General features: G+C 45.9%; 6 protein-coding genes and 4 non-coding genes across 27 annotated transcripts; 3 read left to right on the top strand and 7 right to left on the bottom strand.

Moving 5' to 3' along the window:
* The first annotated feature begins 122,133 nt into the window (after positions 1-122,133).
* Positions 122,134-280,138, top strand: RAPGEF1 (Rap guanine nucleotide exchange factor 1). 5 transcript variants are annotated; one of them, XM_049896937.1, is made up of 27 exons: positions 122,134-122,324; positions 196,925-197,064; positions 197,645-197,758; positions 208,388-208,566; positions 213,402-213,558; positions 226,775-226,863; positions 227,604-227,756; positions 228,219-228,342; positions 228,815-228,998; positions 230,125-230,625; positions 236,338-236,540; positions 239,093-239,248; positions 253,827-254,099; positions 255,030-255,122; positions 257,005-257,093; positions 259,982-260,093; positions 261,992-262,067; positions 265,801-265,885; positions 267,920-268,012; positions 268,827-269,012; positions 270,036-270,120; positions 270,275-270,369; positions 271,894-271,972; positions 272,059-272,160; positions 275,357-275,454; positions 276,822-276,950; positions 278,066-280,138. In XM_049896937.1, exons 1-27 carry the CDS (start codon positions 122,264-122,266, stop codon positions 278,214-278,216), a joined length of 3,807 nt encoding a protein of 1,268 aa, XP_049752894.1. In that variant the 5' UTR covers positions 122,134-122,263; the 3' UTR covers positions 278,217-280,138. The 5 variants fall into 5 exon arrangements, with proteins under 5 accessions (XP_049752894.1, XP_049752895.1, XP_049752898.1 ...); XM_049896938.1 differs by lacking the exon at positions 197,645-197,758 and having other exon boundaries at positions 239,090-239,248; XM_049896941.1 differs by lacking the exons at positions 239,093-239,248; positions 253,827-254,099; positions 255,030-255,122 and having other exon boundaries at positions 122,165-122,324.
* A 9,694-nt stretch (positions 280,139-289,832) lies between these two features.
* Positions 289,833-320,290, bottom strand: PRRT1B (proline rich transmembrane protein 1B). Its single transcript, XM_049894999.1, has 7 exons — positions 320,210-320,290; positions 309,515-309,664; positions 309,255-309,419; positions 308,177-308,531; positions 294,920-295,479; positions 293,908-294,051; positions 289,833-292,481 (listed from the first exon to the last, which is right to left on the bottom strand). The coding sequence occupies exons 1-7, from the start codon at positions 320,288-320,290 to the stop codon at positions 292,332-292,334; spliced, it is 1,605 nt and encodes a 534-aa protein (XP_049750956.1). The 3' UTR covers positions 289,833-292,331.
* A 314-nt stretch (positions 320,291-320,604) lies between these two features.
* UCK1 (uridine-cytidine kinase 1) lies at positions 320,605-327,362 on the top strand. Of its 5 annotated transcripts, XR_007518638.1 has the most exons (8): positions 320,606-320,805; positions 321,210-321,369; positions 322,539-322,635; positions 322,852-322,994; positions 323,085-323,179; positions 325,011-325,177; positions 325,402-325,450; positions 325,957-325,971. XR_007518638.1 is itself a non-coding variant. In XM_049895670.1 (7 exons), exons 1-7 carry the CDS (start codon positions 320,698-320,700, stop codon positions 326,136-326,138), a joined length of 807 nt encoding a protein of 268 aa, XP_049751627.1. In that variant the 5' UTR covers positions 320,605-320,697; the 3' UTR covers positions 326,139-327,362. The 5 variants fall into 5 exon arrangements, 3 of the variants coding, with proteins under 3 accessions (XP_049751627.1, XP_049751628.1, XP_049751626.1); XM_049895670.1 differs by lacking the exon at positions 325,011-325,177 and having other exon boundaries at positions 320,605-320,778; positions 325,957-327,362; XR_007518637.1 differs by lacking the exon at positions 325,957-325,971 and having other exon boundaries at positions 325,402-325,478.
* Positions 327,363-328,087: 725 nt separating this feature from the next.
* POMT1 (protein O-mannosyltransferase 1) lies at positions 328,088-347,749 on the bottom strand. Of its 2 annotated transcripts, none has more exons than XM_049895667.1 (20): positions 346,894-347,749; positions 344,454-344,605; positions 343,182-343,288; positions 342,956-343,006; positions 342,271-342,417; positions 341,306-341,417; positions 340,861-340,926; positions 339,271-339,364; positions 338,960-339,115; positions 338,310-338,440; positions 337,772-337,867; positions 336,061-336,153; positions 335,428-335,524; positions 332,827-332,919; positions 332,393-332,513; positions 331,870-331,967; positions 331,152-331,265; positions 330,185-330,311; positions 329,095-329,272; positions 328,088-328,262 (listed from the first exon to the last, which is right to left on the bottom strand). In XM_049895667.1, exons 1-20 carry the CDS (start codon positions 347,095-347,097, stop codon positions 328,088-328,090), a joined length of 2,412 nt encoding a protein of 803 aa, XP_049751624.1. In that variant the 5' UTR covers positions 347,098-347,749. The 2 variants fall into 2 exon arrangements, with proteins under 2 accessions (XP_049751624.1, XP_049751625.1); XM_049895668.1 differs by lacking the exon at positions 346,894-347,749 and adding an exon at positions 346,608-346,780.
* Positions 347,750-352,498: 4,749 nt separating this feature from the next.
* PRRC2B (proline rich coiled-coil 2B) lies at positions 352,499-443,221 on the bottom strand. 9 transcript variants are annotated; one of them, XM_049895132.1, is made up of 32 exons: positions 443,132-443,221; positions 410,087-410,252; positions 409,064-409,241; positions 405,530-405,632; positions 403,379-403,451; positions 398,955-399,098; positions 396,819-397,060; positions 396,233-396,354; positions 395,639-395,781; positions 392,450-392,540; positions 390,271-390,463; positions 386,390-386,705; positions 385,225-385,439; positions 382,695-382,890; positions 375,961-376,177; positions 373,129-375,210; positions 371,432-371,637; positions 370,672-370,817; positions 369,857-369,998; positions 368,084-368,166; positions 367,310-367,501; positions 366,964-367,161; positions 366,400-366,486; positions 365,060-365,164; positions 364,691-364,883; positions 363,644-363,741; positions 362,535-362,662; positions 361,713-361,953; positions 358,732-358,911; positions 357,907-357,998; positions 355,542-355,623; positions 352,499-354,225 (listed from the first exon to the last, which is right to left on the bottom strand). In XM_049895132.1, exons 2-32 carry the CDS (start codon positions 410,199-410,201, stop codon positions 354,091-354,093), a joined length of 6,738 nt encoding a protein of 2,245 aa, XP_049751089.1. In that variant the 5' UTR covers positions 410,202-410,252; positions 443,132-443,221; the 3' UTR covers positions 352,499-354,090. The 9 variants fall into 9 exon arrangements, with proteins under 9 accessions (XP_049751089.1, XP_049751088.1, XP_049751090.1 ...); XM_049895131.1 differs by having other exon boundaries at positions 410,087-410,256; positions 443,132-443,220; XM_049895133.1 differs by having other exon boundaries at positions 358,732-358,908; positions 410,087-410,256; positions 443,132-443,220.
* Positions 359,787-359,872, bottom strand: LOC126083491 (small nucleolar RNA SNORD62). The gene has a single exon (XR_007518834.1). It is a non-coding gene; the product is annotated as a small nucleolar RNA SNORD62 (small nucleolar RNA).
* LOC126083490 (small nucleolar RNA SNORD62) lies at positions 364,064-364,149 on the bottom strand. Its single transcript, XR_007518833.1, has one exon. It is a non-coding gene; the product is annotated as a small nucleolar RNA SNORD62 (small nucleolar RNA).
* Positions 404,188-404,323, bottom strand: LOC126083496 (small nucleolar RNA SNORA9). The gene has a single exon (XR_007518838.1). It is a non-coding gene; the product is annotated as a small nucleolar RNA SNORA9 (small nucleolar RNA).
* Positions 443,222-457,524: 14,303 nt separating the features above from the next.
* LOC126083475 (U6 spliceosomal RNA) lies at positions 457,525-457,628 on the top strand. The gene has a single exon (XR_007518820.1). It is a non-coding gene; the product is annotated as a U6 spliceosomal RNA (small nuclear RNA).
* A 55,371-nt stretch (positions 457,629-512,999) lies between these two features.
* Positions 513,000-528,952, bottom strand: PLPP7 (phospholipid phosphatase 7 (inactive)). The gene is made up of 2 exons (XM_049895825.1): positions 528,242-528,952; positions 513,000-514,357 (listed from the first exon to the last, which is right to left on the bottom strand). Exons 1-2 carry the CDS (start codon positions 528,690-528,692, stop codon positions 513,993-513,995), a joined length of 816 nt encoding a protein of 271 aa, XP_049751782.1. The 5' UTR covers positions 528,693-528,952; the 3' UTR covers positions 513,000-513,992.
* Positions 528,953-538,493: the final 9,541 nt, after the last annotated feature.

The following is a 538,493-nucleotide window of genomic DNA, read 5'->3' as shown; positions in this document are numbered from 1 at the left end:
TGTTCTGCCCGGAACACTTTTCTTCCAGAAACCCACCAGGCTTGCTCGCTTACCTCTCCAGGTGGCTCTAACATAGCACCTGATCAGATAGGCCTTCCCTGGCCACTCAGTACAGAAGTGTGCACATCCTTGTCCCTCCCTACCCCCTTACTTGGTTCTATTTGTCTCCACAGCACCCATAGAGTTTGCAGTGGTTATGTGTTTATCTTGTCTGCCTCCCCTGCCTAGAGCATGAGCTCTGTGAGGGCAGGGACTGTGTCTGACTTGGTCACCACACAGCCCCAGAGCCCAGAGGCATGCCTCACACTCAGTAGCTGCTCAGTGAACATTTGCTGAATGTCAAATGGAATAAGAAAGCCAAGGCCAGGTTCCTACCCTAATCCTAGTAGCTAGGTGACCGTGGGCCAGTCAGTGGATCACTGTGAGTGTGGGTTCTTCATTGTGCATGGGGTTAGTGAGTCTGCCCCTCCAGGGTAGAAGCTCTGTGAGTGACCACCTGACTCATGCACCAGATATGTATTGAGCACCCACTATGTTCAGGCACTAGGTGCCAGGGATACGTGTAGATGTCAAATGAGCGGAGGACCAAAAAGCGAAGGCCACCTGGTCAATGACACCCCGTTGCAGACATAAGCGTGGATGCTCTCAGGAAGTGTCACTCGTGAGTCCTGTTCTGTCCTCTGCTATGGCCTCAGTGACATCCAGACTTTTCAGAGAAGAGAATCCAGAAACTTAAATGGCAATCCCATGGGAAGGTATTATGGATTGGATTGTGTCCCTTCCAAAACATGTGTTGGAATCCTAACCCCTATAGCTGTGGATGTAATCTTGTTCGGGAATAGGGTATCTCTGTATTAAGCTAAATGAGGCTGTTATCAGTGTAGGGTATGTTCTAAACCTAATCACTTCTGAGTTATAAAAAGAGCAGATTAGACGCAGAAGTAGGCAATCTGATGACAGTGGAATTAGACGAATCTACAAGCCCAGGAACTCCAAAGATTGCCAGGTCCTAGAAGCTGAAGTAGACAAAGACGGACTGCCCCCCAGACCCACCCTCTGAGTTCAGACTTCTAGCCTCCTGAACAGTGAGAAAATTAATTTCTATTCTTTAAACGCACCCACTTGTGGTATTTCTGTTGCAGCAGCACTAGGAAACTAAGACAGTGGGCTTCCCCTCTGCATCGTTCTGAGTCAGCCTTAGATATGCAAGGAGAACACCACTTAAACACAGGAGACTTAAAACACCATTTAGAAAATGAAAGTGTTCTGAAGAGCCTTAGAATCACTGCCACCGCGCCATTGTCTTGATTCCATCTGCATTTTTGTGAACACCTGGCATCTTCCTGCCTTGATTAGAATGCGGTACCTTTTTTACCATGGCCTTTTGATATTTGACTTTGTGCTCAATGCCTCTAAAGCTAATAGGCACTGGCCTTTCATTTCCAAAGGGTAGTTGATCAAATTAATGATCGCCAAAGGGCTATAGTTAATTTGGTCTCCTTCCTGTTTCTTTCCATTAGTTTGCAAACCAGCAAAGTTCAAGAAAACTCCCAAGTATAAAAGAGTAGGAAATCTAATTAGGAAGCAGGCAGGTAGTTCTAAACTTTTTCAAAAATTTAGGGACCGCAGCCAGGGCTGGTTGTGAAGTTTTACTAGCAAAAGAAACCACTTTAGCGCGTGCTGACTTGTGCTGGATACAGGCCAAGCCCTAGCCATGGCCCTGGACAACCTTTGGGTGAGTGTGTGACACTGTTCAGCCCTCTAGGTAGCAGCAGCATCCACATTTCATCCAGGGTGGAGACTGGATTCGAACTCATGTCTGACTGGCTCTGCAAGCCTTGATCTTCGTGCCTGAGTTGTGCTGCCTCTCCTGAGAGCAGAATGTGGTAAAGAAATAGGGCTTTATGCCAGTGTTCGCTACAGATTAGTAAATAAACACAAGTAAGCTTGTGCATTCCTTGCTTAATGTAAGCCCGTAAACCCGTGCATACCTTGCTTGCTGGTTAATCCCCCCCGATCACATCCATCTCTCTGACCTCCTCTCTGCCTCCCTCTTCCCCCTTTAAGGCTCCTTATGATTACATTGGGCCCAACTGGGTAATCCAGGATAATCTTCCTCTTTTAAAATCAGCTAATTAGCAACCTCAATTCAGTCTGCAACCTAAATTCCCCCTTGCTATGTAACCTAACATATTCACAGGTTCTGAGGGTTAGGATATGGGCATCTTTGGGGACCACTATTGTGCTGACCACAGTCAGTTTAGATTGGAGAGTGCACATGACTAGAGGCCAAGAGAACAACCCAAAGACAGATGGGCACTTGAGAGTCTTTTAATTCAAGAAGTTGCATGTAAAAGCCCTATTTACAATCAGGTAAGCTCTCTTCCCTAAGAAGAGGACCCCAAACCTGGCTCTACATCAGATTCACATGTGAGGCTTGTTAAAACAGTCCTTTGGCCAGGGCACCCCCCCCACCCCCCCCCAGGTGAGGGACCATAGGCCATGCCCAGGGGCAGATTATCCAATAGGCAAGGTAAGCACTGTGCTTACCTTGCTTACCAGATCATCTGTAGTGAACAGTTTCACATTTTTTCACCACATCTAAATTCTGCTTATAGGTATGGGTGTCATCTGTCTCTCTCCCAACCCAGCGGCACCTTCCTACATAATCAAAGCTTCTTTTCAAATTTACAATCTCTGACGGGCAGATGATCTAGCAAGCAAGGTAGGCATGGGCTTACTTGTGCTTACTTACTAATAATCTGTAGTGAACAATTTCATACGGGTAAGCCCATGCTTCCAGTACTTACTGGATGATCCACTTCTGGCTATACTACCCCACTACCACCCAGTCTATAAGGCTGAAGGCAACAAGGTACAAGCCTGCCCTGCCAACTGACTCCTTTCTCTCTCAGAATATAAATATCAATGATATGGAACAGGTGGGATAAGATCTATCTAGTTTGCTGTTATCCAAAGCAGGGCTCAAACCGGTTCTACTCAGTTCAGTCATGGCCGAGGAAGCAAAACCGGAACAGACTCAAATTTTTAAAATTTGAGTGAACCAGAACAGTAACTAATGGGAAAAATTACAGGTTGAAGCCTTGCTAGGAACCTAATCTCCCTCTTAGAAAACAAGGGTAGCATACAAGTTGCATAACAACCAAATCTCTTTCCCATTGAATATTGAGCAGAGTTGGAAACAGTGATGCCCCACTCAAGATGGCAACTGACTGCATCACTTTGAATGTGTGTCACTCTCCACTGTCCTGCCAGTAATCCAGTTTCAAGCATCAGGCTCCCGAAAGGGCTTACTGCACCTCTTCCAAGTTTCCCGTTCACGGGCTTCGACCCATAATTTTTCCCATTCTGGTTATCGTTTTGGATCGCCCAAAGTATAAAAATTCAGACCTGTTCCAGTTTCACTTCGTCAGCCATGACTGAACTGGTTCAAACCAGCTCAAAGCCCTGGTCCAAAGTTAAGGCGTTTCATTGCTGAATATTGTACTTCAGCCCAAGCGTTTCCAGCTGAGCCACAAAGTAAACTGACTGAACTTCACTACATAAGGATTGTGGTTTCTCAGGAGCCCCAGCCTGATAATCAAGCGTCCCAGGGTTGCTAAGCGTGTGTCAGGGATTGTGAGTGGTGACTGCCTTGTTGGAGCACACAGTCAGAAGGAGTTCAGACACCGTGGGTAAAACAGTACCTCGATTTATTTGCCTTTGGGGACCCCCACTCCCACCATCAATCCACATGGTTCATTTAGGTGCTCTACTCCCTCCCCACTCCCACTCCAGAGCAATGAAGTGCTGGCCACCCTTAGCATCAAATTCCCTGCCCTGCCGTGGATTGAATTGTGTCCTGGCCACTCTTAGCATCAAATTCCCCGCCCTGCCGTGGATTGAATTGTGTCCTTCCCAAATGGGTATTAGAATTCTAACCTCTATACCTCTGGATATAATCTAATGTAATAACTTCCATATGCAATCTAATATAATGATGTCCCATAATGTAACCTAATGTAATGTGAGTAATCAGTCAGTTGAAGTCATACCAATGTAGGGTGGGTCCTAAATCTAATCACTCTGAGTTATAAAAGAATAGACGGAGATAGGCACAAACTGGGGGAGGCAGATGCCATGTGAGGATTGCCTATAAGCCAAAGAATGTCCAGGGCTAACGACAAGGAATTGACGTGGTAGAGACCCTGATTTGGACTTTCAGCTTCCCAGAACTGTGAGAAAATAAATTTCTGTGTTTTAAAGCCCCCCGTTTGTAGTATTCCTGTTACAGACGCACCAGGAAAGTCAGACGCCCCCACTCACTGTGATTGGTTCAGGGTTGGGCATGTGATCTCACCCAGCCGAAAAGACACAGTTATATCTTGCTAGAGGACAAAGAGAAAAAGGAGCCACTAGTTTCTACTGAACTTGAGCAGAGGGAGTGGGGATGCTGCTGGAACTGGGAGCTGGTCAGGCCTCTCTCCGAGGAACCCAGCTCGCTTCTGTGTAGGGCTTGGGCCAGGATGGGGAAGGGGAAAATCCCTTCCTCCTGCAATGTCTACTGACAAAGCAGACGAAGGGAAAAGTAGTTAAAGGGGTCAGCTCCATTTTATAGGTCAGTGAATGAAGGGTGAATTTGGAGCTGAAAGGCAATACGTTGATAACTGGCACAATGAGACACTGCCTTTGGCATTTTTAAAGTATTAACAAAGAATCATATATTCTCATCCTGGATTTGGTCTTTGCTCAGAGGCCATTTTTTTTTTATCATGGTAAAATATATATAGCAAAAATTTTACATTTTAACCATTTTTATGTGTACAGTTCAGTGACATTAATTACATTTGTGTTGTGCTGTCATCACCGTGGTGGCGTAGCAGTTAAGAGTTTGGCTACTAACCAAAAGGTTGGCTTTCAAATCCACCAGTCTGTCCTATAGGGTCGCTATTAGTCAGATTTGACTGGACGGCAACAGGTTTGGGGTTTTTTTGTTGTTGGTGGTGGTGGGCTGTCATCACCACTGTTGCCTTTTTTCTTTAATTGTGCTTTAGGTTGAAGTTTAGAGCTTGTTAGTTTCTCATACAAAAATGTATACACATATTGTTATGTGACCCTACTCGCAATCCCTATAATGTGACAGTACACTCCCCCTTTCCATCCCAGGGTTCCCATGTTCATTCACTTAGCTCCTATCCATTTCTGCCTTCTCATCTTGTCTCTGGACAGGAACTGCCCATTTAGTCTCATACATCTACTTGAACTAAGAAACATGTTCTTCATGAGTATTACTTTATGTTTTATAGTCCGGTCTAATCTTTGTCTGAAGAGTTGGCTTCAGGAATGGCTTTACTTCTGGGTTAACAGAGAGTCCGGGGGCTGTGTCTTTTGGGGTTCCTCCAGTCTCAGTCAGACCATTAAGTCCAGTCTTTTTATGTGAATTTGAGTTCTGCACCACACTTTTCTCCTGCTCTGTCAGGGACTGTCTGTTGTGTTCCCTGTCAGGGCGGTCATTGGTGGTAGCCAGGCACCATCTAGCTCTTCTGGTCTCAGGCTGATGGAGTCTCTGGTTTATGTGGCCCTTTCTGTCTCTTGGGCTAATGTTTTCCTTGTGTCTTTGGTGTTCTTCATTCTCCTTTGCTCCAGGGAGGTTGGGATGAATTGATGCGTCCTTAGATGGCCACTTGCAAGCTTTTAAGACCCCAGACGCCACTCACAAAAGTGGGATGTGGAACATTTTCTTAATAAACTTTGTTATGCCAGTTGACCTAGATGTCCCCCAAAACCATGGTTCCCAGACCCCTGCCCCTGCTACTCTGTCCCTCAAAGTATGCAGTTGTGTTCAGGAAACTTCTTAGCTTTTAGTTTAGTCCAGTTATGCTGACTTCCCCTGCATTGAGTGTTGTCCTTCCCTTCACCTAAGATAATTCTTATCTACTATCTAGTTAATGAATTCCCCTCTCCCTCCCTCCCCACCCTAGTAACCATCAAAGAGTGTTTTCTTCTGTGTTTAAACTTTTCTTGAGTTCTTATAATAGTGGTCCCATAAAATATTTGCCCTTTTGCGACTGACTAATTTCACTCAGCATGATGCCTTCCAGATTTCATCCACGTTGTGAGATGTTTCGAGGTTTCATCATTGTTCTATTTATCATTGCCTAGTATTCCATTGTGTCAGTATACCATAATTTGTTTATCCACTCATCTGTTGATGGGCACCTAGGTTGTGTCCATCCTTTTGCTATTGTGAACAGTGCTGCAGCGAACATGGATGTGCATATATCTATTTGTGTGACTGCGCTTATTTCTCTAGGATATATTCCAAGGAGTGAGATTGCTGGATCATATGGTACTTCTATTTCTAGCCTTTTAGGGAAGTGCTAAGTTGATTTCCAAAGTGGTTGTACCATTTTACATTCCCACCAACAGTGTACAAGTGTTCCAGTCTCTCCACAACCTCTCGAATATTAATTATTTTGTGTTTTTTGGATTAATGCTAGCCTTATTGGGGTGAGATGGTATCTCATTGTAGTTTTGATTTGCATTTCTCTAATGACTAATGATCGTAAGGATTTCCTCATGTATGTGTTAGCTACCTGAATGTCTTCTTTGGTGAAGTGCCTGTTCATATCCTTTGCCTAGCCATTTTTTTTTTTTTATTGTTCTTTAAGTGAAAGTTTACAAATCAAGTCAGTCTCTCGTACAAAAATTTATATACACCTTGCTATGTACTCCGAGTTGCTCTCCCTCTAATGAGACAGCACACTCCCTCCCTCCACTCTCTAGTTTCGTGTCTATTTGGCCAGCTTCTGACCCCCTCTGCCCTCTTACCTCCTCTCCAGACAGAAACTGCCCACATAGTCTCATGTGCCTACTTGATCCAAGAAGCTCACTCTTCACCAGTATTATTTTCTATCCTATAGTCCAGTCCAATCCCTGTCTGAATAGTTGGCTTTGGGAATGATTCCTGTCTTGGGCTAACAGAAGGCCTGGGGACCATGACCTCCGAGGTCCTTCCAGTCTCAGACAGACCATTAAGTCTGGTCTTTTTGCGAGAATTTGAGGTCTGCATCCCACTGTTCTGCTCCCTCAGGGGTTCTCTGTTGTGTTCCCTGTCAGGGCAGTCATCGGTTGTAGCCGGGCCCCATCTAGTTCTTCTGGTCTCAGGCTGATATGGTCTCTGGTTTATGTGGCCCTTTCTGTCTCTTGGGCACATAATTACCTTGTGTCTTTGGTGTTCTTCATGCTCCTTTGCTCCAGGTGGGACCCCAGGCTAAGACCCCAGGCGCCACTCTCCAAAGTGGGATGCAGAATATTTTCTTAATAGATTTTATTATGCCAATTGACTTAGATGTCCCCTGAAACCATGGTTCCTAAACCCCCGCCCCTGCTACACTGGCCTTCGAAGTGTTCAGTTTATTCAGGAAACTTCTTTGCTTTTGGTTTAGTCCAGTTGTGCTGACCTCTCCTGTATTGTGTGTTGTCTTCCCCTTCACCTAAAATAGTTCTTGTCTACTATCTAGTGAAAACCCCTCTCCCTCCCTCCTTCCCCATTCTCGTAACCATCAAAGAATATTTTCTTCTATGTTTAAACTGTTTTTCGATTTCTTATAATAGTGGTCTCATACAATATTTGTCCTTTTGCAGCTGACTAATTTCACTTAGCATAATGCCTTTCAGATTCTTCCATGTTATGAAATGTTTCACTCCATGTTATGAATTGTTCTTTATCGATGCATAGTATTCCATTGTTTGAGTATACCATAATTTATTTATCCATTCATTTGTTGATGGACACCTTGGTTGGTTATGTCTTTTTGCTATTGTAAACAGTTGCCCAGCCATTTTTTAATTTGAGATTGTTTTGCTAGCTGGAGAGGCTGGGAATGAGAAGTGGTTTTATCTTCAAATCCAGCAAGTTATGGCTCCTATGTCTTTCCTTTAAATTTTGCTTAAAAACTGAAATAGTTTTCTTTTTAGCCCCTGTCACTCCTCTTGCATTTTACTATGTTGTTGTTGTTTGCCCTCAAGTTGATTCCAACTGATAGTGTCCCATGTCTTACAGAGTAGAACTGTCCCGTAGGGTTTTCTAGGTTGCTTCTTACAGGAACGGATCACCAGTCTTTCTTCTGCAGAGCCACTGGGTGGGTTTGAACCACTAACCTTTTGGTTAGCAGCCAAATGCTTAACCATTGCACCACTAGTGCAGCTCAAAGAGGTGAGGCAGTTTCTTCAACACTCTGCCCAAAATCTCCTTAGCTAGGTTATTAAGTTCATTGGGGAAATTTCCAATTTTCTGCCTTACCATAGATGACATCATTGCCCAAACATTTCTCAGGTACCAGAGATTATGATTTCAACATATCTTTGGGGGAATGGATGGCACAATTCAATCCATAACACTAAGGTTGGCCCAGATTCAAGGGAGGGGACATAGACCCCCCCAACCTCTAGATAGGAGGAGTCAGGAATATGCGCACATGATTTTTTTTTAATAATAATTTTTATTGAGCTTTAAGTGAATGTTTACAAATCAAGTTAGTCTGTCACATATAAGCTTATTTATATACACCTTACTCCATTTTTTTTTTTTTTTTACTCCATACTCACACTTACTCTCCCCCTAAGGAGTCAGCCCTTCTAGTCTCTCCTTTCGTGACAATTTTGCCAGTTTCTAACCCTCTCTACCCTCCTATCTCCCCTCCAGACAGGAGTTGCCAACACAGTCTCAAGTGTCCACCTGATACAAGTAGCTCACTCTTCATCATCATCTCTCTCCTACCCATTGTCCAGTCCCTTCCATGTCTGATGAGTTGTCTTTGGGAATGGTTCCCGTCCTGGGCCAACAGAAGGTTTAGGGACCATGACCACCGGTATTCCTCTAATCTCAGTCAGACCATTAAGTGTGGTCTTTTTATGAGAATTTGGGGTCTGCATCCCACTGATCTCCTGCTCCCTCAGGGGTTCTCTCTTGTGCTCCCTGTCAGGGGAGTCATCGGTTGTGGCCGGGCACCATCTAGTTCTTCTGGTCTCAGGTTGATGTAAGTCTCTGGTTCATGTGGCCCTTTCTGTCTCTTGGGCTCATAGTTATCATGTGACCTTGGTGTTCTTCATTCTCCTTTGACCCAGGTGGGTTGAGACCAATTGATGCATCTTAGATGGCCGCTTGTTAGCATTTAAGACCCCAGACGCCACTTTTCAAAGTGGGATGCAGAATGTTTTCATAATAGAATTATCTTGCCAATTGACTTAGAAGTCCCCTTAAGCCATAGTCCCCAAACTCTCGCCCTTGCTCTGCTGACCTTTGAAGCATCCAGTTTATCCCGGAAACTTCTTTGCTTTTGGTCCAGTCCAGTTGAGCTGACCTTCTGTGTATTGAGTATTGTCCTTCCCTTCACCTAAAGTAGTTCTTATCTACTAACTAATCAGTAAATAGCCCTCTCCCACCCTCCCTCCCTCCCCCGCCCTGTAACCACAAAAGTATGTGTTCTTCTCAGTTTATACTATTTCTCAAGATCTTATATTAGTGGTCTTATACAATATTTGTCCTTTTGCCTCTGACTGATTTCGCTCAGCATAATGCCTTCCAGGTTCCTCCATGTCATGAAATGTTTCACAGATTCATCACTGTTCCTTATTGATGCGTAGTATTCCATTGTGTGAATATACCACAATTTATTTAACCATTCACCGTTGATGGACACCTTGGTTGCTTCCAGCTTTTTGCTATTGTAAACAGAGCTGCAATAAACATGGGTGTGCATATATCTGTTCGTGTGAAGGCTCTTATTTCTCTAGGGTATATTCCGAGGAGTGGGATTTCTGGGTTGTATGGTAGTTCTATTTCTAACTTTTTAAGAAAACGCCAGATAGATTTCCAAAGTGGTTGTACCATTTTACATTCCCACCAGCAGTGTATAAGAGTTCCAATCTCTCCGTAGCATACATGATTTTAAACCAGAACAAAGGCATTTCCTTTTCCTTTTCCATGCTGCTGGAATGCGAGTGGAATAATTGGGACAGCCATCTTGGGCCATGAAATAACTTGGGAATGGAGCCCACTCAGGTAAAACAACAAGATTGTCTGATGGCACAGATGGCCACCATGCCAGCCAGCCCTCTGTGCCCACCCAGGCTTAGATAGAAGAGAGAGGAGTCAACTTCTACCTTATTTAAACCAAAAACCAAACTCATTGCCATCGAGTCAATTCTGACTCATAGCGACCTTGTTTAAGCCCCTGGTGTTTATTTTGTGTTTTCTGTCCCTCACAGCCTAATTCAGTCCTAAGGAATGCAGCCCCCTACTGCAGCCTGTCCTGGCACTTACCACATTGGAAATGTTGTATTTACTTAGTATTTGATTAATGTTCAAGTGTGTTTCCCCCATAGGTTTTAAGCACATAGTAGGTACATATTGGAGCCCCTGAGTGGTGCACACAGGTGGTACACTCAGCTGCTAACTTTGAAAAACTTGAGGTTGCAGCCCACTCAGAGATGCTTCAAAAGAAAGGCCTGGCAGTCTACGTCTGAAAAATCAGCCATTAAAAACTCTGTGGAGCAAGTTTTACTCTGATACACATGGGGTCACCATGAGTCTGGTTATCTCGACAGCATCTGGTTTTTAGGTACATATTAGGAAGCTGGTATTTTTTATGGCTTGTTTCATGACTGAGAGTTAAGAGGGGTAACTTTGAAAACCTTGCCCAAGCTGTAGAGCCCTGGGGTCAGCCTTAGGACCTTGCAGTGCCTTAAGCACAAAAAATATGGGTGGAGAGGTGAAGCTGGAGAACTGAGTACTTAGATGTGGTTGGGTAAGTTTTGGTTTTCTGTCTGGATAAAGTTTGCAGTTTTTACACAGTATAGCTTAAATAAACATCACGACTTAAATGTCATAATTTACATGACTAATTCCATGTACTTTTAACATTCTGTCATGTGACATTTTTCCCCCTTCAGAGGGGGTTTATGCTGTCTCATTGTCATCCTCCCCCTCCCAGTGTTGTGTTCAAGGTCAGTGTAACTTGTTTCAGCCTGAAATGTAGTTTTGGTTTGGGCTGAATATATTCTGACTTCAGGACTGTGGCTGTCTGCTACTTCCCTTCACAAACACCCACACTTCTTCTAATAGGACTCCCAGTTTTAGCCTGGGATAAAGACTTCATATCTTAGCTTCTTTATAATTAGGAGTGGCCATTGAGATGCAACTCAGGTTATGGGAGGTGTCCTTAGGGGGGTAGTGGGAGGGGGCAGACCTTCCCTGCCCCCCTTTTGTCTTTCCTACTGGCTGAAATGTGGACATGATGGCTGGCACTGAAACAGCCATCCTGGACCATGAAGTAGAAGCCACATGCCGAGGATAGCAAAGCAGCGAGGTAGGAATCTGGCTCTCTGACAGCTTTGACACCCATCCCTGGTCTTCTTTTATGTGTGAGAGAACTATTTTGTTTAAGCCACTGTTCTGCATTTTCTGTCATTCACAGCTGAATTTGATCCTAATTGATACAAGGATGTCCAATGGAAGTTGGCTTTTTAAAACAATCCACAGTATGAGCTTTTCTTGTTTCTCTTTTTCACCTTTACTGAGAAGCTACTCATCCAGAGTCCCAGTTAATTACTGTTTTTGTTCTTGAATTTGATGTTCATCTAAGCTACACCTCAGGCCCAGCCAGTGTTGTAAGCTCCCCTCCTACTTTGTGTCCTGTTGGCTGCCTTCCCCAAGATAATTAGCACCCACATTCTGCTAGCCTCTTTTGAGCTCCACACTATTGAGGTTTCTGCAGGTGTTTAACACTGCTAAAGGTTACTGAATCCATTTTTATTGAAGAAAAGCAATTTAATGACCACGTTTGTGCCTCATGAAGAGGAAGTGGCTGCACAAATATATTTTAAGTTGCAGTCAGCCCTGTGGCTCCCCATCTCCTCCTTACAATTGAATTTCTTGGCTGGTGTTGGACAAATATAACAGGCTGGCTTTTTAATTTTCTCCTCCCAGGTCTCCCTGTCCCCTCATGCATTTTTCATCTCAACTCACCGCTTCTGCGCTCCTTCTGCCCTGTGAACGGTATTGATCAGCTGATTAAGCCATCAAGTCACAGCAAACAACTTTAATTTTCTAACCCTGGGCCTTTAGTTCTCTTCCCTGTAGCCATGTTCCTGTCCTACATATTACACAAAATGCAGAAGATTCTTTTCACTTTCTACCCACCTCTAACCTACATCCCCCTGCCCTTCCTTGGCGAACGTGTCAAACCAATCAGAAAATGAACTTATAAGAAACTAGGCCCTGGATTTAGATGCCACTTCCACTTGTCATCTAAATAGAACACGTTAAGGTTTTATTTAAAAAAAAAAAAAAAAAAAAAAAAACCTCTATAGAGAGCCCCTCTTTCAAGGACCTGTTTTACAAAACTCTCTGTTAGTTATCTGTTGCTGTGTAATACCTCAAAACTTACTTTTTAAAGCAACAGACCTTCAGTACCTCACAGTTTCTGTGGCCCAGGGCTTCAGGGGTGTCTTAGCCAAGCGGTTCTGCCTCAGGGTCCCCCATGAAGGTGCAGGCAAAATGTCATATGCAGTCATGTGAATGGGGCTGAAAGCTCACATGGCTGTTGGCAGGGGGCCTCAGTTCCTCTCCGCATGGGCATCTCCATAGGGTTTTTTAGTGTCTTCCCACAGTGGCAGCGGCTTCCCCAGAGTGAGGGACCCAAGGGAGAGAAAGAGCAGGAAGCCACGATGCCTTTTATGATCTAATCTTACATACCATATCAGTTCCTCTTTTTTGTAGTCCTTAGAAATGAGTCACTAAGTCCAGCCCATATTCAAGGGCAGGGAAAGTAGGCTTCACTCTTTGAAGCGTATGCCAAACAATTTGTGGGCATATTTTAAATTACCACAGTCCACCTTCTGGCCACAAACTTTTTATATTGGATTCCTCTCCCATGCAAAATAATCACCCCCTGCTGTTACCCTACAAAAGTCTCAGCCCATCTCAGTATTAGCTCAAAGTCCAGGATCTCATCAGCCAGGTGAGGCTGAGGCTCCTCAGGGATAGGTCCTTAAGTATAGCTCCTTGAGTCCAGTTCTTCTCCATCTGAAGACCTGTGATCTAAAGGACAAGTTATGTGGCCCCCCGTACCCAATATACAATGTTAGTAAATGAGGCATAGGATAACACAATACACATCAGTCACACCCCAGCTCTTGGCATCGTGACAGTGACAGATACCTGGGTTGTACACAGACAGTGAGTGAATGAATGAATGAATAATCTTGGACCCTGTTATGGAGATGCATGACCAGCTCAAACAGCACCTCCAAATCTCACTTTCTAGAACACGACTCAGTTTATGGCCTTCATTGTCCTGGTCAGTCTCTGAAATTACATTTCTTATTTCTTTGTGGACTCCCCCCGCCACCCCCACACACACACTAGCCGGTGGGCGCCATGGGAATGGGGACCTTATTCACTTCATTCAGTCTGTGTCCTCTGTACCTAGAACAGGGGATGACAAATAGAATTTGTAAAATAAAGGACCAAATGAATGAGTTGTGCAGCCTGAGATATAGTCCCAGGCACTGGAGAATTTGGAATGTGAGCTGCATGTCAGATCATAGGGGGTCAGGACTGACATTTTTTTTTAGTGTGATAATAGAATTGGCAGGTAGGAGGAGATCCGTGTTCTTAGGAGATACAATACAAGCTGAAGTATTAAGGGGTGAAGTGTTAAGATGGCCTCAATTTACTTTCTAGTGGTTCAGAAAAAAATGTGTGTGTACCAAGAAAGAGCAAATATGACAAAATACTACAGTTGTTGAATCCAGGTGGAAACTATGTGACATTCATTGGACTCTCCTTCAGACTTTTCTGTTGGTTTGAAATTTTTCAAAATAAAAAGTTGACAGAAAGCACACAGACACTCTGATGACATCTGGGGCCTCTCCTGGGTTTTACAGCCCCAGGAACTAAGCGCCCTGTGTCAGGCTCTGAGGAGTCAGAAGAGAGGGCACTGACAGGTAAAAGGAGTGCAGGATTAGGTAGAGGCCTGAGAAGGAAGAAAGGGCCATAAAACTGCTTCCAGACAGCGGCAGAAGTAGGTGAAGGAGGTCACAGATCATGGGAAAGAAAAGCCCCTCATTTCCCAGAAAGCCCCAATCCAAACCCACTGCCATCAAGTCAATTCCAACTCATAGCAACCCTGTAGGACAGAGTAGAACTACCCCGTAGCGTTTCTAAGGCTGTAAATCTTTATGGAGGCGGATTGCCACATTTTTCTCCCTCAGCAGCTGGTGGGTTTGAACCGCTGACCTTTTGGTTAACAGCCAAGTGCCAAGTGCTCTACCACTGTACAACCAGGGCTTCTTATTGCCCAGAAAAGCCCCTCTCAATGCCTGTCTGGAAGAGCATTTCATAGTCAGAGGCCAGATTAATAAGGGGCAGGTGGCAAGGCCTATCGAACTGGACCTCCACCTCCCTTCTGGGGTGGAGGCGGCTCAGTGGGGCAAAGGTGGCCCTGAGTACTTCCCATCTCTCTCAGATCCACCTGCTTGTCCCCTGCCCCACAGCCTCTTCCCGATCACCCGTCATGGCTCCCTGCCATGTCCTCTCTCAGCCATGTCCCACACTACAAGCAGCATCTCTAGACAAACCAGCCACATCACTCCCTCAGTGGCTCAAAATGGCTCTAGGATCAAATCCAGAGTGTCCTGGCTGACATATGGCCCAGCCTCCCTTTCCAGCCACCTTGTTCCTCTTTGACCTCAATCTCAAAGCTCTGGGGGTCCCCCTTCTCTAAGGTGCTGCTCTCCCAGCCAGCTCCTTCTCAGCCTCGAGATCTGGGTGTAAAGTCCCCTCCCTGCACCCTGCAGTCCCCAGCTTTGTCCTCTGACTCACTGCACTATGAGAGGAGTATTTTCCTTCCATCACACCTCACCCCGAGTGTAGTTGCTTGTGTCCTTGCCTTTCATCCCCAGCACCTCACTGGGGGCTGCCCTGAGGTTGGTGCCCAGTATATGTGGACTGAATGGGTGAACCCTGCACTCACATTGCAGCTTTGGGTCTACACAGGCCGCAAGGCTGGAAGGTCACTTCTTTCATCCTTACGATCCACCTCGAAATGTACACCCGTCTGTTCATTCACTCACCAAGTGGTCTGGGAACAGGAAAAAAAGGTATGCCAGGGTGTGCCAGACGTGAAGGGATTTGGACATCGGGACAAAGATCTTATTCTTAGGTCTGTCTCTGGAGTGGTGTTGTCGGCTCTATGATTTAGGAAGGGCAATGCAGCAATGCAAAAAGATAAGATGGGAGGGACCGGTCAGGTTCCCCCAACTCCCAGAGTGACCAAAGCGGGGCTCACAGACACCTCTGTCACTCACATCTGTGACTGGACTCAGGATAAAACTGAGGGAGTATGCTGCTGCTAGAGTGGACAGGTTTTTGTGAATTTCTATGGCTCCGTAACTCCTGGGCATGAGAGTCAAGCTGCCGGTGTCTTGTGCCCCTCTGCAAGTCCACCTTAAACAAGTAAGGCTGCTTTCCCGGAATTACAGGCCAAGGAGCCAGGCAGGAAGTGCCCCCAAGCAGCTCGGGCATATTCTGAATTGTCCGCTTGTCCACAGTATATTCCTGAAAGAGAGTATAACCCATAGGACTGTACAACCCAGAGAGGGAATGCTAGTGTAAGCTGTGGACTTCAGTTCATGGTGATGTATCCATTTGGCTCACTAGTTGTAACAAATGTGCCACACGAATGAAAGATATTAGTAATAGGACAAACTGGTCAAGGGGAAGGGAGGAATGTGTTGAGTCTGTACTTTCTGCTCAGTTTTCCGTACACCTAAAACTGCTCTAAAAAGTAAAGTGTAATGGATTGAGTGGCATCCCCGAAAAAGACCTGTTAAATGTGAATGTGACCTTCTTTAGAACTAAAACCAAAAAAAACAAACCCACTACCATCAAATCGATTCCAACTCATAGCAACCCTATAGGACAGAGTAGAACTGCCCCATAGGGTTTTCAAGGCTGTAATCTTTATAGAAGCAGACTGCCACATCTTTCTGGAGCAGCTCGCGGGTTCGAACTGCCCAATTTTTGGTTAGCGGCCAAGCACTTTAGCCACCGCGCCACCAGGGCTCCTTTTTATTTAGAACTAGCTCTCAGCTGCTAACCAAAAAGTAGATGGTTTCATAGACCAGCCACTCCAAGGGGGAAAGATGTGGCAGTCTGCTTCCATAAAGATTACAGTCTCAGAAACCCCATGAGGCAGTTCTGCTCTGTCCTATAGGGTCGCTATGAGCCAGAACCAACTCAATGACAGTGGATTTGGTTTTGTTTTGGGCTGAAAAAAAAAAATCAAACCCATTGCTGTCATGTCAATTCCGACTCATAGGGGCCCTAGAGGATAAATAGAACTGCTCCATAGGGTTTCCAAGGAGCAGCTGGTGGATTTGAACTGCTGACCTTTTGTTTTGCAGCTGAGCTCTTAACCACTGTGCCACCAAGGCAAAAAAAAAAAACCCATTGCCATCGAGTCGATTCTGACTCATAGCAACCCTATAGGACAGAGTAGAACTGCCCCACAGAGTTTCCAAGGAGCAGTTGGTGGATTCAAACAGCCGACCTTTTGATTAGCAGTTGTAGCACTTAACCACTACACCACCAGGTTCCCACTAGGGCTTAGGGACTTTTTAAAAAAATGTTATCAGTTAACATGAGGTCATACCAGAGTCAGGTGGGTCCTAATCCAATTTGAGTGGCTCCTTATAAAAGGAGAAGAGACAGAGAGACACAGAGGAAAGAGGGCCATGTGAAGATGTATGTGTAAGCCAAGGAACACCTGGGGCCACCAGAAGCTGAGACAAGAAAGATCCCGCTGAGAGCCTTCAGAGAGAACATGGCTCTACCTGACACCCTGAATTCAGACCACTAGCCTCTACGACTGAGACCATGAATTTCTGTTCTCATAAGCCACCCAGTCTGTAGTACTGTGTATGCAGCCCTAGGAAACTACTACGGTGTATGAGTTTTAAAACATATATTAATTAAGTAAAACAAAAATAAAAGGGGGGGAAGGTAGTGTCGAGATGATCAGGGACCCAGCAAGAGGGTTAAGAAAGTAAGATGGTTTTCTGTTCTCTCCTGGCCTGGCTTGAGCCTGTAAGAGAAAGTTGGGGAAAGGCTCATTGTCACCTCAGTATCTGCCCTTGCCCTGCTTTTACCACCACCCCGAATCTAGTGTCCTGGTCCATAAACCCTAATGTACTTTTTTTTAAAAAAGAAAAGAAAATATGGAAACAGAATAAATATACGGAAAGCCATGCCATTGATCTGTCTGTGATCAGGAGCTCTTCCCACGTTCTTACTGGAACCATGTCACTCCCCCAGTGGTCCCCCCAAACCCACATTGATGACGCCCCTGTAATGCCATTTCTTGTCTGGAGTTCCTTCTCTGATGGTACAGCCCTTAGTCTGTCCCTTCCCTCCCCTTCCCTGAGGAACTACTGACACGCTGTCTCGCCATCACCAAGCAAGCTCTTTCATGGCCAATTTCAAGGGGTTAATGGGAGGGCTGAGTGGAATTTACTTAAGACATCAGCTCCACTTAAAATAGCTTTCACTAGGCATTTAGCGGTAAAGTTCTTTGATTTCCCATCCATGTCCTTTCTTACCGTTACTAAATACCAAGATATTCTGGTCTGAGTTCCAACTCCCCCAAGCCCTGATTCATGCGGTTGTACATGCTGGGGAGTATGAGACATCCATCACCCTGCCACCCGTGAACTTGGATGGGTGGTGACATGGATAAGTGCGCCAGGCAAGAAGCTGGCATTTGAGCTGCAGAATGACTCGGCTTTGCAAATATCTCCAGTGCCCCGAGTTAACGATCAGAAACCACGCATGTAATGAATGACATCACCTCCCGTTTAAACCACTTCTTCCTTTATTTTTTTTCTTACCTCAATTTATGTGCATTTCTAACTGCCTGTGTTGACCAGGGCTTCAAACCGGTTCATTCCAGTTTGAACCCCTGCTGAGAATTTGTACTTCCACCCCAGACATGCTGAGCCAAAACCTACAAAATCCCCAGGTAATTCTCATGTGTAATAAAATTTGAGAAGCACTGCTCTACTAGTGATTCTCAGAATTGGTCCCTAAACAGCATTAGCATTGCCTGGGAACTTGCTAAAAATGAAAATTCTCAGCAGGGGTTTGAACCAGAACAAACCAGTTGGAAGCCCTGGCTTTGGCTCCTGCGCTACTGAGATCCCAACTATTTTGAGGGCAAATGTGATGATTTTTACCGATCTTTGGACATCTCACCTTATTTTGGCCTGTGGTTTTTCATTTCCTCCCAATTTTGAATTTTTCTAGTTGTCTTCCAACCTGATATTTGAGTTGGGATAGGCTTGATAATAATAATACAGTAATAGAACATTTCCACTACCTGTCTGTCAGTTTGTCGTACCGCGATGGCTTACATGTTGCTGAAAGCTATGCTACCAGTATTTCAAATACCAGAAGGGCCATCCATGGTGGGTAGGTTTCAGTGGCACTTACAGACTAGGAAGAAAGGCCTGACAATCTGCTTCTAAAATTAGCACATGAAATCCTTATGGATTACAACAGAACATTGCCTGATTCACTAGCTGTGGACAGTCATCAGGAGGAATCAGTCACTGGAGGAGGACATCATACTTGGTGAAATGTAAAGGGCCAGAGAGAGACCCTTGGTGTCTTAGTCATCTAGTGCTGCAATAACAGAAATGCCACGAGTGAACGGCTCGACAAAGAGAAATTTCTTCTCTCACAGTCTAGTAGGCTACAAGTCCAAATTCATGGCATCATCTCCAGGGGGAGACTTTCTCTCTCTGTCAGTTCTGGAAGAAGATCCTTCTCCACACAAGAACCCCAGGTCCAGAGGACTTGCTTTGCTCCCGGTGCTGCTTTCTTGGTGGTATGAGGTCCCCATGTCACCCTGCTCACTTCTCTCTTTTATATCTCAAAAGAGATTGGCTTAAGACTCTATCTAATCTTGTAGATCTCATCAGTGTAACTGCTGCTGATCCGTCTCATTACATCATAGCGATAGGATTTACAACACACAGGGAAATCACATCAGATGACAGAATGGTGGACAGTCACATCATACTGGGAATCATGGCTTAGCCAAGTTGATACACAAATTTTGGGGGGACACAATTCAATCCATGACACTTGGTGAGATGGATTGACACAGTAGCTACAACGATGGACTCGAGTATGCTGGCAATCGTGAGGGTGATACAGGACTAAGCCAATGTTGCCTTCTGTTGTACATAGGTCACCATGAGTCGTAATCCACCCAACAACAACTGTTTGTCTATCTAACAGAACATTTATGGAGGCATCACTGTGCATGGCACTGTGCGAAGCCCTGCTGCAGGCTGCTTTCTCTGGAAGCAAATGCTGAGACCATGCTTAGGGTGCAAGCTGTGTATTAGGGATCAGCAGCTGTGAAGGGCAGGGGTAAAAAGTAGGATTGGGCAGGGGGAGAAGCAGGCCCCATGAGGCCTCAGGGAGCATTGGGGTGAGTATTGCAAATCAGAATGTCCCGTCTGAGTCTGAAATGGACAAGCCTTGAAACTCCCGGCTTACTTAGACACTGGATTTGGGCTAGGCCTCTCTCTGCAGCTGAACCTGTTGCTGATAACACTCCCGCCACCTGGGTGGTATCCGTGTCCACCACAAGTCCTTCATCTCTATGACCCACTGTCACCCGTGCAACAACTGCCTGAGGTTGCTTTACAGATGAGACAACAGATTCAGAGAGGTTAAGTCACTCGCCCAAGCTCACACAGCTCATGTTCCATCGCAGATCCTTCTGGCTGCACAGCCGCCTCTCAGGCTGAATAGTGGGGTTTTAAAGATGAAGTTAGGGTGTTCTGCCCTCTCCCATCCTAAGGAACAGATACCCATGCTCTATCTGATCACTGTGCCCCTCCTTGGAGAGGGTTCAAACCCCTGGGTTTTTTTTTTTGTTTGTTGGTTGGTTTTTTATTAACTTTTATTGAGCTTCAAGTGAACGTTTACAAATCAAGTCAGACTGTCACATATAAGTTTATATACACCTTACTCCGTACTCCCACTTGCTCTCCCCCTAATGAGTCAGCCCTTCCAGTCTCTCCTTTCGTGACAATTTCGCCAGCTTCCAACTCTCTCTATCCTTCCATCCTCCCTCCAGACAGGAGATGCCAACACAGTCTCAAGTGTCCACCTGATATAATTAGCTCACTCTTCATCTGCATCTCTCTCCTACCCACTGTCCAGTCCCTTTCACGTCTGATGAGTTGTCTTTGGGAATGGTTCCCGTCCTGGGCCAACTGAAGGTTTGGGGACCATGACCGCTGGGATTCCTCTAGTCTCAGTCAGGCCATTAAGTATGGTCTTTTTGTGAGAATTTGGGGTCTGCATCCCACTGATCTCCTGCTCCCTCAGGGGTTCTCTGTTGTGCTCCCTGTCAGGGCAGTCATCGATTGTGGCCAGGCACCAAGTAGTTCTTCTGGTCTCAGGATGATGTAGGTCTCTGGTTCATGTGGCCCTTTCTTTCTCTTGGGCTCTTCATTATCGTGTGACCTTGGTGTTCTTCATTCTCCTTTGCTCCAGGTGGGTTGAGACCAATTGATGCATCTTAGATGGCCACTTGTTAGCATTTAAGACCCCAGACGCCAAACCCCTGGTTTTTTAATGTTCTGTGTTGTATTTTCTGTATTTGAGACTGGCCGGCAGGTGAAAACACTTCCCTTCCTGTTTCATTTCTCAGCCTACAGGAAAGCTGAGATCCTTCAGTCCTCCCTGCTCGACCACTTCTCAGACTGATGTCATTTGGGTGTTGTCTGTGGGTGCTGGACCTTGGGAAGGAGGGAGGACAGAGGAGGCTGAGTGCCCTCCTTGGATGCTGAGCCCTGTCCAGGAGCACTCACTGGGAGCTGAGTGCCACATACACCAAAACCCACAATAAGAAGAGATCCTGGATGCCCTTTATCACCGCTCTTATTCAACATCGTGCTAGAAGTCCTAGCCAGGGCAATTAGGCTAGACAAAGAAATAAAGGGCATCCAGATTGGCAAGGAGGAAGTAAAATTATCTCTATTTGCAGATGACATGATCTTATACACAGAAAACCCTAAGGAATCCTCCAGAAAACTACTGAAACTAATAGAAGAGTTTGGCAGAGTCTCAGGTTATAAGATAAACATACAAAAATCACTTGGATTCCTCTACATCAACAAAAAGAACATCGAAGAGGAAATAACCAAATCAATACCATTCACAGTAGCCCCCAAGAAGATAAAATACTTAGGAATAAATCTTACCAAGGATGTAAAAGACCTATACAAAGAAAACTACAAAGCTCTACTGCAAGAAATTAAAAAGGACCTACTTAAGTGGAAAAATATACCTTGCTCATGGATAGGAAGACTTAACATAGTAAAAATGTCTATTCTACCAAAAGCCATCTATACATACAATGCACTTCTGATCCAAATTCCAATGTCATTTTTTAAGGTGATAGAGAAACAAATCACCAACTTCATATGGAAGGGAAAGAAGCCTCGGATAAGCAAAGCATTACTGAAAAAGAAGAAGAAAGTGGGAGGCCTCACGCTACCTGATTTCAGAACCTATTATACAGCCACAGTAGTCAAAACAGCCTGGTATTGGTACAACAACAGGCACATAGACCAGTGGAACAGAATTGAGAACCCAGATATAAATCCAACCACATATGAGCAGCTGATATTTGACAAAGGCCCAGTGTCAGTTAATTGGGGAAAAGATAGTCTTTTTAACAAATGGTGCTGGCATAATTGGATATCCATTTGCAAAAAAATGAAACAGGACCCATACCTCACACCATGCACAAAAACTAACTCCAAGTGGATCAAAGACCTAAACATAAAGACTAAAACGATAAAGATCATGGAAGAAAAAATAGGGACAACCCTAGGAGCCCTAATACAAGGCATAAACAGAATACAAAACATTACCAAAAATGACGAAGAGAAACCCGATAACTGGGAGCTCCTAAAAATCAAACACCTATGCTCATCTAAAGACTTCACCAAAAGAGTAAAAAGACCATCTACAGACTGGGAAAGAATTTTCAGCTATGACATCTCCGATCAGCGCCTGATCTCTAAAATCTATATGATTCTGTCAAAACTCAACCACAAAAAGACAAACAACCCAATCAAGAAGTGGGCAAAGGAAATGAACACACACTTCACTAAAGAAGATATTCAGGCAGCTAAGAGAAACACGAGAAAATGTTCTCGATCATTAGCCATTAGAGAAATGCAAATTAAAACTACGATGAGATTCCATCTCACTCCAACAAGGCTGGCATTAATCCAAAAAACACAAAATAATAAATGTTGGAGAGGCTGCAGAGAGATTGGAACTCTTATACACTGCTGGTGGGAATGTAAAATGGTACAACCACTTTGGAAATCTATCTGGCGTTATCTTAAACAGTTAGAAATAGAACTACCATACAACCCAGAAATCCCACTCCTCGGAATATACCCTAGAGAAGCAAGAGCCTTCACACAAACAGATATATGCACACCCATGTTTATTGCAGCTCTGTTTACAATAGCAAAAAGCTGGAAGCAACCAAGGTGTCCATCAACGGATGAATGGTTAAATAAATTGTGGTATATTCATACAATGGAATACTACGCATCAATAAAGAACAGTGACGAATCTGTGAAACATTTCATAACATGGAGGAACCTGGAAGGCATTATGCTGAGCGAAATCAGTCAGAGGCAAAAGGACAAATATTGTATAAGACCACTAATATAAGATCTTGAGAAATAGTATAAACTGAGAAGAACACATACTTTTGTGGTTACGAGGTGGGGAGGGAGGGAGGGAGAGGGTTTTTTACTGATTAATTAGTAGATAAGAACTGCTTTTAGGTGAAGGGAAGGACAACACTCAATACATGGAAGGTCAGCCCAATTGGACTGGACCAAAAGCAAAGTTTCCGGGATAAAATGAATGCTTCAAAGGTCAGCGGAGCAAGGGCGGGGGTTTGGGAACCATGCTCTAAGGGGACTTCTAAGTCAATTGGCAAAATAATTCTGTTATGAAAACATTCTGCACCCCACTTTGAAATGTGGCGTCTGGGGTCTTAAGTGCTAACAAGTGGCCATCTAAGATGCATCAATTGGTCTCAACCCACCTGGAGCAAAGGAGAATGAAGAACACCGAGGTCACACAACAACTAAGAGCCCAAGAGACAGAAAGGGCCACATGTACCAGAGACCTACATCATCCTGAGACCAGAAGAACTACTTGGTGCCCGGCCACAATCGATGACTGCCCTGACAGGGAGCACAACAGAGAACCCCTGAGGGAGCAGGAGATCAGTGGGATGCAGACCCCAAATTCTCATAAAAATAACATACTTAATGGTCTGACTATGACTAGAGGAATCCCGGCGGGCATGGTCCCCAAACCTTCTGTCGGCACAGGACAGGAACCATTCCCGAAGACAACTCATCAGACATGAAAGGGACTGGACAGTGGGTAGGAGAGAGATGCTGAAGAAGAGTGAGCTAATTATATCAGGTGGACACTTGAGACTGTGTTGGCATCTCCTGTCTGGAGGGGGGATAGGAGGATAGAGAGAGTTGGAAGCTGGCGAAATTGTCACGAAAGGAGAGACTGGAAGGGCTGACTCATTAGGGGGAGAGCAAGTAGGAGTAAGGAGTAAGATGTATATAAACTTATATGTGACAGACTGACTTGATTTGTAAACGTTCACTTGAAGCTCAATAAAAGTTAATAACAAAAAAAAAAGAGAGATCCTAAGATGAGACCCACCCCACAGAGGCAGACAGCCACAAATTCAGGCCTGAGAGTTGCATTTACAAGCTCCGTTTCCTGCCTGTCCAGATAGCCCACTGCATATTATGGGATGTGAGTTGTTACAGTGGTTGGAGGAAGCTGTGCTTGGGGAAAATGAAGGTGTCCCATAAAGTTTTGCCCAACTTGACTCTGGGCCAAGGTAAGGTCAGTGAATGGGATGGAATGGGTTAGTGTGTTGGTTGCCTGGGAGCCTGAGCTCACCCTGCTGGGGTAACCCCAGCCTCTGGGCCCTAGAAGAAGCCCAGGCCCTTCCTTTCACCTTCCCTCCTCCTCTCCCCCACTTCCCCCACCCTTAGCAGCCAGGGCAGGCAGTAGCCTGGCTTAGCCAATTGGACACTTCCACCTAGCTGTTAGATTTTTGGGTAGATGGAGTAGAGTCAGGGATAGTCAAGAGTGCTCGGGGCGGCAGCCCAGCGGCCACAGCACCAGTGGTGCCAGCAGCGGTGGCCTAAACCCAGTTCCAGGGGAGGCCGGCCTGTGTCCATTCTCTACGTTTTCAGTTGATTCTGAGAGCTACCAGTGTCCCTCCAGCTCCACCTTCCCTGTGTAAGATGCCAGAGTCAGGTTAGGTTATTATAACCAGGAGCTTTGGCTGTCTGAAAATGAAATAGGAGCATTGGCCAGCACCCCTGGAAGATGGCTCCTCCTACCCATAAGGGAAGCAGGCAACTTCAGCCTTTCCAGGCTTTCACTGGATGGATGCACACACACCTGGGAATTTTTTATCTAAGCCAGGCGCCTTGAGGTCATAAGTTCCCTGTCAAGAGAGACATACAAGCACAGGGGGGAAGGCTTCTTGGCAGGAATGATCCCTATATTTTTTGTAGATTCAACAAATGTGTTAGTTAAAAGTTGACCGGAAAAAGAAGACCAGTTGCCGTTGAGTTGATTCGGAATCCTGGCGACCATATGTATGTCAGAGTAGAACTGTCCTCCACAGGATTTTTAATAGCTGACTTTTCAGGCATAGATTGCCAGGCCTTTCTTCCGAGGCACCTCTGGGTGGACTGTAACCTCCAACCTTTTCAGTTGGCAGACAAGCAAGTTAACTGTTTGCACCACCCAGGGACTCCACATAATTACAGTTAAGTGCTAGAAATGAAAAGTCTCTAGGGCTAAGAATGTACGTAAGCTACTATTATTACTGATTGTCGTGCTGATAAGAGTACTTTGATATCAATTATAAGCAAAGCACTGGAATGCTAGCCCGGCCCCATGTTAGGTTTGCAGACTGAAGTTGGAATGTCCTTCAGAGAGGACGAGAAGAGTGCATTTGTCCTTGGCAGAATCAGCATCATTTGATGTGATGACAGGGACAAACGCTCCTCCAAGTTCAGAGCTGGCTCTGTCCTGAACCATCTCGGGAAGCAGCCTGGCTTTTGAAATGTGTGTATATTTTGTTTTTAAAGAAAGAAAAAAGGGGCAAAATAGGAAATGAAATCCCAGATCTGTTTTGGCCACCAGATAATTTGTTGTCATAAAAACCAGAATTTTTCATGAAGCTGTAAATGTGTTTTCCCTTAAAGGCTGATGTTCATAACAAAGCTCCTTTTTTGTGGCTAGTTAATACAGGGGAGGTGGCAGGCAATGTGGCCCCCCTGAGGTCACAGGAAGAGAAGACAGGGGCCTGGCAACTGCCGAGGCGTTTCATCATCTGCCCTGTTCTCCAAACCTCACTCAGGAAGCGCCATTCGTGGGGAATTAGAAGCAGAGGGAGGGGGCCTGAGCTCAGCCTGGGTCTGGCAGGAGATTGAAGGGTCCCTGCCCCCCACCCTCTGCCCCGTGTCTTGTCCAGCCTTCCTCCCCAAGCCTGGCTCTATCCTGGGTCAGGGCAGGACATGAGGCTCAGATGACTTCAGCTCTAGGCCTGACTGACCAGTGGGTGCCACAAGCTATTAAACTGGCTGGAGCCGTGGACTCTGCCCTCCCCTCCCCACCCAGTCCTGGTACTTCCTCCCTGGGAGCATTTCTCAGATTCGTGTCTGACCCCAAGGCCACAGCCCCAGCCTAGTTCAGGCCCTTGTTGCCTCAAGCCTGGACTGTTCTGCCAGCTCCCCCCGCCCTTGCCTCTCTGAGGGAGCCATCTCCCTGCCCCTTCCATCTCACCACTGACCAGCAGAAGCACCCCATGCTGGAGTTGCATAGGTTTCAGGCTCAGGGCCCTTTGTGCAGAACCAGAGTCCATCCCCCTCCCACCCAGCTGGAAAAGTCTGTTCACCCTCTCTCCAAAGGCCTGGCACCATGCCTTCTCTGTCCCTTCACACGCTGTCCCCTCCCTCAGGAGTACATGCTCCTCAGCCCTTCGGAGGCCACTCACCTCTCTCAAGGCCAACTCAAACCACACCTTCTCAGATTTTTCACACCACCTATAGCAGCTTGAATGGTGACCCCAAAATGATAAAACAAGATATCCCCCAAATGGAAACCCTGGTGGCATAGTAGTTAAGTGCTACGGCTGTTAACCAAAGGGTTGGGAGTTTGAATCCACCAGGCGCTCCTTGGAAACTCTATGGGGCAGTTCTACTCTGTCCTATAGGGTTGCTATGAGCTGGAATCGACTTGACAGCACTAGCTTTGGTTTGGTTTTTGGTATCCTCCAAACCTGCAAATGTGACCTTATTTGAGAAAAAGAGCCTTTACAGATGTAATTAAATTAAGTATCTTGAGATAAGACCATTCTGGATTAACTTGGCGGGCCCTAAATCTAATGACCAAACTAAAAATCAAACCCATTGCCGTTGAGTAGATTCTGACATATAGAAACCCTAAAGGACAGAGTAGAACTGCCCCATAGGGTTTTCAAGGAGCAGCTGGTGGATTCAAAATGCCAACCTTTTGGTTAGCCGCTCAGGTTTCCTTAAAGGAGACAGAAGAGGAGAAGACACAGTGGGAAGAGAAAAAAGCCATGTGAAGATGGAGGCGGAGATTGCAGTGAGGCGACTTCAAGCCAAGGAACGCCAAGGATTGTTGACAACACCAGAAGCTAGGAGAGAGGCATGGAACAGATGCTCCCTCAGAGCCTTTAGAGGAACCAGTCCTGCCGACACCTTGATTTTGGACTTCCAGGCTCCAGAACTGGGAGAGAATAAATTTCTCACGGGGTTTTAAGCACCCAGTTTGTGGTACTTTGTCACTGTAGCCCATGGAAACTAATACAATGTCAAAGTGAGACGTAAAGGCTGAAGAGGGTTCAGGTGAAGGAAAAAGAGAGAGGGGTGAACAAAGGGAGAGAGAGTGAGAGACCAGTTGCCATGGAATTCATACCAACTCATGGTGATCACATGTGTGTCAGAGTGGAACTGTGCTCCACAGGGTTTTCGATGGCTGATTTCTCAAAAGTAGATTACCAAGCCTTTCTTCCAAGGTGCCTCTGGGTAGACTCGAACCTCCAACCTTTCAGTTGGTAGCTGAGCACATTAACTGTTTGTACCACCCCGGAAAGGGCAGGTAATTCACTTTGTCTGGCAGGTAAAGTGGGGTAAGCTGGCCAGCAGAGCTGGTAGGAATCTTGGAATGATCTGGGCCACAGAGAGGGGATCTGGAAGCCCTTGGAGCTGGGGCTTGGTGCTGCCTCCTCACCATGAAATGAGCCCCCAGGCAGCTGGTCATTAGCACCTGCACTTTTTTTTTTTTTTAATGTTCAAAGACACTTTACTGATGTGACCTAGTCGTAAACATTGATAAAATCAAGTTCTAATGATGGTTTTTTTGTCATTGATTCTAATAATTTGCTTAGAAGCTCCATTACTTTTAACTCAGTGCATTTTTGTTGCTCAGGTTTCCCTTTCAGGAGCTGCTTTCTCAGCACGCGGTCCAGCCGGCTCCTGGGTCTCCCTAAGGGACCTCTTCAGCCAGGTGTCGGCAGGTATCATGCCCGAGCCTCACTCAGGGTGGCTCCAGAGCTAAGAGCTGGCTGGGCAGCCTCTGCAGAAGGACATTTCATAGAAGGACGCTGGGAGAGTATTTCCTTGGGCCACCCTGCCAGGGCCGTGGATGAAACAGTTTATCGTCAGTCCCCGTCGGAGTGAAATGTGCACTTGCCTTAACACTGTCTCGGGTGCTGGCGGATGAAAGGAAGGAGGTACAGGTCACAGTCTCTGCTCTTTTGGAGCTTACGGATCAACCAGGGGGCCACATATGAGACAAGGACCACAGGTAAACACAGCTGATGACCCTAATTAATTACCATGGACCAGGCTCTGGATCAGTAGCCTTCCTTACTTTATCTCATTTAATCTGCACAACAGTCCTCCGAGGTAGGCACTATCGTTAGCCCCTTTTACAGATGAGAAAGTAAGACATCAGAGGCTGACTGAGATCACACAGCTAAGAAGTGACAGACTGAACATCGAGCCAGACCTCTGAGTAGATCCCATACTCCTGAGAAAGAATTCAGAGAATTTCTGGAGAAGTCAAGAGTGGACAGAAAAACTCGAAAACGACATCCCAAAGGAGGGAAGGTTGAGCTGAGGCTGCAGGGTGATGGCCGGAGCAGAGGGGCTGTCCAAGCCTGGGGGCAGTAGGCACTGAGAACAGAGCAGAGGACTATATATTTTGGGGTGTACAGGGCGTTCTTGGGAGTCTGGTAGCTGTGGACTCTCTCCCTAGAAAAAGTTGGCAAACACCCAAGATTGTGCAGAGTGTTTCTGGGGTTAACAGACCCCAAAACCCATGTGTGGACCTGCAGGGGCAGGGACCAGCCCCCGTCTGAGCAGCATTGGCCACAGCCAGGAAAGCGTGGGTGAAGATGGGAGAGGTGGGATCTGGACCCCTTCCTTTTTCTTTTCCCCAGATCCCCTCTCTTCCCAGGAATCACATGTCTGTTATCTCAGAGCAGCTGGGTGCAGGCCTCAGCTTCGCAGCTGAGGTCTGAATCCAGAGAAGTTGGGGTTTCTCCTCAGTCTTGCAACAAGTTCCAGGGGGCCAGAGTAGAACCAGGCCTCCGTGTCTTTCAGCCCACCCTGGCCTAACTTGGGCTCCCCTCACAATCTAGTTAACAAGGATTTATTAGTGTTTCTCAAGTGCCAATTATGTATCATCTCATTTAATCCTTACAAGAACCCTGTCTCTAAGACTATTATTTCTCCCTTTTATTGATGGGGAAACTGAAGGTTAGAGCAGATAAGAGACTTTACCAAGGTCACTAGCTAAAAGGGGATGTGGGATTCCAGCCCAGGGCTCTTGCCTCCAAAGCCACTTCCTGTGTGGCCCTCCCCCCAGGACACTTCCAGTCCAGGGGGCACAAGTACTGCAGGGAATTCAGACGAGGGAGAGTATGCCCCTGCTTGGGCGTCAAGGAGGGCTTCCCTGAGGTGGTGGCATTTGAAATGAGCCTGGAAGGATGGGTGGGGTTTGAGCAAGAGGAAGAGCATTTCATAGGAAACCACCAGGCCAGTCCCAGCAGCTGTGAAGAGAGCTGCCATGGCCACTGAGGGCCCATGTGCCTGGAACACACGTTGCTTCTTAGCAAAGGCCTGTGGAGCCGGAATTCAGACCACATGTACAGCCAAACCATGTGCACAGCTGCAAAGTCCCTGCTCTTCCCCCCGACGCTGACATCTTTCCTGAAGGAGTGGGGTTTACAGGGAGGAGAGAAGATAGGAAAGCAGCTAAATCTCAAGTCCACAAGGCCTGTACGGTGGGAAGCCATCTTAATCTGGGGTTCGTGGACCCCAGCGGTCTCTCCCGGCTTCTGCCCAGGCATTGTTGGCAAACTGCGTGACTTCTTTCCAGGGGTCCAGGGCCCAGAAGTCTCCACACCCCTGCATAGGGCCTAATGCATTGAGCGAGGTAGCCAGCAGGGGAGAAGAGGCCCGGACACCATCTCATGTTTGGATCATCTCTGACTAAAGGGAAGACACAGCTGTTCAAGCAGAAAGGTTTGCTTTTACACTTTTGAGAAGCTGAAGGTCGAAAATTGCAAATTCTTAGTCACTGTTGCATTTTCACACGCTCTTCTGGTAGGAGAAGCCGCCCACAGCTAGTGGAGGGCCCTTTAAACCTTTCTGGGGTTTCTTTCCCTCTTCCCAGAGGAACCTCCGCCCCCTGCTCTGTGACACCCCACTCAGGCTTGACGCAGCCTTTCTTCTAGAGAAAAGGACCTTTATCTGTAAGGACTGCATCTCCCTACAGAGCTTGATTTTCACTCTGAAGCTTCCTTTGACAAGTCTGCCACCTGCATGGAAACTTCTTTGCGCCTCTGCTCTGTATAGGAGGAACGAGGTTGGCAACACCTTTCATCTTCCTCAGGAGTGATGGCCCAAGCCGAGGGATTTCGGAGGGACTGCCGTAGGGCAGGGTTGAAAACCTTTAGGTAATCAAAGGCGCCAGCCTCTGCAAGGGTGGCAGCAGGAGCGCAGAGGGGACAGACAAGCTCTGGGGAGAGAGGAGGACTCTGGGGAGGAAGCCAAAGCCAAGAGGGAGACAGCAGGGATTATCGGGAGGCCCAGGGCACACTGGGAGCACTTCCCACAGCTCACCTCACCCAGTGGGAGGAGAGCTCAGCATTGTCAAAAGGATGAAATATCAAGCTGGGAATGTGGCCACCCCACAAGAATGAACATGTTAAGAGTAGAACCTCAGGGGAGCTTTACTAACATTTTTGCTTTAGCCTGAAGCTGCCTACTTTATTTCCTGGCCAGCATCGACTGGAGCCTCGTGTGGTGGGTTGAGTTCCTGGTCTCGATTCTTACCCTGCTGTAGCAGTGCCATGCGCCCTCAACCTTACCATGGCCTTGCGGTGGGTGGAGTGGACTTACCCACCCCTTGACTTTGGGCTTGATTATGGGACTGAACTTGGCCCATGGGTGTTAGTGGACTCATGTGCAGGTGATCTGCCGCGAAAAGAGTTCCCCTAGAATGAACACAGGAAGAGCAGACTTAAGTCCAACCAGCCATCAGGGCCAACTAAACCCACGACTCAGAGCCACCTAGCTGAACCATCCCAGATCAGCCCACCTGGGGTAGATCCCTTCTGGTGCCACCTACCAGTTATACTTAACTTGGCCGAGCTACTTAAACATCCTGTATCTCATTGTAAGATGGGCTTGTTAATGGCATCTCCCAAATTAGTTAAGGTAACACCAGCTCCTAGACAAGCCCCAAAATATTAATGACTTAACATAATAGAAATGTATTTCATATTCATTGTTCTTGTTATCTACTGTTGCATAGCAAACTACCATGAAAAGTGTAGCTTAAAACAGCAACCATTTTATATAGCTCGCTATTTTGTGGGCCAGGAATTCAGGCAGAGCTTGGCTGAGTGATCTTCTGGGCCATCAGTTGAGATTACTCGTGATATTTAGCTGGTTGCTAAGCTTGTCTGGAGGGTCCAAGATGGCTTCACTCAGGTGTCTGGTGCGTTGGCATGGACAACTGGGTGTCTGGTGTCAGCTGGCTCCCCTCCCTTTCCATGGGGTCTCTCCAGCAGGGTCAATGCTGTCAATGCTTTACATGGCAGCTCAGCACTCCATGTGTGCATATGCCAAGAGACAAGTGGAAATGGGTTCAGAAATTGACTGAATATCACTTCCACCATATTCTATTGGTAAAGCAGTAACAAGGTCACCCAGATTTAAGGGGGAGGAGATACAGGACCCTTGTTTGAGTGGGAAAAGTTAGTAGAACTTGACCATCTTTAATCCACCACACTGATAAAAATTACAGTCAGCAGGCAGGAGGGGCTCTGCTCCACACAGTGACTCAGAGATCCAGGCTCAGAGACGTTCTGCCATTTTCTACATGTAGTTTCCAAGGTTGCCCAGGTGTCAACATCTAGCTGGCAGATGCTGGGGACAGAAAGCTGGAGAGATCACACAGGAAGTTTTGGTTTTTAAGTAACATTGTGTTTAAGGTAAAAGTTTACATAGCAAATTAGGTCCCTATTTAACAATTTCTACAGAAATTATTCAGTGACATTGGTTACATTTTTCACAATATGTCATCATTCTCATTCATTCTGTTCTCGTACCATTTCCACTACTCTAGTTTCCCTGCTTCCTTTCTTATATTTGCTTTAGAGTCATTTTCAACCATTTGGTCTCATATAGATGATTTTTTAAAGGAACTCGTTACAGACAGGTGACATTATTTTATGAGCCAATCTGCTATTTAGCTAAAAGGTGACCTCAAGGGATAATTTCAGTTTAAGGTTTAAAGCGTATCTCAGGGAGTCCTCTAATCTCAACCCAGTCCAGTAAATCTGGACTTTTGAAGAGTTCTGTTCCACATTTTCCTCCCATTGTATCAGGATCATTTGTTGTGGCCCTGATCAGAACGGTTGGTCGTGGTAGCCAAGCATCATGTGGTTCTTCTGATCTCAGGGTAGATGTGGTCATGGTTTGTGTAGACTATTAGTCCTGTAGACTACTTTCTTCTCTCAGTCTTTGGTTTCCTTCTTTCTCTTTTGTTCTGGATGAGTAGAGACCAGTAGATGTATCTTAGATGTCCACTCGCAAGCCTTTAAGACTCCAGACACTACTCACTACAATGGGATGTAGAACATACATTTTATGAACTATATTAGGCCAATTAACTGAGTTGTCCCATAAACTATGGTCCTAAGCCTTCAAACTCAGAAAACCATTCTCAGGAAGTGTTTGGTTATGTCTAGGAAGTATCCATAACTGTGTTCTCTACACAGGAGGTTTTTATGGGCCAGTTCTGGAAGTGGCATGTATCACCTTCACACATTCCATAGCACATGGCTCCACTGAACTGCAAAGGAAACTGGGAAACATCCTCCAACTCTGTGCCCTAGAGGAAAGGGAGATGAGCTTGGCCAGTCCTCCATTCTTCCTCCCAAGGTTGTGGTGAGGAGTACATGGATCACTACAGAAAGGGAGCCTGCCACATGGTCAACAGTCCTGCACAGCCTCCCCCAGCTCCTCTAATGTGCATCAGAGTGTTCGTGGTGTGCATAACTGGTCTGCATCAGTCTGTGGTTTGCCTAGACCATCATGGTATCTGTCAATCCCCCAGCATCTTCCCAAGGAAGCTCTTCATATGTATGGGCAGCCTAGGTGTCCATGCCATGTACCTCATGGCTCCCCCTCTTGGCCACAGTTGAAGAGACAAAGAGTGGCCAGACCCCTGCTCATTACTGGCCCACACTAGAGGGCCGGTGTGAGCTAGGCTGGGCCAGCCAGCCCAGACCAACCAGAGGGAGCTGAGCTGAAAAGATGCAGAGAAAGGGAATCGCGAGGTGGGGTGTGGGGCAGGGAAGGGCCATGAGCAAGCTGAAACTATAAGGATCCTAAACTGCAGGAAGGCAGAAGTTAGGATCTGGAGAGAAAAGTTGGTATCAGGAGTTTGGATAAGATGCAGGATGAGAAGCAGAGGCCAAGAGAATTGGCTGAGACATGCTCAAGAACATGAAGACCTGGTTCCAGTATGGGAAACTGTCACACCTCCTGTCTGGGGTGTGAGCCCACAAGCTGTCCTTGGCTCTTAGGAACCAGAAGCAGTGAACATGGACGTGAACATGGCTGGTGAGAGTCCCTGCCCTTGTTGCTTATGGTCAGGGGTTGAAAAACATTCAATAAAGAGCCAGACAGTAAGTATTTTTGACTTTGCAGGCCATAGGTCTCTCATCACTGCTCAACTCTACCATTGTAGCAAGAAAGCAACCATAGACAATATGTAAGCAAACGAACATGGCTGGGTTCCAGTAAAACTTTATTATGAACACTGAAATTTTAATTTCATGTAATTTTCATATGTCAAAAATATTCTTCTTTTGGTTGTTTTAACTCCTTTTAAAAATGTAAAAACCATCCTTAGCTTGTGAGTTATACAAAAACAGGTAGCAGGCTGCATTTGCCCTATGGCTGTAGTTTGCTGACCCCTCCCCTTAAGAGCTGAGGATGCCATTTTTTTTGGTCACGGAGCACCTAAGGCCTCTTCTCAGATCTGTGGAGGCCTCCACCTTATGAGGCAGATCCCCCTTCCACTGTCAAAGCCAAACATGGCAGATTTATGTTTGTGCCCCAAACTGCTTATGGGCAGAACACTCCCAGACCTTGGACCAGAGATGAGTGATGAGAAACAAGGACCATGTGGAACCTGTTTTGGTAATGGATGGTGGCCCTCCAAAGTTGGGCATGACAGTGTTCCAAGTGGCAGGGCAGGATGTGGTGGCAGTAGTCATGAGGGGCTCCTACAATATCTAGGGCCTAGTGGCAACAGGATGAGTGATTTCACTAAACCAGTTCTGCCATGGGATTTTTATTCTTTGCTCCTAGCTTCACAGGCCCTGAGCTGGGTTCTCTGGCCTCTGGAGAGTCTGTGAGCCCCAATACCCTTCTAATGAATTCATTTTCTGTTTAAATCAGCTAGGAACTATCTCCGTTGCTTACAGATGAGAACCCTTGTCAGTTGTTGGAATTTCTCTTCACAGTTTTCCACAGGCAGTGGGAAAATGTGCAATAAAGTTCTTTAATTTTTTTTTTAATTATTGCCTAAATAATGTTCATTATTTTAAAAAGCAGGAAATAAAGAATAACACAAAGAATTAAAAATTCCTCATAATCACAACACTCAGAGATAAACACAAATACTATTTTGATGCAAACCCTTTCAGATACAGATACAGATTTTTTTTTAAAACAAAAATGGGGTAATGCAATTACATAGCATATTGTAACTGGCTGTTTTACCTACCAGCATATTGTGAGCATCTTTTAAAGCTAATAAACTTATTTTTACATATTTTTAAATAACTGCCTAATATTCCACCATATAGGTGTACCCCAGTTTACTCCACCAGCCTCCCACTATTAGGTATGTAAGTCGTTTCCAATTTTTCACTACTAAAAGCACTGCTTGGGCAAATATCCTTTTAGCTAAACCTTTGAGTACATTTTTAATTTTTCCTTAGGCTAAAATCATGAAAATGGGACTACCGAATCAAAAATTACTCACTTTTTTAAAAAATGTTATTTTGAAATAATGATAGACTCACAGGGAGTTGCAAAAATAGTAGAGTCCCCCATACCCTTCACCCAGCTTCCCCCAATGGTGACATCTTATATAACTATAATACAATATCAAAACCAGGAAATTGGCATTGGTACAATACTATTAACTAGATTATAAGCTGCAAACCTATTTAGGCCACAGGTTTTTCCATGCCTTCTGTGTGTATGTGTGTGTGTAGTTCTGTGTGGTTTTATCCCATGTATGTTAGGTGTCGTCACATTGCTTCCAACTCATAGCAACCCTATGTACAAGAGAATGAAACACCGTCCAATCCTGCACCATCCTCACAATTGTTGCTCTGCTTGAGCCCATCATTGTAGCTACTGTGTTAGTCCATCTCAATGAGGGTCTTCCTCTTTTTCACTGACCCTCTACTTGCCAAGTATGATGTCTTTCTTCAGGGATTGGTCCCTCCTGATAACATGTCCAAAGTACGTGAGACAAAGTCTCGCCATCCTTGCTTCTAAGGAGCATTCTGGCTGTACTTCTTTCAAGACAGATTTGTTCATCTTGTAGCAAAAACCAGCCAAACCCATTATTGTCAAGTTGATTCTGAATCATAGCAACCCTGTAAGGCAAAGTAGAACTGCCCGGTAGGACTTCCGAGGAGCACCTGGTAGATTCAAACTGCTGACATTTTGATTAACAGCCCAATGCTTAACCACTACGCCACCAGGGTTTCCATCTTCTGGCAGTCCATGGTATATTCAATATTTTTCACCAGCAGCATAATTCAAAGGTATTAATTCTTTGGTCTTTCTTATTTATTGTCTAGCTCTTGCATGCATAAGAGGCAATTGAAAATACCATGGCTTGGGTCAGGTGCACCTTAGTCCTCAAAAAAATAAATAAATAAAGTTGCATGTATTAATTCATGTAACCACCAGCACAGTCATGATACAGAATTGTTTTATCACCACAAAGAAAATCCTTGTGCTGCCCCTTTATAATTAATGTACATCCCAGCCCGTGGCAACCACTAATTGTTCTCAATCTCTATAGTTCTGTCATCTGACATCTTTAAAATATTGATCATCGAAAGTGAGAACAGCAACTCAAAAGATTAGATGGGAACCTTCAGGGGCAGTGAGTTTACGATAATAGGGGAGGAACAACTTGGAAAGGAGGGTGAGAGCAGTCGAACAACTCAAAGAATGGCATCAATGTCACCGAATTGTACATGTAGAAACTGTTGAATTGCTGTACATTTTGCCGTGTGTATTCTCAACAGCCACAAAATAAATTTTTTTTTTTTAATATATGTATTGATCATCATATATCCCTCTATTTATTTAGGTCACATTTAATATCTCTTATAAATGCTTAAAAGTTTTCAATGTAGAGGTCTTGTGTATCTTTCTATGGATTTATTCCTCAGTATTTGACTTTTTTTTCTTGATGCTACTGTAAATGCTATTTTCTTTTTGTTTGTTCTGTGATAGAGAAATGGGTATACTTACCTTGGACGCAGCAATCTTGTTAAATCCACTTATGAATTCTGATAGTTTATAGATTCTATTAGATTATCAATGTACACAATTACGTCACCTAAAAATAATGATGGTTTCATTTTTTTCTTTCAGTCCATGTGCATTTTACTTTTATTTGTTTATTTATTTTTGCCTTATTGCATTGGCTAGGACTTCCAGTACAATGTAGAATAAAAGTTGATGTTAATGGGAATTCTTGTTTCATTTCCAATCTCTCAGGGATAGGGGAGTTTTCATAATTGACAATTAAATATGATGGTTGCTGTAGATTTTTGGTGGATATCTTTTATCAAGTTAAGAAAGTTTTCTTCTATTTCTAATTTTCTAAGATTTTTTTCATCAATTGTATTTAATTCTATCAAATATTTTTTCTGCATTGATGGAGATGATCATATGATTTTACTCCTTTTTTATGTCATGATTGGGAAACCCTGGCGGCGTAGTGGTTAAGTGCTATGGCTGCTAACCAAAGGGTTGGCAGTTCAAATCCACCAGGCGCTCCTTGGAAACTCTATGGGGCAGTTCTACTCTGTCCTACAGGGTCGCTATGAGTCGGAATCGACTCAACAGCACTGGGTTTGGTTTTGGTTATGTTATGATTGATTTTTTGAATTTTAAACCAACCTTGCATTCCTGAAATAAACCCTACTTGGTTGTAATATATTATTCTTTTTATATAGCACTCTATTCAATTTGCTTGTATTTTGTTAAGGATTTTTGTACCTATTTTCATAAAAAAGATTGTTTCATAGTCCTCTCATTGTAGCATCCTTGACAGGAGTTGATATTAAGCTTATCCTAGCAACATAAAATGAACTAGAAGTGTCCTTTCTGTATTCTCTGGGAAATTTTGCATAAAATTAGGATTATTTCTTCTTTGAATATTTGATAGAAGTCACCAGTGAAGCCATCTGGGCCTAGAGTTTGATTTGTTGGATAGTTTTTATTTTTAGATTCAATTCCTTTAATAGATTTTTTTTCCTTGTAAAAGTTTTAATCTGTGTTTCAAATAGTTTGTCTATTTCATATAATTTTCAAATTTATCAGCATAAAGGTGCTCCTGATATCTTCTCCAATTTGGTTTAAACCAAATTAAGCCTCCATGGGATTACAGTAGGTTTCTGTACGATTATCAGTGTGACTGCACATATTCCTCTATCATGTTGTTGTTTGTGCTGTTGAGTTGATTCTGACTCATAGCGGCCCCATGAGACAGTGTAGAACTTCCCCACAGGGTTTCCTTTACAGAAGCAGATCTCCAGGTCTTTCTCCTACTGGGCTGCTGGGTGAATTTGAACCTCCGATCTTTCAGTCAGCAGTCGAGTGCTTAACCATTGCACCACCAGGGCTCCTTATACTTGGCAAATTATATCTGCATCTTCTGCATGTCTCTTTCCCCACCCCTCCCCCACACTGAGCTGTGAGTCCCCTCCCCTGCCTCCACCCCAGAGCAGGGACCAGATGGAGCTTAGTGCCTGGACACATCGTAGGCACTGTTTGTAGGCACTGTTGAACTCGGGCCAAAGTGAATGGCTTCACTTCAGGATTTGAGGGGTATCCTCCTCACCCACCACTGGCTGCTGAAGCTACTGCTGTTGAATGAGTCTCAGATCTCTTTGAAATGGAGCTTTCAAACACTGTTTGCACTGAAGCATCTAAAGGCTTCCCAGGTCCACCCAGGTAGAGAAAGTTATTGATAGATTAGTTTGAATGAAGATTAATCCATAATTTATGCTGATGTTTTTCCTCATGCAGCAGAGAGACCTGTTTTGATATGATTTGACAGGGTCAGGCATACCTTGTTTTAATTAAACCTGATACAGAAAATTAAAAAAAAAAAAATACCCACCAACCCATCTGCAATTGGCTCCCCAAAATGGAATCAATCTGCAATCGATAAAGAGAGATCGAGGAAGAGACTGGGATGTTGAAGGAAAGTCCAGATTCAGCAGATGCCCCTGCATGGCTGCCCTGATGGAGCACAGCAAATGTAAATATACTTATTGGCATCTTCTCATAATGTGGCCTTTAGGAGGTAAGCCGTTTGCATGCGATGATGGATGGTTTTCCTGGCAGGACTGCGCGCCATGTCTGCAAACCAGCATTGCATAGAAGAGCCCGAATGCCGAAACTGATGTCCTTGGCAGGGTGCAAAGAGGAGCAGTCATCAATAAGAAGTGAGTAAAAATTAATAAGAATCTTATTCCCACCAAAAGGGAGACAATCTTGGGGTCAGGTAGGGAATAGCCATCAAGGTTAGATGCTTGGTGGAACTGTCCAAGTGTTCTGCTCTCCAGCCTATCAACAGTATCTCCTGCTGATGGTCCCCTATCCAGCAGGGGCAGCCCAGCCAAGCACCCCTGTCCCTGGCTCACCTCTTACACCCCAGATCATCGCAGTCCACAGGGTCTCCCCTTCTCTGTGATCTCCACCACTCGCTCTCTGTCTGAGCTAGTCAGTGAATCCCAAACTCCCACATAGAGTTTCTTCACTGTTTACAGGTGTACAGGTGTACAGCTCACCTCTAGGGTGACCCCCAGTGAGGTACCTTACCCTGGCTTGGAAAGAACGTTGAAATCAGGTCACAGTAAGACTGATGCAGGACTCTGAAACGCTGGAGGCAGAAACCAAGGCCATGGGCAGACCCCTGTTCTAATCCTGGCTCTGTGCCCCCTAGTCCCATGACCCAGTTTGCTCCTGTGCATCTTCAAAGGAAGGATGTTTCCCCAGGCTCTAACAGCCAGAGGTACAAGTGGGGTCACAGTGCCAGCCCCACCTTTGTTTTCCAGGCTCCTCGCTGCTGGTGTAGAACCCTAACTCTCTGCAGAGCCTTCCCCTGCCCTAAGGAATTCTGGGAGCCTCTAGTAAAATCTCACAGGGACTCACACAAGCTTGCTTTTGTATTCTGTCTCACCCTGTTCCATCCCCCAGAATATTGCTGAGTCCTCCAGGACTTCTGGGCACTGTCATGTCTCCTCCTGTAGACCCCACTGCCACTCCTGCAGGCTGGCTTCTACCCCAGGTACACCTGAGCCCGTCAGTGTCGCTGCTGCCCTCGGGGCTATGAAGAGGTGGGGATATGTCCCCTTATTACATTCTGTTAAAGAGATCCCAAAGGAGTATTATCTGGCCCCTTGAGATCTTTTGGAGCTTCTAATGAAATTTCTCTTTCAGTTTTCACTTATATCCTCCCTGGTCTCTGGATGTGGGACTGAATCTTTGAGGAGTTAGACTTGAGGATAAATTAAGTAACAGTCTAACTAAGAATGGTATCTCCGCTGGGGCCACTGAGACTTTGTTACCCAGTCAGGGGAGTCACCTGACATTCTCTTCCTTAGGGTACATTCTCTCCCAGGAGGGCCCTCAGTCCTACCCAACAAGACATGGCCAGACATGTCTCAGAGCCAGAAATGGATATACCCCAGATGGCAAATGAGTAGCACAGAGACTCCTCCTCACTGCCATTTCATGGCAGGCATTGTAATCCATCCCTGCATTCTCTCCCGAAGAAGTAAGTGGAAAGCCTGAAGACCACACTTCCTGCCTGGGCAAACTAGGGAAAGTTCCAGGTAAACAGGGAGGGGAAGGAGGTGGAGAGAGGCAGGAGAGAGGTAGGAGGTGAGCTACTTGTGTCTCCATGTCCCCTCTGTAGGCTTTGGCCCAGAGGGATGCCAGTTTGGGTAGGAACAGGAAGGTTTTTGTTCAGGTTCATGTTTGGGACTCTGTAAAGAAATCACCTCCCAGGCAGCTCTTCTCTTCCCCTCCCCCCACCAGCCTGGCGTTAGCCACCTCAGAGGAAATTTGCATCATCTTGTGGTTGGGATGGAAACCCTGGTGGCTTAGTGGTTAAGTGCTACAGCTGCTAACCAAAGAGTTGGCAGTTCAAATCTGCCAGGCGCTCCTAGGAAACTCTATGGGGGCAGTTCTACTCTGTCTTATAGGGTCACTATGAGTCGGAATCGACTCCACCGCGCTGGGTTTGTGTGTGTGTGTGTGTGTGTGTGTGTGGTTGGGAAAGGCCAAAGTAAGCTTTCCCCATCCAAGTTCCTATGTGGCCTGGGTGGGTTGCCAAAAATCCCACCTGGCCAGAAGGTAGCAAACTGAGATTTTGTGGGATCCGCGTGACAAAGGGGAAGAGGATCCTGCAGCACAGGCTCTGAGCAGTTGGTATCAGCCAGGGCCCTCGTGAGGGACAAGGAAGAGGCACAGGGGGAGCTGGGGAAGGCGGGCCAGGCCTGCCGTAGAGCAGTCTGGTACCTTAACTTTAGCCACACCTAATCATGCTCATGCTCAGTCCTGGGAGACCCCTGGGCAGCCACACCCCGGCAGAGAAGGGAGGGGACACAGGGACACCACATCCCCTCCAGACCCCTCCCCTCTCCTGCCACCACATCCCCTAAACCCCAAGACATCAAGCTGGGGAAAGCACGGGGAGGGTCTGCCCAAAATGATGGTTTAAATTGTTGAATCCGATTCAGCCTATCAGATTCGAGACTCCGGGTCCCACTTCATCCACCCCAGCCTCAGTGTGCAGAGAACAGGAAACCTCGTTTTCTCACAGCCGATAGAGGAGATCGGCGTACAGGGTCCAACCAATAGTTTTAGTCCAGCCAGTAGTTTGCAGAGGTCTCCAGGAATTCATGGTGCTGGCCTGGCAAATGCCCATGGAGCTCCGGCCAGCGGGTGACCTTGAGTTCAGACTTTGGAGCAGACGAGCTTCCAAGCACTGTTCGTCCTCTCTCTGCATGGGCCCTGGCTGTTTTTGCTGGCCTAGGATCCATCCTGCCTTCTGGAAGCAGCTCCCTGATGTTTCTTTGGGAGGCTCCCCCCGCAATGCAGACATGTATATGCTGTCTTAGAAGGACTGTCATTGAAGGCACTCCTTTCCCTGGTCAAGGGTTGGATGTGAGCCCTCGCCATGCCAACCAGGCACCCACTCCCTGGAATGTTGATTCCTGAGCTGAGCGACCCAAAGGCCGAACAATGGTTGAGCCCCTTCTCCTTCTGGAGGAGCCAAAAGAGCCTGGCCTCACACCCGCTCCCCAGGCCCCTGGAGCTGCCTCCCACCTGCCCATTCCACCACCGCCTTCAGCTTTGCTTTTGATTCTGGAGGCCCATTTCTTTCCATAAATTTTTTCCTGAAATTAACCAGAGTTGCTTTTTGTTGCTTACAACTCAATAACCCTGACTGATGTAGGCGGGGAGGTTGTTGCGTGTCAGAACCACGGGACCTTACAGACCTTATCTGAAGCTAGTGCTTCCCTTTGTCCACTCGCAGCACAACCTGAGTGGAACAAACAAACAACAGTAGTCCCTCCTGTGTGCAGGCCCTGGAGAAGAGAGAAGGGGGCTACAAGCATGCTCAGAGGAGTCCCCTACTTTAAAGAAGTTCAAGGCTGATTGGAGAATTGGCAACCAGATCTGGTGAGCACCTACCACATGCCAGAGTCCTGGTGGTACAGTGGTTAAGAACTCGGCTGCTAACCAAAAGAGAGGCGGTTCGAATCCACCAGCCACTCCATGGAAACTCTATGGGGCAGCTCTACTCTCTGTCCTATGGGGCTGCTGTGAGTCGGAATCAACTTGATGACAGTAGGCTTGGTTTTTTTGGTACCACATGCCAGGTCCTTGCCAGACACTGGGGTTTTAAGGGTGTGCAAATTTAGACACAGTGCCTCCACTAATGAAGTCTCCACTTCACAGTTGGGGAGGCTGGGACACTGGGTTGCCCATCTATGAGACACACCTCCCTCCTCCCTTTTTTATTGTCAGAGCCCATCTCCTAAAATACAGACTAACAATGCCAAACACCTGCTTCCCAGACTCCCTTGATGGCCCACTTCTGGCAATTGGGACCTGAGAAGTCTGTTGGGGGCCTCTGGAAGTTTTACCTACCTAACAAGAAGAACAAGGAGAGAGCAGTATTTTCCCTCTTTCCCTGTAGACTTTATTGAGGGAAGATTTGATGCTTGGAGCTGCAGCAGCCATCTTGTTACCACGAGGTGAGGCCCTGCCAACATAGCAGTGGGAAAAGTGAACAAATAGGAAAATGCCAGATCCCTGCTGCTATCATTGAGCTGCTGAATCAACCCTGAGTCTCTTATTATGTGAAAAAAAATAAGTCCCTGTTAAAACCACTTTTCACTGGTTATTCTATTACTTATGTCTTAAGGCATTCTGTCTGATACAAAGAGACTGACATAAAACAAAAAATCACATATGTAAATAGAAAGGCCCATCTGGGCTGAGTCCAGTGAGGGAGCAGTACATGGTGCATTTAACAGGGAGTGAAGACTTGGTCAGAGAGGCTGGGACAGCCTCCCCGGGGCAGTGACCACTGAGCAGAAGTCAGGCCAGACAACAGTAGATAACTGGGTGGGGGCGGGGGAGTACCTTAGGCAGAGGGAACAGCCTGTGCAGGAGGGAGCGTGGGGAATCTGTGGGTCTTTATTTTAGGAGTACACTGGAATCTCTTGGGGAGCTTTTAACAATTACAATACCTATCTCCCATAGTGGGTAAGAATTATCTTAGGTGAAGGGAAGGACAACACACAACACAGGGGAAGTCAGCACAACTAGACTAAACCAAAAGCTAAGAAGTTTCCTGAATACAACCAAACACTTGGAGGGACAGAGTAGCAGGGGCAGGGGTCTGGGAACCATGGTTTTAGGGGACATCTAGGTCAATTGGCATAACAAAGTTTATTAAGAAAATGTTCTGCATTCCATTTGGTGAATGTCAACTGGGGTCTTAAAAGCTAGGGAGTGGCTATCTAAGATGCATCAATTGGTCCCAACCCACCTGGAGCAAAGGAGAATGAAGAACGCTGAAGACACAAGGAAAATATTAGCTCAAGAGACAGCAAGGGCCACATAAACCAGAGACTCCATCAGCCTGAGACCAGAAGAACTAGATGGTGCTCAGCTACCACCAATGACCGCCCTGACAGGGAACGCAACAGAGTCACTGACAGAGCAGGAGAAAAGTGGGGTGCAGAACTCATTCTAGTAAAAAGACCAGACTTAATGGTCTGACTAAGACTGGAGGGACCCTGGAAGGCATGGCCCCAGACCCTCTGTTAGCCCAGAACGGAAACCATTCCTGAGGCCAACTCTTCAGACGGGGATTGGACTGGACTATAAGACATAAAATGATACTCGTGAAGAGAGTGCTCCTTAGCTCAAGTGAATAAAAAAAATACATGGGACTAAATGGGGAATTCCTGTCCAGAGGTGAGATGAGAAGGCAGAAGGGGACAGGAGCTGGTTGAATGGACACGAGAAATCGGGGGTGGAAAGGGGGAGTGTGCTGTCACATTATGGGGAGAGCAACTAGGGTCACATAGTAATGTGTGTCTAAATCTTTGTGTGAGAGACTCACTTGAACTATAAAGTTTCACTTAAAGCACAATAAAAAAAAAAAAAAAAAGAAAGAAAATCTCTCCCCCCAGTTCAATTTAAATCTGAATTTCCAGGTTTGGAGATCCTAGTGTGCAGCAGGATTGAGAACCCTTGAGCTAAGAGGAGGCCAAGGGCACTGGGCTGGGCTGGAGAGGGGACTGGTGAGGGGCAGCTAGAAGCAGCATGGCAGACAGTGCCCCTGACAGATGCATGGAGTGCTGAGCCCAGCAACTGAGTCACCTCAACTCCCACCTTGATCCAGCAGCCACTCCCTGGCTGTGGGACCTTGGAGAAGTCACTTCCCTCTCTGTTTCACTTTCTTCATCTGTTAAATGCAGGCCATGACATCCTGTCCAGCCCATAGCAGCTGGAACTTAAGGACAGAGGGTTGCCACAGGAAGCCTGGGGGAGCTGTTCCCAGAGGTGCTTTTCCAGGGGTTCTGGGGCTCCGTCCTGGGTGAGGCTGGGGCCTAGTGGAGCCTGAGATGAGGAGGTCACAGGAGCTGTTAGGCCTGGGCAGATCTGTGCCCACTACGCCTCGTGCTGCTACATCTCCCGCTGTGGGTTGAGTGGCAGCCCCCAAAAGATTCGCCCACCTAGAACCTCAGAAAGTGATCTTATTTGGAGTAAGAGTCTTTGCAGGTGTGATTAAGAATCTGGAGATGCATGGAAGGTCAGCTCAACTGGACTAGACCAAAAGCAAAGAAGTTTCCGGGATAAACTGAATGCTTCAAAGGTCAGCGGAGCAAGGGTGGGGGTTTGGGGACTATGGCTTAAGGGGACTTCTAAGTCAATTGGCAAAATAATTCTATTATGAAAACATTCTGCATCCTACTTTGAACAGTGGCATCTGAGGTCTTAAATACTAACAAGCGGCCATCTAAGATGCATCAATTGGTCTCAACCCACCTGGATCAAAGGAGAATGAAGAACACCAAGGTCACATGATAACTATGAGCCCAAGAGACAGAAAGGGCCACATGAACCAGAGACTTACATCATCCTGAGACCAGAAGAACTAGATGGTGCCTGGCCACAACCAATGACTGCCCTGACAGGGAGCACAAGAGAGAACCCCTGAGGGAGCAGGAGATCAGTGGGATGCAGACCCCAAATTCTCATAAAAAGACCACACTTAATGGTCTGACTGAGATTAGAGGAATCCCAGCGGTCATGGTCCCCAAACCTTCTGTTGGCCCAGGACAGGAACCACTCCCGAAGACAACTCATCAGACATGAAAGGGACTGGACAATGGGTAGAAGAGAGATGCTGATGAAGAGTGAGCTACTTGTATCAGGTGGACACTTGAGACTGTGTTGGCATCTCCTGTCTAGAGGGGAGATGGGAGGGTAGAGAGGGTTAGAAAATGGCAAAATTGTCACAAAAGGAGAGACTGGAAGGGCTGACTCATTAGGGGGAGAGTAAGTGGGAGTATGGAGTAAGGTATATATAAGCTTATATGTGACAGACTGACTTGTAAACATTCACTTAAAGCTCAGTAAAAATTATTAAAAAAAATAAAAAAAAGAATCTGGAGATGATATCATCCCGGATTAGGGTGGTCCTTAAATCCAATAATGAATGTCCTTATCAGAGACAGAAAAGGAGAAGGCACACAGAGACACAGAGGGAAGAAGCCCATGTGAGGATGGAGGCATTAAAGTGGTGCAGCCATGAGCCAAGGAACACCAAGGACCTAGGCTGCTAACTGAAAGGTCAGCAGGTCAAACTCACCCAGAAGCTCTGCAGGAGACAGACCTGGTGATCTGCTCTCACCAATATTACAGCCTAGGAAACAAACCCTAGGGTGCGGTTCTGCTCAGGCACATGGGGCCGCTACGAGTCAGAATTGACTCAGTGGCACCGAACAACAACAGCAACTACAACCTAAGCTCGGAGAGAGGCATGGAGCAGACTCCCCCCAGAGCTGCTGGAAGGAACCCACCCTGCAGACACTTTGATTTTGGACTTCTGGCCTCCACACTGTGAGAGAGTAAGTTTTTGTCGTTTCTAGCAACCCAGTGGGTGGTCGTTTGTTACAGCAGCAATGCATTCACCCTGCCCAGTTCATCTCACACGCCCTCCAGCTGTCCCAGAAGGCCGTGGTGCCCAGCCACCACCCCCCTGCCCACTTCTGCTGATATATCTTTTGGAGGACAAGATCCGACGGAACAGAACATCCTACTGAGGAGCGAGACCACCACCCCTCGTGAGCCTACTTGCCTGGTACCAGAATGGTGGCCTGGACAAGGGGGGCCGTCTCGTCAGCTCCACAGGAGGCTTGTGATGTCTTGGCTGAAGCTGTCCCCCACCCAAGGTGACCTTCTCATGACAAATGTGGTGCTGGCATCAATTATTAAGATGAAGCATCTTAGAATGTGCTCAGAACACTCGGGCCGGGACTTTTTGTTGTTACCCTCCCCTGCCTTTAAAGACATTTGTCAAATCTGCTCCTGGCAAAGAAACAGAGAGATGGAGGCATCTGGGAGGGGCGTGGAGCAGAAAGCCACTGGGCCTCCACCAACTCACAGCAAATGGGCACTCAGTGGCAGGCCTTGAAAGCCTGCATCTCCACTCAGAAAGCTGTCGGCCAGCCGCCGGGGCCTTTGATTCCTCCCTGACAGGGTGCTGAAGGATTGATCTGGGGCCAGTGCATAATTCATGAGCCCCTGAACAGCTGTGAATTCTGAGCAGGTCCTTTCCATGACCCAGATGAAGCTGGGCCTGAAAGGAGGATTGAGGGAGTGGGAAGTTAGCTCCAGCTGGGTGATGGGAGATAGGGGGCTCCTCTATTGCTCTCCAGGGCTTGGGGGTTGACCATCCGTCTGTAGTCTAGCACCACAGGGACAAAGCTGGAGGGGCAGGGCCATTCTACCCCATAAGCCTGAGCACCGTTAGAGAGGCCCTGCCAAGTAGAGGACTTGCATCACCTGAAGGTGGTGGGAGGAGGGCCTCGGGTCCCAGTCCTGCCCATATGACTAGAAGGGTAACCTGGGGCTGGTCACAGCCTACCTGAGCCATGCTCTTTCCTTATAAAACACAATGATAACACACCATGTAGGAAAGGCACTTTGGTTTACTGCCAAGTCCCCTCCACGTGCAAGGGCCAGTTGGGCTTTGCTGATGGAGGTGATGGCCACTTCGGATTGTTCAAGCACAGGGCACCTGTCCCTGTCTTTTCCACTTAGCTCCCTGGGGGTGATGGCCCCACTTCCAGAGTGTGGCTACAGGCAGCGTCTCAGAACCTGGTTCATGCTCAGGGCGGAAGCACAGGCCAGGATGTAAGTCAACAGGAACAGAGCAACCATCAGGTGGAGAAAGCCTTTTCAAACGGGCTTTCATGAAACCCTGGAATATTGGTTCCCAAGCCCAGTGAACCATCAGAACCATTGTTCATTGCCACACTATTCACAATAGCCAAAAGGTGGGAGTGACCTAAGTGTCTACCAACAGATGAATGGATAAACAAAATGTGGTCCATCCATACAATGGAGTATTACTCAACCATAAAAAGGGGTGAAATACCAATATATGCAATGACATGGCTGAACCTTGAAAACATTGTGCTGAGTGAAATTAGTCAGACACAAAAGGACGAATGTCGCATGATCCCACTTACATGAAATATCTAGAATAGGCCAGTGCATAGAGACAATAAGTAGATTAGTGGTTACCAGGAGCTGGAGAGGAGGGGCAAATGGGGAGCTATTGCTTAAGGGGTACAAAGTTTTTGTTAGGAATGATGAAAAAGTTTTAGAAATAAATAATAGTGATGATTTAGAAATACATATATATAGCATCTAGGCCTTCCCCCAGGAATTGGACTTGGTGGGCCTGAGTGAGCAGGAATCCCCAAATGCCTCATGACTGCGTGCCAGGTAGCAAGTGCCCCACCAGAAGCAGGTTGCTTGGAAGAGGGCCCAGCCTGCTCCACAGAGTATTTTCCAAGTGGACTGTGGCTTGAGGCATTTCTGCAGAACAATTAGGTTGTCCTCTTTCCCAAGATTTCATTTGGATGAGGACATTGATTTTTTTCCCTCATAATATTTAGTGTTGATAGATTTTTTTTCAAATTGCAAAAGTAATACATATATAAATGTCTGTTTTCTTATCATCTGTGCTATTCTGTATTTAACATTTTCAGCATTAAAAAAGCAATATATATTCCATGCAGAAATAAATACATGGAAAACTGACAAGTAGAAAAATAAAATTATCTCCCACAACCCTTGCACCCAGAGGTGACCACTTAGAGTTGTCCTCCCAGGACTGCGGTGATGTGAACAGAGAGATGTTCTTCTGTTTATCGTGTAAAACTGTGTGTGGTGCTGACTGCTCCACAGCCAATGTCTTTTTTATACAACATCAGATTGAAAACATTCTCCCATCAGAAACTGATACTTCAGTTCATTCCTCCACTTCTCCTCCCACCAATGACACCGTCCTTCCTGAAAGCACCTCTAGCTTGTGAGCAGAGAGCCTGGGCCCTTCCCAGCTCTGCCAGCAGGCGAGATCCTCCTCTCTTAGGTCTCACTTGGCCTGTCTGTCCAATGGGGGCCTCAGGCTAGCCCAGAAGCCCCAAACTGGCTGCCCATAAGCCACATCTGACCTGCAGATGTGATTTATTTGTCCTTTAGCAGTGTTTCATTTAAATTCAACATAAAGACTCCAGGGATTTCTCACTGTGGCAGGGTTCCCCAAGACCACCCGTGTGAGAAGGGCTCATAGGAATCAGCATGCAGTCACACTCACGGCTGTGACATGAGGGCCTTTGAAAGTGCTGGTTGCATGAGTGTGCTCAGTTTGTGAACATTCATTGAACCGTATACTCATGGCACTTTCCTTTGCGCTTGTCTGCTAACCTAAAGATTGGCGGTTAGAACACATCCCGCGGTGCCACAGCAGAAAGGCCTGGCCATCTGCTTTTGTAAAGATTTTAGCCAAGAAAATCCCATGAAGCAGTTCTACTCTGTAACACATGGGATCGTCATATGAGTCGGAATTGACTTAATGGCAATGGTTTCGGTTTTTTTGTATATTCATGGGCGCTTTTCAATGTGTGTGTTATACTTAAATACAAGCAAACAAACCAAAGTTTTTGGGATAAAAGATGGGCATGGCTCCAATTTACCACCCAACCCCCCAGGGGCCTTCTTCCTTTTTTGACATTGTGACTCCTAACTTGGGTGATCAATCTCTGAGTCCCCTTCATCCTGTGCTGTGAGGCCTTTACCTCACTCCAGTAGAATGTATTTGTTCCCTGCTGCAACCCAGAGTCATGCCAACAAGCCAATCAATACCATGTTGCCAGTGGTCTAAGGGCTACCATTTTCACTACATCATAAAGGTTCTGGCAATTCAGAAAGCCTGAAATCCCCTGGGAGAAAGCTGGTTCTCAGCGACACCAAGCCCTGGCTCAGGATCCAGTTCAAAAAAGTGAAGACCCCGCCCAGCCGGTGCCATCCGGTGGGTGGATGTTCCAGCTTCCCTGCTGATACAGGGCTGGCGCTGCCCAGAGCAGCCAGCCCAACCCCACAGCAGAAGGGTTGAAGCAGGGACTTTAGAAGCCAGCAGCAGTAATCCCAACTCTGCCTCTTTCTGCTGTGTGACCTCGGGCAAGTTACATACCTTCTCTGAACCTCCATTCCCTCATCTGCAGCATGGGGCTAATAACACCTGATGGGGTTGTTGCAGAGATTAACTGGACTTTTTATAAAGCATCACCGTAGCACACAGCCTGGCACAAGGCAGCTATCATTGTTACTATTGTTACCATCTTTATTGTTTTTCTTACTCTTTTGTTCATTTCCACTTCTAGATTTCTCTACTGTCAATGAGCTTTGTGGACTCATCTTTCCTCAATCCTGTAAAATAACATCAAACAAAACTAGAAAACTGGTTTCTGAGATGAACTCTTTTTTTTAATTTCATTGTGTTTTAGATGGAAGTTTACAGAGCCAATTTTTCATTCAAAAATTTTATGTGCAATTTTTTTGTGATATTAGTTACAATCCACTAAATGTGTCAGCACTCTCCCCTTTCCCTTTTCACCCCAGCTTCTCCATGTCCATTCGTCCAGTTTTCCTATCCCTTCTTGCCTTCTCATCTTTGCTTTTGGGCAGGTGTTGTCCATTTGGTCTCATATACTTGATTAAACTAAGAAGCACGCTCCTCATGTGTGTTATCGTTTTATAGGCCTGTATAATCTTTGGCTGGAGCCCTGGTGGCACAGTGGTTAAGAGCTATTGCTGCTGACGAAAAGGTCGGCAGTTGAAATCCACCAGCCACTCCTTGGGTACCCTATAGGGAAGTTCTATTTTGTCCTGTAGGGTCGCTATGAGTTGGAATAGACTCGACAGCAAGAGGTTTGGTTTTTGCTTTTTTTAATCTTTGGCTGAAAGGTAGACTTTGGGAGGAGAAGAACTCTTTTTTAACCAACATGGTCAAGAGAGCTAACCAGTATCCAGGTAAATGCTGTGTTTGCTCATTCATTCATTTCTTCCTCCAACACAGGTGTAATAAGCACAGCTATTGGCAGTGGGTATTGTAAGGACTGGAAACCCTGGTGGCTGCTATCCAAAATATCAGCAGTTCAGATTCATCAGGAGCTCCTTAGAAACCCTATGGGGCAGTTCTACTTTGTCCTATAGGGTCGCTATGAGTCAGAATTGACTCGACAGCAATGGGATTGTAAGGACCTTGGCTGCAGCATCTCCAACAACCACAGCAGGTAGGGGAGAAGCAACTGTGTAGATGTCATAGAGAAAAATTCATTACTGCAGCTTTGAGATACAGAAGAGGCCCTAAGTTGTGGTTTGGGAGCCAGAGGCAGTTGGAGCTTGCATTTCATTTGGCTCTTATGGGAACGGTGCAGTAGATTTCGAATAGCCCCTCCTTGTATTCAGATCCTGGGGGAATTCTTCCATGATAATATAGCCCAGCCCCAAGAGATGTTCTCTGAAAAGGTTTTATTGAAACCCCAACACCCTCCCTGCTGTGGCTCAGTCTAAAACCCTAAGTATAGAAGTCCTTAAGCACCAGGAGCACCACTACTTATACCTACTTGGCAATATGGCCCTCCCAGTCACTTGGATCTCTCTGGGATCACCCCTAGAGCTGCAGCTCTGGAACCAATCCTTCTGTAAGACCCCTGAGGAAAATTGCATTGACTCTCAACTGCTAGGGCAGGAAGACATCAATCAGCTTGGGGCCAGTGGTGGGGGGGGGGTATAATCCTAGATGACGTGTGGCACATAGGCCGTCACTCCCACTCCCATACCTTTGGCAGACATCGCTAATCGATCCCAGTGCTCTTTCCCACTAAGCTCTTTTTCATGGTCTTTGAATCCTTCTTAGCCCAGTGCTCCAGGCAGCCAGTCCAACTGATGGGAGTTGGCCAGCGAAATGTTTGCCATCTCTAGTGTGGGGAAAGGAGCACTGGACTACAAATCAGGAACTTGGGCTCTAGCCCCAGAATGGGCCCTAATTTGCCATGATACCTTGGGGTAGTCATTTAGCTCACTGGCCTCTTTTTTTGGTCTGCAGAGTGAGGGGAGGGGGAAAGGTAGCCCCTCCAGAAGAGGCTGGTTATTAACCTAGGTTCAGACATGCTCCCCTCTCCCAGCATACAGGAGGTACTTGATGAGTGCCAGCTCACCCTATACCTGTGCAACCCTTGGCAACTTCTGAACCTCTCTGAACCTCCCATCTCCTGTCCATAAAGTAGGGACAGTAACAGGACAGTCTCAACGATACAGTCAGGACACAATGAGCTCAGGTGTGTGAGGAACTTGGTATGGTCCCCAGCTCAGAAAATGGTGGACAGCATTATTTTTTTCCTCTACCTACTGAATAGTAGTCTTCCTCCCACTTCCCGCCACCCCGTCCCCCGTATGTCAGATACACTCAGAGGAAAGGGTTGTTCCCTCAGTGCATGCTGACTGGGAGCCTAAAATAGCTGCTCGAACATCCTGCACCAGGCCCTCGGAACGGAACAGTTCCTAGTTCCAAGCCAACCACCAAGAAAGTCTGGCTATTCTATGAATGTAAAATGACCAGCCCCCCCACCCCTCAATAGCTCCCCAATGAGAACCAAAATGCTTGTAGCAGGGCCCCAAGTGTAAAGGGGGTGCTCAGTGGGGGTAAGAGTAATCCAGGAAGCCTTGCTGGAGGAAGAGGGGTAGAGGCCCCACCTGGGACATCATGTGAGGCAGCACAGAGGTGGTAGATGCCATCTGGATGGTAGGAACTTTACAACAGCTACTTGGTCACCTAAATACTTCTCCTGCCAGGATGAGGACAAATCCCAGTGGGAAATTGTGTCTAAGGAGGGGAGAAGAAGCCCAGGCCATTTCACAGAAAAAGGCAGTGTGTGATGATATTCTCAGGAAACAGTCACACCACTGGCCCTTACTAATGGCTAATGGCCATGGCCAGGGAGGCTGGCTCTGTCTCTGTCTCTTTCCCCATCCACCACGCTGGCCATCCTCTTTCCTTTCCTCTCCTTTCTCCAACTCCTTTGCTTTGTTTCTCTCCTCATCTTGTTTTGCTGCTTTTCTGTGGGCGTGGGAGATGAGACCAAGATGCTTTCTTGCCCCAGCTGTGCCGCACGGCACCCCTGCCAGGCTGGGTGCTCTCAGCTGCTTGGCCAGGTCCTGCTCTGCCTTCTTTCTCTGCCCTGTGGGAAGCAGTGGACTCCCCCTTGCTGGGCACTGGCCTGGGTGCCCCTGCTGCCCCCAGATCAGAGTCTGTGGAAGGGGAGCCCTCCCCTTAAGAGCATTTGGAAGCTGCCTCTGGGCCATGGCCAGGAGCACCCGCACAGAGTGTCAGGTTGGCCAGGGCTGCTCCTCCCGCAGGCAGGTCCTGGAAAATTCCAGCCCTCCCAAGGTCTCAGGATGCTGAGCTGGGTATCCAGAGGGCTCCCCAACCCCCAGCTCTCCACCCTGCTGGCCTGCTCCCAGCTGCCATTGGTTGAACTTAAGTTGTTCCAACTCTCCAGGTCTAAGCAGAGCACTTGGCAAGGCTGGGGCAGCCCTGGGAGAAAGCAGCTTGGCTTATGAAGAAATAGAGGTCCTGGGACATGGAGACCTTGCCTGAGTCACTCACTGGGCCTCCACCCTCTCTGGAAGCCACTCCTGCCACAAACACGGCTAGCCAGTCCAAGGCCAAGAACTTATATGTGTAAATGTGTTATTTAAAAAAAAAAAAATCAGGTTGACAGGAGTCTGGAAAGCACCTGACAACAGGCCTTAGGAAGAGAGGGGGCATGATGCAGTTAATCGTGCATATTCATTGACCATGCATATTCTTTGAGGCCCCAATGACCAAGGGGCCCTGGACCTTGGAGCTCCCTTTCTGGGCTTCCTGGATTTGGTGAGAACATTCATGAACGGGGGAGGGTGGCTTGTCCCTGGGGACAATGGAAGCCTTGTGCCAGGAACTCTCCCAGACCTTGACTGGTGTGTCTCTTCGCTTGTATCCTTTCTGGTTATAATAAATTGGTAACTGTAAGTATAGGGAATAGTCTCCATGAATTTTGTGAGCTGACATAGAGAATTAACCCACAAAGGGGCAATGAGACTCTGACTTGGCTCAGGGTGGCTAATTCAGAGGAAGGCTGCACACCAAGGATAGGGTCCTGACTTGAGAGCAACTAGCTTTGGGTGGCTGGATGGCAGAGAAAGGCTACATAGGCACTCAGTGAAGGACAGAGTGCTTCTACCTTGTGACCTAGCCCCAGGAGGCTAGAAGAAGAGTGAGGGGCTGGCTGGTCTAAGTGCAGGTAGTTGTACAGACTCCTGAGCCTACGACTGGTTCCTGATGACCTGGTCCCAGGTGGTCAGGGACGCTTTGACCTAACTCTGGGTGATTAGGGTGAGAGAGGAAGTGCCACAGAAGTGGCTGGTGACGAGGCATGGAGGTGTAGGAAGGTGAAGCCTAGATCCATTTCCAGGTAGGAATTTGATTTATGTTGATCCTTGCCATACAGTCAATGATAAAGGTGGTGTTTGCCCACCTTGCTCCTTTAATAGTGAAGTTGGCGACAGCAGGACACTCCTCAACCCACCCCCCACCAGCCCTGGGAAACCACTAATCTGCTTTCTATCTCTATAGATTTCCCTATTTTGAACTTTCATATGAATGGAATCATCTAGCATGTGGACTTTTGTGTCTGGCGTTTTTCACTCAGCATCATGTTTTCAAGGCTCATCCAAGTTGTAGCATGTATCAGACCTTCATTCTTTTTTACATCCAAATAACATTGTATGGATGTGCCACAGTTTGCTTAAACATTTGTCTGTTGATAGACATTTGGGTTGTTGAAACTGACATTATTAAGGACCTTTGTACCAGGCAATTTTTTAAACATTTCATTCTGCACAGTAGAAATTATTATCCCTAATTTACAGATGAGATAACTGAGTCTCCAGGCAGTTAAGTGAGCCACTCAAGATCATGCTACTAGTTAACAGTCCATCCGGATGTCTCATCAGGGTCTTACAAGGGGAGAAGAGCAGCTTTGGGAAAGCTTCAGGGCTTCTTAGGAAGAGCTCTGGGCAGGCATGGGCAGCCTGGGCACAGGGAAGGCTGGGGGTTCTTAGCAGGGGTTCCAGTCCCCCTGTTCTCCTTGAAGGCTGTGCTGGCCGTGGATGTAGAGCAGCCAATGGGGACTGAACGCAGCTCCTCATGGAGGTCATCAGCCTGGAGCAGAGCCATTGCCACCAACCAACTGTGCCCACAGCCCAGGGCCTGAATGCCTTCCAGATCTCCACAGGGCCTCGTCCACCCTGCCAGCTCTGGACAGCTGCTGATTTGGATGGCTCGGTGGCAGCCAGAGAAGATGCCCCTCACTGCCATCCAGGGCCTGAGGTGAGGGGCTTCCAGGCCTGGAGAAACAGAGAGTGGCAGAATCGCTGTACCCCTCCACTCCCTGCACCCACTCTGTACCAGGTTCTGCTCCACGTTCTGTGGCTGAGGCTCCACGGGCCTTAACGTTTCTAATGTTGTGTACTGCCCTGTAAAAGGAACAGATGACAAGACCTCCTCAGAGAAGTTAAGCAACTTACTGAAGGTCACTTGCTAAGCCAGTCAAATGCAGAATGGAAACCACAACCTGGGGATGAGTCTAGAAACACTCTCTTAAACCATTGGATTTTCTTGTCAGGAATTCCAGCCACTCTGCGTAGTGTTGCCTCTTTCTATCACAAGTGTCCTGAACTATTCAGGGTCACCCTTCCATTTGAGTAAGATTCTTTTGTTTGTTTGTTTGTTTTTTATTGTGCTTTAAGTGAAAGTTTACAAATCAAGTCAGTCTCTCATACAAAAACTTTTATACACTTTGCTATATTCTCCTGGCTCTCCCCCTAATGAGACAGGATACTCTTCCTCTCCACCCTGTATTCCCCGTGAACATTCAACCAGCTCCTGTCCCCCTGAGAAAGATTCCTTAAGCGTCTCTATGAGCCAGCAATCTGCTGGGCTCTTGGAAGAAATCGGGAGGAAAAGGAGAAAAAAAACCCACTCTAGTGGATCCTACAGCCAGATGGGCCAGAAGAGGCATGAGCCCAAACAACCCCAGAAATTAGTGTGGCATTTCAAGCCAATGGTCATGCTCTGAAGGAAAGTGATGAGGTTTGATAAAACCCATGATAAAGGACCCTGGGCTGGGCCAGGGTTAAGGGAGGGTCCCCAGGAAGACAAGGCTTGGGTTGACATCTGATCATAAAGACATTATAGATGAGAGATTAGCAGCTGTGGGAGGGAAAGGAGCAAGCACTCGAGGCAGAAAGAACTGTGTGCAAAGGTCCTGTGGCAGTGATGGGGGAGGGCATAGAATATTCAAGGAACCAGACGGCCAGAGTGGCTGGAGGCAAAGGGAAGCAGAGAAATGGACAGAGCCTGGCCATGATAGGATGTGCATGGCCCTGATCCTAAAACCAGTGGTATTTATTGGAAATTTGAAGTGGGGGAGGGGTGATATTACTAACCAAATGTTCTGCCAGGGGTTTCCCCAATGACTATGCACCCAAATGGCTATGCCCACTTTTTATAGATTTTTTTTCTTCCTTTCTCAAAAACTGCTGTCTCTTTGCTACCAGGCGACTGCCTCTACCAAGAACAGCTGCCTCCTCAATTGTTCTCTAATCACCTGTGGGCCAGAATGCAGACAACTTCATTTCTCATTATTGCTGAAAGAACGCTATCTGGGCAAAGGCTTTGAGACAACTCTTCTGATCACTTAAGGGAGTTTGCTTACTCTTTGCTGCATCTGGTCACTGGATGAGGTCCTGCCCACATGGGTTTCATATGTTTACCCGCCTCTACAGAGAAGGCAGGTTAATTGGCCCAGGAAGCCAAGCCTGGGGAAATCCCAGGGCTTTGTCCAGTCCAAGGAGCTAGCTGTGGTATGAATGCCCTTCCCAGAGCCCCAACGTGATATTCAAACCCGTATGGGACTGGTTCTGGCGTTGAGGCACTGTATCTTTCCCTCTCAGGACACAGGTTCGTTCTTTCCTCAGTTATCTATGACCAAGTGTTGGGCACTGTCCTCTAGGGTCCCAGAGTCCCTTCAGGAGATATCCAGGCAAAGAAAAGCTTACATGATGAGGGACCAAGTGCTAAAATTGAAACAGGTCCAGAGGGCTGTGGAACCCCCAACTCCGATCTTGAACAAGGTGGTGATAAAGTCTTTCTTATATTTAGCTGATATCTGTCTCCTTGTAGCTTTCCACTTCCTGATCTGAGCCCAAATGCTATCCAGGCTCCTTGGCTGCAGGATTCTAGATTCCTTTTCGAGGAGGCAGGACCCAGAAGGGCAGTCAAGAGGCCTCCCTTACACCAAGAGAAAACAGAACACAGCCACCCAAAGTAGTTGTCAAGCAGAATCATACCAAGCTAGTTTGGGTTTTTTAATTGGCCGGGGGCCTAGAATCCGACTGGCAGGGATGGGAGCAGACAGATGGGGATCCTATATGAAGCTACTGACTCATTTAACTTAGAAAGAGAATAAAACCTTATTAGTCAATGTTTCAAAGGGCTGCGACTTCACAGGAAGCCTTCTCCGGCCCAGCCGGCTAAGGCTGCCTCCCCTCCCTGGCTGGCACTGCCTGGCTTTGCCTGGCCCTGCTGGAGGCTTCTGCATCTCAGGCATCTCAGCTGGGTGCCAGCCAAACCCATTCTTATACCCTAGAGCTGCTGCTTCCTGGACCCTAGGGGTTTCTGTCTGCCCACTAGCTCCATCAAAGTCCTACCCTTGGCCTGAGCACAAAGTGACCTTAGCCCAGAGGCCACTGGTCTCACTGATTTCCACTTCTCAGGGATTCCGGTATGTGGCCTGGGACATGAATGTCTGCCCAGCCCAACAGGTACAGTTTGGTTCTCATGAACCAAGTAATGCTCACCAGACCTTCTCTCCCCTCCAGGTCCCCTCCTTGACCCTGCACTGTCATACACAGTTCTATGGGTGCCCTAGCTATAACCAGGTAGGATCATTCTTCCAGGATGCTGACGGGGTTATTGAGGCTTGATTTTATACATCATTGTCATCTTCCAAAAGCATTAGCCAGGGGCTGGAACTCATGGGGCTGAGCCAGGCACCCTGTCGAGAGACTGTGTACAGGGCCTTAGGGATCCTGAGCCCAAAACAAAAACAAACCAATTGCCACCAAGTCGATTCTGAAATATGGTGACCCCATGTGTGTCAGAGTAGAACTGTGCTCCACAGGGTTTTCAATGGCTGCTTTTTCAGAAGTAGATGGCCAGGACTTTCTTCCGAGGTACTGCTGGGTAGACTCGAACCTCCAACCTTTTGGTTAGCAGCTAAGCCCATTAACTGTTTGCACCACCCAGGAATTTCTATCAGAGTCCAAGATGATTCAACTTACCCATCTCTTGCACACCTACCATGTTTCGGGCACTGTGTGGGTACCATAGGTAATACAAGGATGAACAAGACATGTTCCCTGAGATTACCAAGCTTACAGTAATCCTTTATATTTGTTTCCAAAGAATATGCTTTCAGGAGATCAATAACCAAGCCATACTATAAGGCATTACATAATTACATGCAAGAGTGAAAGCACCAAATGTCAGTCTGCCTTTTACCATTCATTATTCGCTGAGTTCCTAGTACGTACCACCCACAGATTATCTCACTGAAGCCTTTCAACTGTCCTTTTAAGGGAATTATCATCCCATTTTAGAGAGGAGAAAAATGAGGCTCAGAGAGGTTGTGAGCTTGTAGAAGGTGACAAAGCTGCTAAGTAACAGAGCAGGATTCAAACTTGACCTAGAGGCTTGTGCTCAAACCACCACAGGGTGCCCCTTCTCCAGTGCTCCGTCTCCAGGCCTGGCCACGAGCTCTACCCAAGGTTTTGTTCTGAGGCACCAGGGGGAGAACAAACCCTGCCCAGGGGATCCCACCAGCTAGAAGATTCCCCCTGGCTCTGGGGTCACCCACCCAACCTCTGAGGGCACAGGATGTTTCTGGTTTTTACAAAAAAGTTGCAACTTTTACAGCTGCTGAACAAATAGAACTGTAACTTAGTTTCATGGTATATATACCTGGTTCTATGTACTCTTGACAGTTTCCAAATTGTTTTCTTCTGGGATTGGGAGGAGGGATATTCCGCCCTTACTTCCCAGTTCCATGTTTGTGCTGGACCACAGTTAGGGTTAAGTCAGGGTCCTTGCCCTCAGGAGCTCACTGTCCAGTATGGGAGACAGTTATCCAGAAAAAAGCCCCAAGTCTTTTTGGTAAGTGCTGTGCCAAGGTGCTGTGGAGCCCAACACTCACAGCTGGAGGTGGGGGGTATGACCTTGACCTTCCGACTACCCCCTCTTCCCCCATGCTGCAGGCTGTATCTGCACAAAATGAGGATGGAAGGACTTTGAAAGTAATAGTCTCACAGAAGGAGAGCTCAGCTTAAAGGAGGCCTCCACTCTAAGTGGGCAGAGGGGCTGGGCAGGATGGAGGAAGAGATGGTGCAGGGTTGGGGGAGGGATCCCACCTCTCTTCTAACTCCGACAAAGCTTTCTTACAAAGCATTGCATTTAATCTCCGCATTTAGAAGAGAGGACAACTGAGGCCCACTGGACCGGTCCTGGGTCAGGGCAGGCAAAGGGGGCCTTAGACCTGGCGCTCTGAGCGGGGCCCTGTCTGCGCCCGGCCCACCCCAGCTCAAGGACACTGCAGGCCCCACCAGCCCAGCCCTTCTCACCGATTTCCCATTTCCCATAGTGCTATCGGATCCATCCAGGTCAGCACCCTGGAGGCCAAGCAGAGAGGTCACCGCTAACTATATGCTAATGACAGCAGGGACCAATCAATCTCCCCCTTAATCAGGCAATCAATGTGCACTGCGGGTGTGTCCGATCCAGGCCTGCGAATGAGAGGGTGGTGGGGGAGAGGGAAGAGGAAGCAGGAGAGGGGGAGATAAAGAGAAGGAGAGGGAGGGGAGGAGAGGTGCACACCCAGGCCCCCCACCCCCTCCGTGGGGTTCTGCTGAAGACTACTCCCAGCCCCACCCTCCTGTCCACCCCAGAGAGAACCACCGGTTGCAAATTGAAATTACTGCTCAGGAAAGAACCAAGGGGGAAAGAGGAAAAAAAAAAAAAAAGGACAGCATCTTTTTAATCAAAGCTCAGAGCTGCAGCCGCTAATGAATTCAAGGTCCTCAGGAACCCCAGGGCACGTCTGGATGGGTAGAAACCAATAGACTTCCCCCTTCTCTGTTACCACCCTCCATAGTGCTCCCTTAGCAGTGGGGAGAGTAGGGGAAGCTGGGAGGGGGCTTATTTAAACTCCAGATTTGAAGAGACCTTGAAGGTCTCCTGGTCCAACCCCTTCCCCCTACCCCTTTTAGAGATGGATGCCTGCGGCTTGGGCAAAGAAAGGGGTGCCGAAGGTCACAGAGGTGCTTTTTCGCCAGCTCATCTCTCAGCCCCACCAGCTCCTCTCTCTCTCTCAGCTTTGCCTTAGGAGGGGCCGCTCTTAAAAGAGGTGTAACAGGCCCCATTTCCTGGTCCCTTCTCCTGAACAATTCTTCTGCACCTGCTGGAGTTACTAATCACTGCCATTTATTGCATGCCTACTACATACCAGGCACAGTGCTAGCTGCTTTAGATACAATAGCACACCAATTCTTACACCCGCCCTCGTGTAGTTGCTATTATTATCCCCGTTTTACAGATGAGAAAACCAAGGCTCAGCGAGGATTTACAGAATCTGCCAAGGTTTCGGCCAGGTTTGGGGAGTTGTGAGAACACTGGTCTCTTCCCCTGAGCCTTGCAGCAGCTCCAGCCTCAAGGTCCTGTTTAGGGCCCTGGTTTCCCATCAGCTCCCCCATGCCTAGGGGTGCCCTGATGCTCACCAGGTCTGCCTCTCCTCAGCCCCCATTCCCACCCCAGCTCCAACCCAGGCTGCTCTGCTTTTTTCCATTTTATGGATTAGCTTTGGCTTCAGATTTTGTTTGACCGTGGAGTTCCTTCATTTTACAAAGTGTGAAGCCACAGGGTTATAACAATTGTTTAACCTGCGTTTGTTCCTTTACTGGCTGTGTGGTTACACATGCTCAGCAGGCCGTGCATGACATGCTACCAACAATATTAGCCCCTTCCCCTCTATCAGCCTTTCCTATACCTCACTTAACCTTCTCAACAGAGGAGTCAGCTGAGACCCAGAGAGGTTAAGTAACTTGCCCAAGGTCACCCAGCAAGCCAAAGACGATGCAGGCGTTTGAGCACATATCTCTCCCTCCTTCTCTTCTTGTCTCTCAGCACCGACATACCGCCTGCCGTGCCTTGCAAAATCTGAGCATCCCCTCCTCTTCCACCTGTTTTCGTTGCCGCCTCTGGAGCTGCCAGATCAGGAAGCAAAATTAAAAGCTGCTCTGAAAAGGCACAGGGTAAATAATGCTGGTTAAGGAATTCATGGCTTGGGAAACATAGTCCCTGAACAGCTCATTTCAAAAGTTCTACTGTTAAGAGCTCTGTGCAATGGTAACTACGGACAACATTGCAGTTTGAGGCCACACCCGTGAAGGGAAAAACATGCATCTCATTTGCTTCTCCACCGTGCTTGCTGGCTCATCTGTCATGATCTGCCTTCCCACACCCCGCTGTCCCTCACCACATGCACACACACTTTGTTCTCGCATGCACCCATGCACACACATACACACAAAACCACACCCTCTGCTCCAGCTGGTGCTCTCACCAAACAACCTCATCGTGCAGGCCCTGGGCACCCAAGCTGGGACTGGGCTCAACCCTAAAGCTCCAGGTTTTAGGAGAAACCCCATTCAGGGCTCAAGTCAAAGGAGATAGGAATTGTAAAGGTATGAGAGCTCGTGGCACCTAAGGCCAGGAAGAACCTGAACTACTTACCCCTTGGTCTAGAGGGAGTGGAAACAAAGCACTAGATCTATGCTGTCCAATGTGGCACCACTAAAGCCCAAACCAAACCAGGTGCAGTGGAGTCAACGCCAGCCTGTGGCAGCAAACTCGTGCATGTCAGAGTAAAACTGCTCTGTAGGGTTTTCAACAGCCGATTTGTCAGAAGTAGAATCCCAGGCCTTTCTCCCTAGTCTGTGTTAGTTTGGAAGCTCCGCTGAAGCCTGTTCAGCATCATAGCAACACACAAGCCCCCACAGGTAGCTGGGTGATGGCTGCTCATGAGGTGCCTTGGCCGAGAATTGAACCCAGGTGCCCCACATGGAAGGTGAGAAATATACTCTAAACCCGTTTCCATCAAATCAATTCTGACTCATAGCAACCATATAGGACAGAGTAGAACTACCCCGTAGGGTTTCAAAGGAGTGGCTGATGGGTTCAAACTGCTGACCTTTTGGATAGCAGCCCAGCTCTTAACTGCTGCACCACTAGGGCTCCAATTTTACTTTAAACCACCAATATTTGTTGAGTGAGTGAAAGATCCTGCCTTTGAGTGGCAGCCTGTGAGAGGTCCTTTGTCTCTCCGAAAGCACATGGGGGCATTGACTGTCCTACAGCAGGGACAGGAAGAAGCCACTGAACCAGCAATCAAGATTCACCCCCATCCACGGGAGCCTGAAATCGAGACAGACACCAGGGATATGTTACCACTCAATCATGCCCTTTGTTCTCTAGCACACCCAGCGGAAACAGGGGTGGAATCAAAGGAGAGGAAAGAAAGGTTCTTTAAAAATCACTGGGCTTTTTGACAAGATGACCGCTCCTCTGGGAAAGCTGTAGGTAAGAGGGTGCAGGATGCAGCTCTGGGGAGACTGCTGCTGCTTGGTACAGACCAAGATGGAACCAGCTGAGGCCAAGGAACTGCCCAGAGGGACATCCTGGGCTCAGAACAGGAAGAGAAGCTTGACCGGGCCCCTTCACAAGCATCCTTCCCACCCCTGTTCACCCCAACTCTGCAATTCCAGGAGCTCCCCAGAGAGCCCCTGCTCTTCCAAGGGTTAGCCCTGAGAGCTGTTCAAGGGAAACAGCATTTTCTCATTGGCTGGAGTTTTACACACACACACCCCCGGGGAGAATTGATTTTCCCTTATCTTATTTTCTCCATCGTGCACCCCTGCTCCAATAACCTTATGATTTCATCATGTTCCTGCTCCTGTTCCTTGTCAGCATTGATATATTTCTAATTGAAAAGAAATACAGAGTGTGTAGGTATGCATGTGCACCCGTCACCACACAAACACACACATGCACACACAGGAACCCATCCTGATGGAGTGGCTTGGCTCCCACGGTAGCCTGATGTTATCCAATAGCTTGAAACAGCAAAGCAGCAGGTAGGAGTGTCCAAGGTTCACTATGTCCTGAAAACTCCAGATTCTGAGCTCCAAATTTCCCTCATCTCTCTAGAAGTCCATGCAATTTTCAGAATACTCCAAGGTCTTTCTGAAAGCACAGAAACTAGTGCCACCTATTGGCTGGACCCCCAGGAGACAGATGGGGCTGAGCCACAGAGTTCTTTTCTAACTCTGTACACATTTCTATCACAGGCTGACTTGTGCCAGAGTTTATTGTATTTAAGACTGTCTAACCCAGTAATCATAATTCATAGTGCCTGCATGCAGTGGGTACTCAATAAAGTTTGTAGAAATTAACGTAATTTCTAAGTGAAGAGAATGTTCTTCTTAGAGACGGGGAAGATTGCAGTTTTCTCTGTGCCAACCACGTGAAAAAAAGGTCTCTATCCTTGATTCTTCTTGCTCTGGGTCTTTGGGGACATAGTTTTACCATAGGTAAACAGAAGAGCTAGAAACAGCAGAATCTGGGCTGGTTTCAATGTGTGTATTTCAGTTACGAGTCATTGCAGTGAATCAGAAGGATTGGTGGAAAAAAGCTGAACTCTAAGGTCACGTAGACCTTTGCTTGAACCCTGGATCTGCTATATGGTTTTGGGCAATTTACTCGATCCCTCTGAGCCTATTATAATACTGATAATAATAGGACTTGATTCACAGGATCATTATGTTTTTTGTGATATAAACCATGAAAAGTGCCAGCACAGTCCCTGGCACAACAATAGTTCTCATTCCTGGTGGTGGGTGGTGCTGCTGCTGGTGGTGATGCCCATGCAAAGTCCAGGAGCAGCTCTGCTGGAAGGAGGTTGGAGAAAGCAAGAACTAGGTCCCCTGGGAGCTCACATCTGAGTGAGGAGAAAAAGAAACTTATGGAAAACAGCTAGAAAAACATTGCTTGCTAAGCTTGTCTTCAATTTGGTAGGAGGTCAGAGGAGGGAGAGGACAGAGTGGGCTGACGCAGTCAGCAGAGGCTTCCTGGAGGAGGAGAGACAGAGGATTGTCCCTGAAGGATGTGAGGGGTGGGTCGGATGATGAAAGGATGTGAAAGGGCACTCTAGGGAGGGTGGACAAAAGGCCTAGGGTTGGAAGGAACAGAGTGTCCACAGAGCTGCCTGACAAGAGGAAGGAGTGTGAGTGCAGATCACAGTTTGGAGACATGGAACTGGCTTGGCTTTCACTGTAAGCGTGGGCTTGGGAGCATAGTGATGGGGGAAAAGACACTCATGTTTCCATCAGGGGGCAGTTATTTCTTGATGACTGCCCAAAACCCAGTGCTGTCGAGTCAATTCTGACTCATAGCGACCCTATAGGACAGAGTAGAACTGCCCCATTGGTGACTGCAGTAACGCAAAAACAGAATCTCCCCTGTCCCATCAGTCTGGCAGTGATTGTGCCTGACTAACAGCCTTTGTCTAGGCACCTGTAGGTCTCTGCCCCACACCCCACTTCTTTTCTCCTCCAGTTCATAATTTCTGAAACAAAGTGGACAGAATTTGTGCCCAGGGACAGGTGGGGCTACAGGTATAGCAGCTGGTGAAGATGACTTAGCACCATGGAGAGCGTCCTAAGGCCTGAGTCCTGCCACAGCTTTAACCTCAAATGCCGGTGATTTCCATGTTCCCATGAGAAGCCCCCATTTCTCCAGGAGCTGGTCTCTGCTCTCTTGCTGTGGTCATTCTCTGACCTCTACCCCTGGTGGGGTTTTTTCTTGTATCTCGTACTTCTCGAACAAAGCCCAATGCTTAGTCTTCCTGAAAAACTTGACTAATTCCTTCCACAAATATTTAAGTGTCCTGTCTGTGCCAGGCACTGTGCTGACATGGGGTTGGATGGAAATGGGCCACAGAGGACCTAGCTAATGTGAATTTTCACCAACGTCTCCTGGAGCTCCCAGGTGTCAACGCCAGAGACACAACTCCAACAAAGAGAATTCCAGGCCCCTGGAAAGCCAGTTGGTGGGTGGCTGCACCCTCCAATTGCCAATATTTTTAGTTAATGCTAAAACAGCTATCATTCAGTGTGAACAGCTTTTGTGCCAGCCACTGAGATAGACACTTGATGTAAAAAATTGCATTGAAGTTGCATGCCCTCCTTGTGAGGCAGCACTGTGTCTCTTCATACTTGACAAGTAGACCCAGGGAGATGAAGCCACGTTGCTTAAGCCACAAAGCTAATAAGTGGGAGATCCAGGACTGGATTCCAGGTGTTTGACTCCAGAACCCATGCTCCTTCCTACCCTGTATAGGACCAGCTTCAGGTAGTTCTAGTGGGTTGAATTTCCATTTTTGTAGGTCAACAAATGGTTGAACATCAGAAATGTCATTTACCTCAACCTAATATTTTCTTCTTTGAGAGTGTCCCTTCCAGTGCCAGATATCTGCTTCCTGCCACAGATTCCAAGTCACCAGGTCTGGCCAGTGGTGACCTTCCCCACCCTGAGCAGGCTGGAAAGACCTTCCCCTGTGGGAGAACTGTCTGCTCAGAGGTAGCCCCACTGAACCAGCCTGGACTGTGTGACCCTTGCAGCAGCTAATGAACACAGGTCACAAAGGAAAAAGCAGCATTGTGAAATAATCCTTGATCTGGGAAGCTGCCTGGTGTGAGCATGCAGCTTCATCAGAACGTTTATGGGGGGGCGGAATTAATCATGAACCTTGGGAAAGCTCAGTGGAGTTGCCAGTGGTAGGGAGGGGCAAGGAAGGTGCCAAGATTTTGGTGTGTGTGTATGGGGGGGTGTTCATCTCAGCAATCAAGGCTGGGAAGAATTCTGTGAATATCAATGGTCCAAATGCAGTCTGAAGGCTGAATGAGCTCACCAGAAAGCAGAAAAGATCAGGCAGAGCAAGCAATGCATGGTCAAATAACCCATCAGGATCTGCAGCCAGAGAAAAGAAAGGTGACTGGCTTTCATTCATTCATTCAGTCAATCAATCCATACTTATTGAGCTCCTTAAATGTGCTAGAACCTGTGCTGGGGGCTGGAAGTGTTGCAGTTCTGATTACAGAGACATGCCTCTGTCTTCATGGACTGAACTACAAAGACATTTAGAATCAAGTCCAGGGATTCTGAACCTATTTATAACTTCTGGGATTCCATCTCCCCTGATTCGATAATGTATGATCATTACCATTTATTGAACACTTACTATGTGCCAGGTACTGTGCTATTCTCTTGATAAATCCTTACAATATACTTCGGAGGTAAACACTATTCTGATATTGCAGATTGGGGAAATAAGACTTAGAGAGGTAAAGGGACTTGCTTAGGTTCCCAGAGTCAGCAAGTGGTAATCCAAGATTCAAGCCCAGGTGAGTCTGAGTCCAGAGCCTGGTCTCTTAACCACTGCTTCTCTAGGGGAACCAAACATTTTTATACATGAGCCTTGGCTGTGCACCCTCATTACACCCACAGCCTGTCCTTATAGAATTCATCACAGTTGGAAATAATCAATTATTTTTGTCATTATCTCTTTGATGTCAGTCTTCCTGGTTAGACTTTCCAGTCTCTGAGAGCAAGGACTGGGTCAGTCTAGTCCCTGCTGCATCTGTAGTGTCCAGCCAGGGCACTTATACAAGACTCTCCATTTCCCTTGCCCTCTCCATTCCTCTTTCCTCACCATGTCCAGCTCACAGCCCCAATATAAATTCATTTTGGGCCTCCTTAATCCTTCATGTCCTCTCACTTGCTGTTAGGCTGCAGGATAATTAAGCAAAATGAGAAGATTTAGAGGAAAATTGAAGTTCTTTGATGACATTGAGAAGGAACCTCTGAGTGTCTCCAGCCAATGGTACCCTCTCTTTGGCACCCTCCACACTGGTAAGCATCTCAAAGACCCCCACCTGTACCCTCCCATCCTGTCCTAAGCACTTATCCTCAGTTGCACCTTCATGAGCCCTTTGACACATCACGTCATGACGCTGGGAGGGGAAGCAGTGTGTGGAACAAGAAGAGCTTGGAGCTGTGATATGGACACATTGTGTGACCTTCAGCAGGAACTTCATCTCTATCTCAGCAGTCTGGCAGTGGCTGTGCCTGACTAGCAGCCTTTGTCCAGGCACCTCTAGCTCTCTGCCCCACCCACACCCCGCTTTTTCCTTCTCTGGCTCAGAATTCCTGAAACAAGGTGGATAAACTTTGCGCCCAGGGATAGGCAGGACAACTGGTACTCCAGCCAGCGACGGTAGTTCAGCACCACGGAGAGTGTCCTGGGGCCTGAGTTCTTGTTTTCTTCAAGTGTGAACGAACGAGCAAAGCCAGTTGGCCTGTAGAAGCCCTTCCAGTTCCAGCTGCTTCTCACTGTGGAACCAAACGATGCAGTGGCCCTGGGTGTGCCCTTTCCCACCTTCTCCAGCTAGACTTTCCAAGGACCTTCCAGCCCCATAGTTCATTCCACAAGTAGTTACAATATACCTGTCCTGGGCGTGGTGAGAACGGGAGAATGGGGAGGCCAAGGGAATTGGAGAGTCTCGTATAAATGCCCCGGACACTGCAGATGCATCAGGGACTCGCTTCATCTAGTCCTTTCTCTCACAGACCTAAAAATCTAACCAGGAAGACAGACATCAAAGAAATAATTACCCAAATAGTTTATTATTTCCAATTGTGATGAATTCTATAAGGACAGCCTGTGGGCACAGTGAGGGTGCACAGCCCAGGGTCTTCCCTGGTCTAGGGAGTCAGAACAGCTCCCTTGAGGGACCTGAAGGATATGTGAGCATTCAACAGAAAGCATTCCAGACAGAGGGAATAGCCTGTTCAAAGGCCCTGAGGCAGGAAGGAGAACCTGAAGGAAGGAAGGACCTGAAGGGCTGGAGTACTGGAGAGAGAGGAGGTTAATGCCTGATGTGTCTAGAAAGGATGACAGTAGACTCTCAGAGCCCCATGGGCTACATTGAGACACTTGGATTTCCTGCTGAGAAAATTGGGAATGCTGTTCTAAGTTAGGAATCCAACAGATCTCAAGCCCTGAGCCTTCCTAGTCTCTGCCCTTTGCACACACGAGTTGCTGGACAAATATTAGTTGATCAGCTTTGCCATGCGTGTGTCTGGGGAGTGGGGATGGCTGTGAGTGTATCTCCCAGGACAGTCTGTCTCACCTGTCCCTGCACCCATCCTTCACCCTGTGGGCTGCAGCTTCCTTTCCATCTTCCAGACACATTGCCTGGAAGCCCCTTCCCTAGCTCTGTATCCGTCCTGGGACATTTGTCCATGTTACACACCCCCCTGAATTTCTGTTATCCCTCTCCCAAATTCTTGTCACCCAAGCTCGTCGTGTTAATAGGGGACTTTTTCTTCCTTGGTCATTCTTAGACAAAATTAGAAAGCATTGCCACGGAGCCGTGTCATATATGCCCAAGGAATTCCAAGTCTCCTGTGACTTCATTAGCTCCAGTGCCTTCAGTCATTCAAGCCACGATGCTTCCCTTTCCCATCCCCCTCCCTCCCACAGAGGGGGCCTCATTAGCTGGAAAATATGAACCACTTAGTAGTTCCATTAACTCGGTACTTCCAACACGTTTTGTCTCTGCCTTTCTGTCTGCTCTGCCCTTTCACCTGGGTTTCTCTGCCTCTCTACTCATTAGCAGAGGTGTCTCCACACAATGACTTTTCTCCTTTCTCCATCTCTCTCTACCCCTTCCCTTCCTTATCAATCCCATCAGTTTCAGACGTGGAAGATTCAAACATCTTGAACTGGGACCTTACTTTTAGAGAGTCCAATATGCTCAAGGCTCAAGAGCCTCCCACACAGAATGAAGATTCCAGCCCCACCTACCCCTGGTGCTCAGACTTCTCCAGGAGTTCCTCAAGTGGGCATTCTGCAGGCCCCTACAACAGTCTTTAAAGCTGCTGCCACCACATAGCATCTTGCTCTGTTCTCCCTTTCCTGCCCAGCTCCTGCTCATCCACAGTCCTGCCTTGAGATACCGCACTTAGCCTCTACTCCAGAAGAATACAGTGTTCCGGCCAAGGAGACCACCGCTGGGGACTTCCAGACCCCCTACTCCCCTGGCACAGGGTGCTTACACTGTCACCAGGGCCCCACATCATCACTGACTGACCGCTGCTCACTCCAGCCGTTCTGCTTCCCACTGCCCTCCCTCTCAGGGGCTCAGCACCCACCCAAGGGATGGATTACACACCCTCCCAATGCTTCTGACTTTCCTTTCTCCCCCATCTCATAAAAACTTCCCTCCTCACTCCCGATTCCAAAGCAAAGCCTGCAGCGCACATGGATGCTCTTTAACAGATCTTGTAGTGTGGAAAGGTGGAGGGGCTGTTGTTCTGTACGCAGTAGCACCCAGAATGCCCTGGAAGGACAGCTGATGTCCATGCAGAGATGAAAAACAGACCCAGACAAAGCTAAGGCTGGAAGAGGCAAAGGAGAAGTCAGGCCACCTTTAGTCTCTGGGGAGGCCTTGATTTCACTTTTTGCTTCTGAGCTTTGCATTCCATTGCATTGAATGGAATCAACATTTATTGGGTGTTTCTGCCATGCCAGGCTCTATGCTAAGTGCCGGGGAACACCTTGGTGAGCAAAAAGCAAAGAGAGATGACATAAGCACGCAGGTCAGGATCAGGGCGAGAGGACACGGAGCTTGGGCCTCCAGGTGGAGAACCACTGAGTACAGTTCCACAAGCCCTGAGTGAGCAGCTGCTCTCTGTACAGCTCTGTGCTCAGAGTTTGGGGAGAGCACCCAGGATCCCCTCCTTTCCCTTGAGGAGCTCATATTCTATGACAGACACATGGTCATTACAAGTCCACCCAGCATGGGACATCATTGTGGAACTGAGCATGATGGAATGATGGGTCTGGGTCAGAAAGGCCTGGGGTAGCATCTTGGTTCTGCCACTTTCTGGCAAATTACTCTACCTCTTGGGACCTCAGTTTTGTCATTTGCAAAATGGGTGTGATATTAGTACCGACCTCGCTGTGTTGTTGTGAGAATGAAATTAGGTGAATTGCACAGAGCCGTGGCCTGGCACACAGTAAGCACTCAGCAAAGCTTAGCTGTGATCACTACTATCACAATAGCATACATGTGTATTGGCGGTAGAAGTCTTCTACAGGGGTGAGAAGGAAGGGTAACTGGTTCTTACTAGGACTTCTTGAAGAAGCCTATGTTTGAACTGAACCTTGGAAGACCTGGAAGTTTCCATTAGATGAGAAGCATTTGTGTCCCAGGTTCATGGATTAGCATAAAGGATGTAGGGGGCGTCCTTTTGTCTGAGCGCAGCAGCCCGAAACTTTCCTCCTTCATTTCATATTTACTGATCTCTTTTTTCCTAGTGGGTACCCAGCACCAGGATGCCATGGTGTGCAAGTTCAGGGGTGCCATTCACACAGAGCATAAAGAGAACAGCCCCCCCCTCCCGGAGTTGTGCGACACAGCAGTCTTTCCTGGGCCTGTGCTGGGCAATAGGATTTGTCGACAGACAGCCCAGCCCCTGCGCCCATGGAAAGCCTGGGCTGTGTGCAGCAAGAGGGGGAGATCCAAGACCACAGGCCCTGCAGTCAAGACTCCAAGCTTCCCTGGCGTGGCCTGCCTGTTCCGGGCTGTTGGGTCCCCTGGCAGCCTCCTTGCCTCTTGCTGCAGAGATCCATGCTCTTCCAGAATTTGAGCTGGAAGGTCCCAGTGGATCAGGAAAGTAACGAGCTAACTTGCCCTCCCTTCGCTTAGCCCGCAGCTCCAAGAGGCCAATTAAACCGCGTTCTAATCACCTGCACAGGGGAGAGCAGAACTATGGTCAACTGAAGCAAAAATATCTCTCTGCTGCATTGTAGAGAGGGGAGCTGTCGCCCCCAATCCAGCTCTCATGAACGTGCCTTCTGGGGCCAGTTTGCTTTGCAGCATCAGGGGCTCTCTCCAGGCTGCTAAATTGCTGCTGGGTGAGTGCATCCATCCATTCATTTATCTGTCCATCCATTCATTCATTCAGCAAATATTGGCCAAGGGGCATCTCTGTGCCTAGCTCTGAGGACACAGCGTGGAGCAGGTGGACATAGCCCTGTCTCAGGAGGCACTCTTCTTACAGGAAGTAGATAATCAATAAGTAAGTTATATGGAGTGTTAGAAGGTGATTTGCACCAGCAGGATATAGCAGGGCTGGTACAGGTCAGGTCCCTGGATGGTGGTGCAAACAGTTAAGCACTCAATAACAGCTGGCAGTTTGAGCCCACCCAGAAGCACCCCAGAAGAAAGACTTGGTGACCTGCTTCATGAAAACCCTGTGGAGTGGCATTCTACTCTGCAACACACTGGGACATCATAAGTCAGAGTCAACTCAATGGCAACTGGTTTGGTTTTGGTTTTGATGTGGATCAGGAGGCTGAAGTGTTTTGGTGTCGGAGAGGGTGGCTAGAGAAGGCCTCTCTGAGAAGAAGAGGTTCAAGCAGTCTTGAAGGAGGTAATGGATGAGCAGGGTGAAACTCCAGGAGACAGCATGGGGCAAAGGGGACAGTGACCCTCTGGGTTTAAGTTTTCTTGGTTGTGATTCCAGCCCGAGTCTGGCCTTGGGCAAGCTGAGCATCCTGAGCCCTGACCACCCCTTCCAGTCAGAAGGATGGAGGTGAGGGTGATGATGATAAGGAAATCCCCCATCCCTGGCCCTGTTCCAGGCCAGGCTGTGTGCTAGCTCCCCTGTGCACAGGCTCACATAGTACACATGACATCCCCATGAGACAGAGCATGGGTGCCCTACTTGACAAAGCAGACCCATCGCTGCACTAGAGTTCTGGGGGGACCCTGCCTCTCTCTTCACCCCTTGCCCTCAGGAGGATCCAGTGGGCTTCTCAGGTGGGAGAGCCTGGCCAGACCACAGTGCTGAGCACAGCAGAATTACATCCTTTGGTGCCCTTGTTCCAGGGGCGGGTCTCTGAGAGGCAGGAGGAGGCAGCCACCACTGTCACCCGGGTCTAGACAGCCCCAGGTGGAGCGGTGAGGGAGAGAGAGGTGGGGAGAACACACCTGCCTGCAGAGCCCTGGCCAACTGCACTCATTACCTCTCCAAATCCTCTCTGCAGCCTGAGTTAGGAATCGGTGTCACCCCCATTTTACAGAGGAGGGAACAGAAGCACAGACTGGGACCCCTTCACCCCTAGCCACACAGTTGGAGCAAGCCCAGTTTGGTCTACCAATGCCAGCTGCCACCTTGGCACCTGGTGTTGTAAAAAAAAAAACTTGCTGCCATCAATTTGATTCTGACTCATAGTGACCCCATAAGACAGAGTAAAACTGCCCTGTAGTTTCCAAGGAGCGGCTGGTGAACTCGAACTGCTGGCCTTTTGGTTAGCAGCTGAGCTCTTAACCACTGGTATAGTAAGCAGAAGATAAATGGTAGCCATGGTTATTATAAGTAACTCGCATTCTTCTTTTTATGAGTATTCTGTAGTTTGCTCCTCCCACCACAAGGGTGGGGAACTGAGTTGTTCTTCCCTGATCCCCAGCACCCAGTGCTGGGCTTGACACACAGTAACCCCTCAGAAACATGTATTACTTCCTGTAATGATTCCATCTGGGCTAGCTGGTTTCCCTACTTACATTGTAAGTCCCCTGAGGGCGGGACCCTGAACCTAGCCTTTTCTCTCTTCCCAGGGACCCCAGGATGGTACAGGACACCCTTGGGACCCCAGAGAAAGCATTAGTGCACCAGCAGGAAAGCATGCAGTGGAAAGAACGTTAGAGTGGGGGGCTGCAGAGTGGGATTCTTAGTTCCTCTTCTATAAATGGGGACTCCACTCTCCCATCTGCCTGACTCCTGGCACAGACCAAATGAAGTATTGTACACACAGACTCAGTGCAAGCTAACGATTAAGCTACTGTCAGATGCACTGCCCATTCACTGGGTTCTCCGCAGAGCCTGGTCTCATGGGAGACACTTGAAAGTGTTCCATAGGTAACCTTCACGGGCTGGCCACAGGCCTTCCTGGCCACTGACCCCACTCACCGACCACCCACCACTCCCTGGGTGCCTGTGCCTTGTTGTAGAGTACACCCATCCACGGCATTTGTCACTTTCATTCTTGGTTCCTATAGTCCCCTCTGCCTGGAATGCTCCCTTTCCAGCCCCCCTCTCTCTTCTGGATAACTCCCGGTCATACTTTATAACTTCACTCAATACTCACCAGAGTGGCTAAATTCCAAGACTGACAACATCACATTTTGGCAAGAATGTGGAACAACTGGAACTTGTGTACGTTGCTCAGGAGTATAAAATGGTACAACCACTTTGGAGAACTGTTTGGCAATTTCTTATAAAGTTAAGCATCCATCTACCTTAGGAACCAGTAATGCCAGCCTTAGGTATTGACCCAACAGAAAAGAAACATGTGTTCACAAAAGGACGTGTTTAGTAATGTTCATAGCAGCTTTATGTATAATGGCCAGAAATGAGAAACCACTCAAATGTCCACCAACAGGTGAATGATTAAACAAATTGTGGTACAGCCTTATGGTGGAATGCTACTCAATTAAAAAGAGGAATAAAGTACTGATTGACAAACAACATGGCTGACTCCCAAGATATGCTCAGTGAGAATGTATGATTCACGTAAATGAAATCCTAAAACAGGCAAATGTAATAAAAAAAAAAAAAATGTAATAGATGGTAAAAATCAGAACAATGGAGGATGAGGATTGACTAGTAGGGTAATGGATATTCTATATCTTGTTTTGAGTGATATGTGTGCGTAAAATTGTCAAAATTTATTGACTGGAACACATAAGATCAGTGCATTTTATTGTACCTTAATTATACCTCAATTATATATGTGCAGGAGCCCTGGTGGCGCAATGGTTAAGAGCTACAGCTGCTAACCAAAAGGTCAGCAGTTCAAATCCACCAGCGACTCTTTGGAAACCCTGTGGGGTAGTTCTTCTGTGTCCTATAGGGTCACTATGAGTCTGAATTGACTCCCCAACAATGGGTTTGTTTGTTTTTTGGCTTTATATGTGTGTGTATGTAAGCATGTGTGTGCAGGCATGTGTAAAGTCTCCCCTTGGGCCTCCCACCTCCCAGGAGTCCTCCCCTGATGTCACCCTCACACACCCCAGGCTAAGTTAGGAGCACCTTTCAATGAGCATCTCTGTACTTACTGTATTGTAACCACCTGTCCAGCTGCCTGGTGCTCCAGCCCTTAGGGCGCCCCTTGTGGGCACAAGGAGTGCTGGTTCTTATTCATGTGTTCCCACGAGCCCAACCTCACTTCTGGTGCCTGCAAGTTCAATAGATGTTTACTGAATGCACAAACGAGGAAATGATTGCTGTGTCTTTATATTTATGGTTATAGCTACAGTGTAGATACATGTTTATATCTATCAACTCTGTTTCTACTTTCTATTTATATCTATCTCTATTAAATATATGTAGATCCATAAGCTCAATCTCAAACACATCTATGTTGCTGAACTCTCTGTAAACTCTCTTCAGCTCCTGGAAAGGCACCTGTGGAAGGTGTGAGCACCAGTCAACTCACAGGTCCTTGGGGTCCCTTTGGGTGACAGACCAGCAGCCTTGCCAGTCCCGTCCCCCAAAGTGTCTTCTGCCACCTCCTGCCTTTCTTCTCCCCTCCCAGGATGGGCTTCCACCTCCTGCTCTAAGATATTCTATAGAACTCAGTGATTCCAAGATTAGGCTCTGAACTGGCACAGAGTTGGGTTCAGTTTCTAGTTCTGCTGTATGACCTTGGGCAAGTCACTTATCCTCCCCAGTAGCCTCAGTTTACTCATCTGTGAAACATGTGTAACACCAGTGCCCACCCTGCAGGGGAGTCAGAGGACCTGGTGAGGTTTTCTGTGTAAAGCGCCATACCAGTACTGCAAGGAGGATTGACCAGGCAGGCATTCCCTGTGCATTCCCAAGGCTACATGAGTTAAACGGGTCTTCCAGGGGCAGAATTAGCTAATTCATCTCTATCCCACTCCCTGCACCTGGGCAGCCTCCAGTGGCCTTCTCAGTCGCAAAGAGCATTTTGGGCTCAGACCATATCACCCTAGGCTAATTTGAAAATGAGGCTCCTGATGGGATCCAAGATGCCAGGGAGGAGCTGCGGGGCAGGGCAAAAAGCAGGCCAGAGATCACAGAAGCCTCAACTGCAGGCGAGAAAGCAGAAAAGTGAGCTTTGAAAAATAAAAACGGCCAATTGCAGAGTATGAAAATGGTCAGAGGTGGCAGACCCTCCTAAATGGGGTGAAGCTTGTTTTTCTTTCCCAGTGAGCATCTACCTGAAGGCTGGCACCTTCCCATGCCCAGAGCCCACATCCTGGCCCCAGGCACACGAGGTCATGTCATCTTGCAATGATGAGGGGCAGAGAGGCAGGGCAGTGTCATCAGGGGACGAAGTCTTGGACCAGTGGTTCTTGCCCAGGCTCCACCCCTTTTTGGTAAGTAAGTCACTAACCATTGCTGGAGTTCATCTCCTTGGAGAAAAGGAGATACAAAGCCTACCAACCCACCATGACCTCCAACACCACAAGAGTGTTGTGAGTCTCCATGTTTGTCCCTTTTGATACCAGGTCTCTCCCGGGGCCAGGGACACCTGGGGTGCTTGATATAGGCTTGGTAAAGAATGAATAGTACCAGCTGGCCTATGTTTTCTGCTGACGGGGATGCTGGGAAAACTGAGGCACGGAGGCGTTGTTTAGAGTGGCTTTGTCATAAGAGGGAGCATGGAGGTGGAACAGCAGATTTCACCCCAGAGACTCAGGGCAAAGTCCTGGTGGAGTACTTGCCTTCACTCTCCTTTGTACTCTGCGAAGCCCACTGTACACCCAGACCTATTTACCTGCCCGATAATTACATGAGAAACACATCCATCGAAGAAATTAGAAAATATAGAGAAATACAAAGAACAATCACCCAAAATCCCACACCCCAGAGCCAGCCACTGGTGAGGTTGTCGTGCACACCTTCCTGGTATCCTTCCGTGCCTGTTTTCATACATGTCCTCGTGTGTACAATTTTACAAGAGTGGGATTCTCCACGTGAGGTTTTGGCCCAGCTTTGTTCACACAATAGTGCAGATATGTTTTCACATCAGCAAAGATGCATCTCCAACATCCTTTTTAATGGCTGTAGTACTTCACTGTATGAACATACCCTATTTTAATCTGTACATTGACAATTGGGGTAGAGTCCCACTCATTCATGCTTGTTCAGATGTAAACTCTGGAAGCAGACAGTCTGCAAATGCAGAGTAGGCGCTCCTGGGCTCTCTGAGAGACCCTTGTGACGGGTGCTCATTGCTCAGAAGGTCACTATGCCCTACTTTCAGGCAGCTCTACATAAGGCTTAGGAGATCTGAGCCCAAATCTGTCTCCCAAGAATGCCCATTCTACACTTGGGGCAACACAGACTGTTCACCCCTTTGCCTCAGCCTCCTCACTCCACCCCAAACCCAATCAAGATTTTCCCAGCTAACTGCACCTGCACGCTTTTCAAGTGATGGGCTCATTCTCCGCTTGCCTTGGGAAGCCTCCCACGGCTGCAGGTTGGTGTGAGGTTTGCAGGTTTAGAGGTCAAGAGCCCTGGCTCCAGAGCCAGACAGCCCTGGGTTCAAATCCTGGCTCTGCCACTTCGTGGCTGGGTGACCTAAGGAAGGCACTTGAGCCTCAGTTTCTTCATCTGTAAAATGAATTTAATAGTACCAGCCTCATGGGGCTGTCACAAGATTTCACGAGGGCTTCCTTGTAAACCACTGAGTTCAGGGCCAGCTCCTGGCAAGGACTAACAAATGGCAGATAATGACATTCCAGACGGTGGGGAGCTCCTCTCTGCGAGAATCCTGGGGACAGGGTCAGAGGGGCCATGGGGGTCTCACCGAGGCATCCCAGCCCTGTCCCTTGTCCAAAGTCCTGTGACAAGCTCATCTTTCATGAAGGGGATGACCCAAGTGCCAGAAGAGCAACTCGGGGAGGAGGGGGAGGTACAGACATGGAGAGCAATCAATACATTATTTAGCAGCAAGAATGCAAATGAGGGAAAATTAATGAAGGCGCTCCCTCTGCCCCCTCCTCCCCATCCCCCACTCTTCCTTGGCTGTGCAATTGCTGACAAATTCTCTAGAAAATATCAAAACAGCCTCCGGCTGGAACCTGCCACAGTGATGTACCATTATCTATTATTGATGTAAACCTTGACAAGTTCTCTTTCAAGGAAGGAGCACACGAGAGAGAGCTACTAATCTGTGTTTAAAGGGATAGACTCTCACTTCCCCCCTCCCCACGGTTGCCTTGGCCACAGGAGTGTCTGTAAACTGTAGTCCCCTCAGCCGGTCCCATCATTGGTAGCAGGAGGGGCCGTATCCTAGGCAGGCGGGAAAGAGGAAAGGGATGGAGACCTGGAGGGAGCAACGGGTGGGGAGGGGCTTGTGCCTCTCCTTGACTTTCCTTTGGGTCGTGCCTCAACTTCCTGTTTGTGCACTTCCCACTTCCCCAGACTGTTGCAAAGAAAGCAAGTTAGTACAATGGAATATCATGGTACCAACCATAAAGAGAAATGAAGTGCTGATACATGCTACAACATGGGCAAACCTTGGAAACACTCTGCTGAGTGAGACACCAAGGACAAATATTGTATGAAATATCTAAAATATTCAAACGCAGAGACAAAAGTTTATTAGTGGTTACCAGGTGCTGAGGGGAGGAGGGATGAGAGTTATTGCTGAAGGGGCACTGAGTTTCTGTTTGGGGTGATGGAAACGTTTTGGAAATGGGTAGTGGGGATGGTTATACAACATTGTGAATGTAATTAATGTCACTGAACTGTGCACTTAAAACTGGCTATGGCAAACTTTTGTAATGTGTATTTTACCACAATAAAATTAAGAAAAAAAAATCTAAGGGAGGATGTTCCAAATGGCCAGCAATTCTGCGCAGCTTGGGGCAGGGGAGTCATGCTGAACACAGAGCTCTGACCCTGCCTCAGTTGACTGAAGAGACGTACACCTGGAAGAGGACCATCTGCAATGACCCGACACACTAGGGCCCTGCAAAGCGAAGATAAATGGGAGGCTGGTGAGTCTTAATATTAGCAATACCTCACTCACCCAGCAATCGTGAATCAACAATCCGAGTCATCTGGAATATTGAAGAAAATTTTTTAAAAAAGAGAAGAAACTACAAAATGCCAAGTATTAAGGCTCCTGCAGTTGACCTATAGGAGAGTTCCTCAAACCCTGCCTCAAAGCTGTGTTACTTTTATTTTAGAGTCATTTCTCACAAGCTTGGGCTTTTCTTTTCTTCTAGTAGTTCTGAAATGGTGATGCTTGAACAGGGTGAAGGGGGATATTCTGAATATGAGACTTAGTAAATAGCAGAGCTTGACAAAGGAGGGGGATAGATCGTGTACCTCAAGTAGATGCCAAAACTGAAGAAGCAGAGCCACCTGGGACCATTTAGTGGGGGGGCAAGCACCCTCGTGGGAATTTTGGTTTGGCAAAGGAGTTAGACATTAAGCAAGTCTAACATGCTCAAATGTAAAGCCATTATAAAAAGCACTTCAGAGAAATGGCATCTTTGAGGAATGAGCGATCACAGAGTTACTGCTGTATGATAGCAGAGAATCATGATGGACACAGACTGAGAAGCTGAGAGCATTTAATCCAGAGATCACAGACTTGAATGCCTTTATGGAGACAACTAGGTCATATGAGAGAAATAGAAGGAATGTGACAACAGGGGGTGGTGGAGACTGTGGCAAAGTGCAGAACAGGCCTAGTCTAAAAAAGACGGCTGCTCCTGAGCTCTGGTCACCACTTCAGTGGAGAAATTGGGCCCACTGTTGTCAGATCTTCCCAGCTGCCCTTTAAGTCAATGAGTCAATCAGTAGGGCATGGCATCATCTCATTCATTCATTCCTTCATTTAAGACATGTCAATCAAGCACCTACTCTGGGTCCTGCCCTCTGCCAAGTTCTCGGATGCAGCTGTAAATGAGATAGGTGGGGTCCACCCCCTTGTAGAACTGTCAGTTTGGCAAGGGCAATAGATACTAAACACATGATCATTTAATAGCAAATATGAAAAGTGCTACAGAGATTTGGCATCTTTGAGAAATGAGAGGTCTCATATGGCACATTTTCTGGGTAACTAAAGGCACCTCCTTGAAGGGATAAAGCATAAGGAGGAGAGGAGGAGAAAGAGAAACAGGAAGAGGAAGAGGAGGAAGACAAGGAGAAGGGGAAGAGGAGTAGGAAGAGGAGGAGAAAGGGAATAGGAAGAGATAGTGAGGGGGAGGGAAGGAGGAGGAGGTGGAGGAAAAGGATGAGGAAGAGGAGGAGAAGGAAGCGGAAAAGAAGAGAAGGCAGAAGAGGAGGAGTGGAAGAGGGCAAGAAACCTTGAAATCTTTCTAAAATGTGCCACCTGCCTGAGTACAGTTATCAGCTTCCCATCCTGGCTTTTGACCTCTGATTCATTCTTGCTCCGGGCTTTGAGGAGCTGCTGACCCCCTTCTGGACGACCACCTACCTGCTTGTTGCTCTTGTTTTGGGCTCTCTCTGTCTTTTGGTTTTACATCTCTTTCCTTAGCATCCGACCATTGGTGACCACTTCTCCCAGGGAAAGGGATCTGACTCTTGAAGCGTCCCCTCCACTGCTCTTCTGCAGCTGTGTGTCCTGGGCTAGGGGCCCAGAAGGCCAGGTGGATGACTTGTGCACAAACCCCTCCAGGCCAGGGTGGAGCAGACCCAAGATTCACCTGGAGCCCAGGCCTGGAACACCCAAACTCCTAGGAGCTATCCAGGGTCTGCACCACTTGTGGCCCAAAGCCATGTCCAAGTCTGTGTGATGGTGGACAGTGTCTTAGACTGGGTTCCCTAGAAGAGCTAAACCAGTGAACAGTATATATAAATGTATATAGAGAGATTTATTTCAAGGAAATTGCTCATGCACTTATGGAGGCTGGCAAGTCCCAAGTTCATGGGTCAGGCATCAGGCTGGAGGCATCTACTGACTCACGTGGTTGCAGGGACTGACAAACCCAAAAGCAGCAGGTCAGGCAGAAGGCTGCTGGCTCACAGGGTTGTGGGAGGTGGCAAATCTCAAGATCTGCAGGTCAGACAGCAGGCTTCTGGCTCAAGTCCCAAGAGCTAGAGGTCAGAAGATGACAAGTCATATGCAGCACTGAGAGATGGTGAGCTTTGCCAGATCATCCATATATATTGGATGCAGGCCACACCCCCAAGGAAACTCCCCTTTCAAATGATTGGCCACTCGCATCAGATCATAAAATGGAGGATGATTACATAATATCTGCCAAACCACTGATAATCATGGCCTAGCCAAGTTGACACATAACGTTAACCATCACAGCAAGTCTCCTCCTCTCCTCATCACTGAGCCCCAGGCTCCCCATCTGAGAAATCAGCAAGGTGACTCAGACAGTCCCCAAGGTCCCATGCTGCTCTGCCTTGCTAGAACCCTGTATTCCAAAACTCTTGTGGATCTCAGGATTTCCTGGACTGGATCATTGGCACTTAAGGATGAGAGTCAGCATCCAGTACAGACCTGGGCACAGAGTGGATACCCACAAGGAGGTTGGCACAACCAGCCTATGAGCCTGCCACAGGAGGTGTGGTCCTCTCTGACACTCTCAAATGATGCCCACAGTGGGGCTGGCACAGACCCAGTGACCAAGGACCAAGGCTGCAGGCATCCCACAGGGATGTGCCATCCTGTTATTTCACAGGGAAATGTGGGCACTCTGTCCTTGTGTGAGGCAGGGAGGGTGCTGAGCTGGCTTGGGACTCCCAGAGATAGTGCCTTTACTGAGTTGCTAAAGGGCTCCCTATGTGTCTTCACATTCTCACCACACACACTGGGCTGGGGGCAGCCTTTAAGGCTTGCACTTTGGCATCTAACAGCCCTGAGTTCAAGTGCTACTCCCTTTTTTGCTAACCAATGATGCTGGGCAGGCAACATAACCTCCTAGAGCCTGTTTCTCATCTGTGCAAAGAGGGCACCTACTTCACAGGGCCATTGTGGGGCTAAATGAGATAATAGGAGCCAGCAGGGTTCTTAGCATATAATAAGTACTCAATAAGTAAATGTACAAGCCCCTGGGTGGCGCAAATGGTTAAGCACTAGACTACTAACTGAAAGGTTGGCAGTTCAAACTCAACCAGAGGCACCTCAGAAGAAAGACCTGGCAATCTGCTTCCTGGAAGATCCCAACCTTGAAAACCCTGTGGAGCAGCTCTAGTCTGCACAGACTGGGGTAGCCATGAGTTGGAATCGACTCAACGGCAATTAACAATAAGTAAATGTAGCTATTAAAATTATTAAACTGATAAATTATTCTACTGGTTTCCAGGCTGGGCTGTTACTGACTTACTCGGTGACCTTGGGAAACTCCCTTGGGGGAGAGGCAGTTGTCCTACGGTCTCCTGAGTGCCCTTCAAGCTTACATTCTGTGACCCGCACAAGCTGTTACCCTCCTTTTAAGATTAGGTTGTGCCTTTCTGGAAGGTCAGGCTGCCCAGCAAGCAGTTGGTCCTCTGAACTCCTTCTCTGAGCAGCACTGCATTGTGGGGAGGTCGAGGCAGGCAATGCCACCCCATAGCCTCCAGGACAAAGGTTACCTTCTCCCCCAGGTCAGAGGTTGTACCTCCCTCAAGGTTAGGGTTGGGGCCCAACTTTCAGATGAGCAGAAAAGCTCCCTGGATTTAAGAGCTTATGGAGAGTTTAATTAAAGAATCTCATTGTTATTTTGAAAAAATCCCTCACCCTGCATTGATCCTCCTTTGAAAGGTGTTTGCTCTAACAGAGCACCAGGGGAAGGTGGGAGAGAGGGAGAGGGAGGAAGGGAAGACTCACAAACGGGCTGTAACGTGACCGGCGTGGGCAAGAGGCCTGACCTCAAGGCCTGCAGTCCCAATGACCCAGCACAGCCGTTTGGGGTGGGGTGGGGCAGGGGGCTGGGCGCCTCCTAAAAAGATGACTGCCTTCAAAGCAAGGTGGAATCCTCCCCAGCCCATCCCAGGGCCTGGATGTCCAGCCTGCCTTCTCCTGGCCGCCATTCTGTCTGTCCTCACTCCCCAGTAGAAGCTGGAGGTGGCCGCAGTGACACAGCAGTCTGGGCCCCAGGCGAGCCGCTCAGAGCAGTGAGCTCTCTCCCGCTGGGAGTCTCCTGAGACCTCACATATGGCCCCAGATTACCTCAGGCTCAGCGGGAGTACTGGCTCAGCAAGGCTGCTCCCCTGAGTTATTGCAGCTCGGGTCCAGCTCCCGACCTCCTGCCTGACTCCTCCCTGGTTACCCCTTCCACACCACCCCAGCTGTCCCAGGGCCCCTAAATCCTGGGGATGGCCATTTAACCTCTCTGTGTCTCAAGACTCTTCTGTAAAATGAAGGTTTTCGTGAAGCCAAAGATAGGGGCAGTGAGGCAGTTGGGGTGTGGGGAGGCCTCTTTGCATGTGAAAAGCAAGAGCTCTCGAGCAGAGGGGGCATTGTGTATAACAGGGTATCTCCTGGGACCCATAGTCAGGAGGCAGCCAGGCCTCAGGAGAGGGCCCCTGGCTCCTTGCTTTTCTGAGCTTCCCTTGGGGGACTGCCCATTCCTTTATGTGTTCTTCAAGCCACAGGGAGAAAAAATACCAAACTCACCCACACCAAGTGGACCTCGTACCTTCTCAGCTACACACAGACCTGTCTGACTTTCTTGCAGAGCTTCAAACTGAACCAATTGGTTCCGGTTCAAAGCCCTGCTGAGATTTTGCATTTCTAACAAGTTCCCTGCTAAGGGTTTCTATTTCTACCCCAGATGTACTGAATCAGAATCTACATTTTAACAGGATCCCCAGATGATCCTGATGAATAACTTCCTGGGAATTTGTTAGAAATGCTAATTCTCAGCAGGGGTTCAAATCGGAATGAGCCGCTTAGGAGCACTGCTTTCTTGTTCCCTCCTCCAAGTATCTGGGAGAGCAAGTTGGACGGGCCTGCCTTGGGTCATGCTCCCATCTCATCTGTTCAGCTATGAACAAATAGAACCCAACCCTGAGAGTGAGGTAAGGCCATTCCTAGAGGTCGTTCATCCCCAAGCAAGAAAAAAAACACTCCTAAAAATGTCCCCTACAATTGGACTTCGGCTGTGGTCTGGAAGTCTGGAAGAGCTAGGTGCCCCCACCCAGCCCTGTTCAGCACCTTGGACAAGTCACATCAGCTAACTGGTTCTTGAATTTCTAGTATGGCCACCACCACGGACCAGTTGCCATGGAGTGAACTCTGACTCATGGTGACCCCATGCGTGTCAGAGTAGAACTGTACTCCACAGGGGTTTTAATGGTTGGTTTTTCAGAAGTAGGTTATCACACCTTTCTTCCGAGGCGCCTCTGTGTGGATTCAAACTGCCATCCTCTTAGTTGTAGCCAAGCGCTTAACCGTTTGCACCATAGTGAAGCTGAGGAGGGGGACCAAGTGACCAGAGCCGGTCTGACTCCTTGCCCAGTGCTTTTTCCACTACATTGACCCACAGGAGCAGGCTCTTCTCCCAGGGCTTTCTATCCAATGTAGGGGCTGATGTGGGTGCTCAGATAAGAGGAACAGAGGCCATATAAGGCAATAGTCACAGGTTTGGGGGATCAGAAAGTGAATATATCTTTGGGGGAACACTTTTTAGCCTACTGCAGTGACTATGTCTTCTTCACAGCTGACTACCCAGTGTTTGTCATAGTGCCTGGCACATAGTAGGTGCTCAATAATTCCTTGTTGGTGGAATGAGTCAAGGGGTAGCCAGGGCTGGACAGGGCCAGGGCAGCCAGGGATGAGGGAGAGGGGATGGCTAAGCTGCATCAAAATGACCTGGTCAAGAAATGGATGGGAATCTACATGTGGGCAGGGGCTGGGGACCAGGATAGGGAGCAGGGCTGAGAGGAGTGAGGGAGCCGGGGAGAAAGAATGTCAGGGAACAGAGATGATGCTACAGGAACCGGGGTGCGGGGGGGGGGGAAGAGGAGTTCGGCCAGACAGGACCCACAGCCACAGAACTCTCCAATGGTGGGGGACATCTTCTAAATTCTGTAAGACAGCACCCCTTGGCCTTAAAGGGACCCATTCTGGTGAGCAGGAACTGCTGGGCCTGACACATTTGGCCATGACGGGGCCTGATAAAGTATTCATGGGAGAGTAGGGGTTGTTCTTGTGGGGTTCTTCAAGGGCAGTGCCATCCCCTTCTAGCACTTGGTTCAAGTGCTGAGGCCTCTTCTCCCCTAAAACCCTCGTTCCTCAGGCTTGAACCCTACAGAGTCTCTGCCCCTGTTAAAAAGTGCAAGAGGTGGGGAGGGAGGGAGGTGGGAGTGACTATAAAAGGGCAACACAAAGGATGGTGGAATGTTCTGTATCTGACTGTATCCATGTCAATATCCTGGTTGTACTACTGTACTGTTAGGATGTTTGTCTTTTCATTTCTTTATTGTGGCAAAACATACATAAAATTTACCGTTTAATGGTTAATTTGAAATGTACAATTCAGTGGCATGAGTAGGTTCAAAATGTTGTACAATCACTATCCCCCCCCATTTCCAGAACATTTCCATAGCTCCAAACGGAAACTCCACGCCCCTTGAACACTAGCTCCCCGCCCCTTCCTCTCCCCAGCTCGCAGTAGCCTCTAGTCTACTTTCTGTCTCTATGAGTTTGCCTGGTCTAGATCCCTCTTTTAAGTGGAGTCATGCAATATTTGTCCTTCGTGTCTGGCTCATCTTGCTCAGTACAATGTCTTCAAGGCTCATCCCTGTTGTAACATCTATCAGAACGTCGTGCCTTTTTATGGCCGGATAAATGGGGTTTTGCAAAATGCTACCACTGGGGGAAACAGTGCAAAGGGTGCCCGGGATCTCTCTGTTACTTCTTACAACTGCGTGTGAATTTACAAGGATCTCAAAATAAAAGGTTAATTTAAAAAAGGTTTAAGAACAGCACTTTATGCCTTAATGTTATTTCAACCCACTGCTAAGATCTTCCCCGCGCCCCCCGCCCCACCACCACCAAGCAGTTTTGTAGAGGGCAAGGGAATCATAGGCTTAGAAGGCTAGAAAGAGCATTTCCATTCATTTTGTTCAACGTCTTCATTTTTTCCTCATTTGAAACCCAGAGAGGTGGAGATATGCCCAAGGATGCAGAGCTAATTTGTGCCCAAGATACCAGGGAGTAGGTTTCTCACGCCAGGGCTCCACGTCAGCCCCACCAGTCTCACAGTTTTTCAGCAAAGCCGACACAGGCCCCCTTCACTCTGAAACCATCCCCCATGGGCACTGCTGGGTCCTGGCAGTGGACGAGGGCTGTGCAGAGCCTTCCACGGCTGCTCGTCCTGGCCTCGCAGCCGCTGCTGGCTTCTGAACCCGGTTTTTACGACTTGACTTTGGAATATCGATTTGTATTCCCTGCTGGAGTTCCTATTTGTTGGTCAGGCTTTTGTTTGGATGAGTCTTCCTGGAGGCAGCCTGAGGTCACCTTCCCATTCTGTAGGCCCTGCCAGCGGGTCTCTTGGCCATGGAGAAAGGCAGGGAAGAAAGGCAGGACCCTGGGGAGACCTTGATCAATGGGGGGGCTTTATTCCAGTGCAGCGTCAGCCCAGCAGCAGGCCTGGCTCAGAGGGAGGGGCTCAGAACATCTTTGCACAGCTGTGGCTCTGCAGGCCGGAAAAGAAAGAGCTGGACACCAAAGAGGGACAGAAGTTATTGAGCAGTCGAGTGGCACTGGGGTGGCAATCACTGACGTCCCAGAAGCTTCAGCACCAGGCAAGCCAGAGGGGTGTTGTTATGGATCGAATTGTATCCCCCAAAAACATGCCTTGTAAATCCTAACTCCTAGACCTATGGATGTAATCCCATTTGGGAATGGTTTTTCTTTGTTATGTTAATGAGGTAGTATCAGTGTACGGTGTATCTTTAATCAACCTCTTCTGAGATATGAAAAGAGCGGATTGAGCAAGGAATGAAGCAAGCAAGCAGAAATGGGGGAAGAGAGATGCCACACCACAAGAAGATCACCAAGGAACTGAGAAATGGAAGCTGGGACAGAGCTGTCGGATCACAGAGACAGAAAGCCTTCCCCTAGAGCCGACGCACTGAATTGGACCTTCTAAGCTCCTACAGTGTAAGAAAATCAATTCTTTTTGTTAAAGGCACCCACATGTGGTAGCGCTGTCATAGCAGCACTAGAAAACTAAGCCAGGTGGGAAGGGCATGGGCCAGGAGTCAGAAGGCCGGGCACGCTGGCTCATAGGCCATAGACCTGCTATCCGCCGCCCTCAGGACAAGGCCATGGCCCACGAGGCTGTGCATGATCTGGCCCCTGCCTACACGGGGCTGCTGAGGGTCCCTAGCCAAGGGTACAAGCTCTGGAGTCAGGCAGGCCTGGGTCAATCCTTGAGCAATCTACTCTACCTCTGGGTCTCGGTTTCCCCATCTGTAAAATGGGGATAATAAAAGTCCTTCCTCATAGGTTGTAGGAGGAGGGAATAAGATGATGAATATACCTGACTCGTTGTTATTGTTGTTAGGTGCCACGGAGTAGGTTTTGACTCACAGTGACCCTACGTACAACAGAATGAAGCACTGCCCAGTCCTGTGCCATCTTCACAATCATTGCTATGTTTGGCCCCATTGTTGCAGCCACTTTGTTAATTCATACCATTGAGAGTCTTCCTTTTTTTCGCTGACCCTCTGCTTTACCAAGCATGATGTCCTTATCCAGCAACTGCTCCTTCCTGATAACATGTCCAAAATACGTGAGATGGGGTCTAGCCATACTTCCTTCTAAGGAGCATTCTGGCTGTAGTTCTACCAAGACAGATTTGTTCATTCTTCTGGCAGTCCATGGTATAGTCAATATTCTTCACCACCACCATAATTCAAAGGCATCAATTCTTCGGTCGTCCTTATTCATTGTCCAGGTTTGGCAAGCATATGAGGTGATTGAAAATACCATAGCTTGGGTCAGGAGCACCTTAGTCTTCAAGGTGACATCTTTGTTTTTGAACACTTTAAAGAGGTCTTTTGCAGCAGATTTGCCCAATGCAATAGGTTGTTTGATTTCTTGACTGCTGTTTCCATGATCTTTGATTATGGGTCCAAGTAAAATGAACTCCTTGACAACTTCAATCTTTTCTCCGTTTATCATGATATTGTTTATCAGTCCAGTTGTGAGGATTTTTGTTTTCTTTATGTTGAGGCATAATCCATACTGAAGGCTGTAGTCTTTGATCGTCATCAGTAAGTGCTTCAAGTCTTTGTCACTTTCAGCAAGCAAGTTTGTGCCATCTGCATATTGCAGGTTGTTAATGAGCCTTCCTCCAATCCTGATGCCACATTCTTCTTCACTAGTTATAAGGGCCCAATAATTGGTCATTATTATTAATATGGAGTCTCTGGGTGGCACAGATGGTCAAGGTGGGACGTACCCAGAGGACCCTCAGAAGGCAGGCCTAGCCATCTGCTTTCGAAAGGTCACAGCCTTGAAAATTCAATGGAGCGGTTCTACTCTGCACACGTGAGGTCACTATGATTTGGAATCTCCACGACAGCAACTAACAACAACAACAAATGTTAATATAGCATCTATGCCTTTGTTGCCTGTTACCCTCCAACTTACACTCCACACTCTAGCCAGACTGAACTTCCCTCAGCTACTGGAAGGTTCTATGCTCTCTCTCTCCTCCGGGTTTGTGCACATGGTGTGGAATACTCTTCTTGTACCTCTTTACCTGGCTAAGTTTTACCTAGCTTCCAGGTCTCAATCTCAATGTCACCTCCTCCAGGAAGCTCTCCAGGATTAGGTGCTTTTGCTGTGTGCACACAGAGCCTGAGCTTTCTACTTGCCAGGACTTCTTACGATGGATTCTTCTGTTGGTTTAATTGTCTTTCTTAGGGAGGCGTGAGCTCCCTGCGGGCAGGGCCACATCTGTCTTGGCACCCCTGTATCTTCAGCACCCAGCACCTGAATGACTGAAGTTACACATGGCAATGAATGTGCTTGGCAAACTGGGAAGCTCCATCCCAAGTGTCGGGGGTTATTAGTACTGAATAGGGGCTGACAGGTGATGACATGAGTCAAAAAGTTCCCAATGCCTGAGTGGAGGTGAGGACTGACTTGTCCGGAGTTCTTGGGGGGAAAGTAAGATACTCCCTGGGAAATATGGTCTTTTCCCATGAGTCTCAAGAGCCTGCGTAGCTCTCGAAGCTCGGGCTTCTGAGCCCAGCAAACTCAGATTCAAATCCCCACTCTCCCGCTTCTGTTTTCAAGTCTGATGGGTTCCACTTTGTTAAAAAAAAAAATACATACCACGGAGGACTTTTGAGAGAAGTAAGTGAGATGCTTGAGTACCTAGCACAGAGTCTGGCACGGAGCAGGTGATCAATTTTTTAAAAGCAACAAATGTTAATTTTTTTAAAAAATGCCATAAATCAAAAACATCCTCTCTCTCCAACGTTTTTAGCTGGTCCCCAGTACACCATCTCTGATTCCTTCCCCGGGACATTATTCTCAAAATAATGTTTTCAATTTATACTTTTTGGCTTTTTTCTCCCAAAGACAGACCTCTCCTAGTTTTGATCTAAAGAATACAATCAACAAAATTAATACTTAAATCTAGAAAATCAAATTTGGTGACTGATAGCTGGAATTCATAGGAAGATTTTCAGCCTCCCAGGCTCTGCACAGGGTGTTGTGTTTTATATCTTTCTCTTGAGGCTGAGGAGAACACAGGAAAACTGCTGTGTTCCCCTCCTATCTTATAGCCAGAGTACTTTGACAATAAAAGGGTGTTATTAATACTTATGCTGGGACGGCAGCCATAAACCAGCACAGCCCTGGACAAATGGGGTCCTATGATTTCCCTCCTGACCACAGTCGTCACTGGTCCATCAGAGCCTTCCTTCCCACGGAGCCCCATGCTGCCTCAAAATCCCACCCCCTGGTCTTTCAGGCAACCGGCCTCCATTCATCTTCCACATCTGCTAGACAGGAAGCACCACGTGGTCAGCGTATCCCTACAATGCAGCCTAGAGCTGCCCCTGGCACTTAGTGGGTGCTCAATAAATATTTGGTGAGTAACAGAATCCCTGATGGAGCAGGAGAACAGTGGATGCAGATCTCACATTCTCATTAAAAGGCCAGGCTTAATGGTCTGACTGAGACTAGAGGCACCCTGGAGGTCATGGTCCCCAAACCCTTTGATAGCCCAAGACTGGAACCATTCCTGAAGCCAACTCTTTAGACAAGGATTGGACTGGCCTGTAAGATAGAAAATGATACTGGTGAGGAGTGAGCTTCTTGGCTCAAATAGACACATGAGACTATGTGGGCAGCTCCTGTCTGGAGGTGAGATGAGAAGGAAGAGGGGACAGGAGCTGGTTGAATGGACATGGGGAATACAGGGAGGAGAGGAGGAACATGCTGTCTCATTAGGGGGAGTACAAAGCAAGGTGTGTATAACTTTTTATATGAGAGACTGACTTGATTTGTAAACTTTCACTTGAAGCACAATAAATAAATAATATTTGTTGAATAAATGGATGAATCGGAGTTGGCGTACAAGATGAAGTCTTTTTCTAGGCCTGCTGCACACAGTTGTGAGTTTTGCTTTAAAGTGCTCATCACCTCCAGTAAATGCTATATTTCTTCTCTGACTTTTTCTACATGCGCCTTTTACATGTATTTCTGAAACCTGATGTTTAGGGAAAATCCCAGTTCATATTCTTCTAACCAAAATGGGAATAGCTGTACTAACAGTTACCGCATTTGTGGCATCTGAACAAATTACATTCTGTGGCGTTTTGGGAAACAACTATCCTCTGCCCAGAATGCCCAGTGTCCAACTCCTCCCCTTTTTAAAGTGCTTCTCAAAATTCAAATAATGAAATCATATAAACGTAAAACAGATCTCCAGTGTAGGTCTCCCAGCTCTGACCTCCCCAGGGCACTCCGATCTGCCTGTCCACACGGTGTTGCCACTCAGAGCCTGACTCTCCTTTATTCCCTAACACCCACCTGCTCCACCTTGGGGCCCTGGCTCCTGCTGTTCCCTCTCCGTGAGTGCTCTGCCTCTTCCATTGCCCCGTTGCCTCCATTCATTCCAAGTTCAAGGTCCCCACCTGAGAGAGGTTTCCCCCAGCCCCTCCTCACACTTTCTAATCCCTCCCCCTTCATAGCCTATATCACTGCCTGACATGTTATTTGCTTATTTACTTGCTTTTCTCATGGCTTTATTAAGGTATGCCCCTGGGTGGTGCAAACAATTAATGTGCTCCTGGCTAACCAAAAGGTTGGTGGATCAAATACATCCAAAGTCACCTCGGAAGAAAGGCCTAGTGATCTACTTCCGAAAATCAGCCACTGAAAATCCTATGGAGCACAGTTCTATTATGACACACATTGGGTCGCCATGAGTCAGAGCCAACTTGAAGGCAACTGGTTTTTCTACCCACAGCACCTAGCACCCAGTGCCTGGCACAGAATAAACCAAAAACCAAACCCATTGCAGTCGAGTCAATTCTGACTCATAGTGACCCTACAGGACAGGGTAGAACTGCCCCATTGGGTTTCCAAGGAGCACCAGGTATATTCCAGCTGCCAACCTTTTGTTTAGCAGCCGAAGCTCTTAACCACTATGCCCCTGGCCCTCAATAAATATGGATGGAGTAAATTATTTAAAGGCCCAACGCTGTGGAGAGGACCTTCCCTGGCCCTTGCCATCAGCTGACTTGTCCCTGGAATGCAGGCTGTGTTGGCAGGTTGGCTTGAACCCTTTCTTCACCTTCTGCACATGTGTTCATCCCCCAGGCGGCAGGCTCATCTTTACCCATCCTGCTATCCACTGCCCCCCAGAGGGCCTATTCCCATGCCGGACACATGATTTATCCTTTTGAGAAGCCTCCTGGCAATTTCTGCCCTCAGGAATTTCCCCCCACGTTCATCCCTCTGCTCCTGTGGTCTGGCGGCTCAGTTAGCCTCATTAGGTAATGTTCCCATTTATTCAACACGCATTCATTGGGTACCTGTTGGGAGCACCCTGCTGGATGCTGGGAATACAGTGGTGGGGATACACACGGAACTCATTGGCTAGCCTGGGAGGCTGAAATTAAATGAATAAAGTATAATTACCCACTTAGCTCTGCTAGCATGTGCCATGAAGGGAAAGGGTCCTGAGAGAGAAGATAGTGGTGGAGGGACCCTGATTTCCTTTGGGAGAGCTAAGGGGTGACCTCTAAGTGGAGACGAAGGTTGAGGAGCAGCTGGGTGGTGGTAGGATTGGGGAGGAGGAGCCCAAACACAGAGAGAAGCACAAGTGCAGGCCTGGAGGGGACAAGAGCCTGGACTAGTGCAGGAGCTCGAGGAAGGCTCGTGTGGCCAGAGTGTTGTGAGCACAAGAAAGGGGTACCTGGGAGGATGGAGCTCGGGCATGGCCTTGAGGGCCTGGGCAAGGATGTGAATTTTATTCTAAACTCTTCCCTCATGTTCATGGTGCATTTTATAGAGTTAGAGAGATGGATAGCTGCCATTGAGGCAACTCCAACTCATGGTGACCTTATGTACAACAGAACAAAACCTTGCCTGGTCCTGTGTCATCCTCACAATGCCAACGTGTTCCAATCCAAAGTTGCACCTATTGTGCTAATTCATTCCACTGAGTCTCCCTTGCCCTTGCTGGCCTTCTAATTCACCAAGCATGATTTCCTCTTCCAGTGATTGATTCCTCTTGGTGTGTCCAAAGCAAGTGAGTCAGTGTTCTGTTGTGATCCATAAGGTTTTCATTGGCTAATTTTCAGTAGATCACCAGGCCTTTCTTCCCAGTCTGTCTGAGTCTGAAAGCTCCCCTGAAATCCATCCACCATGGGTGACCCTGCTAGTACTTGAAATACTGGTGGCATAGCTTCTAGTATCACAGCAACATACAAGCCACCACGGTATGACAAACGGACTGAAGGGTGGTGGCTGGATTTTAGAGCAGTGCCCAAAGCTGAGGCTGGTGCTGCTCTCAAGTTACAATCTGGATTTGTGTTTTGAGCAGGAGTTCTGGTTCAGCTTAGTTTTCTTATTAACCTCCCCACCCCCCATTCTCCTAACACTACAAGGTCCATAATGAACATTTCCGGATTGATTGATTGGCCAATACTGACTGATTATCTCATTCTTATGCAGGGGAAGGGGAGAATTCCTGGTGAAGGGCACTGAGTCCTTCAGAGGATGTTGACATCTGAAGTTCTCTGTAGAAAGAGAGTTAGACGTGCAGATCGGGCTGGAAGAAACTTTATTTACAGGCAAAGTGGTGCTTCTTGCCACACCGCTTTATTCCCTGGTGAATCACTGGTATTAAAAATGCTTTCAGATGTGCAAGGGTCGAAATTCACCCTCTTTCTAATCCACCTTGAAAATGGCTTAAAAGATGGAATTTATTAAAATAAAATGGGTTTATGTCTGCATTTGAGAAAAAAGGCTAGGAACATAGACCCGAAGATGATGATGAAAAAAGTCCATTTATACTTGATGCTGTTTTTCCTTTTTGTCACTGAAATAGCTCTTTCCTCTCTCACTTGTTAATAACAAATTCTCTCCTCCTAGACCCCGGTGCCCCATCCCTGAACATCACGTGGTCTTCTAGTGGCTTTTTTCTTTGAGAAATACCACAGACCTGGCCCAGGGAAGGATCAGCTAGATACAGGGGAGTTGTGGGAGAAACCCCAGAGGGAAAAGTTAAGCTGCTTAGTCAGAAGGAGAAGGAGAAAAGGGAACATGACTGAAGCAATTGAAGTCATAAATGTGGGCCTGGACATAGGGTTGGACAGAGATGTAATAGAAAATCTGAGAATGGCAGAGCTGGAAATGGTGATGGGGAGTGCCTTGTAACTTGAGAAAGATAATCTTAAAAAAAAAAAAAAAAGTCTGTACTCAGCAGGGGAAAGGTAAATTGAATTTACCAGCTAAAAATATAAATAGGTTCAAGAAAGGTTTCCATAAAATATTTAGAACTAGGAGGGGCCACAGGAATTATCTAGTCTAGTGGTTTTTAAACATCTGGGGGTGAATTTTAGCTTCGGGACTCTTTTTTTCAGAATAAAATATGTAAAGCCTATAAGAGCTGCTCTGGCAGCGATGGGGGGCTCGGCACCCCCTCATTCCCACTGCGTCCCTTACTCCCGAGGCCTCTGGGCCACCTCCAGAGGGCATCATTTGAAAACCACTGATTTTCTTCTTTGCCCTCAGGCTACCGAGGGAAAAGCAAAGGTAAAGAGAAATGAAGGGACCCCAAGCCAGCCAAGGCCATGTTTGTGGTTGACATCACCCGCCTTGTGCCATGATAATTAGTAGTGAAGATGATGACTGGGAAGACGACAGCCACATATATGCATGATACCCCAGGCCTTACAAATGGCCGTTGAATGCTGCCCAGCGGCTCTGAGCAAGGGCTCTGTGGCCAGACTGCACGGGGTGGGTGGGGAAACCCTGATCCAACTCCTGCGCTTGGATGGTTTAGCTTGTCTCTCTGCTCCTCAGCTTCCTCATCTGTCCAGTGGGGACAATAGCTCTACCTACCATGCAGGGTTGTAGTGTGAAGGAAGGAGCTAAATGCAGGCCAAGCAAGGAGCAGGACACCCTGGGTGTGCTCGGCGTGTTAGGTGTTGCTGATGTTATTTCCCTTTCTATCCCTCCCCACATCAGCTTTTCAGACAGCGGTTGTGAGGATTAAATGAGAGAAGGCTTCAGAAGCAGCAGCCCAGTGTCCAGCAGAGAGTAACTGCTCAATCGATCATAGGTATTGGTATTATTACAATTATTACTATTTCTGGTATTGACCGTCATAATAGGCCCACGAAGGGGGTGGGGTGTTATTGTTATTGCCATTTTATAAGTACCGAAAGTGAGGCACAGAGGGGTTGAATGATTTTCCCAAAGTTCCAAAGCAACAGATGCCAAAGCAACTCCCTACCCAGGGCCAGCCCACTACACCGGATGAAAGCGGGGAGAAAAGTGGGCGCTAACCCATTAAAAACCCATTGCCGGCGCTGGAACACTCAAATAAGAAGCCAGGTCGGCCTCTCCTGGTTCTCTCCCAGTGGCACGGCCTGGGTGGAGCTGGCGGCGCTGTCCTTCTGTCGGACTGTGCTGCCCTCTAGTGGTTCCGCGGCACAGGACTCGGCCAGCAGACAAGCCCGTGAGGAAGGCCGCCCGCCTCTAGCCCATCATATCCTAGAGCCGGTGAGACTTTTCACATCGTGTGTTGATGTGAGGAAAGAACCACACGATGAGCCTCTTCCAGAACAGATCTCAGCCGCTGCTGGAGCAGCCCGCAAGGCCTTCCCAAGTGGCTGTGTCAAGGGGCAGCATGGAACCCTTATTTAGGTTCCTTGGCTCGGGTATGCAGGTGTGTGTTTTGGGACCCTGTAGAGGATGTTGACATCTGAAGTTCTCTGTAGAAAGAGAGTTAGACGTGCAGGTGAGAAGGAAAACAGGAAGAATTCTAGAGCGTACCGTGTCACCTGCAAACACGAAGCAGCATTTAAATGAAGTTTAGGGAAATATTAGAACTTTTCCAGGTGTATGTTTTGCAACTACCTACATCATCATTGCACATTTTAAAAGCTAAGACAGACAGGAGTATAAATGGATACAATTAACTTTGGAAAATGTTTGGCAGCACCTACTAAAGCTAAACATAGGTATACTCTAGATGAACAGATAGCTGCTGTGAAGTGGACTTAGGTACAACGAAATAAAATGTTACCCAGTCCTGCATCTTCCTCGCAACCACCTGAGTCCCCCGTTGCAGCTATTGTACCAATCCATTTTCATCAAGGGTCTCCCTCTCCCTCCTGGTCCTCCACTTCACCAAACATGATGTTCTCCTCCAGTGATGGATCCCTCCTGGTGACTTGTCCAAAGCAAGCAATTTGGACAATGTTCTGTTGCGATCCATAAGATTTAAGACCTAGTAATTCCAGTCCCAAACCTTAAGAAGCCCTGATGGTGCAGTGGTTAAAGCGCTCACTTGCTAACCGGTAGGTTGGCAGTTCAAACCCACCAGCTGTTCCAAGAGAGAAACGTGGCAGTCTGCTTCTGTAAAGATGACAGTCTTGGAAACCCTATGGGGCAGCTCTAACGCGTCCTGTAGGGTCACTATGAGTTGGAATTGACTCAACGGCAACAAGCAATTCCAGTCCTGAGTATGTACCTGACACACACATGCACACACACACACATGTTAATCAATCAAGAGAGAGGCACAAAAATGTTCATAACTTCTTTATTAGTAATATAAGGAAGGCTTTGGAGGGAGCCGCCTCTGGGATGCTCTATATTTAGATCTGGATGGTAGCTACATTTGATATACATGTAAAAACTCATCGAGCTGTACCCTTAAGATTATTATGCTTTATTGTGTGATAAGCCTTAAAAACAATCTAGAAGTAAAATGAAAGGCAAGAGACAGAGTGGGAGGGGGAGGGGGTAGGCAGCACAGGACAGCAGTGACAGGGGCTCCATAGACAGGGGGTCGGGGAGCTGTTGTGGGGCCTCCCTGAGATAACGCATGTGGCATACAGATATGAGAAGTTCCCAGGCGTTTTGGCTTTAGTCATTGAGTCATTGGGTAGTCATTGTTTTCATCCTTCTATGATGTCTTCCTTTTTCAAAATGTTCTTAGTTGATTTCCAAGTTCAAAGCTGCAAGGTGTCTGCAGAGCAGGATTATGGCTTCTCCCCCCACACCTTCTTTTTGCTTATCTGTATTTTTACATTTTTCTATGATGAATGTGCTACCGCTTTTATAATATTAAAAAAAAGCAATAAAAGCTATTTTAATTAAAGGAAAAAAGCTGTGCGTGCAGATTCTGGGTCGTGGATTTTGCAGTAAGGCAGACTGGTAGTGGGGCCAGATGCTAAGAGCATTAAAATCATTTGGGTTGGGAAAAGGGTAGGGGGTTTTGAGCCTTTTGGCCAAACCTGCCTCAGTCTGCTTTATCTAAGAGGTAGCAGCCCTTTTATAGAAATAAATGCAAAAACCTAGCATGCCTTCATGACTCATCATATTGTGCTGTTCCTGGAGCGCTTACTCAACTAAGCGCTTTACAGACTTTCCCCTCTTTATACCAAATCGTGAGGCAGACACCATTATCACTCCCATTTAAAGGACAAAGCAGCGAAGGCATGGCAAGGTGCGTGCCACACAGCTAGTGAGTGCCTGATTCAGAGTGGCTGTCAGTTTCTCGGGCTGTGGTGGCTTGCGTGTTGCCGTGAGGCTAGAAGCTATGCCATTCGTATTTCAAACACCAGCAGGGTCACCCATGGTGGACAGGTTTCAGCAGAGCTTCCGGATTAAGACAGACTGGGCAGAAAGGCCTGGCAAGCTACTTCTGAAAATTAGCCAATGAAAACCTTATGCATGACAATAGAACGTTGTTTGAATCACTTGCTTTGGGCATGTCACAAGGAGGGATCAATTGAAAGGACATCATGTTTGGTGGAGTAGAGGGCCAGTGAGGGCAACGGAGACCCTCAAAGAGATGGATTGGCGTAGCAGCCGCCAACAATAGACTTGAACATTTGGCGATCATGACGACGAGGCAGGACTGGCCAATGTTTTGTTCTGTTGTACATTATAAAGTCACCATGAATTGAAATCAACTTGACAGCAGCTGTCTCTTATCTATCTTGGTGACAGCAGCTTAAGTGGCTGCAGGTAGAAGTCAAGAGCCCTGCCCTCCAGTCCTGGCCTGTCCCCTGGCCAGATGATATTTTTCTGTGAATCACCTCCCTTACCTGGACCTCTCTTTCCTCACCTTCCCTCTGAGGACATGTTGTCGTTAGGTGCCCTCATGTCAGCTCCAACCAATAGTACAACGGAGCGAAACACTCCCCAGTCCTGTGCCATCGTCACAATCTTTGCTATGCTTGATCCCATTGTTGCAGCCACTGTATCAATCCATCTCATTGAGGGTCTTCCTCTTTTTTGCTGACTCTACTTTACCAAGCATGATGTCCTTCTCCAGGGACTAGTTCCTCCTGATAACGTGTCCAAAGTATGTGAGACGAAGTTTCACCATCCTCCCTTCTAAGGAGCATTCTGGCTGTACTTCTTCCAAGACAGATTTGTTTATTCTTCTGGCAGTCCGTGGTATATTCACTATTCTTCACCAAAACCATGATTCAAAGGCGTCAATTCTTCTATCTTCCTTATTCGTTGTTCAGCTTTCGCATGCATATGAGGCAATAGAAAATACCATGGCTTGGGTCAGGCACACCTTAGTCCTCAAAATGGCATCTTTGCTTTAGGACACTTTAAAGAGGGCTTTTGCAGCAGATTTGTCCAATGCAATACATTGTCTGATTTCTTGACTGCTGCTTCCACGGGCATTGGGCTATAGTGAAAGCATTTACTCCCTGCCTTACAAGGTTGCTCGGTATTATTATCCTCATTTTACACTCAAGGACACGGGTTTAAGAATATTTAAATACCTCGCCCAAGACCACTCAGCCCAGCCAGTACTCTCTGGACAGGTTCTCTGCCACCAAGCTAATGCCCTTTCTGGCACTGACCATCTGGGCTCTCTAATTCTAAACAGGGCATGTTAGACTGAGGAAATCAACTTTTTTTTTCCTTCTAGGAAATGAGAGTTTACACCGTTTATTTTTCAGAGCAGTGAAGGTAAAGATAGAAAGGATTTCAAGAAGATTTATTTTAGGTAAACATTAAAGGAAATACTATTATAGCAAAATTAGGAATGGCCAGTCTTTTTCAGGAAACCCTGGTGGCATAGTGGTTAAGTGCTATGGCTGCTAACCAAATGGTCGGCAGTTCGAATCCGCCAGGCGCTTCTTGGAAGGTCTATGGGGCAGTTCTACTCTGTCCTACAGGGTCGCTCTGAGCCGGAATTGACTCGATGGCACTGGGTTTGGTTTTTTTGGTTTTAGTCTTTTTCAAGTCTCTAGCGTTTTCTTTTATTTGGAAAAAGCCCAAGCGAATGAGTTTATTTATTTGCGTTTTAGGAATTTGGTGGCCAGTTGCTGTCGAGTCAACTCTGATTCACGGTGACCCACGTGTGCAGAGTAGAACTGTGCTCCACAGGGTTTTTGGTAGCCGATCAATCAGAGGTAGATCACCAGACCTTCCTTCCAAGGAGCCTCTGGGTGGACTGTGTTAACCGCCTCAGCCGCTAACCAAAAGATTGGCAGTTCGAGTCCACCCAGAGGCACCTCAGAAGAAAGCCCTGATGATCTATGTCTCAAAAACCAGGCACTGAAAACCCTGCGAGCTGGAATCAACTCAATGGCAACGGAGTTTTTTTGTTTTTGTTTTTTTAGGAATGTGTTAAGTAATGAAAGTCTGCCCTTGTTTTTCATTCTGACTCCCTGGATTGAATGTGATATAGAAATAAAGTTTATCCAGGGTTTTTATTGGCTGTGCCTTTTCTTAATTTAAAGTGCGGATTAGTAAGGAGAGAAGCAGAATGTTGGAGTCGGAGGAGGAGCGGGTCAGTGAAGTGTAAATCGATACAGCCGTTCCAGAGGACAGCCCACAGGCAACATGTATCAACATTTCACACATGCATGTCTTTTGCCCATTTTCTAATTGGATTGTTTTGCTTTTTTACTGTTGAGTTTTGAGAGTTCTTTATATATTTCAGATGGTAGTTTTTTATCAGATGTGTTGCTTGCAAATCTTTTCTCCCAACCTGTAGCTTGTCCTTGTCTGCCGTCGAGTCAATTCTAACTCTCTAGTGACACCGTACCACAGAGTAGAACCGCCCTAGAGGGTTTGTAGCCGAGTTCTTAACCATTGCACCACCAGGATTCCTCGTAGCTTGTCCTTACATTCCCTTAATAGGGCCTTATACAGAGCAAAACTTTTAAATTTTGATAAATTCTAATCCATAAACTTTTCCTTTTTGCAGATTGTGTTTCTGTTGTCAACTTTAAGAACTCTTTGCCTGGCCGAAGTATCTTTCGTATTTTTCCAAAATTTTTATAGTTTTACATTTAAATCTGTGATCCAGTCTAAGTTAGTTAATTTATTTTTTAAGTTAATTTTTCCAGTCACAAGTTTTTGATGACAAATTTAGGTTGAGGTTCGTTCATATTTTTGCTGGTGGATGTCCAGTTGCTACAGTACCATTTGTTGGGAAGGCTATTTTTATGGTTTGAATTATGTCTTCCAAAAATAGGTATTATAAATTCTAACACCTGTACCTGTGGTTTTGGAGCCCTGGTGGCACAGTGGTTAAAAGCTCGGTTGCTAACCAAAAGTTTGGCAGTTCGAATCCACCAGCTGCTCCTTGGAAACCCTCTGGGCAGTTCCACTCTGTTCTATAGGGTCACTACGAGTCGAAATCACCCCGATGGCAACAGGTTTTTTTTTTTTTTTTTTGCACTTAGAGACATCTTGGAAGAAAGGCCTGGTGATATGAAAACCTTATGGGCAATAATACAACTGGAAAGATAAGAAAATGAATAATTTCTTTTATAAGGCTCAACACAAAGCTGGTTCCTATGAGGCAGAGGTTAAAGACTCTCCAAATGCCCAACTTCTCCAGGCTGTTGTACTGCTCCATTGTCTCTAACATCACCTACTCCCCCTCCCCTGAGCACTCTCCCTCCCGTCTTTGGGTTCTGTAATTTGCTGTAAACGCTCACAGAACTCATGAACCATAAAAAATACTCACGGTTAAATGGTTTTAGAGAAGTAACAGGGTACAACTCAGAGTCAGGAATGACTCAGAAGTAACGGGAACAACTCAGAATACAGTTCCTGATCAGGACAGCTTCCTTCTCACCCTCTGCTGCCGGGCCCTGCTCAGGAGCTTGTTGGGCAAGTGGTACAGCTCTGAGTCCCACTGCAGCCGTCTTGTGCCAGTCTCTGGTTCCTGCCATCTCACACTGCTATCACTCTTGCTACTGCTGTGCCACCGTCTCTTGCTGTCTTCCTTGTTACAGCTCCTCCCTCTCTGTCTCTGTGTCACACTTTAAGCCTAGAGGGATGGCAAAACTGACCAATCCCCTTGTTAGGGTTCCACACACCTTATTTGCATGGTCCCAGCACCACAAGCATTCCATCCATCTTATTTGTATAGCAACAAGCTGTCTAATCCCCTTGGTGGGTGACAAGCACCCTATTTGCATAATCCCACCCAATCATTGTGTTGGAGTCACAAAGACTAAGGATAACAAAGACTAAGGATTAAAAAAAAAAAAAGGATAGAAGGGCCATATTAAGTAATTCATGGCACCACAATTAGATAGGAAACTTAGAGGGAGAGTGAGTTGATATTAATGGGGAAGGGGTAATTTGGAAAAGGAGAGTGAGGATGGTTGTACAACTCTAAGAATGTAATCAATGTCACTGAATTGTACATGTAGAAATTGTTGAATCGTTGTATGTTCTCAACAACAACAACAAAAAACCTATGGAGCAGTTCTACTCTGCACACATAGGTTGCCATGAGCTAGAATCAACTCGAAGGCAACAGGTTTGGTTTGGTTTTTATTAGCTGAAATTTTTTTTACAACAAACGTGTGTTCATTGCATAAACGGAAAAGTCAATAAAGCTGTTTCCATGGTGGGAGAGGGAGGTAGAGAAAGGCCAGAAGCAGACAGAGCATCAAGTGGGTACCAGAGGACTCAAAAGGGGAAGCAGATAAAGAGCAGGGAAGAAGGTCTGTCTGGCAAGAATCCCAGGGAGGATGGGAGAATCAGAAAACATACACGGCACCTCTAGTTTGCTGACAGGAAGGGAAGAAAGAGAGAAAGGAGCTAGAATCCGCACAGCTCTCAACAGCACTGTGTGGTGCTGGTGGGTGTCCTCATACATGACCACGTAGAGCACGTTCTTGAGAAGACCTTGCTGTGTTGACAAGGGAGGCAGCCGGGAACCAGTGGGAAGAGTCAGTCCTAAGGCCACCCACAATGAGGGTGTGAGTAGGAAGGTATATGAAGTCGGCTGTAAGGCTGATGGCTGCTATATCTCTGAGACTTTGTAGAATAATATTTTTACTAAGTCAGCTTGTATAAGAGGCTCCTGTTCATTGTATCTATGGGCCACTCTTTTTTCAACTTTTTATTTATACCCTGCCTTGTAAAAAAAATTAAAAAATAAGAATGGCTCATAAGGATTAATGAAATAAGACAAGATTGCACAAAATTAAAAGCAGATAGGAGAACAGAGGAGAGCAAGGATGGTTCTAAGCGAAGCCAACAACAAGGCTTCACTATCCAGGTGAACAAGATGATGCCCTGGATTTCCTTATGGTTCAGGCACTGGGAGAAGCCAAGCATGAGCTGGGGTAACAAGATGTTATGGATTGAATTGTCTCCCCACAAAACGAGTATCAACTTTGTTACCAGGTGGAAACCCCAGGTTCTTGCTCAGCATGACTTACATTGGCCAATAAACAAGAGACTGAGGTGGGAGAACAGGAAAGGCACCTTTATTTCATTGTACAAGGAAAAGGAGTCAATCGGAGCTGCTGCTGCTAAGTCTGCTCACCAAAGGCTGGTAGGCAAGTTACTTTTTTTTTTTATTTTATTTATTTATTTTTTTATTGGCTATCTTTTTTTTTTTTTTAATTTTTATTAAGCTTCAAGTGAACATTTACCATTCCAATCAGTCTGTCACATGTAGGTTTACATACATCTTACTCCCTTCTCCCACTTGCTCTCCCCCTATTGAGTCAACCCTTACAGTCTCTCGTTTCGTGCCAATTTTACCTTCTTCCCTCTCTCTCTATCTTCCCATCCCCCCTCCAGTCAAGAGTTGCCAACACACTCTCCTGTGTCCACCTGATTTAATTAGCTCACTCTTCATCAGTATCTCTCTCCCCCCCACTGACCAGTCCTTTTCATGCCTGATGATTTGTCTTTGGGGATGGTTCCTGTCCTGTGCCATCAGAAGTTCTGGGGAGCATTGTCTCTGGGATTCCTCTAGTCGCAATCATACCATTAGGTGTGGTCTTTTAATGAGAATTTGGGGTCTGCATCCCATTGGTCTCCTGCTCCCTCAGGAGTTGTCTGTTGTGTTCCCTGACAGGGCAGACATCGATTGTGGCCGGGCACCAACTAGTTCTTCTGGTCTCAGGATATTGTAGGTCTCTGGTTCAAGTGGCCCTTTCTGTCTCTTGGGTTCTTAGTTGTCGTGTGACCTTGGTGTTCTTCCTTTGCCTTTGCTCCCGGTGGGTTGAGGCCAATTAATGTATTTTAGATGGCTGCTTGTTGGCATTTAGGACCCCAGGTGCCACAATTCAAAGTGGGATGCAGAGTGTTTTCATAATAGAATTGTTTTGCCCATTGATTTAGAAGTCCTCTCAAACCAAGTTCCCCAGACCCCAGCCCCTGCTTCGCTATCCTTTGAAGCTTTCATTTTATCTCGGAAACCTCTTTACTTTTAATCCTGTCCAATTAGGCTGACCTTCCATGTTTTGAGTGTTGTCTTTCCCTTCACCCAAAGCAGATCCCATCTACAGATTGATCAATAAAAAGCCCTCTCCCTCCCTCCCTCCCTCCCCCCTTTGTAACCACAAAAGTATGTGTTCTTTTCCGTTTTTTTTCTATTTCTCAAGATCTTATAATAGTGGTCTTATACAATATTTGTCCTTTTGCAACTGACTCATTTCGCTCAGCATAATGCCTTCCAGATTCCTCCATGTTATGAAGTGTTTCAGAGATTCGTCACTGTTCTTTATCGATGCGTAGTATTCCATTGTGTGAATATACCACAATTTATTTACCCATTCGTCCGTTGATGGACATCTTGTTTGCTTCCAGCTTTTTGCTATTGTAAACAGAGCTGCAATAAACATGGGTGTGCATATATCTGTTTGTGTCAAGGGTCTTGTATTTTTAGGGTATATTCCGAGGAGTAGGATTTCTGGGTTGTATGGTAGTTCTATTTCTAACTGTTTAAGATAACGCCAGATGGATTTCCAAAGTGGTTGTGCCATTTTACAACCCCACCAGCAGTGTATGAGAGTTCCAGTCTCTCCGCAGCCTCTCCAACATTTATTATTTTGTGTTTTTTGAATTAATGCCAGTCTAGTTGGTGTCAGATGGAATCTCATCGTAGTTTTAATTTGCATTTCTCTAATGACTAATGATCGAGAGCATTTTCTCATGTATCTGTTGGCTGCCTGAATATCTTCCTTAGTGAAATGTGTGTTCATATCCTTTGCCCACTTCTTGATTGGGTTGTTTGTCTTTTTGTGGTTGAGTTTTGACAGAATCATGTAGATTTTAGAGATCAGGCGCTGGTCTGAGATGTCATAGCTGAATATTCTTTCCCAGTCTGTAGGTGGTCTTTTTACTCTTTTGGTGAAGTCTTTAGATGTGCATAGGTGTTTGATTTTTAGGAGTTCCCAGTTATCTGGTTTCTCTTCATCATTTTTGGCAATGTTTTATATTCTGTTTATGCCCTGTATTAGGGCTCCTAGGGTAGATCCTATTTTTTCTTCCATGATTTTTATCGTTTTAGTCTTTATGTTTAGGTCTTTGATCCACTTGGAGTTAGTTTTTGTGCATGGTGTGAGGTATGGGTCCTGTTTCATTCTTTTGCAAATGTATATCCAGGTATGCCAGCACCATTTGTTAAAAAGACTATTATTTCCCCAATTGACTGACACTGGTCCTTTGTCAAATGTCAGCTGCTCATAAATGGATGGATTTATATCTGGATTCTCAATTCTGTTCCATTGGTCTATGTGCCTGTTGTTGTACCAGTACCAGGCTGTTTTGACTACTGTAGCTATATAATAGGTTCTGAAATCAGGTAGAGTGAGGCCTCCCACTTTCTTCTTCTTTTTCAGTAATGTTTTGCTTATCCGGGGGTTCTTTCCTTTCCATATGAAATTAGTGATTTGTTTCTCTATTCCCTTAAAGTATGACATTGGTATTTGGATTGGAAGTGCGTTGTATGTATAAATGGCTTTTGGTAGAATAGACATTTTTACTATGTTAAGTCTTCCTATCCATGAGCAGGGTATGTTTTTCCATTTAAGTGTGTCCTTTTGAATTTCTTGTAGCAGAGTTTTATAGTTTTCTTTGTATAGGTCTTTTACATCCTTGGTAAGATTTATTCCTAAGTATTTTATCTTCTTGGGGGCTACTGTGAATGGTATTGATTTGGTTATTTCCTCTTCGGTGTTCTTTTTGTTGATGTAGAGGAATCCAAGTGATTTTTGTATGTTTATTTTATATCCTGAGACTCTTCCAAACTCTTCTATTAGTTTCAGTAGTTTTCTGGAGGATTTCTTAGGGTTTTCCATGTATACGATCATGTCATCTGCAAATAGTGATAGCTTTACTTCCTCCTTACCAATCTGGATACCCTTTATTTCTTTGTCTAGCCTAATTGCTCTGGCTAGGACTTCAAGTACGATGTTGAATAAGAGTGGTGATAAAGGGCATCCTTGTCTGGTTCCCGTTCTCAAGGGAAATGCTTTCAGGTTCTCTCCATTTAGAGTGATATTGGCCGTCGGTTTTGCATATATGCCCTTTATTATGTTGAGGAATTTTCCTTCAATTCCTATTTTGGTGAGAGTTTTTATCATAAATGGGTGTTGGACTTTGTCAAATGCCTTTTCTGCATCAATTGATAAGATCATGTGGTTTTTGTCTTTTGTTTTATTTATGTGATGGATTACATTAATGGTTTTTCTGATATTAAACCAGCCTTGCATACCTGGTATAAATCCTACTTGATCAGGGTGAATTATTTTTTTGATGTGTTGTTGGATTCTATTGGCTAGAATTTTATTAAGGATTTTTGCATCTATGTTCATGAGGGATATAGGTCTAAAATTTTCTTTTTTTGTAATGTCTTTACCTGGTTTTGGTATCAGGGAGATGGTAGCTTCATAGAATGAGTTGGGTAGTATTCCGTCTTTTTCTATACTTTGAAATACCTTCAATAGTAATGGTGTTAAGTCTTCTCTGAAGGTTTGGTAGAACTCTGCAGTGAAGCCATCTGGGCCAGGACTTTTTTTTGTTGGGAGTTTTTTGATTACCGTTTCAATCTCTTTTTTTGTTATGGGTCTATTTAGTTGTTCTACTTCTGAATGTGTTAGTTTAGGTAAGTAGTATTGTTCCAAGAATTTATCCATTTCTTCTAGGTTTTCAAATTTGTTAGAGTACAATTTTATGTAGTAATCTGATATGATTCTTTTGATTTCATTTGGTTCTGTTGTGATGTGGTCCTTCTCGTTTCTTATTCGGGTTATTTGTTTCCTTTCCTGTTTTTCTTTAGTCAGTCTAGCCAATGGTTTATCAATTTTGTTAATTTTTTCAAAGAACCAGCTTTTGGCTTTGTTAATTCTTTCAATTGTTTTTCTGTTCTCTAATTCATTTAGTTCAGCTCTAATTTTTATTATTTGTTTTCTTCTGGTGCCTGATGGATTCTTTTGTTGCTCACTTTCTATTTGCTCAAGTTGTCGGGACAGTTCTCTGATTTTGTCTCTTTCTTCTTTTTGTATGTGTGCATTTATCGATATAAATTGGCCTCTGAGCACTGCTTTTGCTGTGTCCCAGAGGTTTTGATAGGAAGTATTTTCATTCTCGTTGCTTTCTAAGAATTTCCTTATTCCCTCCTTGATGTCTTCTATAACCCAGTCTTTTTTCAGGAGGGTATTGTTCATTTTCCAAGTATTTGATTTCTTTTCCCTAGTTTTTCTGTTATTGATTTCTAGCTTCATTGCCTTGTGGTCTGAGAAGATGCTTTGTAATATTTCGATGTTTTGGATTCTGGAAAGATTTGTTTTATGCCCTAATATGTGGTCTATTCTAGAGAATGTTCCATGTGCGCTAGAAAAAAAAGTATATTTTGCAGCAGTTGGGTGGAGAGTTCTGTATAAGTCAATGAGGTCAAGTTGGTTGATTGTTGTAAGTAGGTCTTCCGTGTCTCTATTGAGCTTCTTACTGGATGTCCTGTCCTTCTCCGAAAGTGGTGTGTTGAAGTCTCCTACTATATATGTGGAGGTGTCTATCTCACTTTTCAATTCTGTTAAAATTTGATTTATGTATCTTGCAGCCCTGTCATTAGGTGCGTAAATATTTAATATGGTTATGTCTTCCTGATCAATTGTCCCTTTTATCATTATATAGTGTCCTTCTTTATCCTTTGTGGTGGATTTAAGTCTAAAATCTATTTTGTCAGAAATTAATATTGCTACTCCTCTTCTTTTTTGCTTATTGTTTGCTTGATATATTTTTTTCCATCCTTTGAGTTTTAGTTTGTTTGTGTCTCTAAGTCTAAGGTGTGTCTCTTGTAGGCAGCATATAGATGGATCGTGTTTTTTTATCCAGTCCGTGACTCTCTGTCTCTTTATTGGTGCATTTAGTCCATTTACATTCAGCGTAATTATAGATAAGTAAGTTTTTAGTGCTGTCATTTTGATGCCTTTTCATGTGTGTTGTTGGCCATTTCATTTTTCCACATGCTTTTTTGTGCTGAGACGTTTTTCTTAGTAGCTTGTGAGATCCTCATTTTCATAATGTTTAACTTTGTGTTTATTGAGTCGTTACGTTTTTCTTGGCTTTTTTCTTGAGTTATGGAATTGATATTCCTTTTTGTGGTTACCTTTTTATTTACCCCTATTTTTCTAAGTAAAAACCTAACTTGTATCCTTCTATTTCGCCTTGTATCACTCTCCATCTGGCAGTTCAATGTCTCCTATATTTAGTCCCTCTTTTTGATTATTTTGATCGTTTATCTATTGATTTCCATGATTTCCTGTTGTGTGTATTATTTTGTTTATTTATTTATTTTTTAGAATTAGTCTTAATTTGTTTGTTTTTGTGCTTTCCCTATTTGAGTTGCGTTGATATCAGGACGTTCTGTTTTGTGACCTTGTATTGTGCTGGTACCTGATATTATTGGTCATCCGGCCAAACAATCTCCTTTAGCATTTCTTGCAGTCTTGGTTTAGTTTTTGCAAATTCTCTAAACTTGTGTTTATCTGTAAATATCTTAATTTCTCCTTCATATTTCAGAGAGAGTTTTGCTGGATATATGATCCTTGGTTGGCAGTTTTTCTCGTTTAGTGCTCTGTATACATCGTCCCATTCCCTTCTTGCCTGCATGGTTTCTGCTGAGTAGTCTGAATTTATTCTTATTGATTCTCCCTTGAAGGAAACCTTTCTTTTCTCCCTGGCTGCTTTTAAAATTTTCTGTTTGTCTTTGGTTTTGGCAAGTTTGATGATGATATGTCTTGGTGTTTTTCTTTTTGGATCAATCTTAAATGGGGTTCGATGAGCATCTTGGATAGATATCCTTTCTTCTTTCATGATGTCAGGGAAGTTTTGTGTCAGGAGTTCTTCAACTATTTTCTCTGTGTTTTCTGTCCCCCCTCCCTGTTCTGGGACTCCAATTACTCGCAAGTTATCCTTCTTGATAGAGTCCCACATGATTCTTAGGGTTTCTTCATTTTTTTTAATTCTTTTATCTGATTTTTTTTCAGCTATGTTGGTGTTGTTTCCCTGGTCCTCCAGAAGTCCCAGTCTACATTCTAATTCCTCGAGTCTGCTCCTCTGACTTTCTATTGCGTTGTCAAATTCTGTAATTTTATTGTTAATCTTTTGGATTTCTACATGCTGTCTCTCTATGGATTCTTGCAACTTGTTAATTTTTCCACTATGTTCTTGAATAATCTTTTTGAGTTCTTCAACAGTTTTATCAGTGTGTTCCTTGGCTTTTTCTGCATTTATCCTAATTTCATTTGTGATATCTTTAAGCATTCTGTAAATTAGTTTTTTATATTCTGTATCTGATAATTCCAGGATTGTATCTTCATTTGGGAAAGATTTTGATTCTTTTGTTTGGGGGGTTGGAGAAGCTGTCATGGTCTGTTTCTTTGTGTGGTTTGATATGGACTGCTGTCTCCGAGCCATCACTGGGAAACTAGATTTTCCAAGTAGTCAGCTGGTGCGCTGGCTCCTAGTTCTGAAAACAGTCGCTGTCTGCCCGTATTTGTTCGTTTTCCGTCTCTAAGTCTGTGCTTGTTGTTCAGAGTTCGTAGATTGTTATGTATGTGATCGATTCCCTTGTTTTTCCGAGTCTTTGTTGCAAGAGGGATCCGGGGTAGCGTCCACCTAGTCCGCCATCTTGGCCCCCCCCGGCAAGTTACTTTTAAGGGGTTTACAAGTAGGGAATTCATACAAATTACTTCAAGGACCTTCAGGAGCAGTGGGGTTTACAAATAACCTACAAGCAAAAGCAGGATTCAAGTGCAAAGCTGCGGGGGAGGAAGTCCAGCAAAGGAAACAGGACCTTCAACACTGTGGGGGAGGAAGCCAAGCAAAGAAAACAGGATTCCCAATACAGCATTGGGGGTGGGGGGGGTGGGGGGGTGGGGGGGGCTCTGCCTCAACTTGGCTAGGCCATGATTCCCAGTACTGTGTTATAGTCCACCATTTTGTTTTCTGATGTGATTTTCCTATGTGTTGTAAATCCTACCAGTACAATGCTAATGAGGCAGGATTAGAGGCGGTTGTATTTATGAGGCAGGACCCAATCTATAAGATTAGATTGTATTTTAAGCCAATCTCTTTTAAGATATAAAAGAGAGAATCAAGCAGAGAGACATGGGGACCTTATACCACCAAGAAACGAGAGCCAGGATAATAGTGTATCCTTTGGACCCAGGATCCCAGAGCTGAGAATCTCCTCACCTGGGGACAATTGATGGCAAGGACCTTCCCCCAGAGCCCACAGAGAGAAAGCCTTCCCCTGGAGCTGGCACCCTGAATTCAAACTTCTAGCCTCCTAAACTGTTTGTTAAAGCCATCCACTTGTGGTATTTCTGTTATAGCAGCACTAGATAATTAAGACACAAGGTATCACCACTGGCCGGGCCCTATGGTGAGTAGGCTCTGCGTATATATTTATTGGGTAAATACATATTTGACACTGAAAAGTCAAAACTGTCTAAGATTTCCGTTGGTGGCCCTCAGGCTGTGGAGTCACTGTTGGGACAGGGTTGAGATTTCCCAGGAGAGAGATTTGTGTGACTCAGGGAGTACTATGAGAAACCCAAGCCACATGGAGAGGCTCTGGAGGATGAGACACCATGTGGAGACAAAAAGGATCTTATCTTACTTGGATCTGTCAAGGAGCCCTGAGGCATCAACAGGTACATGAAGAAATCATCTTATAAGTGAATCCTCCAACCCAGCCCCTGGCTGATGCTGTGAGGATTAGACACTGACTGCCTAGGCAAACTCTTCCAGCAGTCCTGGCCCAAAAAAAACTCCACAGATTTTAACCACTAAGTTTGAGGGGAGTTTGTTGTTTAGCAAAATAGATAACCAACCAAAGCATCAGCAAATGGGCTCACTTAGGGAGACAGTGAAGAAATGGAGGACCCCAGAACTCAGGTCTAAGAAAAATCCCAGAGCCATAAGAGAGTGTTAAGGTGTAAACAAACCCATTGCCCTCAAGTCAGTTACGACTCGTCGTTGTTAGGCGCCATGGAGTAAATTCCAACTCATAGCAACACTATGCACAACAGAACGAAACACTGCCCAGTCCTGCACTATCCTCACATTCATTGCTACATTTGAGCCAATCCATCTCGTTGAGGGTCTTCCTCTTCTTCACATGATGTCCTCCAGGGACTGGTGTCTCCTAACGACATGTCCAAAATAAGCAAGATGAAGTCTCACTATCCTTGCTTATAAGGAGCATTCTGACTGTACTTCTTCCAAGACAGATTGGTTTATTCTTCTGGCAGCTCATGGTGTATTATATATTCCTCACCAACACCATAATTCAAATGCATCAATTGTTCTTCAATCTTCCTTATTCTTGTCCAGCCTTCACATGCATATGAGGCAGTTGAAAATACCATGGCTTAGATCAGGCATACCTTAGTCCTCAAGGTGACATCTTTGCTTTTTAACACTTTAAAGAGGTCTTTTGCAGCAGTTTGCCCAATGCAATACATCATTTAATTTCTTGAGTGCTAGCCAACTGACTGGAAGAGATCCATATTCATGCCCATTCCAAAGAAAGGTGATGGACAGAATGCAGAAATTATCGAACAATGCCATTAGTATCACACGTAAGTCAAATTTTGCTGAAGATCATTCAAAAACGATTGCAGGAGTACACCGACAGGGAACTGCCGGAATTCAAGCCGAATTCAGAAGAGGACGTGGAACAAGGGATATCATTGGTAATGTCAAATGGACCTTAGTTGAAAGCAGAGAATACCAGAAAGATGTTTACCTATGTTTTATTGACTGCAAAGATATTTGACTGTGTGGATCTTAACACATTATGGATATCATTGTGAACAATGAGAATTCCAGAACACTTAGTTGTGTTCACGTGGAACCTGTATGTAGATCAAGAGGCAGTCATTCAAACAGAACAAGGGGATACTGTGTGGTTCATAATCAGGAAAGGTGTGTGTCAGGATTGTATCCTTTCACCATACTTGCTCAATCCTTATGCTGAGCAAATAATCCGAGAAGCTGGACTATATGAAGAAGAACGGGGCATCAGGATTGGAGGAAAACTCATTAATAACCTGCGCTATGCAGTTGACACAACCTTGGTTGCTGAAAGTGAAGAGGACTTGAAGCACTTACTGATGAAGATCAAAGATTACAGCCTTCAGTGTGGGTTACACCTCAACATAAAGAAAACAAAAATCCCCACAAATGAACCAATAAGTAACATAATAAATAGAGAAAATATTGAAGTTGTCAAGGATTTTATTTTACTTGGATCTGACTCATAGCAAAGCTAAATAGTGTAAATATTTGGCATCATTGCTGGTGTGGGGTGGAGTGGAAACACTGCTCCTCCATTCTTATATCATTGTTTTTCTCTGGATGAAGGAAGTGCTACTAGCTTAGCACTCCTGATCTCTCTCTGCCCCGCATCCCCTCACTCCTGGGAGAAGAGGAATCACTAAACCTAGTGAATTTGGAAGGGGAAAGTGAGTTTGTGAAGCCAAGCCCCTTCTCTCTTTGGGAGCAGGTGGCCTCAGGAAGCACGTGTTTGCTCCGTTCCCCCATGTTGAGTTCTATAGCGGGAGCCCAACCCCATCCCTGTCACACGAAGAAGCCCGCCGTGGTCCACCGGTGCCTATAACTGGGCAGGTAAGAAAGTCTCATTCGGGGTTCAGTATTAGGAAGGCCACTTGAATCCAGATATATGCCATCCTGCAACATCAGCTTTATCAGTGATAGATGAAATATTTTGATTGCCCATCCGCCTGACTCATCTGTCTTCTCAACTTGTTCAGACAGAGGTAGGGAAGGAGGAGGCTACTTACTGGGCCCTCAAACCCCAGTGATGATCACTTTTGCAGAAAAGTTAGGGAAGACCAGGATAAAAGGTGTCATGGCAGTAAGAAGTGGGAGACCCTTGACGACCTCAAAGAGAGCAGTTTGAGTCGGAAGCCAGATGGGGTGAGATGAGGAAAAAGTGAGGGATGGAAATGAGTAACTTTGTGACAAGAAGGAACTCGGGGAGTTAGAAAGCTGGAGGAGGAGATAGAGTCAAAGAGTTTGGTTTTATGGCAACTCGTTTAAATGCTAATGACAAGGTGCCAGTTGTGAAGAAAGGTAATTAGAGATGAAGATCCTTGTGGAGGTCAAAGAGAATGTGATTCCAAGTACAGATGGAAGAAGTGCACCCAGTAGGAGGAGACACACCTCTGTTTCCATTGTCCCTGCACTTATCCCCTGCTGCACATACCGCAGCAGTAATAGGCCTTTGATAATGGCCTCAGCTCTCTAGAGTCGAGCAGTGCACAACCTGTCCAGCTGACCATGACATCTCTAATATAGTGTTATAATTCCACCCTTACTGGGCTGTTCAGACCCACTCTGTAAGCTCCTGGAGGGTAAGTCCTGCATCTTGTTACAGAGCAGACCCTCCAAAAATGTTTGGAATGAGTCAGTGTTGGTAGGTGTCTACTGGTACTCCTTTTCAGTATTGCGTTGGAGCCTCAGTTTTTCCACCTTTAAAATGGGGCCATGGTTTAGTGCAAGGGCCTAGAGACAGACTCTCTAGTCTGGATATTGACTCTAGCACTTCTAAGCTGAGTGGACTAGGGCAAGTCACTTCACCTCTTTGTGCCTCTATTTCTTCATCCGTAAGATGGGGATGATGAACCATCATCCGGTTCCTAGCATGGCTTAGAGGATTCAGTCAGATGTGGCCTTTCTAGTGCTCCGCCCATGGCTTGGTGCATTGCAGGCACTCCACAAGTGTTGCATCATCACCACACCTCACACAGTTGTTTTGAGCCTTGAATGAGAAGATTGATGTTAAGCACCTACTGGAGCACCCAGAAAATGGTGGTAGTTCCATCATGGCACTGTTTCTGCTCCCATGAGGCTGTCTCTTCATTCCTGGTAGGTGGTTCGTGGGTAGAAATGCAAGATAACTTGTATCTGAACTTAAGGTATCAGAATTGGGAAAGAATCATACAAATCAGAAAAGTTTAAAGTTGAAAGGGACCCAAGAAGTTAAGTGATCTGGGCCATTCAAGCTTTTTCAACAGTGAACCTAGAACATTTTTTGCAGTAAGATTTGCATTTTTATTGATAGTAATGCTAAAGCATAATTCATTAGCAGGCCATAAATATCCATTTTTATTAGTACTATGTACTGTCTTAGTTTGAATCCCTCCAGGAGCCAACTCTGAGATGAGAATTCAAGGGATAGTGCTTTATTTGGGAAGACAGTACGGGAAATATGGTGAAGAAGGGGAGATGAGGCAGGGAAGGAAAGTTCCAACCAAGGGAAGCCAGCTCCACCGTCAGAGGCATAGTGAGGGGGGCATTTGCCCCCAGGCACAAGTCCGTTATCCTTTCTTTCCCTCCAATTTCCCCCATTCGTAATGGAAATGTCTACCTTGTGCCTGTTCCACCATTGTACTTTGAAAAGAGATAATTTGTAGTCTAGTTTTCACAGATTCACAGGTGAAGAGGAATTTTGCCCCAGGATAGAATATGCCCAAAGTCTTACCCATATTTGATTTAGATGCTTCAGAAGATGAGATTTTGAATTTGGAGTGGATTTAAGAGTTTGGGGATGATGTCATGGGATGAATGTGTTTTGCATGTGGGAAGGACATGAATTTTGGGTGTCCAAAGGGTGGAATGTTATGGATTAAATTGTGTCCCACCAAAATATGTGTTGTAAATCCTAACTTCTATGCCTATGGTTGGACCCCTAGTGGCACAGTGGTTAAAAGTTAGGGCTGCAAACCAAAAGATTGGCAGTTTAAATCCACCAACCACTCCTTGGAAACCCTAGAGGGTAGTTCCACCCTGCCCTATGGGGTTCCTGTGAGTTATAATCAACTCGGTAGTGATGAGTTTTTTTCCTTTTTGTTGTTATGCCTGTGGCTATAATCCCATTTGGGATTGGGTTGTCTTTGTTATGTTAATAAGGCAGGATTAGTGTTGGGTGTGTCTTGAATCAATCTCTTTTGAGATAAAAAAGAGATTAAACAAGCAAGGGAGAAAGCAGAGATGGGGAAAGGCTCATGAAGATCACCCAGGAGGAGAAGCTCAGAGGAGACAAGGACCTTCCTCCAGAGCCGACAGAGAATAAAAGCCTTCCATTAGAACCAGCACCCTGAATTTGGACTTCTAGCCTCCTAAACAGTGAGAAAATAAATTTCTGTTTATTAAAGCCACCCACTGGTGGTATTTCTGTTATAACAGCACTAGATAACTAAGACACCCATTCATATACAAAACTATACATGACGTATATATTTTTAATGAAGTCTGGAAGAATGTACATTAAACTGTTAATGCTCATAAGTGGAACAGAGAACTTTCACTTTTTATAAGTCTATATAATTTTTTTTTTTTTAACAATGAGCACCTATTTCCTTTTGAGAATTAACAAGTTGAAGATTTGTAAAATGATAGTACATTGCTTTTTTAAAAAAAAGTGAATCATCCTTCAGACTTAAACAAATGCAGTTTAGAATTCTAAACTTTCACTAGAGGGCAGAAGAGATGTGTGTGTGTGTGTGTGTGTGCGCGCGCGCGCGCGCACTGCCTGTTAATCACTGTTTACATTTCTTGTACAATTTCTCCATTCATCAGGTCATCTATAATATTTGCCCAATCATTCAAGGAAATGGCAGCACCCAGACCTCTCAAACTGGCAGGCTTCACATGAGGGCCCAACAATCCCATTTTAGATTGATTTTTAAGGCTGTGGTTGCCTTCGGTGCCATTATTGAAAATGTCTGTTTTGTACCAGCTTTTGGGTATACAGAGAAAGAAGCTCTGAAGTTCTGTTAACTGGCCCCAGTCCCCGCTAATGAGAGAAAAGGCCAGAGTGAAGGAAACCCTCAAGATGGGTGGTCACAATAGTCAAAACAATGGACCTAAACATACCGTCAATCATGAATACGGTGGGGGACTGGGCAAAGTTTAGTTCTGTTATACATAATAAAGTCACCATGAGTCAGAACTGACTTGACAGCATCCAACACCACCACCATGAAGCTATCAGCTACCTGCTTTGCTGGAGTCAGTCTAGGAGTTCCACATTTAGATTGTGGAGTGATGACCTAGGTGTCTGTCCCAGCCTTTCTGAGAATGTCTGCAGATGTCTCCCCAACTTCCTGATTACTGGCACCAGATTAAGATTAAGTCATTTGGGGACTTGGTACCTGTGGGCATGTGCAGGTCTCATGCTCTCAGTAATGAATAATGAGAAAAATCTCAATGAAAACATTAAATCAGTAATCCTATTTAGTTGCTAAAATGTTTGCCTCCTCTATCTGGAGTTTCCTGATGCACCAAATGGAAATGAATATCTGGACACCTATACAACATGGTTTTCATTATAGCCAGTCTCATAGAAGAGTTGGTTGAAACCTCAGAGCTTCTCCCTTTCAAAGCTCCCAGAGACCAGGACCCATATACTTAATTAAAATGAATTGGGTTGAATGCAAGATCATGCATATATTTAAAATATTGGGGGATGCACCAAGATAAGTTTGGGATAGATAAAATAGTGGGTTCAATAGTGTTCCCCCAAAATTCATGTTTCCCCAGAACCTCAAAATGTGACCTTATTTGGGAACAGCGTCGTTACAGGTGTAATTAGTTAAGGACCTCGAGATGAAATCATCTTGGATTTAGGGCAGGCTCTAAAACCAGTAACTAATTGCCTTATAAGAAGAGAAGAGGACACCAAGACACACAGGGAAGAAGGCCATGTGAAGATGGAGGCCGAGACTGGAGTGATGCTGCCGCACACTGTGGAACCCCAGAAGCCACCAGAAGCTGGAAGAGGTAAGGAAGGATTCCCTCCTAGAGCTTAAGGAGGGACTGTAGACCTGCCAACATCTTGATTTAGACTTTTGGCCTCCAGAACTGTGAGAGAATAAATTTCTGATGTTTTAGGCCTCGCAGTTTGTGGTCATTAGTTACAGCAGCCCCAGGAAATTACAACAGAGAAGTTGTAGCACGGTGGTCAAAACATAAGCTTGAGAAAGGCCGATTCGCTTGAGACCAGCTCCACCACTTACTAGAAATGTGTCCTTGGGTCACCCACACAGCTAAGTGAGGTTAATAGTCATTGTAGAAGTTAGAGGTGTCTGCCCAGCTCTATCCCAAGGACAGACCATCAGCAGCTGTGTTTGTACTGTATAACCCCACCTGCTTGGCCAGACCTGATTCGACTGAGGGTGGACCCCTAAATGAAGTGAGTCTAATCAGATTGTCTCTCCTGGCATTTACGTTTAGAATTGAGCATCCTTCGTGGGTCTGGTCTGTCGAATGAGATGGGAGAAGACAGGACATTGGGGGTGGGTGGATAAGTGGTTGTTATGTGTGTGGATTGTTGTAGCCGGTGTCCACATCCTGGGTTCAGCCCCTGGTCAGGGGTGTTGCACTTCTTTCCCTTTGGTGTGCCACTGAGGCACTCCTATATTTTTCAGTAAGTTTCCCCTTTTGCCAAGCCATTATTAAATTGGTTTCTATAACATGTGACCAAACAAATGCTCCCTGATCTAGACTCCCAACTTCCCAGGATTATTGTGATGGTCGAAGGGGACAGTGTGGTTGAAGCAGTGACTGAATACATGCCAACCATAGGCAGGCCTCAGTAAGTGCCAGCCTTCATTATTATCACTACTACTATAAATGGACTCAACTGCCTCTTCTGATTGCAATAAAGATGTAATGAAGCAGTAATCTCTGTCTTCAAGGAACTGACAGTGAAGTGGGGAGTTAAGGCTGTGTAAAAACAGTGTGAGGGAGGCATCTGATCTCCTCTAACTTCACAAGGAGTAAGGGAAATCACGATCAACAGCCCAAGACTGATTCTTATGAGGTGGAGGTCAGACATGACCCCTCTCTCTGCCATCTTTAACAATTCTAACACCAACCGTCGCTCCATGGCACTCTCTACATCTCTGCTGAGTTCGAGAATTCATTGCAATGGCCACACAGAACTCACAGACAACACTCATGATTACGGGGTGTATTGGGGAAGTAATAGGTTACAATTCAAGTTCAGGAATGCGCAGAGTTTGATGAGCTTCTTGGATGGATATCTCCTTCTCTTTCACGATATCAGGGAAGTTTTCTGCCAGCAAATCTTCAACAACTCTCTCTGTATTTTCTGTTATCCCCCTCTGTTCTGGTACTTCTATCACTTGTAGGTTATTTCTCTTGATAGAGTCTTATATAATTCTTAGGGTTTCTTCATTTTTCCAAACTCTTTTATCTGATTTTTTCTCAAATTGATGTCAAGTGCTTTATCTTCAATCTCACTAATCCTGACTTCCATTGCTTCAATTCTGCTCATATGACTTTCTATTGAGCTGTCTAATTCTGAAGTTTTATTGTAATCTTTTGGATTTCTTTTGCTGTCTCTGTGGATTCTAGCAGCCTGTTAAATTTGTTATTTTGCTCTTGTACAGCTTTTCTGAATTCCTCTATTGCTTTGTCTGTGTGTTCCTTGGCTTGGTCTGAGTTTTTCCTGATCTTCTTCCTGATCTCTTGAAGAGCTCTATACATTAATCTTTTTGAATTCTACCTCTGGTAATTCCAAGACTTATCTTCCTCTGGGAGGTTTCCTGGTTCTTTGTTTTGGTTGCTTGTTGGAACCATCATAGTCTGCCTCTTTATGTGATTTGATATTGACCATTGTCTCCGAGCCATCAATAAGTTATTATATACTTACCATGTCCTAGCTTCATGTTTTGTTTTGATATGCCTAAATAAGTTGGTTGTGTGAGCTAGTTTGATTATTGGTGTCTTTGAAGCTCTCATGTACTGTCACCAGGTGGTTAGAGCTTCTACTAGGGGTGTGAGCTCAGGAGTCCATTTACTTTTCTTGTGTGGATTCGGCTCAGCTGTCCAGGTCATCAGTCACCAACTGTGTGGTGCAGGCTATCACCCACAGTCCTAGACAGGCAAGGCTATGTAAGGGTGATTGGAGCAGGCACAGGTATCTGGCTGCAGTAGGGGGTTAAGTGCTGAACAAAGTAGGGGGCTGAGAGCTGCCCCTGAGTGCCTCGGTGGAAGGTGTGTCCCTGTCCCCTAGAGTGTATAGCTGGGTGGGTTTTGCAGCCAGACTTTGGGCATCCAATGCTGTTGGCTGTAAGTCCTGGGAGGCACCACTTGTTCTCAGACCTCTGTCTTGGGTAGCTAGGTAGTATGGGTGAAGCCACTAGTTCCCAGGCCCCTGATGTAGGTGGGTGAGAACCCTGCTTATCGGCAGGGTAGTGTCAAATGTCATGAATCTGCAACTCCCCCTTAGCTGTTGCAGTTGAAAATAGGCTTCAGGTATATACCCTGTTATACAATGCTAATGACAGCCTACACTGTTGAATGGGCCCACATAGGTCTGGGGGGGGTGGGGGGGTGGGAGGGGTAGGGGGGTGGGGGTGGGGGTGGGGGTGGGGTGGGGTGGGGTGGGGTGGTGAAAGGCATTCAAAGTTTGTGGACCCCTTATGCCTATCCCTAGGCAAAGGGGTAGTGCCTGCCCTGAGTTCCTGACTTAAGGGGTGTGGTGAGTTTTCAAAGCCACAAGACTGGTTTGGGCGTGGTTAGTTAGTCCTGAGCTCCCAGCTTAAGGGAGCTGGCAATTTCTTGGTTTTGTTTGTTTGTTTATTTGTCCCCTCCCCAAAGCCAGGAGACTGGGTCAGGTGTGACAGGTCCCACTTCTGGCCTAGGGGGTGCACCAACCGCTGAACACTGCCAGTCTAGCACCAGAGCAGAGGGGGGAGGCGGGTGAGGGGAAGAAAGGCACTTCTCCATTACGAAGTCCCAGGGGGGAAAGGGTTATTTTGATCCCGAGCGATAGGTTAGAGGCTTGCACTTAACTTTCACAGATCTAGTGCTGCTTCCCCTGGCTCTGGAGGCTTGTGCAGGCTCCCTGCCACTCGGTTTCTCCCCCTACCCCCTCAGTGCTGGTTTCTCCCAGCATGGTAAAATGCATCCCAAGCGCTACTGCTTGCCTCAGCCCACCTGCACCAAATGATCCAGCCTGCAAGGTGCCAGCTAGGTCAAGTCTGGCACTTCTTCTCTTCTTCTGAACTGTCTCTGTCTCTCCTGGCCACTCAGTCCAAGTCCTCAACTTTGTCTTTGATGTTTAGGGCTCCTAGATTGTCATATGTAATCAATTCACTTGTTTTTTCAGGTCTTTGTTGTAAGAGGGGCCACACGAAGCATCTGACTATTACACCATCTCGCCCCGCCTCCCTCAGGAATGTTCAGGATATAGTTCTTCCATCAGGACAGCCTCCTCTCTCTGGCATCTCAGCCTCTGCTCTGCTAGGGCAAGTGTTACAAAGCTCTTTTAGCTTTGCCAATAAGTGCTCCAAGGTACCCCACTCTGCTAGTAAGCTGCAGCCCAGAGGTGCTCAGCTCTAGCTCCATGGGTTGGCACACCTAGCTCCACCAGTGCCCAGAGGCACCCCATCCCTCCAACAAGCCTCTTGCCCAAAGGTACTCAGCTTTCTTGCTCTGTGGGCTGAGCTGTTTCTTGCTGGTCTCCTGCTGCTGTTTCTCTGCTACTGTTTCTTGCTGTCTTCTGTGTTACAGCTCTCTATCTCTCTCTCTCTCAGTTTCCTGGTTCTGAGAGATTCTCAACACAGGTATCCTGGGTTCAAAGGATGCTCACTACTCCTGGCTCTTCTTTCTTGGTGGTAATGAGATCCTCTCTTTCCCACCTCTGGGATGGCTCATCTTAAGCCTAAAGGGATGGCAAAACTGATCAGTCCTCTTGGTGGGCTACAATTACCTTATTTGCACAGTCCTGCCAAATCACTTGGGTGGGAGTTACAAGACCATGGCAAGAAAGGCCATGCAAAAGTGATCCATTGCACAGCAGGCTGGTACATGCAAACTAGATCCAACAACCCAAGCTGAAGTGAGCCCCGGTACCATCAGCATCACTTTGGCTGCTTCTTCCCCTAACCTCACTGGATTCCTGTTGTTCCAATAGCCAAATGTTGTATGCAAAATGCCTAGAAGAGGGTGTGACTCCTTTGGGAAGGCCTTATCTAGTACATGCTCTTGGAGCAGACTCCTGGCCACCTCGCCGTAGTGGTCATCTGGAATGTTCTTCTGGAATGTTGGGAAAAGGCCCAACAACAGCCATTCAAGTATGGCTTGAGCTCCTTCTCTGTGCTGGATTTGGCGATGCAGAAGTACACGAGCCAGGCACATTCCCTGCCTGCTCACAGTCCCCTGGAAGGGGCAGACATTAAACCAATAACTGTACGAGGAATCAGTGAACTATCTGGAGGCATGTACTTGGAAGGAGTACACCTTCTCAGCAGTCTGAGGTGGCGGAGATGGACATCTGTGGTTTTGCCTCATCAGCATCTCTTCCTCTGATGCTGCTTTGAGCAACCACCCTTTCCCACCCCCAGGCTGCTGATTCTGTGGCCCCCTCTCCAAACTGGAAATTCGCACAATCCATAGGCTGGCCAATCTATGCATTTTGCCCCCTTGTCTGCAGTAACTGGCTCAGCAAAAGGCATGTGACTCAAACTAGGCTAACGAACATCCGCCATGAGATTTGTTTTGGAATTATGGTGAAAGGGACACTCTTTTTCCATTGGGGTTGTAAAGCTGGTAGGTGACAAGCCTGGGGCAAATAGAACCCAGTCTTGTGGGAGAACAGTTTTGAATAAAGGCAACACAGAGATACAATATTGTTGTTTAAGAGCTTGAATTTAGCTGTGTTTGGACCTGGCTGTATCCCTGGTTTGGTAGCTACGATATTCAACAAATTTCCTTTCTTGCTCTGAGCTAGGTCTCTGACAGTGAAATTAAATGTCTCGACCATTAGAGGGCTGTCCCCACTGTGGGAGTCAAGGATGAATTCCTGGAAGAAGTAACCGCTGAACCAAAGAGCAAAAGATGACTAGGAATCATCCAGGTGAAAAAGAGGAGAAAGAACGTTCTAGACAGAAGGAGTAGCATGTGAGAAGGCCCCCAGGTGGGAAGAACATGACTTCAGGAATTTGTTTGCTTCATTACCCTGTATGTGTTCTACTGTAGATATAAATTAAAAACCAGTTGCTGTTCGGTCGCCCCCTACTCATGGGCACCCCGTGTGTGTCAGAGGAGAACTGTGCGCCATAGGGCTTTTAATGGCTGATTTTTTGGAAGTTGGTTGCCAAGTCTTTCTTCCAATCTGCCTCTGGGCGGATTCGAACCTCTAACCTCCAACTTTTCGGTTAGCAGCTGAACACATTATCTGTTTGTACCACCCAGGGACTGCATAGATATAAAGATCTTTGATGAATAGCCTTTTTAAAATAAACTCCACAACCCTTACTTACAATAATGTCCATTTGTAAAGTGCCTTCATGTTTGCAAATCCTTTGTTACTTGATATGTCATGATTTATTAAATATATTTGGTTTTGCTCTCATGAATCCCTGCCTGAACCCAATATTCATTCAGTCTAATTTTCTACTTCTCACTCAGAATTTCAGATATAAAATACTGGCCCCTTTCAGTTCACAAGCCTAGAAGAATTGGGAGCCTAGAAGTCTAATGAGTGGCAAGGAGGTGGGCACAGGGCCGGGGGCCAGTTGTGCCTGGCTGTGCATCTGCCAAGAGAGCTGAGCACTGCCACTCTGGCTCAGAGCAGCCATTCATCAGCTCAAAAAGTGAAAGGAGTTCCTCAATCTTTGGCTTAACCTTTAACCCCATAGAGGGCTGGAGCTGACAACTCTGGAAAATTGGCTGCCATCTACAGCTGTCTCTGAGTGACAAGATCAGTGGCCCATCGGAGGGTGAGGGGAGATGCAATCTGGAATCTCTTGCTATATCAACCACCTTTCCTTTCTCCCTGTACTTCCCCCAAATCCTGTCCCTATCACCAGCTTATTTAACTGTTAATTCACCTATTTTGAGGGAAACAGGAGGGAAAATTGGTTTAGTTGGTTTTATGTTACTTCTTTTGAACATTCCTTGTATTGTTAAAATTTATTGTTACTTGCGTTATATGATTTAACTTTGACTCCCCAGCTAAATTATGGGATCTTCAGAGGGAAGAATCAACCATGTGCATTTTTTAGGACCCACAGCACCTAATTCAGTGCCTAGCCCTAGTACTCATTGATTCTTAAATGAATGACTTAAATTTTTTTTTATTGTAGTGTAAATATACATAACAAAACGCCCACCATCTCAACAATTTCTACGTGTACAATTCAGTAACATTGATTACGTTCTTCAAGTTAAGCATCCATTCTTGCTATTCTTTCAAAATCATTCCATCACCATTAAATGAATGACTTTTAATGAACTCATCACCATCCAAAAAAAGCCCATGGCTGACAGGTGAGCATGGCAGGAAAGGATTGCTGGCTGCCTGATGGGGTTGGGCTCAGGCCTTGGCAGGAAGGCTGGGTTGCAGGGGACACCAAGCCCCCGGTGGAGTCAGGCCCAGACCTGGCTAGGTGGATTCTGCTGTCAGGGGGTGCGGAGTATCAGGCAGGGGGAGGGTTAGACCAGGCTCAGGAGACACAGTGTTGAGTTCTGGGTGGGGTCCAGCCTAGGCCCAGGTAGGTGACTCTGGCTGGCAGGGGGCACTGAGTACAGGCTGGAGGGATGAGTCCCAGGCTTCGGCATGGACTCCAGCCAGCAGGGGGTGCTGTATCCTGGGTAGGGGGAAAGTACCCGGCTTTGGCACGAGACTTCAAACTGGTAAAGAGTGCTGTCATGGTTTGAGGGGGGTCAGGGGACAGGGAGCACCGAGCCCCGGGTGGCGTCAGGCGTCAGGCGTAGGCCCAGCCTGGTGACTCCAGCTGGCAGGGGGCGCTGAGTCTCTCTGTGGGGTCAATCCCGGGACTTGTCATAGAGACTCCAGGCCGGCAGGGGGCACTGTGTCCCGAATGGGAGTGTCAGGCCAGGCTCCGGGCCGGCGGGAGCCCGGCAGGTGGCGCTGTGGCCGCGGCCGAGGCCCGGCGGGCGGGCGGCGGCGCGGCGCTGCGGCCGGGCTCGCGGGCCCGGGGTAGCGGCGGCGGCGGCAGGAGCGGAGGAGGCGGAGCGGCGGCTGGCGGCGGGAGCGGCGGCGGCGGCGACCCCGGGCGGGCTGGAGCGCCGGTCGCCGAGCGCACAGGCCGCGGCCCGCGGAGCCCGCCATGCCGGCGCGGGCCTGAGGCGCGGCGAGCCAGGGCCGAGGCGAGCGGCGGCTGCGCCGGCCTGTCGCCCCGCAGCGGCCCGGCTCGGGCCCGATGAGCGGCGGCCTCGGCCTCCGGCGCAGCCCGGAAATGTCTGGCAAGATCGAGAAAGCAGGTGAGGCGGCGCGGGGACCGGCTGACTTCGTCCGGCGCCGCGGGCCGCTGGGGGCCGAGGCGGGCGCGAGCTGCCTGCGGCCCGCGTGGGCCCTGCCGCACTGCCGCTGCGCCCTCGCCGGGAAGGGGTTCGGATTCGTGCCGGGATGCGAGCACCCCTCTTCTTGCCCGGGGAGCAGAAGTGAAACTGCCGCCGAGGCCTAATTGGGGCGCTTTCCAACTTCACATTCAAAGGCCGCTTTCAGCCGGTGGGCTGGTTGCTCTCCGTCCTCTCTCCCGTGGGCTCGGCCGGCTGCAGGAGCGGTGGCCGGAGGGCGGACGCAACGGGCGAGACTTTTGGGGGTGGCATTTCGGAGGGCGGTGGAGGTGGGGGCCCCCTCCCTCAGCAGCCGGGGGTCTCCTTTGTGGGTGCTGCCTTGGTCTCTTAAGCAACTTTCAGAAAAATGGCCTGAACCTGGGGAAGGGGAAGAGAAACCCCGGCCGCGTGTCTTCGGCGGCTCTGAAGCGCTGTGCCGGCCTCGGGGCTTGTTTGTCTTTCCGAAGGCGAAGAGTGGAGCTATAAAATGTGTCATTGCTAATGAGCCTCGGGTTTAAATTTAACTTAAAGTATCCACTTCGGTTGCTTCAAAGGAAGCAGTTAAGGTGTGTTTGGGTATTTTTCCGGGCTCAGTCAAGTTTTCCTCTGTTATCAAGCTTCAGTCTGGAAGCAGGGCATGTGGGGAGCAGGTTGGCTTTGAGCAGCTTATAAATCTTGATGCAAGCCTCATCTCTTTGTGTGTGCCTAGAAATCTTGTGAGTTGCCTTCTGATTACCTGGTTTTGGCCTATACTAGGAATAGACTCTCTGAAGATTCAATTACCGTTGTGCATATGGGGCCCAGGGCTTAATTAGTTGCGACACCTCATGTAGTGAATTCTCGGGTCCAAGGTGAAGTAGATGAATGGTCCAAGACTCTTGTACTAAAAACAAGTCTGGTTGTCATAATTAGGATACCAGGTTAGCTTCATAGCTAAAATGTGGAAGGCAGGGAGGGTTTTAGGAAGCCGTAAAGGAGCCCTGATGGCTAAGTGGTTAAGAGTTTGGCTCCTAACCAGAAGGTCTGCAGTTCTAATCCAGCAGCCTCTCCTTGGAAATCCTTCGGGGCAGTTCTACTCTGTTGTTTAAGGTCACTATGAGTCAGAATTGACTCGATGGCAATGAGTTTGGTTTTTGGTTTAAAGGCGGTAGGTAGCATTGATTTTGGAAGTTCGCTTGTGTATTTCCTGGGTTGAACTGGAATACTTCTCTGGGGTGCATCTCTTGAGTGGACCCAGAAGACAGTGTAATTTTGCAGTCTGTAGTTGAAGCACAAGAAGGGAAGTAACCTTTATTGAGGGCTTGCTACGTATCTGGCTCCCTGTCAAGCACTTTAAACATATTCTTTAATGGAGCCTTGCAGATCCTCTGTGAGAGAGAATACGGTCCCTGTTGTACAGGCTCAGAGAGGTTCAATGAGTTGCTGGGGGTCATCTAGCAAGAGGGCAGCAGGGTGGGCATTTATGCCTGGTCCTCAGATTGGAAGGTTGGGTGTCTTCTGCACGGGGGTGGTCAGTTTCAGGTGTGATTTCCTGCATATTTTTGTCACTGTTTTTCAGCCTCAGGGCCTTGCCCAGTGACCATAAGTCACTTCCCTGCACACGTGCTGTTCCAGAAATATCTTGAGTTAATCTTTGAAGCATTTTTTAGGAACGTCTTGTATAGTATCTCATCGGAATGGTATTATCAGGAAGCTTGGATGATTTAATTTTAAAATAACATTAACTGAATTTTCTTTGATTGTATGAGTATACCTGGAAATCATGGAAAAGTAAAAAGAGCTAAATGAAAAGCACTTCCAGTCCCGTGAATTGCTTTCCATGGCTCAGACCTGTCTGGATGAGCTGACTTCCTTTGAGTTCTCTAAGACCCAGAGAAAGGACTAAAGTCAGTTTACATTAGCATAAGTTATCTCTGGGCCTTCTCTGGACACTGCACTCTGCCAGGTGCTGTGCTGGATGCAAAAACCAGTAAGTCAGGAAAGCTTGTCTGAGGGCTGGAGAGCTGGACCTGGGGTAACGCGTGGGCTACTTGGTATTATACCTGTGCTGTAGCAGGAGTCAGCTCCAGTGGGCACCAGGTAAGGAAGGGGCCTTATCAGTTGAAGGAATTAGGAAGCTTCTTGAGGGGATGGTATTTGTGCTAGGCTCTGAAGAGAGAGCAAGGTTTCCCTGGGTGGAGGTGGATATAGGAAGAGAGCTGAGTGAAAGGGGTTGACCAGGGGCTGCAGAAAGCACGGGTGGAAGATGGGTTTGGTGGGAGCTGGCAAGCAAGAAAGTTCTCAGTGGTTGGGAAGACCAGGGTGGTATCTCAGCTGGCTTTGGAATTACAGATGTGGAGCTAACCAGAAGTCCAGATGATGTCTTTTATTGCATAAGGTTTTCTACTATGACCCATATGCTTTGGAACACTTCTGTAATGAAGGGTTGCCCTTCCTGGTGGTTTTTACTGGTCATTACAGTGGTGGACAGTTCGAATCCGCCAGGCAGTCCTTGGAAACTCTATGGGGCAGTTCTACTCTGTCCTATAGGGTCGCTATGAGTCGGAATTGACTCGATGGTAGTGGGTTTGGTTTTTTTTTTTTTTCAATAGGTGAACTTCACTTTGCTTTTGTAAGAGGTTACCTGTTAAATTTATGTTGGAATTTTCTAAATAGACCTAATGCTAAGTTATCCAAAGGAAAGGTCTTTAGGTGAAACGGTGACTTCTCCTAGCAAGTGAATAATGTCTGGTAAATTTCAGAGCGGGAACTTAGTAAACATTTATCATTGGGGTTTTGCAGTTTTCTGTAGAAATGTTGCTGAAATGTGTTCGTAATCTCTTCACTTTAATAATAAAAAGACTAGCATTTTACTTTTCAAGCTTTTTTAAGTGAAAGGAAGGCTCCTTCATACATCCCTACAGGTGCAGTGGTTAAGCGCTTGGTTGCTAACTGAAAGGTCGGAGACTCAAACTCACCAGCCACTCCTCAGTAGAAAGATGTGTCAGTCTGCTCCCCTAAAGATTACAGCCTTGGAAACTCTATGGGGCTGTCCTACTCTGTTCTGTAGGGTCGCTGTGAGTGGAATCTACTCAGCCCTGAGACTTTTGCCCATTCTTCCATCCTGCCTCATCACCACCTTGCTTGCTACCTCCTCCATGAGCAGCATCTCTTTAGCCTCTGGGAAGATCTTTGTGAGTCTGTCGTTGTTGCTTCAGTACCTTCATTTATTCATTCAGCACTGCGGGTGGGGCCTGTAGGAGGGCAGGTGGTTTCATAGGGATGCAGAAAGGCAAACCTTAGGTCAGGCTGCCCCAAGTCCTGTGTGGCCCATGGGGGTTGGAGACAGCCTGGCTTCCAGAGGGTGGCAGAGGGACACCTTGCTGGGCTGGTTGAGGCATGTCAAGTTAGGCTTGGTGGAGGAGGGTTGAATATGGAGGGCCAGGGAGAAGGCTGGGGTGGAAGGGAAAACTTCTAGACTCCTTGGTGTCTTTCAGAGGTAATGAGGAGGCGGAGAGTAGAGTTGAGCCAGATGGGGTTAGGAAGCCATGTGGGGTGAGTTTGTGGGCAGGTCTGCTAAGGAGGAGAGCTTCTTTCTTAGGAATTAAGAGTTTGTAGCCAGCTTTTCAGAGGCTGGGGAGACTAGGGGCCCAGAGGCCACTTTGGGCCGCAAGTTACGTGGCTTTAATTGTGTACACAGTTATGGTGGTTCTCAGTTGGATAATGTTTACTTCCAGTGAAGCATCAGGTGAGGAGAATTGATACCCTCACATTTCTGGAGCTTAAACACCTCTATTGCTGCAAGTGGAGGTCGCAGGTTGGTAGCTGTGGGCTGGATTCAGTCCACGGATGTGTGGAGTTTGAGCCACATGTGTTGTTGGGAAAAAAAAAAGATCAGTATTGGTGATCAATATTTAAAAATTAGGAAAATTGCTCAAAACCTCAGGTTCCTGGTTCTCTTGAAAATGAGGTACACTGGTAACCCTGAGCCCTTGTTCCTGTAAGGCAGTTGTGGGTGGGGGCTGGGTAGTAGTTATCCCCAAAGTCCCCACCGTGCCCACTGCCAGCCACGCCACTGATTCTTGTTGCCCATGCTGGCTGTTAACCTTTGAGTTGGTGTCTCTTACCTTAGAGAGCCATTCGCATTTCTTTGCTTTTGATCTGGTGTATAACTTTGAGATCTTTGCCGCGTCCTTCATTAATTCACCCCCGATTCATCATTTAGTGCTGATTGAGCGCCTGCTTGGTTAAGCTCCGTGTGAGGCTCTGGGGAATATAGTAGTGAACTCAGCAGACAACGTGCAGCCCGCCATCAGGACAGATGTTGGTAGCGTGAGGAGTGCTGGGAAGAAGTGCAGGTTATCAAGGTATCAGACTCATGGCAGGGAGAGGGAGTAGGGAAATATTTCTGTGAAGAATTGAGATTTAAGGTGGAGGATGAGTCGAGTTAGCTGGGTACAGCAGAAGGGAAGGGGGACCAAGACCCTGAGGAGAGAGCCCTGCAGGTTGGAGGGACTAAAAGGCCTTGCGGCTGTAGGGAAAAAGGTGGCTTCAGTTTTACTCGATTGTACTCATCAGAGTTTCAGTTGCTCATTCCTTCATGCACTCAGTTCATTCATCAAATAGCTTACTGAGCATCCCTTAAGGGCCTGGAGTTGTTCTAGTCCTTGGGATATAAGGACAAGACCTCACTCTGTCACTCCGTCACCCCCTCCTTTTACCTTTTAGCTTGGGAACACACTAAAACCTGCTGCTGCCATAGAGTTTAGCCTGGGAAGGCAATAAAAATTGACATCACAAAGAAGTAAATTACACCCTCCCCCATCCCCTGCTCCCAGCAGACCACAGATTATCTAGAAGTTTCATCATGTACCAAGCCCTCTGGTTAGCTCTCTGGGCCCCTTGCAGCCTTGGAGCATTCAGTGAAGGGCTGGTGAAGTGGCAGCGGGCTCGCTGAGCACATCTTCTGAAGTCAGAATAGAGAAGGTGTCTCCAACTCAGTGCACTACTATTTTTGAAATGCATGAAGATGCTTTTGTTGTAAATTAAAAGGAAATTTGCAGTGACTGCATTCATAGTAGTTTTTTGTCGTTAGGTAGTATTTTCTCAGAACAGATACTAAAAGTACAAGTATTGCACCAGGCTGTGCTCTTTTTGGCCTGGGAAAGAGGCCTTTTACCCAGACAGATGAGCAGTCACTGTGTCTTCATCAATTTTAACATCCTTTCAAGATTTGCACTTACTTTCTTTTTCACAGTTAGCAATTTTGTGATCAAAATGTATTCAGTCAATAGATATAGTATTTTGATGGCCCCTTCTGAATGGCCCTTCATTCACTCACTCAGTAACATTTACGAGTGCCTTTTCATAGCCCTGGTAGGGCAGTGGTTAAGAGCTGTGGCTACTAACCAAAAGGTCAGCAGTTCAAATCCACCACTCACTCCTTGGAAACCCTGTGGGGCAGTTCTACTTTGTCACTATGCATCGGAATTGATTTGGCAACAGCGGGTTTGGTTTGTTTTGGTCTTCATTGCTAGGCTCATAGGGCATAGAGCAGGCAGGAACCTTGTCCTCCAGGAGTCACATGACAGGGGCAATGTTAAAATGGTCTTGAACAATTCTGCAACTTTCTGTAGTTTTCAGAATGCATTTATATACTACCTCATTTCACCTTATCCTTACAACAGCCCTGAGGGCTAGGGCAGGCCTAATTATCCTCATCTTGTATCTAAGGACAGTTAGTTAAGGCTCAGAGAAACTTAGTAACTTGCCCAAAGTCACACAGCCCTAACAAATGGAGAACTTATTCCAGACTCTGACTCCCCGCCCCAGCCTTCTTTCTGCCATCACAGAGCATGCTTAGAGCCCCCTACATCAGTGAGACACAGTAGGTCTCTATTCTGATTCTTGTTCATCCTTCTAATTTTTTTTTTTTTGATCCTGCCCCTCCACCCCACATAAAGCCACCAATTAAAATTAAGTAGGCCCAACTCGGTCTTTAGGCTGCATATAAACACTGATAACATTAGCAGTACTAATGGAGATAAGAAATAGTACTAATATTGGCTAAATGTGTTTAAAAAAAAAGTCAACCACAGCAACCCCAAATGTTTCCTGGTCTCCTGAGTAGCTGTTGGCAGAGGTGGTTTGAATGGGATTCCTTGCAGCCAACAGTCCTGATAGAGGCCTATAAAGATGAGTCATGTGTGAGCTTGCAGAAAAATCATTTCCCAAATTAGCCTGGATTGGCGAATGCCTTGAACGCCAGGCTGGGTCTTACCTCAGCTCAGCTGAATGTGTTCCCTGTTGCCATAATAAGATGACGCACTGGAAAGAGAAGAAGCCTGGCAACGCTGCCCACTTACCGCACCCGGGCAGCCTCTTACAGGGACACTATGCTGCTGGGGACAGGTGTTCCTCTGACTCGTCACCCACCTCGCCCCAAAGACAGTTTTATGAATAAATGAGTAGAACCCCAGTTAGTGAATTACTAAGGGATCTGTCACCTAATAAGCCTGTCATCTTAGTTTCTGGTCATTTGTTTTAGACCATCTGTGTAATAATCCAAGACCTGACATTGTGACTATGAGTAATTCTTTCCCCTTTCTGGGTCTCATTTTCTCCATCTGTGCTATGAAGAGCCAGGATTCTAAGATTAATCCTTCCGCTGTTTTTAAGGAGCAGGTCTCTTTATACATGTGAAGGCCATTGCTAACAGGGAAACCACTTTGACTACAGTGAGTCCTTCCTGCTCAGCTGTGTCCCCTGTGGCTCCTCTTTGGACCCTCCACCAAACCCAGCGTGAAACCCACTTCCTGGGTGTTCTCACAGCCTCCTCAACCAAAACCGACTTCTTCCAGGATGCTTGGTGCCTTCTCTTCCACTAGCAGAGAGTAAATTCCATGGGGAAAACCTCAAATAAACACTTTGGGTGCATTAATATTGTTTAACTCATTCAGAAATCAAAGCCATATTTTCCTTGCTGCAAGTTAAAAATCAACAAATACAGTCTTAAATAGACTGTCAACTCCATGAGGAAGTGTGCCTGTCTCATTCCTCACAGGGTTGCCATCACTGTACCTAGCACGTGGTAGGCGCTCAATAAATACTTAAAGAATGAGTGAATTAATATCATAGGATGAACTTTGACTTCTGATTTCTAGTCTCAGTTATCTTTAAATGTAGCTTCTTATGGTTTCTGAATTGCTAATTGCAATGTTTCTTGGTGAATTAATGTAACAGATACTTTGTACAATGAAGGATATACGTATAGGTGGGGGTACCGTGTTTACCATGAGTTGATTAGCGTTTTAACATAGTCCTCTGAAAATCGATGTTGAGGCTAAAGTCAAATTCCCAGAACATTCTGTTGAGAAAACTCTAGCACATGATGAGAGACTGAGCCATAGCTCAACTCAGATACTTTGTGCATCAGTTTCAGCCAGTCAGCGTATACTCATATTGAGCTTCCATGACGTACAAATGACCGTGCTTGGTACTGTAGGGTGCACAGGACCAAAGTATTCTTAGGTAATGCTCATTCTGCATCTAGTAGTTGTAATTGCGCATTACATTTACAAACCAAGGTATATGCCAACTTTTTAGAGTGTTAAAAAGCAAAGATGTCACGTTGAAGACTGACCCAAGCCGTGGTGTTTTCAGTCGCCTCGTATGCGTGCAAGAGGTTGGTGATGAATAAGAAAGACTGAAGAAGAATTGATGCCTTTAAATTGTGTTGGTGAAGAATATTGAACATACCAAGGACTGCCAAAAGAACAAACAAATCTGGCTTGGAAGAAGTATAACCAGAATGCTTCTTAGAAGCAAGGACGGGGAGACTGCATTTCACATACTTTGGACCTGTTATCTGAAGGAATCAATCTCTGGAGAAGGACATCATTCTTGGTAAGGTAGAGGTCCAGTGAAAAAAGAAAGACCCTCAACAAGATGGATTGACACAGTAGTTGCAACAGTGGGCTCAAGTATAACGACGATTGTGATGATGGCGCAGGACTGGGCAGCGTTTCGTTCTTTTGTACGTAGGGTCGCCATGAGTCGGAACCAACTCGACAGCACCTAATAAGAACAACAACTCAGCCTTGGGCTCATAACGAATAGGAGTCCTTGTCTTCTTCTTTTTTTTTTTTTTTCAATTGGCTTTTGAATGTCATTTAGGACTAGCTCCCTGCACCATCAGCTCTGTTTATGGAGTGAGTGTATGGCACATGTTCTCTTTGAGGGGCTTGGGAAGGTTGGCTATTGGGGTTCTTTTGGCTCCCCCTTTCTTTTTTGACGATGGCCTTAGACAGAGTCCTGCCATTTCCACCTCCTTCGTGAGCTAAGATACAATGGAGGGACTTACCTAAGTAGATTAGAAATTTGGTATTTGATGGTCACAATTCCTTCCCCTCTTTTTTTCTTACTGGTTGTGGTTTGAAAGGCCTTAGTTTTTTGAACCAACATCCTGACCTGAAACTTGCAGGCTGTTCCCTTCTTCCTAAAATATTTGTTACTACCCCATAACACTTAGACCTTTGGCTCCCATCAGGCCCTTAAAGGTGATCATTTTTCTTGCCTTTCACTGGCTTCCTGGCACCACATAGTCTTTTTACTGTAAATTAAATTTTGTGATCAGGAAACTGTGCCCTCCTTTGAAAGCATAGAAATGGAGCTGTCGAGCACAGTATGGTGTGTAGCCCTCCCCAAGGTTGAGGACAAAGGGGCAGATTTCATGCATTTGCTTTATAGCTTTTTAAAATTTATGCCATTGGTGTAGACTTGACAGATGTGGCTTCCAACTACATGGTGTGCAGTTAAAAATGGCAGCAGCCCTCCGGTCTCCCTGGAGCAAGAGTCTGATGCTTGCAATATTTCTGAGAAGGAAGGCGTGGACACGGAATGAGAAGAGAGGACAGCTGAAGTCCCGTGGAATGTGATGGAACCAAATATCAACTTAGTTGACTTAAAACAAGCAACAAAAAACTCTGGTTGGGAACAATGGTTGTATTTATTTGCTGGTTATGGATAATCACACATGCTTTCTCTCCTTCAAGTGACTGGTTGTAAATAAATAGATGGATAATTGTGCATGGGTCATGAAATTGGCTACTCTCAATCCTTTCTTTCAATAATAATTAAAAATAATAGTAATAGCATTAGGCACTTACCACATGCCAGTGCCAGGCTCTGTTCTATGTGTTTTATACATGCTGTCTCATTTAATCCTCACAATAAGAGAAAGATACTGTTACTCTTCTCGTTCTACAGAGGAGAAATCTGAGACACAGAGCTTTTCTTTTGTGTGTGGTATCCTGAGATCTGAAATAGTTGAGGTTGACCCTAGCCATATACTGAGCTGGGGCAAAGTTAGGACGAAAGCCTATACAGTTACTTCTCACTTATGCAGAGTTTTATTGGTTCTGACGTTACTCTTTTGGCTGTTGTGACTTAAAATGATAAAAATGAGCCTCCCCATTTCTGGGGACCCCTCTGCCACTGAGACAGTTGCCATTGTATTAGCTTCAGGCTCACTTACACAGCTCTGCTATACTAAAAGGGCCACTGGATAATGCTGGAGGGATGCTTGAGACGGCGGTCTCCTGGCCCTCCTGTTATCCTGCTCACAGATGGTTCAGAAAGCCCTACTTCTTGTTGGGTGACCTTGGGCAAATTGCGTCATCTTTCTGAGCCTCTGGTGCTTCTGTTGTAACTTGATGGGGTGGAAAAGACTCAGAGGCCCTTTCTAATGCTGATTCCCTGTGAGTCTAGTCTGCCTTATAAAAGGGGCAGTTGGATATATTTCGGTTGTTTTAGTAGCATTAAATTTTGCATACCCCTCCAGAAAACCAAACCCATAGCTGTTGAGTTGTTTCCGACCCATAGCGACCCTACAGGACAGAATAGAACTGCCCCATAGAGTTTCCAAGGAGTGCCTGGTGGATTTGAACTGCCGACCTTTTGGTTAGCAGCCATAGCACTTAACCACTATGCCACCAGGGTTTCCAAATTTTGCATAGGTAACAATTAAAACTTATATGATCCATTATAGTGTTCAAAACACTTTCATAGACATTAGTTGTTGTTCTCATAAGGGATTGGAGTTAATAGCAGTTTTCCCAGATAAGGAGGATGACAGCTGACATTTATTGAGTACTTTTTGTGTGCCAGGCACTGTGCTAGGTGCTTTACCTTTAGGTGCATGGATGATTTAATTCACTCTGTTCTGATGATGAGAGAGAAATGGCAGGTATTTTGCCCATTTGACAATTGAGGAAAGGTAGGCAGCAAGAGAGGAAGTGACTTGCCATGGTGGTGTATTGAGTGAGAAGTAGACCCAGTCCAGGAACTTGGGTTTCACTCATCACTTCTCTTCCCTGTCTCTCCCCCGTGCCCCACCTCAAGTCTGGACTGTAGGATCTAGTGCTCTGTCTGCTGCAGAGCAGCAGGGAGGCCGACTTGGAGGCACCACCTGTTGTCTTTGGTTAGAAGCTACCTTGGGATTCCCCTGGGGCTTTCCAGCCTCTCTGCTGGACTTTTAAGGTGGCTGTACATCTGCCTGCAGATTTATGAAGCAGCTTCTGGTCTCTCAATTATAGAAGTGGCTTAAAAAGTACATTTGCTGAAAATGTTGCATGGGAATCTGCTTTGGAGAAACCTTTCACAGATGGTGAAATGGGAATGTGGCCCTTCTTCATTAAAATAGTTCATCCAGCCATCCGAGTGCCAAGCAGCCCGCCAAGGCAGTAGAGGGTACTGAGAGGAATTAGAGACGTCTCTGCGCTTGGGGAGTTGCCAATCCGGCCACCATCTGTGCTGTGTGCAGGGGACTTTTTATCTTGGCTTTCATACTTTTCTCAGTGCTCATCCATGTTAGAAGGCAGCATGCACAAAACCTGGGCTGGGGGTCAGGAGACCTGCATCATGGCCCCTGGGCCTGCCACCAATCCACTGGATCTGTGCACCTTGTGAGACCTCAGTCTCCCCACCTGTGAGATGAGGGGATGGAGTTAGTATAAAAAAGTATAAAGCAGTGACTAAAGCAGGAGATTCAGAATCCTATAGATGTTGGTTTGAAACCCAGCTCTTCCGTGTAGTAGTTGTAGGATCTTGGGCAGGGCACTCAACCTGTCTAAACCTCAGCCTCCTTATCGGTAAAATGGAGAAAATAGTGACAGTTATCTACCTTAGAATGAAATGAGATCATGCACGTAAAGCACTTTAGCAGAGTCTCGACATGTAGGGGCAGCTCTCCCCTGTCCTATAGGGTTGCTATGAGTCAGAACAGACTCGGTGGCAGCGGGTTTTTTGGTTTTGACGCATAGGAAGTGCTCTACAAAAGTTAGCTGTTCTTAGCTGAGATCTCCTCCTGCCCTACAGTGACCATTTCTTAAAAAAGGGTAATATGGTAGGAGAAATTCAGACCTCTGTACTCACAGAAGGAGAGGACTCTCCGGTTGTTGAAATATTTTCTTTTAGTCTCTCTCTGTTTTTCATTTGTGGATGCCAAATTCCATGGAAGTGATTTTCATGACTAATAAACCTCCAAAGAGATAATTTATAAGAAAAGTAGATGGCATTTCATACTCAGCTACACACGTAGCCCCAGTGCAGGTGAGCAGATCAAGGAAAGAACTGATTTTATTTCTTCATACCTGTCTAGCAGGACTGGGCCTGTGCTCTGAGGGTGGCAGCTTATCTCCAAGCCAGAGCAGTGCTGACCACAGCAGTTAAATGTTTTTGCTTAGTCCCAAGAGACACCACCTCAGTTTCTCCTGGCAGGGGTGACCCTCAGGATTAATTCAACTGTCCTTGTTCAGCACTGGAGGTGAAATGATCAGAGTACGTTCCTTTTGTTTTGTGACGGTTAAAATACCACACACCATTCAAGGTTCTTATACACAAAAAAAAAAAAAAAATTTTTTTAATACACAAGTAACTTATAAATTGCATTGAGCAGCTGCAAGCAGAGTGACTTTATACCCATTATTTTCCTCCTTTGATTAAATTTCACAGTTTAGATAAATTCAGAAATCTTATTGCGTTGTTCTCCTTAACATGTGCTCTCTTGGCTTTTCTGGTACCTGAAAAGAAGTGTGTAGGTCCTTTGCACACTGGTAGTGCAGCTGGCTTTCAACACAGTGCCGTTTGCAGAGACCAAAACCCAGGCAACCCTTTTCACTTTCTTTAATCATTTGGTCCTGAAGCTCCAGAACTTCTCACTTCATTAGCATAACCACACTACCACACTAATTTGTGCTTCTGCCCCAGCTTGTCAAGAGTGCCTTACAAATATTAATTCTCTGAGCTCATCAGAAAACCAAAGGCATAGATCAAAAGTGTGTTTTCCTGCGTGATCTGTCCTTGCTTTTTTTCTGTTCATGTGGAGCTGTCTCTATTAATTACCCTCAGTGTACAAGGTCGTAGGATGAAGTTTTTGTATTTGACCAAGATAGAAATTGGGCTGCGGGACTGGACTTACATTTCAGCCTCACGCTGCAGGGAGCTCACAGTTCCTGGTCCCGGCTTGGTAGGCAAAATGTACCTACTGTTAAGGAAGTCATGTGGGACTAAAACTGTCATGGAGAACATGTGAGGCACTGTTACCAGGAATGCTTGAAGCAGTGGCCTCTTTGGGCAATGGAGAGATCTGGCCTGAGCAGCTAGAGCCTGCCTTCCAGCCCAGCAGTGCCACAGACCTGCTGTGTCCTCTGGGGCGTCCACTATCCCTCCCCGGACTTCTGGGTCCCCCTCTGTAGATTGAGGGCCTGAACCAGAGCAGTGCTTCCACAGGTTTTTAAGATCGTAAGTTCTGCTAAGGATCTGAGGGAAGCTCTGTGAACCCTGTCCCCAGGGGGAGAGATTCATTTATGTGCAGAAGTGGTTCTGCCCGTTGTGAATTTCTACTACCCTGTGATAAATGATAATTTGCAAAACACTCTGGATCTTGGAAGGGTTGGATGGAATCTTGAGTGTCTGAAATAATCAGTACTTAGTTTCTCCCAGTTCAGTCAAACCTGGGTGCAAGTGACAGACAATAATTGCATATTCCTGGGTTTTTGTAAGGATTCCATGAGAGGATGCTTGGGAGCAGCTTAGCATAAGGCCTATGTGAATAGGAATCTTTCCCCCTTCTGTGTGAGACCTTTTTTTTTTTTTTTTTTGGTACTTCAGGTGAAGTTTACAGAGCAAATTAGTTTCTCATTAAAAAATTAATACACATACTGTTTTATGACATTGGTTGCCAACACCACGACTTGTCAGCACTCTCCCCTTCTTAACTTGGGGTTTCCTGTTACCAGCTTTCCTGTCCCCTCCTGCCTTCTCGTCCTTGCCCATGGGCTGGTGTGCCCTTCAGCATGAGACTTTTAAAAAAAGAATTTTACATACAGTAAAACTGACTTTTTTTTGGTGTCCAGTTTTATGAGTTTTAACAAGTTTTGACTTGTGTAACCACCACCACAATTAGGATACAGCACCGATCCGTCACCCCGAAAAAAAACTCCCTCCTGCTGTCCCTTTGCAGTCAAGTCCTTTCCCCACACCTGGCAACCAGTTTTGCTTTTTCCAGAATATCATATAAATGTGATGATATAGTATGTAACTTCTGGAGACTAGCTTCTTTCACCCAGTGTGCTGCCTTTGAGATTCTTTAGGGTGTTGTTTTTTACCAGGTCACTCCTTTTTATTCCTGTGTAGTATTCCATTGTGTGGGCATACTACTGTTCATCTGCACGAGAATTTGACTTGGGCTAGCTATCTAGATCAGCTTCCTAGGAATAGATAAAGGTGGCATGTGACAGTTGGATTACTAGACAACGTTGATTATAGTAAAAATGATTATAGTAAATTACATTTGGGCTGGTAGAACTATAGATGAACTACAAATACTTCGGGCTCCCCTGAGTACAATGACTTGTAATTGGGCATGGGAGCCTGTGCAGTTACGAGAGACATTGGCTTCTGTGGGGCAGGAAGCTTTTAAGCCAGGGTGTATTGTGTACCTAGATGTGGATCCCACTGCCTTGCACCTGGGCACCTCAGCTCTCCTGGGCTCCTTCAAGACACTCACAGGAGGGAACCACCCAGTGCTGCTCCCTGGCAAGCTTTGCTTCCTGTCCTGTATCCTGAGTATGTATATCAAGAGTGCCTATGGAAGTCCTCGGGGCCTAAACATCTAGTGGAGCCCAAGACCTTGGTGGATGTGGGAGTCTGGCACATAGTGTTTAATGAATGTTAGCTATTCATAAAGACCCTCTCAAGCCTCTCAGTGGTTTCCATTTAAGGACTCTGCTCAGATACCATCTCTGGCACTTACTTTCTGAGTTGACAACATAGATGACATCTACTTTAGCACCACTTGGCGGGATCCCAGGTGATTGGCCACGTTTTTGAGAGGGTATCGATGGCTTGGGAGAGGGGAGGAGGGAGAATGTTTTAGGCAGAGGCAGTAGCTTTTTTCAGTAATTCACCAGCTGGCAGGTCCTATTAGATGGAATGGTGCTTCCATTTGGGAGTTGCCACTTAGAGATTGCCATTATAAGGTCTCTGGTCCCATGAGTATCATTAACACACCTGTGTGAATCTGGTGATAACCAATTACTGTGTTTTCTTGATACTAAGACACCAACACATGTAAGATGCGTCACTGATTTAATAATGCTTCTTAGAAAACAAAAAAAGGGAAAGAAAATACATTAGCAGGGTGGATTATAAAATAACACAACCTTCCCCTTATCTTTCAAAAGTTAAACTGTGAAAAAAGTATGTATCTTAGAATCAAGGAAATTGATTAAGCAGAGATTCATTCTTTCAGCTTGTTTCTTGAACACCAGTATGTACAGTTCGTGGTAGTAGATGCTGGGGACACAGTGATGAATAAGTCAGAGCTTCTGCCTGTGTGGGGCAAGGCTCTCTCCAAGCAAGACAGCCTTTGAAGAGTCAGACTCTGGATTTTTGCTAATAAATGTACCTCTAGTCTAGCCTCACAGGTCTGGACACTAAACCAAAAAAAAAAAAAAAAAAAAAACCAAACACGTGTTGCTGTCGAGTCGATTCTGACTCATAGTGACCCTATAGAACAGAGTAGAACTGCCCCCATAGAGTTTCCAAGGAGAGCCTGGTGGATTCAAACGTCCAAACTTTTGGTTACCAGCTGTAGCACTTAACCACTACACCACCAGGGTTTCCGTATGGACACTAGAGGAGATTATTTTGAGGATTACTGTGCTTGTGTGGACCATAACAGATGGGATGGTGATCACACATGCCAGGTTACGCCTGCTGTTCTGGTATAATTATTAAGAGCACCTTCTCTGTCATTCTCAAAGGTGTGCTCGAGTTTGGATGGGAAGATACTGAGTGAATAATCATTTATGACTCTGAGTTTCATCAGTTTGCGTTGAAGAGGGTCTTGGTTTGCTCGGTGAAAGAACTGTTTCAGAAATATGGCTTGTTCCAACACAGGGTCAAGCCCATAGAGTCCACAGGAGGGTCAGCTGAGTTTGGTTCGGGCCCTTTCGCTCCCTGGGCATCTACTGCTTTGCACGTTCTAGTCACTCGACTCGCAGAAGCGTTGAAATCTGGAACAATTTGGTTTAAAAGAAATATGAACATGGACATTACAACAATTAGAATGTGTTTTCCTTATGATAAAAATTAGATTAACCACATCTAAAATTTACATTCTTCGGAATGGATGGAAGATTAAGTCTTGTAGATAAAGCTGGGCAAATAATTATGTAGGAACACTAGACTGGGTTACATGGGACAGAGATTGCTTTTAGCCAGTAGCAGTATGGGGGTTGAACCTTTCTAAGAAGTCTCATTTTTATGCAACTGGTATATTCAGTGTTTAAAGAAAATAGCCAGAAAGGCAGGTAGGAGGCTTCGTGTTTGTGGCAAATTGGTAACTTGCAGCCTGTTATGTTAGAAAGTATTGATGGCAGGATCATACGGGACCAGGTGGTCTCTATCCTGAGGACCTGCTTGGTGTTCTCAGTTGTTCTCACTTTAGCACGTAGAGCTAAGCTCAGCCTCAGAGTTTCTGATTCAGTAGGTCTGGGGTTGGGCAGAGAACTTGCATTTATAGCAAGTTCCCAGGGGATGTGGACGCTGCCACTGGAATAGGTGGAGGGGCACACTTTAGAGCCACTGCCCCGAGTTTAACCATGGAGAGGAATGGAAAGGGTCCTAGAGATTTGACTTCAGAAATACAAAGCTGCCGTTAGTATAATAATAATGATAAAAATAGAAGGTAACAAACAGCTACTGTGCATTAATCCCAGGAACTGTGCTACATACATTTCATCTTCCCAGTAGCACTGTAAAGAGGCAGTTGTTGTTAGGTGCTGTCAAGTCTATTCGGACTCTTGGATACCCCATTTGCGCAGAATAGAACTGCTCCATGGGTTTTCAAAGCTTTACCTTTCGAAGCAGACTGCCAGGCCCGTTTTCTGAGGTGCCAGCCTTTTGGATAGTTAGCGGCTTAACTGTTTGTGCCACCCCAGGCAGTTAGTGGCCTCATTTTACAGATGAAAAACTGAGGCTCAGAGGGCTTTATGTGACTTGCACAGCTAGCGTGTGAGAGAGCTGGCTTGGAGCCACTGCCCTGTATCGCTGGCATTATGTACTGTAGTGCAGTGGTCTTCACGGCCGGCAGAGCTGGGGTTGAGTACACAACATAGCCCCTTGGTGTTCAGAAGAAAGTATTGGAGCTTTGATTTATGTTTACCACTTTCATCTTTAAAAACAGCTAAGAAATGATGTCTTCCTGGTCTTTAAGTTTATAGATTGACACTGGTATCCACACCCAGACAGTCGTGGTCCCCTCTAGTACTGGGGATACCTGAAGGAAGGCTGAGAATTCCATGGTTCAGAGGAATTGATGGTGGTGCCCTTACTCCTGTGTCCGCTTTCCACGAATTTCCGTGTGCTGCAATTTAAATGGTTCTGGGTAAGGAGATTCATGGATTATATCATTGAGTTTTTACCAAACTAATCCTTATAAAATGGGTAAATGGCTTAAAAAATATTTCCACAAAGACATTACAGATTGAAGATGATTCTCCTAATATAAGCACGAGTGAACAAGAAAATGACAATGCTGACACTTCTCCTCTTTCTTGTCAGCAGTTGTTAACCATGTAAAAATGATGGTGATCTAATTAGCTCTGACAAATGGCCAGAAGCTTTGCAGTTATAAAGAAAACTCTGATGAATCTCACACTCAGTGTGTATTGTGCCTTGGGATATTAGCTGATTAATTAGGTTGATATATTAGTCATCATGATTAGGACGACATTTTAAAAACTAAGCATCCAGAACTTGAAGACAAAACTCTAAGATTTGTTATGTTTAATTTGAAGTCACTCACTTCAGCACTTTGGCACATAGTAGTAAATGTTTACAAGCATCTTTTGAATTTTCTTAATGTATAAGTGTTCTAGTAACACATATACACATCCATCTCAGCCTACCTTTTCTGGACCCTCTTTCTCCTCCCAACCATTTTGGAATTCCCTAGGGCCCAGTTCTGATATCTCTTCCTAGATGATCTAGTCCCAGAGCTCTAAATACTATCTAAATACCAGTCACTCCCAAATGTATATTTCTAGCCCTGATTTCTCTTTGGAATTGCAGACTTACATACCCGACTGCCTGCTTAACATCTCCACTTGGATGTCTTTTAATCGTTCAGACTTTGCGTGCCTGAACCAGACCTCGTAGTTCCCCACCTTACCCTCTGCCGAACGAGATCCTCCCTGGGACCTCTGTGAAAATAAATACTATCTTTGATCCAGTTGTTCAGACACAGAAACCTTGGAGTCATCTTTGACTTTCTCACAATCCATGTCCAACTCATCAGTAGATTGATCCTGTAGATTCTACCTTCACATAGCCCTGAATCTGACCACTCCTACACCACCTCTGCCAAAACCTTAGTCCAGGCCACCACCATCTCTTCCTGGACTGCTGTAGTACCCTCCTAACTGGTTTGCCGGTTTCCACTCTTGCCTCACAGATGTCCATTCTTTATTCAACACGCAGAGTGTAAATCAGACCAAGTCAGTCCTGCTCGAAAGTATCCCATGGCTTCCCATTGAATTTCGAATAAAATCTGAAGCCCTTACCATGGCACCTTACACTGTCTGGTCCCTAACTAACCTCATCTCTGACTACTTTCCCCCTCACTGTATTTCAACCATGTAGACTTTTGTGTTTTTCACAAACCTCCACATGGAACATACCAAGTATACTACTGCCTCAGGGCCTTTGTATGTGCTGTTCCCTCTACCTGGAACATTGGTTCTCCCAGATACTGTGGTTCTCCTATTGAGAGTCCATGGGTTCAAATGCTTGTTCACCATTTGCTGATTATGAGACCTTAGGCAAGTTGCCCACTGCCCCCCCCCATTTTAAAAACCAGTTTTCTCATTGATAAAATGGAGCTAGTGGTAGGGTTGCTGTGAGTTCATGCAAGGGAAGCACTTAGATCTTAAGTACTTAGGAAACATGAGCAGTTCCTTCTGTTCACACATTTGCTCCCTGACTCCATTCAGATTTCTGTTCAAATGTCACTCCAGAGAGTTCCTTGATACCGTCACCCCTGGTTTTTTTGTTTTGTTTTGTTTTAGTTTAGCATTTATTTGCCTTTTTGTGATTTTTCTTATTAGGATGTAAGTTCCCTGTCAGCTACTGTTTCATCAGAGTCCAAAATGGTGCCTGGCACATAGTTGAAGCTCACTAATCTGTGTTGAATGAATGAATGGATAATAAGTATACACTGGGTGTAAGCTCAAAGCCTCTGAATTGGTAGGGGTGTGCATTTTAAAAAGCTGGAAGAGCGTAACTAGAGCACACACTGCAGTGACTGCTCATACTTACCTAGCTCAGTGGAGAGGTCAGTTGTTTGGTCAAATTTGGTGACTGTATCTCTGGAAGTAATGAGTCCTAAGGGGCAGGAGGTGTCAGAGCCTTGAGGCTTAATTCAGTGGCAGGGTGGAAGAGGGCCTTTTCCCAGGGTGGGCACTGTCTCTTCTGATACTGTCATAGTTAAGATAGAGCAGAGATTGTGGGACCCCGTAACGATTGCCCATTGAGTCAAACAGGAAGTTTTGCCACTTGCACTGTTTGGTGAGCTAGTCCCAGTTTACAAGGCCCCAGTGACCTAGTTAGGTTTAAAAAGCAGTTTCTTCTATTGCTTTCTATGATGTCATGTTTTACTTACAGAGTACTTAGGACTAGAATTGATTTTGGAGAGCACTGTTGTCCAACCCTCCCAATTGCTGATGTCCAAGGCAGGGAAGAGGCTTCCCAAGGCCACATGGCTAATGTAGTGAGTGGCCAGGGCTTTCTCCTGCAATTGTTTATAGAGAGGTAGGTTCTAGAAGGGCTATGGATTTGGGAGACAGGAGGAGTACTGTCTCTGCTGCATTGCTTTCACATTGCCACACACATCTTCACGGAGGAGGTAGGAATCAAGCTAGAAGGTCAGTAGCGGTTCAGCTTAGAATTTTTTGATCTCTTTCTATGTGATGTGCACTGAAGTAGACATGGGGCCGGATAGGGGGTGGGGAATAGGACATGGTTCTTGCTTTTCAGGTATTGTATTCGGTATACCTTTTTTGGGAGTTGTGAACCCGTTTAGAGCATCTGATGAAATCCAGAAAAATGCACATCTCACATTTTGCATGTGACTTCATCTCTCTGGCTTACTGGCCCTCTGCATCCAGTCTATTAAGAACTCCTGGTTTATTGGATCTTAGAGTCTGTTGGATGTGGACTGTAAGTTTCATTTGACTAGCTGGAGCGCATTATACACTGAAGGTAGGGAAGAGTGGATTTGGGCATGGTGTTCAGTCCCTGGTCAGAGTAAAGACCTCATGTATGGAGCATGTGGGAGATGAAAGTGGGAAAGGTGATTTTGGGGCCAGACACCAGAAGGTCTTGAATGCCAAGATGGACACCTGAGTCTCCATCCTTTAGGTATTCCAGGACTCATCAAGAGGTTCAGAATGTTCGCTACGCACATTTAGGAATTTCCCCCAAGTACTCCAAAATGTCTGAAAACAAGTGGCAGAGGAGAAAATACTATTTTTGCTAACTTTTTTTTTTTTTTAAAAAAGATGCCTTACTCCAAATTCCAGATGGTCTCGATAAAATTGGGAGCATAGGCTTTCTCCCTTTGATGTCCTTGTGGGCCAGATTTAGTTCCTGCTGAGTCCTGACTTCAGAAGGAACAACAAATACACAGCTTCTTCAGGAGGCTGGTGTTGACTTAGCATGAGGGCTTGCAATCATTGCCCTTCCTTTAATGAACCAGCATTGTCCCCAGAGGTTATTGAAAACTCAGAAGCTGTCTTACGTGGGGGTTTGGGAATCAGAGGTGAGGGGCAGGTTCTGACCCCCTGCATTTTACAGGTTAGATTAGACCCCAAGAAAGATGGGCTGGGTGAATATACAGTTCATGTCTGTAAAGTGTCACTATTAGGCCTGTCTGGATAGAGAAACAAGGCAGCCTTGTTTGGGATACGGCGTCAACGTTGATGGAGGATTAGCATTTTGTTGTTGTTGACACACACCCTGCCAGAAATAAGGCTGCTGGCTAGCTGTGGAAAAACACTGGACTAGGAGTCAGCAATTTGGGTTCTCTGCCCATCTGTGGAGTCTTGGGGAAATGTCTTTCCCTCTCTGGACCGCAGGCTCCCTACATTGTAATGAGGGAGTTGGACTCACCCTTCAGAGTTTGATGAAAGCCATGGATCTTCTTTTCCCAGAGAAATGAACCGACACCATTTGGCCAAGACTTTAGGAACCCCCTGGAATCCTGGTGGCATGGTGGTTTCGAACTACGGCTGCTAAGCAAAAGGTCAGCAGTTTGAATCTGCCAGCTGCTCCTTGGAAATCCTACAGGGCAGTTCTACTCTGTCCTGTAGGATCGCTATGAGTCGGAATCAACTTGATGGCAGTGGGTATTTTTTTGTTTGTTTGTTTGGTTTGGAAGTCCATGATATAAAGCACCAGGCCTGTTGGGCTCTGCCCCATGTGACCTCTACCCACTTTTCTGCCCCATCTCCTGCTACCTCTCCTCATTTGCATACCCCCCCACCCCCACCCCCCACCGCTACACTGGGCCTTTGCACATGCTGCTTGTTCTGCCCAGAAAAGGCTTCACCCCTTTACTTGGTCAACTCCTGCTTATTTTTCAAGTCTCACCCTTCCCTGACCTCCCAGATTAGATTACGTTGCCCTGTTAGGCACGATTTTCCTGCCTTGAATTTCTCAGCACTGATCACAGTAGTAACTGATTCTTTGCAAATAGTCTCTGGCTCTCCTCTGATTCTCTTCCAGACCTCTGCTCTGTGTAGCTATTTGTTGAATGAATCTCCAAGGTCCCTCTGGCCGTGACATTCTGAGACTGACCTGTGAGTGTGTAAGTGTCAGAAGAGAATCCCTGCGCTTGTGTTTCCTGTGACACACTACATGCAATGTGCCTTTTGCCTTCGATGATTTCCTCCAGGGCTGGACAGGGAAGTCACTTCAAAGCAGAGTCCCGAGGGCTGTGTACAAGAGCTCACGCCCAGAAAACTACCTTCCAGACCTTCTGCCTCAGTGCTCTGTTGGGCCTGACCTCAAGGCTGGCCATTCCCCTTTGTTTATGTTCTGGACTGAGCTGAAACTCCCACTTGGAACATTCCCACAGTGCCTGGCGCTTCCTTGTATTGTTGTATTTTTCTCCAGAGGGGAAGTGACCAACATCAGACTTTCCTCCCAGCAGACAAATTTCATATACAAAGCTTCATATCAGCTAGCTACTGGGGACCTGCTAGAGAATCCAGCCTCTGCCTCTTTGGCTCAGGTGGGTGAATGTGCACATTATAGGGACCTGCCAATCTTTCCCTTTTGAGCCATGATTTCTAATTTTTAAAAAATCTCCCTCAAGAAGTTAGCTACTCCTTGCTGGAATCTACGACTTAGATTTCTTCTGAATCTAGTAGTATCTTAAATGTAGGGGTGATGTACCCTAAAATGTTTCAGATTCCAGTAGCTACAATATTACTTCTGGTTTATGTCATTTCTACAATCAAAATATTATTCCTATGGTACAGATGCTTGTGGGTAAAATTTTGTTTTAATTGCACTGAGGGAGTGAGTTATTTACCAAAATGCTGCAGCAAATCTGACTGTGATATGGAAAAAAAAAAAATCCTTTGGGAGGGTAAATAATTTTTCTTTAATGATTGCAACTAAAGCTGGAGCTTTATAGGTAATAAAATAATAAAAACAGCAACAGTAACTATAATGAGTGTTTCTCTGTGCCAGGTTTTTTTTCAAGCAATCTTATTTAACCCTTACGATTTCCCTGTGAAATAGGTGGCATAATTGTACACATGTTACATATGAGAAAAAATAAGATCCAGAGAGGTGTAGCTCTGTCCTAAAGTTGCCCAGCTAGGAAGTGACAGCACAGAAGTTCAAGCCAGGCCAGGTTTCCTGCAAAGCCAGCATCCTCCCACTGCTGTTCTACCTCCCCTAGTCATGAGGAAATTTGTAGCAACTTTCCTAGCCAAGGATCAGAATTCTGGGTGCTGCATGTGGCTCTCACTAAGCATGTAGCCTTGACTCCTTTCCCCTCTGGGGCTGGGACCCTTCATCTATAAAATGGTGAGGGGGCTCTTTGAAGAAGATCTTGTCTCTCTCGGCTGTCCCTTCTGTGAGTCAGTGATTTGGGGCTTGTGGTAGTAGTAAAACAAGGAGTTACTTTGATAACATGTGGTCAAATATGGTCTGATTGAAAGCAGTGCACACGTACACAGCATCCTGGAAGCATTTGGGCAAGATGTAGAAGAGCATCAGATTGGCTGTGCAGTGAGCTTCCTACTTCTGGTGGCATTTCATTTTCTATTAATCCCATCTGTTAGAATCTTATGTCTCTTTAACATGGGAACTGGAGATGGGTCACTTGTCCATCTTGGGTGATGAGTGTATTCACCTTTAGGGATGACTCTAAAAGACACTTTTCCCAAGCTGGAAATCAGTGAAGAATTCTTCAGAATAGCCTATTTCATTTCTTTCTCTCCACCCCCATCCCCAAACAGTTCAATTCTGAATCATTTTGGGAGGCCATGACTACCTGAGAAGCAGGTGAACCACTGGATCCTCATTTCAAAGCTATTCTCTCGAGGAAATTTCCAGCTTGTTTGAAAAGTTCTTCAGTAAATTAGTTGCTTGGAACTTGGGATACACTGAGATTCAGCAGCCCCAAGTCAAGAAATGGCAGAGCCAGGTACCCAGCTGTGCACTGCACAACCCTTGGAATCCACTCTCCCTGTGCGCACAGGCACAACGAGGAACTGACACAAAGATTCGACTTCAAGGGCTTTACGTACAAATAGGCGAACTAAAAATGATTCAGATGAAACTCCAAGGCAAAGGAGCTCTGTTTGAGGTGAGGGGTGAGAGAGGCCAATGGAACAGTGTTCCTGCTCAGGTTGGCCCAAGCCCTCTGACTCTCGAGAGGAAACAAGCTTATGTACGGATCAGAACCTCCCCTTAACCCTTCAGAAACCCCGGGTGGAATCGCTGTGCATGTAGGGAGAATTTTGTTCATTCATTTGTTTATTCTTTCATCTACCCACCCATTTGTTTGTTCAGCAGAATTATTAAGCACCTGCTGCGTGCTGGGTAACCCTATGGGGCAGTTCTACTCTGTCCTATAGGGTCGATATGAGTTGGAATCAACTCAACGGCAATGGGTCTTTTGGTTTTTGGTGTGCTGGGTCTTATGCTAAGTGCTGGGCAGTGGCACATGGATAGAGCTTTGGTAAGCTGTTTGCCAAGTGTTCACAAGTTAAAATTCTCTTTAGGTGAAATGAGAGGTTTGTAATTAGAGCCCTTTTGTTTTTTCCTTTTTTTTTTTTAGTAGACCATGCTTTTTGTTTTATTTGTCCTCAATAGTAAGGAACTTATTATTTTTTTTTTGTAATTTTATTTTTTTATTGTTAACAAATATATACAGCAGAACCTATACCAATTCAACAGTTATAATTAGAGCCGTTTGATTTACTGTAGTTTTTGGAAACTATTTTGTGAGAGAAATGAGGTCAGATATCTAGCACTGATAACTTGCCTAAAGAAAATTGCTATGGCATTTAGTAGAAACAAACAAATGAAGTTGCTTCAGGATTTCCCAAAAGGATGGAGAATGATTGTTGATGGAAGGGGTGCTGAGTTTAGATGTTATGTTTCAGTGGACCTATGATGTGGTGGTGGTTCTGGGTCTTTCTTCTCTTCAGTGGGGTTGCAGTTTGGTCTAGAGAAGAGGACCCTGGGGCTGGGAACCGGGCGTGGCCTTCATACCTTTGCTCTCCTTCCTGCAATGTCATTGGAGGAATGAAACAAACATGTGGTATTTGTTTTTCCAAGTTTGGAATCTCTGCCCGTGAGTTTGTAAAAATGATTTTTACACTTGTGGATCAAAATACAAAGTCTTAAGATGTTATAGAGGTTTGCATTTGGCTTCGTCATTCTCCATAAATTGGCAAGATTATTTTCTCTCAGAATGGGCAGGGGCTGGTGTAACACAATGGCTGTGGTGCCCGGAAGTTCTAACAGAGGAGGCTGAAGAGTCGCAACCGGAATGGCATTTAGTGCCTCCTAAACTCGGTCTCTTTACTTCTGTGAGTCCTTCTTTTTTTTAATGTTATCTTTAAATTTTACTCCAGTTCTACGCTTTGGTGCCATATCATACCATCCAACCCCATCAAATAAATTGTATTTCTGCTTTGAATGTGCGCGTTTGACCAAATTGGCAGAAGCCAGAAATCTGCCATCTGAGCTAATATAGTTTCACAGTCCAAGATGATAAAAATGATGAAGGTAAATATTTACCGAGGGCTTCATAAGTGCCGGGGCAGTGTGCTAAGCACTTCACAAACATTCTCTTTCATTTGACCCTCACTACAGCTGAGGATCATTAAACCCTGGTGGCAAAGTGGTTAAGTGCTACAGTTGTTAACCAAAAGGTCGGCAGTTTGAATCCACAAGATGCTCCATGGAAACCCAATGGAGCAGTTCTGCTCTGTCTTACAGGATCGCTGTGAGTCAAAATTGACTCAGTGGCAGTGGTATAATTGGTGCAGCTGAGGCGGTGGGACTGGAATTATGCCCTTTAACAAATGAGGAAGCTGAGGCTGCTGTGCTCAGTTGGCAGAGCCAGGAATTGAACCCAGGTTGTTGGGCTCCAGAGCCTGTATCCTTACTTTGCAGAAGGGCATTCTTGAAGGGCTTTTCTATCCCTAAATTCTAGGATTAAAATAAATGAAATCTTTTCATCTGCATTGACATCTTTCTTTCTTTCTACCAAAAAGTATATAATTTCACGCCCTTTTTTCTTCCAGCAGACCTGCTGTACAAAATTCAAGTGCTATAACACTTTTCTCCAGCAAAATCGTTCCCTAAATGGAACTTGAGGTTACAAACTATAGGCTGTGTTTGGCCTCCCTCGTCTTTCCTTATCTGCCAACTGAGATGCAGCTTGCATTTTGATGTTTGTTTTTTTGTAGGGAGCACAGTATTAATGAAATCAGCTTGTTTTCTCTGACAGAACTCATCACATGGTACTTCTCATGCCGGTCTGAGGGCGAGGAGCTTAAAAAGAAGGTGTGACATAAGGGTCTATATGATCTGTGTCTTGTGGCACAGCCCCAAATCGGTCCATTTATAACTGTCAGCTTTTTGATTACCTGATTCCTCATTCCTCCCCCAGGGAAAAGCAGCATTGAAAATATTTGGGAATATAGTCCATTCTCTGGGCCCGTTGCTGTGTAAGATGAGTAATCAAGTGTCAAAGGAGGGCCAAGGAAAGAGTTCTTAATATAGACGGATTACTGCGACTCACCGGTAGGGCGATAACAAGCCTTTTCTTCTGATTTCCTCTCTGGAACTGAAGAGAGTTTGAAAGGCAAAAGGCAAAGACCCTTTCAGAGCAGAATTTCTCAAGTTGTCCTTGTAAGGGTTTGCCTGGGCTCTGCCTCTGCGTGATTTGGGATGTCCGAGAGATGAATCCACTTTCAGCTAGGGAGGTGGTCCTTATTTGCTGTTCAGCAAGGGCCCTGTGATCCTCTGGCTTTAGAATGGGCAATGCTATCGAAAAACAGAAACCCGTGAAACGAAGCCATCTGTGCCCCTGGAAGCAAGGTAAGAAAGTCCTGGGCTTCATTTCCAGGAAGAAAACCATGGCTTAAAACCAGAGCTCAAACTGCTTGAGGAAACACTCCAGGTTGGAAAACGCTTGCAGTTCAACATGATTTAAAGGAAATTAAGAGACGGTTATCCTAAGGAATAAAACAGTTTGTATCTCAGTTTGTTTCCTTGGCTGAGAATTTAGTTCGGCTTAAGATGTTTTATTCAGGTACAGAATGTCTGCTTATTGGAAATTTTCAGTTTTTAAAGAATGTTTCAAACCCAAGTTTTGATATCCAGGAGTTTGTGATATTTTTGGCTTAGAGAATATATAAATATACAGCATCTTTCTTTCAAGGAGTTCAGAGTACCTTCTGTTACAAAATCTCATGTTATCCATCCTGGACACCCATGATGCTAGGCAGCAGCGTCTATCAGTACCTACCTGTGTCTCTCAAGGGCTTATATTAGGATCGGCTTTGAGGAGGGGAAGCCAACAGGGGTCACAAAGCAATGCAGTGGTGTTCCTGGAACTGGAGTGCCTTTGAACAGTGCCCTGGGGACGGTTCAATCTTCCAACACACCCAGCTACCTTTTTCACTGTTTTCAGCCCAGCAAACCCGGAGTTGGCAGACCCAGCAGATATGCCTACGCTGTCAGAAGGAAGACTTCACTGGGTCTTTTTCCTCTACCTCCACTTGTCAAAAAAGGTTGCTGGTAGCATTGATATGTAGCAAGACTGTACATATGGGTATGTGCTTATGCACAGAAAAAATAAACTGGAAGAAGATGTATGAGAATACTAACATATGTCATCTTCTCTGGTCAGATTATGGATCTGTTTTTGTCTTTTTAAAGGGAAAATAGGTGGAATGATAATTTACATTCAGGTTTCAGTGTCTCTGCTTTTCTATTTTTCTTTGTCCAATTTGTTACTTTGACAACATTATGCCTTAGTGGTTCTTGAGAGGAATCTGGTTTGAACAAAATTGCTATAAAATACTACAATTGGAGGACAATTTGGGAAATTTAAATATGAACTGGGTAAATTTAAATATGAACTGGGTAGTAGATGATAATGGCAACTATTGTCAATTCTATTTCAAGTGATAGTGGTGTTGAGTTATGTAGGAGAATGTCCTTTTGAATAGTCATGCTTAAGTATTTATGTGTGATGGGTCATGATGTCTAAAATTTACTTTCAGCCAAAAAAAAAGAAAGAAAAGGAGGGACATACAGATAAAATAGCCTATATTTTAACAAGTGTTAGAATCCATGTAATAGATATGTAAAAGTTCATTGCACTTCCTTTAATGTATTTTTAAACACTTCTTTTTATTAAAAAAAAAATTGCTGGTTATGACACTATAGTACAGTGTCCTGCCGGGTGAATCTTAGCAGAAATGGGTCTTTACTGAAGTGGGTTGGAATGTGACACCCTTCTTCAGTGCCATGGGGCTGGTATCTCTGGCCGCCCAGAAGAAAATTGGAATTGATACTATAACTCAAAGGTACTACTTTTACATTTTATAGCAGGAATTTAATATATTTACTTACTTTCGGATTGTTTCTGACACTCTGGAAAAATGTAAGGGTTAAAACTTTGTAAAATTTTTGTTGGAAACAGCTGGCTTTACAGACAGAATTAAAGAATGGTTTTATTTTGTTCTTTTATTTAGTTGTGTTCAGTAATTTTTTTAAATTTTTATTTATTTATTTTGTTGTTGTTAAGAAAATACAGAGCAAAACATACACCCGTTCAACAGTTTCTACATGTACAATTAATTCAGTGACATCGATTCCATTCTTCAAGTTACACAACCATTCTCACCCTCCTTTCCTAAGTCGCTCCTCCCCTGCTAACATAAAAACTCACCCCCCCCTCCCAGGTCCTTATCTAATCTTTCCAGTCGCCCTTGTCAATTTGACATTCAGTAATTGAAATGAGAGGAATCCTAGGACCACTGTTGATAGTGGGAATTTCAGGATCCACAGTGAATTGGAGGTAAAAAGAAGAGCAGCTTGTTGTCCATGATTTTTAAGTCTTCACGGATCCAGGAGCAGACCTTTGCCATTGTAGGGCTTTGTCTGTTTGCACAGGTTAGACCCTGGGACAGCAGTTTGTTGCCCCAATCCAAAGTTCATCTCAGAACTCAAAGCTGTTTTTGGTTTGCATGAAGCCCTGCTGTGGACCCACAATAACATGGATGTGGAGTAGTCCTTCACAGTCTATCTGTTTGTCTTTGCTTTGAAGGTTGTTTATGTTTTGGAAATGGGGTTTTAGAACAATATTTAGGAACTGGATTTAATGAATCCCAGGCACCATCCAACCCTAACCTGAGTGTATTTTCCACGGTCCACGTTCCCCACAGTCGTGAAATCTGTGGATGCCTGGTGGCACCAGCTCCAAGGCAGGGAACATGGCGTCAGTGTTTGTTCAGGGGCAAGTGAGCAGGAAAATGGGGCAGGTCCTTGTGTGGATTTGCTCCAGGCAGCTGGAAAAGCCCAGGCTGCCCCTGGCTTCTGCCCAGCCTGTCGCACTGCATTGGCAGGTACCCCGGAGAATAACCAGAGCCAAAGACGATTGTGATTAGGAAGGTCAAGCCCAGAATACATTCTGGAGGCAAATTTGAAGGAAATCATTATCTGCCCTTTAGATTATTTACATTTCTGTTTCCAGGTCCATACAAAGAAAGTTGAAAATTTGAAGTGATAGAAAACCAGCGGGAGAAACATAAATCTCACCACCTGTGCCTGCTGTCACCCTAAAGGGCATTTTACGCCTAGTAGAGAGGCTTCAGGGAGCCCTGGTGGCACAGTGGCTAAAGCACTCTGCTGCTAACCAAAAGGTTGACGGTTCGAATCCACCATCTGCTCCATGGAAGAACGATGTAGCAGTCAGCTTTCTAAAGATTTACAGTCTTTGAAACCCTACGGGGCAGTTCTGCTCTGTCGTATAGGGTCGCTGTGAGTCAGAATTGACTTGATGGCAGTGGGTTTGGTGTTTTGGGGTTTTAGAGATGCTTCTCTCTGATGGTTTTAACTAGGGCAGGATATGCACCCCATGAGGGACTAAGATTATAGCCTCTGACTCTTACTGCACTTGTTTTTAAATAAAATGATAGATGCTTTTCATGGTTGATAAATTTGACTCGTTTATATTAGTATAGTGAATTCCAGTGAGCCCCATACAAAGAAATAGGACCATAGGCAGGATAAGAGAGTGGCTTCCAACATGATCCTGAGAGCCCCAGGTGGAGCTCTGTTCCTGTTTTGTGTCTGGCCTTGAATTTTGTAATCCCAAGTGAATTTTGTAATCCCAAATTGCCTCATTTCTCTCACCCTCTTTATCCCCAGTGGCCTTCTCCAAATGAGGTCATCTTATTGTGTTATTTATTTTCTTTATAGCCCTTAACCACATGCTTTTAAAAAAATTGATCTGTTTATTGTACCACCTGAGTGTAAGCTGCCTAAGGGCTCTGTCTGCCGTGTTCATTGTTCTGTCCCCAGCACCGGGTGTACTGCGTGAGTGCAGTGTCACCGGCTCACAGTTTTACCATGAGCATTAAATGGGGTGTGAAGGGCAGCCAGGCTCCTGGTCTGTAGTAAGTGCACAATAAAAGGTACGTGCTGATGCCAGTGGTTATATAGGGCTTGGAAACGTTCACTCTGCCTTTCCTTGCCCAAAGTAGAGATATTGGGGAATGAAAATAGGTATGTATGCTTTCCTGTATCCCGCAGCAATTCTGAATTTGCAAAAGATGCTGCAAAAAAGGCCCTTAAATCATAAAGAGTCAACATTTAATTGTTAATTCATTGACCCAGACGCCTAGGATAACCTTGAAATTTAGAGCTAAATGAACTTCTCTGAAGTAGATCTGTGATCCTACCCTCCTGGAAGACCCCTTTCTTGTTTTATTTTATTATTTTTTCTTAGAGAAATGATTTGTGGGGTTGCTTTCAGTGCTCATTTTTGCTCTTGGGAATACAGCATGGGCAGAAGTTTCCTTGGGAATTAAAAATCACAGCAGTAATTGCAAATTGAATTGTTATCTCCTTCAAAAATCCTAGCAGCTAAGGGCCATACCAGTCTGGTAAATGGAAATGTTAATGATTTGCATGTTTGTACACAGTGTGGGTGTGAGTGAATAAAATTAACACCCTCAGTGGAAGAGCTGACTATAAAAAGTGTCTTTCCCAGAATCGGGCTAACTGTGGGGGTTTACTATGCTGGGAAGGAAATTGGCTGAGGTGGGCGTGGGTCGAGGATTTGGATCAATTCCATGTGCTCTCTGTGTACCTCTGCTATAGGGGCAAATTTGGGATTGCTTGAATTTCAGCCAACAGCGGTGTTTAGACTTGCCTCTACAAGATAGCCAGCAGAGAAGCCTCTGGGGCAGCTGTAGTCTGTGTGCCAGGTAATTAATATCGATGGCTTTTCTGGCCAGAGCTGAAACAGGCCTACCTCCCACCATCGAGTTTCTGGTTCTTTATTCTATTGCTTTGGAACCAAAGTGGTTCCTTTTTTTCCTTTCTGTCTGGTGTCAGCTTAGGCAGTACACTAGAATGCTCAGGGGCTGCATGCTTGCTACCCACACCATGGCCCAGCGCCGTCCAGCTAAGTAAGACTAGACACATACCTTCATGTTCCAGGCCTGGTTCCAGATCTCTGAGTGGGGCTAGTAATAATGCCTACCTTAAAAAAAAAAAAAAAAAATTTTTTTTTTTTTTTTAAAGGACTGTTGTGAGAATTCAATGAGATAATTCACGGAAAGGGGTTATAGCCCTTAGCATACAATAAGCCTTTAATGAATAATGGCAGTTCTTATTCTCATACATTGCGTGATAGAGCTCTGAATTTTACTGGGTCGGTAGATGTGGATCATAGGCCTGGCTCTCTCCAGCTAGCTGTGTGATTTTGGATAACTACACGTGTTTTATTCTCTGGGTTGAAGGAATTATATGCCAGATGACGTTAAAGGTCCACTTCTGGGTGTGAATCACTGACTATCAGCACTGGCTACTGCTGTTTGTATCTGCAGCTCTGGCGTGTTGAGTGCAGAGAGAAAAGCATCAGTTCTGCAGAGTGCAATAATGAAATGAGTACTTTTTATTGTATTGAATTTCTGTGAAAATGGTTATTGACGGACCAGACGTAATTGAGTTACTCTTAGTTAAGTAGAATAGTAAACTAACCAGGACAATCCATTTTCCCTGTAGTGTTGAAACTTTTTTTTTCTATAGTTACAAAGTGATATAAGAGCATGAACTCTGGAGCCTGGATGCGAGGGTTGAGTCCTTGCTGTTCCGCTTTCTAGTTGGGGGACTTTGGGCAAGTTACTTAGCTTTGGGGCCTCTGTTTCCTTACCTGCAAATAACTCCTGCTTTGTACTCTTGTGTGAGGATCAAGGAATTTGTGCATGCAAAGTGCTTAGGCTTCTACGTGGCACATAGCAAGTGTCCAGTAAGTTGTTGTTGTTATTAGTTTAAATACAGAGAAATTACATTTTATTTTAGTTGGAAAGATGTTACATTGTTAAAGAAAAAATAGGAAAAAAAATTGAGGATATGCAGAAAAAGAAAACACAGATTGATTGTCTGCACCAGGGCCTACAACATAGTGAGCAAGGTATCAGCTTATCATTATTCTTCTCCAGGACTGGTGCGTACACAGGCGTAGTTGGCATATAGTTGTAATCATGTGCCAATAATTGTTTTCTCTGATTTCCTTCTTTGTGGTCTTCATAGCTGCTGTAGTGACTGTGACTTTTCTTCATGTTAATATTCTGTAACTTATTGAATCATTCATCTGCTGTTGAATATTGACATTTTTTTCCTTTTTTGCTGTTACAGGTAAAGCAGCAATAGTAGCCTCATTCATATAGTTTTGTGATCCTGTTGGATGATTTCCTTAAAGTTCCCAGAGTAAAGTTCCCAAGCCAAGAGCATAAGGATAGCTTTAAAGCTTTCGCCACGTTGTTTTCCAAGAGAGACGTGTCAGTTAACATTTTCATGAGTGATGCATAAATGTACCAGTTAGCCACAAGCACATCAGTGTCGAGAATTACCATTTTGAAATTGTTCCTCTTGTAAAACTTACTAGTGTCGTAGTGATGAGTTATCTGATGGCATGGGGGTCAGGGAGAGGGCATAGGAAGTTCAGAAACCATTCTCAGTGCTAAGAATCCTTTTTTTTGTTGTTACAAAATTCTAATTTCTCACAATCCTTTGCATTGGCATGGATTCAATCTCTTTCAAGTCCTGCGTTTCACAGAAAACAGACATGCGACTTTAAGGATACCCACTTACCATCACGACTTTTTGTCTTCTGCCTCCCAGAGAGCAGTTATTAAGCACTTTAATTTCCTCACATGAAAGGGACAAAGTGAGCCTAGAAGTGTTATTAACATTGCTAGTGTAATGCTTACTGTTAGGCAGCATGACTAATGATCCAACGTGACTAATGACCCAGCTCTTCCTCCTAGCTGCTTCTGTTGAGGCTGACTCATTACCATTTTCCCAAACTGCTTGTACATGATGGAGGCACCAACCCAGTTGTTATTAAATAGCTGGTTGTGAGGGCTCTTTGAATCAACAAGTGTAGAGCATAAGGGTATTCAAGTAAACATAATGGACGAAGACCATGTCTAAATCAATTCAGTAGTGAGGTTCAAAGCCATGAAGCAAAAGGTTATTTAACATGCTTATGGAATCATAGATGCCTTGAACTAGAAGGGAGTAGTAAGACTTTTTAAAAAATAATTCCCCAATTTTACCAAAGAAGAAACTAGAGAAGTAACTTGTCTGAAGTCTCACAGCTAGTTTGTGACATAGTACCTCCTATGTTATGATAATATAACAATGATATAATAATGTATGTAATGATACTGTAAAATATAACATAGATTATAACCGTTTTATATTTATGTATTTACGTGTTAAATATATATATATTTTTATATATAGTATGTTATATAATATATACAATATATGTTGTATCTATCGTATGTAGTACACAATATACAATAATATATATAATAATAAGAAAACAATAAGCTGTTGAGGTAATAATATTACAGTAATGCTGATAACTTCCTGTGTGCTAGACACAATACTAAAAAATTTGAATATATTGAACATTTCTGTCTTCCTTTTTGAGCAGTTGACGTGTAACTCAAGTGTCCCGTCAATCAGTTTTTTGTTAAGCAAAAGATCAGATGTAGGAAATGGAAACCATAAGTGTGAAGGAATTTTTCTCATGAGAAATGTGGGGTGTTGTTTTGGGTGTGGGTAAGAAAAGGGAAGGAAACTTCACTGTCATCAGATATGTCCAAATTTAGAACAATATCTATCCCTAGCCATTGGCTTTAGGATATGCTTTACCCTGGGAACGTGCGTAGAATACATTTCCGTCTTTGGCTGTGTTTTTTCCAGCTATATAGAGGGTGCCACCATTATTTTAAGATAATAGTCATGGCCATCGGCCACTGTATATCTAATTACCTTTCGACTATTGCTTAGAAGGCCCTTGATTTCAGAAGTCACGTCATGTCGAAAAATCCAGATGATTCTGTTTCAGGGGACCTTGTGGACTACAGCCAAGGAATTTGCCAGGACAGTGCATCTATGTCAGGGGTCAGTAAACTTCTTAAAGTAAGGCCAGATAGTGATTTTTTTTTTGTTTTGTGGGACTAAGAAGTAAAAATATAAAAACCATTTTTCACTTGCAGATTGTAAACAAGTAGCCTGCATAAACAAATAGGCAGCTGTTCAGATTTGGTCTACAAGCAGAAGTTTGCCAACCCTTGGTCTACATGGTTTTTTTGCCTTGGGTGCTATTGTCCTGGTGGTGCAGTGGTTAAACACTCAGCTGCTAATGGAAAGATCAGTGGTTCAGACCCATCCAGCAGCTCTGGAGTAGGAAGACCTGGCGATCTGCTCCAGGTGACAGCCTAGAAAACCCTATGAGGCTGTTCTGCTCTGTCATTTGGGGTTGCAATGAGTTGGAGTTGACTCAACAGCACCTAACAACAACAGCCATTGCTGACAGTGTCACCCTGGAACTCAGAAGCAGGCCACTCATCAGAGCACAATTCTACTCTACACACATGGGGTTGCCATGAGTCAGAATCAACTCAAGGGCAGCTGGTTTGTTTTTGTTATTTTGACATAAAAATGGTGTTTGAAGCTATGAGACTGGATGAGATTACCAAGGGAGTTAGTTAGAGAAGATAAGAGGCCAAGGAATGACCTCTGGAGAGGGAGAAAATGAGGAGGAACCAGCAAACACTCAGCAAAGGTCTTCAGTAAGGTAGGAGGAAAAGCAGACTGTGGTGACGAAGAAGTCAAGTGCAGAGCTTGTTATTGAAGAGAGAGAAAAGGAGCAACACTGACAAATGATGCTGACTTGGGTCAAGTGAGTGGAGGACTGAGACTTGACCATGAGATTTAGTAACATGATGGTCATTGGTGACCTTGACAAGATCCAGTTTCAGTGGAGGGTTGGGGCAAAAGAGGGTTTAAAAGAGAATGGGAAGAGAGGAATTAGAAAGAATGACTATGGACAATTCTTTGGGGAACTTTGCTGCAAGGGGGAGAAAAGACACAGGGTGATGGTTGAGGGTAGTAGGTGAAGGGAAAGGTCCTTAAAAAGGCAAAAACAGTGGCGTGATTGAATGCTGATGGGAATGATCCAGTAGAAAAGGAAGATTGCTGATGACTGGAAGAATTGTTGGACAAGAGAGAAGTCGTAAATTATAAAAAAAAAAAAAACTCGTTGCCACCAAGTCAATCATGACTCATAGTGACCCTATAGGACAGAGCAGAACTGCCGCATAGGGTTTCCAAGGAGCAGCTGGTGGATTCGTACTGCTGACCTTTTGGTTAGCAGGCAAGCTCTTAACGACTGTGCAACTGTTAAAAAAAAAAAAAAAACCGTGCCACCATAACTACTTTTAATTAAGTAGTACTCTCGACAGCACCGGGCTCGGCTGGGCTATCAGTGATTGTTAAAAAACCACACTGGTGTTCAGTGACTTAAAACAACAACTGGTTATTTAGTTCATGCTTCTGCAGTCAGCTGCCAGGACAGCTTGCCCCTGTCTCTGCACCCCCAGGTTTTTTCACCTGGCAGCTGTCCAAGGGAGCAAGGTGGTATACAAGGCTCCTTAAGGCCTAGGCCCAGAATGGACACACTATCACCCCATTTTATTGGTTAAAACAAGTCACGAGGACAACCCAGATTCAAGGAGAAGGGTAAGAGACATTGCCTCTTGATGGAAGGAACTGTAAAGTCATCTTGCAAAGATGTGTGGATACAAGGAGGGGCTCACTTTTGGCCATTTTTGCAAACAATCTGCCATAGCTCTCAATGAGCTGAGATGTGCTTCACAAGGGTTCTCATCTTCATTTTACAGCTGAGGAAACGGTTTCAGGGAGGGTCCAGTACCTTGGCTCAAGATCACACAGCTAGTAAGTGGCAGAGTAGGGATTCAAACCTTAGTCTCTGATGTCAAAGCCCATTTCTTAGCCACTTCTTTGTTCCGCCTTCCTGATTTTTTGTTGTTGTTGTTAGTTGCCATCCAGTAGATCCCTACTCATGGTGACCCTGTCTGTTATAGAGTAGAGCTGCACCGTAGGGTTTCTTGGCTGTAACCTTAATGGAAGCAGATCGCTTTCCTGACATGGTGTCAGTTTTAAAGAGCAGAAAAGAGTGTTACCGCCTCTCTTTTCTTGTTAGGCATGGGAATAGTTTTTTTTTTTTGTAGACAGATATTATCTCATAATCAGGATGTATTGAGAGAGGCGATTATCTTGTTGTGGACTGCATGTTTACTTCATGGGGATTGGACAGCTCTATTTATTAGAATCCCAGTGAGGTCACAGTGGTGTGTTAAATTAGGGCCTGTATTGACACAAATTCATGTCTCTACTGCCTGTATTGACACAAATTCATGTCTCTACTATCAGCTGGACCCTCAGTGCCATTTGACAGTCTTTCAGCTTGTCAGCTCACTCGTCTGTTCCTCCTAGCAACCCATCGAGGTAGTCACCATTCTCCACAAGTCTCCCATCAGTCCACCCCCCTCCCTTTTGACCTGTGAGTCCTACTCACAGAGAAGTTCATGCCTCACTTGGGAACACCCTGACCTTTGCCTCCACTCCTGCTTTGTATGTCTGCCTCCTCCTCTCTGTCCCTGACATGGGGATGCCCTGCCTCTAGTCCAAAGGGAGCCCCCTCTGCTCAGATCCTCCTCCCACCAGAACTTGCCATAATCCACATCTGTCTTCTCACCAATTGGATTTAAGCTTTTCAAAGGCAGAGTCCAAAAAGAGGAGGAGTTTGTAATAGCCTCAGGGAACTTTGGTTCTACCACTACTTCTGTAGCCTTGGGCAGGCCATTTCCCTTCAGGTTCATGAAATCTGAGAAAAATGGACTAGATATGCAATCTGAAAGGCCACTTAGGGATAATAAGTTGGCTGATGTCCATAAAGAAAACCCTTGGCTTAGAGCTCAGTATTGAATGCAGTGGCTACCAGTGTGCCTTAGGTTCTGACCTCTGTCTGTATCTAACAGCCCTTCCATTTGCTGAGTGATCTCCAGAATTATCTTTGCCCTCTTGTTATTCATTGTCAAAACCTCATTGGCCCCAGGGCTAGAGCAGCTGCCTTCTTCTTAGCTCATTTGGAAAGCAGCTTGAGAGATGGTTGATGTGTGTGGTGATTCCATAATCTCAGAAAAATTACTTTGGTTAGAAAGCAAAGACCACAGTGAAAATATTCTTTAAAGCTCTCTTTTGGTAGAAGGAGCAAATATATGAGTAACTAGGTTAAATCAAGCATTTGAAATCTCTGTAACTATATACTAACAGTGAGCCCAAGAGCTTTGCCCTTCTTTAAAGTCCCCGGATGGGGATCTCAGTTAGCCAGGTGAGAAGAGGAGAAATATTACCTCGATGAGGAAGCATTGGGGATAGCAGGGGTGTCAGCCGTGTTTTCATGAGCTGATGCTCAGGCATGAGATTCATGGTGCAGTTTGTCTTTATTTCTATATACTTTGCTGTAAGAGTAAATAGTCCTGCTCCTTATTTATCATGGAATCGTAGCTGTTCAGTGGTAGAATTCTCAACTTCCATGCAGAAAGTTTGATTCCTGGCCAGTGTACCTCATGCACACCCACCACCAGTGGAGGCTTGTGTGTTGCTATGATGCTGAACAGGCTTCAGCAGAGCTTCCAGACTAAGATGGACTAGGAAGAAGGGCTTGGGGATCTACTTCCAAAAATTAGCCAAGGAAAACCCTATAATCACAGTGGTCTAGTCCATAACCAATCATGGGGATGTCTCAGGACCTGCATTTTGTTCTGTTGTGCAAATTGGGTGCCAACTCAACAGCAGCTAATAACATACTTAAGAACACACTGGTAAGTACTATGAAAGATCTGAGCTGAGATTTGAAGGGTAAGTCAGACTTAACTAGGTAAGGAATGGAGGCAGGGCTGGGGAGGACTAGGTGAGGGAACAGAATGTATAAAGGTCCTGAAGCAAAGGTGGGTGGATGGGGTGAGAATGACATGGGGTGGGAGATGAAAGGTACCTTGTAGGCCATGTCAAAGGTGTTGGGCTTTAGTTTAAGAGCAGTGAAAAACTGAAAAGCCATTAAGTGTTTTCAGTGATAGGTTTGTGTGTGTGAAAGAGATTGGTCGATTAAGAAAGAGAGAGATCAGACTTGTGCTTTGAAAAGATTTCCACAGCTTTTGTGGGGAGAATGCACAAGAGAAGGTAAGAATGGAATTAGGAGGCTTAGTTGTTCAGGCAGATGATAGCAGTTTGGACGAGGGGTGGTAGGAGTGGGACACATTCACCGGATAGGTAATTGTTGTTGTTAGGTGCCCTCAAGTCAGTTCTGACTCACAGCGACCCTATGCACGACAGAACGGAACACTGCCCCGTCCGGAGCCATCCTTACAATCGTTGTTATGCTTGAGCTCATTGTTGCAGCCACTGTGTAAATCCACCTCGTTGAGGGTCTTCCTCTTTTCTGCTGACCCTGTACTCTGCCAAGCATGATGTTCTTCTCCAGGGACTGATCCCTCCTGACAATATGTCCAAAGTATGTAAAACGCAGTCTCGCCATTCTTGCTTCTAAGGAGCATTCTGGTTGTACTTCTTCTGAGACAGATTTGTTTGTTCTTTTGGCAGTCCGTGGTATATTCAATATTCTTCGCCAATACCACAATTCAGAGGCGTCAATTCGTCTTCGGTCTTCCTTATTCATTATCCAGCTTTCACATGCATATGATTGAAAATACCATGGCTTGGGTCAGGCGCACCTCAGTCTTCAAGGTGACATCTTTGCCCTTCAACGCCTTAAAGAGGTCCTTTGCAGTAGATTTACCCAATGCAATGCGTCTTTTGATTTCTTGACTGCTGCTTCCATGGCTGTTGATTGTGGATCCAAGTAAAATGAAATCCTTGACAACTTAAAGGATACGTAACTAGAAGATAAAATTGACTGGACTTGGTAATGGATGGGATCTGGAGGTTGACAGGGTGAAAAGAGTAAAGTGTGACAGCCAGGTTCCTGGCTGTGTTAATGGTTGATGCCATACACAGAGGAGGAAAGGAGTTGTTGTTCATTTGGTTTACATGTAAACGGAGTGAACTGTTCTTTTGGGGCTTTTAAAAAATGTTGTTAACCACAGACATCAAAACCATTGGCTGCAAGTGTCGACAAACTCAGAATTATTGACTTTTGTGGCTGGCCATGTTGCAAAGGAGGTGTTTAAAAAAAAAAGCAAACCTCAGTCAGTTTTAGTGATTTCTTTCTGAAGTTCTTAACTTGTGGGATTTGGGAGCATTTTAAGGGAGTGACTTGGAGGGACAATGCTCCCTGCCCATCTTGAGATGTCTTCCTTTTGCCTAGCATGGCCTCTCCAGTGGCTTTCCTGCTAGGATAGCTCTGCCCATGGAAATACCGCACATGTACTAACCTTCAGAAGGGTCAAAGACCCGGGTGTAGCTCATTTTTATTTCTTTTCATGGGCAGTTGGACTCCTAATGAGAATGTTTCCCATTAGGAGGTCCCAGGAAGCCTCCATCCATGAGCTACTCACTTGATTTTTCATGAAGAACCACTACGCCGCTATCCTCACGTGGATAGTTACGCTTGCTGCAAAGCAGCCAAACGGGGCGTTGCCTTCCAGCTTTTGGACCCAGGTGATGATGGAGTGTCAAGAATGATAAGTTAATTTTCTATTTATATGAAAATTAGTTTTTCTGAAGGGATTGGAGGAGTGGGATAGATGGCATAGAGGGAGAGAAGATAGGATCTCCTGCTTGGCATTGAAGTACTTGCTAATTGCATTTAACCAGGTCATTTTTGGTACAAACCCAGGGACTGGGCAAGCTTTGAGTTCTAAAAGGTCACAGGAAGCTGGTCATACAAATGAGCTGAAATCCTTCCCTGTGTCTGCTTTGCTTCTTCCAGTTAAGAAAAAGCTGAGGACCTCCTTACTCTTGAGGCATTTAAAAAAAGAGAGAAATTTGAGAGACAGGCTTGGGAGAAGGGGTGACTAGACTTCCCTATGCAAGTTACTTGATTGGCCACTCAAAAAATGGTTGATTGATTATTAATTGAATCAGTCATCCAGGCTTGCCTTCGTAAATGTTCTAGGAGTGTTGAGAATCCAGCTGCTAGTAATTTAATTTTAACACAATTGATACACTACTGGTAGTTTTATTATCTTTGCAAGCTTTTGAACCTCAGCACCTGAAATACTCAGCTTATTTCAAATAGTCCTTTTTCCTTAGAACCTCATTTATAGACGGACTAATTACAGTACAACTACATAATTACCGTTCAGTGCTATGAATGAAAACTACCTGGGGCTGAGAAGCAGGGCTTCTCACTGGTTTGTTCTGGTTAGAACCCCTGTTGATAACTATTGCCACCCCAGATATACTGGATTAGAATCTACAACTTAACAAGATCCCCAGGTGATTCTTATGTATAAGAATAATAGTGCTCTGCCAGTGGTTCATAGAACTAGCCCTTAACCAGCAGCATTAGCATCACCTGGGAACTTTCTAGAAGTGCAGATTCTCAGCAGGGGTTGTGACCAGAATGAAAGAACCAGCCTGCAGCCCTGCTCAGAAAGAAAGCATGTATTGGCCCGGGATGGATCACTCAGTAAGGAAGGTACACACGGGCTTATTTGTGCTTACATACTAACCTGCAGTGCACAGTTTCACCTGTTTTTCACCACATTTTTACCATATGAAATTGTGCACTACAAATTAGTAAACACAATTAAGCCCTTGTGTACGTTGCTTACTATATTCTGGACATCTGGATACTTTACATTGATTTCAGGGCAATTTGTAGCATTTTGTGTCGCTGCCCAGTTGTGCAGGGTAGAGTTGCATCTTATACAGGCAGGGGGGTTCGGTTTGAATAAAAGTGTATAAGGCAAACTTAACCATTAAAAAATCCCTGTTGAAGACCGACAAAGCTAGTTGTCCTTTCAGCATTGCAGCAGAATGCCATCGTTCCTTTAGAGCAAGGGTCTGCTAATTTTAGCCCGTGGACCAAATCTGATCTGCTGCCTGTTTTTATTTGTAGTAATTTTTTGTTGTTGAGAATATACACAGCAGAACATACGCCAGCTTAACAATTTCAACATGTACACTTCAGTGACATTGATTACTTTCTGCTCTTTCTGTTTAAAAAAAAAAAAAAAGGTTGTATCGGAACACAGTCATGCCTGTTCGTTTACACACAGTCTGTGGCTGCTTCCGTGGCACAGTAGCAGAGCTGAGTAGCTGAGACAGACTGTGCCGCTTACGAGGCCAGAAATATTTGCTATCTTGCCCTTTAAAGAGAAAGTTTGCAGGTCCCTGAGTCAGGGCATTAGATGAAGGAATTGGTTTAGATTTAGGTTCCATGTTATTTAAAAAAAAAAAAAAAAAAAGTCACTATCTTTAAATACTTGAATAATATCAGAGGTGAGCTGTTCATACCACAGGAGGCATGAAGGAACTGAGGAAACTCATTTCACCTCTCCCATCACACTTTCACCTGGGGTCATACGCTCATGGACTCAAATGGGCAGTGATTTGCCTAAAATACAGCATTCTGTCTTTTTTTTGTCCAAGTACACATAATTGAATCTGTCTGTGTTTAATTGAGCCCATTGTATTCCCTTTTTGCGCCTTCAGTTGTGGTGGGCCAATGAGAAAAGAACAGAGGCTGACTTACTATTCGAACAATGTGTTTTTTCAAATAATGCTAAAAGCTAAAATAATGCCATAGTGATTTCTGTAGAGAGGGTTGGCAAGGGAATTATCATTTTGACACGCAGATAAGCATATTGACCCCCCCCAAAAACACACCAAGTTCACATCGTAACTGGTGATGTAATCTCGAGAAAACATTGTCCACATGTTATGTGAATATTGTTAATCAAAATTCTACCAGGTTTTTAGTTTTATTTGCATTTAGCATATAAATTTAATTTGATAGCTGTATAGGAACTATGAAAGAGCCCTTGTGACACAGTAGATAAGCGCTCGGCTGCTAACTGAAAGCTCGGGGATTCGAACCCACCAACTGCTCTGCAGGAGAAAGATGTGGCAATCTGCTTCTGTAAAGATTAATAGCCTTGGAAACCCTATGGGACAGTTATATTCTGTCCTTTAGGGTCGCTATGAGTCAGAATCGACTCAACAACAGGTAAGGTGTAGAAACGATAAGCATATGGTGTACTGGCGTTAAGATGACCCCCATGACTCCTGCCTCCTCACGTTCACATCTTTGTGTAGTCCCTTCCTCTTTAGTGGGCTGGGACCTGTGGCCTGCTTCTGAGCAATACAAATGGCAAAGGAGACATTCTCCTTTGCTGGGGTTAAACAAATAAGAGGCTCTTGTAGCAAGGAGCTGAGGGTGACCTTCATTCTACAACCAGTAAGAAGCCGGGTCCATTAGGCTTACGGCTGCAAAGAAATAAATTCTTTCAGCAACCTGTGTGAGCTTGGAAGTAGAACCTTCCCTGGTTGAGCCCCTAGGTGAGAACCAGGCCCTTGACCAGGTTCAATCAACACCTTGATTGCAACTAAGCTGTGCCTGGCTCCTGACCCACAGAAACTTTGAAATAATGTGTATTGTTTTACAACCAAAAAAATGTGTGTGTTACATAGGTAGATCATGGGTGCATATATGTGTCTAGGAAGGCATATGAAGTAAATGCATGTGCACGTATACAGGTGTATCTGTAGACATATGTATACACAACGTTTGTGTGCAGCACGTATATCTACATATATAACAAACGACATATGGGGCACAGTTATGGGGCTTCCTAGACATAGCCAAACAGCTCATGGAATTGGTTTACTGGGTCAAAAGACTTGGGACCATAGTCTCAGGGGACAACTTAGTCAATTGGCCTAACAGTTCATAAAGATAATGTTCTACATCCGAGTTTGGTGAATAGCATCTGGTGTTTTAAAAGCTTGTGAGCGGCCATCTATGATACAACTATTGTCCTCTACTTGTATGGAGCAAAAGCAAATTAAGGACGCCAAAGACTAAGGAAGAAACTAGTCCACGGGACTATTAGCCTGCAGGAACCATAGCCCCTTCTAACCTGAGACCAGAACTAGATTGTGCCCCACTACCACTACTGACCATTCTTACCAGGGACACAATAAGAAGTCCTGGATGGAATGGGAGAAAAATGTAGAACAAAAACTCAAATTCCGCTCCCCCCTCGCCCAAAAAAAAAGCCCAGACCTACTGGGGCTATAGAAACTGGAGGAACCGCCGAGACTATCGCTCTAAGATACCCTTTGAACTTGAAGCTATTTCTGCAGGTCATCTTTCAGTCAAATAATAGATTGGCTTATAAAATAATATCACCCATGAGTAATGTGCTCCTTTAAACAATTAACTACATGTGAGACCAAACAGTCAATCAACAGTTACCCAAAAGCAAAGATGAGAAGGCAAGGAGGGAAAGGGAAGCTAGATCAATGGAAACAGAACAACCAGAATGGAAATAATGAGAATGCTGACGCATTACAAAAATAGTAACCAATGACATGGAAAAATTTGCATAAAAATTGTTAAAGGAGAACCCAGCTTGCTATGTAAACTCACCTAAAACACAACAAAATATTTTTTTTAAAGTACCCCCCCCATAAATAAATAATCGTGTGTTGTTTTAAGCTGCTAAGTTTTTGGCAGTTGGTTACACAGCAATGGAAAACAGAAAATAAGGAGTTTGCGCCTAGTTTTTACCGGTACTTTTTTAAATAACGTAAAAATCCAAGCCAACCCTGGGTATTTGCAGTAGTTTTTTCCCCTTTAAAAGTTGTTCTTAAGTTATTGAATCACTTGACAAAATTGGAATATGAACAATAGATAAAAGTATTGTATCAATGCTAAATTTAATGAAGTTGATAACTGTACTGCATTTATGTAAAATCATGTGTGTTCTTAGGAACTGCACATTGAAGTATTTAAGGGAAAATGACCTGATATATGATGCTTACTTTCAAATGATTCACAAAAAAAAAAAATCTATATAGAGAAGGCAGATGGGGAGGAAGGAAAGGGCGGGGGTGGAAAGTAGCGGATAAAGTAAATGGAGCAAAATGTTAGTAATGGGCAGATCTGGCTAAAGGGTATATAAAACCAAACCCATTGCCGTTGAGTCAGTTCTGACTCATAGCAACCTTATAGGACAGAGTAGAACTGCCCCAAAGGGTTTCCAAGGAGTGCCTGGTGAATTCGAACTTCTGACCTTCTTGGTTTGCAGCCGTAGCATGTAACCATTACGCCACCAGGAATCCGATAAAGGGTATATGAGTGTTCTTTATACTATTTTTATTCTTGAAACTTTTCTATAAATTTAAAATTACTGCAAATAAAAAGTTTTTTGTTTTTCCCTTTTAGATTGTCCTTAATCAAGATTGAGCAACACAGGACTAGGTTTATTCTTCTTGAATTCAGAGAATTTTTTTTTTTTTTTTTTACAGAAATTTGCAGAATTGTGGACTATAGCTCCCTTTTATAAAAGTTGGTTGTTAGGCACGAACTGCTGGACTATCTCTGAGATGCAACAAAGTCCATCTCTCTCTCTCTCACACACGTACAAACACACACGCATACTTTTTTCAATTTATTTTTAAACAGTAATATGTGCACATATACCTGTATTTCGAATACGTTATATGTATATCTAGATCCCTCTAGGAGCCCTGGTAGTGCAGTGGTTAAGTGTCCAGCTGCTAACTGGAAAGCCAGTAGTTTTAACCTACGAGCAGCTCCGCAGGAGAAAAGACCTGGCAATCTGCTGTCATAAGTATTACAGCCTAGAAAACCCTAGGGGGCAGTTCTACATTGTCATATAGGGTTGCTAGGATTTGGAATCGACTCAAGGGCACACAACAACAGATCCCTCTAAGTGGCAACCATGAATTATATATCCGAATAGTGCTGTTATTAAAAAATCTATAAACATTTATTACCCTACATAGTTTCTGTTGGTCAGGGATTTGAGAGTATCTTAGCTGGGTGATCCTGGTTTGGCCTTTCACGAGGTTGCAATAAGGATACCAGCTAGCGCACAGTCATCTGAAGGCTCAGCTGGGGCTGGAGAATCTGCTTCTAAGGTGCTGACTGTTGGTGAGAAGTCACAGTTCTTCCCCACGTAGACCTTAGAATGCTCTTTGAGTGCCCTCATGACATGGTAACTAGCTTCCTTCAGAGCAAGTGACCCAGGAAAGAGAACAAGGAGGAAGCCACAGTGTCTTTTTTGACCCAGCCCAAGAACTCACATATAATTTGTCCAGTATTGTATTGGTTGTACACATCAGCCCTTTTCAGTGTGGGAGGGGTCTACACAGGGGCATGAATACCAGAAAGCAAGGATCGTTGGCTTAGAAGTTGTTTTAGAGGTTGGCCACTGTATTTTTTTTTTTAGTGGCTGCATTGTGTTCTGTTGAATAGATGAAGTATAATTTATTAATCAGTGCCCTATAGACAGACATTTTAGTTTCCAGCGAGCTACCATTAGAAAACATGCTGCATTGAATAGCTCTGCACACATACCATTTCTCACATGTGCAAATACCTGTAGGATGAATTCCTACAAATGGAACAAAGGGTTATCTATTTTTAATTTTGATAGATATTTCAAATTGCCCTCTCTGTACCAGTTTTTATTCCCATCAGCAGTCTAAAAGGGTGCATCCCCATACGTCTCAGTTTGTTCTCAGAGTTTTTGTCTTTCGCAAGCCTGATAGGTAAAAATGGTTTTACATTGTGGTTTTAATTTCTGTTTAATCATGAATGAAATTAAGGGTCTTTTCATATGTACAAATACCATTTGTATTTATTTTTGTGTAAGTTTTTCTCTTTGGTGATCTTTTTCTTATTTTTTTATAAGAGCTCTTTATATATTGAGGGATTAGCCCCCGAATATGATATTAGTTGCAAATTGTTTTCCCCAGTTTGCCTTTTGATTTTGTTTATGGAATTTTTTTGCTATGCAGTTTATTTATATAACATAAAATTTGCCATTTTAACCATTTTTAACTGTACGTTTTAAGTGCCATTAATTACATTCACAATGTTTCACAAACATCACTATTTACAAAACTCTTTCATTATACATCTTTTATCGTGGCTGGTTGTGTGTTATATTAAGCGGAAAAGTTTTCCCTACTCGAAAATTATTAAAAACAAGCCTCCCATGTTTTCTTCTACTTTCATGGTTTTACTTTTTACATTAACATTTTTGCTCCATCTGGAATTTATTTTGATAGGAAATGTGAGGTAGGAATCCGTATCCTATGAGGATTAGATTTGACTCCGAGCTTCTAACCAGTTCCTTCTGGTTTGAACCCTGCTGAGAATTTGCATTTCCACTCCAAATATACTGAATCAGAATTTACATTTAAACAAGATCTCCAGGTGATTCTGGGTACTTGATAGAAATGCAAATTTTCAGCAAGGCTTTGAACCTGAGCTAACCAATTAGATTCGAAGCCCTGGTTCTACTGCACTCAACAGAAAAAAATGCATGAAGGTTGACTCTCTTACGCAAGTCTGGAGGTTAGCAGTTCATAGCTGGTGTGGTGGCTTCATGAAGGCTCCTTCTGCCTGGCTTTTTCCATCCTGCTGGTGTATGGAGTCTGTTCTCCAGATTACCTCCAACCGTTGCATCTGTGTTTAGCACGGCAGGGAAAGGGCTCAGAGCATGGTGCTTAGCCAGATCATCACCCTTAAGGAGTCTTCCTAGGGCCCCCCACAACGTGCATGTTATTGGTCAGAACTTAGTCACATGACCATGCCTAGCTGCAAGAAAGGCTAAGAAGTAGTAAAATTATCATTCTGTTACAAAGGGACAAGGGAACTGGAAATTGGGTAGGTTTTACCAGAAGTCAGTAACCCAGAAGCTAACTTCTTTTTTTTTTTGCCAGTCAGCTACTTGGTTGTCTCAACACCAATCTTTTTTCCAATCATTTGAAATGCTTCCTTCATCATTTTATTTGTATATTTATGTTGATGCTATTGGATTTTTTCCTGCATAGGTTTTTATCTTGTTTAGAGTACTAATTATAGCTTTCAATAGGTTCTTTGTCCCTGTGTCCTTCGTTGCTAAAGTGTTCATTTAAGGGAGAAGTTCGTTCCTGGGTTTTAGCTTCACCCTTTTTTGGTCCTTTCATAAAATATTATACAGATCAGGTACTATACAGGAATTTGGAAAGGCCTGAATTTGTTTCATGTAAAACATCAAAAGTCAAACCGTTTTCATGGTCAGCAACGAAAATCAAGCAATGATTCAACTCAGAATGTCTTTAAACGAGCAGCCAATGTTACCTGGGAAGACTGGAGTCTAAGATATGCCATTTCCCCCCTGCTTTTTAAAAATTAACATCAGAGAAGGACTAGAAGAGTAGTAGCTGGGTTCCAGAGGCTAGCAGCTGTAGGACCCCCATCTGATACAGTCACTTGTTTTAAAAAAGCTTAACTCTCAGGTTAATAAATGTTCTTTCCTTTACTCCTCCCAACAGCCCTTTGTGGTGCTATTATTTATCTCCATTTTGCTAATGAGGATGTTAAATTAATTGTCTAAGTTTTTTCAAAGGTAGTTAACAGTGGAGCTTTGTTTGACCACAGGCACTCTAACCCATAGCCCGAGCTGTAATCTACTGTAGGTGCTGCCTGCCTGGTGACCATAGCATTTCAGGCTAAGAGTGCCATTCCCCTCCTACTTCCCTTCTAAATTGACCCCCAGGAAAAAGTCTTAACCACGCTAACATAACACTAAGTCCAAATCAGTTCACTTCAGATGAGAACATTTGAATCAAAGCCCAGCTGAGCTTGAGCTCTTAGTTCTGTTCCCTTTCTCTTTTTACTAGGCAAATCCAAAAGTGGCTGCTAGGGTAGTTTCTGTTGTACTGACAAGGTACTTCTGGCAAGATGCTAATAAGAGATGCCCTGTTAATGATGTTTTCTGTGGCCACGGTAGGGAGATGGATGCTCCACACCAGTTAGCCCAGTGTTCTTTTACAGAAGGACTTGCAAAGTAGAGGACCTGGCCTTCATGCTTATCCTTCCTGAAGTCAGCCTCAACTTCCAAGTTGGCATCTAGAGACATTTATGTTCTTTCATACAGTCGTGCATACAGCTGCCTACCTCCTTTTGTTCCTGTATGCCACCTTCTTGTCGGTAATGAGCTCTTCACTTTTGAACTAAATGCTTCACTTGAGCTTCAAAGGGAGCCCCCACTTCTAGGACTTGGGGGTCGTAAAGGTTATTTCTATATTAAGTTGGAGCCCAATATACCAGGGCTATAGTGATTTTTTTTCAGTTTCCCCCAAAAATGTCTTTATTGCTATAAAGTTACTGTTGTTGTTAGGTGCCATTTAGTCGATTCCAACTCATAGCAAACCTATGGACAGCAGAACAGAACACTTCCCGGTCCTGTGTCATCCTCGCAATCCTTGCTATGTTTGAGCCCTTTGTTGGCAGCCACTGTGTCAGTCCATCTCATTGAGGGTCTTCCTCTTTTTTGATGGCCCTCAATTTTACCAAGCATGATGTCCTTCTCCAGGGACTGGTCCCTCATGATAACATGTCCAAAGTATGTGAGATAAAGTCTCGCCACCCTTGCTTGTAAAGAATGAGCGTTCTGGCTGTACTTCTTCTAAGACAGATTTGTTCATTCTTCTGGCTGTCCATGGTATATTCAATATTCTTCGCTAACACCGTAATTAAAAGGCATCAGTTCTTCGGTCTTGTTTTTTCATTGTCCAGCTTTCACGTGCACATAAGGCGATTGAAAACACCATGGCTTGGGTCAGGCACACCTTAGTCCTTAAAGTGACATCTTTGCTTTTTAATACTTTAAAGAGACCTCTTGTTACTGGGCTATTGATTTTTTTTTTTTTTTTTTGAATTGTGCTTTAAGTGAAAGTTTATAAATCAAGTCAATCTCTCATACAAAAAGTTATACACACCTTGCTATGTACTCCTGGCTGCTCTCCCCCTAATGAGACAGCACGTTCCTCCTCTCCACCCTGTATTCCCCGTGTTCATTCAACCAGCTCTTGTCCTCCTCTGCCTGCTCATCTTGCCTCCAGACAGGAGCTGCCCACATAGTCTCATGTGTGTACTTGAGCCAGGAAGCTCACTCCTCACCAGTATCATTTCCTATCTTATAGTCCAGTCCAATCCCTGTCTGAAGAGTTGACTTCGGGAATGGTTCCAGTCTCGGGCTAATGAAGGGTCTGGGGATCATGACTAGTCTCAGTCAGACGGTTAAGTCTAGTCTTTTTACGAGAATTTGAGGTCTACATCCCACTGTTGTGCTCCTTCAGGGATTCTCTGTTGTGTTCCCTTCAGGGCAGTGAACGGTGGTACCCAGGCACTATCTAGTTCTTCCAGTCTCTGGTTTATGTGTGGGCTATAGATTTTTTTATGGGAGAGCAGATATTAAATGGTCATTTGAAGAACACCGTAGATCTTGTAAAACCATGGTTGAAGATTCCATCCAGATTGTTACTTGACATCCTTCTTGAAGTTCCTTCTAGAATTTTGAACCAGGCAAAGTTTGCCTTTCTGTTGAATTCCTATACCTTTTTTTGCTGGACAGAATTAACCACTTGTTTACCTTGTTACTTTTGCTACTAGGAAACTTAGAAGCAAATGGCCGCAGGTCAAGTGCAGTAAATCCTGTGTTCTAAGTTCTGATTCTACACTTATCTGTCTTATTTCTGAAGTGTTTTTGCGTTACCTAAATAAATTACAGCAGTTAGGGGGAATAACTGCTTTGTGACTTTGCACATTAGCTCTGTGGTTTGCTTTGACCTTCTGCGTAGAAGCAGCTGCAAATGTGTTACATTGTTAGGTGAGTTTTAACTTATGTAGACAAAAGCTTGTTGACCTGTGCTCTGGGTGAGAACTCTGCTTTCTGCTGCTCAAATGATCAAATCCCATGATGTAATTTTGGTTTATAAGAATTTAGTTTTGACCTGGAGTGATTCTCTGTGGGACTGTACAGACCAAGAGTCTGTTGTGTAGCAAGTGTTAACAACAAACTCTGCCACAGCTGGCCTGGTGGTTTGCCTCCTGGCCCATGTTTCATTTGCCCTCCCTGGTCTGCTTGGACAGAGAGAGGAGGAAAAGCTTTTGGCAGATGCTTTTAGCAGGACCCTTAGGCTTAAGGGAGGAAGCTAATTTTAGTTGTTTTTAATATTATGGTAGTTGAGTTGCGTCTTTCCTCTCAGGGTAAAGCGTTTTAGCTTTTGTTTTTGCTTTTGCATTTCCTGTGTACTCCTCCTGAAGCAAAATGGACTGCTAAAAGTGTCACTTGGTGCTATTTTGTGCCTAGAATAACATTTAAGTCCTGTGAGCACTGTGAGTCATTGAAACAGTTTTAGGAGAAAGAAATGTCATTTGTGTTACTCTTTTTTTTTTCTCCTAGAATTTCTTCAGTTGATTTTTTCTGTGCTTTTTTAAATTAGACATATGGAATCTTTCATCAGTAGTAGTACAGTAACAATTTATATTTTCTGGAACCTCGTATCTCTACTTGTATATTGTTGTTGTTGTTAGGTGCCATCGAGTTGATTCCAACTCATAGCAATTCTGTGTACAACAGAACCAAACATTGCCTGGTCCTGCACCGTCTTCACAATTGTTGCTATTCTTGAGCCCATTGTCGCACCCAACTGTGTCAGTCCATCTCATTGAGGGTCTTCGTCTTTTTCGCTGAGCCTCTACCTTACCAAGCATGATGTCCTTCTCCCTCCTGACAACATGTCCAAAGTATGTGAGATGCAGTCTCCACCATCCTTGCATCCAAGGAGCATTCTGGTTGTACTTCTTCCAAGAGAGGTTTATTCGTTCTTTTGGCAGTCCATGGTATGTTCAGTATTCTTCGCCAACACCACACCACCTCGCTTTAAAAAGTGCAACAAGTTTTGGAGGAAGATCATGGTTAAAGAGGAAAGTTTCTGGAACATTCAGTTGTGCCGCTTACCTGGTAAACAATTGGTGAAGAAGCTGTATGCACATCCATTGTGATTAGAGCTTAAACATGGAGCTGATTTGCACTTCTTCTCCAGGCATCCTCAGTGCCTATCACATAGTAGACGCTGTAAATACCTGTTGGATGATTAAAGTCCGTAACGTGACGGTCGCAAAAGGTTAAAGGAGGACGGTTTTATGAAACAACAAGGTATAAAAAGGGAGATCAAATAGGCCAGTGGTTCTCAAACTTAGTGTGTATCAGAATCACCTGGAGGGCTTGTTGAAACAGATTGTTGGGCTCCACCCCCAGAGTTTCTGATTCCTTAGGTCTGGGATGGGGCCCAATAATTTGCATTTCTGGCAAGTTCTTAGGTGAGGCTGCAGTTGCTGGGTCCAGGACCATAGTTTGAAAACCACTGATCTAGGCTTTTGCTCTCATTTTCCAGATGAGAATAGGCCTTGAGAAATTGTTTTGCCTAACTGACAAAACCAGTTGGTGGCAGAACTGGCACTAAAGCCTAGGTCTGTCTTCCTACTACCTGACTTCTAGGAGAGAGAAGTGTATTTTGTGTCCTTAATCTGGCAAGCTTAAGTGACGACCACATACCCCAGATTCATTGTTAGGTTTACTCACAGGTAACTGACAACCTTGGAACAGAACAAAAGAACAAGAAGTGGATTGTTGCAAGTGTTTGTTAGTTGCTCCTACAAACATGCCCTACACCACCATCTTCCCATTTATGACTGGATGACATCCGCCTCACCATCAAAGGAAGTAAAGTCTTCTCATTGGTGACAAATAGTCGCTTCCCTGAAGTCTCTAGACCATCTTGCAGATCTTAGTCCCTTCAATAAACAGCACTGCGCTGAGGTGCTGGAGGTTCAGCCATGGATGAGACATTGCATCAAGGGTGAGTCAGCCACACAGATCATTTCCATACACTATGGTACATACTAAGATTGAAGGAGGGTAGGAGCACTAGATAGACCTCTGGAGTTGCACAACTTCTTTATTCACAGCCCTTCTCGCTTTCCTCTGGATGAGAAGATAAGAGCCCCTGGTGGACAACCAGGCTTAGAGCAGAAGCTATTCAGTTAGAGCAGATGGAGATTATTGTGATCCCCAGGATTTACCTCCCCGCCTCTGCTGGCCCTGCCCACTCTGGTCTGCCATAGTGGCCTTCCATCAGGTCTCCTGATTTACCTCAACCCACTGACAGGAACGTTCAGTTACCCTTCAGTTTATACACCCACCAGAAATAAAATGAAAATTGAGCCAACTGCAGCCAATTTCCAGGTTCCCATTTTAAACCAGAGTTTAGTTATGCTAAGCACCAATTGCCCATTATGGAAGATGGCTTTAAAGCACACCTTTTATTGCCTCCCTTCCCTTCCCCATCTCGTACCCCGCTCCCTACCAGTATTACCTGAACCTCTCAAGTAAACTCTTGCACTTAAACCCTGTTTCAGGGTCTCCTGGGAAACCTAGACCAAGGTTTAAACACTCACCTTCAGGAGGCCGTTACCACCACTCTCCGTAGATGTGGTCATCATCCTTGTAGTGATTTGTTCCAGGTCTTCTCTCTGTTCCCTGGTGTCATGTCTAGCTAACTCTCTACTGCATTCCAGGTGGCAAATACTTTGGGCTGGAAAAATATTCTACATCATATTACCTTGTTCAGTCTTCCTTCTCCCCAGGGCTTTGTTTTGTTCTCTCGTCAAAGGAGTAAGGGGATGTGACAGAGGGTCTTCTTTAGCAGGCAGCCAGCTTAGATTGAGCTTTCCTCATAAGGAACCTTCTTCAGATTGGGATCTTGGGAAGGCCATGGTTAACCTGAGCAGGTGGGAACTGTGACAGCAGGACATTTATATATACATATTTGACGGCACTGGGTGGGTGTTGGTATACCAAAGTGGATTTTACCAGTGAGTTCACAGCTCTCTAAGCTCCTGTCACACCCAAGCTTTCAGAGAACTAAGATATGCCGCTCATGGCTACAGCCCTAAAAAAAAAAATAGAAGGGGAAAATTCTGCAGGACCAAGTGTTTTTGCTAAATGAAGTGTGGAGCTCTAGATATCTTTGTACCTGGGGGAGAGGACTACAATGGTGGCCTCTCAAGCTTTGGGGGGCTGGTCCAGTGCTAGTTGTATTACACAGAAGTTTGCGTTCATATTTACATCAATTTGACTTCTTCAGATAAGAAATCAGAATATTTTAAAGCTGGCGGTACTCCACTAGATTCCATAGAAGAGTTGGCTTATTTCAGGATTTTAGAACTGGCCTGTCTATGGTTGGTTTTGGTTCATCACCCTCACAAATGAATGTTTAAGATAAAGCAGAAAGTCCTGTCTGAAGCAACCAGCACTTTAACCGAGTTTCAGAACACATAGTTCTGAGTGAATATTTTTGTTTTGATGAAAAATTTTAAAACAGCACCCTCAACCCCAGCCACAAAGAATACAAAAATATTATTATAAAGAAACGAAATATATTTTGATCCCTGGTCTGTGGTGATGCTTTAATTTGTAGAGGTGAAACCAAAAATGCTTTAAAAGGTGGCATTTTAAAAAATACATAATTTTCTGCCCCCATCACACTCCTTTTCACAGAGAATCTTTTTACTGATTCAACCCACTCATTTTTGTGCATTTCCAAACATCATTAACTCTTCGGAATTTATATATTTTTATTGTTAAGGTGCCGTTAGTTCTGAGGGCATGGTGGCTGTTAGACACCAGTTACTGGACAAAAACTATCTTTTAGGATATTTAAGCCACAACAAATACATGATGGCCCCAATCTTCCTGGAAAAAATGAAGAGGCATAGCTCTTGGTGACTATTGAAAATTTTTGGTTGAACATTCTTGGACTTTGCCAGCTGTTTTCCACTCCTACCCACCCAAACCAAACCCACCCCCATCAAGGTGATTCTGACTCAGTGACCCCTTAGGGTTTCCAAGGCTGTAAATCTCTACAGAAGCAGACAACCACATCTTTCTCCTGTGGAGCCACTGTCGGTTTTGAACCATCGACCTTTCAGTTAGCACCAATCCTTTTCTTCTCCTAGGGGAGGGGCTTTTGTAGTGGCCACACAGAGCAGGAGAGATTCTTGAGTTGACAGGAACTTCAGTCAGATCTGGGGAAAGACCTGTGCTTGGGTATCCTGGGTCCTTCGCAAATTTCTCTCGTTCCCGGATGACTTTGTTTTCCTGTAGAAAACTCAAGGTTTTCCATCTTAAGTGTAAAACGATGTTACCACCTTACAAAGTACTGGAAGGACTTTAAAGATACTTTGTTTTCCACTGAGGAAACAGTTAATTCACTTGTTGGAGTCAGTGGTAGAATAAGGACCCAACCTCCAGCGTCTATACTTCCAAGCCTCTTTGACTCGATGGCACTGGGTTCTGGGTTATGCCTACTCCTAAGCAGAGCTGGCCTGTTAAACCAAGTGGGTTGGCAGCTTTTTATCCAACCCCAGCTTTGTACACTTTAACACTTCAGTCCCTCGCCTTCAGAAATTCTGACTTCAGAATCACTCTATCTTGTATGTATTCCCATAAGGCAAAAGGCTTTTGTCCAGATTTGTTTTCTTTTGATTGCAGATATGAATTTTTTTTTTAATAAATTAGTACAGTTGTTTTGTGTGTGCTTTTTTAGGCTAGACACCCTGTCATTCTGACCCACCTCCCTTCCATCTTGAGAATCAGTGTCTTAGAGCAGTTACTTGAGGGCAGACAAAAAGCACATTTTCCTCCCAGCACAAATACGGCCATGTATCAGCAAGCAAGTCATTAAGCCAAAGGAAGGGCAGCGATTGGTAATAATTTTGGTCCGCCAGTTCTGGATGAACAAGCACTCTCCTTGCACACAGTAGGTCTAGTTAATATTTATTAGCTTATTGTGCCCTGAGTTTTGTCCTAGAAGACACCTGTTCCAGCCTCATTTCTTTGCTTGGGGTAACTGGTTAATTGGGATTTGGCCACTGGGACTGGTGCTTAGCCCACCCCCCAGATGTCTGTGCTATGCTGGCCCTAACTAAGGAGGGCACTTGGGTATTTCCTGTTCTGAGGTACAGTGTTTACAAGCCTGTTTCCCAATCAGGGGGCGCTTATCTCGAGGAATTTCTGAGATGAGATGAGAAGTACCCCTGCTGTCAAAGTCAGAGGACCCCACCTGCCTATTGCTTTATATGTGCGGGGGGTTGGCTCTGCTCTATTTGCAAGCAGCCCCTTAACCTTCTTTGGCTCAAGATTTGGGATTGCTTAACAGCTTTACCTCTTTGCTCCTGCTCCTTGTTCTCTAAAACAGTGCTTCTCAAATTTGATCATACTGCAGTCACCTGAAGGGCTTGTTTAAAATACAAGTTCCTGGGGCCCTCCCCTGGAAACCCCTATTCATTAGGTAGGGACCTGTAGACTGGAGAAATTGAGTTCTGACCAACTCCCCGGTGATACTGATTCTGGCCAAATGCACAGCCCCTTCTTTTTACCCTCAGTTGAAGGAAGGATTAAGATCATGTTTGGCCATCAAATCAGTTCAGTGGATTAAAAAATGAAATAGAATTTAAATCTTTCAGTTTTGGGATACACTTTGTGTGTTGATTGCAGTACAAAATACCTTTCTTACTGTGATTTGCCACCAAAGTGTGAAAGCTACTGCTGTATAGGCCCCACCTTAGCTACAGTGCCTCTGAGAAATGGGCCACCTGTTGGCTTTGCACCTGTGCATAATCCTTAGCCCCAGGCCGGGGCAGGAAGCTCAGCCAGTGCCCTGGTAACTTTTGGTTAAAGACTAGATGTGCCATTTTGGCCATCGCTATGCAGCACCTGACCTACAGTAGCTCCTCGCTGTCCCAGCCAGGAGGTTTCTCCACTGCTCACTCCCAAGGGGGAAGGGTCTTTAGTGTCCCAAGTCAGTTTGATTGAAATCAGTTTCTTGAAACAGTGTTTACCCCTACTACGTATGATACACTATTTTCTACTCTGTTTCATGTTTTAATCCACAAAAGGTTGATTTTGGGACCTGTAAATGGCTTGTTGACCTGTAGTAAACGCTAAAAATGGGAATAGCCTGCAAGACCCTTCTCCTGGTGGAGCTAGCACCATTTCTGCTGTGGCTCACTGGGTTCTGTCTTTCAGGGATGCCTTTTATGTCTTCAGTCTTTGACTCCCTGTGCTGTGTGGTCTAGTCCAGAATGTATGGTTTACTTCCTTATTAGCTTATAAACCACTTGAGGGCAGGGCCTGCATTCCTTTTAAACCTTGTACCCTCCATAGCACCAAATGCTCAGCATCTGCCCATGGACGAGGGCTGAGCCAATGTGCGGGCAGTCACGTGGCCAGGCCTGGGTCCTGAACTCAGCTTTTAACATTGTTTCAATTGGAAAGTGCCTTCTGATTCTTAACAAAAGGGAACAGTTGCTGTTGAGTTGATTCCCACTCTTGGCAACCCAGTGTGTTGGAAAGGAGAACTGTACTCTATAGGGTTTTCAAAGCTATGTGACCTTTTAGAAGCCAATTAATAGGCTTATCTTCCAAGGTGCCCCTGGGCGGCTTTGAACCGTCAAGCTCTTAACCATTTGTGCCGCTCAGGGGCTCCCTGATTCCAGTCATCTGGCTTCCAAAAGGCCTTTTCTCCAAAGTATGGTCTGTGCTTATTCTTCCTCCTTGGTCTGCTGAGATGCAGGCCCTTGGGAGACTGCCTACTGTAGGAAGTTGTCTTTTAAAATAGATAGTCAGTTCTAGGAGGCTTAAAGGATACAGTTGCTGAGGGAGAATAATGAAAAATGAGATTCTTCAGAGATTGCTTTCAGGGTTCTAGAATGAAGCAATCGAATTGTTGAAGTTGAGTCGCCCTCTAGATTTTTCATAAAAGTACTCCCAAGGAGTGGGTGGGTCTTTGGAGATTTCTGAACAAGAATGCAAATTTGGACAAGAAGAATGTCATTTGCCTGAGACCAATGTCCAGGAAAATGGGATTGTTGCCACTCAAGTACTATCTTTTAAAAACACATTGGAGATGAGCCTTTTTAATCAGTATTGTGAGGCTGTTTAGTTCTTGACCGTAAAGGTAACTTCAATGAGAACTGGGAAGCATTTCTGCCTTTTTTTTTTTTTAATTGTGCTTTAGATGAAAGTTTACAGAGCAAATTAGTTTCTCGTTAAACAACTAATACACAAATTGTTTTGTGACATTGATTGCTAACCCCAGAATGTGTCAACACTCTTTCCCTTCTCAACCTCGGGTTCCCCATTTCCATTCGTCCAGTTTTCCTGTCCCTTCCTGCCTTCTCGTCTTTGATTTGCAGCTGGTATGCCCATTTGGTCTTGTATACATGATCAAACTGTGTATTCTTGTTTGTTTTATAGGCCTGTATAATCTTTGACTGAAGGGTGAACTTCAGGAGTGACTTCAGTACTGAGTGAAAAGGGAGTCCAGGGCCCATACTCTAGGAGTTCCTCCAGTTTCTGTCAGACCAGTAAGACTGGTCTTTTTTTGTGAGTTTGAATTTTGTTTTACATTTTTCTCCAGCTCTGTCCAGGACCCTCTACTGTGATACCTGTCAGAGCAGTCAGTGCTGGTAACCAGCCACCATCTAGTTGTGCTGAACTCAGTCTGGTGGAGGCTGTGGTAGTTGCAGTCCATTAGTCCTTTGGACTACTGTTTTCTTTGTGTTTTTGGTTTTCTTCATTCCCCCTTGCTCCACATAGGGTGGGACAAGTGAAGTATCTTAGATGGCCGTTCACAAATTTTTAAGGCCCCAGACACTACTCACCAAGGAAGTAGAGCATTTTCTTTATAAACTATGTTATGCCAGTTGAGCTAGATGTCCCCTGAGACCATGGTCTCCAGCCCTTAGCCCAGCAACTTGGTCCCTTAGGGAGTTTGGATGTGTCTGTGAAGCTCTGTGACTCTGCCCTGGTCTAGTTGTGCTGACTTCCCTAGTATTGTGTCGTCTTACTCTTCACCAGATTTACCGCTTACCTATTTTCTAGTTTTTTTCCTTCCCTACCCCTTCCCTCCCTCATAGCCATCAGAGTTTGTTTCTTTCTGTGTGTAAACCTTTTCATGAGGTTTTGTAATAGTGGTCTCATACAGTATTTGTCCTTTTGTGATTGACTTATTTCACTGAACATAATGCCCTCCAGGTTCATCCATGTTGTGAGATGTTTCAAGATTCGTCATTGTTTGTTATTGTGGCATAGTTTACCTTTTTGTGTGTGTAGCATGGTTTATCCATTCATCTGTTGATGGGTACTTAGGTGTTTCCATCTTTTTACTGTTGTGAATGATGCTGCCATGAATATGAGTATGTGGGAAGCATTTCTGACTTTGGAAAATTTCCTTCCTTGCTTTTTAGCCAAACTTTGGCAACCCCAGTATATTAGTTTCTTAGGGCTGCCGTAAACAAATTACCATAAAATGGGTGGCTTAAAACAAACAGATTTCTTCTCCCACAGTTCTGTAGACTAAAAGTCTGAAATAAAGGTGATGGCAAGACCACGGCTCCTCCAAAGCCTACAGGGGAAGTTCCTTCCTTGCCTCTTCCAGTTCCTGGTAGCCCTAGGTGTTCCCGTGGTTTATGGCAGTTTAACTGTAACCCCTGCCTGCATCTTCACATAGCTGTCTTCCCTCTGTGTGTGTCTCTCTCTCACAAGGATACCAGTCATGTTGGATAAGGGCCCACCCTACTCCAGAATGATCTCATGTTAATTTAACTCATTACATCTGCAAAAATGCTATTTTCAAGTAAGGTCACATTTATAGGTACCAGGGGTTAGGCTTATCCTTTTCAGGGATACATCCAACCATCACCAAAATATATATTCCTCCCCAGTCCATTGTTTTTTGGGTTGCTTCAAATAGTGTTTTTGTTCTATCCATAATCTCACCTCCCACATCAAGAGAGCAAATGTATAACTCTGGCCTCTCCCCCTTAGGCCAAGAGACTGTCCTTGAGTTTCATCTCTAAGAGTGTTTTTAGCCCAAGTCCTGGCACAGCCAGAAAGTCTTTGATATGCTGCTACTGTGAATGCGCCATCTTGTCTTGGACTGTTCCAGAAGGGTGTGATTCACTTTTACAAGCAAACTGACCTAAAAGTCTTGTCTTCTAGTCTTGTGGTGACTTGTGCTTCCCTGATGATCAAAGTTGTGAATACATCTCATAAACAACCTGTTTCCTAGGCTTTGGCTTGAAGAGGAAGAGGTCTACTCCAAGATGTGCCATCTGAATTGGGAGCCAGCAGAGTCTGGGGGTAATTATAGCTGAGCAGAATACCCTGCACTTAGTAGGTGCTGGCTTGTTGTAAGTGCTTTTCAAAGTGGCACCGAACACTGACCCAGGGGAAATAATAAGAAAATTCCTCCAGGGACAGAATAGGACGTGAGCTCTCACTCCCCTGAGCATCTGTTTGAGCCATCTTTAGGGCACTTGTTCACTTCTCTCTACTTACACACTGGCATGTGAAGCAGAACTAGGTTCAAATCCAGGGTCTGTATTTCCTTGGTAGACTCAGTTGTAAAACAAAGATGGCGATACCCATCTTGGAGAGTCATTGTGAGGACTGAATGAGATAAGGCCTGTGAAGGGCCTGGGCGTTGCTGGGCACTTACTGTGTAGGAAATGGCCCTAGTTTGTACTGTATTGTTGCTGCTGCTCTCAGCTACACGAGAGCAGGGCTGTGTTTAAAAAAAAAAAGCAGGGCTGTGTTACTCAGTGTCTAATACAGTGCCTTGTGCACGAAAACCAAAACCCAAACCCATTGCCACTGAGTCAATTCCAACTCAGAGTGATCCTATAGGACAGAGTAGAACTGCCCCATAGGGTTTCCAAGGCTGTAAATGTTCACAGAAGCAGACTGCTGTATCTTTCTCCCGCGGAGCAGCTGATAGGTTCGAACCTACTGACCTTTCAGTTAGCAGCCAGGCACTTTAACCACTGCACCCCAGGGCTCCTTGCCTTATACACAATACATCTTGCTGACGATGACTTGGATTGAATTTCAGACTATAAGCCAGTGAAATTCTGGCTTGGACTAAACCATCATGACTTCATATTTTAGTCCCAAAAATTTGAGGGCCCTTGGGAGCCTCTAGTGGGTGGTTAGACCATCTGTGGCTGTAATTCACAAGTAGAGAGTAGGTGGATGTCACCAGCACTAAACTGGGCTCTCTTTATTTTGGCCCTCTGTACACTTTTGCTTATTACGTTGAAGTTGTATCATGGGTAAGAGAAAAGGATCGAAGGAGGCTGGTTGTTTTTTCAACCATTTACTGAGGAAGGAGCCTTGGGCTGGCTTCATTTAGGAGGCCTGTATCCTTGGCTGGGGGCAAATCAGTTCTCAGGGCCTCAGTTTCCTCTTTACGTAGACTGAGAGGATCCTTTTAAGGAAATAAAGCTGAGAGCTGCACTGCTCCCTTGGCAGTTGCCCTGGGGTAGCGTCCTAGAGCAGGGCAGCCTATCACACCATAAACGTTACTAAGGAGAGATGAGAACTGTTGAGTACTTGATTTTGAATGTGGATTGACACAGTGGCTGCAACAATGGCTTAAGCATAGCAACGATTGTGAGGATGGCACAGGGCCAGGCAGTGTTTCGTTCTGTTGTACATAGGGTCGCTATGAGTTGGAATCTACTCGATGGCACCCGATAGCAACAACAACAACAAAGCAGAATGGGGTTTTTCCTATGTATGTCTGAACGTTCATACAGAATAGATGTTCTTGCCAGAACAGGCCTCCTGGCCATTAACATATTTGAGAAGCAGAGGACAGAAGGGCAGGGGTCAGTGAAGAAATGTTCATCAGAGAGCAGCAGAGAGGACCCTTTGCTCATCTTGTTCCCAGAGAAAAATACGCTGTCTCCCAGCTGCCATGTTCCCCTGGAGAAGTGGTTGTTTCCAGACCCTTCTGTCTCCTCAGAGAGCTCCGAAGCCTTTACCCTGCTGGTGCCTGTTTGCTGACTCTGATGCCTTTCATTTGTCTCCAGGTGAAGTGCCCAAAGCCCAGAGCTATTCCTGGAAGCTCAGCCCTTCCTCCTGCCCTGAGGAGCCAGACTGGTTTTTACTCAGGTACCTTTGCCATTGAGCACTTGCCTGGAACCATCCTCCTCTGAGCAGGGGCTGTGAGGGACGGAAAAGCCCATCTTCACTGGGCCCATCTTGATCCCAGGATCCTCACTCTGTGTTGTGGCAACATCTTCTCCACTAGATTTGGGAGCTTCTTGGCAGTAGGGAGTGTTACTTGCTCTTCTCTCTAACCCAAGTGTTTTGCAAGTGCTTGGCACATAATTATTTATGGAATGAATGAATGAATGAGGATGCCATGCAGTGAGTGCCTGCTCTGTATTTTCTCATGCAGCCTGTTGCCCTGAGGAGATAGAGAAGGGAAGGGGTTTTACCAGTGACCCCAGTTCCTCCAACTTTCTCCTTTCTTTGCCCAGTGAGCTGTTTCTGCAGAGTCCCAAGCTGCAGGTGATTGTGACTTTCATGTGGCTCCCACCTCTTTTCCCTGTTGCCTGGGAAATGAATAAATGAGTATGTGCTCACTGACAAGTGAAAATGTTGTTTTTCCTCTGGAAGTTCAGGGGCCGGGGGTCGGGGGGTAGGCAAATAATGAGTTCTCTGGGTCCCTGAGCAGGCCTGAGCACAGCAGAGGCAGGATAGAGTCGCTTGCCGCTGCAGCCTTCCCTGTCCTGTGAGCGTAGGTCCTGTGAGCGTAGTTACACTCCATCCCTATGGCCTGGGCCATCGTAAGCAGACCTCCTGCCCCTAGATCAGGGTGCTTTGCTGGTGACATGTTGCTAAAGAATAGGTTCCTGTGACCCTCTAGGCACATTGTTTGAATTCTAAAATGGTATGCTGTCTCCACCTTTCCTTCCCGGGCCTGGCAGCTCTCCTAACGTACAAGTTCCTCTGAGGGACAGAGGCAGTTCCAAACAGTTCCACCTAATGGACAAAGGTTAGGGTGGACTCGGCTTCCTGTTTTATCAAGGTTCCTTCCCAGGCTTTTTAAACGATGTGATACACTTTGGCCCTGTCCACTTTCTGCCTTGTGGTGTTGGTTTGCTTACTTAGAATAAACTTATTGTTTTTTTATCTCTCTTTTTTTTTTTGCCTCTGGAAATAAAACTGGAGAAATGACTAATTCACATCTCTGAAGTCTTAGAAGTCTGTGGTTTTAAGAATCTTTAGCTCAATTCCAAACGGTAATGGAAATGAAATACTTCCTTAGAGGTGGTCCACCCTGGGGACAGGCTGACCTTAGGGGGTTTACTATACTTATTAGGGTGCCAGTTACCTTGCCTGTAAAATGGTGGGAATAGGGTATTAGGTTTAACTATGTGACCTTAGTCCAGGTACTTGACTTCTCTGAGACTTGGGTCCCTCCTCTGTCAAATGGTAATAAGTAATACTTCCTTTGCAGTGTTATTGTGAAGATCAGGAGTAATATGTGGAGAACACCCAGCACAGTGTTCAACACCTAAGAGGACGTGTAAAAACAGTAGCTATTGATTTGATTAGTCTCCAAAAGGGAAGCAGCTATTAATCCCACAGGTGCTCCTTCCAGCCCCTCATGGGATGTCTGTCTGTTATATTATGCATATTTTATAATAAGTCTTGAGAAAACTATTTGTGCAAATTTATTCAAGCTGTCTCTGACAGGTAGAGGGAGGGAGGTTCCCCAGGATATCATCTGCATTCTTTGTTCACACTCAGACACTTGCTTGATGTTAAATAGAATGAGAATTACGGAGGCTGTGGCTTTTGTTTAAATCCCATAAGATCTTTTAGTTATTGGAATTTTCCTCTGTTTTTTAAACCCTCCACTGTTAAAAATAATAATAATCGTCTACTCAAAATAGCAACATTTATCCTAAAGAGGAGTATATCTCAGAAACATATCTAGCACTGTACTAAGTGTGTTTTACTTGGAGTATTTTATTAAATCCTCACAGCAGCCCAGTGAGGTAAGTGTAATTATTCCCATTTTACAGATTAGAAAAATGAGGCACAGGGGTTAAATTATCCAGGGTCATTCACATTGAGAGGGTTTCACTTACATCAGATTTGCCGGTGGGGTAGAAATAAGTTTGTCGGGCTGAGTTGAGATCAGAGTCACTACTTTTTTTGCCCACATATAGCAGTAGGACAGGACAGCAATGTCACTGTGTATGTTCACGGTCTCCGCCTCCACAGAATATCAGTTTGCACTGTCAGGGAGCTACACTTGTCTGAAATTTCTTCTGTTGGTACAAAGGCTGCCTCCTCTACTCTGCATTCCACCTCCAGAACTTGCACAGCGAGGCTTCTCACTGCACTATCTGGCATTCTCTGTCCCCTTTACCAGGTTCTGTTCAGAATGAGACCATCCAGTACTCACATGTAGGAAGTGGCTGTGGGACAGCTTCAGAGCTGGAACTCAGAAGTGCTGTCCTTGAGCGCAGCCATTGAGTTTTATTTCCAGAGGGTGAGCGGACTTGCCTGTGTTGTCCAGTTTCTGCCTTTAGCTAGGCTGCCATGTCACCCCATATGGGGATTTAGGGAAAGAGGTTCAGCAGCACAACCTTGGTTCTGTCAAATCCAGCCCACCAAAGCACTTTCTTTCAAGTGGCAGATGGAATCAGCAGGCCCATTTTCAACCCCCTTCAGCACCAAAGGCAAGGGCCAGTGATCCTTCGGGCCTAGAGCTGTGCTGTCCAGTACATTAAACTCAATTAGCACTTGAAATGTGGCGAGTCTGAATTGAGATTTTTTATAAGTGTAAAATATATACCGGATTTCAAATGCACTTAGTATGAAAGAAAAAGAATGTGAAATACCTTTTTATATTAATTGCATGTTGAAATGATAATATTTTGGATAAATTGGGTTAAACATATTTTTAAATGACACATGTGGCTCATATTATACTTCTACTGGACATGCAGGTCAGAGTGTCCACCATTCTCTAGACACCTGGAGGAGGAGGGTGAAGGTACACTTTTTCTTTGGTCTTTTTCCCTGGAAGTGGCTTGAACAACAAACATTGTGTTAATTCAAATAACTCAAACCAAAGCACCACCCCAAAGGAAGCTCTTGATTGAATCATTTCTGAGTCATTGTGTGTTGACACTCCTTAGAGAATTATATTAAAAATCCACATAAACTGTCCTGTCCAAACCTCTGATCAGATATTGCCATCCAGTATAGATTGAATGTAGTAGCTTGTTGTTACGAATTCTTTCATCGAAGGCTGTTGTCCATGTGATTGCTAACAAGTATTTGTTTTTTCACGGGCGTGCCAGTTATTGGGCTAAGTGCCAGATTCCAAAATGAATAAACTTGATCCTTGTTGGGGTACAAGGGTCCAGTAAGTAGAACCTCTTTTCTCTTCCTCTGGTTTCTGAGAGTTAAAAAAAAAAAAAAAAGACGATAAGATAGTTGAAGCCAAAACATTACCTTTATTTCTGATAAAGGCTTGTTTGAAGGATAAACCTTGCTCTAAGCGCCAAATGGGCTTCTTAATATTGAATCCCAGAATTAGGTGAACTTTCTCTATTCAGTCATAGCAGCTTGGCACTTCCCGGCCCCTCATGTTAGAGGACATCAGAGAACAGGTTTCTTGTGAATAGGCTTACCCCCAAACGTGTGTGTGTGCGGGGCTAACAGGAGTGGAGGGTGGCACATGGCATGGGCTTTGTAGACCACTGAAGGGCTCAAATATAGTAAATAAATACAGTTTTTAATTCTTAGACTAACCTCATGAAATAGATACTGTTATTATTTTTGTTTTACAGGTGTGAAAAATGAGACTCATAGAGGTTAAGTAACTCACTTAAGATCACACAGTTAATTTTGTATCCAGGGTTTTGGGAGCCTCCCAGGCATGTAATAAGTAGCCGATGAAGTATGTGAGAGAAATCAGACACAAAAATACATTGATTCAGCCATGGGTAAAAATAAATTATAGGATACAACCGTATTTTCATTATTCAAAATTTCTGAAATTCAAAAATTCTTTGAATTTCCCATACAATAAGGGAGAGATTAGAAAACATTTACCAGTGACTTAAGATCATAAGAACATTTACATTTATACAGGCTCTGTCTTTTTTTATTTTTTCAAAGATGAAGCAAAAAGCTTCCTGAGATGGCCACAGATGCTTCCTGAGATACTCAATGCAGAGTTCTTTGTGAAGATATTCATTCTGGAATATTCAGGGTTAAATACATTTATTTGTTTTAGGACTAGGATTTCCTTAAGTCGTAAATGAGCTGTGTTAATCAGACCTGTGGGTATCCATTCTATATCATGGGCATTTGGGTAGTACTGCTTTCGGTATTCTGGTAGTGACTTACAATGAACACATGGAAGCATTTCTTTTGGCTCTGTACCTAGGAGTGGAATTACTGGATCCCAGGTAGATGGCTGCCAGCTTTCCAAAGTCATTGTTCCAGTTCATACCTCTCAACGGCAGCGTATAGAGACTTCCCGATGCCCTCCATCCTCATCAACACTTAAATGTTTCCTATTTTTTGTTTGTTTGTTTTACCCATTCAGGTGTGTGTGTAGTGGTAACTCTTTATGGTTTTAATTTGTTGTTTCCTGATGACAAGTGAAGTTGAGTACCTTGTCATATGTTTATTGACCATTTGGAGATCCTCTTTTGTGAAGAGTACGTTCAGTTCTGTGTGTGTTTTTAATCTTCACCAGTTTTACAAGTAAAACGAAAATGGTGGCTCTGTCAGATTTTAATTTGAATCCAAGGTGAAGCCTGGTTTCTGCAGCAGGTAGGAGGGGCCCAACAGGCCTAGCCACCTTCCTGTACCACACCTCTTCCTGCCTCCACCCAGACGCCTTGCTCTTTGTGTCAGTCATGACTGGCCTGCATCCAGCTCTATTGAAGGGCAGTTTGACAGTATCTCATCAGTTTTACAATGTTCATACCCTTTGACCTAACAATTCCATTTCTACGAATCTGTCTCATTGTACAAGTGACAGAGACATAAGCATGAGGAGGGTGTTCGCCGTTGCACCGTTGTTAAATAACAGAAGGTAGAAACCGTTCAGCCAGGAGACTGGTTAACTGTACTGTGGTCTGCCCTTTAGTGGAACGTTTATTCAACCATTAACGGTACTCACATGGAAAAATGCCCACTATGTGTTGTTAAATTTAGAAACAAGCCACATAAAATTATTTCGGCTCTGCTGTATGTAAAGTTATGAGGGATTTTCACTTTCTATGTTACGTACTTTTGCAGTGTTCGGATTTTTATAATGAGCTTGTTTTACTTTTGTTGCCAAAAAAGAAAACTAGCTATGTTTAGTATTGCCATCAGCATCATGGTAGTTATTACTGCTAGGCTTCCTGAACAAATGGGTAATGTTAACAGATTTTCATGTCACAAAGCCTTTGGTATTACAAAACTCCAAATATTGTTTTCCTTCTGTTTTAACATGAATAGTTTTGTATTAAGTAAGACAGAATCTTTTAATTTTCATTGTTGGAAAAAATGAAACATCAAGTTGCTTTCGACTCTACTAGGCTTGTACTATTTTTAGCCTTTTGCCTTATTAAGTGTTGGCAGAGGCTTGACAGTGTTATCAGATAACAATAAAAAAAAATTTTTTTTTTTTTTTAAACAATAATAGCTGCCATTTATTGAGGATTTGCTCTGTATTGGGCCCTTGGCTAAAAGCTTGATACACAGGATCACATTTAATCTTCACAACAACCCTAAGAGGTAGGTCCTGAAGTTATGTTTATTTTATACGTGAGGAAATTGAGGCTCAGAGAGGTGAAAACTTTGTCCAAGTAGTGGCCCAGCTTGAGTTAAAGCACAGACTGCCTGATTCAAAAGCCTGTGTGCTACGTGCTGTGCCCACGACCTGCTCAGCCCATCCTTTAGTTAACAAACCTTTTTACAAATCTTAAATCCTTATAATCAAGAAAGTTCTTCCTAATGTTCGCAAGTTGTCCTTTGTATGTATTTGGAAATGGGGGGTATGATTTCAGTAAGTGACCTTTAAGTCCTGTCCAGCGCCAAAATTCTGAGCCCCTTATATTGTAGGTAAAAAGAAATTAATAGCCATGATGTTTCTCAAGATCAGCTGTGGTAATTTTGGAACTGCCTCAAAGTGTTTCTACCATGACCTTGACTTTGTGGTCCCTTGTATGGTTCATGTTAAGAGACTCCTCCCATTCCCTGCAAAATTAGGCCCTGACAGAAACCACTGCTAAGTTGGGATCCCACCTGCTGCTACAAGTGACATTTGAAAGAAGGCCAGTTGATACCAGACAGAGATCATTGTTAGGCCTGGCCAAACGATCAAGTTGAAAATTGAAGAATGGAATACCGGAACCTGACAGACCACTTTGGAAGAAGTTGGTTTGGCTTTGGTATGTTTTTGTTCTGTTTTGTTTTTTGTTGAGATGTGATTCCATGAGGAGGCTACGTGCCTCTTCTCCAGCCCATTCTCTTTTCTCTCGATAGAGAAGGACATCATATGATGACCAGATCTGTAGCCTGTGTTGGTTGTCACCAAAAGTGCCTGCTGTTAGTAGCATTACGGTCACTTATGCAAGGAATGTTTGTGAGGTCCTGGAAACTAGTCTTCCTCTGGAAGAAATGACTAGCAGATTAGTCATTGGAAGTTTCTGACCCTTGGTGGTGGAAGTGCCAGAATGAACAGCAGTAGCTTGGATTTATTTTCTTTTTAAGTTACCTATGACCTTTGAAGTTACCCTCACAGATTTGATAGGTTACAATTAAGACATACCAGCTTATGGCATTTACATGTGCAGAAGGGCTATTCAGATTTTTGTTTCCTTTTGTTAAACATGGCCATGTGGAGAAATGTGCAAGCCTGGCAACCCCAGATGTTGATAAGGGCGAGGGGCAATGGGAACTCCCTTACATACTGGTGGGACAGGACTGCAAAGTCGCAAGCCACTTGGGAGACTTGTTTGGCAATATCTGTAAGATTAAATATGGCATATACCTTGTAATCCAGCATTTCTACTCACAGAAAACCCTTACATGTGTTCCAGGAGGCACGTATGAGAACACTCATAGCAAAATTGTTTCTAAAAGCAAAAAACCTGGTAAAACCCCAGTATCCGCTGACAGGAGAGTGGATAAATATACTGGAATTATGAACATATGGAATTTCACAGCACTGAAATAAAAGCACCAATATACACGTCAGCATGGTTAAATGTCGGACCTACGATTGAATGAGAAAGCAAAAACGTGAGAATACAATCTACCATCATTCATGTTAAGTGTACAAACTTATAAACTATATATATGTATACATGTGCATGTACACACACACACAGTAACAACAAGTAAGGGATTATAAACACAAGAATCAGAAAGTGGTTACCTGTTCTTGAGAAAGAAATGTGTTCGCAAAGGAACGTGTGGTCGCATCGACATACCCAATCGTGTTCTACTTCTGGAGTTGTGCTGTTCAGTATGATCACCACCAGCTACATGCGGCTGTTTCAGTAACTTCAAGTTAAATAGAAATTTAGTTCCTCAGTCAGGCTAGCCACGTTTCAAGCGTGCAGTAGCCACAGTTAGTGCAGAGATAGAGCATTTGTATCATCACAGAAAGCTCTTTTGGATGGCACTGTTCTATAGGCTCCGTAGGTACATGCATTCGGTTAATTCTTTGTAAATTATGTATGGAATTTTTCTGAACTATAAAACCCATTGCCATCGAGTCAATTCCGACTCATAGAGACCTATAGGACAGAGTATAACTGCCCCATATGGTTTCCAAGGGGCACCTGGTGGATTCAAACTGCCGACCTTTTGGTTAGCAGCTGTAGCTCTTAACCACTGTGCTACCAGGGTTTCCAACTATAAAATCTCTAAAAACACAGATACCTAAAATCTGGAGTGTAACCTCCTAAGTGTGCAAAGTCAGAGAATAATACGAGGGTGGTCATTAAACTTACCTAAGATTAAGACTCTGCCTGTATGTGACAGCATCTCTTTGGCATTGCACGCCACCCAAGATGATTGATGCATGTGAGGAAGGTGAGAAGAGGGCCGGGGTGGGGGAGAGTGTGTGTGTGTGTGTGTGTGTGTATAGCTATTGGCAGAATTACCCTAACAGCGTTCATGTGAAGGCCACCTGTTGCCGGCTTCTACCCTGAAACCACTGGTCATTATTTTACCTCATCAGCACTAAGCATGAGAGGAAATGTATAGTCTGAGTGACCTGGAGTCACCCGAAACTGGTGCTATTAACCCATTGTTTCAAGGAAAAGATGACAAATAGCCTCCAAAACAAAATCTGTCCTAATTAGTGCTACCCTCAGTTTCCAAAGTTGAGGAGGTTGGTTGTCATTACAAAAAACCTCCACTCTCCACCTGATTTATTGTCTTGTGCTTATGCAGGCTGTTTGAAGGCTACTAAATACCCCAAGGAGAGAGATTTATTGGTAGGCATAGAGTTGCCTTTAAAGGCTGACGTGGTTTCCCAGCTGTGCTCCAAGACAGACTAGATTCATGGGCTGAGACTGGCAGAGCAGAGACAGAGAGAGAGAGAATGCCATAATATACCTTCTGGGCTGTTTGCTCACAGGTTGGTGCCCTTAGTCTGCCCCTGGGTCATGATCAGGGCCAGCCCTACACTTGCACAAACCTGGGATTGAATGCCTCCTTAAATTTTGCACCTTTATCACCTTGATTGCCTCACTCTAGTTCCACCATAGTCATGATAGTGCAGTTGTGAATCAGCCAACCTCTCAGCCCCATGTCTGCCCGTAAAGCAACTCAGAGCAGCAGACGGTGGAAAAGGCAGAAGTTGGCTCACCCAGCCCGTCTCTGAAGATCCTTGACCACCAAAGCAAACCAGAGAAACTGCGTCCAGGCTCCGGCAGACTTCCCCTTTGTGCCTACTGTTCTTTCCCTGCTTGCAGGCACACTTGCCCGGGTAAATGGTAAATCATTCTAACGTTTCGTGTGTCTCGGGACCCTGCCTGGTAAGGGATGTGCTGTGTCTTGCTTCAGGGACCCTGTGAGGCCAGCATCAGAAGGGGTGGGGTGGGGAGCAGCAATAAGAACGATATAGGAGGAGGCAAGTTAAGCCAAAGAGGAAAACAGATTAACAGGCTTAAAGCCAGATTAAGACTTTCAGTTAAATTCTAAAGGAAGGGAAGAGTGGCATTTGTAAGGCTGACAATTAGGATAGTGAGTTAAATGTTTAGTGCTACAAAATAACTGATGACGATCTGTAAGCAGTTGAGAAATAAGAATTCAGAGTTTGATTAACCTTATTACTCATGCAAATCATATAGTTTGTTAGGTTCCAAACCAAAACCTGTTGCCATTGAGTCGATTCTGACTCGTAGCAACTCTACAGGACACAGTGGAACTGACCCATGGGGTTTCTAAGGAGTGGCTGGCCTTTTGGTTAGCAGCTGAGCTCTTAACCACTGTGCCACCAGGGCTCAGTTAGGTTGTTGTCATTGTTGTTAGGTGCCATGCAGTCAGTTCCAACTCATAGCATCCCAGTGTACAACAGAATGAAACACCACCCGGTCCTGCACGATCCTCACAATTGTTGTTATACTTGAGCCCATTGTTGCAGCCACTGTGTCAGTCCATCTCACTGAGGGTCTTCCTCTTTTTCTTTGAGCCTCCACTTTGCCAAGCATGATGTCCCTCTCCAGGGACTGATCCCTCCTGACAACATGTCTGAGGTATGTGGAGACGCAGTCTCGCCATCCTTCTAGGGAGCATTCTGGTTGTACTTCTTCCCAGACAGATTTGTTCATTCTTTTACAGTCTGTGGTATGTTCAATATTATTCTTCAGCACCACAATTCAAAGGCATCAATTCTTCTTTGGTCTTCCATATTCCTTGTCCAGCTTTCACATGCATAGGAGGCACTTGAAAACACCATGGCTTGGGTCAGGCGCACCTTAGTCTTCAAGGTAACTAAATTAGGTTAGGTTAAGTTAGGTTAAAAAAAAAAAAAATTTTTTTTTTTTTTTTTTTAGCTACCCTGAATTGAATGTATACCGTGTGCCGAGCACTTTGATAAGTACCTTATTGCCTTATCCACTTGCAACATCTCATTTAATCTACATCACACCAGCCATCTCAAGAAGGATAGTGTTATCAGCCTCATTTTCCCAAGAAACTTTAGGCATAGATAGATAACATTTTAAGTATTTTAGCCCAAGCAGTGTGACACTTTTAAAAATTTTAACCTAAGCAGTCTCACCCTCTTAACCACTACATGAATGATTAGGTTGTTCACATAATTTTGAAATATATACATAAAAAAAAAAAGGAAGTATAAATTGTATTTGAGACCCACCCTGCTTGGGTGGGGAAGGAGAAGAAGCAGGGCAGAGGGGAGCTGGAGAAATCACTCCATCCCAGGTTACCTCCTTCAGATCTTAGGAGATGACTGCAGTCCGACAGGGCTGGTGCTTAGAGGCTCTCCCAAGCTTGTTGAGCTGTTCCAGGTCAGTGAGAAGGGTACACCAACTTCCTGTGGATTCATGTTTAAGCCTGGGGACTGAGAAGGTCTTCTTGCAGCTCTGATCAGCAGACAATTGTGAAGCAGTGTTTGGTTCCACTCCTCATGTGAACAAGAGTCAGGCCATGGCTTGTTGACCCGAAGTACAGCAGGCCAAAGGAAAATGTCATTTATCTGATAGGGCAGATCCTTTTATCTGATCCCCCTGGCCACCTGGCCACGTCTTTGATGAAAATTGAACTTTGGCCCATGAAGTCACATGCAGACCCAGTGACAGGAGTCTTCAAATAAATGACAAGGTACCATGTCATTTATTTGAGGACTTGTTTTTGTTTTTTTTTTAGTACTAAATTGCTGGAAAAAATGGAAAATGGGGCGTGCTTTTTTTTTTTTTTAACTACAGATATTTTTCCATTGCACTGGCGTTTTATGCCCTAATTTTCAACCAATGTCAAGTATTTTTAGTGAATTTTTTTTTATGTTAAAAAAGGAACATTCCCTCCCCACCCCCCGCCCTGGGTATTTTTTGGTCAGTTGATTTGTTCATGTGTTAAATGTTTATTGAGCATCTTCTATGGGCCAAGTCCTATTGTAAGCTCTGAGGATACAGGCATGAACAAGACAGGCAGTCCCTCTTGCGTTCTTGTCAGGGAGACAAGCACATAAATATAGCAACTAATAAGATGGTTTCAGATGCTGCAAGATACCGTGGTTAATGGTAAGATGAAGAAAGTCTAGCTCAGTTTGTTTTTAATTTTTAACAACTTTATTGAAGTATATATAATTCACATATCATACAATTCACCCATTTATAGTACAATTCAGTGTTTTTTAGCATTTCAGAGGGTTGTGCAACCATCACCACCATCTAATTTTAGACCATTGTCATCCCTTACCAAAAGAAACCCCATATCCATTAGCAGTTACTCTCACTACCCACGTACCCCCAGTTCTAGGTAACCACTAATCTATTTTCTGTCTCTGTAGATTTGTCTGTTATGTACATTTCATATAAATAGAATCATACCATATGTGGTCTTTTGTGACTGGTTTCCTTCACTTAACATCATGTTTTCAAGAGTCATCCATATTATAGCATGTGTTGGTACTCCATTCCTTTTTACAACTGAATAATATTGCATGTGTGAATATATCACATTTATTTACCCCTTCATCAGTTGATGGACATTTAGGGTATTTCTACTTTGGGGCTCTTATGAATAATACTGTTATGGACATTTAGGTATAAGTCGTGTGAACGTATGTTTTCATTTCTCTTGGGTATATACCTAGGAGTAGAAAACTATGTTTTAACCTTTTGAGGAACTGCCAGACTTTTTTCCAAAGCAACTGTGCCATTTTACAATCCCATCAGCAGTGCATGAAGGTCCAGTTTCTCCACATCCTCACCAACATTTGTTATCGTCTGTCTTTTAGATTAGTGCAGCCATCCTGATGAGTATAAGGTGCGTGGCTTTGATCAAATTTCCCTAATGGTGAATGATGTTGAACATCTTTTCATATGTTTATTGACCGTAAATATTTGTTCTTGGAAAAATGTCTATTCAAATATTTTGCCCATTTTTAATGGATTGTTTGTCTTTTTATTACCGAGTTATAAATTTCATTATGTATCTTGAATGCAAATCCCTTATCAGATATATGATTTGCAGATCTTTTCTTCTGTAGATTGTCTTTTCACTTTCTTGATGGTTTTATTTGCAGCATAAACGTTTCTCATTTTGATGAAGTCCAATTTATTTTTTTATTTTGTCACATGTGCTTTTGGTGTCATATCCAAGAAGTTTTTGCCTAACCCAAGATCATAAAGATTTACTACTATGTTTTCTTCTAAGAGTTTTGCAGTTTCAGCTCATACATTTAGGTCTTTGGTGCATTTCGAGATAATTTTTGTGTATGGTGTGAAGTAGGGGTACAACTTCATTCTTTTGCATGTGGATATCCAGTTGTCCCAACACCACTTATTGAAGACTGTCTTTCCCTATTACATTGTCTTGGCACCCTTGTTGAAAATCAGTTGCCCATAAATGTATGAGTTTATTTCTGGGCTCTGTTCTGTTCCATTGATCTGTATGTCTGTGCCAGTACTGTACTGTCTTCATGACCATAGCTTTACATTAAGTTTTGAAGCTAGGAAGTGTGAGTCCTCCCAACTTTGTTCTTTTTGTTCTTCTTTTCAAGATTGTCTTGGCTATTTTTGGATCCCTTGCATTTCCATGTGAATTTTAGGATCAGTTTAATTTCTACAAAAAAGCAGCTGGAATTTTGATAGGAATTACATTGAATCCATTTGGGGACTGTTGCCATCTTAACGATAGTAAGTCTTTTGATCCGTGAACATAGCATATCTTTCCATTTATTTAGATGGTCTTTATTTTCTTTCAGCAATATTTTTGTAGTTTTTCAGTGTATAAGTCTTGCATTTTTGTTGAATTTATAACTAAGAATTTTATTCTTTTTGATATTATAAATGGAGTTTTTTAAAATTTCATTTTCAGTATATTAATTGCTAGTGTATAGAAAGTTTTTGTATATTGATCTTGTATCCTGCAACCTTGCTTAATTTGCTTACCAGTTCTCATAGTCTTTTGGTGGATTCCTTGGGATTTTCCATATACAAGATCACGTCATTTACAAATAGAAATAATTTTACTTCCTCCTTTCCAATTTTTATGCCCTTTATTTCATTTTTTTGCCTAATTGTCCTGACTACAACTTCCAGTACAATGTTGAATATAAGTGGTGGGAGTGGACACACTTGTCCTGTTCCTGATATTAGGAGGAAATCTTTCAGTCTTTCAGTACAAGCCGGGACATTCTGAACACCTTGATTCTGTTTCAGTCCCCACTGCCAACTCCGGGACCTTGTCCATGTCACCTGTTGCAGTTTCTTCAACGGAAAAATGATGAGATTAATTCAAAAAGACCTAACTTTCCAGTTTTTATTTCCTTATGCCTCTACAGTTTTTCTTTGGTATTCTTTTTTCTTAGGTAGTTCCCTCGAACATTTGTTAGATCATCAAACGAACTTCAAAAGTTTATTTGGAAACATTTGCAGGTTCTTTTTCCATACCTATTTTGATTACCTTTGACTACCACAATTCTGAACCATCTAACCTAGAAGGAAATTTCAGGAATTGAGACATGCGAGAGAAGTGTTTTAATGGATCCATATTTCCTATCCTTTGAAATTCTGAGCAGCCAGGAAAAAAATTGTTTTGGGAAGACTGCTCATTTCCACAAAATGTCAGCGAACCACAGCTTCTTCCACTCCACCCTCTAACAGTTGGTGCCCTTTTTGTTTTCAGACTCTCAGCGTTCTCATCTCTCCTCCTTCACCATGAAGCTGATGGACAAATTCCACTCGCCCAAAATCAAGAGAACGCCATCAAAGAAGGGAAAACCAGCTGAGGTGTCTGTGAAGATTCCAGAGAAGCCTGTGAACAAAGTAAGCTGACTTTCTCTAGGTGTTTCTCCTGGTCTTTGCTTGCTTCCAGTGATATTAGTTTGTGCTAATTTTAATTCCCTGGGTATTGAGCTTTCAGTACATAACACCTATTCCATAGCATTCCATGGTTCCAGGCGGGACCTTCAGTGTCCTTGGGAAATAGGAACCTTTAGGATGGTGAGTGTTTGTCATGTTAATCAGAGTCAAGCTCACTTGGGTAGAACAGTTCTCCTTTTCCAGATGTGTCATCCTCTGGGCATTTAAAATAGCTCAGTGCGTTGCATTCGCACTCCAGGATGCTGTCACCCTGCCCCAGAGATCCCGTGTTGTCTTGGTGCACACACACATACTGGGAAGTTTGTGGCGTCCAGATCATCCATCATTTGGCTTTAAAGAGTCTGTGCTCTTAAACATGCAAAACCCTTGAAACCCAGCCAAGGATGTTCTCAAGCACTGGTAACCTCAACAGGGCGAGTCAAGCCAGATATGTTGAGACAGCTGTTGATTTTCATCAACCCCTCCCTTCAGCTTAAAACGGCCATTTCAAGCTCTGTAGGAATCCAGGTTTCCTCTTTTCCAGGAGGCAACAGACAGATTTCTACCAGAGGGCTACCCTATTCCCTTGGATCTGGAGCAGCAGACAGTAGAATTTATGTCCACCAGTGCTGTGGCTTCCAGGTCTCAAAGGCAGAAGGTCAGTGTAATGTTAAGAACGATTGGGTTTGCCTTGCCTTCTACTGCAGAATCCTGGTCCCATGGTTTTGGGGATGGAAGCAATCTGTTGCAATATCTTTATGAGCTGATTGTTTGTTGGATGGGGTAGCGACTGTGGGATCAAGGGACCGTGGATAAAAATAAAAGCAAGAGTTTATCTAAGCCCTCGTGGTCTTTGAAAAGAGCTTAGTACTCATGGCAAAAGCTCAGGGATCCTTTCTGGGGGTTGGTTTGGGTGTGCTGCTTGGGTCCAACAGGTTCCTGGAGGAAGTGGGTGAGTCTCATTTCTCAAGACCAGCTGTTTTTCCCTTGAATTGTTAAGATGGTCTGAATAGTTTAGAAGAGGAAAGGCTTCTAAAGGGTAAGATGCTCTTTTAGACATCTAGATCTAGCAAGACTCACGGAGCATGATGAGACTGCCACATAACCAAGTGCCTTCAGAGCTGACACATTTATTGCTTTTGTAGAACCTTTTCTTAGCCCCATGCTAAGTGCTTTACATGCATTGTCTTACTTAATCCCCTTGACAGCCTTTGGAGTCAGGAACTTATTTTGCAGAAAAGGAAACTGAAGCTTTAGGGATATTAAACATTTGGCCAAAGTCACACAGCAAAAAGGTGGGAAGCTGAGATTTGAACACAGGCCACTTGACATCAAATTCTGAACTCTCACGTTGCTGTATTTCCCCTTTATGAAAGCCAGAGTAAAAGGAGCCCTGGTGGCGCAGTGGTTAAATGCTCATCTGCTATCTGAAAGGTCATCAGTTTGAATCCACCAGCCACTCCGTGGGAGAAAAATGTGGCAGCCTGCTTCCGTAAAGATTACAGCCTTGAAAACCCTATGGGACAGTTCTACTCTGTCCTGTAGGCTCGCTATCAGTCGGAATCAACTTGATGGCAGTAGGTTTTTTTCAGATTCGAAAGCCAGAGTTTATTTTTTTAATATCTCACAAATCTAGTTATTAATCCCAACTCTTAATTATGCATAAAAATAAATGATAACAATGCAAGATAAAATCAAACCTTACAGTCAAATAGATCCTTGATCTTCTCATAATTATACATAGCATAATTTATAGTAACATTGTTGTCACAGCCATTGATTTAACGCAACAGGCAAACACTACCATGTTAGATAACATGTAACTCTTGAATTTTGCAGTGTATTTTTTTTTTTTAATGTTGACCAGCAAAATACCTTAAAACTCTAGTTAGAAATAAAGCTTTTAGATCCAAAGGTCTTGTGTTGAGTAATACTTTTTCCTGTCCCTTCTGTTAGCAAAAGAAGCCTGAATATCAAGAGTGAAATACTCAGCATTTGCCCAATTGATCTAAATTCCAGATTGAAAAAAAAAAAAGTATTAAAGTGGAAGATTTGGTCTGTGCCACAGTTATTTTTTTATCACAGTCTGTTTAGCAGCCTTTTGGAACTGAATTCAATATTAAACTTCAGGAAGAGTGTTTAAGTTATCACCTAACACTAGTCCAAGCAGTCTAGATTAAAATGATTTACTAATGACTGTGTTCTACTAGTGAACTATGATAGGAAACTTTCAGCCACTCAATCATAGATTTATTTTTCCCTTTCTTTATTACCCCAAGAGAGGTCCTGAGGGAAGACTCAGTGTTGAAGTACACTTCAGTTAATGGGAGTTCCTGCAAACCCCAGGGGGTATTTGGCAATGTCTGGAGACATTTGTGGAAACCCTGGTGGCATAGTGGTTAAGTGCTACAGCTGCTAACCATAAGGGTCGGCAGTTCGAATCTGCCAGGTGCTCCTTGGAAACTGTGGGGCAGTTCTACTCTGTCCTGTAGGGTCATTATGAGTCGGAATCGACTCAATGGCACTGGGTTTGGTTGGTGACATTTGTGGTTGTCAAAACTAGAAGATCAAGCGGGTACTACTGGCATCTAGTGGGTAGAGGCCAGCAATGCTGGTAAACATCCTGCAATGTACAGGGTAGCACCCTCGCCCCTACCCAGACAACGAAGAGTGACTATCTGATCCAAAATATCAGTAGTGCTGAGACTGGAAAACTCTGCTCTATAGCAAGGAGCTGTAAGTGTGATCTTTACCCAACAAAGAATGTTACCCCTCTTTTGGTCATCCCCCTTTAAGAGGATTGAGTTACTATGCTCTGCCTCAAGTCACCTCCATGGGACAAAGTGAGTGCAAAGCTGTTGCTTATAGCAGAGGCCCAAAAACAGGAGCAGAAACTCTGGGGAATCTGCCAAGGCATATGAACCTGGAAGACTACACCAGAGCAATCTTACCGTGTGTCTGTCATTTACTAAAATTAATTATTATTTACTAGCATGTATGTAGAGCCTTTGTGGCGAAGTGGTTAAGAGCTTGACTGCTATCCGAAAGGTCGGCAGTTTGAACCCACCAGTCGCTCCTTGGAAACCCTAGGAGGCAGTTCTACTCTGTCCTTTAGGCTCGTTATAAGTCAGAGTCAACTCGATGGCAACGGGTGTTTTTTTTGTTTGTTTGTTAGATGTTATATGGCTCTCTTACCATTTATAGCATATTCACATATACCTTCTCATTTCTTCTGTTTATGTACACAGCTGTCTCTGTTTAAATACACAGGAAAGTGAAGCTCATGTAGATAGAGGTACAGCTTCAAATCCTGCCACCATGTATTGTGGGCCTACTTTTTGTCCAGGCCCTGTCCAGGGTGGTTTCACAGATGCTGTCTTATTTATTCCCACAATACAGAGAGTTTTGTCTCTTGTCCAGGTTTTCTTAATCAAAATCTCTGTTGTCTTTCTAGACTGATTCTACTTAGATATATTTGTAGCCTTTTATATCTTCACTGAAATTTGAAAATACAAAGTACTCTGTGATGAATTTATAAACTCTTACAACTTTTTAAAAAGCCTTTAAAAAGAGTACTAAAGTAGTGGAGAAAAGGAGCACAGGCTGAGAGTCAAAAAACCACAGTCCCAATATAAAAGTTATATTTAGTACTGTTCAAAAATAGCCTGAGTGGCCAGGGAGGTAGGAATCCTCCATCTCTGAGAGCATTTAAGACAGAGGTTGGATCCTGGAGCTGTTTTTGACCAGATTCATGAAAGGGTTTCCCTTGGGACTCTCAAAGTAAGAGGAAGCCAGGGACAGGGAAACGCTCCTCCAGGAGTGCCTGCTTGCCTGGGTGGTGCTATGATATGCTGATTATAACTGATTTCTGTGTGTTAGACACATCTTCTTGCTAGGCATTCCTGTTTCGATCCAGCGGAATGTAGTAATGTTGCATTGCCTTAAAGAAATCCTGTGATTCCAGTTTTTATCACAGGTAGTCCCTGACTTACAAATTGTCAGCTCTGATATAAGTCAGATCCCTCATTTTCTTTTAGTTTTCATTATTATTCCCTTTAATTATCAGTGCCTTTATAAACTGATCTTTATTTGTCTTTGGGGGTTGGCATGAGAATGATAACATCAGCAAGTCATGCGCTGTCATGTTGTATGTAGTACATATTACTAATGATGTAAAAAAAAAAAAAAAAAGATGGTTTTAAGTGCAGTTCCTTATAATTCAAATGTGTCTCAAGTTGGAGACTACCTCTATAGTGGTTCCAGTTGGCTTCTCCCCAGGCTTAGCCCAAATTTGTATGCTTCATACACTGTCCTGTCGTGTTGTGAATGAGACTCAAGTTATTGAGAGGAGAGACATTAGGGATTCAGGTGGTGACGAGGAAATGGAGGCATAATTTGGGGGCACCCAGGATGCTGCTCTGCTGTGGAGAGAAGTGTCTGAAGACCAGGCCCAGTTTTTCCCTCACTGCTTCTTTCTCATCCAGAGCCCATTTGATACAGCAAAATAAAGCAGCAAAGCAGCAGCTCCAGTGTCCCGAAATGAGCTCACACCAAGAGGCAGGAAAGCCGACTTTTTCCGTTCATCTCTGCCACCTGGGCCTTGTTTTACTCATTTGTACAATGAGAGCCTTGGACCAGATGATCTCTAGTAAATTTCTTTACTCGCTCTAGTACATTTCTGGTAAAACTTCTGCATCTCTCCTCTCTCCCCTTCCTTCCCCCATACCACCTCTAGTATCCACCAAACCAGGGCTTCCATGAACCTGTTTGTTCTGGTTCAAACCCCTGCTGGGAATTTACATTTCTAACAAGTTCTCTTCTGAGAATTTGTATTTCTAACAAGTTCCCAGGAAGTTACACATAAAAATCCCCTGGGGATCTTGTTAAAATGTAGATTCTGATTCAGTATATCTGGGGTGGAAATGCAAATCCTCAGCAGAGAACTTGTTAGAAATGCAAAATCTCAGCAGGGGTTCATACTAGACCGAACAGGTTCAAAGCCCTGAACCAAACCAAGTTCAAACTCCAGTTCTGTCACAGCTGCCTGTCCTTGGCCAAGTTGCTTAAACACTCCCCCCTCCACCCCAGTTTTCTCATCTGTGGGAGTGGTGATAATCATACCCATTTAATGGGGTGGTTGTAACTTAAATGGAATAATGTGGTAAAATACTTAGCACAATGGGTGACTTAAAGTGCTCTGTAAATGGTAGCTGTAATCTGGCCTAGGGGCAGATTATCCAATAGGCAAGGTAGCCATGTGCTTACCTTGCTTACCAGATTATCTGTAGTGAAGAATTTCACATGATGTTGTTGTTAGGTATCACATAGCGACCCTGTGTACAACAGAATGAAACACCGACCGGTCCTGTGTCATCCTCACAATCGTTTTTGTGCTTGAGCCCATTGTTGTAGCCACTCTGTCAATCCATCTCATTGAAGGTCTTCCTCTTTCTCGCTGAGTCTTTGCTTTACCAAGCATGATGTCCTTCTCCAGGGACTGATCCTTCCTGATAACATGTCCAAAGTATGTGAGATGAAGTCTCACCATCCTCACTTCTAAGGAGCATTCTGACTGTACTTTCTTCAAAGACAGATTTGTTCATTTTTTTGGCAGTCCATAGTATATTCAAGATTTTCTTCGCCAGCACCGTAATTCAAAGGTGTAAATTCTTGTTCTCTCTTTCTTATTCATTGTCCAACTTTCACATGCATACAAGGCAGTTGAAAACACCATGGCTTGCATCAAGTGCACCTTAGTCTTCAAGGTGACATCTTTGGCTTTTAACACTTTAAAATGTTAAAGACGTCTTTTGCAGCAGATTTGCCCAATGCAATGCATCATTTGTTTTGTTGACTGCTGCTTCCATGGGTGTTGATTGTGGATCCAAGTAGAATGAAATCCCTGACAACTTCAATCTTTTCTCCTTTTATCATATGTTGTTTATTGGTCCAGTTGTAAGGATTTTTCTTTTCTTTATATTGAGGTATAATCCATACTGAAGGCTGTGGTCTTTGATCAAGTCCACTTCACTCTCAGCAAGCAAGGCTGTGTCATCAGCATAATGCAGGCTGTGAAATTGTTCACTACAGATTAGTAAATAAGCCCATGCTTACCTTGCTTACTGGGCCATCTGCCCCTGTTAGGATTGAAAATTTGAAAAGAGGCTTTGACTCTGTAGGAAGGTGCTGTGGGGTTAGGAGAGAGACAGATGGCAGCCATATCTAGAAGCAGAGTCTTTGATGTGGTGAAAAAATGTGAAATTGTTCACTGCCCATGATCTGGTAAGCACAATAAGCATCGTGTTTACCTTGTCTATTGGATAATCCTCCCCGATCTGGCCTCTTTCTTTCCTTTTCCTTTTAGGTTTTTACATCCTTTTTCCTTCTTTGTTTTATTAATGTTGTTGTTGTGTGCCATTGAGTCAATTCCGACTCATAGCGACGCTATAGGACAGGATAGAACTGCCCCATAGAGTTTCCTAGGCTGTAATATTTACAGAAGCAAATCGCCAGGTCCTTTCTCCCAAGGAGACCTTTTGGTTAGCAGCTGTCTTAGTTATCTAGTGCAGCTGCAACAGAAATACCACAAGTGGATGAGTTTAACGAAGAGAAATGTATTCTCTCATAGTCTAGTAGGGTAGAAGTCCAAGTTCAGGGCGCCAGCTCCAGGGGTGAGGCTTTCTCCCTGTCAGCTCTGGAGGAAGGTCCTTGTCATCAGTCTTCCCTTGGTCTAGGAGCTTCTCCATGCAGGAACCCCAGGTCCAAATGATGCGCTCTGCTCCTGGTGCTGCTGTCTTGATGGTAGGAGGTCCTCATGTCTCTCTGCTCGCTTCTCTCTTTTATATCTCAAAAGAGATTGGTTTAAGACACAATCTAATCTTGTAGATTGAGTCCTGCCTCATCGACATAACTGCCACTGATTACATCAGATAACAAAATAATACAGTCACACAATACTGGGAATCATGGACTCGTCAAGTTGATAGATATTTTGGGGGAACACAGTTCAATCCATGACATTCCACCCTTTGGCCCCCCAAAATTCATGTCCTCACCACATGTAAAACACATCCACCCCACCCAAAACCCAAAACCCAAACCCACTGCCATCGAGTCGATTCTGACTCATAGCGACCCTATAGGACAGAGTAGAACTGCCCCATAGAGTTTCCAAGGAGCGCTTGGCAGCTTTGAACTTCCGACCTCTTGGTTAGCAGCCCTAGCACTTAACTACTATGCCTCCAGGGTTTCCACATCATAGCAAAAGTCCCAATTCAACTCCAAGTCCAAAATCCAAAAAATTCCTCTTCATCTGTGAAATCTACGGTACAAGTTACCTGTTCCAAAGTATAATGGTGGAGCAGGTACTAGCTAAACATTTCTATTACATATAGAAGAAATTGGAGGGAAAGAAGGGTTAACAGGCACCAAGCAAGTCGGCAGAACACATTATATTAGCCTTCAAGACTTAGAAATAGTCCGCTTTTCTCTGAGGCTATTTACACAATGGCCCTGCCCTGCAGACTTTAGGTATTGACCACACTCCCCGGATTCTGAGTGGAAGCCCCTCAGCCCTGGGCTTCAGCTCTGCCTTCCAGGCCCACTGGAACAGCAACTCTGCTCCATCGGCATTGGGCGGCACCACTCTTTTGTCCATTTGAACGGTAACTCCACTCTTAGAAACTCCAGAGGCCATGGCTCCACCCTTTGAGACTGAGGCAGCTCTGCTGCCTGTGTTCCTTGTCTCTTCAGCTTCTGCTTCCTGGTTCCTTGGCTCTTGGCCCCTTGGGCCTCACCATCCTTTCTGGGGCAAGTGTTCCAAAGCACTGTAGCTCCATGTATAACTGCCTGGAGGCACCCCACTCTGCCAGGAAGTGTCCTGCGCTAAAGCACTCAGCTCTCTGACTCCGTGGGTTGGCTCCAGCACCGTCTTGCGCTGATCTCCTGGTTCTGCTGCTGCCAGTCCTCTGCTGCTTCCAGTTCTCTCCTCAGTTCCAAGTCCTCACCAAAATTGTCTGACATCCATAATTCCGCCAATAGTCTCTTTAAGGCAATCTAGGCTCTTACTATTAGGCATTTTAAAACTCCTTCATCATCTATCCATTCACAGTTTCAAAACTGCTTCCACATTTTAGGTATCTGTTAGAGCAGCTCCCCACTCCCAGTACCAAATTCAATCTTATCTAGTGCGGCTATAAAAGAAATACCACAAGTGAATGGGTTTAACAAAGAGAAAGTTATTCTCTCACAGTCTAGCAGGATAGAAGTCCAAATTCAGGGCGCCAGCTCCAGGGGAAGGCTTTCTTTCTTAGTTGGCTCTGAAGGAAGATCCTTGTCATCAATCTTCCCATGGTCTAGGAGCTTCGTAGTCATGTAGGAACACCGGGGCCAAAGGACGCAGTCTGCTTCAGGTCTGCTTTCTCTTGTAGATTGAGTCCTGCCTCGTTAACATAACTGCCACTGATCCCATCTCATTAACATCATAGAGATAGGATTTACAACATACAGGAAAATCACATACAGGTGACAAAATGGCGGGCAGCTGCACAGTATCACACAATACTGGGAATCATGGCCTAGCCAAGTTGACAGACATTTTTAGGGGACACAATTCAGCCAATGACAGCAGCCGAGCGCCCTTGCGCCTCCAGGGCCCCTTTGCTGTATTATTGGCAGGTATATATATATGTTTTTTTATATGTATGTTATCATATATTGGTGTAGTATCTGTTAGATTTTATAAAATACTTCCCTATACACTCTCACTAAGTCCCCACATCAGTCTCTTTAAATACACAGGGCAAATATTCTTCTCCCCATTTTGCAGACGAGGATCCTGAAGGCCCCTGGTTCCCACACCCAGGGCTTGGCCCTCCTTCTGCCCTGATAGCCTTTTTTAGTTTCCAGGTTCATTTGCACCAGTGGTGACACCTAACCCCCTACAGCAGGGAAGTGGAGGTAGGTGGAGAGGGAATGTGTCTGCCTCTCTGAGATTATGTGACAAGGCAACTTGTGTAAAGCCAAGGCATTGGGTTCCCAGTTCTAGCTAGTGCTCTGTATAGGTGTCTTATTCTAAAGGCTTCTAACTACTGCCTACATTTTGCAAGAAGCCACAGTTTAACAGCTAATGGGCTAAGGGGATACACAACTCCTGAGGCCATCAGTTCTGCCAGTGGAATTTGTTAGAGAGTTAATAGATGAAACCTGATTCTGCTAAGTTGTAGGCCCCTTTATTAGGAGCCCAGGGCAGCCTGGCTCTTAAATGGCTGATTTGATCTGTCTGCAAACGACGGGAAAATTCTCTTTGCTCTGAAATGCCTTGCCTCTTTTGAATGCTCCCATCCTCAGGTTTGCCTCTTTCTCCCTAACAAACCTGATGTCACATTTTCTTAAGGTGTTACCTGTTCCCTCACCAAGTTTCATTCTTGCTTGCTTCTAGCACTTCGTGCTGTGTTAAGATGGAGTGTTCCTGTGACAGTCCTCTTGCCAGACTGACTGGTTTAGCCACGTTTGGTGTCTGCAAGCACTGTGATTCTGCAGATAGACATTCCACCAGTGCCCTGTAGGTGATGTTGAAGCAGAGAGCACTAGTCCATGAGGTAGAGAAACAAGTCCTGGCCTCTTGGAAGTGGACAGTAAATAAGCAAATATGTCAGATAGTAAAAGGAGAAAAATAGATAGAAGAAAGTAAAGGGGATGGGGGTGGGGGAGGGGGGTGCTTCCCCCGCTCAGAGAATTGTATCTTAGTGGTCTGTAGAACGGAAACCCTGGTGGCGTAGTGGTTAAGTGCTACAGCTGCTAACCAAAGGGTTGGCAGTTCAAATCCACCAGGTGCTCTATGCGGCAGTTCTACCCTGTCCTGTAGGGTCACTATGAGTCGGAATCGACTCGAGGGCAACGGGTTTGGGGTTTTTTTTTTGGTCTGTAGAACATCTTTTGGGAAGTATCCCCATTGAGAGATCTTGGGTCTTTGAAAGTTGTCTGGTTAAAGTAATTTCTTCATCCCACTTACATATTTTTCTTTTGATACTCTTATAAAATAAAATTCCTCCACTACTGAAATTTTTTCTTTTAAAATGACATTCCCCACTATCTTAGAAGAAAAGAGCTAGTTTTTAGGATCATAATCACTTCTCATATTTCTATCGTGTTTTAATATTTTTTAGATTGTTGTTGAAATCAGCCTTTTCTAGAAGTTATCTCCTTGCCCTTGGTTACTTTTATTTGCATTCTCTGGACCTCAAACCACAGGTGGCAGTTTTCCTCATACACACCCCTCTTAATTTGCCTTGGACGTAACAGAATCAATTCTCCTTAAGTAGATTATTCCTTTTTTAATTTATCCACTTTATAGATTATTCTTGATTTTCTTTCCCCTGCCAGACAGCTGGGACCTGGGTCATGGACATTAGAGCTAGTATGGGGGAGGTTGCAGAGAGGAACAAAAGGGGTGTATATACCCACCAACTGTCAGTTCAAGGGATTCAGAGTCAGGAGAAAAGATTTAAGGGTGATAATTTGAATACTGGAAAGCGTAGGGCTGTGTATTTTATTTTCTTCGTAGGTGTGCTCTCCTGAGGAGCATAAAGACCCTGAATGCTGTCAGCAGTCACTGCAGGGTGGTGATTAAATCACTGCCATCTGCCCTGTGTTCTTCACCTTTCCACCAAGAGCATCCCACCTCTCCTGGCTCGGGGGTTTCTAGGTCACTTGAGAGTAGCAGATCATTTCATTGAGATGGGGTTGCATCTTTGGGTTGAACAATGTGGAATCTAGGGAGGAGTCCTGGGGGAATGGGTTTTAAAACCTAACACCCCTGACCAGTCTTACACAGAGACTCTGATCTTTGAAAGGTAGAAAAGCCTGGAGTTTCGTGATTTGATTTACAGGATATATGTGCACCATGGGACTCTACTGTTAGCTTTCCAAGTGTCTTACAGCCATCAGCAAATGAGTCCTTACTATACTTAATGAGATTAGTGGTGATATCTCGGTGTGTTTGATTAGAAAATAGAGGAGGAGAAGTGACTTTCAAGACCTCAGAGCAAATCAATCTTGAGTCCAGCAAGGGAATTCAGGATTGTCTATAAACTACTTTTCTTCTTCTTTCAAATCTGGTCTCTCATTGCAATTCTTAGAAAAACAACTTGGCTTCATTTCTGCAGCAAGAAGCCTTCTCCATTTGCATCAATCCCAAACTAGTTTACAGAAGATTTTATTTTACTTTTCTCAAAATAGCTCCCTTTAATCTCTCTCCTCCCTCCTTGTGCTTAACATTTCCTTTCAGAACCTGAGCTGGCTGGAAGAGAAAGAGAAGGAAGTTGTCAGTGCCTTGCGCTACTTTAAGACCATTGTGGACAAAATGGCAATTGATAAGAAGGTACTGGAGATGCTTCCAGGGTCAGCCAGCAAGGTGCTGGAAGCCATTCTACCCCTGGTGCAAAGCGATCCTCGAATTCAACACAGGTGAGTTGTTCTGCAGGCCTTGGCTGGGTCAGAGCAAGGGAAGACCTAGAGGCATCTTGCTTTGGGGTCACATCAAACTCAAAGTTCTAGGAACAGGGAGGAGTGTCAGGTAGGAAAAGGAACTTCTGCCCAGGCTATCCCTTGGTGCTATCCCAAGGTCAAGTTCAGGGTTATTCATGAGGTCTCAACATTGACCCAGATCTCTACCATCTCTAGGGATATAGCCACAGTGTAAGTCTGTGGTCATTTCCTTGCATTAGCTCAGTGGCAGTAATCACGTTGATTTAAACACATTTCTCCTAGTACTCTCAGTCAATTGACATTTAACCATGGTTTATTATGACATTAAATCCTATCGACATCTAACCTGTTAGAGTCCTTAGCTGCTCAGATGTAATCACCAAAGGAGGTAGAGCAGAACCCCATTAATGTATGAATTAGTGAAACACTTAACTGTGTCAAGCCAGGATCTCCCAAACACAGCACCTGGAGTCATTGGAAGTAAGGTATCACAGGTAGGGTCAGCCCTTGCCCCCGAGAATCTACTGTTAGGCAACGCTTTTACTGCTAGAGGGTACTTTCCTTGGTTGTACGAGCGGCGGCCCCCGTATTTCTTGTTAAGTACAGAAAGAAAAGCAATATTAAATGTAAAACTTAAATGAAAGCCTAACAGGAGCTATTTCTTGGGACGCTGTCAGGTTCCTGCTAGCTTTTGGTTTTTCTTCGTGCTACCTGTTCAGGATAATGTATCTCTCTTTCAATTCCTCAAGATGGTTTAGTGTTCACGTAGCCCCATGAGGCCTAAGCTTTTATGAACTGCTTTCAGAACTTGGCAAGGACGTGCATATTTTTCTTCTTCTGGGAGATAACGTGAACAGTGTCTTTATTTCCAAGAAGCTGTCTGCCCTGGAGCTTCTACCCTGGAGTTTCAGGTGACCTCTGTAGATTGTGGTCCTTTGGCTAGGAAGCTCACTGGAGCTAGTTGGTGGTGGGAGAGGTTTGATAAAGGCTTTGCCCTCCTACTGTTTTCATTTTTCCATGCCACTCTACTGCCCTGTAGGAAAAGCCACTGAGGCAACGAGGTTCTTCAGTGCACATGAATGTAATGTGCTGGCCACAGAGAGCCTTGAGACCAAGTGCTACGTTTGATAGTTTAACCAGCATCCAGCTCATAGGAGGCTCAGTGCTGGTTTCCTTGACTGAATGTGCCTAATGTCGTGCTAGTAATTGGGCAGAACATACAGTCAGATGCTCAGATAACTTTTTAAAGTACTCTCTAGTGGGAAAAGATGAACCCTACACACATTTTGAGAAAATGCTAATTTTGTGGCACAGAGTAGAAGCTCTGTAGGAAGGGAAAGTTGCAAGAGAGTTGGAGGGGACTTCCTAGAGGAGGAGGAGCTGGGGCCGGACCTGCGGGAAGGGGTAGGAATTGGATTGGCAGTGGGGAGAGGGAAGCAATAAGAACAAAGGAGCAGAGGCCAGCCAGGCATGGTGTATTCATAGGGAGGAGACATAAGCAAAGAGTGCATGAGCACTCTGCGACATTGACAGGAGGAGAGAGTGGGAAATGAGGACATGTTACCTCACCCAGCTGTCCTCAGGTACTAAGCTTCTTAGGGAGCGTCCAGGCAAGAGTCACCTTAGCTAAAACCTATGCTAGCAATGGTACCAAAAACCAAAACCCAGTGCCACAGAGTCGATTCCGACTCATAGCGACCCTATAGGACAGAGTAGAACTGCCCCATAGAGTTTCCAAGGAGCGCCTGGAGGATTTGAATTGCTCACCCTTTAGTTAGCAGCCGTAGCACTTAACCACTACACCACCAGGGTTTCCAGCAATGGTACAGTGTATTGCTATTAGGATTGTTACTTTGTTGCTTCCTGTTGACAAGTTACTTTGTAAACATGCAAACACTGCAAAATAATTGATCAAGTCATGTGATAATAGTTCGGGGTATTTGGGGGTTTTTGTTTGTTTTTTTCCCTCTATAAAAAAAAATTTTTTTTGGTGGGGGGAGGTTTTATTATTAGCCTCCCCGCCCACAAAAAAAGAAAAAAACCTGTTGCTGTCGAGTCAATTCCAACTCATAGCAACCCGATAGCAAAGAGTAGAACTGCCTCACAGGGTTTCCAAAGCTGTAATTCTTCGTAGAAGCAGAGTGCCACATCTTTCCCCCACGGAACGGCTGGTGGGTTCAAACTGCCAGCCTTTCGGTTAGCAGCCAGGCACTTAACCACTGTGCCATCAGGGCTCCCTCGTCTTATTAGCAAAAAAAAAAAAAAAAAAAACCCATTGCTGTCAAGTTGATGCCAATTCATAGCGACCCTACAGGACACAGTAGAACTGCCCTATAGGGTTTCCAAGGAACAGTTGGTGGATTCAAACTGCCAACTTTTTGGTTAGCACCTGATCTCTTAACCTCTGTGCCACCAGGGCTCCTGTTTTATTATACCCATTGCCTTAGAGTCGATTCCAGCTCATACCAACAAAAATTATTCAAAATGTATAACCAGTACCTAGAGGGAAAAAGGGAAGTGCCTGGATATAGCCATAAGGAACAATGAAATAACTTTTTTTTTTTCCTGGTAGTGCTTTGGCTAATATTATTTAAGTGATTTTTTTCCTTCTGAAATTCTGCCAAAGCCAGTGGTGATACTTTTATTGATCTCCCTGAAACTATTGAAAATACATTCTCAAATATTTCCTTTAGATTATTTCCAGCATCTCGTTCCTCCCGCTAGTGCAGTTTGTAAGCCAGGAAGGTATTTTCCCTGCCTTTTTTTTTTCTGCACAGAGCCTCTTCTGTGAGTTGGGTCTGGCAGACAGGCTCTTTGCCCTGAAAGCACCTAGAGACTCTGACAATTATGTCTGCCCTTTATACGATTAGCTTGGAAGCAGAATATTCCCCTGTGTCGAGGTGCTGAGAGACTAAGACAGGAAGGAGGGGTTCCTAGGTTCCTGGGACTGTCGTGGACTGGGCTTTGAATAAGTCAGCTGGCTCTGAGCCATGAGTGGAGAATTCTCCTTCTGTACACTGGAACACCCAAAGAGCAGGATCAGGGCTTGCCTTCGGTGCAGACTGCTCTGCTCCATTCCAGAAATAGGCCAGCAATGGGTTCACTGGCGGCATTTTCATAGCACAGGCCCCTCCTTCCTTTCTTAGTCTCTTAGCACCTCGACACGGGAATATTTTGCTTCCAAGCTAATCGTATAAAGGGCAGACATAATTGTCAGATTCTCTAGGTGCTTTCAGGGAAATGCTACCATCCAAAGCAGGTAGAAGTTAAGTATTATGTAAAGTGTTTCCCCCTTGTCATCTAATTATTGCCCTTCGTTTACAATGTGATGCTTTGGTGAAACCCGCTGTACAGGCACTTTAGCCAAAGGCAGCAGTCCTTGTTTACAGAGGCCGGACCTGGCCTTCTCAGGAAGGAGAGAGGAACGCATATCTGTAAGAAGTGTTTTTGCCTTCAGGAGGATCTGCACATAATCTAACACCCAGGAAAAGACCACAGAGTTCTCGTGTTCATTTCTCTTTTCCTAAGAGGACAGGCCCAACACCGAATACTTCTCGTTCATATTATCCCCTGAAGCAGCCCGACCTTGGTTTTCTTGGGGCTCCTTCTGTAAATTTCTCTTGTTTCTAATGAAATTGGAAAAGTTGGCTTTCAGTCTTTCCAACTCTGATTTTCTTCTGGTGGAACATGCACAGAGCAGAATGACTGGCTAAATGGAGATTTTAGATCTCTGGGAAGATTTTTTCCTCCTTACCTGATTCTGAACAGCTTCTTGTTGGAGTCTTGTTTGGTTTGGGTTTTTGTTTTAAATGGCTTTACAATATTATATCTTTGCTTCAAAATTGTACCTTCACTTCCTGAATATCTGCCTCGCTCTTTTCTTTTTTAGTTTTTTTTGGGGGGTGGAGGAGGGGGCAGCACACAGATATTCTATATTTTTCTTCCTCTGTTACAATGCATCATGATTGAAATGGAGAAATCATCCTTTCTGGAATTCTAAGAGAAAATGTCTTTAGTTATTTGAAAATATGTGGAATATGTAAGAATTCATTTTAGCCACCCATTGCAGCACCCTCAAAGTTCTCAGGGGTTGCTTTATGTGTGTTAGCGTCACAGCATAGCTGGTACCTACTCCTTTCTCCGTGAGCCAGCCCCGACACCTCAGCGTCTCACCTCACCTCTGATTTGTTGTCCTAAGGTAATCTTCATTAGCATGTTTCTCTGGCATCTCAGCCGTGGTTATAGTACAGAGATGAGGGAGCTAAGCCCATGTTATGAGGAATTCTAATAAATTACAGATCTGTTCAAGCTCAGAGTTGTTTCTTTAAAGGGACCCACCTACTAAAATTCTACAAACCTGTTGGCCTCTCATAACACATCTAAATGAATTTTAATCTGATTCAAAACAAGAGGTGCACAATGCTTTGACCTACTCCAGTGGTTAGTGACCAGGAGGAGGAAAGAGAGGGTGCTCCCTGAGAGATGTTGTCGGATCATGCGGAGGTGTGTGAAGGCTAAGAATGCATATTAACTCTCATGATGGAATTTATATTTGGAAAATGAGAAAAAAATTATAACTCAGATTAGACTGTAAGGCTCTACAAAATCTTCTTGGGTGGATTTAAGGATATGGACTCAGAGGAGAAAATGTTCGTTTACTAAAAGGAGGTGTTGGTTTTAAAAAGAGAGAGATTGAGAAACTCATCCTAACCACTAGGAAACTGATTCTGTCCTAAATGGATACCTTAAAGTCATGGTCATGGTTTAGATTTTTTTTTTTTTTTTTTAACACTCACATTAAAAATCTTTTCTAGCTCCGCCCTCTCCTCTTGCTATAGCCGAGTGTACCAAAGTCTCGCCAACCTCATTCGTTGGTCTGACCAAGTGATGTTGGAAGGTGTGAACTCAGAAGATAAAGAGATGGTGACAACTGTGAAGGGCGTCATCAAAGCCGTGCTGGACGGAGTGAAGGTACCGTGCATGGGTTCTAGGCAGTCCTGGTTAAGACTGACTATAACCTCTCTGCTGCATGCTTATCACAGTAAAAACTGGTTCCTGAACTAATGCATTAGAATGAATGCCTTCCAACTTCTCTGGAATGGTGTACTGCTCAGCCCGAAAGCTACTTAATTCTCTCAGGACTGATACAAATAGCTCTTGTAGCAATTCAAGCCTTTGGAGTACTTGTGCCTATAGTTGGAAAAGCTGCCAGGAGCAGTCAGCCTTTATTGAGCATTGTATTAAATTTTCTTGTATTAAAGATGTAAGTCTTTATATCACAGCTCTGACTGCGTGCTTGCCAGCTAGACAAAATGTAATGAAAATTGTTACGCACTGATGTTTAGCAAAACTCCCAGCATGTCAACCGTTACCTTTTCTTGTTCTAAGAACTTCAGGGATTCTTTGTTTAAAAAAAAAAAAAAAAAAAGGCAGGAATGAGATGAGTAAGAAATGAAACTGTCTGTATTTACTTGATTTGATATCCAATGTGTGGTCTGTGTATGTACTACTTAGGGCAGTCGGAAACAGCATAATGGAAAATGATGAATCATAGTTAAGGAGGGGGGTCTGGAACTGAGGTCCAGGGGTGAAATGCTAATTGAGAAAATAAGTCATGGTGAATGAGGAGCAAGGCAGAATGTAGAGTATGAAATGGATGAGGGCCTGTGGTTCCAGACTAGCGCTGTCAGCAGTGGCTAAGTAGAGACCCTGATGCTCTGGAAGGCTATATATAATGTAGAGGAAAGAGGCCTTGGGGCCCTGCTTAGTTTGAATCCCAAGTCCACCACATGTGAGTCTGTGACCTTGAGCAATTTACATTTACTAAACTGCTCTGTACCTTAGTTAACTCCTCTGTGAAATAGATACGGTACCTACATCATAGGGGTATAGGATGAATTAAATTATCTGATACCTAGAAAGCTCTTAGAACAGTGCCTGGCACACAGTAAACACTCAGACCTTATGTTATCTATCATTAATTCTGTGGTGCTAAGTGCATGCTTTGCGAACAGATCTCTTGGCTTGACAAAACTTGTGTCCCCTTCCTTTCTAGACCCTTTAGTTCAAAATTATAACTAACGTGCCTCTGTTAGACTGAATCCAGCACATCTAGATGGTGCCCGGCTCAGACTGCTCTGACAGGGATCACAATAGAGGATCCTGGACAGAGCTGGAGACAACTGTAGGATGAAATTCTAACTCACAAAAAAAAGACCAGACTTACTGGCCTGACAGAGACTGGAGAAACTTGGAGAGTATGGCCCCCGGACACCCTTTTAACTCATTACTGGAAGTTACTCCTGAGATTCAGCCTTCAGCCTAAGATTAGACAGGCCCATAAAACAAAATGAAACTAAATGGGCACACCAGCTCAGGGGCAAGAATGAGAAGGCAGGAGGGGACAGGAAAGATGGTCACAGGGAACCCAAGGTTGAAAAGGGGAGAGTGTTGACGTATCATGGGTTTGGCAACCAAGGTCACATAACAATATGTGTATTAGTTGTTTAATGAAAAACTAGCTCTGTAAACCTTCATCTAAAGTACAATTAAAAAGAAAAACCAAAATTATAGGTGATGTGCTTACCCCCGGTCACAAAAATTCATTTCCCACATACCGATGGTATCAAACTCCTGAAAGCTGCCTCCTTGGATTGACATTCCCTGTTAGCTTTGGTCTCTATGAGTCAGAATCGACTTGACAGCTCTGGAGAGTAGAATTAAGACTCCCAAAGGGTAAAAATTATAGAGCGGAGGATAACAATACAAACTGCTCCAGAATGAAATGTATTGGCTTGAGAAGTTTTGGTGGCTCCCTACCTCCAGCATCATTTAAGTAGAGGCTGGATGTGTCTGCCAGGGACTTTACTGAGTTCATTTAGAGGGAGGCCTAACTAGATGACATCAACATTTTCTTCTAATACCTGCCATGTTCTCTTCATTCCAAAAAGTTACTAGGTCCTACATTATCTATTTTGACCGGTGAGACTTGAGGGTGTAGCCCAGGGTGGCCATTGTAATAAGACCTTCTGTCACTTCATAGACTGTAGAGTACAGTCACATATGCTCTCCTGTTGATCTTCACAGTAGCTCTTTGAGGTCAGCAGGGCAGAGTGAGACGTGCCTGGGGTCCCACTTCATCAGTGTAGTCCACCTAACTGCTATTCCTGTCCAGGCTTCTGGAAATGCTATTATGGAAAAATGTTATTTTTCACACGGCACTGTTAAGGTGTCCCTCTACCAGATCGATTATGACAAGATGCCCGAAACAAGTTAGAGCACCCAAAACAGAAGAGATTGAGTTTCCACCCGTAAAGCTGTATTACATTCCAAAGTAGATTTCCTTTATGGAATCATTAGATTAAAGCACCACCGTATCAGTTGAAAGGCATGTCTAAAATATCAAGGTCTTTGATTTTCGAAGTGGCCAGGATAAAAGGAAAAAAAAGAGCAAGAAAAAACCTATAGATTATGAACCTGTCAATGTCTGAAAGTAAGTAACTTTTCTACAGAGCAAAGATCTCCTAGGTGAGGGGCTCCGTAGGTTCAGTTTTGTTTGATTTATTCAAGAAGCATTTATTGAGAACCACCAGTGTGCCAGACAGTGTGAGAGAACTGGGAGTGTAGTGATGAACAAAACCAGCACATCCCTAACCTTATGGAGCTTAAAAGACCACAAACAAAAATGCACAATTAAATCATTATAACTAGGACAAGGGCTACAAAGGAAAAAATGGTATATGACATTATTAGAGTGTACTGGTCACCTTCTTTTTTCAGGGTGGTCAGGGAAGGCTTCCCTAAGGAAGAGACAGTTAAGCCAGAGCCTGAAGGATGAGCAGGAATTGGCCTTTTATTGGAAGCTTTTCGTAGCTCCTGTAGTCAAGACATTGAGGACAACGGAGACACTCTGATGTTGTTATTTGTTATTAAGGTCTAATAGTGATAATAGCTAACATTTATCAAGGGTTTTTCTGCACTGTTTTATTTAATCCTCAGAACAAGCCTTTGAGGTATGAATTATTGCACCCCCTTCACAGATATGGAGCTCTAGTGGCTCAGTGATTAAGAGCTCAGCTGCTAATCAAAAGGTTGGCAGTTGAAATCCACCGGCTGTTCCCTTGGAAACTCTATGGGGCAGTTCTGCTCTGTCCTATAGGGTTGCTGTGAGTCAGAATCGACTTAAAGGTGCCAAGTTTAGATTTTTTTTTTTTTTTTTTTTGGTTCACAGATACGGAAACTAAGGCTCAGGCAGACAAGTAATAAGTGGCAAGATGGTGATTCACACCCAGGCCTGTTGAACACCCAGACCCTGTGCATACACATCACTCTCTGCTGCCTCTTACAAGGAGAAAGGTTCACGTTGGTCCCACCCTCAAGCCAGTTGACTTCCAGCCTCTCTCACTATCCCCAGCAGGCTGAAGGCACCTTATAAGCCCATGTCCTAGTGTGAGAGAGCCTCACTTGGCTGGGAGGGACCAGGACTACAGAAACAAAACACATTTATGAGGATGCGTTCATCCCGCTTGGAGAAGTGTTGACATGTTTCTTTAAACTGACTCACCGTCTTTCAAGTAACTCATTCACTTGCTAAATGGAATCTTTTTTTTTTTTTGAAAGGGCTGAAAAAGTGTTTTAAACAGGATCACTTTGTTTTTGTCTCTGAATGAGTTGTGAGATTTATCATTTAACACCCTCCCCCTCACAAATGCCACTTGTTGGATGTGTACTTTGGACAGGTTACTTCTTTGAGTCTCAAATAACCTTAAAAATATTTACCCTGTAGATCTAAAGAAAGATTAAGTAAGATAATGTATGTAGAGTGCTTGATACAGAGTAGATGTCTAGTCGCATGAGGTTGCTATGAGTCGAAATCGACTGAGGGCACCTAACAAGTACTGTTAAAAAATAAAAAATAAAAAGTATTGTTAGCTATAAAAAAACCCCACCAAACCCATTGCTGTTGAGTCAATTCTGACTTACAGCGACCCTTTAAGACAGAGTAGTACTGCCCCATAGGGTTTCCAAGGAACAGCTGGTGGATCCGAACTGCTGACCTTTTGGTTAGCAGCCAAGCTCTTAACCAGTGCACCACCAAGGCTCTACTGTTAACTATAGGAATGTTAATTTTTAAAACAGCTCACATTTAGGAGTCCTTGAGAATGAGTGTGGCTCTTTTTCATGTAATCATGTAAATCTCAGGTTAAAATACAGACTTCCGTTATCTGGCTTAGACAAGGTCTTTACTGGTAGGAGCCTGAGGCTCAGAGATGACAGTAACTGTCATCTCTGAGGAAGGAAGCCTCTGAGGAATTTAAAAGTCCTCAGTTTTTCTCTAGGAACCACACCCAGCCTGGGACCTGGCTGTTGGAGGACTGAGCCCATCAAAGTCAAACAGATATCCCAGTTTGTCCTTTTGATATCAGCATCCCAACTGTTAACTCTTCCCAACATACCCAGTTATATTTCAACTTTTCTTCTTAACTCAGACCTACAACTCTACCCATCTCCTTGGCTCTGCTTTGCCCTCTTTGCAAACCCTCCAGGGCTGTCGAACCTTCCTTGCAAAACTTAAGTCTCATATCTAGAGACCCTTCTTCCCACCCCCAACCACGCACACACTTTTTTTCTTTTTCTTTGCCCTCTTCTTACACTGATAAACTTGGGGAAATACTTTGTGGAATGCCAGCAGTCCTGTCACCTAAATTGGGCTTGCGTACCAGACTCAATTTGCGTAACAGGTGTATTTTGAAAGGAATGTTTTCCTGAGAATACCAGTTAGGATTAGGTTTTTCTTGTGACTTGGAAGTCATTGTTAGTTTTCTCACTTTTTGACATGACAGTATGTTCCAGGTTCATCTTAGGTTTTATTGAGATGTAATTTACATATCATACAATTCGCCTGTTTAAGGTACATAATTCAGTGGTTGTTAGTATATTCATAAAATTGTGCAACCATCATCACACTCAATTTTAGAACATTTTTATCACCCCAAAAAGAAATCTCATACCTTTTAGCTATCGCTCTGCACCCTTTCCAACCACCCCCCTCGCCATCCCTAAACCTATTGCCGTCGAGTCAAATTCTGATTCATAGTGACCCTATAGGACACAGTAGAACTGTCCCATTGGGTTTCAGAGGCTGTAATCTTTACGGAAGTAGACCGCCACATCTTTCTCCCGAGAACAGCTGTTAAGTTTGAACCGCCAACCTTAAGGTTAGCAGCCGAGCACTTAACCACTCTGCCACCAGGGCTCCTCCCCTGTCCCTTGACAACCATTAACCTACTTTCTCTGTCTATGGATTTACCTGTTCTAGACAGTTCATATAAATGGAATCATGCAATATATGGTCTTTTGCTGCTGGCCTCTTTTACTTAGCTTAATGTTTTTAAGGTCATCCATGTTGTAGCATGTATCAGTACTTCGTTTCTTTTTATTGCCAAATAATATCCCATTGTGTGGATGCACCACCTTTTATTCATTCATCATTTGATGGGCATTTGGGTTTCTACTTTTTAGCTATTATGACTAATAGTGCTCTGAACATTCTTGTACAAATTTTTGTGTGGACATATGCGTCTTAGTCATGTAGTGCTGCTATAACAGAAATACCACAAGTGGATGGCTTTAACAAAGAGGAATTTATCTCTCACAGTCTAGTAGGCCAGAAGTCCAAATTCAGGGCGTCAGCTCCAGAGGAAGGCACTCTTCTCTGTCGGCTCTGGAGGAAGGTCCTTGTTATCAATCTTCCGTTGGTCTAGGAGCTTCTCTGCACAGGAACCTCAGACCCAAAGGATGTGCTCTGCTCTGGGTGCTGCTTTCTTGGTGGTATGAGGCCCCCCTAACTCTGCTTGCTTCTCTCTTTTATATCGCAAAAGAGATTGACTTTAGACACAACCTAATCTTGTACATTGAGTCCTGCCTTATTATCATAACTCCCTCTAATCCTGCCTCATTAACATCATAGAAGTAGGATTGATAACACATAGGAAAATCACATCAGATGACAAAATGGTGGGCAGTCACACAATACTGGGAATAATGGCCTATCCAAGTTGACAGATATTTTGGGGGGACACAGTTCAACCCATGACAATATGTTTTTATTTCTCTTGGGTATATACCTAGGAGTGGAATTGGTAAGTCTTACAGTAACTCTGTTTAGTTTTGTAAGGAACTGCCATACTGTTTTCCTAAGAGGCTACATCATTTTACATTCCCACCAGCAGTGTATGTGGGTTACGGTTTCTCTACATCATCACCAATACTTGCTATTGTCTTTTTGATCCTTTTCATTCTAGTGGGTGTGAAGTATCATCTCATTGTGGTTTTCATTTACGTTTCTCTGTGGGGTCACCATAAGGAGCCCTGGTGGTACAATAGTTAAGCACTTGGAACCCACCAGCCACTCTGTGAAAGAAAAGACCTGGTGATCTGCTCCCATAAAGATTGGGGAAAAAAAAAAAAAAAAAACCATACCCACTGTTGTCGAGTCAGTTCTGACTCATAGCAACCCTATAGGACAGAGTAGAGCTGCCCCATAGAGTTTCCGAGGAGCGCCTGGCAGATTCAAACTGCCGGCCTATTGGTTAGCAGCTGTAGCACTTAACCACTACGTCACCAGGGTTTCCCTGTAAAGATTACAGCCTAGGAAATCCTACAGGGTAGTTCTTCTCTGTCCTATAGGGTCGCTATAAGTTGGATCTACTCAGTGGCACACAAACAGCAACATGGGGTCACCATGAGTCTACTCAATAGCAACTAACAACAACAGTGACTAATGATAATGTCCCTAGGTGGCGCGAACTGTCCCCTCTTGACTGCCAGCCTAAAGGTTGTAGTTTGAACCCACTCCGTGGTACCGAGGAAGAAAAGGCCTGGCAACATGCTTCCTTTACAACTATAGCCAAGTAAACCCTAAGGGGTAGGTCTGCTCTGTAACACGTAGGGTTACCATGGACTCGATGGCAGCTAATAACAACAATGGCTAATGATGTTGAGCATCTTTTTTCATGTGTTTGTTTATTATTTGTATATCTTCTTTGGAGAAAATGTCTATCGAGATCCTTTGTCCATTTTTAAATTGGGTTTTTTGTCTTTTTATTATTGAGTTGTAATCATAAGTTTCTTACACAGATCTGGAATCAGTCATTTCTCTGAGGAGCCTGGGTTTTTTATATTGAGAAATGGTATTTAGAGACAACAGTCTGAGTTCTAAGGTTGCTCATTGCTACCTTATGCTTGGTCACTGGTTCTAGGTCTTTTCAGTGGACAGAGTTTGGAAGTACATGTTTAGTTCCCTTAAAACAAAACACACCATGAATTTATAGTGATACTTCCATTCAAATTCAGAACCACGAGGGTTTTTAATTAAACTCATCAAAACTGTACCTTAATTTTCTTCCTCTCACACCAAAAACTCCAGTTTTCAACAATACCAACATAGCGACTCACACTTTTTCCCACAATACAAACACAACAATCTCAGAATAACAACACGAACTACCTTCATCAATATGATCATTAAAAAAGGATGTAAGATTTTTTTTAATTACCCTATTAGGAAGGTACAGTCAAACTCTATGTTTTAAAATCACTTGAAATAGTTTCCCTTTATGTGGTTATATAGTATATTTGTTGAGTATTTACTGTATGCCAATGGTTTTCACATGGTGGTGTATGGAGCACCGGGGCCCCATGGAATTGCCTCTCCCCCTTTAACATGGGCAGCTCCACTTTTTATGGATTTTGTAAATTAAGTTTCTATGTAAGATTTTTTTAAGTACTCTACTGTTTAGAAAAAAAAGAGAAGAAAAACAACTATTATATGTAGTAGAAATTTTTTTCTATCAAAAAAATCAAGTTTTTATTTCAGCTTCATACATTCAGGTTTTGGGGTTTTTGTTTTTTTAAATAATAAGGTGGCATAAAGTAAGGTATCTCTCTTCCCTCTAATAACCCTCTCCCCAACCTGTTTTTTGCGAAGTTAGTAAGCATATTATGTAATAAATCTGCTAACATAAAACACTACACAAACATTTACTTACTTTTGTATAATTCTCAAGGGTATTGGGTATAGGAGTTGTGGTGGCAGCGTCTCCTCCTTTTATTTGGCACATATGTACTTTCTGGTTCTGGTTACTCTGCTGAGTTATATTGCCTAGTTCAAAGGCCAAAAGATCTTTGTTTTATCTTTCAACTATCTAAAAGCTTCTTTAGGCCTTTTTTTTTTTCCCCTCTAGGTGACTGCTGCAAGCTTTTATTGTTCGAATCGTAGCTCTTGCCTCAACCACATTATTTCACTTTTTGAATACAAAGGTCTCCTGGTTTTAGAATTGTACCCCTCTCTTCCCCAGCAACATAGACCCTGTCTAGCACAGCTTCTGGGTAGGTCTCATCATCATCTGATTTGCTGTGGTAGAGAATTTGAGATTGTGGTGGAGAATTCTGAGCTGCCTTGCTTTTAGGCTATATGAGGAATGCCACCTAGGCTTCCTGACTGGGAGGGAACCCCCCAGGAGCTGATTTCAGGAGTTAACTGCGACCTCAGTTTGCTTCTGCATCTTGAGTGCTTAGTGCTCTGCCCCGTCTTGATTGCATATGAGAAGGAAGAGTCTTTCCTGGTCCTGTTGCTGGCTTTTGTACTACTAAGGGTATGGGTAGGGAAGGTCCCTTTTTGTCACCATTAAAAAAAAAAAATCACATTGGGTCAGAAACCCCTGTGATTTCTTTATTCAACTTCAGTTACAGAAAATATCTCCATTGGTCTATATTCGGTGTTCTTGGTGACCCAGACTCAATCCAAGACATCTGAAGAATTTGACTTAGAAGAACTGACTGGTAGAGGCATTACGTCAGGTTCATAAATGCATGTCTCCCTGGGCTGTGGTCCCCAAACCCAGGATATTCACAGGGACGAAAAAATGACAGAGGATAAACAGAGATGGATCAGGATGGGGCATAGGCAGGAGCAGAAGGTCACAGGTTGTAGAACGGTGTGTTTTTCAGTTAAAGTGTGGTTTCCCTCTGGTCTGGATCTGGAGGACATTGGTCTGATGCTTGAGGACCCTGTGGTGGGGGTAGTGTGGCAGTGAGTCTTAGGAGGTTGGTGTTGCCAGGGGGCACCTCACCAGGAGCACTTTTATCGTGCAGCCTGTGTGCCCCTCTGGCAGGCAGGGGCTTTGTCTTAGCGCCAAGAAGAAAATGTGAAGGTGGATAGCATTGTGCTGCCTGCCCTCTTACTTCAGCACCAGAGCTATAGTTTGACTCATTGAAGATCATTGAAGCTTCTCCAGTGCTTTGATCATTTTCAATATGAATAAAATTATGTGGAAATAAAGTGTTACATATTTAGAAAATACTCTTTTTTGACTTTAGAGAACTAATGACCCATGAACTGGGCCAATTGTTGGCTATAGACGTATAGTCAAGTGCAGTCTTTTAACCTGTGCCTCAGAATAAGAGAAAACCCTGACATCCCTGTAAGAAATTCTGGTAACCCTTCCCTGTAAGAATCACTGCCATTTTCTGTATATTCCCAACAGCAATAAGGTTTGTGGTACTCATTTTCTGACTTTTGAAAACAAAATAAGATTTTTTTTTCTAATCCATGTATTAACACCAAATTAGGATTGCCTCCCTGGGAAGTGGGATAGCTGCCTTGGGGCTGTGTCTGCCTCTCTCCTGAGATGCACTGATTGCCATGAGTCAGTTTACCAAGGTGTGCTTCAGACACACCCTGAAGTAAGCTCTTCTTGTATCCATGCTCAGACTAAGAGTTTAACTAAACAGGTGAGCCGTAATGAAATGAATCTCATTTGACTTGTTTTCTACAAGTATTTATCGAACACCTGCTGTGTGCCAGGCACTGTCCTGGGTACTTGGTATACAGTAGTTGCCAAGACAGACATACCCTCAGCAAACATTCACCACCTCCAGCTGCTGTCATCTGCCAAGAGGCACAGATCTCCAAGATACCATTTTCTGCCACCACGGAAAAGGCTGAGACCTTCAGTAGGTGGAGTTGGCCTCCTACATTACAAGTGGTCAGCTCTGAATCAGGTTAGGCTGTTAACACAGTAGCCAGATGTGCGCATACTTTAAGAGCTCTCCTCTGTGATAGGTTAGGCCAGTTGAGCCTAAAGATCTTCCGGCTAGTCTGTTTGGACAGGAAGGTTGGTAGTGAATGAAAAAGCTGCCTGCCCTTTTTACGCACTTTTTTCAAGCCTAGGTCAGTGGACTGGTGGAGGAGGGAGTTGCTGCAATCTGGACACCGTCTTGGAATTTGGGTGCATGCTTGCACATGTGTGCCTGTCATTCCATGATTTTTTTGCCATCATTCATGAGTTGAGTTTTGCACAGCTGCGTCTCCAGAAAGATGACAGTCTAATTATAATTGCTCATGAATCAATGAAGAATTGGAGGAATTTTTTCCTATGTCAGCAGATACAAATGTGCAGGCTTTTCTCTGTTCCTTTTGCCTTTCTTAGGAGCCCTGGTGGTGCAGTGGTTAAAAGCACTCGGCTGCTAACTGAAAGGTCGGCAGTTCAGATCCACCAGCTGCTCTGCTGAAGAATGATGTGGCAACCTGCTTCTGTAAAGATTTACAGCCTTGGAAACCCTACGGGGCAGTTCTACTCTGTCATATAGGGTCACTGAGTTGGAATCAACTTGACAGCAACAGGTTTGGTTTTTTGCCCTGTTGTAAAGAAGAGTGAACCTGAACATGGGGCTTCCAAGTCACTTTGGTCTAGTGCTCCTTGATTCCCGGATTTCGTAATACCCTCCACATGGCCTGGCAATGAGCTTTTTAGGAAGTGCTGCCTCTCCCACTCTCCTCCAGGCTACAGGCTATAAAGGGGCTGCCGCCCGACTAACTGCAATCCGTTCTAATTTACATAGTCGCTTATCTTTCCATCCTTGTCCTGTCTGTCATCCCCAGCTAGGTTACTATTCCTTAAATATTTGTAAAGTTTTATTTAACTTCTAAATTGTGGTAACAGTAAAATATCAACGTTCTTTTTGCTTCTGGTGCTTAGGATCTTAGCTCACTTCTTCACATTTCTCTTGGATACTACAAAATGGGATGGCATTTATTCTGGCTATATAGAATACATGCTTTTAGCTCTTTGGTTTTCGTTTTTGTCTTTTTTTTTTAGTATTTCAGAAGTAATACATGTTCATTGTAGAAAATTTAGAAAATATAAATAAACAATAACAAGAATATAAGGGGTGTTTAATAAACATGTTTTTTGTTCTATACATGTATTCTTGGTTTTATGTCCAAAAATAGATTCATACTATATATACCAATGTACCTCCTGGGGTCATTTTTTCACTTAACGTTGTAGTAAGATCATCATTCCATGTAATTACATATTCTTATTCCAACTTTGTTTTTAATAGCCATGTAATGATGCATTCATTGTTTGGCTCTTTCATTGATACAATCAGTCCTTATTGTTGAATATTTAATTATGGAACATTGAATAGTCTAATTTTATCTATTATAAATAATGCTTTGATGACCATCCTTTGTGGCTTAATTTTTGTACCCATTCATGACATTTCCTTGGGCACAAGTTCTTATAAGTAGAATGCAAATATTGAATGCTTTTGTATATGCTGACGAGTCATCCTCTGGAAAGACTGCCTGAAACGTTACTCTCACCCACTGTGTCTGGAAGATTCTATCTTATTATCAGCAGAGCTGGGGGAGCTGGGGAAGCTGGTATGCTTATTGATAATTGGTATTTACATTTGTGAATTTCTTCTTTGATATTTCATTTGGTGTGTTCATCTTTTTTCTAGTATTGAGTTTTTTTTTTTTTTTTTTAAAACAGCCCTTGCCCTTTGCCTGTCACATGTTTTGCATTTTTTGTGTGTACGTTTTTTGAGTTTTAACAGACTTTGCAGTCTCTGATTTAGGAACATGCTTCTATATTACCCACTTGCATCCATTGCTGCCTCTTCTGTAACTGTAGAAATAGGTGTTTATGCTGAAAGGCTCCTCAAACACAAGTAGGTCCTATCCAGACGTCCATCCACAGGAGAATAGATGAATCGTGAGTGTACATACGTTGGAAAACTACTTAGCAACGAAAAGGAGCAAAAGGACTTGGTGGCTGGCGATAAATGAGGGTGACTGCTAATGGATACAGGGCTTCTTTTTGGAGAGAAGAAAGTATTCTAAAATTGATTATATTGATGGTGACACAACTCTGGGCATACTAAAAACCATTGACGTGTATACTTTAAGTGAGTGATTTCTTATGGCATGTGAATTGTGTATCGATAAAGCTATTTAAGAAAAGAAGACAGATGTAAAAGTGCTCTTCAGACAAAAAAAAAATTAGAAGTTAAAAAATGATTGAGTTGGAGCAGATTGACTGGACAGGGTGATTGAAGTGTTTGTATTTTTTGGGTAGTGGTTACATGGGTATATGCAATTGTCAAAACTCATTAAACTGGAAAAATGCATTCTAACTGAACAAAATAACAAATAGGCCCTGACCACTTCATTTTTTTTTTTTTTTACACCTGTGATTTGAAAATGCTTGCTTTTCCTTCTTTGTATTTTACTCCTTTATTCATTTACCCCTGGTATTTTAGTGATTCTAAAGACACATCTTCTGCTGGGTAAAATGTTTTTAACTTTCCGTTCATTGACAGAGATCCTCAACCAGTTCATCGTGGGGTACCAGCTGCCACCACACCCCCGTGACCAGCTCACTTTGGGAAACCACCCCTTCCTGAAGCCAGAGATTTCATCATTATTGGACATCATCATGCATACAATATAGTGGCGTTAGGAAACTGAAAAGTAGTCCTTCCCCCACAAAGTGACTGGAAATTTATTCTACTGGGAATTTAGTTTGTGTGAAAAACTTAGTCATTTTGAGACAGTGGGATTTTTCATTTCCCCCTTCCAAGAGGAAGTGCCTTTGTGCATCTGAAATGTCTAGCATGCTATGAAGGTATTTTTGGAGGGTAGGGGACATTTTGGGAAGTCATGCAGAGTACCTAAGTCAAATAACACTTGCATTTATGGTGTGTGGGGAATCTGTAGGCACAAAAACGAGACGCAGCAGTGGAGGACAGACAACTGACCTACCTTGTTGTGAAAAATCAGCGATGAAAAGCAACTTTCCTGTGCCTCATTGCTCTTCTTTTGTGTGGGGTGTAGGAGCTGGTCAGACTTACCATCGAGAAGCAGGGGCATCCATCTCCAACAAGCCCAGTGAAGCCCAGCTCCCCGGCCTGCAAACCTGACAGGTGAGTGCTGACGAAACCTTCTGGTCACTGCTGTATTCAGTTGCAAAGTCTACACCTGAGAAAGAATGCGAGCCAAATCGGGTAGCCCACGTTGGGTAGACTGTGTGGGGCCTGTACTTCCTCTTTCAATAATAAGTTCTGGATGAGGGTCTGTGTTACTTTAAAATGTGTATACTTCACACACATTTTGGAGTATTGCCTGTTCCAAGCTTAAATACTGAATATGCGTCTTTCTGAGGTCAGTGTGTGAGGGCGTACAGTGACACGCACCAGTGCTTTCCTGACCAACTTCATTTCATAATTCGAGAGACCCTTTTAGGGTTGCATTTTGGAGATTTGGCTTGTGAGCATTTAAGTTTTTATAATATTATCTTTACCAAGAAAATAAACCGAGGGTAGCAATGGACCATTTTAATGTATGGCAATAATTTCTACTACAAGCCCCTAGTAAAAATGTGAAACATAAATTTGGAGCATTTTAGGGAGGCTTTAGGTCATTCAGTCTAAAGATTCCTTTTACAGATGAGGAAGCTGACATGCAGAGAGTGGGGCACTTGGCCAAAATCCCATTAGGGATCAAACCAGATTTGAAACTTCGTCTGAGCTGGAGTCCAGTGCTGTTGTACTGAGAGCTCCTGCTCCACAGCCTGTCCCCACCCCCATCATCCCCTTGCTCTGGTCCCATTCATTATAACCCTTTCAGGACCTCCTGTAACCCCAGCTTCTTTTACATTCTTCAGCCAGTCTGAGCTCCCCCTGACAGATCGAGAGATGGAGATTCTAAACAAGACAACTGGGATGTCGCAGTCGACTGAGCTGCTCCCAGACTCCATGGATGAAGAGGTCGCACCTCCCAAGCCCCCTTTACCTGGCATCCGGGTGGTTGATAATAGGTAACGATGCTATCACACTAATTTCTGTTTTTCTGGCACCTACCCCCACTGCCAACTATTTATGATATAATTTGATGAATGAAGAGGTAGAGTGAGCAAAACAAGAAGATGGTTAGGATAAGAACTGAGAGCTCAATCCCTTGCTCTTTAGAAACTTTGAAAGTTTGACCTAAAGTCTTATTGCCCTTGCCTTTTAGCCTTAGCCTTAGCCAAGTGAAAACTGGTACAATGTATTCTATTAAAGGGGAAAAAAGGGTTTTTTCTTATTTTAGATTTTTTTTTTTTCTTGCCATTGGAGACTTGATTTTAGCAGAAAGGGAGCGGGGCAGGAGTTGAAAGAATGGAAACTAGGTGTGCGAGAGTTTAATAATGAAGGAATTCCACATTCTGTAACCTAATATCTTTGTAAAGAAATTTTTGTTTGAGTTGTTTGATTTGATTGGCGTTGTTTGTCTGTTTCAGCCCTCCACCAGCATTGCCACCCAAGAAAAGACAGTCGGCTCCATCCCCTACCCGAGTGGCTGTAGTGGCCCCCATGAGCCGAGCTACCAGTGGCTCCAGTTTGCCTGTAGGAATTAATAGGCAGGTAATGCAGCCCTGTCTGAAAAGGCACAGGAAGAGTTTGAGTTCTGGGATTTGGTTCCTAAAGCTGCAAGAAACCAAGTGGTCTTCAGACCCTGCTGTTAGTCAGAATGAGAGGATCACTATTGGAGAGGTTGAAGTCTTCTTAGTCATCCTTCTCTCTCCAAGACATGGTAGAAGTTCCCATATGGGGAGTGGGGAAAGGAGACTGGATTCAAAGGGGCATTTCCTGAGGACAGCTGAGTCCAGCCTAAGGAACTTGTCTTGCCGCGCACCCTCAGAATTTCTAAAGGCTTCTTTCGCTTTAGTCACAGATACATTGTTCTATCGCTTACATCAAAGATGGGAGTTTCCAATAGGTTTCCGAGCTTGGTAGCGTTTCCTTCTCTAAGTTAATGTACCGATTCCCTCTTCCCTGTTTTCTGCCACCACTTCTCAGAAGTGACTGGGTTTGTTTGTTTATTTTTCCACCTGAGGATTTTGACGTTGACTGTTACACACAGAGACGCCTGTCAGGAGGCAGCCACTCATACGGTGGAGAGTCCCCTCGCCTTTCCCCCTGCAGCAGCATAGGCAAGCTCAGCAAGTCAGACGAGCAGCTGTCCTCTCTGGACAGGGACAGTGGGCAGTGCTCCCGGAACACAAGCTGTGAAACACTAGGTGAGCTATAGGCCTCTCACACCCCACTCTGCTTGGGCAGACGTCCTCATTCTGTCTCATTATTTCTCGATGGTTTCTTTGGGGTCATGCTGTCCTGGGTTCAAATCCCAGGTAGGCCAGTCATGGGCTTGATGACCTTGGTAAAGTCATTTAAAAGCTGAGCCTCAGTTTCCTCATCTACAAAATGAGGATAACAATATCTGCGTCTCAAAGAGGTTGAAAGTTTACCTGAAGTAACAATGTGAAACCACATAGTACTCAAATGGTAGCTATTGTTACTGTTAATCTGTCAGTGTGCAATTTGACTCTCTTTACCAAAATTAAGAGCCGTCTGTGCTCAGAGCTGGAGACAAAGGGGGACAGCCCCTGACAATATTTGCTGGAAGTTAAAGGCAAGCTGGCAGCATGTGGTAACATCTCATAGGTGCTGAATTCGTGCTGCTATGTTTGCGTGACTGTAGGAAAGGTAGTTTGACAATAGGTTTAAAGAGCACAAAGCTGTAATATCCCTGGAACTAGGTATTACACCAATAAGAATTTATTCTAACAACACAATGAGAGATTTGTGACAAGATTTCTGTCCAAGGAGGTTAATCTCAGCATTATTAGGAGTAGTAAAATACTAGAAACACTTGAAATACTCATTGGTGGGAAATTGGATGAATTATATAATACATTCATTTGGTGAAATAATACGTAGCTATTAAAAATCACTTGTGATATATAAATAAATGGAAAAAAAGTCCTAGAAAAAAAGACTTTAAAGAAATACATCAAAATGCAGGCTGTGATTGTAATTAGATTATGGGATTATGGGTGATTTTTATTTTCTTGATATAGCTTGCTTTCCATATTTTCTACAATGGCCATGTGTTTTTAAGTAAGAAATTAGAAAAATACAAAGAATAGTAGAGCAAACAGTGGTATTGTCCTGTGTTTTACTTTTATAGTCAGGGAAAAATGATGAAGAATATACAGTAAGGTGAGACCCCTGTACGGATGAGACCAAGGACATGTGTTCGCCCTGCTGTACTGAACAAGACTGGAAAAGGGAAGAAGAGTGAGGTTGTTTCTTTCTGTGGGACCTTGTGGTAACAGATGTTTTTTTCCCCTGTTGTGAATGCAGATCACTATGACCCTGACTATGAATTCCTCCAGCAAGACCTCTCTAACGCAGACCAGATACCTCAGCAAGTGGCCTGTAACCTTAGCCCGTTGCCAGAGTCCTTGGGGGAGTCTGGGTCTCCATTTCTTGGCCATCCTTTCCAGCTGCCTCTTGGCAGCTGTCCACAGCCAGAGGGGCCCTTGGCCCTGGGGCAGCAGACAGACACACCGCCTGCTCTCCCAGAGAAGAAGCGCCGGAGTGCAGCCTCCCAGACCACGGACAGCTCTGGCCGCAGGGTATCCTACGAGCGGCACCCCTCGCAGTATGACAACATCTCCGAGGATGACCTGCAGATGCCAGCCTCAGTCCAGTCCATCCCCTTCACACCCTTTGCTGCCATTCTCCCCTTTCAGCAAGGAGGGTCCCCGGCCCCTGTCGAGTTTGTGGGTGATTTCACTGTTCCAGATTCAACGGGTGACCCAGAAAAACCACCACCTCTCCCAGAGAAGAAAAACAAACACAGTAAGCTTTAGTTGAGCTATTTTAAGGAAGCACATTTTGTAACATGAACTGGTGTTATGTTTTATTCCTACATTAGGCCAGAACCAAATCAGGGGCCTCATTGTTTCATAAAAGATAGGACCGCAGGTACTCAGACACTTCTGGAAGCTGTGATTTCTCAATACTGGTGACCATTTTTAAAAACCAAAATTTTTAAAAGCCTGATAAGCTGACCTCTCCTGTGGTCTCTGTAAAAGCTTCGGCCAGAGCCCCACAAACCCAGAGTGCTCCTTCTGCTTGAGAGTGGGAGGCACTGACCCTTCTCCCCTGAGCACACAGGGACAGAGCGGCGTGGCAGTCAGGGCAGCCTTCCTGCAACACCTGCAGAAAGCAAAGTAGAAATTTGGATTTTAAAAATAGAAATTTCCTAGCACATGCTAATTTTCTGAGCATTCCTGCAAGTACGCAAGGTGGCTGTTTAGAGAAACATAACTGGGTGCTGGCCCTGCCCTCTGTCTGCAGGCGCTGAAAACAGCGAGCTCAAATAAGGACATGAAATTTGAAGTTGCTGAGCAGGAGCAGGGAGCCCTGGTGGCGCAGTGGTTAAGAGTTATGCCTGCTAACCAAAAAGTCAGCAGTTCGAATCCACCAGATGCTCCTTGGAAACTCTATGGGGCAGTTCTGCTCTGTCCTGTAGGGTCACAATGAGTCAGAATCAACTCGATGACAATGGATTTGGTTTTCTGGTTAGCAGGAGTAGCTGAGGACACTTCATGGATCAGACATTTTACACTCTGATATTATTAGAGCCCAGAAGAGAGCTGACCTTCTGAAATATTTGTATTTTGAATGCTTTCCTAGTGAAAATTTTATTTTCTGCTAGCTCCCCTAACTAGTCCACACCATAGATTTTCCTGGGTCTCTCTCCCTGTCCCCATCCTCTCCCGGAATTCACAAACACAATTCTGCTTTACTCTTCTCGGGCTGACCAGCTCTCTCCATTCTGGTGTGAATGTGACCAGCTGCTGGACTCCCTGACCTCAATTGAAGCATCCAGCAGAGGACTTCAGTGAGCTAGGGACTGAATCTCCATTCCAAATTCCCAAATGAGAGCCCCTCCGTTCTCAGAAAAAGGAAGCCCTAGCTTCTCAGACTAGCAGGGTTTGTCCCGAGGATTGCCTGGGCGGTCAGGGGAAGGAAAGCAGTAGGAGGTGCAGCTGATGGTGTAATGTGCTCCCAGCTCTTCACTGGGTGTTGCCCTCCTTACGTAATGACCTCAGTGGTGTGGTCCCCCAGCTGGGGGAGACCTGGCCCTATAGGGCTAATGAAGTCCTTCCCATCTGTTCCTTAAATTTGCTCATTAAAAACCAGGGCACTAAGCAGAGGGGGCTACAAACAGCAACGCCGGATGTTTCCCTCCGTGGTGCTCCTTCGGCATGTGGAAGTGTGCAAAAAGCTACTGTCCTCTCTCCTCCACCATCTTCACCTTGACTTGAGCGGCTTTCTGTTTTAGGCTCACCTCTTTCCTTTTCCAGGATACCTCTGAACTCAAAATGCAGGGCAGGCTTGCATTTCATGCTGTGACAGCGCAAGGTGCTGGCTGCCGTGGGGCAGGCAAGCCCTTACTCTGCCGGCTTTAGAGCAGGTGCCAGCCACAGTCACCCTCCTCATGCTAAAGGGCTGTGAAGAGGGGAAGGGAAGGGGGCATCCTTTCATCTTTTTGAACAGCCTCAAGCCTTCAGTGGCTGAAAATAATTTTCTGTTAATTTATGTATCTATTTTGATGCTTTATCCCATCCATCAATGCCTGTAGCATTTGTGCCCGCAGACCTTTTGAAAACTAATAATAGTTTAAGTTGTGACATACCCTGAGCTAAAGCTTTACATACTCTATTTTTTTAATCCTTACAACTACCTGTGAGATGGGCATTATTTTCCATTTTAGAGGGGAAGAGACTGAAGCTTAGAGGAATGAAGCCACTTGCCCAAGATCAACATGCAAGAGGGTGGCAAATCCAGAATTCAGACCCAGGCCTTTGTGGTCCCGGAGCCAATGTTTTAACCAAGATGTTACACTACTACCTCCCTTACTAAGTGGAAAGGGCTTCAGCCTTTTTTGAATAAGCCTGCCCAGTTTTAGTGCAGTGACCCCATGCAGCGGGGTAGTCTTTTCTGTACCCTAAACTGAAGGCGTCCTAAGGCTTGGATTGTAGTCTTGAGCCTGCTGTTTACTTCCTTCAGGAACTCTGGGAGAGTTACAGTCTGCAACTCCAAAATTCCCCCTGGAAAACACCTCACAAAGTTGATTTGAGGGAAGAATGAGATAATAACTATGCTTTGTATTTGCTAACGCTGAACAAGCCTCAGATACATGCAATTTCAATGTCATAGAATGTCTTCATCCTTTGGAGATCCTCTGAAGGCATGAGTGTCCCTGGCTCCGCTCGCCAAGGGCAGTCACGCGAGCCCCTTGTGCTAGGTAGACACCTGAAGACCCCACCATTCTGGGTGCGCTCAGGAGCACGGGCCTGCTGAACCTTCCGAATGATGTCGGCTGCTCTAGTATCTGAGCCTTTGTACTGGGCTACTTTTGAAATTGCCTGGCCCTCCATGTTTCTGAAAGGTTGTGAAACATTACTGCTGTTTCTCCATGCTTGGTCAACAGGTCTCTAAAAGGACTTCAACCATCAAGAGGTCATAGAGACCTTCTGGAAAGATTATAGTTTTACTCAAATTTTCTATTTGGGCCAGGCAGAAGAAGGTGGTTTAGTCTTTTAAGGGAGCAGTTAGTAGACATTTTGGGATGGTTTTCACAGGCTTGCATCTTCCTCTAGAAGTTAGTGATGTTGGTTGTGCCTTGTTAAAGACAAAGCATTGTGAGGGCGAGGGGAGCCGAGGGCTGCACTTTGGTTTTAGCAGTAAGGGCAGCTAACCTTGTGTGGGAACCATGTTCTCGTTCTGCGTGCCTCTAAGGTCGGGTCCCACGCAGGGCTGAGTGGAGCTAATAAGAACTCTTATTTATTATTAAAATGTGACTTTGAACCCCCTTTTTCAGCACAGGGTGCCAAAAAGACATACCCAAAAAGAGGGGATTTCCTACATACCTGGACCTGAAATGAGATGCAGGAAAGAAAATGATAAATCCCCTACCTTTGTGATTGTCCTCCTTAGTGAAGCAGCTCTGTCCTATAATTTTCTGACTAGTTCAGGTCTCCAGTTAAGCCCCTGACTTTGTGGTTACTTGAAAATACAAAAGTGAGTACTGCACAACTATCCTTGAGACTTTCTCTTGGAATCTGAATGTCAGCCCCACGCAACAGTTGCTCCTAGCGCTTTGAGACGGTATCCGAGGGGACAGTAATTTATAATGCCTCCTTGCTTGTGCTTGCCACACACCAACTTAAATTCCTTTGTTTCTAAACCTGAGGCCCCTTTTTCTTCCCAGCTCTCATTGTCACTTTCCATTCCTCTTAGTGTGCGTGCAGCAACTCCGTATGTATGTCAGTGTTCGTTCTTAACCAGTGTGTCAAGGAGGCATAGCAGTGCCTTTTCTCTACAGATCATTACAGACAGTGTGTATGTGAATATCCTAATAGCTAGGAGCTTCCTCCACTACCTAGAGAAAGGAAAGACAGTACACCATTTCAGGAAACGTATCTAACAGGTGCCTGCCTTGACTGAGACTCTCTTGTGGAGGATGCCAAGTGTGGGTCCGTTGGTCCATGTGAATGGGACTGAAGACGGAGCCTGTGCTTACCTCTACCCTCACAGCTTCATAAAGGACATCAGGAGAGCTGTGCTGTGCACAGTCAGCCCCAAACTATCATGTCTCCCAGAACCTTGTGGACTCCAGGGTCTGGAGTATTCAAAAGGACCTAATTATGTGGGTGGTGAGGCTCAGATCCTAAACACTAAAATATCACAAGTAAAGTGTACGCTGATGCCCCCGCGTGAGGGCTGAGGGCTCCGCACCTGCTTCAGAGAGAAGGTGCCTGCCGAGGATGAGATCACCAAGACGTGACAGCTGAGCTCTTTGTTCTACTGCCTTCTCACCTCCCCAGCGGGTGAGGTCCCTGCTGTTTTTGGCTGCAGAAGTCTCTTTGTTGGTGGTGCCACACTGAGCAGGCAAGCCTGGCCTGCCCACTGGGCGGCTGTGTTGGTGCAGGCAGCTCCACCGTGAGGCAGTAGCTTAGCATAAGATTGCAGGGATGGGAAGGTTTGGGGTTTCTGAATGGATTTTTAGGGAGGACAGGGCACAGTGCATATGTTTGAAAGTAAGCTCTTTTTTCCTTACCTTTTGCCCTTCTCCCTAGGATGTTCTGAGGCCTTTCAGCTGAAAGGGGAGAGTTGAATTTTTTGTGTACCCAGTAGGTACTTTACTAGACATACCCCAGGGGCTCTAGCCTGATACAGTTATTTCTGGCTTTGCAAGTTGCTGGGGACAAATGCTGACGGACATGTGTTCCTTCCACTCGTTCGTTCTGTAAATATTCATGCCAGGCACTAATGACACAGCAGTGACCAACACAGACCTAGTCCCTGCCCTCATGTAACATCAACTCTTGAGGGGGAGGCAGTAGTAAATCCTATTGGATCTACTTTCAAAATAAATCCTGAACCAAGCTACCTCTTACCACCTCCAACAATCCAACTGTGGTCTCTCACCTAAACACCCACAGCGACCCAGAGTGGTTTTCTCAAGACATAAATCAGCTCCAGACACACCCTGAGTAGAACCCTTCGGTGATGGGTTTCCATCATGTTCTGAATAAAACCTGCATCCTTGGCTGTGCTCACACAGCCCCCTGAGCTGGCCCCTGCCTAGTGGAGCCTCGCCTCCTTTCAGTCTCCCCATGCCAGCTGTGCTCTGCCCTCCTTGGCCCTCTTCCCAGCCTTGGGCCTTTGTATCACACATGGTGTGAAAGGCTGTCGCCTTAATCTTCACGTGGCTCATCCATATCTAGGGTAGCACCCCCATCCACCCTGCTTTACTGTTCTCCATGGGACTCGTTTTCTCCCGGACATCCACCATGGTTGTCGATTGTCTGTCTCCCTAAGCAGAATGCCAGCTCCACAAGGGCAGTGGATTTGTTTTGCTGGCCACTGTCTGATCCCAGCATCTTGGTCAGTGCCTAGCATAAACTAGGTGCTCAGTAAAATGGGTGGCATGAAGAAAGCCCACAGATAACTATAAATATGGGAAGTGCTAAGAAGGAAGCAAGTGAGGGACCCAGCTGGAGGCTAATGGGGACGGGGCTGATCCTTATGAGCCTCTCAGTGAACATAAACTGAGCCATAAAGCAAACAGCTGGCCTTAGGAGGATCGGAGGAAGGGCATTTGGACCAGCAGGAACAGCACGTACAGGAATCCCTAAGGGTGTTTGTTCCAGGAGCTGAGAGAAGATAGTGTAGCTAGAGCAGGGTAAGAGAAGCAGGGAATGGCACAAATTGGGATTGACCAGCTCTACTGAGCCCCGTGAGCCCCTTCAGAGCCATAGTGTCACTCATAGAGTATGGCTGGAAACCACCAGGGGGTTTTCAGCACAGGAGTGAAGTGCCCCATGTGCTTCCTAAGGAAATCACCCTGACTGCCTGGCTGCCAGGAGAAGGATTGGGGGGTTCTCTTAGCGTGGTAGCGCCTAATCCCACTTGAGCCTGCACTCACTTCAGTAACAGAGTGCGGCCGAGAATTGGAGGGGCTTCCTGCCATCCACTGCCTTCTCTGTGTTGCAGTGCTGGCCTACATGCAGCTGCTCGAGGACTACTCGGAGCCCCAACCCTCCATGTTCTACCAGACACCACAGAATGAGCACATCTACCAGCAGAAGAACAAGCACCTCATGGAAGTGTACGGCTTCAATGACTCCTTCAGCAGTGGAGACTCAGCGCAGGAGCTGGCCCCGCCTCCCGCTCTTCCACCAAAGCAGCGGCAGCTGGTAAGTGGCCCCCTCAATTCTTATCTGCCCTTCGTGACCAGAATCTCCAATCCTGACAGGTCTCTAGGAACTAGAATGATCCTTTTCGAGGGCAGGCTTAACTCTATCCTCTTCCACGTCAGGGCCCTTGGCGTGTGTGCTGGACGTGCCATCTCCCATTCAGGTGCTTTCACGTCCTCCTAATCAGCTCACTGCAGCCTGGCTCCCACTTGGCTATCTCCCTACCCTGGTGGCAGAGGGTGGTAACTTTCTTTTCCACAACAGCCTGATGCAGCTGTGACTGGCTTGTACTCAGAATGTATGCTTTCTCTGCAGACAGTCTCTTGTATTTTTTCTCTCTTCTTTGGCTCAAACATAGACCTCCCAGAAAGGAGGGACTTAATCAAAGCACAGGCCTTGGTCTGTGTACAGCCATCTGTGAGCCTGATTTACATAATGGTAAATGGACTATAGAGTGACTTATAGTCCAGTTCTGGCCAGGGATGGCCCAGTTAAAACAAGCTCTATTGAAAGCAGGATGGCTGTATACAGAGCCATGTTGTATTTCAGGCATAGCACCCTTCTCTAAAAAAACATCTCCCGTGTTAAGGACTTTCATATACATAACGAAGCAAAAGTCAGCACAGAAAACAGGCTCTCCTGCGGTGGCCGGCCTGTAAAAGGTGGGAATTTGTACAGGGATCAGGCAGGTTGGGCGGTTCAGGTAGGCTGTTGTGGTCTCTGTACTTCTTTTCCTTTGCTACCAGCTGACTAACCCAGTGGACTCTGGTCAGGTTTTTGGAATCAAAGCGTATCCTCCAGCCATGCTCTCCAGGAAGAGTACATCCCAGAAGGAAACCCTTAACTTTTTCAGAGCTAAATGTGCTATTTTGCTTGTATGCTGGCCAGTTTGGTAGTTTTTTATTAAGAGATGGGACAGGCGTGGGTAGCAGAGCCATCTTTTATCCATTGCAAAAGGACACGAAGGTGCTACCCCGACTTCTCGTGGAAGCAGATACTGACGGGAGGACAAGCATCCCTGGGCTACTCCTTGCAGCCCTCAGAAGCTTTGGGGCTTGGGACTCTGTGGTCGTATGAGGACTATACAATTATGTAGTGAAGCGTCAAGCCCCAGCCCAGTCCCAGGAGTTTCCACATTGAATGGGCTCAGAAGTCTCTATATCACGGTGCTGGCCAAGCCATCTTTTTATTTCATTTCAAGTTCCATTTCTACCACTAACTGGCTGTGTCACATGTGCTATGCTCTGGGTCTCAGTTCTTCATCTACAAAATGAAACTGATGCCATTTGCCCTACCCAGCCCACAAATGCCCAAATATGCATTTTAATCGCTCTCGAGAGTGTTTCACAAGAGGATCTTTACCACGGAAGCATAAATGCCTGCCCTAGGAACTCGTCACCTAAAATGTTTGCTTCTGCCGGAGAGGATTGAACACCCCTGCTGAGCCAGGTTTCACTGACTCGAAATATTTTTAGACTCTCCTACCCACGTCCATCCTTGGGCATCTTCTTGGTACCAGGACATCCCACAGGCCCCTGAGGATTTGGAGACAGATCCCTAACGAGCACACTTGGGATCAACACTCGTCCTGGGGCAGCACACTGGCTTGACACCAAGCTGACAGCAGTGGCGAGAGGCACCTTGGAGAGGCCCTCAGAGAATGCCAGGAGTTGAATGCCTCCACATGTGAGCATGGGCTTTCGTATGACTTCACACAACCTCGCTGCAGCTCCCATCTTGCCCATCTTAAGTAAACTGAGGCTTCAACAGCCTGAGAGACTTTTTCGGAGCCCAGAGCTAAAAGTGGAAATCAAGGCCAACTCTCACTAAGGCCAGACGTACCACGTGACACGCACTGTGCTGGCTGCTCGGCAGTGTGCTCCGTCTCAGAATCAGATTTTATTTTACAGATAAAATAGTAATAATAATTATTCTTGTCTGTTGGCCTGTATATTTTGTGATAGGCACAGCTCTAAGTACTTTGGAACTATTACCTCATTTAATCCTCCCCAGAGTCCAATCCTACCATTGTTACCCCATTTTACAGATAAAAAACCTGAGGCACAGAGAGCTTTAGGGAGTGCCCAAGGCCAAACAGCTCATAGATGGCAGAGTGCAGATTCTAGCCCAAGCAGCCTGACTCCGAGCCGATACTCTGATGAAGTGTGAGTCACCTCACAAGTATGCTTGCCACACAGGAGGAGCTCAAAGCCCTAACTAAGTGGCAGAACCAGGATTCAGACCCAGGTCTGTATGGCTCCAAGCCTGCTTGTCCTCCTTCCACCTTACTGCCTACTTCCAGTGGACACAATTTGTATGAAAGTTAACTTTTTCAACCTGTCAGAAGGAAGAGAAGGAAGGCACCCTCTTGTTCAGGTAGCCTTCAGCAGGTATTTTTGATCCACTCCACGAAGCTACGCTGTCCAAAATGCCCCTGAGCAGAATTAGGTAGCTGCCCTACATAGCCTTTATATATGTATGATATATATGCTTGATTTTTCTCTGCTTTTCTCCCTTCTTCCCTGTCATCTCTTGTCCGTTCTGTTCAGCAGGCCTCCTATGCTGCTTCTTCCTTCTCCTCTGTCTCCTACTGTGTCCAGCAAACTAAAGTGACCTTCACGCCTGAGGACGGCAGTGCCACTCAGGGCATCAGTGTATCCGTCTCTAACTCCTTTCTCAGCCGGCACGGCAATTTACCTGTGCCCTCGGTGAGTCGCTACCTGCCGTTCTTTCTTGGAAATGTGTGTACGTGATCATTTGTACCTGTACCTCCCGATGGTGTGTGCTGCTCCTCGCTGGTTCTCTCCTGCAGGATCCCGGCACCTAGATGGGAAAGGCATGTATGGTTGGTTGTCTGTGGCCTTAAGGACCGTGGATTATCCAGTGGAGAGGGGTAGAGATGGGGAAAAGTTAGCAGCCACGTTTGGAGCATTATCATTATAACATAAACTGGCAGAGATGTTTTGGCCTTTTTATTCTCATCCCACATTGAGCTTTAGCTCAGCTCTGTAAGTGTTCTGTATTTAAAAGGAAAGATCCTCACATAGGAAGTAAGACCAAGGAAAGCGAGCTTTACCACGTACTTGATGGACTTTGAGTTTGAGGGCTGTATCAGTTACCTTTTGCTGCATAACAAGTCACCCCAAAACTTTGTGGCTTAAAACAACAATGACGATTTATCACTGCTCAGGATAGAGATTACTAGGGTGATTGTACCGATCTGGTCTAGGCACGGCTGATTCTGACTAGGCTTGCTCACATCTCTGGGACCTCAGCTGGGACAGCCGGACCAATCTGGCTGTGAAGCATGTGGTCTGTCAGCCTCCATCAGGCTAGCCAGGGCTTGCACACATGCAGCCGGCAGAGTTCCAGGAAAACAAACGAAAGTCAAGGCCTGCGCTCAGAATTGGCACCTCGTCACTTCCAGTGCATTCTCTTGGTTAACTCACAGAGCCAGCCCAGATTCAGGGAATGGGGAAGGAGACTCCATCTCTTGATGGATGTTGCTGCTAAATCATGTTGCAAAGGATATAGGAAGGGGAAGAGTTGCAACCACTTTTGTAAACAGTTTACTACTAAGGCTTTGCTGTTGTTGTTTGTGGGTGCCGTGCCGTCAGGTCGATTCCCACTCATAGCGACCCCATGTGACAGAGTAGAACTGCCCCATAGGGTTTTCTAGGCTGGAATCTTTACAGGAGCAGATGGCCAGGTCTTTTATCCTGCAGAGCCACTGGGTGGGTTCGAACTGCCAACCTTTCAGTTAGCAGCCAGCACTTAACAACTGCACCCCCATAGAGGGTAGTAACACTTCAGGAGGCACAGTGCTGGTCTGTTATCTTGCACTGGAGTTTACATTGAAGAACCTAAAACAGCCACCATTCTCCCTTTAATCTGTTAAAATGGAACTGAGCAGCAGTGGAAAGACCTTTGGAATGGAGCTGAGTTCGGATATCACTCAAAATCTGTTTGACCTTAGCTAATTCCCTTATCCTTCCTAGGCCTCAATTTCTTTTCTTTGGGGTTCTCTTTTCCTGGCCTCACAGAGTGATTGTGAGGATTATATGAAATAATATGAACCTTTCAAGCTTATAGTAAGCTTAGAAAGTATATTATTATGGTTCTTGTTCTTTATTACTTTAGTGATAAGAGTTCCAGATTCTAGTCCTGGCCGCCTTTTTAATTCTATGCATGATTACTCAGACAAATGGCTCAGCCTATGTGGGCTTTTCTCTCCCCCTCTATAGGGGATGAGATTGAACCAGGTGACTTTTAAAGACTTGTCCAAACCCGTGTTCCCAGTTTGATTTTGCTGGTTTCCACCTTTGGAAATGCCCAGGGTTAAGACAGTCCTTCCTGTTGTGAGGGCCTTGAAATACCTTGTCTCATTGGGTGCTAGAGCTCAACAACTTTTTAGAGCTCTCAGCAAACCTGCAAGTGCTACAGAAAGGCTAAAACACCGCCTCACCCCCTCTCCACCAAGCCTGGTTGCACAGATGTCCTCTGTTTCCTAAGAAAGCACCTCTGGCAAGCCCTCTTCACAAATCTTGCAAAACTTGGCCTTTAGATAATCCCAGCTTTTGACTGTTTTTTCCCCTCTATGAATAGAAAAGTAAGTGTGAGTTATCCTAAGAGTTTCTACAATCTCCCTCTTGAGCAGTTTAGGGCATGAGGACTATGAATGAACTAGACTGTTTGCTACAAAATGAAAGAAAACTTGAGGGCATTTTAATTAAGTTTGGGTATGAACATCACAGTTTTCATCTGTGAAGCATAGGGGAGTCTTGAGACATTTTGCATCTAAAATACTTCATCCTAAGCACCATCTCCATCGAGAGCCCAAGGGGATGAGATCATAAAGGTACTTTATTTCATTAAAAGGGAAGCACACTCTGGGCCACAGAGCCTCTAGTAAGGCTTAAGTGTCTGGAATATTTGACATCTGATATATTGCAATCCCAGAAAAGTTAGTGTAGTGCCAGCATATCCATCGTATATTCTGTGCTTAGTTCTAAAAGAGATGAGGCCCAGACAGAGGCCTTTGGATTGCTGTCAGAATCACCCTTTATTCTTAAATTTCTCCGTCCCATTGTTTCTGGGCCTGGGTCATCAGTCCAGCATGGAATTCCAGGGGAGTACTGTTTAGGAACACGGCAGAGGTCAAACCTGAAGGCGCGTCACCAGGTTCTTGGTACAGCTGCCTGTTACGCCTACTGAAAGATTCTTACCATTGAAAACCTCTTGCCAAGGAATATGTAGAGCAATAAATCTGTATCGAACAATTTAGATTGAAATGGGTGCTGGAAAAGTATTCTTGTTCAATTTTCCCAAGATCCAAAGGATCAGCTTAATTTAACAAGCACGGGGCATCTCCTGTGCGTGGATCAGATGGCAGGAGGGATACAGAGATGAGTGAGACACAGCCCTATCCCCTAGAAGTGCTTACGGTTCAGTAGGCAAAATAACCAAAAAAAAATACCCAGTGCCGTAGAGCCGATTCAGGCAAAATAAGACAAGCATAAAAGAGACTCACATTAAGGCAAGGTACTTGTAAAGGCATGAGAGCTACCAAGTTAGTAAAAACCTTATTGGTGGGGTGGGGGGTCAGGCAGAGCCTCATGGAGGAGATGGAGCTTGAGCTGAATCTTGAATCATAGTTGGGATTTCAACAAGGAGATGTAGAGCAAGGAAAGTAGGTCAGAGAAGTTCCAAGCAGAGGAAATTGCCTGTGTAATGGAGGCTGAAAAACCCAGCCTTTAAGATCATCTCAAATGTAAACACTCGGAGTTGAGGTCACGAGAGAATCATCTAAAGGGTTATGACAATAGTCGACCCCTCAGCTGTCTCCTCAGGACCTCCCACTCCGTGATCTGCCAGTCCCCCCTACACCCACCCGCTCTGCCTTAACTGAAACCCCCGTTTCCTGAGCTTCTCTCATCAGCACAGCCCTCTCCAGCACAGGCCAGGCTTCCACACAGTCCCCACACCCCCAAGCTGTCTCTCAGGCATATTCCTACTCTCCTACCCCTGTGTGCTGCACACCATCCTTCAGCTTTCCCTTCCCACCCTCTTCTTCACGATCTTCACCTGGGTCGGCTTGACTTTCTCCTTCAATGAGGTGTTATGTTACCTCCTGGTCTCCAAGCTTCCTTTCTTTCCCAATGTGTGCCATAATCCTAGGAGACTTGAACTTCCACACAGAATGCATCCAAACCCTGATGTATGGTCCCTAGAACACTAAAGACCAGTTTGATAGAAGAAAGATGTCTGGGGAAAATGGGTGAGTGACTATGAGCCAGGAAAGATTTAGAGAAGTAGGTGCAGCCTTCACTGAGGCCCAAGAGGCTGGCTGTGTTATTTCAGATGCCCTAGTGCTTAGCAACAGGCCTGCACGTAGGAGGCACAAATGAGAATTTGAGGAATTGACTTTCCAGCCCTCCCAGAGACAGCAGTGTTGCATGAGCTTTCTGACATGGTGGTGGTTCCTGTCCCTGGACTCTTCCTCAGCTGCTTTCTGGGCTTTTGTACCCACTGGGCTGCCTGCCATGCTCACATTGCAGCCTAGCAGAAGTCCACTCACCTAGGCCCCCTTCCTCCCCTCTTCCGGCTTAGTCCCTCCAGCCCTTTTCACCTTCAACACCTGAATTCCCATATCCCAGCTCCTTTTCATATGCCTTCTCTGGCTTGCATTTTCTCTGTTTCTGCACTCTGGTAGTGTGAATCTTGAAAGTTTTGAATTAGTTCCAAATTCACTTTGCCCTTGACCAGGATATTGGGATTCTCTCGGTAACCACTGGGCTTGCCAGTGTCCTTCAGGCATTACAATGTTGATGCTAGAAAAACCTCCCTCCATCTCCCAAATGATTTAGCCCGCTTTCTTATACATCATGTCTTTGCTAACTGCAATTAGGAATATATGCTATCACCAAGATGTGATCTGTTTGCGTGCTAGAAACCTTTCGGAATCTTTCTTTACCGTCTTGGCTTCCAAAATGACTTCTGGATGTGTAAACTGCTAGCCAACCCAGATTTTGAGAAGTTATATGGAAATTACTATAACAACTGTCATTTGTTTAAAAATATGTATATTTGGGGTAAGAAAATCAAGTGAGTATAATCTTGAGGAATTCAGTTAAAAAGAAAAAATTGGGGGCGGCGGGGGGGAGACCGTAGAGCAGCTAGTAACCCATTCTGGGCAAAATAGTGATTTTTCAGAGATGTTGGACCCAGGCTTTCATGCATCAGCACGTATGCTTTTAACAGAAGGCATGGATGGGCTTCATGTGGACTCCTGGTTCCTGCATCACTCATCCCCTTGCTGTGAAACAGCCTGGCCACCTCCCTGAGACACATGGTGGGCTCCTTAAGTTCTACTAGCGCATCTGTTTCTCTCTCCCCATCCTGCCTCCTCCTCTCCGCGCCCTCCTTTTTGTTTTTTCCCCCCCTCCCTCCCCACTGCCCTCCCTTTCTGTTTCCCTCCTCAATCTCCTGGCTAAGAATCATCCCTGAGAACTAGCCCAGCAGCCATCACACAGACAGCATACCGACTAGTTTAAAGGCATCACAGGAAAGGAAAAAGAAGAATGAGAAGGACAGAAAATGGAAAGAAAAGAGAAAAGCTGATGAGAGATGTAGAAGAGAGTCCTGCAGAGCTCTAGGACTTCTTGGCCCAGAAAGGTGTCTGTCCACCTGTTGGAAAAAATATGTTCCTACCTCCTTGTTTCTATCCCTCCTTTCTTCCTGATGTCATCTTTATTGGCTTCCTGCCCTGGCTAGAGCTGAATCGAACTGAGAAATGAAAGGGAAGGAAGTGTATGAGGGCAGAACGCACTGGCCCAGGAGCAGGCAAGGTATTTCTCAGTGCTTCGTCCCTCCCTGAGGGACTTTGCTTCATGGCCTGGTTTATTTCCCTGGGGTTCTTTCACAGAAGTCCCCTTGCATGGTCAACGTCAGAACTGTTTCTCTTTTGGGGAAAATGAGTAATACGCCGTTGTCACCCACTGTTGGAAAGCCTCTGAGACTACTCTATCCTGCTGTTGCATGTTCCTCATTAGCCCAGTATAGCTCATGTGTTGTGTGGGTGTTTTATGTTGTGTAAAGTCATTGACTCCTAAACTCTTCCCCATTGTTAGAGGCTGAACAACAGAGTATAGTCTCCTAGTCCAAATCTAACTTCCCATGGGTTTGTAGCTGTTTGAGTAGGTTTATCTCCTCCCTAGACTTTTGGCTCCCTGGTTTTAGGAATTCTGTCTCCACGTATCAGGCGCTTGATTGAATCTTGCCCTGCTATACCCACTCTTCTCTCCACTCTCGCTATTTCTGTGAATGTTTCCAAGCAAGAAGCAGAGGTGTGATCTTGAGTATTTCCTTCCCCACCACGTATACATAGTCACCAAGTCTTGCTGATCCTTCCTTGTTAAGCTCAACTTCTCTGGGCTGGTCTGCTTTTCTCCAACCCCATTGCTACTGCTTAGTCCCACCCTCCAGCATCTTACCTGGATGGCCTCCCCCGCCACCCCAGCCTTCCTACCTCCACAATCAGATACCTCAGTCCCTTTCTCAACTCTACAACTAGAGTATAGTCTCACTACGTCACTGCAGAATCAGGTCCAACATTTTTCTCACCTTTCTTCTGAGGCCTTTGCAGTCTACTTTTACCTACCCATTCACTTGCCCATTACCTGTGGACCCTCACCTCAGCTCTGCCTCCCACTTTTTCCGTGCATGTCCCCACATACTTCTCTCTTCTGCTCTTGACCTTCCCAGATGTCCTCTGGCTGCTTCCTCTCATGTTTCTCACCTGCCGTGTGAACCTGAGCATGCAGCCCAACTCTCTAAGCCCCCATTTCCTCATCTTCCCAACAGGGGCATGAGATAGTTATGAGGATTAAAGGAAAAACTCATGTAAAGCATGTAATGTAGTACATGGCAAATGACCTATGTTTAGTATAAAGGTAGATATAATAATATTAATAGGGACTGGGCATTTTATGAACTTGCAGCCTCGATGTGTAGCTCCAGGCCTAGCCAGCAAGTGGCCAGTGCTCTGTGATGCTCTGAACTGACAGCAAGGACTTTGATTCACCCAAAAGCAGTGACCAGTGGCCAAGGAGTCCTCCAGCGACTAGAAGTTTTTCCCATTTGTCTCCCTCAGTCTCCACAATCATGTCCATCTTTACTTGCTTCCCCAGCATTTTCATCAGCGCAGCCTGATGCTGACACATCCCATGACAGCTTCTCTGTTCCCGGGAAACATGGTGTGTTAGTTCCTTGCTGTGGCCAAGAGTCGGTTTTCTTCCTCATTTCTCGGAGGCAGTGGCTGCTGGGGAAACCCTGGTGGCATAGCGGTTAAGTGCTATGGCTGCTAACCAAAAGGTCGGCAGTTCGAATCCACCAGATGCTCCTTGGAAACCCTATAGGGCAGTTCTACTCTGCCCTATAGGGTCGCTATGAGTCAGAATTGACTCAACAGCAGTGGGTTTGGTTTGTTTTTTTTGGTGGCTTTTGGGTGTCTGGTTTGAGAGTTTCATAGGTAGTTCCTGTCTGCTGGGCCCTTGAAATATGGTTTGGCTCGTCTGGTGTGTTCACCCTGTGCTTTCCTGTCCTTCCTGAAAGACCCAGTGACTCGCCTCTGAAGTGCTGACATCCTGATTAGACCCTACCAACACAGCCTCATGGAAGGAGACACACTCAAACCAGCAATCCTTCTAGATTTCTGTGACCCACAGGGGAGAGGAGTGCATAGAACCTTCATTTGTATAAAGCTCCATCTCTGAGGTAGTCAGAGCCCAGCAACTGGCTAAGAGCTCAGAATCCTTGCCTTGGGGGCTCTCAAAAGCAACAGGTCTGAATCGAAGGAGTACTTTTCAGCCCCTTACTTCTAAAGATTTCCCAATTGCTAACTCTCTTTTGTTCCCAGCGTTTACATGGACAGTGCTCTTCTAGCTTCTGACACGGGAACTTCACTGTAGCACCTTGCTGTAGGTAGACTTCTGACTCCACCCATGACAGTCTAATTGGTCAGCTACCAAAAGGCCCCTCTGCTCCATGATAAGGTCATGCAGTGTCATGAACCCCGAGGGCACTGTCCATGCCCATTGACCATTACCTTGAATGTTCCTGTTTTCAGGCTCCTTGTCTACTTGTCATGGGCTCTTAATACTCTGTGACTGAGTGATTGAGAAACCAGAATAGAGAAGCTAAGCCATTTGCCTATAGACTTAAGCTAGAGCCAAGATTAAAATCATATCCCCATCATGAAAAATACAGTGTTACAGTAACATTTGTGAACTGCTTAATCACCAAATAAATATTGAGACCTAGTAAGGCTAAATAAAAAGAATCCATAGGCTGGATACTAAGAGGCATGTTTTTGTCCTTTGTCTTCTGAAGCATCATGGAGTGTAGCTACACTCTAAATAGAGTTCTAAGAATAAGTATGAATTAGAGCCCCTGTCATAATGTTTAAATCCAAACTGAGGAAAAATAGTTCCATCAGGTTTTTAGAGCTGAATTTGAATCACTTTTGAATGTGTACTAAATCTTTTTCTAAAAGAGTTGATGCTATTAAGGTCAGCATTTAGTGAATACACAAAAACCAAAACCAAACCTACTGCTGTCAAGTGGATTCCAACTCCTAGCAACCCTAAAGGACAGGGTAGAACTGCCCTATAGAGTTTCCAAGGCTGTAATCTTTACAGAAGCAGACCGCCACAGCTTTCTCCCACGGAGCGGCTAGTGGGTTTGAACAGCCAACCTTTGGGGTAGCTGCCAAGTGCTTAACCACTGCACCACCAGGGCTCCTGGTGAATACACAGAGCATCCTAAAATGTGATTTTTGCAAAAGCGTAACTAGCTGTGGAGCCACGGGCCAAAAATGTAGTGTTTTCAAAGAAGATCTTATGATTCCCCGTAAAAAAAAAAAAAAAAAACCGTTGCCGTCAAGTCGGTTCTGACTCATAGCAACCCTATAGGACAGAGTAGAACTGCTCCATATGGTTTCCAAGGAGCGCCTGGTGGACTCGAACTGCCGACCTTTTGGTTAGTAGCCATAGCTCTTAACCACTATGATACCAGGGTTTCCATCTTATGATTCAGGATGCAAAAATACGTCACAGGAAAAGAAGCTGAATGCATTTATTTCTACATGTACCCATCTTGCTACCTAAAAGTCTCCTGAGCAAAACAGTTTTGTTCTTTTATATCCTTTGTTCTTAGAATTTTCAAAAATAACCTCCACCGAGAAGTTTATTAAAAAAGGGAGAGGACATTTTTTGCACTAAACATGTTGCTGATGTTGGCTTCCTTTGATGAGATTTATGATAGCTCATCGTGCATACAATATAACCCACAGAAGTGCCTCTCCTTGCCAGGTGCAAAGAGACAACAGCCTGTGAGATCTCAGGTGCAAGTGCTCCCGCATCAGCCCCAGATTCTACCACTCTGCTTTGGAAACTCACCTTTTTACCTTATGTAAAATGTAGTTATTCTTATAAATTAACACAAGAGCATCAAAGAAGGAAATTGCCTCCTGGCTCAAGGTAGACCCAAAGGATAGTTAATTGGGACCAGGACGGAGAGAGAGGACTAAGCCAGAAGTCTCCCGTCTAGCTTGCCAGATTGAGGAACAATGAGTATTATCAAGAACCCTCCCTGGTGACCTAGGGCTGATCTTGTGCCATCTCTGTAAGGACCAAATGACACGTGTTTCTCTTCAGGAGAATCCTCTCCAAGATATTGTGTGGGATATTGGGCAGCAGCTAAAACCTTGACTTCCTGCCAGAATCAATAAGTGAGGAGCCACGTTAATGTTGGCACTGCAGCTCTTGGTTGAAAGGAGCATGCTCTGCACACAGGCCCAGTGTTGAGCAGTGCTTCCCAGTGATCCTCCTTAGCAGAAAAGAGCCCAAACCACACTAGAAAAGCTGTTCCCCATGAGTGCATTTTCTCACAAAATGATGGATAAAAATTTAAACCTGAAAACCAGCTGTCCACGAGTGTATCTGTTTTGCCAAGTAGTGTCCAAAAACACTGAAGTCATGAGCCTTGCTTGAGCCAAGATTATGCAGTAATGACCGATCTTTGGCAACTTCTGTACTTCCCAAACACGTCGCCACGACAGTAAGGCCATTCATTTAAATGATCACATTTTCCTGTAATTTAGAGTTGAAAGTTCTCCAAAGTTTGGAGCTCAAGCCACTGTAGAGTAGCCGTTTGGGTCAAGGTCCTTTAGCCTGTCCCTCTAGCCCTCAGCTGCTGGCAGTCAACTGCCTTCTCTGGCACCTCCCCAGAACCATCCCACCCCACCCACCGCCATCTTCCTGATAATCACAAGGATTAAATGGAATGTCTGTTATATTGATGAATCAGAATTTTTTCATTTAAAAATCTGCTGTCCTACTTTCTTGCCAACACAACACAGGACCCATCCCTAGTCATTTTCCATTCCAAGACTATAATACAGAAAAAGTGTCAATGAAACATGGTGGTGCCTGGCCAGCTTCTGGTGACTTTGCTCTTTAATGAATGGCAACATACTGACTATAAGGGCATCAGCCTCTGTCAGAAGGCTCGTGGTAGTTCTTTCAAGGGTGTATTTTCAAAAGAACACAAGGTGAAGTCTTTTCCTTGCCTGTCCATGGAGCACCCTGGTTAACGCCCTGCTCTCTGCACCCCAGGGTCGTGTATCAAGCAAGCATTTCGTAATGCTGCTAAGGCTCACAAAACATTCAGCTAAGGAAATCTCTGAAAGAGGGAGCGAGCGGAGTTAGTAGGTCAGTGCCTTGCAGGGCTGTGGGGCTGTGTAGTTAGAGCCTGTCACATTCCCAGAATCCTCCACATTTGTTCAGAGAGCATGTACTACCTCTTACCAGCTGTGTATTAAAGTACATGACTTACCCTCTGAGCCTGAGTTTCTTCATCACCGTAAGAAGGAACATAACGACACTTGGGGCAGATTAAATGATGTGATTCATGCGAAACCCTTACCGACTCATCTGACCAGGAGTAAGCACTCCACAAGAGTCTTTGTCATCATAATCACCGCTGTCATGATGAGACTACCCCTGCTGGCTTTTTCACTGCCTGTGTGACATCCAGGGCTGACAGTAGGAGCTGGGCGCCCCTCCCCATCCCGCCCTTTCTCAGGCACTTAATCTGGCACTCCTAGACCTTCTGCAGAAATGTGCAGGTCCCCAGACAGGCAGCCCCTCCTGTTATAAAATCCTCAGCCCAAACAGCCTTACCCTGTCTATAAATAAAACTTCCTGCTGCAGAGAGCGCAGCAGCTTGTCAGAAGCAAAGCCAGCCACCAGCCAGATCCTAAAATAAACTCCAGGCTGTGGTTAAGTGGCGTTTTTGTTGAATGGCCAGTCCTGCCTTTCTCCTTGCCCTTATGAATAAATAAGACCCTAGAGGGCCTGGAAATATTTCTTTGGAGAATCTGTAGGGATGAGGACTTGTTGACAATAGTATGATAACGAGCCCCAACGAGGGCAAGGGCATCAAATGTGCTGTTATGGTAATTAGAAAGCATTCCCTTGTATCTCTCCACCCACTGGAAGGTACTCTACAGGCTTGGCTCTTGTCCCAGCATGACTACATAGCTTGAATACCAGAGCTGCTTGATGATGTGGGGCTGCTAAGGGAGGGAAGGAGGGAAAGGGCGGGGCAGGCCAGGACCCTTTGTCTAAGAGATGCTGTATCAGGAACCTCCTTCCTTTCTCCAGAGGAGGCCGCCCCTTTCCTCAGCAGTTCACACCCCTGTTGGCATCCCTGAGACTCTTTCCCTAGACTCTTGCACTGTTAACCTGAACCTGGGCAATGGGTAAAGCTTGTCTTTTACCCTGCCACACTCATTAATTAAGATACACCAATGTCCAAGGCAATATTCTAGGCACTTTATGTAACAAATATAATAATAGAATTAATTCCTAAGAATTTGTTCATTCAGCAGATATGTATTGGGCCTCTGTTAAGTGCCAAGCACTCTTGGGAGCCAAGGTCTGTTCATTCAGAGTAGTCCCTAGACTGGTATTGTGGAGGGCAAGAGAGAATAGCAGACACTGGTTGTTTGCCACTCGCCAGCACTGCGCTAAGGACTCACACAGCATTATCTCATTGAATCTATACAAAGACTTCATGAGAGGAAGTACTGTTATTTTCATCACCATTTTAAAGATGAAGAAACTGAGGCTTGGAGAACTTGCCCAAGGTCACACGGGTAGAAAGAGGTAGGGCAGGCTCATGTCCACCTGAGAACATGTACTCAGGGGTTATACTGTACCATCTCCCAGAGAAGGCACCCATGGTGTGGGAGTCTTCTCCCCTGAACTTATGAAATCAAAATCTGTTACAATTACCATATGATCAGTCAGGAAGATAGCTTTCAAACTTGATACATTTTATGGTTACACCAAAACTGTTTGTGTATATATAAATCAGGTTTCAAATTATTGTAGGACATGCTTAAGTGCTATGTAAATTAACAAGCAGGAGGGACATCAATGAAGATAGTGTCAGGACTCCAGAAAGAGTTGGTACTTAATGTGAATCTTACACCAAGTGGCGATGAGTAGGTGGATTTCTGGGCAAGGAGAGCATCTGTTAGCAAATCTCGTGGTAGCGCCTGGGAGTTGGGAATGAGCAGCTAAGAGATCTGAGAACTGGGGCTCCTGCGTGAGACTGAACCACTGCCTGAAGCAAGATGACGTGGGAGGTCACTGAAAGTTTCCTCCAAGGAACACACCGTCCCTCCTTGGCCAATGCGTTCCACTCACTGTTCTCTCTGAGGGCCTTCCCAGCCAGTGAGAAAGGCTCACCCTAGGGTGAGCATCCTCCAGAGGTGAAATGGAGAACCCCAAAGCCAAACACCTCATTCTACTGTCAACCCCAGGAAGGCCCACATGAGTTTTCGGCTGTTCTTCCGTCTCAGTCCTGGATCACTGTCTTTGGTAGTCACTATTACGGTTAAGTGAAATGTGGAGCCTGGCAGGTGAGGGCAACACTGACAGCTGGGGCTCTGCATGGCCATCAGATGTGAGTGCAGCAAGCCTGGAAGTGATGAAGTGCTCAGCCATGCATCTGCTCACTGAGCTTTTCTGGAAAAAAGGATGTGAATGGAACTTAATTTCTAGCAGGTGTTAAAGCAGAAATTAGCGGATGTTAGCTGGTCAGCAACATGTATGATACGTTCACTTAACCATGTACAGGTTTAGCCTTGAGGACTTTGTGAGCTAGTGGGGAAATAAAATGTATAAGAGTAAGTATGAGTAGGTGCCTAAGGTAAATGTCATGGATCCGATATAAAGCAGCAGCCACTGGAGCTCAGGAGAATGAGGGGGCCTTGGCATCATCAAGGAGGGGAGTAAGAGCTTTGGGTTCTGATCGGCACTACCAAGAAGGGGCTGGCGTTGTCAGCCCAACTAAATGGTGGGATTGCCTTGCCCCTTGATTTGCTGCAGCTCTCTGTCCGGGTTAAAAAAGTATCATTGCAAAACTGCTTAAGGATATGAATAGTCTTGACTTCCTGTTAGTGTAAAATTTCTTCTTCCTCCTTTTCGTTGTTTCTATGGATTCTGAAAATCCTGTGCAATAGCAAACGCCGAGACGTTTGAGTGAGTGCTTGTGCACATTGTATTGGGTTTGACTTATGTCTAGTTCCAATGTCCACAGTGGGCAAGTAAGCCCAGCAGGGGCTTTAGACATGGCCCTATCCACATGCTCTGCTCCCATTTCCCTGTAACAGTTAGCCATGTGTTGGCAGCCCTTTGCAGAGCACGATATACCATCAGATTCCCAGCCTGGGGGCCAGTGGTCTCAGCCACTCTGTCACTCCCCCAGCAGGAGAGAAAGTCCAGGCCTGAAGAGTGCTCCAGGATCTAAGAAGCCACGGGTGGTTCACTGTCAACTTCCCTGACCTCAGATTTTCTCTTTGGTGAGAATTTGGAGGAGTCGTCTTGTGGCTCCCAGGTGGCATCAGAGGCATTCATAAGATCATTAGTTAAAAGAAGAAAAGATTAGATAGGAAGGGAAATGAGCTCTTAGAAATTGTCGGTGTTTTGATAACATGGCTCTTGCAACCATTTTTTAAAAAGGCTTGTGTTTTGTCCTTGCAAAAGGTTTTGAGGTAGATGACAATAGTTAAAAGACTGCAGTGTTTGAACGGAGAACCCCTGAGAGAGCAGAAGAGCAGTGGGATGCAGACCTCAAATTCTTGTAAAAAGACCAGACTTGATGGTCTGACTGAGACCAGAAGGACCCCGGAGGTCATGGTCCCTGGACCTTCTGTTAACCCAAGGCAAGAACCACTCCCAAAGCCAACTCTTCAGACAGGGATTGGACTGGACTATGGGATAGAAAATGATGCTGGTGAAGACTGAGCTTCTTGGATCAAGTAGACACATGAGACTATGTGGGCAGCTTCTTGTCTGGAGAGGAGATGAGAGGGCAGAGGGGGTCAGAAGCTGGCCGAATGGACACGAAAATAGAGAGTAGAGGGAAGGAGGGTGCTGTCTTATTAGGGGGAGAGCAACTAGGAGTATATAGCAAGGTGTATATAAATTTTTATATGAGAGACTGACTTGATTTGTAAACTTAAAGCACAATAAAAAAAAAAAAAGACTGCAGTGTTTAACTTTTAAGGGATGAAAGCAAAGAGATTCGTCCAGAAGATTCAAAATGAGTAAATATGATAAAAAATTGTAGACTTTTAATTTAGCCATAAAAAATAAACCAAACCCATTGCCGTCAAGTCGATTCTGACTCATAGTGACCCTATAGCACAGAGTAGTACTTCCCCATAGAGTTTCCAAGGGGCAGCTGGTGGATTCAAACTGCTGACTTTTTGGTTAGCAGCCATAGCTCTTAACCACTACACCACCAGGGTTTCCAATTTAGCCATAAGTTTTCTGAAAGGGGAGAAAGAGAATAGCCTGAGTTGTATAGATTTAATTTTCTGACAAAGCAAAATATGTGATCACCAGTACAATTTATGGGACTTGATATTCTTTGGGGGCAAGTTACTCTCTGCGTCCTACCATTGAGACCATTTGGGGACAGCAGTGGCTGGTCTTAGGCCCTCCTCAGGGAGGAAGCCCCCGGGCTTGGTGGGAGGAGGGCCCCAGAGGCCATGGGGGAAGGGGGAGTTGTTTGGCATGACCCCTTGTTAGACTCACTGTGAACAGTTAGTCACTGCTCAGCCACAGCTAATCTAATCACTTCTTCTTTTGTCTGTCTTTTTTTCTTCTTCCCATCTTGTTTTTGTGTTTGTTTTTCACTTTGATTCTGTAGTATAAATCTGTGTTTAGGTCCTACTCCCAGGATTTCGTGCCTCACAGCCAAGCTCCCGTTCAACCTTTCCTTCCATCTACCTCCTCTTCCTCTCCACATTTCCCGCCTGTCCACCAGTCTCAGAGCTCTGACTTAGCGGTGCCAACCATAGCCAGCCCGCCTTCCAGCACCGTGGACGGGCCTCTTTCATCCTCTCAGGAGAGCAGCTTTCATGGGAACACTGTCTGCCTTCCTTCCGAAACCTCTTTCACTGACTCGCCCCAGACGCCTTTGGTGAGAACTCAAAAAACACACCTTCACATGGGGCTGCATATTTGTTTAGAAAGCAGTATCACTGTTCTTGGAAGACATCCCCCTCTCCCCTTCATGGCAATCAGGTCTGTTGCTGGCATGTGCACAGGTCAGCATGACTAGACTTCACGTGTATGAGGGCTACAGGGCAAAGTACATAGTAGCCTATTTTCAGAACAGAAAGTGACCCTTCCATACAAAGTTCTCATCAAACTAGGAATCTGCTGCATTAGTGACAATTGAACTAGTGGCCATTTAGAGACAATTATCATAAGCGTAAGAAAAAAATGCTACTAGTTTTCTGTGTTCATTTGCTGTTAGAGAAATGTATTTCTCTAACACGTTTGGAAGTGTGGAAGTGACAAAGATCAAAGGAAGTTACATATTGAGTTGCATGTGGTGTTGAGGATCAAGGGCCTGGTTTCCTATCCTGTTAAATTGCCAGTAGTACTTCACCTGGGCACAGGGATGTGTCACTTGCAGGTTGACATGGACAATAAGATGGGGCAGAGGCACGCAAGCAAGTGGGGCCTAACTTTACAGAGTGTGGAGTTGCTGCTTCATTCCCATTCCTTCATCGTCGTCTCCCACAGCACTGCTGGACAGGCCCCACTACGGTGTAGTATGCTTTCCCAGGACAGTCTGAATGGCCCTCGATGTCTTTGGAGAAGAGCCAGCAGGAAACTTGGGTCCTCTCTAACATAGAGGCAGAAGGTGGTGAAAGCAGCTTTGTTTTCTGGCCCTGAGGACAAGCTTCCCAAGGAGAGCAGAGCACGCTCTGTCACTGGCGTGTGGACACACTATAAAAGGAGCATCTTGGTTGGGGCCAGCCCTTTGGCTGCCCTCTCTGAACCTTGAGGACGACTAGATGGCCTGTCACATGTGTATTTCCTCTCATCCTGTCTCCCCTAGAGTGAAAACACCAGTGAGGAAGCTGGTGAGGGTGAATACGTCAATCTGTATTCCTCTGGCCAGAGCAGCGAGGAGCTCCCTCCCTCTCGAGGAGTAAGTAACCCTCGGCAGGAGGGCGCAGTCCTAGTGCTGGCTGCCTCGTGCATGTGGCCTGGCCAGGGTTGGGCCCCTGCTCTCCTGAGGCCGTTTCCCTTGTACTTGCTTCTGTTTGGCTGAGCAGCCCAGCCACTAGCAGACTAGCCGCCTACAGCCTTTAGGAAGCCAACTCAGCTCAGCGGAGAGTGAACATGGCTTCCTGGTGATGGTCTTCCCTTTGCTTCTGCTTTAGTGCGTGCGTGTGGTACCTCCTCAAAGCCTGGCAGGATGGGTCTTCTGGAAATCTACAAAGGAGCATCCTTGGCCTTGGCCCTGGCCATGTATCCAGCTGCTCTCTGTAGGATTTCTTTCTATCCCATCCACTAGTCTTGAGCCCCATCTTCTACCCCTCACCCACCACACCAAGCCTTCTAAATCCTAATTTCCTTTTCTGTCCAGCATGCTCCATCACTCCTAGGTGATTGCTTCCAAGGAAGCTAGGTGAGTCTGGCAGAGTGGCCCCTGCCATGTTTATGCACCTCAGGAGAGAGTGGAGAATTATTGGACACCATCATCCTTATTATATTGCTGTCCCAGCTCCCGACAGTTGAGGTCCACTTTCCAGGAGTTGCGGTAGTAAAACATGAGCAAGTTCCGAAGCTTCAGAAATAACTCTCCACCACCAACCCGAATGGAACAAGTTGTTTGAAGGAATGCTGCGGTGGGGACTCGAGTCCTCCACAGTTACCAATCCAAAGGGCCAGCCCTTTAAGAGCTCAGTCACTCCCGTTAAGATAGTCCACAGCAGGATCCCCACAGGTTCTTTGATGTCTACACAGCAGGCTCAACTTCAGACCTTAGCAATTGTGGAATATTGAGGAATTTTCACTCGAGTGGGGTTTCACCCTGTTTGTGGGGAGTTAAGCTGTTTCTCTACCCCTTGCCCATTCTCCCTAGGGACCCGTGCCCTGGCATCGTCCAGCTCAGCCTCAGTGTGATAGAGCCCAACCAGGCTCACTCTCCTTGGCTTCCCCTCTACCAAAGACTTGTTTCAGTGCTGACTTTGTCTTGAAGTGCCCTCCACTGATGATGTTCCATGTGTTCATGCTGCCCCCATTCTCTATCATTGCCTCGGTGGCAGACCAGGGTGTTGGAGGGCCATGTTGTCACTGAGTAGGGTCAACCCAGAGACCTGAGAGCAAACAAGGCTGCCGAGGAGGAGAGGGAGTTTGCACTCATGACTAGACGTTGTGGAATTCTAACTGGAGAGAGACTCAAGGGGAGACCGGAGTTGGCTTTGGTTTAGCACTGCAGTACTGAAGACTTCCTTGAACTCCAGAGTCGGCAAAGTTTTACTGCACGACAGCAGGGCACAGTGGTGAAAGCAGAGGCTTTGGAGGCAGACGATCCTGGGTTCGAGTCGAGGCTCTGCTACTTACAAGCTGTGTGGTCCTGAGCAGGGGCCTTGACTTCTTCAAGCCTCTGTTTCCTTACGTGTGAAAAGGGGATGATGATGCTAGCTAACTGATAGGGTCTTTGTGAGAGTCAAATGGGAAGATGTGTGCAAAGCCCTCAGCACAGTGTCTGGCTGAGCTTTGGGTAGGTAGTAGCTATGCGATGGTCCCCTTTCTTCCAGGAGTGGTTGAGATGGCTTCGTCTAGGTTGGCAGCCGACGAAATGTTATAAATAGTGGCGCCATTTCACTCTCCCCAAAGACAAGATGCTAGTCTCAAGAGGTTCTTGTGTTTCCTGTGTAATTAACCACATTCATCAATAACTTGTTCACATCTCGAATTACTCCATAGGAACTTGTACTAAAGCCATCTGCAGGCAGGAATGCTGGGAAGACAGATCAGCCCCCCATGGGCACCTGTCAGAATTCAAACACTTCTCTTTTCAGGAATCACCAGCTGTGAAAGATGGACATCCCAAAGGTTCCTCGTCAGTTGGCGGTGCACCTGGGAAGGAAAACAGAGAAGGTGGTGAAAGGTAGGAGTGAGCCACATGGAGCCGTGTCCTGCCTGCTCCTCCCACTCTGTGGTCCCTCAGAGAGCAGCCTTCTGCCCACCAGTGAGAACCGCTTGAGCTGCCCTCTGCCCATCAGGGCCTAAATTCTCAAAACAGTACATGCCCCGGGCAGAAGAGGTGGCAAGTACAGAAAACAGGAAAAACCACTGATAATTCCACCCCTCAAAGGCCTTCATTCTTAATCTATAGTCTGCCATTCCTTTTTGATTATCTGTGCATGTGTCATCCACCTTAAAACAGTCTTGCCTCGTCCTTTCCTAATCCCAAACCAACCTTCCTCAGTCTTTTCCAAGGTAAAGTGCAGTGAGGGAGTATAAAAGCCACTTGCCCCGACTTTTTATTGTGAAAGGTTTTAGATACATGTGTATATATTTTGTTGCTAAACTACTTGAAAGTAAGTTACAGGTAGTGTGACACTTTGCCCCTAAATACTTCAGCATACTTCTTTTAAAAAATATTTTTTAATCATAAAATTACAATACCATTATCAAACCTAAGGAAATGAACAAAAAATTCCCTCATATCATCTAATATGTAAACCATGTTCCAGTTCCCCAGATCTCCCAAAAATTTCTTGCATAGCTTTTTTGAACCACAGTCAACCAAGAGTTGTGTATTGCATTTAATTGTTATGTCTCTTTAATCTCTTGTAACATTTTTCAACATTAGCAGAAGCCACACCTTACCAGGTATAGAAATATGTAGTAATTTTTCCAATGTGTACTTATGAAATAGAATATGTAGGGTCTGCAAATCTGCACCGCTACCTGCAACTTCAGGTGGCCTTCACCTTCACTGTGAAGTATTCCACTTTCTAGGCCAAGCTTTTTCTTCCCTCTTTAGGCTGAGGTTCAGCTACCTCTGTAATCCCGGGTTCTCTCAACAGAGCTAAGCAGTGCCTGCTGGTCATTGTCAGGCCTAAGCATGAACAGTTGAAAAAGGGGTAAAAGTAGCAAGGGAAAGAAATTAGAAATCATTTTCTAGGGGCCCTTTGAAGAGGACACCCACCCAGCCTGCCTCTCTTTGGAGCCATCCACATGAATCTGCCCCAGCCCAAGGTTTTCCCAGTTGTAAAGCCAGAAATGGTGGGTTTTCTGCGTTTACTACCTAGTGGCAAGGGGTTTCTGTACCAAGGAAAAGCAACTAGTTTGTTCTGTCTCCAGTTTCATTGGACCCAAGAGTGTCATTTTCAGAGTCCCATCTGGTCTTTGTGAAGGAAGCATAAGGGTAAACACATTGGCTGGTTAGAAACAATTACTGGGACGGTGCCCTCTCTCCACGAAGGCCGAGCCGCAGACTAGTATTGACAAGACAGGGTGGTTCCTCCCCAGCCAAGGTGTGGTTCTGCACATCCATCCATGTTCTCTTACTAAAGGTATGTATCCTTAGTCTCAAATACTCAGGGTCAAAAACATGGTCTGCTTCCACAAAGCTGAGCCGTGCTTCACAGGATTCCTAAGAATAAAGCAGGAATATAGGAGAAAAAACAAGGCATTTTCAGCCCGAGCTTCCACTCTACGCCCTAGAATGGCCCAAGCTGGAAAGCTTGTCTTCGATACCTCCCAGCCTTCCCACATGCTCCCTCTGAGGGAGTATTCTCTCCCTTCTTTACTTGGCAAGTCCCAGTTCAGTGCCTCAAGTCTCAGCTTGTTTGTCGCATCCTATGGGGCCTCCCTGGCCCCTTAGACTAGGCTGGGTGCCCTGCTTGTGTTCCTCGTGGCATTCTGCACTTCCTCTTTCATTGTACCATAGCTACTTGTTTTAATGTCAGTCTCTGTTGCTAGACTGGGCACCCTGAGGACAAGGGGCCACATCTGCTTTGTCCGCTATTGCTTCTCAGTGCCAGTAAGGGTCTGATGGAGAGCAGGCCTTGGAAAAGACAAGAAATTGCATGGGGATCGCTGCTAACCTGGCTCCCATCTTTCCGCCCATCCTGCTTGCCTCTTGCTATTCCTCTCCTTAAATACTGACTATTTATGTACTGTGGGCCTTGGCAGAGTGACTGAAACCATCACTTTGTGTGTGTGTGTGTGTGTGTGTGTGTATGCTTTAAGTGAAAGTTTACAGTTCACGTTGGTTTCGCATACAAAAACTTACACACACATTGTTATGTGACCCTCCTTGCTCTCCCTACAATGTGACAGCACACTCCTCTCCACCCTGTATTTCCCATGTCCATTCAACCAGCTCCTGTCCCCCTCTTCCTTCTCATCTCACCTCCAGACAGGAGCTGCCCACATAGTTTCACGTATCTACTTGAGCTAAGAAGCACACTCCTCACCAGTATCATTTTATGTCTTATAGTCCAGTCTAATTTTTGTCTGAAGAGTTGGCTTCAAAAATGGTTTTAGTTCTGGGCTAACAGAACTAAAGTAAAAAAAAAAGACCATTAAGTCTGGTCTTTTGACTAGAATTTGAGGTCTGCATCCCACTTTTTCTCCTGCTGCTCCATCAGGGATTCTCTGTCGACCATCACTTTTTTTAAGTAACTCACTCAATGGAACCGTTGTAATCTCCTGCTTTAACCTCTTCTGTTTACAGGGGGACATCCAGAGAGAGAAAGTAGGAAATGTCACCAGGTCATAGAAGTCATTGGCAGCCACATTAGAAATCCAGTTCACACCTTAGCTCTGTCTGCTGCTTTGTCCGGCCTTGGTGGGCTGGGAAGGGTGTCTGGGTATCAGTTTTGGCTATGATTCAGAGCAGACTTGTTCAGGGGGTTGGAGAAGCTCTCCGCAAGTCAGATACATAGTTCCCCAGTGTAGAGCCAGCACTCCCTCTGTCCTCAGGGTTTCGTGAGCCCAAGGGCCCGCTTTGACACTTGGGACACAAACCACTTCCCCTTCTAGGGCACCAAAGTCACCAGATGCTCTGGAGGCGGCTCAGTCAGAGGAGGAAGTAGATGAGCTGTCCCTGATCGACCACAATGAAATTATGGCAAGGTTGACACTCAAGCAAGAGGTGAGTACTTCACAGGTCTTGATTTTATAGAATCTGGCCCCACAAAGAGGGAACGAGGAGAGCTTTGAGCACAGTGGGACCTTACGGTATCTCACACAGAATAGATCCAAGCTGATTATTGTAGCCGGAGCTAGCCAGTCCTCCGAGGAGGTGCACCCAGACTGTGGCTCCTGGAGGTGGGGCTCTGTGAGTCTCAATATCTCATTGTGGGTTCTAAGAGATGTTGGACAAATGGATGAGTTCCAGGAGAAAATGGACTGCCCCTTCTCTCGATCTTCTCAAGAGTGGTGATGGGCAAGTTACATAACACACCCAAAGCCTCAAATGATGCAGCTCTTAGGGTCATCACGAGAATGTATCCATGTAAAGAATTCAGTACAGAGCCTGCACGTGGTACACCTCATGAAGTATAAGGCATTGTGTTATTAAGATAACCCCACTGCAGTTTCAGCATGGGAGACACAAGCTAATTAAGAAAATTCAGGTCTGGGCGCCGTGGTTTGTCCATCCTGTGCCTTGTCAAGAGAGCTTCATTGGGGAAAACAATCCCCAAACCTGTCACAATAAAAGAGGAGGCTATCCTTAAAGAGCCTGTGGCCCTTCTTCTGCCATGTGATTCTGGAAACACAAAGGAATGGCTTAATAAAATAGCCTTTGCCCACCCCTGAGGAAGTGGCTGTGTTTCTGGGCACCAATTCTGTGACACACACACACAGGCACATGGGCAGGGAGGCAGACGGTGTCCCTGTACACACTGCTGGGCCAGGCTGAGCTAGCCCCAGCTGTGGCAGAGAGCGCACAGGGAAGATATCGGCCCCTCCACCTGTCAGCGGGAAGGGCCGGCAGGCTGTACCTCCAAGCACTGACAGGAGCACTTGGGAAGCCGGGCTGCCCTCCAGAGAGAAGAGATGTTTCATGACCCATGCTAGAACTGTTTTTTGAAAAATTAGGGCATGGGCATAGCCACCCCCACCCTCTGCTGGATATCCAAGACACTTTCAGGACTCTGGCATCCAGGGCACAAAACACCCAAGTGCTTGAATAGGCGAGCATGTCTCCCAGAGTGTGTGCTGCAGACACGAGGAAGCCAGCGGGTGTTTGATTACATTTGCTTCAGAATTACACAGTGAGGGCCAGGCCTGGTGGTGTGAGGCCTGTGGTTCCATTTCTAGCCCAGGTGATAGCTGTTTTTAAGTCCAGGCCAGGTTTGTGGGTTCATGCCTCTGTTTGCCCACATTAAAAATGAGGCTTGCTCCTTTCTTGGCAGGCAGCAGCCAGTGGTCACGTAAGGAATGTCAGGTGTAGTTGGACATCTTTGTAACAGTTCACACCCCTCCACTGAAGAGTGCCATGAAGAACCTGTGATACAGCTACAAGTGACTTCTTCCACTGAAAAAACCGGGGTTTAGATTTAGGGCAACTTGCTACAGTTTTAGGAACATGAACATATGTGGAAATAGTCCTGCTGCTTCCACAGTCATACTGGGAGGGGCTGATGGGTAGTCCTGCCTGCCTCCCCATGGGGCTCCACCAGCCTAGTATGTAACAACATCCCACCTCTCCTCTCTGCCCCGTGGGCTGGTGAGCAGGGAACAGTTGAGTGGCACCATTTCTCCCTAAACCACTCATGCCCTCAAAGCAATGACCTGTGCCCTGGTGCCCATGTGGCCTGGGTAACTCTAAGGGCCCACCCACTTACCAGTTTAGGTTCTAGTCTGCTCCCGAATGCTGACCACATAGCATTGGGTGGGCTTCAGCACGGCTGCTCTACTCTGGGGTATGGAGACCAGAGGGAAGGGGACTTAGAGTCTCTTCAGTGCACTCTCTTGTCTCGTCCATGCCAGACCTTCTTAAGGCTGCGCTGTGCCTCACGGCCTCCTCTACTGTTTCCATTGCAGGGTGACGATGGACCAGACGTCCGTGGAGGGTCTGGGGATATCTTACTGGTCCATGCTACTGAGACGGACAGGAAAGGTATGGCAGCCCCCACTGCTGTGGCCATTACCTGTGGTCAGAGAGCTCACTGAATGAGGGCTGACACTGCGGAAACCAAGGCAGTTCCACAGCTGTCTCCTGGAAGCCAGCCCCTGCGAGGTTCTCAGTGGCACTCCTGGTCCTGCTGGGCCAGAGTAAGGAGAGCCTTTTTAGGAGACAGGCCAACCCATGTCAGGGTCCTCTGCTGTGGCCCTCTGCCAGGCCCCTCTGCTATGGGCCTGCTCCGAATCTGCCCCCCTGGTCCTGGGGTGTGTGCCCCACAGAATTGTCAGGAGGTCAGTGTTGGCTGCAAAGGTTGGCTCACAGTGCTCAGTAAATGGTAACTTGAATAACATGTTGAATTATAATACTAAAATTAAAAGTGGGTAGCTTTTTATTCTTTTCCTGATGTGTGGCCTGTTATATTACTTCAGCCCTACTAGATTGGGTTTAATTCATGCACTCCAATAGGAGAAGTCCTGAAAAAAAGTTTGCTCTGTCCAGGAACCTCCAGTTTACTAACAGTGCCATCGGCTTTCACAGGATGAGGCTCTCACTCCTGAGCCCAGAGCTGCCCCTGCCTCGCCTCTCCGCTTAGCACCCTGAGAGCGTGAGAAGGTTGGAAACTCAGAAGCGTCCCTTAAACCTTGTAGGATAGACTCTGTGCTAGCACACTAGCTGCCATTCCAAGACATGTTCTGGAAGGAGGGCAAGGATGAGGGGCTGGGAGGAGAGCGAGCATGGAAGGAAAATGCCCTGGTTGGAGCAGGTAGGGGCAGCACACTGAGGAGCTGGATCATGGCCGGGCCGCTGCGGGCCACTCTTCACACGCTAGGCTGGGGTCACTCCGGCTTGTCGTCGTCTTATATTTTTTTTTTTACTTATTACAAAGATGATGTAACAACAGTGTTAAAGTAAATTGTGGAAGGAATAGAAACACCATGACTGTGAAACCTTAATCCAACTAATTTTCTTTTCATAAACGACTTTGACTACATGCTTCCACAGCAGATTTCCCAAAGTGTGCTAACACAGAGTAATTCTGGGAATTTTTTAATTATGACAGTTGTGTGAAAAAGATGAAAATTTGAAAACTAGAAGAAACAAAAAAAAAGAAATGGCTTCCACGAACTCATGGCAGCCACTGTTTGGCCCTCAGAGTTTCTTCACACCTTAGACACACTCTGGGGGCCAACCCAGTCCGGAGTCCTTGAGCTCAGATCCCAGCCATGCCATTCACAGGCTTGGGCGACTGCTGGGCACATCCCTGCCCTGCACGCCCTCAGCTGACTCAGCTTGGTGAAGAGGTTAACAGTGCCCATCTCTCAGTCGCGTGAGAATTAAATGAGATAACATGAAACGTACCTGGTATATAGAAGTGCTCAGGAAATATCTCTTATCATCTTTAAGAACAAGTCCTTGCTCTGGTTTTCTGCAGTAAATCCTACTTTGTGCCTGATATATCAGAGCTCAGTCCTCAGCTGGGCATAGGAAACAATCTTCATTTTATTTTTGTCCAAAAACTGAGAAGCTGATTTGAGAGCTGGCTCCAGGCCTCAACTCCGAACCATGAACTCTACTGCCCTGCCAGGTGGAGCCAGCCGTGGCTAAGGGCTAAGGCCCAAGGCTGAGCCCTGCAGGCAGGGCAGCCCAAGAGCCCTCAGTCTGTGATGAGGCTTGTCTGCTGAGAGGAGGCTCTGCTGTTGGCCAGAGCTTCCACTTGATTTTGTTAATAGTTGGGAAACTCCATGGGACCAGAGTTTTTATACTTAGGAAGTATTGCTGAGGCAGAGGCCCTGGGCTAGCCTGGAGGAGGCAAGTTACAAAGCAAGCTCCATGGGCAGGTGGCTCCCTGCTGCCCAGAGACTGCACCAGTGACACCCCTGGGAGGCCCCAGGGTTCAGAGATGTCTGGGACTCAGACCTGCAGAGCTGGGCTCAGTCCAGATGAGCCCAAGTGAACGGGAAGTTTTTTGTCATATGGAAAGCTCTGCTCTCGGGCAGCATATTATCAGACGTAGCATGGTAGGAGGTGAAGCGGAATTTGGCCTTCTCAGACTTCAGACCTCAGTTCCTCTGCATGAACTATGTGTGCCAGGGATGCCACTTAGCCCTCGTGGGCTTCCATTTCCTCAGTAGGAAAAATGAAGATGATAAGGCCTTCCTTTCTGGGGTCGTCATGAAGATCACGTGTGCCCAGGTAACAGAAAGGACTCTGGGAGGTACAAGGAGCTGTGTGAACATTAGGAAGTGTGGAGCATCACCGCTCTTACCAGAAACCAGATGGCACCCTGTTTACCATGACCCAGGGCACAGCAGATGGGCAAGAGCTTTAACCTAGGTGCAAACCATGGTACCACTGCTTACACATTGCATAACCTCAGGCACGTTACTCCTCTCCCTGGGCCTAGGATATCTTGTCTCTAAGTGGGGGAAATGGTAGCCCCTGCCCCTTGTGGTGCTGCTCTGCGCATACTGGGATGTGGTGTGTGGACGGAAAGTGGCCAGGTGCTCACCAGTGAGCCTCGTGGAGAAGAGTTCCTTGAGCTCCTTGCCACTGCCTGACAGGGAGTAGACACCCCACAAATTGGAGGAGGAATGAAAGACAAAGGCGACCTGTGACCAAAAGGGAAAATTTAGATTTATGTATGTGCACATGCACGCGTGGCCTCATGGTTAAGAGCACAGATTTTGGAGCCAAATCTACGTTCAGATCTTGGCTCTGCCATGTCATAACTGTGAAATCAGCAAGTCTAGCCAGGTCGTTTGTCTCAGGGAGTGTTTTGCCATTTAAAAATTCCATTTTTTCTTTAATGCCAGTGACAGCATGGTTAGGAATGTGGGTCACAACAGCAAATAAACAAGGGGGTGTCATGATTCCGAAAAGGTTGGGCGTCCCTGGCTGGAACCAGCTCCTCCAAAGGGAAGGTGAAGGGGTAGGTGTGAGCTGCCAGCCCAAGTCTGCGCGGTGGCCTGCCCTCTCATTCTTTCCCACCCCTGACTGCTGGATCCATGCTCCTAGCAGTTGACCTTCCACCTCCCTGGTACCTGAGGGTGCCCACATGTACATCCCAGCAGGCTGCCAGGCTGTGCCTCTTCAGCCTTAGGACTCGCGATAAGTGGAATTTTCCAAAAATTTTGCATTACTGAACCCTTCCATCTAAAAGTACTATCTATAATTTAGCTTAAAAACCCTCTGACAAGTTTGAACTAATTTTCTCTATGAGTATGATGATTATGACCCTTCCAATCATCAGCTCTTGGAACAGGCAGGAATTTCTCTGTCTAATCCAGGGGAGAGGCATGCTGCCAGTCTTTATCCCTTGCTGGCGGCAGACATTACTAATCAGTTGCCGTTCTCTTCCCATGGGTGCCAGCCTTGGCCTCAAAATCTACTGGAGCTTCGTTCCCAAGGCAGCTGCTGTCAGTCAAGTAGAATGTGCTTGTAAGGTGAAACTCGTTTGCTTTTTCTGACTCTGATCACCCTCTTATTTGAGAGATGTGGAGCTGAGTCCCGAGGACTGGTGACTGTCTGGGACACACAGGCAGAGGGCACAGAGAGTGGGCTCCTATCCCCTTCCCACTGCTCTTTCCACTCCCCCACCCTGCCTTACCTGCCTCTCTGAGCAAGGACTTGTCTTTGAGGATTTCCCAGCTCTTCTCTGGCGCAAGGTCCTCCACCCCCCAGTCCTCTGTACCTTAACTAATTGGCTGTTTTTGTTCTTCCCCTCTAGACTTGGTATTGTACTGTGAAGCTTTCTTGACAACTTACCGAACCTTCATCACCCCTGAGGAACTCATCAAGAAGCTGCAATACAGATATCCTTCCCAGTGCTCTGCCTTGGCACCCAGTCCTCTACCCCGGGACCAGCCGCACTGGCTCAGCCCTCCTACAAGGGGGCCAGGTGGTCATGTGGGGCAGCAGCCTGATGTGGGGTGTTGGAGTCTAACAGACCGGGGTTTGCATCCCTACTCTGCCATATCTTATCCTTGGGGTCGTGGGCAAGGCTTCCTCTCTGAATCCCACTTGCCTTGTCTTTGAAAGGGTTGAATAAAATCGTAACAAGTGCCTAGAACATAGGGTGTGCTGCCTGATGGCACTTGTTGTCACTGGGTGACTCTGAAAAGGACTTAACACATCCTGGAGAGGGAGGGAGTGTGCAGACTGCTGCAGAGGCCAGCAGAGACTTTGCTCAGCATGCACCCATCCCTGTAGGTGGGCAGCCCTTAGGCTGCAGCCCAGGGTGTTGGGGTGATGAGTATCGAAGTGTGTGAGGCTTGAGGGAATCACAGTTCAGATGGACAGCCGCAGGGATAGGCACAGACCTAGCAGTGGACAGTAACAGCATGGCCCCAACATGGATTGATTCCTGTCCCCTCTGCCAGATCTGTCCACAGGCTCACACTTTGGTAAACAGCACTTCCTGCTGTAGGGACCAAGGGAGCCCCTAGGAGGTTGGGTGGACCCACTTGTGTTACCTCTTCCCTCAGGTCCAAACCTATCTACCTGGAGCTACTGTCCTAGAAATGGGGGTGGCCCAGGATCCTCTGCTCCTTGGCTGCCTCCCAACATCATAGTCCACCACTGCCGCCTGCTGGACAGCTGCTGTCACTTCGGGGCAGGACGTCCTGGGTCTTCCTCAGCTCTGCTGCTCTAGCTTCAGTGTCTCCATCCAGACCGTTCTGCCTGCTCCATCTCCCTTGCCCTGCCCCTTAGATTTCCTGGTCTGTCAAGGCCCAAGTGGAAAGTTCCCCTTTGCAGAGACTTAGATTTCCTCCATCTTCACATGTTCTGTTACTCAGAGCACCTACTCACATACCTGGCTCAGTGACTATTAGAAATTTGCACTCATTGAGGTCATACAAGCATCAAGCACGATGCTGAGCATTTGCACACGTCCTTTCACTCAGCCACAGAGCCATGATCTTGGTACCATTATGATTTCCTGTCATGTCATTGAGGAGGCTCGGGCTCAGAGAGGTGAAGCCCTGGCCCAGGTGGCTGCTGGGTGGGCTAGTGGCCACACCCCCAGCTCTGATTCCAGTGCATAGGTTCTTAACCTCTGCCCTCCCTGGCTGCTTCAGGCTGTGTGAGTGGAAATGTAGCATCTGCTCCTGGGTGTGCTGGCTAGCGAGCCCTCTGTGCTGTGTGCCAGGCAGAGCACCCATTGCACCACCTCCGTCCTGAATGCCGTGACATAGAAGACCATGGGTTGCTGGAGAGCAGGTGGGATGCAGTCAGAAGAGTGGACCCTAAAGGAGGAGCTAAGGTCTTCAGGTGGCTGACGGGCTTATCTAGGGAAGAGGGCACAGTGTGCTCTTTGTTGCTGTTGGGGGGCATTAGGAGATGAGAGCCCTTCTCCCTAGGAGAGGCTCCACGCCACCGCGGGCCACAGGGCCAGGGCAGAGGCTCTGGTCACATGCAGCTATGACAGAACCATCTTAGAATGTCAACTCAGAGTCTGGAGGAAGACATCTCTGGTTTATACACCTATTAGGGTGTTTTGTTTTTGATCACCTTTCTCTTACCTGAGACCCACAAGAAACTGGCTTAAAATGGATAGAAAGCCAGGCCTAGATGATGCAGTAGAGACAGTTCTGAAGGCAGGAGAGCATAGTGGTGGCTGTAGTCTTTGGGATCAGGCAGATTTGGACTCATAACCCCGCTTTGCAGCCCCACCCCTTTGCACAGTCCTTCAGCATCCCCGTGCCTTCATTTCCAGACGAGAAAGCCTTACTCATAGGGCTCCTGGCACATGGTCAGTACTCAGTAAATAGTAGCTAGAAGAAGTTAATTTCCTCATTCGCTCTCCACCACATAAAAATTGGCTGTTTTTTTAACCCACACTCCACATACGAGAAATTTTCTCCCTTCGCCGACACATTCAAGAAGCGTGTCAGCAAGAACACATTCTTCGTGCTGGTGAGAGTGGTGGATGAGCTGTGGTGAGTGCTTTCACCAGCGGGGACCAGGGGGCAGAAATTCAAGCCTGTGGGGTGGTGTGGGCTTCCCTGCTTCTCCCAGGGCATGTGCCAGAGCCCTGCCCACCAGCACTGGACAGGGCTTGCTCTGAGCTGCGTGAACATGAATTCAAACCCCTTCTCAGCCCTTTGAGAGAATGAACTGTCCGCCTTAGAGCAGAGTGAGGAATCTTACCAGCCTACGCCTGGGCCCTGGATTTTCTCGTGGGGTGTACCGTGGACTAGGCTAGAACCTGCCCTGGGGCTATCCCTCCCGCAATGGCTTAGGACAAAGTCCACAGTGGGCTGAGGTTTTAGCCACTAGCAGCGCGGGAGGCTGAGTGGAGTCTAGGCTGGGGTGGAGACAGCCGTCTTGCCCACTCTCCTCAGCTTTTCCATAGCGACCTCTCTGTACCTCTGATGTGTGCTTGCCATTTCCATTCATTTGACAAATATATATTGAATGGGTCCTTGTACTAGGTCTGAAGAATCAGTGGTGAACAAAACAGATAGGCCCTACCTTCAGGGCAGGGGCGGTGACCTCAGTCAATGAGTGTACAACTGGGACTTTGTAATACATGGTAAGTGGTAGGTAGAGAAAGTCGGGGTGTGCCACAGGCAAGCAGCCATCCCAAGGTCTTTTCCTTATTCTCTTCCCACATGAGGTTTCCCAACTCTGTGTTGATCACGGGCCTGTTGCCCTTTGGAATTTAAACTGGGTCCCAGACTCAGTAGCTGGCAATACTTTTCCTGGGTCTTGTGTTCCTGCCCTTCACTTTGTGGCCCTTTGGCCCTTTAGCCTAGTGGAGTTGACAGAAGAGATTTTGAAGCTGTTGATGGAGCTGGTATTTCGACTGGTGTGCAACGGAGAGCTCAGCCTTGCCCGCGTGCTCCGGAAGAACATCCTGGACAAGGTGGACCAGAAGAAGTTGCTCAGGTGTGCCAACTCTGACCAGCCCCTGGCAGCCAGGGGAGTAGCAGCCAGGTGAGAAGCTAGCTGCATGACCGTGAGTTCTGACCCAGGCCCAGTCTCCCACAGGTGGGAGCTCTCCAGGCTTAAGCTTTAGCCTGTTTCTCTGACCCTGCCTCCTCTGACAAGAGGAATCCCAGTAGCAGCCCTTTTATTCCTCTTTCCTCAGTTTACCTTCCCACCCCCACAGCCTCGCCTCCTGGCTCCACCCAGACCCTGTGATTAGCTGCCTCTGGGACAGCCCCATGGGTTTCCCCAGTGAGCTGGGGCTCTTCTCTGGGAGGTGTGTTTTGTGTGATGAGTCACCTTCTTACGAAGAATTGAGGTGGCAGGGCATGTGGGGGGCTTAATACGACAGGAAATAAATGAGTAAGTTCCTGGCTGTAGTCAGCTCTCGATTATCTTCATGGTGCCAAGGAACGTGGCAATTGTTAATTCTAGCCCAGCCTTCCTGTGCCATCCAGAACATTCCTAAGACTCTGTATAGGTTTCACATCTGTCACCTGCCCCTTCTCTCCCACCCCCAAAGTGAATTTTAATTTCAGATGTGAATGTTTGTTGACTTACCAGCTCCTTAATAACAAGCACCTTAGCTCATTTATATGGCACCATCTCTGTTCCCACAGTCATCTCACTGGCCACTGACCACCTAAAAGTGGGGTCAGAAGTGAACAATAGTTCCTGGGCACCTGAACTGTCCATGAGTTCAGAAGGGAACAATAGTTCCTGGGCACCTGAACTGTCCGTGAGTTCAGAAGGGAACAATAGTTCCTGGGCACCTGAACTGTCCGTGAGTTCAGAAGGGAAGCTTAATCTCCCCGACCCCTGAAGCTGCAGGACACACAGCAGAGTGGAAAGGAAATTAGGTGGCATTGTCCCAGGAAAAGCACCACCCCAGTCTGGTCCTGTTCACCACTAAACTGCTGTGTGACCTCCTGTTGAGAAGTGAGGCTTGGGGTGCAGCTCCCTGGATCGTCTTAAGAGTGCAGCGCTAGCTTAGCTCCCCTGACTGCTCTTCTCGCACCTCCTGTCTTTCAGGCCGGGGACCTTGCATGACTTTCACAGCCATGAGATAGCAGAGCAGCTGACACTGCTGGATGCTGAGCTGTTCTATAAAATAGAGGTATGGTGTTCAGCGGGCAGGGAGCTGGGGGAGTAGGTTCATGCAAACACTGGGGCTCTCCCACCCCGTGAGCATCTCCAAATGAGTGACAGAAACTACCCATCAGAGGAAGGCTAGAGGTTTCCAGCTGTATCTAATTTATTTCCTTTTTCAGATCCCCGAGGTTTTGCTTTGGGCAAAAGAGCAAAATGAGGAGAAGAGCCCCAACCTGACCCAGTTCACTGAGCACTTCAACAATATGTCCTATTGGTAAGAAGGGGCCTCAGCCAGAGCCCCGGTTCTCTGATGGCAGCACATCCAATGGGCACCTGTGTTTTCCCTCACAGAGAGCCTTCTGTTCCTCCAAGCCCCAGTTTGAAGCCTGGCGGGCATTAATTGTGAACTATAGGCAGCAGAGAGCAAGGGCAGAGACAGGATGGGCTTACTTTGCGTGTCAACTCCCATGAGTTGGAAGTGGCTGTGTGGAAGGCTGGCTGAGGAGTCTGAAGCTCAGCAGGAAAGGGAAGTGCTAGGATCGATTAGGAATGTCTGTCATAGATGGCAGGGGGTTAGGGAGACTGTTTGCCATCCTGCACTAGACATTGCCAGGCAGCTGTCAGGGCTAATCCTCACGTTAAATCTGCCTGAAGGAGAAGAGCAGTTAGCAAAGACGTGGGTTTTATTAATACTTTTATTTAGCCTTTAGTTCTTAAGGCGAATTGAAGCCCAAAAGTGTGTTTATAATTCAGAAATCTTAGCTCTTCAAGATGTAAATCAAAACGCCTGCAGCCTCATGGTATTAAATAGAGGATCGGTCTGAGCATGTCAGCCTCAAGCTGTAGCAGAACCCACCCTACTGCTGCCACCAGGGGAGAGGTCTGATATTTTCAAAATGCTCTGAGGGCTGCTTACTGGAGAAAAACAGGGTCATCTCCCACTTTCCCTGCTTTGCCCCCACCACAGGAAGCACCTCACTCGCTAAATGTGCTCAGCAGTAGCGACCCATCATAAGAGTTTAGAGTTTTGCCCAATAGGATGTGGTGGTTTCTAGGGCAGACTGAAACCACACCCACAGACCCTGAGCCTGGCCTCCAACCACAGCCCCCGAATTGGGTAAAGGAAGCTCTGGCCGCATACCCCAACAGATTGGGGCTAGCTAGGAAGAGGGGTAGATATGGTCTTTTCAGAACCGTGGTCCTCAGAGTGTCCTCGAGGCAGGTGCCCGTTTACGGGGCTGACGGGACAGAGCGGAGTGTGGCCTTTCCCCTCAGTGAATCTGGTAGTAGACTCTGTGAAACCAGGAAGTCTTCACCGCACACTTGACACAAATGATACAGGTCTTTGGTAATTGGCTCTGGCTTTGGTGCCAGCTGCTGTTCCCTCCCTTGCGGCTGGCCAAGATGCCTCCTTAATCCATGTGCCAGCTTGTCTCCCTTGAGCCAGCCCTAAGGCCTTGTGAGTGGCTTTTTCTGGCCCCAGAGATGCTCAGGGTCACCATCACCATTTATCAGGAAAGGCTCTGCTTTGATCCTCCACAGCCTCCCACCACCTGCAGACTCAGTGCACCACCATTCATGTTTTATGGCATTAGTTCCTAGATTTTTCGTGGCATCTAGCGTCTGTCTCTGGGATGCTGTAGGCTCCTTGGGAGCAGGGACTGGGTCTGTGCTTGGAGCCCCGCACAGCCCAGGGCGTTAGTGTGTAGGCTCAGGGCCGGCTGATGCAGGAGTCCCACCCCCCTCAGGACCACCAGTCACCGTGGCTCTCTCTCCTTTTCCCCCTTGGTCTGTGCAGGGTCCGGTCAATAATCATGTTACAGGAAAAGGCCCAGGACAGGGAACGGCTGCTATTGAAGTTCATCAAGATCATGAAGGTAACTGTGGCCACATGCTGCCCCAGGAGGCCCTGGGCCTGCCTGGCCCTAGCACCTTCCTCACAAGGCCTTGTCTCTGTCTGTAGCACTTACGGAAGCTAAATAATTTCAACTCCTATCTGGCCATCCTCTCTGCGCTGGACTCGGCACCCATCCGCAGGCTGGAGTGGCAGAAGCAGACCTCAGAGGTGAGCTGGGGCCACGCCCTCCGTGTCCACAGGTAGAGAGGCCCACCTGGCACTTGGGCAAGCTGGCTGTGGCAGAAGGTGCTGGGACTGGAATGAAGCCCCCGCTCTGTCACCAGTCTGCTTTGTGGCCCCCTCCATTGTTTCCTCGTCTCTAATTGTCAGGTCTCAGAAGGGCTTCAGGGTTGGCTCTGGAGCTGTAATGTCATGACTGTCCTGTGCCACAAGACCATACGTGGGTCCCAGCTTTACCTGCTTATTCCTTCAGCCCTTCTGGAGGGGCTGATCTGGGCCGGGTACTGCATTAGGCATTGGGGACTCACAGTGAACAGATACCAGGTAGTGAATCCTGTGGGATAAGTACAAAAGAGAGGATGGGGAGGTTATGGATTAAACCGTATCCCCAAAATATGTGTTGTAAATCTGAACCTCTATGCTCGTGGTTATAATCCCATTTGGAAATGGGTTGTCTTTATTATAGAAACCCTGGCGGCATGGTGGTTAAGTGCTACAGCTGCTAACCAATAGGTCGGCAGTTCGAATCCGCCAGGTGCTTGGAAACTCTACGGGGCATTTCTACTCTGTCCTATAGTGTTATGAGTCAGAATTGACTCAGCAGCAGTGGGTGTGGGTTTTTTTGGTTTTGTCTTTATTATAGGAGCCCTGGTGGCACAGTGGTTAAGCATTAAGCTGCTAACCGAAAGGTCAGTGGTTCGAATCCACCAGCTGCTTCGCAGGAGAAAGATGTGACAGTCTGCTTCCGTAAAGATTACAGCCTTGGAGAATCTACAGGCAGTTCTGCTCTGCCCTATAGGGTCACTATGAGTGGGAATAGACTCTAGGGCAGTAGGTTTGGTTTTGTGGGGTTTTTTTTGTGTGTGTGTGTTTTTGTTTGTTTTTGTCTTTGTTATGTTAATGAAACTGGATTAGTATAGGGTGTATTTTGAGTCAGTCTGCTTTGAGAAATAAAGAAGATTAAAAGCAAACAAGCAGGCAAGCAGAGATGGGGAAAGAGAGATGCCAAGCCACATAAAGATTGCCCAGGAGCCTAAGCCCAAAGAAACAAGGACCTTCTTCCAGAGCCAACAGAAAGAGAAAACCTTTGTCTACAGCCAGCACCTTGAATTTGAACTTGTAGCCTCCTAGACTGTGAGAAAATGAGTTTCTGTTTGTTAAAGCCACCCACTTCTGTTATAACACCACTAGATAACTAAGATAGAGTCTGGAGTGGGGTGCTGCTCTAACAGATTCCTAAAATGTGGAAGTGGTTTTAGAATTGGATAATGGGTAGAGGCTGGAAGAGTTTTAAGTTGTCTGCCTAGATTGCCTTGAAGAGATTGTTGGTAGAATTACGGATGTCAAAGGCAATTTTGGTGAGGTCTCAGAAGGAAGTGAGGAGAGCCATAGAGAATGTCTCTGTCATCTTAGCAAATACTTATGGCATCAGCAACAAAATGTTGTTAGCAATGCGGATGTTAGGAGTGCTTCCCATGAGGCTTTAAAAGAAAATGATAAACGTGATTGGACAATAGAGAAAGGGTGATACTTTTTATGCAGCAGCAAAGAACTTGTCTGAATTATGTTCAAATGTTTGGTGCAGGTGATAAACTTGGACATCTGGCTGATGAGATTTCTAAGCAAGATGTTAAAGGAGCCACATGGTTTCTCCTTGCTGCTTATAGTAAAATGTGAGAGGAAAGATAAGAGATGGACTTAAAAATGAACTGTGCAAACTGAAAACAGGGCTTAAAGATTTGGAAAAATCTGTTATACAAACTGAGGACATGTGTCGTAGACTGTTCTTCGATGTGGCTACACAATCTTTTGTTAAAGAGATTGGGCCTATGGCTGATGGATCTAACCAACTAGCACAGCAGAAAACCCATTAACTTAGACTGAAGGGGACAGAGAAAGAACAAAAGGAAAAAAATGCTGTCTGCCTCTTGGAATTCTACAGGTAGATCACCCAGGAGCAGAAACCTAAAGAGACAAGGACCTTCCTCAAGAGCCAACAGAAAGAGAAAGCCTTCCCCTGGGGCTGGCATTCTGAGTTTGAACTTCTAGCCTCCTAGACTGTGAGGAAATAAATTTCTGTTTGTTAAAGTTACCCACTGTGGTATGTCTCTTAACAGCAGCACTAGGTAACTAAGGCAGGGTGCTAACAGCATATGACAAGGCAATCTGACCTGGACCAGGGGCCAGGGAGGCATCCCTGAGGAAGTGCCATTCACACCAAGACCTGAAAGATGAGGAAGGAGAAATTTCCTGGGAAAAGAATAGAATTCCCTTTAGGGGGGGACAGAGGAATGCACATACCAGGACAGATGGGAGCTTGGCGCCATTTTGGCCACCTCACCGTGAGGAGAGGGCCAGCTCTGTATCACTGTAGCACCAGGCCCTCAAGGAGCCTGGTGTGGAAGCAGGACCTTTATCCTTATGTGGGAAGATGGTCCTTGAGAAGGGAGGCCAAGGGAGTGTCAGCTGGACCACTCACTAGGCATACACAAAGAGACAGTTATAAAATACTGCTGTACAGAAAAGAGGTCCTGGGGAGGCAGGAAGACTTCCTGGGGGAGGGACTTAACAGGTGGGAAAAAAAAAAATTAGGTGGAAAGGCAGGAAAATTGTGTTCTGAGCAGGGGGCAGGGTCAGCTGGGTCTCATAAGTGAGAAATGGTGCACTGCATGCAGGAGGCAAAGAGCATTTCAGCGCTGCTGGAGGGGGAGGTTGCAGGCTGCAGGGCCCTGGACACCTGTGGTTGACTGTATTTCGAGTGCAGTGAGAAGCGAAGAAAAGGCTTTGAGCCAGGAGTGGTCTGTTGCACTTTGTTTTAGAAAGCTCACCTGGGCTGCAGCATGGAGAATAGAGTGTAACTTCCTCACCAAGCAGGAAGCCCTTCTGTCAGTGCCTCCGCACACTGAGGGTGCCCGTGATTCAGAGATGATTCTGACCAAGCACAGGGAACCCTTGGGATATTTCTCCAGAATAGGGCCTGCAATCTGTGCAGCCAGGAGTGCTGCTGACCCCCAAATCCCTGCCGGCCCGTGGACACAGAGCAGTCTGTGATGGTGTCGCGTATGTGGGCACTCAGTGAATGTAGGGCGGAAGGGTGGTTGACCAGTTGGTCATCAGTGGGGTGGCGTGGGGCCTTGTCCCACTGAGCACTGTCCCAGCACTCCCTTAACTTTGTCCTGACCAGGGCCTGGCCGAGTACTGCACGCTGATTGACAGCTCCTCCTCCTTCCGTGCCTACCGGGCAGCCCTCTCGGAGGTGGAGCCTCCCTGCATCCCATACCTGTGAGTAACACCTTCCTTGCCCCCACCTGCCCCCCGCTGGGTTTTCCTTTCAGTTGCTGGGGGTTGGGGAATATATATTGGACTCCCTCAGAGAAACCCTCACTTAAGGGTTTTATTGGACTCCCTCCGAGAAACCCTCACTTAAGGGTTTCCAGGTAAGATGTTTGTACTTGTATTTTTAGCTCGAAAACTAAAACCTGCTCCTTTTTTTTTTTTTTTAGTAGTACAGTTTAAACAGAAAAGAAAGGGTCAAGTGAAAAAGTTCCTGTCTTGCCCTCGCCTTCCAGACCGACTCGTTTCCTTCTGTAATCTGCCAGGGAGCATACCCGGGTAGTACGTGTGCAGATGTCTAGCTTCTCTTTCCTTCCCCACAAATGGCATCATGCTGTATTCCAGTTCTCCTCAGACTTGGCCATCACTCCCAGGGACCCCAAGAGCACTTCCCAAAGTGTGGGCTATAGCATGGAGTAAACCCATGTTTCCGGGAAAAGGCTCCCATGGTCACATAAGCTTGGGCAACAGTGAAATAATCTAAGCCAAGCAAATTTCTTCCTTGCAGGTCTTACCAGAGCCTTTAATACACTAACAGACACTGTGAATCTCCAAGAAGGGGGTGGAAGGCTCAGCAGTGTCCCTGGGCCCAGTGCTTGACAGAACATATCTCAGGGCTATGACTCACTTGGAGGTCTTCATGCTTGAAGACACTAATCTGCTTGCTTCCTGGCTTGCTCTCCACACAGAATGCCCTCTCCTTGCTTCCTAGCTTGTTGTCCGCACTGAACTTTAACGTATTTTCCCATCAGGGGAACAACATCTGGGGTCCTGAGAGGGTGCCACCCGTGTCGCTCAGGCTGAGCTTTTTCAGTGGAAGAGCTCCTCCCCCATCTTGACTTGTCTGGCCTCACGTCGTCTGTATTTTAAAACAACTTACCCCACTATGAGTGAAGCCACCCCCCTCCCCTGCTCCCGGTTTCGAGTCTTATTATTTTGTTACTGTTCATGTACTGATTTTCCATAAGCAGCTCCAGCTGTGTGCACGTCCATGTAGCCACATTCAGTTTGCTGGCAGACTCTGACAGAGGCATCGAGGCCTCGTCTGTAGCAGGTGGGGGCCTTAGCAGCTCCTCCAAGGCCCTAGCCTGGCTTCCCCAGGGATCCAGCAGGCAGTCATGGACCCAGAGTTCGTGAACCGGTAATTCACACTGGAAAAAACATGAAGCCTCATCCCAGACTTGCTCTTTGGTTTTGACAGCTGCTCAGGCCCAGCCCAAAGGGCTAGGCCCTGGAGTTAACTTGTCAGTCACTGGCCCTTCCTGGTGGCTCGGCCAGCTCTCCAGAGCAGTAACTGGGCTTCTCTGTCCTCCCAGGGGGCTGATTCTGCAGGACCTCACCTTTGTTCACCTGGGAAACCCAGACTATATTGATGGGAAAGTGAATTTCTCCAAACGGTGGCAGCAGTTCAACATCCTCGACAGCATGCGGTGCTTCCAGCAGGCGTGAGTGTTGCTGCCCTTTGGAGGCTCTGGGGGCACCTGAACCGTCTGCTTAGATGCACAGGGAGATAGCTCCTGAGGCATCTGAGCAGAGATGGGAAGCTAAAACGGACTCTCAGTCTGTGCAGATGGGATCTGATGCCTGCTTCTGTGACCTTTAGTCAGCATTATACGAGGAAGCGCACTTAAAGGGCTCCACACAGGATTTGGACCAGGGCTAGGGCCCAGTGATGGTAGCTCTTCCCGTCACCCCCATTTCACAGACCCGGAAACTGATACCCCATCTCATCGCAAGGGGACGTCAGCACGGCCTGCTGCTTAACTCAGGGCTCTGGAACCCGAGGGCAGCTGGGGGCAACCAGGCAGCCAAGCCCACCCAGTGTTGGGCTGCCTCGTGCAGTGTGGGCCAAGGAAGCATGGCTTCTCTGGGGCATGCTGTGCAAAAGGGAACCAGGCCTCCGCAGGAGGAAGGAGCTCCAACTGGCAGCAGCCTTCCGTGTTCAGGGAGCCCGACTGCAGGGGCACTGCTCGGGGGGAGCCTGTGGGGAGCAGTCGAGAGCACTTCCTTTGGAGTCCAGCTTGTAGTCTGGATGCTAGTGGCTTTCTCTCTGAGCGCTAGTTCCCTCCTCTGTAAAATGTGGGCATTAGTGGCCCCTGCCTCATCGATTTGCTGCGAGGGTGCCTTGGTGCTCAGCACAGGCCTGGCTCAAGGGTCGTGCTCCAAGAGGGAGTCACCTCAAGGCCGTTCCAGACCAGGTCAGGTTAGGGACAAGGTGCCCCAGTGCAGCGGGTGGAGCCTCTCACGAGTCAGGACTAGCCAGTGTCCAGCCCCACACCGGAACCCCTCGACAGCCTTTGATGTTGAGTCCTGGGCTGGCTCGGCGTTAACACAGCAGTGCCTGACCTTGTCTGGGGGCTGGTCACCACCATGTGCTGCTTCAGCTCTTCTTACCATTCTTACAGCAGCACTTCAAAGTAGGAACCGCTTCCCGTTTTACACAAATGGATGGTGGGTCCTCGTGGCCAGGGAGCGGCAGAGTAGGGCTAGAGCAGGGCTTGAGCAGGCGTCTCGCCCCCTCCGCCCACACTGGCTCTCACTGACTGCCTCCCCTCCCCAGGCATTATGACATCCGGAGAAACGATGATATTGTGAACTTCTTCAATGACTTCAGTGACCACCTGGCTGAGGAGGCCCTATGGGAACTCTCTCTGAAAATCAAACCCAGGAACATAACAAGGAGAAAAACAGACCGGGAAGAGAAAACCTAGGAGCAGGTGCATGAGCGAGGAGAACGCTCAAGAGAGGCTCAGCGGGCAGCTCCGAGACCGGACGAGACTTTGGACCTGGTGCACGGCGGCAGTCCCTCTCCCCGCGCAGGCTGCAAGTGTCCGGGCCTCGGAGCCCCAGGCCCGGCCAGGCCTCTGGTGTGATGACAGGGCTGGAGCCGGAACCTGCTGGCAGCTTCCCACTCTCCCTCCTCTGCAGGAGAAGACCCTATGGCCCACAGAGGAGCCGACCCAGCAGGTGTTAGGACTGATTTGTGAACTGGTGGTTTCCCAATTTTTAATTTTTTCTGCTTTCACTTCTCTTTCCCCTGTCTCCCTCCCGCCCACACCCCTCCAGCCCAGGAGCAGCACAGATGGCATAAGTGGGACGAGGGACAGCTTCCCTCAGCTGGCAGTCCGCGTGTGCCGAAGGGCATGTGAGCAGAGGCTCAGCAGGGCCCCTGGGGCTAGCAGTCCTCCAGATGAGCTAGGATGGAGGGAGATTTGGAGGTGGGCCAAGAGCAGAGAGGATCAGGGGGGGCCTTTTCCATTCCTTGCTTTCTAAAATGGAGGACGGTGTGTGCTTTCGCCTGGTCCAGAGAGGTATGGCAGGTGGGGTTTCAGCAGCCCCTCACCAGGGTACTGGCTTTCAGAACTGTCCTGCTGCTCCTGTGGGGCGCTCCTTCGTGGGGCAGTGAACAGGGGCAGCCTGCCGCCTTGCTGCACCTTAGTGTCTCCCCCACCCCACTCCGCTGGACTCCTCCTCCTTGGGGATCTCCATCAGCCACCTTCAGAAGTACTTTGGGGAGCTGGGAAGAAGATGTTGGAGGACAGGGGACCTTACCATCAAAGAAACACTTTTTTATTGCTGGGAGCCTTTTTAACTTTTCCTAGCTGGGCGGTAGCCCTTGGGTGGGTTAGTCCAGAGAGAGGGGAGTATGGAGGAGCGTTTCTGTCCTGGGGAGACACCCGCGGACTCCCTCTTCTGTTGTGTCTGTTGCTTGCTGTGTGCCTTAAACTCCACCTGTGCCCCCCAACCCAGCCCCGGCCCCACAAGCTTCCCTCTGATCTTACACCACCCTGGTGGAGTCAGGAAGGCTCCTCCTCAGCTCACCAGGCCTCTCTGCCAGTGCTGTCAGCTCTCCCTTGGGAAGGATGGGGTGTCCCTAAGAGGCTGCACAGAGGCCCTTGAGTTGAGGCCTGGCTGCGGAGGCACCTCAGAGGCCAACCAGCCACAGCCCTCCAACCAGTCTACAGGGTTTCTTTCTCTTCTGGCAGAAGCATTTCCAAGAGCAGGGGCTCTCTCCCTCCACCTTGTTAAAAAACCATCCTCACTGCTGAGGTTGACAATCCGAGGCGAGGTTTGCAGGGAGGACCCTGGGCCAGCAGCGAGCCCTCTGCATCCATCCCCTTCTGGCTCTCCCCGCCAGCCAGAGGTGGGCCTCCGCCAGTGTGCCACCGCCGGCATCCAGATGTGCTGCAGCTCCTGCCGGGCCTTGTGCCTCCCCACCCCACCCCACCCCACCCCACCCTACCGCACCCCAGGTCCTTTTTGCATGAACGAGTGCTCACTTCTCCTGGGTTCAGGATGCGGTCAAGCGACTACCCAGGATCTAACTGTGCTTAGCCCAGTTCAAACAGAACAAAGAAAAAGGGAGTAGAAAGTAACACCTGTTGACTATTTAGAAGATTTTTTTTTTTTTAAAGGAACAACCATGTCACCCTTGAGTCTTCTGTGGGTTTTTGAGCAGCTTTTATGAAGAAGAAAATTTGGGCTGGTTTTTTTCCTCTTCTGTGTTTTCCTGTATATAGAGAGGAGGAAATCTGTGAAATGGCAGTTGAAATCCACCTCTGGCAGCAATGCTGCCGGCGGCAGGCCAGAACGTGTCACTTTATTATTTAAAGCGTGTGTGTGCGAGCGTGTGCGTGTGTGGAGTCACTTGTTTATTAACAGTGTTGTGTGTAGGGGGTGGGTTTTAGTTTGTTTCCTCTTTTTTTTTTTTTTTAAGTCCTTTCATTTCAGTCTTTCCCACCCCTTCCCATCCTTCATCCCGCCTTTGCCCAGCTCTGCTGAATGCTGCTGTGTGTGCGTTTGCCTGTGTGTTTGCGCGTGAGGGGCCGCTACGCACACGGGACCCGGGGTTGTGTGAATTCAAATTGTCCCTGCATTTTTGAGAACCCCTAGGAGTCACCCTCCTTAGCACAGCAAATATGGATGCTGTGTTTCAGCCTCAAAAACAGCCCGCCCACACCCATCCAGCAGGCTGACTCGTGTCTTGTTCGCAGTCCTGAGCTGGAGGGGGAAGGAGAGAGCTTCTCCTTTAATTCAGAACAGACCTTTTACCATGCTCAGAGGCCCTGGGCCCACCCTCCCTGGGAGCCTGTGGGGTCTGAGCCTGGGTGGAGCTAGCGTGACTGGCCGCCCAAAGGTGGTGAGGTGTAACGTGTGTGTGTTAACTTATTGGCTGAGAAGCTTCCCCGCCCTGTGCCTCATTAAAAGACGCCCTCTTGGCTCTGGCAGTTGCCAAATTCCACTGCTCAGCACTGCAGCCTCAGCTGTGATTTGTCAGTGTCTTGGGCTGGGGGGATCGTAGAAATCAATCTTTATAGACAGGCCTGCTCAAGATCATTTGGTTCCCTGTAGAAAAAGTCACTTCTCACCTGGCAGGGGTGGGGGAGCCAGGGAAAGGGCAGGCACGCCCATGTCTGAACTGAACCCCAATTCCAAGAAGCATCCCTGTCTCTGGCTGTCCCCCACCCTCCCCAAATGTTACCTGTAATATATATCACCCAACTAACCCACCCAATAGTGGCATCTTCCTGCAGACATTTCAAATGTGTAACTTTTATATGAGAAAATAAACACAGATGAAAGCCCCCTGCCGCCTGGTGACCGTGTCTGCCCCACAGGCAGCATGTGTGCTGTGAAAAGCACAGTCCGAGGTCCTGTGCTGGCCTCACCTCCTCTCACCTTCTCAGGCAGGCTGGGGGCACAGGTGCTGGTGGCCAGAGAGGGGCAGTGGCCCTGGAGCAGAAACAGCAGTAGGACACAGGTCCTCTGCGGGGGACATTCATCCCTAGCCCCAGTAGGACCCAGCCCCCCAGGTCCTCTGCACGGGGCATGCGTCCCAGTCCCCAGACCCATTGCTGTTGTCAGGGTAGTTCTGGCAGAGTCGAACGGATGTCACCAGCATGGGCCCCTGTCCAGAACTTTTTCTCCTGGGTCTCATGCCCCCAGAAGCATTGAAATGGACAGAAACTGCGTGTCTCCTAGAAGTGGGCTGATGCCCAAGAGCTGTGCCAGCCCCCACCCCTGGCATCCTGGTGAAAACTAGCATTTCTGAGGGTGGAATTTCAGGGGGCACAGGGTACCTAGAGCTGCCTTTCAGGGCCCCTAAATTCCTGTCATCGGAAGTGTATCCACAGAGGCTTGGGCCCAGCTTTGCCTGTGGCTTCCAGGGGGGTTCGGGCCTCCCCCTTTGGTGTACCTGGCTGCAGAGGGGTTGGTGTGACTGCCCCGCACCAGCCTCTTTGCAGGCTGGAGGTGACCCCTGCTGAACTCAGCCTGGCACGCTCAGCCAGGGCCAGCCTGTATGCCGGAAAGCAATAGAGCCTCCTGCCCCCACACAGACCAAGAGAGGCCCATAGATTCTACTCCCTTCTCTGCCGTGGGTAGCTCTGTTTTCTCCTCTGCAGGGAGTGAGGTGTTGCACTTGGTCTCCAGACCCAGTCAGCTCTGGGAGGCCTTTGTTATCATCTCCGTTTACCAGGCTGGAAGGTGTCCTTCCAGAGCCATCCCAGATACCAGTTGCTCCCTGTCCCCTAGCACCTCTACTGCAGTGAGACCAAGCACCTGAGTCTCTGCACCTAGGAGGTGGCAAGGGGTCAAGGCAAAACCCCCTGGTATTCCCCCTCGCCCCCAGGCCCAGGTTTTCAGCCCTGCAGAAGGTGCCAGCAGGACAGCCTCGGAAAGTCCAGCTCAGCCTCTACACCTGGGCAATGCGTCAGGCTTAGAAAAGGGAACCAGGTAGAGAGAAGGGGGTGGTGACCTGAAGGCAGCATCTCCCCTCAGATCCCACCATGGAGCTGGTGGCTGCCTTCGGTGGCCTCCCCTCAACTACCCTAAAAGGTGGTGGCCTCAAAGTCTATCCTTTAAAAGGGGGGCGGGACAGGTATTCTGGAGTGGTCACACTGATTCACCCTTGAGCCCAACATTAGTCTCTGGGGTACACTGGAAACCTTCCCAGTTCTCCCTTTTGCTGGCTGTGTTCTTGGGCAAATTGCTTAACCGCTTGTTCTCCAGTTTCCTCCGTTATTTACTGTTGTTCTCTCTGACCGATGAGCACACCAAGGTGCAGAGAGAGGCCAGGTGTTCCCGTGTCCTTCACCCCCATTTCTCCCACCAACCAACAATGTTAAGAACCAGGCTGATCTAGACCCAGCACCTCCCCAGAGAGGTGACAGGCCAGGTGGGGACCTGGGTGCTTTCCAACCATGGCTGCGGGACATAGCTGCCGCAGCTCACACTGATGTTCAGTGACTGAGAAGCTGCTCAGACGTGGGGCAAGAGTAAATGCCTGATCCACCCCCGGAGGATCCAGGGCCCAAGAATCTGCAAGCTTAGCCAGGAGGCTCGGATGGGTGCATGCCTGGACCCAGGACCACAGCAGTGTGGCCTCCAGGTGAGGAGACCCCAGTGGCACCACCACACGAAAGGACAGAGCCAGTGATCTGGCACATGGCTTCCCTTCTCTCTTCCACAGTTCCCCCAACTGCAAGTGGGGGTAATAACAGCATCTACCTCATAAGCTCTTGTGAAGGTTCCTTGAGGTGACACTTGGAGCAGTGTCTGGTGAGCTGTGGCCACTAGTACTGCTTACTGAGCACTTTGCCGGCAGCTTCACCTCACTCGGTTCTCTTAATCAAAAAACCACACAGGTGAAATATTACAGCCATGATAAGTGCTGCAAAGAAGTGGTACTTACCACTGAAGAAATTAAATCTGAGTTTGAAATCCACCCACAAACATCAGACAGGTTTAACGGGTAGTTAAGCCAAACACTCAAGGAACAAAAAGATCGTTTCAATTTTACCCCAACTCCCCGAGAATAGAAAAAGACAACTCTTTTCAGCTCATTTTATGAATTGAATATAACCTTGACATCAAAACCAGACAAGAACAGTGCAAGAAAAACCTCAGGGCAGTCTTGTTAATGAATACTGATGGGAAACTTCTCAAATAATGTTAGCAACTAAGTTGAGTTTCTCTCACAAATGCAAGGATGGAGTGATATTCGTAGCAATGAATGGGATTTACTCTATGCTAGACCCTTGTTCATGCTCCCCTGTGTCTGGTTCTCTTCCTGGGCACGAGGCAGGCTGCACTTCCCAGCCCCCTTGCAGTTAGGGCTGTGAAATCTAAGGGACAGAGATACCTGTCACCTTGTCCTGGGGATTTAAGAATTGGTGTACCACCTCCATGCTTGTTCTTTCCCTGCCACGGCTAACTGGGAATCCAGGGATGGAGATGGCAAGAATCCCAAGTGGAGAGAACCTGGACAGGCACAGGCCTTTACATGAGTGAAAAATCTTCTCTTGTGCTAAGTCTCTGAGTTTTCAGGGTTTGTTTTTGTAACATAGCCTAGCCTCTCCTGAACACACCACATTAATACATTAAAGAAAAAACCATATAATCATCTCAATAGACACAGAAAAGCCTTTATTAAGAATGGAACACCCATTCATCATTTTAAAAAAAGGAACTCTTAGTTAACAAGAAACGGAATACATCCTTAATCTGATAAAGATTATTTTCTGAAATCCTATGCAAACATTTAATGGTAAAATATTCAAAACATTCCCTTTAAAATCTGAAATAAGATAAAGATCCCGTCAACTAGTGCTGTGTTTATTCATCGTTGTACTGGAGATAATAGCCAATGCTGTAAGAAAAAAAATAACCAAAGAGATTGATAAAATTTTTTTTAAGTGGCTGGCTATAAAATCAGATACAAAATTAAACACATTCTAATATACAACCAACAACTAGAAAACGTAATTTTTTAATAATTTTTATTGTGCTTTAAGTGAAAGTTTACAAATCAAGTCAGCCTCTCACACAAAAACCCACATATACACCTTGCTACAAACTCCCAATTACTCTCTTTTTTTTTTTTTAATGAAACAACCCACTGTCTCCCTCCACTCTCTCTTTTTGTGTCCATTTCGCCAGCTTCTAACCCCCTCCACCCTCTCATCTCCCCTCCGGGCAGGAGATGCCAACATAGTCTCAAGTGTCCACCTGATCCAAGAAGCTCACTCCTCACCAGCATCTCTCTCCAACCCATTGTCCAGTCCAATCCATGTCTGAAGAGTTGGCTTCGGGAATGGTTCCTGTCCTGGGCCAACAGAAGGTCTGGGGGCCATGACCACTGGGGTCCTTCCAGTCTCAGACCATTAAGTCTGGTCTTATGAGAATTTGGAGTCTGCATCCCACTGCTCTCCTGCTCCCTCAGGGGTTCTCTGTTGTGTTCCCTGTCAGGGCAGTTCATGGGTTGTAGCCAGGCACCATCTAGTTCTTCTGGTCTCAGGATGATGTAGTCTCTGGTTCATGTGGCCCTTTCTGTCTCTTGGACTTGTAATCACCTTGTGTCCTTGGTGTTCTTCATTCTCCTTTGATCCAGGTGGGTTGAGACCAATTGATGCATCTTAGATGGCTGCTTGCTAGCGTTTAAGACCCCAGACACCACTCTTCAAAGTGGGATGCAGAATGTTTTCTTAATAGGTTTTATTATGCCAATTGACTGAGATGTCCCCTGAAACCATGGTCCCCAGACTCCTGCCCCTGCTACGCTGGCCCTCGAAGCATTCAGTTTATTCAGGAAACTTCTTTGCTTTTGGTTTAGTCCAGTTGTCCTGAGCTCCCATGTATTGTGTGCTGTCTTTCCCTTCACCTAAAGTAGTTCCTATCTACTATCTAATTAGTGAATGCCCCTCTCCCACCCTCCCTCCCTCCCCTCTTCGTAACCACAGAAGAATGTTAGAAAACATAGTTCTTAAAAGATACCATTTATAATAGCATAAGCCTTAAGGTACCAGGAATAAATCCAACCAGAAATCTGTGAGGCTTTTTTAGAAAAATCTAAGACTATTAAAAGACATTAGACGAACGTAATAAATTGAGAGATAGAGTCATGAATAGGAAAATTCACTGTCTTAAAGATGTCGGTTCTCCCCTAGATTATAAATCGAAATCTATTCCAAAGAAAATTTTAAGAGGGTTGTATATGGTCTTTGACAAGGGTATTCTAAAATTTATAAGAAAGCATTTCCACCTGGTAATGGCAGGCGAGGTAATTCAGACCAACCCTCCTGCTGGAAGAGCTCTACAAAATGTTTTAAAATCTCTGCCTCCAGTCAGAGAGCTGGCAAGCAAGAGAATGAGGAATTACAGGGCCAAGATCTAGAAGGAGACAGACACCCAGGGAAGTGACCTGGGCATTTGAGGCCACCTGTTCTGCCAGTTCCAGGAGAGGTGGCTGAGAAGCTGGGGGGCACTTCTGACAAAAGGAAGAAAAAAAAAAAAAAACTCGACATGCTTTGAGTTGGGACCCCAAGGAGGTACACTCAGGGAGAAGGGTGAACTCCAAGTAGACTGGCCTCACAGGGACTGAACCCAGCTTCGAATTCTCTCCATCCCTGAAGCTGGGTTAAGATGATCCTGGCCTGTCAGCACGTGGCACCTGCCGGGCAAGTGCAGAGTCTCACTGAAAGAGGACAACATCATCCTAGGCCTCAAATAATTAATTTTTCATGTGTGGTAAACAACCAGGGACTCAAGGAGATGTGAAACATGAACAGAAAAACCACAGAGAGGAAAAAAGATAGACTGCAAATACAGCCCCCTCTCCCCCCTCCAAAAAAAAAATGTATAGCTGTATCAATACCAGAAAAAGTGGACTTTAAGGCAAAAGATGTCATTAGAGACTCAAAGGGACATTTGAAACAATTTCTAACTCATTTGATGAGGCCAACGTAACCCTAAGCCATAACAAAGATAGAATGTAAATTACAGGCCAATTTCACTCAAACACATATGCAAAAATCCTACAATATTAGCAAGCCAAATCTAGTAATATTTAAAAAGGATAATACAGCATGATCAAGATGGATTTATTCCAGGAATGCAAAGTTATTTTAACACTTGAAAATCAACGTAAGTAACCACATTAACAGAATAAATTACATAATGTTCTCAAGACTTACATGAAAAGCACTTGATTAAATTCAATATCCATGATTAAAAAAAAAAAATAGAAGGGAATTCCTAATCTGATAAAGTCTGTGTGTACACACATGTGTGTTTGTACAGCTCCCCAGCAGGAGGGCTGGTCCGAACTACCTCGCCTGCCATCACCAGAGTGGAAATGCTTTCTTATAAGTTTTAGAATATGCTTGTCAAAGACCATATACAATCCTCTTAATTTTTTTTTGGAATAGCTTTCAATTTATAATCTAGGGGAGAACTGACATCTTTAAGACAGCAAATCTTCCTATTCATACATGTATCTCTCAATTTATTATGTTCATCTAATGTCTTTTAATAGTCATGGTTTTTCTATAAATCGTGCACACACACAACAAAACGTGAAAATGTTGAAAGCTTTCCTTTTGAAGTTTGGAAAAAGACAAGATTGCCAATTATCAAAACTTCTATTCAGCATTGCACTGGAGGTCCTGGCCAGTGCAATGAGAAAAACACAGAAAAGGAGTAAGAATTGGCAAAGAAGACAAAGTTGTCATTATGTACAGATGCTAAGATTGTGTCAATAGAAAATCTAATAGAATCTACAGATAAATCATCAGAATTAAAAAGAATTTAGGAAGATTGCTGAATACAAAGTCAATGGAGAATCGATTGTGTATGCTAATAAGTAACAAAAATGAAGTATAAAATGATCATTTATAAAAAACCAAACCCACTGCTGTCGAGTCAATTCCGACTCATAGTGACCCTATAGGACAGAGTAGAACTGCCCCATAGAGTTTTCAAGGAGCGCCTAGCGGATTTGAACTGCCAACCTCTTGGTTAGCAGCTGTAGCACTTAACCACTACGCCACCAGGGTTTCCAATCATTTGTAATAGCATCAAAAAAGTCAAATACCTAGAGATACTAACATAAGATAAGCAAGATTTCTGCACAGAAAGCTAGAAAAATACATTGAGGGAAATTTTTTAATTTAAGGACCTAACTAAATAAGGAGAGCCACCATATGTATGTATTGGAAGGCTCAACAACGTAAAGCTGCCAACTGTCCCCAGATTAATTTACAGATTTAAAGCAGTGGCAGTCCAAATCCTAACTTTTTTGTGTCAAAATTTATTCTAAATATGAATTGCTAAAAATGGCCAAGACTCTTAAAGATGGTGTTTGAATCTGATCTACCAATATCAGTACTTATTATCAAGCTATGATTACTAAGGAAGTATGACAGTGGTACAAGACCCCTGGAATCTGTTCCAGGTGGGCAGCAGATCTAAATGTGAAAATAAATCAATAAAACTTATAGAATTAGAAGATAACATCTTCATGACCTAGGAGTGGGGAAAGATTTCTTAAACAAGCCACAGAAAGGAAAAGATAAATTTTACTACATTAATATTGAGAACTTTTCATCAGATGACACCATGAAGTGAATATAGAAGCTATTAGTGGGAAAAGGTATTTTCTATAAGAACTATATCTAACATTCCAGAATTCCAGTTGCTGTAAAAAAACCAAACCCACTGCCATCGAGTCGATTCCAACTCATAGTGGACTCATAGCAACCCTATAGGACTCAAAACTACCCTATAGGACCCTATAGGACTCAAAGCTACCCTATAGGACCCTATAGGACTCAAAGCTACCCTATAGGACCCTATAGGACAGAGTAGAACTGCCCCATAGAGTTTCCAAGGAGCACCTGATGGATTCAAACTGCCAACCTTTTGGTTAGCAGCCGTAGCTCTTAATCACTGTGCCACCAGGGTTTCCCCAGTGGCTATAAAAAATAGGACTCATAAATCCATGAGAGAAAGACAACCCAGCATAAAAATAGGCACAAGACTTAAAAAGGCACATCATAAAAGGATTCTCAAATAGCTAATAAACATATAAAATCTTCAAGATTTCTAGTCATCAGAGAAATGCAAATTAAACCACACTGAAATACCACTACATACCTACCAGAAGCCCAGGGTTTGATGAGAATGTGGAGCAACTGGAACGCCCATCTGTTGCAGGTGGGGAGGAATGCAAAATGATGCAACCACTTTGGAATGCAGTTTGGCAGCATTGCATTAGATCTTAATATATTCACAACTGCTGGGAGGTCACTTCCTCAAGGAAAGCTTTCCCTCATCACTCTTTCAAGTCAAACACCTGTATGTCACATTATAGTGATTGTAAGACACATACACTTTTACATTTTAACATACTTTTACATTTTATATTTTAATACGGATGCATCATAGTTTAATTGCAGCATTGTTTTTTTTTTTCTCATTACACTCGGCATTTCAAATTTGATTTGCCCGAGGTACCTCTCCTTCCCAGCACTTTAGCAGTCTGTTACTACCCTATGTGATAAATACCTGTTTTTCACACAGGACTGTAAACTCCGGGAAAACAGGCTGTCTTCTTCCCCACTGTGAATCCTAAAGCTGAGATTACTGAGTCAAAAGGCATAGATATTTCTGTCCAGTTATTTTTGAATTACATAATTAATGCATGAATACATCCATATTTTAAAATTCAGTGTATTGTGCAAGCCCTTCTAGTCCCAAAGGCAGCCACTGTTAACAGTTTGGAATATACCTTTCCAGACCCTGTTCCTTGTACTTACATGCATATACACATATGGTGCCTACATTATTAATAGACAACGTTAGCCTACTTTCCACAAAGATAGTGGCGATACGCACCCTACCAATAATAAATGAGGGGGCCTGTGTCTTCAGCCCTTTGCCAACTCCAGATGCATTCAATTTCTAATTTTTTTCCAGTCCGTTGAATAAAAATCATGTCTTATGGCTTAAATCTCTGCTTTCCCAATACACAGGACTCAAAGCTAGTAGTCTTTCTCTGGCTTTCCAGAACTTCTGGAGCTTCCCCTTTCCATACTGCCCCAGCACCCCAAAGCTATATAAATATTCTCCTAGACTTTCTTCTGTTTTTTTTTAGTTTTATATTTAGCTCTTCAATCCACTTGGAATTATATTTTGCATATAAGGAGAGCATTTTTTCCAGCCAGATAGCCAACTCTGCCAGTGTTTTTCATGAACCTTCCTTGAATCGCTCAGTTAGAATATCATTTTCATCCTGTATTAAGTTCTCATATATACTTGGAGTGGCTTCTGGACTTTATTACTTTTTCACTGATCTCTTTGTCTATCTCTGTGTCAATGCCATACTGTTTTTATTATTCTAGCTTTATGAAAAGTTTGAATATCTAGTGAAGAAAGTCCCCCTTATTAAACTTTTAAAAAATTGGCAAGTTTTGCATACTTTTCATATTTTTAAAAATATTTTGTCAAATTTTCAATAACTTGGTTTTGTTAGAATTACATTAAATTTGTATTTACTTAAGAAGGATAGATATTTTCATGACATTACATCCTTCTCAGAAATTTTATTCATCTCTTTTTTTCTTTTTTTTTTCCCCATCTTTTGGTAATTTTAAAAAACATTTCCTTTTTGGGGTCTCAGATCTTTCTTGTTAAATTTATTCTTAGGTTTTACTGTTCTGTCACTATTAGATTTTAAGTTTTTCCACTTCTAATTGGTTGTCACTGTTCTAAGCTTCTCTCAATGATGCTTGGATACTCTCATTCAAGAGTCATCTTTTCTCCTTCTTCTACTACAGATTTCACTGTCTTGTTTTTTACGTTCGCTAGAAACTCAAAACAATGTTGAGTAATAGAGACATTAGGGACAGCCCTAGTTTGATCCTGGTTTTAATGGCTTTTGTTGTTGTTTTTTTTTTTAATTGGTTTAGTAATTTCCCACTTAATGTGCCATTCATTTGCTGTTGGTTCCTGTCACCGCTTCAGCATCACCTGGGAGCTCTTTAGAAATGCAGAATCTCAGGCCCTACTTACTGAATCAGAATCTGCATTTTAACAAGATTCCCAGGTGATTCATAGACACTTTAAAGTCTGAGGAGCACTGGTCTAGATGATTTCTTTCAATTACGATTTTACTTAAGAGCTTAGTAAGAATTGCTGTGGCTGTTGGGTCTTTATCAAATACTTTGTGGCATCTATTCACCCACTAAAAAAATGGCTTCCGTCTCTTTGTAGCTGGCATGCATTTTAGTGTTGGTTCCTGATTCTGGACCAGCCCTGTGTCCTGGAACACGAAGCCACCTCACGATCTCCAAGCATTGTTGCTCATCACTTTCTCATTCCTGTCTCTCCAGCTTCTCTGAGCACCTTGACAGCTGGGGCGAATGTCCTCCTGCTTGGGCTCCCAGTGCCTGGGCTCTGAGCAGCGCACAGTAGTAGGTGCTCAGAAAACACTTGATGGAACTTGAGCTGTCAGTCTTTTACAGCTCTGCCCGGCCCCCTTCTCCTCTCTCTAAGTTCTGTAGATGGTTTTTATCTCCGTGAGTCGTCTACTGAAAGCTCTGGACTGCTCCCCAGGAAAACACACATTAACTGATTCCCATCTCTGCTGTTTGAGAGGTTCCAGGCTGTCCTGGAGCTCAGGGTAAGACCCTTACTCTCCCATTACCTTTGAACACCCAGGCGGTTATCAGGCTGTGTTACTGTTCCATTTTACAGATGCGGAAAACCCAACTTCTTCAAGAAATAGGAAACTCCTTAGAAGGGCCAGAAACTGGACAAGCCAAGAAAGTTGCTGACCAATTACAGTGCCCCCTGCTGGGAAGCTGCAGAATTTCACCAGGATCACAGAAGGCTCCCTCCTCTGTCTCTGCTTATGGTTTTGAATCTTGTTAAAATGGAGGGCTGTTCTCAGGACCACAGCTGACTGGCCTGGGCTCCTGGCATCTGATGAAAAGGCACCTATCTACAGCCCTAGAGGCTGACCAGCAGCCTCGGGGGTGACCTGGGATAAGAGTGCTCCCCAATCAGCGTGGCTCTCTCCAAATGGGGCCCCAGCTGATCCTCCATCTTTATGCAATAAAATAAAGGACTTAGGAATTGAGCAGAGAGATCAGATGGAGGGAGCAGAAGCTGAAAGGCCTGCAGAGAAGAATAGTAAGCAGAAGCCAGGAGGCAATGAAGAGAGGAGAGAGAAGTTTCTAGAAAAGCAACCCTAGAAGAAGTGGTCCAAGGAGAAGAGGTGTCAGTTCTTGATAGAGCTGCAAGTGTGAGCAACAGATCCTGGCTGGGGCTGTCTACATCCTAAGGGCATCTCAGAGAGGGTGGCTATGTGTAGATGTCACCGCCCACCTGGAAGTGACCCCAGAAGTAGCAATGTCCTGGAGGCAGCCACATGGAGCTCTGCACAGGGTGTCACTCATGTTTATTGACCAGAATAGTGGCTTTGGTTTCAGCATCAAAGACCCTTTCTCCTGGGACAGGCAGGGGTGGAGGACCAACCAGCCAGGAGCTCCCAGGGAGAGATGAGGACACTGTGGTGGCAGAAAGCCCTGGACTGAGAGATAGGCTCCTCAACTCTCCCACAGGGAAAAATAAATACTGACAGCTCTGCCTAGGGCCATCTGCCAAGCTGGAGAGAGGGGGGAAGGGGAGGGGCAGTTTGTAATGTCCTTCCCAGAGGGCTCTGAGGACACTAGGGCTCTGGTCCCTCTGAGAGTACCCTGGAAGTGAGGGCAAAGGCTGGACGATGAGCCTTTCAGGACAGTCCCCAGGAGACCTTGTGAGGAGATGTCTAGGAAACAGGTTCCAGTGGGAGCCCTCCCACCACTGGGCCTGGGCCCCTGGGCCACCTGCAGGGGTTGAGGCCCAGCCACGACTGCAGAGCCAGCCCTCTCCTGGCCCCTGGTCCGCCCTGTAGGCAAAAGCTGGCCGCTGCAAGGACCAGAGTCCACAGAAACAGTCTGGCCAGGCCTGGTATCCCTGGGTATCCCAGCAAGAGCCTCCAGCCCTCAGGGAAGGTAGAGCGCCACGACCACGTAGATGACCCAGCTGGTGGACACGAAGACCCCGAAGAGCAGGCTGAAGAGCACGAGCGAGCGGGCCTTCCTCGAGGCCTCCTCTGCCTGGGCCAAGTCACCCCTGCCCAGGGCTGCGCGGGTCTGCAAAGGGAGAGGGCAAGGGGTGAGTAGACCAGAGCCCTACTCCCTTCAGTGTGGCACCATCTGGGCCAAGCCCACCTTGAGAAAGGCAGGGGATTATGAGTCCCATTTTACAGACTGAAAAACTGACACTGAAGTTGAGGGACCTGCCCGGGCCTCACAGCTAGTGACTGGTATGGTGAAGGGGAGAGGCATGATGGAGGTGGTGGCTGCCAGGCCCCAGGCACTTCATGTGTGTCGGCTCTGGTTTATACCCTCCATCTTATCTACCATCCTCACCACAACCCTGAGAATGGGATCTTTGTTGCCCTTACTCTGCAGATGAGGAAACAAAGGCCAGAGAGGTTATAAATGACTTGCCCAGGGCCACACAACGAGTGATGGAGCCACAATTCACAGGCAGGTAGTCTGCCTACAGAGTCTTGTTCTTGACCACTGAGGTGTCCTGAAAGCTGCCTTCTCCCCACATTCCTGGATTTCTTATGACCAGGGAACTTGGCTGGCAGAAGAAAGTCAGGGCTATGGCCTCCCTGGGCAGGTCAGCCTTGAGCAAAGGCCCCCAGAGACTTGTTTACTGCTGTGCATATTAGGATGTCATCACATCGACATCACTGAATCCCCAGGGTCTGACACCATGCCTGGCATATGGTCAATAAGGGAAGGAAGGGAAGATGGATGGATGAATGGATGGAGACTAGAGAGATGGTAGGTAGATGGATGGATGTGTGGGAAACGAATCAATAAGGATGACCAGATAGGTGAGTAGACAGATCAGTGAGTAGACAGATGGATGCATAGAGGGATGGATGGATGGATAAATGGCTGGGGGGATATAGACAGATGGGTAGGTAGCTAGATAGATAGATGAAGGTGGATTGATGGTGGGTGAATGAATAAGTAGATAGATGGATGAATAGAGGGATGGATGGATGGATGGATGGATGGATGGATGGATGGATGGATGGATGGATGGATGGATGGATGGATGGATGGATGGATGGATGGATGGATGGATGGATGGATGGATGGGTGAGTAGACAGATCAGTCCTAGATAAATGAATATATGGAAGTAGATGCATGGCTGAAGAGATGAGTGGATGGATGGGCAGAATTTTATCCCATTACCAGGCTGCGCAGCATCTTGGGCCTTAGCAATCATTCACACCTTTACTGTGAATAGTTGTAGCAGAGCTTTCCAGAACAGATCTTGAATGGTAAGAGGCAGAGACTGGAGAAAGGAGGAGGTGTGTCCACACAAGTGGGGCTAGAACCCACAGACAATTGGGCACTGATTTCCCAGTTCCAACCCTCTCCTGAGGGAGAGACACCAGAGGCCCTGTTGCTGGGAGAGTGGCTCCATCTGGAGTCACTGGTGGCTGCACAGTAGCCAGGGCTGTACCCAGGGTCTGCTCCCACCCCACCTACCTCATGGGAGTAGACAATGGCGATGAGACCGGTAAGGAGGCAGCAGAAGAGGGTCACCAGCACTGACTCCATCATGTAATCCTTGGGCAGGGGCCTGTGTTCCACTGTGGTGGGGGCTGGCATGCCTGCCACTGGGCTGTTGTACTGTGGGGGCAGTACAAAAAGGTGAGGGAGCTGGACCAAGCCTCCAGCACTGCCAGCGTGAGGTGGCTGAGGCTCAGAGACGGTGGGGTCCATGGAGGACATGACTGTCAAGGGCCATGGGAGGGTCACGCTGCCTACCCTCACCCTCCACCTAGTGTGGCTGTGGACCACAGAGGCTCAGGTCACAGCCATCCTTCCACCTTCTCCTTCCTGGACCCCACTAGTCACTCTGCCCCTGGCCATCTGTAATTCTGTCCTATACAGATTGTTCACTCCATCCAGCCAATAGGGGGTCTACATCACCCTCACTGGGCTCCCCCCGCCCCAGGAGGCAGGGACTCCAATCTCTCAGGGATTTTTTGTTCATCATTTTGTGTTTTATGAAAATCTAATCAGGTCGCCCCCTCCCCACAAAGCCCCTGGCCCCTCACAATGGATTCCACTTTACCAGCCTCTCCCTGATGAGCTGAACAAAGCCATCATTCTCCGAACACACCAGGCTTGACCACCTATGTGCTGTGCTGGCTGAGCCCTCTGCCTGGAGGCCCTTCTTGTCTTCCCTGCCTGCACCCTTCTATGCATCCTTCAGAATCCAGCTCCAATGCCTGCATCTCTAGGGATCTCCAGACCCACCCGCCCACCAGGCAGAGGTAGCCCTTTCCTCTTCCAGGCTCAAAAGTCCCCTCTGCATGGGTAGCAGTAACCTCTCATCTTGTGTTCCAGCCTCCCGGACCTGAGAGCCCGCTGTGCGCCCAGAGCTGGCCTAGGCCCGTGCTGATTGCACAGATGAGGGAGGGAGGAAGGAGGATTGAAGAGCCGCGTGGGCCCGACCTCTGGCCACACTGCCAGAGCCGTGGGCCCTACTCACCACGGGGAAGGGGAAGGCGCCTCCTCCTCCGGCGGCGGGGGACGAGAAGAGGGGCAGCTGCGGTGAAGGCCCGGCAGAGTACAGGGGCGTCGCCGCGGGTGGCGGCGGGTACAAGGCCTGGGGCGAGGGTCCGGGCTGGAAGAGCACCGGCACTTGGGGGTAGGGCGGGTAGAGCAGGTGCACAGCCTTGGGGTCGGGTGGGGCGTATGGCGGGGGCTCGCCCACAAAGCCGATGTTGGGGACCCCACAGGGCGCCAGCTTGGGCTCCTGCCTGGCCTCTCCCGCAGCCAGAGAGCCGGTGGGGGCATGGGTCTGGGTGGTGGGCGCTGCCAAGGCCTCGGTGGGGGAATCGACCAGGGGATTCTCCCGGATCTGCTCGCCCCCCACAGCGTGACCAGGGCCGCTGCTCCCCTCCACAGGCTCCGCGGCCCCTTCCTCGATGGCCCCTCGGTCCTCATCCAGGAGCTGCGGACGGTGTGGGAGCTGCGGGAGCGCTGGGTGCTCAGGGCTCCGGGAGCCCTCAGAGTCTGTGGGCGTGCCACCCCCTCTCCTGTCCTGTCCTGGGAAGAAATGGCAGGCACTGTGAACCCTAACAGTCGGCTGGGCCACTGGGACTCCTTCCCTCACACCCCCAAAACACAGCCGCAATGACAAAATCCCAGTGGCGACGCTGATCTTAACTACTTCCATGTACCAAGTGCTCAGCTCGCACCCATTGTCCCAGCTCTCATAGAATCCTGCCCAAAGTCCATTGATGTGAGGAGAAACTGAGGCTCACAGAGGTTAAGCGCCTTGCTAGAGGTCACACAGCCAGTGGCCCAGTTGGGATGAGAATGCAGGTTGCCCTGCCCAGATTGCCTCGGTTGGGAGATAGTATCCACGACCAGACCCTGCTGCCACAGTGGATTGGACCAGGGAAAGAGCACTGACCAAGGGCAGCCTTCTGATAGGCTGGCCCCAGATACAGGTCTTGTGGGGGCTGGTCTGAAAAGATGAGCTGGAACAATCAGATTCTTGGCTTGGGGTTTGGCCTGCAGGTTGTGGGGGAGGGGTGGGGCGCTCAGGCACTGACAGACCATGGCTAATGAGTGACACGGAAGAGCCAGGAGGTCACCAAGGCATAGAAGGAAGAGAACCCTGAATATTGAAGGGGCCAGGGAGAGGAGAAGGCAGTGGTTGGAGAGAAGCCAGGCCAGCAGTTTGAAGCCAGGTCTCAGAGGCACCTCAGTTGCCCAGTCGCCTTCCAGCTCTGGTCTGGAGTATCCACATGGTAAATTCCAGAGGCACCTGAGCAGGTCTCCACAAATCCTGAAGGTCCTCCTGCACCTCCTGGGAGCATCCTGACTGAGCACCTCCAGATGTCAGGCAGGCGCCTGTGGAAAACTCTGAAAGAGAAGGTGGCCTACCTCCTAGTTGGTTGTATAGTATGTGGGGTCTTAAAAGCTTGCAAGTGGTTACACATGGCACAATTGCTCTCTATTTGCCTGGAGCAACAGAGGAAGGAGAGTCAGGAACAGGAGGAGGAAATAGAAGATGTGGCTAACTGCCTCCATGAACAGCTGCCTCCTTTGCCATGAGACCAGAAGAACTGGATGGTGCCCGGCTACCATTGCTGAACATTTTGTTCAAAGATTCTATAGAAGAATCCTGATCAAAAGGTTAAAACTGCAGAACAGAATTTAATTTCAAATTTTCATGGACTCCAGACTTTCTGGAGCCGTGGAGGCTGAATGAACCACCAAAACTATTGTGCTAAAATAATCTTTAAGACTTAAACCAAAAATATTCCCTGAAGTCTTCTTAAAACCAAATAATAAACACTAAATAGACAATAGATAAGTGGATATTTTTTTTTTTTTTAATTTTGGTGAAGGGTAATACAGTACACAATACTGGGGAAGCCAGCACAGCTTGACCAAGGCAAGGTCACGGAAGCTTCATAGGCACATCCAAACTCCCTGAGGGACAGAATTACTGGGCTGAGGGCTGTGGACCATGGTTTTGGGGGGATATCTAGCTCAATTTGCACTAGTTTTTTTTTTTTTTTTCCTAGCTCAATTGGCATAACATAGTTTATAAGGAAAATGTTCTATATCCTACTTTGGTGAGTAGCATATGGGGTCTTAAAAGCTTGTGAATAGCCATCTAGGACACTCCAATGATCCCACTCCATCTAGAGCAGGGGAGAATGAAGAAAACCAAAGACACAAGGAAAAGAGTAGTCCGAAGGACTAATGGACCTCAACCACCACAGCCTCCACTAGACTGAGTCCAGCACAACTAGATGGTGCCCAGCTACCACCACCAACTGCTCTGACAGGGATCACAATAGAGGGTCCCGGACAGAGCTAGAGAAAAATGTAGAACAAAATTCAAACTCACAAAAAAAGACCAGACTTACTGGTCTGACAGAGACTGGAGAAACCCCTGAGTATGGTCCCCCTGGACACGCTTCTAATTCAGCTCTGAAGTCACTCCTGAGGTTCACCCTTCAGCCAAAGATTAGACAGGCCCATAAAATAAAACTAAACGGGCACACACCAACCAAGGGCAATGACAAGAAGGGAAGAGGGGACAGGAAAGCTGGTAATGGGGAACCCAGGGTTGAGTGCTGATATATCTCAGGGTTCACAATCAATGTCACAAAACAATATGTGTATTAATTGTTTAATGAGAAACTAATTTGTTCTGTAAACTTTCATCTAAAGCACAATTTAAAAAAAACAATAGTTTAGCTTAAGCAGTAAAGAATGTCTGCCTTGAGCTCTTTTAAGATCTATCCATATGGGATCAAATTGACAACAGCAACTGAAAAGATTAGATGGGGACCTTAGGGGGAAGTGAGTGTATGTTAAGGGGGAAGACCAACTCAGAAAGGGAGGGTGATCATGGTTGCACAACTCAAAGAATATAATCAATGTCACTGAATTGTACATGTAAAACTTGAATTGATGTGTGTTTTGCTGTGTGTATTCTCAATGACAACAGGAACAAAAGTATTTTAAAAAAGAGACAGTACTGGGGAGGATCCCGCCCGTGGTTGGCATTCAAGGCCCTAGAGCAGGGGTGAACCACCCAGTGCTGAGGGCCTGGCTCTGGAGGCTCATTTTCTAAGTGGCCTTGTGGTTTCTACAAGGTAGATTGTTATTGTTGTTTTTCATCACATAGATTCTGACTCATGGTGACCCCATGTGTGTCAGAGCAGAACTGTGCTCCACAAGATTTTCAGTGGCTGATATTGCAGAAGTAGATCACCAGGCCTTTCTTCTGAGGTGCCTCTGGGTGGACTCGAACCACCAACCTTTCAGTCAGCAGTGGATCATGTTACCCATTGAGCTACCCAGGGACTCTCTGCAAGGCAAAGGGATAACACTAGGCATCTCAGGTGAGGGTGGGCGGGGCCTTCCTGAAATTCCTAGGCTGGGCTGGTGGGTGGAGTCAAAGGCTAGGGATCATTGAGGGAGGGGACCCCAATGGCAAGGGGTGCTGAATCCCTGAGAGCTCCCCGCCCACCCCTCCCAACATCCAGGGTCTCACTCAGGGCCCCTGCTCCTCACAGACGTGCTATTTATGCCTCCACATCTTTGCCCAACGCTCTGGCTCTGCCTGCTGGGCCAGACAGCTCCATTAGCCCCATATAATTTAGCAAGTTTGGGGTTCCCTCTAACTGTCTTGCACCAGTCTTGTCTTCCAGTTTCTTCCTTCTTTCATTAGTGAGCCCACACTCTGCTGCAATGGCTGTGTAGGGATGGGGCTACAAAATGAATGAGTCGGTGGTTTCAGGTCATGTACAAAATAGTGAGCAACAGACATAGGAAAAGGAAAAACTGTGGCCCACAGGGATCAGGACTGCACCCGGGAAGCCTAGGGAGATGGGAACACAGAGGAGGCAGACATGGTGAGCCAGGGAATCTGTCCTGGAGGGTGTGACATCTAAACAGTTTCTGAAGGATGAGGAGGTGTTAAGTGGACAGAGGGAAGAGGAACAGTGTTACAGGCAGAGGGAACAGCAGGTGAGAGTGGAGTGTAGCGTGGGAATTGAGTGGTTTCATAATATACCTGGAGCTCAGTTGGAGGCAAGGAGTGGGAAAGGGCCAGGACAAGAAGAGGACCTTGCACACGGTGTAAAGGTGTTAAAACCTTACCCTGAGAACAGTGACAAGTCATGGAAGTGTCTGAAGCAGGAGAATAGCATGGCCAGACTTCTGAGTTGGCAAGGGCACATGTTCCTCCCATCCTTACATGGGTGCCCCTTTTCAATGTAAGCTTGTAGCTTCTATCAAAAACAATCAAAACCAAACTCACTGCCAGCCAGTCAATTCCGACTCACAGCAATACCATGCATTATGGAGTGGAACTGCTCCATAGGGTTTTCTTGGCTGCAATCTTTACAGAAACAGACTGCCAGGCCTTTCTTCTGTGGTGCTGCTGAGTGGGTTTCAACCACCAACCTTTAGGTTAATTGTCAAGCCAAATCATTTGTGCCGCTCAGGGACCTTCCCTCCATCAAGAGGTGGCTCTATTTCTCCACCCCTTGAATCTGGGCTTGGGCATACGACTTGCTTTTGCCAGTGGGACATCAACAAATATCTTACAAGCAGAGGCTTTAAAAAACGTCCCTCTCCTGCTGTTTACAACTAAAAACTCTAGACAAAATACAAAAAGCAATTACCTGGGGTCAGCGAAAAATGAACAAAAGGAGACAGACTCTGAAACAGAGTCAAAATTTGGAGAAGTAACCCTCACGGAGTGAGTTTCCCGACTTTTTTTTTTTTCTCTCTCTGTCTCTCTCTAATTCTCTTGCACCTCTGCCCCAAAGGCAAGCGCTAGTCCTGTAACCACATGACAGTACAGCAGAACAGGCAGAATTTACAGAATTAAAGGGGAAAATAGACAAATCTGCAATAAGAGTAGAGGATTTTAATACTTAAATTTACAGCAATTGATAGAACAATTATATTTTTAAAAATTAGTAAGGATATAGAATCCGATTGATGTTTATAGAATACTACACCCAACGACTGCAGAATAGACATTCTTTTCAAGGACACGGCGTACATTCACCAAGGTAGACCACATAGTAGGCCATGAAACAAATCTCAATAAATTCAGAAAGATTGAAATCAAGCAAAGTATATTCTCTGACCACAACAGAATTAGATTAGGAATCAATAACAATAAGACACCTAGGAAATACAAAATATCTAGTAATTAAACAACACACTTTTAAATAATTCATGGCTCAAAAATGAAATCACAAGATAAATTATAAAAATATTTTAATGGAATAACAATGAAAACCAAGATATCAAAATTTGTGAGATGCTGCTAAAGCTGTGCTTAGAGGAAGACACAGAGCTTTAAATGCTTACACTAGAAAAGAAGGAAGGTCTAAAATCAATGACCTAAGGTTCTACCCTACAAAACTAGAAAAAGACGAGCAAAGTAAATCCAAAGTAACAAGAAGGATAAAATGATAACAATAAAAAAGCAAAAGTCAATGAAATAGAAATAGACAATAAAGAAAAATAAGAAGGCCAAAAGATGATTCTTTGAAAAGATATACAAAATTGACAAACCTCTAACTAGACTTACCAGGAAAAAGAAAGAGAACATAAATCACTATCAGAAATAAAAAAGGGGTTATCATCATAGATCCTACAGACATTAAAAAGATAATAAGTGTTAGGGGTTGAATTGTGTCCCCCCCAAAATATGTGTCAACTTGGTTAGACCATGATTCTCAGTATTGTGTGGTTGTCCTCCAATTTTTGATTGATACAATTTTCCTTTGTGTTGTAAATCCTAATCTCTGCCTGTGGTTAATGAGGCAAGATTAGGTTATGTTAAAGAGGATTAGTGTAGGATGTAACACCCTTGCTCGGGTCATATCCCTGATCCAAGATATCTTACAAGCAGAGAGCTGGGGATCTCATACCACCAAGAAAGCAACGCCAGGAGCAGAGCACATCTTTTGGACCTGAGGTTCCTGTGCGGAGCAGCTCTTAGACAAAGGGAAGAGTGATGACAAGGACCTTCTGCCAGAGCCAACAGAGAGAGAAAACCCTCTCCTGGAGCTGGTGCCCTGAATTTGGACTTCTAGCCTCCTAGACTGTGAGAGCATAAATTTCTCTTTGTTAAAGCCATCCACTTGTGGTATTTCTGTTATAGCAGCAATAGATGACTAAGACAATAAGAGAATACCATTGTCTTAGTTATCTAGTGCTGCTATGACAGAAATACCACAAATGGACGGCTTTAAGAAACACAAATTTATTGTCTTACAGTTTAGGAGGCTAAAAGTCTTAATACAGGGTGCCAGCTCTAGGAGAAGGCTTTCTCTGTCAGCTCTGAAAGAAGGTCCTTGCCTCTTCAGCTTCTGCTTCCTGGTTCCTCAGCGATCTCCATGTGTCTTGGCATCTATCTTACCCATCTCTCTTCTGCTGGCTTGTTTAATCTCTTTTATATCTCGAAAGAGATTAACTCAACACATACCCTACACTAATACTATCTCATTAACTTAACAAAGACAACACATTCTCAAATGTGATTATAACCGCAGGCATTATTGTTGTTTTTGTTAGGTGCCATCAAGTTGATTTTGACTGATACTGACCCTATAGAACAGAATAGAACTGCCTATAGGGTTTCCAAGGAAAGGCTGGTAGATTTGAACAGCCAAACTTTTGGTTAGCAGCCATAGCTCTAACCAGGGCTCCATAACCACAGCAATAGAGGTTAGAATTTACAACACATACTTTTGGGGGACATAATTCAATCCATAACATTCCACCCTTTGGCCTCCCCAAATTCACATCCTTGACACATGCAAAACACATTCACCCCATCACATCATTCCAAAAGCCTTAAATCAACTCCAAGTCTAAAATCTCATCTCCTGAATCATCTAAATCAAATATGGGTGAGAGTTTAAGCTCATTCCATCCTGGGTAAAATTCCTTTTCCTCTGTGAACCTGTGAAATCTAGACGACAAGTTATCTGTTTTCTAAAGTACAGTGGTGGAACAAGCACAAGGTAGACACTTCCATTACAAATGGGAGAAATGGGGAGAAAGAAGGGATAACAGGCACCCAGCAAGTCCAAAACCCAACAGAACACATTACATTAGCCTTCAAGTCTTGAAAATAATCCTCTGTTATCTGAGACCACTTAGGCAGTGGCCCTGCCCTCCAAACTCTGGTTGTTGGCCACACCCTCTGGATTCTGGGTGGAGGCCCCTTGGCCCTTGGCTTCAGCTCTGCCTTCCAGGTACTCTGGGATGGCAAATCAGCTCCCTCAGCTTTAGGCGGCCCTATTCTCCTAGTCCATCTGAGTGGCAACCCCACTCCGTTGGCCCTGGCAAGCCCTGTTCTTCCCCCCTTTGAGCATGGCAGCCCCACATCCTCAGCTTTGGGTGGTGGCCCCATCCCCCAGCACACCTTAACGTCAGGCCCACACTTTGGAACTGAGTTGGTGAAGATCTGACTCTTTGAAATCCAGGTGGCTGTGGCCCCACCCTTTGTGATCCAGGAGACTATGGCCCTTTGAAACTGAGAAGGCCCTCCTTCCCACGCTCCTTCCAACAGTTTTGCTGATCTCCCAGCTGCTCTATGGATGGCCTTTCTCTGTTATTGGGGGACAGCAGATGTAGTTCCTTTGGTCTGTTTCCTGCCTGTAGAATTCCAAGAAGCAGAGAGCATTCTTTCCTTTCATTATTTCTCTTTCCCCTTCCGTCTAAGCTGATGGGTTTTTCATCAGTCACAGGCTTAATCTCTTTAAAAAAAGATTGTGTAGACACATCCTTGGTGAAAATTCTAGGACACATGTACAACAGATTTTTCCAAATCTTTAAGTTCTGTTTTCATTTTGCACAGTTCATTTTTAAGTCCTGCTCTTTCCTCTCACATTTTACTATAAGTGGCAGGGAAACCACACAGCCCCTTTAAGATCTTGCTTAGAAATATTATCAGCCAGATATCCAAGTTCATCACTTACAACTTCTATCTTCCACCAAACATTTGAACATAATTCAGACAAGCTCTTTGCCACTGCATAAAAAGCATCACCCTTCCTCCATTGTCCCATCACATGTCCATCATTTTCTTTTAAAGCCTCACCAAAAGCACACTTAATGTCCACATTTCTAGCCATATGTATTCTCTAAGATGATAGAGACTTTCTCTATACCCACCAAAAAAAACCCAGCTATAGGACAGAGTAGAACTGCCCCATAGTTTCCAAGGAGCACCTGGCAGATTCGAACTGCCGACCCTTTGGTTAGCAGCCGTAGCACTTAACTACTACGCCAACTTTCTCTATAGCTCTCCTCATTTCTGGGCCCTCACCAGGATTGCCTTTGACATTCATAAATCTATCAACAGTCTCTTCAAGGCAATCTAAGATTTTACTATTAGGCACTTTAAAACTCTTCCAGGCTCCACCCCTTATCCAATTCCAAAACCATTTCCACATGTAGGTATTTTTTAAAGCAGCACCCCACTCCCTGTACCAAATTCTGTCTTAGTTATCTAATGCTGCTATAACTGAAATACCACAAGTGGATGACTTTAACAAACAGAAATTTGTTTTCTCACAGCTCAGGAAGCTAGAAGTCCTAATTCAGGGTGCTAGCTCTCGGGTAAGGCTTTCTCTCTCTGTGAGCTTTGGAGGAAGATCCTTGTCTCTTCAGCTTCTGCTTCCTTGTTCCTTGGAGATCTCTATGTGTCTTGGCAACTATCTTACCCCATCTCTCCTCTGCTGGCTTGTTCAATCTCTTTTATATCTCAAAAGAGATTAATTTAAGATACACTTTACGCTAATCATATCTCATTAACATAACAAAGACAACCCATTACCAAATAGGATTATAACGGTAGGCATAGAGGTTAGGGTTTACGACCATATTTTTGGAGGACATATTTGAGTCCGTAACAACCATGAACAATTTTATAGCAACATATTTGACAATGTAGATGAAACAGGAATATCTTGAAAACTACAACTTTCCAAAATTGACATGAAAAAGAAACAGAAAATCTGATTAACCCTGAATCTATGTGTAATGGTTAAGACTGTGTGTCATCTTGGCTGGGCCATAATTCTCAGTGTTTTGGCAGTTGTATAATGTTGTGATCACTTCCCCGTTGAAATATGATATGTGATCACCCCCATGATGGAATCTGCTGAGTGGTACCTGTGGGGGTGGGGCCTGTGGCAGCTCACCATCCCCTCAGCCTTCATCTCTCCTCCTTCCACCACCTATTTCCTTCCTTCTCGCTTTGCCAAGGTTTTTGGCTTGCTCTGAATCCAGCAGCTGCCTCTTGTCTGACCTCCGGTTCTTGGGACTTGAGCTAGCAGCTTACCTGTCCATCTTGGGATTCGTGGATCTTCACAGCCCGTGAGCAAGAGTCCTGCAGCTACGTGAATCAGGATAAAACTTGCAGTCTTGCCTGCCAACCTTGGGATTCCTCAACCTTCACAGCCTGTGAGCAGGAGCCCTGCTCTCCAACCTGACGATCTTGGGTTCACCAGTTTCTGTGGCTCCATGAACTGGGAAAGGCCTCTATCCTGTTCCATGAACTTGGGATGTTCCAAGCTCTACAATTGTGTGAACTGTTTCCTTGATATAAATCTCTCTCTGTATATGTATATTTATATGCTTTACTGGTTTTGCTTCTGTAGAGAACCCAGCTGAAGTCACTATTAAAGAAATTAAATTTGTTATCAAAAACCTTTTCAAAAAGAAAACTCAGATGTTTCACTGGTAGATTCTATCAAACACTTAAACATCAATATTATGCAGACTTTTTCAAAAACAAAGAAGGTGTGATCACTGGCAAAATCATTTCAGGAGACCAGCATAACTCTAATACCAAAACCCAAAATGTTACAATAAAAGAAAATAACAGATCAATATCCTTCATGAATAAAGACACAAAAAGTCCTTAATAAAATATTAGCAAATCAAATCCAACAATATATAAAAAGGATAATACATCATGGTCATGTAGGATGTTTGCAAGGCTGATTTAACATCCAAAAGCCAATCAATGTAATTTACCATGTTAACAGAATAAAGGAGAAAAAGCACAGGATTTTTTCAATAGATGCAGAAAAAGCATTTGACAAAATCCAATACCTATTAATGATAAAAGCTCTTAGCAAAGTAAGAATAGTAGAGAATTTCCTAAAATTGCCAAAGGGCATCTGTGAAAAACTTGCAGCTGACCTCATACTTAATGGCAAAAAACCCGAATCACCGTCTCCCCCTAACTGATAACTAGCACAGAAAGATTCATCCGGCAGTTGGCGCCGGAGCACTGGAAGTGATCAGCAGAAACGGAGAGATGACCAGGGTCTGAGCCAGAATGGAGGCAGATGGGCTATAGGGAGGTGGACAGACCCAGGCAATACCGTGAGGTGCAAACAGTGCGCTTGCCTACTAGCCCAAATGTTGGTGGTTTGAACCCACCCATAGGTACCTCAGAAAACGGACCTTGAGATCTGCAGTTCTACTCTGTACACATAGGATTGCCATGAGTCAGAATTGACTCAATGGCAACAAACAACAGCAAGAAGGGGTACCTGATGGGATACGGAGGGAGGGAAAGAAGTTATCAAGAGTGACAGCTGACTTTCAGGGCTGGGCTGGTGTGCCTGGGCTGAGGTTCTGTGTTCTGGTCAGAACCTGGAAGTCAGAGGCCAGATGTCAGGGGCTATTTCGCCTCCCTCTGCCTCTTCCCATTTCCTCCTTCTTAAAATGGGGATAATGATTAAATGATTGAAGTGCTTGCTTCATTGGCTACTATTATTTGGGAGTCCCTTGGTGGCACAAACACTTAAGCACTAGACTACTCACTGAAAATGTTGGCAGTTCAAACCCACCCAGAGGCATCTTGGAAGACACGCCTGGCAATCTGCCTCCACAAGGTCACAGCCTTGAAAAAACTATGGAGAGCTGTTCTACTCTGCAACACTTGAGGTCACCATCAGTCGAAATCTACTCAACAGCAACTGAAAAAAAAACAACAACTATTATCTGAGGTCGCGAAGAGATTGGAAGATGAGAAAATGGAAGGTATTCTGGCTAGTTGTTGAATTGTGCAAGTGGGGGAATAAAAACTTTGAGAAATAAGGTCCACAATTAAAATCAGAGAAATCTGTGACTGTGAGTTGACAGCTAGGGCTCTTTGAGATGACCCCCATGGGGATTTAGGGATTCCTGTCCTACCCTGGGGATGGAAACCCTGGTGACATAGTGGTTAAGTGCTACGGCTGCTAACCAAAGGGTGGGCAGTTCGAATCCGCCAGGCGCTCCTTGGAAACCCTGTGGGGCAGTTCTACCGTGTCCTATAGGGTCGCTAGGAGTTGGAATCGACTCGATGGCACTGGGTTTTGGTTTGGGGTCCTACCCTGGTAGCGTACTGGTTAAGAGTTTGGCTGCTAACCAAAAGGTCAGCAGTTTGAATCCACCAGGCACTCCTCAGAAACCGTATGGGGCAGTTCTACTTGTCCTGTAGGGTTAATATGAGTCGGAATCAACTTGACAGCAACAGGTTTTTTTTAATGGTCCTGCTGGGGGTTCACATTCAAATTAGAAGGTAGCCTAAATATCACTGGGGGAGATGCCAGCCAGACTCCAACCCCTGTAGAGGCCTTGTTAGGTGCTCTAAGGGTTTCCAGGGCAGCTTCCCAAACTCATCCACCCAGGCACCTACCTCTGCCCAGCCAAAGGCTGGAGGTTTGAAATAATCAAGGCAAGAACAAAAAGAAACACTGAAAAAACGGGACAGTGTGTTTGCTGCCTAAACCAGAGGCACCAGTGACACTGGCTGACTTATTCACAAAGCTCTCAGCCAAAACCCATCACCCCTGGGACATAAAGCCGAAAACTTCCCTCTGTATATGCAACTACACAAAGCACAGGGCTCAGCAGGCCAGCGATTCAATCACACAGTATTTATTGAGCACCTACTTTATACCAGCATGAGGCATTGGTGGTTCAGTGGTAGAATCCTCACCTTCCATGAGGAAGACCCTGATTCGATTCGCAGCCAACGCTCAGCCACCACCCATCTGTCAGTGGTGGTTTGTATGTTGCTATGATACTGTGCAGGGTCCTGGGAGGTTGGCTCTTGACCGCTAATCCAAGGTTGATGGTTCGAACCAAGCCAGCGGCACCAAGGAAGAAAGGTTTGGCAATCTGCTTCTATAAAGATTACAGCCAAGAAAACCCTATGGAGCACAGTTCTACTCTGCAACACATGGGGTTGCCATGAGTTGGAATCAACTTGATGGTAAAGGATATGATGCTGAACAAGAAGAAAGGCTTGGGAAGAAAGGCCTGGTTATCTACTTCTGAAAATCAGCCAATAAAGACCCTATGGGTCACAACAGTCCTATCTGAAACCAATTAAAAAAAAAACCAACCTGTTGCCGTTGAGTCAATTCTGACTCACAGTGGTCTTATAAGACAGAGTAAAACTGCCCCATAGGATTTCCAAGGAGCAGCTGGTGGATTTGAACTGCCAACCTTTTGATTAGAAGCCGAACTCTCAACAACTGTACTACCAGGGCTCCGAGCAGCAAGACCTAGGACCCAGCAAAGTGCTCCATTGTTCGAGGGGTCGTTGTGAATCAGGGGGTGGAGAATATGGCAGCTAACAACAAGATGGACCAGGCAGTGTTCTAGGGTCAGAATACAAGGCTGTGCACAAACCCTACAAAAATGCCAGCTTTCAGCAGGTTCTAGTGCCTATGGGGCAGGTGAGTCCACGAAGCTTTGTGGGTAAGATGTCCAAGTGAATAATAACAATGCTAAGAACAACAGCCTATTAGCATTTAATAGGTGCCTTCCTGTACCTATATTAACATCAAACCCACATAACAACCACACTCTGGCTGTGTGACCTTACAGGCAACTGACTTAACCTCTCTGTGCCTCTGGCTTCTCATCTTTAAAATGAGTTATCACAGTAATGATCATTTAAAAATAATAACAGTGGACTAGGCTGTGTTCTGAGAGCTTTGCTATTTTAACTCAGGTCATCCTCAGGTGAGCTTTTATTTTTTATTATCCCCACTTAACTGATGAGGGATCTGAGGCTCAGAACAGGTCACCTGAGCTTCAGTGAGCCTCAGCAACTCAGATCCACGCCAGAGACCCAGTAGGCGAATTCCCCCCGGACTTGTCTAGCCCCTGCCCCAGTTATCATAACAAAAACCACAGCTTCGCTGGGTCCCGCCAGGGCAAATACCTGGCCGATCGCGCAGAGATAGGGCCGCAGAGTAAATAGATTTGCTGGCCTGGCTGCGGCCTTGGGTTCTCCGGTTCTCGACACCCGAGCCTCCGTTGGACAATCCGGCTGGGAAGGGGGGCCCGGGCTGCAGCCAGGGAGGCGAATGCTCGGGACTCTGGGGGGTAGGGGAACCCCCGAAGGCCGGGTGCCGGGCACCGCCGCTCTTCGCCCCGCATCCGCTGATAGCTGGGTGACCCCCACCCCATGCAGGTTCCCGAGGACAGCGGGGCTGGGGGGCCCAGGCAGAACTCCACGTCCCGCGGCGCCCAGATCCCGCTGCGGTCACCCGCTTCACCACCGCATCCCCGCCAACCTGGAACTCCTCAGAGCAGGGGCAGGGTCTCGGTTCACTGTCCCACCTCCGCCCCCCCAGCCCTTGCAGGGCCACGTCCCCGCGGGCCATCGGAGTAAATTGAATGGGCCTTCCGCACCCCCCCCCCACCCCCACCCCCAGTCTGCCCATCTCCCTAGCTCGGTCTCTCCCGCCCCTCCAGGTCTCTGACCCTAACTCTCGGTCTCTGATTCAGTTTGCGGGGTCTCTTTCCATCTCTGTGTCCCACCCCCGCTCTGGCTCGGCCCCCTTCTCATGGGTCGCCTCTTCCCCCTGTTCTAAGGACTTCAGCCTAGTCAGAGGGTGAACAAAGCCACGAGGGGAAGGATGGGGGCGGGGGGGAGGCAGTGAAAATGCCTGAAGAACTGACACCTCCCGAGGCACCTGCTGCCTGCCCTGGAGGGCTGGGTAGGGCTGGCTCCAGGGGCCCCCTGGGACCACGCCAAAGGCTACCCCCACCCAGCTCACCAGCAAGGGCGCCCCTGGAGCTGGGGGGTGCCCGTGGAGCTAGAGGGTAGCCAAAGTTTCATGAACTTTCCACAGCAGCCTCCGCTCCCAGGGTAGGCTCAGGGTGGGGCCCCGCGGAACCAGCGCCCTCGCCCTCCTCCTGCTCCGGCAGGCACCCTGCAGTCTCTTCTCCGTCCGCGGTCTCCAGGGACCGGGTCCGAGAGTGCGCGGAGCTCCCCTCAGGCCCTGCTGCCTTACCTGCCTCCATGGCCGGTGCCGGCGGCCGGTGCGAGTGGCGCTGCCACGGCTCCCTGCCCCTGGCGCTCCCGGACCGGCTCCGTGCCTTCCACCGTCCCGCCCGCCACTCCCGCCACCGCCCGGCTGGCTCCCCTTTCGCCGCCGGCTCCGGTTTCCTGGTGCCGGCTGCGCGGCCGGTTAATAATTGACCGCCTTGTTTGCCGACCGCAGTGTCAACAGGTCGCTCCCCTCGCACCCTGGTGCTAGATGCCCTAACCTACGTCCTCGCCAGCTAGCCAGGACCCCGCGCGGGCCACGTCCGGGGCTCTGGGGAGGATAGCGCTGGTGGTGGCGGAGGGGGAGAGGCTGCCACCTTCCTCCCCGGACCCAGGCGGTGTCTCGTGCCCTGAGCGCTGGCCTGTAGGCCGCAGCTACACCCAAATCACAGCCTGGCGGAGGATCTGTTCTTTGCGTGAAGAAAGGGAAGGTTTTGATCGAGATTTTAAGCAGCGGTTTAACTGAGCTGGAGTGGGATAGGAGAGCAGGTCAGGCAGAACTGGAAAAGGGCCGGGATAGCAAATTCAAACGTCCGCAGTGGCCAGGCAGGTCATGGGGGAGACAATAAGGAGTGGCAGGGACTTAGGCAAACTGGAGAGCACAGCTGATGTAATTGGGGCCAGGAGGACCCAGCGGGACTCACACTCCCCTTCAAGAGAAGTCAGAAATGTAGATTACTTCAAATCTCTGCATTTTTAAAACAAAGTGTGTGGGGCTTGTATTCTCTGGAACTTGCCGGACTGGATAATCAAGCCTCAATACAAACACCTAGAAACGCGACAAACTGTATCTACATGCCAAACATCCTTTTAAGTTCATAGCTAAGCCTCCAAGAGAGTAAGGAAAAGCCCAGGACCAAGACTGTAGAGAGAGCATGGGATACAGCACCCTGGGGTGCAGTGGGGCTGCTCTCTGTGGGGTTATTGGTCTCAAGGGATAAAAAAAAAAAAAGAGAGGGCTTGAATTTTACACCCAGATGGGGACAGGAGATGCAGCCTTTGGGTCCATGAAGCAGGGAGTTGGAATGAAGAGAGATAAATAGACTACAAAATCTGCCCATGGATCACAGAGATGATAAGGAAGTTGTTCTGACCCAGCCTAGCCTCTGGATGGAAAAAAAAAATTCCCAGGAAGTTGTAACCAACCACATAGTCTTGTTCCTCACTTGGGCTTGGAGTTCCAATTCCGCCTATCCATGTGGTCCAAAAACCCCTACGCAAAAAAAAAAAAAAAATCTCCTTTAAAAAAGTGTTAGAAGGAAAGAGCCCTTGGATTTAGCAAAAGCAAACATAAAAACACTTCCCTGGGACACAACCTCTATCCCAGCCAATTAGATTTCCTCAGAAAAAACATCCCCTGAAGATGAACTCGCAATCCCACCCAAGTGGCAAAACACATAGGAAAACAATCCACCATGAAGCAGAGTCTGACGAACAATAGCAAGGTTAGGCACTGGATCAACCAGGATTCAACCAGGAAAACAGAAACCACCTGGAGTATTTAAAATAGAGGATTTTAATGCAGGAAGCTGGTGCTAGGGGAAATAGAAGAGGCAAAAGTTAATCTGAGAAGAGTGAAATAAGACAGAGTTTAGCAAGAGCAGAAAGATTCTATCAAGAAAGGCAACAAGCAACACACAATACAGAAGAGGTCAGCACAACCAGACTAAACTAAAAGCAAAGAAGTTTCCTGAATAAACTGAACTCTTCCAAGGCCAGCGTAGCAGGCGTGGGGGTTTAGGGACCATGGTTTCAGGGGACATCTAAGTCAATTGGCATAATAAAATCTATTAAAAAAACACTCTGCATCCCTCTTTGGAGAGTGGCTTCTGGGGTCATAAAGGTTAGCAAGCAGCCACCTAAGATGCATCAATGGGTCTCACCAAAGAACACCAAAGACACAAGGTAATTACGAGCCCAAGGGACAGAAAGGACCACATAAACCAGAGACTACATTAGCCTGAGACCAAAAGAACTAGATGGGGCCAGCTATAATGGATGACTGCCCTGACAGGGAACACAACAGAGAACCCCTGAGGGAGCAGGAGAGCAGTGGGATGCAGACCTCAAATTATTATAAAAAGACCAGACTTAATGGTCTGACTGAGACTAGAAGGACCCTGGAGGCCATGGTCCCAGACCTTCTGTTAGCCCAAGACAAGAACCATTCCCAAAGCCAACTCTTCAGACAGGGATTGGACTGGACTATGGGATAGAAAATGATACTGGTGAAGAGTGAGTGTCTTGGATCAAATGGACACATGAGACTATGTCGGCATCTCCTGTCTTGGAGGGGAGATGAGACAGCAGAAGGAGTTAGAAGCTGGCAGAATGGACACAAAAACAGAGAGTGGGGGAAAGGAATGTGCTGTCTCACTAGGGGAGAGCAATTAGGAGTTACACAGCAAGGTATATATAAGTTTTTGCATGAGAGACCAACTTGATTTGTAAACTTTCACTTAAAAACTTTCACTTAAAGCACAATAAAAATTTTTAAAAAAGAAAAGGCAAAAGAAGGTGCATTTGCTTGAAGCAAATTTAAAAACAGTAAAACTGACTAAAAGTCAGTTGGCTTCTAATCACCATGTACCAGCATTTCTAGGAACCCTGGGGGCGCAGTGGTTAAGGACTTGGCTACTAACCAAAAGGTCAGTGGTTTGAACCCACCAGTTGCTCCATGGGAGAAAGATGTAGTCTGCATCCTTAAAGATGCCCGCCTTGGATACCCTATGGGGCAGTTCTACTCTGTCCTATGGGGTCACCTATGAGTTGGAATTGACTCAGCAGGTACAGGCCAGTAATTCCAAACAATGTCCCTGAAAAAAAAAAACTTTTGTTGGTCTAAATTCTAAACAATTTGTGTGGTTACTGTTGACTTTTAAAAATACATGCAAACTCAGATTATCCTTGAGCAGACATTGTATTCTAAGCAGAAGTTGATTTGGAGAAGTAAACAATGAGGTAAACAATGAGCTCTCAACACAACGGGACTAGGACTCAGCCTCAGCCACACACATTCCTTTTGAGAATAAATTTGTAACAGTTCAGAGTCTTTCACAGTCATGTTGGGCACAGCTTATGTCTCTGAGCCCTGAGGTACTGTGTATTCCTGCATTAAAAGAATAGACTCAAAGTCAGCAGTGATAGCACGGTTGTAAAGATGAAGAAACAGAGCTCGAGTTACTTTAACTCTGTCATTCTCTGTGACCAGTTGGGAATTTTTATCTGTGTTGAAAATATAAAACAGCGAAGAGTGTGAACTCGAAGGTATAATATTTATGTTTGGAAGGTGTAAATTGTAGTTCATACATGAACTTTTTTACTGAATTTGAGAACTTCAAAATTAAAATGTATTATTTTTAATTATCTATATTTAATGATTAAAGAATTCAAAGCCAAAACGTAGGTGTATCTTTCCCTTTTCTTGGAAAAATATATTATGATCAAAAAGTATTAACCCATTACTTTTTCCTTTTCGGTACAGTAATAGTAATTTTATTTTTATTTTATCTTTTTAAGGGCATGATTCAAACCAAAACTACCAAATCAGTTGCTGTCTAGTTGATTCTGACTCATGGCAACCCCACGTGACCCCACAGCATGGTTATCTACATGCAATTCAATAAAGAAAATTTTCACCGTCTACATTTTTTCCTGACCATTGTTAGTAATTTCATTTTGTGGTTATTACTGAAAATGATTTTGTCATATAGAAGAGGAAGTGTTTTAAAACGATCCACTCCAAGAGTCAGAAATGCTAACTATGCCCCTGCATACTAAAAAAGGAGGAATAAAGAAAGCAGATAGTATTACAAGACTCAGGGGCCGAGTCACTCAGTAGAAGCTAGAACTACCACAGGTAGACCTGGCGGAAGCTGGAGGCACAGAGAAAAGTGTGAGGCTCTGTGTACATGCATGCAGGCACACACACACACACACACACACACAAACACACGCTTTTTTTTTTAACTACTTGAGAGTGAGTTGCATGCATTAACAGCCCTTTAACCCTGAATACTTCAGCATGCGTTTGCTAAGAATAAGATATTTTCTTATATAACCACAGCACAGTTAACACCTTTCGTTAATTTAACATTGATCCAATTACATAGAATTGAATTTACTGTCCCTATTACAATTTTGGAAACCCTGGTGGTGTAGTGGTTAAGTGCTACGGCTGCTAACCAAAAGGTCAGCAGTTCGAATCCACCAGGCGCTCCTTGGAAACTCTATGGGGTAGTTCTACTCTGTCCTATAGGGTCGCTATGAGTCAGAATCAACTTGACGGCAATGGGTTTGGTTTTTGGTTTTTTATTACAATTTTGGGGCCCTGGTGGCGCAGTGGTTAAGAGATCAGACACTAACCAAAAGGTCGGCAGTTCAAATCTACTAGCCACTCCTTGGAAATCCTATGAGGCAGTTCTACTCTGTCCCAAAGGGTCGTTGTGAGTCGAAAAAGACTTGATGGCAATGGGTTTGGTTTTTGGGTTTTATTACAGTTTTGAGGACCCCTGGTGGCACAGTTCCACAGTGGTTAAGCACTTGGCTGCCAATAGAAAGGTCCGAGGTTCGAGCCCGCTAGCCACTCCAGGGGAGAACGATGCAGCAGTCTGCTTCTGTAAAGATTACAGCCTTGGAAACCCTATGGGGCAGTTAGTTCTATGCTGTCCTAAAGGGTTGCTATGAGTCAAAATCGACTCAATGGCAGCAGTTTTGGTTTTTCATTATTGCAATTTTATCAAATGACTCAATGATGCTTTTTCCAGCGTTTTTTTCTTTACTACAGAATCCAGTCTCTATCATGTGTTGCATTTAGTTGTCATGTCTTCAAACACTTGTAGTCTGCTTTTTAAATCGTTTAACTCCTTTTTAAATTGCTATATTGTCTCTTGCTTCTCAAATGCGAGTTTGCCCATTTGCTGTATCTGTTGACTAGTCTGCAAGGTGGTAGATTTCCTCATAGCCTCTTTGTGAGTTCATCTCCAGCAGGAGCTGCCTTCTAAGGGTGTCCTGTGTGTGTCATGCACGTACTCTGGGATATGAGACAGTTTTGTATTTGTCTGTATGGATCCCTGTGCTAATTTCTCAGCTTAGGGTTTCTGTGCCAGGTAAGTGGCCTGTGGATAGTATAGGCCCAGGGTGCCAATTTCTTAGGGATGGCTCTCTTTCTACCTGATTGATGTAGTGGTTTGCTTCAGTTTCACAAAAGGGCAGTGTTTTAGTCATCTAATGCTGCTATAACAGAAATACCACAAGTGGATGGCTTCAACGAACAGAACAGAATTTTATTCTTTCACAGTCTAGCAGGCTGGGAGTCCGAATTCAGGATGTCAGCACCAGGAGAAGGCTTTCTCTCTCCGTTGGCCCTGACGGTCCTTGTCACCAATCTTTCCCTGGACTAGTAGCTTCTCAGTGCAGGGACCCCAGGTCCAAAGGACACGCTCTGCTTCTGGCACTACTTCCTTGGCAGTATGAGGTACCTCTCTCTCTCTGCTCACTTTTCTCTTTTATATCTCAAAAGAGATTGGCTGAAGACACAAATAATTTTGTAGATTGAGTCCTGCCTCATTAACATAACTGCCTCTAATCCTGCCTCATTAACATCATAGAAGTAGGATTTACAACACAAAGGAAAATCACATCAGATGACAAAATGGTGGACAATCACACAATACAGGGAATCATGGCCTAGCCAAACTGACACACGTTTTTGGAGGACACAATTAAATCCATAACAGGCAATTTCTTTCTGGCTTCAGCAGTATGTAGAGGGCTAGTTTCAGAATTCTGTTGCTGTGCTTGGGGCCTTCACTATTAATTCCCATTCCCTAGGGCACATATCTGGTCCTGGTCCTTTAATGAGTAACTTGGATTCAACACCACTGGCTATAATGCCCTTATTCGTTTCAAGGACCTGGATATTATATGTCCTTTTCTTGTCTTTGAACAGGAAGACTATGCATGTCTGTGTGTGTAGATGCGTATGTGTGGGAATCTCTGTGTGTGTTGACTTCCTGTACCAGTAGTGCCACCATCTTGACTGGAAGTCCATTTGTAGCCATGAGACTCAGGCAAGCCAGCAATCTCTCTGCTCCTCAACTGCTTCATCAGTAAAATGGGAATAATAATGGTACCCACAATATAGTGTTCTCATGAAGCTTCAATAACATTCTAGATGTGTAACCCACCTTGCTTAACCTCTCGCTGACGTTATCTATCTATATCCACATCAGACCACAAGGGCGAACACCAGAATACAAAGCCCCCGTTTTCCCTGGGTGAGGGCTTATGTGTGATTTGTGTATGCATTGTCTGCAATGAGCATGAATTACTTTTGTGATTAGGAAAAAGCCAATAAATGCTGCTTAAAAAGTTGGGCACCTGATTAACTCTTTTTTTTTTTTAATAATACATTTTATTTTTTGTTGTTTGAGAATATACACAGCAAAACATACACCAATTCAACATTTCTACATGTACAATTCAGTGATATTGATTCCTGGTTTACTTTTTTTTTTTTTAATTTTTATTGTGCTTTAAGTGAAAAGTTACAAATCAAGTCAGTCTTTCATAGAAAAGTTTATATACACCTTGCTACATACTCCTAGTTGTTCTCCCCCTAATGAGACAGCACTCTCCTTTCCCTCTACTCTCTCTTTTCGTGTCAATTCGGCCAGCTTCTGATCCCCTCTGCCCTCTCATCTCCTCTCCAGACAGGAGCTGCCCACATAGTCTCATGTGTCTGCTTGATGCAAGAAGCTCACTCTTCACCAGTATCATTTTCTATCCCATAGTCCAGTCCAATCCCTATCTGAAGAGTTGGCTTTGGGAAAGGTTCTTGTCTTGGGCTAACAGAAGGTCTGGGGACCATGGCCTCTGGGCTCCTTCTAGTCTCAGTCAGACCATTAAGTCTGGTCTTTTTATGAGAATTTGAGGTCTGCATCCCACTGCTCTCTTGCTCCCTCAGGGGTTCTCTGTTGTGTTCCCTGTCAGGGCAGTCATCGGTTGTAGCTGGGCACCATATAGTTCTTCTGGTCTCAGGCTAATGTAGTCTCTGGTTTATGTTGCCCTTTCTGTCTCTTGGGCTTATAATTACCCGTGTCTTTGGTGTTCTTCATTCTCCTTTGCTCCAGGTGGGTTGAGACCAGTTGATATATCTTAGATGGCCACTTGCTAGTGTTTAAGACCCCAGACGCCACTCTCCAAAGTAGGATGCAGAATGTTTTCTTAATAGATTTCATTATGCCAGTTGACTTAGATGTCCCCGGAAACCATGGTCCCCAAACCCCTGCCCCTGCTACGCTGGCCTTTGAAGTGTTCAGTTTATTCAGGAAACTTCTTTGCTTTTGGTTTAGTCCAGTTGTGCTGACCTCTCCTTATATATTGTGTGTTGTCTTTCCATTCACCTAAAATAGTTCTTATTGTTACCGGAATAAGGTTGTTGCCTCTCACTGGTCAAGAATGAGCAGGTAAGGCACGTAGTTTTCCACATGAGCAAAGCTTTATTGAAGAGGCTTGCAAGCAGAGACGAGGAGGGCCTAGAGCAACGCTTACCCTCATGTCACAGAACAAAAGACAGGCCTCAGTTTTTAAAAGTTCTTGGGCGGGAAAAGATTCATGTCTACTCACAGACACAGCGGGTATATGTTAACTAAGGTGCACACGCAGCACCTTTCCAAGATGGCTCCTGTCCCGGAGGCCTCTGGGATTCGTAGCAGCACTTGTTATGGGGTGTCATGCCTGCTCAGTCTCCTGGCTGCTGCTGCAGCCCCTCACTATCCCCAGTGGAAGGTCACTCAGCGGTCACAGGTGGATGTTCTGAACATGTACCTGGGCCTGGTTTTCTCCAGCTGCTTCTGAAAGGCAACTTTAAAGAAGTTTGTGGGCTATTTTTAGATACCTTGCCCCCTTGTCCTGGGGAATGCCTTTGTTTCTGTGCCCTGGCCTATTACTCATTACTTTGCAGATTTGGGAGCCCCTCTGTTCCTTGTCTTACTAAGTCTCTAAGTTCCACACTCAACCCGCTATTACCTCCCTTATAATATAGTCTATTTCTCTTTTACTTGCTTCTCCTCTAACCACACCAGTCTCTTTGCTATTTCTCAAACAGACACCCTCTAATCTCAGGGCCTTTGCTCCCTGTCTTATTATCTACTCTCTAATTAGTGAAAACCCCTCTCCTCCCCCCCGCCCCTGTAACCATCAAAGAATATTTTCTTCTCTATTTAAACTATTTCTTGAGTTCTTATAATAGTGGTCTCATACAATATTTGTCCTTTTGCAACTGACTAATTTCACTCAGAATAATGCCTTCCAGGTTCCAAGTTATGAAATGTTTCACGGATTCATCATTGTTCTTTATTGATAAGTAGTATTCCATTGTATGAATATACCATAATTTATTTATCCATCCATCCCTTGATGGGCACCTTGTTTGCTTCCATCTTTTTGCTGTTGTAAACAGTGCTGCAATGAACATGGGTGTGCATATATCTGTTCGAGTAAAGGCTCTTATTTCTCTAGGATATATTCCAAGGAGTGGGATTGCTGGATTGTATGGTAGCTCTGTTTCTAGTTTTTTAAGGAAGTGCCAAATCGATTTCCAAAGTGGTTATACCATTTTACATTCCGCACCAGCAGAGTATAAGTGTTCCAGTCTCTCCACAACCTCTCCAACATTTATTATTTTGTTTTTGTGATTAATGCCAGCCTTGTTGGAGTGAGATGGAATCTCATTGTAGTTTTGATTTGCATTTCTCTAATGGCTAATGATCCTGAGCATTTCCTCCTGTACCTGTTAGCTACCTGAATGTCTTTTTTAGTGAAGTGCTTGTTCATATCCTTTGCCCATTTTTGAATTGGGTAATTTGTCATTTTGCAGTTGAGTTTTTGCAGTATCATAGAGATTTTAGAGATCAGACACTGATTGGAAATGTCATAGCTAAGAACTTTCCCCAGTCTGTAGGTGGTCTTTTTACTCTTTTGGTGAAGTCTTTGGATGAGCACAGATGTTTGATTTTTAGGAGCTCCCAGTTGTCTAGTTTCTCTTCTGCATTGTTAGTAATGTTTTGTATACGGTTTATGCCATGTATTTGGGGTCCTAGTTAACTTTTTAAATGCTGAGCGCTACCTGGTGCTTACCCAACCAGTTGCCAAGGAGTCATTCTGATTCACAGGGACCTCATGTGTGTCAGAATAGAACTGTTCTCCACAGTGTTTTCAGTGGCTGATGTTTTTGGAAGTAGATCACTGTGTACCAGGGATAATCAAATAGAAGGGCTTGTTTCTCAATGGAAATAATAAGATGCAACATTTGTTGAAGGCTTAAGATTCAGCAGCTTGGTCACTTGATTAGAAAAGTAAACCATTGTTTCTTCAATTGTGACTGTTAATTTTAAAGCAAAATGTGTTCAATCATGTATGAGATAGAAAAAAATTTTAGTACTAAAAGTAAAATAAATGGAAGTATCACTGAGCAGCTGTTTATACTATATTGTACCATAGTATTCTGACCTGACTGTGGATACATTGAAATGTTTTTCAGTCAGGATCATTCCCCAAATTATTCCTGTTCATTTATGTCTGCCTCAAATTGCTATACCCATTGCCATTGAGTTGACTCTGACTCATAGCAACCCTATAGGCCACAGTAGAACTGCCCTGTAGGGTTTCCAAGGAGTGGCTGGTGGGTTTGAACTACCAACCTGGTTAGTAGCTGAAGGCTTAACCACTATGCCACCAGGGCTCTGCCTCAAATTGCTAGTAAAAACATAAAATAGTTACTTGCTAAAAAAAAAAAAAACAACAACAAAATTGAGCAAGTAAGCAAGCAGAGGTAGGGGAAGACAGATCCCAGGCCACGGGAAGATCACCAAGGAGCCAAGGAATAGAAGCTGAAAAGAGACAAAGACCTTCCCCCAGAGCAGAAAGAGAGAGAGAGCCTTCCCCTAGAATTGGCAGCCTGAATTCGGACTTCTAGCCTCCTAAACTGTGAGAAAATAAATTTGTTTGTTAAAGTCACCCACTTGTTGTATTTCTGTTATAACAGCACTAGATAACTAAGACAGTGTTGTTTCCCCCATTTTGGAAGTGAGGAAATAGAAGCACAGAGTGGTCACATCACATGCTCAAGGGCACCCAATAGAAACAAGATTTGAACCCAAACCTCAGCCCAGAACTGCCCTGCAGGCCGCCCTGACAGTTCCATTACTCCGGCTGACTGGGTTTTGAACTCATGTGCAAGTTCCTTTTCAGTGTGGGGAATTGTTTCACAGGTCCACTGTTGGCAGAGCCAACCCAGCTGCCTCTTTGGCCATGTCTACCCTTCCTCCTACTGATCAAAGCTGCCTGTAATGGAATCCCGGAGATGGGTTACTACCTCCTGAGTTACCAAAACAGTGACACCTCCTGAAGTCTGCATGCTACTCTCACCTCTCCTGCGTCATCTTTCAGCATCATCAAATATTAATGGAACACTCAAGATACACTAAGCCTAAAGATGCAAAGACAGCCTTGATACCTTGGGAAATTTTATAGTTGGAATCCATTAGTATTTGTACCACGCACTAGGGATACAGGCTGAAGGAATGACAGGGCTCTGCCTTCCTGGCCCTCACAGCCCACCTACTGCGAGTAAAAAGTCATCCGGTGGTAACTACCCACCACGTTGGTCTAAAAGTGTGGGACCCAAGCACTTGTTTCAGGAGGCAGTGGGAGGAGGGTGTGTGTGTGTGTGACAGGATGAGGACTCTTGGGAAACTCTGAGGACTAATGTGGAGGATGGGCCGGAGTAGGGTGAGCCCAGGCAGGGCTAAGGCTGTGACTAGACGAGAAGCTGAAACCCGGGTGAAGAAACGGAGGAAATGGGATTGATTTAGAAGCGGATCAAAGGTGGATCCTCCGCACTGAGGTTGATGGTACAGGAGGCGTCAAGGCCGGTTCCAATTTACAACCCGAGCCAAGGCGCTGCCCGTTGCCGGCGATCCCATCTCCTCCGGGCATCATTCCTGACGCCCCCAGACACTTGAAGTGTGGATGGAGGGAAGCTTTTCCCAGCCATGGGCCTCTGCTGGGAAGGCCGCCCGGCGTCTGGAGATTTCTGCTGTCGGCTGCGACACTGGATGGCACTTGTCCTTCCCAGCAAACGTTCGGCTTGGGGTCCTCGGACACTGCAAACCGAGCGGACTCTGGCGACCCGGGCACCCCCACCCCCTTAGCCCGGTCTCACGCATGCGCAGCACCCAGGACTACAATCCCCGCCCCGCACCGCGCGTCCGCCGCGCCGGAAGCCCCCGGAAGTGGTGGTTGCGGGGGCTCGTGTCCGACCTTTGCGCTGGGGGCGGTGGAGCGGGTAGGTTTGGGGAGGCGGGGGTGAGTTAGGAACCCGATGCGGGGAAGCGGAGTCGGAGATGGCTTCGGCTGGAGGCGGCGACTGCGCGGCCGCTGCGCCGGAGGCAGACCGCCCTCACCAGCGGCCTTTCCTGATCGGGGTGAGCGGCGGCACTGCGAGCGGGAAGGTAAGGGGCTTGGCCGCCGACCCCTGTGTGGCCGGCCTCGGTCGGGAGAGGAGAGCCCAGCCACGGCTGCCGAGGTGCCCTTCCCCAGGCCTGGGCAGAGCCGAGCAGCGAAGGGGCTGCGGGCCGCGGTGGGCCAGGGCCGGCCTGGGGTGCTGGCAGGAAGTGGGGTGCTTGCCCTCGGGGCTCCCCGCAAGCCGCCCTCCTGAGCCCCCCAGGTCCGTGCTGCCACGGGCCCCGCGGCCCTCCGCCAATCCCAGCCCGACCTGTGGCGGCGGCCGACGGGCGCCCGCGGCTCTTAGGTCAGTGTTTCCAGAGTTCTGCTCTGCAGAAACGCTCAGGAAAGGCCCTGAGCCCGTGGAAGGCCGTGAGCTTCCAGGCTGGAATCCTGTTTCTTTATTCTTCAGTCAACCGTGTGTGAGAAGATCATGGAGCTGCTGGGGCAGAACGAAGTAGACCACCGACAGCGCAAGTTGGTCATCTTAAGCCAAGACAGGTTCTATAAGGTCTTGACGGCAGAACAAAAGGCGAAGGCCTTGAAGGGGCAGTACAATTTCGACCACCCAGGTAGATGGAGAGAGCCTGACAGTGGGGAGGAGTGGGGTGAAACCAGACGGCCCTGAGTGCAATCTCAGCCGGCTTTTCCTGTCCCGGGTGGGAGGAGGATGCGGAGACCAGAGGTTCTATGAAATTGCCCAGATAGCCGTCACAGAGCGGGCTGCAGTTACCTCAGGAGGACTTTGCTGAGCTCCCTGGGCCCTAGGTGGCCCCTGGCTGGGAACCAATCGGGAAGCCTCCACAGCAGAGGAGCCTTCTCCATCTCCATGCTGCCATGACACTAAAACCCGAAAAACCAAACCTGCTGCCTTCAATTCCAACTCATAGTGACCTTACAGGACAGAGTAGAAGAACTGCCCCATAGGGTTTCCAAGACTGTAATCTTTATGGAAGCAGACTGCCACATCTTTCCTGCATGGAGCAGCTCATGGGTTCAGAACGCCAGCCTCTGGGTTAACAGCCAGGTGCTTAACTGCTGTGCCACTAGGGCTTTTAGTCTGATCTTATAGGAATTCTCTCACCTTCCCTCTCTGCACCTTGCTGCTTTTACGGGCCCTGTGCACACACCACTGTCCTCGGTGGCCTTTCATCTCCCCACCTGCCCTGGGCAGAGTCCTCAGAGGCAAATTGTGAAGAGCAGTGGGTAAACTAGAGCTGGTGGACTGAAACCCCTTTTCCTGGTCTGGTCAAGGGCCAAGTAAACAGGAGGAGACTGAGTAGTTGAGGGAGAAAAAGCCAGGCTGCCCAGCTACTACTAGATTTACTCAGTGGATGGTTCCTTCAGCCCTTTCCAGGAGGGCGCACAGGAAGAAGGCCTGGGAAGTGTCAGTCATACTGTGGTGATTTCCTAGAAGAGGGAGGCTGAGGCCTAACATCTCTCCCTCCCAGTACTGACTGACAAAAAATCCTCATGTACAAAACGGGAGGCTGCCCAGAGGGCCCTTCACAGCTTGGGCAGTGGCCACTGCCTGGGGCAGCAAGAACAGGGCCATCCCATGGTTGGCAGGACAACAGAGGCCCCTGTTGCTACCAAACGCCAACTGTAGGGGCAGCTCCTAGTCCAAATGTTCCATAGGGTGCTTGGCTATCTGTGTCATCTCCACTAGCTGTGGCTGACCTCACAACCCTCTCTTGCACAAGGGCAGCTGGGTTGTCTTGCTTTTGTTCTATCTCTGTAGATGCTTTTGATAATGACTTGATGCATAGGACTCTGAAAAACATCGTGGAGGGCAAAACTGTTGAGGTCCCCACCTATGATTTTGTGACCCATTCAAGGTAAGTGGCAGTTTCTGGGTGTTCTGAGGAAAGGGGCCACACACTGGGGTTGGTTAGGGTGCTTCCAGAAGGCTGCCCCACAGGAGCAGCCCTGTTTCTGAGGACATAACAGTGGTCTGCCCCCACTGAGCTAGTGCCCCAGTACTGAAGCTGACTGCACAGACTGCCCGAGATCCTGTCTCCAGCAGGGCCCATTTCCTCATTCCTGCCATGCAGGTTACTGGAGACAACAGTGGTCTACCCTGCAGACGTGGTTCTCTTTGAGGGCATTTTGGTGTTCTACAGCCAGGAGATCCGGGACATGTTCCACCTGCGCCTCTTTGTGGACACCGACTCTGATGTCAGGCTGTCGCGAAGAGGTAAGGTGGATGGAGGCCTTTCTGACCTCCGGCTGAGGCTGGCCACCAGTCCTGAGGCCTGAACACCTCTCCTGGCTTGTGTCTCTTCAGTTCTTCGGGACGTGCAGCGCGGGAGGGACCTGGAGCAGATTCTAACACAGTACACCACCTTTGTCAAGCCAGCCTTTGAGGAGTTCTGCCTGCCGGTACCCCCCTTTCGCTTACTTGTAAACTCATCTTGCCTCTTTTCGAAAGGATGCAAGTTACCTGGTTGATAAGTGGGGAAGAATTTAGGTTCTTACTACACCCAGGTGCCCAGGGACTAGTTCTTAGCTCTAAAAGGTTCTATGTACTTGCTGTTCCCTCTGGCTAAAAAACCCCTTCTCCCCCTCCCTGTGTCTACATTGGCTGCTTCAGGCCTTTGCCCAAATGTCTCCTTCTCCGACTTCTGTTTAACAGTGAAAGCCTTCCCTTTTCCCTCCTCTCCCCTCTCCCCTCCCCAGCCTCTCTGCCTGCTTTCTCTTTTTTTTTCCAGAGCACTTCTCACCATCTGACACATGCCGTTTTTTGCTTGTCCGGAGTGCCACCCTCCCCTTAGGATGGTAAACTCTGAGGGCAGGAACTTTTGTCTGTTTACTGCCGAAAATGTGTCTGGCACATAGCGACTTACAGGAACCCGGAGGACAGCAGAACTGCCCCATAGAGTTTCCAAGGCTGTAATCATTACAGGAGTAGATTGCCACATCTTTTTCCCGAGGAGCTGGTGGGTTTGAACCTTAGACCTTTTGGTTAGCAACCAGGTACTTAACCACCAGGGCTCCTTGTCTGGCACATGATAGGCAATTAATAACTGTCATCTGGGGACAATGGTTTGCCAGGCTGCTTTTGGCTGGCCTTCTAAGGTCCCCGTTGGCTTGTAGAAAGAAGGAATTAACTTTTGTGTGACCATCTTTCTTTGCCTCCATCTTAAATTTCTAACTGGATGGGACTTGTGGCTCCATTCAAATTGGAGTGTTTTAAAGGGAAATTTAACAATTTCTGCTTCTTAAAGATAAAAATATACAACACAAAGGAACCAGAACCAGGAAAAACAAGTTATAAAAAGGAGTTACTATTTTTAAACAATATTAAATTAAGGATCTTTGGAACTTTATATTCGTATTCTCTGAAGTTTCAGAAAATAACTTGACAGGAGTAAACTGACTGTTACAGTCTCTTATTCACAGAAAGACATTTGGTAAGTAGGTGGCTTAGAGTAAAACTTTGGACACCAGATCTGAGCAGGAATTACCATCATCTGCTCAGTGCTCCTGCCAGAACCCTGAGACTCAGTCTTAGCCTCCCTTGCCCTTACCCTTCGTAGTTAGCCACTCACCTAATTAGGTTAGCCTGCTAACCTAATCTCTTAACTATTTTCTTGACTTCAGCCTTTCTTCCATCCCTGCCAGCAATTAAGACCATCAGCTCTTTGCTTTATTTTGGTAGCAGGGGTCCTGCCTCTCTCCTGTCTCCTTTCCAACCCATCGTGTACACTCTACCAAACCAAAATGGAAACCGCCCTGGCCCCCTCATGCTCATATTTTTCATGGGCCTCTACTGCCTGAGGTCACAGCTGTCCCCAGGCTTGGTCCCTGCCTGTCTTTGTAGCTCATTTCTTGTGACATGTCTCTTTGACCCAAATCCACATGTGAGCAACACTGAACAGTTCACAGATCTGTCCCTCAGCCCAGACTGTGTTCCCAGATGTAATGCCCTCTGCCTCCCCACTTCTGAGTCAGTGTGTCCCCTCTGGGGTCTACCTCCCCCCATCTGGTTGGGTCCTTCCTCAGTGGTCCTGCGTTTCCTCGGATATCTCTCTCCTTGCCCTAGCAGAGTGGCTGACAGGGACTAGGTCTAATCAGAAATAGAATAAATGAATGGGTGGATGAACAAACGAATGGATGAGAGCAGCTAACACAGCCTGTCTTTACATGTGGTATAATCACGTTAACAGGATGGGGCATGGCGTGTCCTTCCTCCTCCCTTAACTTCCTCCAGGGCCTTTGCAGAATGCTCAGAGTTCCAGAGGAAGAACATTGTTACTGTGGAAAGATGCCACACGTAACTTGGCCCTGCGAACCGAGTCGTTAGCCCAGAGAACGGGCCCTTACAGTGCTGTGCATGGAAAAGAACAAGAGCAATGAGCATTCCAGACAGACAAAAGGGTAGAAATGCAGTTTCTTTTTGCTGCCTCAACTTTGCACTCTGCTTGCTTCCTTGGTCACTGTCTCTTAATACCTAGGTGATAACTACCTTGGCTCTATCCCCAGCTGCCAACCACACGGGCATCACTATTACCCTGGGGCTTACTCCCTGCTCCTGCCAGCCTGGAGGAACTGAAATCGCCATGGGGGGAAATCCTTATAGGAACTTCTTTTTTGCTTTGCAGACAAAGAAGTATGCCGATGTGATCATCCCTCGAGGGGTTGACAATATGGGTAAGAACCTGGCCTCAAGGACTGTACCTTCTCCTTCCTGCCAGTGCCCACTAAGCAGGGACAGTTATCCATCACTGTTACTGCGGACTCCCAGTTGCAGGAGGCCTGTTGCTGGGCATTTGTGGCACAGGTGTAGTAGCAAGTGGAGTTACTGTAAAAATACGTGTAACACTGTTTGACAGGGATTGCTGTTTGTTAGCGGAAAGTCCTTTAACCAGGCCTTGGTTATTGAACATAAACCTGCGGCAGAAGACTCTCCCAGTAAGTTTCAGGTCTCGTGTCCTGATGTACGTTTTTCTGTCTGCTGACGTCTGACACCAGATGGATGGCAGTATAAAGAACTACTTCAGGGAGGAGCTGGTGGGTTTAAATGGAGCAGGCAGCGCTGCTGGCTATGTGTGCCCCGTGGGGGGTGAAGCCTGGGAGCTGACGGCAGCCGTCTGCTGGCTGCCGGGCCGTGATGGAGCAGGCCACAGCTCACCGGTCTTCTGTTGTCTCTGCTGCAGTTGCTATCAACCTGATTGTACAGCACATCCAGGACATTCTCAACGGTGACATCTGCAAGTGGCACAGAGGAGGGTCCAATGGACGGAGCTACAAGAGGACGTTTTCTGAGCCTGGAGACCATCCTGGGGTGCTGACCTCTGGCAAACGGTCTCACCTGGAGTCCAGCAGCAGACCCCACTGAGGAGCCAGAGTTTGTTGCTCCCTCAGCCTCCTGGGCAGGCTCCCCACTAGATGTGTCTACAGCGACTGGGCCTGGAGATGTCCACCCCGCCCCTAAAACACGGCCACCACTTCTTTCTGCATGTTACAGGGCGATGATGGTATTCAAACAAGGTGTGTCAGCAGAGCGGCAGGGGATTCACGGTTCTCTCCTGCTTCCCCACGCGTGAGGAGTTTTACAAATCTCTGGGTCACTGAGAAATGCCAGAAAATGCATGGTAAGCTTGTTAGGCTTGCTCCCAGAAGGACTGCAAGTCATGTGTGTTTTCAGAAACTGAGGGAACGGCCAGGACACTGGCTGGCCCACTGTTTCTTTCTCAGACTTTCTGACTGTGAACCCCCAGTAAGGAATACATTTTACAGCATGGTCCAGTTCACAGCCAAACACTAATCACTGAAACCAGACTTTCAGGAGATAACTACTTTGTCTTTCTACACATTACTCATTCTGATGTTTTCTGTTTTATTCTGTTTCATAACAGCACTGGTTGTAACCCATCAACTTAATTTCATGACCCACTCATGGGTTGTGATCCAGTTTAGTAAACATGGATCTGAGGAGCCCTAGAGCCTTGAGTTCACCTAGCTGTCCTTCAAGGCAGTTAGGAAGGAATCCTGGGTCTCCTGTTCACCTGGGGCCTGTGACCCTGCCTGGCCCCTGTGAGAAGGTCAGGCAGCTGGCAGTCTCGCCTAGTTCTGGCTGCAACGTGCAGTGTCCACAGCAGATAGCCCTCCATGGGCTGGGAGTGCTGCCCACCCCTGCAGACTCAGGCCACCTGAGCCCCAGGTGCTGCCTCAGCACAGGCTGTCCCTAGTGCAGCTCCAGCCAAGGGACCTGCTGGCTTGTAGCGGTTCTAGTGTCGCTGCACATACCAGTCAGTCTCTCCTAGCTCACCCAGTGAACGTGCCAGTCGCTCACAAGTGGTGACCTTTGCCCTATGAGCTCCTAGTTCATCTTGCTCCCACGTAACAGTTGTTTCTGTAAAAGCAGTTCTCTCCACTGCCATGAGCTAGGCTGCGGGCACTCCTGATTCCTTTCTCTGGAGTAACTCACTACTTACACGAGACATGACATTAGTTAACTCCTGGGGCTGGTTTCTGATACACAGCTATATAGCAGTTTTGTCAAACTTACTGTGCCGTTTTAGAGCAAGAATCAATGAATAAACGCCAGACACTAATGCTAATTTGTCCTTTTTTTAATTAAAAAAAAAAAAAAAACATTCAGGACAAGAAAATGTGTGGATGACAGCAACCTTGACTGCTGATAGGTGAAACTGGAGATGCTGCTCACTTGTGATGGATTGCAACAAAATCTCAGGGTTTTTAAAAGCACAGCAATTGTGAGGAGTAACAGTTTTTAAATACAGTGATCAGAGAATTCCATTTAAGCTTCCTAAAAAGCTTATTATCATTCAGTTTATGTGATGCCAGCTTGTTCTAGGTGATTCTTGCAAGGCTTCACTAAAAGCAACTGCTAAGACACTGTTCTCTTCAGCAGGTTCAACAGTTTTCACAAAGGAGATTTTCAGCAAAGGAAAAACCAAAACTAGCAACTGCTGGGAAACCTGGTTAGACTGACTTGCTCCAGCACTGACCTGTAGAGTTCTTGCTTCACCAGCGATTCCTGTGTTAGCCACGGAGTAGGAAGTACTCAGTGTGTCTTAGTTCAGCGGGTCTCTGAGGAGTCACTGGGCACGTAGGGCCTGTTCTTTGTTGTCTGGAATAAATAAACTCCAAACAGAGGGTTTCAAGAACGAAACCATAATAAATTCCAGTAGAATCTTTACCAAGCCCTGGCCAGTCTCCAAGTTTAGAGACATTCTACGTGTTAAAATCACAAGTCTTTATAAAAGACTGGTTCTGCCTTGTCCTGACCCTGGCACAGATGCCCTCCGTGTTCTTGTTCTGTTAGTACTTTCGGATCAAGATGTCCCAGCTGTCTCTCCAGCGAAGGGCCCTGAGTTCACTTGGGGAGAGAGGTGTATCCCCATATGTCAGTGGGCGCAGGGTGTTAAACACGTGACATGCGGAGGAGTACCAGGCTACCACCAGGGCACTGAAGACGCTCCTCTGTAGCTGGGACCTGTTGGGATCAGGGCCAGGCACCTGGGTAAGGAAGGCTGGTTCCTCCTTAGCTTCCTTCTTGTCAACTCCCCCACCAGCTACCCTCTGCATCTTTGTACCCACAGTCACCTGCCAAGTCCTGGAGATTTCCTTCATGTTTCTCACACCCATCCCATTCTGTCTAGTCTTCTTACCACCCCTTACTTTTTGGCCTTATCCCATCCTGCCTGGCTGCACTGAGCAAGAAGACCCTCCTCACTGTCTCCTATAATCTCCACAGCGTGTGGTCCACCTTACAGAAGATGTCGCAGTACTGCCCCCAAACCCAGTTCAGCCATATCACATTCCTCCTGAAATACTCCGAAGCTCCCAACTACCAAAAAAATTAAACCCATGCCCTTTTCTTTGGCCCTCCAGAACCTGCTTGGGCTTAAAGCTCTTTAGGCTCATCTCTACCTTGTACCATACGATCTGGCTAATAACCATGTGCTGTTCCAGAGTATTCCCACGTTCCTGGCCCTTGACTTTGCTCCCATTGTTCTCTAGGCCATAAATGTCCTTCGTTTCTCACTCACATGGAGCTGCTTTCATCTCAGCTGTAATTTCCTCTGGAGTTCCCACAGTGCCTCCTTTGTGCCTCTTCTGTGAACTTAACCTATCCTACGTGATGCTGAAGTCAACCCCCCATTCCTGCACAGCGCCTGCGCACAAGTCTCTGACTGAGCAGACCCTGGGGATCCTGTTAACCGCCTGCCTTCTGCTCAGAGAGGAAGAACCATGACATTAACAAATTCAAATGCATATGCTACTTCAGTGAGAAGTTAAGGGCTACAACCGCGAAGAGTCTGTACCTGCACAGGTGGTCGCTCACGTGCTGCAAGACCACGGGGAGCAGGATGATCTGGAAGGTGAGTGCCGGCAGGTAGTGGTAAAGGAAGAGTGTCTTCTCCATCATGAAGAAAGGGAGATAATTCACCGCCCAGCCCCCACAGCACAGAGCGCCAGCCAGCACCCAACGCAGCCAGCAATCTGGGAGAAAAGAGTAGCCTCCAACCAGTATTTGCGTGAGTTCTCCAAAAGCTTGTCACTGGACTAACAAGCTGACTGACTCGTCTCTTAAGTTATACAAATAACATTCTTAGTTCTGGTCTTAGTTCCTTTCCTTGCTACTTCCCCCTCTCTGGAGGAGGAGTGGACTGTGTCCTAACAATCCCTGTCCTCTAAGAAAAACCCATCGCCAGAGAGGCCAGGGCCCCAGCCTTGGTGCGTTTATGTAGGATCCTCACTGGCCTTAAGTCTACTGTGCTGTGCTGGCCACCCATCTGGGCCCATCTAGTTTCATCAGGGAGTGCTGAGTGGGGCCGAGACTCTAGTGGGAGCTGTGGAGCAGGGAGTCTGTTGAGAGGATAGACTGAGCCCCAGAGATGAACAGAGGCAGAGTGGTGTGAAGGACCAGCACCACACCCTCTGGGTCTGGTCCAGACCTTCGCGGAGCCTGTCCTCCACTGGGTGTTTTTTCCTTTCTGAGTTAAGGTGAGTTTAGTGGGTTTCTCTTACTTGCAAACAGCCACGGCGACAAACTCTGTTGACTGTTGGCTGGCTCTGTTTCCAGCCCTGTTTCAAGAGTGTGCAGGAAACATGATGCCCTAGGGCAGGGCCCCTGCACTGCAGGCCAGAAAGCTCTTCCCACCTGGTCGTCCTGCACTTTATCTGCGAAGCGTCTAATGCAACGAGGGAACTTAACTGCACTACGACCCTCAGGAAGACCAAAATCATTTATGTCCCCTCATTGCAGAGACAGAAAAATCACCTTAGGATGTACAGTGGGGTTGCTTGTGTGACTTGGGCTGTCATGGAGAGTACCCAGCTGCCACCCAAAATGAGCTCATGGGAACGACAAGGATGGGGCATTCAAAGGAGATAAGTGCAAGGTGTGCTGACCCTCAGGGAGGTCGCGGATGCTTCTTCGCCGTCGGAGCAGGTACCAGAAGAAGAGCAGGGCGTAGGTCACCATGGCGAGGCTGGCCGAAGCCCAGATCGTGATGTTCCCCAGCAGATGGATCTGTGCCTGCGGGCACGCCGGGAGATCTGTTACCTACCTGCCACCTTCTCAGAGAGGGAGAACCCCGACGTTAACAGATGCAAATGCCTGTGCGACTTCCGTTAGAAGTTAAGAGACGCTCTAGCATTCGTTAGCTCTCATTACTAATATGGACGTACCTAGACTCGACGGCAATAAGTAAGTTTTTTTAAAGTTCACAGTGAGACCCTTTTTTTAGGAAGGAACTAAGGTTCTCACCTTTGTACAACTGAACACTGGGAGGAGGTGGGATTCATTTTAATGACTCAGCCGCTCAGAGTGACGTCAACATCTTTCTGAGTCTACCTAAGCGTCCAGAGTAGGGACTCCTGGCACTGGCTCTGTGTGCTTTGTCTCACAATCATCAGCTCTCTACCCAGCCTCTGAGTAAGATTACTGTGAATGTTTATTGGGCATCTATTCCGTGCCAGTGGCCCAACGAAGCTTTCCTTCTGCTGGACGAAGAGAGACAACAGATACACCAACAACGCACTAATAGTCTCAACGCTAACTGCCGTGCAGAAAACAGAACAGGAATATTTTAACAGCCTCTTGCCAGAAGGGGAACAGTACGCTCCCACAAACCAAGGAAGCCTGGCTTTCCTCTGACAAGCTGACATGCTCGGGCCTTACTCCTCAGCATTTGGTGGGAGTACTTACTCTGCACTGTCAATGTGTTTAGAGAAAAGCAAGTCACAGGCTCTTGTTAGGAGAGGCTTTGAAGACCTCTGGGACTTTGTAGGACGCAATTGCAGATCTTAATGTGAGAAGGAATTTTCACGGTATGAGACGAATCTAAGCTGCTGGCTGTTAGAAACATCCACTTACACTGGTCCTGGGGTGCAGCCAATAGGCGATGTTGGTGTCCAGCGTGACCCACTCCAGTGGGGTGGAGCTATACTTGTGCTCTGAGTCATCAGTCCTCAACGTCAGCATCCGCCACTGGAAGAAAGCCAGAGAAGACCTCTTAGACTCAACGCGACAGAGGCCTTCGCTTGTGCAGGGCTTTGTCTAAGGTGTTACAACAAACCTTGCCCCTTTCCTGGATATGCCCCACCTCTGGTTCATCTGGGTCAGCAGCAGAGGCAGTGTGATGCATGATGAGACCTGACTTCTGGCCGGGGTGTGGCCACCCCACCCCGTAGCTTGTCACCTCTGTACAGTAAGTGGACTCCATGCTCTCTAAGGCCACTTTCAGACTCAGCATTCTCTGATTTTACAACCCTGACTTCCTCTAGTGCTCTATTATGTTGAACTCTGCCCATTTTGCCTGACCAGAGGGGCCTAAAAACACCCTGGCAATGTCACTCCATTACACCAATGCACAATCTCCTCAGTCCCTGACTATGCCTGACTGCAGAGCTACAGGGCAGCAATGTTATACGCGTCACTTCTAATTAAGAGCGGAAACATGCATTTTCCTGGTTAGTCTGAGGTCCCAGCTTAAAAGACGAAATTTGTGCAGTTAAGAACTCTAAGGTCAGTGCTTTGCTGAGCGTCCAGTTTCCAGCGAGCAAAGTCAGGCCTCCCTCTGCCTGAGTGTCACCTGCAGTTCCGAGAACCTGGCCATGAAGCTGAGGTTTCTGCTGATGTCAACCTGAGTAGGTGAGTGCAGCTCCAGTTCCCTCTCCTTCTGTTCCTGGCCTGAGAGAACATACCAGAACAAAAGAACGTGAATAGAATAAGGTTAGAGAGCTCAGAATAGAAGCTGTTTCCCCTGCTTTTCAAACAATCCTCAACTACTCTTCATCCACCTGCACCATCCCCTTTAGTCTTCCCCACCTTATGCAATAGCACCCCATTAAGATAAGGTCTTTCGGCCCTTGGAAAGCTCAGCTTGTGGTGGGATAAATTAGCTGCTTTACAAGGGTACCTCAGGGTGAGAAAGGTCTTCAGTTGTTTACCGCTTCACCTAAGTGCAAGGAGGGAGTCTGCTTGTCACAGAGGCTGGAAAACGTGCTCAGCTCCCACGAGAAGGAGCCGGTGTCTATCAATTGGTGTTTTATTGAAGTACATGCACTGGAACTAGTTTTCCCAATCCAGCTAACATCAGTGAGGTCAGGACTCACTTTTCCCGTACCGGTGCTCCTCCACGTTCCACACCATGCTCTCGTGGAAGCCCCTGGACAGCTTCTCCCCAACCACTTCCAGCTGCCGGAACCCCCAGTCAGGGAGATGTGCCCCGCTCAGCTGGCAGAACACGGAAGATAAAAACGGGCATTATGGGAGAGTTCAAGTTCTCTAGGCTTAGGCACATGCTGGCTAGTCACTTTGTCACTCTGTCAGCACCCAGAGAGGGTGGCAGACCTCTCCTGATGGGATCTTTATGTTAGGATTCAGTTCTGAGAAATTATAAAAGCACCCATCCTTCAGTGTAAAATAAACAATAATGACTCCTAAATGTTCCACCTGGAAAAAGCCAGTGTAGCCTTAAGAGCTGAGGAAATAGATTTTGTGAGCCCACAGCTTAAGACAGGCCAAGCCAAAAAGTCAAGCTCTTTACCTTTAAGATGGCAGAAGTGTTCACATGTACAAACCGAACCTCGGACATTATGGTCTTCCAGACATCTGTATCTGATTCTCTGTTGACAATCTCCTGCAAAAACAAGAGACTGTCAATTACTTCATTCGTCTCCAGTTTCCTTAAATGTAAAAATAAAGACCAGTCACAAACAATGAAATTCCCTTAAGTCTAGTGCAAAGGGACACGCCCCCCAAGGGGATGATTCTGGATGTCACTGTGGACATTCTTCACAGTACATGCGGTACCAGACGCTGGCTAGATGCTTGAGGGGCTGCATGAGAGGTTTTAGAAAAGGGATTTAAGAGACTGGTAATCCTCCTTGCTTTTCTGCAAAGCCCATCCACTGAAAGGGCTCAGAGCTCTGGTGAAAAATGGAACTATTTTTTTGTATTTTAGATGAAGGTTTACAGAACGGTTAGTACACACATTGTCGAATGACACTGGCTAACAACCCCATGATGTGTCAACGCTCTCCCTTCTCAACCCTGGGTTCCCTATCACCAGCTTTGAAAAATGGAACATTTCTTAGTCCTTAATCTGCAAACACAAAGATGGCTGAGGTGAAGGTTAGAAAAGGGACCTCACAGAGGGGTTCGTGATACGGAGTTGCTGTTATTAAAAAAAAATTATTAGGGGCCATCAAATCAATTCCGACTCACAGCAACCCCAAGTGACAAAGGCGAACTGCCATACAGGGTTTCCAAGACTGTAATCTTTATGGAAGCAGACTGCTACATCGTTCACCCCCAGAGTGCCTGGTGGGTTTGAACCGCCAAGCTTTCAGTTAGCAGCTGAGTGCTTAACCACTGCAGGGCTCCTCTGATACGGGGTAGTATCAGTAAAAAATACCCAGCATCTGAACAGCATTTTGCATTGCCCTATCTTATCCGATCCTCACAATGACTGCAGGAAGTAACGCAGCTGTCAGAATCAGAGTGGCAAGGCAGAAGCCTCCCGTGTCCTTCAGCCTCGCTACCTGAGAAGGTGGGCAGGTGGTGCTGAAGGTGCTATCGAGGGACTGAGAAGGAGGAGGAGGAAAAAAGAGATCAGCAATGAGCCATTAGTAGCAGGAGAGCAGAAAAACAAATCAAGCACAACCTGGGTGGGGGCAGGAAAGATTTTAAGTAGAAATCGCAAAGGGGGAGCTCCCTATGAGAAAGGAGCGGTGTGCACAGAGCTCCCCTGAAGCGGGGGAACAGTAGAGGAGAGAATGGAGAAACAACACACACAAACATTTGTCGCACAGTGAGGAAAAAGGCAGATGTGCTGGCTATGCACAAAAATGTAAAGTAAGCCTCTGTTCTGGGGTGAGTACTAACCACCCAAATTCATGTCTACCTGGAGCTTCAGAATGTGACCTTATTTGGAAATAGGGTCTTTGCATATGTAATGAAGTTAAAAGGAGGTCATACTGGATTAGACTGGGCTCTAGTCTCATGACTGGTGTCCTTAAAAAGACAGCACAGAAAGACACACTGAGAAGAAGGCAGTGTGACTGGAGTGATACGTCTACAAGCCAAGAAACACCAAGGATTGTGGCAACATTAGAAGCTAAGAGGAAAGCATGGGACAGTGTCTCCCTCAGAGCCTCCAGAAGGAACCAACCCTGACAACACCTTGATTTCAGACTTCTAGCCTCCAGAACTGTGAGAGAATAAAAGTCTACTGCTTTAAGACACCAGTTTGTGGAAACGTGTTACGGCAGCCACAGGGAACTCACACAACCTCTGCAAAGACAGCTTCGCCGAGAGGTTCTACGAGCAGGCACTGTATCAAGCTGGAGGTACAGTTCACCCTGTGGAGACCAAATGGCAGTGGGCTGGTCTAAGTGTAGAAGTGCTGTGGCCAACTGAAGTTGGAAGGCAAGTGTGACTCTTGTTAAGGAAGTCAACCCAGTGGAATTACTGTGATTATAAGACGTTAGCTGTTTTTAGTGCTCATTTCCTTAAACCCACAGATGGTGAGATGGCTCAAGAACTTTTTTCCTGCCACCTTTCGCAGGTGAGCTGTGTGCAGCCCTAGAGAGAGACTTACTCTGTAAGAGGAGGTGTATCCCCTGGTCCCTCAGGAGAGGTGGCCACAGGGATCCTGAGGGATCCCCCACACTCGATGGCCAGGTCTCTCCCTGGGAAACTGGAGCTGAAGGAAACTGTCAATATCCAGGTAAGGATTCATCAGAAGAGATTTCTCCTGGGTTGCAGGAATGTGGCTGGAACCCTCTGCCCTCCTTCAGTGACCTGGTTTCGAGGCTGAGCAAGTGACCCAGTTGGAGAGAACCTTTATCGGGCAGAGCCACCCAGCGGTGACCTACACAGAGCCCAATACAGAGCAAGTGTGGAACATCTTAAAATCTCCCTGTAATCTCATCTTCTCTGATACACAAAACAACTCAGATTAAGAAATTCCACAGAGGAGGAAGTATCTGTTCCCCCATGGAAACATATATGACCTTTTTTACGTAAAAAATCACTTACCTGACTTGACATCTGAATCAGAATTAGTCTAAGCGCAGTCTCAAACACCCGGTATCGGAAAGCGCACATTACTGACTGACAGTCGCAACCCCACACGGGAACTCACCAGTCTCCAGAGGTTCTGGGCGGGCATGGAGATGTTATAGTCAATGTAACAGGAAACCTCCTGGGAGTGGGGGCTCAGAGGGGCTGCGACATCGTGCCTGGAAGACCAAGACAGAGCTTTCGGAGGGAGTTCCTCAAACTGACTTTATTTTAAAACTTCTCTGAGAGGCGTCTACTATTTGTTTAAGGGGAAAAAAGCCACTTTTTGGCACAAAGGCCAGCTCAGCCCTGAAGGACGGCCTGGTCCCAGTCGGTTGTCACAGCCTGAGACTGTCCCTCCTCAAGGCTTGGAGAAAAGGCAACACTGAATAACTTTTCTAGGGTAAAGCACACACTGGTGGGGATCTCACAAGAAAACCAAATGCAGTGTAACAGTGTTTCTTTCAGATGTGAGTCTAAGATTACTCTGTAGGTACCACCACTCCACTTCTCAGCTGAGGAAGCCATGTCTCAGAGGAAGGTAGCCACTCTCACAAGAACTGGGCGTTTCCCATGTTTGAGACCCCAACTCTGATGCAGCCCTGCCCCAGAGCAGGCCAGTGGCACCCTAGCATTGCTTATGCTTTGCCCTGAACAAAGAGAACCACAGAGGAAACCCTAAAGAAGCAGAAGAGGAGGCGGCGGGCATACTCACGTGTTGAGGAGGCGGGTGGTCATGCCGTGGACCAGCTGCACGATGTCTCCGTGCCGGATAGGCCTCGGCGGGTTGCCCACCACCAGCTGGTGCCTGGGAAGGCAGTGGGAAGACCGGTGTGGGCTTCACCTCACAGCTCAGGGCCCTCTCAAAATGACAACACTCACCAGGAGTGTCAGCAGCTACAACTTCTCACACCAAAGACAATTTGGAATTTTGGAGCTTCCCAATCTTGTACCTCACATTAGGTAAATTAGTACAAAAACAAAACATATAAACTGTGTTTAACTCTTTTCTGAAAATGGGTCAGTGTGATTCCAAACATGATTGTGTTTGCAGGGTTACATTTCAACTGCTCTGTATTGTCTGTGAATGCTACAGCAATGGATACACCTTGGATGCCAAGAAATCCTTCTAATGGACAGATGTTCCATCCAATATCTGTTCAATAAACATGTACTAAGTGTCTGTTATGCCTCGGACCCTGGACTGGGTGCTGAGCATATGGTGTCGGACAAGACAGACGTTGCCCATAGCCCTCCCACTATTACAAACCAAAAAACCAAACCTGTTGCCTTTGAGTCAATTCTGACTCACAGACCCTACAGGACAGAGCAGAACTGCCCCACAGGGTTTCTAAGACTGTAATCTTTATGGAAACAGAGTACCACATCTTTCTCCCACGGAGCAGCTGGTGGGTTTGAACTGCCGACCCTTCAGTTAACAGCAGAGCACTTAATCACTGTGCCATCAGGGTGCTACTGCAGTAGGGGGAAAAGACAGACACTGGACAAGTGGACAGGCAGATAGCAGCCACCATATGACAATGGATACAGAAGCCAACGGGGACCGTGGTAGAGAATGGAATGGGGTTGGGGGGACGTGGGGGGTTTGGAGAGGGTGCTCAAGGAAGCCTCCCTGAGTAGTGACCTTCAAGCCTGAGTAAGAGGAGCCAGCCAGGTAGATGCGTTCCAGGCAGAGGAAGCAGTGTATGCAAAGCCCTGCAGCAGAGGTTTGTCTTGTTCTAAAAACACAAGAGGGCTGGTAGGCTAGTGCTGTGAGCAAGGGCAGGCAGGACAGGAGGCTGGAGGCTTAAGCTGGAGCAGATCCTGCAGGGCCTGCAGGCCATGGGGAGGAGCCTGCATTGGATTCTAAGCACAATGACAGCTCAGGGAGGGGTCTGAGTAGGAGAGTGACCTGATGAAATTTACACTGGAGACTACTCTGTGGCTGCTGAAGGCTGGACTGGAGCGGGTAGGAGAGGAAGGAGGCAGTTCGGGGTGGGGATGTAGAGACCTGAATGGTTCAAGATCTTGTTTGGAGGCAAAATCAGCAGGACCTGCTGATGGACTGGATGTGGGAAGAGAGAGGATGACCCGCATCTCTGAGATCTGTGCAAGGGATGCCAGTTTGGATGAGGGAAAAGCAGAGAGGAGGGAACCCCTGTTTTTGTACGGAGTGGGGAAGGACGAGGGGTGGGAGTTTGGGACATGCCTGTAAAACATCCAAGCGGAGACACTGAACAGGCAGTTCCCACACGAGTGTGGCCCTCTGAGGAGTGATCTGAGCTTAACTGACCCTGGAATTATCAAAGCTGCGAGGGTGAACGAGATTGCCCATGAAGCAAGTATAGACAGAGGACAGCGTTCAGGACCGAGCCCTGAGGAGCTGGTCTGATCAGGCCAAGAGGTAAGCTAGGCTCTGGACTCACCTCCCAGGATCCTTTACAATCCACCAGTTGTTGACATCTTTGAAGGGGTAACAGGTTACCTGCTGCTGGTGGGAGCTGCCCCGGCCATTCTCATATCTGCGTGAAGACAGTGACAATGACATGTATCTGGAAGGGGTTAGAGATGGGCCAGTAGGCCTTCCTCCCCAGGGTTCAGCAAAGTGAAGCAGATGTCAAATGCTACCTAGCAAGATGTTGTAGGGCAGAATAAGGAGAAAACAGAGAAGTTTAAATCTCATAGGGGTGGAAGACATGAACCTAAAGGCGCTGAAGCCCAGTGCGAAGCAACCCATACATGGAAGATGCAGAGTGCGTGTGCAGCGGAGGGCGCTAGGGCCCTCTGCTCACAAGGCTTGCTCACATTCACACACAAATAACCAGACCCACTGATGATCAGGGCCTCAGAGCTCCAGCTTCCTCTGTCTAGCAAATGTCTTCATATAAAGTTAAAGTTGATGACACAAGCAACATGGTGTAAACACATTTGTAATCTTCAAACTAACATGGCCACTTTCCTTACATCATGGGGTAGGTGTTCTGGTGGGAATGAAGCCAGCAGGGCATGGGCTTGCCAAAGACACTTCTCAGAGTGACCTGGGAGCCGTAGGCCACCTCCAGGGGCTGGCCTCGTGTGATACGAGCCAGTCCTCCCTACAACAAAGTACAAAAGCCAGCAAGTCAGAGAAAGAGAAACAAACCCAAACTAGCCTTCCTAACAGCCATTCCTCCAAAACTGGAGGGAATGCCTATTCGGGGTGCCTCTACGTCTGGGGGAATAATGAGGTCACTCTCCTCTCTGCTCGATTCTCTCTTTTATATCTCAAAAGAGACTGACTCGAAATATAATCTAATCCTGTAGATTAAATCCTGCCTCATTAACATAACTGCCTCTAATCCTGCCTCATTAACATCATAGAGATTAGAATTTAGAACACGTAGGATAATCACATCAGATCACAAAATGGTGGACAACCACATAATACTGGGAATTATGGCCTAGCCAATAATTATGGCCTAGCCACTTTTGGGGGTCACAACTCAATCCATAACATTGGAGTCCTTACTTCTTGACTTCTTTTTCCTCTCATGCTCATTTGATGATGTTTCTATCAGACAAGCTTTGAATCTACCACCTTCTTTCTAAAGTGGCCACGACTTCCCACTGCTTACCTCCAAGCTGGCCTGGAATGCGCTCGACATGATTTGGTCGTGCGGCCCAGAGCGGTAGAGTAGAATCAAATGGACGTAGAAGAAAAGTAAGTACGTGAGGATTGGGATGATCAATAAAGCCACTGTTCTGGCCAGCAGGTGACAGAACACACAGACCTGCCAGAGATTAAAGAAAAAATCACTTCCCACGACGCATACAGGCACACTTGTTTCCAGATGCCACATGCTTAGAAAGTTAGCGACAGGAACCCTGCCCTCTCTCGCACAGTGCTCCAGATGAGCCTAACGCAGCCCCTGATGTCAGCACCTACGTTTGATAAGGTCTGGTCTCCAATCAGGTGCCAGGCGTGGACGGCAGCAATGCTGAGCACGAGCAAGTATGTGAAAACACCCATGTATTTTATGCTGAAAAGACATGATTAAAAGTAAAATTTTTCAATTTGGTGCTTCCTTAAAAAGCTAGAAATAGACCTAACATACGACCCAGGATTCTACTCTTTGGAAAATACCCTAAAGAAATAAGAGCCTTCACAGGAATGGATATGTAAACACCCATGTTCATTGCAGCACTGTTTACAATAGCAAAAAGATGGAAGCAACCAAGGTGCCCATCAGTGGATGAATGGATAAGTAAATTATGGTATATTCACACAATGGAATACTACGCATCGATAAAGAACGACAATGAATCTGTTGTTAACGTGGTGGAATCTGGAAGGCATTAAATGAAGGCATTATGCTGACTGAAATAAGCCAATTGCAAAAGGACAAATATTGTATGAGACCATTATTATAAGAACTCTAGATAAAGTTTAAACACAGAAGAAAATATTCTTTGATGGTTATAAGGGCAGGGAGGGAGGGAGAGGGGTATTCACTACCTAGATAGTAGACAAAAGTTTTTTTAGGTGAAGGGAAGGGCAACACATAACATAGGGATAGTCAGTACAACCGGACTAAACCAAAAGCAAAGAAGTTTCCTGAATACAATGAAACGCTTTGAAGTCCAGAGTAGCAAGGACAGGGGTCTGGAGACCATGGTTTCAGGGCACATCTAGGTCAAATGGTATAACAAAATGTATTAAGAAAACGTTCTGCATTCCACTTTGGTGAGAGGCATCTGGGTTCTTAAACGCTAGCAAGTGGCCATCTAAGATGCATAAATTGGTCTCAACCCACCTGGAGCAAAGGACAATGAAGAACACCAAAGACACAAGATAGATATGAGCCCAGGAGAAAGAAAGTGCCACGTAAACCAGAGATTCCATCAGCCTGAGACCGGAAGAACTAGATGGTGCCCGGCTACCACCGATCACCGCCCTGACAGTGAACACAACATAGAATCCCTGATGGAGCGGGAGAACAGTAAGATGCAGATCTTAAATTCTCATAAAAAGACTAGGCTTAATTGTCTGACTGAGACTGGAGGGATCCTGACCCTTTCATAGCCCAAGATTGTAACCATCCCCGAAACCAACTCTACAGACATGGATTGGCCTGGACTATAAAAAAAAAAAAAATTTATATTTTTTTATAAGACAGACAATGATGCTGGTGAGGAGTCAAATTCCTGGCTCAAGGAGACACATGAGACTATGTGGGCAACTCTTTTCTGGTGGTGAGATAAGAAGGAAAACGGGGACAGGAGCTGGTTGAATGGACACGAGGAATACAGGGTGGAGAGGAGGAACGTGCTGTCTCATTAAGGAGAGAGCAGCAGGGAGTGTACAGCGGGGTGTGTATGGCTTTTTGTATGAGAGATTGACTTGATTTGTAAACTTTCACCTAAAGCACAATAAAAAAACGTTTCTGTTATAAAAAAAATAATAAAAGTAAAATTTTAATGACACACAGAAATAAGGAGAAAAGGAGCACGTCTAAGAGAAGCATATCAAACTCACCCAACAGCGCAGGAACAAGCAACTCCCGTCAGCATTAGCCAAAACCACCAGCTTGGAGAGAATGGGCTGGAATGAAACAAAACCAAGCAGACAGAAATGGGAATAACTCAAAATATTCCCTAAAGGCCAGCAAAGGCACATGTTTCTCAGAGAAATCTTTGTGGGTCAGTTGGTTCTACTGAGCACCAAGTACAATCCAAATGAATCCCAGTCTCACAAGGTATCAGTCCAGGCAGAATTTTCCTTTTTGTCCACAGAATTTTTCTGTGTTTAAGTTATAGGAAAATAGGGCGTATTTATGAAGTCATGAGCCAAGGGCCAACCTAGGTACAGAAGGGTGTTACACAAGCAGCCCCTCAAAATAAAAAAGGTAGCAGACCTCAGGTAAACAAACCACCCAGATTCTTTTGTCCCGTTTACAAAGGGTACATCACATTTCACATACCTGTGTTTCTGGAGGTTGGAGAACTTCAGGTAGGACAACACAGACAAGAGGTTAAAAAATATGAGTACTGATTCCAAAAGTATTAGCCTTGACTGAGTGATGAGAGCATTCTCTGTATATAAGGATAAAACACATCGGTTTTAAGGTAGGCAAAAGCAAATATATATGGCATTTACAAAAGGCATACTTAACTAAGACCAAGGGCAACATTCCAAAGGGTCACAGACCGTGAGGTGGGATGTTCAGAAATGAGTGGCTGGATGGGAACTGCGGAGGTGAGTTCTTAGGTTTGAATCCTGATGGCCTAGACCTGACTGTATGACCTTGGGCAATTCACTTCACTTTTCTGAGTCTTATTTTTTTGTTTGCAGAAATAATATTGACTTTATATGGCCGCTGTGAACGTTAAAACATTATATAGGCATAGAGGCTCATACAGAGCTGTCACTCCGTAAACAATAATTCTGACTTTCTAGTCTAACTTTCCATCTGATTTAATTTCATTTGTTCATACACCTGGACTGAATATTTAAAAAAAAAAAAAATTATGAGGAGCATCTACTAATTCACATGTCCATCTCAATTAGTCGAGGCCTGGAAATGGTGTGAAGAGGGGAGATTATCACCTAGTGGTGAACCTGGGTGAAGGTGGACGAGTGCTCATGGTAGACCCTGCCATGTTTGGGCAGCAGCACGTTTACATGGCTGCACCTGTGCTAGTAATAACACTGTGACCAGAGCACAACAATCCCATAGCCAAGGGGGTCAGCTGAGAGCCCGAGGAGCCGCACAATCATTTGTGAATGACCTGGATATGCTTCCATCCCATGAGTGGAAGATGCTGCAGGCAGCACGCCTACTAAACTCACAAGCTGTCCTAGACCTAACACTGAAAAGCAGCCCAGGCCAGGGCTTGGTTCTGTCCTTCAGTACCAAGAGGAGGGAGGCAGAGGCCCAGGTCTTACCTATAAGCATCAACAGAGCAGCTCCCATGGCAGCGCAGTGAGAAAAGTTGAGCTCTAACACTATCTGGTAGGCCATGGGGACCAAGAAAGCCCCTGCGAGAGCTGGCAGCAAGCGCAAGGACCAGACAGGCACATTGCTGCTGTATTCTGGAAAAGCAACGACACAGCGGTGCTGAGGACACTGCGCACACCACCTTCATATTCGCAGGTGTGCTTTCAAACAGCATCGCATCACAGCCTCTAAAATGCAAATTTACAAAACTGGGGACCACCTCAGCAATCGAGTGTCCAAACTCTGAGTGAGGGCTTTGAGATCAGCTTTACACATTCAAAAACCCAGCTCTGACTAAGCCTAGGAATGATGACTAAGGATTCTGAAATTAATTTTTTACTTGTTTATAATTTCACCCCACCTATTTCCAAAAATACTGTGGCAACATACAAAATTTGCACATGCAAAAGATGAATGAGATCATATGCCACACATAAAGAGTCTGATTAAGTGTACCAAAAACGAGAGATAAAATAATCACTGTAACTTAACACTAAGACATTTACCAGACTTTTCAAAGTCTCACCTGTACCCAAATAATTTATCATACCTTGGTTTCAGACTAAAAAGCTCTGATCTCTCCACTCTACTGTGTGCAAACTAATAAGGAAGGGAAATGAATATGATCTTTACCTGCTCCAATTCTGTTCCACAAAAAGTTACCATCAAATCCTCCTAAATAACCTAAAACAGAAGATTAATCAGCAAATATTTCTGGAGTACCAAACTGGGGCAGGCAATAGGGAAACAATGATACATAGATAATAAGACATGGTGTCTACACTCGAGAAATTTCACTTCTAAGTTCTAAATGTCTTTGAGGCCAAGTCAAGGGCTGCTTCTCCCACAACAAGCCTACCTCCCAAGGCCAGCAGCATGTGGCCAAACGGTGGTCCACTGTCGTCCAAGAAGAAGATCCGTTTCATGTAAAAAGAGATGTACTGCCCGTAATACACTTCATCAAAACTGAAAACAAAACAAAACTCATATCATATTCAACTATAAATCTTAATTGTAAAGAAAAGGTGTGAGAATACGTGTACCTATGTGTTTCTAGACAACTTGAGGTGAACGATCAGCAAAGGGTGGACCTTTTGCCCCAATTATATCCCATTCACAAATATTAAGAGACATATACATATAATCCACCCATGGGACAGGGTGGAAAATTCAGGAACTTAGGATGCTTGCCTAGTGTAGGCAATTCATCAATGCAGTGGGCACACAGGATATTTGCCAGACACCAACTCTGTTTCTCCCCCAGTTTTTGATTTAGACATGTACTATGAGCCCCCCTGTTGAAAGGCCTCAGGGACCCAAGACTAGGCCCCCTGGTCCACCAGCACACGTCTGTTGACCCAGTGAAACAGGCCCAGGTGTATAAAAGGAAGACAAAGAGGAGCGAACTGCAGTGAGACACTTCCAGACAATCGGGAAAATATGATGATATTAGGAATTACTGTCAATTTCTTAGCAGTAATAATGGTATGTGCTTATGTGACTTTTCTATATTTAGGAATCCTTACAGAGATATATAATGAAATATTTATAAATAAAATATAATGTCTAGAATTTGCTTCAAAATAATCTCCTGCAGGGAGGGGTTGTCTGTGAATTGATGGTGAAGCTGGGAGATGAGTATGTTGGTAGGAGGTCACTATACTATCCTCCCTACTTCTGTATACATTTGAGACTTTTCATAACAACTTAACAAAAAAGAACAGCTACATGTTTAATAACAATAATAATAACAGCAGTCATTTCCCGTTATAACAAAAATCATCCTCTATGGTCAAAGAAGATTCACTTCCAAATTCATCTATCCTCCACCCTTCAGGGTTTGACAATTATCGAAGACTAATAGCCAGATCCTCCAGCAGCCACCATGGTTCTCCCCTCCACTGCCCCTGATAATATGCCCAATTTCACCTCCTACGGCCCTAGGCAGCAAGATTCCAGGGACAAACTGGCTTCTCCGTTTGTCGCCAAAAACACATCACAAAGAAGCCCAGCATCTCATCCTCCCATGTGTACTGTTTAAAAAGGCACTTCGTATCACAAAAAGTACTGAACAAATTACAGTTTTTGGGGGGCTCAGCCAGGGAACAGAGACTTGAGTTGTTTGGCTTACACCACAGCCCGAGGATAGGTGAGTCGCCACAGTCTACTCAGTAACCCCACCCCAGTCAGAGCCACGACATTCAGGTTGATGTCCGCTGTCACCACTAGCGGATGCCTCAAAAATCCCAACATCTTGTAGACAAGCAGGCTCAGGAGGATGCCCTGGAAAAGAAGAGAAGAGCTGTCATAGAGAAATGGCAGCAACCCTGAAGGGCTCAGCGAGGCTACAGAAAGGACACCAAGCCACCCTGGCTCCCAGATGCACCCAGGTGTAAGCACAGCATACTGAGGAAGTCCAGAAAGTCAGGAAGAGCTTGTGGTACGTCACAATTGGGTGGTCACTACAAGTCTCACCACTACTGCGTTTTCCAAGCAAAGAAACAATGCTACACTAAGGTTAATTTAAAGATCCTTGAGGTGGGGAGGGCGAAGGGGCAGCAGCAGTAAACCACGGCTGGAATTCAGGAATCTCAGGACTGAACACTCACTCACTTCAACAACTCATTCCAAACACCTGCTGAGCACTTCCTGGGAGGAAAAAACCAGCTGCCATCAGGTCAGCTCTAACTCAGGGCGACCCTGTGTATGCCCGGTTGGAACTGTGCTCTGTAGGGTTTTCTTTTTTAAAATATTTTATTTTTGTTGTTGTTGAGAATACACACAGCAAAAATATACACCAACTCAACAATTTATATATATATGATTCAGTGACTTTGATTACACTCTTCAAGTGAGTCGTGCAGTCATTCTCACCCTCCTTTTCTGAGTTGTTCCTCCCTCATTAATATTAACTCATCGACCACTAGGGTTCCTGTCTTATCTTTTGAGCTGCTGTTGTAAGATAGATCTTAAAAGAGCATAATGCTTAAGGCAGACATTCTTTACTAGTGTAGCTAAACTATTATTTGGGTTTTAGGAGACTTCAGGAGATGTTTTTGGTTTAAGGTCTAAAAATTATCTTAGGGCAATAGTTTTCAGGGTTCATCCAGCCTCCATTGTTCCAGAAAGGCTGGATTCCATGAGAATTTGAATTGCTGTTCTGTATTTCCCCCTATGATCAGGGTTCTTTTACAGGCTCTCTGATTGCAGTGTTCAGTAATGGTAGCTGGACACGATCCAGTTCTTCTGGTCTCACGGCAAACAAGGCTCCACAGGGTTTTCAAAAGCTGGGTTTTCAGAATTAGATTGCCAGGTCTTTCTTCTGAGGAGCCTCTGGGTAGACTTGAATCTCCTACCTTTTGGTTAGCAGCCAAACTGCTTAATAGTTTGCATCACCCAGGGACTCCCTCTGGGGAGGAAGACCACTGTGAATGAAGGAGATGACCTCCCTTGCCTGAGAGGGACAGGCAGCATGGCCACAAGTGACCTTGACTTTGGGCACCTCCTGGGGTGCCAAAGCAACCACTTACTGCTGGGTGACCTCGATCTTCCTGAGCCTCAGAGCCTCCCCATCTCTGAGGATACATCTATCCCCAATGACCCCTTTCACTCCCTGTGGCAGCACCATGCCCTGGGCACCCCCATTCTCGCCCAGAAGGCACATCTGCCCCCTTTCTGTTCTGAAACTGCATTCACCTGCCCCCACACACCCAAAGGCTGCATCTGCCCTGTGCTCCACCTTTCTTCCCAGAGGCCGAATCTGACTCTGACCTTCCCTGTCTCTCCCCAAAGCTACATCTACTCTGGATGTCCCTCTTCTCTCCCTGGAACTGCATCTGTGCTGAGCTGAGTGCCGCTTTTTGCTCCCTGACACATTATCTGCCCCAGAAGGACCCCCTTCCCCAGCCACACCCCTTCCTTTACACAGGCCGCATTTGCCCCGGGCTACCTTCCTTCCCCAAAACTTTATCTGCCCTGGGCGCCCACATTTTTTCTGAGTCTGCATCTGCCTCCGGGCACCCCATTCTTACCCCAAAGCTACATCTAGCTTCTGGAACTCCCTCCCTTCGCCAAAGCTACTTTCACCTCTGGCCACTCGCTTCTCTTTCCAAAGTTTTATCTGCCTCCAGCGTTCCCTTTCCCATTCTGAGGAGGCACTTCTCGCATCCCCGGCTATATCTGATCCTGGGCTCCCTTCTTGCCCCGTGGCTTCATCTTCCCAGACACCTCCTACCTCCTTCTTCCTTTTCTCCTAAAAACGGCATCCGCCCCCGGGCCTCCTTACTTCTCCAGGGTTCCATCTGTCCCAGACCCTCTTTTACTCTCCCAGAGGCTGCATCTGCGCTGGATATTCCCTTTACCGCCCCAAGGCTGCATCCTTCCCCTGACGCTCCCATTCTCAACCCGAGGCTGCACCTGCCCTGGGAGCCCCCTCTCTGCCTCAGAGGCTGCACCTGGCCCCGGCCCCGCCCATCCCGGCCCCCCGCTCCTCCGCAGGCCGCGCACGCGCGTCCCGCACTGACTCTCCCGAGCCCCCACTGAGCTCTCGTCTCAGGACCCCCCAAACGTACTTGTTTTTCTCCGAGTCCCCGCAGAGCTGCTCCCCGCGCCTCGCCGCGCCTCCGAACGGCCTGGGGGTCTGACCGTTGGGTGCTGTCGCAGCGCGCGCCCTCCTGAGCCGCTCGGCACTCGGACCGCTCACCGTCCGGCTCGACGCTCGATTCGCCGCGTCTGCTGAGCCGAATGGCCGCAGCGCGCTTGCGCACTAGGCTCATGATGCAAACAGGAGTCGGGGGTGTAAAACCGAAGGTAATGTCGTTTCTCCCCTAAGGTTATCGTTGTTCACTGCTTTGGTGTTCCAGATATTTCGGTGGATGTTAGACATATGCATCTTTCTAAAAACACAAACGGAATCATGTACATATTTTACTCCTTTCTTTTGCACTTAATATGCCACGGAGATTATTTACTACGTCAGGACATAGAGATCTACTTTTTAAAGCGTCTGCTCAAAAGTCCTTTATTTGGATGAACCAGTTTCTAGCTTCTTGATGAACAAAGGTCGCTGCATTTCTCACATGCACGTTAATTCCCTACCAGAGGCAGGATCAGGGTTACGTTGCCGTCAAGTCGATTCGGACTCATAGTGACCCTATAGGTCAGAGTACAACTGTCCCATAGAGCTTCCAAGGAGCGTCTGCTGGATTTGAACTGCGGATCTTTTGGTTAGCAGCTGTAGCACTTAACCACTAAGCCACCAGGGTTTCCAGGAGCAGGGGACGGGCATTTAAAGTGGAAGTACGTGGTGAGTGCGCCGCTGACGGACCTCACCAGAAGCCCGGGGAAGGGCCACTCTCCCGAGCGGCCTCACCCACGTGCAGCGGCTTCAGGACGTTCCAAGTCTCTCTCTCCAGCTGGGTCAACCCAACTTCTTTTGGGCATCTCCCCTGAACGTCTCGTGGTCAGGTCACGCTCTGCAGAATCGTCGCTCCTCCCTGCCAAGCCGCTCAGACTTCCTGGTGTTCATCACCCACCAGGAGCTTCAAGAGCCAGACACGTGACTTTTCGTTAAATGAATGCATTCTTCCCATTTTTTCACTGGAATGTGTGGGACCCAGGGCCATTAGCTTAAAAAACACAACTCAGCTGATGGATTACTCTTCTCCCCCGACCCCGTTCCTGATCCCCTAGTCTATTTGTATATTAATACATATGGACTTTTAAAGGAAGACTGCAGAGGTAGTAACTTGGATTATGGTTACGGTTTCCAAAGCTTTTCCCCCCACATATACTAGCATTAGATGCCATCTACAAGCATTTAACGTTGTAGCAAATGTTGGTCCTCATATTCCCCCTCATGACTCACCGCAGGTCGTTCTGCCTGGGAAGAGGCCAGGGGCTTATCTGGGCCTGGGGTGGGGGAGCACATGCTGCCTGAGGTTGGGCTCTGGGCTGCAAATGAGACCACCGGTGATGCAAGAGTCCCTGGGCCCCAGGAAGGAGTGGGGCAGGCTCTCAGCCTTCCGCGCCCTCAGGCAAGCAGTATGTGCTTTGGGATTCAGAGCCCACATCCCATGGGGCACTCAGCCTCCGGCCCAGCCTTTCACCATTACACTCCCTTGTGAAGTTGGTCAATCTGTGGCATGGGTATGGCTGTCAGCTGAGAGCTGCCCATGCCAAATCCCTGACTCTCCCTCATAGCCAAGAGGTTCAGAAGGAACCTGAGGGACCAGTCTCCTCATGGGGACAGTGCTGTACTTACTTGGAGATAATTTATAAACTCCTGCATGCATGCCCAGTGCTATGCCATGAGGTAGATAGATTCTGTGAGAATCCATGCTTTATGTTTAAGGAAATCGTGACTCTGAGTGGTGGAATGTCTTCCCCAAAGTCACACAGCTAGGAGATGGCAGAACTGAGTACTGCCTGACCCCAAATCCAAGCTCTTGATTCAACACCTCCACTCACTGCCCCATGCCTGGCTTACCCCTCTTCCCCACCCCAAAGGGTGGCATAATCTTCCACTGCTTCCTGGAAAAAGCACACTAAAAGCAGCTACAACACATGCCAAACCAAGCACTTATCTCCTCTGACCCCTGGAACGAGGGACTGGATGAGGCTTGAGGTATGTCATGGGAACTGGTAACTAATGCCAGCTCAAGCCAGTGGAATCTGCAGACAAATCCATTTTATGAGAAAGGATTCAAGGTCATCCTTGTAATCACATCACTCACTTGCCTCTGCTACCTGGCAGAATCTGACTAGATGGGGGTGTGAAAGGTGGATACTAATACATTTTAAAGATGTACTTCAGCTATGGGTTTCAGTCCCTTCTCTTCCCTAGACATCACTTAAGGCATTTCAACCAAATCCAGACCAAAATAACCCACTGCCGTCAAGGAGACGCGGACTCACGGCACCGCATGTGTGTGACAGAATTGCTCCATGGGATTTTCTTGGTCGCGATCTTTACAAAAGCAGATCGCAAAGCATAGCTGGGTGGGTTTGAACCGCCAACCCTTAGGTTAGCAGTTGAGCACAAAATGTTTGCACCACCCAGGGACCTTTCAGCCAAGTCACTCCTTCCTAGTTTCCATGAAAACTGTCCACAAAACCAAAACTCTTCCATCTGTAAGTCTCTCTAGTCAAATGACTGAGAAACAAGGGACGCACCACCTGAGAAAGCATGTTCAGTTTTATTATTTTTTTTTAACTTTTTTTATTTAAATAAGGAGAATTCTTTCATATGGAAAGAGCTAGTACAATCACATATTTGAAAGGAGAAACAATAGGTACTGAGCCTGGGTGAAAGGGCAAAGGGGGAGTGCCTCTACTGGGCCTGGAGAATCCATGATTCAATTTCCCATCCAAAGTAAGTTTCCAAAAAATAATGTATAAACAAGTTGCACATTACACTTTATGCCATCGTCTTCCCTTTCAAATATCTGGTCTACATGAAAAGACAAAGAGAGGAAAGGCCAAAATAAACAGTAACAAAAGGAAACAAAAAAGAATCCCTCTCAAGAAAAAAACCACCCCCCCCATATCCTTTGTACTATGCAAGGCATGAGGTTAAAAGCTTAAGAGTACAGAATCCCCTTTAAACAATGGAAGAAGACGTCCACACAGAGCCTTAATAGAAACTTCCACTCCAAGGCTTTGTAACATGCTGAGACAGGGTGCTGGGACATGGCTGCCATCTTCGTGGCCACCAAGCTGGGGTGTAGGAATGGGTGAGTGGTGGGTCTGATGTGCCTGGAAAACCGCTGTAGCTAAGTACATGCTGGTGGTCCCAGTGAGATTTCCAGAGAGCTCAGCTGTGTCTCCAACATTGGAACCACTCCCGTTCTGGAGGATCTATTTATCTTAGGCCCACCTCACATGTGGAGGAGAGTTGGCTTTCTGGAAGTCCGTTTCCCATTCATCACAGAACACAACAAAGCACAAATGCTCTCATGTCCTTGGTTGTCAAAGGCCATTTCCAACGGACCCTTCAACCCAGGCTTGCTCTGCAAGAAGTAAAAAGGGACAAAATAGATTTGAGAGGCCACGTGCAACTATTCGGTGGAGGGGAACCAAACAGCAGGGAGGGGGGCTCTACCAGAGTTGCTACAAACTGTCTCAGCGGGCCGGTTCTCCTTGGCTCTGAGCATCAGTCAAAAACTCCATCATTAACCATCCAGAAGGCGGACCAGAAGTACAAGACGCATTGCTGGTGAGAACTGATACCTATATTTAATGACAAGATACTCCAATATCCCTGGAATAACTGCAGTGTTGGAACTGAACCAATTTTTCTGAATGTGTACTAAAGTCACCCCTTTTTCTTCCCCTTAAGGAATCTATGGCCAGATGCTTATTAATTCCAAGTTTCAGAATAACCATGTGACTAGAAAAGGGGAAGCAACAGTAAAGAAAACCTGACCAAATGCAGCTAGCAGAAGTCTTCAGCGGGTGGGCAGCACCCTTCAGATACACAACCCGACACTCTGGAATTTCACTGGACTGAGTAGTCAACAGTGGACACGTAAATGCTGCAGGGTCGCTGGGTGCCCAGCAATAGATGGTAACCTCAGTGGCCAGTGCAAAGCTGGCAGCATCAAGGAGGAGGGTGTTTTCAGCAAGCAAAGGTGCCACCACCCATCCCAGCAGCAGAAAAGGTAAGTGCTGGCCATCACCTGTTCCCCCAAAGGCTCCACAGCCTCCTGGCAGAAGCCTCTGCATGTATTTGCACCCCGAGGATGGGGGCTTGGAACCAAAACAAGACCCTAAGTCCTATTAACTTGAGCTTAGCTCTAAAACCACATGAAAGGAAGAGAGATATTGCACCTTAAAACATCTCTGCACTAAAAACTGCATTTAATTAATCAGACCAAGGAAGGGGTTGGGGTATCAGGGAGGCCCACAGGCCTGCCCTCTGCCCCTACAAAGTCAAATTTAAAATCTCTATCTTAGCGGGGAGGAGACCGCAGCTTAAGTCGCACAGAGGTGGTGAACGCACTCAACTTCACATGCAAATCTTGGCCTTTCCTGCACAGAATAATTCAGACATTATATATAAATAGAGCAGTGAAACATTTACTTTTTTTACCTAGATCTACAACATCAATACATATAAATAAATTCTAGTGTTTTTTTGTTTTTATTTGGGGAAGAGAGGAGGGGGAGAATTATAGGATAAGAGAAAAGGGCTGGAGAACAGGCGACCTTTTTGTTTTTATTTTCTTTTCTCAAACAGGAAGTACTGTCATTCTGACAGCAGGTGCACCTGATGTGTACATCTTGAGTTTGTAACAGCATCCAGGACTGTCCTGTTGAATTTCAAATGAGAAGAAAATGTTTTTCTTTGACGAGTAATGTGCACCGGAATTAGGTGTGAGTGGATCTTGGACGTATTTGGAAGTGTACAGGCAGAGATGGATCTGTGTGGCCTCAGCAGACTGAGACTCACCCAGGGGCACCTTGGCAATGCTGGCAGGGTGGGGGTGAGGAGCTGTGGTCGGGGCAGGGCTCACCACAGGCACAGGGGAGAGAAGAGCAGATGAGAGACACCGGGCAGAGGAGTGCTGCTAACAGCAAGCAGGCAGTCCTTTGAGAAGGGGCTCATGAGTAAAGTTTCAGGAGACAGAGGAGGAAAAAAAAAAAAGCTGCTAAGAAGGAAGGTCTGGTAAAGGCAAGGAGGAGAGTTGCTAAAAGCTATAGATTAAGCAATAAAGCATCTTTCAATAAAATTGCCCCTTCCCCAGACAGTACCCAGGGCAAGAGACATCGGCACTCTTTGCTGGTAGGTTATTCATTCCCCAACTTCTTTAGAATAGTAAAGAACAACAAAGTTACTTTACCAGTTCCTAAGAAGCCTCTTTCCCCATGCTCTGTGGGAACAGGGGATGGGGGAAAGGGGATGTCACACTATAGATGTAGATCTGAGATCCCAGAGGCTGAGCGGCTGTTAGACGCCCAGTGACACTGAGCTCCTCCCCACATCCCAGCCCTCGCCCTGTGCCGTTTTCTGAGCTGGGTCTCAGTATCTACCACCAGTAGTTAGCATGCAGCAACCCCTGCAGGCAGCCTGCTGGCCAGTTACTCTAAAGAGCATCTGAGAAACTCAAGATTTCCCCTCCTCCCCTTTTCCTTGGGACGGCAGAATTCTGGACAATTTCCTTCTGTTTCTTATTTAAAAAAAAAAAAAAAAAGGCATACAATGACTCACACAAAAACTCTGCTAGAGGCAACTCTGCAGACCTCAGACGCTGTCTTTTTTCGGAGGCTGTCCAGGCTGTGTCCGGAACTATACAGCCAGCTCTGTGACCTCAGACTTGCCCCAGCTGTCTGTACAGACCCACAAGACTGACACCTACTGCCCAGCCCAGGTCCCTCAGTCCTAATAACCCCAGTCTGCTGATAGAAGCAAAGAAAAGTTCCTAGCAGCCTTGCAGACCACATACCTTCGCTGCAGTCTCAACGAAAAAACTGTCCAGGTACTCCTGTCACTATGCAAGTGAACCTCGTTTTTAGTCATGAGCTGTGTGACAAGTAGAGAGTGGGAGACCCAGAGGAGAAAGAGGCAGGCTCAGGAAGAAGGAAGCCAAGTGACATTTATGGAAGGAGTTGAGAAAAGGAAGTGAGCATGAAAACACAGCAGCCCCCAAGGGACTGGGTGGTGGCAAGACCCAAAGCAGAGCATGCTGGTGAGGCATGTGGGTACTATCAGCTTTCATCAACCTGACAAAATGTGGAAAACACCAGAGATTCTGTATTTCCATGATTCATCTCTGCTGCCCTGGGGTCAGTGTATCAACTGGCTTTTAGAAGAGTCTAGGACAAAACTTCTGTGTAATTTTTATGCTAAAAACACCATCAGCTTCACTGGGCTGCCCATAAGCCCCCTGCGGTCATTAGACCAGGCGACTGAGACATCAACCTACCTTCCACTTTGCTTACACCACTGCTTCCAAAGCATGTAGCTGAATATCAAAAAATGGTCATCATCAGTGCCTTAAATAACCTCCATTTCTTTCTGCAAATAGTATCAAAGGTTGACCAACCAAAGGCTAACCAAACAGGGAGGGGACGCATTCTTAAGCGTTATCTCTTAAGGTATCGCAGTGATGTATCAAATTAAACAAGAAGGGTTAAAGGAAACCACTGAGAACAGAACAGTGGGAAGGGAGAGGATGGCAAAGAACTTGTAGAAAAGTTCAGCTCTACAGACATATAGCTCGTGTTTCTGTTTTCTTTTCCTTTCCCTTTCATAAAAACCATAGCTGCTTTTAAAAATAAAAAACCTCAAACTCAAATGACCCTGCTGCCAAACCACTATGCCTGGGTACCACGAGGTCAAACTGAAACCAGGGAAGGGGCAAGAAGGGATACTGTTGAAAGCGCCCTGGCTGTGAGGAGCAGGACAGGAAAAGGAGGGGAGCACGGGAAGGGAAGGGTTAATCTGCACTGCACAAAAGGTTTGAGTCACTCCACAGTCATGGCGGAAAGAAGATGAGAATGAAGGAGTTGTTTGCTTTTTTGTTTGTTTCGTATTAAAGCAAGCAGGTCAATGCCATATATCCACGGGTGCAAGCTGGTTGGACAATGGAGCTTTCAGGAGTAGAGACGAGAAGGGAGATCTCTCTCTCAGACCGGGCCAGGTGGTTGGACGGTAGATCTGGTGAGATTCCCAAGTATCTGGCTGTCGATACTTGGCTGATACTGTCGAGACCAAGTGGCAGCACTGTCCTCACACGGGGGCAAGGCGGTGGTGGGGCCAGGCGCCTTCAGGCCTTGCTCTCCTCCACTTTCACTGCCCGAGGCTTGATTGCTCCAGTTCGCTTCATCTGGGAAGCAGCCGAGGGGGCTTCCTGCAGCTTCACAGATCCCAGGCTGGGTTTTTCATCCACTCGCTGTTTTGCCTTTGGACAGATGAGCGGGGAAAAAGTTAACCTAACTCAGAAACATCCGACTGGATACATAGCTCCCACCACCTCCTTCCTGCTCTGCAGAGAAAAAGCTACCCTGAGAAGTCCATCCTTTGGCCAAAGGACCGGACTTAGAAACAACTTGCCTAGTAAGTGAAACTGGCATGTGACTGCTTTGTTCCCTTCCAGCGAGTCTGAGTACAGTGACTGGAGAAGTGGGAAGACACCGCTCCTCCAGGAAGCACTCAGTGATGCTCACAGGCCTCTGCAGGAGGAATGGCAGCTTCCCAGGACTAAAGCATCTCTGGTCCCAAGGCCAACGGAGAGAATCTTTTCAAATCAGTGCACCCCATGCCTCACAGGCAGAAAAGCACTTCCAAGCAGATCAACTGCACCCTACAAGTCTTAGAACCCTTAAAAATCTGCCAAGGGGACTGGGATGGGGGTGGGATGTGCCTCTGGGCAGACTTAGCTCTCCCAGACCTTTGACCATTATTCAGTCAACCCTTATGACTCCCACTTTGTAGAAACCTTCCCCAGTGCCCACGTTTGACCCCTAGCTTCCCACTCAAGGTTCCATTAACTTGCAGTCCTGCAGAGTGGAGTGTGTCAAAGGAACTAACCACGGTTCTGCCCCTAACACAACGGTCTGAACTCCAGGAGAAAGCTTCAGCAGCTCATCCCATGAAATTCAAGTAGCACCCTCCAGGGAAACCCAATACGGAGGAGTGAAATGAGACCAATCAACCTTCCACCTCCACAAACCAGTAATGCTGTTTTATTAAAAAACCTACACCTGAGGTTTCTGAGCTCTGGGACCCCCAGTTACGTTTTAGGGTAGCAATGAAGAGAACAGTGCTTGAAGGAAAAGACGCTGAAAATTCTTTTTATTATAAAACACTTAATCCCACCCAGCCAAGACAAAGACGAGACACGCCACTTACTAGAGCTAGCACACTCACGCACGCACACACACCCCGGCTTCTACAGCTAACCCACAGACCTAACCGAGTCTCCCAGAGCGCCTTTCAGCCCAACATTGCTATGGGTAGTACACCTTCTGGCGTCACCTCCTCAGAGGAATCAGTATCCTCCCTTCTCTTCAGGACAAGGAAGGATTCAGACGCCCGTCAAGAGGAGAAATGCCTTCACCAGGAGAGACTCGGGCTGCCCGGCTCCCGGATCTAACCACTAGGGCATGTCTCTCTTTACAAAAGGAGCACTCATAGGTTGGAGAGCCCCTTCTCTTTTGGCGCTTGGAGACAGGCCTAAGTGTCCCGGGCTGGAAGATCTGGAGAGCCATCTTCTACCTGTTGAACGTAGTGTCCCTGCACAGAGCCCATGTTAACTGCTGATCCAGAGGGCTTCCCACTGGGGCTAGCAGAGCTAGGCCTGAAAAAACCAAAGGCAGGGGTGAGAATACACAATGCGTCACCACAGAAACGGAATCAAAGCCTAGCACTCGGAGGAGGCATGAGGAAGGATGGGCCCCTGTGGCCTGAGGCACTCACTCTGGGCAGTCTATAGACCTCTTGGATGGAAAAACAAAGACCTAAGAAAGCCAAGAATACAGAAGGGGGGAGGGGCAGTAGTCACTGTCTACCTTAGCACCTCAAACACAGCTTAAAGGATGTGCCAAAGGGAGAGGAGAGGTTGAGGCACTCTACCTGAACAGCTGGACAGACACTGACCATCCCTACCTGGACCTCTGCCCTACTACAGATGGACAGACACTGACGGCCTCTATCTGGACCTCTGTCCTACTATGAATGGACGCTGGCTGCCTCTACCTTAACTTCTACTATAGGTGGACAGACGCTGTCCATCTCCAGGGTTTTGATGGTCTATACCAACATGATGCAGTGCCTCATGCACTATAAGATCAACAAACTTGACACTAAACCAGAGTTATGTTAGCTATTTTTCTTATTTTCACTTTTAGGAGGCGGGGTGGAAAGGAGACCAAAGCAAACAAAAATCCTTCTAGATGTATTCCACTTGACCACTAGTTCCCCGGGATGTTAATTAGGTGCTACATGAAAAAGATTCAATGGTCAAAAAACGTGAGAAATGCTATTTACACAAAGTGCAACAGGATTCTTGACTGTAGGACCACTACTCTCCAACCAGTTGTACTGGATAGAATGCTCCCCAAGCACATGACCAGGGAATGTCTTTTTTTTGCAGGGCATGTCTTAGAAGTCCTGCTTCTAGAAACTTTGGGAAACACCGCTCTATAAAAATACCCCAATTTCCCAAGCCCCCCAAACACCAATGAAATAAAGGTCACTAATAAAGACTTATACTGTCTACATATTCCCCATAGAATAAAGCTGCGGCCTCTCCGACACAAAGTGAACACAGGCGACTCTTGTTATCTGCACTTCCATCGTCTGGATTTTGCCTCGCTGGGGAAGGCTCTGTAGTCAGTTGTCGTTAGAGTCTGCTGCTGGCAGGAGGGCAACTACAGCATCTATTCATACTTGAAGCACAAGGAGCGTCCTTCTTTCTTCCAAATTGTACTCACTGTCCTGTGCTGCTGTCTAAATGCTTTTTTCACATAATTCTTTCGTGTGGGCCTACGTGAAAAGTATGGTTGAACAACGACAACAACAACAACAAAAAAAACAAAGCCCAGAGAGTGAAAATAAGAACAGAAGATGAAGTGGGAAAACGTCACAAAAATCCCCTTCTCTGGAAATGAAATTGGAAGTGTGGAATGGAGGTGATGAAGATGAACTCAGCCTTGACATTCAAAGAGCAATGAGGCAGGGTGACTACAGCAAGAACTGTTCACAGGCAAAGGAGAGTTGATTTGGAGGGGTGCTCCTCAATCAGTGAAGCAGCCCTGCTCCATCCTGGAGCTATGGCATTAACCTATATCACAGGCATTGCAGGTCATGTATGTGTTTCACTCATTGGCAAAACAGGAGGTGGTTTCCAGGAACCTCCCACGTATAACAGGAGTCGACTGTACGAAAACTTCAGGGCCCAAATCCAGAGCACGCTGCCTCCCAACCCAACACATTCTATGGCTGAAGACACCAGCAGAATGGGGAGTTCTCTGCCATGGTTCAACAAAATCACTTATGAATCACGCTAAGGGAACCTGGGACAGTCACTGTAGCCGGAGACAGACACAGAAGGGGCCAAAAGAGCACTGGTGGTGTTTAAGGAATGGCACCACAAGCCCAGCAATAAAAAGTCCCCTAGCAGCAAGGTCGGGGGCCAGTTCAGGTTGAAGCCAGACTCCCTGGGAAAGGTCACTTTCTTCCCTGGCAGGGATGAGCCTCACTGGCCAATGAGTCCTTTTATTTTTTTTTTAATTTGGTGAGAAAGCTCTGAATAGTCAGGGTTGGTCCTGACATCAACTAAAACCTTAGCCATTCTTTTTCCTACCTTCCCAGAGAACTCTCCCAATCCAGGGCATTTTATTATGATGATTAAAAACACAACAACAACCAGTCTCCCCATTCCCGGCTTTCGCATGGTAACTAACACACGAGTGTGTCCCACCAGTGAAACTTCACAGTGACTCACAACAGCCTCAAAGGGGACCAGGCATCAAAGCCCCTCCACTACTTGCTGGGCCCCACCTAATTCATCTGAGCCACTGAGTCCTGTCTACAGCAAATGCTCACTATTCAGTATCCAGGCCCCAGGGCATTTCTTTACCTGTAGGTCTGTGGCGATGGTACGGAGCTTCCTGAAGGAACATTCTGTTTACTGTCGGCAAAGTGGAAGCCCTTCATCTCCATCTGAGAGGACTACAGGAGACCAAGAAGCAATAAACGGTCAATTGATGGCCCTAAGACAGCCTGGTCCTCACTGAGCAGTGTGGGGCAGAGTCAGTGGGTACCCATGAGAATTTCTAAACAGATAGACTCTTCTAAAGGAATCTGCACCTCCTCCCCAATTCAGACTCAAAAGCGGGTTTTGCTTCTTAGAAGCGGGAACCATCATGTGTTTTTGTTTTTTTCTTTTAAATGGGGCAGGGGAGGGCTAATTGTGCACAACCATTCAGGACTGACCAAAACAGCCACCCTGTGAAGGTTTAGCTGTCTACCCCAGAGGTCACCCAGAGCACAATCACCTGGGGCTTTGGTGAAGAATACAGATTTCTGGACCTCACCCTAGTTATACTGATCAGTTTCCGGAACCTGCACCTGAAATGGGCTCCACAGAAGGTCCCCCAGCTCGTGGAGCCCTTGGCCAATTTGACCCTAGGGCAGCAACTGTGTGTCTTACACATACACAGGCTTGTTTCCACTACCGTCTTACACATACACCAAGGAGTGCCTGATGTCCGGGATGCGGAGAGGACTCTACAACAAGTAGGAAAGTGGTGGTCTGGTGGAGCTCAGCATCCTAGACCACTGGCGATTTCCACCAAACAGAGGTTCCTAAAGTTTTAGAATCTCAGTGTCCTGATGAGCTAGAAAGGACTGGTATGATAAAGTCCCTTTCCCAGGACCATACCAAGATGGAAGTTATCTTTACCTCTCTGCTGGTGTTAAGGACTGAAGGCTGGGACCCAGGTGGAAGAACTCTTCTTGGGGCTCCGACAGAGAGGCTTGGCCCCTGGGGCAGCTGAATGGACTGCGGCAGGATCAGTGGCTGCTGACCAGACCCATAACGAGGCAGAGGCAGCTGGGAGCCAGGCAGCGGCATTGTCAACTGCTGGATGACAGGGACAGTCACAAGGAAGAAGGGATGTTGGGGAGAAAGGCACAAACCATTGCTTATATACGCATCCAAGGGCTACCACATTCTTATTTTTAAATAAGTAGCTTTGGATCTTATTTTTTAAAAATTAAAGCGAGACCCTTGCACAGCACTGAAGGTTCTGTACTTCTTTGACAGCACAGGAGATGTTATCCTAGACTGTGCACTCTTAATAGCAGTGGCAAGGCTCACTGGTGAGAAAATAACTGCAAGGCTAAAGTAGTTCCAGAGAGCATGTATCACACATTAAAGAGTTAACAGCATAAGTATGTGCCTCCTCTATGAGTCTGCAAAGGGCTGCATGATCTTCAGTCCTTCTTGCCTTCATCTAACAAACGTTTACTGTTAGATCCTGCAGTCACTGTTAGAACACAGTGTGCTGGAGAAGAGGCAGGGCAGCCAGACATGGGAAGAGGCAATGGTGCTGGTGTGTGAAATGCAGAGTGTCAACTGTGTGTGTGTTTGGGAGGGAGAGAGGGAGCGGGAGGGGGAGTTAGGAAAGCTTCCTAGGAAGTAACGTCGAAGCCAAGTCCTAAAAAACGAAAGTTACATAGAAAGTTTATCTTTGTATCCCTCATAAAAACAAACAAACAAAAAAGCAAAACTCCTTTACTGTTTTGCATCCACTCATGTTAGAAAACAAGAGTCTGGATTGAGGGTTCAAATCGGGGCCTCGGGAATCCTTCTGAAGCAGGCTATCACAGGATGGGAGGTGACTGCAGAACCACTTCTAAAGTCCAGAACATGGTAGGTGAGAGGAGAGGGAGACGGGCTGGGATACTCTCAGGACCAGGGTGGGCGGGCTTTCTGATAGGTGAGGACCGCCTCAGTCTCTCAGTCACTCTCCTCTTCATCTCCCTGCTATTGAGCCCACAGTGGAGGGTCAGAAGGATCTATTGGAATTACATCATTGAGATCTGTGGCGCCTCCTCCTTGGAGTTCCAACGGGACGTGGGATGAAGAGGACAATACTACTATTTTTAGAGCCTGACTTGGCATGTGGCATGACCTGACTTATGTTTTACAGGGAACGCCCTAGGTGCTGTGCTGAGGACAGACTGTGAGGGCCCAAGAGCAGAGGCAGGAGCACCTGTGGTAGCTTGGACAGGAAGGCGGGAAGGAGGTGACGAGAAATGGTTGGATTCTGAGTACATTTCAAGGTGCAGCTGGCAGGATTTGTTGACGGACCAGATGGGAGTGTGGGGGTAGTAGGAGCCAAGGATAACACGGACTGGACAACCAGAAGGACCAGGGGGAAATCACGTGGCTAAGCGCATGATGCCACAGATATCAAAGCAGAGATACCAAGTAGTCAGTTAAACATGAGATTCAAGTACAGGAGACAGATCTGGGCTGGAGCCATAAATGTGGGAGTAGCTGGAACACAGATGATACTTAGAGCCACAGGGACAAGGTTACCCAGAAGAGGCCCCAGAACTGAGCCCTGTGCACGCCAATCATTTGAGACTGGGGAAGTGAGGTGAAACAGCAGAGAAGGCTAAGGAAGAGGGATTTCAGGGAGAAAACCCAGAAGAAAGAGGCTCAAAATCATGAAGAACAAGACTCAGGTGGAAGGCGTGACTGCTTTGTCAGATGCTGCTGATGGGGCAGGAGAAGGAGGATTAAGAATAAAGCATGGGATTTAGTAACATGGAATTTTTTCGTGTCCTTGAAAAAAACCTTCAGGGGAAAGATGGCAGGAAATGTAGTCAAAGGAGGTCCCCACACCAAGAGAGTAACATAGTAGCAAGTATGCATGCAGACAGGCAAGAAAGACAGGGAGACGAGCTGGAGCAAAGCCCGGCACAGGCAAAAAGCCCACCCCAGCAGCGTAAGCAGAGCCTGGCCTATGGGAGCCTGGCAGATTCATCCATAGCACCAGGGAAGCCAACAGCCAGGTCCAGCATACCCGGGCAGAAAACATGGGGGTGGGTGCAGGAGGTCAGTATGGCAGAGGCAGGATTGGATTTAACCAAGATGTTGTTGACAGAACGAAAAGCCGGGCTCCGCTGGATGAGATTAATGGGGAAAGGAAAACAGTGAGGCCATAAGGGGTGAAGGCTGATACGACAATGGTCTGTAGGTCTCAGGGGGTCAGAGCATGGGTCATTAGAGGGAGTGAGTCAGAAATGTCAGAGTTGGAGGTTGAGGAGGCCCCTTAAACTTGAGATTACTATGAAGAGGTAGAGCTGTCGGCCATGGCCAAGTCTGGACTACAGTGGGAAGAGAGGAGGTGGGTGAGTGCATCAGAGAACTCCCTGGTCATGGGGTTGGGAGGACAGGGTACATGGGCACAAAGACCTGGGGGATCACACACTGGATTTAGCGACATGGACCTCATAGTGGCATGGAGGGCTAGTGGAGACACAGTCTGACAGTGTGGGCTTCAAAGCTGGGGGTTGCTGGGAGAAGGTAGGTGGAATGGCCTAGAAGTATCCATGAGTATGCAGAGGACACTGATCCCATCTCCAGGCCCTACAGTTCAAGGGCTGGGAGACAGGGCCTCCATGTGAGGGGGCTGAAGGAGAAGCAGTGTTCTTAGGGGAAAGCCAGGCCTAGGGGAGCAGGGGAGAAGAGGTGAAAGGGCTATTTGGTAGAGGCTAAGGACCTAACCCTGGTTCTAGCAGCTCAGGGACCAGTTCTGATGGCTACAAACAGCACGATAAGTTAGCACACAGAAAGGAGATGAAAAGGAAAAACAAACTTATAAGGAAAAAGGTCTAGTGTTTTCAGGTGGGAGAGCCTGAACTCCTGACCTGTGGAAGCTGGGAGTCCAACATCTGGGAGGCCCCCAGACTGGCAGCCTGGCTGAGCTGGCCCTCGTAGACCAGGGCTTGGTTTCCACTCATGGGCTGGTAAGGAGAGCCTGACTGGGGCTTCACCATCTCCAAGGGCTGCATGCCTGGGAACGCCGAGTAGGGAGGCTTCAAGGCTGTGCCCCCAGAGAGGATCATGGTGCTGGGCGGTGACAGGCTGGGGTGCATGTACACCTGAGATCTGCAAAAGCCAGACGGATGGTCAGGGTCAGGTGGATGTGCACACTGATGGGTCTCAGACTTGAGCAGCCATCGGAATCCCCAGATGGAAACCGACTGCCAGTCCCATCCCCAGGGTTTCTGATTTGGAAGGTCAGGGATGGGGCCTGAGATTTCACATATATAACAAGTTTCTTGATGGTACTGATGCTGCTGGTCCAAGGACCACAGTTTGAGAATAACTGGATTAAACAAACGGACATCCAAGCTGAACAAAGTGTAAATAAAACCTTTGCTATACCAAAAGCACACTGAAAGAGCAAGCCACAGGCGGTGGGACGTGGGAGGAAGGGGGGACGGGGGGTGGTGGGGAGGACCTGGAAGGAAATAACAAGGCCCACCACCTCACCTCAGTCAGAACCAAGGCTTCTCCTACCTCACAGTTAATAACTGTGAAGTGACATAATCACACACACCCTCTCCAGGCTGAGTAGCAAGGAGCAACATTGGAACAAAGGGAAATGTCGAAAAGACCACTGGGGTTTGAACCCCTTGGTTCCAAGCTGCCAGAAAACAGATCCCTAAGCCCACCCTTGAGCTCACCTGAAGGGTTGTAAGGAGCTGAAGATCTCCTGAGACTGGGAGACAGGAAGTCCCCCTCTCAGTCCAAGCTGAGCTTGAGCCTGTAGAGATGTGTGAAGGGAAATTGGAATCTGCTGGGCAGCGGCAGCCTGTGAACGAACACCAGGCAGGTAATTGCAATGCCCTCTGTGTTGGTGCCCCACCATCCCACCTCCCCTGACCTCTCCATATGGCAGCTGGAATGCCGTCGAAAATGCAAATTTGATCATGTTGCTCCTGTGCTTCCCCTGCTCTTGGGGCAAAGCCTACAGCCAAAAACTGGTAACAACCCCACACCATAGTGTATTCCTATCATGGGATTCTGTACAGCAACAACGAGCCCTAGCTACACATATCAATAGAGGTGAATGTCACAAAAGATTACGTTGAATGAGAAATCTCCACACAAAAGAATACATGCAGTATGATCCAGTTATACGAAGACCAAAACCTTGCAAAGCTAAGTAATACAGTATTTAGGAATACTTTTTTTTTTTTTTTTTTAAAGTGGGGGGCATCTGCACTTGCAGCAGCCGTTCTGCCTGAGAGCCCCACAAAGAGGCTTGTCCCAGCACAGGTCTATGGGGACAGCTGGACCATTTCAAGTGCAAGACCCAGCACTAGCTTTAGGAGGGTAACTTCCAAAACAACCCCTTGTAGCACAGACAGTATGCTGATCTTGCATAAAAATAAACACCTGCTCATTTCTAAAACTACCTCTTTCTAATGCATCCATGCCTGGCAGTCTAGGCCTTTCTTCTCTTCATCAGAAGGATACCTGATCACCAAAGAGAATTCCGGTTTAGCTAATTCCTCAGCTAGAAATCATTATCTGGATACAGGAAGGAGAACTTTGACAAAGGAAAACAGAGCAGAGTCTGCAGCAGCTAACCCCACTCCTCCTCCCTGTCTCTCATTGATTCATTCAGTGAATATTTACTGGCTGCCATGATGTGCCAGGTGCTGCGCATTAATCTTAAGGGACACAGAAAACAAGGCAGACAATAAACAAACACGTGAAGCAAATAATTACAGCTCGGGCTGCATCCCCCCACTTCCCTCCACCAGGCCACCTGGCTTGCTGTCTTCACCTGTTGGTAACTCTGCTGCTGAGGTATTGTTTGAGGAACCAGCCGGGGCTGACTTGCAAATACGTGGCCATCCAGATACAGAGGCGGGAGGTGGTTGCCTGGAAACAATCCGGGAGGATGGAGAAATGTATCAAGTCTCTGTTTCTGAAAGTCCCTTAAGGGGGATGCTCTCCACATCCACTTCTTCCAGAGCAATCAGTGGGGTGGTGGGGGGAAGGAGTGTGTGCAGAGCCTAGCTGGCTCCCTGTGGCCTGGCCCCATGCTTCTGTAGCACCAGGCCGTTGGGGAAACTGAGCAGGCTGGCAGTATGAGGGCCTAGGAAGAGGGAAACAGGCTCCAGCCTACCCTTTCCACCTAACCGCTTGCCAACTGCCCCAGACACTCAGGTGGGGGATTTTATTATAAGTGAGGCTGCCTTAGTCTCTCAGTCACTTTCCTCTTCATCTCCCTGCTATTGAGTCCACAGTGGAGGGTCAGAAGGATCTATTGGAATTACATCACTGAGACGGTGGCAGCAGGTGCCTCAAAATCCCCGGCTCCTTCATGGAGTACCAACACAGTGACAAGGATGATGACAGTAAAGATAAAAATGGCTACACAGATCAAGGGCTAAAGCACTTTCTACAGAAGACCTTGCTTCACCGTGCAGCCACCCCATGAAATGTTATCATCACCCTCATTTTACTTTACAGAAAGGAAGCCACAGCTAAGAGAAGTGTGCTCACTGGGCGGGGTGACAGCTGCAAGAGATCCAGGTCTGACTCAAGCCAAGGCTCTGCTCAGGCCACCCCCTAGGGGTGCGGGAGAACCTGGCGGTAGGAAGCCACTGTTCTGCTTCCCAGAGTAGGAAGCAGGGTAATAGGAAGCAGGTGTGAGTTATCTGTGTCAAATGGAAAACTCAGCCCACCCAGCCTAAAATAAATTCCAACTTCTACACCTCCCTTAAAGTCAAGGCGAGGGGCTGGTGTTCAGGGCTGTTAATCCAATGGTTCTCTTGCTAATGAATGAAGAAAGCTCCCTGAGGCCTGGCTCAGGGGGATGGGATACCTGGAATGGAAGCAGAAGGTGCTACAGAGGCCACAGGCATGGGTGGCATGGAGACTCCACCAAAAGCGCTGTAGTTCACTCCACTGGAGGCTCCCACGGAGGATGGAGGCTGGATGCCTGAACCAGTGCCTCCTGGAGAGCTCTGCTCCGGCAAACTGGGAGAGTTTTCCCAAGCCTTGCGTGCAGACTCCATCTTTGGAAGCAAGAGGAAGGGAGGGATGGAAATTACTAACAGGGTGGCAGTACACAATACAAAATCTAAGATTGAGGATGGTGGAGGTAGGGGTAGGCATTCCCCCTTTCTGCCTCTTCACAAGCTAAAGAAGGGTGGGCCCCTGCCTACCTGGTGTTGGGTCAGGGCTGTGTTACCTTCAGAGTGAGGTCAGCAGTGGGGAAGGACATTGGGGAGAGGCCAATGGCCCTCTGGATGTGATGATCCCGCCGGAGGATGGGAATAGACTGTGTTAATCCAGCCTGGAGATGAGGAAAAAAGGAAACCATGGAACACAAACAGGAGCAAAGAAAACAAGACAGACTTGTCAAAATGTGCCTTCACGTTTGGCCATATGTACTTCAGGTAACGAAGATGAAGCTGATGACGGCCAGGACCACAATTTATTTCCTCCAAACAGTTGCCCTCATCTTGATTTCTGTGATAGAAGTCCATGCAGTACCACATTCATGCCCACAACCCACAGAGCCCGCTGGACAAGAGTATGCACATCTCAGAGACATAAAAAAAACAAAAACCAAAACTGGCTACCAACACACAGGTACCCAGTTCAGCGGTGACCTGCTACCTGGCTTGGAGATGCCCAGGTCCAAAAAGGAAAAGGCCTATGGCCACCCATGAAACCCCCAGGGAACTCTGTGAAAGAGAGCTCTGACAACATGGGCTAGGAAATGCAACATGCTGTATGTATACCTCCTCCTGCAGATCCCAGTCACCATTTGCATATTACAGGAATTTCTGAGAAATCTCAGAGAAGCTTGTTTAGCACAGCATTTCCAAACATACTTGACCGTAGAACTTTTTTTTTTTCTTCTACTCAACACCTATCAACATTCTGCAGCACAAATATTTCTTGAAACTCTCTTTGGCAAATACTACCCAAGTGTAGTCATTCATTCTGTTTAACTACTGAGCACCTACTCCATAAAAAGCAGTGAGGACACAGCAGTGAACAGAAATATCACTAGGACAGAACTCTAGCTGTGGCCACAAGTGCCCCACAACTGATGGGTCTCTCCGGGTACTGAGTCTACAGTGGAGGGTCAGAAGGTCGGCTGGATGACAGCAGGGTCAGCCCACAGACTCTCAGGGCCCTCAGGTGGTGAAGCCTTGGACTCCTGAGTAGGTGCTCTCCTGCTTTATCCATGTTCCCTCCCCAACAACTCACCACAGAAGAGACTATCTGTACATACAAGTTTGTACAGTACCTGACACAAAGGAAGACGGTAGAATCAAAGAATGCCAAATAAACAAGACCTTACAAGTTACACTGTCTCCACTTTAAGCTCACAAACCTGGGCATGGAAGGTTTAAACAACCTGCCCCAGGCCATGTAGCTAGCTAGAGACTGAGTCACCATCTCAACCCAGGTTGGCTTGACTCTGAAGCACATACTGTCACCAGGCATTCCCACTGCCCAGGGCCAGCCTGCAAGAAGGCAGGTGGATATGCAGAGCTGGAGGTGAAGTGCACTTACGTTACTGGCCAAGGCATCCTGAAGTTTGACAACCGGATTCCCTGCAGGACCAGAGGCAGAACCAGGCGGCAGGCTGAAATCCGAGTCCTGGAAGAAAGGAAGCAGAGCCCACGAGGTCATCCTGGCTCACTCTGGGCAAGGCAGACATTAATTTGATCCATAGTCTCAGTGACTCAAAAAATCCACTAACCAGCATTCACCGAGAGCCATACATGAACGAGATGGCTAGATGTTCCTGACAGTGCGTGAGAAAGGACGGGGTTTAGAGACTGACACCCCTTACTCATCTCTCCCTGCTCCCTACCCAGGGGCTGGTCTGATGGAGATGGTGAAGATCACTGGCCTTCTCATCCTAAGAACCTGGTGTGTCAATAACAAAATCTATAAGGCAATTCGATAGCACCCTGCCACCCATCCAGAATTCCATGCCGACACTTTCTCCCCTGGAATTTGTCCCTGCTGTTTCTAAGAGACAACTCTTGCTAAAGCCCTTCTTCTCCAAGTGCCAAAAGGAAAGGGGCAGAGGTAGGGTGGGGAAAGGGAGGAAGGAAATCAAAGCCTCACTTTTGGATTGACTCCAAATTCAATGGGTGGCACAGGCAGCACAGAATCCACGTGGATCTCTACTCCGTTCACAGGCGGGACGACGGCCCCTTGCAGCCGCTCGGCCCCCTCCGAGCCCTTTCTGTTTTTCAGAGAACGCTCATTGCCGATGGGTCCTGGTCTGTGCTCCTTGCTCTGGCCTGAGCCTTGTTCTGAATCCTTGATGGAAAAGCAGAGGCTGAGACACACAGGCAGGAATGACCCCAGCCTCTAGCATCTATGTGCCCCATGAATCGAGGAGGAAGAAGAAAAGACAAAAGCCCCTCCGCCCAGGCCCTGGCCACTGTGCGTGGAACTTTCAGGTTACCTTTTGCTCAGACTGCTTCTGAGCCTGCTCCTTGTGGCTGTCGGCCTTGGGTTCTGCCAGGCTGGGCCCGTTCGCCTCCTCTGGTTTCAGAGTACCATACGGGGAGCTGCGCTGCGAGGAGGTCGCGGACGACTCCCGAGACTCGGCGCTCAAGTCAACGCCACTATCTCCCTGGCTGCTCTTAAAACCCTGCTGTGCAAGGCACAAAATGGGTTAGAGCCCTGACCCCCAAACTCCAAAATATGATCATCCAAAATGTGAGACACCAAGACACCTCTCCCCCAGGCCACCTGTCCCTGGCAGGCTCTTGTCCTGATTTCAGTCCTGACCTCCCAAAGATGCCTGACAACTTAGGAACACACCGCCAAATGGACCAACCCTGCCAAGTTTCGTTACTACGAGATACTCAGTGGTCCCTAACCTGAGACTGCCAAACTCATTTCACTCGTGACCACTGCCACCAGTTCGGGGAGAGGCATTCAATCCCTCTCTCTACTGAGGTTGGTGTTTCCCTTTGCCATCCCCTTTCTTTCTCCCTTTCACATAGGTACTGTACACAGATTAGAAATCAAGACTGAAGGGCCAGTGGCGAGCCAGGGCCTGTGGAAATGGCCTCTGGTCCAGGCTCAACTCCTGTAGCAGAGGGAGAGCTCAGGGTGGGTCACTGGAATGAGCAGAAGCCCAGGGCGAGCTAGCCATGTGGACAGCAAACACACACTCAGCAGCTGATCTCCACCCAGCCACAGCCACAGCCACAGCCACAGCCACACTCACCTCAGCGGAGCCGGACTCGGTACTGTTGAAGGCAGTGACGGCTTTGCTCCAGGAGTCACTGGGTGAGGCCTGCACAGGGAGGGCTGCCAGAGGAAGGAAGACAGTCAAGGAATCAAAAAAGGACAAACAGTCTGGAAAACACATGCGCTTACAGGCTTTTCAAAAACAACCACAGGTACAGCTTACAGAAATCCAATTCCCTTGCCTGCCCCTGTCCCCTGCCAAATGACACAACAGTGAGCAGACTTGATAACCAGGAGCTTATCTGATAGTTTTACTCAGCTTTCCAACATCCTCAGACAGATTTCAAAGTGTGCTTCTCATTACTTCATTTACTATCTGCTCTGGTAAACACACCGGCAATTTTTTAGTCAGGGCTGCTAAAATTCTTTATCGCCACCTCTGCTGTACTCACGCTTTATCTCACTTAAGCCAATCCAACTATTTATTTCTAAAACCTGGCTGCTTCTACAAAGTCTTTGTAGGATCCAAGTCTGTACTCACAGATCCCTTTGAGAATCTGACAAAAACCACGGACCCACAGCCCCAAACTGCGCAGGCATACAACACTTCATACGCTGTTTTAAGATCCAGGGCCCTCTGACGCCGTCACGAATCTTGGGCTGAGGAACCAGAGACCGTGTAGGGTCCTGGAGGAAAACGCCTGACCGAGCACTTCTTTTGGACATTTAACTATGATGCCAACCCAGCACTCACTCATGCTACCAAATTTATTGATATTAATATTTTTTCAAGATTATCCTGCTTCTTTTAAATTGGAGTTCAATAGCTTCAAATGTTATTCTACAGTGTGCTGTAGTAACACAGACAGAATCGAGGCCCACAGCCCAGACAGTGGGTGTTTGTCCTGTGGCTCTGGAGTCAAGTCATTTCGCTCTGGGAACCTCAGCTGTTTTGGCTAAAAACAAACTGGAAATAGATGATCTTTCTGAGTCCTTCCTGCCCACCAGCTGTCAAATGCCCTTGTTTTATTCATCTTTGTACCCCCAGGTCTTAGTGCAGGGTCCCACCCAAAGTAGGCATTCAAGAAATATCTGCTCAATTAAAATGGTTTTATATTTTAAATGAAAAGTTATCTGAAAAGCAGCGTTGGATACAAAATTTTAAAAAAGTATCCAAAACCCATTGCTGTCAAGTCTATTGCGACTCATAGAGACCCTATAGGACAGAGTAGAACTGCCCCATAGAGTTTCCAAGAAGTGGCTGGTGGATTCAAGCTGCCGACCTCTTGGTTAGCAGCCAAGCTCTTAACTACTGCACCAGTAAGGCGCTGGGAAAAAAAAATTTTTTTCAGGGAAACATCTTTCAAAACATAGGGTACACCTGGACCTCTGGCCTCATTTGCATTTCCAAGACAGTGTTTAGCAAGGAGCTTATAGAACTTTCCCGCACTGCTCACATGAGAAAGCTCCTGAACTCATCATTGCTCTTCACAGGAAGAAAAGATACTCAATAGGGGCCAAGTCAAGCCAACCCCCTGAGGGGCTCTCAGTATATAGGGCTATCCTTCTTCAGACCGCTGGGCTTACCACATGTAGCGTTCTTCTGTCAAACTCTAGATCCCTGCAGGGGCCACAGCAGCAAATAGTGCTCAGATGGCATCTAACGCTCTGGCCCAGCAGAGGAACTGAGGACACAGGTAAGGCTCAATTGACATTACTGGCTCCAAAAGCAAGCTGTTCCCTAAGATGAGACCCCTGGGTCTGTGGTGACCTTGGGCCAATGTGCCGAGCCCAAACCCCTGATACTCACCTTGGCTGCTACTCTCCCAAATCTCAGTGCCCAGGCCGTTGCCAGGCACAGTTACATCCCCTTGCTCCAGGCATAAGTTGTTCTGCTTTTTAGCAAAGCGAGGGGGAATTCGGGAGGAAAGGCCTCGACCTTTGACAGGCACCTAAAGGGGAGGGAAAAAGTTGATGATGTAGCCCAGCCTAGACATTAGGCATGAAGAATTTAAAATTCTCCCCAGGAAAAGTACCCTGGACACCAAAACCACCCCTGAAACTGCTCCAGAGATGCTTGACGAGTCAACAGTTTCTCTCTCAATCCATTTCCCTTGCCTTCTCCAGACGTCAACCAGTCTTAACTGCAATGCCAACCAAAGCACCCCCGGAAAAGCCTGACAGGCTTATAGTGCAATGGACGGTGGTGTGCACCCCAATGGTGGGGGCCAAGTGTGACATCATTTTAGTTACAGGATCCCGTTCCTCATGACTTCCAGGGTCACAACCCTCATTCCACTTAGGTCAGAGCACAGTGAAAGGATAACAGCCTTATGAGGCTGATGGAGGTTTGAATCCAGCTCAATCATGTTTCAGCTGAATCATTTTGAACAAGTTACCCTCTCTGAGACACGATTTCGTCTGTAGAATAGGGACAACATCACCTACACCCACAAGGCTATGCTTAAGACCGGATGCCAGGAAGCAGTCTACACTCAGTAAGTACCCCCTTCCTCTCTTCTGCTTCACTCTCCATCAGAATTCTCTTATCCTTCTGGCTCCAGTTTCCTCTGGCATCAGGCTGCCCACCCGCCATTACTCCTACCTTGCCCCACACCCTCTTACCTGCACGGCTTGCTCCTTCTTTCTTCTCTCTTCCTCCAGCAGGCGGCGCTGCTTCTTGGTCAGGACTTCGATGAAGCCTTCACCCACCATAGAGCCCACCTCACTCTCCTCCCCGGGGCTGGACCCGCAATTTTCAATGATGGCATCTGAACCAAGATTTCATGAGAAGGGACAGTGTTTCCATTCATCAGAAGCCAAGAATAACCCAACCCGACAGGCACCTGGTGTCTAAGGATAGGCAAGGCTCAGGCTAGGCAGCAATCGGCTTAATACTGCCAAGGAGCTGCAGTGTATTCACCAGGGTCCTCAGAAACCTGTCCAGGACTTCCACACCCTCCTACACCCCCTATGAATAACACATCGCTACACCTCAAACTAGAGAAGAGGGCTGGGTAGTTTGAAGGCTAAGGAAACAGTCTCTGGAGACAGACACACTTAAACCCTAGCTCTGCCACTAGCCACCTGTGTGACCTCGGGCAAACCACTGAACGTTTCTGAGCCTCAGGCTCCCCTCTGTAAAACTGGAATCAGTACAGCTATTATGGGATTCAGTGAGGCCATGAGCAAGGACGGCAGAGACCTGGTTTGTTTTGCTCACCACTGTAGCCCCAGAAATTAGCCTAGTGCCTGCCAGAGCAGTCCCTCAGAAGCTAACACATTCAGTGAAGGGGCAAACTCAGCAACCCGAGAAGACTGCTGTAGCCCTTGGTTTTGCTCAGGTTTTTCTTCCCCATAAAGATGTGAGAGTGACCAGACTCACTTCCATAGTTTAGATCAAACTGTTTCATGGTCTCTCCCTGCTCGCCTGCCCTCTGAGCAGCCAGCTTGGCCTCCTTCTCTGCCTTCTTACTGGAGGCTTCAGGAATGTCACAGTTGGCATGACCTGCCCGCTCCAGGGTGTAGGGCGAGTGGCCGCTCCCACTGCTACAGCCACCAAGACCTCCAGGCAAAGCCTCTTCTGGGGATCTATAAAGGAAAGAAGAACTTGTTAGCTCAGAAAGACCAGAGGCCGGGAAGGAGAGTGAAGAAAAAAAATCACATACGCACACTGCACGCACACAAACATAGCACCCTGGTCTGGCCTTCTTGGCAGTACAGCAACTTGGGTCTATGTCTGTCTTTCCTGGTTTGTACAGTAGGGGCTGCTCACCAACAGTGGTGTGCCCACATGCAAACACACACATGGGGTCACCCTTGCTGACTGTGCTTCGGCAGAGCACTGCCTGCTCATGGGAAAAAGCTGCTCCTGCCCAGGGCTCAGTACTTCTCCTCTTTCCTACTGCAGGCCAAAGTCAGTAGGATAGCAGAAAGGGGGAGACAAAGACGCAAGAATGCTCAGAACAGAGCCACAGAGCTTTCTTATACACGAGGCTCTGACCAGCAAGGAGCCCCAGTCTTTCTCAGTAGGAAGGTCAGCTGGTAAGGCCCTTGGGGGCAGAAATCAGAAGCAAGGCCAAGGCTCTATATCTGGAACAGGGAAAGCTAGGCTAGACCGACGCCTGAAAAAACTTGGCATTCTCCCCTAGTTCTTTCTTTGGAAGTATAATTATGTCTGGGTTTCTGTGCTTTGGATTCTAAGGAGAAGGTGGGAGGTGGGAACAAGCTTCCCTGGTGTCCCAAGGGCAGGGCTGGCCTCAGCACATCCTTCATCCCCACCGTCTGAGGCACAGGCTGTGCAAGACCAATAAATGCTGGCTGTACAAGCTAGTCTGTCCATGTGGTTTCCTCTCTCCTCAAAACTGGGGACAGCCTGTGGGCAACAAGCTGACACTAAGCACAGGCCATCCACTTCAGGGCCTCTAATTCCAGAAAAAAGAGGCTTATCAAGTCTTCAGGGAGCCCAATCCCCTCTGCTATTGCCTGCCTCTTACCATGCTAAGGGGGCAATCCCAGAAGCAGTGCTGTGGCTCCTCATCGCCAAGGAAAAGAGCTGCTTGGGGAAGAGCCACCTCAGTGGGGCCAGAGGCCTGCCATGCTCCATCCACCAGGCTGCGGCCTGGCAGAAGCCCTGCAGCAGAGGCATCTGGTGGACTGACTGGGGCCCACCAGGCTCCCTGCAAGGCACTCCTCCTCCTGCTACAGGGACTCCAAGGACACATATGGAGGCTATACTGTTGGGATAGGTGTTAGGAACACAGCTACAAGTGAATCACTCAGGTGGGGACTACTGCTCTGGTTTTGTTTTTCAAGCCACAACAACCACACAAAAAAACAAAAAACAAAAAACACACACCACAAGAGAAGCAGACAAGCAATGTGAGAGCAAGTGATGGAGACGCTCACATACAATGGCCTTGGTGGGAGGCTGCCTTCTGGGCACAACAAGAGGTAAAGAGCTGGGAGCACCTGACACATGGCAGAATATTCATGCATGAAGTGCTGCTTAAAAAAAACTCGCTTAATCACAGAACAAAAAATAAGAAGTAAAAAAAGGACCTGGGTTTGGTTTTATTTTACCTTTTGGCTTTCAAAGGCGTCCCATTCTGCTGGCTCTCATAGCGGGGAGAGGTCTCACCACCACCTGGCCTAACGGACTTCTCCCGAAACCCTCCAGGCTCCAGCTTTCGGCTCTGTCTGTCAACCAGGGGTCTCTGGCTAGAGAAGCTTCTCTTGGCCAACTCCTTCTTCTCACCCAAACTGGCTCCAGACAGGCCACTGTCCACCTGGGAGTCCGGCTCAGGCATGTGGCCTTCTCGCCGCTCCCGCCTCTCACTGAAGTCACTGCTCTCGGAGGCCGTTTCCCACTCTTCATTGGCGTGATCAGAGGAGTTCTGGTACGAGAGTTCAGGGGACCGGTGTCCCACAGCACTGCTCTTATCCCCAGGACAGAGTTTGGACCTGCATGGCCACTGACCTGCCAGCAAGTGGGGTTCCTCCTCAGGCCCCCACAGGCCCAAAGATTCACGCTCTTGCCTGAGGCGCCGGAAGCGAGGGGGCTTGTCTTGGCGTGGGGGGCGCCTTCTCCGGAAGGGCCGGTTCTCTGTATTTTCAGAATCTGCCACGTGGTCGTCCGGGAAGAAGGACCTCTTGTCCTCCAAGCGGCTGTCCTCAAAGCCCTTGCCACCAAATGAGTCAGAATGTCTGTAGGAATCTGGAATATAGTCTCTATCTGTGGATCGCCGGGACCCGCATGTGTCAGAAGAGCTATACTCCTGCCAGGAGTTGCCTGGACTTTTGCTCTGCCAGTGTGGTGACTCCTTGGACACGAAGGTTCTCCGCCCATACCCGCAATTGCTCAGCCTGGGTGGCAGGGCTCGCCCAAAGGCCCGAGGGCCTCGATTCTTAGCATCCAGAGTATTATGGTCATCAGAATACATCTTGTTAGATCGCCAGGAATCTTTAAAGTCGCCTTTCTTTAAGGTGCTCTCCTCCCTTTCCAGGAGGGAGCCTTCATTCCCATTTTCTGAGCCTCTCTGCCGACGCCGCTTGGGAAGTTCTTCGTACTCTGAACCCTCACTGTGAGTCTCGCTGGCAATTCTTCGCCGGGGCTTGGCTCTGGGAAAGTCTTCAGGCTGATTGAACTCGCGTAGTCCCCGGCCTCGGCTGCTTCTTTGGCTGTTGTTATAGAGGCCCCGAGCCCCTGGGATCCCCCCACCACAGACACTGCCTCCATTTCCGCTAGCAGGGCGACCACGGAAGGTGAATTCTCTGAAACCACGGCCTCGGCTCCGGTTCTGCCCTCTGCCTCCGAAGGCCTGCTCCTCATCAATAAAGATCCAGTTACTTCTCTTTGTTGGGGGTACATCGCTGGACTCCCGCGATGGTCTGGTCTCCCAGGCCCTGTCGGGCTTCTCATTCTCTTCAAACTTGTTGGCCTCATGGCCAAAACTAGCAGCGGGTGAATCTTTGTCCTCTAAGACAGAGGTGGAGGAGTTAGCTAGGGTGGGGTCATTCTCTTCATCCTCGTCCTTTTCTGTCTGTCGAACTGGGTCCTTCTCCTTGGCTAGCCGGGTGTTCTCCTCCCCTAATTCCTGCTTCATCTTCTCTAGTTCCTTTTCCTTGTCTTCTACCTTGAGGGCCTTTAGGACAGGTTTCTTTATAGGCCCAGACCTCCGGGTCCGGCCTGTCTGCTCCTGATGCTGGTTCCCAGAGCTCTGGGTTTCGGGAGTCCATTCAGGCTCTGAGGGTGGCTGTTTGTTGGTGTTCCCGTCCTTCTCCCAGGAGGAGGTACTCAAAGATGGCCCATCCCGGGATGTCTCCTTCTCAACACCGCTGACTGTGTCAGTGGCCTTTGGTTGGTGGTTAACGTCCCATTTGTTATACTCTGGCTTTTTCTCAGCTGAAACAAAGTCAGGCTCCAACGGGGAACACCTGAGGTTTGGGGGGTGACTCCCAGGAGCACTCGCCTCCTGAACATTTTCTTGGGGTGGAAACAAAAGCTCCTGGCCTATTCTTTGAGAAGAGATACAGCTGTCAAAGTCTGCTTGGGCCTTCTTGTCAAAAGCACTCAAGTATTCCTCCCCTCTCTCCTCAAAGAGATCGCGCTGGGCACTTACGCCCCCTGACCTTCCAGGTGAGGCAGAGTAAGAGCTTTCATTCCTGAAAAGGAACCAGAAAAATCAGTCAATGTGATTGGAGCCTGGTTCCTGGTTTCCATGCTGAACACAGAGCTTAGTTTAAAAAAAAAAAAAAAAACTTAAAAAAGAGAAAAAGAAAAAACATAAGCACCAACATTTGCTCTATCTTTAAACATGTCTCGGAGCTGCTGGGCCATGGACTGGTCGGTGCCCCCTGGAGTCCGTAAGAGTGAAGAATGCAGTGGCTGCCGGGTAGACTCAGCGTGCCACCCTGGAGACAGAGAGGAGCTGGGGAGATCCTCTGGTTCAAGGAATAAGCTGGAGCCTGAGAGTCCGTGAAGAGTCTGGGGCACTGGGATGGCAAAACCGCCGGGCCGGCAGAGCCAGCTTTCTTTATTTCCACAGGAACGATCCATGACCTGCGCTCTCAACCCCACCTGCCCTGTGAGGTCCGCCCCTGCCCCAACTTGCCCCTTGCCCAAGGTTCCACTCCACCAGATTTGCCCTTGGCCCCAGGGTTTCTCCTTGGCCCCAGGGTTTCTCCTTGGCCTTCAGTCCTGCCATCAGATAGGAGCCTCTCACACAAAAGCATTCAAGCAATCCTATCAAACTCTCCTTCCCTAAAGGGCACTGCAATCCATTCAGAGGTGCCCCCTTTCCCCCTGGGCAGTGTCTCCTGGGATAGTGCCTCTTCCCAGAGCCCCCCTCCATTTCGGACTTCGAAACTCTTCCTTCAGTTGCAGGTCAGAAGCACCAAGTAGTTTCTTCTCACCTGACATGCACGTCCATGGCCAAAGTGTCGTTTGATTTCGGATGGGGGAGTGAGTATCCCTTGTTCTGCAATGCCATGTAACCCTCTGGACTCCACAGAGGGGCTGGCTCAATGGCAGTCACTTTTCTTTCTTGGAGTGGGGGCACACAGTTCTGTTCCTCAGAGCGACAGCCAGTCCCATTGAGGGAATCTTGGGGCATCATGGGTTTCATCAGTCCTGAAGAAAGCAAAGAACTTATCCATATCATCTCATTTACACAGCCCTGCCCCAGTCTGAGGGTGAACCAAAGGCTCAAAGGAGACAACAGCTGTCCTGACTGGCCATGTGAACACAGCTTCCCACCTGCTTAGGCACCATTGAGTTCTTAATCTTTCCTAACCAGAGACACTTTGAAGGCACACATGCATGCAATTTCAAGTAAAAGACCTGTGAAGTCCAATCTTAGCTCCAGACTAAGAACCCCTGTGTTGAAGAGCACCTAAAGCTGACAAAAGGAAATTGGAAACCTCAAACTAGAGGGAGTTCACTGGTATCAGCCAAAAGGTTAGAGGAGGCTAGTCAATCAGCACTAACAATTTCTATGCAAGCAGAGATACCTGAGAGTTTTTTAGCACAGATACAATGAAGATAAACTATGCATCAGAGAGCTTACAAGGAACAAGTTAGTATTTGCTGGCTCAAAATCCCTGCAAGCAGATTTAGGCCAGGATTTTGGTTCTGCTTCCTTTTATTTCTAACCCCTAAGACTAACAGCAACGTTTCACACTTTCGTATGGCAAAGAGGTGAGGTGGGGGAGGAGGATACAAAAATGACAATAAACTGTTAACTGTGGATTAGGCCAAAGATGACAGCTCAGTCTACCAGATATAACTAGCGAGGAAACCTGGACAAATCATTTGTCCTCTCTGGTCTCTTTGTCCATGTCTATGAAAAAAGGGATTAAATGAAGGGGTCAGGTTAGCACAGATAGCATTAAAGATCTCTTTGGGTCCAAATGTATATGGGAAAAAAGATCTGATTTTTCAAACACTTGCTCTACACAGCTTATAAACAGACAAAAAGTTTAAGATAATTTGGTCAGTCAAGCGGTTCTGTATTAGGTCACTGGTGTCAAGCTTAGGTTTAGCCATGGAATACTATGATCAAAGGCTATTGATACACAACCCCAATAAAAGTCAGATTCAAGTGGAAATAGGGACCCCTCTCTGGAACCCTAAAATTATATACCATCTAGCAAGTGTTCACCATGATAGGCTAAACTCTGCCCCACACTGTACCTGAACCTGTTTCTGGCTATACAGCAGACCATAACCTGAAGAACCCACCTGCCACAAAAACGCTGAACAAAATATATCAAGCATTTTATCTGCAGAGATGCATTCACAAGAAAATGGGAAATCCCCAAGGAGCTGAAAACCATAGCTCTAGGCATTAGAGTTGGTGTTGAGGCTGCCCCAGTGAGGAAGGTGAGGGAACCTCTCAGTCTTTGTAATCTGGGGGGTTGGGCTTTCACATCTTTACAGACAGGGAACGAGACCTTCCTGCACAAGGCAGATACACAAATGAGACGCAGCTAAAAACAAAGAACCTCATGGGCTCAGATACCTAGCAACATTTCTAGCCACCTGGAGACAGGTCCTGAGAGCTTCAAAGACACCGATAATCAAACTAGATCACACAACCAGCCTATTTGGCATATCAAAGCAAAACAAGAAGCTAGGAAACAGGAAGCAAGCATTAAATAAATTAGTATTTATTGATGGCTCAGAGACAACAGTCAATATCAAATCACATAAAGAGATGGGCCATGATGGCTTTAGCAAACTACCAAAACAAAGAATCAAGAAACCTTCCAGAGGAAGAAAATTTCCTGGAATCACCAGAGGTAGAATTCAAAAGATTAATATACAGAACTCTTCAAGAGATTAGGAAGGAGATCAGTCAAAACACAAAACAAGCCAAGGAACTCACAAAGCAATAGAGGAACTTAAGAAGGTTATACAAGAGCACAATGACAAATTTAACAGGCTGCAAGAATTCATAGAGAGGCAGCAAAAGAAATCCAGAAGATTAACAATAAAATTTCAGAATTTGACAACTTGATACACAGTCACAGGAGCAGAATTAAGGCAATGTAAGTCAGATTAGTGAAACTGAAGATAAAGCACTTGCCAACAACTTATTTGAGGAAAAATCAGATAAAAGAATTAAAAAAAATGAAGAAACCCTAAGAATTATGTGGCACTCTTGAGTACCAGAACAGCGGGGATAACAGAAAATACAGAGGAAATTGTTGAAGATTTTTTAGCAGAAAACTTCCCTGATATCGTGCAAGATGAGAAGATATCTATCCAAGAAGCTCATCGAACCCCACGCAAGGTGGATCCCAAAAGAAAGTCACTAAGACATATTATAATGAAACTTGCCAAAACCAAATATAAAGAGAGAATTTTAAGAGCAGCTAGGGAGAAAGGAAAAGTCATCTACAAAGGAAAGTCAGTAAGACTAAGCTCAGACTACTCAGCAGAAACCATGCAGGCAAGAAGGCAATGGGATGACATATATAAAGCCTTGAAGGAAAAACAAATTGCCAGTCAAGAATTATATACCCAGCAAAACTGTCTCTCAAATATGATGGCGAAATTAGGGCATTTCCAGATAAAGAGAAGTTTAGGGAAATTGTAAAAAACAAATGAAAATTACAAGCAATACTAGAGGGAGTCCTCCGGTTAGAAAATCAGTAACATCAGATGACAACCCAAGACTAGAACACAGAACAGACCAACCAGATATCAACCCAGATAGGGAAGCCACAAAAATAAATCAAAGCTAAAACACTGAAAATAGGGAAACAGAGACATCAATATGTAAAAGATGACAGCATTAAAATAAAAAAGAAGGACTAAATAATGTAGTCATAGATCTTTCACATGGAGAGAAGTCAAGGTGATGTAAACAAACAAAGAAAGATAGGGATAATATTTATCCCTATCTTTCTATAAACTTAGAAAGATAGGGATAAATATTAAGGTAACCACAAAGGAAACCAACAATCCTACACATCAAAAAAAAAAAAAAAAAAAGAAAAATGTAAAGACTCAGCAGATACAAAATCAACAACAATGAAAAAGAGGAAAAGAAAATACATAAAGAAAAACAACTCAGTACAGAAAATTAAATGGAACAAAGAAACTGTCAACAACATACACAAAAAAGACATCAAAATGACAGCATTAAACTCATACCTATCAATCATTACGTTGAATGTAAATGGACTAAATGCACCAATAAAGAGGCAGAGAGTGGCAGAATGGATAAAAACAAAGAACCTCAAAGAGCGACACCCTTAACTAAAAGGCAGATTAGAAAAATACATGCTCTTTAGTATAGGGAAACAACAAGTCAACCAGTCTGTCTTGGCCTAAGCCAGGGTAGGGAAAAATAATCCCCCCAGGAAATTCAAACTACGTATGTCTGCTTTCGTGTAGACTTGGGAAGGGGTTAAGACTTTTATCCCTAGGATGGTCCAGAAATCTCCCAAGTTAGTATAAAAAGTGGCTCTGGGTTGGTGATACCCCTAGGGCACTAGCAAAAGCTAACATAAACCCACTCTGGAGGGATATACCCTCTACCTAGGCCTACTGAATCCCCACAGATAAAGGTCACAATCCAAATTAACCAGAACACTTGCCGAAGTAATCCACTGTGAGTCCACAGAGACAATCAACAGGATTAAATTCTTCCCCAAGAACTTCAGTTAACAAAACAACCTGTTAAAGACTAAAAATTTGTTTCAAATGACTAAAAGCAAAAAATAAGGAATTAACAAAAACATGAAAAAAAATAAGGAATTAACAAGACATGAAAAAAATTTTTTGAAAAAAATTCTAGTAATAAAAATATATTGCCACTGAAATGAAAAGCTCATTGGACAGTAAAAAAGCAGATTAGACACAGCTTTAGAAAGAAATGAACTGAAAAATAGTTGTGACGCAATTTACCAGAAGGAAACACAAAGATAATCTTTTCCGGAGACATGGAAGATAGAATGAGAAGGTAACAAAATAAATCTGGTTGAAGGCCTAGAAATAAAGAGAATGAGAAGAGGCAATATCTGAAGTGATAGAGGATTTTCCCAAGCTAATGAAGACATAAATGCTTAGATTCCAGCACAGTATAAAATGCAGATAGATATATATACCTAGACATAACACAACAAGACAGAACTCAGAATACCAAAGACAAAGAGAAGATCTTAAAAGCTGCTAAAGAAAAAACTGAGTAGATTACCCAGGAAGAAATCCAATCGCAGCAGTAACAGAAGCCAGAAGAAAATGGAATACTATTTTCACAGTACAGTAATCTCCCTTCATTCGTGTTTTTACCTTCCACTGTTTCAGTTACCCGCAGTCAACTGTGGTACAAAAATGTTAAGTGAGTAGCATGGAAATCTCGCAGTCTTGCTCCATCCTGCCTGGGAACTACATCACGTAACTTTCATTAAAGTATATTGTTATAATTGTTCTATTTTATTATTACTGTTGTTAATCTCTTACTGTGCCTAATTTACAAATTAAACTTTATCATAGGTATGCATGTATAGGACAAAACATATAGGATTCGCAGTTTCAGTCATCTGCGTGCGGGGGGGGAGGCTGGGGTCAGGAGGGTGAGGGGGTGTCTTGGAACATATCCCGTGCAGATAAGGGAGGACTACTGTGCTGAAGGAAATTAATTGCCAACCTAGAATCTATCTACACAGCTACAACACTATTCAAACTATTCAAGAGTAAGGGTAAAATAAAGCCTTTTTCAAAGATAATCTACTGACAAAAACCTGTCCTGAAGAACTGCTAGAGAATTAATTTTATAAAGAAACAAATTAAATCCAGACGGAAGGAAGGAGGGAAGATGCAAGAAGGAAAGAGAAGCAAACAACCTGGTAAACATACAGGCAAACCTGAACAAGCACAGCCTAAGACAAAAATAATAACGATGAATTTGGAGGGCACAAAAACAAAGAACTAAAATTCTAGGCAAAAATAACACACAAGACCAAAGGAGGTTATCAGTGTTCAGGAGAAAAAGATACTAACTTTTTGCTAAGTCAAAGGTGCATGTCAGAATTTTAAAGTAACCACTAAAATAGAACAGAATGTAGAAGAAAAACAAAAAGGAATAGGGAAATTCAAGAAAACGCAAAAAGGGAAAGCATAGAAAGAGGGTAAACAGAAAAGTATAAAATAAGATGGTAGGAAAATACAAATATAATAATCCCAATAATGCTAAAGGACCAACTCTAGCAATTAAAAGTCACAGATTTTGAGAAAGGATAAAACCATATACACCTTGTAGCTACGAAATGCACTCCCAGAAAATAAGTGCTCAGAAAGGCTGACAGTAGAAGGTTGGAAAAAAAGATACCAGATAAATACTAACCATAAAAATCTATAATAATTACATTAATACCAGACAAAGTAGACATTAAAGGTGGAAAGCACTATTAAATATAACAAAGGTGCTACCTAATGCTAGAAGGAACAGTTCTGAACCAAGACGTAAGTGCATGTAGGTAGATATAGTAAAAACCGAAAGGCTGACAACTAAGACTTGACAAACCTATAATCATAGCGGAAGATTTTAGTGCACCGGTTAGTAACTGACCAAGGGGATAAAAAATTGTAATGATCCAGATATTTGCACAACACAATTAACAAGCTCAGTTTAGTGGACTACATCCAGTTGGAGCATACATAGTTCTTTCAAGCAAAATCGAATGTCTTAAAAAGAAAAAATTACCGTGTAACAAGCTCACAAAGAAAATCTCCCAAATTTCACACACTCTAGATCAGGGGTTGGCATATAGCCTTCAAGCTAAATCCAGTCTACAGCCTCTTTTTGTAAATGACGTTTCACTGGGTCATAGACACACTCATTCGTCTATATACTTACTGTTTACGGCTGCTTTTGTTCTATAACAGCAGACTTGAGCAGTTGCTCTGGCCATTTATAGAAGTTTCCTGAACCCTTGTCTAGACCATACAGACCATATTATCTGACCACAAAGCAACTAGTACGTTAGAAATTATTACCATAAAAATAACCTTAAAACCCTATTTGGAAATTTAAAAGTTATCAGCCATAACAAATAATCAAAATTAGACTAACATTTAGAACAATAATAAAAATGTAAGATGCAGTTCAGGCGATACTTAGAATATATAGCCTTAAATGTTTACACCAGGAAAAGCCTGGTTATTAATGAGTTAAGCATCTAACATAATTACTGTAGTCAGAAAAAGAACAGGATAAATTCAAAGGAAATAGAAGTAAGAAAAGAGTAGAGACTGAAATAAGCAAACAAAAAACAAAACAATTACAAAACCCTGAATAAGAAAGGGTTTTAAGACATTGGACAAATGTTGCCAAACACTAATCTAGAGGGAAAAAAGATGATACAAATAACATTAAGGATGGAAAGGGGACAAAATAACATAGCAGAGATCTAAAAATTAATGAAAGTAATGTATAATGCATGACCTTTGCAACAGGTCCTGTTATTGTATCCTCATTTGGCAAACAAGGAAACTAAAACTCAGGCTGGTCAGATGCCTTGCCAAAACAGCCAGAATTGGAATCCAGTCTGGTCCATCTAACTCTCGAGATGACACTCTTAACCATCACACTATCCTTAGCTCTGCAGGTATGAACCACTAGACCACAGTGAATTACCTGAAGGATGTAGGGCTGAGGGATAGAAATCGACTGGAGTCCGAGTAGGTGTGATTCGTGGGTCCATGTAGGAAGGCATCATCATCCACCTGGGGTCGAAGCCCAGCATCTGTGGGTGGTGTGGGTAAAAGGTACGCTGCGGGTGGGAAGGCGGAGGGTACACGGGTTGCCAGTGCTGCATCTTGTACAGCTGCTCCTGGCCAGGGAGGAAGAAAAGCCTGGTTAGACACTTGCTGCTGGGTACAGGGATGCCACCCACCTGCACACTCTTCCAGCTTTCCAGCAGGTGGCACAGAATGCCCACCTGGAACAGATGGTCGAAGAGGGAAGGGGTGGGCAGCTACTCAAAAGGGAGACCTCAGTGTACTATGGCTTTTAGGCTGGGGTCTCTCTCCCAAAACAGGCCATTATCAGAACAGTATCGACATACTCCTCTGCTCCACAAGACAGGCCAGATTTTCATTTATATCAGTCTCCTGGAATTGGCCAATTGACCAGCACATCTCCCAATAAATCTCTGGATGCTGGCCACTTCTCTCCGTTTCTACAACCACTACCTGAAGACAGTTATCATCCTCTGCCTAGACAACTAGAAAATCCTCTTCAATTCATTCTCCACATGCAACTAGAGTGATGTTTTTGACAAACACACACACACACACACACAGATTATGTTGGCCCCTGCTTAAGAACCTTTAATAGTTCTCCACTGCTCTCTACACCAAAGCCTCCATGTAACCTACAGGGTCCTGCGGGATCTTGGTCCCTCTACCTCTCTACCCGCAACGCACATGACTGCCCTCCACTTTCTGCTCCAACGGGACTACATGCTTGCCTGCCCATCCACTTTAGGACGTGGTAACACCAGCCTTTCTGTCTGACAGGTTCCCCTTCCTCCCATCTCCAAACTTGGCTCACCCTTAGTCTTTCTTTAGGTTTCTGCTAAAAACAAATGAATAAAACATGTCCTCTAGGAAGCCTGTCACAACACCCTGGTCTCATAGCACTGATTTTTCTCCTTTGTAGCACTAACAATAGCTTATTATTTTTGTTGCCAGTTCCCCTCGCTAAATTCTAAGAGACTCTGCATACCTAGTTCCCTGTGGCATCCTTGGCCCCTTGCACCACACTTGGTACATAGAAGGTACAAAAAAATTTTTACATGAACGATCATAAAGAATTAATCAAAAGAACATTCAAAATCAAAGCCCTTGATTCAGAGAGTTCATCTTAGACCCTGCTCTACTCCACCAGCGCCTCCCAGGCACGACCTCCTGAGGTGAACCCTACCTCAGCGTTCTAGCAGGTCTCCGTGCTGAGTCACACTACGAGGACAGCCTACCCAATGTGCCTTCAGCACCCACCCTGTCAGTGTGTAAAGAGAAAAAGGCTGCCCAACCAGCCCGGCAGGCCAAGGCAACGGTAGGCCGGATTCCCCATGCAGACAGTTCCTGTTGGCACTCACGGCACCTTCTAGGAGCACTCAATAATGCAGCTCATCAATCAACAGACTTCAGTTACTAACCCTCCCAGTCCACCAGAGGAGGCTGCTGGTCTCTACCCCACAGCTCCTCCTCCTGCACAGGCCCTAGGATCTCCAGGGAATCTGGCCAGATAGTCTGTTCACCAGACTTGTTCAGGCTGCCCTAATGCTGACAGATTTCTTTGTATTCTTAAGGAAGGATTTACCCATCACTGCTCTTCCCCAGGTCAGAAACGCTAGCTATAGCAACTGTTACTGCTGCGTTTAGCTCGAGTTACTCCAGAGATCCACTGAATCAGTAATTCTACGCCAGGTTCACAAGCAGTTGCACAGCACTCACTTACACTGCAGCTGTAAAAGCACAATTAATGTAATTCTTCCTGTATCAAACACAGGACCTGGTGTGAGCCCCTGGAATGCTTCCTAGAGTCCAAAGAGGATCTGGGGTAAAGGTTCTAAAGGAAACTAAAGAGCTGCTGCTAAAAGGCTTAAGACCTTTATTGTTTCCCAGGGTACACGTTTGAAACACTGTAAGTTATTATTAATAGTAAGTTCTTGCACAGGTAGCTGTCAGGCATGCACTTAGTGCGCTAAGTGCTATCCAAGTATCATCTCAGTTTCCAACCAAAAGGGCTTGTTAAACAGTACCCATCTGTTCCTCCCAACTGGGCCAGATTACCAGCACTACAAGACACTGGTTTTACCCGCCATTCCCACATGATCTTCTTCAGGGCAAAAAGTAGGTCGCTTTTAAGGTTTATGAAATGTCAATAATGGTAATGATACTAATACTGATGAGCCAGCTTACAGGCATCACTTTACGAAACCCTCACAGCCACGCAGGACAGCAGGTATTCATTCCTGAAGGTCAATAAACCCCAACATGGGTTTTATTCATTCACAGGGGCCTCTATCATTTAGAGAAATAAATAGCGGCCAGGGACTGATCCACCAACGTCACAAATTCTGAGGTGCAACTCTTAGTATCTCTGCTGGTGCTGCTCAGTATTTGGGTCTGTTTACCCTCTAAATGTCTTATCTGTTTACCTGTTGTTGTTGTTGTTGCTGCTGCTGCTGCTGCTGCTGCTGCTGGCGCTGGAATCTGGGAGGAAGTGACTTCTGATATTTGCTGAACTCCTGTGCAGGGGACCCAGCCTCCCTGGCCTCTTCCTCGTTGCTGTTGCTCTGGGCAGCAGGAGGAGCAGTTGGTGCTTCTTCTGAAAATGTGTTGGGGGCTTCCTGGGCAGGGAACTCTGGGGAACCTAAAGAACAAACCACCAGAGAAATTGCTGCGGTAGGCTCATAAATGCTCTGCCAACCAAACACTCAACAGAGCAGCTGCAGTGCACGCTGAACACCCAGACCCACCCTGGATCTAAAGATTGAGCCCTCAGGGCCGTTTGGAGAACCAGCATTAACTAGCCACATTCACAATTCTGCTCCCTAGTCTCTCCATCACCCATTTGAAATAAATTCTCTAAGACTCTCATAGTCTTCAAAGTTTAATGAAACGAAGTCAGAAGGAAAGTTGCAAATTTCTCTAAGTACCCTGGCTGAATGGCACAGATGACTGACTGTTAGGTGACAAATAAGACCTCCACCTAAGAAGTTTACAGGGACGGAAACAAACACTGTGCCCTTATCTCTTAGCAAGAACGCTGATCATATTCTTTAAAACTGCTACCAGAGATACTCTCCGTTATACAGTACTGTTCAATGTCTCCTCCATCTGTGTGATCAAGGCCTCTTAGAATTAACGCCAGGAAAAAGTTACTGTAACAAGCAAGTGGGCTGCTTTTAGTTCCATGGATAAGAATCCTATGCCTTTATTAAAGGCCTCTAGCGCTTGTACCTTTGATTGAGTATTGGTAATAATGGTAAGAGTGATAATGATGATAAAATTAATACTACCAGTAAGCACCTGCATGCTTTCTCCATACCGGTAACCATGCAAAGTGCTGGTAGGTCCATACTATCATCTTTCTTTTTATAGATGAGGCCACAGGCTCCAGAGAGGACAGAAGCTTAGCCACTTAGTTTAAGATGCTGAAATAGGATCTGAACCCAGGCACTTGACTCCAGAGCCTAAAGTACTGATGCCTCCCAATATTATCTGTAAGCTATGAATTCTGCTGAGAAGTAGGTAAGATGCAATGAGCCAATAAAAACAGCCCAGGGTTTCCAATCTGTGAGCTGAGGGCCTGCCTCTTACCTTTGTGAACGGCAGGGCCATTCTCCTGGAAGGGCACCTTCTCAGTGCCTGGCGATCGGGGGGCTTCCTTTTCCACCTGCTTCTGGGCCTCACTCGCCTTCTGGGCTTGCTTACACTTTTGGTCCAGCTGTTTGAGTTTGGCAGCACAGGCAGCCAACCTCTCTTCCCGAGCTCGGCGCTCCTCTTCTTCTCGGCGCTTGCGGGCTCGTTCCACAGCCTCAGACATCTCTGACTGGATGAACTTTTGTCGCGGGGGTGGCTTGTCCTCTTTATCCTCAGTGGATTGCTGCCGGAACATGCTGCCCATTGAGGACTTCTGCCAAGAGAAGGAAGTTCCTGATGAAACGGTAGGTCAAAAACCCAGGAGACAGGGGGCACCACAATTTTGGGATCAGGTCTCCTTCCCAAGATCCTTGAGCACCTTCAAGAGGCTGCACAGTGATTGCAATAAGTAGACCTGTATCTGGAGACCTGGTGGCGCCAGTGGTTAAGTGTTTGGCTGCTAACCAAAAGGTCAGCAGTTGCAATCCACCAGCTGCTCCTTGGAAATCCTATGGGGCAGTTCTACTATGTCCTATAGGGTCACTACGAGTTGGAATTGACTTGATGGCAACAGGTTTTACTGTACTTGGAAAAAGGCTGGGGAAGTGCCACCTTTCTATACCTTAGTTCCTCATTTGTAAAATGAGGATAACAAAGTAAGCTTTTGGGATTGTGAAGGTGCAGTAAAATAATGTCTGCAGAGCACTCAGCTCTGTGACAGACACACAGGAAACATTAAGTAAATGGAAGCTCTCACCACTGCTAATGGAACTGGATCAGGGCCTCCATGGCTAATTAACAGGTGCAGGAAACCACACGTTCACTGTTCCTTCCTTAGACGAGAGGGAAAAAAAAAAAAAAAAAAACCTGCTCTACTTCTTCTCATGAAAATATATAAACCTCTGGGCATAAATAGCCATGGAGAAACAGAAATTCACTGATACATGGTTTCAACAAAAAAAGCATTCCTAAAACCATCACTTTTGGACATTTTCCCACTTCTGAGCTTGTTCCTGGTTGCCAGTTACTAGATAATACCAGTGGTGCCAAAGATGCAGTATAAAAACAAAATCTCTCAAGCTTGGGTAGATTTCTCTCTGATTTGCAAGGAGCGAAGCTGCACGTAGAACATAAACAGCACAAATGATAGATAAGTTTAACTGACACCACCCCCCCAAACCAAACCCAGTGCCCTCAAGTCAATTCCAACTCACAGCGACCCTGCAGGACAGAGTAGAACTGCCCCATAGTTTCCAAGGAGCGCCTGACAGATTCAAACTGCTGACTCTTTGGTTAGGAGCCATAGCACTTAACCACTACACCACCAGGGTTTCCACTGACCCACCCTCTAGTCACTCTGAAATTCCAATGAGATCTGACTACCAAAAAAATATATAATTTCCTGCTCTGAGTGGTAGTTACACAGGTATATACAACTGTCAAAAATCATTAAATAGAAAATATCCCAAATTACACCTTTTCATTGAGTCAATTTCAATTCACAGCGACCCTATAAGACAGAGAAGAACTGCCCTACAGGGTTTTCATGGAGCAGCTGATGGATCTGGCTGACGTTTTGGTTAGCAGCCATAGCTTTTAACCAATGCCCCACCAGGGCTCCACTTATACCTCAATAAAATAAACATGCAACATTTACTGCAAAGATTTTTTTTCCTAAAAATTAACTTCCTATAACCTAGAGACAACTACTGTAATTTTAAAAGATTACAAATTCACAGTTTAGAAGGATGAAGGTACTTTTTATGTAACAGAGTCAGGACCAAAGTAGGCACTTTTTTTTCGCTTTGCCATAGAATATTAGCTTTTTCCCATGCTTTGCAATGAAAATGCATTGTCTTACTGCATACATATCCCTGATTATTTCCTTCAGATATTTCCCAGAAATGAAGGGGTATACAAGAATCAAAGGGTATACAATCGTCCCTCAGTATGTGTGGGGGATTGGTTCCAGGACCCCTGAGGATACCAAAATCCACAGCAGCTCAAGTCCCTTATAACCAAGACAATGCTGCTTTCACAAATTTTGGTCAGAGCACTCTTTGGGGTGCAAAAATTTATTACATAGATTTTATCATTATTAACTCAATTTTGTGAATTAACTGTGTTGCTATGAAAAGATCAAAGTGAAATCTTTTTTTAAATATTGAACAACCTCATCATGTAAATGAAAAATTGAAATGCAGGGTGATTTCCAAAAAAAGTGTTACTGGTTTTGTTTCACTTCTGTGTTCCCTGTACCTAGTATATTATATTTCTGGCATATAATGGGTACTCAGTGAAAAAAAAAAAGACTGAAAGTAAAGGGCATTACTTATAAGAAAATACGGAAAAGGAACCCTTTAAATAGCAAAGAACATTGAAAATGGCAAGTTTTACCAAGTGTATTCAAAATAGCATTTTCTCCTCCCCCCACCTCTTTCCTTACTGATTAATTCCATCCTGAAAAGTCATTAGGTGTGGCAAAGGAAGGTAAGCACCTGGTACCAGGGGAGCCAGGGTGGCTCTGAGTGGGTGGTCAGAGACCAAGCAGGACAAGGAAGACATTTGTAAGGAGAGATGGCCCACTAGGGAACTTCAGGGCACCCATATGGGGGGACAGCCTGGAATGGGGGTACTGGAGTCTATGTAGGGTGAAGAAGGCATCTATGCAAGGAGGAGAGGGTGGCAGCAGAAATGAGAGACTGGTCACAAATAGGAGGACTGCCTCAGTATAAATATTAGGGACAACGGACACAGATTTCTCACTGTTGGAGAAAAGGAGCTACAAATACAGAAAGGGAGAAAACTAGAATGAATTCTGCGAATTGGACTGGAATTGGAGGTATCAGTCTGAACTCAGGGTTTGCAATACAAACAAACAGAAATGATATCGATGTAAATATGTGTATACATGTGTACGCACACACACACACAAACACATTCCCTAACTCTAACAGCAGTGAGCACTCCTGGCGTCCAGATACTGGTTTCCAAGTACCATTCTTCATTAACATGAACTAGGACTTCTTGGTAAAATGACTGATTCCAGGGCCAAGGCAGGGTAAGGACAAGATAAGCCTGGAGAAATCTTGTTCTGTCAGAAAGCAAGGAGGTGCTCAAAAAAGGATGGCAATGTATAAAAAGGACACAGAAACCAGTATGAAGGGGTTCTCAATGTCCAGAATTAAAGACAACTTGAGTTTCAAAACAAATAATGAGAGTTAACAGATTATAATCCATTTAAATGTAAATAAATGAATGAATGAATTGAAAGTCTGATGAGAAATGGGATATCTGCACAGTCTCAAAGCATCTCCCTGCAAAATTCTTATCAATTAAGAAGCTTTAAAGCGGGAAGCCTAACAGACAGCACCTTCATCAAGTGGTCAAAGTGAACACTTGGGACAAAGGGAAATCAGTCACCGAGTTTGATGCAATGAGAAGGGTCTATCACTTCTAGGAGATCCCTGCCAAAAATAGGTAAATTTAACCTAATCCTGTGGAGGCAGGAGAAAAACCCTATTTCAGAGGCATTCCACAAAATGACTGGCTCTTAACCTTCAAAAGTGTCAAAGTCATGAAAGTTAAGGAAAGACTAAGGAAGTGTTCCAGACTGAAGGAGACTAAATGACAATTAGAGGCAACATATGATTCTGAACTGGATTCTTTTGAAATAAAAAAGGACATTGAGACAACTGGTAAAAAGCTGAATGGGGTCTGAGAATTTGATGGCTACTTTTTTTATTCTGACGGCTGCACTGGGGTTACCTAAAAGGAACGTTCCTTTTGGGGAAGGAGATGTATATCAAAGTGTTCAAGGGTGATAGTGCCCATGGTACCTGATAGTCAGGGCCTGACGCCCAGCTGTGAAGCTTCCTGGAAGGTGGCTGAGGTTCTGGCATCTTTCGGATGACACGGGACATGCCCACTGTTTCGCCCCAGTCTTTTCCTTCTTCTTGGGTACGCTTGGCATCAGCACTGTCCGCAGAGCTCATTGACAGCTGCCGCTGCCTTCTAGGGTCCCAACTGTTCCTAGGACAAATCACATTCAGTGTTAGTTTTCCCAGTGAACCCAGGCAAGATCTGACCTTACTAGTTGGGGGCCTTGGGAATTCCAAAGTCAGTTTTCTATGTACCAATTCCCTTCATCACACTAGATGCCCTTAATGGGTGACTAGACATGCCTAGAACACCAAAATTCAACACCAACATTTACCAAGTGATTCATATAAAAAGCTCCAGGCAGGATATTTAACTTCCTACTTTATGCAAAGAAATGCCCAGTAGTAAAGGAGTTCAGAGAAAAGCAGGTAGTTAGGTGTGGCTAATGTGTGTACATGCATGCATGTCCATGGACACATGGTATGGGGAGGTGGAAGAAAGATGAGGCAGGTAAGGTAGATTAGAAGATCACAGAAAGGGCAACAACTGCTAGTAACTTCTGACTTGACTTTGTGAGAAACAGAGACCCCATGAAGGTTCTTGATCCATCAGGAAAGACCCATGTTTTTAAAAGATGACTAAGGCACAGTGTGAAGGATAGGATGAAAGGGAGGAGATGAGTTGGGTAACTACTGAATGGTCCAGAAAAGAAAGGATGCTGATCTCAGAAAATGGACAGGAAGGGATGGAATCAGGGAAATTCCAGGAACCATTCATGTATGAGAACATAAAGATTTCAAAGAAGACTCTGAAGCTACGAATTGGATATTATCAACTAGCATAGAGAACGTTGAAAAAAGAGCAGGTTTAGGGAAGAGGTGGTTTGGACACTCTAAATTTGAGGTGTCCTTGGTTTTAGCCAGTGGCCAAGTAGAGTCTAAAATCCATGTCTTGTTCGATCAGTTGAATATTTGATTCGTATCAACTGAAAGAGACAAGGAACAAAGTGTCCTACTCCTCCAATAAGTCTCTTAAGATTTCATGTCTTGCCTTTGATTTGAATTCTTGATTGTACCTCTTTCTGAGCTTAGCGTTCCAATAAATGACCTACAGAGATTTCCTAAGTACATCCAAAGCTTTGGGTGAAAAAAAAAAAAAAAACAGCATCAAAATAAATTATGCAAATCTCAATTAGTTAATTTTTATGTATCATCAGAAGAACAGTGGCAAAAGATTGTTTCAAGCTCTCTCCAGAAGAAGAACACTTACTTCTGAAGCTTTGAACTAACAGATGAAATCACAAGGAAAGAGACATGTGAACTTGACTATACAAAAATTCAGTTACTGACAATAAAAGAGAAAAACATTTGCAACAAATAACGGAGCGTTAATATGTAAACAATACAAAACCATAATATTTTAAAGGAAAACATAGTGAGTCCAATAGAAAAATGTATAAATGAAATAGGCAATTTCACACAAAGGAAAGCATTCATAGGCACTGTTTAAAAAGTAGTAGTCAATGTTACTGAAATTATGATAAAAACTAGATGTACAATGACGTATTATCCAAAGGTGTTATGAGTAAAACTAGTCCAACAAAATGGTTAAAAAAAAAAAAAGATGGAAGTAGTTAATTAAGTGTGGCAAATCTAACCTGCTCTGCCTACTGCTTCTCCCCCCACCCCAAGGATTCCCAATGTATTTAGCATACTCAAGGTTCGGAGCCATCTTGGAGTAAACAAGTAAGCTGAGCCTAGGGCAGTTTCCCACACTCACTGGGCACAGAACACTTTTTGCATATGACACTCATAGACAACCTGTGGAACAAGTGGCTTGGATGACACACTCGGGGAAATACTGGCACAGGGGTTATGATCACTAGCTTAGGACTCAGTCAGATCTGTCTGGATGTAAACCCTGGCTCTGTCCCTTAACAGCTTGTTTCAGAGCTATCATTCCTCAAGTGCAAAACAGAAACAATATCTGCACCTTGAGAGGCTGCTGTAGTAACCATGAAATGCGCTTGGCACAGTGAGCAGCACATGGCAGCAACAACAAGCCCTGAGGCTTGTACATACCAGTCATGTCAGGTTACACTGGCATGATGCATTAAGCCCGGATAGGGATCCTTACCACTTTGGTCTGCCATCCTTCACAACTTCTTCCTCCTCTTCATCGTCACTGAATTTCAATTTCTCGGAATAGTCCACTTCTTCATGAAGGCCTACAACAGCAGGAGGGCCCGAGAAGAATGAGAAAAAGTGAGAATCTCAATGCTGCTTAGAGTACCACAGGTGACTCCCTTGAGTCAGGAATTATGCCAACCCAACTGGGGAATAAGTCAAGCTACCCAGCTGCTACCACCAGAACAAACACTACAGATAAAAGCCAAGGGCCGTTCTGGCTTCAGACTAACCCTCTTGGAGATAACAATTTTAAAATCTGGACATTTAAAAAATATATTTGAAGGCACAGGAGAGTGAGCAAAAACTGACAGAAACCAGGTATAAGTTTACCCTTGCAACACAGAAACTTTACCAGTGAGATCTGAACAGTTATTTCTCCTAATAGGATATACAAATGGCCAAGAAACACATGAAAAGACGCTGAACATCACTGCCCTCAAGGAAGTACAATAAGGCGAAGGAACATAAATTGAAAAGACATAAAACTGTCCCTATTTACCACTGCGCTCCTACTAGGATTGCTAAGATAAAAAAAAAAAAAAAAAAAAAATGTTGGCAAAGATGTGGAGAAATTGGTACCCTTATCCATTGCTGGTGATAATGCCTGTGGTCTTAAAAGCTTGCAAGCAGACAACTGGTCTCTATTTACCTGGAGTAACTGAGGAAGAAAGAGAGTCAGGAATAGGAGAAGGATACAGAATGGATGGTTAATTGCCTCCATGAACAACTGACTCCTCTGCCATGAGACCAGAAGAGCTGGATGGTGCCCGGCTGCAATTACTTACTTAACATTTTGATAAAAGATTCTATAGAGGAATCCTGGTCAAAGGGGGAATATGCAGAACAGAATTTCAAATTCTCATGGACTCCAGACTTCCTGAAGCCATGAGAATTGGATGAACCCCTGCAACTCTTGCCCTGAAATAATCTTTAAACCTTAAACAAAAATATCCTCTGAAGTCTTCTTAAAACCATACAATACTTTAGCTTAGCTAGTAAAAAGGGTCTGCCTTGAGCATCATGTTCTTTTAAGAACTATCTCTATGAGATCAAATTGACAACAGCAAGTCAAAAGATTAAATAGGGACCTTAGGGGACAGTAAGCTTATGTTAATGGGGGAGGAACAACTCAGAAAGATATGCACAACTTGAAGAATGTAATCAATGTCACTGAATCGTACATGTAGAAACAGGTGAATTGGTGTATGTTTTGCTGTACATATTCAAAAACAAAATTAAAAAAAAAAAAAAAAAAACTTATGATGTCATTTCTCCCTAAATACATTCGATGAACCCCCAACCAAAATGCCTGCAGGTTCTTTGAAAATACTGTAAATGCAAACAATTTAGAATTATCAAAATAATCTTGTAAAAGAACACTACCTAAATTTAAGACTTACTATATGAAACCACAGCGTGGTACACAAAGTATGAACAAACAGATCAACAGAACAGAGTTCAGAAATAGACTCACACTTATGGAGTCAACTGATTTCTGGCAAAAGTGCCAAAGCAACTCAAAAGGGAAAGGGAAGTCTTATCAATAAATGAAATGGAATGGAACTGGGTATCTGTATGTAAAAAAAAAAAAACTTCAGTCCCTATCTCACAATATACACAAAAATTTATTCAACATGGATCATCAACCCAAAAGTTAAAACTATAAAACACCAGGGAATATCTTCACAACTAAGCGAGAAGCAGAGATTTTTTAGACATGACCCAAAAGTGTTAACTATCAAATAACAAATTCATAACACACACTATCATTAAATTAAAAAGTTCTGCTCATCAAAACTGCCAAAAAGAAAAATGAATAGGCAAGCCACATAATGGGAAAAATCTTTGTGAAATAATATTTATCTGTCAAAGGGCTCATATACAGAATAGATTTAAAGAAACAATCCTCCAATCTAATAAAAACAAAATTGAACAAACACTACACAAAGGAAGATGCACCAGCAGCCGAAAAACACACAAAAATGTGCTATTATCATTAGTCATCAGGAAAATACAAATTAAAAGCACAATGAGATACCACTACACACCCACTAGAATGACTGAAATGAAAAGGACTAACACAAAATGTTGTGCGGATATTGAGCGACCAAATTCTCACACACTGCTGTTGGGGATGTAAAATGGCACAACCACCTTGGGAAAAAGTCTGGATCGTTCTTAAAATCTTAGTCATACGCCTACCTTTTGACCGAATAATTCTACTCCTATTTATTGAAGAGAAATGAAAATATTATTCACAATGACAGAATGGATAAAGAAATTGTAGTATATGGATACAACGAAACAGATCTCAGAAATTAAAATGAACTACTGATCTGAGTGGATGGCACCTGGTTTTCTGTTTGCTGATACATATGCCAACACTGCGGAATCTGCAAAGCATGACACTGGGCAACAGAACCTGAACCCAGAAGAATCAAAAAAGCCGTATAAGTCCATTCATATGAAGTTTTATAACAGGCCAAATGAATCTATGGTGAAAATATTAAGACTGGTTGATTTTTGGGCAGGAGGGGAAGAAGACTGACTGGGAAGGGACTGGGGTGAGGGAAGTGATCTACATCTTGATAGGGGTGTGGGCCACGTAAGTGCATTCATTTTTCAAAACTACAATTAAGATGTGTCTTTCAATATATATAAAATTTATCTGAAAACAAACAAAAAGAATTGTAAAAGAAAATCAGATAGTGGGATGGGGCATGGGTGGAGATAAAGAAACAAGAATGGAAGAATGTTGGTACTTATTGAAACCAGGTGATGCGGAAATGGGAGTTCATTATACTATTTTGCTTTGTTTAAATTTTCCATTCCAAAAAGTTTTTTCTTTTCTTTTTTTTTTTTTTGAAGTTAATAGCAAAATCGCCCGTAGCTCTAAGAACAAGCCCGAAGACCAAAAGAAGACACTTCTCAGTCAGGAAGCAATCACTGGTCTGATTGCAAATGAGAACCCATATGGGGCATCAAAGCTGCTCTCCCTTGGCACGTCCTTGTTCTCATTTTGCCAAGGGAAAATACACCATGATGTCAAAGGGCTTCTGTCCCCGGTAAGCAGAGATGGACTTTAGTCCTGCTTTTTCTAAACCATTTAAGTCCACTGGGAAACACCACAACCCACCTGCCCAGCCATCATCAGCATCAGTGTCCAGGTCATCAAGGCCCTTCAGGTTTTCTGCATTGATGATGGTAGGCCGTGGCGCTCGTTCTACCAGCTGCCTTAGTGGACGGATTGGGCGAGTCATTCCCAGCCTGTTTTCTTTTCTGATAAGGGAGAGTAGAGTAAAAGTGCTGGACTTGTAACAAACATACAGATGGAAACAAAACCTAGTATCTTTCCAAAAATAAGTCTTACATCGCAAAGGTTCATGTTCGCATTTAATGTTTAAATCGTTTCCTTTAAAAAGAAATATGTAATGAACAAATACATCCCAAAGAGAAGTTCTGCCTCTCTTCTAGTTTTAAATGCTCAGTGCTACTGCCTAGGCAAAAAGCACATGCAGAAATGTCAGCTCTCACAAGAACTTGAGATCGTAATTCAATCTCTTGTCCCCCAAATGCCAGTCACCCCACACACTCTGGGGTTTGGGGTTGGTCTTTAGGTTCATTATGGTCTCTAGGAGACAAAGCATTTTCACACATTCGCATATTATCTTGTCTATTATCACCACCAGAAGTAATCTCTACATACATGATTACAATGTAATAGCCTTACCCATCTTGCTCATTCATCTGGAACTGTCTAAAAGGAACACGGGGTTCAAGGCGGAGCTGAGGAAGGGGAAAAGATCCTCGTTCCACTGTACCCTGGTTCTCTGATGACTGTGGCGAACACATCTGAAACATAACATCAATGAACAGGATTTTCTGGTAATGGACCAAATTCTAAGTTTCATCTAAATTAGAATTTATTTTAGAAAATAGAAAATGGGAGAAAGAAAACAGGAAAGTCTTGGGGTTTCCTAATTAATCCTACCATCATTTCCCCCACTTTTTTCCTGTTGTTGGTAGGTAAATTTGGGGACGCGTGTCACAGGGAACACCTGCCTCTCCTTTTTCTAAAGCACCAAGGCTAAAATAATATCCGTATCACTACGGAGAGAAGCCAAAGGCCCTTAAGATTTGAAAAAGGGGAGAGAAAATACAAAAACTAATGGAAACCTCCAAAGTAAGGTATCAGGGCTAAGAATGAAATTGGGAAGGAGAACTCAAGGTGGACATTCAACCACTTGAACAAGGTTCTGCTGGACATGAACAATCCAACTTCATGGGATAAAAAAATGTACACTCTGAAGACTTACAAAAGCAGGAAGCATGTCATGGTATGTAGGTGGGTGGTATACATTTCCCATGAACTGTGAAGCCCCTTTTCGAACAGGCTGAGCCGGGCGGAGAGAGGGGTCCTTAGAATCGCTGGTACATGCCGAGGAGGGGGCTCCGTCTCCCGTACTCGAGTTCCTGCTGCCCAGCTCAGTTGGGGAGGCGCTCAGAGACGTGGCAGAAATTATGTTTCGCCCACCGCCCTCCCTCCAGCTTGTCACATCTGGAAATTGAAAGGGGGCAAAAAGGGAAGAGGAAAGAGGAGGGGGAAGGAGGGATTGTATGAGGTTCTGAAGGTCAAGGGACCCCCTCATTTACCAAAAAAAAAAAAAAAAAAACCAAAAGTGAAGAATCAAGTCAACTGCTCAAGTCTGTCAGGGAAGGTAAGGGGCAGACACCTGGCCAATGAGTATGAACTTGCTGAGGGAAGTGTCTGCTTGTAAGAGAAATATAAAATAAGGTCTACTCAAAGAGAAGGTGAGACAAGGTAAATGAGACATGGTCCTCAACTATTAACAGAAACTACATATGCCCCTAGATCTTATTACCCCAAAGAAATTAAGAGAACCCTTATGAAAACAGCCTTGAGTCATTTCCTTCAACAAATACTGGCCTAGCCCTCATTAGGGTCAGCACTATGCTCAGTATCAGATTTTACATTAAAATTAGAGTTCTTGAAACAAAGTTTTCAACTTTGTTTAGCAGTGGCATCTTTTTATAGACATTCCCCCATTCATAAGACAGATAAAGCTGAGCTGCTGCCCTTCCGGTGGGGATGTGGAAGGGTCTGGAGTCCTACCCACTAGGCCTTGTCCCCGCTTGGTCCTGCACCAGCCTGTAAGGTACTCCTGCAGGCCACAGACAGAAATCTGCAAACCTAACAGGCTATCTGTTTAAGGTGATGCTCTTCATTGCAAAATGCAGCAAGATCTGATGGAAATTATTACAGATCTATGACAAGTTAGATGAGACCAAAGACCTTGCTTTTCAGTCAACTTTTGATTAGGCGTTTAAAAATGAAAGGTCCCTGAGCTATGCAACCCCTAAGAGAAAGAGAGCCAGGACAGGAGCCACAAAATCTGAGCCTGCTCTTCAACTTGCCACGTGGTCTTGGGCAAGCTCTCTGGCCATCTATTTCGTCTTCTCAAATGAAGATTATAGAAACAAATCCAGAACTTTCTACTTCTAAATTTCTATAGTCTTACGAAGCAGCTCATCTTAATTCGAGAAAGATACAATTCTTGGCCTTCAGAATTTGATCATGTATTTGGGGTACACAAAACGATCCTGTGTGAGGCCACTGGCAAGGCAGTAATGTTTTAAGTAGAGTTTCATAGTGTTCATTAAATTTATAAGAGGTCAGTTTTGACTTTGGGATACTGTACCATAAACAGAAAAGGCCTAGGGATTAATTAAGACAAACAACAAAAGACCCCCACATTTCAAGACCCGATCAAGCCCCAAAATACAAAAGCCAATTAATTCAAAGTTCCTGCCTAGAATAGATTGAAAATCTCATTCCTAAACAACACATATTACCAGCAAACATTGCTACATATTCCTGCTGACTCCTTAGCCAGAAACTGGAAGGGGAGGCAGTAGAAGCCAGTGCTGGGCTGGCTACCTAACATGTTACCCCCAGGGCAAAATGCTACAAATATAGATTCTAATTTAGCTGGGGGTTAAGAGGGGAGGACCTTAGAGATTAGTCTTTTTAACTAATTCCCCAAGCGATTCTGATAGGATTCAGCTAGGTTTGGGGAATCATGGTTTAGAAAACATCTCCTGAATCAAGACTCAAGTTAATTCGTCCTTTGCCTGTCATTACCATGACCAGGTAAGCATAGCAAAACTAACATCTGGATGACAGATGGGGAGGGGACAGGCCTGGCCCAACCCAAAGAACAAGAAAGGCAAGTGTGACCCCCAGAATGGCCTAGGGAATCCATTCACAGATGCAAAGCTCAGGTAAAGGATCAACAGCCCTGCTTTCCAGATAAGTATCCTGAGACCCCAGGAGCTTCAGCTGTTCGTGAGTTAGTACATATCTAAAAGGCGGAAAGAAGGGGAAGTCCTACTGATCCAAAGCGTGCCGAGAGAGGTGGCTGTTCACTTACTCTGAGGGCGGAGGCTTGGTCCTGGCCCATACGACAGATCTAAGACGCCCTTTTCTTTGCCAGCCTTGTCCTGCCCTCCAGCTGCTTTCAGCGTCGGAAATTCCTCGGGAGAGAAGGATAATAGTCGGCTTGAGCCCCTTAAACCTGCCAAGAAAATCAGAAGACTTAGTGGAGCAAGTGAGATCAGCATCAACAGTTCTCTGCTTTGCAAATTCCACAACACGTTTAAAGCCACTCTGCCCAGAAGTGGGCTCTTTTTTAAGGGAGCTGTGTGACACTGGCATTCTGTGCTGGCAAAGCAGTGCTAGGGGCTCCCTAAGGGTGACACAGACAGCATGTTGCTGGCCACAACTGCACCACACCCTTGCCCAGCTCACCTGCCCAGCAGGTGCAGACTGTTGGTATAAAGGGCATGGGGTAAGACAGCAACAGCTAGTCTAGCCCAGATCCTTCCCTGCTCCTGGAAGAAGTCAGTAAGGCCTCTCTCACTGCCTTGGGTGGCAAATAATCACGGTCTTCAGTAAAATCAGCCCAAGTCAGTCAACTGCTTTCACATGGAGGTAACGTCAATAGAAGGCATGCCTCTCCCTGATGCCTCCCCAAAGGCCCCTGCCCTAAGTTTACACACAGGAGCTTGTATAAATTGACACTCCTAGCTCATCTGTCTTTCCTCTGCTCATTTCGATTTACTGTCCTCTGTAAAGTTTCTCAAGCCTTTCAAGGCCAAACATTTTACTCTTGTAACTCAGGGACCAATTTTGTTCTTTGTTCTTTCATTTATTCCCCAACATTATAGAAACTTCTTTAAAGAAGAAACCTTTTCTTATCTCGCTTCCCATCACCTATAGCACTTAGCACAGAGCATCCGTAACCTCTTTTTCTGGGATGAATAGACAACAAATGATGCATTTTAGGAGTGGGATTTGGTTCTTTTATTTGGACTATGTACCACATGCCCAGGATTATGTAAATTAAAAAATGCAGTAGTATCACACACCACAATGTCTGACTGTGATACACCCTGCTCCCCATAGAGTTAAACTCCAAGTTCCCCCTAGGTATAATTCTCAGCACCACTGAGTCATTGACCTGTTAACTAAGGCAGACTTTGCCAGAAAAATGCAGCCGGGACTACTGCAGATGTGCAAGGCAGCCATTCGTCTGCCATCCTCCTTAGTAAAAAGGTCCAGGGTCAAATAAACCTGCCAGGGTGATGACTGGACACATTAGTCACTGACAAGTAACGTGAGAGAAAACTCCCAAGTGTCACAAAACCTCTCCTGCTCTCCTGGAGGGGGACGTTGAGTCACATAGTCACTTCATTTTGTTAAAGGTCAATGGCAAGAATAAAACAGGAGAAGACATATTTTTAAAATCTGGTAACTTGAAATGAGGAAACAAACAGCAAATTGCAATAGTGCTGTTCGTTCTTTCTTTCTGCCTCGATGGTCATGAAGGTATTATTATAAGCGTGAATTAAACTTATCCACCACAAACAAGTAGCATAAAGGGCAGAACTCAGAATCTCAACCCACAATGGCAGTATTCCTAAGGTTTCAATGTTTTATATGTTCACCCACCACGCCTTCAAATGTGAGAATCCCTCACAAAATCTGTTCTCTGCACTGAGGCAATAAAATGAAGTGGCTTCTTCTTCCACGATCACAAATGAAGGCACTGGCAATGCTCCTGACACCAGAACCTATGAGCCTCGGGTCTCTGGCCACTGCCCAAATCACATAATCAGGTCTTCTCGGTCTGTTTCAGGAGAAGAATTCTCAGATGAGAGAGATCAAACACCAATCTTCTACAAGTGGAAGAAGAGTGTATAGATTCAGGAAAAGTTGTTTTGAATCCCAAAGAGTTATGAAAATAACTGTAGGCTGACACCCCAAATCCCTGTTCTTCTGCTGGCTACACAGCCTGGTGACCCCAGCAAAAGAGGAGGACCAGGAGCCAGATTCTCACCCCAGCCTGGCTGGGCCCTGAATTGTCAGTTCTCTCCTCTCCAGCTACTGGGTCTGCTTGTCTCACAGGGGGAGCGCTCTCAGCTGTTCCTAGAGTATTGTACTGTGCTTTATAATCATTTTTAAATTAAGTTTTATTTTCCAGAGTAATACAGTCTATACAGTTCAAAAGCAAAAAGGAATAAAAAAGTATAAATTGAGACCTTCCTCCTTATCCTTGTGCCCCACCTGCCTACTTGTGACTCCCTCAAAAAACTGGTAGTTTTTCTGTTCCCTTATAGAGATTTTTTTTAAACACACATACATTTTTTAAAAAAGTGTATTTTCCCTCATCCCATTTTTTTGCACAAATGGTACCACACTATACATACTATTCTGTACTGTTTTCCACTGAATAATGTATCTTGGAGATTTTCCCGTATCAGTAAAGAACTTTCACCTTTTTTTTTCTTTATGGCCTAATATCTCAATGAAGTACCACAAATTGACGGATATTTCAAAGATTGTTTCCAATCTGCTGTTATAATGTTATAATGAATAATCTTGCATGGAAATGAATAATGCATAATTTCACACATGGGCAAGTATAATTCATAGGATAATTTCCTAAAAAGAAAACTGCTAGGTAAGGATAAATATATTAGCATTTTGATGTTATTAGGTGCCACCGAGTCAATTCCAACTCATCGTGGCCCTCGATTCCAACTCATAGTGACCCTACAGGACAGAGCAAAACCGCCCGATAGGGTTCCCTAGGCTGTAGTCTTTATGGGAGCAGGGAGAAGATCCTCAGGTCTTTCCCCGCACAAAGCTAAGAGGTGGGGCCGTACTTCCCGGCCCTGTATGGAGTCACGAGCATTTGAACTTCGTTCCTCTGGAGAACGTAGGGCTTCGAAATCTATGTGGCACAGTCATTTACTATTCAAGACTGAAGAAAAGTCTTCAATCACACAGTGATTTCAACCCAGAAGGGGAAAGTCTTAAGCACAGGAGTGTGGGGTAAGGCTTTAGGAGGGGGTGGGACTGCAGCTGTTTTTCTAATACAACCCTCGGCTGGCAACGATACACAGAAGATGGAGGACAACACCCCAATAAGAGGCAAAGGTTTAAAAAAGTTGGCTGTGCTGTTTAAGAGAAGTGACACCAATTCGTGATTTTCATTAATTTACTACTTTGAAACGACCGTTCATATCATTATGACTGTCTATCTGGCTTAGAGACTGCCTAATTTGGCCTGCACAGTGTGCTAGAAATGTCTGAACTAAACTTTAACAAATAGAAGAGTTTGTGTAAAAGATCTGGATTTTTTTTTGCTTCTCTCAAAACCACCTACTGATCCTAGGCCTGCATTCTCAGATGGCACCAAACGCTGGGGGAGGGGGGTAGGAGTGTGGTTACCCCTTTGTCCAAGACACGCACCCTGTGGTGTATCACAGCCCTACTCCTTCTCCTCCATCAACCAAACCACTCTATATTCCAGGCCTGGCCTTGGAAGCCATTTGAATTTATAATTCTCATTCTAAGCAGCTGTTCAACATTCGTTTTTGAAAACTCTAAACACATTCTCTTTCTCCCCGTCTCTCCCACCTTTCTTCTACTGAACTACTCTGTAGTAGCAGCAGCCAGCTACACTTTCTGAGTGCGTCTTATGTCAGGCATGACGTGAATGGATAACAAATACCACGTAACTCTGATTGCTTTTGTGTAAACGTCCAAAACCAAGCAGCTCAATCCCCAAGGACGGATTATTTTTAAACCCATGCCTGAAGCTAACACCATGCAACACAACACCTCCTCCTGGCAGTCTCAAGAGAGAGGAAGTACATGTATCTTGGCAACACTACTCTTGTTAGGTGCTGCCAAGTTGGTTCCAACTCATAGTGACGCTATGTATAACAGAATGAAACATGGCCTGGTCCTGCGTCGTCCTCACAATCTTTGCTTGGCTTGAGCCCACTGTCGTAGCCACTATGTCAGCCCATCTCATTGACGGTCTTCCCCTTTTTTGTTGACCCTCTACTTTACCAAGACTGGGGTCTTCTCCAGGGACTGGTCCCTCCTGATAACATGTCCAAAGTACATGAGATGAAGTCTCGTGTCCTCACTTCTAAGGAGCATTCTGGCTATGCTTCTTCTGAGACAGTAATACCTACTGAACAGGTATGAATTCTATCAGCAACATAGCTGAGTTAAAGAACAGCAGGGCCAGCCGCTGAGGTCTCAAGAGGAATGTCTCTAGCAATAATTGTCAGTGAAATCAATGAGCTGACATCATTTGCAGAATCAGCACTTCCACCACTGTGGCAAAGTCAAGGGCCCCAGACAGCATTAACCCTTTCAGGTAAGAGACTCCACGAAGCATCCAGGCCAAAGGCTTCCTAGACTCAACCAGAGAGGTCCAAGAAACATACACACCTCTCCTACCTATCCACTCCAAAGCCACACACATATACTTACCACCTTCGTGTCCTGCTGGCTTTCCATTCAGCTGTGCCCATGACTTTGGTCCACCTGGCACTGAATTTGTATTCTGAAAGAAGGAAGAAAATTAGAAGACAGCCAGTCCAATAAGTCTACCGAGTGTGTGAGAACAAGGAGCTAAAGGGCCCAAACCTTAGGTTTAAACCCTAGATTGATGTAACAGCTACCACTTGCTGAGGAGTATCTAATCGTGGCAGCACTGAAGGCATCATGTCACTCTATGCAGGAGGCCTAGAATCGGGGGCTACAAGTCCACTTTACAGATGAGGGACAGGACAGGAGGAAGTGGGCAACTCAATCCCACAGCTGGTTATACAGAGGAGCCAGGATTCAAATCTGTGTTTGCCTTCACACTGTGCTCTGGGACAGTCTGTTAGGTTGCCTCTCATATTCGACTAGAGCTACTCTGTCTTGTTCCAGAGACAAAGACCATTACCAGTTCCAGGACACGTCTCGAAAAACGTATGCCAATACTAACAGAGGAATGCAAACACTAGAAATCCAACGTGCCCGATTTTTCACTGGATTAGCTAGTTGGATCACCTTCTGTAATTATTGTAATTCTATAAGGCATGACTTTCAAGTGAGAGGCCTTCCTCCCCCACTAACCTGGTCTTATGCCATCTTGCAATCTCTTTATCCTCTACCTGCCTCCAGAAATGAGAGAAAACCAGGTAACAGCTAAGAGGAACTGAGCGCTAGACAAAGTAACCTATATGCCAACTCCAGGATTGGGCTTCTCAACCCCAGCTGCAGAACAGCCCCCTCAGCAATGTTCTTCTCCCAACTGTCTGAAATTTCTATAACCTTGCTCTGTAGATGGTGTAGAGCGAGGCCTCAAACCGTTTCAAAACTGTTTTTTGCAAGCACTGGAGGAATGCACAGGGCCACTCCAGACCCAAGCATGCTGCAGGCTTGCAAGGCAACTTCTTCTTAATAGATGCCCAGAACCTCACTCAGGCCCCAGGCCAGCAGCTCCAAGTTCCAAAGGCAATTCTGATATACAGACAGGGCTGAAAAACCGGGATCCCATAATCTCACTTAGCTTTGAATTCTGGGGAAAACACATGAACTCAACTCTCTGTACTCTAGTCAACAGGACCTAGTGGATTTAGAGCAATAGAGAATGTCACATAAATCTGGATTTCTTTTTCTTTAATTTCAAAAGCATAGTTCAGTGTTGGGTAGGGGGAGGGTGTCCCTCTGGCAAAGTCATAAACTTTTCCCACATATGGTTGGGTTAATGCTGATGGGGGATGACATCACAGACCTTATTTATATTGCCCAGGTAGCAATACAAAACAAAAATAAGGCAGGTTCAAGATGTTTTTAAGAGGCCTGGTAAATGCTAGGTATCTACATCTAGATTTCTTCTTGTCTTCTAAAAAACTCATTCAACTTCTCAACTAGATTTCTAGCCACCAGCTAAATATCTCCTTTTGCTGATCTCCGTACACGCCACTTATAGACTCTAATGGCCAAGTATATTATGAGCTCTTGCTTGGTTAAATCATGAATTTCTGTTTAGAAAAAAATTTTAAATGTTATCAACAAAGGATGATAGCTGGGTATTTCCTAGAGTGAGCTCTGAGAGACACTGGTTCCTAGAGACATTCAGTGTGAAAAAAGGGTTCCTAGGACAAATAAATTTGGGAAATGCTATTCATTATGTCCTCTTCTGAGAGGCTCATGACATAATCAGCATACTAAAGGCACTGAGGAGTACTGCAGAAAAAAACCGTGTCTAATTTTGTGTTTCCAACTCACCTGACCACTGGTCTTTTTTGTGACCTAACACTTTTTGTCTTTCTATGACTCTATTTTCCAGGGAGCTCATTTGATCTAGCCTGTAATCTAGCCTGAGTGGCTTACAGGAACAAATTAGGTAGTTGTATTCTATTCTGTATCAGGTCTTTCTCTGAAAGTTGCAGATTAAGTTACTGCTTCAATGACCATGACAATCTTTCATCCTTATTTTCCAAAATCACGCGTCAGGTTTGCCCCTAGAATAAACAGGTCATGCAGAACCACACTTCTCAGTGACAGCTCCTACCAGTTCCCAACAGAAGGGACCTTCAAGAGCTACAAGGCCTGAGAAGCAATCAGGACGTGGTCCCCAGAACCTACCTCCTGACTGATTGACTGTGTCGGTTTCTGTAAATTGGAGACAGATTTCTGCAAACCCGGCTGCGGCTGCGACTCCGGCGGCTGAGAGGCCGTCGCACTGGAACTAGACAAAGGCAGGATAAACAGTTGAGATTAGGCACAGTATAGGGACGAGCTGATAAGGTGCCTCCAAATTTCATGAAGCCACAGTTACTCAGCTGCCCACTGGGAGCAAGACCTCCTCTGGCCAGTAAAAATAACACCTTCCCCAATAAAGTCTTTGGCCGGCAAATAATGAGAGACCAAACCATGTTTGCGGTCTTTTCCCTGACATTTTACAGGACAGAGCATCCTGTGCCTTTCGGAAGAGTCTTCTCTCTGCAAAAACTAAAAGCCCCTTGCAAACAATGAAAGCAATGGAGGATTTGCCAATGGAGAAACTGAGTACTGGAAGGAATGGGCTCTGAGTCCCTCACTCCTGACCAAGAGTTTACAACACAGGGGGCTGACTGCCTTGAAACATGAGCAGGTTTTTTACCATCTTTTTGTTCATCAAAGAGATACATATTCATAGTGAACATAAACTTAGAAATATATGTAACACAGAATTCCTCAAAATCTTATCTTTCTGAGAAAAACTCCAAGATTTTTTTTTAAATAATGAGACAGCCCGCTCTCTCTTCTCGTGTCCATTTCGCCAGCTTCTAACCCCCTCCACCCTCTCATCTCCCCTCCAGGCAGGAGATGCCAACATCGTCTCAAGTGTCCACCTCATCCAAGAAGCTCACTCATCACCAGCAGCATCCCTCTCCAACCCACTGTCCAGTCCAATCCATGTCTGAAGAGTTGGCTTCAGGAATGGTTTCTGTCCTGAGCCAACAGAAGGTCTAGGGGCCATGACCACCGGGGTCCTTCTAGTCTCAGTCAGGCCATTAAGTCTGGTCTTATGAGAATTTGGGGTCTGCATCCCACTGCTCTCCTGCTCCCCTCAGGGGTTCTCTGTTCTGTTCCCTGTCAGGGCAGTCATCGGTTGTAGCCGGGCACCATCTAGTTCTTCCAAGAAGACTTTTTATACATATGCTATATATGTAATATAGAAGTTTTTAACACAAATGGGATAACACCATACATTTGACTCTGTAAGCTGCTTTTTTTACTTAATGCATCTTGAACATCTTTTCATGACAATACATATGGATCTACCTTTTTTTTTTAATGACACAGAACAATACACCAATTGGATGGACCCTAATTTAACCAATTCCCAATTTTTTTTTTCTATCACAGATAAAGCTGCAATGAACATTTGTGTATTAATATCTTTGCACACTTGTATGTAAGTAATTCAGTAGTGTAAGTTCTTAGAAATGGAATTGCTGGATCAAAAGATAATAACGTTTTGAAGTTTAAAAGATACTGCCGAACTGCCCACCAAAAGGCTATGTCAGTTTACACTCCACACTAATCTTCTGAGAGAACAACTAGAAAGAGTTCTGAATGAAGACTGCTCTGACTCAGCAGCCTTCCAGTGACTTTCAATTCAACTTTCCACCTAACAGGATTCGAGGAAGGCAGCAATCCACTTGGCCAGAATTCACCCAGTGCCAGTCGCTTATCTGTAAGCTGAAGCCAAAGTCTATACATATATACTCTTCCAAGGTTTACTTAACCCAAGTAACTCGCCATTCATGACTATTACAAAATAAAGCCCTGATCCTCCTCTCCTATCACCTTCTACCTAAAACAAAACCTTCCAGGTAGTGTCTCCAAACCTGTGCAGTGAGTCCCAACAGTGGGCCCCTACTCCACCACCTCCCAGATACCCATGGAAAGACTTGGACCAGGGGCAGCAGCTAACCAGTGTCTCAGGTTTGCTGCCTTCTCCAACACTTCCTCTTTTACCTCATCCCTGGAAGACGTATTTCAGCACAACTGTCCCTCATTAAAGCTGCCTGATACTATTTCAATGCTGGGCAATGCTGGATAAAAGGGAGTGACACTTTGTCCTCTTCTCTCTAGAATCTTCAGTAGCAGAGGCATTTCAATGCTTACAGTGAAATATGTAATACTGATTTCATTACAAAGCTCATAATGTATATACTATTTGAATAGAATGATGATAACAATAACTACATCAATCATGTATTTCCTCTGTGTCAGGCTCTGTGCTAAGTACCTGACATGTATGATCTCATCTATCCTGTAACCACCCCTAGGAGTAAGGTATTATTCCTACTTCACAAAGGAGGTCACTGAAGCACAGAAGTCAAATCATTCCCCAGGCTCCATACAGCTAACAAATAGTCTGGCTAGAAATCCTACTCAGGTCTGTCTGATCACAAAGTCATGCGATACTGTCCATTCAGTACGATTCCTAAGCAAATTTTTAGAAAAAAATTAAAAAATAACTTTTAAGACTTCATTACTTTAGAATCACCTGACTGAATTATTTGTTCACTCTCGCATCCTGTCTGTTTAACTAACTGCAGGGAACAGTTTTACAAAAGACGCCATGGCCATTTTCAGTGTGGGCTTGACAGAGAAGCATACTGACTGACAGGCTGTGTTCTGGGTCACTTTTACTCTCTGGATCCCTAGCATCAGCAGCCAGGCCACAAAGGATGTGAGGGCAAGTGGGTGCATAAGAAGCCACTATTTTTCTCTTCATTCCCCAAGAGGCAAACCTGAGCAGTTTTCTGTGTACCAGTTTTATAAAGACCCATCCCTTCCCACCTCCTTCTTTTGTGTACACCCTTATCACTGGCTGGAATACAGAATCAGAGAAGATGTGCAGTGGAAGTAAACTCAGGCCCAGGTTGAGTGTGAGGGACTTGCTCAGAGTTGTGCAGCCCAGACAGAGCTGGAACTAGACCGGGCCTCATGTTTTCAGCTTCACGACGAAACAGCCACAACAACTGCTCTGTTCCCCTAATGACGGTATTTGTGCCAGACCCTGGGCCCCCGAAGGCTTCCGTAAGTGCTATGCCGGCAGCAGGGTGAGCCCCCAGGGAGGTTGCTGCACACTGACCATGGGTGATGATGATTCTGTGTTTTTCTCATTAAGAACTGGGTCTGTTTGGAGCAACTACAGCAGTCTTCTGTTTCTCTGTCTGGGAAGCTGCCAGGCCCACAGCTAGGAAGGCTTCATTTTCCTCAACCTCAAGCTCAGCAACAGGGACTACCACCAGGAATGAGGTGTTGAAGCACCAGCTCTACCGTGATTCTTACAGGAATTGGGTCTAGTCATTGCATAAGCTTCTCTGGTGTGGTGAGGCCTTTCCTAACGAGGCACAGGGGGATGCTGGTGACTGGGGACAAGGCTGCCGACAGAAAACGATGGTACAACAACTCTAGAAGTCAGGGAAAATGAAAGCAGGGAGCAAGAAATACCCTAAGCAACAGGAGAGAGAGAGAAAGAGGCTTCATTTGATATCTCTCCATTTCTCTAGTTCTGCTGCTGCAAGACCATCTGCCTTCTGCCAATGGGAAGGATGCTGGAAGCAATTTATGGAGCTCCAGCTTCCTATTCACCATCTGCCTGCCTCTGCTGCTTACCTCTTTGGGTCTTGCTGATCCTGCTTGTTTGCCCATCCCGTTCCGTCCTTGGGTACTATAACGATGTTGGGGTCGTTTCCTTTGTTTTCAGATTTCAAGCTTGGCAGGTTTGCAGGCGGTGGCATACGCCGGGCTGTGGCAACTTTCCCAAGACTCTGTAAGCCATGTCTAGGAATAACTGCAGGAAGGGAGAGGGAAACAAAGAAAAGTTACAGAAGGAAAAAGGTCTGATTCATTCACCTCCTTTTTCAAATCCTAAGTGACCACCACGACAAAGCCAACCAAACAAGACACAAAGGGCACTGGAAACAAACAAAAGTATGTGGTGGTCACCTGACAAGCTCTTCAGCGGGGACTTCAGAGACAAAGGGGCTGCTGAAAATCTGTACAGAGGCTTCCCTTTTACTTGTGGGCAGGAGAAGGCTTGAAGAGTGTAAGTGGGTTTACAGCATGGGTGAGGAGTCAACATGGGTGAGGACCCAAGCCCAGAAACCTCCATCCTACACCATAACCGCCTCTCTGCAAGTTAAGACTGGGCTGGCCTCATTACAGGATTGAAGGGAGACCTTCTGCCTAGACCCAAACCAAGCCTGAGCAGGGCTCCCCTTCAAGTTTGTAATATGCTCGTGGGCCTTGGTTGAGATGAACATGAACTTTTCCCGCCAAGTTGCAGACTATCAGAACCAAGAAACCTAAAAAGTGTAACTAATGCAGATTAGGTTTCATTCTGTCCAGTAGCTGAAAATATCCATGGCTTCAATAAAATGAGAGAGAGAAATAGTAATTCCTGCCCAAGAGTCCGGATACTTAAGGTTCTGAAATTAGACCCGAAACAGGAGGCAGAAAGGTGATTCTGACTCCCCAAAACTACCTGGTGACCACTACATGCCAAGAAAGCCGGTATGCATGGACCGTATCTGTGTGACCAGATGGGGGCACTCTTCGGCTTTCATGGTCTTTGACCTAGAACTCATCATTTAAAAAAAAAAGTATAAAAAACTGGACTTCAACTCTGCTACTTACCTGAGGATCTGATCGCGTCTACTGATTTTCCTTTATACTTATCAAACAGGCTGAGAGTCGAGTACTTGCTTTTCCCATCCTTGCCCTTGGTTATTTGCCCCAAACGATCGGACATTGCGATGAAATGTCATCTAGTAAGGAAATTTTTCTCGGCACCGCTCCCAATCTGCCTTTGAAATGGAAAGAAAGTGCGTGTCAACCCGCAACCTTCTGACCCAGGGGATTTGATCTTTTTGAGATCATGGATCTCCTTGAAAATCTGACGAAAGCTTTGGACTCTGTCCCACAAAAAATGGCCCTTTCTCTCAGAGGCAGTTTTGCTTCCATTTAAAGGGTGTTTTGTAGACACCTCTCCTCCTGAAGAACTCTCTTTGCTCTGAATTGGCTGGAGTTTATTACTGCACATGGCCAGCAGGCATCAACCAACACTGAAAACTCTGACACCAAGTCCTCCCTCTAAGTCGAGGACAAGTATTCAAGACAGAAAAATAAATGCTCATTACTTGCAGCACATCCAAGTAACATCAAAAATAAGGCAGGCAGAATAGGGGAGGTACACAATCCATTGACTTCAAGGCTGTTCATCTCAAGGACGAGAAAAACCAAATCAAGGGGAAGTGACCAAAGTCAGTAAATCATTCAGGAACAGTTGGGTGTGTGTACACTTTTCAGAATGAAGAACCAGCATCCAGAGAAAACATCTGCTTAGGGAACAGAAGCACAGCTCAGGAAAGGGCCCATGTGGGAACGAGGGCAAGCGCTCTCCAGATCTGAGAGACCACAAGGGGCCATCTACAACCACCTAGTGATACCATGAAGAGGTGACCAAGAAAGGAGCTTACTCTGCCACCTTCCAATTCTGTACAAGTGTCAGCACCTTACTCACCAGTTCTTTCATTTACTCACTCATTCATTCACACAAATATTTACTGAGTGTCTACCATGTGCCTGAGTATTGTGTGCCAGGCACCGAGGCCCCACTAAGATGAACCAGAGGCAGTTTCTACCTCAAGACCCAACCTAGTGGTACTGTGATTAAGCATGGGGCTGCTAACTAAAAGGCTGGCAGTTCAAATCCGCCAGCCACTCCTTGGAAACCCCATGGGGGGGCAGTTCTATTCTGTTCTATAGGGTCACTAAGAGTTGGAATCAGGTTTGGTTTGGTTTTTGAACCTTGGCGATAGGTTCTAAACATCTTGATTACGGGGTGGTGGGAGTGAAGTGACCAAGTGTTACTTCCCACTGTAATTAATGCATGGTAAAGAAAGTCAAAGCATCAAGTTAGACATATTTATAATCTGCCCTTAATGACATCATGGAGACACCTGTAAAAATATCCACTGACTAATAAAAGGCACTTACTAGTAGCTGCAGCAATAGGGTTTGTCATTTCATCATACTGATCTGAAGCTGTGCAGGCCAGCAGGAACACCAGTGCATTGGGAGGGATTTTCTTGTACCCCAAAGAGGCTTACAAGATAAAACCCTGTATTATATATGATCTCAGACTAAATATGATATGAGAACACAAAGAACAAAGATCAGTTACAAATTGGGACCAAAAAAAAAAGGCAAGATGGGGGAAGCTCTCAGCACATGCCTCTGCGCAGTCTGAACCCAGGGCTCACGCCAAATGTGGAACACATTTGTGCTTACACAACACTGGGCATATCCATCTCTTCATTGATTCCACAGATATTCTCTTGATACCTGCCCTGCTGGTCCCTGTTGCTGGCACAAGAATATGCAGGCATGCAATTTGTATTAGCAAACGCTCAAAGAATGCATGGGACAGATGCCAAGGGGTAAGCTTTGTGAGCTGGATACATATGTGTCAGGTGGTCGGTCAACCTAACACCCTGTCTTCTGGGAACTGCTCTTCTCCTCCTCACGTGGTTTCAGTTATCCTGGTTAGATACCTAACTCCCTTCCTTACCCAAATCCTGATTCAGTCAGCTGTGGCCAAGGGGCCTGGACAAGGGCCGAGAACTGCCAGGGTGTCTGAAAATGTACAGGAGCATTTTTTGTAGTCACAATGACAGGAGTGCTATTCACATTCAGTGGCCAAGCCCAGAGACACTAAATATACTCAGGTGTGTAGGAGAATCTGGCACAATGAAGAACGCACCACTAAAAGTCCTCAAAAATGCTCACTGTCCCCCAGTTCACGTGTGAGGAGCCACTCAATGTCAGTGGTCCTCCCCCAGTGTCTGCCTTACGTACCAGGAGCAAGGAAGAGCAATGATCAAGGACGGGAATCAGCTCAAACTGTCCAAATCCTGATTCTAGTATCCAAGACCTGCTGCCTCCTCACTCCTTTATCTTTAACTCACCCTTCATCTAAGTAGGTTCCAGTGAGTTTCTGCCTCTACCCCTCAAAAGTTCTAACTAATAAATAACAGGCTGGACTATAAGCTCCTTCAGGACAGAGACTGAATCTTCTCTGTTTTATAAGGTCTATTTAATAGGCTCTCAAATGTAAATCAACTTGAATTTCTCCCTTAAGGCTAGGTGAGATCTAATTTTTAGACACTTCCATTAAAGCAAACCAAGAGTGGAAAAGACAAGACCATTTGGGTAGGAACACTACCCCCAACACGCACACTCACTTAACAAAAGGCCCTGAGATAAAAGATATCACTGTCTTTCAGGCTCTCACAATGCCTACCACAGCGCCCACACAACGGCATTTACTTAATGAAGTATTTAGTGAATCCAATCATCTGCCCATCATTAATGAAGTGTCACACCACCTCTGGGAAGTGGCTATCAATGAGACACAGAGAAACCGAATGCTCCAGAGACAAAAAGAAGCAAATACAGAAGCTGAGCAGCAACAGCCCAAGCTGACACTGGTTGAATGTAGACCCTGCCAGTGTTGGGGTTCCCATGGTGTACGCCCCGTCTCACAGAGCTTAGTCTAGAACAGGGGTCAGAGAAGGGTCTATTTTTATACTGCCCGAGATGAGAATGGTTTTTGCACTTCTTACATTTGAAAACAAACAAGGAAGAACATGCAACATACCTCCTCCTCACAAAGCCACATATTTAAAAAAACACCAAGTTGGTGCTAAGTCCATCCTACGGGGAAAGAAGAATCTCTTCAATAAATGGTGCTGGGCAAACTGGATTTCCACATACAGAAAAATGAAACAGTAGCTATCACATCATACACAAAAACAAATTCAAAATGGATTCAACCCTAATTGTGCAAACTAAAACCATAAAATTCTTAGAAGAAAAAGTAGGGGCAATGCTGTCAGGCCTAGCTTTTAACAATGGATTATCTAATATAATAATAACAAAAGTACAAACAGGAAAAGACAAAATAAGTGGGACCTCATAAAAATTAAAAACTTTTGTTCATCAAAAGACTTTACCAAAAAAGTGAAAAGACAAGCTACTGACTGGGAGAATATCTTCAGAAAACGTACATTCGATGAGAACCTAATAACCAAAAAATATATGAATCTTCAACTGAACAAGAAGACAAGTAACCCAATCATAAAATGTCTACTCAGACATTTCACCAAAGAAGACATTCAAATGGCCACCAAACACATGAAAAATATTCAGCATCATTAGCCATCAGAGAGATGCAAATCAAAACTACTAGGATGGCTAAGGAGCCCTGGTGGCACATGGTTAAGAGGCTGCCTGCTAACTAAAAGGTGAGCAGTTCAAATTTACCAGCTGCTCCTCGGGAACCCAACGGGGCAATTCTACCCTGTCCTACAGGGTCATGATGAGTTAGAATCAACTCAACGGCAGTGGCTTATGGGTTAAGATGGCTAAGATTTAAAAAAAAAAAAAAGTTGGAGAGGATGTGAGGGACGCTGGAACCATTATCCATTGCTGGTGGGACTGCAAAATGGTACAGCTATTGTGGAAAACAGTGTGGTAGTTCCTCAAAAAAATAAAAACAAGACTACCATATGAGATTTGTACACCAATGTTCATTGCAGCACTATTCACAATAGCAAAAATGTGGAAACAACCTAAAAGCCCATCAACAGATGAATGCATAAATAAAACGTGGTATGAATACTACCCAGCCAGTAGGAGAAATGAACTCTTGATACATGCTACAATATGGAAGGAGCTAGAAGACATTACGCTGAGTGAACTAAGTCAATCACAAAAGGACAATTATTGTATGACCTCACTTATACTTGCATAAAAAGACAAGATAAATGTTTTGAGAACAAAGTTTATTACTGGTTACCTGGGGCAGAAGGGAGGGGAAAAAGACGGGCTAATTGAATAGCAATTGAAATACCGTGCTGATCAAGGGCAGGGTTGCACCGTTACTGTAATTGCTGTCAATAAGTTGCACACTTGTAAAAAGTTGAACTGGCAAAAGTTGTGTGATAAATATATTTTTAACAACAACGAAAGAAATAGTAGCTGCTGAGACTGATTAGGAAACCCTGGTGGTGTAGTGGTTAAGTGCTACGGGTGCTAACCAAAAGGTCGGCAGTTCGAATCTGCCAGGCGCTCCTTGGAAACTCTATGGGGCGGTTCTACTCCGTCCTCTAGGGTCGCTATGAGTCGGAATCGACTCAATGGCAGTGGGTTTTGGTTTTTTTGGAGGCTGATTATGTATAACCAAAAACCTCATGGGATTTCTTCCTTGGTTTGGAGGTTTGGGGTCCTGGTTTCATAGGACATCCCAGTTAATTGTCCTAATAACATGTTTAGTGCCTCTGTTTTACCTCTTAGTTCCATGTTTAGTGCCTGGGGCCTTAAAAGCTTCCAAGGCACAATCCCAGTAACCCACAATAACTGGTTTCTATTCGCCTAGAGCAACAAAGGAAGGAGAGTCAGGAATAGGACGAGGATATGGTACGTGTGGCAAAATGCCTCTATGATTCCTTTGCTATGAGGCCAGAAGAACTAGATGATGCCCGGCTACCATTACTGAACATTTTCATCAAAGATTTCATAGGTAGTCTTTAGTTTTTAAGGAACCGCCGCACTGTTTTCCACAACAGCTGTACCATTTTGCATTCCCACCAGCAATGGATAAGGGTTCCAATTTCTTCACATCCTCGCCATTATTTGTTTTCTGTTTGTTTGTTTTTTTAAATCTTAGCCATCCTAACCCTGATCAAAAGGGGGAAAATGAAGAACAGAATTTCACTTTCTCATGGACTCTAGGCATTCTGGAACCATGAAGGGAGAGTGAGCCTCTGAAACTATTGCCCTAAGATAGTCTTCTTAAAACCAAACAATAGTTTAGCTTAATTAGTGAGAAAGGCCTGCCTTGAGCATTATGCTTTTTTAAGAACTATCTGTATGGGATCAAATTGGTAACATTAACTCAAAAGGCTAGATAGGAACTTCAGGGGGTAGTGAATTTACGTTCATGAGTTAGGAACAACTCAGAAAAGGAGGGTGAGAATGGTTGTACAGCTAGAAGAATGTAATCAATGTCACTGAACTGTGCATGTAGAAACTGTTGAACTGGTGCATATTTTGCTGTGTATTCTCAACAACAAAATAAAATTATATACATATAAAAGAAATGCTAATTGTAAAAAAAATTTTCAGACAATACAGAAATTTATAAAGATAAAAGTAAAAAATATCCATCAGTCAGAGACAACCCAGGCCCAGAGATAACCATTAGATTCAGACAACCACTCAACATGTTACTGTGTATCTTTTTATATTGTTGTCTGATATTTGATTATTAAATCTGTTTAAATTTGTAATTAAAAAAAAAAGATTAGAGAGGAACCTTAGGTGGCAGTGAGTTTATGTTAATGGGGAGAAGGGAACAACTCAGAAGAGGCTGAGAATGGTGGAACAACTTGAAGAATGTAATCAATGTCACTGAATTGTGCATGCAGAAACTGTTGAACTGGTGTGTTTTTTTACTGTGTATATTCTCAACAACAACAAAATAAATAAATAACAATTGGAAGAGACAGGTCCCAGCAAAGGGAGAACACCGAAGCAAACCGTTATATACCAGCAGGAGGCTATTTCACGGAAAGAGCTACTTAGCAACTCTCTGGGTAACATTCCCTTGACAAACTTGTTGTGGTAGGCAAAATAATGCACCACCCCCCCATGTGTCCAGCTGTAATCTGGGCCTGAGATGCAGCGAACAACAAGCTGGACACAACCCCTGCCCACATACAGCCTAAAGAGATGATGGAACCGGCACAGTCACACAGCTAAATAATAAAAAGCATATTCTAGAACCTTCTGAATCCCAAGCCTGCACTTCTCACTTCAGCACAATGATGGAAAATGCTCAACTGCAGCTAGATCTCTGCTGTCCCTGACCGCAGCTTTCACCTGACCACTGACCCCAGAAACGTTTCTGAATAAAACCGTGGTGCCCACTGCCCTGCTCTGCATAGGTCCTTCTCAGCCACACAACTTGCAGGACTAGGTTTTGCATCAATTTAAATTCAGATAACTAGTACTTTAAATTAAAAACCAAACCAACAACAAAAAAAAGAAGGAAAAATTATTTGCCAGCCATTCTGAGCCACCAAATTTCCACATTAAATCCTAACACTCCTGATTTTTTTTTTTTTTTTTATCAATTATCATTTAATTCTGAGACTTGGCCAGAAAATACTTTTCCTATAAAAACCAAACCCAATGCCGTCGAGTCGATTCCGACTCATAGCGATCTATAGGACAAAGCAGAACTGCCCCATAGTTTCCAAGGAGCGCCTGGCAGATTCAAACTGCCAATCCTTGGGTTAGCAGCCATAGCACTTAACCACTATGCCACCAGGGTTTCTTTTCCTATGGGTATTGTTTAAATTAAAAAATCTTCCTAAATCTGTTAGTTCTCTAGCTTCAGCTGAGTTCACTGGATACAAACAGATCTTCTTTTGGTCCTACACTGGCCAGGACTGTGGACAGAGGGTAGCAAGGGCACACACAGCTCCTGGGATGTACACTGTTCCTGGTATGTCCGCCTGGTGCTCGCCACTCTTCTCTGAGAACAATTCCTCCTCTGTCCCCGCCCCAAAGGAGCCCCTGCAACCAGGTTTGCACTAAGGAAGCAGAAGCCTAACCACTGACCCCACCCCTCGCACCCCTGAAAAAGAAGAAAAACTCTGGGCAAACATGAGCTGCTCTCCAGGAAACTGAGAACTGTGTCTAAGACACGCTACTTGGCACTTGTCTGAAATGCTAGGGGAAGCCAGAGCAGCCAGTACACTGGACTAACACCTGTGTCCGTTATTTTCTTTTGAGTGCCTTCCCCCTTCTAGCCAAGTTTTACCCCTGCTGGGCACACTACTGACCTCTCTAGATCTCACTTTCCCCATCCACTGAATGAGGGACCTAGACAAGATCTCTCAAGTAAAATCAAATGCATCAATATTAATAACTTACAGCCACGGAATTACAAATGATTTGTCAAATTGGCCAGCAGTTCCTACGCACCTGGGATTCTATGTTCCCATACACACTTGGGATGCTAACAGGCAAAGTAATTGAGTCACCCTTGCTATGGCAACAGCACCTGTGGGATAGGGGGGCCTGATATTTGTTCAGTTAAACTCCCTACAATAAGACTGTGCAGGTGGAGGTTCTTCCAGCCCTGACTTTCCCTTACAGCAGGGAAATTGCAAATTGCAGGCAACCTGAAGAATATGTGACAGAGACCATATGTGGTCCACAGAGCCTAAAATAGTTACTATCTGGACCTTTACAGAGTAAGTTTATCGATGACTACCTTAGAGCATTCAAAGGTTCTTTAATTAAGCCAAACTGTATCAACACAAATCCAAAACAAACAAACAAAAAAATAATCATTTGGATTTCCCCTGTTGTATGTCTCTCCACTGAAGCAACAGCATATTTGGGGCCCAGCCCAGCCCCACACCCACCTGGCTACAGTGCTTGCCAGTGAGTTTTCCTACATAAACATCAGGCCACGAGCACCACTAGTAGTTTAACTGGCTTCCAAATATCTGCCAAGTTTTTATCTATCAGCGCACGCACGCACACACACCCACCCACCATGAGCTATGTATCCTAGCCTCTGTTCTGATGCCAGGAAGAAAGCAGATCCTAACATCTGGGTGTAAGTCAGGAAGCCAGCAAGGGGAGAGAATATGCTTCTCAGTAGGTCAGAGGAGTAGTCATTAAAGTCTGACTCATGCTTGGATTTGGACAATAGGTCCTTGCAAGTGAGCATGGCCTACTCTGGTTCACATCAATGGCGTTGACGCCACCTTCTCTCCCTTTTGCAGGCAACACAATTCTTTTTGCCTTCTTTTTTTTTTTCTCCCTGAACAAAATCTAATTTGGAACCTCAGTATTATATATAAAATAGATCCAAGACAATGGTGTCTTGGCTGGGAGAGAGTCTTGTCTGTGTCCCCTGGTCCTCATTTCCCACAGCAGCCTACCTCACCCCAGGCATTTCCATGGAGCCCTAGAAGATTCGCTGGCCTAAAAAAATGTTGCCATTAAGCAGATCAGGAAAAAGAGTCTAAAATCTACATGAAGAGAGCTTTGGGGAAATGAGAAAAGGATATTAACAAATGAACACTGGGTCTGCATATTTTCACAGTTATCTAAGAAGTGCTCTTTGAGGCCCAGGTTCTGCTGGAACAATAACCACCAGAAGAATTCGCCAACAAAGGTAATTTAATATCCAAGCTCCATCTCTCCAGACAGCAGTCTCACCCTTCAAACAGGTTACTAAGACTCTGCTCTGTCCACCAGAGGAAGTCTCCTGTGCTCCATCTTATCAAAAGCCATGTCCAGGTAAGAGGATTAATTTCACTCCACACTTGGGTATCAGCCAGTATCAGATGCTCGAACAGGAGATTTGGGGTGACCTATATCCCATCTGGGAACCACTACAGCTACCAACTCAGGGCTAATCATAGTGGTCACCAGTATTCCTGAGACCTGGCACCCTGCCATGCATACAGAGTGCCCTAGGCCCTGGACTCCTCACAACAGCTCTCCCTGGAAGATACTATTATCATCAGCCTGTTTCTCAGAGAAGGACACAGGTTCAGGATAGAAAAGTAACAAAGCTGCCGAACGCTGGAGCCAGGCCTAGAGCCCATGCAGCCTGGCCCCAGAGCCCAGGGTGGACAACACTAGGCTGCAAAATGGTGGGGGCAGGGAAACCCCCCCGACTCCAGGTCCTGCTGCTGCTGCTTCACCTGTGGGAGGCTGCAAGACAAGAAAGACTATGCGATTGATCTGATATGAGTCAACCCAGGCTCAATAGCTGTTTTGGGCTGACTGCACAGATGACGGTATTAGACAAAGACTTCAAAGACAAGCATTTTCATTTATGCCAATGCCTCCAACAGCTAGATTTACATCGAAGACCAATCTTGGTTTTTACTCTTTTCAAAGTCTCCATTTGGTCAAAATCATCTTTCACTTTCTTAAGTCATCTTCAACTCTATGGACACCTGGAGACATTTCCTTCAGTCATCAAAACTGATGACGAATCTACTGCGTGCTCTAGCCTAAGCCCCACCTTCGTGGGGCACAGACAGTCCTTTGAGGAAGACGCATGATCCGCTGGGCAACAGTAATGAGTACAGCGTGGTAGGTATAAGCAGAGGCCCCCAACCTGAGGAAGATGGAATGTCTCAGCATGGAATGAATGGGAAGATCCCACTGCTAGAAAACATACCAAAAATCATGATTTGACAAGAATGGAAATTGACAGCAGGTTGGAGAAATACTTCAGAAAACAACTACATGAGCCAGAGGGACTTGGTCACTAAACAGTTTACCTGCTAAGTCTCATTCAAAAAGTAAAGAATCATCACCATGAATCTATCCTTCAACATGCCAATGTCTGAGAAGTCTAGCAAAAATGAACTTTAACACAGGGAAGGCTCCATGTCACCTATTTCAATTTCAATGTTTATTGACCATTACACGTCCCAGACACTATACTACTAAATGCTGGGGATAAAGAGACAATGGAGACTCCAACCCTGCCCTCTAGGGGCTCACAGTCCAGAGCAGGCATCTGCAAACTCTTTCTAAGTAAAGGACCAAACAGTCAATGTTTCCGGCTTTGCTGGCCATATGGCCTCTGCTGCAACTACTCAGCTCTGCCTAATGCTGTCAGTGTAGCATGACAGCAGTCAAAGACCAGACGGATGGGGCTGTGTTCTGATAAATCTTTATTTACAAAAACAGGAGGAGCGACAGATTTGGGGCTGCAGTTTGCTGACCTGTAGTTTTGAGTATACAGCAGATATGGAAATGAATATATTACAACATGATGAATTCAACAAAAAGGATTTCAGATATATACCAGGATGAGGTGAGGGTGGGAGGAGTAGGAGAGGGAGAATCTTAGCTGGTTTTGAAGGGAAGCTTCTGCTACCTCATTTAGCAACAACATGACCAAACACTCTCCACACCTCTGGCTTTCAGAGGCTCCTTACATGGTACTAATCAGAAAAACGGGTGGCTTTCAAGACAGACACAGAGTGCCCACGCCTCTGCTCCTCCGTAGTCAGGAGCCAGCCCATCTGTAAAGCTGGATAGGACTCACTTGCAGCACAACTGAGTCATTCTACCTGCAGAGCCCAAGTGGTAAGGTTTTTGCAGGAAAGGTATGTGTGTCCCTGCAGAATACAGCACAAACCTCTCCAAGAATAAACTTGAAAACAAGGCTTGAAGGATCAATAAAACGGTGGAAGTGGGGCTTCTGGTAACCCAGTACTGGCTATGAATATGTTAGCCCCACCAGAAGAGACACACACTTGGGAGACGGTGCAGTTAGAAAGCAAGAGAAATGAGATATAAGGTAAAAATCCTACATGTTTTTGACTTGGCGGGATACTTTCCCTCAATGACACAAAGCACTCCCCCTTCCCAGTTCTCATGGGAGCCCAACCCTGCCTGCCTGCACCACACAGTTGGCTCTCCCTGTCCCTAGCTGCCTAACCCTCAGTTGTCCCCTCTTCTAGAGCTTCAGTTCATGTATCAAACCAGATCCTGTCCAGCAGCTGCTCAGACACCTCCAAAGTCATCCCACTGCTTCAAGGTCAAGTCCAAATCTCCTGACCTAGCCCACTGGATCCAAACTACCACCATCCAGCCTCATCTCCACTCCCACCACACTGCCAGTCTCATTTCATCAGAACACAGAGTTTGCACCGTGCCTCTGCCCCACACTGTTTCCTTGTGGATTAAATAGGGATAAATGTACCTTTACGCCCCTCACAGGCCTGATGTAAGGAATAGTAAGAGAACAAAGACAATATGCTTAACCCAGTGCTCAGCACTTAGCAGGTTCTCAACAAACGGCAACTATTACTGCTGCTTGGCTCTCCCTCACCTCTCTGCTGCCCTTGCACACCGTCTGTCTTACAAACATTACTGCTACTCACCTTTCCAGGCTCCTATGAATGAGTGAACCTCCAATTTGCCCAACAAGGCTGCTCCTGCCCACCTCTGGGTGCTGGGCAGACCAGACCCGGAGCCTGCGCTTCTATCTTCCCCGGTGCACCAAGGACCTGTTCCCCATTTTGTTGTATCATAGTGGGTTTGGTTTGGCTTTTTGGTAGTCAAAAGGCACTGATGCAGGCAGCAGATCTTCAAAAGCCTTGAGGATAAATTCACAGACATTTAGGATCTGCTGGTGGACCCTTTAATAATTCTCAGGAGAGATTTACTTTCATTCTCAGAAAATCCTCCTGAGACAAACACTCCACTGTGCCTACACTTTAAACATGAAATGGTGCCAGTTTCAAGGTTTCCCGTTTCAGAGTACCATGCATGGGTAGTCGGCGCAATGACACACTGACATTACATAAGACTGCCTTATGCTCACATGCTTATTCACAGCATTTTTACTAACAAAAGGAATATACACTCGCTACAGAAAAATGTAGCTTAAAAAAAAAGAAAATTGTATCACCTGTAAACCAACTCCCAGATACATTGCTGGATTTCTCTTCCCCCAGCACAAATCACTTAAATTTTCAGTGCTATCATACCTCAATACTAATTATCTGTCTTATGCTATTATCCTTTTGCTTACTATTTTAAAAGAGTTCTGCAATTAATAAAGGTCATGTAAACTTTTACACAAATTCTAAAGAGATCTTCTCTTTGTTTAAAAAAATATATAAAAATAATTTTAAGGAACGCTCAGAGAGGGCAAGAGACAGGCCAAGTACTGTTGCTTGATGGTCAGGCAGCAACTCTATTTACATCTAAAAGCCATTCCCGTAGAAGTGAGTCACTTGTAGGAAGCTGGCATCTGGGCACAAGAGGAGAGGGTGAATCAGGCTGGCCTGCCTTGGGCAGGAAGTGTCTTTCTTTAAACTTGGAGAAAGCATCCCTTCCCACCTTCCCAAATCCTATGAGTTCACAGATTCACCGCTGAAAAAACACAGGAGGGTAAAGAGACAAAGGCTGGTTCTATCATCTACCAAATAATGGCCACCACTGACTACAGCAACCCAAACCTAAGCCAGAGATCAGCCTCTCTTGGGCAAACAATCTCTTGTAAGTAAGGATTAGCTCTCTCTTGTAAGTGGTAGCTTTCTCTTCACGGACTGCCAGAAAGGAAAGAAGGCAGAGTCCAAATCCCACCTCCTCCACTGACTTCATTCTCGTCTCCTTGTCTCCTCATCTACAAATCGAGGACAGAGATAATGGTCACAAAGCGTAACATAACACTACCCCCAATGTAGTGCTCCTTGGCACAGAGTAGGAGTTCAACAAATAGGAACAGTCATTTCCATCATCACCCTCTTCCCTCCAGGTTGGGATTCAGATTACCCTTCTCGAGAATTCTGAAGGGAAAGGAGAGAGAAGTTCATTCTCCATTACGTTGGGAGAGTTCCATGTGTCAGGTAGGTTGTGACGAATGACCAAACATCCCAACTGGCCCTCCCAATACTCTGCAACCACTATAATAGACGACACGGATCTAGATGTCCCGATGCAGAAAGCTGACCATGACCACTCAGATGAGAAAAGCAGCAGAGCAGTGAGCTGTACGTATCTACACATACACACATACGCAATCGTACATGCACACAAATATGACAGTGTATATCTACACACATGCATGCACACACCGCACCAACGCCCTTCAATTCATAAAAACACTGTTCAGAATACAGGGGGTGGGGCACTGGTGAAACATGGCCAAAGGACCGAAGCATTTATAGCTTGCTCTCGCAAAACCTCCTAAAATGAAAATAAACGACAAGGAGAACCCAAAAGATTGGGATAGCAGATAAGAGTTTTACAATTTTGGCAGATGAAAAGCAGACACAGAAATGGCAACAGATTCAGCAAACTGAAGTACGCTGCAGGCTGAAGGGCTTACAGAGCGGGAAAAACTCCCATTCCCCCACAGAACCCCAGAAATCTCAGGAGGCACTTGGAGGTACCTGTAAGACACAGGGAGGTGTGGGACATGCTGGAGGGCCCACTGAAAGGCTGCATGTGCACCAGCTAGATTCCCACGACACTTGCCCTCTTTCCCCTTCTGGAAAAATCAAACAAGAGTCCTAGGCTTGGGAATACCAAGGTCAAACGGGGTAGGGGTGTGGAAAGGATCTAAAAAAGGAAGCTAAGTGAAAACCTGAAGAGCAAATCATGGAGGCCTCAGGTCCTCTCTGCTACTTCCCTCACAGAAGGGTGGCAGACAAACCTATCACCCCTCCCGTCTCATCCCCCAGGCAAAGACTGAAGGATTCTTCTCTGGAAAGACTGGCCCTAGAGAAAGGAACTTACACACACTGACACTTAGGGCTCAAGAGAAAAGGCCAGCCTACCATCCAGCCAACCTACAGTGAAGAGCTCCCACACACTCACCTGCCCACCCAGTTTCTAATCAGCTTTGCGTGTCTACTCTTAAACACAACCACTAAGATCACAGACATTTGAGAGACTACCAGCTAAAAGAAACCAAATAAACAGACATGCAATGAACCTGCAGAAAACAGACAATGCTAAGAAGCAAATATAAAAAATATGTAACATAAAATTAACACCTCCAGAAAATTAAAATACTGCTCCCATGAAAGAAAAACAACATTTTCTCCTCTTAAGGGAAAAATTAGAAAACAAGAAAAAGCCCTAGGAAGAATCAAACATGATAGCCAAAATGTCACAGCCCCAGGCAAATCAAGAGAAAAACACCAGCCCAATCTCATTTGAGGGACAGTCTACAAAATACCTGTCCGCTAGGGATTAAAGCCACCAAGGTCATCAAAAACAAGACTGAGAAACGATCACATCTAGTGGATCCTAAGGAGACATGACGACTAAGCAGAATGTGGTATCCCGGATAGGATCTAGGACAGAAAACGGACATTAGGTCAAAACCAAGGAAATCTGAACAGAGTACTGCTGTTGTTTAGATTCCGACTACAGACTTTAGTTAATGAGAATGTATCACTGTTAGCTCACTAGTTATGACAAATGTAACATATTAATGTAAAATGTTAATAACAGGACATTGGGAACAGGGGATAAGGAAAAGGGAACTTTTCTGTAAGTCTAAAACTATTCTAAAATGGAATTTATTTAAAATTTTCAAAAGAAGCAGAAGATAAGTGACCCTTCCCCAAACAAAAATTAAAGAATTAATCCAGGAGTCCAAATTAACTAGTAGGAGGGGAAAGAGGGGGAGAAATTGGCAAACAAAAAAATGCAAGAAAAAATCCCCGAGCTGAAGTATTCAAGATTGTAAGGTACTACCACGTGCTCAGAACAATGGTGAAAAAAGAACACAAACGTTATGGACAAAGAACCTAAAAAATTCTGAAAAGAAGAAAAAGAAAGAAAAGGTCCTAGGGAGGAACGAACAGTGGCAATGGGAATGAGCTCCCACCAGCGACAATGATGAGCATCATTCTCCCAGGGAAATGACGTTTCCATTTAGAATCCAATACTCACCTGAGTGTGAGAAGAGAGAAAAGCCTTCTCAGACATACAAGGACTCAAAACATTTACCTTCTCAGAAAGTTGCCAGGGGACGTGCTCTAATAAAACAAGGGAGCAAACCAATAGAGAGACAAATGCACAGGGGCTATTCTTGGCTGCTTACCCAGTAACTCATTCTACCTTCCTCCTTCATAACAAGCAATTCTGTCCTCCCCTGGGTAGCCACTGAACCTGGGGGGAACCTGACCCATACATACCCAGCTCCAGGGTGGGCCTACCTAATCTAAGAGAAACCCGTCTTTCTTGCTAGGAATTGATTCAGAATGGGTCCATGGCCCGTCCAGATACCCAGATCCTTAGTGACAACACTAAGCCACCAAAACTGTTCTATGCTGGACTTCCATTTACTTGGGCCAATAAATATTTTTATTGTTTAAGACTGTTTAAGTAAGGGATTCTACTTGAAGACTTGATGACCAAATTACCCAACTGATACACACAGGATCTAGGAAATAAGGGCTCCAACAGAGTAGAGGGGCAAAGTTTCAGAATGACAACCAAAGGAAGCCCAAGTTGGCGGCTGTGCCATAGGCAAGAGAAGCGAGTCCTGATACAAGCAGGACAGAGGGCTCCAGGAGGGGAAATGGAAGTGATGTCTGGGCATTAGAAAACAGTATTTATTGCATTTTATTAGAGCATTTGTGAACAGTGAAAGATACAAGTTTTAATGTAGTTTAACTCATCAATCTTTACTTTGGTTAGGTATTTTTGTACACTATTTAAGGAATCTTTGCATTCTTCAAGATTGTAAAGATGTTCTGTTTCCTTCTAGAAGTTTTGTTTCCTCTTTCATGTTTAGATCTCTAATTTATCTAAAACTGATTTTTGGATATGATTTGAGGTAGAAGATACATTTTTTTCCATATGGAGTATCTAGTTTCCCCAGCATTTTTTTTGAACAAGGCTGTCTTTTTGTCATACGGTACCTTTGTCATAAACCAAGCGACTGCTGTCTGTTTCAAGATCTCTCTTGTATTCCATCATCCTATGTTTCTATCCTTTTGCCTGTATTATATATTGTCTTAATTACTGTAGCTTCTATAAAGTATTTATATGTGGCAGGTAAAATCCTTCAGCTTTGTTCTTCAAGAATGCTTTGATTAATCTTGGCCCTCTGCATTTTCATATAAATTTCTGAATCAGTTTGCTAATTTCCAAAATAAAAACCATCAACAAAAGAAAACCCTAGTAGAATTTATATTGGAATTACATGAAATTTAGAGATCAATGTGGGAAGAGTTAATATCTTTACAACATCAAGTACCGGCGAGGATGAGGACAACTCTCATGCATTCCTGGTGGGAGTGCCAACTGGTGCAATCACTTTGGAAAACTGGCAGCCATCTGCTAAAACTGAGCATATGTCTACCCTGTAAGCCAGTAATTCCACTCCCAGATATGTATCCAACAGAGCACATACATATAAGCATCAAAGGACATGTATAAACCTGTTGCCGTCAAGTTGATCCTGACTCATAGCGACCCTATGAGATAGAGCAGAACTGCCCCATAGGGTTTCCAAGGAGCAGCCAGTGGGTTCGAACTGTCAACTTTTTGATTAGCAGGCAAACACTTAACCACTGCACTACCAGGGCTCCAAAGGACATGTACAAGAATGTTAAAAACAGCACCGTTCCTCATAGCCCAAAACAGAAACAAGGTAAAAGTCCCTCACCAGGATCAAATATTATATCCATATAAGGGAATATTACACAAGAAGAACACATAAACTCACACACAACTACATGGATGAAACTCACACGTATAAGGCTGAGCAAAAGAGGCCAGTTACAAAAGAGTATGAAACAAAGAGAGTCATTTTATAAGAGCCAGTCGCATAATGAAAATATAAAGGGCATGAACCTATATACAGAGTAATATTTTTTAATTGCCATAAACACAAAACACTGAGAAGAACATAAGTCTCCACATCTTGGTGGTTCAAGCTCACTCAAAATAGAAAAGACAATTAATGATCCAATTAAGGTACATAAGCAAACATATTCAAGAAATGAGTATATATTAGATCTTAAGGAAAATCCCAAATTCTGAACAGCAAAAATCTCTGACCACAGTACGGTAAAACAAGACATAATGAAAGTAAAAAAATAACCATACCAGTTGGGAAATTTTAAACTCTCAAAAAACTTTTGATAGAAGAGGAAATTAAAAACCATAGCTGCATTATGTTAATGGGGAACAACTCAGAAAAGGAGGGTGAGGATGGCTGCACCGCTTGAAGAATGTAATCAATGTCACTGAATTGTACATCAACCAAAAAAAAAAAAAAAAAAAAAAACCATGGCTGCAGAGTATCTACAAAATAGTACAAAGGGAAAAAAAATATATATATAGAAACTTATTAAACTTGTACTCAGAGGAAATAGCTGAAAAAATTTACATTGCTAACAGAAAAAAATGAAATGAAATTAAGCATCAATTTAAGAAGTCAGAAAAAAAGACAATCAAATGTGAAGGAAAGCAGAAACAATTTATGGAATAGGGGGTAAACGCAACTTAATGAATTCAACAATGGTAATATTCCTGTGACCTAAGGCGGAAGTCTAAGTCCAGCCTGATGGTGATACCTGACTGGCACTACATCAAGTGAGGAACTCTCTTTACTTTGTGCTCCCAGAGTCTACACCAAGCTCCTTGCCCACAGGAGTCTGTCTTGAGCCCACCTCCACCCCCTGAAGCTGGCCACAACACCTGCTGGATGGTCCTGGTGATCCTTGCCATCGCTCCTGACTGACTTAAACTTTCTTATGGCTCCTTTCTCCGTAGGACGCGGGGTCCATTGCCATCGACCTAGGTCACAGGCCAACAAGGCTGAAGCCTGCTGAGGGCTCTGGCTAGAAATCCCCTCTGGAGGCTACAAAGAACTACTGGCCTGCCTCACGTTTGGGTATAAGCAGTTAATTTAGCAAGCGGGGGGGAAAAAAAGACAAATGCAATATACTGGGTAAAGATGGAGGTGCCATTCACAGGCCTCCCTCTCTCCAGGGTCAAAATTTAACAAGTTATCTGGCCAAAAAAAAGGATTACACAAAATACATAGCTCTATTCCAATTACCTCTTCCCTTTCAGACTCCAAATTATGGGGAATTGGCAAGCAAGAAGTACTCTGCAGATGCCACCTAAATCTAAGTTCTTCATTGTAAAATCTGATTCAGTAAAGAACAGAAATTGGAGATGGCATTTGTATTGGATTGTTCCTTTTAACCAGATCAACCACATGGATTCTGAGGGCCACAGACACGTAAACAGAGACAGATGATTGAATCGGTGAACCACGGAGGCCCCGCACCAGGAGTCAGGGCACTCAGGACAGGTCCAGGCACATTAAGGAGCCTGGCCGAAGCTCTTGCCTCACCAAATTTCGAGCTCATGCCGAGAAAGAGCCAATGATGCGCCAGCTGCAAGTGCGGCCATACCACTCCCCACAGGCACGTCTGTCGTAAATTTATATGGGTTACTTACTTTACTAATACACGTTCAGCGTAACAAATTCAAATGTTACTAAAGTATACAAATCCTTCCCACCTAAAGGTAGCAAAAACAACCCCTTGCTGTCAAGTTGATTCCGACTCATAGCAACCCTACAGGACACTGCAGAACTGTTCCAAGGGCTTTCAAGGAGTGGGTGGTGGATTTGAACTGCCAACCTTTTGGTTAGCTGTGGTAGCTCCTTACTGCTGCGTCACCAGGGCCCCCCACCTAAAGGGTAAACACTGTTATTAATTTGGTCGATACCCTCTACATCTTTTTTTCTTCTCCTTTTATAAATCAAAGGAGTCCCCGGATGGCGCAAAAGGTGAAGTGCTTGACTACCAGCTGAAAGGGCAGCGGTCTGAACACACCCAGAGGTGCCTCAGAAGATAGGCCTGGCGACCTGCTTCCGAAACATTACTGCCTTGAAAACCCTATGGAGTAGTTCTACTTACACAGGTGGGGTCACCTTGAGTCGGTAATCAACTCCACAACAACTAACAACAATATAAACCTACCAGCACAGAATCGCAACCTTCAATTTTCTTCTACAAATGTGAGAATTCACTCCACTATGGTACAACTTGCTTTCTTAATGTATTTCTTTCCAAGAAAATGCATACTGATCTACTACATTCTTTTTAATGCCTACAGAGAATTCTACTGTGCAGTTGTGCCATATCTTATTAATTCATTGGATGGACATGTAAATTATTTCCAGCTGTATACTATGACAAATTACGCTACTACCAGCACCTACTATATGCATCTTTCCACACTTGGCCCAGTATTTCTATTCTACTTGACACTTCCATGAAGCACATTTTTAGTTTGTGCCCAAGTAACTGAAAAGCAGGGTGAAAGCAGTCCTTTATAAACAGTTCTAGATGAAAGGTGAAGAAGGAGATGAGGAGAACTCTCTAACCCCAGAGAAATCAACAGTGACCTCAGACCTTTAACTACGTAAGTTACACAGATGGCTTTGTGGAGCCCTGGTAGCGCAGTGGTTAAAAAGCTCAGCTGCTAACCAAAAGGTCAGCAGTCTGAATCCACCAGCAGCTTCTTGGAAACCCGATGGGGCAGCTCTGCTCTGTCCTATAGGGTCACTATGAGTCAGAACCAACTCAGTGGCAGCAGGTTTGCCTTTGGTTTTTAGATAGCTTCAGCAGCGAATGCCTGGAAGGACACAGAACACTACCCACTTAAAATCCATCTTACTCTTCCAGTCCTCCTCCAACTGCTGCCCTCCCACAGCTCAGCCTTGAGGAGGCAGAAAAGAGACAACAGTGGCTGTCTTCAGAAGCCCCAAAGGAGACTCCTTAGCAACCAACCATTTCAACCTGGATTTAATTTCTTCCTCTGAGGAAAGAAATACTCCACCAGGCTCACGGAATAATCATGACAGCTGCACACAGACTTTTAACAACCCACTGAGGTGGCTGTTCCTACTATCACTCCTTATTAACACACGAGGAAACCGAGGCCAAGGGGGCACTTACGCTCTTTATCTAAAGAGCTGAGCTGCACGCCAAAATCTGGGAGGGGGGAACTAGGGTGTTCATCTAGAGATAGTTCATCAACAACCCAGCTCCTGCAAATCCACCTCTGCTTTGATGAATAAACAAATCCAAAGATAAGGGGAGGGTCTGAGTTGATGTAATCGATCTCTAACAACACCATAAGAGTCACAGAAACAATCACAGTCACTCGGCCTCAAGTCAGAAAAGACCAGGTCTGGAGGAACAGAGGGAAAACCCAAAAGTAAGGGCCAAGTGTCCCCCAGAAGCTTTTATACATATGCCAACCTGTGATTTCAGCAAGGGGAGAAAGAGCAACAACTGCCTTCGCTATAAATATACTAACTTTATTCACTTATTGTGGGCCCCAGAGAACAATAAACTAATGTTACAAAAGACCTTGCCCCATTATTAGGACTCCATTCTCACAACTCCCTGACCCTGCCCTGTCCCATCACTGCCCCCACCCCCCCGCCATTCTTACAATTTCACAAATAGATCACACTGCCCCTTTACTCTAACAAATTCACATCACAGCGCATGCTGGCCTGCCTGGCCCCTATCCCCAATCTCTCCGTAATGCCAACACCAAACTATATAGCAGTGCCTAATGTGCTCTGAGATTTTTGGACAGCCACACACTTCATTTAAACCCATGTTTTGCCACTGCTTTACCAACACGTCATGATTCATCCAGGACGCACAGAGAATTTACAATAGCTTTTTTTTCCCCTTAAGAGGATAGAAAAGGGCTAAAGTGATAACGCTGGGAAACCATATATAAAATGTCTAAAGTTTACTTATCTTTATTTTTATGAGGGTAGACTCATAAACATTCATACATATCCCATCTCCACTGGTCAACTCAGGTTTAGATTCCACGCGCACAGTTAGAATACTTTCCTTCATTGAAAAACAAAAATATTTTCCAGACCACACTGTTCTCTTTAAAGTACAGCTTAAAAAGGGGTCCCAGGGAAGAAGGAGTGACTTTCATTTTCTACTTTGTGTGCTTCTGAAGTGTCTGAACTTTTTGTGACAAGCCTGTACTGTTACTGCTACAATGTTTGTAAGTCTCAATTAAAATGAGCAATATAGAATCAATACCTTACGCTGTTCCTGAGTTGAATAAATGCATCACCGGAATTATGTCTACCTTCACTGTCCCATCCCCCTTGGCAGATAAGGAAAGTGAGCCTGGTAAAAGAGGCTTATGTGGTGCAACGGTTAAGATCTCGGCTGCTAACCAAAAGGTCGCAGTTTGAATCTATCAGCTGCTTCTTAGAAACCCTATGGGGCAGCTCTACTCAGTCCTATAGTGTCGCTATGAGTTGGAACCAACTCAACGGCACGTAACAACAACAGTGAGTAAGTGCTGGAACCCAATACTCACATCTGCCTGATGCCAAATCAGGGCTGCAGCCCAGTAAACTGCAGAGGCTCCCTGGTAGGTGGAACCCAAGAACTTCCTTAACATACTTACCTGCGTTCTTTCCAAGACATTTTACCTACAACTCCCCAAGAACTGAACAGCCTCAACACAGGGTGGCAGCCAGTAATCAAATGCCCTTGTTAGCTGAAAAGACCTCCAAAGGCTATTTATTACCTTGGAGAGACAGGGACAGCTGAAAAAAGTCCAATGCGCTTAGCCCACAGAAAGGCCTTTGTTGGCTAAGTGGGCTCCTGTAGGCAAGGGCAGGGGCTATTTGAATTGGTTCTAAATCTTTAGCAAGTACCACCCAGCTTAGCACACAATTAGAAACCCCAGCATTTAGTAAACAAATGAGCCCCAAGTGTGTAAGCCTGCCTACTCCAAACCCCCAGGCCCTCCACTAGAGCTGAGTCCAGGAACCACTAATAACCACTGTTTATTAAAAGCCTGCTTGCCTTGTTCCAGGTATCTTATAAGCACTTCACAGGCATGACCCTCTGAATCCTCCCACCAATTCCTTGTGGGTAGCTGTTACTATCCACACTGTGCAGATGAAAAATAAGACAAAAAAATAGAGACTCAGAAAGATTAAACAACTGGCCCCAAGTCACCCAGCTCACAAGGTGGTGGAACCTGGATGTGAAGGCAGCTGACCCCAAAGCCAGAGCTCCCTTTCTTGGGAGCTGTACTGTGTATCTCGTTTGTGCCAAAAAGAGCCATTCGACATCAGGAGCAACAGTAAAGGGGCAGGCTAGGCACTCCCAACTCTCCAGTGAATTTTCTCTAGGGTCACGTTAACAAATAACAACCCACAAGGGCCAGAGCAGTGTAATTCCAAACTGTACCTCCTCTGGGCACTCATCTTGCCAGAGCACAAACCTTTCCCCAACTGGCCTGATGAAATATCACCCAGGCATTTCCAAATGCTTAATTTCTACAGTCACTTCAAAGACGTCCACTAAGTGTAATCTTCTAAAATAACTGGACAGTGAAAGACAGAGGCCAGAGCCCAAGTCTTTGAGGAAGGAAAGAAGATCTCCATAACAGCCATCATCAAGAGATGCAACGGAGGATTAGCCTCCAAATATATTCCACATCAACCGTAAGGAATTGTAACAGCAACAAAATAACCAGGGGCTGCAAAATGTGAGCCTCAGAAATCTCCACAGGGGCTGTGTGAAATCCCAAAGGGAGGAGTTACCTGAATTTTCTCTGCAGGCTCCAGTGTATTAAGACTGGAAGAAAACATCTGCCACAGGTAACATCATTTTAGTTGACACTGAAAGTCAAGCTTAGACCTGGCTACCCGTGCCTCTCTCTACAACCCCCTTCTGAGTGTCCACACTGGGCTTCACTTATTGAGATGCTCAGAGCAACTCCCTCCATGGCCATTCTGCACTGGACAACCACAGTAAACGGAGCTGACGTTTCTATGTTATGCTTTTCCAAACTGATCAAAACATAAAAAAGTCTTACACTGACTACCAGTAACCATTGCCGTGACAGACTCCGACTCATAGCAGCCCTACAGGACGGGGTACAGCTGCCCCATACGATTACCAAAACTGTAGTGTTTATAGGAGACTGCCACGTCTTTCTCCTGCGGAGCAGCTGGTGGGTTTGAACCACTGACCTTTTGGTTAGCATCCGAGCGCTTAACCACAGTGCCACCATGACTCCTTTACACTGACTACAGCAATTCTAAAACAGCAACTGCTTTTGACTTGGAAAATGTGCACACCCAAAATGCTGCTCATTCAGAAGAGCCTAGCGCAGAAATACACGTTCTCACACACTATCACATATAAATTGATGCAATGTTTTTAAGAGGAATTTGACAGAATTTTTACTAAAATCCTATTCAACTGCAGAAGTCCACACTGCAGAGACACATGCTGTTACATATGAATTGTATGATGTTTGTGAAATTTGGAAATTCTACCGAAATTGTCTAATATCCAAAATTAGAAACAGCCCAAATGTCTGCCAACAGGAGATGGTTAAATCAAGTATATCCAGAAAATATTCTCCGCAGTTGCTAAAATGAATGATGCAATCCATATGCATGTACTGTCACAGGACATGCCGAGACATTCTTTTAAGTGAAAAAGGCAGCATGCTTCAAAAATATAAACATGTGTAGGTAATGTGAACTTTTTTTTTTCTGGAAGGAGTCACAAGAAACTTCTCATGGTGGTTTTCTTGCAGAGTGGCTAGGGAAGAGCCTTTATACCTTTCTACACAGCTTGAATTTTCTAACTACATGCAAATAATGTCTTTTTTTTTTTTTTTTTAAGTCAACTGGGAATATCTGGGCCATGGGATTACAAGTCATTTTTGTTTTCTTCTTTATACATTTGCATATCAGAAAAACTAATATTTTTTTAAACAGTAAAAGAATGTGGTACATCCGTATATGTTAATACGGAAAAATACCCATGACATGTTTGTCTGAAAAATAAAAGTTGTAGTATGAGAAAGATGTAATGATGCCATTTTTGTTTTTAAAAACTCACCTAGGGCCACATTTCTGTGTATGCAGACAGTTCAGGCGAACAAACACATTAAACTGTAAACAGTGGTTACAAGTTAGGGGAGAAGAGAGCTTTCATGTTTCTTTATACATTTGTATTTCTTAATATCGTGAACACTATATTACTTTTGTGATTAACATTTTATCGAGAGAAAAAAACAAGAAAAGTACACATTATGCTTCAGAACGACCTTCTACGCCTCCAAACGATTTCTGAACACTCAGCCCATTTAGTCCTGCTGACAGGTCAGCCAGGCAGGAGTGACGATGCCCCTCCCAGACAAGCCTGTTTTCTGTGCTGGCCTGGAAAAGAGCAGTTCTTTAAGCTCTGAGCTCTATGTAAACAACACTTGCCAAAAAAGGTTCTAGAAGATACAAAGGACCCATGGAAAGTATGCTGGAGATGACCTCTTTTTTCCAGTTGGGCCTGCAGCGGTCCGTCCCATCATTCTACACAAAGAGACGACCTGAAGCATGTTTGGAGAGAGAGACTCAACTTGGGCTTTCCGAAGCCAAAGTCATTCTCTGACCCACTCTCGGCTGGCCACTGGCCATGCTCAAGCACTTGCATAATGTTCACATTCAAAGGGCTTCAGCGCTCAGGAAAGCCAGCCAGACCCATGAGCTCTCTGGGGCCCATACATTTCCGATTTCAACTTAGAAACACAGTTTTTATATTCCAAGGCTTGGCATACTATTTTCAAGAGATGATTATTTCAAGTCTGCTGCATTTTCCAGAATGCCTTCCCTGACCACCCCAAACCCAGGCTGAATTAGGCCTGACGCCTCGGTAGGCTCTTATGAAATCCTCTTACATAACCCTATTATTGCTCATCCTACAGATGTGACAGACATGGAAGACACAGTGATTGAACAAAAGCTACAAGATTCCGCTTCACGGTGCACTCGCTCACTCGCTTCACTGGGGGAAAAGGACAATTCAATAAGAACAAAATTGTATTCACACATTGTAAACGAAAAGTGCTATAAAGAAAACCAATAGGGGGCTATGAAAGACCCATGGGAGGGTGATGACAAAACCGAGAGGTTCGCAGAGGCCTCATTAAAGAAGTGCTTGGCATTCCCACCACTGGACGGTGAGCTCTTGGGGAAAGTGAGTGGGACATGCATCAGAGGGCCTAACCAGGACTGTGACAACCAGAACTTCACGGCTCATGAAAGAAGCCACCCTGGGCTCAGAGCTGGAGAGGAAGGTGACAAGGACTGAAGGAGAAAACTGATACTGTGCAGAAGAGAAGTGAAGAACAAGCCTGCACATGCTCTGACCTGGAAATTCCACTTTGGGGAAATAATCAGCCATGTGGACCAAGACTCCTGTGCAAGGATGTTCCCTAAAGCTTTGTTTATAAGAGGAAAAAATGGAAAACCTAAATGTCTAATGACAGAGGGTTAAATAAATCATGGCACATCCATATAACATAATTATGCAGTTTTTAAAATCCCTTTTTCTTCAATAGCTTAGGGGAACACACTAGAACAATAACAGGAAAAAGCAAACTATAACTTGTGCATACATTATTGGCCCAATTTTGAAACACACAAACAATCAGAGGGAAGAAATACATCAGAATTTTTACTGTAGTGATCTCTGGATGCTGAGATTACAGGTAATTTGCATTTTTGTTGTGCCATCTTTATTCTTTTCAGTGCTTCCCATTTTTTTCCCAATGAAAACATTATTTTTATGAACGGGAAAATATGTAATTAAAAAGTCTTACACAATGCCTGGGGCTCAAGGAGTGTGATTATGTCCTCCTAAACTCTGTGTTTAAATTTTAACCTCTATGCCTGTGCTTATAATCCCATTTGGGAACGAGTTGTTTTTGTTATATTAATGAGGCAGGATTAGTGTAAGGTGTATAGGCGTCCTCTGCTATCCCAAAGTACAGCGCTCCTGTGAAACATTTTGTAAGCTAAAATAGCGTAAAACAAACAATTACCATTAATTCATACGGGAAAATTTTTTTAGTATTTCCAGACCCAGAAAATAACCTATCAAATCATACCAAATAACGCATAAAACCCTTATGAGCTCTCAGACTTTTCGATACCTCAGGACACATCTTGCTAACCAATGCACAAAATAAATCGAGATAACGCACAGATGCTCACAGACACAGTTCAAAGCTATAGCAGTTTGATGCTGAAATGCTGAGTGTAGGTCCCAGGGAAGGAGCTCAGCCACACCACTCTTGTTGCTCGGGGTGCGTGCTGTCTCTTAAATGGCTCGCTGCAAAACAAACCCTAAACGCTACTTCTGCTTTTCACCCTTTTTTTTTTTTTTTTTTCATAAAAGCAAAAATTCTCTTTGGATTTCTTTTGGTTAGTGCAAACAGGTACTAATGTAGACCTTCCATAAAAGCAAGAGAGAGAGTAAAGCAAACTTTTGAAAAGCAAGTGATACCTGTACCTTGAGTTAATCTTTCTTAAAATGTAAGAGATTAAACAAGCAATCAAGAAAGCAAGCAGAGATGGGGGGAGAGAGATGCCAAGCCACATGGAGATTGCCCAGAAGCTCAGAAAGGACAAGGGCCTTCCTCCAGATCCAAGAGAGAGAGAAAGCTTTCCCTAGAAAAAAAAAAACTTAGAGCTGGCCCTTAAATTCAGACTTCTAGCCTCCTAAAATGTGAGAAAATAAATCTGCTTGTTAAAGCCACCCACTGGTGGTATTTCTGTTACAGCATCACTAGATAACTAAGACAGAATCTGGTACCAGAAGAGTGGGGAGCTGCTGTAACAAACACCTGCAATGTGGATGTAGTTTTCAAATTGGGTAATGGGTAGAGGTTAGAAGAGCCTTAAGAGAGGTCTAACAGTAAAAACCTAGATTGCCTTGAAAAGACTGTTGGTAGAATTATGGATGTCAAAGGCAATTCTGGTGAGGGCTCAGGAGGAGGTGGGGAGAGTGACAGAGAACATCTCTACTGTCTTAGAGAATACATATAGGGCCAGCAAAGAAATGTTGCTAGAAATGTGGACTTTAAATGTGCTTCTGGCAAGGCTTTAAAAGAAAATGATGAACATGTGGGTGGACGATAGAATGAAGGGAGATGCTTTTCATGCCGTGGCTAAGAATTGTCTAAATTATGTACAAATGTTTGGTGGAAGGTAGAACTTATAAGCGATGACTTAGATGCCTGGCTGAGGGGATTTCTAAGCAAAATCTTAAAAGGGCTGCGTGGTTTCTCGTTGCCACTTATAGTAAAATGTGAGAGGAAGGAAATGGACTTAAAAGTGAAGTGTGCAAAATGAAAACAGAACTTAAAAGATTTGGAAAATTCTGTTGTACAAGCTAAGGATACATGTCCTACAATGTTTCCCAAGGACATGGCTACACAATCTTTTTGAAAGAGATTAAGCCTGTGACTGATGGATTTAACCAACTACCATGGCAGAAACCCCATCAGCGTAGACCAAAGGGGACAGAAAAAGTATAAAAGGAAAGAATGTCATCTGCCTCTTGGAATTCTCAGGCAGGAAACAAGCCAAAGGAGATAAATCTGTTGTCCTCCAAAAAAAAGAAATGAACCATTCCTGGAGCAACTCAGAAATCAGCAGAACTGTCGAAGGGGCACAAGAAAGAAACAGGGCCTTCTCAGTTTCAAAGGGTGGGGCCGTGGTCTCCTCAACTCAAAAGGTAGGGCCACAGCATTCTAGGTTTGAAAGAGTCAGATCTTTCCCAATTGGGTTTGGAGTGTGGGGCTGCTGGGTGTGTGCGGGGCAGGTATGGAGGATGGGGCTGCAGCCCAAAGCTAAGGAAGCAGGGCTGCCATGCGCCAGGGGCAGAAGAATGGGGCCTGCCAGGGGCCAAAGGAGTGGGGTTATCATTCAGATGGAATAGGAGAACAGGGCCATCCAAAGCCCAGGAAACAGCTGCCGTTCCAGTGGGCTTGAAGACAGAGTTGAAGGCCAGAGCCAAGGGGCCTCCACCCAGAATCCAGAGGGCCTGACCAACACCAGGAGTCTGGAAGGCAGGACCATTGCCCAGATGGTCTCAGAGGATTATTTTCAAGCCTTGAGAGCTAATGTAATTTGTTTTGCTGGGTTTTGGACTTGCTCAGTGCCTGTGATACCTTCTTTCCCTCATTTGTGACAGAAATGTCTACCTTGTGCCTGTTCCACCACTATATTTTAGAAACGAACAACTTATAGTCTAGATTTCACAGGCTCACAGATAAAGAATTTTCCCCCAGGATGGAATACACCTAAGGTCTCATCCATATTGGATTTAGATGATTCAGAAGATGAGATTTTGGACTCGGACTTGATTTAATACTTCTGCGCGGATGTGATGGTATGAATGTGTTTTACATGTGACAAGGACATGAATTTTGGGGGCCAAAGGGTAGAATGTTACGGACTAAATTGTATCCCACAAAATGTGTTGTAAATCCTAACCTCTACGTGTGGTCAAAATTCCTATTGAGAGTGGTTGTCTTTGTTATGTTAATAGGACAGGATTAGTGTAAAGCATATCTTCAGTCAGTCTCTTCTGACTGAAGCGAGCAGAGCAGAGATGGGGGAAGAGCAATGCCAAGCCACATGAAGACTGTCCAGGAGCAGAGCCTCAGAAGGGACAAGGACCTTCCTTCCTCCAGAGCCAACAGAAAGAGAAAGCCTTCTTGAATTCAGACTTCTAGCCTCCTAAACTGTGAGAAAATAAATGTTTGTTAAAGCCATCCACTTGTGGTATTTCTGTTACAGCAGCACTAGGTAACGAAGACAAGGAAGGAGTACCTGTAGACTGGTAAAACCCAGCCCAGTACCGTAAGTGAGTTTAAAAAGCAATACTGCTTCTGCAACACCATAAAGAGGGAAAGACTGATGGTTCTTCTTGAGAAAAAAAGAAGAAAATGACAGACTGGTTAAAAGAAACCAGGTGCACAGGTAGGAAAGACAGAAAGTAACGGAAGAGAGAATATGAAAGACCACCAGCAACCTGACAGAGACTTCATTTTGCCCACAGATAACCCCGCTACATACAAAGCTTTACAGACCAGTGACACTGCCAGCATTTTACAGGTTCAACTGAGCCCTCCTCTCAGGTGACAGATGCTTCTCAAGTCACAAGGAAAATTAACAAGTACAGCTAAGAATAAAGCTCAACCAAGACTTCTGGCTCAAAAGTCACTAAATCAAGCCTCCTCCTGGTGCAAAGAGATTTCCCCTGTGCCACCCACAAATATAAACAGTGATATCATCGATGACTATAGCCCAAGTCTTCGAACTCCCCGAGGTAAGGAGGCCCAGTCTAAATTTCACCTTTGAAACCTAAAAGCTTGTCTCAATTTTATTTCATAAGAACAGCTCAACTCCAATTTTTTTCTCCTATCTCCAACGCCACAGGCAGTGCCTTTATTTCTTTGTTCAAGTGACAAGCCCAAGATTCCTAAAAGCTGTAAAAATCCCAAAAAGAATCTTTAACAAAGAAATCAAGTTACAATTTTAAAAAGAAGACAATCTAGTTAGCCTGACTTTTTTTAAAATAAAAAATATGAGATTCAGAGCACAACACCCAACAGATACCTGCTGGAAATTTTACTTTCCAAGGGGAAATGCATCGCCTTAAAAGCTAGTATAAATAAACCAAAAAACAACAAACCCACTGCCATTGAGTTGATTCCGACTCAGAGCGACAAGCTCTACTTAATACCTGCCTGCCCATAACAAGACACAGCAGAGAGGCTTCATGAGCAAATTTAGAAATACTTGTACTGGCCCATCTAGCCTATTCTAGTTTGAAACAGAAACCAACACAGAAATGATTAATCTTAAACGGTAGTATGAGAGACATAACTAGCATACAGCCGTCAGTAACATGAGTCAGTACGCTGCACAAAAAAAAAAAAAAAACCTTAAAAATACAGTAAAATAATCTTTTAGGAAAAAAAAAAAAAGAACTAAAATTTAACGGGGGTGGTGGGGGTGAAGACGGCGAAGAGGCCAACTAAAAGGTGTAACAAAAAACCCTCTGCCAAGCCCCAGGCAACTAGCCCTACGATGGAACTAGTTCTGACTTGCCGTTCCCGAAATTCCACTCTCCCAAGATTTTCTGGCTCTTCCTTCCCCAGGCTTGCCCATTTGGACACGATAAAGACTGGAGGAGTCCCAGGGTATGTGAGATGGCATGTCCACTCAACGTGGGGCATCCCAGGCAATCAGTATTTGGAGGCCCATGAATAAGTAGAACTCAAAGGTAATCAAAAAGCTTAGTGGGAGGAGTAGCTGATTCAGTCTCTTCCCTAACCAGCCAACTAACAAATAGTAAAGAGCCAGGCTGGGTCAGGAAGTAGTCAGATGGCAAGGCTCAGCTGGAGGAGAGAAGCAAGGAAAAAGAGAAGAACGACGTGACCCTGCTCAGTCAGTCCTACAACCAGGAGGCCTGGAGGAGGTTTAAAAGAAAAAAAAAAAAAGATAGCTGCGGGAATGCTGAAATGGCCTACAACAAATTCCCCACCAGACTGCAGAACTACTACGTCCAAGCAGAGTATATCCGGGAGCTATTTATCAAGAAGTCATGGGTTTGACCAAAGGCAACCGGGGTCTCAGGCCTCACCTGCGGCCAGAACTTGGCCCTTCCCATGGCCTGTGATAAACAGCAGCAACACCAGGTTTGGCTGAGCTCCCAGGCTCTTCTAAACCATTCTGGTACTTCCAAGCAGTTGAGTGGTATTCATGATTATTAAAAGGAAAGTCATACACAGTTTTACCACCCAGGAGAACAGGAGTTTTTCAATCAGGACTTTAGGAGGAATGAACCAGAAAAATTGGTAACCAACAAAAACTTACATTTTCATCACCTTCCTATGGATGGAAGCACTTTTCAACGAATCTGACATAAGGCTCCCAAGAGCCTCAACAGATACCCGAGGCAGGCACAATTACTCCCATTTTACAGATGCAGGAACTGAGGCACAGAGACTTGCGTTAAGGTAAACAAATGAGGACTAGAACCCAGGTCGTTCTGAGACACACTTGCCTGAACAAGCAAAGTTTCCCCAAATGAGCTGCCAATCCCAAAGGAAACCAGTTATCCTCAAAAGGCAAGGCTCCCTGGGTCTCTGCTTGTTGTCCAGGGTATATTGTATGGTTCTAGCCCTGCACACCCTGGGGCCAAGGTTAGTGACCTCTTACCACACCTCCAAAACAAAACCAAACTCATTGCTATCGAGCCGATTCTGACTCAGTGACCCTATAGCACAGAGAAGAAGTGCCCCATAGTTTCCAAGGAGCACCTAGTGGATTTGGATTCGGACTGCCAACCTCTTGGTTAGCAGACCTTTTGGTTAGCAGCCATAGCACTTAACCACTAGGCCACACCCCCAGTACTATTACATTCCTGAGGGCTCCAAATGCTACTCTTTCCCATCCTTGTTTCCCCACAGGGGCTCAGCACTGAAAAAACAATGCTTTGTGCCTTGAATTCCTTCTCCCTTGCCCATGTCTTAGACCTGTACCTGTGGCATCCACTGGCATGGCTCAACTCTACAGATGGCACCGCAAGTGGCTAACTTTTGTATCAGGACCTGATGACAGTTATATAAACAGCCATAAAAGGAACAATTACTGCGCACCAACTTCATGTTAGGCCCTTCATCATCTTCCCTACCCTGCTAGCTGGAAGGTGAACGTCCCTATTTATGCCAACAAAGATTTGAAGTGGACTGGTTTAGAGGTAACAGAAGCAGGATTTGCACTGCAAAGCCTGGGTCTCCCAGGACTCCATATTACACCAAAGCACTGTGCACAGACATGGCTAACCCACTACTAAATGGACGTAATTAGGACTGGTAGAAACCATGACAGACTTCAGAGAAATGATTACAAACACCAAACTGGATGATAATGTATGAAGCCATATGAAACGTACACAAAACCTTAGAGAAGGAAAAAAAAAAATAAAAATCTTGGGGTAAGTTTAGCAATCCCGTAAATCAAAGGATTTTAAAGGTTTCTCCCAGGTAGCCATTTAGCAAACAGCAAATACAAGTCCCCCTTTGCCCACTTCCTTCAAGCTCACTCTTCCCTTTAAAAACACCTCCTCTTCTTGCCTAAAGGTGGGCTCGGACCTCCCACGTTATTAAAAAAGAAAGAAAAAGCACCTTCCAATTTTATGTAGGCAAATCCACTCTTCAGAGGCCCACAATTTCAACAGTGCTGTGTTTTTTACTCGGGGGTAGGAGGAAGGAGGAAAAAACCATCTGGCAGGCCCTGAGTAACGACATCCTGTTTATTATTAAACCTTTTTAGCAATACAGCATTAAGTATTTTGAAAATAACCCTCTTTTTCCCGCACTCAAATCGTGTCTGTCTGGGGCAGCTGTATTAACGTCTCCAGCCGTGGCACACGGGCCAACAACCCCAGAACACCAACTTCAGAGACACCCGTGGGGGAACCTGTCGCCAGCTCCGCGCCCAGAAACGGATCTCTGCCATTCCCAGGCCTCTGGGCCTCGCGTCGACCCCGGCCACAGGATTCCACCTTCGGATGGTGTTTGCAAAAGTAAGCACGCCTGGGGTAGGGGGGCAGAAAACCGTCGCAGATATTTCGAGAGCACAGAGGCATCCTCGGTCCCCGGAATCTGCGGGCCGAGTGGCCAAGTCCCGGGCTCCGGAGGGCCCCTCCGCCACCACCTGCCTTTTAAACGAGAGGGGCCGCCCAGCCGCGGTCTGCGCCCGGAGCAGGAGACCGGCCCCGACGCACACCCCCGGCTTCGCCCGGCCCCCTCGCCCCGCGGGCCCCGCTGCACCCGCGCTCGCCCGGAGACCGCGCGGCGCCACCACAACAATGGCGAGCGGGCCCGGCCCGGCCCGGCCAGCGCCGCCGCCGCCCCCCAGCTCGGCCCGGCGAGGCCGCAGCCTGCAGCCCGACGCCCCGACCCGCCTGGAGAGCGGCAGCGGCGGCGGGGCCGGGGGACGAGCCCGGCCGCGCTCGCGGACAAAGGTCGGGCCGGGCCGCAGGGTCGCCGCTGTCAGTCAGCGGGCGCGGGAGACAAAGCCCGGCCGGGCCGCGCCACCTCCGCGCCTCCATCTTAGTGCCGCCGCCCCGCCGCCGCCGCTGCCCCCGGCCCGGCCCCTCGCCGCCCCGCGCCTCTCGGGCCCACCTGGTCTGGTTCCGCGGGCGCGACTGGGCCGGGAGATGGCGGTCGGGCGGCGGTCGGGCGCGGAGGCGTCGGGATGGCGGCGGATTGCGAGGCGGCGGCGCGGGCTGCTCGCTCGCTCGCTCGCTCGCTCGCTCCCTCCCTCCCTCCCGGGCTCACTCGTCGCTCGCTCGCTCACGGGAGCCTCCGAGCCTGTGTCTCGCCGCTCGCCTCCCTCCCGCGCTCGGCTCCCCGCCCCCCGCCTGCCACCGCCCCCGCCCCCTCCGGCCTCCTCCTCCCGACGCCGCCGCCCGCAGCCGCGCCTCCGGCCGCGCGCAGCGCCCCCTGCCGCGCCTCCCTGGCTCGGCGACCCCGCGCCGCCCGCCCCGCCCCGCCCCGCAGCCGCGCCTCCGGCCGCGCGCAGCGCCCCCTGCCGCGCCTCCCTGGCTCGGCAACCCCGCACCGCCCGCCCCGCCCCGCCCCGCCCCGCGCCGCCCCGCCCCCGCGGGCCTAGAAGATGAGGGCGTCCGGGGAAGGGGTCCGGGAGAAGGAGGACTGGGAGAGGAAAACCGGGTTCGCGAGAGTGGCCCACGAAGGAAGAAGGGGCCTCGGGGAAGGGGCTTGGGAGAGAAGAGGGAAGGAGTCTGACAGAAGAGGCGCTGGGAAGAGAGGAAGGACCCGCGGGAGGGGGCTGGGTAGAGAAGAGAGAGGGGTCCTGGGAAAAGGGGGACTGGGAAGGGGACCGAGGGAGGGGCCCGAGAAAAGGGGAGGGACTTAGTGGAGAGAGAAGGAGGAGGGGGTCCGAGAAAATGGGGGCTGGGAAGGGGAGGTGGACAGGGGAGGGGGTTGGGAAGAGAAAGGGGAGAGGATGGGGGGAGGGGCTGGGAAGGGGCGGGCAAAATGGCCCAGAGGAAGGGGGCTGGGACGGGTGGGGCCTGGAGGGATGGAGAGGGAGGGAGATGTGTTCTCCGCCCCCTCCCCCTTCAGGACTGCAGCGCCTCCAGACACTGAGCTGGGATTTTGTTAAAATGTGTATATCGTATATTCTCCAGAAGGAAGCAGAAACAATACATTGTTAAATTAAAAAGCAAGGATGTTGCACAATATAGATTCTTTATCCCATTTTTGTAAAATGAAAAATAATAAACCAAGCCTCTTGAGTATTTTTGTGTCTGGGTACATGCAAAACAAAAGGTTTGGGAGACTGCCCTCAGGTCTTGGTCACCTGATCTTCTGCCGCCAGAGACTGGGATTGGAAGAAGGATTCTCCTTGCTTCTTCTTCTAGATACCTTGGCAACTAGAAAAGCAATTTGAAAAAGAAAAGTAGGTAGTGCCTGAAATCATCCCGCAACTCCCCTTTCCACACTTGTTCTAACACACTGCAGCAGCACTCGCCCTGGGCCATGCCCTAGTTAGACCTTTGACATTGAGTTTAATCCCAGCACTGAGGCAGATATTATTGTCCCAATTCACAGGTGAGGAAAAGGAGGCTCTGAGAGGTTTAGTAACTGGGCCAAGGCCACACAGGAAGAGAGTTAACCAATTTGAGCTTAACTCCAAAATCCAGGCTCAAGAAATGGGATACATGGGTAGTAAGATTTTATAGCCTTCTTTATGCTTTTCTGAAATTTCCTACATTTTGTCCATGGTCATGTTCAATGCTATTCTCTCTTGAAAATAATCAAACGTGCATTGCCTCCCCACCAGTGTCTTCAGTGTCTGTATAAAACAGGGAGGAGGCAATCCTAACCTCCACATTACATTTCGTTCTTTAAAACCATCCGCAAGGAGGGCTACCAAACCTGCCGCATCCTTCCACAAGCAAGTAATAAAAATGATAGTAGAAGGTGGAGCAGTAAACCCGGGTTTCCTGTGTGCCAGGCACTGCACTAACTACTTCATATAGATTCATCTAATCCTCAGCTCATACCTACGATATAGGTATTACAATCGTCCTTATTTGCCAGAGAAGGAAAAGCAGCCTATATGGCAACCTATATGCTCCTCCGCCGAGATGTCCATTCCCGAAAACCTGTGACTATGTTGCTTTATGTGGCAAAAGGGACTTTGCAGATGTGATGAAGGGTCTTGAGATGCAGAGATTACCCTGGATTATCTGTAGTGAGCTCAATGTAATCACAAGTGTCCTTATAAAATGCAGGCAGGAAGGTCAGAGTCAGAGAAGAAGATGCAATGACGGAAGCGGAGGTTGGAATAACATAGGGCCCCAGTCAAGGAAGGGAGGAGTCCTCTAGAAGCTGGAAAACACAAGGAATTCTCCCCTAGAGCTTCCGGAAGGAATGCAGACCTGTTGACACTTTGACTTCAGGACTTCTGACCTCCAGGACTGTAAGATAATAGATTTGTATTATGTTAAGCCACTAAACTTGTAATTTTTATGGTAGCAATAGTAAACTAATACAACTTGGAGACTTACTGAAGGTGGCAGCTAGTGCTATGGATTGAATTGTGTCCCTCAAGAATAAACACCATTGCCGTTGAGTTAATTCCAACTCATAGCGACACTGTAGGACAGAGTACAACTGCCCCATAGGGTTTCCAAAGAGTGGCTGGTGGATTCGAACTGCTGACCTTTTGGTTAGCAGCCGAGCTCTTAACCACTGCGCCACCAGGGTTCCACCCCAAGAATATGTGTTGTAAGTCTTAACCCCTATTTTTTTATTCCTGTGGTTTTGGAGCCCTAGTGGTGCAGTGGTTAAGAGCTTGGCTGTTAAGCAAAAGGTCAGCAGTTCAAATCTACCAGCTGCTCCTAGGAAACCCTATGGGGCAGTTCTACTCTGTCCTATAGGGTCACTATGAGGCCAAATCAACTTGACAGCAATGGGTTGTTTTTTTGTTTGTTTGTTTGTTTATTCCTGTGGTTATAATCTCATTCAGAATGAATCTTTTTATGTTAATGAGGCAGTATTAATGTAGGGTGTGTCTTAAATCAATCTCTTTTGAGATATAAAAGAGCAGATTAAGCAAGCAAGCAAGCACCAATGGAAGGGAAGACATGCCACAGGATGGCCAAGGAACCTACGAATAGAAGCTGAAAAAGGGACAAGGACCTTCCCCCAAAGCAGACAGAGAGAAAGAACCTTCCCCTACTGCTGGCACCCTGAATTTAGACTTCTAGCCTCCTAAACTGTGAGAAAATAAATTTCTGTTCATTAAAGCCACCTAACTTGTGGTTTTTCTCTTATAGTAGCACTAGATAACTAAGACAGGGTTAAATGGCAGGCTGAGATGAGGGGAGGTTGTGGAACAGACTTGGCCTCAAACACTCACTCAGCCACTTCCTACCTCACAAGTTGTGATGAGGATGACATACAAAATCATGCCTGTAAATGCTCAGCAGCAAACCCAAACCAAACCCACTGCCATCGAGTCAGTTCCGACTCATAGTGACCCAACAGGACAGAGTAGAACTGCCCCATAGAGTTTCCAAGGAGCACCTGGAATTTGAACTGCCGACCTCTTGGTTAGCAGCCGTAGCACTTAATCACCACGCCACCAGGGTTTCCATGCTTAGCACAGAGGAGTTCTAATGGATACTGCAGGAGATCTCTGAGAATTAAATTCATTCATTCATTCCCTTCCACTCACACAGGCTCTGGGGCCATGGTGGTTGTTATGGATTAAATTGTGCCCCCCATAAGATATGCTGAAGTCCTAATCCCTGGTACCTGTGAATGTGATCTTGTTTGGGGCCTTTGAAGATGTTAACAGTTAACATGAAGTCATACTGGAGTAGAGTGGGTCTGAATCCAATAGGACTGGTGTCATTATAAAAAAAAAGAAGAGACACAAACACACACACAGAGGGGGAAGATCATGTGACAACAGAGGCAGAGATTGGAGCGATGCATTTACAAGCCAAAAAACTCCAAGGATTGCCAGGAGCCACCAGAAGCTGGAAGAGACAAGAAAGGATCTTTGCCTAGAGCTTTCAGAGAGAACACGGCCCTGATCACACATTGATTTTGGATTTCTAGCCTCCGGAACTGTGGGAGAATAAATTTGTTGTTTTAAGCCACCCAGTTTATGGAATTTTGTTACAACAGCCCTAGGAAGCTAATACAGCGGTGAACCAAGCAGACAAGGTCAACTATGGTCAATTAAACTAACACAAATTGCATATTCCGAGGTTCTAGTTCTGGTTCAGCGTCCAACCAACAGAGCCAACCTTTTGGTGCCTTAGGGTTTCCACATATGAAAATGGGGTGGCAATAATTGTTCAGAGTTTGGCCTTCTTGTTTCCATGTCCCCTGCCCCACCACCATGAACAGGGCATAGGAGATGAAGACAACACATCTGTAGATCCCTTAGCAGAGAGGAGAGCCTGGCACAAAGTAAGCACTCAGTACACATTTGTTTAAAAGTGGACATCCATTTATCAAAGGACTTTGTCAAGAAAGTGAAGAGACAACCTACAGGATGGCAGAAAATATTGGTAACTATGTATCTGATAAAGATTTAATGTCCAGAATATATAAAGAATTTCTACAACTCAACAAAAAAATACAATTGAAAAATAGGCAAAGGACTTGAATAGACATTTCTCCAAAGAAGATACACAGTGGCCAATAAGCACAGAAAAAATACTCAATGTCATTAAAAAAACAAAAACCAAACTTGTGGCCACCAAGTCAATTCCAACTCATGGCAAAACCACATGTTTCAGAGAACTGCACTCCATAGGGTTTTCAATGGCTGTAATCTTACAGAAGTAGATTGACAGGCCTCTTCCATGGCTACTGGGTGGATTCGAAAAGCCAACCTTTCAGTTAATAGCTGAGTGCAAACCATGGCATCATCCAGGAATTCCGACCACATGAATACAAACCAAAACCAAACCCATTGCCATAGAGTCAATTCAGACTTAGGGCAACTCTATAGGACAGCATAGAACTACCCCATAGAGTTTCCAAGGCTGTAAATCTTTGCTAAAGCAAACTGTCACATCTTTCTCCTGCAGAGCGGCTGGTGGGTTCAAACTGCTAACCTTTCGGTTAGCAGCTAAGCGCTTTAACCACTGCACCACCAGGGCTCACACGAATACAAGATGTTAATAACAGGAGAAACTGTGTGCGGTGGGGGCAGGGGACATGGGAACTGTCTGTACTTTCTTCAGTTTACTCTTCTGTAGATTCCAAGAAGTTTACAATACTTTTATAATTAAAGCAACTTCTTTTTAAAAAAGGAAAAATAGATCAGAAATCTGGCCAGGATTCTAGAAATGGAAGCAAAAGACAGAACTAGCATACTAAAGGAGTCCCTGAGTGGTGTGAGTGGTTAATATGCTCAGTTATGAACTGAAAGTTTGGCAGCTTGAATCTACCCAGAGGCACCTCAGAAGAATCAGCCACTGAAAATCCCGTTGAGCACAGTTCTACCTTGACAAACATGGGGCCACCATGACTCGGAGTCAACTTGACCAGCAACTTGTTTTTATTTGAATTTGTCACATGAGTCTTTGAATCCAGTATGTATTTTGCACTTTCGAGCATATTTCAATTCAAATTGGCCACATTTCAAATGCTCAGTAGCTCGGTGAGTGGAAGGGAGCAGGTGCCCAATAAATGCATGAATGAACTTGGATTCCCGCTGTGGCTAGTGGTTGCCATTTTGGCCTGTGCGGCTCTAGACCTTTCCCACTGTTCCTCACAGCCTTGGCCAAAATGCAGAGGGTAGAGGGGGAAGTGGCACCATGAGAACCAGGATGACCACATCCGTCTTACTCAATGCAAATACCCTCAGGGCTTAAGGCTGGCACAAGGAAGACCCAGTCTAAGCATCGCGAAGGCAGGGATTTTGCCCAATTGTTTCCCTGCTGTATCCTCAGCCTGGTCCCTGGCACACAGTGGGTGCTCAGAGCTTTGAAAGCTCTGGGACGGCAAACTAGGAAATACTAAAGAAATCAAGCAACAAGTGTGAGTAATCCACTCCTCTGGCAGACCTAGAAAGGGCGCGATGCCTTCTGGGGACGGGGGCTGCTGGGTCCCTGGGAAGTAGATGTCAGTGAATTCTTCAGTTGCCTTGCAAAACCCTTGTGCTAGGCTTCATCCAAACCTCATCCTGGGTTCAGGAAATCCTTTTCTTTCTACATTTCTCTCTGAGCTGATGATGTCAACCACAATAGTAGCAAGCATAGGTACTGTTGACTAAGTACCTTCTCAGGGCCTAGCCCACTCCTAAGCACCTCACAAGAGATAACTCACTTAATGCTTACAGATGAGACAGGTATTGTTCCCACTTTCTAGATGAGGAGACTGAGGCCAGGAGAGGCTAAATGACCTTAGGCAAGGTCACAAATGACACGAGTGGTAGAACCAGGATTTGACCCCAGCATTGCCAGCCATCAAAGCTTGAGCCTTTTTCCAAGAGGAGAACAAGGCTAAGATGCTGGGGCAGATGTAGGGGCTGCTGCCTGTGGTCTCAGGCTGTCTCAGGGCTGCGATCGGGGATTTCTCCTGCCTCTGAGACTCAGAGGACAAATGAGGAAGGAGAGAGCAGAGCATGATGACTGGTCCAAGGCTCCTGGGGACACTGAGCCCCAAAAGGCTGCCTGCCAGGTAGGGGAGATGTTCAGGGAGACATGCTTATATCATCACAGTTGCTCTAAAGAAAATGGCAACGACCAGAGCTGGAGTAGATGAGTAGACCAAGTAGTGCAAAGCTGGGGAGAGTTGATATGAACCAATGAGCAAATGTTTGTTTTCTTTTAAATATTAGGGAAGTTTGCAACCCTGCTTGTGGATGGAGAAAAATCTCTTCAGCTCCTCCAACTAAGTCAATAAGGATAGGAGGGCCCAGAGGGGGATTTTCATCTACACTGCAGGTCTATAAAGATTTTATCTATATATAATTTTATTTTTCCTCTAATGTGATGACTATTGTATGCTACATTGAAATTAAATATTTTGTAAGTTGTTGTTGTTAGGTGCCATCAAGTCAGTTCCAAGACATAGTGACACTATGTACAACACAATGAAACACTGCCCGGTCTAGGGCCATCCTCACAATTGTTGCTATGTTTGAGCCCATTATTGCAGTCACTGTGTCAATCCATCTCATCGAGAATCTTCCTCTTTTTCACTGATCCTCTACCTTACCAAGCATGATGTCCTTCGCCAGGGACTGGTTCCCCTGATAACATGCCCAAAGAACGTGAGACAATGTCTCTCCATCCTTGCTTCCAAGGAGCACTCTGCCTATACTTATTCCACAACAGGCTGGTTTGTTCTTCTGGCAGTCCATGGTATACTCAGTATTCATCTCCAACACCATAATTCAAAAGCATCAATTCTTCTTCTGTCTTCCTTATTCATTGTCCAGGTTTCACATTCGTATGACGCAATTGAAAATGTCATGGCTTGGGTCAGGCGCACCTTAGTCCTCAAAGTAACGTCTTTGCTTTTCATCGTTTAGGTCTTTTGCAGATTTGTTCAATGCAATATGGCACTTAGTTTCTGGATTGCTGCTTCCATGTTGACTGTGGATCCAAATAAAATGAAATCCTTGACAACTTCAATATTTTCTCCGCTTATCATGATGTTGCTTATTGGTCCAGTTGTGAAGATTTTTGTTTTCTTTATATTGAGGCGTAATCCACGCTGAAGGCTATATAATCCTTGATCTTCATCGGTAAGTGCTCTAAGTTTTCTTCACTTTCAGCAAGCAAGGTTGTGCCATCTGCATATCACAAGTTGTTAATAAGTCTTCCTCTAATCCTGATCCCATGTTCTTCTTCAGATAGTCCAGCTTTTTGGATTATTTGCTCAGCATACAGATTGAATACGTGTGGTGAAAGGATACAACCCTGATACATACCTTTCCTGATTTTAAACCACACAATATTCCCTTGTTCTGTTCAAACCACTGCCTCTTAGTCTGTGTACAGGTTCCTCAGGAGCACGATTAAGTGTTCTAGAGTTCCCATTTTTCATAATGTTATCCATAAGTTGTTATGATCCACACAGTCAAATGCCTTTGCATAGTCAATAAAACACAGGTAAACATCTTTCTGGTATTCTCTGCTTTCAGCCAAGATCCATCTGACATCAGCAATAATATCCCCCATTCTACATCCTCTTCTGAATCCAGCTTGAATTTCTGGTAATTCCCTGTCAATGCAGTGCTGCAACCACTTTTGAATGATTTTTAGCAAAATTTTACTTATACGTGATACTAATGATACTCTGATAATTTCCACACACTTTTGGATCACCTTTCTTTGGAATGGGCACAAATATGGGTCTCTTCCAGTCTATTGGCCAGGTAGCTCTCTTCCAAATTTCTTGGCATAAACAAGTGAGCACCTGCAGCACTGCATCCATTTGTTGCAACATCTCAATTGGTATTTTGTCAATTCCTGAAGCCTTGTTTTTTGTCAATGGCTTCAGTGCAGTGTAGACCTCTTCCTTCACTATCATTGGTTCTTGACCATATGCTACCTCCTGAAATGGTTGAACGTTGACCAGTTCTTTTTGGTGAAGTGACTCTGGGTATTCCTTCCATCTGCTTTTGATGCTTCCTGAGTCGTTCAATGTTTTCCCTATAGAATCCTTCAAAATTGCAACTCAAGGCTTGAATTTTTTCTTCAGCTCTTTCAGCTTGAGAAATGCCCAGTGTGTTCTTCCCTTTTCATTTTTTAACTCCAGGTCTTTGCACATTTCATTGTAATACTTGTCTTCTCGAGCTGCCCTTTGAAATCTTCTGTTCAGCTTTTATTTCATCACTTCTTCCATTCGGTTTAGCTACTCTACGTTCAAGAGTAAGTTTCAGAGTCTCCTCTGACATCCATTTTGATCTTTTCTTTCTTTCCTGTTTTTTTAATGACCTTTTGCTTTCTTTATGTATGATGTCCTTGATGTCATCCCACAACTCGTCTGGTCTTCAGTCATTAGTGTTCAATGTGTCAAATCTATTCTTGAGATGGTCTCTAAATTCAGGTGTGATATACTCAAGGTCGTATTTTGGCTCTTTTGGACGTGTTCTAATTTTCTTCAACTTCAGCTTGAACTTGCATATGAGCAATTGATGGTCTGTTTCAGAGTTAGCCCCTGGCCTCATTCTGACTGATGATATTGAGCTTTTCCATCATCTCTTTCCGTAGATGTAGTCAAATTGATTCCTGTGTTTTCCATCTGGTGAGATTCATGTGTATAGTCCCCGTTCACGTTGTTGAAAAAAGGTATATCCAATGAATAAGTCATCGGTCTTGCAGAATTCTGTCATGTGATCTCTGGTGTCCTTTCTATCACCAAGGACATATTTTCCAACTACCAACCCTTCTTCTTTGTTTCCAACTTTTGCATTCCAATCACCAGTAATTATCAATGCATCTTGATTGCATGTTTGATTAATTTCAGACTGCAGAAGTTGGTAAAAATCTTCAACTTCCTCATCTTTGGCATTAGTGGTTGGTGTGTAAATTTGAGTAATAGACTATTATACTATTAACTGGTCTTCATTGCAGGCATATTGATACTATCCTATCACTGACAGCATTGTACCTCAGGATAGATCTTGAAATGGTCTTCTTGACAATGAATGTGATGCCATTCCTCTTCAATTTGGCATTCCCAGCATAGTAGACCATGTGATTGTCTGAAGTAAAATGGAAATACCAGTCTAATGCCTAGAATATCAATCTTCATGTATTCCATTTCACTTTTGAAGACTTCCAATTTTCCTAGACTCATACTTTGTATATTCCATGTTTTGATTATTAATGGATGTTTGCAGCTGTTTCTTCTCATTTTGAGTCATGCCACATCAGCAAATGAAGGTCCCAAAAGCTTTACTCCACCCGCGTCATTAAGGTCAACTCTACTTTGAGGAGGCAGCTCTTCCCCAGCCGTATTTTGAGTGCCTGAGGGACTCATCTTCCCACACTATATCAGACATTGTTCCACTACTATTCATAAAGTTTTCAGTGGCCAATTTTTTCAGAAGTAGACAGCCAGTCCCTTCTTCATAGTCTGTTTTACCCTGGAAGCTCTTCTGAAACCTGTCCACCATGGTGACCCTGCTAGTATCTGAAATACTGGTGACATAGCTTCCAGCATCACAGCAACACGCAAACCACCACGGTACAACAAACTGATAGACGGGTGGTGGATATTTTTGTATAATGCTTGTAAATGTATTTCTTTATCCATGATTTTCTTTTATAGCTACATTATGGTGAGCTATAGATTGATTTCTTTTGCATTAATTTTGTGCAGAATATGAAAACCCTACCATTTGTCAGATTCAGGGTTGTTATTGTTGTTTGTTTTTATTTTGTTTTTAGCTCATATGGAAGTTATCTTTTATTCTGTCTTTTCCACTTGCTCTGGTTTTTTCTTGTCTAAACCCTATCGTTCACAAGCTGACCTTCCCTTCTCTATCCTCCACATCTTTCTGAGGGCCAAGTACTTCTCATTGCCTTTCATGGCTCAGCTCCAGGGCACCACTACCCTGAAAGCCAGCCTGACTGCCCAGCATGAACGGTGAGTTCCTGGGTGTTCAGCCATTTGCACACTTTGATCTCTCATTTTAGTCCCAGTCTTGCTAATGGCCATTACTTCTTTATATGTCTGTCTCCCCTACAAAATGGGGAACTCATTCAGGCAGTCACCAAATTATTCATTATTTCATTCCCAGAACCCAGCACATAATCTGTGGCACATAGTAGGTGCTCAATAAGAAGTTATTGAATGAAAGAAGAACGGAATAGAGGGAGGAACTTGAGACTCACAGAAGGAACTTGACCTCTGCTGGTGCCCAAGAGGGAAATCCGAAAAGCTTCCAATAATCACGCCTTTGCCTGGACAGTCTAGGAGTTCCCCAGGCTTCTCTCATTCCTCCATAAATAACAGTTACCATTAATAGTTACTACTGAGCACTTTCAGGTAACACCGGCATTGCCAGCCTTCAAAACTTGAGCCTTTTTCCTAGACAGAACAAGGCTAAGATGCTGGGGAAGATCTGGGGGCTGCTGCTTGTGGTCTCAGGCTGTCTCAGGGCTGGGATCTGGGATTTCTCCTGCCTCTGAGACTCAGAGGACAAATGAGGAAGGAGAGAGCAGAGCATGATGACTGGTCCAAGGCTCCTGGGAACGCTGAGCCCCAAAAGACTGCCTGCCAGGTAGGGGAGATGTTCAGGGAGACATTCTTAACAACATTGCAGTTACTATAAAGAAAATAGCAAAGTGTGAAGAAATTAAAATACAGACAGGTTTAGTGACTTGCCCAAGGTTCACACAGGGAGCTCATGATAGTGCTGGAAAGGAAAGAAGAGCAGGAAGAAAGAACACACACTTGTTGAGGATGTACTGTGGTGGCACCCACCTTTCTGTAAATCAGGGCCTCTTCACAATGATTTTTGAGTTAGGGTCTATTATTGCCCTATTTTACGGATCAGTAAACTAAGGGTCCAGGACCTTCACTCACTACTGCCTGGCTGTTAGATGCTATATCTTACTGCTGTGGTTGGGAGAGTCCTTCCAGCCATCTAGACCCCAGCAAACTCTGGAAAAACTAACATCCCACTGTGGGAAAGTGAAGTGAGGGGCCACGCAACACTTGTGAATGCAGTCATGGAGCCAACTTTTAAAACACTGGGCCAGGCATACAGCCCAGGTGGAAGCTCCAGGAGCTTGTCACGTGGACCCTTTCTGGTTTCAGGGCCAAGGCTCCATGGCGTGGCCAAGTGTAATATCTGCTGACTACATGATGAGCAGAGGCTGTCCAAGTTAAACTAAGAAGCAAGCCCTGGGCTTAGGTCCTTCCCCCTGTTCGCTTCCCAGCATAAAGCAATGGTTAAAAATGCTGGATCTGGAGTCAGATAGACCAGAGTCAAATTCTATCCCCATCCACATGGAGACAAGTAACTATGCTTTTCTGAGTCTCTGAAAATTGGGGAAGAGGTTTGTTGTGAGAATCGAATGAGATTTTGTGCATTGGCTGTTAGCACAAGCTGGCATCCAGTAGGCATTCACCACATGGTGGTTGTTACCGTTATTCCTTCTTACTCTCAGACACATCAGAGCCTCCTGTTTCAGTCATGTATTGCTGCCTAGCCAGCAGTCCCCAAACTCAGTGGCTTAGCGCAACAACCATTTGTTATTTCTCACAATTCGTTGGGTTGGTTGGGTGGTTCTTCTCTCTCACATAGTGTTGACGGGGGTCACACATGAGGCTCATTCAGCCTCTTCCACTTGGTGTCTCATCCTCCAGGCTTCTACATGTGGCCTCCCTTTCCAGCAAAATAGTCTGGGCTTCCTTACAGCATGGCAGCTGGGTTTCAAGGGAGTGAAAGTGGAAGCTGACAGGCCTCTTAAAGGTATCGCTTCTGCCGCATCCTATTGGTCAAAGCTAGTCGACTGAAGGGCAGGGGAAATAAATTCTACCTCTTGATGGGAGGAGCAGCATAGTAGGGTAAGATTTATTGGTGGCAGTCTTTACAGAGGAGTCCCTGGGTGGTGCAAACTGTTAACACACTCGGCTGCTAACCAAAAAGTTGGAGGTTCAAGTCCACCCAGAGGCACCTCAGAAGAAAGGCCATTGAAAACCCTACAGAGCACTGTTCTACCCTGACACACATGGGATCTCCAAGAGCTGGAGTAGACTCCACTGCCAACTTTTTTTTGTTTTGTTTTTTATCTTTGCAGATAATCTTCCATAGCTCCTTTCGGGTTCTCAGGCCCTTTTGCTTTCCTCCACCCATGCCTTCGTTTATCCTTTAGACTTTCTAAAGAAGACATTCCATCCAACTTCAGAAAATGTTTACTGACATTTATTATGTCAAGCCCCATCAGAGTGCTGAGAGATGGGAAGAAAAGAAATAAACTCTCCCTTTGCTCAAGAAATTCCCAAGGGGCATTAAAACAAAACAAAACAAAACAAACAATAAAAAATGCCCATTTATTGAGCTGTCATTAACATGCCATACAGGGTTCTGAGATGGGTCTGAATCTCTTAGGGTCTGGTTCTCACCTGGTCTACTGCTTCCTCCCTCCTCAGAACTGCAGGGGGACAGCAAGCAATATGCCCACAGCTAACTTGCAATAATGATCCAGGGTGTGAAGCCTACAACTTGTGTAGTGATCATATGTTCCAGAATTTCTATATAGGCCTGATTTCATATATTCTGCACCTGTTCTCCAAAGTGTAATTGTACTAATGAGAGAGAGCTTGAGTCAGATTTTCAGTTCAGACAATGTGGTCCTCTTAACTCAAGGGAAGGAAAGAAAATTCCATTAGACTCTAAATGGGGAGAAATTAATTCCAACTAGGGAGACTGAGGGAGCCTTCCTGGTGCAGGTGTTCTGAAGCTAGTCCTTGAAGCAAGAGTGGTTTTTATCAGAGGAGACTGGGGAAGGGCATGCCAGATGGAGAGGCCAACCTGAATGAAGGCATGGAGGGGGCAGTGTCTGAGCACTGGGAGGGGACCACAGGCTGGCTGGTGGCTATTGCAAATGTAACCCCATCCGACGGAATGTGTATTCCAACAGGAATGGGAGCCTTGAGCTAAAAATACAAGCTCCAGCATCTGAACTGGCAGCTGGGGGCCCTGCGTAGACCTCTTGCTTACACCAGGGAGGGCTGCATCTGAGTCTTAGCAACCAACAGGCAGTGTCTAAAAGCAAATTCTCTTCTGAGGGGCTCAATGACACAGGGGGTCCTGGGTATGGAGCCCTGGCACCTTCTCTTCAAATCGTACTTAATTCTTATAAATTTGCTCCCCATTTTTCACCTAGGGGAACAATGCTGCGGGAAGAGGTGGAAAGGAGGGAAAGAGCAGAGACTATGGAATAAAAGAAAAGTGAGGGTAAGATTTAAAACTTGGGAACTTTGCCTAAGAAAAAGCAGTGAAAAAATTATTGAGGTATTGGGTTTGGGAAAAGATTGAAGAGGCACCTCTCTAAGGAGGCTCCCTCGTTAACAATAGGAATGGCAAGTGCCAGAAAGGCATCCTACCTGCCCCTTTTCTGTGCCCACGAAGACTTCCTGAACCTATCTTGCTAAGGCCTCTATCCTGCTAAGCCAATTCAGAATCCTTCTCAACACAGAGTCCCAGGAAGCCATACCCATCCGTGGAGCTGGCATGAGATAGAGGCGGTAGGATAAAAGTAGCAGGATAAAGGAGGGTCCAGGGCAGGAGAATTTATTAATCATGTCTTGACCTCTGTAAGGAGCCCTGGTGGCACAGTAGTTAAGCGTTTGGCTGCTAACCACAAGATCAGCAGTTCGAATCCACCAGCCACTCCTTGGAAGCCCTATGGTGCACTTCTACTCTGTCCTATAGGGTCATTATGAGTCGGAATCAACTCGACAGCAACAGGTTTTTGGCCTGCCCTCTGGGGCCAGGGCCTCAGAGGTGTAGGCCCTGGAGGAGTAACAGATGTCAAAATCTAATTTGAGTGCTTGCTTTGGCAGCACATATACTAAAATTGGAACGATACAGAGATTAGCAAGGTCCCTGCCTAAGGATGACACGCAAATTCACGAAGTGTTCCAGCAGAAGTGATACCTTTAAGAGGCCTGTCAGCTCCACTTTCACTCCCTTGAAACCCAGCTGCCATGCTGTAAGGAAGCCTAGACTATTTTGCTGGAAAGGGAGGCCACGTGTAGAAGCCTGGAGGATGAGACACCAAGTGGCAGAGGCTGAATGAGCTGCATGTGTGACCTCTGTCAACACTACGTGAGAGAGAAGAACCACCCAAGCAACCCACCAAATTGTGAGAAATAGCAAATGGTTGTTGCACTAAGCCATTGAGTTTGGAAACTCCTGGCTAGTCAGCACTCTAAATCAGCAGTTCCCAAAATTTTTGGTATTAGAACCCCTTTTCACTCTTAAGAGAACCCCAATAAGATTTTGTTTATGTGAGTTATATCTGTCCGTATTTATCATACTGGAAAATAATACTGAGAAAATTATATTTACTATTTAACTTATTTAAAAATAACAATAAACCCATTATATGTTAACATAAACACTGTACTTTTACGGAAAATACTTCTATTTTCCAAGACTTCTTTTTTAACTGGGAAAAAATAGCATTGTTTTAAATGTTTGAAAGTCTCTTTAATGTCTGGCTTAATAGAAAACAGCTGGATTCTCATAGCTGCTTCTGAATTCAATCTGTAGTGATATGTCATCTTGGTTGAAGTATATGAATATGCTGTTGGAAAGTGAGGAGTATTTTTTTAAAACATTTTATTATGCTTTAAGTGAAAGTTTACATATCAAAATAGTTTCCTGTTCAATGGTTCATACACGTTTTTCCATGACATTGGCCGCAATCCCCGCAATGTGTTAGCACTCTCCCCATTTCTACTCTGGGTTTCCCATTTCCATTTGTTTAGTTTTCCTTCCTCTTCCTACCTCCTCATCTTTGCTTTTGGGCAAATACTGCCCCTTGGTCTCATATAGTTGATTATTCTAAGGAGCACATTCCCCATGGGTGTTACTGTCTACCTTTTGGGATTGTCTATTGTCTGGCTGAAAGGTGACCTCGGGGAGTGGTTTCAATTCCAGGTTTGAACAGTGTCTTAGGGCTATGGTCTATGAGGTTCTGCCGGTCTCTACCAGACCAGTAAGTCTGGTCTTTTTCATGAATTTGAATTTTGTTTTACATTTGTTTCCCACCCTAACTGGGACCATCTATTGTGTTACTGGTCAGAGCAGAGCAGTCTGTAGTCATAGCAGGGCACCATCTAGTTCTTCTGTTCTCAGGCAAGTGGAGGCTGTGGTTCATGCGGGCCTTTACCCCTTTGGACTAATTGCTTTCTTGAGTCTTTGGTTTTCTTCACTCAGGGTGTCTTAGGCTGGGTTCTCTAAAGAAGCAAAACCAGTGAAGCGTATGTACCTATATAAAATATATATATATATATATAGACAGAGAGAAAGATTTATATCAAGGAAATGGCTCATGTGGTTGTAGAGGATGGAAAGTCCCAAGTCTGTGGGTCAGGCTGGAGGCTTCTCCTAACTCGTGTAGCTGAGGAAGTCGATAAATCCCAAGACTGGCAGGTAAGCTGCTAGCTCAAGTCCCAAGAACCGGAGGTCAGATGAACAGGAGCAAGCTGCAGGATCCAGAGCGAGCAAAAACCTGAGAGCTTTGCCAGAAAGCCCACCTATATTGGATGCAGGCCATACCCCCAAAGAAACCCCCTTCCAACTGATTGGCTGCTCGTAACAGATCTCATCACTGAGGTAATTATATCAGATTCCATCATGAAGGCAATTACATCATTACGTAGCTGCCAAACTACATGGTAACCGCCAAACCACTGAGAATAATGTCCCAGCCAAATTGACAGACAACCTTAACCATCACACAGCAAAGAGTGTTTCAATAATTTTTTCAAATAATTGTGGATATTATTTTTTCATACTGCACCAAAATTTGACAATTGTTACTCTGTTACGTTAATGTTCACTGCTTTAGCTTTTACTTTCAATGGGTCCTTTACTCATACATGATTTTATAACACTACACATTAGTCATTTGAAGACTACTGATTAACAGAATTATATATATCTTCCAAACGTCAATGTATTTAATTTTACAAGATTTAAAAACCACATTTGTTAATATCGCCAATACTGTCACAAAAGTTTCTAACTATTAGGAAACTGTCAGGCTCACAGTAACTGATAAAATTTTTCCAGAATTCTAATTTTTGCTTGGCAACAAGTACAGTCAGTTGCTTTCCTTGGAGTGACAGTGTGTCTTCATCCATTCTTGAAGACTGGTGTCCGTGAACAGAGTAGCTAGTTCAGCTCACAGTTCAGTTGTATGAGTGCTTTTCTTGGAGATTACCATTGTGCTTCAGTGTACAGCAGAAGTGCTTTTTGTACACTTTCCATTTTGTCGTGCAAAATATTAAAAAGATGTGTCCTCAAAGGTCAAGATATAATAAAATAATTTTTACTGCTTCACTGAGGAATTCTCAAGTAAAACTGCTTTTTTTTTTTTTTCCTCTGTGAGAGCATAGCAGTGAGGAATACAATGGCCATTGAACAGTTTGGCGCCACTGCCTTGATTTCCTGCGAAGGCGCCAGCAGTTTCACCCACCATTATTTTTTGCACTATGAGTGCAAATGTCAAAACAAGGAAAAAAGGTGAATAATATCTTAGTATTGTCATAAAAATTGTTTTTACCTCTCAGATCCGTGAGAGAATCTCAGGGACCTCCAGGGATCTGCAGATTCCTAAAAACTCCCAACCTAAGCTTGTTTCCTTTATGGTAATTGTCTTAGTTTCTTAGTACTGCTTAACAGAAATACCAAAAGGGGGTGACTTCAACAAGCAGAAACTTATTTCTCACAGTTTAGGAGGCTGGAAGTCTGAATTTTGGGCACTGGCCTTTCTCTCGGTTGGCTGTCGGGGAAGGTCCTTGTTTCCTTTAGCTTCTCTTCCTTGGTGCCTTGGTGATCTTTATGTGGCATTAATCTTTTTCCATTTGTGCTTGCTTGCTTCTGTGCCTAAGGTGCTCCTTTTATATTTTAAAAGTGATTGGCTTAAAACGCATCCTACGCTGATATACCGTCAGTTGCTTTCCTTGAAGTGACAGGGTGTCTTCATTCATTTTTGAAAACTGGTGGTTCCTGAAAACAGCAGCTAGTTCAGCTCACAACTCAGTCACACAATTGCTTTTTCTTGGAGATGACTATTGTACTTCAGTATTCAGCAGAAGAAAACCCCATTCCCAGGGGGGATTATATCCACATGTATAGGGATTAGGATTTACAACATATATTCTCGGGGAATATAATTCAATTTATAACAGTAATTTAAAAGCAGAACAAATAAACCCACCCAGAAGCAGAAGGTTCTTTGTTGAGTACACGACACATAGTAGGTGTTCAATAAACATTTTTTGAACCTTAAATAATGGCTTTCACTTAATGCATGTCAGACATTGTGCTAAATGAGATGTACATTGTCTCATTGAATCTTGCGCCCCCATTTTACAGATGACAAAAGCAAGGGTCAGAGAAGATAAGTAACTAGTACAGACAGCTAGTACGGACCAGATCCAGGAGTTGAACCCATTTTTTGTCTGACTTCAAAACTTGTGCTCTAAACCACTGTGCCATACTGTAAAATGGCGGGAGTGGTAAAAGAATCAGAACCTGTCTAACTTTAGGGGGGATAATGGGTATCAAGATCAGCCCAAGGCTGCTTTCTATGAGGTGGAAGTCAGACATACCTCCACCCTCCAACCTTTTTACCAGTTCTGACACCAGCCATCCGTCCCACGGCACTCTCTACTTCTCTTGTGGGTTTGATAATCTGTTGCAATGGCCATACAGAATTCACAGACCATGCCTGTAGTTAAGTGGTTTATTAAGGAAGTAACGGGGGTGCAACTCAGGATCAGGATCAAAAGGCTACAACTCAGGATAAGGATCAGGAAGCTATAGGCACAGCCTCCCTTCTTCAGTGCTGGACAGCTTTCTCAGCTCCTCAAGGGCCTTTGCTATCAGTGCAAATGATACAGTGAATCAAAATTTACATTTTAACAAGATCCCCAGGTGATTCTTATGTACAACTTCCTGGGAACTTGTTAGAAATACAAATTCTCAGCAGGGAACTTATTAGAAATGTAAATTTCACCACGGGTTTGAATCAGAATGAACTGGTTCAAAACCCTGGTCTGAAAAACCTCTGTGGGGTTGGCTGCATATATATACCCAACTCCTTGTCAGTTGAAGGCATGGCCACTCCCAGAGGGGGAGGAAGGGAGGAGGACACAAACTGACCAATCCCTTATCAGTAGGCCACGGACACTTCATTTGTATAGTAGGTAGTAGTCACCTAATTTGCATAGTCTATTGACCAATCCCTGCACCAATCCCAATCACAGGGCAGGCTGCAGCTTAGGACCAGGTAAAAAGTATCAAACCATCAAGTTGTTTACAGTTTAACCAGGAAATGTCAATTAACCTGGACAAAAGTAAGAAGACTCTGGGGTAGAAAACTAGGGCAAAGGCAACTCCTCAGGGCTTAAGGAGAAAATCTCTCAAACTGTTTTTCCAAAGAACCAAGGCAAAAGGCCACATAAAGGAACTCATTTCACCACACATACTGAATGTGTTTCATGGCAAAATCTTTGGTCCAGGGTTAGATGAAGACAAATAACTGAAGGGAAATTTAAGAAAATGTTGTAAATAAGTTCAAATAACTAAGAGCCTATATGAATCTATTGTTTATTTCCCAGCCAATAAGCTCAATGAAGACATACTCTAGCCCACTTGCCTGGGCCAGTGGGTTATTAGCTAATTGCAAGGCTGTTCTAAAGAGGACACATTAAGACTGATGAATGGTGATCATGAAGAGCACAAGGGCTCCTGCAATTGTGCCACAGATTGCCATCATCCCAGTGGAGAAGAGACACAAACAATAGCCAGAGGGGGAATGACACGCCAGTGGTACCCAGGTGTGGAATCTAAAATGCAGCAAGAATAATGAGACAATTGGGCTTCCCTGGGCTGTGTCCTCACAGGCCAGGGTCCACACGTTCTTCTGGAGTGGCAAGCAGTAGCTTTTCCCTGGTGTTTAGTTCCTGCCCCAGCTTTGGGAGGCTGAGCTGATTTGCTCCCATGGTTACTCCTATTCTTTTCAGTAGAGGAATTAGCCAGTGAAATATCAGCTACCAGTCCGGCCAAGTCTTTATTAGTGCCTCAGGCCAAGCCCCTCAGCATTCTTGAATATGATCTGGCCCTACTTACCTCTTCAGCCACATCTCTCACCTCCTCCCCCTTCGAAAGCCATCTACCAGTGTGATGACTTGAAGTTCCAAGAATGTGGCCTTTTTCTCTCTTCCAGATCTTGGTACGTGCTGTTCCCTTTGCTTTGAATAAAGACCCCCCATTCCCACACAATCTCCTCTGTATGGGTGAATCCCACTCAACCCTCAGGACTTAGCTTGGCCATCACCTCCTTCAAGAACCCTCCCCTTTCAGTGCCTACCTCTAAACCACCATAGCACCAATTTTTTTTACTCCATCACTTGTTCAATACGAGGCACAGAGATGCCACAGTTTATAAGACAGACACAATGCTCACAGGGCTTATGGGCCAGTGGTTTTCATTGAAGATGCTGTTTACTTCTCTTACTTTCCCATTAGACTGTAAGATCCTTGGAAAGAGATTGTGTTTACGAGTTCTCTGCTATATCCCTGGGTCTTATGCAGTGCCTGGCACAGAGTAGAAGCTCAATAAATATTTGCTAAGTCAATGAGTGAGTGAACAAAAGAACCCACAAGAAGGAAAAGAGAAGAGAGGAGGAAAAAAGGGCTAGTGATACAACGAATAGGAAACCTTTGTACCTCACCTATGAGTACTTAACCCTGTTGTCATTCCACAGACATTTTTTGAGGAACTGGGCACTGTTATAGATTGAATTGTGTCTCATAAGAAGATATGTTGAGGTCCTAACCCGTGGTACCTATAAACATGACCTTGTTTGAAAATAGGGTCTTTGAAGATGTTATCATTTAAGTTAACATGAGGTCCTAATACAATCTGAGTGGCTCCTTATAAAAAAAAGAGAAGAGGCAGAGAGACACAGAGGAGACACGGCCATGTGAAGATGTGTGTGCAAGCCAAGGAACACCTGGGGCTACCAGAAGCTGAGAGAGACAAGAAAGATCTCCTCTAAAGCCTTCAGAGAGAACATAGCTCTGCTGACACCCTGAATTCAGACTAGTAGCCTCCAGAACTGTGAGATAGTAAGTTTCTGTTCTTATAAGTCACCCAGGCTGTGGTATTTTGTTATGGCAGCTCTAGGACACTAATACAGGCCCCGTGGAGGTAGGCCACAGGGCCAGGGGTAAGGCGGCATAAAATAAACAGAACTCAAAATAGGACTTAGAATTTCATGTAGGAGTAGTATGCACAGATTTAAGATGTTATCACAAAACAACACACTCTTCAAAAGCACAATTAATCTTGTGCCAACTGGGGCCAGAAATGTTGAGGGATACAAATAATGATGTTACAGTAATAACAGAAATGGCTCTGTATTAGGTTGGCTAATGGCTGTGCCCACCGTTTCTGAGGTGCATCACAATAAAAGTTTCCTTTTCCTTGGCACAGCAGTCCCAAGTGGGTTTTCCTAGTTGAAGCACTCTGCTCTAGGTGGTGCTGTAGGGATTCTGGAACCTTCTATCCTCTGGTTCCACTATCACTTCTGGCTCCACAGTCAGGGAAACTGATTGAGGAGGAAGGCAGGCCTGCAAGTATGTGTCTCACTTCTGCCCACATTACATTGACCAGAACTCAGTCTTATAAAAAAAAATAGCCCCACCTAACTACGCAGGAGGCTGGAAACTGTAGTATGGCAGTATGCCCTGAAGGAGAGTAAAATGAAGATTGGTGAACACATGTTAGTCTCCATCACAGTTCTCACTTACTGAGAATCTACTCTGTGTCAGGCACCATGTCAAGCAAGTTATTTTCATTTTTGCCATTTTATCCTTATACCAACTCTCATTTACAGTGGAGGAAACCAAGGATCAGAGAGTTTAAGTAAATTTTATGAAAGGCTCACACTTGGATGACTAATTTGGAACTGGGTTTGTCTGACACTGAAGACTATAATTGATAAAGAAGGACAGATAACACTAGTGAGGCCATAATTGCTCCAGAACTACACCCACCTGTTCAACATTATCATCATTTTGTTGCTGTTGTTAGGTGCTGTCGAATTGGTTCCAAGTCATAGTTGCATATGTACAACAGAACAAAACACTGCCCGGTCCTATGCTGTCCTCACAATCGTTGCTATGTTTGAGCCCATTGTTGCAGCTACTGTGTCAATTCATCTCATTGAGGGTCTTCCTCTTTTCTCTGACCTTCTGCTTTACCAAACATGATGTCCTTCTTCAGGGACTGGTCCCTCCTGATAACATGTCCAAAGTATGTATGATGAAGTCTTGCCATCCTTGCTTCTAAGGAGCTTTCTGGCTGTACTTCTTCCAAGACAGATTTGTTCTTCTTCCAGTCCTTGGTATATTCCATATTGTTCACCAACACCATGGAAACCCTGGTGGCGTAGTGGTTAAATGCTACGGCTGCTAACCAAAGGGTCGGCAGTTCAAATCCACCAGGCGCTCCTTGGAAACTCTATGGGGACAGTTCTACTCTGTCCTATCTGAGTCGGAATCGACTTGACAGCACTGGGTTTTTTGGTTTCGCCAACACCATAATTCAAATGCATCAATTCTTCCGCCTTCCTTATTCACTGTCCAGCTTTCGTATGTATATGAAGCAATTGAAAATACCAGGGCTTGGGTCAGGTGCCCTTTAGTCCTCAAAGTGACATCATTTATTTTTTTTTATTATGGTTTAGACATTGTTCTAAGCCCTTTCATATTAATTCATTTGATCCTGATTGAAATTCTGAGATAGATACTGTTAATACTCTTACCTTAAAAATGAGTACATTGCACAGAGATGTAACGTAAGTTGTCTAAGATCACTCCAAAAGTATGTGGCAGGGACAGGACTCAAGTCCAGACAGTCTGTCTGTAGAGTCTACGTATACATTTGTCCCCCTTCTGCCTCTTCTCAGAAAACAAAAGGAAGCCTCATAGGACAGATAGGGCACAGTCTCAGAGGTGAGTTGCTGGTATCCTGGGGCACGGGGAAGGGGGATGATGCAAACTAATCCTTTGAAATGCGACAAAAAAAAAAAAAAGATCTTTCTATTAATGTTTATTCTAAAAAAAAAATCAGGGACATTAAATTTACTTATGTTCTTCTTATGGAGGAGCCCTGGTGGCACAGTGGTTAAGAGCTTGGCTGCTTGAAAGCCACCAGTCACTCCCGGGAGAAAGATGTGGCAGTCTGTTTCCCTAAAGATTTACAGCCTTGGAAACCCTGCGGAGCAGCTCTACTCTGTCCTACAGGGATGAGTTGGAATCGGCTCGCGGTCAAGGGGTTTCTGAACGCTTCTTATACAGAATTGACCTAGGCGCCCTCATTCAATCCGTGTGTTAGATGATGTGTCCTGCAGTGCTTGAAAAGTGAATCAGTGCAATATGTTTAGTTTTAACGAAATTAACTCTCACAGTGTAGACAAGGGGTTTAAAAAGATTCATGCGATTGAAAAGATTCATGCAAAGAATGAATGACAGGCACCACCGCGGGAACCGCCACCGCCTTACCGCCTCAGGCTCCCTCACGCATGCCCAGAACCTCTACTTCGCAGTGTGTACGGCGAGGGCTTTTGGTCTCACCCCTTCCATTTTCCCCGCCCTCTTTTTTTTCCTGGGGTCTCATTGGCTGATTCCCCTTGCGTCTGGGCGAGGCACGCTTTGTCGGAAAGAGGCGATTGGACCAAGGCGCCGCCTTTCGCCCGTAGCCAGCTCCGATTGGCCGAGGTGCTGCTAGAGTTGGCATCACGGTCCTTGCTTTTGCAAATCCGCCCGAGTGCGCCCGAATGCTGTGTTTCGAGTCGACTGGCGCGGTTGCCGGGCCCCTGCGAAGGCGTGTCAGACGTTGGGCGGCACGAAATGAGCCGGGGACGCAGGAACCGTCAGGCCACGTGGCAGAGCGGTGCGGGCGAGGTGAGATGGCTGCTGCGGTTCCCTTAAGGAGCGGCCAGGAAGATCACTCTGGTGGAGGAGACAGAGGAAGGTGTGATCTGGCCACCAGGACCTCCAACAAGGTCTCCAGCTTACTGGCGATCTTGGGAAGACGTTACTGGTTTGGCACTCCTGGTTAGACGCTTCTCTTCTGCAGATAGATACTACTAGTCAGGAGCAGGTACAGGAAGTTGAGCCTGTGGCCAAGCAGGTGGAGCTTCTGCGACAGAATAACTCGCAAGCAGAGGTTTCTGAGCAAGGGAAATGGCAGAAACAGTTTAAAAAAGCAAGACGTCATGACCTATAAATCCATCTCCAGAGCCCAGTGAGGGAAATGAAGACATTTCGCCAAAGAAAAAGGAACCAGGAGAAATGTGACCAGCAGAAACCTGTGCACAGCTTCTCATGTCTGAAAGAGTTCTGTGACCTGTGTGGGCAAGTAAATCCTGCCTGGGCATAATTCTCCTTTTAGAAGAAGAAAGAACATCCCTGGGAATGAGATTATCTGCAAAGATCGTTGTGAGATTGTTGAAGAAGCAAATGGAAGATTTGGTAGGAATTCATCCCTAGGCAAAGTCCAGAGTTGTTCTGGGTCAAGGTTTGTTTGATCTGCAAGATGCCTGAGGTCTAGGAGTGATCCCATTCACTTCTGAGAGGCTTTCCTTAGGCGTATTCGAAATTCTCAGTGGCTGACACTGTACTTGCCAGTGTAATAAAGACAGGCACTGGCAATAATGGCAACAACAGCTACCTACCTACCAGTTGCCATCCAGTTGATTCATACTCATGGTGACCCCGTGTGTTACAGAGTAGAACTGCACACCATAGGGGTGAATTCAAGGCTGTGACCTTTCAGAAGCCAGGCCTTTCTTTTGATGACCTTTAGGTGGGTTTGAACTGCCAACCTTTGGCGTAGTAGTCAAGTGCTTAACTGTTTGTGCCACCCAACAACAGCAACAGTCTGAAAATTGGGCAAGATTTCCATTCTATCAGAGAGAAGGCTACAGAGAAAGATAAATGGTGGATCCTACTAATGAAGCCACTTGATCTGATACTGATGCCGACTTTTCTGTCTAATGAAAATCTTTGCAAACTGTACTGAGCTTGTGGGATACAGTAACATATCATCAGGAGGCTATAACAATACCAAAAGGTGAAGTCCAACAAGCCAGTCAGCTTCATCATAGTATTCCAAGGGACCTATGGAAACAGCAAGGTTAATGCATATAAAAGGGCACCATGTAAGATAGAAGTATGACTACTTGAATAACATTCTGCCTTAGAGTTGTCTTGAAAATACCCCCATAAAACCCACTGCTGTTGAGTCGATTCCGACTCATAGCAACCCAATAGGACAGAGCAGAACTTCCCCATAGAATTTCCAAGAAGCAGCTTGTGGATTCAAACTGCTGACCTTTTGGTTAGCAGCTGTAGCTCTGAACCGCTACACCACCAGACCATTAAGAGCATTTCAGACCATTAAAATTACTTAAGGAGAAAAAAAACCCATGGGATTTTTCTATTAATATAAGATGTCTTAGTTATCTAGTGCTGCTGTAACAGAAATACCACAAGTGGATGGCTTTAACAAAGAGAAATTTATTTCCTCACGGTAAAGTGGGCTAAAAGTCCAAACTCAGGGCCTCAGCTCCAGGGGAAGGCTTTCTCTCTCTCTCTCTGCCTGGAGGAAGGTCCTTGTCCTTGATCTTCTTCTGGTTGAGGAGCTTCTCAGGTGCAGGGATACCAGGTCCAAAGGATGCACTGTGCTCCCAGCACTGCTTTCTTGGTGGTAAAAGCCACAGCTTTTAACCAAAAGGCTGGCAGTTCAAATCCACCAGGCACTCTTTGAAAACTCTGTGGGACAGTTCTACTCTGTCCTATAGGGTCGCTATGAGTCTGACTCCACGGGTTTTTTTTTTGGTTTAATAGTACACAAATACAGCCAGAATGGTCCTTAGAAGTGAGGATGGCGAGACTTCATCTTTCGTATCCCCGTCTTTCTGCTCGCTCCTCTCTTTTATTTCTCAAAAGAGATTGCCTCAAGACAAAATCCTATCTTGTAGATTGAGTCCTACCTCTCTAACACAACTGCCACCTACCCCCCTCATTAACATCATAAAAACAAAAAAACCAAACCTGTCAAGTTGATTCCAACTCATAGTGACCCTATAGGACAGAGTACAACTGTCCCACAGGGTTTCCAAGGAGCTCCTTTTGGATTAGAACTGCTGGCCTTTTGGTTAGGAGCTGTAGTTCTTAACCACTATGCCACCAGGGTTTCCATCATAGAGGCAGGATTTACAACGTACAGGAAAATCACATCAGATGACAAAATGGTGGACAATTACAATACTGGAAATCATGGCCCAGCCAAATTGATACACACATTTTTTGGGGGACATAATTCAATCTATGACACAAGACTACCGAAAAATGACCTCCAATTTTAATTTATGTGAAGTAACCAAAGCTAATAAGTAAAAAATACATCGTGTTCTTCAGAACCAGCAGGGGACATACATGCTGAAATAATAACTAACACTACACAAAGAACTCATAGTGACCCTACAGGACAGAATAGAACTGCCCCGTAGAGTTTCCAAGGAGCGCCTGGCAGATTGGAACTGCCAACCTCTTGGTTAACAGCCGTAGCACTTAACCTAACCGTTAAGCCACGAGGGTTTCTCTATGAGTCGGAATTGACTCAAAGGCAGTGGGTTTGGTTTTTGGTTTTGGGTTACACAAAGAAACCCTCGTGGTGTAGTGGTTAAGTTCTACAGCTTTTAACCAAAAGCCTGGCAGTTCAAATCCACCAGGCACTCCTAAGAAAACTCTGTGGGACAGTTCTACTCTGTCCTGTAGGGTCGCTATGAGTCTGACTCCACAGGTTTTTTTTTTTGTTTGTTTGTTTTAATAGTACATAAATACAGCCAGAATGGTCCTTAGAAGTGAGGATGGCGAGACTTCATCTTACGTACTTTGGACATGTTACGGGAGGGGCCGGTCCCTAGAGACAGACATCATGCTTGGTAAAGTAGAGGGTCAGTGAGAAAGAGGAAGACCTTCAACGAGATGAATTGACACAAAGGTTGCAATGATGGGCTCAAGTGTAGTAGTAATTGTGAAGATGGCGCAGGACCAGGCAGTGTTTAATTTTGCTGTACAAAAACGACTGACGATACCTAACAACAACAACACAAATAGCCAGTGATCTCTCAGTTTGTGTCTGGGCACTGCAAGTGCTTTACGTGTACTGTTTCATCAAATCCTTACAACAAGCCTATAAGGCAAGTGCTATTATTAGCCCCACTTCAGAAATGCAGAAACTCAGGACTGGAGAAGTTAAGCAAGTTGCCCAGGTAGTGAGCAGCAGAGCCAGGGTTTAAAGCTAGGCAGCTGACCAAAGATCATCTGCTTTCAAATTTTATGTTATACAGGGACATGCCCCAGCAAAGAATGATGGTATGTTTATACCATGGCCTGTTTTTGTATAATTAGGAAATGAAATATCAATATTTGCCTTCTCAACATGGATCCAAAAAGTAGGTTCTTAGTAAGAATAATACTATAAAATGTAAGGGTTTTCAATACCATAAGCTCTATGTAATCTGACCATTTGATTGGTGACAAGTTACAGTACAATTTATGAATACCATAGGTCTTTTCAAAACAATATCTTAAGAATAACACTAATTATTCAATGTAAGTTAATTCTCCAGATAACTACAGCAAATCCTTTAAATTCTAAAGTTAGCCCTCTAAGATAGAGGCTCTTAGACGTGGCTAACCTTTTCTTAACAGCTTAGCACTATTATTAATATTATCATCCTGTGCTTTAATAAAAATTCTGTCTTATTCTTTGAATTACTATTACTTTAATATCAGGCTGCCAGCCCACACTTCCTTTGTGGCCATGGTCTGCTTTAAATAATACCCTTCTTCAACCCTCTTCTCCCCACCCCTACTCCCACCCCCAATACATGGCCAATAAAATGCTTTGAGGCGCTCTGGTGGTGCAGTGGTTAAGTGCTTGGCTGCTAACTGCAAGTTTGGCAGTTCAAACCACCAGGTTTTCCTTGGGAGAGAGATGAGGCAGTCTGCTTCCCTAAAGATTGGAAACCCTATGGGGGCAGTTCTATCTGTCCTAAAGGGCTGCTATGAGTCGGAATCAACTTGACGGCAATGGGTGTTCTTTTGTTGTTGTTGTTGTTAAAATGCTTTGAACTAAGAAACCAAATAAGTTTATTATGAATTGTATTTTTAAAAGAGATTATGATTTAGCATAAGGTCTTTGTAACAGTGATTTCTCGTCCCTAGAGATCTTTTCCCCCTCTTATGTCCAGTTTAAGAATATGATTTGAAAGTTGATCTTGCTGGAACAATGACCAGCAGATAAACAGGTTACATGTGTATTTACCTATTAGTCACCTGGCAAGTATTCCTCACAATAGAAGTAGTTTTTTTTTTAAATAAAGGCTGAGTTACTCCAGCACAAGTATACACAGCAAGCTTTTCCCATAAAGAATCAGATAGTAAATATTTTAGGCTTTTTTGGTCATAGGGTCTCTGTTGCAATACTCAGCTATGCCATTGTAGAGTGAAAGCAGCTATAGAGAATACATAAATGAATGCTCGTGACCGCGTTCCAATAAAACTTTATTTACAAAAACAGGCAGAGGGCCCATTTTGAACTAACAGTTGTAGTTTGCTGACTCTTGCTCTAGCATATAAGGTATTGAAAATTAGCATTTGATAATTTGAATACTTTTGCAATCAGAAGTTTACAAAATACTTCACTGTGTGTAAACTCCTTCAGATGGGTAGGGAACCAGCTCTTTGGCAAACCACATTAACTCACTGCTGTGAGGAACCCAACCCACTGGGGAAGGAGGAGTCCTAATGAAAAGGTTATCAGTTCAAATCCACCAGCCGCTCCTTGGAAACCCTATGGGGGCAGTTCTACTCTGTCTTACAGGGTCACTATGAGTGGAAATCAACTTGACGGCAATGGGTATGAAGAAGGAGAAACTCTGTCCCAGGTAAAAGGACAATAAGGGCCACATCTCATTTGAGCTTGATGAAAGGTCACTTTTGAAATCCACTAATGATATAAAACAAACTTTAGTAGAAAATAAAGTTGAAGTTTAGCATTTCAGTCCCTAATGTTGTCATAGAATATGCCAGATCATTTGGGGTTTATTCTTTAAATGTTTCATTTTTTATCCGAAGGAATTCTTTCATTAATTTAAAGGAAAAAAAAAGTATAAAATGTACCATTTTCATACAATAGCTGATGAGTGGCAAAATGGCACTGGTACCAGAGTGTGTTTATTTTGTTTAGATTTTTATGCAAGAATTTTGTGTTTGGTTTTTTAGGGTGCTTTATAAGACTGCTGTGGGATTATAAGTGGTACTTTAAAAAATTTCATTGTCCAATTGCTAATTGCTGGGGTGGTAGCAAGCCTCTATGATGGCCTTCCATGATTCTTGCCTCCTGGTATTCATTCCCTTGAGTAGTTCCCTTTCACACTGAATAGGACTGACCTGTGTAACCATAGGATATCGCAGAAATGACGGATTGTGACTTTCAAGGCTAGGCCATAAAAGACATTGTGGCTTCTGGCTTGCTCTCTTTTGGTTGTGAGGACACTTAAGTGGGCTTACGGAGAGGTGTACGTAGCAGGGAACTGAGGCCTCCTGCCAATAGCCAGCACTGACTTGTCAGCCATAGGAGTGAGTCGTCTTGGAAGAAGATCCTCCAGCCCCAGTCAGGCCTTCAGATGACTGCAGCCCCAGCCAATGTCTTGACTGCAACCTTGAGAAATCCTTAGCCACTATCAAATTCCTGACCCACAGAAACTGTCTGAGATAATAAAAGTTTATTATTATTTTAAGAGGCTAACTTTTGGGGTAAATGGTTATGCACCAGTAGGTAACTAATACAGCTAGTAACCAGAAATAAAATTGACTGTTGTATTGACCTTATATCTTGTGAGCTTGCTAAGCTCACTTATTAATTCCAGTAACTTTTTTTTTTGTAGATTCTTTGAAATGTCCTGTGTAGACAATAATACAATCAGCAAAGAAAGACAGTTTTATTTCTTCCTTTCCAATGGGACCTTTATTTTTTCTTACCTTATTGCATTGGTGCTAGCAGACAGCCTTGTCTTATTTTTGATCCTAGGGGGAAAGGGGAAAAGCATTCATTCTTTCACCATTGAGTATGATGTTAGCTACAGGACTTTTTTTTTTTTTTAATTGTTCTTTAAGGGAAAGTTTATAAACCGAGTCAGTCTCTCATACAAAAACTTATATACACCTTGCTATATACTCCTAGTTGCTCTCCTCCTAGTGAGACAGCACACTCCTTCCCTCTACTCTATTTTTGTATCCATTCGGCCAGCTTCTGTCCCCCTCTGCCTTCTCATCTCTTCTCTAGACAGGAGCTGCCCACATAGTCTCATGTGTCTAGTTGATCCAAGAAGCTCACTCTTCACCAGTATCATTTTCTATCCCATAGTCCAGTCCAATCCCTGTCTAAAGAGTTGGCTTTGGGAATGGTTTCGGTCTTGGGCTCACAGAAGGTCTGGGGACCATGGTCTCTGGGGTCCTTCTCGTCTCAGACCATTAAGTCTGGTTTTTTTTACAAGAATTTGAGGTCTGCATCCCACTGCTCTCCTGCTCCCTCAGGGGTTCTCTGTTGTGTTCCCAGTCAGGGCAGTCATCGGTTGTTAGCTACAGAATTTTTGTAGATACCTTTTATCAGGCTGAGAAAGTTCCCTTCTATTTTTAGTTTATTGAGAGTTGTTTTTCATTCATAAATGGGTGTTGAATTTTGTCAAACAAAATGGCAACCCACAGACTGGGAGAGAATATTTGCCAAAAAATACATCCAGCAACTTGTATCTAAAATATATAAAAAATACTTACAACTCAAGAATATGAAGACAAACAATCCAGCTTTAAAAATGAACAAAAGTTTGAATAGACATTTCACCAGAAAAGATGTGTGGATAGCAAATAAACACATGAAAATATGGTCAACATCATTAATCACTAAAAACAACAACAAAAAAAACCAAACCCATTGCCGTCGAGTCAATTCCAATTCGCAGCGACCCTGTAGGACAGAGTAGAAGTGCCCCATAAGATTTCCAAGGAGCAGCTGATGGATTCAAACTGCCGACCTTTTGGTTAGCAGCCGAGCTCTTAACCGCTATGCCACCAGGGTTTCCAAATAAAGCTTTACAGAAGCAGACTGCCACATCTTCCTCCTGCAGAGTGGGTTTGAACCATCAACCTTTTGGTTAGCATTCAAGCATTTAACCACTGCACCACCAGGGCTCCTCATTAGTCGATAAAATGGTACAAAACCTTTGGAAAACAGTTTTGCCATTTCTTAAAATGTTAAGCATACAACGAATACTTGTACATAAATGTCCATGTCAGCTGTGATAGAATAACGGCCCCCCAAGAAGCCCATTTCCTAATCCCCAGAACCTGTGAATGTGTTACCTCATGTAGCCAAAGGGACTTGGCAAATGTGACTATATTAAGGATTTTGAGATGGGAGATTATCCTGAATTAGCGGGGTCAGACCAATGTAACCACAAGGATCCTTGTAAGAAGAAGGCCAGAGGGCAAGAGTCAGAGAAGGAGATATGACAGAAGCAGAGTGATGTGGGGCTATGAAACAAGGAGTGTGGGCAGCCTTTACAAGCTGGAAAGGGCAAAGGAACAAATTCTCCCCTAAAGACCAAAACCAAATCCATTGCTGTCGAGTCAGTTCTGACTCATAGCGACCCTATAAGAGCCTCCAAAAGAAATGCAGCCCTGCCGACAGCTTGACTTTAGGCCGGTGAGACTGATTTCAGACATCTGACCTCCTCTGTATTGTTTTAAGTCACTAAGTTTGTGGTAATTTGTTATGGTAGCAATAGGAAACTAATACAGTAGCTTTACTTGTTATAGCCTTTTGGAAATAACAGAAATCTTCATCAACGGATGAACAGATAAATTATGATATACCCATACAACGGAATACTATGCAGCAGTAAAAAGGAGTGAACTATTGATACATTCAACATTGCTGAATCTCAAAATAAGTAGGCTGAATGAAAGAAGCCAGACCAAGAGTATTACTGTATGCTTCAACTTATAAAAATTCTAGAAAATGCAAACTAATCTATAGTAACGGAGAGATCAGTGGTTGCCTGGGGATGACAGGGATGGGGGTGTGAGGAGGGATGGAAGGAAGCATGGATTGCAAACGGGCACAAGGAAACTTGAGGGTGTTGGAAATATTCATTATATTGATTGTGATAATTTCATGGGTGTACACATATGTCAAATCATACACTTTAAGTAGTGCAGTTTATTTTGCATCATTTGTACTGTAATAAAGCTGTCAAAGAATAATGAAACCATCTAAGAGAAAAAAAGAATAGATGAGGATAATATTAATGATACAAGCAGAAGATAGAAGTAATGATACACGAAAATGTCAGAGCTGACCTTTCTCCCAGTCCCAGGACTTGAATTGATCCAAAAGATTATTTGAAATGGGGACTTGCGGTCTGTCTCTTTAGATGAAGAACCTCGCCCAAGGTGTAGACTGGTCTTGAGAAATTAGGCTGTATAATATGAACCCACCCCAAGTAATAAAACATGTAAAAATCTAACGTCCAGACAAATCTCTACTTTTTTTTCCAGTGATGTTTAAAATTGTGGTTATACTTCAATCCGGTACTTTTTAAAGTTTCTTTAAACTGAATCATAAATATTTTGAAACCTTTTTGAGGTTTCTTGATAGCAAAAGCAGAAACTTCCATCCCACTGGGAATCATCAGTTCTTCCTGCTGTGGTAAAAATGTCTGTAGTAAAACTACAGGAAAAAAAGAAAAAATCTGGCAAGGAACTAAAATGTATTTCTTTATCAGCAAATATTTTTGGACAGCAACCAGCAATCATGGCTGAAGGAATACATATTAGGACAAAATATGCAGTGTGCTGTACAGTTGGATGATGTTACAAGTCCTTTTTAACACTTCTCTGCTTCTGGCGTTTGCTACATTCTGCTTCCACAATGAAAGACCCAAGTACCACTCCCTAATTTTTGTGAATCCCCAAAGCAAAGATGAACTGGAGAAAATGTAGCCTTAGCATTAAGTGGCTCAGTTTTTTGTTTTTTTGTGAGAATGTACCAGCAAAACTGCTCCCATTCCACAATTTCTAGACATAATATTCAGTGACATTGGTTAAATTCTTCATATTGTGTCAACATTCTCATTCTTTCTGTTCTAGTAGTTGCACTTCCTTTTACTTAATCTCCCTCCCCGCCGCCCCCCCCCCCCCCCCCCAACCTTCTCATCTCTGCTTTAAAATAGCTGTTGACCCTTTGGTCTTACATAGATACTTTTTTTGTTGTTGTTGCTTTAAGGTAAGGGGATGCCCAAGGGTGAGGAGCTTTACTCTTTGGGCTAATCTGTTACTTGGTTTAAATTAAAGGTGACTTCTGGAGATAGTTTCAATTCAAGGTTTGAAGAGCAACTCAGGGCCAGAGCCTTGGGGACCCCTCCTGACTCATTAGGTCTAGTAAATCTGGATTCTTCCGGAATTTGAAGTTCTCTTCCACATTGTCCTCCCTTTTTATCAGGATTTCTCTATTATGTTCCTAATCAGAACCTTCAGCAGTGGTAGACAGGCACCATCTAGTTTTGGTCTCAAGGCGGAGGACACAGAGGTTCATGTAGACAGTCCTGTAGTCCAGTTCTTTTTCTGATTCTTGGGTTTTCTTCTTTCTCTGTTGTTCCAGATGAATAAAGACCAATAGCTGTATCTTAGATGGCTGTCCGTAAGCTTTTAAGACCCCAGACATTACTCACCATACTAGGGGGTAGAACATAAATTTTAAGAACTGTATTATGCCAATTGACTGGATTGTCCCATGAGACCACAACCCTAAGCCCCCAAACCAAGAGTACTAATCCCATGAGGTGATTGGTTATGTCTAGCATCTGTAGCCCCCACCTTTTTTTTCATTGTTATTGTTGCAAAACCATATACCACTTAGCATTTGGCCATTTATCCCTTTTCTCTCTGTACAGCTTATTGACACCGTTATATCAGTCATGGTATGCAAACTTCACCCATATTCAGTGCCTCCTCTCCCATTTCTATAAACAAGAAGTGACTACAACCTAAGGATTACTTCTCACTTTTCCCTCTGCTCCACCCTGGTAACCACTAATGAACATTTGTATCTGTATATTTACCTATTCATGTCATTTCATAAAAGTGAGAATGTACAGTATTTTTTGTGTGTGATTGACTAATTTTGCTCAACATAATGTCCCCCAGGTTTATACAGGTTGTAAGATATTTCAGAAATTCATTTTTTCTTTATTGCTGAGTAGTATCCCATTGTATTACTCATATGGAAACCCTGGTGGCATAGTGGTTAAGAACTATGGCTGCTACCCAAAAGGTCAGCAGTTCAAATCCACCAGCACTCCTTGGAAACTTTATGGGGCAGTTGTACTCTATCCTGTAGGGCCACTATGGGTGGGAATTGACTCGATGGCAATGGGTTTTTTGTTTTTGTTTTATTCGGTTGTATGTATGTACCACATTTTACTTATCCGTTCATCCATTGATGGGCACATAGGTTGTTTCCATTTTTTTTTTTTTTTTTTTGCTATTGTGAACAGTGCTGCAATGAGCATAGGTGTGTAGTACGTGGCTCATGTAATAAAAACCATGATTCATGAAAAACAATGACAACAACACCTGTATGAATACAATTACTCATGGAGTTGCAGCTTTGGACCGGAGTAAGCAAGAATACTGGGGCGTGGTTAATGAGACAGCACAAATGAGACTCACCCACTGTATCGTTCCTGGGTAAGCTCTTGCCCAAAGGAAGAAGCCAAAAGTTGTACAAATGGTACTTCAAACAGTTTAATCTTCCAGTATTTTTTAATGAGGAGAGGAATTACCGTAAAATTATTATTATTATTTTTGCCATAGAAAAGTTCATTGGTTATCTCAAGGCAAAGAATCTACAAGGGATGTCTAACTTAAACATCAGTTTTGCATTTTTTTTTTTTACAAAAAGTTATGTGTTCCAGATTTACTGGTCTTTTCTCTGATGACAAGTAGCTATCAGTAGTGCTGTCTTAGCTGTCTGGTGCTGCTATAGCAGAAATACCACAAGTGGATGGCTTTATCAGTAAAGTAGGCTAAAAGTCCAAATTGAGGGCGTCGGCTCCGGGCAAAGGCTTTCTCTGTCAGCCTTCTCATAAATCTTCCCCCTGGATTAGGAGCTTCTCTGCACAGGGACCCAGGGTCCAAAGGACTCGTTCTGCTCCCAGCACTGCTTTCTTGGTGGTATGAGGTCCCCCACTCTCTGCTTGCTTCCTTTCCTTTTATCTCTCATAAGATAAAAGGTGGTGCAGGCCATACCCCAGGAAAACTCCTTTAAATTGGATTAGGGATGTGACCTGAGCAAGCATGTTACATCCCACCCTAATCTTCTTTAACCACAGGCAGAGATTATGATTTATAAAAAAAAATAACACACAGGAAAATCACAAAATGCAGGACAACCACACAATACTGGGAATCATGGCCTAACCAAGTTGACACAATTCAATCCATTACATCTATCTTACCCCATCTCTCTTCTGCTTGTTTGTCTAATCTCTTTTATACCTCAAAAGAGATTAACTCAAAACACACCCTACACTAATTCTACCTCATTAACATAACAAAGACAACCCATTCCCAAATGAGATTGTAACCACAGGCATAGAGGTTAGGATTTAAACACATACTTTTGGGGGGATACAATTCAATCCATAAAAGATGGCTGGAATAAAAAACAAATAAACAAAAAAAGGAAAATAACAAGTGTTGGGGAAGACATGGAGAAACTGTGTCCCTCATATATTTCTTGCTGGTGGGAATGTAAAATGGGGCAGCTGCTGTGGAAAAGTTTGGGGTCCTCTAAAAGTTAAACAGAATTATCCAGCAATTCCTCTCCTGGGTATATATACCCACCAGAATTGAAAACAGGAGTTCAAACAAAAATTTACATGCTCATATTCATAGCAGCATTAATCACAATAGCCAAAAGGTGGAAAAAGCCCAAATGTCCATTAACAGATAAATGGATAAACAAAATGTGGTGTATCCATGCAACAAAATATTATTCAGCCATAAAAAGGCATGAAGTACTGATTCATGCTACTATGTGGATGAACCTTGAAAACAGTATGCTAAGTGGAAGAAGCCAGACACAAAATGTCACATACTGTATAATTCCGTTTATATGAAATAGCTAGAATAGGTAAATCCATAGAAACAAAGTAGATTGGTGATTGCCCAGGGCTGGGAGGAGAGGGGAATGGAGAGTAATTGCTTAACGGGTGTCTTAGTCCTCTAGTGCTGCTGTAACAGAAATAACACCAGTGGATAGCTTTAACAAAGACATTTATTCTCTCACAGTCAAGTAGGCTCAAAGTTCGAATTCAGGACACTGGCTCCAGGGGAAGGTTTTCTCTCTCTGTGTGTCAGCTCTGGAAGAAGGCCCTTGTGATGCATCAGTCTTCCCTTTGTCTGCGAGCATCTCAGCGCAGGAGCCTCAGGTCCAAGGTACCGACTCTGCTTTCTTGGTCCTATGAAGTTCCCAACTCTCTGCTTACTTCCCTTTCCTTTTTATCTCTTGAGAGATAAAAGGTGGTGCAGGCCACACCCCAGGGAAACTCCCTTTTCATTGGATCAGGGATGTGGCCTGGTAAGGGTGTTGCGATCACACACTAATCCTTTTTAATATAAAATTGGAATCACAAAATGGAGGACAACCAGAGGATACTGGAAATCATGGCCCAGCCAAATTGATACACACATTTTTGGGGGGACATAATTCAACCCATGAAAATGGGTACCAAGTTTTATTTTGGGGTGATGAAAGATGTTTGGGAACTAAACAGAGGTGGTGGTTGCACAAGACTGAATGCACTAAAGGCCACTGACTTGTTCACTTTAAAATGGTTAGTTTCGTGGTATGTGAATTTTACCTCTATAGAAAAAAATCACAACATATACCTTATTTGGATCTTGATTAATTATAATAATAAAAACCCTGCAGAATCATAACATTCGTGAGATAATAACGAATTTAAACAGACTGAATATTGGATGATATTGAAGAATTATTATTTTTAGGTATATAATGGTATGGTTATGTTGAAAGGGTCATTAGGACCAAATACTGAAATGAACTGATTTTTTTAAATTGCTCTATCAAAGTATTAAACCAAGATTTTTAAAAAAATCAAGTATGTGATTATATGTATCTTACCTAAATGTTATTATTAGCACTATTTTAAAGTGAGAACCAAAATGTTGTTTTACTAACAATAAAGAAAATGACATGCAAGTTATTAAAAATATTATTTTATTTTATTTCACCCTTTACAACTTTATTACCTCTTGGGTTATGCAATATATTGTGCTAATATAGTTAAGGGCTTCCTCCAAGACCGGCCGCAGGAAAGGCAGCAGCTGGCAGGGTGACCTGTCAGAGGTAGTACCACTGCTCTGAAATAGCTCCCTCTGGCCAGTCAGGCTGCCTGACCGTCCACCATCAGTGAGTAACTCAAGCCCTTGGAATGTGAAGACTTTGGTGCACTTATCCAAAGCCAGACCTCACTCCACAGCTGGGACCAGCACTGTCTCTCACCTCTCCGCTTGGGCAGCGGGGTGTGGGCATAAACAACCACCTGGTGGGACTGTATGTTCTGTATCACAAAACCCACACAGCTGGCTAATTGCCTTCTCCTTTTTTCACTCTTTTCTTTGGTGTAGAATCACACACCTTATCTCCCGCCCAGAACCAAGAATCAGGCCAACCCAACAGAGAGACTTAGGCTCTGAGGTCAGAAAGACCTGGATCCTAATGCTGTCTGTGTGGCTTTGGGCAAATGACTTCCCTTCTCTGAGCTCCAGAGTCCTTATCTATGAAATCAGAGCAGTGATAACAGTGGACTTCCGGAATCATATCAGTTCGATAGCTTCCAGCAGGAGCTCGACAGGTAACGGCTATCGTGTATCATCATTATCACTGGTATACAGCCTTCTCTCTCAAGGCTGGGGTATCTTATGAACGTGTTTCCCTTGGAGTCAACCCTCTGGATCACCTGAGAGCTATGGTGACCACTTTCTGCAGGTGAGAAGCCAGGATTGCCCGGTCACAGTGGTGCTGGACTCTCCCCACCCGATTTCGGTCAGGCCGGGTGGGGACTCAGTTGTAGAGGACCAGCCACATACCAAGCCCCAGTCATATGGTGTTTCAGTGGCATTTCTACAAAAAGTTCCATCTTGACCCTAGCTTCATTCACGCTATAGCTCAGGAATGGAGGAATTATTATTATTTGCATAATAATATTATTGTGGTTATGCTAAAAAAAAGAGCGTGTATCCTTTAGAGATACCTATTGAAATATTTATGAATTAAAAAAAAAAGTGTACCAGCTCTCTGGGACTGATATAGAACAATTTTCAAGATACAGCATTAGGTGGATACTGCCAAGGGCGGAGCAGAGCGGCCTGTTCAGGATGGTCCCACTTGTGTTTTTTTTTTTTTTTAAAACAAAAGGTACATGTGCAGGTACACCCTTGAGCACACACACACTCATTTGCTGGGCTATGCAAATGAGAGGGACGCAGGGACCTGGCCGCTCTGGTGAGCAACTGGCTTTTGGTTGACATGATGGGATGGCTTACTTTTTACTACGTACTCTTTTGTTCTTTGAGATATTTTTTTCTCGTTATATACATATATTACCTTTTCGAAAAATTGCAAAAAAAATATGTTAAAATGTTCTTAACTCAAGAAAAAGTAAGAGTCCAGGCTTTGGTCCCAGAGAGATTTGAGTTTGAATCTGGGCTCTACCATTCACTAGCTGGGAGATCTTGGCCAAGTCATTTAGTTTCTTGGAATCTCGGTTTTCCCATTTGTAAAATGGGGATAATGTAGCTCCTTCCTTTTAGTGATGGCAAGAATTAAATGAGGTATTGTGTATGTCGTGCTCAGCACAGTGCCTGGCATATAGCAAGCACTCCACATGAGGTGGTGGGGATTACTATTCTTAGCCCTGAAAAGCCCATTCCTACCATGGTGTCCACGCGCCTTATCCTCTCACTTTTCCTCCCAACTTCCGGCTTTTCCTTCTTAGTCTCGGGGGTGGCTTCTCTTCCTCTCATCCCTTGAATATTGGAGCCTCCAAGGCTCTGACCTTGGTGTCTTCTTGTCTTATTCACCCAACCCGTGGTTACCATCTCTAAGCAGTGGATGATGGTCCATGAACTTGGAACCCCAGCCCAGATCTCGCTTCTGTGTTCTGAGTCTATACATAGGTCACCTGTCCACTGGACATCCATCTCCAGGTAGATAGATGTCCAACAAATACCACAGTAACTCCTTACCTACCCCCATGCCCTCTCCAGCCTCCCCTATCTCAGGAGTGACCCCACCAATCACAAGGAGGACTGGGAGTCTCCCTAGAAAGCCTTTTCTTCCCCTCCTGGGGTCCTGGCCTCCGGGTTAACTCTATCATCCTCAGGCTTTAGATGAACCAATACTTTCCCCAGGGGGTAGGCACTGGTGGGGGTCAGGGACTCCTCCCAGGTGCATGGGGACACATGCTTACAGTCCTTTGTGTTTCCAAACCATAATACTCAGTCTCATTTCCTTCTGGGACGGGAATTTTTAGCAATACAACATGCAAGTATTTGTAACCCCCCCCCACCCCATGTTCTAAAAGGATCCTTTGTTGCCCCTCAAGTCTCCTGGGGCTTTGCTCTGATATGAACAGTAGTGGGTGCAGCTGCTGAGGAAGGAGCTAGAACATGTCAGAAAATGCTCCACTATGAAAGGACAGGGGCTGCCTGAGGAAGAAGAGGAGGCGGGGAAGAGGGACAAATCAGGAGTGCAGGTGCTGAGGATTTGGAGCAGGCTGAGAGAGGGAAAGAGCAAGTGGGGGGAGCCGAGGACCTGTGCAGAGACAGGATGCTATCTAAAGAGATTCTAGCAAGTCTCTCTGCGTGCCATGCACTCCTTCCCCCCAGTCTTCTGCCCCTCAATCGAGATTCTGGAAAGACGAGCATTTTTCTCCTTACATGACTTGGAGTGGATGTGTGATTAGAATGTGGCAACATCTGAGCCCGGCCTGCAGGTGGCAGCCAAGAGGCTGGGCTTGTTCCATTTCAGAAGTTTGTGTCCCCACTGGACTTAAGGTCCTTGAGGGCCATGGCCACGGCTGCCTGTGTCCCCTGCATGTTCCCAGGACTCACCACAGGCAGGGTCTGGCGTACATAGGAGCTCAACACATATTCATTGAGTGACTAGAATAAGAGCTGCCTGGGCCCCACCTGAAGCAGCTCTGGGTGCAGCCTGGCAAAATGAGGACCAGGCGCAGAGATGGTGCTGTCTCCAGGGCAGGTAAGGAGGGAGGGAGGAGGAAGGGAGAGGGACCAGCAGAGGCCTGGATCTCTGGGCTCCTGGATTCAACTCTTCCCTTTTGTCTCCAGAACACGCAGGCCCAGGCTCTGCTACTCCCCTCTGAGGTCACTGACCCAAACCATCTTTCTGCACCATCACTGAAGACCCCCTCTGCTTCCCCTCTAATTTAAGTCTGGCCTTTAACACATGATTTTCTTTTCCTGCCTGACCCTTGGCACCCCGGGATCCCCACCTCCTGCCTGCCACTTCTCTATCTGGACCCAGGCTCGAGTTGGGGTTTGAGGAGTGTCTTAGGTCCACATGGCTCCTCATTTATTCACTCATCAAATGCAGTATTTATTGAGCACTGGTATGTGCCAGGCACTGTGCTAGGCACAGTGAACAGACTCAGAGAACAAACAGCTCTTAGAAGGACCTTCACTGAAAGGGCACACAAGGAGTGTGGGTCATAGAGGGGGTCAGGACTCTGGTCGAGGCCAGAGAGGCCGTCAGGGGAAGGGATATCTCAGCTGAGGCCTGAAGGATGTGTTGAGTCAGCCAGACAAAGAGGAGCCTCATCCCAGTAGTCAAAGCTCTGCCAAGAGCCTCACATTTCCTGGAAACCCTGAGACAAGAGTGTCCATGGGCCTCAGCCCTCCCTGGCGCAAAGGCAGCCTGCTTGTCTCAATTGAAAGCCATCCCAGGCTCAAGGTGACACAGCTGCCTAGGGCGGGAAGGAGGGGACATCCAAGCTGTGGCTCTAGCGTGCTATGCTGGAGTTCGTTAACATCTTTATTTTTCAACAGGTACCTCGTAGCTTATGGAATGTTATAGAAATGCGGCTGACACACATGTGAGCTCAGCCCAGCAGAGACATCCAGCAGGTTGATTCATTCATTCACCCAGTTTTGCATTTATTTATTCTACGAATACTTACTGAATGACTGCTATGTCCCAGGAACTGTTCTAGGCACCAGGGATACAGCAGAGAGGAGTGACACAGTTGCTGCCTGCATGGACTTGACAGTCCATGGGGGAAACAGACAGTAAACAAAGAAACAAGTAAACACACAATTTCAGGTAATGACAAGGAAGTGAAGAAAATAACGCAGCAAAGGGGATAGAGAGGGGTGAAAGGAACGGTCAGGTCTCTCGGAGGGGGTGACATTTGAGCTGAGACCTGAATCAACGAGGTTCCAGCCTTGTGGAAATTCGGGGGGAAGAACAAGTAAGTGCAAACTCCCTAAGTTGGGGCTTTGTGTTTTTTGGTCGCTGTTGTTTAATTTGAAAACTTTTATATATACTATTGTCACTGTGTGCCATCAAGTCAATTTTCGACTCATAGCGACCCTGTGTGACACAGTAGAACAGCCCCGTAGGGTTTCCCAGGCTGTAATCTTTACTGGAGAAGATCACCAGGTCTTTTCTCCTGAGGAGTCGCTGGTGGGTTTGAACTGTTGGTCCTTAGGTTAGTAGCTGAGCACTTAATCATTGCACCACCATGGGTTCTTTCCTTTACTGTTGTTGTTAGGTGCCTTCGAGTCAGTTCCGACTCATAGAGACCCCATGCACAACAGAAAGAAACACTGCCAGGTCCTGCGCCATCCTTACAGTCCTTGTTATGCTTGAGCTCATTGTTGTACTCACTGTCTCAATTCACCTCATTGAAGGCCTTCCTCTTTTCCATTGACCCTGTACTTTGCCAGGCATGATGTCCTTCTCCAGGGATTAACCCTCCTGACAACATGTCCAAGGTATGGAAGATGCAGTCTCACCATCTTGCTTCCAAGGAACATTCTGGTTGTACTTCTTCCAAGACAGATTTGTTTGTTCTTTTGGCAGTCCACGGTATATTCAATATTCTTCACCAACACCACAATTCAAAGGCATCAATTCTTCTTCGGTCTTTCTTATTCATTGTCCAGCTTTCACGTGCATATGATGCGATTGAAAATACCATGGCTTGGGTCAGGCACACCTTAGTCTTCAAGGTGACATCTTTGCTCTTCAACACTTTGAAGAGGTCCTTTGCAGCAGATTTACCCAATGCAATGCATCGTTCGATTTCCTGACTGCGGCTTCCGTGGCTGTTGATTGTGTATCCAAGTAAAATGAAATCCTTGACAACTTCAATCTTTTCTCCGTTTATCATGATGTTGCTCATTGGTCCAGTTGTGAGGATTTTTGTTTTCTTTATGTTGAGGTGCAATCCATACTGAAGGCTGTGGTCTTTGATCTTCATTAGTAAGTGCTTCAAGTCCTCTTCACTTTCAGCAAGCAAGGTCGTGTCATCTGTATAACGCAGGTTGTTAATGACTCTTTCTCCAATCCTGATGCCCCGTTCTACTTCATATAGTCCAGATTCTCAGATTATTTGCTCAGCATACAGATTGAATGGGTATGGTGAAAGAATACAACCCTGGCACACACCTTTCCTGACTTTAAACCACTTTCCTTTATTGTAGGCTAAAGGAAAAAAGACATGTAAGCAAAAACGGACACAAATGCAAAAGAAACCAGGGAGAGAACTAAGAATATGAAAGGCGTGGGATCTAGGAAAACAGGGACACGGCCCCAGGAGGACACGAGGCAGCAGGCCTAGGAGCAACCCGCCTGCAGGGGGAGCTGGAGGCTGGCAGATTGAAGGAGGCAAGGAAGAAATGGGCTGCGGGTGTTTGGGTGTGCTGAGACTCTCCTGAGAGGCATGTGACAAAGCTGTCCGAACTTTGGGGACATGTTATAAGAGATATTTACGAAACTAAGCAAAAACAAAAACAAGACAATTGTGAAATTCATGGAAGAGTCAGCAGCTACACCTATTTTGAACAGAATGAACCCCTGACCACCTTACCTCAAATAGCAGCAGAAGCATCAGTCAGATGCTGTTTTAGGTAAGACAGTCAAGGTTCTAGCCCCTTAGCCTTCTTTATTTTTCTTCGTATAATTTACCACCTGAAATATTACATATTTATTTGTTTACATGTTTCTTGCCTGTCACCTCCTCCATTGTAACGTCAGCAGGACTTTCGTTTTGTTCATTGCCGTACTCCCAGTGCCAAGAACATAATATGTGCTCAATAAAAGTCTGTAGACTGCAGACAAAACCTTAGTGAAATACTCAGCTCAGCAGGGAATAATATTTGCATAATCATAATAAACTTTGATTGGTTTTTACCAAATTTGTGATGAAACCATTTGTGGGAGCATTTGGGGGGATACAGGGAAAGTCAGTGCAGCAAGAGGTAGGGTTAGAAAGCTAATTCCTTATCTACCATAATGGGAAGTTAATCGGTAATGTTTAAAACTGATAAACCAAGAAACAGCTGGTAAACATATTATTGGGAAGGACGGAGGCAAATGCTCTGGAAACAGCTGGAAGACTGAGGGATGTGCCTCTGGGGAACTGGCCTGAGAGAGGTTGGGCAGGGGCAGCTATTTTCCATTATAAGGCTTTTATACAGTTTTTATTTTTTAAATTCCGTGCTTTTATTACTTTGCTGTGATGGTTAATTTTATGTGTCAACTTGGCCACAGTTCTCAGTGATTTTTGCCAAACACTAGACTAGTTTCTGTTCCATAATGTAATCTAAGGCAATGTAATGTAATCACGTTCCACAATGTAATCTAATGTGATGCAACCAATCAATCAGTTGAAAGGGGCGTTCCTTAGGGTACGGTCTGCTTTCAGACTATAAAATAGATATTTTGGCAGAGCTCATACCCTCTCTCAGCTCTGCACTCTTTCTGTCACCTGACCTATGGATCTTGGGATCAAGCCTGCAGAAGTTTCCAGCCTGTCACCTGACCTATGGACTGCGGACTTTCCAGCCCCCAACCTCAGGGCAAAGAGCCCCTAATTGCTGGTGTGCGGGTGTCTAGGGCAATAGCTTTTCTAGGTGGACCTCCTTGCGTGGCTCTAGGGCTGCATGCTCCCACTTACAGATGAGAATTCTGAAGCTCAGGGAGGTTGCAGCTGATCCAGGCCACCAGCCAGAGTGAGCAAGGCCTGGACTGGACATAGGTCCCATTGATGACCAAACACAGGCTGCCCTCCTATCCTTTGAGCGTCCAAAGAGAAGGAAATGTATCTCCTTCCTCTTTGTCCCCTCTTGACGTGCCGTGCTGGTGCATAATTTCCAGCTGCTGCTGTCAGTCCTGATTCATGGTGTCCCGCGTGTGTCAGAGTAGAACTGTGCTCTACAGGGTCAGGTCTTCAGTGCCTGCTTTTTCAGAAGGAGATGACCAGGGCTTTCTCCTGAGGCCCTCTGGGTGGACTCAAACCTCCAGAATTTTGGTTAACAGCCCAGCATGTTAACAATTTTCACCACCCAGGGACTCTGCTGGTGCATAATAGGGGCTGTGAATTTACATTGATTTGAAAGGGCACATTTTAGACTCCTTGGGGTTCAGAGGAGCCCTGGTAGCACAGTGGTTAAGAGCTGCAGCTGCTAACCAAAATGTCAGCAGTTCAAATCCACCAGCCGCTCCTCAGAAACCCTATGGGGCAGCTCTACTCTGTTCAATAGGGTCGCTTTGAGTAGGAATAGACTCGATGGCAACAGGTTCGGTTTTATGGGTTTTCGGGTTCAGAAGCAGTGAAACCCCACATACCTTGTGTAGGGAGTTCTTGCAATTATCACATTGGCCCGCTGGAGGGCACTGTGGGACAGAAACCCAGTAGCAAATGGATCAAAATGGCCACTTTAGCCCAGGCAGCGGAGGCTGGTCTGGGATGCGGTGATGACAGGTGATAATGAGTTTTCATTCCCTGAAGCTTGTCTTTTGGAACAACTACCTCATTGAGTCCTCACAGCGAAACCAGGAACTAGGTACCGTTAGGACGCCACGTTATAGATTAAGAAATTGAGGGCTCAGTGTTAAGCGTCTTGTCCCAAGGCCACCAAGTCAGAGATGGGACAACCAGAGCTTGAATTCAACTCTGACACCAAATCCCAAACTGTTACCACGTGACCCCTCACCCCCAGCCATGCTGTCTGGCTCCATCTTTCTTCCTGGGTCCCTTCCAGGTGGTTCCCTTAAGCTCATTGAGATTCACCCAGACCTGCTCAGTGGTGGGGAGGGGTTTCTCCCACATGAATTACTGTTGAGGGAGACCCAGCTGTAGGGCTGCCAGGTGAGGCCTGGGGAAGGAGCCAGGCGGCTGTGGGAGCAGCTGTGGACACGGGGAAGGGAGATTCCAGGCCACATGGCTGGGAGTCCTTCTGTTCTGGTCCCTGGAAGAACTGGCCTCCTGGGAACTGGCCAGGCTTATTAATATCCTGCTGAATCAGGGGGCCCTTGAGTTTCAACATCACAAGACCCGGGGACTGAGCACAGTGGGGATATTTTTGACTCCCCTTGTGCCCTCTCCTTCCCCTCTGCCTGCCCACCTCAGGCTGGGAACCCCGCACCTCTGAGTTGCATGTAGTGGGGAGGGGGGGTGGTAGTGGGCAAGTCACTTGACCTATGGATTCCGTGCAATACAGACAAGAACCTGAAGGTCAGGGCTGTCGTGACAGTCACTGAGATAATGCTCCCACATGCCCTGACTCCTGGGAGGGGCTAAAAAGCAGGAGCTGTTCTTTCAGAAAATGCTTTCTGTAGGCCTGTGGTGTGCCAGGCCCTGTCCTGGATGCTGGGGACCCTGTGACAGCAAGCAGCACAATCCTACTCTTACAGAGCTCACTGTTCACCCACACAGGGCTGAAGCTGGTGGCCACAGCTGATTAGGCTCGGCTAGGGGCTGGACACAGGCTAGGCCAGCCAGACAAACTTCTCGGACATTTGGAATTTGGTTCTGGGTACTCTGGTCACATGGAGTGGGCACTGGCTGAGGAGAAGCACAACTAGGCTCCAGGGCCGAAGGAACCATGTTGGGGTGGCCATGGGCAGCAGAGGGGTGGGTCTGTAGAGGCTGAAATGAGGCAGAGGTTAGAAAGACAAGGGCCTGAGAGATGCTTCCCAGCCACTGGCTTCTGACCCTTTGCACCGGCTTCTTGCGCCTTGCTCCAGGAGGATGTTCTGTGTCCCCCATCCAACTCCCACATGGCTGGACTACTTGGAGTGGGTTCCCAGCAAAGGCAGGTGGAGGTGGGATTATTTCTTGACACCTAGTCCTTGGAATTTCTGAAGTCATAGTTTAGATACTATTTACTGAAGCCTAATTCCAAACAGAAAACCTGGTGGTGTAGTGGCTAAGTGCAATGGCTGCTAACCAAAGGATTGGCAGTTCAAATCCACCAGGCGCTCCTTGGAAACTCTATGGGGCAGTTCTACTCTGTCCTGTAGGATCGCTATGAGTCAGAATTGACTCGACGGCAACAGCAGCAATTCCAAGCACAATACATATATCATCTCTTTGAATCCTCACAATATGCCTGTGAGGTGGGTACTCGGTTTCTCCCCATTTTACAGATGAGAAAACTGAGGCCCACAAGGCAAAGTCACCTGACCAGGGTCACTTTAGTGTCACACAGGTACTAAGTGATAGAGTCAGGCCTTGAACCTGGGTCTGGCTGATTCCAGAGTCCCATATTCTTAATCTAGATTTTATGCTTGCTCATTTAGTCAGGTATCTGTGGGATTTATTGAATAAAGATACTGATGAATAAAATTATTTCATATCTAGCAAATTCGGGAATGGCTGCTAGTCTTTTTATGTCCTGGTTCCCAGGTCCCTTGCACTGTAGGTCTCTCTAGGCAGTGACTGGCTCTTACTCCCCATTTAAGGCCCCCTCACCCTGTTTCCTGATGCCCCATACAAGGCCTGCCCAAGGTTGTGCCCCCGGCACATTTGTTCAGTGGCCGGGGTTCCGGAACAGTGGCCCCTCCTCAGACCTAGCCCACAGCTTGTCTGAGGGAGGCTATGGCTCAGAAAACCCACAGAGAGCCTTTATCAGTCTTCCCACAGGTCTGAGAGCCCACACCAGGGCAGCCCACCCAAGCCCCTCACAAGCCCTGTTGTCAGAAGGACACATTCTAACCCTGGCATCTCCTTGTAAGAAGAGAAAGATAAAGCCTGTGATTTTCTGGCCCCTTTTCCGAGTTTTGCCCAGTGGGGTGGGGGGTACACCAGAGGGACAGGAAGGGGGTCACCGAAACAGGAGGACCTGGCACTGGGCTTGTTTCTTCAGCCAGCTTGAGAAAACACCACTGAGCTGGCTGATGGGCCCTTGGGCCTAGGACGTGACTCTTCTCAGGAGGCAACCCCCCACTGGGGGCTAGGGGAAGTGGGGGAGGGACATCTGCCTCTTCGGAAGCCAAGAGGCCTAGTGTTTCTCTCAGGAGCCGGGAAGTGGCTGGAGAAGGGGTTTTAGTCAGAAGCTGGAGGATTCCTCTGGGGAGGGTCTCAAAGGGTTCTCACCTGGCCAGCCTGGCCTTGTCAAGAAGCACCTTCCTGTCTGCCCACTGCTGTTTCTCAGGCCAAGCCAGCACCTGGCACCCATTTCTTTGGGTTGGTACTGGGTGGCTGAGGGCTCAGAGACACTGGAGTCAGGCAGTCTAGGTTGGATTTTAGAAAAGTTGGTTAACTTTATTGAGCCTTGGCTTTTGCATCTATAAATTACAGATAATGGACGCTCTTATGTCATAGAGTCGTGGGGCAAAATTACGGCAAAATAAGGCTTAATATTGAGCCTGGCCACTATCAATCGGAATCAACTCAACGGCAACGGGTTCAGTTTTTTTTGGGGGGGGCTACTGAGCCTGGTAAGGAGCCCTGGCAGCACAACAGTTAAGTGCTCTGCTGCTAACAGAAAGGTTGGTGGTTTGAACCCACACAGTGGTACCATGACAGAAACACCTGGCGATCTGCTCCTGTAAAGATTATAGTCAGGAAAATTCTATGGGGCAGTTCTATCACACGAGTTTGCTATGAGTTGGAATCAACTTGTTGGCACCCAACAACAACAACAATCAGGCCTGGTACCTAGGAGGCACATAATACATGTTAATTAATGGTCACTGCCAAAAATCTCTCCTCTCTATCGTTCTCTCTCTCTCTCTCTCTCTCACACACACACACACATTTGTGGAGCACTAACAGAATGCCAGGAATTATGCCAACCTCTACACGTGGATAAACACACTAAATCCTCACCACCACTCTAGGAGCAACATACAGTTGATCCTTATTATTCACAGATTCTATATTTGCAAATCTGCCTGCTTGCTAAAATTTATTTGTAACCCCCAAATACTAGTGGCGATTTTGGGGTCATTTATGGACATGTGCAGGCATAGAGTGGTAAAAAATTTGAGTTGCCTGACACTCAAAGCTGATTCAGTATTCCTCAACACAGTGTTCTCAGGAACTTTATAGAACATAACGACCACAACTAATGATAGTCAGGTGTACTATTTTCTCCCCATTGTGCGGATGAACAAACTGAGGCTTAAAAAAATGAACAAACTGAGGCTTAGATGGGTTAAATTGCTTGTCCAGGGTCACACAGCTCCAAGTAGAAGAACCAGCACTGGATCCCAGGCTGTCTCACTTCAGAGTGTAAGCCTTAATGGCCACATTACCATGCCTTCAAATGAATTCATTTATCACCTTGTAAGTCCAAGGGGTTGCTGTGAGTTGGAAACGGGTAACAAGTAAGCAGACGTTTCATCTCTCCAATGGTCTCACTTACCACAATCATGACCAAGGAAATATACAAAATAGGCCTTGCTAAATAGTGCCAAAGTAGGTTTTTTTTTTTTTTTTAGGTGGCAGAAGGTCCCAGCTCTGCAGGTCATGAGCTTTGATCGCAGTGAGCCTATCCGATCCTGCTCAGATTCCATTTACCCTTGCACAAACCCTAACAAGCTCAGCACTCTTTCCGGCTTGTGGCAGCCCAGGAGCAGTAAACCCAAAGGTGGAACAGGCTTGGCACAACCAGATGCACTGTGGCCACAGCACCAAGTGACCCTGAGGGTCTGGCACCAAGGCAGGTGCGGGAAAGCTTTTGAAGGCAGGCACAAGAACTCTAAAAGCAAAGCAGGCTGGGGCTGTTCAGTGTGGGGCCAAATAGCTCATGATACATTGCCAGCCCCTGAGGGTATCATGGCAGAGTCACCCAACAGTAAAAAGCCTGAGAACCTTGCAAAGAAGACAGATGTTTGTAAACTGCAGACTTTATAAGTTAAATATACATGGTGAATAAAGGGTTGTGGGCTTCCAGTTGCATCGGAGTGGCTCAAGTTTCAGCCCTTGAGGGCCTTGGAATCATGACCGTGGGAGCTTTAAGGGACACTCCTGCTCCCTAACAAGTGACCCTGGATGCAGCATATTTTTTGAAGCATCGCTGATCTCATGAAAAGGAAGCAAACATCCCATGGAATCCCAAAACAAACAAACAGAAGACAAATAACCACCCAGACAAATGTGAGTTGGGTCCAGAGTGGTTGAAGAATGAGGCATGGGTGGCCAGGTGATGGAGCCACAGAGGTGGTAGCTGGTGGTGGGAAACGTAAATCCAGAGAACAGGAAACTGGCCTGGCCTAGCAGGCATCTGGGTGGGCAAGGTTGCTCAGAGAGGTTCCTAGGCAACACTGCTGAGGGAATTGCAGGAATACCTGTGCCGGGAACAACCATGAGGCGTGTGGGTGGCGATGAACTAGCTTGGGACGCCAGGTCTGAGCCAAATCCTCAAGCGGGCACGCTGGTTACAGGCAGAAGCAAATCAAACCTCTCTGAAGGAGCCCCCAGGACTCTCACAGATGAAGATCAAGCCATGAGCTCACAAAGATTAATTTACACATGAAGGTAAGTCACTTCGAAAGAAAGTCAATGGAAACAAGAACAATAAAGAACTACAGATATTAAGAGTCCTCTGATTCGGAATGTAGAACAGCTAATGTGTGAACGAGATAAAGAAATCAGGGATTCAGCTCGATAACCAGTTAACCAGTTGCCGCTGAGTTGACTCTGACTCCTGGCAACTTCATGTGTGTCAGAGTAGAACTGGGCTCCACAGGATTTCCAGTGGCTGAATTTTTGGAAGCAGATAGCCAGACCTTTCTTCCAAGGTACCCTTGGGTGGATTTGAACCTCCGGTCTTTTGGTTAGCAGCCAAGAATGCTAGCTATTTGTACCATCCAGGAACTATGCACATAATAAAGCACACAAAAAGAAATGACCTGGAATAAACAGACAGATTTGAAAAGCAAAAGTCAATGGAACTTCTAGAATGAAAAATATATTTAAAATAAAGTAAATAACTATAGATCAGTATAAAAGGAGATTAGACACAGGTGAAACAAAAACAGTAGAAGATATACCTGAAATTTTTTTTCCTGTAAGGATAAGGAATATACAAAAGAGAGACAAGATGACTGACTGGAGGCACCCCAGAAGGCATGGCTCCCGGTCTCTCTGTTAACCCAAAACTAAAACCATTCCCGAAGCCAACTCTTCAGACAAAGTTTAGACTAGACTATAGGACATAAAATGATATTCGTGAACAGTGTGCTTCTTAGTTCAAGTAGATACACGAGACTAAATGGGCAGCTCCTGTCTGGAGGTGAGATGAGAAGGCAGAAAGGAATAGGAGCTGGGTTGAATGGACAAGGGAAATCCAGGGTGGAAAGGGTCACATAATAATGCGTATATAAATTTTTGTATGAGAAACTAACTTGAGCTGTAAATTTTCACCTAAAGCACAACAAGGAAAAAAAAAGAGAGAGACAAGAGAATGAAGGAATAGAATGGGAAATAAAGCATTTACATTTATAGATGAACAAAGACCGTGACAGTTTACCACCAAGATACCTGCTCTAAAGGAACTTCTAAAGTTTATTTGTTAGGAAGAAGGGAAATGATCCCAGGATGGCTGAAGACGCGAGAAGGAAGAGTAGACAAATAAAATGGTAAACATGTAGGTAAATTAAAACAAATATTGACTGTATAAAATAACAAGAATGTTTCCATAGGATATTTAAAAAAAAAAAAAAAGACAGAACTTGAATTATTTGACAATACTATAAATTAGACGGGGGTAGTTTGAAGCTAAAGACTTTTTATTATTTGGGAAGGAGGTTAACATTTATAGACTTTAGACTATAAATGTTAGTAAAAAGTTGGCAAAATCTTGACAGTGACAATGAAAGGAATAGAAGAAATAGCATGTATTCCAAATCAGTAGAGAAAAAAAGAAGTAAAAAGGAAAATTGAACTAAAAACTCTGGACTCTCTGCTAACCCAGAACTAAAATCATTCCCAAAGTCTGCTCTTCAGACACAGATTAGACTGGACTGTAAAACATAAAATAATACTCGTGAAGAGTGTGCTTCTTAGTTCAAGCAGATATACAAGGCCAGAGGCAGGATGAGAAGGCAGGAAAGGACAGGAGCTGGTTGGATGGACTCAGGAAACCCAGGGTGGAAAAGGGTAGTGTGCTGTCACATTACAGAGATTGTAACTAGGGTCACATAACAATATGTGTATAAATTTTTGTATAAGAAATTAACTTGAGCTGTAAACTTTCAACTAAAGCACAATAAAAAAAAAAAAGAGGAGGGCAAGAAAGGAAAAAGAAAATAAAAACAAAAACATAGAAAAGGTAGAACAGACAGACAATTAAAAAAAACAAGGTGGTAGAAACAAGTCCAAATATATCCTTAATACTAATAAATAAAAATGAACTAAACCCATCAGTTATAAGAAAGATTATCAAACCGGGTGGGAGAAAAAAAAAATCCAGAATGATGAAGTTTAGAAGAAACCACCTAAAACATAAGGGTCTAGAAAGGCTGAAGATAAAAGGATGGAAAGAGATTGAAATAAATATTTTGATATCAGGCAAATTTGTCTTAGGCTTTAAAACAGTCATTAAGAATAGAGAGGATCACTATGTAATGAAAAAGTTTCAAACTATCAGAAGGCTGTAACAATTGCAAACATAAATAGCATCTAATAAAATAGTGTCAAAATACCTATGGCAAAAACGAACAAGGAGAACCTGCCAAATCCACCATCATAGTGAGAAATTTTAACACATCTCTCCAAGCTAAGTAGACAAAAAAAAAATTAATAATAATAATCAGCAAATATATAGAAGATTTGAACAACTTAAATAACATGGGTGCTCTAATGGACAAATATAGAATTCCACATCTAATAGTTTGAGAAATTATTTTCATTACATGTAGAGCATTTACAGAAAACAATCACAAATTAGGCCATAAAAGTTTCAACATTTTAAAAACAGTATTCTTTCTAAAAGTTCTTACCACAACACAATTCTGATACTGTTAATAACAGAAAGATAAAAATTCTAAAACCTGCATATATTTAGAAATTGAATAAAAAACTTCTCAATAACTCATGGATAAAAGAAGTCAGGATGAAAAATTTTAAAAGACATAGAACTGAAAGTTATACAAGGAGTAGTAGACTAAACATAAGTCAGCTCTGGATAGTCTTAAACGTCAAAAACAAAACTTTAAAATTTTTATAGAAAATGTGCACGGTTTTCTTTCTGATCTTGAAGTAGGGAAGACTGTTAAATAGACAAAAAAAAAAAAAGGCACTAACCATGAAATAAAAGATTCATACATTTTATTATATTAAAATTAAGAATTTCTGTTCATCAAAGGAGCTCTGGTAGCATAGTGGTTAAGAGCTCAGCAGAAGGTCAGCAGTTCAAATCCACCAGCCACTCCTTGAAAACCCTATGGGGCAGTTCTACTCTGTCCCGTAGGGTTGCTATGAGTTGGAATTGACTCGATGGCAACGGGTTTGGTTTTGGTTTTCGTCTTACCAAAAGACAACAAAAAGAAAGTAAAAAAAAGCAGCTGCTAACCTTGACAGGATATTTTTATACAATAATTGACAAATCTAGCATATATAAAGAATGCTTAGAAATCAGTAAGAAAAAGACAAAAAAAAAAAAACAACCCAATGGAAAACTAGGCAAGAGACATGAACAGGCATTTCATAGAAGAAGAAAAAAAAACCCCATTGACGTCAAGTTGATTCCAACTCCTAGCGACCCTATAGGACAGAGCAGAGACACCCCGTAGGGTTTCCAAGGAGCGCCTGGTGGATTCAAACTGCCGACCTTTTGGTTAGCAGCTCTTAACTGCTACACCACCAGGGTTTCCTTCATAGAAGGAAACACAAATAGTCAGTACACATGAAGAGATGCTCAACTTCACAAATGCACATCAAGACCAACTGAGATACAATTTCACATCCACTTGATTGTAAAAATTAAGAAGTCTGACAATACCATGTGCTAGAGAGAATGTGGATCAACCAGGTTTCACAGACTGTTGGTGTGAGTGCAAACTGATCAATTTGGTGCAATGTTGATTACTCACATAGTCTTTGACCCAGCAATTTCACTTTCAGGTGACTTACTGAAGAGAAACTCTTGGTTTGCCTGCAGATTTATACTAGAATATTAGCACTAATCATAACAGCAAAAAGGTGAATACAAGCCCAATACCCACTGAAAAGAGAATGGATAAATTCTGGTTTATTTACACAATCAAATATTATAAAGCAATGAAAACCAAATAAACTATAGCAATATAGATGACTCCTTTGACCATAACATTAAGTGATACCCTTTTTATAAAATACAAAAGCAATCAAATCTAAAAATACATTGTTTGGGCATATTTACAGGTGATAACACTTTTTTTAAAAGCAAGGCAATAATAAACACAAAATTCAGGATTTGAAGAGGAACATATAAATAGGTATGTCATGTCCTACTTGTTGATTTTACTGGTGGTTTTTGTTGACTAATTTTTGTAAGTAGATAGCCAGGCCCTTCTTCTGAGTCTTAGTCAGGAAGCTCTGTTGAAACCTGTCCACCATGAGTGATCCTGCTGATGTCTGAAATACTAGTAGCATAGCTTCCAACATCACAGTAACACACAAGCCACCTCAGTATGACAAACTGATAGATGGGTGGTGGTTAAATAAACAAATAAAAATACAAATAGTATGACTCAATAATTAGAGTTGTTACGAGCAAGATTATGATTGATCCAGTTCTGGATTAATCCTGGGTCTAGACATTCCACTTCCAGGAATTTAACACAACCTAATAAGGCAACTCTCTTGGACTTGTTTTGATTTTCTTCAGTTTCAGCTTGAACCTGCACATGAGTAATTGATGGCTGTTCCACAGTCGGCCCCGGCCTCGTTCTGGCTGATGATATTGAGCTTTTCCATCCTCTCTTTCCACAGATGTGGTCAATTTGATTCCTGTGTGTTCCATCCGTGTGAACGTCGTGGCCACCCCGGGTGCCTGCAGCAGGGGGTGCACGGGTCAGAGGACCCACGATGCCCACGCCCTGCCGCCCTTGGGCACTGGAGGCCGGAGGAGGCACCGCGGTCTGATACCTGGATGCATGAGAGCCCACTCACAGGCCCCAGGCCAGAGGCTCAAGCATGGAGTGGAGGGGCACGTTGGCTGTTGGTAGCCCAGGGCCCCAAACACGTCCAGGGTGCCAACCTCTTCGGTGAGTGTCACTGCAGAAGGAGAGGTGTCAGCAAAGGCATTCAACTGTGTGGATTCTAATAAATTATGGATAACATTGCAAAGAATGGGAATGTCAGAACACTTAATTGTGCTCATGAGGAACCTGTACATAGATCAAGAGGCAGTTGCTTGGACAGAACAAGGGGATACTGATTGGTTTAAAGTCAGAAAAGGTGTGCGCCAGGGTTGTATCCTTTCACCATACCTATTCAGTCTGTATGCTGAGCAAATAATCCGAGAATCTGGACTATAAGAAGAAGAATGTGGCATCAGGATTGGAGGAAGACTCATTAACAACCTGCGTCGTGCAGATGACACAACCTTGCTTGCTGAAAGTGAAGAGGACTTGAAGCACTTACTAATGAAGATCAAAGACCACAACCTTCAGTATGGATTGCACCTCAACATAAAGAAAACAAAAATCCTCACAACTGGACCAATGAGCAACATCATGATAAACGGAGAAAAGATTGAAGTTGTCAAGGATTTCGTTTTACTTGGATCCACAATCAACAGCCATGGAAGCAGCAGCCAAGAAATCAAACGACGCATTGCATTGGGCAAATCTGCTGCAAAGGACCTCTTTAAGGTGTTGAAAAGCAAAGATGTCACCTTGAAGACTAAGGTCTGCCTGACCCAAGCCATGGTATTTTCAATGGCATCACATGCATGTGAAAGCTGGACAATGAATAAGGAAGACCGAAGAAGAGTTGACACCTTTGAATTATGGTGTTGGTGAAGAATATCGAATATGCCATGGACTGCCAAAAGAACGAACAAATCTGTCTTGGAAGAAGTACAGCCAGAATGCTCCTTAGAAGCAAGGATGGCGAGACTGCATCTTTCATACTTTGGACATGTTGTCAGGAGGGATCAGTCCCTGGAGAAGGACAGCATACTTGGCAAAGTACAGGGTCAGCGGAAGAGAGGAAGACCCTCGATGAGGTGGATTGAGACAGTGACTGCAACAATGAGCTCAAGCATAACAACGATTGTAAGGATGGCCCAGGACTGGGCAGTGTTCTTTCTGTTGTGCATAGGGTCACTATGAGTCAAAACCGACTTGATGGCACCTAACAACAGCCACAATAAGGCACCTGTACAAAGAGGCATGGACAAGGAGGAGAGTCATTATAGTTGCATTATTTATATTTATAAAATAACTGTGAACAACCTAAATATCTAAAACAATGATGGCTCATCCATACAAGGGACCACCACGAGGCTGCGATGTTTAGTTATTGATGCAGAAAGGTGTTCACGATGTGTTAGTAAAGTGAAAAAGGCAAATCCCCAAACTATAGAGTATAATTGCCTTTTTTGTCAAAACACATATTTTTGGTATTTTGACAAAAAACATAAAAAGTATATTTTTTGCAAAAAATTATATAAACACATTTTATATACAGTGTATTTATAAAATTATATTTGTGAAAATTATATTTTTATGAACACAGAGAAAAGAGTTCATAAAGGAATAACCAAAATGTTCTTGCTTTCAGTTTTCCTGTATGTTCTAATGCTTTTAAATAATGAAAATGCATTCTTATGTAATGAAAAAACATAGCCATCAGGGAAATAAATAATTTCTTAAAGAATTCACCCTGTTCCTTGTTAGGCTCTCAAAGGACTCATCACACATCTGCAGGCCCAGGGCCCTGGATTAGAATTCCTCTTTTCCAAGGGGTGGAGTGGCAGCCGAGGGGAGAGAGGAGGAGGCCAGGTCACATGGGGAGGGGCTGGGTGGGTCTGTGTCTTCCTGCATGTGACTCCCTCTGAGCTAAGGTCCACCCAGGACCTTGCTTGCCACTGTTGCTCCACAAACCCTTTTGGTTGAAAGATTTAAAATAAGGAATCAGGACTCTCAGGCACTTTTGCCCTGACTTGTCTTTCAGCAGAAGCAGAGATGGATGAAGATGAGGTCAGGCTGGGACTCCTGGGGGTCAGACTGTGTCCCTGACCCCAGCTGGACACCCCTCCGAGCAGGCCAGTCCCAGGCTTCAGTCATGAGTGGGGTTCCCAGAGCTCAGGCCACTACTGCCAGACCTCACAGCTGGGCTGTTGGAGAGAGGTGCTTTCTCAGGGTCCCAACAAGCCCTGCAGCTCTCTGGCTGGAAGCCTGTCCGTTTCCCACCAGCAAGCCTAGCACTGGGGCCAGGTTATTAAATGTGGTAACCGGGGGCTTGGAGCTGCACTGTGGCCTGCAGAGCAGCTGTGTGTTTTATTTCCAGAAGAACAGAACGTCTTGGCAGATCTCTGGGTGAAATAACATCCAGGGCTGGGCCTGGGGATCCTGGTTACTTCATCAGTTTGTGTGTGTGTGCAGGTACACATGGTAGGGTTGCTGTATAAAATGCAGGACGCTCCACCCCAGTTCAGTTTGAATTTCGGATAAATGAATAATTTTTTTAGTATAAGTATAACCACAGCTCAAATACCGCATCCTGTGTTTTTATTTGCTAAATCTGGCAAACCTGATACATGCAAAATGTGTGTGCAAGAAAACATGCAAGTGTATAAACGTGTACACTTTTGCAAGAACACACATGCATGTGTGTATAAATGTATGTGTGGGTAATTGTGCATATATACACATGGTGCATTTGCACCAGAATACAAGTGTACAGGTTTTCCTGTGTGTGAGCAAGTACATACTGCATGCTATTTCATATGGAGAGGGCATTGGTTTTTCAGTGGTAGAATTCTCCTTTTTCATGCAGGAGACCCAGGTTCAATTCCCAGCCAATGCACTTCATAGGCAACCACCACCCACCTGAGTGCAGGCTTGCATGTTGCTATGGTGCTGAACAAGTTTCCGCAGAGCATCCAACTAAGGTAGATTCGGAAGAAAAGGCCTAGCGACCTGCTTCCAAAAATCAGCCAGTGAAAAACCTTATGGATAACAACAGTTCCATCCACAATCCATCATGGGGATGGTGCAGGACAGGACCACGCAGCTTTTTGTTCTGTTGTGCACAGGTTGCCATGAGCCCGGCTGACTGTACAGCAGCTAACAACAGCCATTGTATATACAGATACATGTATAAAGTATCTGTGTGTGAGTGTGAACATATATATACATGCTAGCACACGAAATGTTAGACTAGAAGTGTGTATCTTGGTGCGTGTTATGGAGTATTAAAGCTGGAAGGAGGATTAGAGATCTCGTCAATGTCATTTTACACATGGGAAAGCCGACGCCAGCCAGCCAGTCAAGACTGTGCGTGTGCATGCGAGGTGCGGTGAGGGCCTCCTGAGCTCTTACGTGTCCAGGTACTGTGATGCAGCATCATCTCCTCCCCAAAACAACCCTCTTCTGATGACGCCCATTTCACACATGAGGAAGAGTCAGGTGAAGCGGCCAGAAGGGTCAGCCTGTGCCACGTGTACTCGCACGTGGCTTACGTAAACGCTGTGGGCCAAAGCCTCGGCCAGATGTTCCCTTTCTTCCTGGAGCCAGATGGCTGCTGATCTGGGAGTTGGTGCGATTTCCTACTCCTGCCTGCAATCCAGAGTTTTCCCCAGGCAGGGAAGGGTCGGGGGGAGCCGGATTTGGGGTCAGGTGATGATCGCCTCGGCCTTGGAAGTAGGTTGGGCGCGGAGCACCCCAGCGAGGATGAATCCTGGGACACCAGCTCCTCCTCCAGGATGCCTCCTTGCCCAGTGCTCTTCTCACACTGCCCCCAAGCGGAGAGGCTGTGCTGTGCAGGCGATGGAGCAGAGGCTGCCTGCCCTCTGTCCCCTACTCTCAGGGCAGGTCCTACAAGCGGTGCTCTATGTACGAGACCTGTCCCCTAAAAGCACCTGGTGTGTGTTCCATCCCCCTCAGCTTTGCCCTTTCTGTGGTGACAGGCGACAACTAACTGACCTAATAATCCCGCCCGGTGTGTTCTTGGGAGAGGGCTTCTCAGACCCTCAACCCCTGCATCCAGGCAATAGCCATGTTTTCATAGGGGTCTTCAGAGGCCCAGCCGGAGCCTGAGCCCCAAATTCCTGCTTTTGATTTTTTTGAAAATACTTTATTGTGTTTAAGATGAAAGTTTACACAGCAAATTAGGTTCTTGTTTAACAATTTCTACACGAATTATTCAGTGGTATTGGTTACGTTTTTCACAGTGTGTCATTATTCTCATTCATTCCGTTCTGGTACCATTTCCAGTACTCTAGTTTCTCTGCCCCTTTACTTTCTCATCTTTGCTTTAGAGTAATTATTGAACAATTGGTCTCCTATAGTTGATTTTTTTTTTTTTTTTTTTAAAGAAACTGATTACTCATGGGTGATATTCTTTATTATCCAATCTGTTATTTAGCTAACAGGTGACCTCAAAAGGTAATTTCAGTTTAAGGTTTGAAGCGTATCTCAGGGCAATAGTCTTGGGGAGATTCTCTAGTCTGGACTTTTTAAGAATTTGAGTTCTGTTCCACATTCTTCTCTTATTCTACAAGGATCCATCTAATGTGGCCCCGATCAGAACTGTCAGTAGGGGTAGCCAGGTACCATCTAGTTCTTCTGGTCTCAGGGTAGCTGAGGCTGTGGTTCGTGTCGGCTATTAGTCCTATAGACTACTTTCTTCGCTGAGCCTTTGATTTCCTTCTTTCTCTTTTGTTCCAGATAAGTAGAGACCAAAGTTGTGTTTTAGGTGGCTGCTTGCAAACTTTTAAGACCCCAGACACTACCCACCACACGGGGATGTAGAACACACTTTATGAGCTGTATAGTATGGATTGAATTGTGTCCCCTCCAAAATATGTGTTGTAAATCCTAACCTCTGCCTGTGGTTATAATTCTACTTGTGAATGGGTTGTGTTTGCCATGTTAACGAGGCAGGAGGAGGTTATGTTAACGAGGATTAAGTTATACTTGTTAAGTTAATGAGGCAGAGTTAGGATGTATCTTGAATCAATCTCTTTTGAGATATGAAAGAGATTAAATAAGCAAGTGAGAGAGCAGAGATGGGGAAGAGAAATCCCATGCCACATGGAGACCACCCAGGAGCAGAAGCTCAGAAGAGACAAGAACCTTCCTCCAGAGGCAACAGAGAGAGAAAGGCTTTCCCTAGTGTTAGCACCCTGAATTCAGACTTCTAGGCTCCTAAACTGTGAGAAAATAAATAACCGTTTGTTAAAGCCATCCACTTGTGGTATTTCTGTGATAGTGGCGCTAGATAACTAAGACACTATGTTATGCCAATTAACTGAGTTGTCCCACTAGACCATGGTCCTAAGTCTTCAAACCCTGAAAACCAATCCTTGAGGTGTTTGGTTATGTCTAAGAAGTATCCACATCTGTGTCTCCTATGTGGTTTACTATGAATACGGATTTACATGCATGCACACACACACCTGTATATACATATGCCTATAGATTATGCACCTACATATGTACCCACATATTCATACCCATATGTTTATATGCTTAGATACATATTTGTGTAACCACACCCACTTTTTTGGTTGTTGTTGTTGGTATTATTTCCAAATTATATTTGTCATATCCTTTACCAAAGATATCCTCTTGTTCTTGATTTTTGACAAATGAGAACTTCTCTAGAGGCCAAATATAGTCATTGCAAAGACCCTGGCGGGGACACCCTGACTCCCAGCCCCAGCTCTGTTGGGAAGAGGCAGGGAAAGGAATCATGATAAGCCAGGGAGGGAGGGGACAGTTCATACCCCTTGCTGCTGTGCCCTCGGTGGGGGCACAAACAAGCTCCAGAGTGCCTTGGGCACTTGGTGTGGTCCCGATACCATCTTTGGGCCTCAGTTCCCCCTGGTTTGAAATATGGCCACTGGTCTGGATAATTCTAGAGACCTCAAGGTTTGATGGCAATTGTTTTGGGAGAAGGGCAGTGAGGCTAATGGCCACAGCAGCAGCTACAGGGGTAGGTCTGGCAGTTTGCAAATGGGGATAAAATGTCTTACTGGGCACCTGTATCAGTTCCCTATGGCTGCTGTAACAAATTGTCACAAACTTAGTGCCTTCAAAAACCAAAAATTTATTATCTGAAGTTGTGGCGGTCAGAAGTCTGCTCCAGTCTCACTGGGCTAAGACTGAGGTGTCAGCAGGGATGCATTCCTTCTGGAGGCTCTAGGGGAGAATCTGTTTCCTTTCGTTTTCCTGCTCTAGAGCTGCCTACATTCTTTGGCTGGTGACGCCCTTCCTCCATTTCCAAACCAGTAACAGCAGACTGAGCCCTTCTCACATTGCATCACTCCAACCTCCTCTTCTGCCTCCCTCTTCCACTGTTACAGACCCTCGCGATTACATTGGGCCCATCCGGATAATCCAGGATCATCTCTCTATCTTAAAGTCAACTGATTACCAGCCTTAATCTCATCTGCAACTTTAATTCTCCTCTGCCATGTAACCTAATATATTCAGAAGTTCCAGGGATTAGGACATGGACATCTCTGTTGTCCTCAGTTGCTTTTGAGTTGGCAGTGACTTATGGTGACCCCAAGTACAGCAGAAGGAAATGTTGCCTGGTCCTGTGCCATCATCATGCTCACTTGTACACTTGAGTCAATTGTCGCAGGCCTTCCAATCTAGGGGGCTCATCTTCCAGCACTGTATCTGATAATATTCTGTTATGATCCATAGGGTTTTCATTGACTAATTTTTGGACATAGATTGCCAGTCCTTTCTTCCTAGTGTCTTAGTTTGGAAGCACCCTTGAAAATTGTCTCCCATGAGTGCCCTGCTGGTATTTGAAATACCAGTGGCAGAGCTTCCAGTGTCATAGCAACACACAAGCCACCACAGTAAGACAAACCGACTGATGGGTGGTGGTGATATCTTTGGGGAGCCATTATCCTGCCTATTAAAGCACCCCCCTCTACCTATTGTCCCCTCAATTCCTCCCCAGATCCTTGGGCAGTGGAGACTGCCATCCTCACCCGCAATTTACCTGCAGCGTGGCCAGGTTGATAACCTCTGATTCCCACAGGGAGTGTCACAACCAGGTCTAAAACCCACAGCTGCCTGACATGGGGGCCTGGCTCATAGCCCCTACCCTACATCACCTGCTGTTTGCTTCTGCTCTTTCATCCTATCTTGTCCCCATCCCAGACTTCAGGCCTTGGCAGGCTCTAGCACTTGGCCCTGGTGCTATGGTAAAGACATGACCTTGATCTTGAGATCTTTAGACCTGACTGAGGGCCAAGATCCTAGAGGAGAATACAGCTTCATTCCTTCCCAGTCACTCTCCTCCCCTCCCCAGGGTGGGGCAGAACCATCAAGGAGGTGGGATGTGAGGGGCGCAGGAAAACGACAACAGGTGAGGAAATAAAATCACCTCCCACAGCCCAGACTAAATTCCCACCCAAGGGTGGGGCTGTACTGGGAGAGAAGGTGAGAAGCTTGCACTCTTCTGCTGAGCTGATGCGGCTTAGTGGGACCACCTTTCCAGAGAGCAGTTTGCAAATGAGGATAAAACGTCTTAAAAATGTGCACTGCCTTTGACCCAAATCCACTCCTGGAAATTTATCCTAAGGAAATAATCACCGATGGGCACACAGATGGTCAGATAGTGTTTTCACCTCAGTGTTTTATAACAGTGAAAAACTACAAAGCCTAAACAGTCACACAAAGGGGGCAGGTTAAGAAAGTAATGTATATAATGGACTAGTACAGAAAAAGCAGTTAAAATCATGATGGGGAAGTGTGTCTGACTCAGAGATGTTTGTGACATCTTATTAAATGGAAAAGCAGATTGTAAAGTGTTATATATGATTTCATTTTGTTTAAGATGTGTGTGTGTACATACATATATGTTGCTGTGATTCCTACTCAAAGTGACCCCATGGGATAGGGTGGGACTGCCCCATGGGGTTTTCTTGGTCGTAATCTTTACTGGAGCAGATGCCCACATCTTTCTCCTGCAGAGCCCCTGGGTGGGTTCAAACTGACAACCTTTCAGGTTAACAGCCCAGCACTTAACCGTTGCTCTACTAGGGCTCCTTATAGATGTATATATTTATACATATGTATATATTTGTACATATGTATATATTTATACATATACTTGTAAGTATTTATACATATTCTTACATATTCATATATAAGATTTTAGATGGATGGTTTGTATCAAAATGTATATTAGTTTCCTTTTGCTGCTGTAAGAAATCATCACAAACTAGGTCACTAAAAACAGCAGAGATTTATTCTCTCACGGTTTTGGAGGCCAGAAGTGTAAAATCTCTCCCTGGAGAATCTACTCCTTGCCTCTTCCTAGCTTCTGGTGGCTGCTGGCAATCCTTGGTATTCCTTGGCCTGGGGCTGCATCGCTCCAAGCCTTCATCTTCACATGGCCTTTCCTTCAGTGTGTCTGTGTCTTCTATTCACAAGGTGCCCTCTTAAAAGGACAGCAGTCATTGGATTTAGGGCCCACCCTAAATCCAGAATGATCTCAACTTGAGAGCCTTATCTTAATTCATCTTCAAAGGCACTATTTCTAAGTAAGGTCACATGCACAGGTCTTGGGGATTAGGACTTGGACATATCTTTTGGGGGATGGTAAGGAGCCCTGATGGCGCAATAGTGAAGCACTCGGCTGCTAACCAAGAGGTTGGTGGTTTGCAACTACCCAGCAGCTCCATGCGGAAAAAAGACATGGTGAGCCAAGAAGACCCTATGTGGCAGTTCTGCTCTGTCACATGGGGTCAATATGAGTTGGAACTGACTTGATGGCACCCACAACAACATTCAGCCCGGTAGGGTGAAAAACTACAAAAATATAACTATCCCCTATAGAGGACTGGTTGGTGGATGGAGCAGTATGCAATGGACTAGTACGTATGAAGCAATTAAAACCATGGTGAAGAAATGCGTTGGACACAGAGAGATGTTTGTGACATTGAATAGAAAAGGAGATAATAGAGTGATATGTGTGATTTCATTTTGCTTAAAATATGTGTGTATATATACATAGATACATATACACATATATAAAAAGTAGGATGTTATATATCAAGGTGTCAGTACGGGTTATCTCAAGACAATATGGCAGTAAAAACATGGATGTGTGTCCTTCATGCCTGCCTTTTCCATTTTTTTTTTTTCCTGGATGAACACATGTAACATGAAAAGAACTTGAGCTTAAACATAAATATTGACTATATGAGTGGCCTTTACCCCTTTTCCCACTAGCCCATGGGTCAGGCAAGCAAAGTTGGTACTTTGGACCCAGAGGGGCTGAGCTATGACCAAGTCGTGTGTGTGTGTGTGCGCGTGCGTGCACACGTGCGCGCGCACTGCGGGAGATCACCGGGACATGCCAGAGGGCCATCCTTTTCCCAGAGGTGAGGTTGCAGTATTTGGGAGCCTTTGCCCGGGTCCTCCTTGTGAGCATGTTGAGGCCCTAGTGCCACAGGCTTTCCCCAAATCTACCCTCAGCGTCTGGTGAGCCCAGCGCCTCCCTCACTGGTGAACTTGAACAGGAGGCAGCAGCCCCTCTCCCACAGCTCCCCGGCATGTCACCAGACAGGGCAGTAGCAGCATTGCCTTTTACCGATGAAGAAACAGAACCCCATCTGGAGTCCCAGGCATAGGCTTCCCCTACCCATCCCCCACTGCCTCATGGGGGCTTCAGGATGCGGAGGGTGGGGATTAAGCACTGGACTAGGTGGGCGCTTAGCCACAGCTCCTGGCCCTCTCATCCAGGGCCACATCCTGGCCCCTCCTGCCCACCTTCCTCTCCTTCCCACCAGAGAGACGTGCTGTTTGTAGGCCCCCTGCCCGTGTCCCCCCACCCTCTTTGATGTTGAGGGATTTGAGTCCCTCTGAGACTGGAGCTACTGTCTCTTAGAGGGCCTAGAGGTACGCGGAACCCCAGGGCCCTCCCTTTCATGGGAACTGAGCCTCAGGGGCCAGAAGCAGGAGCTCCTGGAAGCTGGACGGTTGCTATGGGGATGGGAGCAGGTTTCTCAGAGAGAGCCGTGATTACGAGGCAGCTGAACACTTGCTCACCACCCTAGAGAGGTACTTAATGCCTTGGACACTCTTTTGAAGGCTTCCTGGGAAAGCTGGGTCTCCCTACTCCTGCTCCCCCGACACACCCAGGGTCGCACACACAGTCCTCACCATAATATGGATAAGCTGGTACCTCTGGGTTCCCCAACTCCCCACTGACACCTGCCCATCCAAGCCCGGAAGCATCTGCCATGTTCCTGAGTGCCTGGGGAGACTCGTCTGTGATTTTTTCCAGGAGGGAGTGGTCTAAGCAGTACTTTCCCAGCAAGTACCTCATCCTTTCTTTAGCAACCCTTCTGTGTGCCAGGCACTAGACTGTGTGCTCCAGATGCCTTTTTTCTAATCCTTACAACTGTGCAAGACAAGTATTCTCCCCATGTTATAGAGGGGAGAACCGAGGCTCAGAAAGTTCAGTGACTTGTCAGTAAGTGATAGGGCCAGAATTTGAACCCACATCTGCTAACTCCCAAATGTACACTCTTTCTTTGACACCACCTTCCCCAGCCCAAATCCAGGCTGGACCACTCAGCCCCCTGCAGCCCTTCAGCCAAGTGACGCTTCCAAATCTCAAAGCTGAGGCTTGAAGAGACACAGGAGATGTGCCCCAAACCCACATGGCTGGACACCCAGGTGACTGAGCTCTGTGAGCCCTACCCTCTGGGCCCTGCCACCTCAAGGGGACCATGACCTTGGGCCTCTGCTTTTCCTTTCCCTTACTGCCGGGGCCAGGGGTGGCTGACCCTCTGTCAATAGTCGCTCTGATCCCCACCCTCTAATCCACCCAACATGATGCCCTTGGTCCCCATGTCCCTTTGACTTCTGCTTTTTGTCAGTGGGCCCTGGACATTTGCACCCCTGCCTGGGGAGTGAAATGGCATGTGTAAAGTCACTTTTTCAAGTTTCCGTAGCCATGATTCTTGCAGGTGGTCCCCCAGGCTTCCATTCTGGGAGATGATCACATTGGCCATGACACTAGGGGTGGGGAGGGGGTGATGCTGGGGGGATGGGAAGGAGAAAGAAGAAATGGAGGAGACCGGAGGGCACTGGGCAAATTTAGGACCAGCTCCAGACTCTGGGGAGCCCAGCCTGTGATGGAGAAAGGCTGAAGCACCCTGGGGCTGGGTCTGTCAGAGGGTGGGAAAGGGCATGGGTCAGAATGAAGAAGAGTGGAGGAGGTGTCCCATTTGTGGAGAGCTTTCGGGGCTACATACTGGCCCTGGGAAGTCACTGGGAGTCAGGGACCACAAAGGCCTTGTTCCTATCATACCCAACATCCTGGCTGGGGTTGGGTGCTTCTTAAATACTTGTTGAGTAAATGCATTCTATCCACTGTGTCCTCTCAGGGTCAACCTCAGAAGACACAGGCAGCCTTCTGGTGCGATGAGACCTGACTCTGTTAAAAAAAAATTAGTCAACCCACCGCTGCCTGTCACGTCACCAGCCAGGCCTCACTCCAAGTTTGGTGGCTACTCTAACATTTCTGTTTTCAGGAGGGCTTGCTCAGTGGTTAAAGCACTCAGTTGCTGCCCAAAAGGTCGGGTGTACAAACCGACCAGCTGCTCTGAGGGAGAAAGATGTGGCAGTCTGTTTCTGTAAAGATTTACAGTCTTGGAAACCCTCTGGGACAGTTCTACTCTATCCTAGTGGGATGCTATGAGTAGGAATCAACTTAAAAGCAATGAGTTTGGTTTTTTTTTTGTTTCTCTGCTCTGGAGCCACTCCTGCCTGGGTTCCAATGCTGGCTCTACCACATCCTTAGGCAGATGACCTTTGAGAAATAACTTTCCCTCTCTGAGCCTCAGTTTCCTTGTCTGTAGAATACAGATAAGATTCTCATGAGGATTCAATGAGATAGTGCGTGTGAAGGACTTAGCACAAGGCCAGGCCCATAGGAAGTCACGAACCCTTCTCCTTCCTCCAAAAAAATTCATGTAAATAATTGAATGTCAACTCTGTGAAAAAGTTGGTTTCTGAGAGGTTAGGAGGAAAGAGAGATCTATGATCTCAAAAAAAAAAAAAAAAAAAGAATACGAATGTCATGGATGGAATTACCCATTACCTGCTGCTTTCAAGTCGATTTCAACTCATAGTTCTCACAGTAGAACCGCCCCAAAGAGTTTCCAAGGAGCACCTGGTGAATTTGAACTGCCGATCTTTTGGTTAGCAGCTGTAGGACTTAACAACTACGCCACCAGAGTTTCCATGGGTTGAATTATGTCTCACCAAAAAACATATGTATTAACTTGGTTAGGCCATGAGTCCCAGTATTCTGTGGTTGTCTTCCATTTTGTGATTGCAATTTCATGTTAAAGAGGATTAGGGTGGTATTGTAACACCCTTACCAGGTCACATCCCTGATTCAGCGTAAAAGGAGTTTTCCTGGGGTGTGGCCTGCACCACCTTTTATCTCTCAAGAAATAAAAGGAAAAGGAAGCAAGCAGAGAGTTGGGGACCTCGTATCACCAAGAAAGCAGCACCAGGAGCAGAGCTGAGGTTCCTGCACCGAGATGCTCCCTGACCAGAGATCGCTGGAGCCACCAGAAGCTAGGAGAGAGGCTTGGAGCCGTATCCCTCTGAGTCCTCAGAAACTCTCACCACGGCTGATGCCCTGATTTGTACTCCTAGCATCCAGGAGTGTCCAACAATCAATTTTTGTTCTTATAAACCACCTAGCTTGTGATATTTTGTTACAACAGCTTTAGGAAACTAATACAACCATTTCAAAAAGAGGGGCACTTATTGGCTTGGGAGTCCCTGGGTGGTGCAAATGGCTAATTGCTCGACTACTTTTTTTTTTAACTGAAAGGTTGGCAGTGTAAACCCATCCAGAGGCACTTCAGAGGACAGGCCTAGTGATTTGCTTCTGCAAGGTCACGGCCTTGACATCCCTATGGAGCAGTTCTATTCTGCACACATGGGGTCACCATCAGTTGGGGTCCACTTGACTGCAACTAACAATGATAACAGCTGTTGGCTTTAATCACCAAAACATATTCGATATTCCTGTGTGTGCACATGCTCTCTCTTTCTCTCTCGTTCCATTACTTGGGCTCTCGAAGCTGTCACCCAACCTCACGTCACCCACCCATGTCCGTGCCCAGGCTCTCTCCAGGAACAGTGCAATGGTAAGTTCCTGAAGGAGTCACAGGTTTTCTCTCTTCCTCCCTCTCTTCCTCCCTCCCTCCCTCTCAGGCCCTGCTCCTGCAGATCCCCCCAGAGGGCCCACCTGAGATGCCAGGATGGCATCAGGTCCTTCTCCTTCTCCCACCACCCCTGGATCTCCCTGGAGAGGGCCTGCAGAGTCAGTGGTCTGAAGAGATGTCAGAATCAGGGCGTGGTCAGGTCCAGCGGGTGCTCTACCCAGAGAAGTTGGAACCCTCATCAGCAGCAAGCTAACAGCAGTGCTGGCACAGTGCTTCCTGGTTCCTTCCATGCCAGCAGTGACAATAATGCCAGGAACCCTGTAACTGTTGTTGAGCATGGACCATGTGCCAGGCACTGTGCTAGGTGCCCTTGGCTCCACAGGGACCACTGTTTCCTCTGTGTGACAGATTAGAACACGAGGCTCAGTGAGGGGTCATCACCCCCACCAGGAAGTGCTGGCGTTGGGCTGGGTCCTGGGTCTCCAGCATCTCAGCCACTTAGAGCACCATAGGATGTGCCTCCCAGCCCACACAGCCGACTTCCTCCCCCGAGAGCCTTTCATCTGAACCGTCTATTAGGCAATCCTGGGACTCCATTGTCCACCCGCCCCCCCCAGGCCTTAGAGTATTTGCTGTGAGCTCTCCAATCTTCAGCAAGATGCTAGTCTCCAGAGACTACCCACCAACTCCGGCAGAAGCCAAACCCCTGGGGAGCCCTGGGGAATGGTGCCCCTGCTCAGAATGTGGGCCCTGGATGGCAGTAGCTTGTCTCTGGCCCAAGCCTGGAGCCAGATTTACCTTGGCTGACAGATTCCGAAGGGCGAGGGTGAGGCCAGAAGGAAGACACCCTTACCCTTCTGCTTAGCATCTCACCAACGGCACCACCCAGGAGCATCTGTAGGAGTGTGCAGGATGTATTTTAAAGTCTCCAGAACCAACCAGCATTCAAGATCAGAAGTTGGGTGTTTTAATAGTGTGGCCTGGCCATGTTTGCATCCCTGAGCTCCTTCAAGGCAAAGACAAGGTACAGATTCTCTATGCCTGCAGCAAGGCTGGGCACACAGGAGGCCCGGAGAGAAACAGGGGACTTGGGGTCTTGCCTGCAGAGGCTGGGGCCCTGGGGGAGAACTGCAGCCACTGAGGATGTGAGATCCCTGAAGCAGGAGGAAGGCAGGCAGGCCACGTCCACCAGCAGCTCTGTCGAGCCCATCCCTAACTCTCCTTGTACAAAGACCCACAAGGGAATTGAGGACTTGGGGAGAATATGGGACAGACCTGGCTCACACCCTGCTGTCTTGGCTCCTGGCTTGGCAGCCTTGGGTAAGTCACTTCTCCTTTCTGGGCCTCAGTTGCCTCATCTATGAAATGGGCATGTTGACCAACCCCAGTCAGATAGTTGCTGTGAGGTATTGATGAGTGCTCACACTCCAAGGGCTCACTCAGGGCACCCAGGGCCTCAACCTCACCGACACCTCTTCACCCCACCCCACAGTCTGGGTCCAGCCCCTCTGAACTTTGCTGGTCTTGATAGGCCATCGTCCCTTTTGCCTCCTGGCCTGTGCACCTCTCTTCCCTCTGCTGAGAACACTCTTCTACTCCTTTCTGGCTCACTCTATCCCAGCTTAGACTTTCCCTTCTCCAGGACCCTCTCTCTGATGCCCTACGGGTCAGTTTAGGTGCCTTTTCACTGAGTTCCCACCATATCTGTATGTCCCTCATTGCAGCTCTTGGCAGTCTTGACTGTGTTTGCCTGGTCACATGTCCTCTTCTTCAAGGACAGGGACTAGACCAGCCAGGAGCCACGGAGGGGCTGCAGGACAGCTTAAGGCTGGAGGAGAGGGGCTCTTTGGCTCCAGTGGAGATTCTGATTAACATCACGGGGGAGCTTCCCAGACTGTTCATGGCCCAGGCCCTGGGCTGAGTGGCCAGTGGCGGATGGAACACAAAATAGTGACCTCAGGGAGAAAGGACCAGCCTGGCAAATCCAGGAGCACACCTGCCTGTGCCCATTGCCCCCTGACCCCTCATGGCACTACAGTCCTGCCTGGGGTCCAAGAAATCAGGAACCCCCTCCCCCCATGTTAACAGGGACTCATCTGCTTGGCAACTCTGATGACTCTGGACCAGTTGTATTTTACAAGGAAGTAAAAAATGAAGGCGAGGATCCAATTGCATATCATCTGTATTGTCACATGAAATATACATCCATAAACAGTTGACTTGAAAAGACCTATTAGGTCACATGGAGTCCGGCCCCTAGGGGCCAAAGCAGCACTGTTGCCCGTGGGCTGCTTCGTGTAGCCTAGAGTCCCACAGGCAGCGGCAGGGGGCACCTGGTCTCCCCAGGCTCTGGGGCCAGGCACTGGAAGAGGCCAACTCGAGCCCCAGGCCCTTTAGCTCCTGGGGCAGCATCTCCCAAAACGCACTTGAGGAAACCATAGTTACTTGGGGTTAATAGCTGTTCTACGAGAAAAGGGTTCTGTGGTCAAATAAGTTTAGGAAACATGGAGTTCAACAAGGCTCAACAGGAAGCTTGTCTACAAGACTTTGTCAATGCCATTATGTCAATAATAGGTCTCATGACTCCAATATAGGGGCAGAATATACAGTGTTTCCCAAGCATATTTGACCACAAAGCCCTTTTTTCACCCTAAAGCATCTTGCAGGCTGGTATCCCATGGGGCACCCTTTCAAAAGTGCTGCCCTAAGCTATCGATGATCATTAATGAAAATGGGCACCTCCATTGGGTGGTGGGTTTGGGGTATTTTGCTGGGCATTGTGCTGTGGTGGGATAGGCACAGCTAAGAACTCAACAGTTATGATGACAAAAGGACAAGACTCAACCCCTATCCCGCCATCTTGCTTCTCGCTTGTCATCTCCAGAGCAGAAGCTTAGTAGGGCTGTCTCCGTGGCTGGGCCCCCTCGGGCCTAGAGAGGAGACATGGATTCCAAGCAAAAGGGCAAGTGGCACCCAGCACGACTGAACACATGAGTCACCAGTGGCTGGCCGGCTTGGGGTCGCCAGTCTCCAACCAGGAAGGGAAAGCTGAAGTGGGAGTGGCTGACTCCAACTCTGGGGCTGCTGGTTCACCAACCCCTGCTGACCCCATGCAGCCTCCTGCAGCCTCTCTCCAGCCACCCTCACCCTTGGCCTCCTTGGGAAGGTGTGCCATGAGCAGGCGGCTCACCAGACCGAGATGAGCATCTGGCAGGTGTTGGAGGACATCCAGACCAGCTCCACCAGACGGAACTGGAAGTAACCAATGATGAAGCCCGAGATGACGTCCGTAATGTGGTGGCGCCCAATCATCACACGTGACAGGCCCACACAGAAGGCCCAGAGCACCAGAAGGACACGAAGGGGCACCGCTAGCACCAAGTGGCTGAGGAAGAACTTGGACACCATGGCTGCACGGCTGGCGTGCCCAGCTGGGAAGGCGTAGATATCCATGGTGAGATAGTCCAGGAGGCTGGGGCTCGTCTCATACGGACCGCGCCGCTTGATGAGCTTCTGCACGCCGGCCACTGTCATAATGTCCAGGAGCAGGGCTGTGGGCAGGAGAGACAAGCACGTAGGCCATCAGAGCCACCAAGATGCCCAGCCCCTGGGTCCTCCAACCTCTTCTCCCCCCGACCACTTCACTCCAGCACGCTGACCTCAGAACACACCCCACCTCAGGGCCTTTGCCCCTGCTGTGCCCTCCACCTGGAACGCCCCCCTCTTGGATATTTATGTGCTTACCCCCTCATTTCCTTCAGAGAAGTTTTCCCTGACCACCCCATTTATAAAAGCCCCCACACTCTCTCTCCCCCTCACTTGGCTTTATTTTTCTTTATAGCGTTTCTCACCATCAGACATATTACACATTTTCTTGTTGATTTGTCTCTTCTTTCTCTTCCCTCCACCAGCATGTGCTCCATGAGGGCGGGGTCCCATTTTGCTCATCACTGGGAGGCATGAGGGAGTCTCTGGGTGGCACAAATCGTTAAGCACTTGGCTACTAACTGAAAGGTTGGTGGTTCAAATTCACCCAGTGGCATCTTGGAAGAAAGGCCTGGAGATTTACGTCCAAAAAATCAGCCATTGGAAACCCTATGGAGCACATTTCTATTCTGACACACATGAGGTTGCCATGAACCCAAACTGACTGGAAGGCAATTGGTCTGGAGATGTAAATGAAAGAGTGGGTGATTTTCTCAAATGACCTCACCAAAAGCCGCCAACAGCCCCAAGTGCAGGGCTATTAGCATCATCCCCATTTTACAGAGGACAAGACAAAGCCACAGGTTCCCTGGAGCATTCATACCTGCTGGTACTTCTTTCTGGAATGTTCTCCCCTTTCCCTCCCCACCGGCTCATCCTTCAGGTCTCAGTTTAAATGTCACCTCCTCAGGGAAGGCTTCCCTGATGCATAGACCAGGCCAGCCTCTGACTATGCTCTCTCAACACCAAGCGTTTCTCCTTCAAATCCTCTGTCCAGTTGTAACCGAGAAATCTATTGGGTGGTGAGATGCCAGCGTCTGCTCCTCCCTTCCCCATACCATCACTCATGGAGGCAAGGGCCATGTCTGCGTTATTCCTCAGTTTACCCCCAGTGCAAGTACCTAGTGTTAGTTGGGTTGCTGGCCCAAGGCTCAGGGCCAGAGGGGTAGAGCAGGGATTCCAACCCAGGGTTCCCTGTCTGTCTGGGCTCTTTCTCCGTTTTGGAGCACATGGGAGACTTGAATCTCCATCCCACCTCTGCCCCCAGCCCGCTGTGTGGCTCTGGAAGGGGGGCCCTGTCTCTCTGGGTCATAGTTTCACACAGCTGATCACAGTGGCCCCAGAAAACCAATGCCGGAAGCTCCAGGCAAACCCTCTGATGGGGGCTGGGGGTGCAGCGGCAGGGCCAGGTGCATGATCAGCGGAGAGCCCTGTACGTGTGCCCCACATGCTTTTCCAGCCCTATGAACAACTGGCCCCAGGTGCCCTTGCTTGATCCCTAGGAGGTCACAGTACCCTTAAGTCCTTCTTCAGGTGACAGTGAAAGCAAAACGGGCAGTGTTGTGCAGTGGTGAAGCACCAAGTGCCATAGTCAGGAATCCGGGTTGAGCCCCACCCCTGGAGCCTCTGGGCTGTGTGACCTTGGACAAGTCCTCTAACTTTCCTCACCTGTAAGTGTTGTGAGGCCAGGTAAGATCTGCACAAGGGTGCCTGGCCACCGTTCCTTCGCCCAGGTCAGAGGGGTTCCCCAGTATGCAAGATGTTCAGTGCTAAAATCATGACAGTCACAGGCAAAACGGGAAAAGATGGTCCCCCTGAGTGCCTAGCACACGGGGAAGGCTCAATTAGGCTAAATGACAATTATGCAGCCTCCCAGAAAACTTGCAGTATTCATCGACATTATTGGCTCACAACTGCTCTTGCTCAGAAATTAAAAAAAAAAAAAAGCTTTTGAAAAAAATTACGCAGTAGATGTTTGCTGTAGAAAATCTACAAAACAGAAAGCAAAAGGAAAAGTTTAAATTAACTCTGATGCTACCACTGTTCCAGACTCTTCTGTCCATCTATGGATCATAGAAGAACAACTGAAACACGCTGTCTATACATTGCTGTGTAACCTGCTTTTGAAAACCTTGCCACATGCTGCAGACGAGGCACCGTGTGTATTTAGCAGTCCTGGTGCATGAACGTTCAGATTCCTTCCAAACAACACTGCCCTCCCTGGTTAGAGCTTCTCCTGCCCACCGCAGGGGTTGTTGCTTAAAGTCTGGGCTCTTGACTTGGGATTTGAACCCCTGGCCTCTCCAGTGGTTCCTGCCCTTCTCAATAGCCACAGGGTTGCCCAGTGGGTTGGCTGATGTCTGCCCTGCTCTGGGAGGCCTGGCTACCAAGGCCTGAAAGAGAAGGAGACTAAGGGAGGGAGACAGCCTCCTGCTACACTCCCCATGTTTCCCTGGCAACTGGCTCCAGGCTTCCAGGCATGCCTCTCGCTGGAGCACACAGCACAGCGGCAACCGGGAGGTGAGTGGCCGGCCAGCCCACATGCTGCTGATCCAGAGGCCAGGCTTAGGCTCAGAGCCATCTGGAGCTTGCAGAGGTCACAGGCCTGGCATGAGAGAGGGACCAGGGACTGCCAGATCTCCAGGGCAGGCGGGAGGGAGGAGGTGGCTGTGTCTGACACCCGTGGGACTCCTCAACTTAACAGAGAAGCTGGGGTAGGAGGCCAGGCCAAGAGGAGTCAGCCAGCCGGCTCCAGCGCAGGGAGGCCCAGCTGTCATCTGCAATTCTCAAAGAAATGGCCTGGGGTGTCAGGCTTCCTCCATTTGGGGAAGGGCAAGAACTTGGCTGCTAAAGAAAAGGGTGGAGTTTCGAACCCACCCAGCAATTCTGCGAGAGAAAGACGTGGTGATTTGCTCCCATAAAGATTACAGCCTAGAATATCCTATAGGGAAGTTCTACTCTGTCACATGGGGTTGTTATGAGTTGAAATAGACTCAACAGCACCTAACATCAACAACAGTACATGGAATGGGGATTAAACTAGTAGGCTCTGGAATCACGGTGTGTTCAGAAGAGCCCTGGTTCCTCTACTTAAAAAGCAAGTTTCTATTACACTAAGAAGTACACAAGCATAAAGGACATTTTTGGTAACTGCTATACCATACACAATTTTGTAATAACAACCAAACACTATGTGTGTGGTTACATAGGTAGACGTGTATGCATATATGTGTAGGCGTATCTGTAGGCATATGTGTATATACATGTGTATATGTTGCATATATACTCATATATATGATAAAGCACGTGGGGGCACGGTGAACGGATACTTCCTAGACATAACCACTTGGTGGGATTGACTAACTGGATATGAAGGCTTAGGACCATAGTCTCTTGGTATAGCTCAATCAATTGGCATAACATAGTTCTGGGATCTTAAAAGCTTGTGAGTGGCCATCTAAGATATAGTTATTGGTCTCTACTCGTCTGGAGCAAAAGAGAAAGAAGGAAGCCAAAGACTCAGAGAAGAAAGTAGCGTACAGGACTAACAGCCTACACGAATCACAGCCTCATCTACCCTGAAACCAGAAGAACTGGACAGTGCCCGGTTACCACTACCGGACTGTTCTGACCAGGGGCACAATACCTGGTCTTAGAAGAGAAGAAAAATGTAGAACAAAACTCAAATTCTTTAAAAAGCCCAGACTTACTAGGCTGGTAGATACTAGAGGAACCCCTGAAACTATCTCCTTGAGATACCCTTTAAACTTCGTACTGAAACCACACCCTCATCTTTCAGCTAAATAACAGACTGGCTCATAAAATAAACAATATCACCTGTGAGTACTGTGTTCCTTTAAAAAATCATCTATATGAGACCAAACAGTCAACATTTACCCTAAAACAAAAATGAAAAGGTAAGAGGGGGGCAGGGAAGGTGAAAAGGTAATGGGGGGCAGGGAAGCTACAGCAATGGAAATGAAACAACCAGAAGGGAAATAATGGGCATGCTGACACATGGCGAAAAATGTAACCGAAGTCGTTGAACAATATGTACAGAAATTGTTAAACCTAATTTGCTGTGTAAACTTTCGCCAAAAACACAATAAAATATTATATATATAAAAAAGAGCAACTTTCTTGAAGAATGTAATCATTGTCACTGAATTGCAGATGTCTAAACTGCTGTGCTGGTGTACATTTTGTTAAATAAATACTAAACCACCTGGTGCCATTGAGTCATTGCACTTAGGTATATTTTCATCAAAATAAAAAAAAAAGGAAATTAAAAAAAATACAGAAAAGAGTGAGTTCCTCCGCCTCTCTGACTAAGCCTCAGTCTTCTCATCTGTAACAGGGGTTGTTGTAGGGATGAAATAAGCTAATTAGTGTATGTGAAGCATTTCGCACAGCTTGGCACGTGTCCAGCCCTTGAGAAACGGTGGCTGTTAGCACTGGTGCTGTTACTATTCCTCTCCAATCTAGGTAAGCAATTTAAGACTTTTAAACTCTGGAGGACGGGTGGCTTCAAGCAGGTACTTCAGTGAAAAGATTTTCTTCTCTGAGGTTCTACCAAGGTCAAAATGATCTGGCCTGGGGTCCAAGACCTCTGTCATCTGAAGGAAAGCTTTCCAAAGGTATTTCAGGGAGTCAGGGGGCAGGGCAGAGGGCAGGGCCTCTCTGGTGCTGGTGAGCAGTGGCCAGCCAGGGTTTGGGTACCAGGAGGGTCACTGGAACCTCAGGGGGGCTAAATAGGGCCAGAGTTAGGTCAAAGCATGACAGAAGCCACTGGAAGACGTGGGTTATCTGTCCTATTGGTGACCAAATTTTCTCAGTCAAAAACCAGATTCAGCAACTCGCAAATTATTGTCATTATGTGCCATTGAGTTGATTACGTGTTTCAGAGTATAACTGCCCCATAGGGTCTTCTTGGCTGCAATCTTTATGGAAGCAGATAGCCAGGTTTTTCTCCTAGAGTCGCTTGGTAGGTTCGAACCGCTGACCTTTTGGTTAGCAGCCACGCGCTTAACCATTGTGCTACCAGGGCAAATTATTACCAGTTTAAAGTCCACCTTTCCAGACAAATGTGAGCCCTAAGCAGGCAAGGGTCCATCTGTGTCGTGGGACCATGATCCTAGTGTAGGTGCCCATAGAAGGTTCTGGGTCCACGATGAAAATGGGAGGGAGGAGGCCTCGTCGGCCCCCCTCTGATAGGGCGGCTGGAGGCAAGGAGGCCTTGAGCTCTCCAGGTGCTCCAGTTTCTCTGCCTGGGTGACAGGATCCACGGGCCCAGAAGTGAGCTAGACCTATGCCTTTCATATATTTAGTAGCAAAACAATTTTTCCCTAATGAAAACATATACAAGAACATACTCCATGTAACAGATGAAGGAGGCGCTGCTCTGGCTGCAGCTGGGTGGGTGGGTGGGGCGAGGCATCTGGAGCTCAGCTCATGGGTCCTCCCTTCCTCCCCAGGGATGCCTCTGAGGCTGCCCTGTGTCCTGTGATTTGAAAACCAGGCATCTGGCTTTTGGGAAGCTGCTGCTATTTCTGGCAGGTTCTGCCTTTTGAGGTCATAGTGAGGTGGGGACTAGCCCCATCCCTCCCTGTGGCCCTTGGGGACTGTTGGGCTAGGCTTGGCTGTCTAGCTGTCCAGTTAGTTCTTTCCCTTGACTACCAGATCCTTTTTTTTTTTTTTATTTTTTTTTTTGTACTTTAGGCAAAAGTTTACAAATCAAGTCAGTCTCTCATACAAAAGGCCATTCACACCTCGCCGTACACTCCCTCCTGCTCCCCCTAATGAGACCGCACACTCTTCCTCTCCATCCTGTATTCCCCGTGTCCATTCATCCAGCTCCCGTCCCCCTCTTCCTTCTCATCTCACCACCAGACAGGAGTCGCTCACATAGTCTCATGTGTCTACTTGAGCCACGAAGTGGCTACTCATCAGTATCGTTGTTTATCTTATAGTCCAGGCCAATCCCTGTCTGCAGAGTTGGTTTCGGGAATGGTTCTGATCTTGGGCTATTGAGGGGTCCAGGGACTACAACCGTCAGGGCCCCTCCAGTCTCAGTCAGACCATTAAGCCTTGACCACCAGATCTGGGGTGTCACTGTATGCCAGGCACTGTGCCAGGCAGTGGAGCTGATGAACCAGGCTGGCAGGGTCCCTGCTCTCGGGACCATAAAGTTGAGGGGGCAAATGGTCAGTAGCAAATAATTACACAGAGAGTTACTCTATTACAGGTGTGGTGGGGCCTGTGGTCTTTCTGCCTCACCACACTGCAGCCGTCTGAGTTGTGGGGGGGGGGTGAGGATTTTTTTATAAGCTTCCCAACAGAGTGGAAGGCTTCCCTGGTCTCCCACCACCCACCTCCCCTGTCCAGGTTCCCTGGCCCCTGCTGCTGCCTCTGCAGGGAGTCTCCCCTCCCCTAGCATGGCCAGCAATTGGTGTGACTGCGACTCTATTTGGAGCCCAGAAATAGAAGCAAATGGCGCCATCACTCAAGGCTCTGTGAATTCTGCTCACATGGCTGTGTTGCGTCCCCTGACCTACATCTCCTCCTGGACTCAGAGGGGAGCAAGAGGTCCCCCATGTGGCAAAGGCCTAGTCTGGCAGGAAGCTCAGGGCTAAGGTCAGGAGAGCTGGCCAAGGTTGCACAGCTCCTGACTTGCTCTGTGACCCGGGGCAAGTCACTTAACCTGGGACTCTGCTCATCAAAGTAGACTGGGGCAGGGGCTATGCGCTTGGGCTTCAGAATCAGAGAGACCACATCAAGGTCAGCTGCTTGCAAACATGACCTCAGGTATGTCCATCCCCTCTGAGCCTCCATTTGTTCCCTCATTGATAAAATGAGGCTCATTCTAGAACCTAGTCTGAGGGCTACGTGCCACAAGCTCTCCATAAATGGCACCTGTGAGCAACATCAGATGACAGCAGTGCTTGGTTGGACCACCTCTCACGCCTGCCCGCCCTGACAATCTCTACCCTGAGATGGCTGAACCTCACATGCAGTAAACCTGGTTATTCCCAAGGCCCTGCTGTCCTGAAGGCCTCTTTCTCCTCAGAGGGTGGTGAGAACCTGCCTCGGTGCTCACCTCTCTCCACCAACTCAGCAATCCTCAGGATCTGTAGGGGCCAAGAGACCAGAGTGCTGGGGGCATTGCAGGGGCAAGGCAGCAACCAAAGCTTTCTTAGAAGAGGGCTGCTATCATGGAAGCAGCAACTCTAGAACATCAGTTCTCTGCCAGTAGCTTTGTGCATGGAGGCTGCCTGGAGCAGGGGGATGGCTGGGATGACCACATGTGGTCCCTTTCGGCATGGGCTGCCTTTTCCTGGAGGACCAGCTCAGCAGAGGGCTGGGGCCTGGGGAATCAGGGCTGGGATGGGGATGGGGGCTGTGGGCTCAGCTGTGGGCAAAGACAGAAGCAAAAATGGGTCTTAAATGTGCTCCTTGCTGGCTGGCAAGGGGACAGCTTGTGGGTGTGTGTCCCTGGCTGGCTGGGGCTCTGAGCAGGGGCCCAGTTCCTTTAGCCTGGGGGTTGACCTTGCCCCTAATCCTCCCATTCTAGCTTCTTCTGGAGGCTGAGAACCAGCCTGAGATCGTGTAAATTGTTCCTAACTTCTGGAAGGGCATTTGGCATTCAGAATCCAAAGTCTTTACAACATGTTTCCCTTTGACTCAGCTATTCTCTTTGCAGGAACATTTCCTCCGGAAATAATTAGGGACGTGCACCATGACTCGTGGTGAAGGATGTCCACTGCAGCGTTATTTATAACAGCGAAATATGTGAAACAACCCCACGCCCTTCAGTAGGAGACGGATGGGACAGATTGTGGCCAGTCTAGACAATAGAACACTGCGGCCACTGCAAACGATGAAGGCAACATGTATTTATAGCCACCCAAGGAGAGCTAGGGGGTCTGTTAAGTGGAAAAGGCCAATTACAAAACAGAACTTGCCAATTGTGTACAATAATATATACGCATAAAAATAAATGTGTTTATATTCAGAGAAAAAAGTCTGGAAGGTTCTATACCAATTGTAAACAGTCCTTCTCTCTGGGTGAGGATTGAGGTTAATTTTTTTAGAATTGTTTTTTTATATATGGCACAGTGGTTAAGAGCTACAGCTGCTAACCAAAAGGTTGGCAGTTTGAATCCACCGGGTGCTCCCTGGAAACCCTATGGGGCAGTTCTACTCTGTCTTACAGGGTTGCTATGAGTTGGAATCGATTTGATGGTAAGGGGTTTGGTTTGGTTGATTTTTATAATTCTGCATTTAATTTTTTCCTTACCACGAATAGTATAACTTATGTGGTTTTTTAGGTATGTTTTTAAAAAGTTATTCTAAAAACCAGTGCATATACATGCTACAATGTGGATGAACCTTGGAAACAGGCTGAGTGAAATAAGTCAGACACAAAAGGACAAATATTGGATGACCCCACTTATCCAGCATATCTAGAGTAGGCAAATGCATAGAGGCCAAAGAATATTAGTGGTTACTGGGGGCAGGTGGGCGGGGGGCGACGGGGAGTTACTGCTTAAGGGGCACCGAGTTTCTGTTTGGGGTGATGAAAGCTTTTGGAAACAGGTAGTGGGGATGGTAGCACAACATGGTAAATGTAATTAATGTTATTGAATTGTACACTTAAAAATGGTTAAAATGGCAAACTTTTTGTTACACATATTTTACCACAATAAAGTTAAACAAGCAAACAAAAAGCAGCACCCTGTTCCAGGAGAACATAGCCCCTGGGGAATGTGTGGTGAGCAGAAAGTGTGGGTTGAAAGAAAATTCACTGTTTTGGTGCTGGAGCCTGCCCTCCATTGGCATGTATGTCGGGCATCTCTCCTGACCAGCGAAGCCCCTGCCTCTGACCAGAGCCCATGGTGCCCCCAGGGCTGATGCGTGGGTCTGCTTTGTCTCTAACTCTCCTGGTCTGAGTGACTCTGAGCATGTTTCCTAACTTCTTGGGGCTTCTATTTTCTCACCTGAAGAATACAGACACTAAAGCCTGCTCTACCTGTCTCCAAAGACTGTTGGGGTGTGAGTGATCAAAATTCCAGGTATAAAGTCTGATAGCGTCTTTTAGTCACTCAGCTGAATACCAAGCACTGCTGGGAGCTGGGTCTGAAGCAGGAGGCAATGCAGACCAGGACCCGACCCAACTGCACAATTGGTTATTTAATTTCTGCTGTATCAGCTGCAAGGCCAGATGAAATAACAGCATACGATGGGGGCTTGGCCTGGTTTTGGGGTGGTCAAAGGCTTCCCTGAGGGGGTGGACAACACTCTACCGCTGAGAAGTTAGCGTGTGTCATCTCCAGTAGAAAAGAGTGTTGCTGCCAGGGAGGTTTTGGAATCAGCCTAAATACCCATCAAGTAGGGACAGATTAATCCGGCCTTGGTGGAGAGGTTGTCACCGAGAGCAGGTGCCGACAGACGGGAGATAGGAGAGCTGACAGAACAGATAACCTGGACAGCTGGCCAAAGAGGGACTGGGGTGGGGGTGGGGGTGCTGCTGAGAGAGGGTCAAAGGGGTTGGGGGGATGGAGAGATGCTATGAAATAACCAAGGGTGGCTAGGTGGTGGTGGGACGCTGTGAGGTGGCCACGAGGCCAGGGGGAATGCTGTGAAGTGGCCAGAGGGAGGATGAAGACTAGGGGGAGAGTGGTGGGAAATGGCTGCTGCCAGGCTGAGAAATCCAGTTCTGGTGTCCATGCCTCATGCCTGATGTGAAGGGATGTGGGACCGAGACCAGGATTCCAAAAGGGAGGGTAGATGGCCATGGAGGTCCCTCCCAGCCCACCCATGGTACAGCCATGAGAATAAAGCCGAGCCAGGTGAAACACCACAGGAGGTCAATTTAGAAAAATGTTCTATGTTAGCATGTGCACAGAGAAAATTCCAGAGGCGTGTGCCTCAAACTGCAGCAGAAGTTATCCCTGGGGAGCGAGGTCGAAGGCAGACGATCACTTTTTTGCATTATCTGTCTCTGTGATGTTTGCATTTTCTTTCCCAGAAGAATGTATCAATAAAGATACTTTAATAAATGACGTAGATCGTGACCAAAAGACATAGAGACCGCTTTCAACCACAGAAACATGCCCATAGGAAACTGGGCTTGGTGAACCAGGCTGGGCCTGGGTGAGTCACCCGTCGCCTGGTTCCCTTTGGGAAGGGAGAAGGGGAGGAGCTTTAGGGGACTTGGAGGGAGGCTGGACCAGGGCTTCTAATAACAAAGATGATACTCATTGCTACACAAGCAGTAACTGGGCATCACTAGGTACCATGCACTGTGCTAAGCGTTACGGGTAATTCTCTAGTGAACTATCCAGATGAGCCCCTGGGGAGATGAGAAAACTGAGGCTCAGAAAGAGGAAGTCACTTGCCCAAGATTCACAGCAGAGCTGAGATTTGCACCCAGGACTGGTTGATGCTAAAGTGCAAGCTTTTGCCAGGTGCTAAGTCTCCTTCTTCCTGGGAGGTTACTGGAGTCTGGGCAGCATGCAGTGTGGGAGGAGGGGGCGGGGAGGGTGCAGGACCATGTGCCATGCACGGAGCACACAGAGAGTGTCCTCCTGGCCTAGCTGGGACCCTTCACAGGCCAGGTGGTGGCCAGAGCTCCTATTTCCCAAGCCACCCAAGTGGCCCCTTGGGGGCTGAGGGGAGCCCAGGTCCCAAACATAAGCACGGAAGACTCAACTTCCAGCCCAGAGACTGTGGCAGGAGTCTGCAGGGTGCCCTGGTACTTGGAGTGGGTGGACAGGGCTGGGCAGAGCTATCTTACTCCCTGGGTCCTGAGGTACTAATTCTCCTACAGTTTCCACAATAGTGATGGTCCTATTCCCTGGGCATGGGCCAGGGGCCAGTCACTGTACCAATCACCCTCTCTTTAAATCCCCACCACAGGCCTATAGCCTCATCATACAGAGCAGGAAACTGAGGAACAAATTTACACAGTAAGTACAGGGCAGAGTAGGGACCTGGCCAAAGCCCAGGCCTACCTCAGACCTAGGCTTTAGGGTTGATAGCCCTCCCAGGCCCCCCAAAGACTAAAGAGCAGGCAGAATCCTGACATTTCTGTTCAGCTGGTGCTGTTTACCCAGGTGGGGAATGGTAGCCACAGCCCCTCCTGGTGGGTCAGGCCAGGGCTATGGGATCAGAGTCTGGGACTGGTTGCTGCAGTTTTTTCCCACTGAGCTGAGGGACTGGACCCTCGCCCCCAGGATGTGACCACGGGCCTATAGACCTGCTCTTCCCACTCTACCTGCTCTGAGTGGCCATTGCTGAGTGGCTGCTTTGCACCAGGCCCTTATTACTCCATGGTCTCAGTACCTGGATGTGTCACCAAAGGTGCTGGCAGACAGAAAACCTCCTCCCAGACCCTTCACCTCTTCATTGCGAATGTGCTTCAGGAGTGAAGCCAGAACTATGGGTGATAACGTCTGACCTGCCTGACCCCTTAGGCTGGTGGCGGTGAGGGGGAAGCCGTGAGGTTTGCAGTTAGGAAGACTTGGATTTGGTTCCCGGATCTACTACTGAAACAGCTATGTGGGTTTAAGCAAGCCCCTTAACCTCTTGGGGCCTCAGTTTATTCATGTATAAAATGGACATATTAATACTTACCTTGAAAGCTCACCGGGAAGATTTTTTTAAAAAATAAAATGTAGGATGTTCATGGCATAGTATTGGTACATAATGAAGCTCAATAGATCATTTCTCTAAAGCCTTAAAAAACTACTCTCCATTCATATACAAGAGGGGAGGCATGTCGGATCTTGTTCACCATCCTATGGAGCAAACACGTTTGTGTCTTGCTGCTGGAAGGAGCCAGAAACCTGATCTCAACAAGTGGTTTAGACACTTTTAAATACTTTGGGCAAGGGAGACTTTCTTAAAAGCAAATGTTCATGTATTTAAAAGAAAGATAAAAGTGGAGCTATTTTAGTTTGTGCCAAGGGGAAGCTTGCTTGCATGCCTTCTGCCACGGCGAGCTCACTCTCTTTCTGGAGCATCTGTCCTGGAGTTGGGCAGGCCTGACTGTGAGAAAGCTGAGATCTGCCTCCCCTGGCTTGTCCCTGCTTCCCTGCTCTTTGTCCAGCCTGAAGCACCAGACAGAGGCTGGTTCTCTCTGGCCCCTCCTCTAAAAATGCAAAGCAGAGCTAGAGATGCTCCCACTTCTAATCCTGACTCCACCACTGATCAACTGCGTGACCTTGGGCAAGTCGTCACTCAGTGCCTCAGTTTCCTCCTCTTTAAGTGATAATAATAAAAGCCTTTCCCTTGAGGGGTTGTAGTGAGGATGAGAAGTGATGATGTGGCCTTATGCAAAGCCAATCCATAGTAAACACTCAACACTCTCCTAACACACCACCATAGGGGAAAGGACGGGCAGAGGGCCTCGGGAAGCTGGTTTGAGAGTGAGGCTCGGGAATCTGCCCTCCTGTGAGCTTTTCCACCCCCATCCTCTGCTACACAGAATACGGTTTTCTTAAGCCCTGTGTGAGGCCTCAGCAGGCACAGGGGAAACCACAGGTAATGAGAGCAGGTTTCTGTCCCTGGAAGCTCCTAGCCCAGCACCTTGGCCACCCTGCTCTGTCCCTCCCTCCAAGCCCATTGCTCGGCTCACAGGAAGAGCAGAGGCCTGAAGTCAGGCAGACCTGGTGCCAATCTCAAGCTCTGAGGCCTTGACCAGGTGACTTTATTTAGAGGAACCTCAGTTTCCTAATCTGTAAAATGGGAATGATAATGACACCAGCCTTGTGAGACTGTTTATTCAGGATAAAAAAATGTTAGTAATGAATTGTAAATAATTTAGTAATAAGAACAGAAAACCTCCACGGAGCCAGACACACCGTCTCCTACAGGAAGTATTGTTTTCTCCTCGTCAAGTCCCTACCCACACCCAGAGCAAGGAGCACCCAGATGCTTGAAGACCTCGAGGGAGGAGATGCATATTTTTATCACAACTTCCTCTAGGACCACGTTCTCAGTGATCCAACCTCACCCCTTCTGGAACTGGGACCCCTCATCAGCCTTTGCTTCACCTGAGACCTCCACTCTCCACCTGTCTCCAACATGGTGGCCACACTAGGAAGGGCAAGAGAATTAACATGGGGCCCAGTGTAGAGGGCTGAAGCCGAGTTCATGGACGCTTTGGGGAGCCAGAAGTGCCCAGTGCTGTGGCCTAATGGGGACTGGGAGTCGCCCTGTGGGTGGAGGGGAGGGCTTTCCGTCCACGAGGTCCCCACGTGGTAACTGGCTTGGGGCAAGTGCTAAACTGAGCAATGCTGGTAGCAAAGACTTTGGTAAAATAGGCCAAGCCCCCTACTCCAGCGACCACCTAGGGGAGGGAGCAGGTAAGATCTCCAGGAGACTCTGGGTGGCTGGGAGCCCCAGACTGAACCCCCAGGGCCCCCCAGGCCCTGCGGGAGAATCCTGGGCAGGGTCCCAGAACAAAGCAGGCCTCAGTGCTAGGATATCAGGGTGCACCTAGGGGTGGCACATAGAGCTGCCTGCAAGTGGCTGAAAAACTCCAGGACCCCCGCCTGTGGGGCGGGAGTCACTCAGGTGAGACGCTGGCTCTAGGACACCTACCAGACCTCAACTCTTCCTGGAGCCCTTGGCCTTCTGGCTCCCAACCCTCCTTTTAAAACTTCCTTGGGGTAGTAGCACCTTCTGCCAAGAGCAGGGCCTTTCCTCAGAGGTTACCACTGGGCCTCCACGCTCTCAAGGCCCCCATTTTGCAGGGGGCCCTCCTCTGCACATCCCTGGTGCTTGCTTCCCCACAGCCTATTTCTGGGACACCCTTCCTGCTTAACCTCATTAGATTGTTCCAGGTGGTTTCCGAGGGCCCTGTGGCCACCCCTGCCGGCCCCAAGGAGGGGAAGGCTACTTCCCGAGGGGCCTGGCAGGGCAGTGGTGGACATCAGCACACTCACCCAGAAGCAGGTTCATGAGCACCTCCTGGCCGGCCAGCGTGCTACTCTTCACCAGGCAGAGGATCGTGCCCCCAATCCAGGGAATGCCGTGGCCTGTGATGCCGATGAGCTTGACCATGGAGCGGGCACTGGCCCAGGACGAGGCCCGGCCTGCGCACACTCCCAGTCGCTTGGACATGCAAATGTCGATGGCCAGCAGGGAGTTGAAGGCAATGCCCTTGAAGGAGGGGTTCAGCTGCATGCAGTCCTCCTCGGGCAGCTGCTGTGACTGGCGCCGCTCACGGGCCCCATCACCAGGGGGTGGTGGCTGCGCCAACGAGCCTGGGGCCTTCCTGCCGGAGCTGCGGGGCTCTGAGGCCCCCTTGGGGGGCTGGTTCAGAGACAGGAACTCGGCCCGGTTGAGGACATTGTTGCGGTCCCGGGCCCGGGCCCGGCTCTGAGAAGCTGGCATAGCAACCTTGTTCACGTGGAGAAAGCCAGTGCCAGCCTGGCTCCAAGGACCTTCTCCCCGAAGACAAGAGCGGCCCAGAGAGCCCCCACGTCCCTGTCTCCCTGCCTTCTCCGCTATACACAGCAGCTGTTAAATATAGACTGGAGGAATGCACATGGCTGTTTACCTCCGGTTGCTACCAGGCTCGAACGGGATGTCAGTGCCAGGCTGGGCAGCCAATCAAGCCCACCAATGCGAGGCCAGCGCCAATGGAGCCACAGGGAGGCAGAGGCATCTACAGCTGCGGCCTGGCTGCCTCAGGCCTGGGCTATTTAAATCTTCCAATGGCTCATTCCCAGACCTTGGGGGACTCTGGGAAATGTAGTTCTCCTGCTCCCCTGGACTCAGCCCTGCCTGCGGCTGGGACAGATGTGGGGCCCTGGACTAACCCTTGCTTTTACCTGCTTCCCTGTGAGTGGTCCAGAGCCCTGTGAGCCAGGCCAGCCAGCCCCACTGGCCTGGGCAGCTTGGGCCTAGGCTCACGATGGAACAGCGGAGCCCAGGCCAAAGGCATTTCAGGACACCAGATGGAGTTGACAATGTCACCATCACTGAAAGCAACATCTTGGGTCCCCTGGCACCAGGCCCAGCCCTTCCCCCTGTGACAACATGTCATTAAGCAGACAGGTTGGTTTTTCTTTTTAATCAGTAGTGAATTTGGCTTCGATATATCATGGTCCAATCAAGTGGAAATTTGTAAGGTTTGATTTCCATTAGAGGGAGGGGTAATTAGTTGGTGGGTGATGGATCAGACACGGTTGGGTCTGGTTGCCTGCAGTGCCAGAGCCGTGCAAAGGAAAGGAGCGCTGCAGCGGCTTCAGGCAGCCCATAAATGGTTTCTGAGTGCCTGGCACCGGGCTAGGTGATGGTAGATTGTAGCGAGTGACACAGACTCCGTGCCTCCAGGATTCTCGCAGTTCAAAAGGAATACATGGAACATGTTACTGGTCACAAGTGTGTGAACATGTTGCAGGATCATAGAACCAGGGCTCCAGGTCTGGTCTGGGAGTTGTGGAAGGCTTCTTCCAGGAAGGGAAATCTAGGGATAAAGAGGGAGGCCCTGGGCAGGAGAGAGCCTTCCCCTATGAAGACTAAGTAAAGTCCGTGTGGCTGGTGTATGTGGGGGGGGGCGGGGGCAGGGGGCAGGAAGACGAAGGAGGGACTGCAAGTCTAGAGGGGGGAGACCAGGCGGGTCCACTGAAGGATTCGGATCTGAGGCAGGCCTCCCTGTGTCCACCTGGGCAACCCGAGGGAACCCAGAGTCAACAGGGGTGAGTGCTCTCTGGCCACAGTGGGCCAGCCCACGGATTCCAGGGTCAGATAGATCAGGGGATAACATGTGGGTTCCACCAACTAGCTGTGTGTCCCTGAGCAAATCTCTTCACCTATCTGGGCCTCAGTTTTCCTGCCTGTAATATGGGAGTAATTATGCCTATCTCCAAGGGTTGCTGGGAGGCTCAATGAAATGATGTTTGCAAAATGCTGAGCGGGTCCCTGGCACATGGTGAACTTTCAACCCTATGGGTTAGGAACTGTTCCTGTTTGACAAATGAGGCATGGTCTGCTCTCACTTCTGAGCAACCGATTCAGAAGAGCCCATTCCCATGGGGTGAGGCCAGGGTCCAGGGACCGTCCATCCTGGGTTCCTTGCAGACACCCTGACTCTATACAGTTGGGCTGGCCCAGGCTGGGCCCATCTTCTTCCTCTTCCTTTTCCAGAGAGTTCCATTCAGACCACATAGTCTCAGAGGGAGGTGTCCCAGGCCACATTGCATCCTGCCCTCTTTGATGTAGCCATGATGACACTTGCTGCCGCACGCGGACTCTGTCATTAGCCGTTTGGATATAGATGCAGATGAAGACGTAGACGTGATGCACGGATATTGGGCGGTGTGTGACTGCTACGTGCTTTAGCTTACTGTCATTGTACAGCCAACCTTTCTGTGAAGTAGCTGAGTAATCGTACCCATCTTACAGTTGAGGAAGTTGAGGCTCAAGGGCTGGGAAGCCAAAAGGAGGGAAGGTCTAACTCCAAGCAGCTCCTGGGGTGGGGCATGTGGGCCTCCGGACTCTGATCTCTCAGACCACAGGGACCTGGATGTGCTCACTCAGCTCTCCACCAGGGCATTCACCCCACTCTTCCTGGGCGGGGCCTGTGACCTAGGCTGGCCTCAGGAGGGCCAGAGGAGCCCAGCCCAGATAGGGACTATTAATACTCAGTGGCCTGTGTCAGCATCTTGGGCCGGCAGGAGCTGCTGGCAGGTTCTGAGGGCCACAGTGGGCTCCAAGCTGGGGAGAACTGTGGGGTCCAGTTTGGCTCTGGCTCAGGAGTGATTAAGACCTGGTGTCTTATTTATCTAGTGCTGCTATAACGGAAATACCACAAATGGGTGGTTTTAACAAACAGAAATTTATTTTCTCAGAGTTTAGGAGGCTAGAAGTCCAAATTCAGGGTGCCAGCTCTAGGGGAAGGTTTTCTCTCTCTGTTGGCTCTTGGGGAGGGTCCTTGTTCCTTGGAGCCTTGGTGATCTTCATATGGTGTGGCATCTATCTTCCCCCATCTCTGCTTGCTTCTCTGTGCCTCGTCTTCTTCTTTTTATATCTCAAAGGTGATTGACTTAAAACACACCCTATGCTGACATGACCTCTTAACAAAGAAAACCCATTCCAAAATGGGATTATAACCACAGGTATAAAAAAACAAAAAACAAAAAACCATTGCCATTGAGTTGATTCTTACTCAGCGACCATATAGGACAGAGTAGAACTGACCCATAGGGTTTCCAAGGAGCAGCTAGTGGATTCGAACTCTTTCGGTTAGCAGCTAAGCTTTTAACCACTACGCCTTCAGGGCATAGGGGTTAGGATTTACAGCGCGTATTTTTGGGGGACGAAAGTCAATCCATAACACCTGGGCTCTGGAATAGGACAGCCCCTGTTCAAGCTCTGGGATAGGACAGCCCTGTGTTCAAACCCTGGCTCAGTCACCTCTAGCTGTGTGACCATGGGCAAGCCCTTCTGCCCCTCCAGGCCTGTTTCCCCCTCAGAGGGCTCTGAGAGGACAATGTGAAGGGCTCACTCAGTCCAGAGAGGTTGTGGCTGGGCAGCCAATCAAGACCACCCTGTGGTCTTGAGTCCTGTTCCCCTCCTCTGTAAGATGGGGTGATGCTGTCCACATCCTCAGGGTGGCCGAGAAGCAAGCACCACCCCTCAGCCCACAAATCTTTATTGAGCACCTACCAAAGGCCACACAGTCTTAGTTCTCAAGAGTCTTAGAATTCATTAATTCATTCAATCAGTGCTTTCATTGATCTCCTCCTGTAGTTAGGCAGATGGAGCACACACCCACGAAATAATTAGCCAATGTTTTCCAACAATATAATTGTAATAAAAGCCTTAATTTTTTTCTTACTATCAAAATGCTACATGCTTACTGTGATAAATTCAACAAATACCGATGAGGCAGGTGTAATCCCTCCAATCTGAGACCACCACTGTTAACAAGAGGATGGTCAGGTTATAGAGGGATTCTCACTTGCCTCATTTCCAATTGTGGAAATATTTTACAACAACCAAGTATTACTTTAATAATCAGAAAAGAATATATCTATGTACCTACACAAAATACATTTTAAAAATATGATCATATTATACACCCTTTTAAAAATAACCTACCCCTTTCACTTAACAATATACACCTGGCCATGTTACCATGACAACCCCATCATTTTCAATGGCATTTTAGCACGTGCATGGACCTTAATTTAGGCCCAATCCCTCATTATTGGGCATTTAGGTTGTGTCCATCTTGTGGCTATTCAAAACTGTTCTGGGCTAGCCATCCTTACCCATACATCCCTGTGCACTAAAACAGAATACAGATAAATGGCTAACGTGGCAGTGCCAAACAAAACAGTGCATGCAGACATATCGCTCTGAGATCTGATGGGCTAACCAGAGCCACTGACTGCAGGGCCCAGACATGGGAGAGCATGAAGGGATCATAGACACTTAGGGCTGAGAAGGACAAGTCCAACCATCCTCTTCCCATGTCAGAGATGAGGAAGAGCAGGCTCAGTGTTGTGACATCACCTATGAGGCCACACAGCTGGTCGGTGCCAGAGTTGGGATTTGGACTGGCAGGTCCCTCTGACTCCTAAGCCTGTGAACTGTCTTCCTGGTCATGTGTCTCACAACTTCTCTGTTTCCCTGGCCTGCTTGGCCTCACCTGTCACTCATCACTCATTTGTCGAATATTTCTTGAGGCCTGCTGTGCACCAGGCCCCATGCAAAGACCAGCGGTAAGTGCGAGGATGACTCTGCAGTAGCTCCGTTCCTCCAGACCACCTGGGAGGCATTGTCCCATCTGGACCTTGTTCCATGTAGCCTTCCTGTTCGTTGAGAGGTAAGGGATGAAGTGACTAGTCTGGGCCTACAGCTCGTAAGGGGCAGAACCAGGATTCCGACTCAGGTCTCAGCCTAATGCCCTTGCTCCTAACCACCGGACTATAATGTCTCTCACTAACTTGAGCAGGAGAGTTTTTCTGGCAGCTTCATAGGACCTAAAATAGCATTTGTACATTATAGGCATTTGTTATTTGTTGTCTTTAAATGCTTAAGATAGATTTACTAAGCATATTTATCATTAACTTATACTTATCACTTGTTATACAGCTCTGGTGGCTCAGTGATTAAGAGATTGGCTGCTAACCAAAAGGTCAGCAGTTCGAATCCACCAGCAGCTCCTTGGAAGTCCTATGGGGCAGTTCTATTCTGTCCTATAAGATTGCTTTGAGTTGGAATTGACTTGACTGCAATGGGTTTGGTTTTTATCGCTTGTTATGTTCCAGACTGTGCTAAGTACACGTGGCCCCATCCATCATCTCTTTTAACCCTCACAGCACCTTAGAAGACAGGTCTTTAGCTCCGATTATACAAATGAGAGAACCGAAGCTCAGAGGTAAGGGGATTCTATCAAGGTCATGGGGTGGGTCAGTAAGGGCACAGGTTCTAACATTCCACCCCAACCCCCCTTGCCCTCTTCTTTTCTTTCTTTCTGAGCCATATCACTTGCTAATGGCCATACCCAGTGCCATATAGCTTACTTATTCTCTGTGTGTTTGTGGTCCATGTCCTCTCAGTACAACATCAGCTCCATGGGACAGGGATTGGTATCTGCTCACTAATGTAACCCAGGTGCCCAGGCGGTACCAGGCACACAGTAAAACCAAACCCAGTGCCATGGAGTCGATTCCAACTCATAGCGATCATATAGGACAAAGTGGAACTGCCCCATAGGGTTTTCAAGGAGCAGCTGATGGACTTGAACTGCCGACCTCTTGGTCAACAGCCAAACACTTAACCACTGAACCACCAGGGCTCCTGGCACACAGTAGGCACTCAATAAATATTTGTGGAATCAATGACTGCCTGATTACAGAACCTGGGCTCTAATCTACTACAGACCTTGGCATCAAAGACCCATGGCCAGTACGAGGTCGTTGTTTGGAGCAGTGACTCCAGAAGGGAAGGAGTGGGGTGGGCGAGAAGCTCCACTCCATGAGAGACCCCCCCCCCCGCTCCAGGGGAGAAGAAGGCCAGGCAGCGGCAGGTGGGCGGGGAGCCAGGCGTCTACCTGCCAGGACGAGGCGGGAGCCCTGTGAAGGCATTTCATCACCACCTCCCACCCCAGGCGCTCCCCACCGGATCGCTTTCTCAGTTCAAATTTCCGACGCCGCTCCCCGGTTATTTCGGTCGGGAAACCTGATCCTTTGCTGGGTTTATTTTAGCACCTTGGAGAACTCCCAATGCCGCACCCGAAGTCAGGCCGCGCCCAGCCTGCTGATGCCCCGCTCCGTTCATCCCGGGAAGGGGGCGCGGGAGCTAGGGGGACAACCCCCCGCCCCCGCCAGAGCCGTCCCTCGGGCTCTGCGGGCGTCGCGTCCTCCGCTCGCCTGCACCTGGGGTGCTGGGTCGAGGGCCGCGGAGGGTGGCGCCCGGGTGAGCCCAGGGCGTGTTCTGTGTGCTCACTCACGGCTTGCTTCCTGACCTCGGGGTGCCCCTGAGCCTCAGTTCCTCATCTAGGAGATGGGGCGGGTTGTGCTTTCAAAGGAGGTCCTGGGAGGTGAAGAAGTTTCAGGCTCAAAATTGTGGCTCTGGAGGCTCAGGTTAGGCTGAAGGGGAGCGTTCAGAAGGAGCCGTGGGCGCCAGGCAGGGGATCCCAACTGGGCATCCGGCTCTCAGCCAGGTCTGAGCCCCCACCCCCTGCCCCAGGGCACGGCCGTGCAAGCTGGGTTTCCGGCAGAAGCATCCGACTCAGGGGCTCAGCGGTCCTACCAAGACCTCCATTCAGCCAACACAGTCTCCATCTGGCACCTCAAAGACCTCCCTCTGCCAGCCCCACATTCACACAGACATCAGTCACCCAGAGACATACACATAATCATACACCTGCACACACACACTTCCACAAATACACACACTCACACCTCACATACAAACTCATAAACACTCAGACATCACACACACTTATACATACACCCTCACCCGCAGACACGTGGACAAAACTCACCCCTCACATACATACTTACACATACACAGACACACATGCGCATACAAACCCTCACAGACATGCACAAACCCTCACAGACGTGCACACACAAACCCTCACAGACGTGCACACACATGGACATATACGCCATCATACATACTCAGCCACACCTCCTACAGAACACAATCACACATACCAGAACACACACAGACTCACATACAATATACACATATTCACACTGTCCTACACACAGTCATCTACGCCCACACCTACATGCTCACTCACACCATTACGCATCTTATACATATGTGTGTACACACACATGCACTCTCACAGACACACTCACACTCAGCCACATACACTCATATGGATGTACATACGTGGGCACTGATATGCCTCCTCACATAGTTACACAACTCTCAGGTATGCCCTCGCACACAGATATGCCCTTATGCCATCGCACGCTCATTTACACAAATAGACATACACTCACTCACACACTGTTTCTTAGCCACACACGCCATCAAGCGCCCCCCACCCTTGGTACATGCATCCTTCACTCTCCCCTCTCCTAGCTCAATGCTGGTCACACACTACATCAAAACAACTTACTCATAGACTTTCTGATTCATAGCAATCAATACTTACTCATAACCATTTTGAATATCATTTTTTATCTATTTATTATTGATGTTAATTAAAACCTTCATGAATCATTCCTGGATTTCTCCTTTGACGTCTCTCTGGCCCACAGGGGTGTCAGTGCCGTGGGGCCCACGCCTGTCATCTGTCCTGGTCCTGGCTGGGGGATTCCCACTGTCTTCCAAGTGCCTGGCCCAGAGGAGGTGCCCGTCAATACTGGGGAAGGAATGAATGTGAGAATGATGGGGAGGCGAGCTGGGAAGTCCCAGTCTAGCATGCCCTAGAAGAAAGGATGTTCTGAACCTTTGACTGGCAAGTCCCAAGCCTTCTGGCCATTCCCCCATGCCACATCACTGAGCTGTTTTTGCTTCTGCCCTTCAGTAGAAAGCAATGTAATAAGTGACCTGGGGGGCAGGAGACCTGGGTCCTAGTCCCAGAATCTTCCCTGGAAGACCTTGTTGGGCTTCTGTTCCCCATCTTAGGGAAGGCTGTTGGACCAGTTCTCTCTGAGATCCTGTTGGTGCTCACCTGGCCAGGCCAAGCGTGTACCCTCACCTGGTGCATCAGGGATGCAGGGATGGGCCTTGCACCTGGATCTGGCCTCCTTGACTCCCGATGCCCCCATTCCGCTGTCACCTGTCTGGCCCTCCAGCCTTGCCCACCTCCAAATGGGCATTCCAAGCCTCATCATTGGCTTTTTCTCTGGTCCCCCAAACTGTTGGGAAGAGAGCCTCATCTCCCAGGGCAACAGAATTCTAGCATTTGACTTTTTCCTCTGCAGAACAAGAACTTTTTTCCTTTGCATGAAAATCCTTTCTGCCTCACGATGACCTTGCTTTCAGAGGACTGGCTGTGGCCCTGAGATTTAGGTTGGAACTTGTTAGGGAAGGAGCCATGAGACTGTCTCTGTAGGCCATTGAAAATGAGGTTCCCAAAATGATAGCCTTCCTCAGAAGGTGCCCAAGGTCCAGCTGCATCCGAATCACCCAGCCTCCTGGTCAAGGAACCAGGCTGCCTGGTTCAATCCATGCCTTCCTCTTCCTGGGGTGTTAATGTCCTCATCTGTAGAACGGGATGATGGTAGGACATGGCTCATGGTGCCACTGTGGAATGCCACACAGATGATGTGTATAAAGCTCTGGGCTCATGGCGATGCTCAGGGAAGAGAAGCTGCCTGTTTCTACAGACCTCAGAGGGTTCTGGTTTTTGGGAGCTGAGTGTTAAAACCCAGCTGGGTAGGGTCAGTGTTTTTGCCTCTGATTTGCTGTGTGCCTTTGGGTTTTCACAAGCTTTCTGGATCAAATGTGCCTGGAATCGAGAAGGAGCACGGTGGGACCTTGTCCTCCCCCTAAGAACACTCTGAACTCCCCATTTGCAGCCTTGAGAAGTTCCCCATCTCTGGTTGGGGGTTTATACATCATCCCCCCATCCCCCAGGTTTCCCATTCACTGGTGATGTCACCACAGGGAGTCTGTAGAGGTCCAGGGAAGAGGAAGGGGCTGGGGAGCGTCAGTGTCGCTGTGGTGCTGGGCACATCCCAAGCAGATGTCCCTTCCTCTGCTCTGCAGACGCCGGGTGCTTCACACTTGCGTGTACACGTCATGAGCCTTTCACATATGCTGAGACAGCCGTGGGACTGTGCCCAACACCCACAGAGCTCCAGAAAATGCTGAGCAGAGAAAGGGCTGCATGGGGAGGGAGGTAGGAGGGCTGGAGAGGCCAGGAGCTGGGCAAGCAGTACGAACTTTGATGGGCCCTTCAGGAGCTGGCACAGGGAAAGTACATGTGACCGAGCCTGTCTAGACCCTTGGTCAGTCAGGGCTGGTCCTGGAGGAGCTGCCCTTCAGCTCAGGCCCTGGTAAAGAGGTCCAGGATGCTGCCTGGGTCCTCTACCCACCACCCTGCAGAACTGGGGCTTCAAACGGAACCAAAATAAAGTGATGCATAGAAAGTGATGTGAAAGAGGGACCCAATGCAAAGGGAGAGGTGTCTTCTATTCTGCAAGAGCCTGTGGGCACCCAAGCACCTCTTCTGGTGGTACTCACCAGAGTCCGTGCTCCCTAGTGGTCAGTCCCATCCTAACCTGGAGGTGCCAGACCCCAGCTAGCAGGGGCAGAGCACCCACTGGAGGAGTTAAGAGCCTGGGCTTTGGAATTGGTCAGATCTCTGAGAAGTCACTGTCCTCAGACTCTTGGGTCTGTCTATATAGCCCACCTCACAAGGTCAAGGTCACAGATAAAGAAGACAATGCTTGGGTGGTGCTGGCTCATTCAGCACCTGACACATAGTGGGAGCTTTATCATCATATCACAAACTGACATCAAGTCCAGGGCCACTTCCAAGTGGCCTCAGGGAAATTCATCCCCAGGAAATCACCTCTGGGGGTTTTGATATTTAACGAGGTAGTTTTGGGCACCTCCTTAGGAAAGCTGTCATTTTGGGAACCTCCTGTTTCCATCAAACCAGAAAAATTTGCAGTTAATTATTCTTAGTTATTCGGGTGGAGCACCCACTACACACCAGATAGTTCTGGGTGACAGACAGCATCCATGGATCATGGAGTGTCCCAC

Source organism: Elephas maximus, chromosome 9, assembly GCF_024166365.1.
Source record: "Elephas maximus indicus isolate mEleMax1 chromosome 9, mEleMax1 primary haplotype, whole genome shotgun sequence".
NCBI lineage: Eukaryota > Metazoa > Chordata > Mammalia > Proboscidea > Elephantidae > Elephas > Elephas maximus.
Note: the sequence above shows the minus strand (reverse complement) of the source record. Positions and strands in the feature narration are given on the sequence as shown.

Coding starts and splice junctions, on each gene's coding strand:
- PRRC2B (XM_049895132.1), bottom strand. CDS start 410,201: ATGTCCGATCGTTTGGGGCAAATAACCAAGGGCAAGGATGGGAAAAGC. Junction 385,440..386,389: donor TGGCCCTGCCGTTCACAAAG/GTAAGAGGCAGG, acceptor TTTGTTCTTTAG/GTTCCCCAGAGTTCCCTGCC. Junction 364,884..365,059: donor CTGCTGACCTCACTCTGAAG/GTAACACAGCCC, acceptor TTGCTTCCAAAG/ATGGAGTCTGCACGCAAGGC.
- POMT1 (XM_049895667.1), bottom strand. CDS start 347,097: ATGAGCCTAGTGCGCAAGCGCGCTGCGGCCATTCGGCTCAGCAGACGC. Junction 341,418..342,270: donor TGCTCTGTTGATGCTTATAG/GTAAGACCTGGG, acceptor CCTTATATACAG/AGAATGCTCTCATCACTCAG. Junction 340,927..341,305: donor TCCAACCTCCAGAAACACAG/GTATGTGAAATG, acceptor GTTTCATTCCAG/CCCATTCTCTCCAAGCTGGT.
- PLPP7 (XM_049895825.1), bottom strand. CDS start 528,692: ATGCCAGCTTCTCAGAGCCGGGCCCGGGCCCGGGACCGCAACAATGTC. Junction 514,358..528,241: donor GCTCATGAACCTGCTTCTGG/GTGAGTGTGCTG, acceptor TCCTGCCCACAG/CCCTGCTCCTGGACATTATG.
- RAPGEF1 (XM_049896937.1), top strand. CDS start 122,264: ATGAGCGGCGGCCTCGGCCTCCGGCGCAGCCCGGAAATGTCTGGCAAG. Junction 197,065..197,644: donor CAGAGAAGCCTGTGAACAAA/GTAAGCTGACTT, acceptor CCTCTTTTCCAG/GAGGCAACAGACAGATTTCT. Junction 275,455..276,821: donor CCTCCCTGCATCCCATACCT/GTGAGTAACACC, acceptor CTGTCCTCCCAG/GGGGCTGATTCTGCAGGACC.
- PRRT1B (XM_049894999.1), bottom strand. CDS start 320,290: ATGCCCGGAGGAGATGGGATCGCCGGCAACGGGCAGCGCCTTGGCTCG. Junction 309,665..320,209: donor AACCGGCCTTGACGCCTCCT/GTACCATCAACC, acceptor ATTTGGGTGTAG/CTGCGGCCTACAGGCCAGCG. Junction 294,052..294,919: donor GCGCCTTCCCCTTCCCCGTG/GTGAGTAGGGCC, acceptor CTGCCCCCACAG/TACAACAGCCCAGTGGCAGG.
- UCK1 (XM_049895669.1), top strand. CDS start 320,698: ATGGCTTCGGCTGGAGGCGGCGACTGCGCGGCCGCTGCGCCGGAGGCA. Junction 323,180..325,401: donor TTGAGGAGTTCTGCCTGCCG/GTACCCCCCTTT, acceptor TTTGCTTTGCAG/ACAAAGAAGTATGCCGATGT. Junction 325,451..325,956: donor TCGAGGGGTTGACAATATGG/GTAAGAACCTGG, acceptor TCTCTGCTGCAG/TTGCTATCAACCTGATTGTA.